The 537,702-nt window shown below is 46.0% G+C and overlaps 5 protein-coding genes, 1 long non-coding RNA gene and 1 other non-coding gene across 20 annotated transcripts; 4 read left to right on the forward strand and 3 right to left on the reverse strand.

Annotated features, from left to right (window-relative positions):
- Positions 1–31,892: 31,892 nt before the first annotated feature.
- UHMK1 (U2AF homology motif kinase 1) lies at positions 31,893–120,290 on the reverse strand. 7 transcript variants are annotated; one of them, XM_036922847.2, is made up of 17 exons: positions 119,844–120,282; positions 118,183–118,475; positions 117,405–117,596; positions 115,263–115,357; positions 110,741–110,817; positions 110,491–110,589; positions 107,180–107,268; positions 65,558–65,894; positions 57,251–57,455; positions 55,155–55,330; positions 53,600–53,772; positions 40,856–41,049; positions 39,498–39,638; positions 38,512–38,700; positions 37,358–37,405; positions 33,167–33,233; positions 31,893–32,460 (listed from the first exon to the last, which is right to left on the reverse strand). In XM_036922847.2, exons 1-17 carry the CDS (start codon positions 120,109–120,111, stop codon positions 32,368–32,370), a joined length of 2,736 nt encoding a protein of 911 aa, XP_036778742.2. In that variant the 5' UTR covers positions 120,112–120,282; the 3' UTR covers positions 31,893–32,367. The 7 variants fall into 7 exon arrangements, 5 of the variants coding, with proteins under 5 accessions (XP_036778742.2, XP_036778741.2, XP_036778743.2 ...); XM_036922846.2 differs by having other exon boundaries at positions 37,358–37,408; XR_005032191.2 differs by lacking the exon at positions 31,893–32,460 and adding an exon at positions 33,892–34,294 and having other exon boundaries at positions 33,178–33,233; positions 119,844–120,283.
- LOC118930916 (U6 spliceosomal RNA) lies at positions 109,392–109,498 on the reverse strand. The gene has a single exon (XR_005032209.1). It is a non-coding gene; the product is annotated as a U6 spliceosomal RNA (small nuclear RNA).
- A 23,865-nt stretch (positions 120,291–144,155) lies between the features above and the next one.
- On the forward strand, positions 144,156–176,503 carry SH2D1B (SH2 domain containing 1B). Of its 2 annotated transcripts, none has more exons than XM_036922845.2 (4): positions 144,156–144,428; positions 165,381–165,444; positions 167,480–167,636; positions 168,459–169,182. In XM_036922845.2, the coding sequence occupies exons 1-4, from the start codon at positions 144,280–144,282 to the stop codon at positions 168,494–168,496; spliced, it is 408 nt and encodes a 135-aa protein (XP_036778740.1). In that variant the 5' UTR covers positions 144,156–144,279; the 3' UTR covers positions 168,497–169,182. The 2 variants fall into 2 exon arrangements, with proteins under 2 accessions (XP_036778740.1, XP_057351137.1); XM_057495154.1 differs by lacking the exon at positions 168,459–169,182 and adding an exon at positions 176,127–176,503 and having other exon boundaries at positions 144,157–144,428.
- A 4,417-nt stretch (positions 176,504–180,920) lies between these two features.
- LOC118930839 (carboxyl-terminal PDZ ligand of neuronal nitric oxide synthase protein) lies at positions 180,921–442,846 on the reverse strand. Of its 6 annotated transcripts, none has more exons than XM_057495149.1 (12): positions 442,490–442,845; positions 380,374–380,445; positions 255,527–255,619; positions 244,832–244,890; positions 225,147–225,255; positions 216,306–216,447; positions 208,223–208,389; positions 206,616–206,789; positions 199,764–199,929; positions 198,315–198,446; positions 184,915–185,200; positions 180,921–184,155 (listed from the first exon to the last, which is right to left on the reverse strand). In XM_057495149.1, exons 1-12 carry the CDS (start codon positions 442,592–442,594, stop codon positions 183,663–183,665), a joined length of 1,998 nt encoding a protein of 665 aa, XP_057351132.1. In that variant the 5' UTR covers positions 442,595–442,845; the 3' UTR covers positions 180,921–183,662. The 6 variants fall into 6 exon arrangements, with proteins under 6 accessions (XP_057351132.1, XP_036778736.2, XP_057351134.1 ...); XM_036922841.2 differs by having other exon boundaries at positions 244,832–244,905; XM_057495151.1 differs by lacking the exon at positions 442,490–442,845 and adding an exon at positions 376,343–376,494 and having other exon boundaries at positions 244,832–244,905.
- On the forward strand, positions 189,828–192,605 carry SPATA46 (spermatogenesis associated 46). The gene is made up of 2 exons (XM_036922844.2): positions 189,828–189,930; positions 191,830–192,605. The coding sequence occupies exons 1-2, from the start codon at positions 189,828–189,830 to the stop codon at positions 192,351–192,353; spliced, it is 627 nt and encodes a 208-aa protein (XP_036778739.2). The 3' UTR covers positions 192,354–192,605.
- A 34,256-nt stretch (positions 442,847–477,102) lies between the features above and the next one.
- Positions 477,103–482,818, forward strand: LOC118930899 (uncharacterized). The gene is made up of 3 exons (XR_008994955.1): positions 477,103–477,285; positions 479,588–479,722; positions 481,769–482,818. It is a non-coding gene; the product is annotated as an uncharacterized LOC118930899 (long non-coding RNA).
- A 1,145-nt stretch (positions 482,819–483,963) lies between these two features.
- On the forward strand, positions 483,964–516,036 carry OLFML2B (olfactomedin like 2B). 2 transcript variants are annotated; one of them, XM_036922839.2, is made up of 8 exons: positions 483,964–484,430; positions 486,848–487,111; positions 489,122–489,229; positions 497,530–497,703; positions 503,174–503,399; positions 505,066–505,608; positions 514,323–514,499; positions 514,975–516,036. In XM_036922839.2, exons 1-8 carry the CDS (start codon positions 484,257–484,259, stop codon positions 515,574–515,576), a joined length of 2,268 nt encoding a protein of 755 aa, XP_036778734.2. In that variant the 5' UTR covers positions 483,964–484,256; the 3' UTR covers positions 515,577–516,036. The 2 variants fall into 2 exon arrangements, with proteins under 2 accessions (XP_036778734.2, XP_036778732.2); XM_036922837.2 differs by having other exon boundaries at positions 483,965–484,430; positions 503,171–503,399.
- Positions 516,037–537,702: the final 21,666 nt, after the last annotated feature.

Here is a 537,702-nt window from a genome sequence, read left to right on the forward strand (position 1 = left end):
TCCTTGTCTGATAAGAAAGCAAGTTAGTTTTAAAAGTCTCCAGGGAACAGGCTCTCTCAACAGCCTGAGAGTTTATCGACATTCAGTGTCAACAGTTCTGCTTTATATTCATCCAGAATCTCTCCTGCTACCACCTTGCCTTATCCTTGTCTGCACTCAGTGGAAACAGCCCTCAGCTAGTTAAATGCTCTTCCAGCTCCTCACAGTCATACGCACGTATTTCAGGGCAGACTGGACTTGGAGCAGCAGTAGTATTTTTCCGTGCTCAGGCCCAGTTTGGAGCAACCGTCTTATACATAATGATAACCCTGCCTATGAAATTTGAAGACCCTCATCTGCTTCGCTTCCGGGCTGGGTTTTTTTCAGCGTCTGGAAGAGAAGCAACAAAATCCCCACTGACTGTCGTGTTAGGGGTCCAAGAAGTCTGGAAAATCAAAGCGCTTTTAGTTTGAGTCTTGGATTTAGGGATTCGACGTCCTTTCTTCCTGTGGTCTCAGGAGGGCATGGAGACGTCTGAGAGGTTAGTATCTGTGACTTCCTTCTGGGACGGAGCCTCTACATAAGGCTTAAGTGTCCCTTTTATCCTTCACAGCTTCCCACTTTAGAGATTGTTTGCCTGATGTCCTAGCACTTAGCTCTCAAAGCACACCTCCATCCCATTGCCCTAAGTTACACCATGGGCACCACCTCTCTGTTTCTAATACACAACATATTTCAAAGCAGAAAGGAATTTATAACACCAATGTTATTTTTCCATGTGCAATTCCAGTTTGGAATGTCCAGAAGCACTCAAGTTGCCTTTCAAGATAAAGACCAGATTCTGATTCTATGTAATAATCCTTGTGTGTTTCTGGGAAGGCTCAGATACTAGTCTTATGGATGGAAACTGCCTTCTCTGGGGTCTTCATGCCCCAGAGAGGAATCATTCATACCAAGCCAGGCTCCATCAGGATTCTGCAGTGGCCGTTTGCCAGAGTGCTCACAACTAACAAGGAAGTTTCACTTCTGCAAGCACTACAACATAAAGAAGGGCACGTTCTTCCCCGGCCTCAGGTGCAGTGCAAACTGGAAGGAGCCTCAGAGGTCAGCCAGCCGAGCTCCCTTATTTTATAGCTGCGTCTCAGCACAGCGAGTGATTCCATGTGGCCACACATTATAGGGAGAGAGAGCATAGTATAGAACCCCCATGTCTTAAGTCCCCATCCATTACTCTTTCCAAAACATAATGCAATTGCCCACAATGCTTTTACTTTAAACATTTAAGAGCTTTGAGGCCAACAAAATAAATAGGAAGAAATAAGTAAAGCATCCTTAGACCCACTGAGGTTAGGGGAGTGGCCATGTGGGAATGGAGTCTGGAGAAGACCACCCCACAGGATGCCAGCAGTCTCTGAGCACGTAGACCAAGTCCTGCAATCCCTCGTGCCTTGCTCAGCCCACTCTTTGCAGCCCCAGTCTCTTCAATAGAATGAAGGTTAAAGATAGAAAAAAAATTTTTTTCATGAGAAATCTGTAATATACTTGAGGGACATCGGGCAGAGCTGGATGGAGAAATGGGTCCTGGGTCTGCATTAGTCCCCCACCCCCTATAAGGAAGGCTCCTGAACCTTCACCAGCAGACCCCCCCCCCACCTTGTCAGAATCCATACAGGCCTGACGTGCAAGGATCTGTGCAGTTACGGCTGGTCTGTCTGGGATGGAAGACCGACATCTGGTCATGGCCCCGACTCCAAGTTTTGTCAACATTCCTGAGGGCCAGGGTAGTGAATACTTGTGTCTCCTCAATCCACAGTGACATCAGTACTGCCCCCTCCCCTCGAGGGGTGGGCCACCAGAATCCATGCTCGTATTACATAACCTCCACTTCTTGGCCATAATTGAAAGGATCAGGAACAGATAGCTGATTCAAGCTGTTGTTTGAATTTTATTTAATAGAATGCAAGAAATTGCTTCATAAAATTTGAAAGTGGAACAAGAGGTTACAAGTCCTGTCTGGACTATAGATGACCCTTGGCCAACCCCCTGCACAGTCAAAAATCGTCTTATAACCTTTGACTCCCCAAAGACTTAAACTACTACTAGCGTACTTTTGACTGGAAGCCTTACTCATAACATAGACAATAGATGAACATACTTTGTATGTTATATATATTATATGGTGTATTCTTACAATAAAGTAAGTTAGAGAAAAGCAAATGTTTTCTCAAACTGCTACAAACCTAAAAAAACTCTTCTTCCAATATACATACTGAAAAAAATCCACATATAAGTGGACCCACACATTTCAAACCTGTGTCGTCAACTGTAGTTTCACGGGAAGAAGAGATATCGACTCTAAAACCATAGACGGTAATATTCTCTGCATAATGTGGTTGCTACAGAAGCAAAGAAAGCTGGTCTGCAAGGAGAAAAGGTGGAAATGCTATAGAAAAAAGGCAAAGGTGAGTGAGAATTCTGACAGCTTTCTAGTTCCCAGTCCCAAGCTCTTCCCAAGGTCAAGATGCTCTTCCTGTTCTTAGATCCCATAAGACACTCTGTAACCTTATAATAAATCCCCATGTGTTGTTTAAACTGTGTCAAGCAGGCTGTAGTTTGAAGTCACATTCCTTTCAGGTTTCTGTATAGGTGTCTACCCTGGTAAACTAACCGGAAGATAGGTATCCTTATTCCCATTATAACAGACAAAGAAACCAGGTCAGACACTCACATGGGCATTCCCAGCAACTCTGTGGCTACATCCTGACCCACTTACCTGCCTGAATTCCTGAGTAATCCCCACCTCTTGAGTTCCATACCCGAAGCTCTACCCCTACATCAATCTAGGATGCACTCAGGAAAACAGACAACATACTAGATACTTCAGTGGAAGGGATTTCATATAAGGAACTGGTCACACAAGTGTGGAAGGCTGACCATTCAGAAATACTAACTTCAGAAGGTAGCCCCACCTTAAGGCTGAGGGATTAAAAGGAGAGGACTTGGTGCTATGAGGATTTAGGAGCTGGAGGGCACAGTGAAACTAGCGCTCAGATCTCCAAGGTGGGGCGCGGTCTGGTGTGTGCTGGTGCCCCACCGAGGCCTGATGCAGCTGGTTCCGGGGGTGCAGAAATAAGCTGGAAGCTCAGCAGGCTGCCGTGGTGGTGTGAAAGGCTGCTGCCCGGACAGGTGCCACCACTGCAGCAACCACACAAATACTGAGAAACAGGAAATGACTCTCCTCTCTGCTCCTTGCCTCTCAACTCTCTTCTGCCTCCTGTTGGCAGAATCTAAGAGGAGGCCCGTTGGCAAAGGAACCTCTCAATGTAGTTTGCAGAGACCCAGCTCCAATATCACGGAGCAGAGTAAGGAAGAATGGATTTAGAGCTGAAAGACAACAGGCAAATCACCACAACTATTTCTATGTCCACTTGTTGGACACACTCTCTCCACCCACTACCAGCCTCTTGTCTCATTTGCTACCCACACATGTCCTCCTTCCATAGGTTCCAGTCTTTGCTGTGCCACCCAAATCTTCTTTCAGTTGCCTTCTTTCAACTGGCGCATGTACCAGGCAGCAGTTCCTCTCCACAGGGTGTTTCAAGTCCTAAACCGTGGCCTTTCTCAGTGTCAACATGCTCCAGCTGATCCAGTATGCCAGTATGCCTCCTCAGATCAGATAGCCAGCCCTACAGACTTTGCATTTGCTATTCCCTGTGCATGGAATACTCTTCCCCACATACTCACCCGGATTGCTTCCTAATTTCCTAAAGAACTTTAATCAAATGCCACTTTTCAGTGATTTTCATTCTTCAAATATGTTACCCATACTACCACTTCCCATCTGCCTTTCCCTTTTTTTTATTTTAGAGCTGATCAATACACTATGTATTTACTTCTTTATACACTCTAGAATGTAAACACCATTTATTTTGTTTATTGCTATATTTCCAAGTGTCTATAACTGTTCTTTGCATGCAGTAGGAACTCGTAAAATATTCATTGAATGCTGAATGAATGAATGAATGTTCACAATAAGATTAGAGAGAGCTGGAAATGTATGTGTCCTAAAGAAAGAAGATAGAAAGATACCTGAAAGAATATCCCTTGCCTGTTCCAGAAGTCACTTCTGTCATCAGCTGGGCAGGGACGGACACCACAACTCCTAGAGCCCTCGAGGCCCCTCTGGAGTGAGAACTAGAAACGACAAGACACGGGGGTCGAGAGTGCCCAGCTCTTTCAGCAGATTTACTCCAATGCACCTGAGGAGCTGTAGTTAGTACAGCACAAGGCATCTAAATGAGTGGAAAAAGACAAATTGTTAAATGTAAAGATGAAGCAGGGGCATATAGATGGCATGAACAGTGGGACATCAGGATGTGGATGAGACAGGGATTTGGGGGCTTGGCAGGCAACAGGGCATCCATCCTTCAGAAAATCCCAGTCCAGACCCAGGCTAGCAAGAAGCTTTGATCCTTTACCTCAAAACAAGTTGTTTTTGCATAAGTGGAGAACATGTGATTTTCACACTGAGGACTGAAGAATTCCAGGCATCATTCACCCTGGTATGCCCCCACCACTGGAGGGTGAGTCACGATGGCTTGAGGCAAAGCATGGTGCTAGTGGGGTCTGAAATCCCGGCAATGCTTAGGAAATGTCCTCTTTGTGACAGTAACTAAGACTTCTGGGGATGGAGGGACCCAAACTGAGGGCCAACCTGGTCCTAGTTTTTCCTTAAGGGGGCTCACCACTGAACCCTGTTTCTCCTCTCTCTCTGCCTCCCAAAACTTCGCCTTTCTTCCCCACCTGCCAATATATTCTGACCAGGAGGAATAAAAGCTGGTATGTGGGACTACGTAGCACCACAAAGTCTCCTCACTTCACCAGCAGCAGGAAATCCACAAAGCAATAGAAGGAAGTGGCCATATGGTAAGGAGTGGGGGCTCTAGAGTGAGAATTATAGGGTTTCTTTTTTCCAGCTTTTTGTTAGTATAATTGACAAATAAAGACTATATACTTAAGGTATGCAACAAGATGTTTTGATGTACCTATACAATGTCAAATGATTACCATGGTCAAGCTAATCAGCACTGACATAGCCTTACCTGGTGTGTGTGTGGTGGGAACACATGAGATCTACATTTCATAAATTTCAAGCATACAGTACAGTATTAACTATAATCTTCATGATGTACATTACATACCTAGACCTTATTCACTCTACAACTTTATACCTTTGACCAACACCTTCCCATTTCTCCCACTTCCCAGTCTCTGGAAATCATTTCACTCTGTGCTCCTATGGGTCCAACTTCTTTTCGGTTGCACATACAAGTGAGACCATGCAGTATTTGTGTTTCTGTGTCTAGTTTACTTCACTAAGCATGATAATAACCTCCAGGTTCATCCATGTTGCTGCAAAAGGCAGGATTTCCTTCTTCTTAAATGTTGAATAGTATCCCATCCTTTTTATATTCTTTATTCATTCATCAGCCAATTGACACTGTTGGTGTCTGGACCTCGGCTATTGTGAATAATGCTCCTGAGAACACAGGAGTGCAGATGTCTGTTTCAGACAGTGATTTCATTTCCTTTGGATATATATCCAGAAGTGGGATTGCTGGATCATATGGTGCTTCGCTTTTTAAGTTTCTGTGGAACCTACATACTGTTTTCCATAACGGCTGTACCAATTTACATTCTCACCAACAGTATTCAAGTGTTTCCTTTTCTTCACATCCTGGCCAACACTCGCAATTTCTTGTTTTTTTGATAAAAGCCATCCTAAGAGACGTGAGCTGACATATCATTGTGGTTTCAATTTTAATTTCCCTGATGATTAGTGATGTTGAGCGCCTTTTAATGTAACTATTGACCATTAGTATGTCTTCTTTTGAGAAATGTCTCATTAAATTCTCAAATTGTCTCAAATCTGAGTATTCAGAAATATTCAGATCCTTTGCCCATTTTTTAATCAGGTTTTTTGTTTCTTTGACATGAATTGCATTGAATCTGTAGATTGCTTTGGGTAGTATGCATTTCAACAATATTAACTCTTCCAATCCATGAACATGAAATCTCTATTTATTTGTGCCTTTCATTAAATATTTTGTAGTTTCCAGTATCCAGATCTTTCACTTGCTCAGTAAATATATTCATAAATATTCTATTTTTGTGTGCTATTGTAATGAGATTGTTTTCTTAATTTCTTTTTTGGTTAGCACACTGTTAGTGTTTAGAAATACAACTGGTTTTTGTATGTCGATTATGTATCCTGCAAATTTACTGAATTTTTTCATTAGTCCTAATAGTTTTTTGGTGGGGTCTTTAGGGTTTTCTATATATAGGATCATGTCTTCTACAAACAGACAGTTTTACTTCTTTCAATTTGTGTTTCTCTTATTTCTTTTTCTTATCTAGTTGCTTTGTACTATGCTGAATAGTAGAAGTGGGAAGAGTAGGTCTCCTTATCTTGTTCCTTATCTTAGAGGAAAAGCTTTCAGTTTTTCACCATTGAGTATGATGTTTGCTGTCTTAACGGCCTTTATGATTTTGAGGTACATTCCTTCTGTATAATGATTTGAGAGTTTTTATCATGAGAGGATGTTGAATTTTTGTCAAATTTTTTTCTGTATCTATTGAGATGATCATATATATGACTTTTATCCTTCACTCTGTTAATATGGTATATCACATTTGCCATGTAATGTACTGATTTGTAGGTACTGAACAGTCTTTGAATTCAGGGATAAACCCCACTTGATCATGGATTTTAATGTGCTCTTGAATTGGGTTTACTAGTATGTTGCTGAGGATTATTGTATCTAGGTTCATCAGGGACATTGTCCTGTAATTTTCTTTTCTTGTAGTATCCTAGGAGCTTTTCCATTTCTTCTAGGTTATCCAATTTGTTGGCATTTAATTGTTCACAGTAATCTCTTATTTGTATCTTTGTATTTTTGTGGTATCAGTTGGAATGTCTTATCTTTCATTTACAATTCTATTTATTTGAGTCTTTTCTTAGTCTAACTAAAGGTTTGTCTGTTCTGTTTAACTTTTAAAAAAATCTTAGTTTCATTGAACATTTTATTATTTTCCCATTCTTGATTTCATTTATCTCTGCTCTGATCTTCATTATTTCATTCTTTCTAACTTTTGGCTTAGGTTGTTCTTTTTCTAGTACTTTAAAGAGTAAAGTTCAGTTTATTTGAATCTTTTTTTTTTCTTAATGTAGGCATGTATTGCTATAAACCTCCCTCTCAGAATTGCTTTGGCTACATCCCATAAATTCTGATATGTTGTATTTCCACTTTCATTTATCTCAAGATTTTTATTTCTTTTTTATTTCTTCTTTGAACCATTCTTTGTTCAAGAATATGTTGCTTAATTTCCACATGTTTGCAAATTTTCAAATTTTCCTATTATTGATTCCTAGTTTCATATATTGTGGTCACAGAAGATAGTTGATGTGATTTAAATCTCTTATATTTGTTTACACTTGCTTTGTGACTTAACATATAATCAATCCTAGAAAATGATCTGTGAGAGGTTGAGAACAATGCATATTCTGCTGCTGTTGGATGGAATGTCCTGTATATGTCTATTAGGTCCATTTAGTCTGTGGTATTGTTCAAATCTTTTGTTTCCTTATTGATTTCCTGTCTGGATGATCTACCCACTGTTGAAAGGGGGTATTGAAGTCCCCTACTATTATCATAGTCCTACTTCTCCCTTCAGCTATATTAATATTTGCCCAATATATTTAAATGCTCTGATGTTTGGTGCCTACATATTTATGATTTTTATATCCTCTGGATGTATTGGCTCTTTTATCACTCTTTGATCTTCTTTGTCTTTTTTGACAGTTTTTGACCTTTTTTCTAAGATAAATATAGCCCCGCAGGGTCTCTTTTGGTAACCATATTCTTGGAATATCTTTTTCATCTGTTCACTTTCATCCTACGTGTGTCCTGAAATCTAAAATGAGTCTCTTATAGGCAGCATAAAGTTGGGTCAGATTCTATTTCTTTTGATTTTAGAATTTAACCCATTTACATTTAAAGTCATTATTGACAGATAAGGTGTTGTTGCTGTCATTTTTGTTTGTTTGTTTCCTGTTTTGTATTTCCTCTGTTCCTTTCTTCCTCTCTTACTGTATCCTTTGTGATTTGATGATACTTTGTAGTGATGCGCTTTCATTTATCTTCATCTTTTGTGTATGTTCTGCAGGTTTTTCCTTTGTGAATACTGTGAGGCTTTCATAAAATATATTTATAACAATCTATTTTAAGCTGATAGCAATTTACTCTCAAATTTAGCATTCAAAATCTTCATACTTTTCCATATTTTACACTATTTGTGTCAAAATTTACAAATTTTACATCAGGTACTCATTAAAAAATTATTGTGGCTATAATTATTTTAATGCTTTTTCCTTTAAACCTTTATACTAGAGTTAAAAGTAACTTATTCACTACCATTACAGTATTAGAGTACTTTGAATCTGACTATATACTTACCTTTACCAGTGAGTATTAAACTTTTCATATTGCTAATTAGTGTCTTTTCATTCCTACTTAAAGAACTCCCTGTAGCATTTCTTGTAAGGCAGGTCTAGAGGTGTTGAACTTCCTGATAGCTTTTGTTTATCTGAAAAAGTCTATCTCTCCTTCATTTGTGAAGGACACTTGACCATATATAGTATTCTTGGTGGTCAGTTCTTTATTTTCATCACTTTATCATCCTACTCTTACCTGGCTTACAAAGTTTCTGCCGAGAAATCTGTTGATAGCTTTATAGGGATTCCCTTCTATGTGACGACTTATTTTTCTCTTGCTGCTTTTAATATTTCCTTTGTCTCTGACTTTTGATAATTTGATTATAATATATCTCAGTGAAGATTTCTTGATGTCATCTATTTACAGTTCTTTAGGCATCATGAATCTGGATTTGGATTCAGATTTGGGAGTTTTCTGACATTATTTATTTAAATAAGCTTTTTACCCCTTTCTCATTCTCTGCTCTTTCTGGGATTCCCATAATGCATATATTTTGCTGATGTTCCACAAGTCATGTAGGCTCTCTTCTCTCTTCCTCTAATAGGACAATGTCAAGTTGTCTTTGTGTTTGCTAATTCTTTCTTCTACATGATTGAGTCCACTGTTAAAGCTCCACTGTTAAAGATTTCTCTTTAGCTCTTTTTTATTATTTCTATTTGTTTGTTAGACTTCTCATTTTGTTCCTGTATTGTTCTCCTGATTTTATTTGTCTGTATTCTCTTGTAGCCCACTGAGATTATGTAAGATGAGTATTATGAGTTCTTTATTCGAGTTCCTGGCTTTCCTACTGGAGCTCTGTTAGTTTCCTCTGATACTGCCATGTTTGCCTAGCTCTCCATGATCCATGAAGTAGTTTTGCATTGGTGTCCATGAATTTGAAAGAATGGATACCTCTTCAAATCTTTACAGACTAGTTTCAGCAGATATTTTCCTAATGGGTCCCTGGATTGATGGGACTTCCAGAATTGTGATCAATTTCTGCCATTTTCTCCCCATCATTACTGAGGTATAATTGACAAATTAAAAATATATATATTTAAGCTACATGACTTGATGTTTTGATATATGTGTACACTGTGAAATAATCACCACAATCAAGCTAATAACATATCCATCACCTCATATACTCTGTGTGTGTGTGTGGTGAGAACACCTAAGATGTACCCTTTAACGAATTTCAAGTATACAGCATCATTAACTATATTCACATTGCTGTACATTAGATCTCCAGAACTTACACATCCTACATAACTGAAACTTTGTTCCTCTTGACCCAAATCTTCCTCCTGCATCTGCCATGTATTAACCATGATAATTTGGGCAAAAATTTACCAAAATTCCCAGAATGAGCAGGTGAGTTTCCATTCTAGGTCCTGTGTAACATAACTTAAGAGGAAGCCATTACACCTAAGACTAAACTTTCTGTATCTCAGTTTCTTACCTGTAAAATGGAGATACCCTGTGGAACTATTAATAGGTATAAAGGAGTTAGTACACATTGAGAGTTCATGATGGTGCTGGCATTCCTCAGATAGTCATCATTACCATTATATATTACCTTTATAATTATTATTCTTAAATGCAAGCTTGACTGATTAATGGTCTTTCTGATCACTTCAGGTTTCCATTTACCATTTCCTTCAATCTCACCCATATCTAAGTTCATTAGAGTGTCTTAATTGCCTTTCAATTGTTAACTGCTCCCACCTGGAAACAACAGTTACTTTCCTAAAGATTACAGTAAGCCTCAAGCATTACTTCCAGAAATTTTTCCAAAGAAAGAAAAACAGAATTCTCTGTACAGTTACAAAGCATAATGACAAATTGGGATCCATTAGTCTCTCCAGGAAACCCTCCTGTAGAGTCACATTTGCAGTGAGGCTTCAGTTTCAGAACCGAACTGGCACAGTAACCCCTCCCTCTCTTCCCATCTCTCCATATTAAATATTCAAAAAAGTGTCTCCCCCATCAGCCCAAGACCTCTTGAAATTTGGTATTATGCCTAATTCAGCTTTGTACCATCTTTGTATCATCAGTATCTCCAGCTCACAGAGAATGGTATCATGTGTAAGCCTCAGAAATTTTTTGCAGCTGTTGGATGGAATATAGATATGGATATATATATATGGATATATATATCCTCTATATTCCATCAGAATTCAATCCATGTCAACAGAATTATAATACATGGTAGAAAATAAATGCCATCAGAGAGTTCTAGATCAAACATTATAAGATTCTAGAGAAAGAGAGGACTTCTTGTTAGAGGAATCACAAAGGATTCATTGAAAAAATTGTATTTTTCAAGGTCTTGGAGAACAAATACAATTTGGAATTCCAGGAAGATAGAACCAAGCCAGCAAAGACATCAAGGCCAGAAAGTGAAGACCACATTCCAGAGGCCAAAGAAAAAAAAACAAATGGTGATGTGTTTCCAAATGTTGGTACCTGTGTGCATCTGAAATAGAGCAGAGAGGAAGGCAACTGTGGTTGATAAGCAGAGCGTAAGTAAAAACCGGGTATCTATGTGGTCAGAGAAGATAAGAGCAGAATGTGAGAGAGACACTGAGCCAGGTGCCACAATCCTTAAAGACGGGAAGGAAGAGTCAGCGTGCAAGGCTGTGAGGAATGAGTATGTGGAGAAGAGGAAGAACAGTGAACGAGGAATAATATTTTATACAATTTTAAATTGAAAGTCGAAGAATGAAAAGATAGCAGCTTGGAAGCATATTAAGGGAGAACATAGGATTCTTACACAACAAGCAGAATTGTGCAATGGTTAAGAACGTGATTCTGGTACCTGGCTACTTGGGTTTGAATCTTAGTTCAGCTACTTGTTATCAGAGTGATCGTGAAGACCTTCTTTAACCTCTCTGTGCCCCATTTTCCTGATAATGTAGTGTGGATGGTTGCTGTGAAGAATAAATGAACTAATGAATGTGAAGCCATTACAACAGTATCTGCTTCATAATGACCACTCAACAAACATTAACTAGCGAGAAGACAGAATATATATATATATGGATATGGATAAACATAGAAATATCCCCAGCTTTTCAAACGTTTGCGTGACACCATTTTGCTACTATGAGAGGCCTACATTAATACCTGTTTCCCAGCTGAAAGAAATCTGAAGAGGATTTTCATTTTACAACAAAAGGCAAAAGCGAAAGAGGCACTGAGCGTCTGTTGTGCAGCGAGCCGCTACGGGGGCAGTACACACCCCGAGCGGTGAGAGGAGCCCTGCGGAGCTCCTGCCCCAGGAGCCACACTCGGTATCTCAGCATCCAGTTTCCACGGCCCTGAACTGTGTCTGTGGCATCGGTGCGTTCTCCTGATTTATTCTGTGCATCTGTTAGCAAGATGGGTCCCAAGGTATCAGAAATGCCTGAGAGGTTATTTTGGGGGACTGGGAATGCTCAAAACTTTTCTGTATAAACTAATGGTAATTGTTTCTTCACTTCATTCCATTGTAGCTTATGAAAGTTTTCATAGGATACTCTGCTTTTGGATAGCAGGGGAAACCTGTGCTTAAGAAGAGGAAGACTTGAGAAAATTAGAAGTCGAAATCACTAGATAAGTAAGACCCATGTTGCACAACCAGAAAATTTCTCTTTTCAGTCGTAGAAAAATATATTTGAAGCTCATTGAGCCCAAATCCTTCGCCAACACAGACTCTGCTCCACTCTGTAGAGTAGGAAACCTGAGGCTCGGAAAGAGTAAGTAACTTGGCCCCGGGTCATTCTGGTTGATAACAAAGGCAGGACAAGGACCCAGGCATCTCAATTCCTAATCCAGTGTAGAGCAACTAGTTCATAGAAAATGCTGTAAAGGTGACCCAACAAGTTGGTCAAAATCGGCAGTGGTTTACCAAAAGAATAAGAGAGTCCCAGAGAAGTCAAGGAGTGAAGGTCACAGACAACCAACTGCAGTAAGATGACCTCCCACACTTCCATCGCAGTTCTTCAGCATTTTTATTTCTATTTTGAAATTAGTTTAAAAGATATTGTCTCTAGAAACAACCCACAAAGTATCCAAATCTGAAAACAATATAATCATATCCCAAAATGTACATTTGAGAATAAATGAAAAAAAGTAGAAAAAGCAACCACACAAAAAACCCTTTCGTGGAATGATAAAAATAAAAATAACATCCTAATTAAACTTAATTTTCCACTTTCAAATTCTATCTAATGATATAATTTTGGTGTGACCTGCTCTGTTATAAAGTCTGTTATCTATGGAAAGCTAGATGAGAATGTCTCAGTCAGAGATGCAGATATATTATTCTGATATATTAAACAGAATTTGGTTACCCAGTAAGTCAGATTATGTTTCTGATTAAACAATTTGCTGGGTAAATATAGGACTTAAACCAGTAACAGATTACCAGTGGTTTGCTATTGTTCAGTTCTTCACAAAGGAGCAATTACTTGAGAAACCAGAGATGGAAAAAGAAAGGAAGCCTGTTTTTGGAAAAATATAAAGGGACTTAATTTGTAGTTTTCAGAGTAAAGAAAAATCAAATGAAAATAAAACTGGTGTTCTGGGTTGGGGCCAAAGAAAGGGATTATAGAAATATGAAACTATCATCATAATTTCAGTTGTACACTTGAAAAAAAATGAGTACAAATGTCTAAAATAGAACTTTTATTTGGCTTGCCAACTTAAAATTGATATTTTCATTATGCTTTCATTCAAGGATTGACTTGTAAATACTAGGAAGAGTTTTGCTCTAAGAGTTAAACAGCTTTTTCCTATAGAGAATCTTCTGGAGAGTATGGGAAGTAAGAAAAGGAATGTATTGGGAGATTTTTTTTTTTAGTGACAGTAGAGACTGGGGCCTCTGGGTCACATCTCTTGCATTCCCATGAAAGTGAACCAAAATTCGGGGTCCAACTTAATCACTCATTGAATCTTTTTTAGTTCATTCACCTAATCAAGATAAACAAACACCCAAAGAACCATGGTCCTTAGCTAACATCGGTTATAAATTAATCTGGTCTCAACTATGAAATTTGATACTTCAGTTTGTCCACCAATAAAAATAAAACCCTACAAGAACAATGCCTATATGTGTTTAAGGGAACTGTCAAGGGAGAAAAATATTTGTATCCTTTAAAATGGTATCCTTTAAAAACATGACATTTGGCTGCATCACCATCTGCCAGCTTGTATTCTCTCCAAAAATCAAAGTCATTGGCTTATTTATGAGGTGTGCTCTTTTTCGAGCTAAAACTCCAGGTTTTGAGGTTATGGTCACATACCTTGAGACATGATTATAAAATAATGTTTTGTGGCCAGTTTCTTACAGGAGGAATAATATTGTGGAGATTCAATTTTTAAAAAATCAAGTTAGCCATTTCAAGATGACATATTTACATGTATTTGTACCTCCTTCCACTTGAGTTTCATCCAGATGTTACCAAAGTACTTACAGAATGGTGGGGTGCCTGCCAAACTCTACTCCACCATAAAAGCAAAAAGAACACTGGAAGTTTTGTCAAAATCAACTTATTCAAAACTGGGTATTAACCAAAGGCTTGCAACAATCAGAAGAGTACTTATTGAAGAAAAATGGCTAAAACTAGGTAAGAATGAGCTTTGTTGAGTTTTTACTTGTTCTATTCTTATCTGCTTCTCTCTAGCTCTGCAATGGCTTTGAAAACAAGCAGCCTCAAACACCTTGATAGCTATGAAAATAAGCAATCTAGCAGCCACTAGAAGAGACATAGGAGATTGGAGATCCCCAAAAAGCAACATTTCCAGAAAACTGTCAGTATATGTACCTGTCTGGTAACTCTCTGTAAAAGGGCTTGATCTGATTCAAATCTCACTCAGTAAACCCAATCCCTGGGACATTTTTCAAATACAACTGGTGTCAATGGTTTAACGTTGCAGTGATCTACGGAAGCATTAACAGTTGGGATAAACAAGAGGCTGGACAAGAAGTTTTAAATGAAAGTCTGTATATGCTATGTCCATAGAGGACTTTGAAAAGCCCCAACATATTCCTGGGGAATCTAGAAGGTCACTCACATGTATAATTCTGTAGGCATGCAAAGGGAAGATCTAAGAAAGACCTGAGCTTTCACCTCTGGCCAACCTTGAGGGTCTGTGAAAGTAGGAAGTGAAGACTAAGGAAGAATTGTAAACTATTGGACAGTGCATTGAAGGTGTGCCCAAGACAAAGCCCCTCAGCAAAGAGTGGGAAACTTTTTGGTTTAAAACATTTAAGGAAATCTCTGTCTAATCATTAACTGACCACTGACTTAATATAGCAGAGACTCCAGTGGCCACACATGTAAAGACTATAGACGGCAGAAGCAGTTGAAAAAACTCACTAAATAAACAAACAGCAACAAAAAAAAACAATAACAACAAGCCCTGGGGAGAGAGGGGACCCAGGTTTCTAGGTTGCCACACTGTATTGATCGTCCAGTTAAAAAAAAAAAAAGACACATGCTATGACCAGGCAAGTATGGCTCACTAAAGGAAAAAAAGCAGCCAATAAAAACTGAGGAAGACCAGATGTTGAATTTACTAGTCAAAGACCTTAAATCAGTGGGTTATATTTCCTAAAAACTAAAGGAAACCATAACCAAATAATTAAAAAGATTAGAGCAATCCATGTCTCACAAATAAAGATTTAAATAAAAAGGAGAAAAGTTTCTAGAAATTCTGGAATGAAAAAGTACAATAACTGAAATAAAAAATTCACTAGAGGGGCTCAACAGAAGTTTGAGTTGGCAGAAGTAAGGGTCAGTGGACTTGCAGATAGGTCAACTGGGACTACTCGGTCTGAGAAATATAATGAAAAATAATAAAGAAAAAGTACCCAGATCTCAGACCTGTGGAATACTATTAAACTCACCAATACATGTTTATGAGAGAAAAGGGGCAAAAAGAATATGTGAGTAAACAATGCCTGAGAATAAAGCAAATTTGATGATAAGCATTAATCTACACATACAATATCAAAGAACCCCAAGAAGAATGATGTAAAAGATCTACTCATTTAGATCCATTATAGTAAAACTATTGATGCTCAGAACTAAAACAGAATCTTGAAAGCATCAAGAGAAAAAGGATTCATCATAACAAGATATCTAAATTAAGATTAAGTGCTGACCCTCATCAGGTACCATGGAGGTCGGAAGGCAGTGAGATAGCATACTTGAAGAGCTGAAACAAAACGCCAACCAAGAATTTTATGTCCTTCAAAATTGAGGAAGAAATTAAGATATTACCAAATTTTTTAAAAACTGAAAGAATTCATTGCAAGAAATACTAAAAGGTACCCTTCAAATAAAAGAACTCTAGATAGAAACTCAAATCCATATGAAGATATAAAAAACACTGGTAAAAGTAACTACACAAATATATGTAAAAACAGTATACATGTATTTTTGTTCTTAACACTTTTCTTCTAATTGATTTAGATAACTGCATAAAGCAAGAATTATAAGAATATGTTAATGGACTTACATAAAGATATAATTTTTATAGATAATAATAGAAGAAAAGAGTGGGCAAGAAGCAGAGCTATACTGGATACTAATTTTTGTATACTATTAAAATTAAGTTGGTATTCATTTTAACTAGATTGTTTTAACATGTTATTTGTATCCCCAGGGAATGCATTTAAAAAACAGCAAAATTCTATACATATATAGTAAAAAAAGAAGCAAGGGAATTAAAATGGCACACTAGAAGTTTTTAAAACATACACCTAAAAAAATCCATGAGTCAAATAAGAAATCACAAGAAAATATAAAATACTGGGAGATTAATAAAATGAAAACACAGTATGCCAAAATTTAGGTGATGCAGCTAACACAGTGGTTAGAGGAAAATTTGTAGCTATAGATATGTATATTTAAAAATAAATACTGCAAATAAATAACCAAATTTCTACCTTAACATATCAGAAAACTAAACCCAAAGCAAACAACATAGGATTAGAGCAGATATAAGATAAACAATAGAAAAATAATAGAGGAAATCAACAAAACCAAAAGATCTGGCTCTTTGTGAAGGTCAACAAAGCTGACAAACCTTTAGCTACACTAACCAAGATAAAAGAGAGAGGACTTAAATTACTAAAATCAAAAATAGAAAAAGAGACATTATTATTGACCTTAAAAAGTAATTTTTAAAAGACAGTAAGAAAATACTACAATTATATGTAAACAAATTGGATAATCTAGATGGAATTGACAGCTTCTAGAAAAACACAAAGTACAAAAACTGGAGAAGAAATAGAAAATCTGAATAGACCTATTAATAATAAAAGGGGCTGAATTAGTAACTAAAAAATTACCCAAAAAGAAAATTCTAGGCCTAGATGACTTCACTGGTGAGTTCTACCACACGTTTAAGGAATTTACATCAATTCTTCTTAAGTTCTTCAAAATATAGAGGAGAAAGGAACACTTCATAACTCATCTGATGGGACCAGCATTGCCCTGATACCAACCCTAGACAAGAAAACCACATCATAACATCCCTTATGAATATAAACCAAAAAAAATCCTCAAAAATACTGAAGTATATTAAAAGGATTTTACACATGACCAACTGGCAATTTTATCAGTAATTAAAGATTAATAACAACATGTAAAAATTGTTCAATATAATTGAACCACATTATATAACACCACATTAGCAAAATGAAGGAAAAACAATGACCATCTAAACTGATGAAGAAAAAGCATTTGGCAAAATCTAACACTTTTCATGATGAAAACATTAAACAATCTAGGACTAGAAGAAAACTTCCTTAATCTAACTAATTTATGAAAATTCACAGCTAACATCATACTCAATGGTGAAAGACTGAAAACTTAAGATCAGGATCCTGATCAAGAATCAGGGTAAGTATGAAGATAAGGATGTCCACTCTTGCCACTTCAATGTATCACCACACTGGAGGTCCACAGCAATTAGAAAAGAAAGACGAATAAAAGAAATAAAGCTTAGTATGGAAGAAGAAAAATTATCTCTATGCCCAGATGACATGATCTTGTATATAGAAAATACTGAGGAATCCACACACACAAATAAAAACCTGTTAGAACTAGGAAGCTAAGTCATCAAAGTGTACAAGATCAATACATAAAAATAAATTGTAGCTCTAAACATTAGCAATGAACACTCCAAAAATGAAATTAAGAAAACAATTCCATTTATAAATCATATTAAAAGTATGAAATAGGAATAAATTTAAGAAAAGTGGTGCAAGACTTATACACAGCAAATAGCAAAACGTTGTTGAAAAAAAAAGATCTAATGAAAGGCATTCCATGCTTATAGATCAGAAGACAATACCATTCAGATAACAATATTCCCTAAAATAATGCACAGATTCAACACAAGCCCTATGAAATTCCCACAAGCATTTATTTTCAGAAATTGACAAACTGATCCAATAATCAATGTAAATTCAAGAGACACAGAATAGCCAGAACAATCTTGAAAAAGATAAAGTTGGAGGTCTCACTTCCTGATTTCAAACTTACTGCAAAGCTACAGTAATCAGCAGCCCTCACATTATGGCAGTTGGAAGGTACTGCCATCACAGTGTGTTCCTTGCCCATCCGTCATAAAACAAAGACTGCCAGGAGAAAGATGCCATCACAGAAATACCAGCTATAGTTTGCCTTCCCTTAAATATAAATCAAAAGCTAAGGACTGTAAGAATGTGAAGAGTATCTACAGCAAAAGTAAAAGGGGTCAAGCTTTTTTTTTTTAATGGAAAGGTTAATCCCAGAGTAAACAGGCCTAATTCAGTGAATAAAAGAGGGCTTTTAAAAAGTCAGTATTCTCAAAGAGATGTGAGAAGATATTGCATCCAATAAAGTTAAAACAAGATGCCATGAAAAAAAGAACACAAAGGCAGAAAGGAAGCTTTTTTTAAATTAAAAATCTATTTCAGTAGGAGGACTCTATGGATACTAACGTTAAAGAAACTGTGACTACAGAGCCAGAAGTCAGAGACATAAAATAAATGAACACCTAAGACAAGACAAAGTTCAGAAAAGAAAACATCTAACTAAAAGGCATTCCAGAAAGAGCAAGCAAATAGAGAAAAGCAAGGAAATCAAGGGGAGCCGGATGGAATTAAGCTCTATATCCTGGAGGAAGGAAAATCTACATATTTTACTTGGAATTCTTCTCTAAGAAAGATTTGTCTCTTTTCCCCCATGTGTGTGTGTATGTATATGCTTATGTATTTATTCATTTATATGTCATATGAACTTAAGTATACATTGGGTTTAATTCAATACTACAGTATTTATCTTTACTCAAATTATTACAGCTTAACTATCAGGAGCTCTTTCATGTTCATGCCTGTGTTTCTTTGACAAACCCTTTCCTTTCAGCTTTGGTGCACTTCCTTACTTTCTGGTACTACAAGATTCTCCAGGTTCATTTGTTTTCCCTGCCCTAGCAATAGAATATGCTGTTTCTCCAAGGAACTCCAGGAAATGGTATTTAGAAGCCAAGATTTGGATACTGTGTGAGCTTATTGCTCCTGGGCCTACTGTGCTTTTTTAAGTTTCATGAGTCTACATTTTTACTTTCTTTATAGATATCACAAGGTTCTAATCTTTGTCTCAATTCTGGGACTACTCTAAACTCATAGAAATCCTAATCTCATTGAAGTTCCTGTTGAGAATGTATTTTTTAAATAACTTTCTATTTTTCTATGAGTATATTAACTTTTCTTCCCAAATGTTTTCACTAGTATTCTACCCCTTAATAAATTCTCTACAGAGGAATTGTTTGTCCTTTAAATTTTTTCTCTTAGGAAAGTGGCATTCATAATTCACTGCTGACTCCTAAGTCAAGTTGCTCTCACTCATTTATTTGCTTTCTTTAAAAAGATACTTTCTCCTTCTAAACTACTAAGAGGAAGCAGACAAATAGTTTTATTTCATCCTTTGTTTTCAATAAAGACTTCTTTATGATCCCACACACACACCCCACTCCACACCACCATCACACACACAAATCTCTTAAACACCTGTCATTATATCTGAAAATACACAATTATGAATTTGTCTCTCTGACTTAAAGTCTGTCTACTGCTAAAATATAAAAACAATACTTCCTAATTAAATATGGTGGAGAAGCAATAGTGAACAAGGATTTCAACAAATCTTAGGAAAATAAAATTGATGGAGGATTGTTAACTCACACAGAACAGAAGTTTCATAAAACTGAAGTGTCTGCACAGGGAGATATGGATGAGAAGTGGACGGATGCGAGTCCCCAGAGAGCCCTGGGCAGCCTCAGGACTGAGAAGCCCCAGGCAGCTGTCTGGGCAACGATGAGGCCCGGGGCTCACAGGGGGGTTAGACTCTCTTCACAGCCGAGCAGTCAGGACCTCCAAATTGTGCCTGCTCTGCCACCTTTATTCCCAGGGAAATTTAACCAGATAGACTCTGGGTTCGGAAGCATCAAGCAGAGAATAAGACAGCAGAGGGAAGAGATTTGAAAATGGAATAAGTTTGGTCAAGGTGTATATCCTGAAACCAAATGACCAGCTAAAACCCTTCAAGATCCTGCCGTCACAAGGACACAAGCTTCATGGTGCACGTGGAGCTTCCCGTTTCTTTATCAAGCTCTATACTCTTAAAAATAAATAAATTTATATATAAATAAAACAAATGTTTAATATTATATATAAATGTTAGATGAAAGCTTCCAACTTGAAATAGACTAAAAAAAAAAAGAAAAAAAGGAATTTAGAGAAAACAGACATAATGCATAAAAAAGAGGTAATACCAACAACATACAAGGCCTTCAATGTAAACTTTATTATCGAAGTAAGCTGAGAGATGACACCACACAAAAAAAACAAAAACATACATATTTTTTAAAGAAGCATTATTGATTAAGAAAAAGTTCCTAGAGATTAAATAAATATTACAGACAAGATCAAAAAAATTCAGGAAAAAAGGAGTTAGAGCCTAAATACAAGGAAATCCCCCAGGAAAATAGGATATGAAGAAAAATTTAAAAATCAGAAAATCTAAGAAATTAGAGGATAAATTCTGCAGGTCCAAAATCTCCCTGGAGTTTCAGAAAAAGGAAGAGCAAGGAGAATGACAGGGAGGAAATTATCAAAGAAATAATATCAAAGATTTTATATCAAAAAAATTGAAAGACATTAATCTCAAGTTTGAAAACATCCTCAAGAAGCCTCAAGAAGCCAGCAAACTTAAAGAGAAAAATTAACAAAAAAACACCTTCTTAAGGAATTTTATCATGAATTCAGAACAATAGAGATAAAAGATCCTCAAAGCTTATACAGAGAACACACTACACACAGACATTCATACTGAGAATCAATATGCATCAGATTTCTCAACAGCAATACTGGAAGCCAGAAGACAATGAATCAAAGACTTCCAAATGTGAAGGAAAATCCTTTTCAACCCAGAACACTGTTCCTAGCCAAACTATCTATCAAATACGGTCGTAAATAAAATTACTTTAAAGTATGCAAGGACTCAAAAAGCCTACCTGTTATGCACTCTTTCTTGGGAAGGTACTGGAATATGTTCTCCCTCATTGCCAGGAAGTAAACCAATGAACAAGACATGCAGAGGATCCAACACAGAAAAGGTACAAAAGGAAAAACTGGGACAAAAGCCATGAAGCCGACTTAGAGAACCACCAGTTCAAGCTGGGGGGAATAGAGAGAAGTGGCAGGCATGTCTGATGTGTTTGAGCATTTTGAAAATACCATTGCTTTGCATTTGACACATCTTTTGGAGCATTTGGATAAAATAGCAAAAGGTAAATAAAAACTAGCAAATGGAAAAAATGAGGAAATTATTAACTCAAGGTTAAGCAAAATATTGAATATAAAAGAAAGCATAATCACAGCATACTACTTGGAGCAACTATATTTATATAATCATAATACTGTAAAGGCCAATATTGACTTGACCAAATATTGTATGATAATCATACTGAGAGGATATTAGGAGGATGAAGGACAGATGATAAGTAAGAGAAGGTATCAGAAAGCTAAGCCCTCATGTACCATAAAATAAAGTTAAAAGATAACATCTAAAATTAAATCATAGAATATATAGAGAGAAATGATAGATGATAGATAGACAGATAGATGATATAGATAGATAGATAGATGATAGATAGATGATAGATAGATAGATAGATGATAGAAAGATAGATATGGAAGTAAATACCAGAAGAAAAAGCTACAGGAATTTAAAGTGCTTACTTCTAGAGAGCAGGACTAAAGGGGGAGGATGGGGCAGAAGATTGGTATTTTTTTTTTCATTTCTTTTGCTATCTTCTAATTTTCCAAACATATCAGGAGAGGTAACCTAACTGTCAAGCTATGTTTTAGTGTTAATGAATTTATCAGACCCTTTTTCAAAAAGGTCTTTCGTTAAAGTGAAATCTGGAGAAAACATATTTAAAAAGGAAAGTTTTACTAATTTCAATCATCTGTACCACTAGTATTCGTTCTGGGCTCAGTCCTGGGCCCTGCTCTTCTTTACTCCATAGTCTCTACCATTTTACCCACACCTAGACCTTTAATTATTCTCAATAAACTGATGGCCCTTAAATTTTACTCCATCTCAGACCTAGAATCTACTCTGAACTTTGTCACTAGCGAGCCATACTACTTGGAGGGGGTCCATTGTCCTGTTTGGCCCTCTATTGCCTCGTCTGTAAAATGAAGTACATGGACTAAGTAATCTCTCCAGCCTCCCACAGATGAGAGTGGTGACCACAGGACGTGTCTGTGTGGGCCAAGTTGTGTCAGGACCCCTCCTGAAATGATCTGGAGTGAGAAGTGGGCTCGTGGAGCATTCATGCTGGCACTGCGGCGTAAACCTACATATCCCAACATTCTAGGACCTGTGGTTTCGTTTTCTCCTAAGGCCTGAGCCTTTGAAACTGCTGCCCTCTACTGCACAGAAATAGCCCCATCAGGAAGGCTACAGAGGCCTCCACCAACCAGGGCCAGCCAGGACAGGGCCCCCAGGGAGGCAGGCTGACTCACAGGAACTAGCCTCAAACGTACTCAGAAAACAAGGGAAAAATCAAGCCATAAAAATCTGCTTAAGCAAACACCTTCTGCTCAGGGCTTCAGATATGACCTCATCATTACCCCCCGGTGTTCCTTATTCGGGCCCTCCTCGCAGCAGGGAAGATTAAGGCAGGACAGGCAGGGCCGCTGTCACATTCCAGAGAACTCCAGACAGCTACAGAAACAAGTCCCCTGGAGTGTCGCTGTTGGGAAGCCAGTGAAATACGGACACGAGGACAGAGGAGTGAGGCAAAAACAGCTCTTTCCCAATAGGTGTTATAGGCAAAAGAGGGCTCTGGGTCTTCAATTTGATCGCCTTTGGGGTACTGACCTGACTGAGAACAGGCCAGTGAGCCAACTAGTTAGTCTTACAGCTCTGTTCTCTGCGTGGGTACTTTGCAACTTCCACCTACAACCCAGGCACAAATTGTAGACTGTGGTTTTTTCTTCTCACTCCCCAGAAGCAAGGTATCAAGATTCTCATCCCATTTCCCAGCAGCTCAGTCAATGGGACTGAATAGAATTTACCATCCTCAGGCCCTTTTCTCTGCTGAGACTGACCAGTGCCAAATTCAGCCCGCCACATGCCCTGCCCCTCAGTATGTCCTTTATGAGCAGTGGACAGACATGCACTGAAGATGTAATAAGGGGCAGGGTGGGGGGGAGTATGAGAAAAGCATTTCCACTGAAACAGCTACGCTTACAGCTCAATTCTACTCACATACGTTGGTCATTCCCAGAACTGCTCCTTGCTATTCCCTCAACTATAGACTCACACTTGCTCCCACACACTTTCCTATAAACCAGGAGGAAATGGAGCACAGGCCCAGAAGAGTAGTGGGCCTGGGGCTGGTGTAGCATAACCTTGTCGTGGTTCCCCTCATTTCACACTAATGTCAGCGTGGCCAAGGAAGCAGCCGTCGGGCCTGCATCATCATCTGGTCTTTCTCTTGTGCTAATGACTGTCCTCCTTTGAGACCGCAGGCTGAACCAATCTCTTACCATGTTGCCTTTCACTTGAATTACTAATTCTGAAGTTTGCTGGAAACAATTGCTCTCCCTTAATTACTAGTTTTTTCTATTCTTCTTCAACCTGGATGGCTTGAAAATTGCAACGCACAACTGTTTCATTTCTCTTTCAAAAGCTATCGTTGGTGCATATGGCATTTTTCAGAATGTTGCTGGTATTAGGAGAAGACATGGCAGGAAGCAAACAGTACAGTAATCAAATAAACTTGGACTTTAATCCCTACTCTGCCATCTACTGAATTATGGACACTTAGGTAAATTATTGAAACTTTCTCTTTGACCAATGACTTTTAAAAGTGTTTTATAACTACACAATGCATAGGGAAGACATCTGTTTTTTCTTCATGAGGTATAACTTCAAAAAGTGAAATGAACAGATCTTCAGTGTTCAGCCTGATGAATTTTTACAGCTGTGCACCCTTCCGTAACCACCACTGGTGAAAATACAGAATTATTTCCGGCACTTCCCAGCAGGCTCCCATGGACTCTACCTCAGTAGATACCCTTTCTATAGGTATTACTATTCTGACCTTTACCGCCACAGATGAGTTTTGCTAATTCTTGATCATCACATAAGTGGAATAGTATAGTGTGTACTCTTTTTGTGTCTGACTTCTTTCTCCCAATATTATTGCTAGGCAATATGCTTAATTTTTTAAAGAAACTGCCGAACTATTTTCCAACATGGCAGTACCATTTTAAATTGGCACCAGCAACGTGTAAGACTTACACATTCTTGGCCTATTTTTAGTATGGTCAGTCCTTTTCATTCTAATAGACGTGTCATGGTACCTCATCATTACAGTTTTAATTTCCATTTCCCTAATAACTAATGATGCTCAGCATCTTTTCATGTGCTTATTTGCCATCAATATATCTTCTTTCCTGTTCAAATCTTTTATTTTTAAAATTAGGTTGTATTATTATTGAGTTTTGAGGGTTCTTTCTGTATTTTGGATACAAGCCCTTTATCAGATATGTATTTGCAAATATTCTCTAACAATCTATGCCTTTCCTTTTCATTCTCTTTAACAAGGTCTGTCAAAGAACATCAGTTCTATTTTTAGTAATTTTTTTACCATTTTTTTCTTTTATGGATTATGCTTTTGGTGTTATAGCTACGTAATTTTGGCCTATAAACAGATCACAAAGATTTTCTCCTGTTTTTCTCTAGAAGTTTCATAGTTTTAGGTTTTACATTTAGGTCTATGATTCATTTTGAGCTAGTTTTTATTATGGAGAGGCCCACATGCCAAAGGAACTGAGTTCTCTTGCCAACAGCCACATGAGTGAACCCAGCATCAGATTATCTAGCCCTAGTCGAGCCTTCAGACCACTGCCCCTTGTCTGACAGGTTGACAGCAACCTTGTGACAGAACCTGAGCCAGAACCATCCAGCTAAACCACTCCCTGGATTCCTAATCCTCAGAAACTAAGGAAATGAACACGTATTGTTTGCAGCAATAAAAACAAAATAATGCAGACACTGTTGCATTACGTGGAAACAGTTAGACCCTTGCAGGTCTTGCTTTTAAGCTTTGTTAGGCTGGACAAGAACTGCATTCAGTCTAGGCAAGACCCTTCTTGGCACTCTACGCGAGACCCCGGGAATTACGAGGCTTTCCACTCCAGGCACTGTTCTCTACCCTTTCAGATGATTCTTTCTGGCCTCAAGCAGTTTCTTAATACGCAGTGAGTGCTGGTCACACTCAACTGAATACTCAAGGCACCTTCGCAGACCTCCAGTTTCCTTTCTGCAGCTCTCCTGTCCAGGACTCTGCCCTAAGAACTGTGGGCCCCTTGGCTTCCCCAAACTCTCAGCTCCATCTCCTCAACTCGGAGATTACCAGACTTTTCCTGAGCAGGATAGCCTGACAATTCTCTCCAGGCAGCAAGCTGGACAACCACAGGGCTTACTTCATTTGTCCTGTCTCCCCAGGACCACTGACCTTCACAGCCTGATATTCATTGTCTTCGTGTCATTGTTTCATTTATTTTATCTAGCTTTTTAGTTCTTTCAGGTGGGAAGGCAAATCCAGTGCCTATTATATCTTCAGTAGAAGTGGAAGATCCAGTAAATCAGCTCCAGGGAAACAGCACCAATAGGATGTGTGCATAAACAAAGAGATGTATTTTAAGGAATTAGCTCTTGCAATTGTGGAGACTGGCAAGTCCAAATGCTGTAAGGCAGACTGGCAGGCTAAAACCCGGGGAAGAGTTGCAGTACCTAAATACCATTTCCTATTCAAAAAGACCAAGGCTATCTGGAGAAATTGCTTCCTTTGGCAAGCTGGACTCCTTTCCCAGTGCTGGGCACCACTGGGTACCTCTCTCTTTTGAAAGGCTTGCAATTTCACTTGAAGGTGACCTCAGTGAGGTTTGCAGGAATTATCCAGATGTACCTTGCACTGGGTGAATCACGCAGTCTGGGAGCACACAGAGAGGAGCGTGGGTGCCATGGTTCCAAGAACTCTTGCACATCCCCTAACTACGGTCATTATTTACATTCTCATCCCAGAGAGGACTGGATCTTTCTAGAATGTGGTCTCAGCCCTTCGGTCTAAGAGTGTAGGTTTAATTGATTCCATTAATAAATTTAGATTTCCAACCCTAAAATTTTCATTCTAAAGAAAAGTAAACGTATCACAATAACTGAGTTATTAAATATACTTTATAAACATCTTAACCTGGTATTTCAAAAAAACTTTTAATCTGTCTAGGATAGGGCTGGAAATGTTTAATTGGTCTAGGATAGGCTGGACATCTTGACATGCCAGAAAGCAAAGAAGCTACAAAGTAATACTAGAGTTATATCAGAAGCCCACAGGAGCTGATTCGAAGGGGCTCACTGGCCAAAACTAGGAAGGACTATAATGAATAGAAGCACATCAGATATATGTTTAAAAATCCAGGAGTTCATGACGATATTCAGGAGAGGGCAACACTTCTTTGATCAGCTCTGAAGAGTGCTTGGGTGTAACTCATTCTGGAAACTGATGCATGAAAAATCAGACACTTGTTGCTGATCTTGTTGTACTAGATAATCAAACAATTGATACAGGTTTTTCTTTATAAAGTATTACTAATAAATACAAAAGAAATAATAGGATAATCTCTACTTTTCAGGCCCTAATGAATAATGAATCTAGGAAACAAACATCAAGAGCTGCTAAGACACTGGAAGAAGGGTTGATAGGAACTTTATAATGGTTGGATCAGGCTGACAATACTTAAATTAAAAACACTGATAAAAACAACCTAATTAAAAAATGGGCCAAGAACCTGAACAGACATTTTTCCAAAGAAGAAATACAAATTGCCATCAGGCACATGAAAAGACGGTCCACATCACTAATCATCAGGGAAATGCAAATCAAAACAATAATGAGGTATCACCTAACACCAGTCAGAATGGCCACCATCCAAAAGACAAGAAATAACAAGTGCTGGTGAGGGTGAGAAGAGATCGATCTTATACTGTTGGTGAGAATGTAAATTGGTACAGCCACTGTGGAAAGCAGTATGGGGCTTCCTAAAAAAACTAAAAGTAGAAATACCATACAACCTAGTAATTCCACTTCTAGGAATTTACCTGAAGGAAACAAAACCCAATTCAAGAAGATACAGGCACCTCTCTGTTTATCGCCATATTATTTACAATAGCCAAGTTATGGAAGAAACCTAAGTGTCTATCAGTAGCTGAATGGATAAGATTAAACACAAATACAAAATGGAGTATTAGTCAGGCATAAAAAAGAAAGAAATCCTGCAATTTGTGACAACATGGATGGACCTAGAGGGTATTATGCTAAGTGAAATAAGCCAGGTGGAGAAAGACTAACACTGTATGGTTTCACTTATTTGTGGAATATAAAAACAAAACAAAATACACAAAATTGCAGTAGACTCATAGACACTGAGAAGTGACTGGTGGTTATAATGGGGGAGGGGTTGTGGTAGATGGGTGCAGAGGGTGAGAGGGATAAAAGAGCACAAAAATTCTCAATCATAACATAAGTTGGTCATGGGGATAGTAGTACATCATGAAGAATATAGACAATGATTCTCTAATACCTTCCTATGTTGACAGATAGTAACTGCACTAGTGAGGATGAGGATCTAATAATATCAGTAACTTTTGAACCACTGTTGTATACTTGAAACCAATATAAGAATGTATATCAACGATACTTCAATTAAAAAAACTGAAAAAACACTGATTTATGTTACAAAGAGAAAAACAATTATGTGCCTTCTAATGAGATTCAATAGGAATTCATACACAGAACCATTTATGAAGTTATTTTAATCAGAAAAAAAAAGCTCCAGAATGTGAGCAAGCCTCAGATACAACCACAGTTTTCAGGAAACATGAGAGAGGAAAATGTTAAAGGATACCATGGAAATAAAATCTAAAATCTACAAAATAAAACTGTTAAACAACCAGTTTTTTCCAACAAATAAATATCAAGAGAGAGGGGCCATGCATAGGTTAGAAAACAGTTGAGACATAAAAGTCAAAGGCAATAAATGGACTTTAGGACCTAATTCAAATAAATCAATATGATGAGATATATATGCGACAGTTGAGAAAATTTGAACACTAGTTGGGTATTATTAGATGTTCAGCTGCTACAACAAAAATACCATAGACTAGATGACTTACAAACAAGAGAAATTTCTCTCTCATGGTTCAGAAGCTGAGAAGTGCAAGATCAGGAAACCAGCAGATTTGGTGTCTGGTGAGTTTACAGTTCCTGGTTCATTGGTGCTGTCTTCTGGCTGTGTCCTCACATAGTAGAAGAGGCGAGGGGATTCTCTGGGGTCTCTCTTATAAGGGCACTAATCCTATTTATGGTGGGCTTTACTATATGACCAACCCACCTCCCAAAGGCCCCACCTCCTAATATCATCCTTTGAGGGTTAGCTTCCAACATATGAATTTGGGAGGGCCATAAACATTCAGTCTAGAGAAGATCATATTAAAGAATTATTAAAGTTTTTAAGGTGTGTCATTTTATATACATGTAAAATAGAAATCTCTTAGATATATACTGAAATATAAATCCAACATGTAGAATTAATTTTAAAGTAATGCAGTGGGGGGATGGGGAATGGGAATTAAATGAAACAGGATTAGCCAGTGTTGTTAGAAACTAAGTAACAGAAGGTCATTATCCTGCTCCCTACTATTGTGTATGTTGGAAGTTTTTAGATAAAAATATAAACAAAAAGAATGGGTCTCTGGATTCAGACTGAGTTTAATTTCCAGCTTTGCTTCTTACTAGGTATATAATTTTAACAATTTGCTTGATCCCTAAGCCTCAGTTTCTTTATGGACTGAACAGTAAAAATTCTCACCTCGTACGAAAGTAATAAGGATTAAATGAGACAATGTACATAAAGTGCTTACTGCAATGCTTGGCACATGGCTACGCACCATAAATTGGCTCTAGTTCCCGTTACTTAATATGTGCTTTGTATGCTCATGAGATTTAATCTCCTCTCTGTCCAATTTCAGACCTTTTAGAGGTATATAAAATAGGAGAAATATTAAAATTTAAAAGCAACTCATCAAGTCTCCTTTTAATCTTATATTACCTGTTACATATTTTAGTATATAAAGTATATACATTATGAACTCGACACAGCATTCTGTTAAAAAGTCCTTGCCCACTAGAAGAAAATTTGAGCATTAACATTTTCTAAGTAGAATCACTGAGATAGAAAAGAGAGAACTAATGTGGAAATGATGAATCATGAAGCTCTAATGATAGATTTTTTCATTCTTATATTGTCCTTCTTTGTTCAGAACTTTGAAAATACTGTCTTTTTGTTTTGATTCACTGGGCTTTTGGCAAGTCTTCTAGGCCTGTGGCCTTTAACGGGCACCACATAATACTGAATTCATACATCACATCAGAGGACTCACGTCAAGATTCTTGCAGAAAGGCATTACATCAAAGTGCATTGTCTTGAATTCATAGCATACGCTTGCTTCATACATCCCTCTGAATTAAAATATTATATTTCAGAAGTGAAAAAGTTCCAACTAATGCCCAAGGTTAGAGGTAGCAGTCCATGAAGACCATGTCACCTTACATAGTGGTGTACTGTCAATCCTCCACTATCTGAAGGCACATTCACATCCCCCCAGCTTCACCACAGCCCATTTTACCTACAAGTTCTCTCACAGCTGTACCTAACTGGTTAGTGTGAATACATTTTAGTACTAAATTATCTTTCTATGGTGTTAAGTGGCCAGTTTAATCTCTGTAACCAGACCACAGGCTTTGTAAAGTGACTGTTATGCTTTCCATACCCTAATAGTGCTGGACCCTGAAAGACACACAGCCCTTATTGGCAGACTCATTCGTATATCACTTCCCAACGTGCTTTTCCTAAATTGAGGCTCTAAAGAGAGCCACGAATTACAAAATCATCAGTCTCAGCCAGCAGAGAACAGACTTCTGAGCCAACTGAGTGATTTGTGTTTTAGTCACTCTTCTGGATCGTGCATGTTATTTCCATGCCTCTTTTTACCTAGATAACAGATCTGGCTGTGCCATGAAGAATCAAGAGGAGACACGGGAAGACAGCAAGCCAGGGCCAGAGATGGAATCACCGATTCCCGTAACAGCCCGAACTTCCAGGAACAGAAGGATTGAAAATTGAACATGGAATCTCTTTGGTCATCTTCCTGTAGATGTCACCAATAAATCCTTTTTAGATATCAAAACTGGATCAAATTCAAGAAGAGGGAAATTGAAGGAGAAAATTCAAATATTCAAACAACGTACCCTATGGGGCTTATGTTCAATATTATTAAAACATATCAAGAGCGATTTTGACCAAACTCAGTGATTACAACTCTCACTTAAATTCTACCATGCTGTTGCCAAGTAATTCTAATTCATATTTTTTTTATAAACACTTTACTCAATTCTGTATTTCCTGAATTAGAACAATTATTTGACAAGGGCTCATGAAGGCACATAGTGCTACCACCTTATAGTTTCATGGCTCAGAGGCTCCAGGCTCTTTGCCTTCAGGTACCCAAGGCTCCCCAGCCATTGCCCCTCTCCAGGAAAACCCCTACCGTAATCCCATGCTGCCAGGCCTCCCCTTCCCTGGCATTATTAGTATGATCTTAAAGATAGGGAGATAGGAAATAACCAGCAAAGGGACAGAAAAAAGGGAATGAAGCATACCATTCAGGTGCTAAAAACTTGGCGGTTCTGTCCCCAAAATCCGTTTGGAACTTGTTCTGATGGAGAACTCAAGCCTCACAAATCTTTTTGAGAAGTGGAGTGGATAACAATAGCAAAATTGGGCTGTTATTGAAATAAAACAGAAAATATGCTAGACATACTATTTAGTAGGCCTTAGCACAAAACCAGTGAATTTAGATAAATATAATTATCATAGATTCTTTTTTAAAAAGTGACCCTTAAAATTTGTACTTCAAGAGAGGAAAGACCCACCCGTGACATTCCATCCTGTGACAACTTTTCAGTGGAAAATAAAATTTACTGATCTCTTCTCTACATGTAACTTTTAGAATTTTTCATTTATCCAGGTGTTAAATTTTATGCTTTTGGTCAATACTTACAGGCTATATAAAATGCATTTATGAAGCTCAATATCTTCATGCAAACTGCATTTAAGACTAGAGAACCCTAATGACCAATGATACATGGACCATAAAGACCCAAGTTTGTATCTTTTTTTAATCTTCCAGTTGAAGAACAAAAAAAAGTAGAATGGTGGTGACGAACTTGCCTAGAGAACTGCAGGAACCGTATTCTTGGGAATGCCTAAGCGCCACGAAATGATTTGGGCAAAAGAGAATGAACCAACGACACAAGGCTCCTCCACGCTGACAGCATAACACTGGGGCCGGACAGTTCCCTGTGGCAGGAGGCTGCCCTGCACACTGCAGGGTGTCTAGTAACACCTCTCATCTCTGTTTATTAGCTTCTAGTACCACCATCCCACCCCCTCAGTTGTGACAACCAAAAATGTCCCCAGACATTGCCAAATGCCCCTTGGAGGGGGCAAAACCATCCCTGGTTGAAAGCCACTATTAACAAGTGACAGGAGGGTAGAGTCCAGAGTTAAGACAGTCATGAAAAATGATGACTCTGACTCTCCCAGGAGTCTCCATTCCGTTTGTTACATCACCTCAAAGTTTCTCCCAAGTTTCTTATTTTCCCAACAGAATAAATTCCTCAAGGTACAAATGACACTCCACAGACAAGAAAAGTTTATTTTACTATCTGATTTTCTTAAAAAAATTTAATTTTTGATAAAATAAAACAAACTTTTAGTAGCATAGAAATCTTTCAACATGTATAATGACATATTATTACTATATACAACTTCGAAAACAAATGCTTTCAGCTCCAAGAAAGTAATATTGGACACTCTGACTATTTAAGCTGCAGGAAATTTCCTGGATGGCCAACGTTTTCCTTGGCTTGGAAAAAAAAAATTATACAATTAAAAAATATAAATAAGAAGTTTGATGAATTGAGAATCACAAAAATGATTTCTGAAAGTTCAGTCATCTGGATCTTGGGGAATCTGTGGTAGTAACAGTTCAACAAGCAAAATGAAACCCTGTGGACAAAATTTGAGTATTCCTGGAGAGGTCCTGTAGGTTCACAGTCGGTCTATCAAAAATGAAAGCTATTCTTACTGTGGTAGAACTTGGCATCTGGTTCATAAGCCGTTCTTCACCAGCTCATGGACTCCATTCTCATCAATGATTAAAGGTGCATGGAACTCTTTATCTGCCACGTAACTTTCTATTCCCTAAAAGAAGCATTGAAACGAAAACACAGAAAATTGGTGCTCACTATCATGTAATTCTGGACTTAAAGCATGAATGACACAAGTTAGGCTGAGATTTAAAAGTCAAAAATTGATTTAATATACTTTTTAAACTGGGCTAATGACCCACTTATGGAAGCATAAAACAAATGACAAAAAAAGGTACATAATTTCTAAAGCTAATAAAATGATAGTTATTCTTCCTATAACCATAGCAAGGTGACTGTCTCTGACAGGACCTGACAAGGATCTCCAGAAAAAATATTACATAGTAGAATAGAAGGAACCGCTAAATCCTTTAATATTAAATGTGAGAGTACTAAGTATATGAACAAAATAGATCCACTGAGAGGAACTGCATTAAAAAGAGCCAAATGATTTATCTGAAAAAAAAAACAAGGCCAATTATTTAAAAAGCACATCGCATTTCAACGTACAGATGAAATGGACTGAACATTAAAACTTCTGTTCATGACGACTGACCCACTTACGGGACAGACGCAAAGCCATCAAAGGAATTCTCAGAGAGGAACTCAGAACAAATGCAGTTTCTTGGCTCGTTCCCAGGATTAGCTCCTCTGGGCAGGGCCATCAGGAAACTCTGTATCTTCTCTAATCCTTCTTAAACACAGAGCAGTACCAGAGCCCTACTTTTAAAAGAACAGGGGAAAAAGCAATGCAAACTTACTTCCCCAGCATAGGAGATAAGAGGAGAGATTTCACACTGGATTGGTACATCGTTGGCATCCTTCAAGCTAGGGAAAAAAACAGATGTGTTCAAGACTTTGCTTCCACTGTCACTTGCCACAGTGAAAGCATAGACCATAACTTTCCTCTGAGAACCTTGCAGATAACCAAATTCTCCTAGTTAAGCAAAAAGAATGGATCCTACCCTGATGATCACTAAACTCCCATGTTAACATGAAATTGTCACAGTCCAAAAGACATTATTTGCCAGTAACTGTCCATAGTTCTTCAGAGTACTTCACCAGTATTAATACACTTAGATCCTCTAATGCACATGTCATTTTTTATCATTTCCAGGTTTTAGTCTGATAAAGAAGAGACTATTTATTGAGTATATACTATGTTCAAGGCCCCCTGCCAGGTACTTTGAACCCTTCATATTTCATTTTAATCCTTGCCACAACCTTACATGTCAGGTGTGAATGTTAACACACTAAAACCACACTGTCCAATTCAGTGGCCACTGGCCATATGTGGTTCAACTGACATTAATTAAAATTTTATTTAACTAAAATTCTATAACTTGGTTCCTTGGTCAGGATAACCACATTTCAAGGGCTCAATATGTTACCAAGTCCAAGCTTGTGCCATTCACCACACAACACGCCAGTAAGTCAAGAAGGTGTTTGGCCAAGGAAAGAGACTCTATTCGGAAAGCCAGCAGACCAGGAAGATGGTGGACTTGTGTCCTAAAGTCCCATCTTAACTCAGGGTTGATTTCAAGCTTCTTTTGTATTCAGCAACATGGGTGACCAAGGGGGTTGAGGTCAGGAACTGACGCTCGATCTCAGATGTCTGGTCAGCTAGGGTCTGAGGAGGGCTGTGAAACCCGTCTGTGGTCAGCTGACTCCAGGCATTGTGTTGACATGGGTCTGGGCATGACGCTCCTGTAAGTTCTTGACAATCCAGTCATCATTTTTATACGAACTTCTTTATCTCCTCAGGGGAGGGGACTTTCAGGTAAGGGGCTGGTCACATCAATCTTAAGTCATGAGCAAAATTCCTTTTGATGATCAGCAAGCCTACATGCAGGGCTGCAGGGCTGACCAGACGCTTTTTGACTCAAAGTCTATGGCAGCAAAAGAGACAGTTATAATATGAAGGCAGAGATGCCAACTTTTTCACTGTTAAAACTAGCCATGAATGGCTAATAACTGCCAAACTGGACAGCACAGGAATAGAATATTTCCTTCATTACAGAAGTTCTACTGGGCAGTACTGCTTTAAAGGTCAGTTACATTATTTCCCAGTATGTGTTTTCCTATACAGCCCCAATTTCCCAGATTAGCTGAGCTGATTCGTTCAATGTTTCAAAGTGCCTCTCTGTTACTTTCACCAACGTCCCTCTTTAAAGAGCTAAGGCAGAATGCATCCAAGAGCAAGCAAGGCCAGGGTGCCCATCTGCTTCCTCTGCATCATGGTCTAACATCTGTAGCCACTTGCAATCCTCGGTTTCTAAATGATCTAACACAGAAGTCAATAAGAAGGGTTTTTAATATGTTGAAAGTCGTTAGGCCTCCAGGTCTTTTTTTACCATTTCAAAAATCTTACCAATAAAAACACAGGGCACACAAAATCTAGTCTCTTGTGGCCTCAAACCATAGCTCGCCTTTATTTCGCCAAATACGTAGGTAGTCTGAAGCTCTGGTGGAGTCAGTGAGACCACAGTCTTCTGGGTTCAGCCACACCCGGAATTTCTCTAATAGAACCACTCAGCTAGCACTCAAGGCACTCCACATCCTCCTCCCACTTACTTGCCCTCTACTTGCTACTCCAACCAGGCCAGTTGCCCTCACTTTGGGTTATTCCAAGTCATTCTCAGCCATGGGCCCTTCGACTACCCAAATCATACCCATCCTCCAAGACTCAGTGCAAGCCCCAACGTTCCCTGACAGCTGCATTACTTAATGATGCTTCTCATTCATTTATGCAAATAAACAAATTTATTAGACATCTGCTAAGTCACTGCCTTCCAGGGTAATTATTTATACGACACATTTAACACATAAGCACATACTCCCTGGTAATGTTTCTTAATTTCACGTATGTGCATCTTGACCTCCCCAGAGGCCATGAGAAATGACTTCTTTCTCTTCTGTAAGTAACCTCAGCACCTGGAATACTAACAGCATCTATAGGTCTGTGAGCAGGCCTACAAATGCTTGTCAGCTAAATGAGTGAATGAACTAAGGGTGGACAGATAACAGACTAACTGGGAAAAAAACTGAATTAAAAGAATCTACACACATCTGAAGAGATGTGTGCTCTATCATAAGAGCTTAAGATCTGGCCCAGATCCTCTAAGGCAACGTAAAGTCATATTCAACAAAAAGGGAAAAATGAAGACCCACTCCACTGACAAAATGTATATAGCCCACGCTTACCTGTACCCCTGAGGGACTTGGTGTGCCAGGACCAGAAGGTGCTTTTGAAGCCAAGGAACACCTAGGTGATCTGAACATAACTTCCCTTCTAGTACCACAAAGATAGCCCATGAAACTAAGAAAGTCAACTTCAATAAACAAAGCTGGACACCCCACAGGAGGAAAGACAGAAGCTACCATCACTGAATGCAAAATCTCAGTTAATAGGCAAACTAGCTCAGTAACAGTACTGTAGGTAACACTATTTAGTAGGCATTAAGCTAAAAAATAAAAATAACATTATTTTGTCAAAACTCAGCATCCTTGCTTCCATTCTTTCTGAGTTCTTTCCATTCTTTCAAGTTGCTTCCTCTCCATTTTATACAAAGAACTTCCTTTTCATCTCTTACTCTTAAGTAATGTTTTTCTACTGTCTGAGGACATCCTCTAGTGCTAAGAATTTCAGCAGGAACTATTTCTAAGTCCATGATCTCATTTGGGGTAAAACTGTGATTTCAGTTTAATTATTCTACAAATGACTAAAATGAGATAAATGAGGAAAACAGTACTAAATAAAAGAACCCAAACAAGAACTAAATAATGCTTAAAGCCTTTTGTATCTTAGCTGAAAGAGCTGGATACTGTTCTCAGTTGCATAACTAAGAAACTATTTCACTTGTTTAGGTTAAAAAGCTGTGGTTCAATGGGGAGGAAATTTAGGATCAAAAATGTATTCCTTGAATTATAAAAGCACCTTGTTTCCACATACTAAAAATGATGGATGAGCCAGAAAATGACAAAGAACTCTGCATTCCAGTTCCCATGATCTGAGAATCAATAGCCACCTATGAATTTTACAAGAAACCAGCCAGATCGGTGAGTCTGCTTGCTTTTCTACAGACCAGCCTCCCAGAAACTGACATGCACAGGGACTTGTCTCTGCAGGGCAAAGATGAGTGGCACAAACAGGAAGAACACACAGACGAAATCGACACCACTGCTACTCTTCTCCCAAGATAACTCACATCTAGGTCCTCTGCCTTGTACACATTTCCCAAATTACCTTAAAAACTCAAAATTCAAACTAAACATATTAACTTTTAAAGTGCAACAAGTATTATCAAGTTGTCTCTAGCTATAAAAATAATGTTTTTCAAACTTTGTCAGTACCCACATAAGAGAGGATATGTGCTGCATCTAGCTAAAAATTACCTGCCACTAAGTCAAAAAAGATTCTTTCCTTAGGAGCAGGTTAATAACTATCTACAATTAACATACACAGACCACAGTGGGGAGCTGTTAGTAAGGGAATAAATCAAAAGAACAGTTTTCTCCACCCTTAGAGCCATCCAGTATGTCAGGAGCAGTTGGCCTTTGTACTGAGAACATATATCCAGTTCAGTAAGACACATCTTCGGGTTATTTTTATCTAGTTTATGCTTATGGTAAAAGGGGTAAGCTGGAATCCAAATTTCTTCTGCCTTGCTGTAACTTACTCTAGATCTTAGCTATTACTTGGAAATTTGTCACTGCAGGCTAAACACCTATGGTCAGATTCTTTAGTAAAGCATGCTCCCCATTTCCAGCATGCACTGAAGTCCTGAGTTAGTGTCATCCAGATCCCTGCCACCAAATAAGCAGTACACCCCAACCAAAGCTCCCACCAGCCCCCAGATCACCACAAGGCAGAGCACTAAACCACAGCGCCAGTTAGTATGGAGGGAAGCACAGCCCATCACCGTGCACTACAGGCAGGCTGGTATATTTACTTGTGATTGACATCAGCTGTGATGGTCTCTGACTTCCCATTTGTAGCACTGCTATGTAGGAATAAATAAACATTAATGGGAATGGAAACAAATCAACAATAACAATGAAGGGGAATTGCAAAACATACTTGACTGAAAAGCATGTATTTATGGTAAGTTATAGACTTCGCAAAGGAGATCTGAGGGGGTAAAAAAATGACCAAAAATAAAGCATGAGGACAATCTGACATGCCACAGAGCAAGCTTGGTACCAAGACACAACCTGAAAGTAGCCTTGGACTGGGAGACAGCTCGCCACTCCTCCCTCTCCTGAACACAGTTACGGACCAGTAAGCTCAGTACCCGATGTTCTAACATTTATCAAGGCAGTCTAGCACTTTTGTGCATGCAGCTCACCATTTAATCTCTTAAGAATATAAATTACATGGCAGAACATTTTTTACAGAAGTACAGAACCATTGAACGATTGAGAAGGGAAAAATTCTAGGTGCCAATGAAAGTTTTATGATAAATACAAGATTTAGCTTAAAAGCACATTATATCAGATTTTAAATAGCTACAAATATATATATTTTTTAACTCATAGCATCCCAAAACATTTCTAGTTTGAGTATCAGTGAATGTCAGTGGCATTCACCTCCCTTCCTGGCACCTCCCTCGGTGCCCTGAAAGGGCCATGGTAAGGATGGGGCGGGCCCACGTCCCGGAGACGGCGTGGGGCTAGTGGGTCTTCTGGGGGGCGGGGTGTCTCACAGATGGCCCCTGTGGTGAGAACAGACACACGGCAGCACCATCCAAGCCCTTGTGCCCTGTTGGGACAGTGTGCTGCTGATGGACTTTACCATGTGGCACACCCAAAGAATTACCTCCTGACCACTATTCAGTCGGAGTCGTTTCACTGACATGGCGGAGATGTAGCCAAAACAACAGGAGATTGAGAAGAGACTCCCCTTCAAGAAGAAATAAAGCTATCTAAAATTAACACACACAGACCAAAGTGCCATTACATTCTCTCTGTGATGTCGTTATTTCCCAATAGGAACTGCCCATATCAATCCTTGGCTTTGTTAAAAAGACCTAGGAATACACAGAGAGAGGTCCAAGAGGCAAAGTCTAGGACGCATTAACACACAGGAGAAGAGACATCGACTTACCGGGGAATTGCTGGAAGGCGAGAGCCATTTTCATCTATGAAGTGGCCCCCCGCATTGAGGACCCAGCAGTGATGCAGGGACAGCAAGGCGTGCCGGGCAGTGGTAGGGTTGTCCTTCCCGTTCTGACTGTCTGCATTCTTCAGCGGGGAAAATTCGTCTTCCCGTAATACTTCATACACCACGAACTTCCTTGAGTGGAATGATACACGCACTGCTTTATTACGGAATAAAACCACGCACAGAGCTTCTGACTCCGCTCTATATAGCTGAGCCTCTGGTCTTAGTAATAGGCTCTTTTATCTAATTTCAAATGAATGCTGAAATAATGCTCATCCCAGGAATAAAGTTGGAATTCTCTTCTTCAGTGTCAAATGGGAAATTACATCCAGCCCCAACTATAAAACACTTCATCTTAAATCAGAAAGATTAGAAATCTTAATGCAAAAAAGATACTAGTATTATCTGTTCTGCAGAAAAAAAAGCAAAAAGGGTGATTTAGAAATATATATGGAAAGATTAATCTTATACAGCTAATCTGTCTTCTGTATTTTCATACTGATCAAATCCAAGGACAAATATATCAACATCAAATGTAATCTCTGATAGAGTCATATAATCTAAAAACATGTTCACTGAAACATTTACTCATAGGTCAGTAAAACATCCTAAACATAAAATGGGCCAGTTCTCTATCTCAAACTTTTTAGTCTCTCAGCCAAAATAGGTGACTTTAACAATTTTTCAGGTGAGCCAAGTAATAAACTAATTGATATAAAGAAAAATGTACTCAAAGGCAACTCAAATCATGGTTTGACCAATGGTTACAGTAGAGAATGATAATCAACCTAGACTGTACACTTCACATCAAAATGCTATACCTGACATGTATGCTATCAAAGGTTTCCTGAAAAGTGTCCCACCTAAGAGAGTACAAAGCAGCACTTCAAGACATATATTTAATCGTATTAATACTATTCAAAACATACTTTGCAAACTGGAAGATGTCAAAGACAAATTTTTCCATCTTTATTCCATTTGGTTTGTCTGGCTTAATTAACTGCCCCTGGGAATCCACATATGGAATCTTCTTCTGAGCCACATGGTGCTGCAACTGAGGTTCATAAACACTAAGTAGGAAAAAAAAGACAATCACTTTCCAAACTTAGCCAGCAAATCTGATAATCACTCTCATGGGCAAATGCATTGAGTACTAAGATTTTCAAAACAAAGAACATTTGCTAAGTTCATGTTTAAATACTAAATAGATTTTCCTGTTCATTTAAAGTTTAAAAAAATCAAATTATTATCTCTACATTAAAAAATACACAACACACACACACACACAGCTCACACCGATGTCTTTCCCTTAACTTCCGTGTCTCTTGTGAAATGTCCTACTCTTTGCCCCAGCTTTCCCAAGAGAGATCCCTTCAAGTATGAGATGGAAAGATGAGTAACAGTTACTATGGATGAATAGTTAATAGTTACTATGGATGAATTTATAACACAGCTACAAACAGCATAGTGGTATGGGAAATATTTTGGAACTGGAGTAGATATTCTAAAGTAAAGCTGAGCAACTCTTTTAAAAGTAGCAGTCATCCTGAATGTCTAAAAACTTCCAAGTGTTCTTGATCTGGGTCATGGTTACATTAGTGTATACACACATCAAAATTCACCAAACTGTACACTAAGATTTGTGTATGTTTATCATATATACCTCAATGTAAAATATAAAAATAAAAGCTATCAAGTAAAGTATCAGATAGTGACAATGTCCTTTATGTAAAAATCCGGTAGAATAGAATGGCTCTTATTTTTTCCTTAATAAATTCCCATGCTGACTTCCATCCCAGTCTCAAGGTCTTTTTTCTTTACTCTCTAATGCACTACTTCCTAAATGCTAGTCTGGGAACCACCCAAATTAAATTGTGTGGGTAGCTTCTTAAAAATACTGTCGCCCTGCATCTACCTCCAGAAATTCTGATTCAGTAGATGTAGGATAGACATCTATTTTTCAAAGTTTCCAGCTGTGATGGAGACAGGGTGCTTCACTTTTTACTCTTTCCTTCACCAGAACCTAGCACATTGGAGGGAGGGGAAGAGAAGAGAAGGCAGAAATGCTTTGGACTCCAATTAAGGCACCAGGGAATGGCTCCTATGAATCTGCACCGTATCTTACTAAAAAGTACAATGGGAGATAAATTTCCATTTGATAAAGGTGATGTTCAGGAAAGATGAATTCTGTAGAATATGGACTTGGGGTGTCTTCCTACTTCTCAAGTGACTTAGTTTCTGATTAACAATAAATAAAAATTTTTAAAGCCCCCCATCTTGCCCATACTTGACAACTTCTCTCAGAAATGGTACAGTGAAGAAATGGTTTGCAATGTTTCCCGCGTTGAACAGCAGTCGTCCATCTGAGCTTCGTTTCTGAGCTGTTGCCAGAGAAATCTCACTATATTCCACCACCTGATACACTCCATCCACTCGGCAAACAACTCCAACTGGTTCTGTAGGATTCGTCTTCTCCACCACCTATACACCAAAGAAAAACGACAGTAGAGGAAGAAATGTAATCAAATGCTTGTTGGCGATTTCCCATTTTCAAAGGCCGTATTTACAATTTTGCTTACATCGTCTTTAAGGTATTAAGTCAAAACGAAACTTTAACTTTAGACAATCACCTCTCCTTTACGTTCTTTGACAGACTACTTTCCAACTAGAACTGAGGTAAAGTACCTCCTTCCTATTTATCACCTGATTAAACTGTGGAGTAGAAATTCCATCATACACACAACCCAGAGGACCGGGAATAATTACATGAGTCTACATCTACCTCAAATATCTTTTATTGTTGGCAGTTTATTTCTTCTTAGCCACACTCAACCACTTTAACACTAAATGAAATGAAACTTTTCTGGGATTCACAAAACAAAATAAGTAAGGCATTTGCCTCCCATTTTATACTGCCCTAATCATTATTTCATTTGAAACCAGTGTTTCTTTCATTTGCATTATCCCATTTTTCAGGGGGTTGGTTACAGCAAGCATGTCACTGGGCTCCCACTCCAACTTCAATCAGAAAATTCACCCATATTTATCTGTTTTGCATGCTGGACTTTGAAGTAAGAGATTCTTTGTTTTAAAAACAGTTTGAAAACCAGTGATTTATAATCTGTAGATGGCTCTAGGCTGGTGGAGTTGCTATGAGAAAGGTATGTATCAAAATCAGGGGGAAAATGTTAAGAGTATGTAATTTTAAAAACCTCACAGGTGATCCTGATACTCCACCACCCTGATCCAAATACCACCACCTACTTCAAGTGTTTAGAAGAAAATTATGAAAGAACTGTATTCAATGCACTAATATAAGACCAATTCAGATGAGGTGTATATCCAACAGAAGAACCAAGCAATACAAAATATTTGAAGATACTATTTTGTTTGCCCTGTTCAATTAAGAATTCAGCATGCTTCAGATTATTTTGAAAAACCTGTTCCTAATTTGAAAAATATCTTCTAAGAACACATGAAATTTTATCAGTAAAGTTAAAACTTTTCTTTGGCAACTGGTTTCTTAAATATGGGCTCTAGCTGTCTCTTTTAGACAACTAAAGTCACTACTGAGAACTTCGTTTATGTAGCAATTAACAGCTGGGCACTGCGTCTACTCAGTGAGGCAGGGCTCCTGGACTCATAAGCCTGCTGTGTAGTTTCCCTGTTTGCCACTCTGAAAAGAGCACAGTATTCACTGAAAAGAAACTTTCTACCACAGAAGTGAATTAAACTGGAGGGAAACATTATACAGCAAAATAATTTAAAATAATCATGGGCCTATTTGCAATTCTACTCTATCAAACCATCACCACCTTTCACTTTATATACTCTATAGTGAGTTATCTTAATAGACAAAGAACTTTGAATAGATTCTTCTTGTCCCCATCAAAAAAAAAAATGCAGACAAGGCTTATTTTCCGATCACCTCTATATACCCCTAACTCCCAACAAGCTATGGAAAAATAAGCATATTCACTTTTCCATTTCCCAAGTATTAGTATGTCAGTGAAAGGCTTACTTTGGATAGTTATGAACCTCCAATTATTATAGAAGTCAAGATTACAAAAGAAAGCATTTGTAAATTGCATAAAGTTGGAAATCAGTTTACATTATACAGAAAAGATACACCATATAAAATTAAGAGGTTTGCTTGGTTTTCTGTGAGTTAAATCCTGAGTTCAAAATACCACTTCAACCTCAAAGCTCCTGTAACTGCTTTATGGTGGGAGGCCAGATGCACTTGCATCTCTGTGTGATTAGCACACTCATCAATGACCTTCAATTAACAATGGTTTCTACCCTTTTAGCTTTTGACTTTTGCAAACCATTCCTCTTTTAGAAGTCCTTTCTCAAGGTCCTCACTCCATAAAAAAAAAAATACTTAATTCACCCAGATAGGAGCCTTTAAAAGAAGTATGCAGAGAAGTCTACTACCCTACTATGATCGCTACCTAATTTAGGTGTTTTTAAAAATACATTTAATGCCTTGGGGTTTTTTTTTTTTTTTTTTTTTTTTTTAAATAATTATTTTTTATTGAAGGGTAGTTGACGCACAGTATTACATTACATGAGTTTCAAGTGTACAACACAGTGGTAGAACATTTATATACATAATTCTAGGTTCCAGCTATCACCCTACCAAGCTGTTACAATATCTTGACTATATTCCTTATGCTATACATTACATCCCGGTTACTAATTTATTTTACCATTGGAAGTCTGTCCTTTTTTTTTTTTTTTTTTGTGAGGGCATCTCTCATATTTATTGATCAAATGGTTGTTAACGACAATAAAATTCTGTATAGGGGAGTCAATGCTCAATGCACAATCATTATTCCACCCCAAGCCTAATTTTTGTCAGTCTCCAATCTTCTGAGGCATAACAAACAAGTTTTTACATGTAGAACAAATTCTTACATAATGAATAAGTTACATAGTGAACAGTACAAGGGCAGTCATCACAGAAACTTTCGGTTTTGCTCATACATTATGAACTATAAACAGTCAGTTCAAATATGAATACTGATTTGGTTTTTATACTTGATTTATATGTGGATACCACATTTCTCTCTTTATTATTATTATTTTTAATAAAATGCTGAAGTGGTAGGTAGATACAAGATAAAGGTAGAAAACATAGTTTAGTGTTGTAAGAGAGCACATGTAGATGATCAGGTGTGTGCCTGTAGACTATGTGTTAATCCAAGCTAGACCAGGGCAATAAAACATCCACGTATGCAGAAGATTTCTCTCAGAACGGGGGGGTGAGGTTCTAAGCCTCACCTCTGTTGATCCCCAATTTCTCACCTGATGGCCCCCCTGCGACTGTGCCTGTCTTAGGTTGTTCCTCCCTTGAGGAATCTTACCCGTCTCTGGCTAACCAGTCATCTTCCGGGGCCATACAGGGAAATGTGAAGTTGGTAAGTGAGAGAGAAGCCTTATTGTTTGAAAAGGTTAGCTTTTTACTTCTTTGCATATTTATGCCCTGTGGCTTCTATGCCCAGCATTTGTCTTGAGGTATCTTTACCACTTGGAAGAATTATGATACTCGGTAAATTTGATATGAGGCACGAATTCTATTTAAGGGTTGTAATTAGGAAGGAAGAAGAAAAGCTATAGAAGTAGCAGGCGGAAGAAAACATGGGAAGATTGATTATTTCTTTGATATATCTTCTTGTAGAGTAACTTCAGCATGTATAGGTTTTAAGCTACTACTTAAATTGCACACACACATTAACATAATAGGAGTATAGTTACATAACCAAAGCATATCTGTAATTACCAGCCATCTGCAGTGTAACCAAGAAAACCAGTTAGGCACCTTAGGCATTTGTGAAAACTTATCTATGATATGGTGGATATTGTCCAAATGAACTTGAACAGTCTGAGAGAAATCAGACAAATTAAAACAACCCATTCCTGGGGACTGTTCACATGCCATATGTTCTTTTAACAATAAATAGTTTGTAGTTGTAAGACTTTGGAGCGCTACAATTTGCACTTCTCCAAATTCTTGGTTGAGTTCCAACAGTATAGATCCAGTCCAATTTTGTTGTTTTACTGTATGCACAGGCCAGCTTAGATATCTCCTTCCTCATTCCCATGGCAGGTCCAGGAACTGGTGGGATGAGTGCATCTACAGCTGTAGCAGTGCGTGGATCTTTGTTGGGGTTTTTTGATGATCATCTTCTGGCATGAGTCTTCCAGAGGGTGCAGATGTTGGAAGTTCTTTTTCATATCATATCTTAGTTCATTTTCGGGGTAGCCCAATTAGGCTTTGATCCTCTGTATAAACACAAACAGACCCTTTGCCTACACTTTTATATGCCCTTTATACCCTTGTGTAGAACTCGTTGGAAGTTACCACACAGGAACTGCCCTTTTTTTTTTTTTTTTTTGCTATCACTAATCTACACTTACATGACGAATATTATGTTTACTAGGCTCTCCCCTATACCAGGTCTCCCCTATAAACCCCTTTACAGTCAGTGTCCATCAGCATAGCAAAATGTTGTAGAATCACTACTTGCCTTCTCTGTGTTGTACAGCCCTCCCTTTTCTCCTACCCCCCCATGCATGTTAATCTTAATACCCCCCTACTTCTCCCCCCCTTATCCCTCCCTACCAACCCATCCTCCCCAGTCCCTTTCCCTTTGGTACCTGTTAGTCCATTCTTGAGTTCTGTGATTCTGCTGCTGTTTTGTTCCTTCAGTTTTTCCTTTGTTCTTATATTCCACAGATAAGTGAAATCATTTGGTATTTCTCTTTCTCCGCTTGGCTTGTTTCACTGAGCATAATACCCTCCAGCTCCATCCATGTTGCTGCAAATGATTGGATTTGCCCTTTTCTTATAGCTGAGTAGTATTCCATTGTGTATATGTACCACATCTTCTTTATCCATTCATCTATTGATGGACATTTAGGTTGCTTCCAATTCTTGGCTATTGTAAATAGTGCTGCAATAAACATAGGGGTGCATCTGTCTTTCTCAAACTTGATTGCTGCATTCTTAGGGTAAATTCCTAGGAGTGCAATTCCTGGGTCAAATGGTAAGTCTGTTTTGAGCATTTTGATGTACCTCCATACTGCTTTCCACAATGGTTGAACTAACTTACATTCCCACCAGCAGTGTAGGAGGGTTCCCCTTTCTCCACAGCCTCGCCAACATTTGTTGTTGTTTGTCTTTTGGATGGCAGCCATCCTTACTGGTGTGAGGTGATACCTCATTGTAGTTTTAATTTGCATTTCTCTGATAATTAGCGATGTGGAGCATCTTTTCATGTGTCTGTTGGCCATCTGTATTTCTTTTTTGGAGAACTGTCTGTTCAGTTCCTCTGCCCATTTTTTAATTGGGTTATTTGTTTTTTGTTTGTTGAGGCGTGAGAGCTCCTTATATATTCTGGACGTCAAGCCTTTATCGGATGTGTCATTTTCAAATATATTCTCCCATACTGTAGGGATCCTTCTTGTTCTATTAATGGTGTCTTTTGCTGTACAGAAGCTTTTCAGCTTAATATAGTCCCACTTACTCATTTTTGCTGTTGTTTTCCTTGCCCGGGGAGATGTGTTCAAGAAGAGGTCACTCATGTTTATGTCTAAGAGGTTTTCGCCTATGTTTTCTTCCAGGAGTTTAATGGTTTCATGGCTTACATTCAGGTCTTTGATCCATTTTGAGTTTACTTTTGTATATGGGGTTAGACAATGGTCCAGTTTCATTCTCCTACATGTAGCTGTCCAGTTTTGCCAGCACCACCTGTTGAAGAGACTGTCATTTCGCCATTGTATGTCCATGGCTCCTTTATCAAATATTAATTGACCATATATGTCTGGGTTAATGTCTGGATTCTCTAGTCTGTTCCATTGGTCTGTGGCTCTGCTCTTGTGCCAGTACCAAATTGTCTTGATTACTATGGCTTTATAGTAGAGCTTGAAGTTGGGGAGTGAGATCCCCCCTACTTTATTCTTCTTTCTCAGGATTGCTTTGGCTATTCGGGGTCTTTGGTGTTTCCATATGAATTTTTGAATTATTTGTTCCAGTTCATTGAAGAATGTTGCTGGTAGTTTCATAGGGATTGCATCAAATCTGTATATTGCTTTGGGCAGGATGGCCATTTTAACGATATTAATTCTTCCTAGCCACGAGCATGGGATGAGTTTCCATCTGTTAGTGTCCCCTTTAATTTCTCTTAAGAGTGACTTGTAGTTTTCAGAGTATAAGTCTTTCACTTCTTTGGTTAGGTTTATTCCTAGGTATTTTATTTTTTTTGATGCAATTGTGAATGGAGTTGTTTTCCTGATTTCTCTCTCTGTTGGTTCATTGTTAGTATATAGGAAAGCCACAGATTTCTGTGTGTTGATTTTGTATCCTGCAACTTTGCTGTATTCCGATATCAGTTCTAGTAGTTTTGGGGTGGAGTCTTTAGGGTTTTTTATGTACAGTATCATGTCATCTGCAAATAGTGACAGTTTAACTTCTTCTTTACCAATCTGGATTCCTTGTATTTCTTTATTTTGTCTGATTGCCGTGGCTAGGACCTCCAGTACTATGTTAAATAACAGTGGAGAGAGTGGGCATCCCTGTCTAGTTCCCGATCTCAGAGGAAATGCTTTCAGCTTCTCGCTGTTCAATATAATGTTGGCTGTGGGTTTATCATAGATGGCCTTTATTATGTTGAGGTACTTGCCCTCTATTCCCATTTTGCTGAGAGTTTTTAACATGAATGGATGTTGAACTTTGTCAAATGCTTTTTCAGCATCTATGGAGATGATCATGTGGTTTTTGTCTTTCTTTTTGTTGATGTGGTGGATGATGTTGATGGACTTTCGAATGTTGTACCATCCTTGCATCCCTGGAATGAATCCCACTTGGTCATGGTGTATGATCCTTTTGATGTATTTTTGAATTCGGTTTGCTAATATTTTGTTGAGTATTTTTGCATCTACGTTCATCAGGGATATTGGTCTGTAGTTTTCTTTTTTGGTGGGGTCTTTGCCTGGTTTTGGTATTAGGGTGATGTTAGCTTCATAGAATGAGTTTGGGAGTATCCCCTCCTCCTCTATTTTTTGGAAAACTTTAAGGAGAATGGGTATTATGTCTTCCCTGTATGTCTGATAAAATTCCGAGGTAAATCCATCTGGCCCGGGGGTTTTGTTCTTTGGTAGTTTTTGGATTACCGCTTCAATTTCGTTGCTGGTAATTGGTCTGTTTAGATTTTCTGTTTCTTCCTGGGTCAATCTTGGAAGGTTATATTTTTCTAGGAAGTTGTCCATTTCTCCTAGGTTTCCCAGCTTGTTAGCATATAGGTTTTCATAGTATTCTCCAATAATTCTTTGCATTTCCGTGGGGTCCGTCGTGATTTTTCCTTTCTCGTTTCTGATACTGTTGATTTGTGTTGACTCTCTTTTCTTCTTAATAAGTCTGGCTAGAGGCTTATCTATTTTGTTTATTTTCTCGAAGAACCAGCTCTTGGTTTCATTGATTTTTGCTATTGTTTTATTCTTCTCAATTTTATTTATTTCTTCTCTGATCTTTATTATGTCCCTCCTTCTGCTGACCTTAGGCCTCATCTGTTCTTCTTTTTCCAATTTCGATAATTGTGACATTAGACCATTCATTTGGGATTGCTCTTCCTTTTTTAAATATGCTTGGATTGCTATATACTTTCCTCTTAAGACTGCTTTTGCTGTGTCCCACAGAAGTTGGGGCTTAGTGTTGTTGTTGTCATTTGTTTCCATATATTGCTGGATCTCCATTTTGATTTGGTCATTGATCCATTGATTATTTAGGAGCGTGTTGTTAAGCCTCCATGTGTTCGTGAGCCTCTTTGCTTTCTTTGTACAGTTTATTTCTAGTTTTATGCCTTTGTGGTCTGAAAAGTTGGTTGGTAGGATTTCAATCTTTTGGAATTTTCTGAGGCTCTTTTTGTGGCCTAGTATGTGGTCTATTCTGGAGAATGTTCCATGTGCACTTGAGAAGAATGTATATCCCGCTGCTTTTGGATGTAGAGTTCTATAGATGTCTATTAGGTCCATCTGCTCTACTGTGTTGTTCAGTGCTTCCGTGTCCTTACTTATTTTCTGCCCAGTGGATCTATCCTTTGGGGTGAGTGGTGTGTTGAAGTCTCCTAGAATGAATGCATTGCAGTCTATATCCCCCTTTAGTTCTGTTAGTATTTGTTTCACATATGCTGGTGCTCCTGTGTTGGGTGCATATATATTTAGAATGGTTATATCCTCTTGTTTGACTGAGCCCTTTATCATTATGTAGTGTCCTTCTTTATCTCTTGTTACTTTCTTTGTTTTGAAGTCTATTTTGTCTGATATTAGTACTGCAACCCCTGCTTTCTTCTCACTGTTGTTTGCTTGAAATATGTTTTTCCATCCCTTGACTTTTAGTCTGTACATGTCTTTGGGTTTGAGGTGAGTTTCTTGTAAGCAGCATATAGATGGGTCTTGCTTTTTTATCCATTCTGTTACTCTGTGTCTTTTGATTGGTGCATTCAACCCATTAACATTTAGGGTGACTATTGAAAGATATGTACTTATTGCCATTGCAGGCTTTAAATTCGTGGTTACCAAAGGTTCAAGGTTAGCCTCTTTAGTATCTTACTGCCTAACTTAGCTCGCTTATTGAGCTGTTATATACACTGTCTGGAGATTCTTTTCTTCTCTCCCTTCTTGTTCCTCCTCCTCGATTCTTCATATCTTGGGTGTTTTGTGCTGTGCTCTTTCTAGGAGTGCTCCCATCTAGAGCAGTCCCTGTAAGATGTTCTGTAGAGGTGGTTTGTGGAAAGCAAATTCCCTCAGCTTTTGTTTGTCTGGGAATTGTTTAATCCCACCGTCATATTTGAATGATAGTCGTGCTGGATACAGTATCCTTGGTTCAAGGCCCTTCTGTTTCATTGTATTAAATATATCATGCCATTCTCTTCTGGCCTGTAGGGTTTCTGTTGAGAAATCTGACGTTAGCCTGATGGGTTTCCCTTTATAGGTGACCTTTTTCTCTCTAGCTGCCTTTAACACTCTTTCCTTGTCCTTGATCTTTGCCATTTTAATTATTATGTGTCTTGGTGTTGCCCTTCTTGGATCCTTTCTGTTGGGGGTTCTGTGTATTTCCGTGGTCTGTTTGATTACTTCCTCCCCCAGTGTGGGGAAGTTTTCAGCAATTATTTCTTCTAAGATACTTTCCATCTCTTTGCCTCTCTCTTCTTCTTCTGGGACCCCTATAATACGGATATTGCTCCTTTTAGATTGGTCACACAGTTCTCTTAATATTGTTTCATTCCTGGAGATCCTTTTGTCTCTCTCTATGTCAGCTTCCATGCGTTCCTGTTCTCTGATTTCAATTCCATCAATGGCCTCTTGCATTCTATCCATTCTGCTTATAAACCCTTCCAGAGTTTGTTTCATTTCTGCGATCTCCTTTCTGGCATCTGTGATCTCTTTCCGGACTTCATCCCATTTTTCTTGCGTATTTCTCTGAATCTCTGTCAGCATGTTTATGATTCTTATTTTGAATTCTTTGTCAGGAAGACTGGTTAGGTCTGTCTCCTTCTCTGGTGTTGTCTCTGTGATCTTTGTCTGCCTGTAGCTTTGCCTTTTCATGGTGATAGGAATAGTCTGCAGAACTGGGACGAGTGACGGCTGGAAGGACTTCCTTTCTTGTTGGTTTGTGGCCCTCCTCTCCTGGGAGAACAGCGGCCTCTAGTGGCTTGTGCTGCGCAGCTGCGCACAGACAGGGTTTCTGCTTCCTGCCCGGCTGCTATGGAGTTAATCTCCGCTGTTGCTGTGGGCGTGGCCTGGCTCGGGCAGCTACTCCAAAATGGTGGAGTCGCGTTGGAGCAGGAGCTGCTGGGAGGCTATTTATCTCCGTAAGGTGCCTCCCTGCTCCCTGAAGCCCAGGGGTTAGGGTGCCCAGAGATCCCGGATTCCCTACCTCTGGATTAAGTGGCCCGCCCTGCCCCTTTAAGACTTCCAAAAAGCACCCGCCAAAACAAAACAACGACCACAAAAAAAAACAAGAAAAAAAATTTTTTTAATTAAAAAAAAAAAAATTTTTTTAATTAAAAAAAAAAAAAAAGGTGGTCGTTCGTTTTTCTTTATTCTCCGGTGCCAGCCTCAGGCCTCTGCTCACCGGTCTTTCTGCCCTGTTTCCCTAATATTGGGGTCCCTGTCCCTTTAAGACTTCCAAAAAGCGCTCGCCAAAACAGAGCAGCAAAAAAGCAAAAAAAAAAAAAATGGTCGCGCGCTTTTCTTATGTCCTCTGTCGCCCAGCCTCCAGTGCCTGCTCACTGTTCTTGCTGCCCTGTTTTCCCAGTATCGAGGTCCCTGCACTCTGGCCCGGATGGCTGGGGCTGGGTGCTCGGCAGCCCTGGGCTCCGTCTCCCTCCCGCTCTGCCTGCTCTTCTCCCGCCGGGAGCTGGGGGGAGGGGCGCTCGGCTCCCGCGGGGCCGGGGCTTGTATCTTACCCCGTTCGCGAGGCGCTGGGTTCTCTCAGGTGTGGATGTGGTCTGGATATTGTCCTGTGTCCTCTGGTCTTTATTCTAGGAAGGGTTGTCTTTGTTATATTTTCATAGATATATGTTGTTTTGGGAGGAGATTTCCGCTGCTCTACTCACGCCGCCATCTTCCGCCCCACATTCAAATAGCTGCCTTGGGGTTTTTTAATTAAAATAAACATGGTGGGAGGCCAGATGCACAACAATGGTTCCCAACATTTCTAAAAGTTTTTAACATGTACCAGTGAGTTTCATCTTAATACGTATTTATCCATTCACTGAATGACCTCTACACGATATGGCAGGCAAAGCAAAGCAGGTAGGCTGAGGCAGAATGTGGCCCACAGAACCCACAGGTAAAGGAGAACAGGGACTGGTTACACTTGCATCTCTGTGTGACTAGTACACTCATCAATTTAAAGGTTTTTGAGCTGCCAGCAAAACACACTTTATCTATTAAGAGTTTGGTTTTATAATGAGATACAACACTAAAACTAGGACCTGTGGAACATGAATTCTAATCCTGCCTCCATTCATGTGAGGAAGGACCTGCACCTGGAACTTATTTAGTGCTGGAACTCAGGGTGCTCATTTCTGAGAACAAAGGGGGTGACCAGATGATCTCTGAGGTTCAATGCTCTCTGATCATCTAGAATTTAAATTGATTCTGAAGCTAGTGCAGTAAAATCCCAATTTTAGAAAAAAGAGTGACACCAAGTGGAACAAAGTCAGAAATGCAGTTTTGTTGTTTAAAGTTCAGTAGCTATTTAAAATCCAATGTACTGTTTTTATCACAGTTTAGTATTATTTATAATACAGTACAGACACTTTATGTAATAGAGTATTAGAACAGACAAAAGTCTTAAATAAATGAACCAATTCTTTGTTTTCAGAATTAGGAGGAGTCTTATTAATCTTCCACCTTAATATCTCAAAACTTGTACTAGTAAATTTAAGAATTCACCTTCTCTGACTTTGCAGTAAATTTATAGATTCGTTTTGAGAGAAATGACTACTTTATAATAGAAAATCTCCACAAGAATATGGTATGCCTTTTATGGCAACTCTTCTTTTTAAAACAAGGTATCTCAAATTTATATGTAGTCTAATTTGTTTTTGTCCAAAGACTATATGGTTTTTGCTTCTGGCAGAAAAGTCTTCCCTTTGTGTAATACTACAAATTATTCTAAACTTTCTTCTAACATCTTTATGGGGTTTTTTAATATTTAACTTTGTAATCCATTATGTTTACATTTATTTATATTTAATTTTGAAATTGATTTTGGTATGAGCTTTTAAGTTCTTACTTCACTTTAAACCAGTTATCTCATTCATTTCCTCCACTGATTTGAAATGCCATATTTTCACACAGTATGCTCTTATATATACATGGATTTATTTCTGACTGATCTATTCTGCTCCACAAAACTGTCATTCTATTCTGGTTTTGGTACTAATAACTCTTACTCACTTTTTATTTACACCCGTTTTAATATCTGACAAATTATCTCCAACCTTCTTTCCTCGTCATCATCTTTTTTCAACATGTTCCTAGCCATCTTTACATGTTTATTCTACATTTTACAATCATTTTGTCAAATGTCTCCAAAATAGTCTCATTGGGACTTTGATCAGGATTGTTATACTTTAATTTGATAAGAATTGTTATTTACAGATATCCAGGAAAGGAATATTTATATATTATAATATTATACATTGAAAGTATACAATTTATATAATATAAATATGTATACAACTATACATTGTAAATTTAAGACTTCAGCTTCTATAACTTTGATTAGACTTACAGATTCATTTTATAAAATTCAATTAATAAATTTTGAGTATTTCTAAATCTTCCAAAGTGCTTTTTTAGGTATTTCATGTTTTCTATTTTACTCCTAGATATGTTGCATGTTTTGTTTGCTACAATAAAAGCAAGTCTCCTATATCATCACCTATGCAACAAAAAAAATGTTGAAAAGAACTATGCCCGGGGCAATCTTACATACAGCACTATAAATCTCACTCTATCTTAACATCATTCTGTGCTCATTCAAGCAAGCAGTCAATCTCCTTAACTGCCCTTACCCCCAGTCTGCATGTTTCCATTTCATTCACAAGACTATAATGAGATACCTTGTCAAATGCCTTGCTGAAGTCTAAATCTGCTATTTCTACCATATTTCCCCTCCTTAACTGTCATAGGAAGAAACTGGGTTAATCTGATCAAATACAACTTGACATTAATGAATCCATCCCAGGCCTAGTGGTGATCATTCACTTTCCTAGGTACTTACAAATCATCCTCACATGTTTTAACCTCTTATTTGAGATGCACAAGCATACAACGCTACTTCTAGAATTAAACGTTGCCAATTTAAGAAAAAAATTGGGTGTGGGAGAGTTTAGAGAGATGAATGGTTCTAAAATATTTAAATCGCCCTAATAAATCTAGGCTGACTCCTGGAACATATGTACAGACAGAGAAAGACCATTTAAAGCCTCACTGTTGGCAAGGAAGGCATTACCTTTGCTCCACAGTCTGCTCCTTTCTGAAGGCAAAATCCAATGAACCGTGGGTCTGCCACTTTTACTAATATGTTGTCAACACAATAGACATGAATGCTCCAAATGCCTCTTTGCTCCATATCTTCCACAATGTTCTGGGCTGCAAGAGCCCGATAAAGACCACCATTTCCATCTGGGAAATAAGATAGCCCATTAGTGGCACACATAAAACCCATTACAAAAGTAACCCAAAAATCATTTAATTCTTCCAAACCAAGGTGAAGGTGCAAACCACAGTTTTACATTACAGGGCAAAAAAAAGTAGATATCCATAGGAACGATTCAGGTGTCAAAGTTACACTACATGATTTTGAAGGTAATTTGGCATAAGCGTCCAGAGAATAATATTATTAATGTAAGACTAGGCAAATTGAACACTGTACTTTTCAACTCAGCCCTTTTAACAATTTAGCCTGAAATATATTATGAAATATAAAACTCTTTATCAAGCAATGATTATTTCATAGCATTTCTAGTTTTATTAATACTGTACAATTCAAGTTTACTCTGTATTTACACCCCAACGCTGACAATTTCACCCCATCTCAAAAATAAAAATACCTGGGTATTTTATCCCAAATTTAAGAAACCAGACTGATATGAAGGTCCATGGTGATTTAAACTAAATGCAAGTAAGTGCCTTTTCTTGCCCCATTTAGTTCTAGTGCGGCCTTAATGTACTTCTTCCATCAACCTCAGCCAAGCTTAAATGATGACAAAAGATTAGACAACTTCACAGAATAGAGCTAAGAATAGCACACTCTTCCACTAATAAAAAGAATTAAGTAGGGAAAAAAAGAGTTAAGATGAAATAAAAGCCTACATCTGGAGAACACCACTGTTAATGCTACTATTTATTTCCTTTCAGTCTTTCCTCCAAGTACAGATTCACATACATATGAACACACTTATTTTTATAGCTGGAATCATACTCAGGGTAGCTGTACGTAGCTGCACAGCAGGATGCTGCCCAGTTCTAGGATTGCCATTAATAGCACGATGTGCATGTACTACTGCCCAGAACTGTGCAAAGCCATGGCCCTGATCACAGTGCATCTGCAGTTTTGTGTTTCTCATTCTCTTACTTATTAACATACTGAAACTATTTCTCTTTGTCATTTAATATCTACAAATAATTATCCTAATATTGTTTCAGAATTAATGCTGTAAGATAAACTGTAATGTAGCCTTTTATTTACTAAATAGCAAATGGTCTCCAATTTTTCCCTCTAATAAGTAATGCAGGCATTAAGACTGTGGTTTATAAAATACTCAATAAAGAGAATACTCTGAATGCTGCTCCAATTGCTCTCAAGGGCAGACATTCACAAAATGTATCACAAAAAGTATATCCACTTCACCAATGGGCATTTTCAGTTTTTTAAATATTGCAAAATTGCAGAACACTTTAAATGTTTAAACATCCAAAACACCAAATTAAAAAAAAGAAAATCAAAATCTAATGATTTATGTTACTACCACTTCTAGTCACCATTATCAAGCATGGTTACAAACCTGGAGCCATAGAAACTTTGTTCTTCTCTTCCAAAATAATTTTCCCATCAAAACTCAGAGCAGGCAGCATTCCCTGCTGGAAAAAGATCACGTTCTCTTTTTTTAAACCAAAGTACTTATGCTTTGTGAAGAATTCCTTTGTAGATTCCATGGTTCTGCCACTGGTCATTATATACCTTGCAAGAGACAAGCAGATCCTCTAAACAACAGTACTATGTGAACTAGGCCCAAATCAAGCCTTGTCCATTTCCTAAGCTAAAGAAAATCTTTGAGAGCACTGCTTATTGTCTCAGCTCCTTCATCCTTTTCCTGGGTATGGTATATAAGCTGCTCCTCCTCTCCTGGCAACTTCACCAGTCCTTACATACAGAATAAATCTATGTAACAATATTAAACATAACTCCTGCACCAGAGACCCTATAGCTGTTTTAAGTAAATATTTTAGAGTTCGTAGGAAAGGGTATTCTAAATTAAAAACTAAATAAAAAAGGAGAAAAGGGTAACTACAATACATTCTAATGATCTTGGTTCTGTTAACCCTCCATTTAAAATCCTAAGACTGTAATTATATGTTCTATTGTCTCATAAATTCAACACATGCTATTGTGACAAAAAAGAAAAAAAATTCTACCTAAAACCACAATTAGTGACTACAATAGCTTTGTCCTTACTAGAATGTTAACTACATATAAGGAGTTTGTCTGTTTTGGTTACTGATATATCCCCAGCAGTGCCTAGAAGCGGCACTCAGTGTGTTTTGAGTGAAGAAAACAGTATAATTTCCCACCACAGTAGATATGTGTTTAACAAAGTATCCGGTATTTTGAACTCTGAATATAAAAGGTTTGGTCATAATATAGAAGAAGGTGATAAACAGGTGGCTAATCTGCTTGCATAAGCAAAGAACAGAAATTTCAAGAGTTGGGAGAAGAAAATCCAACACAACAGTGGGAAGCCAGGACTTTATGCAGAATGTCAGCTGTGTAGAACACAGATGTCTTTCAAAAATCACCAAAGGAATCAAGATGAAAAACTAAATAAACAGTTCACAGCAGACCAATGCTCATGTGGAGAAGAGCCAGAAAAGCTGGGAAAATTACAAAAAGCTTATTTTAAAGGCATCAGCTACAGAAGCAACGTGGATTAGCACTAAAATTCTAGACAGTACAAATCTTTCAAAGGGGAGCTGGGGAAATGCAGCTGCCTTTTCCCGGGTGTATTAGCTGATTTTGAGTACAGGGAATCCAGGCAGAAGGACAAAGAAACCAGCCAGGTTTTTGTTGGTCACATGGGCTGAAATAACAAGATTAGGAACTTGAGGGATCTCAAACACACAGCTGGTTTCCCACTCAAAACATGCTAACTTCCAAAGCTGCTCTTGGAAAGAGATTAAAGAGCTAAAACTTCTAAAAAGCAGAGCGTAACTTCCCATAATCTCTCCATGCTTAGGAGACAAACACAGGTGGAGGTAGACCCTGAGAACCCAGCATCCCGGCTGCAACTAAGAACCCAAGAGTGGCCCATGGCAGAGAAATCAGGGGAGCTTTCAGCTGAGGGGTGTGGGAAGGGGGTTCAGGAGGGCTAGATATGAGTTTATAGACAGACAGAACCTGCTGAGTACCTAGAGTGGTGAAAATACTCATACCATGTTGTCCTGAAATTTCAGACACTAACGATAAGAGGAGACCCTCAACGCTTTCAAAAAGAAAAAAAAAAGATTAGGGATCAGAACGGCAATGCACCTCTCAACAGCAATGCTGAAACAACAGAGCAGTGCCTTCACATTTCAGAGGGAAGCTGTTTTCAGTCAGAAGTCCTATACACAGACTTACAATCATATGAAGTTTCTGGACTCAAAGGAAGCCCCAGGGACTCACACTGAGGCGCTGGCGGGGGGTGGTGGTAAAAGCCAGAGGAGGGCATATATTGCTCATTAAGGTACCTGATCACCTATCCAGCTGTTACACATATTACTTTTAACACACATAGTAAATAACAGGAAATATGTCTGCTTATGAGTACAGTACATATTTTCATTTTGAATATTGTAAATCACTGTACGTTCAGGCCCACTCCCACAATGAGACACATCTTACCAGGGAATAACGCATTTGTCGCCGTGGTATTTTTCAGCCAACTGCTGAAGCTTCAGGATACGTTCTGCTTGAATCTGAAAAAGCGTCTTACGGGATGGCAAACCAACATCATACATCCCCTTAGGATAGGCAACACCGAGTCTTGTCCCCTGCCCACCAGCGAGGAGAAGAACTGCCACTTTGTTCTGCGAAATCTGAAAAAGTCCTAGAAAAGAAAACACTTGTATCACAAAGCCTCTATTACACATACAAAGGTAACAACAAAGAGTCACGCCATCCGCATAAGGCAAAAACAAGGAATCCTCATGTACGCGTGGATAACTATCTTGTTAATAAAAACATTTTTATTACTAAAAAATTAAATTTATGCAATCCAACCAAACAACAATGAATAATATACTGTAATGAACTAAGTTTTTTTCTGGTAACATTGGAAGGCAAAGACCAAGAGACATTCCAAATGGTTTACAAGTACCTCACTACTTATTAGATGTGAGTCAAGAAAGATACAATAAAAGACAACACCTACACTTCAAGATGAATGATGATGCTACTAACCTATCTCCAGCCTATAAATTAATCAATAATAAATAATTAATCAGTGAGCATCACATATACTAAAGAAGCTACCAGCCAGTAAATGTAATGGCTAAGAAGCCAGGCTCTGAAGTCAGAACACCTGGGTTTGAAATCTGACTCACCTGAATGAGCTTAGGGGCTGTGCTTGCAGAAAGGCAATAGATTTTGTGGGGTGATGGAAATGTTCTGTATCTTAATTGGGGTGGTAGTTTCATGAGTGTATAAATTTGTTAAAAATTCACAGAGTTAGTGCATTTTATGGTATATAATTATACTTCAATAAAATTTATTAAAATACCTTCTTTTTCCAATAAGTCATCTGTAGCAGCTCAGGAGGATGTGAAATTCAAGGTCTTTTTGTTGTTGATTTACTTTTGCTGTCTGGAAGCCTATCAGTTTTCAACAGCTGAATATTTGGCAATAAGTAATAACCAAACATAATGCTTAACTAAAAATATTATTCTTTGAATCAAAATAAATTCAAGATGGGGGTGGGTGGGTATAAAAATAAATAAATTCAAGATGGATTTAAGATCCAAATGCAAAGAAATGAAACTGTAAATGTCATTAAAATAGGCTCTCAGTTTGCATTAAAAAAAAAAAAAACACTAAAACCTTGCCACATACCATCTCTGAGAGCCATCTCATCACCTAAGGTGGAGAGTCTCAGCCACAAGGCAAAGCAGCTTGCAGGAAGAGGCAGCATGGAGATTGGGTGTCTGAGAAGCTAGAAAAGCTGTTGATGTCAGATGAGATACAGCAACTCTTGGGGGATTTCATTCTTTTCTGAAATTCATACTTTCATTAAAATTCTTAGAAATTTTGTGACCGAAGCTAGCCACTGTCCACAATTGTATGCCAAGCCAGAGGAGGCAATGGTGGCCAGTACTGACAATCATTTTTTTATATCCTTAGGTAATGTGTTTCTCCAATTTACTAATTGTGTGTTTTATGTGTTTTTGATATATTAGGCTTTCCTAAAGCTAATCTCCTAGTACATCCAGGACTTAGAGAAATATTCTAAATAAATCCATTATAAAATCAGACTTTTACCCAGTCCTGATTCTACAATCTATCTTAATTAGTAAATAAGTATAGATAGCCTAGAGACAGTAGCAACTTTCTATTTTAATTAAAAAGTTTAAAAGCACATTTGGTATTTCCATAATTTTCACCTTTGATAGGAAGCTGACCTAAACACCTGAGACAATTTTCTCTCCTCCTTCCTTGCCTACAACCAGAACTGTCCTCCTTGTTTTCTCCATAGCATTCATTATACCTTATCAGAGTTTGAAAATAATAAAAACAGGGGTAACCGTTAGGCCCCAGAGTAGTAACTATAATCTAAGTAGGTATGATTTCCCCCATTTTAGAGATAACAGGCTCAGAGAAGTTAAAGGTCGTGCCAAGGTCCACAGCTAGTAAATGTGAAGCAGGACTGGCACCTAACTGCAGGGCCCAATCGCCACGCACTGCATTGCCTCCAGCCATCTCATCACACCCAAGCATTTAACAGACATATACAGCACCAGAATTTTTAGGGCCATAAACCTTCCCTCCTATTTCTTTCTTTCCCACTGAATTCATGGGAGTTTTGCTTCCTTTTCTTAATCTACCTCACCCACACCCTATACAGAAAAACTGCTGAGCAAAGAAGAGTCCACATTCTCCAAAACTTGCCGAACACTGAAATTTCTAAGAGCATTACCAATATGCATCCCTCTTAAAGAAGCATGATAACCACCACGTAACAAAGATTGACTGAGATGACGCAATCTGAAGGGAGAAGGGAACTGTATAAGGCATTTTTGAAAATTGTTTTAACATTTGGTTATTCCCTACTTATCAAACAAACTATGGTTTCTAAGGAGTAAATTTAATTCTGCTGTCATTAACCCAAAATGCATTATTTTGAAATGCAGGTCCACAATACCTCACCTAAACTCATGGGTCAGATATGTTCCAGCATGTAGAAAGAACCCTTTAAAATTTAGAAAAGGAGTAAAATAACATACAATATATATTTCACCCCTTGCCAATCTCAGACGACATCCAGCAATCACATTGTATGTGACAAAGTTCATCAACAGTCTTATGTCTGCTCAAGTCAAGTTTTGGGGCAGAACAGGCTTTGCACCGCTTTAGAACTGCAAATAAATAACTAGTCTGAACTCTCGCATACCAAAGGTGTTCGAATAAGAAATACTTCTAAACAGCTTCAGAAAAAGTCTCAAATAAATATTCAGACACAGAAGCCCTAGTTCTTGTGTACTATTTACTTTATTCACAGAGCATGTGTTTCAGTGTTTTATTGTTAATGTGGCTCTAGTCTTCCTGACATCTTACTTTTACCTTCAGTCCAAAGGTAAATTACTTTCCTCAACTATCTTACCTGTAAAAGGTTAAGTTCCAGCTCTGTGTCTCAGCTCAGTCTAAGGCCATCCAGTGCTTTCCATGGATTCTAACAGTAATCAAAATAGCACTGTATAAATTTTTCTTTTTCTTAGGTCAGTTCTCTAAACTTCTGCTTCATTCCAGTTTTCCAAATTTTTCAGTTTTAAGGCTTCGCTAACCAGCAGCTTATGGTGGCCTCATTCTTTATTCAAATTAGTGGCATGTGTTTGTTTTCTAAACCTTTGTTTGCCAGATGTTCCTTATCCTTCTTTCCATCTATGGACACGATCACTACATGTTAAGAGCAGCATTCAGATGATGCCTGCCAGGTGTACATTTCCAGGCAGATCAACATTTACATCTCCTCTCCATCTAGCCATAACTATTACAATGAATTATAACAAAATCCATATGTATTTGCAGTAGAGGTTTCTGCATTAAATTCTTCCCGCTTATGCAGCTCACTTATGAGCAGACAGAGAAAAACAAAAGGAACAAAAGCAGTCCCTAGTGTATGGATGCCAGCTGCAATTCAGGAACTAAATGCAACTACAGCTGTTGTTGACAGTATCAAATTGTGTGTACTCTGGCTCAAGTACTCATCCATTTCATCTGTGTTACTACAATAAACTGCAATGCTTATCAAAGTTTAACACAGAAATTAGCCTGTCTTATGACAGTAAAAATGCTGCTTGAAATTTAGTGGGCCAATACAATTCAGTAAGCCTTTTTAGTTATGTGGCAGTTATTTGTCACGGCATAAATGTCACATGAGCAACACTGCACCTCTCTGAAAAATGGTGACTTAATTATAAATGTATGTGACAACTAGGAAATTATGAACTTCCCCTAACCCACAACTTTTTTGCAGAAATATGAAAAAAAACAAAAAGTCCATCATTATATCATCCTTCCCATCTTCCTACTAGAGGACACAAAAGTTATTAACCTTCCTAGAAAGAAAGGGTGCCTAAGATGGACCAAATCAGAGGTGAAAAAAAAAAAAAAAATCAAGCCAGACTGAGTTTCCAGGGCAGGTAGCACATCTCTCGCCTTAGAGAGTTGTGGAGTATGGGCCCAACAGGTCTGAGCACTTTTCCTGGTAACATTTACAAGAAACAGAGCCAAGAGTCCACAGTGGCCTGTAGCAGGTCAAATGCTTCCTGGGCATCTTCCTACTTGGACGAGTTCCTCCCATACACTGACTTGGGCATGAGCCTGAAATGAGGACGGTGCCTGGACTTTCAGAGTAGAGCACTGCCAGAACCTTCCATTTAAACTCAGTACTCCAAGACAAGGAGCAGGGTAAACAGGCTGTTCAACTAGTGGAAATAAAGGAACACTACCCAAGAAAGTTAGTCAGAGGAGGTAGTTGAAGTCTTTGTCACAGTTTACAGGTGAAACTATCATTTTTATAAGTTTCATAACTGTCAGATTTTTGATTAACTATTTCCCCAAAATGTTAAACACAAAAAGCAGTCTAGCAAGGGAAATCTCCATTTGAAGCAGTTTTAGCTACCAGGGATTATTGTGAATTTCATTAGCTGTATAATGGCATTATGAGCAGTAAGAACATGTCCACATACTTACAGACACATCCTGAACTATATGAGGCTAAAAGTAACATGATGCTTGACATTTGCCTTAAAATATTACAGCAAAGAAAAAAAAGAGAAAGAGGGAGAGACGAAGAAAAAGCAGCAAATTTTGATATTTAATCAAGGTGATACACATGGGGGAGTTCATTATAGTGTTTTTGTCTCTAAACACGTCTCAAAATATGCTTGAAATTTTTCACAGTAACAAATTCTTAAGCCAGCTACAAAGTTATAGACAAACCAAAACCCCATTATGTGTGTTTGTCAGAAAAAACTATAAAATATTACTAGCAAGTACTTATCTGTGAATTATGGGATGTCAGAGGGTTATATTTTCTCCTTTGTAATTTTTAGTTACTTTCCAACTTCCCTAAAAAAGCATGTGTTATTTTTAAAACAAAAGAAACTATAAAAATAGTTTTCAGGAAAACTTGGAGAAAATGTTATGAATATATCTTTTCTAAATGATCCGTTTTATTTTCTACCACAGTGCTGCATGATAACAAAGCACCATTAAGATTTTTAAAATTTGTCCTAGGGGAAAAAAAAAGCTAATACTCAATACTAACTTGTTATTACAAAGTAAAATTGAAAGATTGTTCTGTGCTCAGTAGAAGCAAGCATCTCTTTAATAAAGAATGGGTTTTTTTTAAGCAAAATATTCCCAATGTTGAGTATGTTTACTAAAATGATATTCTCATCGAAGCTTGTAATTACTTCTTTTTGAAGATCTCACTTTTCTAAAACAGATTTTTCCATTGCTCCTCTACATTCCACTTTCTACAACTGGCCAGAACACTTCAAGAATTAAGTTAGAACAAGATGTCTCTCCAACAAGGAGCACACTGCTCACTTATGTAAATATTCCTCAGAAATAATTTTATATAATGTCAGTAGTGACTAGACACTTTGAAATTACTATCCCATGACTTCATTTTCCCCCATCCTGCAAGTAATGGGTGTGGGGTGGGGGGTGCTGTTTTTGATAAAATTGCTAAAATCTTCCTACTCTCTGAAATATAGCATCATAATCTTTGCAATGGCAATCTCTTCTCTTTGACAACTTTCTGCAAAACTTTATTTTGTTATAAATTTGCACACACATGGAAGTTTCTGGCTAAGTGAAAAGGATATACTGTCAGTTACAAAGTCACCTTCTCCACCCCTACTGTATCAGCCACAAGTAAACACTATTCCTTTGACAGTAAGCCAAAAGGAAGTTTGCTTTGTATCTTCTTATACCAGGTTGTAAAAGCTCCGGATTTTAGTTTAAATAAAAACTCACAAATGTTCACAGATTCCACCAGAAAGGTCATAAAGAAGACTCAAATTATGGGAGGTTTCAATCTTTGCTCATGATCCCCTGATGCAAGGTCAAAGCTGTGGCTTTCCAAAAGAGTTAATTCTAAGACTTCATCCCATAAAATTTCAAGGAGAAATACAGGTAGCAGCTGGGATACAAGAGGGTAGGAAGAGGCCTGTGTGGCTCTTGTTTTGTTGCAGTAGCCTTTCTGAAACCTGGGGAAGGAGGGAAGTATTAATGAATCCAAAATTAGAAGGGGTCAATGTACCACTAAAGCTTTCCATTCAAAAGGATCCACCTGGAAGTCACTAACTCACAGCTTAGTGGCACAGCCCCGCTCTGAGTTAAGACTAGGTGAGCCACTACCAAGCATTTGGATCCAAAAGAGCCCTCCTTCAAGGTCATCCAATAATTTTCAATGTTTTTTCATTTCCAACTCCTTTTAAAGAAAACCTCATGTAAAGATCAAATATATAGAACAGTTGTGGGTAAAACTATAATATTTCCAGAATGTCTCACCTGGCTTTAGTACATCTGCAAATCAACAGGCGCTCAAGGGTGGAGAGAAGAATGGCTTTAGGGTATTTGCATCATTCCTCAGGGGTGGAGAGTTCATCTGGGCAACTGAGGGCATGTCTGAACCTGAGAGGTTAAGGGGAGGGGGCTGGCTCGGTTGCTGGCTTGCTTCTTCTGGAGCAGAGGAGAGAGATGGCCCTAGACTGCAGTTTGTAGGGGAGGGGGAGGGCCGGTTTTGCTTCAGCTGGAGCAGGAAAGAGAAAAGGCCCTGGACTGCAGTTTGTAAGCAATAAACAGATTTTTTATTTCTCCCTTTGACTGATTTCGGTTTTTAGAGGTATTTTGCCCCGGGATTTCCTTTCCCCGGACTTACAACAGTTCAAGCAGAACTGCCTCTGTAGTGGGGAGATGGAGTTAAGTGACCTACCTGTTTAATACGCATTCCCCCTTCCTCACAGACAGTTTCCCCTGCACTGGGGGACAACCTAGGGCTCTTTGTAGCAGTCTAAAAATCAGTAAATCTGTAAGCCTGAAGAATGATACGGAGGGCAATACAGAAGGCTGATAATGGCACTTAGCTTTCTTTTTTTGGAGGCGCAGGGAGTCCAAAGAGTGAAAGATAAAAGAAAAACAGCAAGTGTGGTCCAAGTATGGACTGTAAGATTTTATCTGTAATACTGCACATCCATAAACGTCAGTGTATCTGTAATACTGCACATCTATAAACATCCATATATACAATCATGTACTAGCTGGCAATGTGAGCCAATAAAATACATCTGATGAGGTTATGAGCAATTTCTCAATAGTAGTTCTGTTATTTTGACGTTGTTTTTGCAAGAAAGTAACACTTTTCAAAAAGGAAAAGTATTCAGTATGTTTATTCTATAGTTTAGGAAATGAGGCCCACATTTGACAAGGAACATGTACAAAACTCAAGGGCCTGAACTGCAATTTTAGTCACTTTTCCTTACAGTAGAGTAGTCGGTTATAAAAACCAGAGCCCTTACCTCCACCAAAAAAGGTATATTTGAGATGTTTTGCCATCCTCAAAAGTACTAGTTAGTACTAGTTATAAGGACAGATTTTTATGATACACTTTAGAAGCAGCAGCAGTGGAGAGCAATTCAACAAACACTTATTGACTTACTAGTAACTGCGAAACCATGTTCTAAATGCTATGTGACAAGCACAGACAACCAGCACAAGTTTACAATGTAATGATGAAAACAGACATAACCCTTATTATAAGGCAGAGTGAAAGAAAAGCATGAACAAATAACTCCAACCCAGACACTGAAGAAAAGGTGGTGGATCAAACAGAACCTTAAGGAGTGAGTGTAAGTTCCCCAGTGGCAGAGCCATTGCACTGCATGACTCCAGGATATGGCTTTGCACGGCGACCCAGCTAGGTAGAGAAGGGGCAAAGGCCAGATGGAGGCAAGGATAAGCATGAGCAAAAGCAGGGAAAGCCTAATATAATGTTCACACAAAGATGAATTATTTGGTCTGGCTAAAATCTGTGGGACAGTAGGAATGGAGAGAAATATAGAACACCAGGAGTGGGCAGGATTAGGGAAGGTTTTTAGATTAAGGCAACATCAACTGAAACATTTAAATTGTACCTCAAGAAAGCAAATCTAATAGAAGTATGGAAATTGAGGAAGGAAAGTAAAGAGACAAGAGGCAAATTTAGACTTAAATGAGAAGAGCCTTGAATCAACCAGAAACAAAGAGAATATAGGGACTGGCAATGGGACATCGCCGAGGTCTTGGCAGTTCAATCCGTCATTTCCTGATCAGTCACCTGGTTTAAGGTAGTACAAGAGTCCAGCCATTCATTACATGATTCAGTTACTTTAACACTTTTAGTCTGTCTCATGATAACTCTTGAACAAGTAGTCACATGCTCAGTACCTTCACTCTCCCAGGCCTGGAGCTGGTCTCGATCCCTGGTAGCGCTGCCCAACACCTCCCGAGGGACAGGCTCCATTCGTGCATCCATTTTCTCTTGCTGAGAGGACTGGTTAAATCCTTGCATGGCCTTTTGGAAAACGGTGGTCAGGTCCTCAAAGTTCATGACCTGGAGCTCTGCATAAAGCTCCATCTGTTGGGCTTCGTCCAGCTCATTCCAGAACTGCAGCAGGTGTTCTTGCCCAGCTTTGGACAACCTGAGTTTGAGGCCATCAACATTCATAATGCTCTGGTAGCCAAGCTTTGTGAAAAGAGGGGTGTGATTTCTGCACCTGTAAACCTGCAAGAAGAACCAACAGCAGGTCAAAGTTCAACCTTGAAACGTGAAGGCTTTTTCTTCCCAAAAATAAGTATATCAAAAAAACTTGATGTTAAGGAAACTAACTTCTGCCTTTCCACCACAATACTTGTAAGAGATCAAACTTGAAAGACCATACTAATTAGCATTCTGTACCAGGCACTACACTAAGTACTTGACACAGTCTTACCTCATCTTCAACACTCGGACACCACCAAGGAGGCCGAGGCACAGAAAGGCAAAGTGGGCTGGCCAACTGGGAGCTGGGCAGGGGCCCAGGCAGTCCGATTCCGGGGCTCACCCGCTAACCACATTTAGTTGCCTCTGTACTACTCCTTGGGCCACTGAGCTACCACTGAAACAACACTGGCAGCCTGAAACAATCTCACGGTCCTCCTTTTATCTCTAACAATGGGAAAAAACTGCTTTGTTTTGTGTTTTTACAGAATACAACAAAATTCAAGAAAACAGGACCAACTATAATCATGAAAAATGTTTTATTTCAATAGCAACTTCTGCAAAGAAGCAAAAAGAAAATCCACTGCCTTTACTAAGAACTGTACCCTAATGGCACAAGGAACACACACATAACAATCAACAGGTAATAATGTTTGTAAGAGCATTCCATGACAATACAGCAAAATGCTAACCTGCATAACACCAAAACATTAAGAGAAAGAGGAAATATTTAATCTATTTGCCTAATATAGATAAATGCAAGACAAGATAGGCACTGTCTAGAAAGAGCTCACAAAGATGAGCTAGCCAAGCTTCACAATTGAGCAGAGTACACAGATCAGGAAACAAGCAGAGCTGGATGGCCAGGAGCAGGAAGCAGGTGTGAGAGGGAGAACAGTAAGAAAGTTCAAGTTTTATGTAGAAGGATGGGAAATGATGTAAGGTAGGGTTAACCCTTGAAGAGCCTTGAAAACTAAGCAAAGGAATTAGACCCAGTAGAATCGGTAGCAAGAGGCCAATAGGAGACTGGCTCAACTGGGCAGGTTACCTTGCTTTAGAGAGATGGCGTAAAATGGATTGTAAGGAGGGTCAACGAGAAGCAGGAAACAAGTTAAAAGATGATTGCAGGTAAGAAAAACCAACAGTCTGAAGCAGATTCGTTACAGAGGAAATAAGAATGAAAGGGCTAAATTTGGGGGTCACAGTAAAGACTCCTCACTGTATTTAAAGTGCTTAGATGTGAAGCGCAGAAAAACGGAAGCAAAGAAACAACCTGCTGTCCTCTTCCGCCAGTGGAAGAATGAAAGGCAACACAATGCTAGAGCCCAGCAATGTTCCTGTGCCGGCCGCAGTATTCTAACTAGCAATGTTTAAGCAGTTAATAGTATCTACCTCATCAAAACTATTTAACACTGAACACCATTTACAAAATCGGGTTAAGGGAACCTACGTCTAGGGTTGCGAGGCGATGATACTGCCACCTACCACTTGCATTATCACTTCAGGTGAGGCAGTATGATTCTAAGTGCTTTACAGATACTGGCTCACTTAATCCTCAAAACAGTGCTGAAGTATCATTTCGGGTAGCACCCTGCAAGAAGGAAATGGAGCCACAAAGATAACAAGCCCCAAGTCCCAAACCAGTACAGTAATAGAGCTGGGATGCAAACCCTGACAACCTCTTAATTCATGCTCTTAACTATTATGCTGCACTGTTCTCAAGAGAAAGAAAACTCTAGCTCATGTGTGCGTGCTGTGTGTAAAAGGGGTAGAAAGAGAGAAACACATTACTCAGAAATACACACATAACTAAAGTTCTTACTCACTTTGCAGAAAAAAAGTCCACAAGCCAATAGAATGGAGAAAGAAAGAAAATACATAGGATAGAGATCTGAGGAAAACTTTACGGGGTGAGTAAATACTGCATTTTCAAAAGCATTACTACTTTTTATTCTGTACTGGGCAAGTCAATCCAAATCAGAAATTACTCAGAAATAATTTTTACTAGTGTCCACTCAAAAATAAATTCAAGAAAGATATTATCATACAGTAGAGATAGGCAGAAGAGTTCTACATATTTATTTCTATCAATAAGATGCCCTCCAAAATTGAAGTGACAGACTGGCCTCATGATTCTTCTTATAAAATCAATTTCAAATAAGATTAGCATATAAGATTGAGTGCATTATATTCCCAACTTTTAGTTTTACTTTGTTATTAAATTTACTTCAGGGACAGAATACTTCAAGTGTGAAAAGGATATCAGCTATCAAATACACTTCATGAGACAAATGATTCATAATGAAACTAAGGCTTCTATAAAGAAAATGAAGCCTTGATTATCAGTGTGGGACACAATTCCATCTTGCTGACCTAGGACCCTCATTCTTTTCCCCAAGTACTTGTTTAGTCTTTTCTATCCACTGAAATTCCACTCATCCTTTAAGTCCTGTCTCACATACTGCAGTTTGAAATGAATCTTCACGGGTCTAAGAATCAAAAGGGACCGACTTTTATTTCTGGCTCTATTGCTTGGGCCAAGTCACAGACACCTTCGACTTTGATGTATCCTCATCTGTAAAATGGGAATAATAATGTTCTTCACAAGGTTCAGAGACATAAATGAAATAATCCTTACAACCAATGAGAAAATGAGGCTCTAAGAGATAATTGCCCAAGGCTACAAACGTAGTAGGTAGAAAAACAGGAATTTTAACCCAGATAAAACTGATTCTAATGTTATAATCATTCCACCAAACAACAACTCTCACAAGCAAGGAAATACTAAGAATTTAACCCAAGATCTCGTTTAGAAGAGAAGCAGTATAGTTGGGTGGTAACCAGCATTGGGCTCTGGAGTCAGATTGGCTGGGATCAAATCCAAGCTCCACTACTTCCTAATTTTGTGGTCTTGAGAAAATTATATAACCTTTCTGTACCTCAATTTTTGTCACCTGCAAAATGAAGATAAATACAGTACTTAAGGTTAAGAGGATTAATGAGTTAGTAAAATGAAAAGCAATAGTACCTGGCACATGGAAAGTCCCTTATAAATGTTACTAGCTACTATTACACAAATGAGTAATTTGTGCTCCAGACCACTGAGTTACAGCCTCCTAGACATGAGGAGAGCTACTTTTTTGAATTCATACTGGAGGATGAAAGAAGTTTGCCAAGGACATAAGAAGAGAATATCCGTCAAAATGGCTCCAGTAAAAAAATGTATTCAATGAACAAGGAATAGTGTTGGAATATGGGTAGCAAATGGCTGTAGGTGAGACTGACCGTCTATCAATGCTGCTATCTCTGTTAAATGAAAGACGACAGGGTCACACCACCCTTCTCACTTACTTATATGGATAGGTTACCGCTAAAAGTTTCCTTTTCATATGTAAAGACACATTAATAAGCAATTTAAGATGGAAAATTATTTAACTATCTTGTGCCATTATTAATTCATCCCATATTTAATGAGCACTTGCTGCCTTCTGGCGACAGAGACACAGCAATGAACAGCGATGTACATGACCACATTCCAGTGTGGGAGACATATACACAACATGTCAGGTAGCTCAATGAGACAAGTTCTACGGAGAAAACCAAGGTGGGGTAAGGAGTCAATAGACACAGGGGAGATGGTGGATATTTTACATGGCGTGGTCAGACAGGGCTTCTGCGACATTTGACAATACATCTGAATGAAGAGGGGCAAGCAAGTTAGCATGATGGGGAGGAACGTTCCAGGTAGAGGAAGCTACAAGGGCAGCAGTTCTGAGGCAGGAATGTGCCTGGCAGGTTCAAGAAAGAGCAACAAGGTCAGCACAGCTGGAGCAGAGCGAATGAAGCAGAGTGACTGGAAACTAGGATGGAAAATGAGTAGAGACCAAGCAAAGTAGAGCCTGTGGTCCAAGTAAGGGCTTTGAGCTTGGGAGCCATTGGAGAATTAGGAGAAAGCAAGTATTACTCTGTTGCTCTGTGGGGAAGAAAGCCTGTAATTAAGGCACAAGTGAAGGCAAGTGGAAGCCAGCAGACCAATTAGGGAACTACTGCAATGGTCTAGATGATGGATGATGGTGGCTTACAGTGGTGGTGAAGGTGGATTCTAAAAGGTGGACCTACAAGACCAGGTGATGGACTGAACATGGAGAGAGAGAGAGACAGAAATGAAGCAAAGATGACTCCAAGTGGTGGTGCCATTTATACTGAGGTAGGGAAATACGGACAGGAGCACGTTTAGGGATATGTGTGAAGGGCATCAGGGCTTCCCCTTGGGTTATGTTAAATTTGAGATGCCTAGACATCCAAGTAGAAATGCTGATGAGATACCAATGTAGGAGTCTAAAGTTTCAGAGGAGATATGGAGCTAACCAGAAAACTTTCAAGGTCATCAGCATACATGATATTAAGTTACGGACTGAATGAGATTCACTAGGAAGTGCAGACAGATTAAAAGCAAGAAGTTAGAAGACTCAGCCTTGGAAACTCATCAGGGTATTAGAAGGAATTTCTATTGATTTATATATGTTTCAAGAGAGATGATTCCATCATTTTTTAATTAAAAAAATACATCACATAAAACAGCCAGCAGAGAGATGTTTATTTTTCAAGAAATGGGGTCTTTCCTAGTGTCTCATCTAAACTACTCATTTGCCCAGATGTAAGGGAGCACACCGTACTGCGAAGATCAGCAGGGAACCAGGTAACTGAAGTACTAGTTCTGGGTCCCTCCCCATCATCTGACTCTGTGCAAATCATTTAACCTCTCAGTACACACATTTCCTCATAAAGATAATACAACCAGTCCTCCTCACACCCTCAAAGGACAGTAAAGAGTCAAGAGTGATCTAGCCACTGAAACACACATGCAAACATATTATTACACCATTTTAAGACATAAATCAAACTCTTCCTAAAAAGTCATTTCATACCTAATGGTTAAGCACCTTCAAGTGCTGCATACTTAAGAACCTTTAGATGCTTTGAGAAAATGGATCCATGCCAATAAGACAACTCAGAGGTTAAACTCTGAAATCATTTGTGAATTTGGAGGAATAATTTATCTATTGATTTTTTTTGAGGTAGATATAACCACCTCCATGCCACAAAAATAGTATTTTTTCCCTTAATTCTGATAAGAGGTGTGCACGGGTATATAGTGGTAAGCAGTGAAGAGACTGGGATTTTGACAGCCAAAGGCTGAAAAAGTGCAGATCTCTAGAAATTAGGACAAAACGCAATATACACCCATTAATACATCTGCGTCAAAAACAATGACAAATTTGACTATTATCAAATAAAATTTAAATGCTAGTATTAAAGAAATCTGTCTTTCCCCCTCCTTTTTTGGTCTCCTTCCTGCCCCTATCTCTGTTGCTGAATTATGTCCCCAAAATTGATTAGCAAACCTCTTAGACCTTTTAAAATGTAGCCTTGGGGTTGAGCCATAACCACTGAATCCTATAAATGCGTGGCAGCGCAGCCTACCAAGTCGTTCTTAATCCCAGCCAAGTGAGCCAACTCAGTAATAGCGGGGGAATAAAAAAACTGCCTTGGGTTTCCCGTAAACCTTTCAGTCCACACCTAGTGAATTCCACTAAAGCACTACACAATGCCATGTTCGTGTTATCACAATCACTACGCCCGGACCAGACTTCATAAACCATGTACAAATAAATATACAACAGCGTCCGGCCAAACGTAAAGTCTTCGGGAAGCCGTATGTCCGGCCCCCGTGCGCTCTCGGCTCTCGTATCCCACCCTCCTGCCTGGCCGACCCAAAGGAACCCAGGCAGTCCAACCCTCTCCCATGACCAGTATTAAACAGAAAGCGGCAAGTAGGTTTTGTCCCAGTCTCACATCCCACCGCAGATGCTTCGTGGTCAACACTCAGAATTTCTCTCCTCACGTAGTCAAGACACCCCACCCGGCTGGCTCCCACGCGACAGCTCCACGCCCCGCGGTCCGCCCGAAGCCCCCCGAGGTTGGCCTAACTGTCCTCAGGGCCCGAGACCCTCAAGCGCCCTGCCCCGTGCGGGAGCAGCCGCACTCCCAGCGCTGGGCAAATCCCTGATTGCAGACCCTGCCCCAAGCGCCCCTAAGCGGCCCGGACCCGGGGCGCCCCCGCCCACCTCCAGCGCCCGACCTCCCGCGGGGTCCCGGGCCCCGGCGGGCGGACTGTGCCCTTAGGGCAGGCGGCTCCTCGCAGGGCCGGCGCGTGCCCCGTGTGCACGCCCGCGCGCGGCGAGACCCCGGCGCACCCCGGCCACCGCGGCGTCCAGGCCGGCGGGGGAGGGAGACGGCGCTCGGGCCGGCGCCCTCACCTCCCTCGGCGCCACGTCAGCTCTGCCAGTTCCGGCTGCGGTTGCGGCTTCAGCTTCAGCGGCACAGCCACCCGAATGGTGTCCCACACCCGCTCCGCATATATACCCCATCCGGGGGGCCGGGGCGGCGGGGCGGGCCGCGGGCGGGGGCCAGGGAAGCGCCGGCCCCGGCCACCCCGCCCCTCGAGTGGCTGCCGGCGCGGGGAGGAGCCCCGCCCGCCCGCCCGGACACGTCAGCGAAGCGCCGGCGCCGGCGACCAGGCGGACTCTGAGAGGAGCGCGGGGCGGGAGGGACGGGGACCCGGAGCGCCAATCATTCTCTGCTCCAATGGAGGCGGAGATGCCCGCGGGAGGCCCCGCCCCAGCGCCCCCGCGGGCGGGGAGGGGCGCCCCTGCGACCGCTGTAGGGGCGGGGCCCCGTCCGCGCGAACGTGCCGCCGTGCGGAGTGCCCTGTAGTCACCGCGTCTGCCCGTGGGGCGTTTGCCCTCGACCCCCAGGCGTGCCTTGGGCCCAGCGGCTCAGGCGCGCGCCTTTCCGGAGCGGGCCGCGCCGCTGGGCCGGGAGCTTGGTCGGCGGCTGGCGAGTTCTGGCCGTCCGCCCGAGTGTTTGCCAAAGCGCGGCCGTCGTCCGCGCAGCACCCGGAGGGCGGACCTGGCGCGCCCCGAGACCTTGGGCTGGGTATTTAGTGTCGACTTGGCCACACCCCCAGCGGGGCTTCGACCCCGTTTTACGGTGTTTTAGGTTCCAAGCGTTTGAAGCCAGGCCATTTGCTTTTGCACAAACAGGCACGAAAAGAGGAAGTGCAAGCAAAGGTATTGGGTAACCCGAGATAATGAAAAGCGCACCGTGAGAGTGAGCCCGGTTGTCACCTGTGTGAGACCTGGGGGCTTACGACCCGCCCCGCAGTATTCCACACGAAAATGGTGATTGGACAGATGGCCTCCAGGGCCATTGCAAGGCCACTGTTTATAACTGCCTGTTGTCGGTCCTGTTCTGTCATCTTGTGTGGATGGGCACGTACAGGTTATATGCTCAGCCTTAGGCCTTTGAAAGCTGTGTTTACATTTAAAGTTGTGTTGCACTTTGCACAGTTTTGCAAAAAGTCCAATACGTTGAAATATGAAAAACACCTAGATTTAACAAAGCACCTAATATAAATAAATTCAGGCATTTAGGTACCTTTCTTTACCTTCTTAAGGGCAAGGGCCTCTTCATTACCTTCATCCATTGCAAAATAATCCACCACACTAAGTGACAATTTACATTTGGTAAATAATGCTGGTTGATTTATATTCAGGAGGTTCAGTATTCTCCATCTTTAATGATCCCAGAATTTCATCCATTTATTTGAAAGATTTATAGTGTAGTGGTTAAGTGCATGGGATCTGAAGACAGAATTCCAGCTGCTTTATTGCTTGTGATCTTTGGGCAAGTTAATTCATGAATTGATTTTCTCATCTATAAAATACAGACGATAATAAAAATGCCCTTGGGGTTGTTGTGAGAATTAAACCAGTTACTACAAGCAAATAATATAAAACAAACTATATACAGTGTAAATGAATTGTAATTACTGTTATTTGAGTGCTGTCAGGTGCTGTTGTACATCATCATCTGGAAAGCCTCTCATTGTTTGGATCCGTGATACTATAAAGGACATTTCTCTCAAATCTTTCATGGTAACTGAGAATAAAATCACTATCATTAATAATGCCCAGGTCCAACTTAAAGAGACCTAGAAGCCTGCCCACAATGATGTAAATGAATATAGCACTGTGACCTTTAATGAAAGGAAGAGAGTTTTAAGACAGTTATTTCTATAAATATACTGATTATTACTCTTCTGTGTTTCTATACTCTGAGAGAGAAATACATGAGGGTTTAGAAAAATTCTAAGAGACCCAGATTCAAAATCACCAACCCTTACAAGCTGTGTTGTCATTTAACTTCTCTAAACCTCAATTTCCTCCTTTATAAAATGAGGATAATACCTACTTCACATGGGTGTAGTACGAATTGAATGAGAAAGAGTCTAAAATAGTGTCTGGAGTACTTATTACAGACCTTCAATAAATATTCAATGAGGAGTGAATAAAGAACAAAATCACTACGGAGAGTCCTTTGAAGATAAAAGGTATAATGGGAACCCAGCAATGAACTATTATACAATCAGATTTTTACTTTTACCCTTTCTGCTAATTTTATTTCTAGTTACTAGTCATAAGAAGGGCATTAATCTCATCTTGCCAGATAAATATCAAGAAACTTCTTACACTGGAGAGCTATTTCTGTCCTTCAAAATATATTTTATATACATGGCCTCTTAAAAGAAAACAGCAGGGAAAAAAGCAAGGATGCTTACTCTATCCATGATTATTTAATATTAAAGATATCAGCTAATGAAATTAGTCAAGAAATTGTAAGAGGCTTAAGAATCAGAAAAAAATAAGTAGAACTACTTATTTTCAAATGACTTGAGACATTACATAGAAAGCCCCAGGGAATCAGTGATGAGACTGGCTCGCCTGCAAGAATCAATGATAAGACTAAATCGTAACATGGTTTCAGCAAGGTAGAAGGCTATAAAATTAATGGACAGAAGACAAGAGTTTTCAGGTACACAAACAATAACCAGTTAGAAGACCTGATGGTAGAGAACATCCCATTTATTCTCTAACAATAGTAACCATAGTAACAAAGTTACCATTCTCTAACAAATTGTAACAAAGAAAATTAAATAATTAGGTATAAAACACAAAATGTGCAAAACCTGTCTGAGGAAAATTAAAACACTTCTACACAAAAGCCACAAAAGATACTTAAATCAAATGCAAAAATGTCCCTTGTTAATTTATACATTAAACTATACTCCCTATTAAATTATAAATTTATAAACTAGACAAACTGATACTAAAGTTGAACTTTAGTTCTCATGGAAAAAGAAACATGAAAGAACAGCTAGGAAAACACAGAAAAGCTATCGTAAGAAGCCTACCTACCAGATGTTAAACTAGTCTATGAAGCCCCTATAATTAAAATAATGTGGCACTGGAACATGAATAGATGAACAAGTTGAATAGACTAAACCGTCCAAAATAGGCCCAACTATCATATCTTAAAGATGGCATTTCAAACCACTGGAGAAAAAAAAAATGAGCATTTTAATGAATTGGGACAACTGGGGAGCCACTTGGAAAAAATACGAAAGGAGATCCATACTTTACACCATTCACAAGAATAAAGTCCAAAAACATAAGAGATCTGAGTATAAAATTTTAAATTATACAAGTACTAGAAGACATGCAATGCTAGGCACCTGCCAAAAAACACTGATAGGAATAGATATGGAGAGACTTTAATAATATATTGTTACTTTTTAAAAAAAAAAAAGTAAAGTGCAAACAAGTATACATAATGAAAAAAGGGAAATAAGAAAAATGTATCACATCTGGTTATTTTGGGAAAAAGGAAATGTAAACAGCAAACCAATGAGATTAGTTACCTACAGGGAAGTGGGTAGCATTGGACTGGAAGATGGGCTAGGGGTGTTGCATTTCTCTAAATATAACTTTCTGTGTAGTTTTGACTTTTGGAACCAAGCTAATGTTTTACATACTAAAAAAAAATGAAATAAAATTAACAAAGAGAAGGTTGGACGCTGCAATAGAAAACAAACAGAAACAAATCATCCTACCTGTGTCTTAAATAACATAATTTCCCTGAAAAGTTTCCTAGGGAAACACTCCAGTAACTTCTGAACACAGTATTTTTTTTACAGCTTTTCTGAAGTTGTCTTGAAACTAGAGATCTTTAAAATGCAGTCAGATTACTTTAACATGTGAATGTACCTGTGAGTAAAATACTTTATATGCTCTCAATCTAAAGAGAATTGTAAACAAATATTAAACTCGTTAGTAGTTTGGCATTTCATAGTGATATGGGTTACCAATTCTTAAATTATTTTATGTAGAGTGGAGGTGGGCAAGTGACTAAATATATTACTAATGAGAGGGCATATTTACTGTTGAAGAAAATCACAAATACAGAAAGGGAGAGAAACGAGAATGACCTCTTTAGTGGCAAACTGGAATTGAAATTACCAGTATGAACTCATGATTATTACTCTAAATACAGAAATAGATATGTGTGTATATGTGATAGAAATGTATAGTTGGGGGAAAGTGTTAGCAATTGGTGAATTTAGGTAAAAGGTACATGGAATTTCTTTATACTGCTCTGCAATTTCCCTATAAGGTTGAAATATATCAAAATTTAAATGTACAAAATATTAAACTACTACTAATGGTGGAGTTCTTCATGGTCAGTCCAGACACAGAAGAAAGTCTGTAACCCAAGGAGCACCCAGCTCCGTGTCCTTGTCCCATGCCACATGCCCTTTGGCACCCAGTCAGCATGCCACATCACCTGGGAAATGGCAAATGCCACCAGCAGTATTGTTTATGATGGCAGCTGGGCCTCCTTGGAACAGGAATAATGATAGGGAAGTGTTTTGCAATGATTAATGATTTTCAACTTTCCAGTTGAAAACAGTGAGGCTTCAATAAGGAGACTGGAACTTGTGCCAAGTGGGAGTTGCCTGGAAACCCTTGGGTGGAACTGTTCTCTTAACAACAGACTGGCATGTTTCAGTAGTCAATCAAGAACAAACAGATGTTTGTTAAAAATAGGTTGACTGAATAACTCTGCGCCAGTCCTTATGATAGTGCCATGGGGAATCAAAAGCTAGGGTCTCTGTCCCCAGAGAATTTACAATGCAAAAATAGAGGGCAGATGTTCCTCTTTCCAGCAAGAGGGTCCCAAGTGCCACAGTGAATACACTAACGAGGGATTTCGGCACTTAGAGGAGGGTGAGAAAAAAGGAGTGAAGAAATTCCCCTAAAGGACAGGCCAATAGGGTTTGAGAAAGAGTCAGCAGGTGAGGGACAGCCTCACTCTTTACAGAAGCTGCCCCTTGATCCTCAGCCGTGACAACGGGGCGTCCACAAACTGGTTATTTTGTTTTCCTACTGGCAACACCACCACCTTTTCTAGCAGGAGCTAGAAGAGAAATTACTTCCTTAATGAAAGAAACCAAAGGACTTACACTCAGTCGAAGAACTGAGGAGTGAGATACCTACCTGGGGAATGGTATTAAATAACCTATGACATCTGAAGCATCAGAAAGGAAATATTACTACAGAGTATATATTTTTGATAATAGGTATGATCCCAGCTTGGTTTAAAAAAAATAGATAATACTTTCATCTATTAAATAGACAGACAGAAGATAGATGGATAAATGAGATGATAGGTAGAGAGAAGCTGTGAGATTTGGAAAAACCACTCTAATTCCCTGAACTTCAGTTTCCTCATCAACAAAATTGAGATAATACAGTATATTTTACAGAGTTGGAAAGAGAATTCAAAGAGCACACAGCTGTTCAATACACGTAACGTGAAAAAAATGAAAGAGAAGGACAGAAAGAGGGAAAAAATTAAGATAAGGGAAATGGAATAGTCCTCTCTTAAAAATACAGAATCATGTTGGGATTTCAAGAGAGATGTTTTAAATGGGCCATTATTGCACACAAATTCAAAAACTCAGTAGGGCATACAAAAGAAGTTCTTATCTTTTGTCTTTTAGGGGCAATGGGATTATTTTTATATTATTTTAAATACTTTTTTCTGAATTTACAAATGTGAAAATTATTTGATAATTGGGAGAGTATATGTTTTTTAATTTCAGAAAAGCAGATTGTTACTTAAGTAGAAGAGCCTGCTCACTAGCTTGCTTGGTTTTCCTTACAGTTGTGTTGGATATGTGCTTGTCTGTGCACACTTGTCCTGTGTAGTACAACCAGTGACGACCCACTCAGATTTTTCAGGGTGGGCTGGTTTGGGCGAGGCTACCCCAACGGAGTCCTCCCCTTACTGTCCCTAATGCAATGGCCTCAGGTAGACCACTGAACTTCTAAAAGAACTCAGATGGTTTCCCAGAACATCTGATCACTAGGAAAGTCTGGCTCAGCTCTTGGACGAGCTCAAGGCAAGGTCTGAGCATTCATGAACTCACTGTTTCCAAGAGACAAATAAATGGGTGGTGGAGGGATCAGAGCTCTGAGCTTCCTGTTGACAGTTTCGTAAAATATGAATACTTCATTCTCCCAGGAGATCATCTCGGCAGCTCACCACTCCTCCCACACTCTAAATTTCTATAGCTTAGGGTGTGTTTTGAAATATTGTGAAATAACAAATACCTGGAATTAATTTTTTTTACTTAAAGTACAGACTATCATCTCAAAACTGACTATTATCTAGGAAGTACATAAATAACAGACTGGAATAAGCCAGGGAGCAGGTAAGAGAGTGTTGTGTGCAATATTAGAAATGCACAGCTTCAGGACTCCAAATTGAATAGGTTTTTATGGGTGGAAGAGTGGATTTTAAATATCATTTCAGGGCAATTGGGTGGAGACTATCTAGTCCACCTCCCTTAATTCATAAAGACACAAAATCTCCCCAAAGTGAAGTGGTTCACCTAAGGATGGATCAAACAGGTAATTAAGAAGCAGGAATAAGATTAGAAGTCAGCCATCTATTGCTACATAACAGGATTTTTCTGAATGAGCATAAAAAGAATCCAATCATTAAAACCCTTCAACTTCAGTAAAAAATATTCCCAATATAATTTCTTCCCTTAAAGCTAAACATATCATTACCATTATGAGTCCTGGGTCAAATATTTAATGCCTATTCTTAGTGGCCCACTTGGACGGATTTTCCTAATGAACCGTAGTGGTGTCTCCAGGGGGAATTCCTCAGAAACAGCCTAGAATGGCATCTGACCTACACTGAAACCAGAAGTGCAACATATTTTGTTCTTAAACCTGCCTCCCCACCCACCTGGTGGTCCAGCCACCCACTGGTGCTTACAGATGCCCATTCATAATACGGTCTCCCAGATGTGAACGATCTCCCATAAGCTGGTTTCCCGGCTATACTCTAAATACAGTATGTTTGGATATATTATGCTTTTTATCTCTAAGTGCTCCTCATCTCAATAAGAATAACACACACAAGGTAAATCACAAGTTATTATTGTTGGAGATACGTCCTTGTCACCTATTCCTTCTTGATGGGTGAAATTTGCTTTCTATTTTTCAGGTAATATCTTTAAATAAGGACATAATAAAAAATGGGATGTCACCTCCGAGAAATCTCAGGCACAGCAAGTTCGTTCACATTATTTTGCCCCAGGCACCACATCTCCACTTGGCCTGTGTTAATGTTAATAGAAAAGACACCCAGTGTTGCAATACAAGTCTCTTGACAGTGCCAACTGGATTGGCATCAAAAATTAACTACAAAAACGCAGGCTCAAAATTTACTTATGTTCCCACTGCTGCTGGGCAATTATTTCCTGAGTCATCCAACAGCATTTATTTATTCATGTACTTTGTTTTTGACTGTTTAGCATAAGAATATGGATTCTGAAGCCAGAGAACATGAGTTTCAGTCCTGGCTCTGCAGTGACCTAGCTGAGTGATCTTGGATTGGTTAACTGATGATGTCTCTGTCCCTCATCTCCCCACCTACTAAAATGAGGTCATAATAGTATCTACCTGCTAGGGTTGCTGGGGGATATTCCTGAAGTCCTTAGACCAGTTTCTTACTCAAAATAAGAGCTCTGTAAGTTTTTGTTTAAAAAAGACTATTTACTAAGTTTGGCTTACTGGGCAGGTACTGGGGAATAGAATGGTGTGGCAGACATACTCAAAGGTGACTCCTCCCATGACCCATGACCCTGCCTTTTGGATTGTATAAGGACCTGAGAGTACGACTTCTTGATAGCAACCACCTACCATGCTGTGAACTTCTGCCCACAGAGAGAGCCGCACAGAAGGGAATTTCACACACTTCTAGGCGCTGGGAGTAGCCTCCTGCCAGCCAAAATACAACCAACCAACCTTGAAGTTTATATTCCTACAGCGGCCAGGAAATAAATTCTGTCAAGTAAATGAGCTTGGAAGTAGACTCTATGCCAGTTGAGCCTGCAGATGAGAACGCAACCCACTGGCACCTTGACTGCAGTCCAGGGAGATCTTGAAGCAGAAAACCCACCAAAGTCCTGGCCAATACTTTAATTACAGCTTTTTTGAGAGAACCTAACCCAGAAGATCTGTGTAGCTGAATGGATTAGGAGAAAAACACACAGCCATTCACAAAAATTGGCACCACTTAGAATTTATAACCACTGCACAAATACTACATGCCACATTTCTCTCATTCTGCCATTATTCTAGGTGACTATTTCATATCTGTCCTCTCTCAGACCTTCTCCACCATCTCCACTCTCAGCAGATAACCCTGCTTCACCTTTCATTGAGAAAATGGAAATACACAGAAGAGGATTTTCTGCCCAGTTCACCAGATTCCAGCTACAGGGAAGCTCAGAATTTGTCCTGAGAGCAGTGAGAAGCCTCTGAAGAGTATTATTAGCCATCCTTCTATCTTCTCTGCCTATAATGTGGGACAAGATAAGACAGCTGATATCACAGGCCTGCATATCCTATGGGCATCCGTCTCTTACACTATAAAATTGTGATGTGCCTTGCTAGCCCAGCAAGGGCACAAAAGATCCCTGGGCATAGTTGGTGGTGTTTGAGACTCATTTCTTATTTTCTTCTTTGTGATGAAAGAAAACTTTAAAGCAGAAAATTCAGAGACCAGAAACTTTGGTGTTTTTTTGAAGGTTTTCCTAATTTTTTGATATACAAGTATTAGAAACATTAATATTTAGAATGTACAAAAGAGAGAAGGAGGAAAGGAAGGGATGGTGGGAGGGGAGTGGAGAGAAAGAGAAAGAAAAGAAGGAAGAAGAAAGAAGAAGGAAGGAAGAGAGGGAAGGAGGGAGGTAGGAAGGAAAATAAAGAAAAAGTAGAGAGAAAAGGAATAGAAAATCACAAGGGCCCAACCCATAAAACAGCTCCTATTAACAATTACGTTTTCTACCTACTTTTTAAACCACCACCAGCACCACCTTCCCCGGGGGAGTGGGAAGGGCAGTGCCTTCTCAGAAATCCTGACTTCTGGCAGCATACAGCACCCTGCCCTAGCTGAGCTCACTTCTCACCCAAAAGTTTTAGAGAAGACATCCTGGGGTTTGCTCTGAATCAATGACCTTTCTGGCATTTCACTGAAATAACTTCTGACTAGGTTTTTCTTGGGCATAAAGCGGTTTTTAAAAGATATCCTGATTCTTCTTTTGATAGGAAAAAGAGTAAATTTAGTTATACTCTATTCTAAGCAGTTATAATGAATGAGTGACAAAATATAAACAGGCCACCCAAGAACAGAATGAATCCTTTTGATAGAAATGAACATACAAACTCTTCTGCTCACCGGAATCCCTCACTAAATTATATGATAGAATTATACTGATACCTGTTTTATCTTTTTTAAAGATGGATGTGTCCGTTTATTCATCACTGAATATACTATCCCATTAATATTAGGCTTTATTAGTTCCCATTTTAACTTTTTTTCTTTAAGTTGTGATAATTTATATACAGATCATTATTTCGGTTTAAATAACTGTTTAAACATTATTAATAGCCATAGAAGATGCATCTTTAGGCCACACCTGGTACACAGAACTAGTAATTGGCTGTAAAGTAATTTAGAAATATGAAAATGTAAATGGGACTTTCCAAATGGCAGTTGGTGACTCATTAAACAGCATCTGATTATAGCTGGTTTAGTTTTACGATGAGGAAAGCACACATTAAATTAACAATGTAAAATATTTCCAATTATGTGCTTGAAAGTTTTCTGACCACAAAAATTAAGAACATTTTCCAGTAGTCATTGTGATCATTTTTTTCATCACTCAATTCTCTTTACAATTGATTCAATGAAAGTCTCTATAATTATGCACAGCAAAATACATTTGGGATAAACTAGTCCAAAATCTGCTTAAAATAATATATGCAAATCCTTTAGCTATTTGTAACTATTGATAAATTTTCAACAACAAATAAATTTCTATTATTTCTTAGGTGCACACTGAAACAGAAGGCCTAATATTAACTTTTTAAAATGTTAAATGATTCTATGCTGTCATAACTTTTCTCAGAAAGCAACACTATCAACAAAAGAAATAAAATCACATCTAGTTAATTACGGTTAGGAAACACGGACATCTCCAAATCATTGAGCTTGTCAACCTTAAAAATTAAACAAAGAGTATCAAGCAGCCAATGAGTTTATTCAGGAACAGCAGAGGAATTGCAATTCAGGACATGCAAACTATGGCAGAACCATTGACAAGACTGGAGAACACAGAGCATCCTTTTACAGAGGAAAGGAGAAACACGGATGGGGTTGCTTTGAACAAAAGCTCATTGGAGGAAAATGAGAGTTCAAAGTGGTAATGGCTTCTCATTGGCTGCAGGCGAAGACTGGTTGCAGTTGCCAGGCTTAGAGGAAATCTTCGTACTTCCTGCTGGTGTATGTAAGCTTCCAGGAGTGGAAATGTGGAAGAGTTCTCCCTTCATGGCTTCCTGACTCCATTTTGAAAGAGATTTCCTTTATTCATTTTCATTTCACAAGCTCACCTCAAAGCAACTGAAATTCAGCACTGAATGATGTTAAATTTTATGTACATTTTTCCTTATATTCTCATTTCATCTTCAAAATAATCTATTACAAGGTTAATTTCAATATTACCTTTATTTTATAGCTCAATAAACTGAGGATTAGAAACATTAAGTGGCTTCTGTGAGGTCTCATACAAGTGGCAGACTTTGAATTTGAACACATAGTTGACTAAAAATTTCATGTTAAAATCACATTTAATGAATCCGAATCTCCAACCATTTCATTTCCAAGATAGTAAATGCTCTCCTAAGCACCCATGTAGATAAATACTGCATGGTAATATCTTAAAAAGATAACGGTGACTGATTAAATATCTGTATTGCATCATGAATAAGCTTTCACACAAAGTTAGTAACGTATTTTACCTTGCAAAAACATTCCTGTTTCTTCAAAGCTCACATGTTTAGTTTCACAAACTTTTTCCCCTATACTCGAGTGATTTGGCCTCAGATGTCAGCATTAAGGACAGGGATAAACAAATGCATTTCTGACTTTTGCAATGTTTCTACAAGTGTTTAAAACAAAAGGTTAATTTATGAGATAAACATGAATGTTTTTATCAATACTTAAGATACAGTATACAAACCATAGCAACTTTTAGAACTTACCCATATCCTCATATCATTTAGTGTCAGTTACTCATATTAAACATGCATTTTTGGAGGACAGAATCTTAACCTGAAAGGAACTTTACAAGCCATCACATCCTACCTCTCAACGATGAGGTGAATCATTTCTTCAACATCTCTGACAGACAGGAAGCTTATGAAATCATGAATTAACCAATTTCTTTCTTCCATGATAGATGTATTATCTTTATATGGCTGCTATAACAAATTACCACAAACGTATTGGCTTAAAGAATAAAATTTTATTATATCACAGTTTCTGTAGGTCAGAAATTCAGGTGGATTCAACTCAGTCCAATACTCAGGGTTTTAAAAGGCCGAAATTGAGGCGGCTTTACAGAAGAATGTGCTTCCAAAATCATTCAGGTTGCCCATACTCAGTTCCTGTGGTTGCAAGACAGAGGTACCTATTTCCTTGCTGTTATCGGCCCAGGGCAGTCTTTGCTCCTAGAGGCTGCTGGCATGTCTTCCCAAGCTTTCCATTTGGGCCCCTTCCAACAATGTAACTTAGTGTTATCACTGCCCTGAAAGTCCTCTATGTTCTGGCTATTGATCTCTCCCCATCCCCTAATCCTTGGCAACCACTGGTCTTTTTACTGTCTTCATAGTTCTGCCTTTTCCAGAATGTCATGTAGTTGGACTTTTCAGATTGGCTTCTTTCCCTTAGTACTATGCACTTAAATTCTTCCGTGTCTTCTCACAGCTTGATCACTATTTTAGTGCTGAATAATATTCCATTATCTGGATGTACCAGTTTATCTATTTGCCTACTGAAGGACATTGTGATTGCTTCCAAGTTTTGGCAAGTATGAATAACGCTGCTATAAACATCTACATGCATGGTTTTTGTGTGGATAGGTTTTGAACTCCTTTGCCTAAATACCAAGGAATGCAATTGCTGGATCTTATGGTAAGAGTATACCTCATTTTGTAAGAAACCAATAAGCTGTTTTCCAAAGCAGCTGTACCATTTTGCATTCCCACCAGCAGTAAGAGTTCCCTTTTGCTCTATACCCTCACCAGCATTTGGTGTTGCCAGTGTTCCAGATTTTGACAATTCTAATTAGTGTGTATTGATATCTATTAGTATTTTAATTTGCATTTCACTGGTGGCATATGATGTGGAACTTCTAATGTGCTTACTTGCCATCTGTGTATCCTCTTTGGTGATGTTAATGTCTTTGGCCCATTTTTTAACTGAGTTGGTATGTCATTTTTTTATCTTTTTATTTTCAATCTATTTGTGGTTTTGATTCCGAAGTTTCTCTCTTATTAACAGCACATAGTTATACCTTGACCTCTAGCCAGTCTGTTGATCTCTGTCATCTTCTTGAGTGTTAAGCCATGTACACTTAATGTAGTTGTTAATGTGATTGGATTTACTCCTGCCATTTTATTTATTTTATGTCTCATGTCTTTTATGGTCTTCTGTTCCTTTCTTTTTCTTAAACAGAAGTTTATAGTGTAGCATTTTAATTCCTCTGTTGACTTTTTAACTATAAATTATTAGTGTTATTCTTTTGTGATCACTTTAGGAAACACAATAGGTTTTGTAAATTATCACAATCTCCTTCTTTGGCTAATATGACAATTCTGGTACAGTACAGCAATTTTGCTTCAATATAGCTTTATTTTCTCATATTTTTATTGTATCTCATATTCTCTTTCTCATAAATATTATGTATTTACATGTTATAAACTCAACAGGAAAATATTAAAATGATTCCCTTATGCAATCTTAGATTAAGATTAAAGAAACTAAAAGAAGAAAAAGTACATTTATTCAGTCCTATATTTATACACATATTTATCATTTCTGGCACTCTTCATTTTTTTCTGTGGATTTGAATTGCCATCTGGTGTCACCTCCTTTCAGCCTTAAGAACTTCCTTTAGTATTTCCTGAAGACAGGCCTGTTAGCACTGATTTCTCTAAGATTCTTTTTTCACTGGGAATATTTTTAACTTGCCTTCATTTTTTGAAGCATAGTTTTCCGGAATATGAAGTTCACCCATTTATTTCTGACCAAATTTGCTGTTTTCACTGACAATGTCATTGGATGTGGGTTTCTCACTTTTCGCCCCAGTCAGGCCATCCCCCTCCAGGTGAACTGCTGCACTTCACAGCCAGCCCCGTCTGGGTAGCACTACCAAGCCAGCGGGGTTGGGGAGAGACGCAGCCCCGGGAAGCAAGACCTCCACAGGCTCCCACCGCCTGTACAGAAGTTCAGCGGTATCTCAGGAATAAATACTTCTTAGTTGGTTGTTTTCTTTGGTATTTATCAGAGCTGAAATGAAAGTTCTTGAAATTTTTGTCCAGTTTTATAGTTTTTCTGGGAGACTGCCAGAAGTTCTACTCTCTGATTATATAGATCAGATATTCTCAAAAGTTTTGACTCTTAAGAATAGCCATTGACTTAAGAAGCTTTTATATTTTGGCTGCTCAGGACACTAGAGGTGGTTTTCCAATCCTATCACAGATGCTTATTGCTCTAAAGTGTCTCATTTTAACTTTATTTTTTCCTTTTGGAAGTATAGCCAATTCATTTTTATCAGAGATAGTAGGGGACTTGAGAATTTACTAAGCATATACTAGGTTACTGGTATGATATACTCTCACATGCACTGTCACTTTAAAATAGTGACACTGCAATATATACTTATTTTTGAAAATTTCAAAAGCAAAGAAACATACTTAATGTCATGGCCTATTTTCTCTGCCCTTCCCCTCTCAACCTGTGTGTGTGTGTGTGTGTGTGTGTGTGTGTGTGTGTGTGTTGATATTAGTGGTAGAAGGTGACAAGTAAATCTCCTACTGGTCTTCTTTCAAGGTCATAGCCCTCTTTCAAAGTTCTATAGTTATTAAAAATCTTTGTTCTTATATCAACTGCTGGGGGTAGAAGAGAAAGCCATAGTATACGTCTTTGAGCTTGAGCACTGCCTATGATACTGGTTACACACAGCAAAGATCTTTAAGGAGAAACCAGATGTTTAGTTCCAAAAAAATTATATTGCTCTTCATACGCAGAATTTTTTGTCCCTGTGAGTGCATATTTTATCCTCTCAGAAATTTTTTAAATATACACATGGATTGAGATTTCTTTGCTCTTAAAAATAATTGTTGACAGTAGGGTAGACTGCCATCAAGAGAAAACTTGGACCAAAGAAAAAAAGAATTTTAATTTGAACTGGTGCTTCTCCATCTTTATAGGAAACAAAAAGTAATTTACAGCCAGGATCAGAAAAAAGCAAGTACTGCAGTAACCACGGGGTGTTGTCGGAAAGGCAGAGCCAAATCAATAGCAATTTTAAACTTTTTTTTTTAACTTTCAGATATAATGTTCACAGGGGAAGAAATGCTGCTCTTGGTTAGTCCGAATTGTGCCCGTTCTTTAAGTGACGTCAGAGGAAATCATTGGCTTCTCTCACTGACGGGAAAGGGAATTGGAACTGAACGTCCCCATCACCCACACTCCAGGAAAAATGGTTCCTCTTCCCCCAGGAGCTGACACAGACCCGCAGAAAAGTCATCTTTAGCTTCTAGTCAAAGCCTGAGGCATTGCCCTTAAATGCTGGGGAAGACTGAGAAAAAAAAGTTCTTTCTCCAACAGGTGGGACTGGAATTTCCCAAGAAAAGAGTAGCCTCAGGGCCGCTCAGTTGAGGGACTTCCAGAAAACCGAGGGAAGAGGGCAGTGCAGATGAGGAGACCGACTGACTGGTCAGGGTGGACTCCGGCGAGGACCCATGCGAGGGCCTGCCCGATTCAGTCCCAAGGGAGGTGAGCAGTCTAAGAGGCACATGAGTACCGCACCACAGTCAAACGGACCAAACTGTACTGAGGCTGTTTAACACCCTGACATCAACATATATTTATTACCCAAATAAAAATCACCCCAATTTCATGTCTTTGGGTTTCCCAAAGCAGGAAACCGGTGACCACTTGACACTCTCTACCAAAGAAACACAATCTTGAATATACAAGCTTGGCTTCTTATTGCCACATGTGAATCTGACTCTCTCAGCATAGCCCAAAGACCCATTAAACTGCTTCCGCAAAGAAAAGATGAATTCTGTCTAGAGCTATAAAATGCAGTTTATAAATCTGTAACATCTTTTAATCTCTTTTTAAATGACTCTCTTTAAATGGCTGGGATTCCCCAGGTTCCTGGTTCTGAGCTTCTAAGGTCTTAATGATCCCATGTAGCATATATTTTTTAATGTTTGGTAGCCATCTATTACAAACAATGTCTTTGGAGAGTTCCATTACCCAGCAGGCTCATGCTAGACTTGTCCCGTGGCTGCTAATTCAGTGTGATCAGGCAGACTGCCCTCGCCCGTAGCTGGGCTTTGAGCATCTGCTGGGCTGTTCCAACAGAGATCACAGTTATTGTATTCACCCTAGATGGAGAGCTTCATTTTTCCATAAAGAGGCTGTGGTTTCAAGTTGCTAGGGAACTCAGGGCTAAACATGGAGTGGTGCAAGAATAATGAAAGGCCCGTGAACTCAAACAGCTGGAAGGTTGAGACACGTCATAGCTGGATCCAATTCATATCCTCTGAGGTCATCATTACTAGCCTCTGTGGGTGTTGTTTTCCCTTAAAAACTAGAAAATGAACTTCCCAGCTCATGTTTCTGGAACTCAAAAAAATACCATGAGCAATGAATTGTGAATTTTATCCAAGAAATATCGTCAATCTACAAAGAGCATACGTATGAGGCGCACATATATGAAATTATTCAACTGCGTTGAAGCCAACTGTGAGACCAAGCATGATTCAAGAGAGACTTAGGGCTTGAAATCACAGCTATACTGAGGATACACTGGATTAGGCCACAAAGCCTCACTCTTGACATACTTAACAAACACTCTGAGGAACAATTGGCCCACATATGTCCATAGCTGTATTAACAGGAAAATATTCTTTGTGACTTAATCATCAGCCGACTTTCACCCTGAAGTAACAATCCTCTTTTACCTACCCACACAGCTGTAGGCTAGAAGCAAAGTGAAGGGCTCCTATCTTTGGAAGGAAAATACGTTATTAAAACTCCCAAACAAAAACCTCTGCAAAGCTTCACTGAGACCTGACAGTGAGATTGTACTATTGAGGTCGGCTTTAATACATAGTGATTTTTACATGCAACGCAAATTTGATGGTTGCAGTAGTTATTTTTGCCCACAACATCAAGGAGTGAATATTTATGTTTCATTATTTCTTGAAAGGCTTAAGAACTTAGTGAAAGAGTGCTAACAGTGACCACAGGTAGAGAGAAACCAAGAGCCTTCAAAACTGCATTTCTGGATCTATTAGTTGACACGTTTTCCACAGTTGCAAGTAGCAACTTTTCCCAAATGTACACTTGTTAGTAATAAAGGCATGGATTTGCCAAAATATCCTGCTATTTGGGATGCTCCTAACATCAAACAGGGTGAGGACGAGCCATGTACTAAACCGACATGGTCAGAAAAAGAGAGAGAGAACACTGGAAGGAAAAGCTTTGAAAGGTTCATCTTGCACCTGACGTGATCAGAGTAATTAGGATGATGATCGGCAGCAGCACAACGTTACAATGTAAAAACAATTATTGTATCTGTTACAAGAAATACATGAAGACACCAAGGCCTGCAGAGCTTAAGCAGCTTACAAAAGTCATACGATTAATGTGTGATGAAGTCTCTCCAGCTCCAACATGGCCACGGAGTCATACAATCCCTTTATCACTCAAACATACCTTCCTATCTTCATCGCCAAGTCACCTTCTTTGCCTGTTCCCCAGATCTCTAATTCTGTCTGTCTCTCTCTCTTACACACACACACACACATATTTGGTATCTGATCATCTCTCTTGTCTTTGACCCAAGTAATTTGGCCTTTGTAAGCCAGCAGATAGCTCTGATACTCTATCCAAAAAGATATTGGGAAAAATAGAGCATTAAAAAGAACAGGCATTAAGAAGGAAAAGAACTTTCTGTTCCTGAACCCTTGCCATCTACGTCCACTTGTGATGCCAACTGATGTTGTAACATCACCAGCCCCAGACAGATCTTCTCTATTACCTAAGGATTAGCCAATTAGTTGACTTCCCTGCCCTTTCCTTTCAACAGAAAAAAGAAAATAATTGTGTCACATGCATGAACAGAAACATGAGTAAGTGGAGGGAAGCTGTTTTGAGTGGCAGAATTCCAATTTGCTGAAACCACAAAAGTGACCCTCAAAACGCCACTTTGAAGCAGCCTTGGTCAGGGGCTATAGCTCCATGCTGCCTATCCTCAGAGCACCAGGCTCAAGTTCCCTTTCTTGGCTGCAACCTACAAGTCAGAAGCTGAGGACCGACGGATTGGGGTGAACACTTCGTCCCCATTCCTGATGTCCCGTGTGGAAGGAGCTCCTTCAGAGCCTAACTATTGCGATCATTCTATCCTTATTCATTTCCAGAGGAAAAGGAGTGAACTGACTGGTAAATTTGGGAATATGCAAAACTCTTACTTGGTTCTGCAGAAAGCGTGGGCTTTCTGCAAATGTCAGCCACTCTGTAAGCTTGGCGGTAAACACTCTGCCCTTGAAGGGGAGGCTGGCACCAGGGCTGAGTCTGTCTAATGCTGAGGGGCAGCGTCAGGAAGCCGCTGTAGCTACGCCCCTAAATTGCATCCTCCAGGAGGCAGCAGCCATTTGAGCTCCATTTACCTATTTTACCTCAGTAAGTTCAGGGAGAATGGTACCCTTTTTTGGTTTTGTTTTTTGTTTTTAGCTCCCTCATTTCCTGGCATAAATAATGTGGCATTCCTATTATATGCCCGTTTAGTTATAAAGTATATAAAGTTCAGTCACTGCTCTTAAAGCTCTCACATACAATGGGGAGAAAGAAACGTTATTTAGCGTGAAGAAATTCTAATGGAGGTGGAGCACGAGATTCTTTGAGGCTTCCAGGAAGGAGCAGTTGATTCAGCCCAGGGACTGTAGATTTACAAAGATGGTGGCACATGAGCTGATTCTTCAAGGATGAGAATTGTTAACTCAGCAACGATGCACAGAAATGGAGGAAGTGCTCTAGGTAGATAGTGGAGCCCTGAGTCCAACTTCCAGTGCAGAGCTGGGGAGGAGAGGGCAGGGCGTCTGGAGAAGTTTGGGAAACATTGGAAACCACTGGAGTGCTTGGTAAAAACACACGTGACCAGGCTGTACCACAAGTTTATCAATCTAGAAGGAGGAGTAACCCAGGAATATATATTTTTAATTGGTACCCCAGCTAAGTTTTTGATCAGGGAAGTTTGGGAAATACTGCCTAAACCTGGGGAATCATTAAAGAGCACCAGGAAATGAAAGAATCTGATCAGAACAGAATTTTTAACTGTTGGCACAGCAGAACTTGAAGGCAGGGAGATCACTGTGATAGTTTAAGCAAGAGACTATGATGGTCCAAAATATGCCACTGACCATGGATATGAAACCCAAGGTCTAAATTTAAGAGGTATTTAAGGTGAAGGATGGGCAGGATTTAACTGACTGCTTGCTGACAGTGAGGGAGGAGAACTGGATGGCTCCCGGGTTTCTGACATAGACCACTGGGTAGACGGGCTATTACCAGGAAAGAGAACAGTCAAGGTATTCTTGAAATATGTCCTTAGCTAATGAGCAGCTGTCCCTTCTGGAAGCACCGCCCCCTCTCCAAAGGAAGAGTCCGCAAATTGTCTTTATACAATGTAGGTCAGTATCTGGTCATATTTTATTGACCTAAAATGGGCACCTAAATACACTGGGTCGATTAAATAAGGGATTTCCAGATCCTATCTAGAAAGCAGTTTTTACCTGTGGCTGGAATTGTAAGTCTGTGTGGCAGGCAGCTATACCCCATCCAAGGGTGGGTAAGCAGAGAGAAGACAGCAACAGTAAACAGCAGTAGTAGCCGGAGGAAGAGGAACGAGGAGAGAGCCACTAATAAACTAGGCGGACTCCAAAAGTAGCAGATACTAAGAAAAGAATCAGAGTGCCTACCAGCAGGTTCCCAATGTCTGGTTCCGATCCCTCTAAGACCTGGCTGTCTTGCTACTCTCATATTCCATACTGTATCCTTATGATCAATTCTTTTGTTTTTCAGTTCATTCACTTCAGCTAGCGCTACTTTCTGTTACTTGCAACACAGGGATAGAGACAGCAAGCATATTGAGTATATCAAGATTTTAGGTATCCAAAGGACATCCCCACAGAAACATGTAGAAGGCTGTTTTGATATATTAGTCTGGTGCACAAAAAAAAGGGGGAATGGCTAGGATGAAGTATTTGTTTATGTTTGGCAAAAAGGTTGAAGCTGAATTAGAATAACTACAGTCATCTAGACAGGTCATGGGGGATGAGAATGGCTATGGTCATCTACATATATCATGAGGAAAGGAGATAAGAAATATAAGCTATCTTAGACACTAAATGACTCTGGAGCAAAGTTGAGACTTGTTATTTCTGAGGGAGTAGAAATGACCTTTTAGTTGTTGTGGCTAAAAACAAATTTTCCTAACTCTTACAAGTATTAAATCTGATTAAGGTCTATAAACATTGTAACTAATCTAATAATACTGTAAGTAATAAGTAGTGACAGACACTAATTAGAGAGAAATCTCCACATGCAAATTTGATATAGCAGCATGTATTTTTGTTGAGTAAGTATACTCATGCTATCTTCCGCTCCCTTTCAGGAAACTCTAACTGCGAGTGCACAGCTTTGGTGACCCTACATTCTACATCCAGGAATGCAAAAATTCAGGATGTAATACAACTGCCTTTGCTAAAGAAATTGGGAATGATTTCTGAGTTTAGCTACAAATGAGAGTCAGAACACCTCACTGAATCAAAAATCTTTAACACACCTCATAAATCAGGAGTGGCCCGGGTATTTTGTCTGGGATGACTTCCAAATGTGTGTTAAGTATTATTTGTCATGGAAGTTTATGTAATAAAAGTTAATTTTTTAATTAGATAATCACTAGGACATTTGCCAATTATGATAGTTCTTTGGACCCTAATTGCTTCTTCCTTTTCCTCTTAAAGTCACATGTTCCATTAAAATATTTTTTTAAAGTTTAGATCCTGAAACACATGTTACCGTCAGCATGCCAGTCCTCTGCCCAAAAATCCATACTTAGTGTCATAGAAAAAAGACAGGAGGAAAACACACTGTTATTTCCAAATTTTCTCTAAGCATGGAATTGATAAGAAAAGGTGTAATCAGAAACAGAATTTGAAGAAATTTATTTTCGGTCGGTACCTTGTTAGCAATTAATACACATGAAATTTTCAAGGCATACTCCTGAAGACAGTCAGTTATTTTTTTGTGTGATATGTACTATTTTGTCAGATATATTCAGGTTCTTAGTAATTATAGTTCTGCTTTCCTCTGCAGTCAGCAGTGAGAGATGCAAAGGGTAAAACATACACACAGTCCAGTCAATATTGTTACACAGTTAAAATGAAGTGTTGGCATTTATTAAGTTACAAGTGGAACAGATGTAAATATACCACCTTTGCTACCTTCTCTCAAACTGTTCTGCAGATCAATAGCATCTCACAAATTTTCAAGAGTTTAAATACAGTGTCTTCTTTGGGTCCCAGGTAGGAAAAAAAAGGTTATGAAAGACAGTGAGACGATTGAGAGAAACTGAATATGGGCTGTATATTGGGTCTTTCTGTGCCAATGCTAAATTCCAGGGGAGGTAATGATGGTATCATGCTTATAGAGGACAATGTCTTTATTCCTAGGAGAGTCATACTGAAGTACTTAGGGGTCAAGTGTCATGATATCTGCAACTTTCAGACTGTTCATAAAAAAAGTAGTTATATTTATTTATGTATATAGGGGGGAAAAGCAAGAGATAAAAGAAATGTACCAAGATGTTAACAATAGGTGAATCTAGGTAAAGGGTATATCCTTTCAACTCTTCATTTAAATATAAACAGATTTCTGTTCAAGACTTCTCTGAGGAAACTGGGGAGAATATGTTGTTATACCCAACCTACTTAACCATGGAATTATTTCCACCCTACCCTGCTTCCCTAAACCTCTCTTAGTATCATACAGCATTCTAGTGTTTCAAGGATAGTTTGGGAAATGCTGCACTGAATGCTAATCAGCCCTTCTCTAATTTCAACTCGTCCACTTCCTGCTCAACTGAACTTTGGGTTTCATTCTTTAAAATGAGCCTTTACAAGCTTGCTCCCTTCTCTCAGGGACCATTTTATATAAACACATTTTTAAATGGAGTTGCACGTAACGGTTTGCCTTTTTAAAAGGCAAAAACAAAAACATCTAATAGCATATGAGTCTCCTGCAAGGCTCCCCACTGTCAAAGGCACAAAACTGGCAGACCACAGGCTATTGCCACGAACGTGACCAGTTGTGATGGCTACCTCTGCAAATTGCTTGATTTCACCTAACACACAGGTCTCTTTTGTGAGCTTGATCTTAAAAGGTTACTGCAAAACCCTAACTTTATTTTCCTTAATCTATCACTGATCTCTCACTTAGATCTCTCGCTAGAGCCTCTTGCCAGATATTCACAACTCTGGGAGACATTTAACTGGAATTTAAATATGCAGGCTTCAATCACCTACTCAATTTCCTTTATACTGCTCTGTGCGTTTTTATTCCATATGTTGGTGAAGATGATGATGCATACATAAAGATATCACATATGATCTGTTAATATACATAATGTATACACTGCATGGAAAACAGGCCTTTGAAAATGGTTTAGTTCTGCATTGCCAACTCCCTCATTTCCCGACCTATTTTATTCATCAAGAATTTTTATTAAAAATTGCAGAATAGTGGAGAGAACTACAAATTACAATAAAATGCCTGTTTTTAAATTGGGAATTTGCCTACCAAGTTTTCAACACTCATGCTAAGAAAGGGCTCAAGGATTTGGGTTGTTCAGATACAGTTTTACACAGAAGGAAGTGAAAAACCCCAATTCCTTAAGACCACATAGTCTTTCACAGAAATAATCTGCCATACCTTTAAAGTCCAAAGGAAGTCCACCTTCCAAATTCCTTTGTAAGTTACTTGACTAATTGCCACTTTTCTTGTCAATAGCTTGCATTTTATCCGTTCTCCTTTGCTTCATAATTGATGTAGAAACTACTGAATTGTCATTCTTTGAAATATTGAAGTCATCTACAACCAAGTGGCTGCAGATTCTACACATTCATTTTCAACTGAACAACAGTTACTAAGCAATGACTGTAGTTCAGGCACGGCACTAGGTGCTCGGGACACAGACCTGAACATGGAAATCCAGTACGTAAGGGTGCCCTAGGGGAAGAACAGAACTGTACGTTTGACCATATAGGCAATACATGCATAGGAAGCAAAGGGTTGGCACAGAAGCACTAATGTTTTTTGGGGGAGGTGAGAGTTTGGGGGCAGAGTTTAGGGAAGATTAGAACTAGAGGGTGACAACTGAGCTGTTTTAAAAGACAAACAGTATTTCATCACATAGGTGGAGTCAGACTGTGAAATGTCTTATGTGACAATCTATGGGGATTAATACTATTGTGAAGGTAAATGGGCAGAAGAGAGGGAAATGAAATGAATATTTATTTTTTATTTTGGTATCATTAATGTACAATTATATGAGCAACATTAGAGTTACTAGACTCCCCCCATCATCAAGTCCCCCACACACACCCCATTACAGTCACTGTCCATCAGTGTAGTAAGATGCTGTAGAGTCACTACTTGTCCTCTCTTATACTGCCTTTCCTGTGCCCCTGCTGCCGTACTTTAAAACAGGGAGTAGCATGATGGGCTTATTTAGGAATGAAAACTGTCAGCATTGTGAAGGAGAGAGTGGGAACATGAGACTAGAGACGGGGACCCCCTAAGAGGCCATGGTATGGGAGCCAGCCAAGCGGTACGAGAGGAAATGACAGAGGGAAGACAGATCTGAGGGGAATGGCCGGGTGACTGGAGGGCAATGGAGCAGAGTGGTGCCAAGACCAACCCTAGGAAGTAAGGTGATCCAAGAGCCCATCTTCCTGACCATAAATGCAATGAATGCTCGACACCTTCTTCACAGGCTGGTGAGGACTAAGTGCGGGGGAAAGAAGGTAATGCACAAAAAGCATTCTGCACAGTGCCTGGAACAAAATAAAAATGCTCAATTAGTTACTATTCTTATTGCAACTATCATGGAAAAGGAGGGATTGAGAGCGACTGAGTCTGGTCTAGTTCTGCTTTCCAATCCCCCAGCCAAGGCCCTTTGCTTAGACCAATGCTTCTCAAAGTGCGGTCCCCATACCATCAGCAGCAGCCATCCCTGAGAACTTGCTAGAAACACACAAGAACTACAATCATAAACTCTCAGGGTGGGGTCCCCAATCTGTGATTTAACAAGCCCTCCCAGGTGATGCTGGTACATGCTGAAGAGTGGGAATCGCTGCTTTAAACATTCATTTTCTCTTGTCTGACTTCTTGAAACAGTCTCTTAGGGTGTCCCCCAACATTACCTTTCTCTTAAACTCATCACCCAGATCAGCTATAGGCTTCTTAAAACACACACCACTGGCAGACAGACCATATATGACTACCACCGTTAGTCTTACGAAATGTTTGGCAAGTTTATTTAACATTTCACCTCCTTGGGCCTCAGTCTCCACATGTGAAAGGGAACATCAGACTATTTAAAATGGTACCACCATCTAGGAGATGCTCCATACTTGACTGCTGTTCATTACTACCATTGAACCTATTATCTCATTTGGTCCTCGTATAAAATACTACTACTGTCAGAAATTAAGTCACTTGTGTCTTGATTAAAGCTATCCAGCTTGATAAAAGAGCCAAAATTAGAACACAAATCTCCCAACTATGAATTCTAGTTCTTTTCATTAGAGGCTGATAATGTAGGAACAAGAAGGAGGCTCTGTCTAAATCAACAACATTCACTCCAAAATAAAAAGTTACATTTCAATATTGTCAGTTTGATGCACTGTTTCCAAAAGTGAAATATATACTTTTTAGAAATGGGTGGTTGAAGCTACATGCAAGGTTTTCAATGGTAGCTTTCAGTAAAAATTAAATCATAAAGAAAAGCATACTCACCTGCTATCTAACCTTGAATAACTAAAATAATTACTAAATGTGTAACTGAAATAAAAAAGCAATTGCTTTATTTTTAATAAGCTTTATTTTATCACCCTTATCAAACACATATCAGAAAGCATATCAACAGTGCATTTTATGGTCAGTTTACAACAAAACTGAACAAGGCAATTGTGTTTACAGGAAGTTTCAGCGAGGAACTATACACAATACAGTCGACTGAAACGCAGTGTCCGTACTTTCTAGATATACAGGAAAGTGGAAAAGTAAGTTCTTTGCTATTTAGCAAGAAAAAACAAGTTTAAAGGACTTGAATAGAAATTCGAAATTAGGGATCTGAGAAAACAACTTTTTAGTACTGATAACACATCGACATGTATAGTCCCACTTAATTATTTAAAGAAAAAATCTCACAAACAATAAGACATCACCAAAACAGAGAACCACTGTGCCAAGAAATGCCAAGACCAATATGCTATTTGAACAGCTGGTAGAAATATTATAGACAGCTACTCACTATGTACTGTAATATTCTCGGACTTCTGAGGTGAAGGTAAACCAACAGGAGAGAATACTCCTTGTGACTGGCTTTGGTTTAAGTGATCTTTCACATTTTTTCTAACCACACCTTCTAGTCAAAAACATAGCCATTACCTGTTACAGAGGGAAATAATAGATTTTGATATTCACAATCACTCCAGTGAAACAGGAAACCATAAACTGCTAAATGTACGATCACAACTGGACTTCTAAGAGTGATCAAAAGATAAAGATGGAGCCCTTTCTGGTGGTGGTTGGGGTGGGGGAGAACCAAACCTTTCTACCCCAGTTTGACACTTTTAAGAGGATAAGAGAGGAATGTTAATTTGTTAAAGATTTTTTCAACCAGGAATTAAGAATGAAGGAAGAAATCCTGCTAGAAAAGATATGACAGCTTTACCCTCTGCAAAGTAAATATTCTACAGAAGTGCAGCTTAGCTATTTTTTTTTTATTCTAATGAATAAGTGCTACTTACTCGCGTAAGGTGCTGTAACTGTGCAGCCAGTGCACACTAATGCCACCCACTGCACCTGACGTGCAAAGGGAAATACAGAGATGGCTGAATCCCAGGTCCTTCCTGAACCTTGATTTGCATGTATCTTGATGTATACCAAGTACACAAAAATCCCTGGAATTTAAATATTTATTTCAAAAATATTAGGCCATATTGAATACGGATATTTATTCTGGTTTCGTAAATTCTTATATTAATTTTCTGGGGAAACAGTAATTAGGAATGTGTAGGAAAGGCAGTGTTTCTGTGCTACAAGTACCAGACCTAGATTTTTAAAAATAAGTATCATTTTTAGATCATAAGCTACATGGAAAATTGCAAATACCAGTAGGAAGCCACTTTCTTCCTTTCATATCTCTATTTTTTCTCTTCTTTACTCTTAAGTTTGGCAGACTCCTAGCAATCCATGCTAATAAAACAACACAGAGTGAGATAATTCAAATAACTTAAGGTATTTTGAGTCCATATATGCATGACTTCAAACCCCATATATCTGCTTTTATGGTTCATTGTCCTGACATCATGAATGTTAGTAAGTGATAACCTAGAAGGGAGAGGCAATTCCAAAATAGGAGGGCAAAACAAGTGACCACAAATAATTCTCTTGCTGACCATCAAGAGTTTACCATGCTAACAATTAGCTCTGCTGTTTACATAAGGGGTTTTCAAGAAGAAACAAAGAAACTAACAATTCCAGTTTGGGTTTTTTTTCCCTCTAGAATGTGACTTATTTTCATTATACAAAATAGTATAACAAAATAAGCTCTTTTCTGCAAAACAAGGATTAATGGTCATTTAAGGCAATTAAGATAAAATGCTTCTCTTTGCCTTTAAATTAAAATACTATGAACCTAGGTCATCAAACTTACATGGCTTTCAAAAAATCCATCAGTTTTCTTTAAGATACTGTGACAGCTACTCTTTCTAATGGGAAATAACATTCAGGCAATCATTTTGTAAGTTTCCCATGAATTCCAGCATTTATGGTGCCACAAACATAACTGCCATGATCATGACAACTGTCTGAAAAGCACAAATAAAGCAAATTTGAAACATTAACCCTAATAAGCAGTATAAGAACAATGAAAGTGCTGAGCTGTAGGAAAATTAATAAAACCTTCTTATCAGGAGAACAAAGCTTGCATAAACTATGTATCTTATATCGTGAAGGTCACAGTAATTAACACCTATAAAATATAAAATTCCCTAAATGCTCTCTGGTTCTTTTATAGCCCCTTTCTCCTATAAAATTGCAGCAAAAATAGATAAAATTGTTTACCTCTTCTTAAATATCCATAGTATTTGTCAACTGCATGCCACTGTGTGAACCTACTGCTTATCACACGGCTTAAAAAATAGTGAAAACACTGGGTGGGGTGGGGCTAAGAAAACAAAACCTGATACACCCTGCAGTATCAGGCAGAGAAGTAGCTAACCTAAAACGGAACAAAACAAGACCTTTAAAATTTGGGGTACTTCCAAAACTAAACATCCATGTTCCTCTGTAACTTAGAAAATGTACCTGATCTAAATATACCAGAAGAGGCTCAGCTGAGCTCCATATTGTGGAGACTAAACCATTTTTATATTTATATTCATTGAGAAAGCTTTTAAGTAATACTAATTTGAAAAGACTGCCATGTCAAAGTTAAGATGACTTTTGAGCACCTTAAGAAATGGAAATTATTTGACGCTAATTGTGACCAGAGGCTGGTCTGAACATGACCACAATTGACAAGAAATAAACTGTATCAGAGAGCTAAAGTAATAAGATTTGAAGAGAGAACCATATGTTAAAAAACGGAACTAGATTCAAGGAAGAATTAAGATTCTGCCAGATAAACTTTGGCTTTCCCATCACATGTAATATTGGGAAAAAAACAAATACAAATAGTTTTACACATTCAAAAAGAGGTAAACCAAGGAAATTTTGGACTTTTACACTACATGATTCAATCCAAAGGTTATTCCAAGGAAAAGGTAGAGGTACAATAAATTATCATCATCTGGGAAGCTTTCACCCAAATGAGTTCTAGTATTTTCCAGAAAACACAAGGCACTTGCTTCAAGCTTTGACTGTCTACACATCCACCAAACTAAATGTCATGATGCAATTCCATCTGTACCCTGATCTGAATAAAGCCCCCTAACATGTACCCTTGCATAAACGTCTAGGTAAAACACTCGGTTACTGAGCATCTCCCCTACCCCCTCACCCAGGAACCATGTTATTGTAATTACCATCAGTTACTATGGTACTGATTTTCATTAAATTATAAGAAATAAAATGTCATGCTGCCAAGTAACTGATAGTAGAAATTATATAACATAGGCCCAATAAAGTCAGAATATTAAGATCTCTAAGAAGAAAATAATGCCAAAATCTTAGTTACCTGCATATGATGGGTAAACTGAAATGAGCCATGAACCATCATCTAAGTGTTGGAACTCTGACTTTTACTCCAGAAACATAACTAATGCCATTACCAGAGTAAAAGCCCAGTATAATAACATGAATACAAACCCATGCACAGTTTCTCTTAAGCTTTCTCTACATGGCAGCACTGTTTCGGGCAGCATTCCCTATAATAAATTTGCTCAAAGGTGAAAATAAGTACAAGTAACATGAATCTAGAATGCAAGTTAAATAAAAATTCAGGGATTTTTTTAACAGGGTTCATTTAACATGACTCAGCACTTTCTTTAGCAGCTGGAGTACCAAAAAGAAGGTAACACTTGTCTCAATAAAAACAAAAAAGGATGAGTAAAACTATATTTAGGATTTTATTCTAAAAGTGGCCATAGTTTTGGCTCAACACACAACAGAGAGCGTTTCTTTAAAGAGTTACTATATTTTTGGGCATAAAACAAGGAAGATACCCAGTGGCAATCAATGCAATCTCTTATTCCAAGAGGATAGTTTTTTAATTATTCCTTTAAAACGCAGCCAACAGTCACTTTTAGCCAATGCTGTCTCTTAACTGAGGTGTCCAACCCACTCATTCTCTTCCTCTAAATACAGCACTAAAGTTGTGAAAGTAACTAGGCTAGCCACCTCTCCAAATATGGTTCCTAAGAACCAAAGATTTCCTATAGAATAATCAATTTATGTCTTTTCTGGGCTGAAAATGTACCATGACAATCTCATGGAACAGTAAGAAGAAACTGGGAGGGCAAGAGGGAAGGAAGCACAGATATCAATTTGGGGCAAGAAAAACTACCTGAGATAAAATTTGCCCAAAAGGGTAGGGGTTAAGTGACACAAACCCTCACCTCTTTACCTCACCTCTCAAAAAGAAAACTTCTGGGTTTTTAGTAACTTCAAGGAATCAAAATCTCTGTATATATTTCATCCTAAAAGAATCATGAAAATTGTATCTTTTGATAATATTTGGTTCATGGTAAAGAAAGATAGTAAGGTTAAACTTCTTATAATATCAAAGGAAGGAGGGTGAATCTGCATATGTCATCTTTGGTGGTAATGGGCTAAGAGCTATAAAATAATTTTTATACACGGGGCATCTTCTTTCAATCCTGTCTCTTTAATATAAAATATTTAATTCAATACATAGTTACTCAGGCCCATCAATTAGCCCCTCAGCTCCCTTAAAATCTAGTTAGCATCTTTTGTAATAAAATTACAGTGTTAAACACTACATGTACGTGTGACTTCACCAGCAGGAAGGTGATCAAAGAAGGCCGTGAGATCCGGCAGCGCGAGTCAGCAGCGGACTGCGGCACTAAGCTTAGGAGCCCACTTGCAGTTTATTCCTAAGGATTCTTTTGCACGGGGCAGGGAGGGAATGAGAAAGTTTTATGTGCTGACCCAGCACACTTGTCCTTAAAAAAGAATTCATTCATGTTCTGTGTTCTTTAGTATGGATGGAAGAACGTGGTGTTTTTAATCACCATGGAAGACGCTACATATAAATATTTATGTTTTAGGAAAGCCTAGGTCTCTACAATACTGGTTATAGTCTCTAGAATTTTTATTTGAAAACAAATCAGCTCATCAACAGCTGAAAGGGCCGAAATGAAATATACTAGTGCCCTTCTAAGGGCACATATTAGAAGCTTACTATCGAGTCTTCCCTTGGGGACCACACCACAAGACCTTTTGGCAATTCATAAATCAGCCCCCTTATGCCAACTTTGGCCTTATAATAAAGATTAAGGAAGAGTCCTGAATAATGTGGTAACTGTAAATAACTAAAATGTCAAATAGTAATTGTTTAAACAGAGAATAATTCATCCTCTAAAATGAAATTCTTAATTGGGTTCCCAAAAACCTGGCACACACAGAGAAAGACTATATGAGGAGGCTTCCAGCAGGGAAAGATATAAAAGCATTTTTCTTAGGAAAAAATAAATTAAAATTTCATTTAGGTAAGGAAATAAGAAAAATTTCATAACCTGTATATAACTTGTCTTTTTTTCTTCTGTATGATCAGCGCTCTATAAAGGTTTCTTAAGTCTTAAACTTTAAGGACAATCTACCATAAAGGGGAAGGAACCCATAATTCTAACTCCTAAAGCCATGTAATCAAGCCTGTTCCCTCTGCTCAGGGACACATTAGATTGCTATGAATCGTTTAAGAATTCTTCCCAAGTTTTCTTTTCTATTTGCACCTTACTACAGCCTCATCCTTCTTAAACTCCTTGCAGTCAAAAGCCAGATCACCTGGATGCTGTCCCTTAGCTTCTCCTCAGCTAAGGATGGAGGGAGAGAATGGGGGAGAGAAGGAAGAGGGGAGAGGTGGGAATGAAAGAGAAGAAAAAAGAATCCTTGATTACCCACTCTCTCTCTCTGCCCATTTTTTTCTTTTCTTTTCCCTTCACTGAACATCTAATTCTTTCTTTTTGACCCACTTCAATAGTACACAGCAATGTATCTTGAGAAATCTTACAATGATCATAGGAGATTCAGTACAAAAAGATGAGCTAAAAAGGGTCTAAACTAGATGAAGGATGGGGCACTTTACCTGTAAAGTACCTGTTCTTTGTTCTAATCACTTTAAGAGAGTTTCCATGTAACCCAGTTTAGACTTACTGTTCTGAGCCTCTCAGGAATGAACTATTTTCTCATTTACATTCTATTAGACAGACCAACTCTCCAAAACTTATATCCTAAATCTTATAGATATGAAACAGGTAGGTAAGAGTATAGACTGTATCAGCTCACAAGATTCACACTATAAAGTACACTGACTCGAATTTTCTCTAATCTTTCACACCTGCACACTCATTCAAGCATACATACTAGACATAAAAATTGTGCAAGATCATCAGCTTTCTATTTTAAAAGCCTTACTTAAAAAAAAAATGTAAATAGGCTCACTGCAGTTTTTTTAAAGGAATATTCAGTATTACAGTACTCCTTTAAAAAAATTCACAACTCAGTGTTAAGAACACAGTAGGTAATTGCTGCTTAACAATTAATTACTTAACATTACTGAGAGCATCCGGTGCCAGCCATGGATACCAGCAATAAGGAAGAACCAACCGACAACATGAGGGAGCAATCTGTAAATGACGTCACCAACTCTAACACATTTGTTATTACTCACTACATGGTATTACTCATCCTGGCTTCCTGATCACATGAAATAATTAGTATCTTTTTAGGTACATAAGGAAGAGCAGCGCTGGCCTTACTGCACAAAAAAGGCTGCCCATGTGGACGCTCTGAACCCCTCAATACATAGCTGGGTGGGTTTGTCCTACTCGGTGTCAAACATCTGCAATGTGTCACTGCGTGAGCAATGGCTGCACATTAGTAGGATTAAATAAATGTACAAAGTATTCCCTAAAAATGATAAGGGGGATACTTCTGCATTCAGATGTAGAATACAATAACCCAGGAAATGGAAGAGGAGAAACAGGAAACAGTCCTTAGTTTACTGATTAAAGCAAAGTTTGATACAGATATCCCCTCTTATAGGCACTCAGTGGGTAGAATGTCGCCACAACAAACTTCCCATCAAACATCCTTCCAGTCAGCAATTTCTGAGCAGCTTTGGAATCACCAGCGTTTGCATACTCAACAAAGACCTGTAAAAGGACAGAGAAAACAAAGTAACTTCATGTCCATCAAGACTGCTTCAGAAGAGCCCTGCTCAACTCTACAGTGTACATGTGCGTACATGTATCAACTGGACACCTTGTTACAAGGCAGACTGGGCTTCAGCAGGTGTACAGCGGGGCCAACCCTCTGCATGGCTGAACAAACTGCCAATGCTGCTGGCCGTGGACCACATGTGTAAGCAACAAGGTCTAGAACACTTCCTCAGGATTCAGTTCAATTCTGAGTAACCCATCAAAGGCAAGCTGGGTGAAAAACATACATTCTTTTGCCACGTTCATACAGCAGTGCTCACTAGTACTAGACGCAGACAGGAGACAGGGCCGAACGGCTCAGAGAGCAACTGCACTTCAATGGTGCCTCACAGATAATCCTCACTTTCACCAGTGGAATGAGGCAAAAATACTGGACAAAGCTGCTGAAATGTATACCTACTAAAAGATTATAGAATCTTCATGTAGAAGCCATGACTACATTAAGGAAGAATTTCAAAACTAGGTGATCTCCTTTTCCACAGCATCCTACCTGAGATAGGTGGAGGAAATAGCATAATAATGTTATGTTCTTTTTGTTGCTGTAAAGTAACAGTTACAGGGAGGTGAAATGATTTGAAATGACTCTTTCTCAGGTACCCATGAACTTGTGAACCAGGAAAAGAACTGCCTCCCCGCCTCAGCTGAATGCCAAGTTTGCGATGTCAGTAGTCTTCAAACTGGGATGTGGGCATCCTAGGACACTCAGAGACTTGGAAAGGGATGCAGGAATAGACAGATGTAAGGAAATCCATTTCCAAACCCTCAATTTTCATTTGCACCTCTTCCTAAAATTGGATCTACCTAGAAATTCAAGACACGTTATTCTCTTTCATTTCCCCTTTCATAGGGGCTCTTCTCCCACTTGACAAAGCAGTTATTGCCAAAGTATAAAAACCTCCAAGGCATGAAAAGAAGAGATGATCCCAAATACAGTCATTTTTAAAACAGCATCTTCCTTCACTGGTAAACAAAGCACCAGGCCACATCTATAACTGGTCACTCTCATCCTAAGCATAGATTTCTGTTAAAGATAACATTTGACAGACCTGGGGTATTTTGGTCCGTGATGGGATTTTCTGATGTCATATATATTGTAAAATGGAGAGGTGGAACTGATTTTGCCCCTTCTGTTCCATGACTATTTTCAAACTACGTACTACTCTTGAAAACAAAATAAGAGATCACCCTGAACAAAAAACTGCCCTTTACCCATATGTAAAGGTAAATGGTGCTTTTCAGCGATTCTTAAAAACCCATCCCTAAACTGTGTCATTAACTAGAAATGATAGTTAGGCTGTTGTTCATTTTCAATCTAACTGCATGCAGAAAATGCTACTGATAAACTTTCATGTGATTTCTTTTAGAGGTATCCTTCATATAAGCTGTTAAGACCTATATTACTGAATTATATCATGAAATACATAATAAGCAGTCAGTGCTCATTTCATTCATCTTAAAATACTTAATATTGTATATCTCCCTTTTTACAAAAAATAAAAGTATGCTAGCTATAGGACCAGTTAGTTTCTAACAACACATACTTTTTCATCAAATACAAAAGTTAGACAATGATGTCCAGTAAGAATGAGGCTGATTAGCCTGAATCTTAATTAATTCTAAATCCACACACGAAAGTTCAATGAGTAGACATGCATTTACAGAAGAAATACCCTGCTTTCTACCACACGCCTTGCTTCATAAATAGCCTATAATTTTACACATTACATCACTTTTAACTACATAAAGAGGAAAAATGTTTTTTTAAAACTCATCATGAAATGAAATATTTGAGCTGTATCATTTTAATCTTCACTACTTTTTAAATTATAAGATGCATTCCATAATTTATTTTTCAGTGTTTATATTTAAAAAACACAGTAGTTTTAGTGTTAATTTGAATTGAAAAATTCAAAGGAAAACTGACTTTGAGCTGTGATTCCAAGTTTATCAAAAATTGTTTTCATTCTCCTTTCTTCCCTGAAAATATTCCTCCTGTTTCTCTATTCCGTGTCTTCCATTTCATTTTGACCACTGAGGTTAATTAGAGTCAGATCATGTTAGTCTTTAATTCAGAACCTTCCAGTACTTTCCCTTCCCATTCAGAGTGAAAGCCAGTGTTGTGTCACTGGCCTGTGAGGCTCACTGGGCATGTCCCCACCGCTCTCTTACCTCTCTGATCTAACCTGCTCCTCCCCCACCCCCCTCTCACACTGCTATAGCCACACTGACCTCCTGAGACACGCCAGACAAAATCAGGGCCTTGGAATCTGTTGTTCCCTTTGACTAGAATTCTCCTCCTTACCTCCGACAGATTGCAACTCAGATGTAGCCTCAGTATGCTCCTCCCCACCACCTGCAACTTACCCCAGTACAGCACTCCTTAAACCTCTCCCTCGTAAGCCTTTCTTTCCATAGCACTTGTGAATATACATTATTTTGTCTGTTTTGGTCACTATTGTATCCCAGGGCCCAGAATATAATAGATGCTCAATAAATACTGACTGCCTAGATTATTTACAGCAATAATGCATTTAGTATGTTCCTGACACTGAATGAGGCAAATGCTATTATTACTGGATTGACAACTTTTCAGACTAGAGTGCAATTTACATTTTTTCAGTTGCCAAGAATTTTTACAATTTTGAACCATAAGAAAAATAATTATCCACAACCAGAGGTGATTTCACCCACCAGGGAACATTTGGCAGTGTCCAAAGACATTTTTGATGGTCACGACTGAGGAGGGGAGTGGGGGAAGGCATCTACTGGTAGAGGCCAGGGATGCAGCCAACATACCATAGGGGGTATCACGGCTCCCCCAAGAAAGAATTATTCAGCTCAAATGCCAACAGAGTGAAGATTGAGAAACACTGTTTCCCAAAAAATAAAAATACTACAGATAAAAGAAGGATTTTCTCCTACATGTTTGCCATATAATCTAAAAAGAACTGTGTGATCATAGTTTTAGCCTGTACACTTTACAGGTGGAATAACTAAGATCTAGTCACGTTGTGACTGGAACTCAGATTTTAAGATTCTAAGTACAGTGCACTTTCCCTCTTTCAATTATTTTTGGTGATTGATTCTATTATAATCAGAACCTAACCTAAATGGTTTTCTAACTCTATTTAATTAGAAAAATTGGCCAAAATATTTCTGTAGCTGACTCCAACATAAATTAACATTTCATTCAGTTGGTGTCACCATTTACTATGGCTCAAAAATAGATAATACTTTAAAAAAAATTAATTTTAGCTGATAAGAAAATATATGCAAACTATAGGACTTGTGGGAAAGGTACAAAAAAATCCATAATGCATAATTCATAATCCCTGGCAACATTTTTGTGTACATTTTCTACAAAACTAAAACATTTGTACAGAATTTTAATAACCTCTGAATAATTCTGGAATTACGAAAACATTTGCTTACTTGTCCTCTGCCAGGATTTTCCTTTGGAACAAGCAGAGACACCACTGGTCCATATTTCTGACACTCCTCTTTTACATCTTCCACAACATCTGATTATTAAAACACATAATAATAACGATCTTGATGTAATTAGTAAACATTCATTATTTTTCAGTCTTAAATCATCAAAGCATTTGGGAATCCATATTAAGTAATGAGGTCATTTTCTACACCTTCTAAAATTAAGTAAGAATAATATAAAATCAATACATTTAATAATTTTTTTGTATTTCAAACTTAATATTTTGAAGTTAATATATCAAATTATTCAAAATCCAAAAAAGTAGTCTCACTTTCCCAATTGCTATTTTGTTCTCCTCCCTAAAGGCAACAAAGATTATCAATTTCTTCTGTATCCTTCCAAAAATATTTTAAGCTTATACAAGCAAATATGATCATATATAATTTTTAAGTAAAAAAATCGAAGTCTTGCCTTTTATTAACATTATATTTTTAAGATCTTTCACTATCGTGAAATTTTCCCAATCTGTTTTATGGCTGTGTAGTATTTCACTCTACAAATGGTCAATAAATTCTCCAATATGCCCCCCATTGGTGAATAATTATAAACAATACTGCAATAAGCTTGTACATATCTCATTTTACTTGCATATATTTCTAAGTTGATTCTAGAAATGGAATTGCTAGGTCAAAATTGATATGAATTTGTCATTTTGTTAGAATTAACAACTTGCCTGTCATTAATGTTTACCAATTTAAACTCTTTCCATGATGTATGAGATGTGTTCCTGTACTCTACCCTCAAGAGGGTTACCAAATATGTTCTTCATTGTTAATGTGATAGATAACAAAGATATCACAGCACAGTTTTAATTACCATTTCAGTAAATGAGAATGAAATATAAGTGTGAGGTGTATTTGTACATTCTTTCCTATAACTGTCTAAAGCCTCTACCCATTATTTAATGGGTTGATTTATAGGGACTTGTGATAAAAGCTATAAATATTTTTTCCTAGATTCTCAGTTATCGTTTAATCTTTCTTACAGTGGTTTTTATGAAGGTAAAATTTGATTTATCATTTTACTGTGTCTGAGTTTGGTGCCATGTTCATGCCTTTTGTGCTCCAGGAATGTACTTTTTAAATCAGTCCTGGTTTTTTTAAGTTAAACATTTTTTACCTTTACTCCCTCCCTCTCACCCTTCCTCCCTTCCTTCCCTCTTTTTCTGCCTTTCCTCTTTAATTCCTCCTTTACTTTTTGGAGTTTTTTAAAAATACTTTAATATTTACTTGATTTGGAATTTATTTTGGTCTAAAATGGAAGGTTTTAATCTAACTTGTCCCCACTTACAGCTGTAAACAAACTTATCTAAAACTAGTGTTATTTGACAATGACCTTGCAAACTGGAACTAATAAAGGTATTTAATGGCAATATATTTTCTGCTGCACTTTAGTTCATGTGAGATTCTTAAACACTAATATTTAATAGCAACATTTAAACTTTTAAATACTTGGTGTATTTAGAAGCAGGAAAAAAGTGTTATATAGCAAGATACAAAGAGCAAAGTAGCTTTATTAAAGGTTTATTAAAGAAAGCCCAAGTCTGAGTTCTGTAGAGATAAAATTTATTAGTAGCAGACAGAATGTCATGAAGAACACAGCATGAAGACAAAATAAGCAGTCTTCTGACTCTGAGACTGTTCTTTCAGATAAACAGGCATTCTGAGAAGCTGAGGCTTTCCAACTTAACTATCACAGACTCAAAGAAATCATGTTTTGTCCATTTGTCAGATAACTACATAAAGCTCAGGGTCATAAGATGATTTTGCCACACAAGAGACAAACTGTGGCAAAATTAGCCTTATCTGTAATAATGTAATTTTCTATAAAGAAAATGTTTAATCCTAAGCATCTGGTATTTTAAGTTTTGTCCTGCTTTAGTCCACTCACTATTCTGCTTCCAGAATGTCCTTACTAAAATACAAGTTTGACTATATCACTCACCTAAGACTTTTTAATGGCTCCTGTTGCCTTCAACAAAGAACAAATATTTATTGGGTACCTGTAAGCCAGGGCCTATTTTAGCCCTGATCCTGATGCAAAATCCTTTTCTGTAGTTTATATTCCAGTGTTTGTATCTCTGGGATAAAATCCAAATTTTTAAACAAAGCAAACAAATCTGTTATGTATCTATAGTCTCTTTTTTTTTTTTTTAATATGGAACTCTTCAGGAATTTGCGTGTCATCCTTGCGCAGGGGCCATGCTAACCTTCTCTGTATCGTTCCAATTTTAGTACATGTGCTGCCAAAGCGAGCACTGTATCTATGTTCTTGGCTACCTCTTTAAGCTTTAACTAACTGCTCCCCAATAAATATCCTAAGATACAGCCACACCAAACAATTTGCTGTTCTCTCATCTTTGTGCTACGTCCTCCCCAACCCCTCAGTTTTTAGCGAAGCAACTCCAATTCGTAATGCAGCTCAGGTATTACCTCTGTGGAGACATGCTCACAGATCACTCCAATGAGGTCACGTACCCCCCTCTCTGCCTTTGTATATTACCCTACTTTCACGTTTATCAAAACTGTAATTGCTTGCTATATAACTGTCTCCCCTACTACTCTAAAGGCAGGCAGGGAATAATCCACATTGGCAAGGACACAGCCAGTACTCAATAAATGTATCTTGAATAAATGAACTCTAAACAGGAGAAATGAAAGCATAGGGAAGGACTACCACAGAAGGAAGCTGCTGGGAAATTAACCTTACATTCATTAGGTAAAGGCTCATGAAACCTAAAAGTCAAAAAGACCTTAGGAATTGTCTTAGCTTGCTCAAGTTGCTGTAACAATAATGCCACACACTGAGTGGCTTAAATAGCTGATATTTAGTTCCCACATTCGGAAGGCTGGAATTGCAGCACTGAGGTGAGGGAGATTCAGTGTGTGGCGCAGATGGCCACCCTCTTGCTGTATCCTCGTAGTGGAGAGGGAGAGCTCTCCTGTCTTTTCCTCTTTCTATAAGGGCATTAACTCCACTCTGAGGGCCCCACCTCATGACATAATCCAACCCTAGTACCCCGTAAAGGCTTCAAGTCCAAATACTATCACATTGAGGAGAAGGGCTTGCCATATGAATTTTGGGGGAACACATTAAATCTATAGCAGGAACCAAAAAGTGAGTCTTTTAGAGATCATATAGTTCAATACTGTCATTATATAAATTAGAAAAACATGAGAATTTTATGAGTTGATAGGTCTATCCAGACTTATTCAAGGAAGACATCAAAACATAATTAGGAAGTATGTACCTTCATATTCCTCTTCGTTCTCCAGATAATCGTCATCCAGCACGTTCAGCAGCCTTAGCACTGGAGTCGGGAGCATCACCAGATCTTCAATGTGAGGGGCTGCAAAAGTTCAAGTTAACATGGTTAACTGTAAATGTTCCAAGATCTATTGATTAACACCAGGCAAAGGAGCTTGGGAATATAAATTCGTTCTGATGCCTTATTTGATTGTCAAATGACCAAGGAAAATATAAAGACGTATACCACTTACCAAAAGGAATGCTGAAGAATGGACTGCACAATGCCATTTCAGCAGGAATTCGCCTGCTCGGATCATCATGAAGCATGCTAAGACACAAAAATAAGTATCTTTACAATTACTGCCAAATCTTGTGAAAATACAACCCAAAAAGAAAATTAAAATGTCTAAATATTCATCTAAACACTAATTATATTAGCATGATTTACTGAATCTACAAAGAATATAAATGCTATTTACGAGTAAATGATTCAATAAATCATGATATATACCTATGTTACAATATCACATTTTAATTTTAAATGTTTCTGATTAATAAATACAACATGGGAAAGTGATCCACAGTCTACAACATCAAGTGAAAAAAAAAAGCTAGACATAGATTTGGGGTAATCCAAATTAAAAGAAAAAAGATATTGGTAAAATGGTTTTTGAATTCTGTCAAATCCCCCTAATAATAGAGCAACTTGACAGCAAAATCAAAAACCCATGGACAACATGTACAACAAAACTAGGCAATCCTAATAAATGCCAAAATACAAGAAGCTAGGGAGAAACCATCAAAATAGTAGTAAGCCTTTCACCATATTGGCATCTGTGTGGAAGGAAGCAGAGAAAAGCAACAGCTGATCTGATAAACCAGAGAAAAGAATAACCCAAAACAGCCAACAGGTACTCACTGGAAAGCACAGTAAGCCAGCTTGAGAAAAGCAGCTAAAACTACAAGAGCTTATATACATCCTCATTCCAAGGGTCACAAGGGGTCTAAGATAGGAAGGGGTTGGAATAATCTAGACACTATGACCTCTCAACACTAACCAGTTGAAGCTCCATCCCAGGGCAAAGTCCCTGCAGAAAAAAGGAATCTTGGAACTAGAATCCAAACTGAGCAGGAATGAGTGAATAAAAATTGAGAGAAACACACACAAATACTGGGAAAAAAGTAGTGGAGGGCAGAAGCAGATCTGAGGGAAAAACACCTTTTTTAAAGCATTACATAGTAACAAGAGAAAAAGGAGCCTGTATAATTGGAAAAGCTATCCCAAGTACACCTTCTTTTATAAGCTTAGGAAATGAATTTCATACAAAAACAAGCCACACAAAAAGCCTTATACAAAGTTATACCAAAAAAATTGCAAAATTACATCCCTCAGACAATGAATGTATGCCAGAAAAGACATGACCACAAGACAGACGGACAGCATGACCCACCATTTCAAAATGACCTGAAGATATTTTTTAAAAATGATACAAGACATAAAAGAACAACATCAATCAATATTAGGAAATCTCAGAAAGTAGATAACAGAACTCAGGAAATAATTAGAAATGTATGAAAAAAATCATTTCATAAAATAAGATTAAGCTAGAAGAGATACAAGGATGAATAAACATGAGATAACGTCTTAAAAGTAAAAGGCAGAAAGGAGGAAAAATTTTTTAAATCAAAAAGAAATAATTAGGTAAAAAAGATTCAGAAGACAGTGACAATATTAAATAGAGTCAAAGAAAATCCCATCCATGGAGAATAGGAGTGCTCAAAGGAGAAAACCAAAGCAAGGGAACAGAATACTAAAAATAAAAACACTCCTAAGACAAACAAAAGTTCTGAAATTACAAATTTTCCTGACACTATAGACCCAGTACAATCAGAATCAAGATATATTCTGCTAAAAACCACTAGATTTTTAAGAAAAAGATGAGATTTTGGGGGCATCTGGACAAGAAGTCCAAGTGAATTTTAATATAAAGATAACTGGTCATTAGACTCAACAGCAACAGCAGATGCTAGAAGAAAATGGAGTCATATATTTAAGACACTCAAGAAAAATGTACGTCAAGGATTTTTATGTACAGATAAACAGACCTTCAAGTATAGTAAGCAGTTTATTATTAGCATGCAAGAACTCAGAGAATATTAACCTTATGATCTCCTAGAAAACAAGCTTCAGCGAACTAAAATGATGAGAAGACATCAATACAAGGACCAGTAGTGAAGATTAAATACATATTCACATGCAGAAGTAAGATTAAATGAGAATGTTAAAACAGACAGCGCTTAACACGTAACAGTTATATAATCTATTGATGCAGATACAACTATATCTAAAATGGGGGAAAATAGGAAAAGCACATGCAAACAAACTTTTCATTAGTCTTACTACAGTACTATTCTGAGACTGTTTTATCATAATATGGAATAAGGCAAATGAGTAATTGTGAAATATTCTAGTTCTGGCATTGTCTTTGTCCTGAAGAACCAGAATTCTTGACATCAAGGAAGGAGATATAAAATAGAAGAATGGTAAGTAAAACTCTATAGTCTGGAATTTGAATTAGAAATGTCAATATGAACTGTGACTACTTAAAAGGCCTAGAAACAAGACCATCCCGGTAGCAATGAATATTCCTAATACCCAGATTGTGGTTTTAAAATAAATTTCCTACTTTAAACCAGGTTTCCTGGAGAAATGGCTAATTCCTGGTCTGTGGCAGGAAATGTAAAGGATGACCCAGGAAAATCTCGTCCTAACACAGCAAGGAAGCTGTAAATGATACTCAAGGACTGCCAAAACCACCTCACAGCACCTCACACTCACCACAGGAGGGTCGATTCCAGCCTCAATTAAGGTAAAAACTGCAAAGGACTGAAATATCTAAAATACATCTCAACCATGAGTTAATAACCCTTGGAGCTTTCAAAAGGGGATGATCCCCCTTTGAAGGATAACAGAAAAGTCAACTTATTATGAAAATTAGTAAATAAAGCAAACAAAGCATTTACTCTGTCTTTGGTTAACTAAACGAAGAACAAATGACAGAATAAGATCACCATTCTACAACTCCTAACAAAGTAATGGATCTAGGCAATGAGTATTAACAGCTGCCAACAAAACAGAGGTATCTACACCATGCATCTCCTTATAAAACAACATAATACTATATATAGTCTTGGGGGAAAAAAAAAATCAAACCCTCTAGATACAACTACCAATTAACAGGAAATAGAAAACCATGTTAAACTATACTATGATAACACAGTCACCAAAATGCAGACTGTGGGCCACTATACTGAGCCAAGAACCCCAGGTTGTTCAACAAATATGCAAGGGAAAAGGAGGGCAGGATAGGAGCTGGAAAGGGACCTTTCAGATTACAAGAGACTTCAAAGGGATTCTTTATTTTTAAAAGAGCAACACTAAGGCTTAATGTTTAAGGATGCACACTTAGCTAATAAAACTACAATGAAAACAAGGAAATAATTACCATACAAGTCAGGGCAGTGGTTAATTTTAGGGAGGAAGAAGGGGCTTGAGATTGGGACAGGGTGAATAGAGCACTTCTGCAGTAGCTGGCAAAGTTCTATTCCTTGACTTGAACAGTGGATACAAAAGTATTCCTAAGGATTAATTCAGCTTCACATTTGTTTTCTGTATCTGGGTTTAATTCTACAACTAAAAAAAGGTTCAAATAATTTGCATGCATTTTTAACCAAGTCAGTATTCGAATTTAGACGATTTGACTTTCAAGCCAGAATCCATTATATGATCTTACCCTGCCATCTTCTCAATGTAAAATGCAACTTGTAATATCTACTACCAATCAGATACTAAACAGCTATTTAAAATTAATTTGTAAAACACATACACACAGTGCAAGTAAAACTGGCGAGATCTGAGTAAGTTCAGTGGATGCAGTGTCAATTCCTGATTCTGATACTGCACTACAGTTACGTAAGATGCCACCACTGGGGGAAACCAGTGAAGGGCACACAGACACCTCTGTGACATTTCTGCAATTTCCTGTGAACCTACAATGATTTTTTCAAGTTAAAAAAAAATAATAATTGAAAGGTTTATAGAGTCAATAATCCAAAGAAACAGTAATATTCTGACTTGCTCAAGAAAGCCACCCTTTTGCAGCATACTAATTATTTTATTCATTTCTGGCCCATAATGCTAGAAATGTAAAAGATCATTACTTGCTAATATGCATTATTTATTTTTAAATATCCAGTGTGTTTGGATCTACTCAGAAATCAGAAACACTGTATCTGTCCTCAGAGTTTGAAATAATGGCAATTATTTAAAATATAATATATAATTACCTTATTTTATACTTTCTTTGGTAGTCCAAAAGCAAATTCAGTCTTTGTTAATAAAGACTCAATTTAAAAACCTATATTCCATCAAGTATATAGAGCTACCAGAGCTACAAGAGGCCAAAGGCCCAGTGGCCATCACCTATCTTCCAGTGAATCAACAGCTACCAGGAAGAGCCTAATGTCTGGTACTCACTACAAACAAACAGACATTCCTTTGAAAATAATTTTTAGTAAAATGACATGATCACTATGTTTCTTACAGGAAGCTAGCCTGTACAGGGTATATAACTTAAGATTTTTATTTCTAAGGAAGCAAAACCTGAACATGATCAAACAAACCAGAAAAAAACAGAAATACATTCAGTAAAAAAATAAAAAGCTTTATATAGTAAATGAATGCACAGCATGCTTAAAGTACACGTAACGTACCTTTTGATAAGGTCTCTTAGGTGATAGGCTGGAATTGCGGCATTCACCACTGCTTTACTGGCAAATATGTGATCAATAATAGCAGAACTGTTTGCCTGCAAAGGGGGAGAAAAGTCTTCCTTTGATTATTCAGTTTCTGTTTACTGAGTACTAGGCACACAGCACTGTACTATTTGGAAGTAAAATGAAACAGAAAGCATCCTCTTCTGAGAGCTTATAATCTTAATAGAGAAGATTATGTGTAATTTTAAGCTTCTAGAAAGGAGAAACATTATTTCTATATTCTCAGCACCTAATATAGTACCTGGTACTCTATGAACATTTTAACAGATAAAGAATAAAGAAACAAATACCAAAGCAACCACATAAAAATGTAGTTTGAGGCAAAGTGAGAAAATGAATGTGTGATAATTGATTCAGAGCATCTTAGTGATGAGTTTTCAAGTAGAAATAAACTATCAAAGAGAAATAAGGCAGTTTTAAAAATTGCTTTTGTCCTCTTATTCTTACTCTGAATCCTATGGAACATAACATTTTCCCCCTGAGTACTACGCTACCTCGGAATCTGGAAGTGTGTACATGAGTGAAAAGACTCGATACCATCATTATCACTCAAATTTACTACAGGCCACACATTAGGCCGAGAACTAGGTATCATTTCTTTTTTAACCTCAGTACTCTTATGATACACATGCTATTATTGCCCTCATTTTACAGAAAGTGAACTGTGGTCTAATGAACCTGAATAAATAATTTAGTAAGAAGTAAAGGCAAGACATGAACCCTAGTAGTTTGATTTCAGAGTCTGTGCTTGTACTCACTTGGCAATTTGCTTCCATAAAAGATGACAAAATGTGGAATGAGTGTTTATCTAGAGAAGTGGACACCGAGGACTCCATTAGTGTACACCACACCTCCAAATCTGCCTGCATGTGCCCTAGCTCTGACCTAGTTCTCGTCGGTCAAGCAGATACAGTCCAAGGGGCTCAAAGACAGTCAAAGCTAATGTGAAAAACTGATCTGTGTTTGCATTAGCACTAGAGAAAGAATCCTTAGGCCTCGGTTGTTCGGGAGAACCAGTGATAAAGAATGATGTGGTTTTACTTGCATGGAAGCTTTTATGTTTTGCCCAAAGTAAGCATTAGGTATTCCCACTGGGCTATTAAAATATTCCTTCTGGGAAGACTTCCAGAAACAGATGACTAGGGATTTAAAAGAAATTAGACTCTATATGATATAATATATATCAGATGCTCTAAACATCAGATAACTTTATATCAGATGCTCAAAAAAACTTAGTATCAAATCCATTAATTGCTAAACATTGTTATTTATCAAACCTCTAGCCTGAATGATACTGATATCCACTGAAGCCCCACAATACATCTCAAAACATAATGGTAGTTTATTCCTAACTTATGAACATACAAAAAGTTCATTTCCCATGTTAGAGATTTGGAATTTAGAACTCATGTAGCCAATGTTTTAAGCAGCACTTACTTTACCAGGATAGTTCATATATGGAAAATACATAAATATGAAGCACTGAAGAACTGAGGACAGAACACTAAACTCTTGAGTAGCCTGGGCAGAATTTGGAGCCCAGTTCTAGAACACCCAGCTCTGATCTGGAGCAAGTGGCATTACCTATCTGTGCTTCCAATTTCTCATTTGTAAAAGAATAACCAATATCCACTCCAATGATCCTCATAGATTAGCTAGGAGAATTCAGTGAGATTGTGCCTTAAAATACTTTTAACTGTAAAGCATTATGTAAAGCATTTAACTTAGTGTTAATTATTTAAGAATAACAGAACGTATGAGTAATATGTTAGAAGGTGGTATAACAAAAATACGAAACAAAAGAAAGCACTTTTGATTCTTTGGGAAAGTGTATTCATTCAAACATTTTATCAAGCACTTACTACATACCAGGCCACCAGCTAGGAACTGTGAGCATGCAACGCTCACTAGGCACACCAACAGCTAAGGCAGTGAGCAGTAGCTTTTAAGGTACCAAAAATGCAGAGAGAGGAGGACGGAGGAGACGAAGCAATCAGAGTCCTCCACAGAATCACTGTATTATTTATTACCCTTCGATTGGAATTAAGGACCCCAAAGCAAAGCACTGGTGCAGTTTACCTTCCATTCCTGAGATCTGACTGTATGTTTCAGTTTCATTCCTGAGAACATTTCCAGTAAAATGATTCCTAGGCTCCAAAGATCGACAGCTGAGGTACACTCTGTATCACTCTGCAGGCCGGCCTGGGCCAAGCAATTCTGCAGTTCTGCTTCTGGAGCCCGGTACCCGTCTGTCTGAATATACTTTACATCCTAAGGGAAATGAGTGAATATCACCACCAACAGAAGACTGATTCCTTTCCTTCCATCTCTGCAGTGTATTTACTTCTCTGAAAGTGTAGTGTACCACTGCCAGAAATGTTTAGTCCTCGGCTACCATAATTCTTTGGTTCATTACAGGGACAGTTCTCACAGGCAAGCTGTATACGTTCCATAGGGCTGCTCATTTTTTAAATAGTCTCTTGCCAGTTCGGCACTGCTGGTAAGTAAGGCCACTCTGCGAAGAGGTGACAAACCATGGAGAATGGAGGGTTGCCTGAACTGTCACGTGTGTCCTGCCATGAGATAGTGCCCCAACATTCAAGACACCCGGAATGTAACAAAGCAATTAAACAAATGCTCAAAGATTAAAACAGCATTCTATGTAGATGAAGTACTCTTAAAAATTTCTGAGCCCTCTTTATATCAGCTCCCCCAACCTGACCCAGACATATATCCTTTTTACCTGGTGCAATGCAATTCTTTTCATTTCCTTCATTCCCCAGGCATTTCAGTATTTCAGATAGAAATCTCTCTTAAGTCTCTACTAAAGCACCCCTGTTATTGAAGTATTTCTTACCTGATTGCCTTCTTTGAAACTAAGTCCAAAGTCAATGAGTTTAAAACATTCATTCTCTGCACTCCACAGTATGTTACGTGGTTTGAGGTCTGCATGGACATAACCCTCATGATGAAGAAAAGCAAGGGCTTCCAGAACATCTCTGGCACAATGCTGTATCATCCACATGGAACAACCCTGGTGACTGGAATATAAAAGCAATTCCGAAACACTGACATCCAGGAGTTCAAGCAATAGACAGCGTGATGGCACATTTGGAGAGAAGTGGATTGTAAAGACTCCATACAAAGTCACTAGAAAAAGAAATGAATTATAATACTAAAAATCAGACTCCGAATAAGATATTATTAAAGTAGGTAACTCTGTAGTACAAATTTGAGTTAGTCTAGGTAAGGATAACTGTGATGAGCAATCAAGCTCCCACTGTAATTTATTTCTCCCATGAATAAGACTTTTTGGCAACTGGGTTATTTTAATAAAATAAGATGAGACAACCTTCAACAGCTGATTACTATTCAAAGATATTAAATATGGCACAATAATTCAAACTGTGTTTCGCTAACCACTCAGTGGTGGGTGAATATGCACTTTAGGTGCCAAGCAAAAATGATGGGAAGTAAAAATTCAAATAATAAGTACTCTTAAGATGAATGTCACAACGTGCAAAAACAAAACTGAAGATTGGTTCTTGATCAAAATAGTACTCTATAATCTAAATATTAAAAGAAGAGCTAAAGACTTTCAAGATGACATTTCAACTTAATCTTGCAGAGATTCATCAAGTCCTTAGGCTTGCAAAAACTGCAAAAAATTTCCCTCTTAAATGCCAGCTTATATAAACCATTTAGAAGCCTTAAAAAAAAAAAAAACAGCAACACTAGTGTTAAGAAATTCTTTGTCAAAATGGTAATACGAACAGGGCCACTCTTCAAATTAAACATGGATTATGCTTGCAAGGAAGTAAGACATTTCTTTACTAGCCAAGGCTATGTAACTAATTCTAAGCTCTTGGTGTAATGACAATGAACACCTTTCATAGATCAATCATCAGTCCTTATTATATATGTTTTATAATAATATATATGGGTGTATAAATAGTTATCTTAGATGTATCTTACATTCTGAATACCTGAATCATGAAACAGTCTTAAGCAGGGTGAAAGCACAAAGTGTTCCAAAATTCACATTTCCATAAAGACTCCAATGTAATTAATACTGAGTCATTTCTCCCAAATCCATACTAAATATGTATCAGGTAACATCTATATTTGATTAGCACTGATATCACAAGCCCTAGAAATAGTTCACATTTTTTCACTAGCACGCAAAGATTCAAAAATTTCCATACAAGATATGACAATCTAGCAAAGATGCATGCCTCACTTCACCAGAAAAGATAAAATCTTCATGCTAATACGTGCGGCCTTCTCCGAGCAGACCCGAAGCAAAGAAGAACTTACTAAGCATCTACTATGTGACACTGGGCAAAGCAGAACACCAACTCCACGCACTGCAGACAGTGATGGAGTGAAAGGGGGATGGGAAAGGGGCCCGGCTGGGGTGACAACGAGACGGCGGGACCGCTCCTTCCGCCGGGCTGAGACGGAGCGCATGCTGGCCTGGGACCCGGGCGAGAAGGGAAGGGGGACAGCGGCAATTACCGATGTTCCTGTGACCCTGCAACCGCTCCAGCGCCGCCCTCTCTTTGCGGAAGCCGTACTCGGCGGCCGAGGCCGCGGCCCCGGTGGTTCCCGGAGGTAGGAACTGCTTGAGGGCGCCGGGCGGCGAGCCGGGTGTGCCGCAGCAGCGCACCCGATACACCGAGGCCGAGGAGCCGCTCCCCAGGCGGCTCTGGACCTGCCACAGCCGCCCGAAAGCTTCCAGGAACCGCGGCGGCTCGGCGCCCCACGCGCAGCCGGATCCCGCCATCGGGCTGGACTGAGGGCACCGACACGCGAGCTGACACGACGCCCGGGGCAGGCCGGCAGCGCCCGCGGTCACATCCCCGGCCGCCGGACCCGCGGCTCCGCAGGGAGGGGCCTGCCGCCGCCTCACCGACTGCCGAGCGCTCGAGCCGCCATGACACCGGAAGCCGCGTGCGCCCGGGCCAGAAGCCGGAAGTGGGGGACTAGCCAATCCTGCCGGCTGGAGGGGGCGGGGCCTGGGGGCCTGGGTTCCGGAGTGAAGTAGGTTTGGAGAAGAGGGTTGCGGGCACCGGATGAGCTGTTTCCTTGCGTCGCTATTACTTAAGTCCCGATGCTGACGCTTCCACGTACGCCACCTGAAACTGGGCCTTTTTCTTGTCGAGTCACCTCACCTCACGCCTGGGAACCCAGGGAAATAAATCCCTGCCTACATTCTTCATGGACGGGGCGCCAAGGAGCTACCCCTGTTATAACGGAAAGGGTTTACCACCCCCTGCACGGCCGCGGCCGCTAGGAGCCGTAATTATGGGTGCCCAGGCCCTTGTGCCCTTTGTCCACACGGCCTATTTCTCACGGAAAAGCACCCCCTCTGGGCAAACATGGGTCTTTTACACACTTTCATTGTTCATGAATTCATTTGATTCTTGTATTCATTCAACAAACGTCCGTTGAGTAACTTGCAGCAAGTAGGAACCCCAATCCACAAATGAGGGTGTGTGGTGAATGTAGTAGCCTTCCTTATTTTTCTGTGATTCAACTTTTTCTATTTCAAACTCCACTCAGATGGGGTGGCAGAAATTCAGTGGCAGATCGTTTGCTCCCACCTCCATTTCCTAAGGTTTTGCCCCAGTTCCCAGGCAGGTGGGGTAGCTTATAAAATGCAGAGAGAAGAGGTTGAGGAGCCATCTGCTTTTCAGTATCACGGGTCAGCATCTTGTCAGGGTGTGGCCGAGATATGCCTTATTGCTGCCTGCAGGCCCTCTCGGGGTCTGGAGTAGGCCCTACTATTTTTATCAGGCATTTTTCTCTGTGTCTGAAGTTGATACTAATCTCTTGAGAGCTTTGGGCTATTGGAATACAAAACAAAACCAAAAACCAAATATAGGCTCCTCTAAGGCAACGTGCATGCATTTGTCTACTTGCATAAGGGAAAAAGGCCCAGTGGAGGCATTTCGGAGTGGGCAGGAACTTAGGTCCTGGGGAAGACATGAAATAGAAATGAACTCTGATTTCAAGTAACGTGGACTTGGTAGAATGAATTAACACGTATATTTCATTATGATCCAAGGTGTAAAGGTACAAATGCTCTAAAGGAGGCACAGGTAGATTGCTAGGAGTAGAGGAACTCTGAGCAACTACATGTTAGAAAAGTGTGAGTAAAAAGAAGCATTTCATTCGAGTCTGTCTTGTTGAAATAGAGTATACTGATCGAGATACAGCAAATGCTGAACTTTTAGAGGTTGATGAGGTCTTCCTTGTGACAAATATGCATTTTATAATCTATCTCTACATATAAGCCCTTTTCCTAAACACTAGAAGCAGAAGTTATCATAAAATATCCTCCAGTAAAGCTTTTTTTCTTTATGCTTTTCCAACTTCTCTTAATACTATCATGTCTTCTTACTGCTCCCTTGTTAACAAACAAGGTAAAGAACTAAATTGTATAATTGAGCCCCATCCAAAAGAGGTACCAAGAATAATGCAAAACAGATACACCTTGGAATTCCTTTAGCTAAAACGCTGGCCCACATTTTAGTTGTTGAGCTCTTGAAGATCCAAATCCTTCAAGCGTGAAAGTCAGTATGGACCAGCTAAGACAGAAAATTTCATCACCTCCAGGTGTCTGGGAGGAGTTTAGAGTTTAGAAAGTGTATGGGTTCCCTCTGTTGTTACAATGGGGAAATTACAGTCCTCGGGGGTCCAGAGGAATGTCACAGAGCACACTGCTGTCTCCAGAGTAAAACTCAGAGTCAAACCCGGACAGGGAGGCTTTTCTCCAGGCTGTACGGGGTGGGGTGGGCGAGAGGGACAATTGATTCATCCACTCGGTCTAATCCCAGGACCACTCTTCTTGGCTAAATGGCACGAGAGAGCTAGGTAGTTCCATTGATGCTGGAGTTGCCTCAGAGCCCAAGGAGGGGGTAGAGTGATTGGGAAAGGAAAAGATAAATCTGTGATCAAAAAGAAGACTTTGTTTTGAAAAAAGATGGAAACTAAGTTTATAGAGCACATATGGGAGCTATTACATTGTGAGGGCTCTTTGACAAACAATAGCTGTTTAAAGAAACTGTACAGAATTATTGTTTTCTTATCTATGATCCTCTATTACCCTTTGCAGTTATCTTCCCAAAGGAAGCATGGCAAATTTAACAGAGAAGCCTTTTTCTTCAAATTACTTCAGGATAAAAAGCCCAAAATAATAAATTGAAGAAATAGAAAAGAAGTGAAAAAACTCAGATATGTCTGTGGTTAAATATGCATTGTCTAACTCTCACTTCTGTCAGGATAAAACAAGGTAATATGCATGAAAAGTTTGAAAGCTACAAAGCATGTTATTATTATCATTTTCTTATAGAGCTGAGGGCAACAGAAGTAGAGGTAACAAATAGATCGTTGAAGACTCCAACTGGCTCTTGTGTGAAAAATAGGTGCTTCATAATATAGGTGGGTCTAAATAGTAGAAAAATTTATTCCTCAAGCCACTACTGAAAATCAGTCAAAGCTTGACCTTTAGACTAAGAGAGATTGAAGACTCTAGACTAGAAACAGTAATGTGGACCCAAATCCTAAAAGGTGGAGAAGCCCAGTAGCTTGAAACCATTCATTCATTTATTCATCATTTCAATAAATGTTTATAAAGACCTACTGAAATTTCCTGGGCAAAGAACTCATAGTCTGGTGGGGGTGACAGATAAGATTAAAGGGGAAGAAGTACAGGTGAAGGAATGTATTTAAAGTATAAGAAAGAGCCCATCATTTGAGACTGAAGAGAGTTAGCAGATGACGGTTGTGGGTAAAGTGGTCTGATGAACTGAAAGGCGCCGATGACCCCGAGCTTTTCCAAAGGTGGCATGAGATCATCACGGAAGCAGGTGGGGAGGAGTGGGGGCTGGAGAAAGAAGTATGCTGAGTGAGAAGTATGCTGAAGAAGATGGTGGGTGAAAATGGAATGGCATCTCCCTATCTTGAAGCTTGATTGGTGATTGGCTCTGATAATATTTAGGAGGCAGTTCTGCACTGGATACACTATTGGGGAAAAGGCTGGGGGTGGGGGTGGGGGGCGTCTCAGTGTCGCTCTTGTCAACTGGCCCCAGGAACTATTCATCCTGGAAATTTTGATCAGGGAATGATAAATCAGCATTTTATTAGTATCTCAAACGATGTTATAAAGCTCTACTCCTGAGCCTTCTCCCCACTTGCTTTATCCACAGCCTTCCCCAGCTCCCTCAGTTATGGAAACTATCTTTCCAGATGCTCAGTCCCAAAAACCTGGAGTCATCCTTGACTCGTGTTTCTCCCATCCTCAAAACATACTCAGACTGCAACCACTTAAAATGTTTTGTTTTTACCACCTCCTCAGCTATTCACTTGGTGAGGCCCCCGTCCCCTTTGCCTAGATGATGGAAATAGCCTCTTAGCTGGTCTCCATGCTCCCGTGCTCGCCTTCCCACCGTCATCTCCCAACGCTGCAGCTAGAGAGGTCAGGTTAGACAGGAGTCAAGTCAGGCCAGGCCTTTGCCGCAAGCCCTCTGATGCCTCTCACCTCACTCAGAATTAAAGCAAAACATCCATCAGAAGGCCCATAAAGCTGCACCTGATTTACCCTCCTACCTCTCGGACCTCGTCTTCTCCCACTGTCCCCCTTTGTCCGCTTTGATCACAACACACCAGCCTCTTGATTGTTCCTCAAACACATCGAGCATCTGTTTTCTTCAGGAAGGAAATTTGCTGAGTCCTCTGGCTGGAACCATCTTTCCTCAGATACCTATTGGTTATATTGTTTTAGATTTCTGCCCAAATACCACTGAATTGGGGAGGCCTTTCCTGTCCACTCTAATGTAAATTAGCAATTCCCTGCTTCCAGGCATTCCCTGTTACCCCTTATATTGCTTTCATTTTTACCCATAGTACTTCTATTTGGCACAGTATATACTTCGTCCCTCCCTCCCTCCCTCCCTCCTTCCCTTCTTCCTTCCTTCCTTCCTTCCTTCCGTCTTTCCTTCCTCTTTCTTTCTTCCTTTCATTACTAGATTCCTTTGTCTAGAACGTAAGCTTGATGAGGACAGGTTTGATATGAGGACAAGTTTGATCTGAGGACAAGTTTGACCTTTGCCTCTTCACCGCTGTCCGTACAGGGCCGGCGACAGTGTCTCACATATTCGGCACTTGATAAATATTTGTTAAACGGTCATCCGCTTTTTCTCCAGAGGCAGCAGCTGAAGCCGGTGAATAGAGAGGAGATGACAACCAAGAGGAGAAAGTGGAGACACCAGAAGGACCTTAACCAAAGGCATTATGTCCTAAAAAGGAAAGAGTAGAGAGAATTGGGGGAGATAGACTTTGAAGAGAGAAAAACAGGTTGAGATGAGCAAATCCCACCTGCCTTGCAAGAATAGACGCGCTTGGCCGATTGCTGGGGGACGCATGAGAACAAGGAAGAGCCCCAAGGAAGGGGTCAGTCTGCCCACGGGTCACGGTCATCAGATTTGGGGCTTTATTCATTTCATCTCCTCTCACTCCCCTCTGATCGAGATGAGAATTTCCTACAGAAATGACGGACACCAGAGGTTGTGTGTTCACGCAGGGGCAGTCTCCGTCTGCAGCCTTGGCGCTCAGGGCAGCCCCCGAGTCCCCACAGGAACACCAGTCTGTCCTTTCTACGTCCCAGGGAAGTGTTAAGTGTTAAGGCCACGCCGCTGTGGGTCGTCTTCCCTGGTGTAGCAGGATTATAAGCTGTTTTTTAATATTTGCTTTCCCCCATGTAATCATTCTTTTTTCTTTGAAGTTGCACATCACCGGTTTGCTGCACCAAGCAGAAGCCTCTGGGGCATCTGAAGGGAGAACTCAGGCCACGCCCGCTCCCTGCAGAACCTGGGCCCGCAGCCTTCTCCTGGGCGGGGAAGCCCCTCCGCTGACTTTTTCTTATCCTCGGTCCCGGACCAAGACCGTTTGGTACAGGATTGAAGGACCTACACGATGAAATACGGGAAGGAAGATGCGGGAGGCAAAGGTGATTTGGAAAAAGGAGGCAGAAGAGAAGGGGACCAGAGAGATCAGGCCGTGCATTCAGTGCCTTCCCTTCCTCGCTTCCCTCCCGGCACCAAGTAACTCTTAACACGTCCTACTTTCCCAGGGACATTTGCATGACGCGGAATTCTCACGCTCCCTGCTCTGTTCTCCACCTTCTGGTGGACCTGTTAATAAACAGTGAAAAGATGATCAGCAAACCAAGGAAAACCCAAAGGCCTTGATAATCCAGAGGCCCCAAGATCAGCTACATATAACTAAGAATCACTTCTTGATTCAAAAATGATGTTTTATTCCTGATTCTGAGATAAGAATGTAGCAAAAGAGATACAAACTCAGATTGTGTTAACTCATCACTTGTCACTATTTTACTTGGTGTCACAAACTACCTTAATTATTAATTCATACTAAAAGCTGCATTATTTTTATTTCAAATGCTAACAGCTTTTCCTCTGAAAATTTAAGATTCTGCTTAGAAATTATTCGTTCTGATTCTTCCAACCTAAGCAAGTTCCCATTAAATTCTTTTGTTTTGTGGGTTCATGTATGAAGTTAAGGTACTAACCCTTGCTGTGTTACTATGTATAGTCCTAGTATAATAATGGTACCTTATATTTTAATAGTGTGTCTTTTAATAGATTTATATTGTATTTATTCTTTTGGACAGGGATGGATGCAGAGAGAGAGTTTGAGGGTTTCTGGGGTTTTTTTTGTCATTCTGTAATTGTGTTATAATATAAGAAGTATTGATGGGATTTAGGCAAAGAAATCTAACTGGTGTGCAATGGAAAAGGGCAGATTTATATTCCGCCTACCTCACATCCCAATTCTAATACAGAATAACAGCAACAATTATTTTTTTAAATCCTTTAATGTGATAAGGCCAAGTGAAGGGCAAGAACTTCTTCCTTTCCTTGAAAGAAATCTTGCCCGACTCTCACTAAAGCTCTCAACCCTCTGCACATGTGGTGGCCCAGCAACTCCAAGGTCAGCTTTTCCCATGGCATGTTAACAGAGCCCGCTGTAAGTCAGAAAGAGGAACGCACCAAAAACAAAAAAACAACTCCAATCCAACTCAACCATTCAAAAGTACAATTAGTTAGATGAACCTCAGCTGAGTGGTTATGCCCTATGTAAATGAAGCACTGTACTTCCAGCCAATCAAGAGTGGGTTGCAATGTCATCAGTTCAGTCCTCTACTTGGTCCAGGGAGACTGGGATTTCTTCCTCTCCGGAGGCAATATAAACCCCTGAAACCACAGCCCTGACATATCCTCCCTTGCTGCCCCTCCTGACTAGGAGTATGTTTCTCTTTTCAATCATTAAAAGAGCTTTGCTGGTTGCTCTGTACCCTTGTCTGCTGGCTTCCTTCTTCCTCACGTCCAAGACACGATCCTGAAAAACGCAGCAGCCTTCTCAGCCAGTAACACTAGCTGGAGAACGTGGGGTGGGAGAAGGGAGATTAGCAAATTCTTGAGGAGGAAAAAAAATCTCTAAATTTGCAAATGAAATTTCCCAAGAAGAAATCAACTAATATATTCAGTGTTCATTGTGTAAAGTCTCTGTCCTGAAAGCATTTGGCAGGCATCGGCAGAACAGAGTCAGATAATACCATTTCTTCCCAGATGATGCATTCAGATGTCCCAGGAGGTGGTTGCTAGCGTGGGCCCTGGAGCTGGCTGGCTGGCTCCTAATCCTAGAGTCATCACTTTGCCATCACGTATGTGCTCTTGGGCAGGTGACTTCTCTAGACTCAACTTCTGTTTCTTCAACTTCAGAACATCACTGGGTTGCTATGGAGACCAAAGGAAGAGCCGCATTTAAAGGGCTCAGAGCCTGACAGAATAAGTACCCACTCCACAGATTTGTTATTCTTCTCTGCCTTTTGAATTACTTACTATGTGGACCCAAAAAACTGGAAAGATAAGACTGAAGAATTCTAGAGCTCTGTTCCTGGTCGGGACCACTGATGGTGCCACCACTTCATTTGTCTTATTTTCTGGGATGGTGGTAGCATTTACCAGGGGCCTCTCGGCAGGGCCCATTGAGTAAGGGCAAGAGACAGAGTGGGAGATGGTCTAACAGGCAAGAAACTAAAGTGGGAAAACCTTTTCTCTTTCATCTTTGAGCCCCATCTTGGACTGTTTTATTTGCAATCCAGCCATTGCATTTTAATAAATGGGCAGGCTTGATCCCCCCATCCTGCAAGTGATAATGAACCTAAGGCATTACTCTTAAATCCATCTTGTTTTTAATGCCACTACCATGGTTTTTTTCCCACTAGTATGATTTTAACCTGCCAAGTTGGTCCTACCAGAAAACTATATTCTCCCAAGACATAAAATTTTCATTACTTACTACTTGGTTGCAACAGCTACCTTCTGCACCCTTACCAGAGGCAAAGATTTTTTTTTGTGGTCCTCTGGCTGTTATTACTACCAAGGCTCTAGACAGAATTTCAGAATAGGCAATGACAAATGATTTCAGTAAATTAAAAAATTCAGAAAACTGCTGATTCTTTTTTTATATAGTTGATATATAATATTGGTTTCAAGTATGCAACACAGTGATTCAGCAGTTACAAGCATTATTAAATCTTCGCCCCCACTAGTGCAATTACTGTCAACACAGAAAAATATTGCAGGATCATTAACTATATTCTCCGTGCGACACTCCTATCCCCATGACCAACTTATATTATGATTAAGATTTTTGTGCCCCTTTATTCCCTTCACCCTCCCCATGGTAACGATCAGTCACTTCTCAGTGCTGATGAGGGCTCATTCTGAAATACTGAAATTAGGCATAAATAAAAATACAAATTTTTATTTTTATTTCAAAACAACTTAAGTTTTTAGATATATGATTTCTGTATGTAAATTTAATTTTTTTATAGGCCATAAAGACTTCCTTCATTAGTCTTCTGTATAAAGAATTTTGCAAGCCTAAGGGAAGATACTTTCTGCGTGTGTGTTTATTTTACACATGTGGTATTGGAAACGAATGGTATAATACACCTCCCCATAAATTAGACAAAAGATAATGGATATCAAAAAGGGAGTGAGAAAAATATTCTAGTGAGTCAGATATAAGAAGCAAATATAATGTAAAAACAGGAGAGTCAAGTGAGTTCCAAGTCAGTAAGTTCAGGTAAGGCTTGGCAAGAAGTACCCTTGTGAAACTGGAAATAGTAGTATGCCGCAGAGCACTGGTGTTCGGTGTAGACTGGGACTGACTCCTTTGGAAGTCAATGCTTTCCAGCTCTTTTATTGTACCAAAAATCTCAGACCATAAGATATTAAAGTATCACCTTATAACTTGAGAGGAAAAATGAAAGTGAAAATTTTAGGCTATTGTATCATTTGCAAAATCATACGACTTTAAAAAGCTTGAAAATAACACTTTTATAAAGCCTACCATTTAAGCTGCCTATAAAAAGTACAAATTAATGACATGTTTATCATTGATCAGAAGAGAAATATACTATAAGGATGGGATGTTATTTGGTTAAGGAATAAGTACAAAGTGTTCAGTTAGAAAGTTTATAAAGGTATAATTATGCAATTATGTATAGTTGGAACTATTCTCCATGCTGTGTTAACAGAAATGGAATGTACTAATAGAACAGAGATTTAGGAGACCATCTCTTGGTTAGCAAGATAAATGATGATAAAGATGAGATGTGCCAGTTATCAATTTCTTGCCTCTCAGATTCAAATCCATCCTTCTTTGACCTGCTTAGAGATACTGAAGCAGGCGCCTGGCAATGCATCCTCCTTGCCAGCTGTTTTTGTTAAAGGGCACTGGAGGAACGTGGCTAGAGACTGGGTCTCCTTCAGCTGGTTTGGAGCAGCTTCCAGGGACTTGAGGGAAGTCTCACAGGATTCGCTCTCCAGGGAGTTTCTCCAGCACCTCGGCTGGCAGCTTCCTGGGGAAAAGCTCTTGTACACCAGGACCCTGTGGAGCTTCTGTGTTGCTCTGTAGCCCAGGCCGCAGCCCCAGCCTCCCCGCACCTGATCTCGGCCGTCAGGGGTGGGTACCCTCTTCCAAATTCTTAGTTTACTCCTTGGATATTCTTTGCCTGAACCTGGAGGTGGTAGCCGTTCCTGTGTTATCATTCCTGTGTCCCTTAAAGGTCCCTTTTACCTCATCTAGGTAACTGCCTTTCACTGCTTAACAATTCTTTATGTTAAATTTTCCCTGCTCCAATTATAGGGTGGTTTCTGACTCCTAACTAGATCCTGACAAATATACGCAATACAGAGAAGGAGGCCAACTGACTATTAAGATCAGCCTTTCCCACGCTCCTTACCCTGGAGAAACCCTGGGAATGATTTTTAGGTCACAAGGAAACCCAAAATATAAATGATTACATCTGTGGTTTATGTTATCCGTGAGTTGTAGGTAATAATGGTTAATATTCTCTTAGTAGAGAATGATGTTTTTCTGTAGATCTACTTATTTTGCCCCAATTATTCATGTGTTTTTGTGTGTGTGTGTGATTCTCCCTCCCCACAAATGACCACAACTTATTAGTGAAAACAGAGAAAACTTGAACCTTTCCTTCGTTTAAATGTCAAGGCCAAAGAGGCCTAAAAATTGTAAAACTTCCCACTGTACAAGATGCTATTCAGATATGCTATGTGGTATATTCATGGGCAAGAGTAGTTTTCTCCATTTAAAACTAAAAATTACTGTTTAGCCAACCTCTCTTGAAAACAATAGGTAGTTAAGCTTAGCTTACCTTTGTTGATCTTTATTTTCATAACATTTTAAAATTCATAAGACAGACAGTGAATTGTTGTTAAATAACTGACTTAAGCCAAAAGGAGGTGTAATCTTCCTAAAGGTAGGCTTGATTTAACTTAAATAAAAGCTGTACATTTATTTTAATTAATGTTATTCACAGCACAAAGTGTTACTAACACTTATTGAATAGTTAAGCTATAAAAGTCATTAGCCTAAAAATGTCAATAAAAATCTAGTTTAAGATATAAATTTATCTGAAACTTAAAAAATACTTCCTTACTGAGTGATATGATCAGGCTGAAATACAAATGCAGCAGTTATGAAATTATTATATATATGACTGCTTTTTTGTACAAAAGTGTTATTTTTTGAAATTTAAAATGCAGAATAAAATTGACTTCTTTAATATGAGATATATGCTTGTGTTTTGCTTCACAAATATTTAAATTTGAGTCGAACTGGAGATAAGCATTTACGGATTTCATTTAAAAGTGAAATAAGATCAGTTTTGTCCTTGCTCTTGATTCTTGCTATCCAAGAAAAAAACATTCTCAGCCATGTATTAAGTGGAAAACTGCCCCCACAATGTTTACTGTTTTTGTACGAATGGCAAGATACCCTTATTTTACCCAAATCTTTAACTTGTCTAGGGAGCAGTCAATAAATCTCATTTTTTGTGTATGATCAGACTGTAGCTCACCAAGTTCTTTCTCTTCTCTCAAAGCCAACACCAGAAGATTCCGAAGGAATGGCCCCTTACCCCGTCATACATTTAGATTGGAAGGAAGAGAAAACACAGTTCAGTTTTGTTCTGCAGTTTTCCCAAGTTATTTTCAGTAAGACTTGAAACTCACTGATTCTTCTAATCCCCAGCAGGAGTAAAAACAGCGTGACTTTACAATATGATTTTTCCAAAGACTCCGTTTCCTTTTAAATTCAAGGGTCTTTTCCCTTAAGTCCATACATTTTCTTTAGGGTCTTTCAGAGGTGTATTCAACTGGCTTATGGGCTCGAAAATGTCTGCTAAGGAGGCTAATTTCTGTAGCCAGCCTTCATCTTCAAAGCATTCAGCAAAATCGGGCCTCCGAGATTTGAAAAGGGGTCTGGCAACTCACCCTTTAGCTCAAACACCCTGTTGGGAATGTTTCCCCAACCAGCCACCAGATAGCTGCGTGTACCAGATTTATGTACTCTTCATCTAGAATGTTGCAAAGGTTTTTAAACATTCTTTTTTTAAAAAAAAAAACTGGAGATCTACTTTCTTTTTTAAACTGAGATGTAATTGACATATAACAATTAGTTTCAGGTGTACAATGTAATGATTCCATATTTGCATATATGTATTGCAGAATGGTCACCACAGTAAGTTTAGTTACCATCCTTCGCCCCACAAGTTACAAATTTTCTTTCTTGTGATGAGAACTTTTACGGTCTACTCTCTGAGCGACTTTCAGATAAACACCACCATGTTATTAACTATAGTCGCAATGCTGTACATTCCCTACCTCTGCCTCTGGCAAGTGCCAGTCTGTTTTCTGTATTGATGAGTTTGGTTTTTTGTTTTTGTTTAGATTCACATAAATATGAGATCATATGGTATCCATCTTTTTCTGACTTATTTCATTAGCATAACACCCAAAGGTCTATTCACATGGTCACAGATGGTAAGACTTCCTTCTGTTTTTATGAATAATATTCTCACATATATATCCTATATATGCAATATGCTTATATATAATATTCCTAAGCATATGACGTTTCCTTTATCCATTCATCCATCAGTGGACTCTTCAGTTGCTTGCATGTCTTGGCTATTGTAAATAATGCTGCTGTGAACATGGGGGACAGATATCTGTTCAAGTTGGTGTTGTTTTTGTTTCCTTTGGATAAATACCCAGAAGAGGAATTGCTGGATCATGTAATAGTTCTGTTTTAATTTTCTGAGGGATTTCCATACCGCTGTGCATAGTGGCTGCACCAATTTACATTCCCAACAACAGTTCCTTTTCTCCACATTGTCCCCAACATTTGTTATCCCTTCTCATTTTGGTAATAGTCATTTAGACCTTCTTGAGTGAACCTGTCTCTGCTTAATAAGATTAACAGCATCACCTGAAGTTTTTGTTTTGTCTCTGAGGGTTTTTCAAGAGCACCTCTCTTTGAAGAAAGCAGCTCGCTGTGACATTAGGATTTTCTTTTATTTTCTTTTTGCAACAAAGGTGAACCTCTCACTGAGCCAGCTATTGATGTGGTACCATTAATTATACTTGCCAATAGAGTGCCTTCAAGAAAAACCATCTTCTATAGACACAAAGACACTATTTCCTGGCCTTTTCTTGTTTCAGTCTGCCCTTTGTAGCAGAAAAGATTTCCGAAATATTATCATCATTAAATATCTTACAAATGCCACAGCATATTTATTTCTGAAATCTGTTAACTCATCAACCTGGATAAAGAAACTCTTGTTCTTCAGTTGTTAACACAAAATCTCTTCAGTATCATGTGACTTGTCATCAGCATGTTGATTTATTGTACTATTTAGGAATAAATCTGTCTCAACTTTTCATATTACATGTGGTAGGCTAAATAATGGCCCTGAAAGATTCCCCTGGAAACTGAGTATTAACTCTGCTACATACCAATTGGTATTATGACTTTGGTTTTATCTTGGTATTATGTCACATACCCCTAGTTATGTGTCCTCATTCCAAATTTACAGCTTTGCCTCAATTCTTCTGTCCTTCAGTGTGACTCTCCTCTCCTCTACAAGTTACTTGAAACTAATTACTTGACGAACTAATTTATTCCACCTTGTGAATGGCCAAACCCCTTTACTCTTCCAGAGATGTATTGGTGATTTTCTAATAAGTAAGTTGAGTGGGGAAGAATTTTTAAGATTATAAATTAAAATATAACTCATGCAGAAAATGTCCAAGTCATGGATATACAGCTGAATGAATTTTCATAAAGTAAACACACAAGAGGTAGGTGGCACCCAGTTCAAGGTAATATTTTGAGACTCAGTTCATTTGGCAGTCACTTATCTTCCTCCAGCCCCAACACCCAGGACAGAATCTAGGCTGTTTCATGTCTCCAATCTGTGCGTTCGTTGGCCAAGGTAGAAGCCACCAGCATGATAATGAAACTATCTCCAGGCCTGGGTGTGAAAGCACTTTGTAATCTCTGTGTCCAGGACCACCAAAGCCTAAACATTTTCTAAAGGCTCAGCATCAAATTCTCCTCCACCATGAAAGTTTCAGACTTTGCTGATGGCATCCTGACAGTGTCTCTCCTCTGTAATTTTTGGCCGGACTCTTACCAGGGTCACTCCATCGGTATTCATCCTATGTCGTTCTTGTGTCTATGCTCACGTGACTTGCTGGGGAAGGGAATGTTTCTTATATCTGATAAAGGAGACTCAAGAAATATTTGTGGTCTTGTCTGCCGTATATAGTCACCACCCCCTTTGCTTTGGGTATGCAGGTGGGGAGCAGGCGGTGTTACGGACGGAATGTTTGTGCCCCCCTTCTTACATTATTGAAACCCCAACCCATAATTTGGACTAGATGCTGTCATATGGGTGGGGCCCTCAAGAATGAGATTAGTGCAAGAATGACAAGAGCTTGCTTCCTGTACTTTGCTCTCTGCCATGTGAGGCTTTGAGTGGGCAGTTGGCTCCCTGGAAGAGGGCTCCCGCCAGAAGCTGACCATTCAGTGCCAGCACCCTGATCTCAGGCTTCCAGTATCTGGAACTATAAGGGAGAAATTTCAGTTGTTTATAAACCCTCCAGTTTGTGGTTTCACTGCAGCAGCCTTCACTGAGAAGATGTGGGGAGGGGTGGGGCATGGAACAGATGTTTGCATGACGTCTATAGAACAAGACTACTGACTGGAATAAAATTGCAGAACCCACTTGGAAACTGTGACTGTCATTGTCATGGTATGTTACTATTTCCTAGCACAGTAAAGTGTGAAATCTGGCTTTGGCCTCCCTTACTTCACACTTCCAGTAAGTTTATCACCATGTTTTCTATCAAGTTGATACAGTAGCTACCATCCACTAATTTAAGACCACCACATCTACTCATCACTGTATAGACCGTTATAATGGCTAGCTAAGATTTATATAATACGAAAATGGGAACTTTGTCAATGGAGGCATGAAAGCAAGCTCTCAGCCAGTTATGTTATCTTTTATAGCAAAATGGCCTTATGGCCAATTAGCTATGCGGCAAAAATGTTTGCAGGGAAAATGCCTGCAGCAAAGATGTCTAGGGCAAACGTGTTCATGACAAAACTACCTAGAAACAACTGACTCATTCAGAGAAGATGACGAGTGAGTGCCAATTTAAGCTGTGCCACGGGGCTAGGGGAGGAATGGAGACAAGACTATTTAGGTGACAAAAAGGACCGATTAATCATTGGATATAAGGATAAATGAGAAGAAATTTTGAATAATCTCCAGTTTTCTATTTTGGGAGACTAGCTGGACAGTGGTAACATTCAGAGAGAGAGAGAGAACACATCAGGGCGGATTCATATTAATGGCTTGCTTCTTAATCTGAATGGTGGGGGTATAACCACGCTTATCCCCTACTGTGGTTCAAGATATTCATTAAGGTAACAGACAAAGCATCTGAGACACAAGACGTGCTCCATAAGTAACAGTAATGTTATCCCATTACCTGCAGGCCTCCTCTGACTTCCTCCATCTTTTCCTGTAAAAAGAGAAAAGTCTTTCCAAATGCTTAGAGATAAAGATCTCAAATGTGACCTTCCTGGCCAAATATTTTCTGCTCTCCCAAGCTAAACACAGTATTCTGTAACTGTGCCACCCTTCTTGACCCCAGTCCTGCCCCTGGGAGACTGTTCGGTCACCTGGGCCCTTTCATCCTATGCTTGCTGTAGTCACAAAAGCAGCGCACGTCACGTAAGGTGGACACAGGCCAGCGTCTTGGTACACCCTAATTCCTTCCGCTTTCCAGGAGATAGTTTGGGGACTGCGTAGCAATCTCGAGGATGTTTCCCCCATCTCTGAATTGAGGGGTTGAGGGACTTCTGTCTACATTGCAAGGCCTGGAGAGGGTTTCCCTGCAACCTGGAGCTTCTCTGGGTTAGCCAACCAGGCCGCTTAACTGTCTCTGAGGCCCAGGAAAGAATGTTTCCTGCTTAGGAGATACCATCCTTAGGAGAGCGCCCTCTACTCCCCCGCCATTAATGTACGTGTAGGTACTTTGATTCATCAGGGGAGCTGGGGGACATCTCGGATGCGAGGACAGGCCAGGGAGGGAGAGGAGCACTACGGAGGAGAGAGATGGGCGTCAGGGGCTGCCTGGGGCAGGCCCAGCAGGGGCATCCCGGAAGCAGAGGGGAAAGAAAGGCTGTGACGGAAACCTCACTGGCACGTCCTCTGTGTACGCAGCCATCTAGCCAGGCTTGCGGGGATGTGAAGTTACATTTGGGCTTGAGGCAGTCAGCGTTTGGGGAAGGACAGAGACACAAAGGGGACTGATTCGAAAAACAGCAAGAAGAGTACAACAGTTGTGATGAAATAGGCACAGGAGTGGCATGTAACCGAAGTGAGCAATTTTTCATTTCTGAATGTAGCACCGAAGTGAGGTTTTTGTTTTAAAGATGTGATAAAGTGACTAACCAAGTGAGAATAAATGCGAAGTAATGTGCTAGGATGCCTTACGATTCTTCCCAAGTTATACTTTAAAACAATAATAGCAACAATAGTATTAATTGACATGTTTCTCTCTAGTGCATCCTATTTAGGATATTTTGAGGAAGTCATTATGTGTTTTTTAACTGTTTTATTGAGGTATGAACAATATATAAAAACTGTAGCTATTTAATATCAAAGCCATTAACTTACCCATCACCTCTAAAATTTCCTTCCGCCTCTCCTTTGTGGTAACAGTACATAAGCGCTACCCTCTTAGCACATTTTAAGTATGCAGGTTGTGGACGGCCCCGAACAGCACCCCTGGGACTGTGCAGGACCCAATCTGCATAGCCAGTGCAATGTCTGTGGAAAGCTGTGGGTTACAGAAAACGACACTCCCTGAATTTTATCTTTGTTGAGAGCAGTGGCATTTGACATTTCTATTTGACCCAGCCTGCCAGTCCCTTCACCATAGAATGATCTCAGCCTAGAATTTTCTCCCTTTGACACTTCCTAACTTTTACCTTGGGGAGCTCTTGCTCATTTATTTCAGATAAAAGATTATTGCCTTTTGTACACCCACGGTCATACCAGCATTATTTGCAATAGTCATAAAGGTCGAAGCAACCCAATCCTCTGACGGATGAAAAGATAAACAAAATGTGATACATATACACACACACACACACACACACACACACACACACACACACACACACACACAATGGAACATTATCCAGCCTTAAAAAGAAGTGAATACTACAACTTTGGTGAACCTTGAGGATTTAGGCTAAGTGAAATAAGCCAGACACAAAAGAACAGATACGGCATAATCCCACTTATATGAGGTCCCTAGAGGAGTCAGATTCATAGAGACAGAAAGCACAATAATGGTGCCCAGGGGCTGAGGGAGGGGGGAATGGAGAGTTATTGCTTAATGGGTACACAGCTTCTGTTTTGCAAAATAAAGAGTTCTGCAGATGGATGGTGGCGATGGTAATGCTACAGTGTGGATGTGCTTAATGCCCCTGAACTGGGCACTTACGAATGGTTGAGATGGTAAATTTTATATTATACGTATTGCACCATAAAACAATTATTATGTACCTTTTAAAAAACGTGTTTTCTTCTGAAGGACCTTCCCTAATCCCCTGTAGAAGGTCAGGGCCCTCACCATGCTCCCTGGTACTAGACCATGGTTCCCCCTCCCATCACTTACTACACTCCAGTGCAATAACTGCATCAGTCACCACCTAGCACTGCCATCAAGCTTTTTGCAAGAAACCTCTGTCTTAATGTGTTTGTAGCCACCAAAATTGACTTCCTCACTGGGCATACAGCTAGATCACTTACCAAAATTGCTTTGACTTAAGTTTGACTATATAATTAAGTTTTCCTTAATGAAATTTTTGATCTAAAATAATGGGTGCCCCTTTCAGGTTTGGCCCTAGAAATCTCTCATATGTGGTCTTAACGCTCATTTTCCTCAGACTGCCGTATGTTCAGGATGACAAAGGGAGCCTTCAACACAACACGTGTGGAGAGAGAATGCCAGGGCCAGTGCTGTCAAGGGTTCCTGAGAGACCATGTGCGAAAAAGCTGACCTGCTGACGTAAAGTTCTATCCAGGACTCTCAGGCGAACAGGACACAAAATCTATTGTGCATGTCACTGAAATTTTGGGAGTCCGTTGGCTACTTCGCCCTCCCTTCCTTTACTCATCCATTAATCCACCTCCTTCATCGGACTTCATCACTTACACGTAGGAGTGGGGAGCGAGTTTCTTACCCCCTCTTAGGTTCGGCTTTATTTGGCACATGGGGATAAAGGGGTTTGTTTTATAGAATTGTGGCTATAATATAGCGCAGCACTTAGCCCATAATAGGAGCTTACTGACGACTGTGAATGGCCCCGACTATGCACTGTCCTCTCACCGCTGACCACTGGCATGCCTCAGTGCTCCGTCCTTTAGAGATATCAGGCTCCAGTTTGGACATGCCTCTGTATGCGCAGCTATAGGAAACCCTGCCTTGCATTTCAGCTACACTATGTCAAGACTTCTAAGACACCATCGCTTTTCAAAAACAGTATCCTTTTAATGAAAGTCTTTCAGGAGAAAAATACTCTATCCTTTTTAGCTGTACGCATTGATATTATAACTGGTTTTGATTTCAGAAACCTTAAATTATAGAAAATTCTTCTTCTTATGATAGACGACACATGGTATTCACACAGTTCTTTCACCTCCTCTTGTCCATGCTTGCTTATTCTCAGGCCGTGTGCATGCACATGGGCTCACACGTGATAAGATAGGAAATTCTATCTCACTTGTCTGACAATCCATAGCAGTCCACCTTGAAAAGAGTACGGGTCAGCACATGTGATTTAACTGAGCCACAGAGACGTGGTGGCCTCATCCAGGACACAGCCAGGCTCTCCTGGGGCACTGGTGACTTTCACTGCCCCGAGTTAGACATACGGGGTTTGCCGAGGACTTGTGTCTGGATATGCTAAATTCCTAGAGACCCAGGAACAAAAGGAGAAGCAGCCCCTTTCCCAGGAGCAGCCACGTCACTGGGCAGTAAGTGTGGGCAGCTGCCCTGGCATCTGGAAAAGAGAAATAGAATGAGTGAGGCCAGAGCTTGGTGTCTGCATGGAAGGGGGGACTGCTGACAGGTGCTGAGCGCTCCCAGCTCCTGCTAGAGCTGCACAAAGTACTTCTCAGAGTCCTGGGGAGGCTGGAAGGGACCAGTTACCTGCCCAAAGCTGCCTAGCAAGGGCGGAGCTGGGGCTGGTCTTGCTGGCAGAGCTCATAGCTATGCAGGTTGAGGGCCCGTCCAGCTCATAAAGGCCCCAGGAGCCCCTGAGGACAAAGCCCTTCTGGGGTACAGCAGCTCCTGGCCCCACTCACATACCATGTTCTCCCCTCCTTCCCCCACAGAACACCTCCAGGTGGCATTCCGGGCCCCGTACTCAGGGACGATGGAATCCACTCTAACTTGAGGCCTAGCTAGCCACTCGGCTTGAAGCAACAGTTTTACAAGACACAGGTGGGCGTAAGGGGCCTTCCTAGGCCATCCCAGGAGAAGAGGGCTCGGAATAAAGGGGGCGACAGAAGCAAGGAACCCAGAATCCAGATCCCTTCACGAAAAAGACCCTGCGCCTTCCGTTTCCTGCCCCTGAAGGGCCGAATGGAGGAAGGGGCAGCCGCAGTGGTTTCAACCAGCTACGACTACAGCCGTCAGCCAGTCAGCTGGTGACTCGAGGGGACAAACAAGAATAAGGAAAGGAGATGACCTACCGGGGAGGGGTCCCGGACGGCCCGAAGAGTGAAGCCGAGGGACGACGTCGGCCAAGGGCGACCGAGGCCCCACCCCCAGGCGCAGAGGATGGCGCAGCCACCCTTACCGGTGGGGACCGGCCCTCCAGGCCCTGACCCGCCGAGGCTCCTCGGAGTGTAATCGGAAAGCAATACGGAGGTCTTCGTGGTTATCAGGATGCGGTGAGTTCCCGCATCCGCCATCGTCAGGTTGCCGAGCTGCAGGGAGTGGGACGGGGTGACCTGCAGCCGGCCTTTCCGTCGTGGGTCGGTCACCATGACCTGAGGACTTCCCGCTGGTTCAGCTGTATGAAGACGACCGACGTGCCATTGTGAAGCCCGGTGACGGACTCAGTCTCCCACCCTGCAGAAAGCTGCAGGGGAAGGTTACTGCCTCCCCCAGAACCCCGGCCGCCATCAGCGGGGTTGGGCCGGTTTGTGGAACTGTGTTCCCTGTAAACACAGACGGGAACTGCATAAAAACTGCTCCTGGCGTCCTCCCTCCCCGCAAGTCAGGCGTCGCTCTCCCCGGTCGGGGCCCCCGAGAATGCTGGGCATCAGCAGCTGTTAGTGGTGCCATGGCTGCAGCTGGAAGCGGGCAATTCTTCCTCCCCTTCCTGCTGGGCTCCCTGTCCCCCGGCCCCAGGGCTGCGTTTCTATGAGAGCTATCGGCCCTATTAGACCAGAAGGGAGAGCAGAGGGGAAGCCAGGGCCTGGCCTGGCCCCTCTTCATCCTGAGCCCTCAAGTTCAACGATCTCATGACTTCCTGTTGTTTGACATGCTTCCTTATGGTGGGGCGAGGGTTTCAATACTACTGCGATTCTGGTGTCTCAGCAGTGTTCGATGCACTCTAAGCATCCCTAGGTGGCAGGTGACAGTCCTGTCCTAGCCTCTATTTAGATGTACAGTTTGGGGCAGCCTGCTGATTTCTCCAGGCCTCTTCTCTTCCTTTCTAAAACAGTGCAGATGAAATGTAAAGCCTTTCAGATTCCTAACGATTCTGACATTCAAAACCTCACGATCCTATGTGCCCTCGACCCTCTTTCCTCCTCTCCCTCTCCCTCCATCCCTCAGCCTCCCCTCTCGCGTCCTGGAGCCATTCAGCCTCTGCTTGGTTCCCCAACCTCTCTGACCTGGGCGCTTGGTTCAGGGAAAGGCTGTGCCCGGCGGTGCCCGTGGGGCCCCTCTGCCCCTTGGAAGATGGAGCAACAGGGGAGGAGCCTCTGACTCACCCATCCTCCCGGGACTGGAGAGGCAGGAGGGGGCACGGCTGAGCAGGGGGTCCCAGGCCGGCGGAACTCACCTGGTTTGCCCTGAGCATCCCAAGAGAAGGTGGAATAAAGCGGCACAGCCTATTCTGCAGCACCAACAACCAGATGAATGTCTGTTAGTTCCCCAAGCTCAGCGCTTTGCTGAGCACTTCCCTCATTTTATCTTGATTGGTCCTGACATCTAAGATTCTGTCCTTAAAGTCATTCTGAGTTCATATCCCACTTTAGAGGAACCTCATTTACTTTAACAAATGGTTCTGATACAGCTGGTTAGCTATTTTTACAAAAAGCTGAAATCTCCTCCTACCCCATAGGCTGTGAGAAGTCCCAGGTATGTTACGCCCATTATCCCCACAAAGCCATTGCAGTAGGCAACATCCCCATTTCGTGGGAAAGAAACTGGAGCTTCTTATTGAACAACTTGCCCAAGACCAAATTGCTAACATGTTCTTAGTTCCCTCTCTTACCAACGTCCCCAGTTCCACTGAAATATGCTCAGGGTGGTCTCCTTGGAACTGTGGCATAGCGTGCCGAGCAAGGAACTTGAGGGCCTGCCAGTGGGCCCAATAGGTGGCATCTTGTCATTCTGCTTCCTAGAGATGAGCAGCGCCTCTTTGCTATGTTAGAATGGCAATGTGATGACTTTCACAGACCAAAATAAAATATCATGGGGAAGGTTAGAAAAGAAGGAAGTCATACGGAGAGATGGCCTAGCAGCTTATAACACTGGCCAGAGAGCTAGGTGGTAACCATGAACAGGAAATGCGACTTGATCTTACAGGCTGAGAGAGTATCCAGAAATGTGCAAAATACTGTAATGTGACTTGTGAGTGTTGGGATTTGAAACGGGGTCTGCCTTTATGATCGGCAGAGTCGAATGGAATAGATGTCAGGAGATACAAGGGATTCATCTGCATGTGGGAAGGGACAGGTGGCACTTTCTCTAGCCATGGGAAGTATGCATGTCCTCACTGAGGAGAATAATTAAAGAAATCACTGAGCAAGGCCTCTTAGGACATCTTTGGAAAGTCTTGATTCTAGAAAAGACAACTTATATTTTACGTAAGTTCATTGTAGACAAACCAAACAAAATTTAAAGGTATAAATAAGGAAGCAGAAACCCTATAAAATCTTATCACTCATAAACGATCCTGTTAATATTTTGGCAAAATTCTTTTAAGACTTATCTCTGTGACTATGTATACATACATAGCATTCACACACACACACACACACACACACACAGATAGAATCATCTAATTTGCTGATCGACAACCTTTTATAACTCAAAAAATAGATCTAAAAAGTGTTCACCCCACTATCTGACTCAGTTTTTATGACACTGATCTATGGAGAAACCGTACTGAACGTCCAAGATTCTGGATTTGTCTGTCTGCTTCCTCATGATGGTACCATAAATAGAAATTACCTATGAGGACTTAATTCATTTCAGGTTTAAGTGTTTTTGAACGTATACTTCAAAATGGCACTGTGTGTTTATGGCTGCATCAAATTAATAGGTATTCAGTGTCTGGTTGTCCCACTCTTAGACATGTTAAGACCTATTATTGGGTTCACATGGTGACTGCTTAATTTCTCCCTTGTAAAGTTCATTACCAAACATTTGCCTAAAGTTTTCATGCACTGTCTCTCCCTACCTGAATTGTTTATTCCATTAGGCATTAAAATGGAACTGAGATGGTTCTATCAGACGGTAAATGCATATGTAGTGGCTAGATATTGCTGAACTCTCCTCCATTGGAGTTGTGACCATTTTCTGTGCCAACCAACGATGGGTGAGGTGTTCTATTTCAACCCAGTATGTTTTCAAACTTGGTTTTCACCAATAGGATAGGTGAGAGACGTTATCCCAGAATGGATTTAATCGGTGCATCTCTTGTGATGATTGAGGATGAGAGGACTGGGTTTTGAAGTAGAAAAGAAGGCATGGAAATCCATGCTATGCTAAAGATTGAGAGTGAACCCGATCACTTCCCCCCTTAATCAAAAAACATCCTTGCATCAAGCTTGGCACCAACTTCCTCTTTCATCAGTAACACTTCTCTCCTCAACTGCCAGAGTTCCCAGGAAATTAAACAGGGAATTGCCCAAGGTCACACAAGAGAAATTAGGATTTGCAAGTGTCTCTCTCTGATAACAGGTTCCCTGATTAGTGCCATCCCATCACACTCCGTTACACCAGCAGCAGAGTAGAGGGACTTCCAAGAAGGAAAGAAAATCTGCTATAAGGAAGTTCCATGGAACGTAGATTTCCCCCAAGAGTGGGTGGACAGCTGGTATGCAAAGCAGCGAGATGAAATAATTATCTGGGTTATGAAGGCATAAGGAGAAGTAAGGATGAGACATGAGCACATAAGCACATAGCTCTATTTTTACTTGAGATATGTAGCAATCCCTATAGATATTTGTATAAGACGGCTGAATAGAAATTCACTTATAGTTTTTATCAGTTAACATTGTGTGATGTAATTGTGAGAGTTAAGTAAATAATCCAATTTAAAACATTGGATTATAGATACGCTTACATGGCTTATTCTAGCTGAAGTTAATTAATAATTGATAATATGCAGGCTGGTTTGGTTGTTCGAAACAACTTTGGAGGAAATGAGAGGTGTTAGTCAACGGGCACAAACTTCCAGTCATAAGATGAATCGATTCTGGGAATCTAAACTACAGCATGGTGATCACAATGAATAATACTGTATTATATACTCGTAAGTTGCTAGGAGAGTGGATCTTAAATGTTCTTACCACGAAAAAGAAACGGTAATTATATGACAAGATAGGAGTGTTAGCTAATGCTATGGTGGTAACTATTTTGCAATGCATAAATGTATCTAATCAATGGGTTGTATACCTTAAACTTATACAATATTCTATGTCAACTATATCTCAAGAAAGCTGGGGGAAAAGGCCTTAGCAATTACTCTTAGGGCTAGCTCTGACCCTCAGATAACAGAAACCACCTTTCCCAAGAACATCAGCTGATCAAGGCAGAAGAGGCTCTGCAGGAGAAAAAAAGTTGGGGGGCATTTTCTCATCAACACCAGGTTGTCCAAAGGGAACTAAGTGTCTCTGGCTGGATAGACTCTTCTTGGTCTTTCTTCAGGGGGACATATCACTGCTGTCCTCCACGAAGGGAGTTTCAAATGACCTGAGGACCTTCAGACCCAAAGCGAATTCTCTTCTTCCACCTGGGGAAGCGTCCCTGAACTAACTTTGCACACCCACGTATGCTTCCCGTCCACACCAGCTCTTTCGCCAAAAGGCAGAATGCTGGAGGATGTTAAGAATGGCCTTTGTTCACCTGCGGCCAGGAGCCTCAGCCAGGCAGTGGGCTGTCCTCCCCCATGGTCTCCAACAAAGATGTCTTCCGTCTGTGGAAGTCCTACCTTCTCAATTGCTCCATTATGTCTGCACATATTTGGACTCATTCAGCATCTGAACACTTTTTGAGCCCCTGTTCTGGGTTACACATAACATCGTCCCAGGCAGCTTCAAGCAGCAAATGGGCATGCATTACAGCAAGAAGCAGTGATGCGCTCCCTGGAAGGGAACCACAGGAGCCAGAGAAGATGAGCTGGTGTTTTAGGGTGATAGCTAAGACTGCAACCCAGTTCTGAGGAGCCTCAGCATTGCAGCCCCAGCCATGAACATCACCAATTCCACTGAACTCAAACATGCTTTCACCCACTTCAATGAGTCATACAAGGGCCATTTACAGGCTAAAAGTTGTGGTCACTTCATCACCCCCACCCTTCTCATTTCCTGAATCTTGTGAAGCTGGCCTGTTCCACCGAGCAATCTCATCTCACTCCCACCAGCCTGAGGAGAAGGAGGTACTCCCACTGTCCCCCCTCAGAGCCATCCTTGGGCTTGAGGCTGGATTTCAGGGGCATGAGAGAGCTCCCCATGGATCTACCTTATTACCACGGCCCTCTGTCCAAGCGAGACTGTGAGACCTTGCTGCTCAAGGAAGGGGTGGATGGCAACTTTCTGTTAAGAGACAGCGAGTCTATTCCAGGAGTCCTTTGCCTCTGTGTCTCGTGAGTAGCCTCATCTTCTACACATTTGGAACCTTACATTGAATGCATACTGATAACCAATAGAAAGGAAATTGCATTTCACTCGGACTTTGCAGACCAAATGGGCAGAGTGAAAAGAGCTAGACACTGCCAAGTAAGTGGTATTTTAGAAAGGTCCTCCCCTGCAGAGGTCGGTGCATTCAGTATAGGAACGGCTATGTGCCCTTTATGAAATTTCAATATGAGAGACCAGAGTTTTACATGTATTCTGCTGGCTGCACTTGCAATACTTAGAATACTAATAATATTTCACATTTTGTTAGATTTGTAAAGGGCTTCAACGTCTGTCATTTCCTCTCATCCTTCTGGTAGTCTATTAAGCAAGCATAAGCAATTGCCATTTTACAGCTGAAGAAAAAGAGACCTGAATTTCTCCAACGACTTCCTTGTGTTAAAATTCATCTGGCATTTCCAAAGAGACTGAATTCAGTACGAAATTCTAGGGGCCAGAGCCTTAGAGCTGCCCTGCTGAAGGAAATTGTTTAGCCCAGTTTGGAAAGCAGTTCTGAACAGGTATCAGAGGAAATCTTGATTACCTTTAAGAATTCTTCTCTTTGTAAAGACCACTGAACTTTTCCTTCTACTTGTTATAGGACTGACAACCCCAGTGTCTTTACGGATACATTTCAGTGCTTCTTAGAATTAGGGAGCTCTGGGGACAGAAGTGCCTGTCATCACTAACAGAATAGGCAGGAATATATTTCTTTCTATGATACAAGGATATGGATATAAGAAACATAACCTTAAGGTGTCAGCTGTTTGAATTTTCAAGTTAAAAGTCAAGTGATGTTGAAAGTGTTTTCATATAGTTTTTAGCCACTGGTAATTCCACTTTTGAGAATTGCATAATCATAGCCTTTTCCAATTTTTAGCTTGTTTGTCTTCTTTTTACTGTTTTTTTCCAATTTTTATGTATGAAGGTAAAACGCTTTTTCCAGAAAAGATACATGCACAAAAGAAAACCACAGACCAACTGCAATTTCATTTAATACTAGTTTTCAACTATTAACAAACTAGAAGCTAGTAACACATTAAAGGAGAAAAAACACTATGCTCAAGTACGGTCAGATCCAAGAAATCAAGAATGCTTCATAGTAGGGAAATTATTAGTTTCATTACATATTAACAGATCAAGGGTTACAAACCACATAAATCACTCAAATTTGCTTCAAAGGTATTAGATAAAATTCAACATCCAGTCCTTCAGTTAAACACATACACACATACACACACATGAACTTACATGCTCCTAACCATACAGAACTAGGTAGATACTTCCTTAACCAAAGGCCAGATGAAGCATTAGAAGAATTCCTACTAAAATCATGAATGAGCTGATGATGCTCATTATCAGCACTACTACGTAACATTTTTCAGAGACATTAGCAAGTGTGACAAATCAGAGGAAATATAAAAATTAAAAAGGAAATGCAAAATGATTATTTGCAGTTGACATAATTTTATACCTGTGAAATCTAAGATGAACTGAAAAAAGACCTACTAAAACATTTTTAAAGTTCATTAAGGATATCTGCTTATGAAGCTGAAATTTAAAAATCAGTACCTTTTCCATACAGAAACAATTACCGGCAAGAAAATATAATAAAACAAGTCAATTGCATTAGCAAAAAAATAACACCCAGGAATAAATGTAATATGAAATGTGCAAGACTTGTATGAAGTAAACTTAAATATCTACTGGGGAATTTATTAGAAGACTTAAATAAGTTGAAGGACTCCATTTGGAAGCATCCCAGTTCACCATAATTAATCTATAAATTCAGTATGTTTCCAGTTTTAAAAAACTGACAGAATTTTAAAATTTTTCTTCAAGAATAGTACAGTTTATCCAGGTGGGATATGGAGTACAGGGAACCTGCCAGAAGAGCCAGAAGACTTTTGAGAAAAACAAGGGAGGGACCAGCCCCACCAAATATTAAAATACATTATAAAACTATACAATTACTACAGTAATTAAAAGCATTTGGCACTGACAGATCAACTGAGTAGAATTTAGAGTCTGGTAGAAATAAGGCCAAATACATATGAAATTTAGCATATGATTAAAAAAGCATTTCAAATGAATGTGGGAAGGATGAATGACAATTAATAGTGTTAGGACACTTGGCTAAGTCACTTAGGAAAAAACAACCTCAGTCCCTTTCTTTATTCTTAAAGTAAAATTAATTCAAAGTCTTTCTAAAACATAAGTTATTTTTTTTTAATGGAATCATGTATATTAGAAGAAAACATGAACGATCAAAAAAGATTCTTGGAAATGAGAAATCCTTTCTAAACAAGATATAAAGCCCAGAAAAGGAACGACTGATTAGTATGACCATTATAAAAAATAAATCTTAAAAATAACTTCATGACTACTGACAAGCCAACAGAAAAAAAAAACCTCATTTACACATAAGAGCTTTTAAAAAATCAGTAGAAAACTAGGGAAAGTGTAAGAAAAAACTCTGAAAAAGAATGTGAGAAAGATAGGAACTTAAAGAAAAGCTAGATCGCAATGATCACTAAAGAAATTTAAATTAAAAGAATAATGAGATGTAATTTTTTACCTATTCAATGGACAAGAATTAAAATTATGAAAATACCCAGAGGAAATTACAGTGCTGGCCAAGCAGACACGCTTGCAGATGGTAATGCAGGGAGGCTCCTTGAAGGGTAATGTGGCCAAAACATAAAATACATGGATATAACCTCTTGCCAAAATTTCGCTAATAAAAACCTATCTTATGGTTATGACTGCAAGAGTTTGTGCAAACTGGCATGAACAAATTGGATAAATCCACATATGATATGAAAAAACCTCCAAGATCTTTTGTTGTGCAAAAAAGGCCAAGATGCAAAGTACAATCCCATCTGTGTACAGAGGAAAGTGACTGTATCCTTGTATAGTCACATAAAATTTACACAATGTAAGAAACATACTAGTAGTTACAGCTGGGAAATTTAGGAGGAATGTGTTGGTAAAAAGTTTGTGGATTCATTCTTTGTCTTTGGAAACTTTTTTTTTTGGCACTGTTTAAAAGTTTCATGTGTGCATGTATTACTTTTGCATTTAAAAAAAAGTTTATCAAAATGTAGTGAATTCCTCCCGTCCATTCAAACACCGCACTAGAGTGTGGGGTGATTCTAGGGAGATTCCAGTTGGGGAACTTGCAATTCTTTTCAAGAGATCCAAAACATGTACATAAAGAAAATAAGGGGAAAGTATAAGTTTCAGAGAAAGCTCTTTTATACAAATTCAAGGACAGAAGAGACGTACAGGAGAGTAGAGGATGTGGTATTTGAGCCGGGCCTTAGGAGAGCGGATAAGACTTGATTACACAGAAATGGAATGGAAGTCATGCAGGGAGGGGAGGAGCAAAGATCTCTGAGAAGCAGGATATTATAAAGTATCTATGAATCGTACATGGTTCTAGAAAGGAAGTCTGGAAACCAACTTTTGGAAAAGTAGGTTAGGATAATATTATGGGGTCTTAAAAGAATGATTATGTGGGGATAATGCGGAAGCATAATGGTTTCTGAGCAAGGAAGCGTAAGACAATTGCTGAGGTGCAGAACTTCAGTCTGTAAGGGCAGGTACTGAGGCTGCCACGTGATGGCAACAGAGACTGTTGTGTGTCCGGATGGGAGATGGTGAGGACCTAGCAGTGTGTATGTGAGTGGTGGGGGTGGGGGGGCGTGCAGGCAGCAGAAGCGAGGAAAGGTGCGAGGATTGTGACAGACACAGGACACACCTTGACCAAGATCTCAGGGTAGGTAGTCCAAATTGGGATTCTCTTTTAAAATGCACATTTATTCTCAACTGTTCTGCAGCATATCAACCTAGCTTGTATATTCATCTAAAGCAAAAGTCACTAAGACTAATACTAAAAGAGTAATACTTATAATAATAAATCAAATGGAGAGGCTGGAATAAATATATCTTGGGCAGCTGCACAAGATCAGGCCTCTCCCTGCTCCCTGCCCATGTCAGTGAAAGGCAGACAAAATTTCAGACATTCTCAGTCTTCATTAAGGCTCAGCTCAAATGAGCCGCATCAACATGGTCCTTGTGGAATTTTATTATCACCTCATAGTCCTTGGGAAACTATTTTCACACAGATCAGTGCAGACCACTTATTCTCGTTGTTCAACAATTATTTAAAGTCTCCCATATGCCAGGCCCTGTGCTAAATACTCACTTGGTGCCTTCAAACAGCTCAGAGCCTGGTGGAGAAAATAAAAAGTAAGCAGACACTGGGACGAGTGTGACGCTGTGGATGGACTCATATCAGGGCATGACGGGAACAGAGAGCAACTCAGGATTTGTTCACCAAGGACTGGAGACCCTACCTGGGGGCTGGGACTTGAGGGATGAATAAATAAAATCTTCATTCATTCTTTTAACAAGCTACATTCCAGGCATGGCTTTATGCATTGTGACAAATACTACAGGCATTAGCCCTACCCTCACAAAACTACATTCTGGTGACAGGAAACACGACAAAAACAAGACAGATTCGTAACACAGGGAGGGACAGAGAGGATACTTTAGGCTGGGTACAGGAAAGCTTCCTGTGATACTGTGACATAAAGCAATTCATGCCCCAATATACAGCCTACGTGAGTAGAGCCCAAATCATCTACAATGCAAACGTTAAGAAGAGAGCCTCTACAAAAGTGATTTCCAAGAGCCAAACATCGTACAATGTGTTATACCCGTTGTGTCATTTATCCTCTGCAATGTCATTTGCAGTAGGTGACATCCCCATATTGTGGGAGAGAAACTGGAGCTTCTTATTAAACAACTTGCCCAAGACCAAATTGCTAACGTGTTCTTAGTTCCCTCTCTTACCAATGTCCCCAGTTCCACTGAAATATGCTCAAGGTGGTCTCTTGGAACTACCTGTGTTATAGCGTGCCGAGCACGGCATTTGAGAGCCTATCAGTGGACCCTGATAGGTGGCATCTTGTCATTCTGCTTCCCAGAGATATGCAGCCCCTCTTTGCAGTGTTAGAACGGCAACGTGATGACTTCCACATTTCACAGACCAAAATAAAAGTCTCATGGGGAAGGTTAGAAATGAAAGAAGGAAGTCACACGGAGAGTTGGCCTAACAGCCTGTAACACTGACCAGAGAGCTAGGTGGTAACCATGAGCAGGAAATGCGACCTGATTTTACAGGCTGATAGAGCATTCAGCAATGCGCAAAACACTGTGTAGTGTGACTTGCGAGCGCTAGAACTGGGAGCGGGGTCTGCCTTTACGATAAGTAGGGTTTAATGGAGTAGATGTCAGGAGATACAAGGGAGTCATCTGTGTGTGGGAAGGGAAAAATGGGACTTTCTGCAGCCATGGGAAAGCTGCACGTCCTCACTGAGGAAGAAACAGCAACCAAGAGAATGAATGGGAAAGACCCGGACAGACATTTCCAGCTCTCAGCTTCTGAGATTTTTTTGAAAGCCTTGAGAGTTCAGAGAGAAAAAAATAATTCAAACTCTGTTGTTGTGTTAGAAAAATCAAATGTAAAGACGGGTATGAAAAGAAAAGCAGAAAGCATCTCAGTCTCACCACTCCGAAAACATCGTTTCAGATGTCTCAGCGACATCTCCAGACTGCTACGCTATGCACGTGAGTGTGTGAGCAAATATATGTGTACATATATAAATGTAAAAAATATTAAAAATAAAGTAACACTAAAAATGTAAAAAAAAAATACAAAAATGTAAATTTGTATATATGTACTACCTATGAAACTACAAAAATCATACATTATACATGATGGTTTACAATCTGTTTTTTTTAACGTATTGTAAGAATCTTTCCATATCAGAGGAAGGCAATGCACATCATCTGTCCATGACTGTTTAGCATTTTGTTGATTGGATGTATTATACTTTATACATAATTGTACATTTCAGTCATTTGCAATTTGGAAATGCAGTTTTTTCCAATTTGGTCCAATGGACCCAATGTGATCTCAGACTATAAACATTTTTGCACTTCTATCTTTGAAAGTTTGACCAACTGTCTCCTTGGCACAAAATCCTAGGTGTTTTAACATTTCTACACACATTGCCACATTAGCACAACCAAAGGTTATGCCAGCGCACATACCGATCGAGGTCAGTGACAAGGCTGAAGCCAGAAACCTGAGAATAGCACTGACTTGGCTTCCCACTAGGTCATGGCCTGGAAAAATGCAAAATATGCAGTTGACGTCATAGGGCGCAGTCATTCCATTTCTTTTAACTGATCTTTTGAAGCTTGGTTAAAATAAAACTAAAAGCTGAAACATGAACAAGTTTCCCCACAACGCTGGTCACAGGAAGGAGACCGACTGCTAATCTGTAGACCGTTCCTGCCCCGAGAAAGGGCCCACAGTCCTGGTGCAGCACCTCACACGGTGACCATCTCAAGGAAACGCCTCCCAGGAAAGAGTAAAACAATCCCGAGATAAGCAGATACTGAGAAGACCTGCATTCTAACCTTTTCCAATCTTGGCTGAAAACAGCATGCTAAAGATTTAAGAGTGGGCTTCATAAGCCCTCATATTTCTCAAGTCTTACGTAGGATGGAAGATTTCACAGGAAAACCAAAAAAAGTAGGCATTTCAACACACTGAGTATAGAAGTGACGGAGTGACCATCTGAATCTCATTCCTTGCCACGTCCAGAGCTGTCCTCTACTGTGTATCCTGTTTACACTGAGATGAGGCCACCACCTTCTTACTGAGGACCTAATAGCAAATATAGGAAACATTTTTTATCTAATACCGAAGACCAATCATGAAAAGAGCAAGAACTATATATGTAACATGAACTTAAATTTGGTTTATAGTTTAGAGAAAAAAATTAATTCTATTCATATACCTTTGTATGTCATGAGTGATCTTTATAGCTTTACTGAGACATCATTGATCTAAAATACAAAGCATATAACTTGATGAATTTTGACATTTGTTTACACCCATGAAACCATCAGCACAGTCAAGATAATGAACATATCCATCACCTCCAAAATTCCCTGTGCCCCTCTGTAATCTCTCCTTACCACACCTCCCACCACCGCCAATCATCTGCTTTCTGGAACTATAGATTGATAAGTGTTTTCCAGAATTTATTATAGATCGAATCATAACTTCTTTCATTCAGAATAACTATTTTGAGATTCATCCATGTAGTTAGTTACATGTCTCAGAGTTAATTAATTTTATCACTGAATAGTAATCCATTTTAGGGGTATATCACAATCTGTTTACACACTCCCAGCCATTATAACTAGAGTTGCAATGAATATTTGTGACCCAGTCTTCTGGACATAGGTCTTCATTTCTCCTGGGTAAGTAACTAGGAGTGGAATGGTGGAGTCATACATTCATGGCAGGTTCATATTTTTAACCATATTTAAACCACCAAAATGTTGTCCAATGCACTATTTCACATTCCCACTGGCATTTGATGTGCGCTGATTGCTCCAGGGCCTCACAGACACTTTGTAGGGTCAGTTTTTAAAATTTTAGTAATATTAGTAAGTGTGTAGTGGTAGTTCATGTGTAGTGGTAGTTCATGGTGGTTTTCATTCACATTTGGTTAATGACTAACAATACCGAGTATTTTTATATGCTTATTTGCATCCAGATATCTTCTTTGATGACGTATTTGTTCAAATATTTTGCACATTTAAAAATTTTATTTTCTTATTTATTTTCTTACTGAGGCTTGATGATTCTTTACATATTTTGGATGCAAACTCTTCATGAGATACATAGTTCACAAGTCCTTTCTCCCATTTTCTAACTTGTCTTTATCCCCTTAATAGCATATTTCAAGAGCAGAGGTTCTTAATTTTAATGAAGCCCAATTTATCACTTTATTCTTATAGACCATGATTTTGGTGCTGAATCTAAAAAAGCCTTGCCTAACTCAATTCACAGAAATTCTCTCCTATCTTTTAGAGTTTTATAGTTTTAGGTTTCACATTTAGTGTAGCCCGGTCTCACTTAATTTTTGTATCTAGGGTAAGGTTAGGGTTGAAGCTCATTTTATTATATATGGCTAACTAACTGTTCCAGTTCATTTGTTGAAAGATTTTTATTTTTCCCAATGAATTGCTTTGGTGCTTTGAGGGAAAAAAAATCTACTGACCATAGAAGTTTAGATCTATTTCTAAGCTCTCACCATTGATCTTTTTTTCTATACTTATGTAAGTTCTATATTATATTGGTTACTGTCACTTTATAAAAAGTCTTGAAATCAAATAGTATAAGTCCCCCAACTTTTTCAAGGGTATTTTGGCTAGCCCAGGTCCTTTGCATTTCCATACATATTTTAGATTCAGCTTTTCAGCGACAGATGGAATTTAAATTGAGATCACATGAATTTACAGGTCAATTTGGAGAGAACTGAAATGGTAATATTGATCCTTCTGATTCATGAACATAGTTTAATCTCTCCACTTCATTTAAAATCAATTCTTTTAAAATTTCTCTCAGAAATGTATTGTAACATGTCTTGGACATCTTTTGTAAAATGTATCCCTAACATTTCATATGTTTGAGGTTTTAAATGATGTTTCAATTTCACTTTCCACGTGTTCAAAGCAGGTAAATAGAAACAAGATTTCTGCATATTGAACTTGAATCCTGCAACCTTGCTAAATTCAATTATTAGTCCTGTGGTTCTTGCAGTCTGAATGATTTTCTACATACCACCTGCAATTAAAGATAGTTATACTTCTTTCAATCTTTCCGTTCCATTCTTTATCCTGCTTTATTGCAATAGCTAGGACTTACAGAACAATGCAGAACTCCTTGTCATTTCCTTATCTGGGGGTAAAAATACTCCATCTTTTACCATGATCTATGATTTTAGCACTTCTACTCCTAGTAGAGTTGAATATTTTATTAGGAATGTATATAGAAGTTTATCAAATGCTTTTTCTGCATCAACTGAGAGAGTAGTATGAATTTTTGTTTTTTAGTATGTTCATTTTTTTTTAAAGACTCCACATATTAGTGATCCCAGGCAGTATTTGTGATTTCCTTCTTTTTTTTATGGTTGAATAATATTCCATCACACGCACACATGAGTATGTATATATATATATATATATATACACACCACATCTTCATATGTTCATCTGTTGATGGGCACTTTGGTTGTTTCCATATCTTGGCTATGGTGAATAATGCCACGGTGAACACCGGAGTACAGATACCCTTTGATATCCTGTCTTCATTCCCTGTGCATACATATACCAAGAAGTGGGATTGCTGGATCATATGGTAGTTTTATTTTCAATTTTTTTAGGAACATCTTGGCTGCTTTCCACTGTGGCTGCACCAGTTTACATTTCTACCAAGAGTGCACAAGTGTTCTCTTTTCTCCACATCATCACCAATATTTGTTATTTCTTGTATTTTTCTAACAGGTGTGAGGTAATATCTCATTGTAGCCTGAGATAAATCCTACTTGATTGTTATGTATTATCTTCTATATATAGTGGTTGATTTGACTTGCTAAATTTTTGATAAGAATCATTGCAGCTATATCATGGGAAATATAATCTGTATCTTTACTTTTTAGAAAGTCTATTTCTAGCTTTAACATAAGAGAAATGCTGGTCCCATAAATAACTTAGGAGTACTCTCTCTAATATTCTGGAAGAGTTTGCTTACAATTGATGTTATTTCTTCCTTAAATGTTTAGTAGAATGGATCAGTAAAGCCATTTTGTGCCTAGAATTTTCTTTGTGGGAATGTTTTAACTATAAATTCATTTTCCTTAATAGATATAAGGTTATTCAGTCTATTCTTGAGTGAGGTCTGTTCATTTGTGCTTGCAAGTAACTTGTATATCTGATTGATGTCAAATAAAACTTGATTTTATTTATCCTTGTAAAGAATAGCATTTTTTAATAAAATCAAATAAAACTTAATTTTATTTATCCTTGCAAAGAAATAGCTTTGCTCATTCCTATTTCAGTGATTTCTTTTCTATTTGTTATTTCCCTTTTTATACTGATTTTCTATATACATGATCTGTCAATTGCTTAGAAAAGAGTGTTGAGATTTCTGACTTTATCCTGCATTTATCTATTTCTTCTTGCAGTTCTACTGGTTTTTCTTCATGTATTTTGACACAACCATTTAGATGCATAAATATTTAAGATTGTTATATCCTCTTGATTGATCCTCTTATCATTTTGAAAACTCTCCTTTTTTATCCCTACTTATAATCTTTACTCTGAAATCTACTTTATCTGATATTGCCAGCTTTTTATTAATAATGATAAGATATATTTTTCTCATCAAGTAACTTTTAACCTATTCATGTCTTTTTACTTACCTCAGATCTCTTGTAATAATCATACACCAGAGTCTTGCTTTTCATCCAATCTGACGATCTCTTCCCTTTAATAGAGAAGTTCAGACCATTCATATTTAATGTCAGCATTGATATGACTGGGTTTAAATCTATCATCATGATATTTATTTTTTATTTGTCCCATCTATTCTTTGTTTTCCCTTTTCCCTTTTCCTGTTTACTTTTGAATCTTTTATTTTTACAAATTATCACTTTTGTGGGCTTGCTAGCTCTAATTCATTGTTTTTAGTGGTTTATTTAGTACTCATAGAATAAATGTTTAACTCAGCCTATATTTGAGTAACAATGTACCACCTCACCTATAGTATAAAAACCTTATAACCCTTTTGTTTCTCCCACACTCCAATCAAGCCTTTGTGCTAGTATTGTCATGTATTTTATTTCTATATATTTTTAAATTCTACAATAGATTGCTATCTTTGCTTTAAGCAAGCAATTACTTTTTAAATGATTTTAAATATAAGAAAAATATTTTTCCTTTACCCACATATTTACTATTACTGGTACTGTTCGTGCATTTGTGTGCGCCAGGGTTTCTCAACCTTGGCACTATTGAAATTTTCTGCGAGATAATTCTTTGCTGAGGGGAATTCCTTGCATAACTTGTAATGACCCAAACTATCTCTAGACATTGCTGAATGCCCCCCTGCAGGGGAAGGATCACTCCTGGTTGAGAATCCCTGGTGTAGGTCCAGATTTCCATCTGCTGCTACCTACCTAACATACTTCCTATAATATTTCTTGTAGTGCATATCTACTGGCATAAAGTATTTCAGCTTTTGTGTATTCGAAAATGTCTTCTTCTCACTTTAAGTTTTTGAAAATTTTTCTCCAGATATAGATTTATAGGTTGACAATTTTTTCTTTCAATACTCTAATGAAGATTTTGCTCCACTATTGCCTGATTTGCATTGTTTCTGATCAGAAGTTTACTGTAATTCTTATACTTGTTCTTCTGTAGTTATCTTTTTCTATTTGACTACATTTAAGACTCTCTCTTTACCATTGGTTTTCGGCAATTTGATTATGATGTTCCTCTGTATCATTTTGTGTTTCTTTGGTTTGGGGTCCATTGAATTTCTTGAACATGCAGATTTATAGTTTTATCAAACTTAGAAAATTTCATCTGTTATTTCTTTAAATATTTTTTCTATTCCCTTTTCAGGGAATCCAATTACAGGCATATCAGGCTATTTACAGTTGTTCCACAGAGTTCACTGGTTCTATTTTTCTTTTCCAGATTTTTTTTTCTTATTTTCATTTTGGGTAGTTTCTATTATTTCGTCTTCAAGTTCACTACTTTATTTTTTCTGCAATGTGAAATTTGCTGCTAGTCCATTCCATATTATCTTACAATGTATTTTTTTGCCTCTAGAAATTTAATTTTGGTGTCTCTTTTGTATTTATACTTAACAAGTTTCTATTTACACTTAACAAGCTCTATCTTTCTTCTAGATTGTTAAACATCTGAGATAACTTTAATAACTGTATTAATGTCCTTGTCTACATAGGGGGGACCTAATAGTGTCCCTGAGTGGGTGAGTTAGAGTTAAGGAGTCCAGGAAGACCATAAAGCTTACAAGGGGATATACAGAAAAGAGAGAAATACACTGAGAAAGAGCAACAGAGATTTACAGAGAGTAAATTAAAAATTTAGCTGGTAAGTTAACATTTACCAGGTGTGAGTAGAGGCAGGAAATACAATCCATAAGGAGAAGAAATACTAATCAATAGAAACAGACCCAGAAATGGACAAACATATTTTATAGGATACTAAGATAATCAAGGTCTTTCTGGGTTATATTATGCCAGAGATAGAGAACTGACCCATCTTTGAGGTAATTCATGACTGTGTGCCGCTATTCCTATCGAAGAAGGCACACTGGTCCTGACTACTTGCTGTCAGGACTTTTAGATGATAGCTAGATAGGTAGGTAGATTGCTTTTGTTTGGTCTACAGAAAATCTTCTCCTAAATCTAGATGCCAGATCTGTGATTATTTTAGCCACAAAAGGCTGTATATTTGGAACTGCAACTATAACTACAATAAACTTTGAGTAAGGTTGCAGTAACTCACAGCCATTCTCCAAGGGACATCTGGGGTTTGCACTGGCCAGACAGGCAAGTTAAACGGGAATGTGGTAGAAATCAACATACCACGTATTTCATTTTGATGGCACACTTAGTAATTTCTTCCAGAGATATGAAATTGCTTTTAGCTTGCTATTTTGGCAGATGAGGCCAGTTATAGGAGATTATGCTTGATCCTTCATGCTACAAATAATCCTTACTCTATGAACCAGAGAACCGGGGAAAAGAGTTTGCCAATTTCTAATTGCATAAGGATATTCTGGAACTGGGGAAATAACCACGGGCTGGTCCTGTGGGCCCTCTGGACTCACTTGAAGTAACTCAGGCCAAGATTTCTTCTATCATCTGATTCCCACAAGTGCTGCCTCTGAACTGATGAACGAAGAGAACATTTGGGGTCTTCAGGAACGCGTGTCAGTTCAGAGCCAGTACCAAATTACCCTAAAAAAATTGGGTATTTTTCCTTTCCCCATTGTACAATGCCCCTGGTAAATGGTGGCAGTTCTTCCGGAAAAAGCTTGGAGAAGAGTGGCCACATTCCTTCCTTAAAGGAATCCAGAAACCAGGCAACCCTCTGAATTAAAGGACTCTGGGCCTGTGAACTGGACTACGTCTGTAAATTACGTCAGACATCCAAGAATCCCGACTATGTGACTCGAATCGGGGTTTTGCCATCAGAGCTACAAGTTCTCTGTTTACATTTATATCAAACAGCCCTTTAGGCTGTGCATCTACGCCATGCCTTGGAACCCAGACATTGCCACAGACCCCCGTAGAGCAAATCACTCATACTGTTACATCGCTTTGGTTTATAATAGTGTTAGGTCACTAACACCTGACCTCTGCTCTTCCTGGATCTCGTTATTTCTATTGAGAGCAGGGCACCCAATTCCATTGTGGGATTCCCTCTGCCATGTCCAGCCTACAGGAAGCTACACTTTTCAAAGACGCCGGTGCTCTCCTCACAATGTATTTTTTAGCGCATCATGAAGGTGCTGCCCTTTAGACATCTGGAGGCGGTAAGGACTGACTGCAGTTTGCATAACTGGATCTATTACAACATTCCCACCTCCCTGAGTCACGGTGCCAGGGACGGCTTGGCATTTTGATCTCTCTTGAATGTAGGCCATTATTAAATCTACACTTCAGTTAATCAGTGTAACAGAATATTCATGCCACCCCCAGGTGCATGAGCTAATACTTTCATTACAGATCCTGAGTGAATGTGCCAAGCTTATCTTTTATTCATCCTTCTTGGTTTAACATCTTTATGGCTAATTCCATATATGCTCTTTGTATACGTGCCTCCCACTGGGTGAACAAAATCAGAAGCCTGCAGGCAAGGTTGCTCACAGCAGACGCCACAGCAGAGTGGGGAAGATTAGAAGAGGATCCGGGCACACAGAGAATATCCAGCACAGGGATATACCGGTTTTGAACTCAGTAAGTTTGAAACACCTAATAGACATCCAAGGGAGAAGTGTTAAGTGGTTGGATAAAAGGGGGAAGTTGGAGCTAGGAATGCAAATTGAAATATAACTTGGTAAGAATTAATGTTTACAATACCTAGTCTCTCCAGTCAAAAACACTACATCTCCTTTTAGTCTGTAAACATTATCATGTTTACATCCTTATCATGTATATAACTATCCTTATCATGTATAAAACTATACTATTAAAATTAGTGTACTTCAAAAAATAAAATTCAGTATGGCAACAAAACAAAAGGCATCTTTTCATGTCTCTTGGTAAGATTTCTTCATACAGGCTCGGCACATTTCTTGTTAAGAATTTAAAGCAACTCAACAAATATTTATTGAGTGGGTACTATGAGGCAGGCTAATGTGCTAGAGAGAAAAAGCAGACGTGATTCTGACCTTGTGGGACTCACAGCTGAGGGTGAAAAGAGATGAGGAAGTGGATAATTAGGATTCAGTATGCTAATAAATAAGCAAGTGGGACTACATAAAATGAAAGGCCTCTGCGCAGCAAAGGACACCATCAACAAAACAAAAGGCATCCTACAGTGTGGGAGTACACATTTACTAGTGATTTATCCAATAAGGGGTTAACATCCAAAATATATAAAGAAATCATGTGACTCAACACCAAAACAAGCAAATAACCTGATTGAAAAATGGGCAGAGGACCTAAATAGACATTTTTCCCAAGAAGATATACAGATGGCCAACAGGCACATGAAAAAAAGCTCCACATCACTAATCATCAGGGAAATGCAAATCAGAACCACAGAGATATCACCTTACACCAGTCAGAACAGCCACCAACCAAAAGACAAGAAATAACAAATGCTGGCAAGGTTGTGAAGAAATGGGAACCCTCCTACACTGTTGGTGGGAATGTAAATTGGTGCAGCCACTGGGGAAAGCAGTATGGAGGTGCCTCAAAAATTAAAAATAGAAATACCATACGACCCAGAAATTCTGCTTCTAGGAATTTACCTGAAGAAAACAAAATCTCTGATTGGAGAAGGTATATGCATCCCTATGCTTATTGGCACATTATTCACAATAGTCAAGATATGGAAGCAACCTAAGTGTCCATCAATAGATGAATGGATAAAGAAGATGTGGTACATACACACAATGGATTACTATTGGGTAATAAAAAAGAATGAAATGCCATTATTTGCAACAACAAATGCTAATGGAATAAGCCAGGTGGAGAAAGACAAACACGCTATTATTTCATTTATACGTGGATTCTAAAAACAAGACAAAGCAAATTGAACAAAACAGCAGTAGACTCACAGACATGGAGAAGTGACTGGTGGTTACCATGGCAGGGTTGTTGGGGTGGGTGGGTAAAACAGGTGACGGGGATAAAGAGGCACAAAATTTCAATCATAATATAAATTAGCCACAAGGATGAAAGGACAGCATAGGGAATATAGTCAATAGTGGTGTAATATCTTTCTATGTTGACAGAAAGTAATTATAATAGTTGGGCTAAGGATTTAATAATGTATATAATTGTTGAGTCACCATGTTGTATACTTGAAACCAGTGTAACATTGCATACCAGCTATGCTTCAATAAAAATAAATAAAAAGATCAAAATAAATTGACGGGGATAAAAAGTCAGAATAGTGCTTACCACTGGTGCAGGTATAGGCTAGGAAGGGACAAAAGAAAACTTTCTGGGTTATTTGAAGTTCCAATGTATTAATCTGGGTAGTGGTAAATATATAAGGAACCATAAAACTATACTATTAAAATTAGTGTACTTCAAAAAATAAAATTCAGTATGGCAAGCAGTATGCTTGGATGGTAATGCCCAGCTTTTCTCAAAGGCTCTCCTGCCTTCCCCCCAGTGAGATGGGGCAAGAACCCATCCCAGGGCCCTTCACCTGAAGCAGACTGGCACCACCAGGCCTTTGAGCAAAGCCTTGGATGGCAGAGATGGCGTGTGGCTGGTGATTGTGGTGTGTGGACAGTGAGGATATTGTGATATTGATTATCACAGCTTTATGAGACTCGAGACCTATTTAGACAGGAAGATGCCAAGTAAACCCTACCTGCCCGTCACTCCTCTCCTTTCCCTGTGAGAACCAGCCTGGGGTCAACCCTCTCCCGCATCCCACCCTCCTAAAGGCACAGAGGGAAGAGGGGCGATACCAATTTTTATACTATATTCATTTTAGGCCTGCTTATTAAAGCATCTAAAACGCTTTTCTATGTATTGTAAAAAGGAAAACCTCCTTAAAGGGGGATTACTAGAGAATGAAAACAGCCTTTACTGAAAAATAGTGTACTTCATTCAAGACAGGTGAGGTTGGTGGCAAAAATAACATACTTCAGGGTGAGCCCTCTGTGTCTAACTGTTTTGTTTCTGTGTTTGGCTATTTCAGAGCAGTCAGGAAGCATCTGGAATACAGAAAGTTAACCACTGAGTTTTCTAAAGGCTTAAATAACGAACTCTTAGCTTGCTTTCAATAGACAGGCATTAACTCCGATCAAGATGCAAAAAGTTCAAAACAGATTTTTTCAAAGTTGCAAAAGAAGAGATGAGATTGTGTGAAGATGAACAAACCAAAGGAAAATATTTAGAGTCAGCTGATATTTACATCCTTATCATTTCCCAACTAGTGTAAACAGCGCTTTTCCAACAGATGGAAAAACTTGCATTAAAAAATCCTCAGGATTCAATGATGTCATCATCGGTCCACCCTCCCTCCCTGCCCTCTTCTCTCCCCTCCCTTCATCCCTTCCTGTCTTTCCTTTTTCACCCTCAAAATTTCACTTAAAAAAAGTTTTTACCTTAAATTTTTCATTGTTAATTTTAATAACTTTGAGGGAGTGCTTGTTATATTTTGAATACTGTATTTTAATTAATTTAATCTATTGATAGTCCTCATTTGAAAATATGTATTTTATTTGTTTTCATTAATTTATACTTGTACTTGATATTTTTATAATACATTTATGATTTTTAATATTTTGATGTATTTAAATGTATTACCTATCTAGTTTCACTGATCTTCGCTTTTAATAAATAATATTTCCATTGTCAATTTTGTTCCAGCATTGCCAACATCAAAGAGTGGACTTTTTGGGCTCATAGATTGTAGGCATTTCAACTTTACTAAATGTTGCCAAATTGTCCTTCAAGACATTAGTACCTAATTACTCTCCCATTAGAATATAGAACTTTCCAGAGCTCCACATTCACAGCCAATATTTTCCATTTATAAACTCTTACATCTTTGCCAATGAAATAGTATGAAATGGTCTCTGATTGTGGCTTCTTGTACTTCCCTGAGTAGTGAAGTGAAACATCTTTTCTCATGTTTATTGGCCATTTCATTTGTCTTTTGCTTATTGTACATTTGTGTTATTATATATTAGTCATGCAATTATCCTCTCCCAATCTGTGAGCCTTTTCACTTTGTTAACGGTATACTTTGATAAATAGAAATCTTAATTTTAATATAGTGAGTGGAGTATCTTTTATTATGGCTTGTAGTTTCGTGATTTAAGAACTCCTTTCTTAACTCAAGGTCATTAAGTTGTTCGCTTACATTGATTTCTCCTAATGTTCTGCATTTTCATAATTGGGTCTTCAATTGGAGTGTGAAGTAGGGATCTGATTTTATTTGTTTCAATGTGCAAACATTATCATTACCATTTAACAAATGGTCCATCACCTCCTCACCAATCTGCTATGCCAGCTCCGTCACATATCAAGTTTTCATACATATATGGGTCTGTTTCTGAGCTATTTTATTCCATGCACCAGAACCAGTTCCTCACTACTTTAATTACAGCTTTATGAGAAGACTTGAAACCTGTTAAGACAGGAACACGCCCTCCACCACCACAACAAACACACACACCCCAATCTTATTTCTTGTCTTCCAAACTGACCAGATTTGTGTGCAGAGTGACATGACCTGACTCATATTTGTTAGAAAGGGCCACCCTGGCTGTTGTGTAAAAAATAATGATTAATGACAACAGAGAGGAAAAAAAGTATAGAATTATGTTCTTGAATGGATGGAAGCAGGTGGCATCCAGTGGGAAGAGGAGGGATTAGCTCTAGAGGGCAACGTGGAAAGGTCATCCGTGGTGATAAAGGCGGAGCATGAGCACAGATGCTAATAGCAGGTAGGAATCTGGAAATTCTCTTCTGATTGCTTCAATCTTTGTGAAGTCATCAGTTAAGAGGTGTTGAGTGTTTAAGAATCAAGGACACAGTACAGAACTGTTGAGAATAGGGAAGTAAACTAATATAATATCGTGTGTCAACTATACTTCAATAAAATTTTAAAAAAAAAGAATAGGGAAGTAAATGATTGCCTAGAGACATTACGAGCCCACATTAGATTTGTCAACGTGGCTGCGTGTTTGTTCTCCCCAGCCACGTACAGCTACAGGGCATTGGGCTTAATCAGGGTTCTGGTTTTGCTAGCTGAGTAAATAAACTGAAAGATGGTAAAGGAGATGAAGGTGTACACAAGGCATGATCCTAATAAGGGCGGACAAGCAATCTACACTGGGCAAAGGAGGGACTGAACACAAGCGGTAGGATCAATGGACTGGAGGGAATATGGGGTCAAGGGATTATTGGGGTCAGGGTAGTAGAGGAAGGGATCTGGAGAGAGATGGGAAGTAGGAGAAAGGGGGATGCGTGAAATCCACATTATGAGAGAGCTGTCATTACTGGCAGTCACAAGGTCAAAGTCCTGAGTGGGGCTGGCTTCCTGGACAACAGCCTGTGACCTGGCCCTGGGCCCTACCTCAGAGGGCCCTGCTCTTGGTTTAATGCTCTGCTGTCACTGTCTCAAAATTCCCAATGATTTTTTAACAAGGAGCCTTACATTTTCATTTTGCCTTGAGTCCCACAAATTACGTAGCCAGTCTGGGTGATCAATGTGGGAGTGAGTGGCTGATGTGGGTGGAGGACAAGATCACCAAAGAAGAAGAGTCAAGGAACTAAGAACTAGGAGAGTTAGGGCATAATCTACACGTGAATTGAAGTGGCCTAAGATTGGGCAGGAGCAGCAGTGAAGAGAGGGCCGGTGAGCTGGGCGCTGGACCCAGGAGCCAGGGGAGGTCGCAACAGTGCGGGGCAGGCGGTAATACAACCTACTGACATGAACCCCCAAGCTGAGGATTTGGAGGAAGAAGGGAAGAGGCCCTGAAGAGCCGAGAGAACCAAGAACACTGGCCTCCCTCCCGGCCCCGCAGCGAGAGGGCTTTCCCATGGATCCGGGGGAGCATTGTCCTTGGGGCACAGCCAGGTCTCCACAGGACAGGATGGTGACAAGGATGCTTAGGGCAGAGGCTGAAGACAGAGGGCCCTTTGCTGATGAGGGACCTTGAGTTCCAGAGAACACAGTGGGAGGATTTCAGGAGCCGGGGAGAAAGGGTCACAGCAGAGGCCATGCCGAGCTCCGTAGGATTAGAAAACAGAACAGAAGATGGGCTGGGAGCTGAGGCTCTTGTACAGACAGACAAACGGGGGCAACGGGCATGATGAGTTCAGCTCAGTGGACTCCTGGGGGTGGGGTGGGGGGGTAGTTGCAGTTGTGGGGGAGAGGGAGGGGCAGGACGGCATGTGCTCGGGGTGAAGAGGGGCCCCTTTGTCACCACTGGTGATGGGGGCAGAAGGCCAAGGGGAAGCACGGGCTTTTTATACAACTGTAGTGTAAATTCATGCTGAAAAATCATGCTTCTTTTACGAGTTTTATAAATGGCATTTATAAAATATTAATGGGGGCATAAAAACCATTTTTATGTTTACCGGTAATACCACAGTCCTATAAAGCAGGTCCTAATATCATTGTTCTGTAATCTCATCATTTTTCTGAGTAAACATTCTAAAACAAAGGCATATAGTATCACAAGTTCAGTAAATCAGTTTCTTTTAACACCTTGTTACAATGGGGCTTGTTATTTCATTAAAAATACTTGGTAAAGAATTAGACCATATTTGAGCAATATCTGCCTTCATAACTCCAAGTATATGGCTTCTGGACTAATTAACATAGAACCTCCACAATCAGTGATAAAGTCTCCTGTACCTTAAAATTATAAATAGCTATCTGACTTCCCAATTCAATCATTACTCATTTGATTCTTTGTTCTAGGTGCAAGTAGGAGGGGATCAGATACTTTGAGCCTCATGTCAATGTCTTTGATTCTCATTTTTCACCTTTTAATATTTCTGTTGAATCAGAACCTGTTTAACAGTCAATAGTTACATTTAGTATAAGCACTTTTCTCCTGGAAAGCTATTATTAAATTGATACTGTATCTTACAATTGATGACATCTTAGAATTGGAGAAACATAGTGATGTATGCTATTTTTTGCTTTGGAAATTGCTGAATTGGGTCTGTTATCTAAATTCTGGTTAGATTTCTTAGCCAATGGCTCTGGTTCCCATGAGGAACAGGAACACAACATATCACTTGCTTGGGCAAAATTCCCAACATTCTCTCTTCTGGTTGCACTAACTATCCCTAATGAGGCCAGTGACATACCATTTAAGGAACTGTACAGGAATGTTCATTGGTGTCTATATGTTGGATCAATTTAGAGCTAAATGCAGAAGACGAGAGAAGTAGCAAAACCATGGAAACTGTAAATTCTCTCTCCTTATCCTCTTTGCTAAGCTCAGACTTCAACCATCAGAATATTTCAAATGTTAACGGTATACTTTGATAAATAGAAATCTTAATTTTAATATAGTGAGTGGAGTATCTTTTCTTATGGCTTGTAGTGTCTTTCAAATTCTACCATTTCAAAACTTCTGTCTCAAATTCCTACAGATGAGAAGGCCTGAGAATGATCCGTTTCTTTTTGGGACCCAAGATTCACAAAGGCAAGGCACACAAAATATATAATAGTGGATGTTACCTGGACTTGTATGTAAGAACATTACGATTCACACAGTCATCTTTCCACAGGTTTAAAAATTTCGTCTACACATACCGAATCTTCAGAGAGAAACATGGGTGTTACAATATACAGGTAAGAACATACAGGAACTCCTGTGACAGACACAGGAGAGAAGAACCCGAGACCCAGCCGTGTGGGGCATTCTGGAAGGAAAGCAGTACGCAGAGTCAGTCAGGCCAATATTTAACCTTGTCTCTCTCGGAAAGAAATAGGAAGGCTCTGGAATTGGGTCCCATTTTTTAACAACCAAGGCCGTCATTCAAAAGTGTAGAGTACGCCCTGTTCCTTCAGCGGTCAGATGGAACAACGTGGCCTCCGTGTAGGACCTCTGCCGAATGAGAAGACCAAACAGTGACCAGGATGGGGTGCAAAGGGAAGGTGAGAGGTCTGAACATTTGGGAAGTCAGGGGGGCTCCACAGGTGTGTGAAAATATAAAGGGCAGAAGCATCAGGCAACTGCCATCTTAGGGATTCCTTTGATTTTTCTGGTGTGCTGGAAAACCTTTTGCACATTTTGAATTTGCTTCTCTGCCTTGGGAAGTAGAGGGCAATGAACGTAACTGAATCTTTAATTACTAACAGAATCCTGGAACAGTCTTTCTGAAACACATGCAGGCTTGAGCAGATTTTTACTGTAGGATTTCTCAGAATCTTCAATATGCTAACGGTCACTGTGAATATCTGGAAGAGATGAGAATATACAATGACCCTCAAATACATATATTTATTTATGCTATAAAGGATATTATTGAGGTAATTGAGAAAATATGAATAAGGCCTGTTGATGAGTAAATGTACTACATCAAGATGAATTTCCTCATTTTAACCATTGTAGCATGGATATGTAATGTCCTTGCTTTTGGGGAAATACTGAAGTATACAGGGTTAAAGGGGTACCATGTCAACAACTTACTCTCAACATTTTAAAAAAATGGAATATATAAATACATATATATGTGTATATATATATATATATGCACACACACACACACACACACACACATATATATTTAGAAATAGTATGAAAAGCAAATATAATAAACTTAACATTTGGGGTGTAGGTGAAGGATACACATGGGGTAAAACATTTCGGCAACTCTTTAAGTCTGAAATGATCTCAAAATAGAATGTTTTCTAAAGAGCAACTTGTTTTAAAACTTTTTTCTTTGTTGCGCATCCTTTGGGGAATTCTAGGCAATCCCTTCATACCCTATTTTGTCTCTTGTCTGGATGAAACAGAGAAAAACATCCAAGTCAGTTGTAGCTCAGACACAGGGGGCGTTTCACTGGGAAGGAGCTCAGCGCCCAGAGGCCATCGTGAATGCCGCCCTGGGTTGAAGGCATGACCCTACTTGTGACCTCCCTGCGGCCCACTTCAGTGTCAGCCTGCAGCTATATCCATCGCGGAGGTTAACCACACCGCACGAGAGAACCTTCCAGTCACCGCCTCCGCCTGTGGTCCGACGGGGAGCTGTATGAGAACCACAGTGGTCAAGAAAACCGTGCAAGAGCAGAAGGAGCAAACTGTTTTTAAATAATTGCTTTAAGGTTATATTAGAAAACTGCACTTGGCGTAGAGCTAATAAACAGAAGACTATTTACAACTTACCCAAGTCATGCTGACATTCCTAGTTTCAATATAAATCCAAACTTTTGTCTCATTTTCCTCTCATGGAGATGCTGAGTTCACAAGAATGTAAATTACGTATTTTGCGTTTCCCGCCAGAAGTCCACCTCTGTTAGTCCCCTAGGAGAGCAAGCCTTCCAGTGAGGCAGCCTCCCTAAACCCTCAGAGGGGTGCCCTCCGCAGTATAGCTGCGAGAACCGCCCCAATCTTGCCAAGGATGGGGGCTCACTCAGTACTGCAGACCGAGGTGCAGCCCCTTGACTGTTAGTCCTCTCGGCTCACAGTAGCTCGGGTCAGAGGTCAGTCTGAAAAACCAGGGTTCGTGTGCGCTGCGATCCGCGTGAGCTCCTAAGCATGAACTGCAGGCCACTTGTTTTACTTGTCAGCTCAGAGGCAGCCTAAAAGCCACTATTTTGCCGAGTGTCACATTTCACACACAACTGCAAAATGATGAGTTGACCTTCTCTCGTATTTTTGCAGACTGTGGAAGGCGCTCAAAAACAGCTCTTTCCAAACCTAAAGGAATTGGTCGCCAGATTTGAAAAACCAGATCAAGGGCTGGTGGTCCCCCTTTTAAAGCCAATAAGGAAACCCAGCCCCTACCTGAGATGGAGAAGACCGAAGATTCAGTTGGAGGGTAGGTATGGTAAATACCCTCCCACGGGGTTTGGAAAGGAACCTTAAGTCCCATTTCCACCACCGGCTCACTTTGTAGATACAGATAAACACCCTTTTTTATTATGTTGCGTTTATCTAAAAGGCTTTATGTACTAAGAGCAGTTTCCATCTTGTTGGGAGGCAGGGTGTTTGAGCCTCTGAAGGTAGCCAGCACTTGGAGCTCTCGGCGCCTACACTCTGAAAGGGCTGGCTTCCAGCGCATTCTGTGACCTTGTGCAAACCACACAGGTCTGGGAACAGATGGACAAAGAGGAAGACTTTCAAATGAGAAAATTGCTTCAGTCCCGTGCCCGAGGCTTATCCTGCTTCATTTTGCTCAATATTTGCCGAGGGTGGCTGGCGTCACGGCGGTATTTGTCTCAGCAATGACAGTGGAGGGGAGAACCTTGCAGAGATCGTTCCCCAGAGTGGGGCAAGGGCTCCCTCACGCCAACGGCCCTTGCTCGGTCACCCCGGCAGAGTGAGCCCCCAGGCGTCAGCTGCCAGAGGGGACACACCCTCCCCGCGGCTCATCTTCCTCCTGCCCCTGGCCTCCTGAGAGCGAGCCGCAGGTCTGCTGTCGCTGAGCAGGGGCCTCTGTGCTGGGAGCCCTGATGTCTGCCCTATAAAGAGACCCCCCTTGTGCAGGAGGGCTCCCTGTGGTAGCCCCGCCCTTGAAGAAGTCACTCTGGTGTGGCATCGAGGTCGCCCTGAGCCTGGGGAGGGTCTTCCTTCTCCTGAGGGGGGTGGGCCGCTGGGACGCCGAGTGTTGAGCCTCAGGGCTGCTCTGCTTTGTCCCCAGAGAACAGTAACGAGGACTATGTGGATGTCTTGCCTTGAAGATAAGGAGACAGGACCAAGCGGTTAGAGAAGAGATGGGTGACAGCTCTCCCTGGCCTCCCTGCCTCTCCTGCAGGTGGAGGTCTGGGAGGCCGAACCCTAGGGGACAGCTCAGATGCTGCGGGTCCAGGAAACGGAAGATGCTCTGTCCACCAGCCTCGGAGGACTCCCTCCCCAGGTGCCCACCTCCCAGGCATACCCCGCGAGCAGCTTCGAGTCCCTCTCCCCTCTCTCCTCTCTCTTGGAAGAGAACAGCCTGAACCTGTTCTCCCTGACGTGCTACAGGCACCGCCACTAACTATGCCACAGTTGACACCCGCCCCCGGCCAGGCACCCAGGGGGGCAGCGTCACACGGAAGAGCGGGCATGAGGCACACGTTCCAATCCACAGCTGTGTGACTCTGCACGCACCGCCTCCCCTGCCCAGGTCTCTGTCTCTCCATTTATAAAACAAGCGGCTGGCAGGGTGGTGCACACTGCCCCCGCCTCTCTGCTGGGCCCGGTGTGCGTGGTGGCGCCGGGAGGCCTGGAGCGATGGACATGCGCACAGGGACGACCAGCGAGGTGTCAGGGGCCCCGTCCCCCAAACGGCCAGCCGGGCCTCTGCACCCACGGAGCTGGTCCTGGCCGTTGGGGGGGGGGCCCTGCCCCTGCCCCACCCATGCACCCTTCTCCCTCCAGCCTGGGCTCCTCGCCTCCTTGCTCTACTCTTTTTTTCTGATCTTGATCTTCTTGCCAAACATTTCCTTGGACCCACTTTGATTTTCTTAATTTCATTTCTGTCCCAGCCACTTGGCAGCACGGATGCGGATCTGTGCCATGATATATGTGGGGGCTTTTAAGCTATGCTCCTCTGTGGGGCTCCTGTTCCCAACTAGGTTTTAGATGCCACCAGAGCAGGGCTGGGTCTCCCTCGTAACCTCCACACACAAGGAGTATAGAAATTCTACGCACATTCGCTTGTCCATCCTCAGACCCCAGTGAGTCGCTGCACCTCACTGGCCTCGTCTTCAACATTGTTGAAAGAACTCCAGATTTCAAGACAACATGAACAGACATGGTAGTTGAGCCCCAAAGGGTGAGCCACTCTGTGTCTTAGGTCTCAGCAATCCATAGCTGCCACCTGGAAGAGAACCCCGGCCTCCCTTCCGGCTGTCCTTGGCACAGAAAATCTATTCAGTGAATTTTTCTTGGATAAATGACTGAATAAAATTAATATATAAAACGTGGGCACTTTTTGGATAGCAGAGAGGTGTCTGAGCTTCATGCATTTCAAAATCTGCTATAACAAGACTCTTGGATGAAGATCTCCCAGTTCTAACCCATGCAGAAGTGATTTCCTTTTTTTCTGAGCACACAAATAGCCTTGCGTGATGCTTGATCCCCAGCGGGCGTTCAGCACATTCCTCAACCCAGCCAGCCACGTTTCATAGCTGAGATGATGTCATGCTAGAAATCCCCAAAATTTTTTAGAAGACCCCGAACAGGTCATGTGAAGAAGAGCTGAAAATCTGGGAATGTGGGCTAAAGAGGAAAGACCCAGGAAACCAAGGTGGCTGCTTCAAGTGTTTGGGGTGCTGCTCAGAGCAGAGGGTGGGGACTCACCGCGTTTTGTGCCAAGCAGCAGAACTCACCCCAGCAGCTGGACGCTTACAGGAGGCAAGTTTAGTCAAATGCGAGAAAGAGCTGCGGACCACTGGGGCTACCTCACACCCTGACAGTCTGCCCTGTGTCGCGAAGGAGAGAAGCGTCCTTCCTGGAGAAGAAAACAGACTGGCTGCCTAACTGCTAAGGCGCCTTCCAGGTCAAGGAGCCCTGGATTCTGCTCCCACCTCTCAGTAGTTACAGAGGAAATCTCAGTGTCCCTCCCTCGGCCTCTCTGACTTAACTATGGAGAGATGAGTTGATCACATTCCTCAGTACTTAAGTTATTTGCACCATCAATCCATATAAGACCTTCCTTTTATTTCATTTTTCTTCCCTTCTTCCCTAATTCCCATTTCAGTGTTCACCCTCCCCCGTAAGAACCAGCTCAGGGCTGTTTGATACACGCCCTTGATGTGAATGCAGCCTTGCAGAGGCATCGTATTGGCTGTGAATATATGTATGTATGTATGACATACACACACACAATCTGCTATTGCTCCAATTAACATCATTACCTTTTCCACTCAGTACCGCGTTTGGTTCTGTTCCATGTCGTTGAGTGTAATTCCGAGCCTCTAACTGGCTCTTGGTATTCAAAATGTGCTTCTCCCACTCTGCTTGTCCAGTCCTCTAGGCATGGGCATCTAGTTGGTTCTCATTCTTTGCCTCCAGAAACACTCGGATGAGCAAACTGGAGCAAGCCTCCTTATGGGTAGGCCCGTCGGGAAATGCACTCATGTTTAATTACTAAGTACTCAAACCCATCAAGAGCATTTTTTTTTATTCTTGTTTAGTAAGACTTGCCCCACTCCAGGTCATGGATAAAACCATCCTACATTTTCTTCTACTGGCTTTATACATTTACCCTCTGTAGTTAGGGTTTTAACAATGGTAGGACTTGTGCCTTTTTCAATGACGTATCCCCTGTACGTAGAAAAGTCCTGCACATATAGCAGGTGCTCATAAATATTTGTTGAATAAATGATGACTCTGGGGTTAACCCTTGTATATGGTAAGAGGTAAGAATCCAGCTTTGTATTTATCCATATATATATATTTATCCATATATATATATAGAGAGAGAGAGAGAGAGTAAGAAATAATTTTCTCATTTCAACCCACTTCATAGCTCATTTTCCTCACCTCTGATTTATGGTTGCTCCTTTATAATACAATGGTTCTAATTCTGATACCGTGGCTTTGTAAAGTTTTGTTATCTGACAGGATAAGCCCCCTCATTTTTCCAGAGTTAGCTATTTGTGGACCTTGATTCCCTCCATATACATTTTAGAATATGTTAAGTTGCTCAAAACATCTTGGAATTTTGAGTGAACTTGCAATGACTTTGCAGAGTAATTAGGGGAGAACTGACATTTCTGTGATGTTTTCCCATGCATACACCTGCTACATCTATTTATTCAGGTCCTCTTTTTTGTTCTTTAATGGAATCATAAATTTTCATCATAGGAACCTTGTATATTCTGTTAGATTAACTCTTAATTAGTTTTAGCTGTTATAAATTCTGCCTTATGGTTTATTACGTTTCTAGAAGCCTAGGGCGACAGCAAAATGTTTACACTCCCATTAGATCTACTGGTTTGCCTATTGACTCTACCGTAAATTGGGTTGTAAATTCTATGTGAATGGCTTTGTCAGCTGTAAATAATAATATTTTGTTCTCCATCCTTTCAATAGCTATGTGTCTTATTTATTTTCCATGTTTATTTGATTGGCTCCAGTGTACATTAAGCAGTAGTCATGAAAGGGGCATTCTTGTGTTGTTCCCAGTATTACATGGAATTTTTATAAATTTTTGCCATTTAAGCATATGTTTGTTGTAGCCTTTAAAAAAAGGCTATTTTAATTTTTATCACAAATGTTTTGAAATTAAGTGACTTATTTCTACATCTATTGAGCTGGTCACATTCTTTTATCATCATTGCATTGTAGAGGTAAATAACATTAGTAAAATTGCTGATCTTTTACCATTCTTGTGTTGCTCAACTCGATCATGTTGTATTATTTTTAATAAACTGTTGGATTCAGCAAGTTAAGATTTTTGCATTAAATTTCCTTTAAAACTCATAAACCATACAGAACTATAGCTTACTGAATCATGGTTATACTAATCAAATACAGTAAATTAAGCAGTCTCTCCTTTTTCAGTTTTCTGCAACAACTTTGTCAATTAAGGATTATCTATTGCTTGAATGTTTATTAGTACTCTCTGGTGAGTTTGAAGCTCTGATAAAGAGGGTGAGGGAGTCTTTTATGACTGTTTAAATCTCCTTAATGCCTAGTGGTTCATTCAATTATTTTGCCAATTTTGGCAATCTTTGTTTTCTGGAATTTATCCATTTTGTCTAAGTTTGCACCATGATTGGCATGTAGTTCATAATATTCTTTTATTACTTTTAAAGATTTGTTGTGACTGTAGTCTTAACCCCTTCTTCACTCTATATGTCATTTGCATCTTACTTTTTTATTGATCAGTTTTATCCACTTTTATCTACAGTCCTTTCAAAGCCAGCTTTTAGTTTTGTCAATCTTTTTGTTGTTTTTAGATTGCTATTGCCTATTTGTTTCTTATTCTCATTTTTTTAGTTTATTTGGTTTATTCTCAATATTGTTTTCTAAGGACTATATTTAAAGCTATGAATTTAGCTCATAGTATATCTTTACCTATACCCCACAAATTTTAACCTGAATAGTGTCTACTGCTATTCAGGTCAGAGTAGTTTTAATCCCTGTAAAAATGTTCTTTTCAATCCAAGGATAGTAGCTTGTAATTATTTTAGTTTTTGTTTTAGTACAGAATCCAAAATCTATAGCATTAAAGTTAATAACATAGTGTGACTGGATTTCTAAGGCTTCCTTGATGACCTGGTATATCTGTGAATATTTCATTTGTTTGACAAGAATTGTTTTTTCCAATTCATTTTAAAACTCATCCTCTTTACCCACCCCACAAAGTGTTCAAAATTATAGATCATGTAAAATATATTTTTATAGAATTTATTTTTCATCTATCTGACCTACTAGTATCAAAGAGAAATAAGCCACTCATTTCATCCCAATATATAGTAGAGTTTAGCTTTCTGATTACCATAGTTAGCATATGGATTTGTCCTCATAGCTCCACCATTCTTGTTTTAACTATTTTGAGGTTATATGTTTAGGTTTATATGTTTTTACAATTATTTTAATATCTTAACATGTTTACTTTATGAAGTATTTCTCTTTGATTTTTTTGCCTTTAATTCTATTTTGCATCATATTAAAATTGTTATCCTGTCTTTTCGTTCATCCCTTCCCACTATATAGCTTTCCATCCTTTTGCTTTCAAGTTTCTGCATTTCTTTTGGGTTAACTCTGTCTTCTATAGACAAAATATTGCTGGATCAATTTTTTTTCCAACTTACGATTCTCTCCTTTTGTTTGGTGAGTTCCATATATTTGTATTTATTATAACTTATTCTCTGGAATTTATTTCTCCCATTATTGTGAGCTGAATGTTTCTGTCCCCTCCAAAATCACATGAGGAAGCTTTGACTCCCGACGTGGCAGTATTTGAGGCGGTCCTTTGGGGGGTAATTAGGTTTAGATGAAGCCCTGAGGCTGGGGCCCTCGTGAGAAAAGGGAGAGACAGCAGAGCTCTCTCTCTACACGCGAGCACCGAGGAAGGGCCTTGTGAGGTACGTGGCAAGGAGGTGGCTCTCCGTCCCACAGCAAGTGGTCCTCCCCAAACAGTGAGTCCACTGCCCCCTTGGACTTGGACTTGCCATCCTCTAGGCTGTGAGAAATAAAATCTAATAAAACGCCTGTGGTTTTAAGCCACCTAATTTATGGTATTTTGTTATAGTAGACTGAGTAAGAAATCTTATTCCATTTTTTCCATTTACTAGTTTGTTTCCTTCCTTTTTTCTCCTTTTCTGCTTTCCAGAGACTAGATCAAATCTAGTGCTGCTGATTTGAAGGATCCATTTAAAAAAACAAACATTTTTTTGATGGTTACTCGTAAGTTATTAAGACCTATATTTTTAAAAGACATTTTCTCTATAAGATTTAAAATACATCAGTTGCTATAACTAAGCATCCTTTCCCTTCTGTCACCATCACCAATCCCACCTCCTATTCTGATATTATCTAAAGTTTTCATTATTATCATCAACTCCTTTTGGGTCCTTTATCATTTAAATAACAGCAAACTTTACTGAGCCCATTACTCATCCTTACTTCTTATATATTTGCAAACACATAGCACTCCCCTGAGTTTATGTCTCTTATCAGAATATTTTCTCCAAGAGTATTTAAAAAAATTTTTTTAATAGTAAACCACTTGCAGTCTTATATGCCTCATACCTTTTATTTTACACTCATCTAAATGATAGAACTGAATATAAAAAAATAGGTTTTGAGTTCTCTGTTTCGACAATACAAAAATATTAAGCGGCTGGCGTTCTGAACCTGGGATTCTTACTGAGCTGACTCAAGTCAGTCTGAGTCTCCCTTGCAGCTGATCTTTCACTCTGGTCCATCTTTATGATCTTAAATTTCGCTGTAATGTGTCTAAGTGTGAGTTTTCCCTTCTCCATCCTGTCTGAAAGTCTGTCTGCTGTTTCATTCTTAAGATTTTGATCTTCCTGTACTTGGAGGACTCATTCTTTTTTCAAAGATGCCCCCTTTCTATCATCTCTCTCCTACTGGAATCCCTAGTTAAGAAGTCTCATCACTTTTATTTCTTCTTCCACATACTATTGGTTTTTAGGAAAATTACAGGCCTCTCCAGAATGGAGATAGTACTTATCTTATAAAGAATAAAAAAGGTTATTACTTTTGTTATGAAAAGCTGCCTCTGTAGTAGCTACCAGCAACTGCAGTGCCCATGCTCGCCACAAGAGGTCAGACAGCCACCAAGAAAACAAGTTCTAATTTTCCTTGTTTTTTTAAAAGCTCTGCAGCGGAAACATGGTAGCTATACACGCCGAAACCCGAAACATTCCTGTGAATAATATTCACCTCTCATTTGCATGCTTAATCTGCAGTGTCGATAACAGGATTAGTGTATGAGCAGCCTTCCCTGCGTTTGCAATTTGAGACATAATAGGAATATTCCTGTCCCTCCTGGAATGCTAGCAATTCATAGCACAGATTCATACCAAACCCCTTAAGAATGAATGTTTTCAAGAGGCACTAGGGTCAGCTCTCTCTTACTGGTAGTGTGACTTTGGGCATGTTGCTGAAACTCCCTAAGCCTCTGGTCAGCCCCACTTAGAATACGGAGTTAATCATTACTGCATAGGGTTAATGTGTGGAATCAGAGACCATGCCAGCACAGGTTAACGTTGGAAAAATACAGCCTTTGCTGGTTCCTCTTCTGTAAAACGTAGGAATTGGTGAACGGGTCTCAAAATTCCCAACCGACATGAATATTCAGTGTTCAATGAAATTGCGTTCACCGCTGGAGAAGGTCCAACTCAAAAAAGATGTTTCCGGGCCTTAACATTTCCTGGAAATTTTATCAGACTGGTGTGATGGAAGCAGAAGAGCTTCTGCTCCTCAGACCTACACCCCAGCCTTCAGGACGAGCTCTCCCTTATCAGTCATGACTCAGGCAGTCTGCTTCGTCATTATCTCAGCCTCAGTTTACCCATCTACAAAACGGCACTGAAATAACTACCTCACAAGAAAGGAGGGTTAGCAAGATCATGGGTGTCGATCTCTTTGAATGCAGCAAGATACTGTTTATATCTGAACAACAGGCTTCATAGGACTTCCCCGGCAGGGTTGAGAAAAACAAATGAGAAAATGAGTGTAAATTGATTAGCACAATGCCTGGAATATATAGGAGCTTTAGATATGTAATAACAGAGCACCAATTAATAGCAAAGCCCCAGATGGTAAAAGTACAAATATTAAGGGTTGGAACTCACAGCAGTTGGAGAAGTGTCCGTCAGAGGTGGGCACGTGCCTGGCATTGAAGTGTGACTCTTTTTGCCTGCTTCTGGGGCTCCACGGCGAGGTGCTACCTGTACGGGGAGCAGGATTAATGGAGGCTCTGGCTGGAGATAAATGAGCTACTCACTGACCCATTCATCGTTTTCCCCTTTGGAAATGGCCTCCCTCAATTCTTCTGTGCAGTCCAGGACCAGGCACAGAGACTGGGTAGAGGCCCTGCAAGGGGCTGCAAGGGGTCGCGGGGGGTCCATGCCAGCCTCAGTGCAGGCCCAGGCTCCTCTGTTCCACACGATTCATGCACGTGCGTGTGTGTACATTCATATACAGAAAATCTCCCAAATTAAATGACAAGCTCCTTGACTTTAGTTCAGCTCAAAGCACATCTTTATCGAGCTCCTGCGATGTGCCAGGCTGAGGAGTCAAGACGAGATGGTGTGGCCCCAGCCCTTGAGGGCCTGAGACACGAGGAGGCGGCTACCTTCCACGCCATGTGGCAGGTGCCAGAGCAGAGATGCACAGGGCGCTTCGGGAGAGCAGCAGAAGGCTGGTGGGGGTCCGGGGAGGGGCCCTGGAGGAACGGGACTGAGCTGCCATGTGAGCGATGAGTTAACAGCCTGGCAAACTCAGAGGAGAGAGAAAGGAGGGCAGAGGGGACTGGGCAGGGGGACAGCCTCGGAGACATGCAAGCAGTCTGGGCAGTTTGGGGCTCTGGGTGCCAGGGCACAGAGGCAACTGTGGCAGATGAAGCATGCCAGGCAGGCTGGGCTGGGCGGGAGGCCATCCAGGGTGCAGGGCTCCCTCTCCCAAGCTCTGCACAGTGGGCTCCCCTGCCTGGTCACAGCCTGTTCCCCCTACGTAACTGCTGGTTAATGAGCAAGGGGCTTCCTGGGGAGGCACGGGCAGGGCCACTGATCTCAGCCTCATCCCGCGTGGGCTCAGCTCCCAGGTGGCCCACACAGCCCCTCCAGAAGACGCAGCCCCTGGAAACGGCACAGGGTGGTCTGATCTAAAGAGAACTCACCACATGGGCTGCAGAGGCTTTCTGACAGGTGTTGACGTGGAGAACCAGGTTTCAAATTGAGCAAAGGAAGGGGAAATGGAATTCACCAGCTACCCGGAGGCTGCGAGGAACACAGTGCCGGCGGGGCCGTCCAGGCTTCTGCTGAGCTCCCTATCGGGCAGCTGGGCCTGCCCCCTGCGGGCTCGGGGTAGGCAGGGAGCTCACCCCCTGGGTGCAGGGTGGGTGAAGCTCGCTCCCTCCAGAAAAGGCCACGAGCTCCTTCCCTGGCCTCGTGGTGGCCCGGGCCAACCGCACAGCCTGACGGCTGCCACAGGGAGCGGTTACAAGCTGCCACGAGCTAGCCCACCAGGCCAGCTGACCACTCGGCCGGACTGGAACACGAGACCAAAGCGGCGGGCGTCACCTAGTGAGCCCAGGCCAGGGGAGGCTGCGGCGGCAGACGGGGGGGTGGCGCGCTAACGAAGGAGGTCACCGAGCGGATGGCGCCGGGCCCCGCTACAGGTCACACAGCGAAAACCAAAACAAAACCGAATTGCAGTTTGTTGGAAGCTGCTTTTTGTTTGGGGGCTTTATTTTTCACCTATTCCAAAGGGAAAATATTGGCAGTGCTCCCTGCTCTGTAACCAGGTTTCCTCAGGCAACCCCCAGGAGAGGGACAGAGGCCTGGTGGGTCCCAGCCGGGCCTTAACTGTTTCCGTGAGCTTATGTGCCTCCCTGTCTGCGTGGACAAGAGGCGAGGGGTTTGTTTAGCGGGGCAAAGCCTCTCCGGGCTCCCTCGAGTTGGGCTATTTATCGTGGCAGCAGCTGGAGATAAGCTGGACACAAAGAAGGTTTGTGTCTCAGGAGGGTCAGGCCCTAGATACGGAAGGTGGAGGAATTTTCTCATCAGCAGGAGCCAGTGGTGAGGACCCGGGGCTCCCATCGTGCGCCCAGTGCAAACAGCAGCAGACAGGAGGGCACGCGGGGGCTCCGAGCTTTCGCTGGACGACTGAAATTAAAGTTTCCAGGGTGGATTTCTTTGGGAGAGTTGAAGGACATTAGATGCCATCTGCACTTACCAAGCTGTCAAGGGAAGGTGGACATCCATCCAGAGCAGGACATCCCCACATCCAGTGGGGACTTAATTACTTGTTCCCACTCACAGGGGGGCCACAGCGGGGAGTCCAGATGGGGCCCCTCAAACCCAGCCGGGGGCACTGCTGAGCATAGCCCGGGGGACCGTGAAGGCCAGAAGCCACTGCTGAGTTATTATCAGCAGATACAGGTTGGATAGGGAGGCTCTGGGCGGAGACACAACAGGAAGTGAAAGCACAGACAGTTCTAGAACATTCCCAGAATTCACTGACCTCAAAGGGATTCTGAAGTCTGAGAGTAAATTGACCAAGAAGAAATTCTGTTTGGAGCAGCATTTGAGGTGCAGTGCAGGATAATTCCATGAATTCTGAACACCAACTGGGTCCCCCGCAGTACGTGAGCGCTTTGGGAATGACCGCGCTTCCTGATGGCCTCTGATGTGTCAGCTTCCTTCAGCACCGCCGTGAACACATTAGGCTCAGAGGAAAAACTCCCAGTTGAAATTCACATGCCCCGGCCCACGCCGCCCCCTACCCACCCCCGCACCCCCACACACACCACCTTTGGTGCTTCCCTTGCATTTTCACATCCTGCTAACATAGCACGTTAGCATAACGGGGGGGCAGGTGCAAAGGGGTCCTTACGATTGCTGGCATGGTAGGAGAAAACCAGGTCACCCCTTTCCCACCAGTGTTACCCCTGCGCCCCACGCAGCACTCGGCTCATGCAAGGCCTTGGATATGGTGTCTGAATAAATACGTCTTTGTACCCCAGCTACAGCTCAGCTTTTAAAAATGTGACCTATGCACATCGATTTTTACACTTTAAAATCTCAAAAAATTTGTATACTATTTTTTCGTATTTAATCTTAGCCAAAAATAACCACTTTGCATAATAGGAGGAAAGGCATATTAAAAAGCACATTTCACGCCTGAATGACCTCAGGGGCGGATCCTGAAGCCATCCAATGGGAGAGGCCACCCAGAGCATAGTCACTGGAGCTTACGCTTAAAGAAAAAGAGTTGCTGTTAAGTACTTTCCGTGCTTTATTCCCACGCACGGGATGTGTTGGATGGGTTTTTGCTTTGCCTGCCTACTTCGAACAATGTGCTGAGCTACACCGGAGGGCAGGCGAGCGACCTCACAGAGGGGGTGTGGTCATCCCGCACGTCCTCTGTCCTCTGAGAAGTGTAGACTGGAATTCGGTGCAGCAAAGCCTGGAGAATTGGCCTCATGCCTGAGACACCTCTGACGTGGAGACAGGGACCCGTGTGAGCTGTAGACTCCAACCCCGGCCATGGGGGCGAATGACAGCACCCCGCAGAGAGGTCCCATCCTTCCTCTTTGGAAATGTGTATGGTTTCTGCAAACACACTAAATGCCACTTTTCTTACCCTGTCTCTTCTCCACTTTTCTTTTTTTTTTTTTGAGAGGGCATCTCTCATATTTATTGATCAAATGGTTGTTAACAACAATAAAATTCTGTATAGGGGACTCAATGCACAATCATTAATCCACCCCAAGCCTAATTCTCATCAGTCTCCGATCTTCTGAAGCATAACAAACAAGTTCTTACATGGAGAACAAATTCTTACATAATAAGTAAGTTCTTACATGGTGAACAGTGCAAGGGCAGTCATCACGGAAACTTTCGGTTTTGATCACGCATTATGAACTATAAACAATCAGGTCAAATATGAATATTCGTTTGATTTTATACTTGATTTATATGTGAATCACACATTTCTTCCTTATTATTATTATTATTTTTTTTTAATAAAATGCTGAAGTGGTAGGTAGATGCAAGATAAAGGTAGAAAACATAGTTTAGTGCTGTAAGAGAGCAAATGTAGATGATCAGGTGTGTGCCTGTAGACTATGTGTTAATCCAAGCTGGACAAGGGCAATAAAACATCCACGTATGCAGAACATTTCTCTCAGAACGGGGGGGTGAGGTTCTAAGCCTCACCTCTGTTGATCCCCAATTTCTCACCTGATGGCCCCCCTGCGACTGTGCCTGTCTTAGGTTGTTCCTCCCTTGAGGAATCTTACCCGTCTCTGGCTAACCAGTCATCTCCACTTTTCTTTTAAGGTGGTTAAAGGCACGGTCAATTCTCAGCTGTGTGAATCCTCTGGGTTCCTGGATGTGATCCCAGGAGCCTGAGGGCAGCAAGGGGATAAAGGGACTTCGGTCCAGCACAGCTCCAGCCCACATTCGCTTGATAAGTGAGCATCAGGGCTGCCAGTCTGGGAGAAATACCCAAGTCAGCAGCTCTGGGTATTTTCCTGCCATTTCCAGGTGACTTGGAACCTGAAGGCAGCCCTGGTCCCTTTCTAGAGATTTCTGCACGGGTGCACACAGCTCCATCCCCTCCTTAGCGGCACAGGCTGCAGACCCCAGGTTAACTCACTGCCTAGATGATCTGGGGGTCACGCAGTTCCTGCTTCCTCCTGAGGAGGGTCTTACCCTCACCCATCACGTTGGCACCCCTGGAGCAGCCGTAGATCGGATTGGGGGACACTTACATGGCAGCCAGCGGTCGGGAAACACAGGCAGGGGCAGCTGAGAGGCAGTCTCCCTCACGGCCGGCCGTGGGCGGGAGGTCTGTCAGCCGCGCCCATCTTCCTCCCACCCCTCTGCTCCGGCCTCACACCTGACGGTCAGCCTTGAGAAAAACCAACCACTCCCCATCAGTCCAGAGAAAAATACTCAAAACCAGCAAAACCAAAGCACAGCATTTTATTGTGCAAGTTCCTTCTACCAGAAAATTACTAAAAATATAAATATAAAACCTCTAGAAAATACTCAGAATAGATCCATAATCTTCTTCCCGAACTGGGGGCAAGCTTTGTTCTTTAAAAGTTAGTGGATTACATACGCGCTTGTCGTCGTGTCACCCACACGGATAACACAGACCCACCTTTCCCCACGCAGGGGAACAGGCCGACCTCCTGCCAGTCTGGAATTTTCCCTTGAGATCTACCAGGGTAAAGCTCTGTACTGAACATGGGGACGTGGGGAGTGGGGGTGTTAATGGACAGAGAAAAGATTCTGTGGCCCCAACTTCCTTTTGTGGACACAGAAAACAGGTCTTTCATTTTTCCTTGTCACCCTGCCCTGGCCCGGACGGGGCCACCTGACAGCCAAGCTCCCAGGAAAGCTGGGGTCACAGGGGGCACGTCATGGGACGGGAGGTGGGGGCATGCTGCAATCACAGGAAGGCCAGGGTGTTGAGACAGACATGGGAAGCCCAGTGGGCCTTTGGCCTCCTGCGGGGTCGGGAGCCATCACTCCTGCCTGCCTGTGGGCACCACCTGGCCCAGAGCACCAGGCACTACCTGCAGCAGCTGCAAGCAGACCTCAGTCCGGGAGCCCCACCCGAGAACGGCCGCACCCTTGCAGGAGGATGGCTGAGGTGGGGATCACAGGCTGGCCAGAGACGGAAGCAGGGCCCCACAGCCCCCTACTTAGTATTGGACTCCAGTCTGAGCAACTCGGGGGTCACCCTGGTGATGGTCCTCGGGCAGCCCGGTAAGATCCCTGGGTTAACCAGTCTGGGGGCCAGGACAGCAAGTGGCTGGGACTGGAGAACAAGGTGCTGAAGCCAGCCTGGGCCCGCGACCTCTGAGCCAATGGCGATCACCCGGCCAGGCCATCCTGGTCTCTGCCAGAAAGCTGCCACAGAGGGCAGGGGCCTGCTAAGTTTCCCATCACAGAAGCAAACCAAACTACTGGACGGAGCTCACATGAAACTGGGGTAGCTCCCAGCAGGCGTATTTAGGTTCTCTCCCTACTCCCAGCTCTTATTTTGTGCAAAATCCCAAGTCATTCCGGGAAAACTCACAGGCCCCCAAATGCTAGTCCTGAGAGCTTGTGAACAGGGTCACATGTCATGTCTTTGTGATGTTCTTGGGAGTCAGGCGGGATCTACGTTCAGTAACAGCCCTTCTCCCCTTGCCACGGCCTTCAGGAGCCCAGCACACGCGTGCCCTCGCGGGGAAGGGGAGAGAGGTTTTGCTGTGAGTGCGTGGTGAAGCCCTGCTTCCTGGAGCTATGGAAGACGGGGAGGAAAGCGAGCGGGCAGCTATGGCCAGGCCACGGGGCTGCAGAGCAAGAATGGAGGAAAGGTGGCCGCATCTGGGGCCCCCCTGTCCCCAGCTTGCATGTTTTATAGGCAGAGGTGGCAGGGAGGGGAGCAGGAACTGGCCAATGAGATGAAGTGGGAAGTGGGCTGTGGGTGGGAAGCCAGACGATGACTAGAAAAACAATGGCAGCCAGAATCACAAGACAGAGAATAGCGAGGCCTGGCAGCCTCTGGCACCCCAGCCTTCTCTGCAGAAGCAGCTCCCTGTTCAAGAAAAGTGCCATTCTCTTCATGCTGCAAAGGTCCCCGGGGTTGGGGTCACCCCCTGCCCAGGTCTCCAGGCTGCAGGAAGACAGCATGACAGGGCCCCTAGTGGGAGACAGAAACACAAAAGTGGGTTAACCCAGGAGGGCGGGAACCGGTTTGGGCTGGAGCAACCGTGCCAGGCCCTCACACAGATCCCAACAGCAGGGCTGCAGAGGGCACCGCGGGGCAGCAGGGTAAAGGCGGGCAGGCTGGGACCAGAAACTTCAGCACAAGGGCCAAGCACCTCCCGCCTCACGAGCATCTGCCTGCATGCTGCGCCCCACTCTCACCCCCGGCCCCCCACAGACAAATCACTTCCGGCTGTGGGCCGGCCCCTGAGGGCTGTCCTGCTCCAAGCTGCTCTTTCCCTGTCCTGTGTCACCCCCTTCCCCACTCCTGCTCGGGGCCGCCTCCTGGGCCTCCCCCACCCCCACACGCTCCAAACACCCTCTGCGGCTCCTGCCACGGCCTGTCTGCACGACCAGGGAAGCCCTGCTCTCTCCCGCGCAGGCATTCAAGGGCAGCTGTTCTTTCCCCTGTGCCCTGCCCGGGGGAGGGCTCCCTGGGTAGCAAGGCTGCCTGAGGGCTCAGGCCTGCCATCCGCTTCCCCCGGCCCACACCCCAGGGCGGCAGCAAGGTGGTAGCCAGGGGCCTGTGCATCTGGCCGGGAGGAGATGCGCCTGGGCCGGGCCTCTCACCAGGCTGAACCCATCGACCCCCAGCCTGCTGATCCCCCCGAGGCAGGAGGGCGCTGGCCCCCCAGGGAGGACAAGGAAGGAAGGGGGAGGCGGGCGGGGGAGGGAGGCAGGCAGGGAGCAGGCAACGTGCGCGCACAAGCACAGAGAATCTCCGCAAAACGCTCCACCCTGGCTGGTTGCCCTGCGGTTCGTGGGAAGCCAGGGCCACAGGGGAGCAGAGGTGCCCAGCCCCGAGGGCTGCAGCCAGCACCCTGAGAAAGAGCCCGCTCTCTGTGGGGGCCCTGCACACGGACAAAGGGCGTGGGGAGCTGGGCCGGGGCCAGGGCACACTGTGGAGAAGAGACGCAGGGGGTGCTCGGCAGGGAAGAGAAGGGGCTCTACTCAAAGGACAGCAGGTCGGGGTGTGGGCCCTCAGTGTCAAGGCTGGAGGTCCGTGCCCGAGGGGGGCTGCTGTCCTCCGGTGGCTCAGCCAGGCCGATGGGGCTCAGGCTGAGTTTGAGGCCATTTCTCTCCATGGGCCCCGGGGAGGAGGCCCTTCGGCGCTCGGCCATCTTCAGCTCGGACTCATCATGGGGGTCCTGATGGATCAGGTCCGGGACGGACAGGGAAGTCTCCCCATTGGGCAGGGCCTGGCCCCCGTCCGCCGTCCCCCCGGGGGCCTCTGGCCGGGATGCGTCCGCTGGGCCGGGCCGGGCAGCAGGCGGGGAGTCCTGGGGCTCCCCGGGGGACAGCTCGGTGCCACACCCCAGACCGCTGAGGACAGGCTGCGACGAGATCAGCATGTCCTGCGTGGTCTTCAGGGCCCGAGGGGTCCGCTTCCTGGCTGCGGGAGGAGGGTCCAGCCGTGGGACCGCTTCTTGCAGGGCTGACCTGTGAGGTCGACAATGAACACACATCAAGGCGGCGGACCGCTGCACGCCGCATCCCTGCCTCTCCCGCTCAGCCTCCCAGCGAGCGCTTGCATCCGGGCTCTCACTCTGGTTTAGGGGGTGCGGCTCAGCAGCTGGAGCACAGCACCTGCTTCCGGCCTGCCACGTGTTCGCCCGGTGATCAGAATGGGAACACTGTGCCGGCCAACAGGGAGCCCTGCCAGGGGTGCGACCACCTCGGGAGCCCAAGGGTTTTCAAGACCCTGGGGGCAGGAGGACTGGGGAGGCTGCCCAGCAGGCATCCTGCTCCCCTGCCACGGTGGTTCTCACGGCTTCTCTACTGGCCGCAGCTCGGGCAGCAGCTCACAGGGTGGCTGGGTGTCAGAGCGCACCCAGAGCTCTGGGCAACTGCTGGGTTGGAATCCAGCCCCACCAATTACTAACTGTGACCTGAGGCGCCTTACAGCACCTCCCTGAACGTGCACAATCTGCAGAATGATACAATGTCCTCTACCTGGGGGGCGGCTGGGCTAAGGCTGGGCAAACAGAGCCACGCAGAGGTGGCCGGCGGTGCCAGGACGGGAGGGCACTGCGGTCACGAGGCCGGAGCCAGCACCCACCGCGTGGCCCAACTCGCAGCTCTTCTTCCCAGGACACCCTCACGTCCCTTCTCGGGGCGGCTCTCTGCTGGAGATGCCCTGGGTCTCATCAAGGGGGTGCACAGAGACGAGGGCGTGTCGGGGGATGGGGATGTGCTCACCTCTCGTCCCCCAGGTCAGCCCCGCCGGCTAGCAGGGCCCCCGCGGTCGTGTTGACCTCCATCGCGCCCACACCGCCCAGGCACCAGGCCTCTTTTCTGCGCGGGAAGTCGTTAACTTGGGCCCCCACGGCTTTGCCCAGGCTCCTGAGATGCTGGCTGCTGCCCGCCCGGAGTCCCCGGGCCGCAGAGCTGGGGGCCGCCGGCCTGGACAGGCGAGGGAAGGGGCAGCCTGGCTGGAGCTCTGGAGTGAGGGCTGTGTTCAGATTCTCAAACATGCCGTGGTCCACTAGGAACAAAGGGGAAGACAGAGACGGTGAGTAGAGGGCAGTGGGGCCTCTGGCTCTCTCACTCTGCTTGTCTTTTCCTTACCCCATGCCCAAAACTCCGTAAGGCTCTGGAAATGCTCGAGTGGGCCGGCAAAGGCACTCCTGAGCCTTCCAATCCAACATACCCCACGGGAGGTGGGGCTGGAAATTCTAGGCGTGCCCCCACCCGAGGTAATCAGTGATGAACACTAACCATAAACTTTAACATAACTGATCCCTTTAAACCTGTCTCCTTGACTCCAGGCTTGACCCTTCCTTTGGGGTCACCAAGCCCACTGGAGTAAGGAAGCAATGAAATACAGCATTTTTATGCTGGCGTGCACACATGCCAAAGCCTCTGACGAAAGCATTGGGACGAGCTGGAGGAGGCGGCCTGGGGCTGTAAGTTACCCACTGGAAAGTCACGGGTGTAGCATGTTTTCCACGTGGAGAAATAGGCCAGCCGTGGCTCCCTTCTCCTGAGGGGGAACTGAGAACAGGTCAGTTGTACGCAGTGACATGCCGAGCAGGGGTTCAGACGGTTCACACCAACGGACACATGCTCAGTGCCAAGGAAGCAGGAGCTGAACACGTACCAGCTCCGCCTGCACAACAGCTAGCGAGGTCGGGCAGGTAGGGCTCCTGTGCACAGGTGAGGACCACCGGGCTCAGAGTGACCAACTGCTGGGCCTGCAGTCACAGAGCCACTGACCGGGGGTGGGGAGGGGACCGGAACCAGAACTCAGGTTTCCTCACCCAAAACCCATGGCTCTTCTGCTGCTTTGCCTTGGACCATGGAACAGCTGCCTACATACACCTTGTAGAGGGTCCCTCCCAGGGGCCTTTCTTGGGCTCAAATGATTAACTCCAAGAGCTGGGTACAGACTCACTGGGTTGTAAGCATTTGCAGGGCAGAGGCCATGTCTCATTCATCTTTGGATCTTGAACAGCTAGCCTGGGTCTGGGGCACACATAGGTGCTCAATAAATATCTTGAATTGCCAAACCCATTTTGCTGACGGAAAATTGCAGAGGCCAACATTGTAGCTCCAAGCCTTGCAGCTGCAACAGCCAGAGCTCAGGCTCTAAGCCACGCCATGCTATCTGTACACGCTCCCGCCCGGAGAGCCAGCTCAGTGTCCAAGGTAGCCACAGCCACTCTGGGGCCTCAGAGGTGGGCTTGAGGTTCTGTCTCACCAACCACTCTAGCTACTTTTTCAATCCGGGGGAAGATGAGGCTTCCTGTGGTCACAGATGCCTCTCCTTGCTGTTACTTCTGCTAAGGGCGTATTCCCACTGACCCTTCCTAAGAGTCACTGAGGTTAGCGTGTCTTTTTGTTTTGCTGCACTTCTGCATGAGGGAGTTCTTTCTGCCCTGCGCTGCTGAGTCCTGGGCTTGGGGGAACATTTCTTTCACTGTGGTTTCAGCAGAGGCACCCCTTCTGAGCCAATTATCTAGAGAAGCCACACTCTAGTAAAGATCTTGGGCAGCAGGAGGAAGTTGTGGGAAGAGTAGGAATCCCCCCTGCAGATGAACCCCACAGTTTTTACCTTTGCAACTGCTCCCAGCCCGTGTGCAGGGTGAGCACCACCAAGCAAGACCCATCCCACTAGCAGGGGTTCCCAGCCCGCCTACAACATGGTCATCGGCTCCCAATTCTTCTCCCAAGAGAGGATCGTGCTGTGTCATCCACTTCTGCATGACTTCCCTATCACGTCCCACAGCCCTCTCATTTTTCTTTTATCATAAAATCTGCAAATTGGCAGAGAAGCCCTTGGAAATGAAGGCATTTCATTTCCCCCTCAACCAGAAAGTATTTGGGCCACCATGCAACCAGAGCGAATATTCAAGAGAGGGTGCCACCAGGGAAGGCAAATGCCCATCCCTTTACCCCATTTCCTGGCACAGATATTTCCATGACGGTTTCCTTATTGGTTTAAAGTGAAATTTCAGAGCAGACACACTCATTTCTAAAAGTTCCAAAAACACCTGTTAAAATGATTTGTGAATTGGGAACCCCTTTTATGATTATTTTAAAAACACATACAAATATACAACTTTTGTATTATGTACCATTTTATATTCCCTGTACTTCTTCCTCTATACCCTTCAGAATGTATACACCAAGTTCTTAATTTGAAGATAGCCCTTCTTTAAACTTTTTACAGTTCTCAAAGTCCTTCTGGTAAATACACCTTGTCTCTATAAGAAAGTGGTAAGTTCCTCGGGGGAGGGAGCATCTTCAGTGATTTTTATTTTCTATAATGCTCTGCACAGGGCTTGCTAAACAGTGGGCATTTAATAAGTTAGTTTAATTGAATTGGCTTTTTATATGAATACTTAAAAACTGACTGCATTATGGGCTGACACTGTAGAGAAACAATTTCCGAGCCTTTGTCTATTACAAAAGCCACTCAAAATCCCCCTCTGGGAGAGGTCTGTAGGGACCCTCGAGGTCAGTCCAGAAGGAACTGTCCTTTCCAAAGTGGGACTTAACTGGGGGTTCCTTCATCTCCACATCCAAGGGATGTGCTGTAAGCCCCCTCCCACTTATGGCATTAAGATCCACACACTGTCGTCTCCGCCTTCCCCGAGACTTAGAGGCTTGGTGGTTCAGAAAATAATGGCAATGGTGGAAAGAAGGATGGCTGGATCCCGGCTGGGTGCGTGGCCCTCCCAACAGCACCCTGCAACATGCACACATCCAAGCAGAGGGAAGCATCATTCATAAGAAAGACGGTATCTTACCTGTCCGAGAAAGGAGCTCGGAAAGCAGGTGGGAAACAAACGAGAGAGACATTTTATGTAGTGACCCATCACTTTGGGAGTGTCACCTCCTGCCTGGGCCTCCAGTAACAACCTACCACGAGAATATAGCGTGCAAGACAGAGGCCCTGACACCAGGAGTGTGACAAACCCTGGATGGCCAGGCTCCCACAAACTTTTCAGTAACTAAACCAACACAGAGTTGTGTTTAAAACACTCTACAAATAACCACTTTAATGCAACCGCCCATATTTCTGCCAACATTTGGAGCCCCCTTTCCATGAAGTATACCCGAAGTTCTTGGCTGGCAGTGGGAAGAATGCCAAAGGGCCAAGGTAGGATGCACCTCAGTTTTCTGGATCCTGGATGCATCGCTCATTTCCATGCTGTCTCACTTACGTAAATCACTAGATTTTAGGGGGGGAAGATTTTCTTCCACTCCAACTGTCTAAACTAACAAAAGGGGGAAACCAGGCGGCAGAGAGGTTTGCCTAATAACATACAGGGAGCTGATGGCAGAGCAGGGATTAGAACCCCCACGCTGCCTCCCAGACCCAAGGCCTTTCTCTACCCCACGATGGCCAGACCAAACTGCTGATACCCTCAAAGTCACCGACATATATGACATCAATTTACATTCCAACTCATTCTACCGTCCCAAAGCAGGCTAGGAGGAAAGCACACGAGGAAATCACATTCTTCACACTGTTCTGCAAATGTTTAAGTGCTGTGAATAAATACAGACACCAAGACAATTCCAGCTCTCAAATGCAGAAGCTTGCCCACATCGCTTCGCACACTTGCAAGATGAGCCCACTGCTACTCAGGGGGACAGACCTTTCCCACAGCATAAACACACCCACGATAGTGCAGATCTAACTCACTGTACGCATTTAGTTGACACCTGTGGGATTGTAGAGAATGGACACCTTCATCTTATTTTCAATGTGGCATGATCATCCTATATTCTTATTCCACATCCCTTTGTGCACTAGGCTGCTGATTTACCAAAGAGGGGCAAAGAGAAGAGGCACCCTTGCCACTCAAGTTCATAGTCTTCCCAGAAAAGTGCTTATAGTGCGCAAAATGGTGTTAAGCAAGCCACCATTTGTGTTTTAGTCAGCTGCTAAAAAAAAACAGACAATACAAACCATTTAAAACAGTATCTGGCCCCTATTCTTAGGAGTCCACATTGAAGTATTTGGCATGAAGGGGCATTATATTTGTAACTTACCTTCAAATAGCTCAGAAAAAAAAATACGCACACACACACAGAGACGGAGGGAGGCAACTGATAAAGGTAAAATTAACAACAGGGAAATCTGGATGCAAGGAATATGCATGTCCTCTGTACTAATCTTATTTTTGTAAATTTTTGTAAGTTTGAAATTGATTTCCAAAGAAAATACTGCAAACCAAAGAACAGAAAGTGAAATAACCAAAACATTTGGTGGCAGAGGTAAGGCAGACAATGGCCAAGCAAAGCATGGTGGGTATTCAGAGAGGGCGGAGGTTTCCAGAACTGGGGGGCTGACAGCAATGACACAAAAAAGTGACTCTAAGGAACTAAGCAAGGCAGACAGATCCCATCACTGCCACGTACCTCTAATAGCCTTCATTCTTTAGGGGTGTTCACAAAGCAGGCCACTGAGGAACCGCAAGTACAAAATAATAATCTTTAAAGACCGAGATGGATTCTATCCATCTTTGAAAGGGATGACCCAGCTGGTGAGTGGAATCATGTGACATTATGCTGTCACCTGCTCAGAATGTTTATTGTCCGGACAACCCAACCAGAGTCTTGGGAGCAGGTGTGTGATCTCCACACACTAGAGCAGAAATATGGAGAAGTTCTCTCTCCTCAGCATTTCTGAACCTCGAATCTCTTCCTCGGTCCTGAGCACTTTCCCTAACATTACGTCTTCGCGTGCCACCAGCTTGCCAGGTAAATTTGGGGGCCATGAGGGCCACAAAAATGTCTTCTTTTTTTTGAAGTTTCAGTTGAGTACTCTACCAGATCATGTTAGAGGAGCACGATTTAGTGAGAAAGTCAAATTATACATGGGGAGAAAATAATTTTTCAAAATTCTGCTTTCTTGGTAAGTACTTCCTGCTGCTTATTCATTTCTGGCAAGGGAAGAATGAGGGAGACATTGGCTGTCAAGTTTTTCCTCTAGAATCCACATGACATCTCAAGGTGTCAGTCTGTCTATGTGGAGTATGTGCTGGTGTTAGCCGTTTTGTCCGACAAGCTGGAGAAGATCTAGACTTCTCAATCCAACAGCAGGAACCTGAGAGGCAGAGTAACTGATGGGTGCACATGGACAGTTGGGTGCTCTGACGACTTCCCATTCCAAGTATGGCCTGTGGGCCTGAATATCAGCATTACCTGGGAGCCTGTCGGAAATGCAGAGCGTCAGGCTGATCCCAGAGCCACTGAGTCAAAATCTGCCTAACTAGATCTCCAGGTGATTCCTGTGCACATTAAAGTTTAAGCAATAGCGCTCTCCAGGTTATTCTGAACATCCATGTGCCTATACACAGGACATTTTTATATGTCTGTTTCCCAAACTGAGAGCAGCTACTGCTCTGGGATTGAGGTAAGTTGGCTTTTTATCCAGCATTAGCAGCCATGCAGGGGGTGGCAGGCAACTAGGTGGGAGATGTCGCCATTGGAGAAATCAGCCTCTGGGCCTCGAAGGAACCATGTGAGATGGCCACGCAGCCTGTGAGCAGACTCCCTTCCCCGGGCTCTGCAGACAGACAGACAGACACTGAGCTGCAGAAGGTTGGGGGCCAGGCAGAACATGAACACGAACACACACGAGCACACGTGCGTGCGCACACACACACACAGTGAGCTGTGGGAGGTCGAGAGAGAGGCAGGCCAGGCAGAAAGCTGTTTTCTTTCCGGTACGCAACTCTTAAACTGTCTTTTGGAGAGGCGTGCTCTCAGGTGTCCATGAAGTGCCCCTTCCTGAATTTCCCAGGATGCCAGCCAGATAGGTCCGCCTGTCTGGGTGCTCAGGAAAGGTCACTGTTTTTGCTTTGGCCTCGCAATGTCTTAAAATTCCAAGGCTGAGCCCCTAGGTATGTCTTGGGGGGTCCCGAGAAGAGGACTCCCAAGCTTGCTCAGCTCACCAGAGCGGTTCTTCTGTAACCCAGACACCACAAAGACTGTGTTTCTGGTGGAGGCGTCCAGCCCAGCTCAGGCCCTGCCACGGCAGTACCACGGCAGGGCAGTCTGGCACGGTGTGCATGACACGGTGCTCTTACCAGATGAGGCTCTGGCCCCGGGTGGACACGTGTGAAAAGCTGGGGAGTTCAGAGGCCACCCCCTGCCTTCCCCAGGATTCTCCTCTCTGGCCCTTCGGAGGCCTGGGGAGGCCTCCTGCTTCTCTTGTCCTGTCTCAAGCTGGTATGAAGAGCATTTTCTGCCTGAGTGGGCTGGGGCAGGAAGATAGTGAGGCTGGAAAAACGGCCACACCAGTGATGGAGGAAAGAGGGACTGTCGGAGGCCAGAGGTCTGGCTGTGCACCGAGCCACCTGTCTACCCTTGGAGGAGGCAGAGGAAAGGTGTCCGCAGGGAGGGCAGGCCTGACAGATGCCACGGCTTAGTCACCAAAGGGGAGTGTCTACCCAAACTGCCCCTTGGGCCAGCAGGAGAGCGAGCAGCAGGAGGGCACTCCGCCTTAGACTGCGGCCCCGCCCTGCCCTCTCCGGCTCCCAGGACCGCAGTGCAGGGGGCGGAGGCAACCTGGTGTCACACCTGCCCTCCTGCCGGTCTGCTCCTCCCCACGGCCTCCAGCGCCCCCAGGCTGACACGCAGCCCTGTCCCCTGCAGACGGCGTCCTGGGAGACCCCCAGAACGGGGAGCAGCTGAGGCGGAACTGCGCCATCTACCGGCCCTGGTTCTCCCCGTACAGCTACTTCATCTGCACGGACAAAGGCAGCCACCTGGAGACCTACGGCCTCCCCGAGGGGCAGAGGGACCAGGGCACCGGGCGCAGCCGCCTTCCCGAGGACTTGGCCAGGAGCAGCCCCTCGTCCTCCTCCTCCGCAGAGAACCCCTGCTCCCTAGGGGCCACCGAGAAGTCCAGGCACGGCCGGGGCCCCGGGGACTCCATCACCACCCAGGACATCCTGATGGCCTCCAAGTGGTACCAGGTCCAGCAGAACGGCTACAAGTGCGCAGCCTGCTGCCGCATGTACCCCACCCTGCACTCCCTCAAGAGTCACATCAAGTGGGGTTTCCAGGAGGGCTTCAGCTGCAGGGTGCACTACCGCAAGCTCAAGGCCTACTGGGCCACGGGGAGGGCGCGGCCGGGGGACACGCCCTCTGGGGGCAGCGGCCAGGCCTTCAAGTAGTCCCACCTGCTGGCAGCGGCTGTCTGCTAGTCGGCAGCTCAGATAAATTGGGGATGAAGCCTACTCGTGTCTCCAGAGAGATGTCAATCAACCAAAGTTAGTCGCAGCCTTCTACCAAGTGTGAGGTCACCTGCCGTCCAGCCTCTGGCCCCACCCCACTCCGCTCTGGCTAAGAGCTGCCCAGCAACACCACCCCCTTCTCCCTGCCCACCATCCCCTCCACTTCCACAGACAAAACCTGAAGTTTGGGAATATCCTCTAAGATGGTGGTTCTCAAAGTGAGGCACCAGACGAGCTGTGCCAGCTTCCCCTGGGAATGTGTTAGAATCTGCATCAGACCTACTCACTCTGGGGGCTCAGCATCTGTGTGGGAACCAGGCCTCCAGGCGATTCTGATGCAACTTAAGTATGAGAGTCACTGCCCGGAGCCCCGGCCTTCCTGTTGGTCCCCGGGTGATGCGGGAGCTCACACCCGGGGGATGTGACCCGTCCCTGTCCGACCCCACGGCAGGGTCTCAGACCAGGAGAGGAGGGCTGAATGCACTTTCCTATTGGCAGAATCTCTGCAGTCTGAAAGCTGCCTGGATGTTAGATCTTCTGAGGGGTGGAATGGGGAAGACGGCCTGCTCCTGTAAGGCAGTAAAGAGGCAAACAGGGCTGGGCCCACCCCACCCCACCCCACCCCACCCCACCCCACCCCCACCCCACCCGGATCCTTCACTCAGAAGGGGCATCTCTTGCTGAAGCAGAACAGAATCATTTTTGACCCAGGGGGCAACTCTACATGGCTGAATTGAGTCATGTCAAATTGGGCAACAAAACAGTTTCCTGTTACAAGTCGTGTGCCACCAAACAGCCCTGACCCTTACATTTCTGAGCAGGCCTCACTGCCAACTCTGACCCAGAAAACTGGGTGAGCACCAGGGATGCAGGACATGGGCTTTGCCCATCATGTGGTTTTTGAAAAAGAAGAGGTGGGTGCTTGACGGCCTTATTTATCGCTCATCTGCCCAGTAACTCAGCGGGCCCTCTCACCACAGTGGGCTTTTCCCTTCAGGGACCCTGGACCCTTCCTTGGTCTCTGCCCCCCACTGCTGGCCACCAGGCTGGGGTGGAGGAGCTCCCCATTCCCTTCCAGAGTCAGACGGCAAGTCTTTCCAAAGCCACCTCATGGTTTAGAGCAGCTTCTGCTTGTCGCTGTCCTGCTAAAAGACCATCTGGGGTCTTCTGTGAGAGGGGCAGGGCTCAAAGCCCTTCATGTCCCATGCCACCGAGCCACTCCTCACCCAGCTCTTTCCACACCCTCCACCTGCCCAGAGCCCAAGAATCTATTTGACTGCAAGCTCCAGCTGGGCCAGGACGGGCAGGGTCCCGACCTGTCACCTCTGGGGTGGGGTGGTCTCTAGGCCGCCCTGATACCCCTCCCTGGACCTGGTTCATTCAGGAAGCAGACGAATGACTCTGGGCATAGATTTAGTTCCATTTAGGAACCTCCTGGTTCCCTAGATGGAAAAGCCACCTGAGTCCCGGCAGACTTCTTACCCTTGTCACCAGGCACAGGAGCTCCCCTGATGGGGCTTGGGGGAGCCCATGGAGGGGACCACAAAGAGTGGGGCACAGTGAAGCTGCTCACCGTGGTCCATGCGAGAACCAGGAGAGGAACTGCCTCCTCTGCTCTCAAACCCTCTATGCTTCTCCCCCAGGGTATCCGATATCATAGCACAACACACACGAGAGAGGGAAGAGCCCCCCAACGGCTGGCACTGAGCCCAAGGGTCACAGCACATGCCTAGGGATGCCTAGCAGGTGTTTAGTGTTTTCTCCCTGAGGACAAGGTGCTTCCACCCTTGACATTTAATGAAGCATCATTATGACCCCAGAAACTTCTACAGAGTTCTGAGCATCTCATAGCAGCAGGAAACGCACCCAGCACAAGCATGACCACCCACTCCCGTCAACTGGAAGGTGAGCTGTACTGTGCCCAGGGCCTTTGCCAGGCACTCTGCTGGGCGCTCGCAAAAGGCGACCTCATATGCTCTTCATTATGGCTTTACCTGGTGCATTTTATCCATTTTACAGATGAGAAAATGAGGCTCAGTTTACCCAGCCAGAAAAGGGCAGAGGGCATGTGAACTGGGTTAATCTGACCCTCCCAACTTCTCCTCAGGCCTGGGCCAAAGTATCAGGCTTCACAAACCCTCTGCCTCAAAACTGCTAAAAGTTCTGGCCAAAGTAATCTGGGTTCCACTGTGTGGGTTTTGCGAGATCCTGCAACGCCTGTTCCACCAACACCCTCTCCTTGACCAGCATCCCGCCCCATTTATTCCTCCTCCTGTCGGGAAAGCCCACACCCCAGTGAGCCAAGACTTCCCTGCTGCGCTGTGTTGCAGTGGCACCATGACCCTTCCAGGCAGGGGTGGGAGGAGCTTGTTTTACCTACAGGATGACATTTCTGGAATGGGGCCCATTCACAATCCTACCAACTATGTATTTCAGACAGTCAGGGAATCAGTGAAATGTTACCATCTGGAGGATCTTAGTTATATCAGCAAATATCTGTATCTATGATGTCGTACTTTCTCCAGCACTCAAAATCACTTCTCTTGCCTTGTATTCCAATAATGTTTGGAGCTTGAAAAGTCATGGAGTCTGAAAAAATGGATTTAGACTAGGGATTCTCATCCTCAGCGCTACCAACATTTGCGCTGGCGAAGTCCCTACTGCAGGCAGCTAACCTCCCTGACCTCCACCCACTACCTGCCAATCGCATCCCTCCCCGAGTTGGGACAACCAAAAACATCTCCAGATGTTGCCAAACATCCCCTGGGGAAGCAGACTGTCCCCAGATAAGAACCACAGCATAGCCTGATCTTGCAAGACTGGTCTGTATCAGCAGCCACTGACAGAACCCCTTCCCCGACTCTCTGGGGAAATATGAAAATTCTTTCTAAACCCCTCGCCCCTGAGAACCGTGTGGCCCAGAGCTGATCCCACCTGGCTGGGGACGTGGGGGTGGAAGTGAGAAGGAAGGAGCAGGGGGACCAGAAGCAGCAAGAAAAGACAATGGAAAAGCTTTTAGAAATAAGAAAGGTTTATTTAGCAAAAAGCCACCAGACTAGTGACGACATCCATGGAGTAAGTGCACTTACATGAACAGAATCTTTGCCCAGAGAGTTGATCCAACAGAGTTAATGACACAAAATAGTTTCAGGAAGAAGTAGAGGGTCAGGAGGACACAGTCAGGCAAAGAGTCAATCAAAGGGACACAACTAAACAGAAGCAGCTGCGAGAGGGGAGGCCACGGGGCCTTGCAGAGAGCACGGACAGGGGCAGAAGCAGGAGAGTCGTTGTCACCTCACCAGGCAGTCTGTCCTGCGCGGAGAAGCGCCCTCCTGGCTCCGCACCTGTGCCGGCCCCACTGCCCAAAGTCTGCTGCCACCTGGGGCAGGTGCCACTATGGTAGGTGCCCCTGGTGTCCCTGTGTCCTCTGTACAGGGCAGAGTACAAGGAAGAAGAAGAGGACAGCAGAGTTGAGTTAGCAAAGCAAGAAGCAAGGTGGGAAAGGACAGGGTGACATCACCAGGAAATCAGGTCTTTCCTGCCCAGTGGCTGGGGACCCTCTCAGGCCCCTAGATCTGTCCTTGGCCTCCCATCCCCACACAGCCAGCATGTGCTGCTTTGGGTCACACTGGGGAGATGCCAGATACATGAACTAGTGCTTCGGTGGGGGCACGTGAACACCCCAAAAGGTATGGCCCAAAGGATGGGCTGAGGCAGGGGAAACCACCACAGAGCACTCGACGGAAAGGGCCTTGAATGGGTCCCACGTCGGCAGTACAGATGACTAGACTGCAATTCCTTAACCTTCATTTCCTCCTCCTTTCCCTCTGCAAGCTTTTGAAAGACCTTTTAGGGACTATCCCCTCCCCCACACTCCTCACTGCACCCCATACAAGCCTCTCCTACCACATTCCATGCACCTAATCCACTGGCCTCCGGCCGGATCCTCAGCTCCTGTTTGCAGGCAGTGGGCCTGGAGAAGCCGGCCCTTCTCTCCTCTGGACACCCAAAAGCCTAATGACCTGAGAGGAATGACTGATGCCACCCAAGGGACCCGGGTCAGGATTTTGTAAGCCAGCTAGGCTCAGCCAAACTGCACCCTGATACCTCTCCTTCAGTTTCTCACTTTCCCAGTTCTTCCCTCCCCTGCGTATCTGGATCTACTGCCAGTGGTTAATTAGAAAATATAACAAAATCAACAGAACCACCTGTCTGCAACTAAATGCACATTAGGAAAAGAACATAAATCTGTTGTTGACCCAAACACTCTACAAAGATCCCGATTTCCTTCCCTCTCACAAGTCACACATACGTATGCACCTTCTCTCTCTCACACACACACACACACACACACACATATCCATCCACTGACACCCTAGTGCACCAAGGCAGGCTAACATAAAGCTGCATTTATTTCCCCTCATGTGGACTTTCTTGTCTCGAAGAAACCCAGATGTATAAGGAAAAGGGCTGCACTTCCATCTGCATAAATTGTAAAGCATAGTCAGGGTTGAAGGACTCCACTTTGGAGCAGCCCCGTCCTTACCAACTGGCCCTGAAATCATACTGCAGTCTGGGCCTGTAGCTTGTGGTCCAGGATGAAGACTCATTTCCCCAACACACAATGCCAGGGTATCTCAGCTCTGTCTTCAGCATCTTTAAATGGTAACAGCCGCTTCTGGCCTTACGGGAGTGAAAGGAACTTGTCCTTGTAGCCGTCAGCCTACTGTGTACCAGGGGACTGACTCTAGGCAGCGCCTGGATGGTAAAAGGGACTGGCACGTGGCACGGTGACAGGTGAGATCGAGGCCTGCACCCACAGATGGGTCAAAGGGGACAGTGGCTGCGGCCCCTAAGTGGCAGTGATTCTGAAGCACGGACATAAGCAGTCTCGGCTACTAGCCTGCGTTTGCTTGCTTTTTCCCTCTTGCAGTAAAAGCTGGCCACTGCCCAGTGGAGGGACAGGTTGAGAGGTAAGGCTGGGGGCTCGGGGGCTTTAGGTCTCTGAGGCTTTCATAGAGGCAAGTGTTAGAGAAGCTTCAGCTGGCCCAGCCCCAGAGGCAGGACACAAGGACGGAAGGGGGCCACTTCCCAGCCTCCGTGTGGACGGGCCGGGCTGGCGGGCAGGAGTCGGACCTAAGGACGGGCGGCAGCAGAGGCTGTCCTCCCCGCGGGCTTTCCCCGCAAGGGCCTGCACGCCGTCCTGACTCCCAGTCTCCTCTGAAGCAGCAGCCAGCACCCGCCGCGGGAATCCGGAAGGGGTGCCCAACGCGAGGCGCACACCCCACCCCACGCTCACACCGGCAGGGCTGCCCTGGCCATCTGAGGCCAAGCATCTCCGCAAGGGCCGGGAGGCGGAGGTCCTCCCAGGACGGTCAGGGTTCTGGGATGCAACCTCCAAGTCCCTGGGAAGGTACCGCCGGCTCCCCTCGGGGCCGGGACCACGGGGCCGGGGAGGGCGGGGGCCTCTGGGCGGCTCCCCGGGCGCGGCTCCGGAGGGCCCGGCCCTTCCCGCCGCTGCGGGCCCCCCCCGGGAACCCGACTCCCCCCGCTTCTCCCTCCGAGCAAGACCCCGATGCTCCCGGGAGCCACCGACCCTGCGGCCGGCCGCGCGCGCCTGCGCCCCGGGCCCCGGGCCCTACACGGCGATCTCGTCGTCCAGGCTGTCGCCCGGCTCCTGCCGCGGCAGGACGTTCAGCAGGCGCGGCAGCTCCTCCTGCGACCACGAGTCGCGCTCCTCGCTCTCGTCCGTGTTGGACTCGTACTCCGAGGCGATGCCCGACTCGCGGAACTTGAGCAGCTCCAGGCCGCCCAGCAACGGGGCGCCCGGGGCCGGCGGCGGGGTGTCCCCGGGCGGGAGGAAGCGGAAGCACTCCAGCCGCACCAGGCGCTCGCGCCTACCTAGGGGGCTGCCCGCCGGCGGGGCCAGGGGCGGCGAGGGCAGGTCCTCCGGCCGGGGGGTCGCGGGGTCGCAGAGCACGGGCAGCGCTCCGGAGCGGAAGGTGATCTCCAGCAAGCTGTCCTGGGAGCCCACTGCGGGGGACAAGGGCGAGAGGGGGCCGCGTCAGCCCGGCCTGGTGGGGGCCCGCCCGCCCCTCGGGGGTTCGGCTTCCGCCCGGTCCTGCCCCCCCCCCCCCCCCCCCCGTGCCAGGGACAGGCCTCCGGCGGGGTGTGAGGCGGGAAACAGCCCCCAAGGGCTGCGTTGGAAGCATGCCAGAGCTTTTAGTCCAACCGCGTAAACTGGCATGAACTGGATAGGGCAGGGGTTGGTAAACAAAAATAAATACTCAGACAGGCTTCTGTAGTGGGGAAGGGTAGGGGTTCCCCATCCATATTTTTGGGGCGCTTTACAAATGCAGTGTCCCAGCCCTGCCCAGATCTAATGACGTATAATCTCTGCGGTTTGGACATTTGGACATGGGAATATACATTAAAACAAATAAAACCTTATGGGATAGTTTGGGGAACTACTGGAACAAGGAAAGCATTTGTTTTGCACTTGGGCCTGGGTTTGAATCTCGACTCCACACCTTGCTAGTCCTTTACCTTTGAGCTAGTTACCTAACCTCTCTGCGTCCAGTCCCTCATCTGTCAAATGTGCGTAACATCACCACTATGGGGCTCAGATCATGTATATGGAATCCTGTCGGAGCATCTGGCACAAGAGATAACCAGCGGACACGCGCTGGTCCACAGCCCACGCACTGAGAACATCACACCGCACGCGGAGCAGCTAGGAGGAAGGCGTGGGAGCGCCCCGCCCCGGCTGCCCTCACCTGGAGGTGGCTGGCCAAGAGGCAGGCATTTCGGGCGGGAGCCAGGCAACTCTGCCAGGGAGCGGCAGGGCTAACTGGCCAGTTACTCCTCTGCCTTACTCATTAAGTAGGTCTACCGCTACCAGCCTTTTCCACGCTACAGTCGTGAAGTACGGAGTGCAGAACTGTCACCCCACAGGTAGTTCAATGTCTCCCGCAGGCTCAGAGAGCATCTCATACCATAGGCGCTTACATTTCAACTGGAAAAGCTCTCTAATAAATGGGCTGCCTAGGATTTGGAGGGCCCAAGGCCCCACTGAGGAGAGTGGATGACCACGCGGCAGGACTCCCGGGACACTCAAGGTTTGAGTCTGGGCACCGGACTAGAAGGCAGCCAAGACCTTCTCTGGCCCCGACATCGTGTAATTCTATGAAGTGCATGGATGGGACAAAGGTGCCTTTGTTTTCTGCTAGAATACCAGGGCAGCTCAGGGGCCAATAAAACACCCCAAAGCTTTCGGGCAAGGAACATGTGTTTCCCAGAGCCTCCACATGTGTTTTCCAGGAGGCAAGATGGGGCAGGGCCCTCACTTACTAGTGTTCTGGCCCGAGAGCTTCAGCTCCAGCTCCTGCACCTGCCTGACCAGCAGGGAGATGTGCTGCAGCATGTCCTTATTCTGCAGCAAGAGCTGGTGCACGCGAGCCTGGGCCTCCAGCCGTGCCGCAGCCTCGGCAGCCAGCTGGTCCTTCAGCAAGTGAACCTGCAGAGAGGAGGAGGAGGCAGAGGGAACAGGGCAGAGAGGAAAGAGGGACACGAATGCCAATGAGAGTCGCTGGTGGGCAGCCAGGACCGAAGACAACTTCTGGGTTCGATTCAAGATGAAGGAGCCCTGCCTGGGCAAAAGGGGCACCTGGGCTTGTGAGTCAGAGAAGCCGAAGCAGTTGGGTCACTGTCTTGACTTTGTCTGTCTTGTGAGGGCTTGTGACATGTCACTCACCCAGGGCCCCACCCTGGCACTCCATTCCTGCCAGAACTCCTTGGACTGTTCGCACAACGCTGCCGTGTCCAGGGACGTACTTGTGTCTCATCTTGTCTTTGAAAACCCATGAATGAAAACTGACATACTGACCCACTAACTTAGAACAGCATCACAGAAAACCCCCCACGTAATCCCTCCTGCCCCCATCCTCATGCTCAAACATGGAAACAGAAGCCCTGCATATGCCCCGAATCAGTGAGGTGGACATCATAAAGCCTGCCTCTCCAGGTCTGTGGGTGTCGGCTTCCTTTCCAAATCGTCCACTCCCTATTTCCCATGGCAGTAGGACCCGGCTTCACACCTGATGGGGTCAGATGTTTGTTGACTGACTCTTAAAAGGGCTCGTCCAAAAACCCCAGAAGAGCTGAGGTGAACAGTTTACAGAGCCACCCTCTGTGAGGAGCGGACCCCCGTCAACTCTCGCACCCTCTTCCGGCAGAGCGGCTGGCACTGGCTCAGCCAACATGCTTGGGGCCAGCGGTGCCTGTTCCTGGTGTGTAATCAGGAGCGGGGATAAAACTCAGGGGGAGGAGATGTGGGGCGATTATATCAGGACCCTGGCTTGAGGACACTGAGCCACAAGATAATAACAACATTCACACGTGTGATTCCTTGGCTAGAGGTGGATAAAGGGGCCTCCGTTACGGTTTCAGAAGGTCTCTGAAGAAAGGGAGCTAATGAATGTGGTGGTCTGAACCACAGTAGCTTGTGGGAAAGGGTTTTCTTGGCCCCAAACTGTGTGCATAAAGACACAGTCAGGTGACTGGGACAGGACGGGGAGATCGCGGAGTGGAGGAGAGCGGAGAAAGGGGATTTGGGGGAGCTAGCCACCTCTCTGGCTCAGACAGCAAACGCTCTGGACTGCCGAAGGGCAGTTCGCTCCCAAGAATTCACATTTTACCAGGGAGTAAAAGACCATGTCCAGCTCACCGCCTGGCCAAGCCTGACCAAGTGACCTGGCAGCCCAGTGTCTGTCCCTGCCAGCCGCCAGCGATGGAGACACCTACTCCGGATGCAGCCGCTTCCGACCTGCCCAGACCCAAGGACCTGACCTTGCAGTCAGCTCTGAACCTAATGAAGTGGGGCCACTAAGGAAATCAGTTACCCTTTCCATCAGAGGCCCCCGCGGCTGGGCTGTCTTTCCCCGGGGAGCAGGGTGCAGGAGGGATCTAAATTTGTCCTCTGTAAGGTGCTGCTAAGGACAGAACTGATAGTTTGGTCAAGATATTGGCCTCATTTGCAGCCTCATATACACTAAGGGAAGAACTAGAGGGGGCTGAGAACAGGGGCAGTAATATTTTAGTCTGGATATCAGAACGTGGATGACTATTCAGCTTTAAGCTTTTGGCTTCCTTGGAAACTGAGGCATGGAGGTATTTCACCCGAGAGTCCCCCAAATCCTGTTGGTTCTGAAGAATAGAACAATTGTTCTGGGAAGCCCCCAGAAGTGCCCCCAGAGGAAGGGCCAACCTTAACCCTTCATCTGTGACTAATATAAACTTATCGTAAGAACACCATTGAAAGGAATCTACTGAGCTGACAGAATTGTTAATTATCCTGTTTCTATTTCCTTTGGAATAAAACAGAAATGTTATAAATGTGGAACAAAATTTTCAATGCATGTAAACAGAGAAAGCAGGGAATTCTGCATGCCACTAAATGGCATCTCTGGAGGGCTCCTTGCACACACACTACAGACTCAGGTACCGGCATTCCACATCTGAATATCCCAACAGAATAGGCCATTGGAGAGCAGTGGACCAGGGGCTGGAGGTCTGAGTCTGTTCACTTTCTCCATCTCTCAGCCAGGAGGGCAGCCTAGAGATTCAGACGGTCTATGATTCCACATCCAAATGGATGCAGGGGTGAGTTCCAGGAGCCATGTGCTAAAGGCTCCCTGATGAAAATCCGTAGATTCCCACTGTGAAGTCAGAGAACTAGAACTGGGGACAAAAGAAGAGGACCCTCCTGCAGAAACCAGGAGAAAAAAAATGGCTGGGAGCTTCTTTTGCAGGTTCCAACACATTCCAGTGGTGGAAGACCGTCCTGCATAAAAGACCACCTGGAACCAAAGGCTTTCTTTACAGATCTGCTGGCCCAAAGTGCCCAGAGAAAATGCTCCTGAATTTGAATGTTCCTGTACCAGATGAAATAAGAATGCTGGCTCTGCACTGCAGAGCTGTAACATTCCAGGTGTTTTCAAACCCTGGGAATGCAAAAGCACAGGCTGCTGCCGCTGATGAGACCAGAGCTACTGAGCCCTTCTGTGTCTGTGGCCGTCCAATGTGGCATCAGTGTAAGACTTAGACCTCCTGCTCCGGCAGTTTGTGCCACAGGAACACCCAAACCAGGCCAAGTGGAAACAAGCAGCCTGGACTTCTTTTAAATTTGAGGCAAGTTAACTATCCGTATTTTGCATACGTAGGTCTGGCCCTGAAGTGCTGAAAGGAGGCAGCGAGCATTCTTTTCAGCCCTGGCAGGGGCAGGCTGCTATAGCTGTGTGCTTGCTCCCTTAACTGTACAATGGGAGTGGATCCTGCCTCCTCCTCCTCCAACCAGGTGAGATATTTACTTGTATTCTGCACATTTTTCTTAATTAAAGAATTAAATACCTTTAGCAAAGGTAGGCCATGTTAATTTTGGAAAAGGTGTGAGTTTGCTTCTCCCTTCTGGAGCTTTGCAACTACTGCAGTCACAGATGAAGTGGGTGGGAGGGCTCTCTGCCAAAGGCCAACCCTACACCCTCCAGCTCTAGAAAACGACGCCCACCCTCACCCCACCCAGCAACACCAGACCACTGCCCACTCGCTCGCCAGCCTACTTGCCTGGACTCCAGCTCCTCCGTGAGAGGTGGGGGCAGGGCCAGGCTGAAGTGAGGGAGCAGCAGGCATGTGGAAATGGCAGTGGAGAGAACCAGAGCAATTTGCCCCCACACACACCAGACAGACAAGCAGAGGCAGGCGGCGCTGTCTCAGCATGCATAAGGCACAGGGACTTGGGAAGGGTGCCGGGGACTGGGACAAGCCACGGGGACAGATGCTGAATCTAGGGCCTGGGGATGGGGTGCAGAGTGTTTCTAGCCTGTGCCTCTAACCACAGCACACACAATTGCAAAGCATAAGTAACCAATCACTTGGTTGTAGAACAAACCCAAGCAGCAGCAGGTGGAGGAGAAATCTTTAAATAGCAATAGGAGCTGTGCTCTCATCTCTCTCACGAGCTAGGACAGGAATCGGCAAACTGTGAAGGAATCTGGCACAATTAACCACTGCCTGTCAGCCACAGTGCCCAGATCAGTTCTGGAGCTACGGGCCCAGCCCACGGCCGTGCAGGTGCCAGCTACAGCCCAGCTTTGGTTCAAGGATTAGTTATACTCGTTCACACCCTTGAACTTCTGGTCCCTCTAAAAGCAGGAAGCTAGTGCAGGCAGGCAAGCCTCATGCTAGGTCAGCAAAATGGTCACGGGGCTTGAATATTCACTATTTACACGCTGAGGTGAACTAGAACTGCTTAAGAGTTGGCTGGACACCACCTTTGGGCGTGTACGGTTAAGACCAAGGCAGGCCCCTTCCAGACCAGCTCTGAACCACTTTAGGGAGAGGCTGGAAGAGGTCTTGAGGTCTGAGACCAAATCAGAACACCAGGAAAGAGATCTAAGCCTCGTCCCAGTAGGAACAGCAGAACGAAATGGACCGTGAGAGTAAATGTAGCGGGGATGGGACATAACGCAGCAGGGATCCCAAGAGCGCTGCTGGCAAGAAACTGCCTTTATCCTTAGCTCCTCCCAGGAGCCACCTGGGGACTCGGATGCTCCCAGGGAAAAGGAAAATGAGTTCCCACCTGCCATGCTGAGGTCTCAGTACTATGCACTGAAATTCTGACTGCTGGTAGTTTTCACGCAGACAGACAGAAACCTTGAAGTTCGGTGGCAATCGAGTCTGACAGAACAAGTGGAAGCTGACCTAGTGCTGGACACTGAAATCAGTCCCACCAAGCAGAGAAGCCAGGGAGAACAGACTCGATCTACTGGGCATGTGTCAGAGACACCAGGGAGACCTATCTGTCAATCCACCTACATATCTGATATAACTGTTTTCACCCAATGGATACTAATAAAAAACCCTTGGGTCAAATGAGACAGAGTGGAAGGGACAGAAGCATGCAGAGAAACACGTGAGGAAAGGACAGTTGAGGACTGAATCCACCTGGAGGGCAGAGGAGCAGAAGGGCTGAGCGGCACCACAGACCTCTGCTGCGTTCCCGGGCAGCGAAGGAGATGCCAGCCTAAGGCAGCCAAGACAGCTTACGGGGTGGCAGGGGAGGGGGAGGAGAGGATGTTCAAGAAGCCTGATTGCCTCCAGGTCCTGTCCGACCTGAAGATTTTGGAAGTTCACAACCAATTCAAGCCAGCTCACCAACGGGTGACATGAGCGCCCCGTGGTGGCCTTTCGATCACGTCACTGCCCAAACCAAGGCTCAACCACAGCACCGCCAATGATAATCAACCGATCCCAAGGCAGAGACTGAGGGTGCCCAGCCTGCAGAAGTGGTCGGAGCGAGCACCGCACTCCTTCCTGCCCCCGCCCCCGTATTCTGTCTTCCACGAGAGAGGCGATTATAATGGGAGCAGGGCAGTGACGTCCCACTGGACAGATGCTTGATTCTGTCCCGGAGAACCACTTCGTGATAAACCCAAGGTCACTTAAGGCCTGGTGGCTTTGCAGGCGGAAGGCTGCCTTACACGGCCACAACACTCTTGCTGTGTAGGGCATACCTTTGCAAATAGTGTCTTTCTAGTGACTTCAAATTCAATGCCTCCCTGATAATCATCATGAATATGCATCAAGCCCATTTTTAGATAAATAATAATAATCACTGGCAATTGATATGCTAGAAGAGGAAAGTATTCGGGTCAGAGAATGGATTTGTATTCAGTGGGAACTTCTGGAAGGGATGTGAGTCGCATAGGGCCCAGGCTGGGAGCTCCCGCCGGCGTTCACCAGGGGAGGAGGTGCACGGGGCTGCCACGCTGTCACTAACTAGAGATGAATTCTGTTATGAGACAAACAGCAATGATTTTTTCCCCCAAAATATAAGAAACCACTAAGGACACTCCTTCTTGTTGCTGTTTTGGGAACACTTGTAAATCCTCTTAGCAGCACACGTTTGTTCCACAGTCAGAACTTTTAAAAAGCATTGAGGAGCTGTGCCCCACAGGTTCTACTCTTTGGAAAACTGGCTCTTAGAGGTCTTGTGCCTCAGGCCCAGGTCCGCTGTGAAAACATGTTATAAGGTCTCGTCAAGACCCAAGTTGCAGTGGACCCAGCTCTAACTGCCGGAAGCTCCCTCAAGGTGCACACTGGAAAGGACGGCTCTGTCTGGTGATCTCTCTGCCAGGAGGTCATAAGAATAAGCAGAAGAAACAGCGGGAATAATAAGTGCCCCCTAGAGAATCTGCTCCCCACCATTCTGGAGCACGGGAACCTCAGAGTCTGGTCAAAGGGACTGAGAATGCCCGTGTGCAAAGCGCCTTCCCAGACCTCTCGCCGACACTCCCAGCCCGAAGGCCCCTCCTCCTGTCTTCATCCACCCCCTCAGGTGTCTCTGACTCTTCGGTCAGGATTCAGCCTTTAAACGCTTCAAGGGATATATCTTCACCATTACTGGTTGTCCCAGTGAAGATGAAGCTCAGACCTGTGAGTTTCAAGGACGATGTGAAGTAGGATGCCCTCCACGGAAAGCAAGAAGGACCCCACTAAAAGCAGCGAGGGGGATCAGCTCTACAAAGTGTTCGCAACAGGAAGCCTTTGGGACTCAAACAATGCTTTGCTCCCAAGAGCTACGCCAGTGCTTCCCGTTGCAGTTCAAATACTACATCTACGTTCCTGCAGGTTAAATTCCATTATGATGCCTGCTGAGGCCAGGATGGCATCAAATCCTGCCTGCAATGAGAAGATCACTAACAGAGGTGTGGAAACCTGTTCGGACAGGCCGCTGGGATGCCGGGATGGCAGTCTCTGCAAGGGTGCTGGGCGCAAATTCAGACGTCAAGGCTCCTTTAAGACAGTCGCCACAACATCACACCTGCCCTGACTCCGAGGGCGTCCCTCCCACCCCAAATGCCAGGAGAATAAGGCAGGAGAGGAGGGGCGGAATCGGGCGCACCTGCGTCCCCGGCCAAGTTCACGTCACTGTCCGCCGACAGCCAGCCAAGCCAGCCAAGCCCAGCTCAGAGCACGGGTTCCACAGGAACCAAGAGGCCTCTCCCCTTCCCGCCGCCCCCACCCACCCGCACGAGCAAGCCCTGCGGCTCCCTGGGCGCTGAACCTGCCCTGAGCCCCCGCTAGGGGAGGAGGTCAAGCCCATGAGGGTGGAGCCTGCGAGGTGGGGAGGAGGCTGAGGAGAACCTGGGCCACGGCCACTTGCGTCTGCTGCGTCTGCTGCTGGAGGAGCTGCTGGAGGAGCTGCAGCTGGTGGTGGGTGGACAGCGGCGTCCCCGCGCCCGTGGGCTTCGAGCAGGCTGCGGGGAGGAGCATCCTGGGCGAGGCGGCCAGCACGGGCTCCTGGGGGTGCGGCGGGGCCTGGAGAGGAGAGAGGACCGGGCTGACCCCGGGCAGAGCTGCTCCGGGGCCTCCCTGCAACACGCGGCGTGCACACGCGGGGGCGGGGTGGCCCACTGGGAACCGAGGGCCAGCCGCGCCGTGTCCTCCACAGACACGGACAGGACCCTCGGAGGGAGGCGAAGTGACCGCCTGGGCTGGGGCTCGGCCGGCCACGCTACCGGGACACGTCAGAGACAGACAGACAGCCCGCACCATCCCCTTGCCCGCCACTGCCCCCTGTGCCATGCTGTCGTTACCTGAAGCTCTGGATGTGGGGGGATCTATTTCCACGGGCCACGGCTACCTGCCTCCCCACAGGAGAACGGAAGCAGGCAGCTGCCCCTTCACTGCCGCGCCCTAGGACTCCCTCCCCAGGGCCTGCCGTGTGTCTCCTGGGGCGGCCCCGGCGCCCCTTCTCACAGTGACAGCCACCAGGGGGGACGGGGGACCTTCAGACAGAATGGTCCGGACAGATCCTCTGTCCGCTGAAAGCAGTTTCTGCCCCTCGCCGTCTGCCCGGATAGTCGGACGCCCTCACCCTGGGGGCCTCTGCGACCCACAGGCCCCTCTGCGGGCACGGGGGTTTCATTTCTGGCAGTTCTGCTGCCCCCCCTTCTTTCACGTGCAAGAGCCAGCGTCCGAGGACAGGGCTCTGCCACTCGCACAGGACAAAGAGCCCCCGAGAGGGTACCAGGCGACAGTTTGGAACTGTGCTGCCCTCCAAACTGGGCAGGCCTCCCTTTGTGATGAACGCTGTCCACCTGAGAAAACGCCTGTGCGTGGGGAGGTGGGAGAGGACCCCGGACACAGACAACTGGCTGGGACCTCAGCGGAGGGCCCTTTGTAGGAATTTTCCTTCTGGGTTTTTGTTTAGTTTTCAGGTCAGAATTTGATCTAAATTCTTAGTTTCTTAGTCTGGATTCTATCAGGAACTCCCTGGGGCCTCCGTCATCTCAGCCTCGAGACACAGGGATGGAGTGGATGATACCATAGGTGGCCTCTCAGCTTCTGACCTCCAAGGGGCCGATGCCAGCGCCACAGCCCTGTCGCACCGTGCACAGTGGGGGGTGGGGGAGGCCAGACTAACTGCCCCTCGGCCAAGCCCTGGGGGGGGGGGGGGGCAGGTGTGCGAGGACCCGCCTTTCACAGCTATTGTGCAGGGACGAGGGGCCATCAGGGAGAAGGGGACCAGGTCTCGATGGGGCCCCAGAGGGCGGAGCGCCACAGGGAACACTGTGGTCTCCTGCCACATGGCACATCCAGTGCCCGCACCTGAGCCTCCAGCCAGGCCCTGCTAAGGGGAAACGAAACATGCTCTGCACGGGGGCTGGGGGGCCACGGACTGGCTGGGGCCGTGACCCGGTTCACCCCACGAGGCAGCACGGGTGCAGACCACCTGGCCCACCACCTACCTTGGCGTCGGTGCGAGAGCCTCCCTCCTTCCCCACGGCATCCAGGTCGGTCACACCTCGGCTGAATTCCAGGAGGTCGCTCCCAGGGAGCGGGGCCTCTACTGCATCAATGTCGGTCTCCTCCGCGGTGGCCGTGGAGGCCCTGTCGGCTCCAGTGAGCTGGCAGCCTGCAGGGACAAGGGCAGGTGGCACCAAGAACACCCTCCTTTCCCAGCACATCAGTGGTCAGTGACGTCGTGGGAAGGGAATGCCACCAGCTTCACAGCCTTTTCACCCATCTTTTCACTCAAGAAGACAGAACTTCCAATCCATTCCCACCCTAACAGTCCAGAAAGAAAAAACGACATTTCCTTGAACGTGGATGGGACTGCTTCCCCAGGCTGGCATGATGTTTGCATTGACAGGGTGTGGGGGACCCTGGAAGAAAGGGGTGACAGCCACCTCGGCCTCCTCTCGGCACAGGAGTGGACTGAGCCCAGGAGAGCCCTGAACTGGCCATCCAGAGTGAGGGCTTCCCAGCCAGGCCCCAACAGGCTGCCAGACAAGGAGTAAGTCACCCCACTCCCTGGGCCTCAGGTCCGACTCTAAAACAGGAGGCGGAGCTACAGGGACGAGGAGGGGTGCGAGACTGGAGGATGAGGAGGTCTGAGGCCCCGCCCTACAGCGTCATCAGCCCCCCACTGCCTGGAGCCTGACCCTGACCTTGCCCCCAGGTGCAGAAACTGGGAGAGGGGCCTGCAGGAGGAAGGCAGCAGTGGTTCGAGAGACATGGGGTGGCTGGTGTCTGCCTGCTCCCTACTGTGCCCTTCCCAGGGAAGGCAGCGCCTGCTCAGCCTATGGACAGAAGTCCTGCCATTCCTCATTTTCCTTCATTCCCTGTTCCTTCCTACTTCCTGAATTCCATAAAGACACCTGGTAACACCTTGGCATTTCCCAGGGAAAAATTTCTTTCTTTGCATTTGGGATTAAGTGCATTATTACTGTTTTCAAGCAAGATTTTAAAAGGTTTCTGAGACCAAGCTTTTAGATTTTAAAAGCTTTCAGAGACCAAGCACTGAGTGTAAAATGGAGCAGGTTAACATCAGCAAGAAAAATGGACAGGTGATTCCCTAATCCTAAAGCCAACCCTCGGTCCTCTGAGCACCTGTCTTGGAGAACAAATAGTTCTGACAGGTCTTCCCGTGCCAACCCACGGGAGGGGTCTGGGGAAGCAAGCCTGGGACTCAGAGAGCTAGCAGCATGCCTGCTTGTCCTGGCTGCTCTGGAGCTGGGGGAAGGCCTCACTGAGGGCTGTAATGGAAAGGACGGGTCTGGGCCATGGCCTGGCAGGGCAGCCCATCTGCTCCTTTGTAAACGAGCGGGCTGGAGCATAGGGAGCAGGCTGCTCTCTGCCACCTCCTGCACCCAGAAGGGACTCTCTTGCTGACTGGAAAGGTAGCAGTGAGAGAGGGCTGACGGCCAACTCATGGCAGGTGGATGGTGCTGGGAACCAAGCACCGGTTCGCCGTGCTGGGGAGGATGGAATGGGGTGAAAGGGCATGTGTTTGGGCAGCAGAGAGTCCGCCACTTACTGGGAGGAGCCAGTTCCCCAGCATGGTCCACCCGTTTGTCATGCACTTAGCACGTGATGGTGGACCTGCCTGGCTATCTACCCTCCCCACCCTTCTAGTCTTGAGGTCAGGGCTGTGCCTCATTCATCTACTTTTATTTCCCAAGGATGTGGCCTAGAGGAGGTATTCAATAAACACTGACCAAAGGTCATGACAGGGTAGCAAAACAGGGGGGTGGCTTTGGGACAAGGCTGTTCCCCTGCGCCTGGCGATCCTGGTGACAGGGATAAGCAGCTACACTCACAGAAGGTTTGGAGATAACTGGGCGGGAAGCCCGGAAGAAGCAGAGAACCTCAAGGTTCCAGCTCTGCTTCAGGGGCTCACAAAATACATAAGTAAACTTTGAAGCCATTCTGCTTGTTCTCACGGAATTCCCAAACCAGGTCCGAAGTGAGCATACCACAAGCCATGGGACGCCCTTCTGAGAGACTTCCTGTCCCCAGTGGGCTCCCTGATGATCGCATTTGAGGTCCCAAAGATTTAATACAGCTGATGGGTGGAGATGAGCAGAGTAACAGATCTGTTAGGACCAGGAGGGTAAAGCTGGGGGGGACAGGAAGAACACATTGCATGGAGGGCTGTGATGACCGTGTGTGCCCGTCAGCACGTCAGGCAGCTAAGGCAGGACTGGAGGACAGACCCACAGCTAATGGTCATGTGCAGGTCCTCACAGACGAGGGAGGAAATCTGGCACCTGCAACTTTCCTGGCCTCAAGAAGCCTAGAGGACAAGAAGTGGTATTAAAAACCTTCTGGCAAAATCGGGAAACTTACAGGATTGAGCGTTATGGGCTCCAGTTGTACTAGGGGGAGGTAAGCCTGTGTTTCCTCAGGAGAGACGGAGAGGGACTTTGGGGACTGGTTCCAACTGTTTCCACCTGACACACTGGGCAGTAACCAGAAGCCATGAGACATGTGCGGGCCTCATTCACCTGTGCAGGTAGCATTCATTACGTAGCTTGTACAGGACAGGAATCTACTGGGCATAAGCAGCACCTTGTTTTCGACGCTCCCGCAGTTAACAAGGCGGCGCTTCAGCGACCCCGACCGGCTGTTCCGGAAGGGCTGGCAGACGGCAGAGCCCAGACCCCAGCAGGAGGAAGGGCAACGATTAGGTGAGGGAAGTAGTAGATGAGCGAGTGTCAGGATGTCTTGTAAGAAGCTTGACTATGACGAAGGAATGAGATGAGGCTAGGGGAAGATGCGGGCTTCATTTTGTTTTGTTCTGAAGATGGGGAAGACTTTGCCGCTTCTATATGCCGCGGGGGAACAAGTCAGCCCAGGAGAAGGCTCAGGAGGCGCCTGATGGCGGGGGATTCAGGAACAAGTGGGATGCGGGTGGAAGACGGAGGCGGGTGCGAGCGCTCACACAGCACAGGAGAAAGACACTGTCCCCAGAGACGGAAGCTGGGACAAGCGGGGGTCGCTGCTGAGTGGGGCGGGAGTCCGGCTGAGCCCGGGGAGCCCAGGTGACCGCAGCCAGGCCAACCGGGGGATGTGGGTTTTCTCGGCGCTGCCCCGCGTTCCAGGGCTGAAATGGGCAGGCACTGCTGGAATAATGCAGAACTTCCTACATGTCAATTACACCTCAATAAATGGTTTTTAAAAAAGAACAAGGAATTACCAGCTCACTCTCAAAGTGCTTGAAACGGCCATTTTGTCTCAAAATTGCAGTGGTAACAATTTAAACATAAAAAGCACTGACTACATTCCAGGCCCCGGGTTTAAGGATTTTACATGTATCAAGTAACTTATCCTCACGACCATACCAAGAGGTAGGCCCTATTATGATCCCCATTTGATGGATAAAGAAACCGAGGCACACGGCCAGCAAGGCTGGAGCTGGGACTCGAAGTTGCCAGTGTGGCTCCAGGCTCGGGGCTTTTCGCCACGGTGCCCCCTGCCACCCGGCGGGCCTCCTGCTGCCACCCACAGTCCCACCTGTCCTACACCCAGCCCGCTCGGTCTCTTCAGGGCATTTGCTCTCCCACGTGACCTCGTTGGCATGCCATCTGTTTGCGCCCCCACCCCGGCTCGGATGGTGAGTGCCTCGCCAGCGCAGTCTTGTGCAGTTTCCCAGATGCAGAATTGAGCCTGGCACTCCAGGGGCACGTGATAAACACTCGCTGAATGAAGGAAGGAGCTGGAACGAGGGAGAAACACAGGATCGGGCAGGGGTCACGCAATGAGACGGCGGAGCAGGTCTGGGGAAGAGCAGAAGTGACAGAAGGTCCGCGAGTGCTTGCTACTTGGTGAGCAGGACACCCAGGGCCAGCGGATGCAACAGGTGCTCAGTAAACATTCCCGAATCCATCGCTCACTGTGCAGACGCTGGGAGTTTCATCTTTAAGAAGCTCTCTTCTTCTAAAGGTTTCCAAGCCCTTCCCCATGCCGGACTACCCGCCGCCGTGGGAGGAGGGATGCCTCCAAGGGAACGGGACGGTTCCCAGGAAACCCTCTCCAGGACTCAGAGAAACTGTGCAGGGCCAAGCAAGGCACACCCAACAGCAGCACCACCCCGCCAGGCAGAGCCCCAGGGCCTGAGGGCAGGTGCTGCCTAAAGATACAAAAGATAAATGTCCCCCAGGGCAGGGAAGGGACTGAGGGAATGAGGGAGGGAAGGAAGGAAGGCACTGAGAGGGAGAGAGGCCCCCCAACACTGGAAGGTGAACAGCACTGCTGAGCCCAGGGGGGGACGGCTGACCTCAAAGACAGCACAGCCTCAGCGTTGCCCAATCCCTCCAGGGCGAACAAGTTCCCTCCACACAATAAAGGGGCTACAGTCACACCACGTGGGCCGTGCCACTGGAAAGACAAACACGGCACTAAATGAACAGGTCCCAACATGCAAGCGTGATTCTTGTTAAAACAAAACACTGCCGACTGACAGTTCTACTCTGAGGCTTCAAGGTGCTTCCCCAAGTCTTAATGGAGCCGATAAATGGATACATTTACAGAAAGAAGAAAGATGTTCCTAGCGGTTTATAGACAGTAAGGAAGCAAGTGGAGCAGTAAAGAGCGACCATGGGGCTGGGCAGTGAGCGCCATCCTTGGTAAGAAAAGGTTTCCCATCCCGCATCTGTAATCTCGGAGCATCCGATACTCCAAGTAGGCTTAACTTTGTGGCTGCGGCCCTAGCTGCAATCAGAGGGCACCTGATCCATCATTTAATGTGGACCTGTCCTAAAATCATGGGACTTCAAACATCCTGTCTACCCTCCTCACTGCACAGAGGGGGGCATGTATATTAGACTTAGAACTGGAAAACCAGCTCATAACTAACACATATTTAGAGAGTATAGTATGCTAGGCATAACATTGACTTACATGCATTATCTCACACAGGGCAGATAAGAAAAGACAAATCCAGAGAGAGAATGAAATTTGCTGAAGGTCACCCCACTGAGAAGTTCAGGTGCCAGAACCCGAGCTCCCAGGTGCTTCTCAAGTCGGCGGCTCCAGCACGCTTCCTGCCACACCACACGGCCTCTTCATTTCTGCGATGGTCAGTTTTGTGTGTCAACTTGGCTAGGCCAGGGTGCCCGGATATCTGACCAAACATTACTCTAGATGTTGCTGTGAAGGTATTTTTCAGATGAGGCAAACACCGACATCAGCAGACTGAGTAAAGCAGATTCCCCACCATAATGTAGGTGGGCCTCGTCCGATCAACTGGAAAGCCTCAGTAGAACACAGCGATCTCCTGGGAGGACAGGAACTCTGCCAGCCGGCTGCCTGTAGACTTGAACCGCAACTCTCCCCCGGGGTTCCACCGGCCAGCCTAGCCTGCAGGCTCTGGACTCACCACACCTCCGCAATCAAAGGAGCCAATTCCTTACCATCAGCACATGTGTGTCCGTCTCCCTCACTAACACGCTTCCATCACGCCACAGGCCACAGCCTCATTTACATGAAGAGGGAAGAGCCCCTGCCACTTCCCTAAGTCAGCAGGGATGCCAGTGTGATGGGCACAGCGCACACCAACCCAACCCTGACCTCCTTAAAGGGACACTGAGGGCTCTGTCTGACACCTCAAATTTTGAGGGAACTGTGCCGGACCTAATGGGTTTTCCTAAAATGGACCCAGATGTTTCTACATGTAGAAATAAATTTCATTCTTCTTAGGGAGGGTGGTACACAGAAGATGCCAAGCAGCTGAGGTCTCATATTTATCATGATGATTTGAGAAAATTATCAACAAAAAGGTGTTACCAGGAGAGGTGCACACAGCTGGTGGGCCCATCGTTTCAACGCTGACCATGTGCTACAACGGGAAGGGCGTTAACCACGCTAGTCTCTGTGCAGCCACCGCCACCACCATCCGGCTGCTCAGCCTGCCAGTCTCACCCTCCGGGCCAGATCACTGCAATTCTACCTGCTCCCCCCATACCGAAGGTCATCCTTCCTCAACTGCTTAAAAGTCACTCCCTGCTGAAATCCCTACTCAACATACATTTGGCATAGAATAAGCATTGAATAAATGCTGTTGGCAATGGCTAAAATGACATGCGTCCTTGGCCACCCTCACTGACCATGTCTATCATTTCACTTTACAAGTATAAGTGTACACGGAGCAGTCCTGCCCCACCAGGGCTTGCGCTCCACTGAAGGCAGAAGCCACCCCGCATCTGTAGCCAGAGGGTGAAATGATCATGGTAACAGCATCGGCCAGGAACGAAGAGAACATAGGAACCGAAAAAAGTCTTTACATTTTTGGGAAGGGGAAAGGGAGCTGAAATGCAGGCTTCTCCAAAGACAGGGCACTGAAGGCCAAGCGGAGTGTTTGCCTGGAGGTGAGGCTGGGACCACTGGCAGGGGGGTTCAGGACACTCAGGGATGGGAGGGAGCCAGGGTGGGCAGAGGTCAGAGAACAGGACAGAAGTGACCTGTAGTGACCCCGGAAGAGAACCTCCACAGTACCACCGGAAATCATATCAACCCACCCCGCCAGCAGACCCCTCGCGGGGCTGGAGGTGGAGGGAGAGAGTAGCTCCCTCCGCAGGAGGGGAATGAGACCGACCCCTCAGAGAGGTCTGCACGAACCGCTCTCCAGCCAGTCCTCTTCTCCAGAGGCCAAACCGCACCTTCCCACCTCCTTGGCAGGCAGCTGGGCAGCAGGTTTCTGTTAGGTGCCTGGGGACTGGCTCAAGGCCCTCAGACAGGAGTCTGGAGAACAGCAATGTGCAAACTCCATCTCTGGGCACCCTGCCTGGGTCCAGCCCCTTCTCTCCAGGCATTAGCGGCTTCCCCAGAGACTGTGCCCTTTACTAGCTGGTCAGAATTCCCTTTTGCATGTGTGCATCCTGGCTGCCGGGGCTGTGAAAGCTAGGAGCCTCTGCTACCAGGGCACCGCCAAAGAAGAGCTGGTAACGTAAAGGCGTCAGTCTTCTCCAGCGAGCAGCTCTAGGGCAACACCTCCAGGTGAAGTTGCTCGGCCTCTGTTCTCTGAGCAGCACGCCAGCGTAGGGCTTGTGCAGCACAATCTCTTTCCTTCGCTGGCCGCCTGGCTCCTGTTCCCAGAGGGACCCACAGATTTTCCTCTGAGCACGGCTTTCTCTGTATCCCTTAAGTTTGGAATTCTATACACTCTCCAAAGGGCCCCTTTGCTGTTAGAAATTTGTATTGTTACATTAAATTTACAAATTGAACATAAGGAGAACCAACATTTTTATGACGTTGCGGTTTCCTAACCAAGGCCCTCCCGTTTGTTTGCGATTTTCTTCATAGGAAACATACACATTTTCGTTATTTTTTCACAGGTATTTTATCTTTTTAAATTGTTACTTTAATGGATTGTTTCTTCCCCTAACTTCTGAGTGCTTGTTGGAATAAAAAACCCTTAGTCATCTGTATGTGATACAGGACCTCACATCTTTAAGTATTATTTCTAACAGCTTTCAGCTTATTTTCTTGGGTTTTTGCATATAAAAATTAACATAACATAAACAATATTAGCCTTGTACCTTCTCTTTTCTAATGCTCAGACTTTCTTTTTACACATTTAGTTAGATGACCAAGGTGGTAAAAGGAATCTTTGTCTTATTCCTGCCTTTTAATAACTTGAAAATTGGAGATATTGGGAGAATGTCCATACTGAGCATTTATAGAACTACAGAATTTAGAAATAGGAAAAAAAAGTAAGTGTTCAGGTAACTGTAAATTTATCTTCTTTCTAATTTGTTGTATGATGGTGCATTTCTACTAAAATTTTCTTTGGGTTCAGACTCGGGAGCATGAGCAATACCTTTAAAACGTGTTTCCTGATATCCAGTCAGTTTCCATTTGATAGTTTAAACCTGTTTAATTATCTGTTTGAAAATAACATACGTTCCCTAAAGAAAATTCGGGATCTCAAGAAAAGCAGAAAAAGTAAAACGCAAGTGACTCGGTGTCTGGGGACTTGGAGGAGCGAGCCTCGCCCCACGCACGCTGGCGTCCTCCTGCCCGTCGGTCCCGCGGCGGCGGGCGGCCTACCTGGGTCCCCCGAGCTACTGCTGACCCTCTCGCTGTCCCCGTCCTCCTGGCCATCTGCATTCTGCTGGGTGTGCTGCAGGCTCAGCTTGTGGCAGACCTCGAAGGCTTGCCCCACGGTCCGGACGATGCGCATAGCTTGGCTCTGGGAAGGAGAGAGAGAGAGCAGGTGAAGGCCACGGAGACCCTGCCCAAGGACGCACGGAGAGGCCGGGCTGGGAGAGGATGTGCGAGGGGCACGCCGGCAGGAGCCCGCGGAGCCCGCCAAGGAGAGAGGGGGGAATCTAAGGTCGTTCCGACGTGCTCACACTCACTCACTCGGGCCTAGTCTTTGACCTTTTCCTGCTACCTTAACCTCTTCCTGTAACAGCCCACGGACTGAGCCTGGCCCTGGCTCTCAGGACCCGCTGCTCAGCGAGGGGAGGCAGAGGCAGGGCAAGGAAGCCTGCCGCTGAGCGTCTGGCCCACACAGGCGTGAGGAAGGGCCACACGCAAGGTTTCCAGGGCATGGCCTCCACAGTGGACAACTGACCGCAGCCTGGTCATCAGCCAGCGTTTCTTTTTTTCCAAAGACGAAGAATGAATCCAGTGGCAGCTCTGAGGTTAAGAGTTCAGGCTGGACGCTCAGCTCATTGCTCCACTGACCCCCGTGGTCCCTGAACATGCCACCACCACACACCGCACCTTATTTAACTATGGCTGTCACCCTACTCCTGACTCTCAATCACATTTTGGAGGATCTGGCTTCAGGTCAGCTGTGACCACCTAGCGACCCCACACGATCTCAGAGGCAACTGCTCGATCTGCACCGAAGCTGAGGAGCAGCAGGCGCCAGTCTTATACGAGAAGGCCCCACCCTTCCCATCCCCAAAATACATGAAGACGTGTGATCTAGCAGGCGCAGTCCCTACCCAAGTGGGGCCACGCACAGCCCGGGTTTTCCCGTCTCCTCTGGCCGTCAGGCTGTGCTCTGGTCAGAAGGCTGAGCCAGAAGCTCAACTCTCTGAAGAAAATAGGGGACTCGATTCTCCCCTGGGCCTCCTCGGACCTTCCGTTGCTTATTCCCTTTGTGGGGTTAAGAGCAGACTGCCTATCGTTAAGCTTTCACAGCAAAGCTCACAAGCCGCAGAAGTGCTGTACTCTGCCTACCAAGTGTAGCCAGTGTCCATCACACACAGCCACTCCCCTCTCCCTTCACTGACTTTTGGGGACTGTGTGCACCACACCTGTACAAGAGGCAGGACAGGAGAAACTGAGGGAGCGGGGCTGTTCTAGAAATGAAATACGTTAAGTCTAAATGATATGCAGAGATTAAGCGTTTCGTTCCATTACTCCTTATCTTACCTAAATTAACCCAGATAAATCATACTGAGTAGAAATCTGCAAAGACTGAGCCTTTTCTCATTCCCAGAGTACAGACCCAGTTCCCCTCTTTAAAATACAATCATAAAGGAAATCCCAGATTCACTCCTGCATCTGTTAGTATAAAACGTTTTCCTAAGGGGACATGTTATGAAGTCCACCATCTCTATAAATCACAGATACTTCCCTTACAACCTGCTTTTAAGAAGATAAAAACTTGGTTTTAATGCTTAATGTTTATATTCTCCATGTCTTTCTATATTTTAGCACATTTACTAGGATGGGCAATGGACCTGCACCCTCACCCGATGCCCCTGGAAGAGCAGCGAATGCAGACCCCAGGCTCCCGGCTGCCTTCCCTGCGTCGGAAATGGCATTCCACCCCACCGCCCATTTCCCTACTACCCTCCATCACACCTGCTCTCCATCACAACCCTAACTCCACCTGAAAAAGTGAGCCGGGGATATCTAAGCCTCTCCTTTGCCACACAGAGGAATCCAGATATGGCCACGTGAGGGCACCTCCTACGGCACCTGGCATGTACTAGAGGTGAAAAAATGTTTTGTTCTGAATGTGGAATTCACCAAAAAGCAGTTATGACAGAAGATAAATAGTAGTTAAGGGAAGGCTAGACTTATTTTATCAAAAGAAGCATAATGACATTGAGGGACTCCCCTCTTACATACACATATTAGCATCAACAGGGCTAAAGCCACCCTTTCTCCCCACTCACCACAGAGAGCTCCCGGGCCGAAGGATCTTTGGTCTGAACTAGTATGATGATTTCTGCTATGAGAAAATTGTTGAATAAGAGTTCCAGATTTGCACACTCGGTGCTAAATGGCTTCACTCATTTATCCTTCCGTCCTCTTTAGGGTGAAGGCACTCTACTTTCAGTCACAGTAAAGGACACAGTACTTTGTTTATGAAGGGCCCTCTGCACCTGAATATGTAACCAAGCTACCCTATTTGTTCTTCAGCATGACTACATACACATCAAAGACCTGCCTTCCCACTCACCCCTCCAGGAGCTAGAAGGGGCGTGGTGGCTCCCAGTTTTACCCCAAAGTGTTTATGTGAGTTTAGTTGCCCCTTGACCTCTAAGCTCTCTCCTTCCTTCACCAGTGAAAAGTCTACTTTTAGAAAATTCTACGCAAGGCCCTTGTGAGGGGGGAAGTTCCTTGAAGGTGGCTTGGAGGGCCCACCTGCACCTGGCAGGGGCTGTTCCCCCCCACCACTGGTGCCATGTGCCTTCTGCACAGCCCGGCCGCCTGCTAGGCCTCCCCACTCAGAGACGTGGCCAAGGAAACAGGTTCTGCCTGACCCCTAGGAATGCAGGAATCACGTGCCAGGACTTAATTGTTAATAAACCATGTCTAAACCCAAGAAGGAGAACTGTGAGAAAAAGAAGCTTTAAAAAAGAGCCCCGTCCCTTGGTCCCCGTCAGTCACAGTGCAGCAGTTGCTTCGTCTCATGACCATAAACAGGCCTTTGGAAATCACGGGAGTGTTAAAGATGTGCCCGCAGGTACACAGCAGAGCAAGCACACAAGTGGTGTTATGCTGGGAAGGCAGTTTTTTCCAGCTCCATGACTTGGCCATTCTCTGGAATTCACTGGATTTTTTTTTTAAAGCATCATTATACTGCATTATTTCTGTACAAATCCAGTTTAGTTTTACTTAAGCCCCTGAAAAGTACTTGGCCACATGGATCAAGTCTTCTTGTTCAAAGCCATTTTCTATTAGCAATCCTGAAGCATCTGTGGGCTAAGAGTTGTCTAGATTTGGCCAGATAGGGCTGCGATGCTTCCAAGGCTGGGAAGGACTGTCTAACTTCAGAGCGGCTCTCAGCCGCACGAGGCAATTTTGTGAAACAGGGCTAGAAAGGAAGCTGTCTTAGAACTCCACGCCACTTATCCTCACAGCACAGAAATGCTTCTTTAAGCCATCTACTTACTCAAGTTGACAAAGCCCCCTACCCCCCACCTCAATCCAGCACAGAAGTCAAGAGGCAACAGAGAGCTCTTCTCTGCAGCACGTCTAATGTGGGTACCAACTATATGCCTACCGGGGCGTCAACACTGAGGAATTGCTGCAAATCATGAAAACAACACTACATTTTGAGTGGGCTGTCCCCTCAAAAGCAGACAGAAGTCTACAGTGGCAGCTTTAGGAAGGTAGAAATCTAACCGTGGATCCCTATACTTCACGGGTCTACAGAGAAATTACAGTCCATCATGATGTGATTTTTCTGCTCTCATTTTAGGTGACCTTGTGGTTGGCTGGGAATCTTTTGAGTGATATACACATGCAAAGAATGGCAATCACTTAGTCTTACTCTGCAGCTGATTTAATAGATAACCTTGAGGGCTATTCCGAATTTCACTGCCCTGGAAAAGGCTCTATTTCACAAGTCATAGGCATGATTAAAGAGAGTCCCTAGAGAAGTATGGAACATGCAGGGTTTAAGCTCCAAATGCAAGGTTTACCATGCACGAAGATGATGATGACACCCGAGATGATGGAGCGGCAGCAGGACAGAAAGAAGAGAAGGGCAGGCGCCCTCCTGCAAACAGGGGTCTTTATCAGTCCAACTCTGTCCTCTAGCTTACTGTTTTCCCCCAACTCTGTGTTTTCTGAGCACTTGAGACCTGGCTAGTGCATGCTTCTGATTTCTAGGGAACCAAAGTCCAATGAGTCAGTTCTAGGACAGCCCCCACCAGGTGCACAGTTCTTCTCATCTATCATGGCAGTCAAGTACAGTGCCTTTATCTTGACTCTAACTGCCACAGAATCTCAGCAAAAATAGAACCTTTTTTTGAAACTCAGTAAAAGATTTAAGCTTATATCAAATGACTGCCATCTAGAGAATTCACAATGCTGAAGCAAGAAAATGTATTTGGACTTCTACACAAGGAAGAGCCATGGTGGTCTGGCTCTGAGTAGGAGATGGGTTAGGTTTCTCTCCAATAGGTTACCTAATGGCCTTGATCACAACGTTTGATTGACGGAGTGCCTTGGACACCAGAATACTGCTCACTATGAGGAGAGCTTACTTTCAAAGTGGCTATGATTTTCATTGTTGACAGAAGATAGTGTATCGGGGAATTTCCAATAGACTGGGTTTTTCCTTGTCCTCTGCTAGTGCACGAACCACAGTACCACAAAGAAGGCTGAGTTACAACCCCAAGGTTGTCAGTAACCTGCTAGGTGACCACGGGCAGCTTAATTCACCTTTCCAGGTACTGATTTCCTAAACAAAGAGGTCTGGACTAGATTGAGTTCTGATGTCTGTGATTCTGTATTTCCACTTCCCAACATAACCCCACCCCAAAATTTAAGATATAAAAAGACAAGCTCTCTCCCTAAATTTAGGACCCGTCTCTCTTCCCTGTCCTCAGCTGGGCCAGGCAAGTGGCTTGTTCTGTAGCACACGACTGTCCTCATCATTCGAAATCCACGGGCAAGCTCTCAAGGACAGTTGAACTTCTCAGCTGCTGGCCCCTCATGCGACGGTGACAGCATTAAAAGAGGAAATGACTTCTCTTAACCCAAACCAATGAGCTGGGGTTGCAAGCAAAATGATTCTGAGGAGCTGCTTGTGAAGATAGCGGGCAGATTCCCGCCACTCCTGTCAACCGCCAACACTCTGTGCACTTTCGCACTGATCGTACAGTCACACTTGATCAGGGCCCACAGCCACATCTCCTGGGGCTAAGGAGAAAGTGACAGAGGGCACATCCACGCCACAGGAGAGGTCAGCAGGTCACACAGGAAGCGTCACGAGAGGCTAAAGGCCTTGCAAACGAACACCCAAGGAGGAGCAGCAGGTGCTCGCTGTGTCACGCGGAAGGGCCTCCACTGGGTGCTCTGGGCGAGGAGGAAACCTACTCCACCCCTCCTTCCCAGCTCTGACAGTGCTGGGGGACAGCCCCCCACCCCAATCCCAGCCAACCTTCCCCATCACACAGAACCTGTTCCCTGAAGATCGGATTGCTTGGCACAAAATGATCAGCACCCCCGAGATGCCTCTCATCTCATCTCCCGGCTGGAGACGCTCAAGTCCAGAGAAATTCCTGCATTCTTCACGAGTCTCATGGAACACAGCTCTGGACTAGAAGTAGGAAGCTAGGTTCTGATCTCAGTGGCGCTGCTGACCCGCTGTGTGCCCAACGGCACCTTACTTCCCCGCCCTCTTTCCTTCACCAACTACAAAACACAGTAGGAGACAAAAGGATACTAGGAGAAAAAAGGAAAATCTATGTCAAAGTGACCCGGGCCATTTCGAGTCAAGGAGCTCTTCACACTCAAGCGATGACGATGGGAGAACCTGGCTACAAACGGGCTTGAAGAGCATGGCCACTCCTTCACTGAGCACTTCCCCATGAGAAGAGCGCCCCGCGGAGGTAAGAACAGGAGCTCTGTATGACGCCACCTCTCGCTGCGAGCTGTTACTTAAGCCTCCGTTTTTCCATCTATAAAATGAAGAGCATAACACCGCCCACCTCACAGGCCCCCTGGGGAAGGAAAGAAGGTAATTCACATAAAGACTTTAGAACAGTCGCAGGCACACAGCAAGTAACCAAAACATCAGATAACCTGATTCAACACAAGTTGGAAACCGGGGTAGTCTAGAGCACTGTGAGTAGCAGGCAGGGTGCTATCTAGCTTCAGATGAGTGCCCAGCTAAAAAACCCAGCTCAGGAGCAAACCCCAGGGTGGGGGCACCACACTGGCTGCACGTGTGGGTGACCAAAGGCAGAGCCGAGGTGCGGAGTGACAGCTGTGCTGGGGGTGACATACAGGGAGGCCCTCTGCCCAGAAGAAACCACCCTGTTCCCCATGACGGACGGAGGGGTGAGGATGCCCCCCCCCCTGTGAGAAGCCCGTCGGAAAATGTGCCATGAGCATGCATCTGGGGCACACGATGTGGTGCAAACAGCTAAAACTGAAGCCCTGGAGAGGAGCCCATCCAAGAATCCCCTAGGCCTCGATCAGCACGAGGGCTCTGGGAACACCCAGGCCTGCTGGACCTCCCTGCTGACCTCCAGCCACCCAGAAACACCCCGCCAGACATTCCCTCAGTGCACAGAGTCCACCTCACCTCCTAAGTATTCTTATAAGTTGCCAATGAAAACTCCTTCTCAAGCCACCTGCTATCTCCCCAAACCAGAAGTGCTTTACGCAGGAAGAAATCACCATATCTGGAGGCTGACCAGGGTAAGCGTGCAAAAATTCTAGAGGTGTTCCCCACCCTCCCCAGTTCTGCTTCCTTGACCGAACAATCCACTTCTCTTTCTTGGCTTGGAAACCAATCCTTCCACCTACAGCTGGGCAGCGATGGGGCTCCCAGCCCAGGCTGTCTGGAAACAATTCCTTCAGTTGCATGGCTGCATGCCAGCAAAGGGCCTGAGAACCGGCTCAGTCTCAGTAGGTGAGGGTGAAAGGGATGGAGAAGATAGAAGAGCCAGTGACCCGAATTAGCTTGAGAGCTTTGAGACCTGGAAAAAAAATACCAGTGCACCAGATGACTACTCCTTTTTCACTGGGAAATACGAACTTAATTCTGTGCTCCCCCCAGGATCAATGCTTCCAGTGGGCATTGTTCTCAGACTCAGGTTTTGGCAGAACTGGATGACCCCACTGTGTCTCTGCTGCTACACTAGAGCTGATGGCAAAGCAAATGGAATGATCCCCTTCACCCCCCGGTTTCCTGCTCTTTTGTTCTGCACGCCTCCCCAGTCCCAGCCAGTGCCCCAATCCCAGCCAGTGCCGGCTCATGGGAACCGCGACGAGTCATTTAATCTCTGAGCGTCGGCATACTCATCTGTAAACCTGGTGGTGAAAATTACCTGTCCCCAACTGCACACAGGATCCTTCCTTTATAAGGATCAAGTAAGATGAAGCATTAGAGCGCTTGGTAAATTACACTGTGCCAGTTGTAACTCCAATAAATCTGAAGTCCATGTGATTCAGTTTCTGGACAAAACTAAAGTCAGATGTGCTCAAAATGAATTCAAAGGGAATGCCCGTCTTTAGCCGCATCTGTCAAAGACCATTGCGGATAATCCAGCTCATACTCTCAGGGACACTGTACTCCCCCTCCCCTCCCCTCCCCACATCCCCACACCTCTAAGCTGCCTAAGAGCCTTTGCTCTCCAGCCTTCTGACGTTTCTTCCTTTCCCTCCCACTCCTCTTTCTTTTGGTTCTTAATTTGCAGCTCAACTTAGCCCCGCGGACCCCCGCTTCTTTTTTCAACTGTACTCATATCTAGAAGTGAAGTCGGTCAACTTGCTCCCGTTTGCCTCCTACTCTTCTAGTTCTGGCTCTTTCCATCCAATCCCACGATTTGCATTAAAAAGCCTGGGAACAGGTGGCTAGGGGCACAGATCTCCCTACAGGAAGAGGCTTGATCATCAAAGTAGAATCTTCTCTGCGGAGCTAGGGTGGGGGCACCAGAAATATGTATCATAAATCTTGACCCTGTCATGTATTGTGCAGGCCTATTAAAGATGCCCCAGGGCATACGCTGTCACACAGGAGTGCGCGGGAAGGGGTGCGGCAGTGGTCCTCACAGAAAGCCAGGCTCAGCGGTTTGTGTCTGCAGTGGTGGACCTGTGCGGAACCTGAGGGGCACAGAGTGTTTTTTTCTGGAGTTTCTCCTGCAGAAAAATAGCCTTCGCCATACGAACACATAGTACACGGAAAACATGATTCTGTGGCCAAGGTGGCTTAAGAAACACTGGGTTAAACAAAGTTAAAGGTGTTGCTCTGACTTTAGGACTTGCAGCAAATTTAAACAGGATCATGTGCCAACAGCTGGGGGAAGGAGTTAACATTTTATGGGAAACACTTTGGGCAATGCTGATAATTGACGCCTCCTCCTCGCTTTAGAGACAAGGAAGCTGAGGCCCATGGCAGGCAGTGACCCAGATAACACCCTGCCGGGTTTTAGCGAACAGGAAGAACTAGAGAAAAAACAACAACAAAACAAAAACAAAAACAAAAAAACTAGTGCTTTCCCAAAGCCTGGTTTGGTGTGCCAGGCCCCTGGAAGAATGACAGAGGGCGTGCATGCCTCACCAGAATCGCAAAAGGTGCATTTCCTCAAGCATCAAGGCTGCCTCACCAAAACAGCCATCCGGCACAACCAACATCCCACACAGTCTAAACTGGATCCTACAGGTCAGCCTGTGGACAGGACGCAAGGCCTCCTCAGTGCACGTCCATGCTTCTCTCCTACCGCACACCAAGGCGGGCGTCTGTCCTGTGCGCCCATGCGCTCCCGATCCAGAGCCCTTACCCAGTGGTTGAGATCTGTCCATGTGTCTGCATGTCACTAAGGACAATGTTTAGATGAAAGAAGAGAATTCCACTACACAGGAGCAGTGACAGACCACCAAAAGCTTCCCCACGTCTCCCACTGAATAGCCACCTCCAAATGTCAGAGGGAAATTAAAGACCGATGACTGCCCCTTTACCTTCTTCTTGGATTTAAAGACGTTACACCTGAAGACATTGCTGGCACCATCTCGAGCGATATAGCTGAAGATCTTCAAGTCTTGGGAATCATGAGAGACGTAGAAGATCCTATAGGAAGAGCAACAGAAAAACGCACTGAAAATGGCAGTAGGTTCAAATCTCCAACAGGGAAACCTCTGCTTCGGGGCAGCCTGGGCATGGAGCTCCCTCAAGTCACATTCCAGGGAAGGCCTTCTCCCCGTGAATGCCACAATGCAGGTGGCACTTTCAGTGGCTCCCTAAGCACTGACGCCCAGTGAGGGGCCTCCAGCTCTGGAAGGGGGGCGGGGGCAGGACACAGACCCCACACTAGGCTAGACAGCAAATCTGTCCTGGTAACCTGGGTGTTAGGAGGAAAAACTGTTCCCTTCCCTTAGCAGGGCAATACACTGGCACCTAATCCAGGGAAACTGGCAGAGTTTCCTGACACCCGTTCAGCTATCCCCAAATGAGGAGCCTTGGGGAGCCAGCGGTGCTGACCACGTTAGGAGAAACACCTCACCACCACGGGTCCCTGTGGTGGTGGGAGGTGACATCAGTGCCCGTCCCCCTCCATCAGGCCCATGGCGCCCATGTATTCATTCTGCCATGCAGCCAGTCCCCGAGTCCACGCGGTGGGCAGCCACTATCCCCACAGCAAGGGGAAGAGCAGTAAAGTCCCCAGGCTCACGGAGCTCACACACAGGAGGCAGTGATAAACAAATGGAAAACGAGCACTACACAGAGAAACAAGGCAGAGTAAGGCCAGAGGATGTTGGGGGCCATCCAGGGCGGTGGCCAGCAGGAAGGCCACACCAGAGGCAGAGACCTTATAGAATGGTGCGAGGGAGCCAGGCACAGGACTGTTGGGCACAGGCGCTGCAGGAAGTGGGGACAGCATGTTTAAAAGCCCTGCAGTGTTCCAAAGGTGCCTGGCGCATTCACGGCATGGCCCATATGGAGTGAGTGTGGTCAGCGACGGGCCAGAGATGCAGCCAGGGGCCAGGACATGGAGGGCATCACGGTCAGGGTTTGCACTCCAAGCGAGATGAGGAACCCACCGTCAGAGGCTCCTGAGCAGGGGACTGACTTCCCGACGCTTGACACTAAAGGATCGCTCTGACTGCTGGGGGCTGGGGGCAGGAGCAGAGGCAGAGGGCAAGGCTGGGGAACGGGGAAAATAGTAAGCAAGGCTCTAATGGCTGGCACTTAAGTGGGCCTGGGACAGGGCACCACGGGAGCCACAGGTCTGAGCGCTGTCGGCACAGGGCATGGGAGGGGCCTACGGGTGGTGCGGCAGCAGAACCGGTTTGGGGCAATCCAAGGAGTGTTGCCCTGATACACCCTCCGGGGGCACATCATTTCCATAAAACATCTTTTCCTCACTAACAACAGTGGTGACTTCCACCCAAGGATTTAACAGGCCTGCCCTGTCCTAGTGCCAGTCAGTCCTGTGTAGTGCAAAGAGAACGGGATTTAGCGTCGTATCCACAACTTTGTCACTTACTATGAGGTCAATCATGTAAACCTCAGAGGCTCGGTGTTGTCATCTGCAAAATGGGTCTATTGACAGTCACATCTTGCAGGGTTACTGGGAAGACAGATGACGAGGCAAGTGTCTTTCCACTTCTTACCCACATAACCTCGAAATAGTCTCTTGGTGTCTTTTTACTGAGATTCTCATCAAGGACCCCAAGAAGCCTGGAGGACAGTCAAAAGGAAAGTGGATACAAGAGAGAACAGTCCAAGGAGGAAGCCCACGTTCACCCTGGGGCCCCCCGTTTCTCTGAATGCTGCTGGGAGTCATTTCAGTACATGGCACACATCTACCACCTCTAAACGACACTGACATAAAGGTGACCTGCTTACTTAAGGTGGCTTCCAAGAAAGCTAATCTAACGTCATTGAGCCCAGAAAAGTCCTCTGTGCTTCTAATGACCCCAAAGTAGCCTCCTAACATGGAAGGGAACAGCCAACAACTGGTCCTGCCTGAGCTCCAGACCCACCAGCCAGGCCTTCCTGAAGGTGTCTCAAGCTGCTCAGGTGCAACATGCCCCTGCTTGAATTCACCATCTTCCCCATTTTCTCCAAGCAAACATGGCCTTCCTTCTCCCAAGCCCCATCTTGACGAGGGGCACCATACCCCCTCAGGCCGGGAACCCGGGCGGTGCCCCTGACTGAGGACCAAGTTCTCTGCAGCCCACCACCGCAGTCTCTGAATGCTTTTTTCTTCAACTCTGTGGCACTGTTTTGGTCCTACTTTTCTCCTGGATTTCTGCAACCCGTCTAGTGTGTCTGCTTCCTAACTCACCCACTGCCAACCCTTCTCTACTTTCCTAGCCAAGTGGTATTTTTAAAAACACAAACCACATCCTTTTATTTCCCTTTAAAAACATTCAAAGGCTTCCTGCTGCCCTAGGGTAAAGTCCAAACTCGTCAGCAGGCAGCATCCTCCTTTCTGCTTTTGTCTCTCGAGAGAGTGTTGACCTAATGGCCTTCCAGCCTTCCAGAACTAATGACGTACATCTCCTGCCTCTGCCACAGCCGGACACCACTGGCTCCTCAGGGCTCGGTTCCGGGCAGCCTTCCCTGCCCGCCCCTCCGCTGAATCTGAGCTGCTGAGCCCCTGGGCTCACCCATCCCAGCGCGTGTATGTTACCCTATGATGTTTATGCTGGAGCGCCTTGAAGGACTAAGAACCACATCCCGGCATCCCCGGTGCCAGCACGGCAGGTGGCACACAGAGGCTCCTGTGCCTGCCTGCGAGGGAAGGACGCGTCCCCGCCGCCGTCGGTGAGCACCCACGGCACGTCTGCCTGTCCCTTCATCTTCCTCTCAGGAAGTCAGGTCCTGTTAGTTCAGATTCATCACACACTAAACTCCTTTGACTTTTGGGGTTTTTAATTTATTATTATGCAATACCCTAAGGACTGGAAACTGGATTTAAAACTGATAGAGCAGATATGAATGCCGACTGGCATGCCAGCAGGGCGCAGAGACGTGGAAGGCAGCCAGGAACACAGCCAGCGAAGCCTCGCCCTCCCTTGATAAACAAAGCATTTGTTCAGCAAATATGATGACACCCTGTGTGTGGATACAGCCGCGCTCTTTGGACGGAAGCTCTCTGGAGATTGTTATGTCTGAGTTCAGGAACCTAATGTGTCGTTGTTAAATGTAAATGGCCTCCAGCTAACCAAAAACTCCGCTGATTAAAGCCTAGCAAAATGTCCACAAGTACAACAAGCAGGAGAAAGTTTTTCCAAGTGACCTCATTCGCCAACAAATTAATACATCAACAAATTCAGGCCTCAGGTCCAAACTTCCAGAGTTTGAAATACACTCCAAGACCCTTACTTCTTCATACCTTGGTTTTTGTAAGAACTGTGATGGAATGCCCTGGGGGTGGGGGGAAGGAATAACACGAGAGACTTCACTTTCCCCTCCGTCCTCTTTCCTGAAAGTCCAGCGCGATTCATACTCCCTCCAAAAAAGCATCTCAGTTTTCTCAACCTTGAGTATAGTTATCAAAGGCAGGACAACACGGTTCACACAGTGCTCACGATGGTCACTAAGGTTTTGTCAGGTCTTTGTTCCCCCTTCAAATTTCTTAAGATTTCTTGTTTTTATTTCAAAATATGCATGGAATTACAAGTTTCACTTACTCATAGACCTGTTATGATTTAAAGCCACAGCAATAAACTCTTCTGCAGATTGTTATGTCCATAAATGACTGGAATGCAAACAATACCCTGGAGAAACTGGACGGGGGTTTATCATCATGTCACAATTCAGGCTGACAGTGATAAATAACCACCGGGCCCGCCACCAGCACCCGTTTCCTCCACGATTAATCTGAAGATAAGCCTGTTTCTCTTAGGAGCACAGAAAAAAATGTAAGAGGGTAGAAAAAACAGTACAGTCATCAGACAGATATGATTGCCGCCTGGCACAGTGACGGAGCTCACCCAGGATCTGTCCGTGATGGGCAAGTCCCTCCCTGAGACAGTGCCCACTCCCCTTTATGGGAGCCTCTAATTACTTGAAAATTTTCCTTTATGTTGATTAGAAATCTGCCAACAGGAATGCAATAGAGGGAAACAGCTGGAAATCCTGGCCCTGGTGCAGGACAGACCTGGATTTTAGACGCAGGCCCTGCCGCTTCCTGGGAGATCCCAGTCATCCTCTCCTTCGGTTCGTCGCCCGTTAGATGGGCCAATCGCAGCGCTTACTGTACCGCACGGACAGGGTTTGAAAAATAAACGCGTGCAGAGATCAGCTTATCGCAGGTGGCTAACAGATGGCAGCTGCTCTTACCGCTGCCGCACACTGCCCTCCTGCCCGACTTCTAGCCTTTGGGGCCTCCGAGAACAAGGCCAATCGCTCTTCCAGTGGCAACCCTTTGAGTATTTGGAAACCACCACTGGGTTTATATTTACTCCTCTCATTTTTCAAGTGACACACGTCCTCTTCCTTCAATGTTACCGCACTGGCCCATTTTCCAGACCCCTTATTCCTCTGACAGGTCTGTACTGTGGAAAGAGCACGGGTTTGGGATGAGAAGGATCTGGGTTCAAGTCTTAGCTTCAACCTTCCTAGCTGTTAACCTTAGGCAAACTACTCAGCTGACATAAGCCCTTTCTTTCTTCAGCTAAGACAGATATACTTCATAGTATTATTAACACACACACACACCACATTCAACATGATCCCTGACACATGGTGAGTTGCTAGCTCAGTAAACAGTGAGATCCATTTTCCTTGTTAGTCTTTTCTGTATGTACCCCAAGTTTCCAACAACTCTTTAAACGCAGTTCAAAGAACTGAACGCACATCCCTAGAGGGATGTGAACATCACAGAGTATATTTGGGTAACTATTTTCTATGCCCTAGAACTGAATCTGCATCAGAGCATCTCTGACTATTTTTTTATTTAGTTACAGCCTCTCACCGCTGGGTTCACACTGTGGTCAACTCAGACCGCAGATGCACAACTGCTCCCAAGGCAGATTCCCTAAGCATACCTGGGCAACTGGCTTTTGGGACTGGCCCCGAGTGATCCATATTTCCTTTTCCAAGATCTGCTTAATGAGCATTTCTACAATTTTGCCCACAGGCAACGACAAGTTCACTAATCTGTAGTGTTTTATTCTTGTCATTTTTCTCATATCTCTTCTATTTCCCATGAATTTGCAAAGATGACCGATCATGATTGTGCATTCTCATTCTTTAGGACCAGGACCTACACACACTTAAAAGTAAGTGAGGGACGCCTGCCTTTTTCCTCATGGGGTTTCAACTTTTCATATTTTTTAAGTCACATATGTTTTAGTGTTTCTAGTTTGCAGATGAAATAGTTCTCTGCTGAAGAGGGAAATAAAAGAGACATAGTTAGAAAAATGGGATTTGCGAGTCCCCGCTCGTCAGGGCTACCGCCTCCTCCCCTGCGGCCTCTTCCGTGACCCCAGCACACCTGGGATTTCAGCTTTCTCAGAGACGGCTGTTCTTTGCACCCATATTTGGTTTTAAGCGCTGCCTACCGTACTGTGTACTTTCTAAAGAACGTCTTATGAAAATCTGGGTAGCCACATGATTTTTCTTCACGGTCTCACCTAAATTATTATAATGATCTACTGTGTACCTACAGTAAGGAATAAGCAATCAAGTTTTAAAATCTAGTGAGAGTCATTCTAACACACATATCCTTTTGCAACCCTAGTTAAGGCACCCTCACGGCCTATCTCAGCAGCTAATTGTTGTTTTAATTTCAAAGATGGTAACAAGTTCTTTCTTATGTCCCACTAAATCTCCCCTGTTTTCTCTGAATCAGCCACAAACCATTTTCTAAATGCCAAGCATAGTGACATGTTAATTTCCTCTTGTTCAGTACTTGAGAAGCAGATAGAAGCAGGCCCGCATCCCTCACAAAACCACCACGGAAGTCCCTTCATGTGCTTCAAGGCTTTAACTTCTCTCCAACAGAGGTAATTTCTCCAACGTAACCATCACCTGCTGTTGGCTTTCAAACACCATGGTTTTCACAGGTTGCCAATTCTTCCTCCTCTGCTGCAGTGTTATCTGGGGTCACACATTCTGTGTGCTCATGTTTTCTGGGCTCAGCCCATCCCTTCCCAGATTTCTGAAGATCCTCAGGCTTTCTGAAGACTCTTGCTCAGAGACACAACTTGCCTTCCAGAGCTGGAGGGCAGAGGGAAAACCCACACCCCACCAAGAGGAAGGGGACTACTTTGGGGTGCACCAGGGGCCTCGCCTAAAAAGCCGCATCCTCTTCTCCTTTCCCCGAGTGCAATTTATTTTCCTTTCTTCAAAGCAGTGAATATTTATTTCCCTCCTTCAAGGGTTGGGCAAAAATCTCTGCAATGCAAAATAAACCCTAATCAAAAGTTCCCACCATTCCTCATCCACACCCCTGAATCTCTGGGAGCACCGTGGTTTTGTGGAACAGGCCTGACAGAGCCAGGAAGCCTGGGCTGAGGCTGTCGCCCTTCTACCGTGCCCAAGTCACTTCATACTCTGAGCCAGTTTTCTCCACTGCAAAGCGGCATGAGAAGAGGCTCTCGGGATTATTACAAGACCAAAGGGAACGATGTCTGCAGAGTGCCTAGCACACAGCAGGTGCTCAGAAAACCTTAGTAAATCAAAGTGATCATATAGGTACATGTACTGACCTACTGTGTGTCTACCACGTGCCAGGCACTGCTCTAGTCACATTACACACAAAACCTTACTTAATCCCCACAACATTATGCAGTAGGCAATATGAATCTCCCGTTTCAGAAGTGGAAAACACAGGGGTTGGCCAACTTCCTCAAGGTCACACAGCCAGCGGTCTCTGTATTAGTTTCCCAGGGTTGCCATAACAAGTCACCACACACTGGCTGGTTAAAACAACAGGAATTTAATGTCTCACGGGTCAGGAGGCCGGAACACAGAATTCAAGGTGTTGGCCAGGCCCATGCCTTCCAGAGGCTCTGAGGGAGAATCCAGCCCGTGCCGCCCTCCTGGCCTCTGGCGGCTGCTGGCAATCCCTGGCTTCCTTCAGCTACGCCGCTCCAACCTGCTGCTCCCCCCGCACAGGGCTCTGACTTGTGTCTCCTCCGTTTCTGTCTCCAAATCTCCCTCTTATCACAGCAGTCAGTAGGTCTGGGGCCCACCCTAGCCCACTATGACCTCGTCTTAACCGAATCCCACCTGCAAAGTCCCTACTGAGCACTACGGTCACAAGCGTAGGCTTCCAGGTTAGGGCTGACTTCTCTTTTTTGAGGGGCACAATCAGACCCACTACAGTCTCAGTGCCAGATTCTGAACCCCAGAAATCTTCACCAAGTTCTTAACTTCTGCATCAAGATGTCAAACATCATAAATAGATGGTTGTGACTGTTACTGGAAGTTGGCAGCATGGTCCATGATGCCCCATAGGAACCCTCGATTTCCTTCCTCTAGTTGCTTTCCAAGCCCTCGATGCCTCCATAGATTCTCTATGGTCGCCGACAAGTTCGTCCTCACACAGTAAGATTTTCAGTGGGTGAGAGGCGCCTGCTTTCTTGGCTGCCCCTGGCTGTGCGCCTTCCCTCCAGGCTCCCTCAGATAAACCAACCCAAGGATACCAGAAATGGCAGAAGCACATCTTAGTCTTCCCAAAACGTGGTCCTCAAAAGACCCCCTCGAGCTTCCAGGGGCTCACCACAAGGCACACTCTGTCCTCGGCTCTCATCCCACACCCCTCAGGCCTCTTGCTCAGCCCTGCGGAACCCCGTGAACCACGATGGGAAACGAGGGGAGGGCACCCCCACCCCAGGGCCCCGAGTGGGCCTGGCTGACACAGCCAGCTACTTTTCTTCCCCCAACTGCGCCACCTTGTCTTCCTGACCCTTCATCAGGGAGGGCCTGCACCACGGAACCCCCACCCCCCACGGCACCCTCCCAGGCCCTGCAGGGGGAATGGGGCAGGCGGGTGCTGCAGGGGTCAGCACCCTCCCCACCCCAGGACAAGGGCAGAACCATCCGATTCACCCTGGGGTGACTCCCTCCCAATCACCATCTAGTGTCTTTGTCTTTGTTTTCTTTACTTCCAGGCCACTAACAAACCTTAGAACAAAATAGAAAAAGAGTGAACTGATTCTTCTTTGATTTCATTTAAATTTCCAATCATTTTTAATGGTCTTCTGTCTTAACGTTTGGGGAAGCGGTGGGCTGGGGGGCTTGAGGCAGCCAGGTACAAGCCTAGAGGGACGCGAGGAGAAGGTTGTAAGAAAGAAGGTCCTTCCTTGAGAACCCCTCTCCTGCTGTGTGCCAGAACTCCATCTTCTCAGGGTCTCTGTTCCCCAAGGAGGGATAGTCGTTGAGGGATTACAGTGCCTTGGGAACGATTCAGCATAGCATTTATTCTTAGAAATGTTTGTCCTCCTCTGTACCCACCCCATCCGCATACCGGCTTCTCTCGGGACACAGAGCTGAGCCCATCTCGGAGCCTGTCCCTGAAGAGCCCGGAGCGCGCTGACAGGCGAGGCCAGCGCAGAGAAGCGCAGCAGAGGCCACTGACCGCTGCCTGCGGCCCAGGGGCTGCCCTCGGAGCAGCTTCATGAAGAGCCCACAGAGGGAGCGGGGAGGGTGGAGAGGGGTCACTCGCGGCATCAGTTCATCATGAGGGGCTATTTACAAAGGGGAGGATGGAGTGCCGGTAGTGAGGAGCCCTGCGGAGCCCCCAGCGCCCTACAGCGGAGGGGCAGGGTGGTGAGTGGCTGCCAGAACCAGACACAGAGGACCTGTGTGTCGGTGGCTGGAGCTCTCGTGGCAGGGAGGCAGCCCGCTGACGTGGCACTCACAGGGCAGCCCCCCGTGCCCAGCGCGGTGGAGAGGGGTGCAGCAAAGGGCGGCCATCCACCACAGGCAGAAGAGGGAAGAACATTCCTTCCAAGGGAACCGCGCAGAGGCAGGACTCTCCAAATAGCACCGTTTGCCCGGGCACAGGAACACAGGACAGGAAGTCGGAGCAGAGGGAGGTCAGGGGCCCGACACAGCTGGCGGGGAGGGAGGTGCGCGAGGAGGGCACGAGGAGAAGAAGGGGGCCAGCAAGAGGCTACTGAGCACAGGATGTCCGAGGGAAGAGGAAGAATCTGGATCAGGGCTTGCTGGTCAGAAGAGCTGCACAGATTCTTGTTCTGCTGCTCAGAATTGTGAGACACTGAGGGAGCCTTTTAATTTGCAAGGTTCACTTTCTCATCCACAAATATGGGCGCTGTCCTGACAGTCAGAGTCTGGGTGAGTGAGGGGCCTCGCATGGGCAAGGAGATGGACGCGCCCTGGCGTGCTGCAGCGCACGGCCTGTGGGCCCCACATCAGCCCTGAGTCCGGGCAGGAAAGCAGGAGGCCTAGCCACGGCAGTGACGGGGGAGGGACAGGCATTTAAGAGCCATTGCTCTGGACCTGAGGATGAGCAGGGGGAGGAGAAGGTCCTAATTGAGTGACTTGGGTGACCTGGCAGACAGATTCGACAGTAACCAGGTTAAGGGACACAGAGAGGACAGGGAAGGTGGTTCTGAACACGTCAGCTTCGAGGACCCACTGAGGCATGCAGGGTCAGGACTTGGCGGGTGGGTGAAGCCACGGGAAGCAAGGGTCCCCGGTGAGCAAGCACTCAATAGCGAGTGGGAGAAACCCCATTACGACGAGCTGAAGAAACCAGTGGGGACTGGGAACCACACACAGCAAAGGCCATTATCCCAGGAGCCTGGTAGTGGAAGGCCAAGACAGGATGGCATCTTTTCTTCCTAGCATGGCAACCCCTGAACCTGTTCATAGGCTAAAAAAGAAACAAGACCAAAATAGCCTCAAGACCCAGGGGAAATGATGGCTCGAGATGCAGACGAGACGACGGGCAGGGCCCCAGCGGGAGCCCGCCTCAGGAGAGGGGCAGCAGCCTCCTCTGAGTCTAGAGGGCGAAGGGCAAACTGGACACCTGCCACGAAGGTGGGCCGGTCCCATCCCTGGCTTGTCACCTCCCCTCATTAGAGGGCACGCAGGGGGCCTTTCTGACGTGGCTAAGCCTTTCCCGGCACAGTCGGGGCTGTTCTCACGTGCAAGGAGGTGCAGTGAGCTCTGCCTGAGGCAAGACATCACTGAGTGTCCGGTCACGCATGCTGGTGAAAGCACACAGCGCATTAGCTGCTCCCGAGCGGCATCTCCCTTGTCCGTTACCTCCCTCCCTCTCCCCAGGATGAGGGCACCGATCAGAAACGTTAATACGGACCAAACAGAAAGCACGTGCGACCAGAAACGTGCTGTGATCTTCAGAGAAGAGACCCGTGCTGATACACCCGGGCCCCGGGCCCCGGGCAGGCGGGACTCACGTAAACACACGGAGGCTGCGAGGAAGGAGGCCCAGCTAGGGACACCGAGGGCTCTCCCGGTGCTTGGTGTAGGGGCACTTGCAGTTTCTCTCATATCCAGCTTGTCAAATTCCTCTCTGTCAGCTAAGGCATCTGACAGGCTTAATTATTTCCTTAGGGCTTTGTCCTTCCCATCAGTGAGAAAAGGCAATTGGAAGGGATTTGGGTTTAGCTGTTTGGATTTAAAAAAAGAAAAAAATCCTTCTTATATACATACATATAAAGACAGATGTGTGTGTGTGTACATACATATGTATACATATTTTGTGCATACACACACACACTTTTTTTTAAACAGTGTTTGTGTGTAAGGACAGGCAGATTGGACCTCTGGCCCACTGCCTGGATGGCCACTCCAAGTCTGGAAGAAAAGGCACCAGCAAAATGGACCTCTCCCAGCAGTCAGGAGCCCTCAACAACGGCTGACAAGCCACACTGCGCCGCAGGGCGCTCACGTGCAGACCACAGCTGTCAGGGGTTCCTTCTGAGGTGCTTCCTGTTCTTCGCCTTCAAAAACCCTTTTCCTGGGGTCATCACTAAGAACAAGATGAACACATTTGCTGTTCATTATGATTTCATTTCTCCCATCTCCCCTGATAGCTCTGAATTACCAGTAGAAGCTGCAACAAATTGTCAAGAGATAAAGTCAAAAACTAAGATCATCCACAGAAAAAGACTACGAGGCTCTGACGCCACGAGCGAGCCGCACAGGCTGCACCCTCAGTCTCCCTGACAACGGGCATGCTTTCAAAGGCAGCCTCGCTGAGTGGCTGATCTCACGGCACAGAGATGTCTGCCTTCCTCCCTGAGCAAAGCTGAATGCGGCCACTTGATTTCCTGTTCGCCAGTGTTCCCCAGTGCAATGCTGCTTTTCAAACAGTCACCTTGTGTGCCGTTCATTCTCTTCTATTAGAACTTATGTTCTTGACGTTCTCAACATATTTTTGATCACCTTCCCTAAATACCTTCACATATGGGCCAAATTCAGTGCTCAAGAAATGTCTGCAGGTTGGATGGTCGGTTCATTCATCCATCCATCCATCCAATCAATCCTAGATAAAGTCTATAGAATAAATGTACCCACTTCCAGGGAATTCTGCAGAGATCTAAGAGCAAATCAATTCAATTTAGCAAACAAATGTTGAGCATGGTTATGTGCAAGACAGTGATAAACGAGAGAGACATAAAGATGAGTAAGATGTAGCATCTACTAAAAAACAAGACAGATAAATAACTAATACAAGGACGAACCTGAGGGCTAGTCTTCAGGTCTGAAAGATAAACAGAAATTAGATCCGCACTACGGGAGTGGGGATGAAATCCGGAAAGACCTCCTGGCAGAAGGGGTATTTAAAATAAAACCTTCAACAACGAATAAGAATTTGACAGGAAGAAATGTTAGCTGAACACAGAAGACTCGATCACAGTTTGGTCATGACCGCAGCCAGAACCGGCAAAGGCCGTAACTCTTCAACAGCTGCTCGTCATGATCTCCTGTTCAGGGTGTGGGGATCACATCCCCTGCAGATGTGATTTAGCTTTTTCCATCCTGCATTTCCTGAATTCTATGCATAACCTCCTGGGCCTCCCTGCCATCCTCATCTCCACAGTTCAAGGTATGTGTTAGCAGAAAAGGAGCTCAGGTTCACACTGGCTGTGTTCTTAGAGGTGGGACATCACCACCCTTCCTCCTAACCATGCCAAGATGCAAGAAGGAGACACAGAGAGCAGCCCAGGCCAGGCTCAGAGTACAGGGCACTGCACCCAGGGTCTAGACTGGTGTGCAGTGCAGAATGCCCGAGCTGCCCCTGTGGCATGAGCAATGACACCCTTCTGCTATGATCCTAGGCACTACTAAGGGCTCGTCAGACAGGGGCTACAACTTCAGATCAAAAGCAATCTTCATTTGCCTTTGGAACTGAAGATGGTCATATGATGTCCATTCCCCAGCCCATTACACGGTCCTTGACACCAACATAAAACACAGACCCCCTATAAGCCGACTTCCCCACATCCATGTGAATCCAGGTTCACTCAGGGTACATACCATCAAGGCTCCTATGAAAATCCTCTCTCCTTATGTGATCTGAAACCCCCCCCCAAAAAAGAGACTGGTTTGTTTGAATAAGACTCCTCTACCAAGGTGCAAATGCCTCTTGGGCTGATAAAACTCCATTCATAATTAAATTATTAAGAAAGCTAGATTCTTTTTTTCCCCTCCTTCTACAGTAAAATAGCCAATGATAAACCTTCCTGGACTGAGATACAAAATAGTCTGGCGGCTTATGACTGTTGACACTAGGGGGTCTTATGTTGGAATTGATGAGTCTTGGGACTACAGGTCTATGAACTGTCCTAAAATTCAAAATTTTGCAAGTATGTACAAGAATGAATTGTTCTAGGGAGAGAATACAGTCTCACCAGATTCTTGAAGGTATTCATGCCCCTCAAAAGGTCAAGACTGTCCGGTGGACACCCAGGCCTGTGCCTGCAGAGGAGTCAAAGAAAGGAGAGCCAAATTTAGCCTGCACACACTGCCATCTGAGACTCCTTAGGCTTTGCACAAATTGTAAATCGATTCCTACTTCATGCATTCAAGAAGGAGAAAAACGAAGCACAGAGGGATGGAACTTGAAAGCAGGCAGCTGTTTAAAAGCAGAACTGGGGCCAGACCTGGTCTTCCTAGTCCCCTGAGTCCTCCTCCACAGGGTGATTCCCTCCCCGATTGGCAGGGCTTAATTATGTGAAGTTTTCTAAAGTTGGCCTAACTGGGTTTTCCACCATTATTAGTGTGAGAGATGCCCTGTAAGGCCTGGCACGGAGAGGCCGACCCCGAGGTGTGACCGAAGGCTCTGCAGCTGTCCTCAGCTTCCTGCTGGGCAGGGCTCTTCGCTCTCCAGCCAGCCTTGTGCCTCGTCTGGGCTGTGCTTTAGACCACCAAGCAGGAGAGGACAAGACCACCAAGAAGACAGCGGACTTGACAGCCTTTTTGAAATGACCATTTCAGTGCAGCAAACAAGTGGGTGAAGTCTGCCCTAGCTTGTCATGCAGTATTTTTAGCACTTACTCTGTGTTAAAGATCCTTCCAGGCACGAGGGATACAGTAGTCCACAAAGCATGTATGACCCCTGCCTTCATGGGGTTCCCGCTGACCATTATGACAGAATTGTCCATTCTTTGCCCAAGACTGAGTTTAACAACCAAGCAGGATCCACCAGAGGCAGAAAGCCCTCAGAAAGGGCAGAGGAGAGGCTTCCAGATTCAAGCCGAGGTCACCAGGGGCCTCTGTCCACCCGTGTCCCTAAATAAGATGATTCTCTCTCATCTACTCAGTATTTAGACTGTCACTAGTCTGAATGACTCAAGCTTAAGAGCTCACATCCTGACCCCTTCTACGCTTTCTACCAGTCGGCCCTTTGTCCAGTCTTCCCTGCACTCTCAGAGCCCCAGTGACGTCTCCCTTGTTCACCTCCCCGACACGCATCTCCCCATGTCTGGGGCGCCCTGCATTCCATGCCACACCAGTTCCCCTAAAATGCCACTTTCTCTCTGGAACTCTCAGAGTCAAAGCCCTCAATGAAAGACAGTATGGATGTGGAAGGAAGTCCTTGATATATTACTGAGAGAAAAACAGGCTTCTTATAGAACTATATGCAGAATAATATGGGATTCTGAAAAAACATCTGAGCATCTATGTATTTGCATATGGCATGAGTCTAGAAGGAATCAGGGTTGAGAGAGGGTGTCTGACTTTTTCCTTCACACAACTTCTTCACTACTTCATTTTTAGTAACTAGTATGTACTAGTCATTTGAGAATTTAAGCCTCCATCATGACCAAATGGTCACAGGAAGGAAGGGCCCCTATGGGGGCCCCACAGACGTGGGCCAGGCCCTGTCTGCCTTTGCATTCCCAGTCTTTTCTACATCATGGCATATGATGGCTTTGAGCAGAAGAGATGAAAGAGGGGGAAGGAGAGAGGAAAGGAAGGTCTTGGATGCACGTGTTAACAGGTACATGTGACAGAGCCACGAGGCCTCGAATGAATGATGGGTCAGCAGTCCCTTGCTGGTGACTCACAGTCCATCCTAGGCAACTGTTGAGACTTAAGCACAAGGGACTTTGTCATGCCCATAAAGAGGTTTACAGATTAAAGTGCAGAACTTGCTTTTAAGAAAATACCCAGAAGCATGACAGGCAAAGAATGCATGTAATTCTGCAGGGTTGAAGAACAAAGAGAAGGAGGCAGAACAAGACAAAGAGGAGAAACAGGGGGAGGGAGGCACCGCACGAGGCCCCAGGAAGCGCTGGTGATCTGGGGATGCAGGCGGCACATACAACACACACCGAGGGAGCACTTTCTGCAAAGTGGGGGAGAGCCAGACCACGGGGAGCTGCAGGCGGGCACTGCCCTGGAGAAGGAGCCAAGGGCGGACCGAAGAGGTGCTCTCGAAGGGGCGAGGGAGGGTATTTCAGGATAGAAGACAGTGGAATGTACTGGGAGGGAGGGAGGGGCCTGGGAAAGTGTGAGATCAGGTTGGCCATGGCTCAGGATGCCGACGAAACACGTGGAGCAGGGTGCAGAACACGGAGCACTGGTAGCACAGACACGAAGGTGTACCAGAGGGGAGGAGAAGGCCGAGGAACCTCAGAGATCTCTTGCTAGGCTCTCTTCACGGGGGTCCCAGACTGTCTGGGGAGCGGTGGTTGGGAAGAGGCAAAACTAACCTCCATGTGCTGTCTTCACCTCTCTGGCATCAACAGTCCAAGCTACGAGGTCTTGCTATCTCTACCTCCATCCACACTTTGTCTAACTAGATTTTCTAAAATTTTCAATGAAATCTGCCAGTGTGAGAAGTACTGTGAAGGAAACGAGGACATGCATCCTGAAAACTGCTTCTTTGCTTTGTATAACTTCTCTGCGTTCATTTTCCCAGAGGAACGTTGGGTTTCCTAGGGAGGAGGGATCATCCTTTATCACTGGAGCGATCAGAAGGAACTGGAAAACACACAGGTGACTGGCACCTAGACAGAAGGTCATAAAGAGCAGGAAGTTCAAGGACGCTGCTCTGACCAAAGGCTGCAAGCTCTCCTCGGATCAGGCACGCTCCCTCAAGGCAATTGCCAACTAGGTAGAGTAAGGGAAACAGTCTATAGGCAGAAGAGGGCGGGGGAAGGCCTGGCACTTTGGTGAGCAGCGCTTCTCCCTGGGGCGAGTAAGGGATTGCAGGGAAGCCCCGGGGGACTCACTGAAGCCACACAGCATGAATGAAACTTCTCTCCCCTTCTTAGTTCATAAGTTTCCCCATGCAGAAAATTGGGTAATTCTTACTCATGCATATGTATGAGAAGGCAATGAATACTATGAAAGGTTCTGAAGCCGGAGGACATAAAAATGTTAACTCTACATAAAGCGTTAGCCACTCGTGTGATGGACGCTCATGTCCTTCAGATGGGCTGGCCCAGAACTGAGAGGAGAAGCTGGGGAGAGATCAGAGGCTAGGTGGGCTTCCTCTGGACCCTGGTTACCAGTTTCCCCAGTTTGCAGAGGCCCCTAAAGGACCTCCCGCACTGGGAGACTGCAGGAGGGGAGGACACTCAGCCTTACAAAGGTAACTTGGGAAGACACAGTCACCCAGCCCCTTGGGCATCAAAGAGGTGGCCAATGAGACGTGTGCAAGAGCTCCAGTCTGCTCGTGGTCCTCTCATCCTCCAGGGCCCTTGGGCCTCTGCCCCCTTCCATAATCCAGGGACACCATGGGGAAGGGAGCACATGGCTGGGGAGCTGGGTTTGTGGGGTTCTGAAGGAAGAGGGCTTATAGAGTAGCAGTGTCTCTACGTGGGGAGTCACTGTCTGATTTCGGAGGGTCAGCATGGATAAGGAGGGTCATCTTTAAGAATCCTGAGAGCATGTCTTTGACTCCACAAAACACTAGAGCAACTAATTACCATGTATATTCTCTAATTATGTGGTTCTACCTATGCATTCTAGGCTAGGATAGTATCTCATTCCATTACAAAATAAAACACATTTTAAAAACCTTCAGTGCATTTTAACTCCCATGGGACCTTCTCCTTCTCCCTTTATAACGGTATGACCATTGCCTTGTTTAAAAGTGCCCACGTGTTGAATCCCACGGCTCATTTTCAATCATCATGCCGTGCCCCCCTTCCAGTCCCTACCGAGTGGCTGGCAGACTCCACTCCCCTCGATGAAAGGCTCCTGCAGAAGTCGCTGCACTGTCCGCCCCATTCACACCAGCCTTTCTCCTGCCTTTGCGCCCCTGCATCGGAGCCGCCCACTCTCCTTCCAGGGTGCGGGCCCTTCTCACTTGCAAGCCTTCAGAAAGGCTGCCCTGGGTGTTTCTCTCGTACTCTCATAATAAAGTACTAAAGGCGAACTTTCTAAGCTTTGGCACTGAACTTGACTTACCCTATTCTGAAAGATTATTCACTGTCTTCTGTCTTCCACTTTTCCTATCAGTCTGTGTTCTTTTGTAGGCAATATATTTCCCATCTGGATGGTTTTAAAATCTTTGTCATCAACATTTCTGTAGTTTCATTACTACCAGTCTGGAGTTTAAGAATCAGTTTCTTTTTACCTTGCTTGTAATTGAATCTGCTTCCGGAGTCTGAGGGTACTCATCTTTCCTTAATTGTCTGATTCGATCATCTACACCCTTGACTGTTGACTCAGTGAAACATGCTGCCCAAGGTCCCTGATTTCCCAAGAAATCCCCAAATGGCACAGAACAGGCTTCTCAATCCCTGACAGAAAACACTTTCCATTAAAATCTAGTTTTTTATGCCCTACAAAATGTTCTGCATTTTAGTAGGGTATCATTTTGGACCGATAAGAAAATATGAAGGCAAACAGGTGAGTGGGGTTGTCTGGGAAGGTGGACAACACTGAATGGTGTGGGAAACAGAAGGAAGAAAAGTCTGGGGGCCAGTCCTCCAACCATGTACCAGTTATGTCATCGCAGAACAGTTATCTAATATCTCTGAAGCTCTCAACTTCATCTTAAGAACGGGAATGACAGATTCCACCACCCATGGTTGTTTGACTGAGGTGCCACAGGCCAAGTCCCGTCCGACTGCAGAGCCTTTGTGGGGAAGGACCACGTCTTGCTCGCCACTTGTATGTATCATCAATCTCCTGCCCTTCTAACACTGCTCTGTTAAGCACGAAGTATTCTCCATCCACTTACAGCGAGCAGGCTGCCCAGATGAAGGATGCTGTGGGAGGAAAGGGCTTCTCCCACGGGTCGCAGCTGCTGCCTGGTCCATTAGCAGTGTGGGTCTGAGGTCATCCGGGGATGTTCTGCCCCAGCCATGCGCCCAAACACACAGTCCGGTCCCCGGCATGACCTGCTGGTCACCTTCCCACAGCCTCTGCATAAAAGACCCTGCATGTTCCAGGCCTCCCATCCCCAAGGATGCTAAGCTCCCTTGCGGTGCCCACCCCCGAGGGCTGCTTCCTATTTTCCCAGCAACTGGGGCCCAGCCCTGGCCTCAGCAATCCAGGGGGCTTCTCTGCTACCCAGTGGCTGCAATACACCTTCCACAATGAAGTCTGGACTCCAGCATAGGGGCCCCTCCACACTCATCTTCCTTGCGTGCCCTCCTTCAGCCACACAGGACTCTAAGGAGTGCTCTTTACACCTCAGGGGCACAGTTACAGCTTGGTAATTCTTTATATTCTCCTGTCTAAAGCACCATATGCATTCTGTCTCCCGACTGGGCCCAGACTGACAGCCCCACTTCCTTAGTGCCTGGCCCCGTGAGCCATGCACATGAGCCCTCCACGCATCCTTACTCCCTTCCCCAATTAGCCCTGAGTAACCTGCTGCTGCCTTACTCAAAAATAAAGTGTGGCTCAACACGGAGGGCCAAAGCTGGAAGGCACTTCCTCTCTTTCTAATCATTTTACCAATGGCTTGGATGTGAAATTAATGCCATTTGGGGGACTGCTGGAAATCCTGTGGGGACTCTGCCTGGTTTGATTATTTATACTCAATAATCAACTAGAGAAATACTTCCAGTATGGCTTCTGAAGGCTTCAAGTTAATTAATTTACTACCTCTGGTTTAAAAAAAAAAAGGATTTTTGTTTACTTGCCAGTCTATCCCTAATATCAAGGAACATAAATCTCCAAGGGACCGATTTAATCAAATGTGTTCATTTTATCAGTACCCAATAAGACTAACACAGAAGACACCTAGGCAGGAAAACTAAAATTCAAAAGCACAGTGACTTCTATAATGGCACTACTGTGACTTACTCACTTTAGCTGCTCAGTGACCCAGCACAGTGCCTGGCATGGGGATTTTCACGTATGCATATTTGTTTGCATGAAGGGAAATTGCATTTCATGGGCATCTACTCTTTGACCAGAGGCAAGGCCACCGTGCTGCCAACTTCTCAGCTGAGTTCCTACCTTTATCTACTTTGTCAACCAAGGCAAGCAACTTGAGAGGAGACAAAATCCAAACATAAATCTAGGTCCCTCCCAATCCCAAATACCCATTCTCCCAGTGAAGAAAACAGGAAGGCAGTCGGGGTGGGGTGGGGCCTGGCCAACAGAGCTGCAGGACAGAAGAATGACATGGGTGAGTCGGCGTCCCGCCGCGGGCCCCAGGAGGGCCCTGGCTTTCTGCACGTGTTACCATCAGGCACTCCTCTGCCCACAGAGCACACACGGGGGGCACTCCTCAGTCTCTATAGGAATCATTCCAGTCTCATCATGAAAGCAATTTCTAGGGATATTTGTGACCTCCTGCTTTCCCAAATGATCCCCCAACCCCTTCTCTACAGTTTCTGAAAGGGTAGGAAGGTAGGACAGACCACAACTATAGGAAATTGTGAGCACAGGGTGACGGAAAAACCCGGTTCTCTCATTTTGAACAACAGATATGCAATTACGAAATCTCCGTTAACATAAAACTAGCACAGAATGAAAAGACCTCAAATAACCACCAAAAGATTTGGATTAAACACCAAGCAGAATCCTTCATTGTTCCTAGGCAGTGCAACTGAGCACGAGAAGAGTTTTCCTCTTAATTTGAAAGATAAGGTAGACCTCCTTCTTGCTGCTTACCCCTACAAAACAACAGGTCTCAAAAGGGAAAAGCAGTAGAAATTTAGTTTGTCTGGACCCGTGAGCCAGGTGGTGGCTCCAGGAGATGAGAGTGGACCCTGGGGGCTGGGCTCTTACCTGTAGATAGGGTCCTGCATCCCCAGCATCTTTGGGCTCTTACCTGTAGATAGGGTCTTGCATCACCAGCATCTTGCTCTCATCCCAGGTCCACTCCTTTTTCTGCAATAAAAGAAGCTGCAAATGAATAAGTTAGGCTTGTCCTCTGCTGCAGGACCAGGGCACACCACGAGAGCTACTAATGCTTACGCAAAACACATGCACTCGCTCTGGGCCTCACTTCTTCCCCCTAAGAGGCCTAGAATCGATTGCTCCGAAAGGACAAGTGGAAACGGTCAAGTGCCTGGTCTGTTTCCTTCAAGCACTTGAGAGGAGCGTTTCTCTGGGGCACGGAGGATAGGCAGGAGCCAAGGTGGCCTCAGGGGACCACAAGCAGGCTCTAAATCAGAATTTCGTGGAGAAATTCAAAGAAAGAAAGAAAATAGGACTATACATCACTCAAGATGGGTGGGAGCAGTAGAGGGAACAAAAGGAGGAAGAAGGCAAAGAGCCTGTGAATGATGCTGCCAAATGCAAATGAAGGCAGACCCCGCCCTCCCTCCCCTACAGGGGAAAATGTTGGACGCAAGCCCACAAGTTAAGCAGGACACTTGCAGATTTAAATGATGTTCTTCATTCTGGCTGCGAACCCTAAAGAGACCTTGGAGTAGCTGGGGCTGAGGACAGAGATGGGGAGGAGTGGAGACGGAGGAATCCAGGGCAGCCCTGGGGACCCGGACCGCCAATGAGGTGAATGGCAGCCCAGGTGCTAGGGAAGGACCAGGGTCAGCGGCCACCCGGTCCTCTCAGGTCCCACCCCCAGGGGCAGGGACAAAGAAGCCCACTCCACCTTCATGGCCTCTGTCACTGAGGCGCTGTCATCCAGGACAGAGGGGAAGAACATACTCATCTCTCCATGAAAAAGCATCAAGACCGAAGGACAGACAGGAAAACGTATGTTGGATAAACGTTCAGTGAGCGCTCTCAGCTGTGCGCATTGCTCAGGGACAGCGCTCGGGGGAACCAGTCTGAAAGCACACCGGGCTGTGGGGCTGGGGGCTTCCACGAGGGACCAGGGGAGACCACGTCCAGCCCTTCAGGCGACATTCGGAAGCAGCAGCTTAACACAACACCGTGCACAGCCGCTGGGCACCAACACACACACACGCCAGTTAGTCCCCAAATTTTGATTCAATATCAATCCAACCCAGAGAGGAGGATTTTAGACTTGTTTGCAAGCATTTACTGTTTTACAGACAACAAAACTCAGCTCTAAGAATTAACTGTATTTTCAAAAGTTGCCTTCCTATAATTGCTACCCATTGCCCTGTAAGGTTTTAGGGTATTAAATGACTAAACACAGAAACAAGGAGACTAAACCTCTAAGTAGGAACCTTCCAGGTATATAAATACACCCAATCCAGACCCTCTTCTTTACCCCAGATTACCCCTGGCTTTGAAAACATTCCTCATCTGCTAAGTGTTCTGGACTTCTTGTCACCTTCGTTGACCTTCTGTGCACACTACACGTGCCAGCATCCCCCTCAAAACCTGCACTCTGACTGGTATCTCTGACTGATTTCCATGTGGTCTGGACGGCAGGGTAGAGACACACGTCCCTTTCGGCGTTCCAGCCATACACTCCTCTCAACCCAGCAAGGACAGGCTGACAGGATTTCAGCTGCCTCGTAACCTTACCAGCACACATTGGGACGGTTTCCAATTGACACACTGAGACATTTCACAGGACGCCCGTTGTAAACAGGCAATATACTTGTTCGCCATAGAAATTCTTTAAACAGCAATGCATGTTTAAAATAGTTTGATTTGGTGGCAAACTTAGATAATTAATATTAAATTCAGCCACATCTGTATTTGTGACGACATATTCTGCCTGACTTTGATTCGATGAGGTAAGCAACGTTTATTAAGCACGTCCTCTCCACGGCTGAGCCCACCCATTGAGATTTTATTTCAGCGATTGTGTTTTTCAGCTCTGATACTTTCATTGGTTCATGTTCCTGCCTTCTCTGCTGAGGTTTTCCATCCTTCACTTGCTTCAGGAGTGTTATAATTGCTCCTGGAAGTATTTTTAAGGTGGCTGCCACAAAATCTCTATCAGATAATTCTAACATTTGTCATCTTGGTATTCACTGTGTTTTTTTTTGTTTTTGTTTTCTTTTTCATTGATGGTGAGATTTTCCTCCTTTCTGCTGCAGCGTGTGATTTTTAACTGAAATCTGCACATTTTGAGAATTATGTTTTCAGACTCTTGATCTCAAACTTTATCTTCTCGTGTCACTGCTCAAGCAGGGGAAGGGAAAGGACATCACCTAGTTGTGACCAGGCAGAAGTCAAGGCAAGGGTTCCCACTGGACTTGTTACACCCAAGGGGTAGGGGGCTCCACACCACCAGAGGGTGGGGGCTCTGGCACCCCACGGGCCTTCCGCTGGCTCAGAAGGGCATGGGTACCCGACTGCTGCCCCTGCCGGGCCCTGTGACCCCAGGCCAGTCTAGACTCTGCACTGACCAGGAGGCCCGTTACCAGCTGCCAGGGCTCAAAGTCCTGGCTCTCCTCTTGGCCTCTGACACCAGCTCGGGGAGGCTGGGGCACCTCATCACAGCCTGGCTGGCTGGGGACCAGTTTCTCTGCGTGGTTTGGCTGGATGAGTGGTGGTTGCCTGCGAGTGTTCTGCCTTGCCAGGCCACCCCTTTCCTCCGCCGCTGGCTGGGGCACAGGCTTTGCCTGGGGCTTGTGTCTGTTCCCACTGCCCCATCTGTGCTGCTGGCTTCTTCAGCTCCAGGTCTGGGTTACGTGCAGTGAAAACACTGCCCGTGGGACTCACGACCATGTAACTCCCTGGGACCCCAGCCTGCCTTCTCTCCTCCTCTGGGAATCTTATGATTGTTTTATATACAATGTCCAAGGTTTTCAGTTGTACATTAGCAGGAGGAATAAGGGAGAATGCATTTATCCCCAGAGCAAGTCTGGTTTGTGTGTTTTAAGCTCCGGTGCCGGGGCCCACCTCTTTGGTCTGAGGTGGGGCCCAGCAATCTGCAGCCTTAACAAACACTTCAGGTGCCTCTGATGCGACTAGTGTTGACAGCCACCGCCTTTACCACTGAAAGTCAAACTGATGTGTCCGACTGGAGGCTCTCCTCCATGCAGAGCATCACCCCTGCAGTCTCAGCCCAGCACAGGGAGGGACCCGGCCACTCCAAGCAGTCACCTGACAATGATCCCACCACTGTCCCTGGCCAGGGACCCCTGGTGTCACACAACAAATGGCCGCTGTGAGGTGATCCCTGGGAGGGGTAGCAGCAGAGGCTGCTCTGCTCCCTAGGGAAGGGAGCCTCAGTTTCCCCAGGTTCTCACTCTCAGGAACGCCTGTGATGAGTCCGTTACTCTGCTCTGATTTCAGAGTTAGCAGAGGAGGCACTGACGCGACGTGCCAGGAAGGCCACACCAGTCTGGGCAGCTGCCGCACCCACTGTCCCTATGGGGAAAGCCGCCCCGGAGGCTTCTGTGTGTGGACAGTTTGCGGGTGGGCGTCTGACGACCCCACCCCGGCTGGCCTGGCTCTGACAGATGGGGCTCAGGGTCAGCAGCTCACTGGCCACGAGGGCGGTCCAGGGTTGCCCCACCGTTGAGCTCCCCAACTCTACCCAATCGGATCCTGCACCGAGCCTAGGCTGGACCCCCGCAGTGAGGTGGTTTTTGTGACCTGCCGCTTATCTTTCCACTCAAACTGGCTGCAGGGCTGCGACAGAGGAAGCCTCCGACGCGGGCTGCTTCCTCCTTGTCTGCCAACGAGCCCCCGTTATCAGCGCAATCTGAGCCACACTCTTCCTCCAGACGCTCAAGAATGTAACAAATACACAGTCATTCAAAGGCAAGAATAATGAGGCCAAGTTAATACAGAACAGCGATATTCCTTCTCTGGAAGACCTAATAAGACGCTGGGGAGACCAGCCTCCAGGGGCACCTCGTATTAATTTAATGAGGCTGAATGGCAGCAGGGTCCACAGCAGCCTGAAAATACTTCACTTTCAAAAGAGGTACCTGCATCCATACAGACTATCCTGAGAAAAATAATCCACAACCTACTTATTTTCCTTTTCTGAAAATCCCATTAAAACCCAGGCCTCTCCCTTTAAAGATCAACCTGAAACACTGAGGGTCAGAGAATTAACTTACTTCCTGCCAAGACCACCTAGTCCAGTGGCAAAACCCAACTTGTCCGCCTCTAGACCCCAGGTTCTCTTTGCTGCTCCAACTAATGAAACCAAAGATTTTCTCTCTCCACTGCCAGGAAGCTCCTCATATTCAGCAGAGGGTGGGGGTGAGGGGCACGCAGTGTGTGCTTTTATGAGACCGCTGAAGGGGGGAAGCACTTCTTGGGTACAAGGCCCTTTCCTTTACCTATTGAGCACAACTATCCACTCCTCCCTGGAAAGGTACAGCCATTTGGTCACTCCACCACCTCCTGGCAGGGGACATTACGGGGGAACCAGCTCTGAGGTCGGTCTGCCTGGAACAGTGCCAAAACCAGATGCAGAGTCAGGGCTAAACATCACAGTGCCCTGCTTTATTTTGGAACCCAGACATTACTAGGGCATCGTTGAAACCCTTCCCTAGGAATCCAGAAGTGGAGGAAGAACTTGACATTAACTTCCTATCCCTCCCGGGACATACCAGTGGGGCAAAGTCTGCAAGCCCCACCATTACTCATGCCCCTGACAGCAGTGGGGACTTCTCAAAAAAAAAAAAAAAACACCAAAACACCAAAACCTTGCAAAGGCCACAGGAACTTCGCTTGACAAGTTCTCCATGCTTCCAGACAGAACAGGATGAGTCTGAAAATACAGCCATCACCACCCGCAGGCATAACCTACAGTTACAGAGAACACATTTCAAAACCCACATGCTAAGAAATCCTCACACCACAACGCACCTGATTCCTAATATGCCTTTTTTAAAACTAGCAGAAAGTAAAGACCTAGAAACACAACACAGTAGAAAGCTGCTGGACTGTCCATTCCTGGCTCTGTCGGCAACCACCTGGGTGACCTCAGGACAGTCACCAGGCCTCTCTTGTCCTCTGTGACCGTACCTAATCAATCAGGGAATCGGAATAACTCATTTTTGAAGTTCTGCCTCCTAAATTCTGGGTCGATAATTCTAAGTGCCTCTTTTTCTTACCCAATTAGACCTGAGCTCTGTGTTTCCATAGTAACTAACACTCACTACCCTTTGGGAAGGTCACTGGTCTCCTTGTGATGTGATATGCCATGGCCGGCATACAGGCTAGAGGTTAAAGACCCTGAATTAATCAGGCATTTCCTACCGAGCAGCTTTTCGTCAAAGGACTCTGAAGAGATTAGTACATACATGGAATGTGACAGTGGGAAGAACCTGCCTGGCATGTGAGCAAGACAGACCTGGTTCAAACATTAGCTTCACCACTGATGGCACTTGAGGTTTTAGGCAAGTTGCTCAACCTTCTTTTGCAAAACGAGTCTAAGAATGCTACCTACCCCATAGGAAGGTTGTAAGGATTTAACAAGTGTACTATTTATTTAAGTGTATTATTTATTTGCATCAAATAAGCAAATGGCAGGCACTCGATACAACGCTAACTATTGTTAGCTGTTCTCCCGATCACCGCGGTGTGCGAATACTCTTGGCAGTTTGCTCCCTCTGGTCTTCCTCACGGTCCCTGCCCTACAGGCTCACAATCTATGTGGCAAAGAGAGAAATAGCTACAATGCAGTTTTATAGGAGCTGCAATCGACCTGCATGTGCATATAGTGCCATTAAAAATAATTTTGCTGGACAGAGTCTGTGTCTAATAGCCCTACGCATCCTACCCAGTTCCTTGAACATACTGGGTGGTGGACACACAATAAATAGTTGTTAACGAGAACGATGGAGCCATTATAAAATGTTGCCTTAGGAGATTCCAACAAAGTTGTTGGTTTATAAGAGAAGCCCTTTCAGTCCTTCTGTCGGAAAACCCTTTGGATGGAGTTCAAGACTAACCTTTCTCCTTTGGAAGTCCTCTCCCTAACAAGTGGTGCTATGGTGTGACTCCAGTAGTGACATAAATAGTCATTACTATATACACGGAAAAGATAATTACTCAGGCCAAACTGGGAGTTGAAGAAAAGGTACTGACTGAGAGGTGGCAATGCAAAGCCAATTATCTTAGCTGGGTTCATACCACAAACGCAAGCTAAGATTCTTGAGGAACTTGAGAGTCATTATCTGCTGGCATCAGTTCAAGATGACAGCATTTCTAGACACTTGTTAATATGACCAAAAAGACGCTGTTTATCTACATTTCAGTGAGAGATGCTCACAAACACCCGGCTACTGCCGACCCCAGAATAAAGCACCTGATGATTAGAGTCACTGAACAAGTCTTCCTCATAAAACCACAGAAGCTAGCAATTTCCACCGAGGCCCTTCTGCGCTTGGGAAAGGCTCTTGACTTGTTTTCTCAAAGGGGCAGATTGACAGGAGGAGAAAGAGGGAAAGAGAAGACAGCTCAAACCAACAAACTAGACTTCATTTGATCCCACTGTTAGGTACTCAGTTCTTCCCCCACACACAGCACGTTCACACATCCAGCTAGTCAACAGCCACAGTAACTGAGAACACACTATGCATGGCCAGGGGGCCAAGTCCGTGCCGAGCTTCCAGGGATGGCCCTCGCCCTTAAACCATTCTCTGGGAGTAGGAATCCCCATAACTGAGCTTTTCCCCCAGCCTGGATGCACACCACCATTCACCAGTCACACAGGCCGGGGGAGAGAGGAGGCTCGGCGGCTGCTCTGGGGACTGTTTGACCTCAGAGGGTCCCATCCTGCCCCACAAGGTCAACACCACACACGCCCGCTGTGCCTCTGGGGCCTGCTTTCTCTATAGCCCAGCAGGTTCTCCAAGACCTGAACAGGTACCGCTAGCCTGTCTGCACACACACGAGCCCTCAACAGTACGGCTCTGGAGCCAGTGCGGAGCATCTGAACTGGCCAAGTCAAAGCCGTCTCCAGTCCAACTCTTCATTTTACAGTTGAAGCTCAGAGAGGAAAAATAACTTGTTTGGAAGCACACAGCCAGCAAGGGAAGCACCAGGACAGGGACCCAGGTCTCTGCATCTCAGCCCGGGGCCCCTCGGCACGCCACACGGACCCAGGGAACACCAGCCTGTTGTGAGTGGGAGGAGACCAGTCACCACCACCACACCAGCTGGTAATGTCAGGTTGCACATGGTACCAGTGCCTCTGGCGGAGTATCAGCCCTGTTTGTCCACCTTCAGCTGCCCACAAGATCTCCAGCACTTAACCTGATCAGGATGGCCACCTCCGAAATCTGGGGCTGCTGATTTCCCTGGAGACCAGTGCAGCACGTCTGCACTCAGCCCACGTCAATTCTATAGACAGACAGACAGACAGATAGACACACACACACACACACACACACACACACACACACACACACACACAGAAACCAGGAGATAGGCACGTCTGCACTCAGCCCACGTCAATTCTATAGACAGACAGACAGATAGACACACACACACACACACACACACACACACACACACACACACACACACACACACACACACACACACACACACACACACACACACACACACACACACACACACACACACACAGAAACCAGGAGATAAGATGGCAGAGAGGCTGATTACTGGTCATGTGCATTCATCTGTCCGAGGCAGTGTGAAATGAACACTGTGATTAAAGCAATTATTTAAATCCCAGGCACAGCCTGAAAGGCATGCCGTGCGGGGGTGGAGAAAATGAGTTGGGAGGCTCCTCGCTCCCAGGCCTGGCACCCGAAGACTCAGATCTAGGATAGACCTGTTAGATCGCCTCTTTTCTCTGGAGAGAACCCAGCCCAGCAATTACCAAGGACGGAGTTTCACAGTGAGTCACAAGCCGCGTGGGCTCCGGAGGGAGATGCTTCTGCAGCTCATTCTTCATTCACTCGGGGGAGGGAGGCTGGCTTCTTGGCCACGTGACCCCTCAGCACACAGTTGTCTTCACATGTGGCGGGATCTTGGGCAAAATATACAGACTCTCTAACCTCAGAGTTTTCACAAGCAGAACACGGCTGATACCGCATATGGTATACGAAGCATGGAGGACACATGAGATGGGAAGTAAGACTGTCCCCTGAGGGCAGAACTACGAAGTCACCCCATAATGGGTCAAATCATAGGTACACCAAGTTACACAAAGGGGGAAGAACAGGCCCCAGGGCAGCAGGCCTAACTCAAAGGAAGCAAAGATGACGTTAAGGACCAGGGTGCAGGAAAGATGACAGGAGCGTCGGCCCTGAAAGAACAAGCCGGAGAGTCCCGAGGGCAAACCCAGCAGAGGCTGTGGGACAGACGCCAGGAGCAGCACAGGCCCGACAAGGCCAAAGTGAATATCCAGGGACCCGTTAATTGTGGAGCCAGAGGCCAGGGAACATTCCTGCCATGCAATTAGCTGACCTGCCCCATCTCTGTGCTCACGGAGCAGCCCTCTAATTACCTCCTTCTTACACCACTCGCCTCCCATGGAAGAAAATGCGCTGTCAGGCTAATGGGAGGATCCAGTCCGGGACATTATTCCATGTCTCAAAGTGAATAAGGGCATCTCGTTTACACATCAGCCTCTTTTGAGACTTGTCCATGTGGTAACAACCCAATGTCCGTAACTCCAAGACTGATGAGTCTGAGTTTTGGGCTGAAAGGCTGACGGCTCAGCCCCTGGGAGGGCACAGTTTAGTGATCACGTTGTCTGCACGGCTTGTTTTCCGAGGTGACTGGGTGCCGTGAATGCTCACCAAGTGAAATGTCCACCTGACTTCAGTAGGACTGATGAAGGGAGTGCCCATCATGGCTGCGAAAGCACCCTTTAACCTGGGAAGTGTCCGCAACTCACAACCATTAGGTGATCAGTTGGTTCAGGAGGCCCCTAGGCTACCAGTCCCCCTCACACGAGGGCCAACTTATCTGACATGCATGTGTTGAGCACGTGATAGAAGCCAAGCTGGAGCTCAGCTTGGCTTCTTGAAGTATGAGCTCGGGTTGCCCTGGCCCATATTTGCCCCCTGACGGTGTCTCCTGCTTTTACATTCACATTGTCATCATCCATAATGTCTTTAACGGAGGCCCAACTTGCTGACAGGCCTCATCTACCTGAGGCCTCAGCCTGTTTCCGTACCTGTCCTGCTCCAGAACTCCTAGGAGGACAAGATCCTAGAGACTGTCCCATGGCTAACCACCGTGTGCATACATGTGGGGCAGGTGGAGGGGCAGAAAAGCTATCCCCAGGGTAAGAACAGCAAAGGGACCATGGACCCACAGCGGGGTTGGAAAAGCCAAATATACTTACTAAGCTATTAGAAATTCCCTACTAGTGGTGAATTATGAAGTCATTCTTTGTAAGAGTCTATCACATTTTCTGTTTTTCCTATATACTTCCAGCCTCACAGCCATAAACACTTTCTAGAACCACTTCTAAATATAGGCATTTTTAGGGAGCATAAGAGAACACGTTTTGGTTTAATATATGGGAGATCTTTGTAAATGTCCAGCTAATCAGAGAAAAAATGGGCCCCCTCAGGAAGCAGTAAGGTCACCATCCCTGCAGGGCTCCAGTCATCCATCAGGTCACATCTCTTGCATGGAGCACAGAGATTGAATCCTTGAATTGGCCAGATGACTTCCCTTCATCATGCTCTCAAACACCTGGCTCCCCAAGTTTATGTTGTCTACTATTATGCATTTGTCTTTACCTTCCATAACCCGAGGCCTCAAGGTCTGCCTCAGGTTCCATCTGAATTAAGAGCGTCTTAGGTTTGGAACCAAAGCAGCCCCAGAGGCCTGTATATTACTACATCATGGTGCTACCATCAGTGAGTATAAAGCAAAGACATCATTAATAAAGTAGAAGGCATCAGCAATCATGGAACAAACAAGTGAAAAAGACCCTGCACATATCCTCCATCAGCCCAGGCCTTTCCCATTTCTCTCTGGAAACACACTCTCTCCCCTCTGCCATTACGCAAGCCTGCTCCTTCCCAGGGTTAACAGCATTCTCCCACAACACACACCATCATCACGAACAGCCAAGTGCTTAGAGAGCATGTGCTCGCTGGCCTGCCCACCCCAGCTCAGAGGCTTGCCCCTGGGCAGACAATCGCCCCCACCCTGGCACCCACCTCGGCCACACCTCAGTCTGCAGGGGGACAGCAGCAGGGCTGGGTCCCGAGGGCTGTTCAAACAGACGGGCTGAAGCAGCAGTGAGTGTGAGAGGAAGACACACAGATGCACAGTGGGGCTGGGCGCCACCTCAAGTGGGACTGAGGACAGCTCCCGCGACAGGAGGTGACCGCTGCGGGGGAGCCTCCCCTCCTGCTCACCTGTTCCTTGTCATCACTTAAAAGTAGTTCCCAAGATCAAGACCCGAAAATAAAGGCATCAAAGCAGGGAAGGGCATTTGGATGTGTGAAGCAAGGATGACGGGAGATGGGCCCTGCCCCCCAGCAGACACCAGGACTGATGGGGACACTGGCCCCGCCTCGCTCCAGCTGCAGCCCTGCAGCGCTGTCACCGGTCTGGGCGGCCACCTCAGCAGCTGGGTCTGCACAGAGAGCAGCTTAGAGGAGCAGGTGGCCGCTCCTGCCACCCCTGGCTCCCCTTTCACCACGGGCTCCCATTCAGGGTCCCTTACCTTTTTCTTCTTCTTCAGAATCACTTTCACTCCATCAACTGACACCATGATGCTCACTTTCTTCTTCTTGATGTTCTTGGCTTTAAACTCATACTGCAAGGGAAAGGAGAACAAAGAAGCACAGTCCAATTAGATCAGTGCCATGTGCAGGGCGCAGCTAGCTCGGGACCCGCAGGAGAGGGCCACAGACGGGCCTGGGAGCTGGAGCCGCCCCCGGGGGGCGGGGTGCTCGGGGCCTGTGAATGCAGGCGGGTGTCTGCGGGCAGGGGCTCAGCCTGCTTCGGGTTGAATAGGGACTCAGTGGTCACCAGTTTCATTACTCAACCACCAGGAAGGACCAGACAAACGGATCTAATCCACCCCAATGAGATGAAAACAGCCTTTGAAAATCTCATCAGAGATCCAGAACCTTCCCTCAGCAACTCACTCTGACATTTAATGACTTTCACTGTCAGGCATGTCTTCCTTCTGTCTATCCAAATGCTGCTGAAAGTCTATTTCATCCTCAATGAAGATTAGGGTGAGTTGGCACCAGTCTTCGAGTCAGGGCTTTTTACAGACTAAAAGATAATTATGAATTCTAAATCATTCTTTACAAGTTCAAGTCCCAAACTGCTGTATCTGTAAGTCCGTCTCCAAGTCTACCCACAGCGCTGTTAGCCCGAAGTATTCCAGAGAGGACCTGCCTGGTGATAGTTAATATAAGGGGTTTCCTTGCAACCTGTATCTCTACACCCCTTTTTGCAATCCTGAACGGAGCTGCTCCGGCCCCTGCCCTGCATGCTGTTGGACCCTGGCTTCCTCCTCAAGCCCAGAGAGTTTTCTGTTAATCGGCTCATTCACAGCCATTTCTTATGCTTGCACAGATATTCATGACTGGTGGTATAATTCCACATCTTTCTCACTGTGCGTCATTCTGAGCACTTACCCAGTTCACTGACACCATCTTCACCTGGTCCCCATCTTGGTATCACCGCCTAGCAAACCTACCTGCCAAGCTCTCTAATCAAACATCTTTAATCTACAGATTAAAAAATAATAGTTCAGGACCCAGAGCCAAGACCTCTACTCCAACCCACAGGCCTCCTTCTCTGGAGCCTTCTATGCTCAGACCCTCCCCTCCATGCCACCCCACCCAAGCCTGGTAAGGCATCCTTGCCTGCACGTCTAAATCCTAGTTACTTCCAGTTCACATGTTGATAGAAATGAACCTAATCCAGCCTAAAGACATGAAAACAACCCCTACTTTGAAAATATCATCAGAAATCCAAACCCTTCCCTTGGCCGTGCCTTCAACACTCTGATTTTAGGAACTGAGCTCAGAGCTCCCAGCCTGTCTACATGGTGTCCCTCCAGCTGAACCAGGTGGTCTTCCTACTCTGTGGTGCAGTCAGGGCTGGTGCCCCTCAGCTGTCTGCTTCTCACAGGCAAGAACATGACCTAGTGAACAGGTACAATGTTCTCCTTATGTTCACAGGGCAGGCTGTGGTCTAAGCTGGGTGGAGTTTCCAGGTGATGGCAATGTACGTCACTCCTCGGCCTGGGGGTCACTCCCATCCTGTCAACAGCTGTCCTTCTACTAAAAGGGCCTGAAAGAAGAGTAAACCAGGGCAGCAGACACACAGGAGAAAGAAGAAACCTTCAGCTCAGACTGGGCTTCAGAATCTGGGAACCCAAAGCCCCTTAAGAGTACGGAGCACTGGAGAGTGAGCACGACGTCAGAGGCCAGGGAAGAAAAGCAGTTTGCACCAGAGGCTGGCTTAGGACAGGACCTCAGCCATGAAACAGATTCCTCTCTAGGTCAGCAGCTGCAAGCTGGCAAAGGCTGACGTTGTGACTGAGGGGCCACCCTTCAGGACATAGCTGCAGTTTGCAGCGAATCCCTGCCTGCAGAGTTCTGCACAGGGGCAGTGCGGCGCGAACTGCAATGACCTCTGGGTGGGGGAGCCACTAGAGACTCTGCAGGCTGGCTGCCTTTGGCCCAGTGCCCGCCGGGAGAGGCGAACCGGCTCCACTTCCTGACCACACCTGCATTTACCTCTGTTCACTAGGGCTTTCAATAAACACAACCCTTTAGTGTGCCTCCCGTGGGAACAAGCCACTAAAATCAGGCCCGCTGCTGCCAGTCAAAGGCATGCAGAGGACGTGCTTTGATGAACTCAGGTGGGCGATAAGAGCACAGAGTCCTAGGAACACCCAGAGGTGGCAGACACTGCCCTAGACAGGTCTGTCTGTAACTATTCCGTCGTCTTTGGTCTCTTCTAGTAAGCCACTCTTACAAGTTCCCCGTACTTGCTTCGTCCCATTTTCTGGTAACAGACAAAACAGCAAGTATTAAGTACTTCTCTCTGGAGGTTCTAGGTCAATCTCCCAGCCCGAGTTTTGAGAGCATATTGCCTGCCAAACTAGACCTTTAAATGTCTTATATTTCCAGAAGAATATTGTAGCTGATCGTGTCTTTCTTGTTTGGTCCACCTCACTGTTGGTTCCACTGTCACTGAGACCTTTTTTAAATCAAGATCCCCAAGGCTGGCAAGAGGTTCCCAGCCAGGTCATTGCCTGGGGATCTAAAACCTTCACTATTTCTATAGTTTGTTTTGACAAGCCATGCCTTTACTGTCTTGACCTTCAGATCTCAACATGCAACTCCATGTTCTCCTTGGAACCAGAAAACCGCCTCTATTCGATGTCTGCGCACCCGCTGCCAGGTGGCTCCGGCAGGGTCTGCAGACCCAGCGACTACAGGGACGAGCATGACCAGGTGACCAGAACCCCGATGACGGTGACAACCCAGCTGCTCCTCCTCCCAGCAGCGGGCGGAAAGCCCTGGAGGGCTGCAGAGCCAAGAGGGGCGGGCGAGGCATGGAGCAGGCCCGTGCCGGCTGCCGCACTCCCGCAGGCCTGTTCTAAAGGCTCTCCGGTTGGACGCACTTGGCGTCTACGCCGCCTGCAAGGTGGTCAGGTGTCTCAAACCCTTCCCAACTGAAAAGGAGGTACTTAAATTGCAGTTGTTAGAAACTATGGGGATGAAATCGAGTAATGAAAAACAATGAAATATTAATTATCATGAAACCACTTGTTTGTAGGGTAACTGCACTTCACTTGGGCAACCACGTTACTACGCTTACTGTGGGGACAGAAAACGAATCTGGAGATGGGAGATAATGGGGGTGACCAGGAAAATGGAGAGAAGGGGCTCACGAGGGCCATTTTTCCCAGCCTGCTGCTCTGGGGAGACAGGAGGGCTCGGGGGGAGCAGCTGTTCTGCTGCATAGGAACAACGTCTGCTCGGACTTTGCCAGGGGCTGCAGAACAAACAGGACGGCTGGTGCCACCGTCTGCAGCTCAGGCCAACATCCCAGAGCCCCTGCCAGCTCCGGAGTCTGCCAGCGGGCCCGGCTCTTCCCCCAGCGTGGCCAGGCTGACCTCATGTATTTGCTTTGCCTGCCGGAGCCCCACCATCAAGGGCAGATTAAGTCCTACAGAACCTGACCTTTAGGGGAACAACACAAGTCCTGGAACATGAACCGAGATAAAGCGCGTGGGGTTCACAAACACAGCCTTGGTACCCAGTCCTGAAACGGCGGCCCTGGAGCTCAGCGCGCTGTCCCAGCGAGTGACACTCATGAAGGGGAAGCGGGGGGGCGCTTGAAGACATTACGCTAAATGGTTCCACACAGTATGGTTCCACTTCCATGAGGTCCCTGAGAGTAGTCGCAGTCAGAGAGCAAGAGAGCAGACCGGTGGTTGTCCAGGGTAGGGGAGGGGAAGGGAGGGGAGAGGAAGGGAGGGGGTGTTAGTGTTTTGCGGTTTAATGGGTCCAGAGTTTCAGGGCTGGAAGATGAAAAAGACCTGGAGACGTTGGTGATGACTGCCCAGCAATGTGAACGCTGGGTGCGGGTACCACCGAACCACACACTGAAGAATGGTGGAAATGGAAATTTTCATATTATGTATATTTTACCACAATAAAAGGATGAAAATCTGGAAGCACTGGAAGCACTGCATAACCCCCACACTGCTTCTCAGGCAAGTGCACTTGAATTCTGCGTGCCAAATGGCATTTCTGTTGCTCTCCCACATGCAAGTTAAACATGCCACACTTTCCTGTACTTCTACATGACTGCATTTGCTATTGCCCGTGTCTAGAAGGCCCTCCCCCCACCATCTGCTTGGTGAACTCCTGCTTATTCTAGAACTATCTACTCAGCCTTCCACCTAGCAAAGCCCTGGAGGTCAACGCCCCCTCGCCATGTCCTCCCACTGAGTTGTGTCAGCAACAATACGCCCGCCCGAGCCTCTACTGTCACTCCCCATTAACTAGCTGGGCGCTCATTTCCCCACTAGGCCATGCCCTCCTTGACAGCAAGAAATAGCACATATCTGAACCCCAGAAAATAGCACCAGGACACAGGAGGCTGACAAATAGATGTCAAATAAATTAATGAACACAGTGGACAGTGGTTATTCACAGTGCCTGAGAAAACACATCACTGTCCACAAGGGAAAAATCAATCTTCCAGAAATTAATGAATTAACAACTTAAGTTACTAAGGCTTGGATTCCATTCTACAAACATAAGGCTTTCAAGATCTGACTCGACTTCTTCCATACTCCAGGGCACACTGCTGAGCACCTTAGCTTTTTATTTGATCCATACATACTTCATTCAATGAAGTGATTTACCTTCCATCACGGGTAAGGGCTGTCCTCCATCACCGCAGGGGCATAGTTAGAGGTCATCAGTGGGGGGAGTGTGGGGTGGTTATGCAGACAAAACTGCTCTCTGGGCTACCCAGCTTCCCTGAATGGCAGCTCCCATGCCCAGGAGCCAGAATCTGGGGGACAGGGTGCCCAGGAGCCATGGCAGCCCCTGACACTGTTGTATAGCTCAGTGACTCACACTCTTCATTCATATGAAACCTCAAAAATGCAAGAAGGACAAAGACCAAAGTTGGTACTAAACCCAAATTCTAGAATATGCATGAGGCTTCTTGGGAACACTGGGTTGAGAGAGAAATTTAGTTCCTATCAATCAACCTCAAGCCCAGTGCAACTTACTGCAGCCAGGGACACATCACTGGAAGTTGGGTATAAAGAAAACCTCTGTAAACTGCAAAGCACTTAAAGGAGCTCCTTTTTAAAGAAAGGAATATTCATTGCCGTTCTATCATGAATGTGGAATTTGAGAATTTCGAAATTAAGTAGACCAGGAGAGCTAAGAGCCAAATTTTAAATGCCATTTGGGATACCTGACAAAAAAGGCAGAATCCCAGACCCAGGGAAGTGCTCATCAGAGATGTTCACACAGCAGACCTGGGGTAGGTGAGAACTTCGCACTTTTTGGAGGCAGGCACACTGTTCATAAACACTATTCTGGGCCACAGAAGCACATTATAAGAGTTCTTCCATATTTTCACCAACATCTAGAATTGCCTTAGATGAAATCAGTGTGTCTTCATCATATATGTACTTTAAGTTTTCACAGTAGGTTTGAACAGTGTAGATACTATTATAACAATCGAAAGACAGATTCTTATAAAAACACTACTGCTGTTTGCTGTCAGACATTTTCTAAATCAAAGGCGGCTAAAATTACAACTATTATGTTGGGAGGGAATTCTGCTGGTTGGTAAGTATCAGGTGTTCATAGATTGTGCTTTGTATATTTTGTATCTTTGAAATAGCTCAACAAAATTTTTAAAGAATCTTTGTGTTTCGCACTGCTACAGCTGTAGATGCACTCATCCCACCAGTTCCTGGACTTGCCATGGGAATGAGGAAGGAGATATCCAAGCTGGCCTGTGCATACAGTAAAACAACAAATTTGACTGGATCTATACTGTTGGAACTCAACCAAGAATTAGGAGAAGTGCAAATTGTAGCGCTCCAAAATCTTACAACTACAGACTATTTACTGTTAAAAGAACATAAGGGATGTGAACATTCCCCAGGAATGGGTTGTTTTAATTTGTCTGATTTCTCTCAGACTGTTCAAGTTCAGTTGGACAATATCCACCATATCATAGATAAGTTTTCACAAATGCCTAAGGTGCCTAACTGGTTTTCTTGGTTTCACTGGAGATGGCTGGTTATTACAGGTGTGCTTTGGTTATGTAACTGTACTCCTATTATGTTAATGTGTGTGCGCAATATAAGTAGTAGCTTAAAACCTATACATGCTGAAGTTACTCTACAAGAAGATATGTCAAAGAAATAATCAATCTTCCCATGTTTTCTTCCACCTGCTACTTCTATAGCTTTTCTTCTTCCTTCCTAATTACAACCCTTAAATAGAATTCGTGCCTCATATCAAATTTACCGAGTATCATAATTCTTCCAAGTGGTAAAGATACCTCAAGACAAATGCTGGGCATAGAAGCTACAGGGCATAAATATGCAAAGAAATAAAAAGCTAACCATTTCAAACAAGAAGGCTTCTCTCTCACTTACCAACTTTACATTTCCCTGTATGGCCCCGGAAGATGACTGGTTAGCCAGAGACGGGTAAGATTCCTCAAGGGAGGAACAACCTAAGACAGGCACAGTCGCAGGGGGGTCATCAGGTGAGAAATTGGGGATCAACAGAGGTGAGGCTTAGAACCTCACCCCCCCGATCTGAGAGAAATCTTCTGCATACGTGGATGTTTTATTGCCCTTGTCTAGCTTGGATTAACACATAGTCTACAGGCACACACCTGATCATCTACATTTGCTCTCTTACAACACTAAACTATGTTTTCTACCTTTATCTTGTATCTACCTACCACTTCAGCATTTTATTAAAAATAATAATAATAAAGAGAGAAATGTGGTATCCACATATAAATCAAGTATAAAAACCAAATGAGTATTCATATTTGAACTGACTGTTTAGAGTTCATAATGCATGAGCAAAACCGAAAGTTTCTGTGATGGCTGCCCCTGTACTGTTCACTATGTAACTTATTCATTATGTAAGAATTTGTTCTCCATGTAAGAACTTGTTTGTTATGCCTCAGAAGATTGGAGACTGACGAAAATTAGGCTTGGGGTGGATTAATGATTGTGCATTGAGCATTGACTCCCCTATACAGAATTTTATTGTCGTTAACAACCATTTGATCAATAAATATGAGAGATGCCCTCACAAAAAAAAAAAAAAAAAAAAAAAAGCGACAGACTTCCAATGGTAAAATAAATAAGTAACCGGGATGTAATGGATAGCATAAGGAATATAGTCAAGATATTGTAACAGCTTGGTAGGGTGATAGCTGGAACCTAGAATTATGTATGTAAATGTTCTACCACTGTGTTGTACACTTGAAACTAATGTAATGTAATACTGTGCGTCAACTACCCTTCAATAAAAAATAATTATCTAAAAAAAAAGAATCTTTGTGTTTGAAATGTACGAGAACACAAATATTAACCGAGCATTTCATCTCATGGATGAAGAAGCTGCTGCTCAAAGATGGCAAAAAAAGTTCCCCATGTTCATTAGCTGAAAACCCACGCATGGAACCCACATCTTCTGACTCCGGGCCCTGCACTCCTTATGTCATCCAACATCTGTTTCTTCCACTGGCCCTGAAGTCTGTCTCCAGGAAATAAAATTATTCATTCATTCCTCCACTCATTCAGTACATGTGTCATGAGCACTTTGATGTGCAGGCAACCCCATCTTATACAAGGAAGCAACAGAAGGAGGATGAACTTAAAGAAATTAACTTCATAGGATCTGGAACATTCTCAGGCTACTCAATGGAGAGCCTGCAACCCCTCACAAAATTCTTTCCCATGTGAATTGCACCCACTAGCTGCCCTCATTTCCTTTGCTGCTTCCAACCTTGTTCCACACCCAGGGCCACATGGCAATGACCTGGGAAGGGCATAAAATGCCACTGAGGCTAGAAAAACATGGTAAAGGGGGCCTCTGAATGTAAGGAGGGCTTCAGGGCTGGAAATACCGAAGTTCAGTGCTATCTGGAACCCTGAGAAGTGGGGAGGGTACACCCAAACACAGATGTTGTGCAGGCGGGAGGCGTTTGCAGTGTCAAGAGACCAGCATGATGGCAGAGGGCAAATCAAACAGGCCCTCAGGTGGCAGAGAGTGGCAGTCTCAAGCACAGGCCGGGGGTGCTGTGGACTCAAGAGAGCCTCTGAGTGGTGGCCGCTCCCCGCAGCGAGAGGACCCAACACGCTCTGGGCACAGCCATCGCTTTCTCCGGCTGGGAGCACGGTGACAGGTCACGGGGAGCTGCACAATCACCCAGGTGATTACGGGGCGCAGGGGGGTGATGGATGAAACCAGACAAGAACCTACTACTAACAACCTATGGCCTCAGGTTGCTTCCCCCCCTGCCACCTCTCACAGCACACACCGAGAACGTGTCTCTGAACCTTTTCCTTTGAAGTAAAAACAGGCATAGGTGGGAGAAAAGCCCCAAGTGAAAGAAAACCACCCCGACTCCGACCAATTCTGTCCTCCTCTAATATCTACAACCAGGCCTCCTCTAAACCTCATGCAAGTAGAAGGCAAGGGACATTATGATTGTCCTCCAGAGGAAGAAATAAGAAGACAACACTTAGTGTAATTCATATCCACAGATACACACACAACGAGAAGGAATAAGTCTGCCGGTATTTAGTAAAGTCATGAATCTAGGATTTAAGGTTTTCTCCCTTAGATCAAAAATGGTTATGAGACAAATGATGAATCCTTCTGTTTTTCTAAGGCTCCATTTACCTCTTTAAAAGACAGCAATCAATCATGTTCTGTGACTTCCCTACAACCCACACCACCCACCGTGCACACCCCCCACAGGTACCTTGTAAAGGTAAAATGGAACATTTAAAAGCATTTGCACTCTTAGCTGTGTGACCTTGGGCAAACCACCTCACCTCTCCAGGGATTTTCTTCTGTGAATTTAAGGTATTAGGTTAGATTACATCTGAGCAGCTTCCCAGCTCTAAATGTAACTCAGTTAGTACAATCTTCCAAGCTCTCAAAGGAATAGTTAATGGGCAGGCATGCTTGAGAAGGCAGGAGAAAGGGTCTGTGTTTGGGGACTAGGAATTAAAGGCGCCTGGTGAGGCCAGGCCCATCCCAGAAGGAAGGGAAGGGCATGGAACGGAGCAGAAAGACGGGGATGGGTTCTCAACTGCAAAATGACTTATTAGAGTTTTGCAGACACAGTAGGAAGGAGTTACATTCTTTAGGGTTTTGAAAAAGTGAAAAGTAGAGGGACAGATGTCGAACATAATTTTGGCACCAGCACTGAGGTTTCCAAAAGGAAAGAGACTGGAAATGAGAAACCCAGTAAAGACAGGAACACAGACAGAGCACTGGGCTGCTAGAATAAAAATGTCTGGATAAAATCACCGTCTAGACCAAGAAGCAGGGTGAAGAAATGGTCTGCAAGGCCTCTGCCTGGAAAAAGTAGCAACACTTTCAATGACAGCACAGGTGAGCACAAAGGGGATGTCATATGTTGAAAAAGTCTACCTTGTACTGGAGAATCAGGGCGAACCAGGGCGTAGGCATTAGAAGGGAATTCAGAAGTCATGCAGCCATTCATGCGGGACTCCCTTCCTACCCCTCCAAGCCTCTGATCCACTGAATCGTCCCCCCCAAGCTTAGACCTATTGGCACAATGAGAAAGAAGCGAGATTAGGTCTGGAAAACATGGGCCTGCACTCACCCTCTGGGGTCGTAAGAGTTTCCAGGTTTGAGGAGGAAAACGATGGGAAAACCACAGACGGCAGAACAGACGGCCACACTGAGAGGTCATGATGAAATGAAGGGTAGGGAGGAGGTCATTCTGGGCAGACACTGAACAAACTATCTGAGGAGGAGAAAAAAATCATGCAATCAGAGAGTGGGGGGCTCGGAAGGCAGCGCTGCTGTCTGTTAAGTGACCATGCAGTCTCGGACACGGTACCGGCAGCTGTGTTTGAAAAGTGATGTCTTACGACGAATCTAAAACCTGCTCACAGAAGCTTCTAGTTCCATGATTCTCTAAAGCAGTGCCTCTCAAACTTTAAGGTCCTTACAAATCATCTGAGAACCCTGCTAAATTAATTACAGGTTCTAGGCTGAGGGTGGGAAGGGAGGGTTGCATTTCTAACATGATTCCAGGTCATGTTCCCACTACTGGTCCACGGACTACACTTTGAGTAGCAAGGCTCTAGAGCCAGCGGGCAGGTGTCCAAGAGGTATCTGGATGTTAGCGGTCCGAATGGATGACCTCAAGTCTTTTTCAGTGCTAACAGCCTAAGGTTCCTACCAATTGTGTATGTCAATATTCTGAGTTACATAAAAGTTGAGAAAGGGTTTTTCTCACCAACAGCCACTTTTGCTGGTCAAAAAACCAAACTCTAATATACAAGTGATAAAAATACAGTATCCAGAGCACAAGTTCCCAGAAGGGAGGGGAATCTGAAGTTATTGACTCGTTCAAAACACAGTAATTTCCTGCCAGTAGGTGGCAATGTTTCCTCGGGGTCAAAGGGACCGCAAAGGGAACGAAGGTTTTTCATGCTGGCTGAGCAATGGGGCCACCTGGGAAACTGAAAATATACTAGTATCCGGATCCCACCCCAAATCCGATTTAATTGGGCTGTAGTGCAGCCTGGATCCAGGGATTTTTTTTTTTTTAATTACTAAAGCAGAGTAAGATGGAGCAGAGCCAGAGAAACCAGGAGACGAGGAAGGGTAAGAGGTAAATGCCGGTCATCGCATCACCCCTCATTCCCCATCTCCCGCAGCCACTCCACGGATGACTCAGCTGCACCACACAGTCCCCACTCCAGCTCATCTTCCCTTTCAGCCCATCACCAATAGGTTACTTCAAGGCTGTCAGATTTTACTTCCTCCAAATCCCTGTGGCAACAGATGATCTTGGGCCAAAAGATCCCGGGATGGTTTATGTTTATGCAGGAACGGCACTGCTATCCTTTGTTTTTGACAGGACTGTTTTAAAGCACAGCAAAGCGCCCTGCCCCAGAACTCATCCCCAGTACCAGCCTGGACTCCAGCGGTTGGCAAAATTTTTCTATTAAGGGCAAGACAGTAAATATTTTATGCTCTGAGGGACATGTGGTCTCTGTTCCAACTACTCAGCTCTGCCACTGAGCACAAGAGCAGCCTTAGATAACACACAGACCAATGGCTACGGCTGCATTCCAATAAAACTTACAGCAACAGGCAGTGGGCAGGATGTGACCCCTGCTTTACGCCATCTGAATTTCTTCTGAATTTTCTATCTCCTCCCTATGATATTATGCGCAGGTACCGAGCACAGCCACTTGTGACACCCACGGCACAGGGCTGAGACCCCTGCAAAGAGAATGAAAAATATGTGAGGGGGCCACCTGGGGAGGCAGGTGAGATTTGAAACGTGGACCTAAAGTATAATGACTCCTCAGAAATGAGGATGAAACAGGGAGAGAAACTCCTAAGAACTGCAAAATCACCAGACAGGTTTCTGACATGGGGTTGAGTCCTGGGATTCTTTTTTGCATTAAGCACCACTTTGTGACCTGAGACAGATTTTCACCAAACTCTGCAGCCAAACTTGTCGGGAAGAGAGAATCAACTACTGGGAGCGAGATGTGACCACACCAAGCCACCAAATGGACATTGACATAAGCCTCACATCTTATGCAAAAATTAATGAAACATGGACCAAAGGTTTAACTGTAAAACTATAAAACTTTCAGAAGAAAACCAAGGAGAAAATCATAACCTAGGGTTACACAGAATTCTTAGGCATGACACCGAAGGGATGGCCCATCAGAGAAAATAAACGATACACTAGACTTCATCAAAACTTTAAAACTTTTGTTCTTTGGGAGCCAGTGTGAAGGGAATAAAAAAATAAACTACTGACTAGGAGAAAATATTTGCAACTCACACAACAAAAGACATGTCCAGAGTTTATAAAGAACTCTCAAAACTGAACAAAAAAAAAAAGTAAAAATTGGGCAAAAGATGAAGAAAACTTCACTGGAGGATGTCTGAAAGGCAAATAAGCACGTGAGAAAAGGCCAACAAGGTTTAGTGGTTGGCCCGGTGGGGCTGCGTGATGGGAAGAACAGAACTGTGGAGACTCCTGCCCAGGGAGCTATGCTTAAAAATTATTTCTGCTCACTGGAACGTTTAAAGTCTGCATCTCAAGTTTTAGGGCCTTCCGAGACATGTCCAGACCTCATTATAACTCCCTAAGACAGTAGGTATTCCCCCAAGACTGGAATAATGGCCTCCCATGGAAAGATGTTCAACATCATTAGCCATCAGGGAAATGCAAATTGAAACCACCATGAGATCCCACTACATACCTACTAGAGTAGCTAGAATAAAAAATCTCACCACTGGTGAGGATGGAGCCACTGGATATCTTCATACACTGCTGATGGAAATGTAAGATAGCACAACCATTCTGGGAAGTCGTTCTGTAGTTTCTCACAAAATTAAACATACATTTACCATAGGCTCAGCAATCAAAACTTGTATTTCCGTAAAACATATGTGGTACTCAAATGCTTAGTGGCTCTATGTGCATGTTGCCAAAATTAGAAATAATCCAAATATCTTCCCAACAGGTGCATAAACTGTGGTTCATCTATATTATGGAATACTACACAGAAATAAAAGGAGTATGTAGTTCACATGTGATATATTGTTGCTACAAAAAAATGACAGGTCATTGGTTGGAATGTAAAAAAAAAAAAAGTTTAATACATAAAAACGAATGGACTATTGATAACATACAAAACCTGGAAGTACCTCAAAGACATTTTGCTGAATGAAAGAAGTCAGTCTCCAAGGATTACATGCCATATGGGTCCGCTTATATGACATTCTCAGAAAAGGCAAACTATAGTGACAGAACAAACTGAGAGCTGCCAGGTACGAGGGCTTGGGGAGAGGGTGTGACCACAAAGGGACGGTGCCAGGGAGACGTTAGGGTGACGGAGCAGTTCTGTGTCCTGATATGGTGGCGGTTGCATGAATTCATGCACACATCAAATTCAAAAAGCTATACCACAAGAAAGGGGAACCCTCCTACACTGCTGGTGGGAATGTAAATTAGTTCAACCATTGTGGAAAGCAGTATGGAGGTTCCTCAGAATGCTCAAAATAGAAATACCATTTGACCCAGGAATTCCACTTCTAGGAATTTACCCTAAGAATGCAGCACTCCAGTTTGAAAAAGACAGATGCACCCCTATGTTTATGGCTGCACTATTTACAACAGCCAAGACATGGAAGCAACCTAAGTGTCCATCAGTAGATGAATGGGTAAAGAAGATGTGGTACATATACACAATGGAATATTACTCAGCCATAAGAAAAAAACAAATCCTACCATTTGCAACAGCATGGATGGAGCTGAGGGTATTATGCTCAGTGAAATAAGCCAGGCAGAGAAAGACAAGTACCAAATGATTTCACTCATATGTGGAGTATAAGAACAAAGGAAAACTGAAGGAACAAAACAGCAGCAGAATCGCAGAACCCAAGAACGGACTAACAGTTACCAAAGGGAAAGGGACTGGGGAGGGTTGGTGGGAAGGGAGGGATAAGGGTCGGGAAAAAGAAAGAGGGCATTACGATTAGCATGTATAGTGTGTGGGGGGGTGGGCACGGGGAGGGCTGTGCACCACAGAGAAGACAAGTAGTGATTTTACAGCATCTTACTACACAGATGGACAGTGACTGTGAAGGGGTATGTGGGGGGGACTTGGTGAAGGGGGGAGCCTAGTAAACATAATGTTCTTCATGTAATTGTAGATTAATGATACCAAAAAAAAAAAAAAAGCTATACCACAAAATCAATTTTGCCCTGTTAATATAAAAATTGAAATGCTCTGGGCTGGATGAAACATCAGGATTGGGCTTGGGTCCTGCCTCCTTCTCTGCAGGAGTCCCCCACGCTCCAGGGCTGGTTGGGACTGAAGGTGAAGAGCACTGTCCCCAGCCTCGTGCAAAGCAGAGTGACAATCTGGACCCCCTGCCTCCCAGGTCAAGGGCGGAGGCTTCCAGCTGTGCCAGGAGCAGCAGACCAGGAGAGCCTCCCACCAGCCTGGGCAGGGGGGTGGGGGGGAGCCTTCCCAGCCACAGGGCTCCCTGCAGCCTCTACACAGCTGTCCAGGCACGGCTGGGTCACTGCGCTGGGGCAGCCGACACCCAGAATGTCGCGCGGCTGCCGGGCTTCCAAGCCGGGTGGCTCTGTCTGGTAACTCAGCCCCTATGGGAAGGCATTCTTTCAGACCTGCGGGAACACCCTATTGCCTTAGGGAACCGTAATCGGGACTGGACATGTCTCCATAGGCCCTGGAATTCAAGGTCAAATTCCAACATTCCAATGAGCAGAAATCACTTTTCAGCCTAGTTTCCTGGGCAAGAGTCTCACTAGCATCAGTTCTGTCCCAGAGCACCAAAGCCTGCTACCTTGCTGGTTTCTGAACATCTCTGCCTCACCACTCAATCCACACCTGGCAAAGGCTTGGCTTGGTGCCACGATGGGCCATGGCGGGGCAGCACCAGGTGAGGTCATCCAGAGAGGAAGAGGGATGCCGGGCATTCATTTCTACCCGACACCCTCCCTCCCTGCGGTCTCCATTCACACCTCCCTGGGTTTGTCTCTCCCCCTGGAGCATGAGGGGTCTGTGCCCCCCCTTCGCCAGTGCCCTCGGTGGACACAGGAAACCCCTGTGGTTGGCAGTATTCCCGGCGACGGCCAGCGGGCCTCTGGAACATGGCTGCAGAGCTCCCTTCTGTTCCCCATGTTCGTGCAAGGGGAAGGGTTACTCTAGAGAACCCAGAGCATCCTCCTACAGGGCAACATGGCAGCCGTCTGGTCATCCCCACCCACCCCAGGGCTCGGCTCGTGCTCCCGAACCAGCACCCACACTGGTCTTTTTCCAAGGCAGCCCCCTCTCCCCCTCTACCATATTATCATTACTGCTGAGGCATTGTCTGGCTATGCACTTGTGCCTTTTACACAATAGCCCTTTGTACATTTCAGAGCACCTTCCTATCTGTTTCCCGACTTAACCTCCACTGGCTCTCGCCAGCTTGGCCTTCTTGTCCTCTCTCCCTTTCTCCCCTGAGCTATTTCAGCCACACAACACCTTGTTCTTTACTCTGAAAATGTAAACACTCTCCGGGGGCTGGGGAGGTGGTGCTCTAAGGCTCATACTGCAGGGCGGGGCGGGGGGCAGCACAAAACCTGCACCCCACCACCACTCTAATCTTCCCCAAAACACTCTATAATAGCTTCTGACCAAAAACCCTCTGGAATAATAACGTCCTACCTAAATCAGAAACTCAAAACTGATACTCAACACTTCATACCAATGGCCGCAAAGTGCCCAGTTTTCCTTCCAACTGGAAGCTGCTCCCTGAAACATGTGGTTTCTTAGTTTTATTCTTCAGAGCTTTGTGTTTGGCAAAAGACCCCCAACTCAGGTCGAGAAATCACACACGCAGAGGTACACAACCACCCACCTGCATCCTGCTTTACCCACAGAAGCTATAACCCTCGTTTTTCTATGTTGGGGTTCCGTATAATATTTTGACAAAAGGGGTCTGAGCTTAAAAAAGAAAAATTTGAAAATCACTGACCCATGTGAAATATTATGTTCCAGTAGTTCAACTTCACTGTGGCATATTCACTATCCTGAAGATTCTTTGATTTTCTCAGGTCAGCACTGTCACTTACACAATTACTACCTTAAAAGTCCTCCCTCCAAAGAGTGACCAGCACTCAACCAGGTAAGTGGGTGGGCCGGAGGGTGATGCAAGCACAGGAAACGGCCTCTAGAAAGTTCTGCGGCTCACAGTGAGCAGGTGCTGCCTGGGAGCATGAGATGGGTGCGGCGCCGAGAGCACCAGTTGTACCTGGGCTAAGGTATTAGACTGACACTAGCCAGGTCCCAGTGAGTCTGGCCTTGTTAAGAATTTGTCTTTTAACCCAGCATGAGTTATTAAATCCCGGATCTACCCCTTCTGTGGTCTGTGACCTTGGCCAAATCTCTTCTGCGTTGGTATATCAGAACTTCCTTAGTTTTTGCCTTGAGTATTAGAGGGCAATAATACATAAAGAGCTGATTTAAAATAAATACACAAAGGTTTTTTTTAAAAAAAAGAAACTCCTCCCTCAGTCCCTTAATATTGTCAAAGGATTCCTGTAAGTTCTACTCCATAAAAACCTGTCCTGCCTATGATAACCTGAAGGAATTTCTTCCACATTGCTAGGGCAGTTCCAATCAGGGACTTTCTCATAATGTGATATATAAAATGCATCTAACACTCTTAGAACATGGCTCCTGCTCATCTTCTCAACCAGAATCTAAGTTCTTCGTAGGTGGGATCTATATAGGTTCAGCTTTATAACCTCTTTAGCAACCATTATAGGAATTTCAGCCAACTGTAAGGACTTGATCTGACAATGTAGAAAGATCACTCCGGCTGCTGTGTTGAGAAAATAAGAGGCCAAGGGAGACAGCAAGGAACTCATAAAGGAGGTTGACTGACCCAAAGAAGTGAGAAAGTGTGTAAGAACTGTTAACAGCAGGCTTGCAACCACCACCAATACCTAGAGGCAGGGGGGAATACCACTGGTGGGCAGGCTCTTGACAAGGTGCCATTTAATTTTGGAGGAAGACAGTCCTCCAAATACAGCCAATGTGGCCCTTCAATTAATTTTTCCCTTTAAAATATTTGGTTATTCCAATGACTATGATAAAGGGGAGTCACAGCATCACAGAACCTCAGAAGGGTAGGTTACAGAGCCCCATGGACTCTAAGCCCAACACTTGAAAAGTTGCAAATAGTTACTTGGGTTCAGGAAACACAGACAGCCTCTAGGAACTATTTCTCTTTTCCTAAAGCTTTACGACTTTTAGGAAATCAGGCTATTGAGTGGCCCACAGGCAAATTGTTCTCTTTCCCACTTTTTCAAAAGAACATTGGGAAAAAAAGGAACAGTAGCTAGACTGCCCTTAGAAAATTATCTGTAATGGTCACCTTGTTTTGTACCAATCATCACATTCTGAGCCCAAATCAAAGGCTCTTCTATGACTACGTTCCAAAAGAATATGTCATTTTAACAATTTATTGGCTTGGACTAATTGTGCCAAAAAGAGACCTCATCTTCTCTAGGCTAAAACAAGCTGAATTCCTTTTATTGCTTCCCATTCCTTTTTTGATCAGAAAGATACTCAGTTGCAACCAAGTACATTCAGATCACTGCCCAAAAATGAACACTAATTTTTAAAACTTTAATGTGTTTAACCCATGCCAGTTCCCAAAATATCAGCCACTATCTTTTCCTTACAATGTTTCAAATTATTTCTCAAAAAGGTAGAAGAAAGGTCCTTCATTTCGTATTTCTGTATCTCGTAACTCTCCCACCAGGTTGCTACAAAGAAGCAAAGGAAATCCAATTTAAAAACAGGGACATGATATTTGATAACGAACAGTTATGATAACCAAGGAATTGTAAGGGTTATTTCACCATTAGAAACTGGCTGCCAGGTGACTGGCAGTTCCCAAACTCAGTGAGCTTAAAAGTCAGGGCACAAGCCTTCCTCTGGGGAGATGCTGTGGCCCCTCTAAGAGAGAAAGGGGCAGCCAATGGGAAGGGCAGCCAATGAGAAGGGCAGCCAATGGGAAGCCACATTCGGAAAGGGCACCGACCTAATAGGAGCTTTGCTTTGCCTGGATGGGCCTGTGGTGCTCGGTGAGTCCTTTCAATCTGGAAACAAATCTATCAACTTGGAAATTTTTCTTGTGTTGCCTCTTTGACAAGTTCCTCCTATTTGCTCTTTCTGGTCTCTTGAACTTATCAATTGTTGAATTTACTAGATCAGCAAACCACAAAATCAATCCTTTTTCTCTCCTGACTTGTCTAATTTTTGACTGATTTCTTCTTCTTAACCTTTCAAGCTTTCTACTGATGTCTAAGTTGGACTATAACATTTTTAATTTCGGAGAGGTCTCTGAGTATTTCATTTTCATAGCATCCTGTTCTTGTTTGAGGACGTGGTGTCTTAATTTTAGGTGTTTTTTTTTTTTTTCAGGTTCCCTTCTGATCTTTGCTCTCATTTTCTTTAGCTTCCTCCTTTCATTTATTTATTTTGGTCTATTACATTGGATAATTTCCTCAACTATTTCATGATCTGGGGCTGCCCACCCCTATTTAAGGAAGAGGAAGTCAAAAGCTACCTGGAAATGCTGTGTGTGTGGTGGGGCTAGGTGACCTCCCTAACAAGAGGGCTTCACTGCACAGTGACTGGGACACAAACTGGCCCAGTTCCAGGAAGCTTCAAATGTCAAATCTGGAAATTTTTTTCTCTTGAAATCTTTTCTCTGGGACCATTGAGTTTCTCCAGAAAAATCTTCTTTCATATTCCAGCAACAGGGGAGGTAGCTATAGGTTCCCACCAGTTAGCTATGAAGACTTCTACTTCTGATTTTCCTTCCTGTCGCTGCACCTCACCCCTGCTTTCTGCATCAACTGGGATCTCTGTGTCTTGCGCCATCTCAGAGTTTTCCCACATCAGTCAACTTACCTGTCACCTGAAGCTGCCTCTGTTTGCTGAGAGCCATCAACACACCCACACATTCCATCTTTTAAAAAGTTGTTGAATCTTTTTATTGACTATTTCCTCTCCTATTTCCTTTGTCCTAATGGTTATTTTAGTGGGAGGGAAAGATAAATACATGTAGTCAATCCACCAGGTTTCATGACCATTCCCTACACAGATGCGCTTCTCTGGGAAAATTCTATATGATTCTCTACATCAATTTGTATGATGCTAAAACTCTAAGAGAAGCAGCCTCTTCTCTCCTGAAATATAAGTGCAGAGGTAGCCTTACCTCAGAGGAGCAGACGCAACTCTGATCTGTCTGCTAGCTTTTCTCCTACTCCAGGCCGACCACACATGGTTCTCTTTCTTTGGCTGTGCCCCAAATCCCATTACTCACTACATGTCATCATGATCCCTTTGTATGTGTCCGAGCTCTGCCACCCACAAACAAAAGGGCCAGACAACCACCGTATGGACCACATCCCCTACATTATGCTACGGAAGAAAGAGAAGCTCTTACACGCAGGATCGAGCATAATGTAATGCTACTGTGATCTTCAGAAACTGTGAAAGGGTTTGAATCTTCCATGCGCCTTCCTAAGAGGTCACTTTTCTACCACCAAAAACAGGAGAGCAGTCATCCCACGCATCACTACTAAAATATGTATCCTCCAGGAAGACAAGGGCGAATGATCAGAATGATAAGCATCCTGGTGAAATGTTTTAATAATTAATAGGTCCTTCTATCAGGATTAGCTAGAAACCCAGAATTTCACAGAAGGCAAAGCACAGCCATTCCAGAATATGAAGACAGTGGGGATTTTGACAACAAAAGGAACCACGTTTAAGACCCAACAGAGAGAAACCGGAAGACAAAGGCTGAGGGCATGAGATTAAAAGTAACCTTCCCCTGGCCAGTATTAGAGTGGTGATAAAGATCAATTAATATCAGGCGGTGATACCAGAACGACTGAAAGGAAATCATTTTCCTACCAGGTGATCACGGTTGTGGACTGTCCAGCCCACCTAACACCTTCCTGGATTCCACCCCAAATCACCCGGCACTCCCGTACACATCCCACACGTGTGGCAACATTCTATTCCGAGTCTTACTCCACTGTCACTTCTGTCTTAGGGCTAACTTTTCACTTGTTCATATTTTATTTCCCAAGTGAAGTGGAGATGGTTGAGGCCAGGGACTTACAGCCCAGCTCACCAAGAACTTGGGTTTCAGAGTCTGTGCAGAGACTGCTTGTGATGCCCCAATACACAACACCTCCCCCGTCACAGAAATCCACTTTTTGCTAGCGCACAGCCACCCAGGATTATGACTTCATTTCCCAGCCTCCCTTGTAGCTGATGCGGTCACGAGACTAATTTCTAGCCAAAGGGACTATGGCAGCTTCGGGACACCTTAAGAGTCTGTTGCATGTGTCTCCTTTCTTCCTCCCTGGCCTCAGACAAGACGCGTCAGACCACAGGGTCAAGGTCACACCAGGTAGAGCAACACACACAGGAGCCACGGTCTCTGACATCCTGAGCTACCAAACCACCTTGAGACAGTATTTATGTGAGAAAGAAAAACTTCTACCTGTCATAAGCTTCTCTTGTGATAGGTTTTTCTGTTCTTCACAGCTGAACCTGACACTAATACATACAGAGTCTCACAGATTTGGGCTCACTCCCAGCTCTGTCTCCTTCTAGCTGAATGATCTCAGGCAAGTCACTTGCCCCAGTTTCCTTGTCTTTAAAATGGGATTGACATTACCTAACTCGCGGTTGTTACAAGGATAATGTACACAGCAAAGAATCACACAAGTCCACAAAGAAAATGAGCTTATAATGGGGAGATGTGACCTGGTCATAAAAGAGAAGAAGGCTTCTCAGAGGAAGGGACACTTGAAATTTAAAACATAAACAGAAGATAAGTAAGGCAGTAAGGCAGGAAAAACATGAGGCCAAGGTCACCGTGTAGCCAAAAGCCCTGGGCTGGAGGGAGTGTGGAGGCCACAGGGAACAGAAAGAAGAGCAGTGTGACCCCAGGAAAAATAAGGGGGCTGCGGTGAAGGTGAAGAGGCTGACGAGGCCAACAGCGGCCATCTTACAGGCCATGTTAAGCAGTGTGGCCTTTAGCCTAGTAGAAAAAGGAAGCAATAGATATGTTTAGGTTGAAAGGATGAGGTGGGCATGGCTGAAGATTCTAATTTCAAACACTCTGGCCACAGTACAAAGATAGATCCAGAATGGGGGCAGAGCTGGCGTAGACGTAGGGAGGCCATTCAGATGCTACTGCGATGGTCCACTTGAACGAGGAGGACTAGGAGCGTGGTGGAAACAGAGAGAAGCAGTTGGATTCAAGACCGAGTTTAGACGTAAAAGCAACAGAGCCAGGGCTGACGGGATGTGGGGCAGGAGAGAGAGGACCCGAGAGGGAGGTTTCCGAAGTCTGTGCAGCTGCCCACATGGTGGTGCCAGTCACTGGAGGACAGCTGGGAAAGAACCCAGTTTACAGAGGAAGATGGAGAGTTTGATTCTGGACATGACAATTTTGAGATGTCTTTGCGAAACCCAGGAGGAGATGTCAAGTAGGCAGTGGGGAAAATAATCAAAATCTGGAGTCAGAGAAGAGGTCTAAGCCAGAAGTATAAATTCCAGATTGTGTATAACTGAGCGTATATGAGATTACCTAAGGGGAGCGTAAAGAGAGGCGAGAGAATGCCAATATTTACAGACTGTAATACGAGGGTCCCCTTTTCTATGGAACCATAGGAAAACACCACTTTGTCGACCAAAAAGGTTGACTACCAGCAACTTTTAGATGTTCACAGTCTAACAGACAACGACACCAAGAGGGGGTAAAATCCAGAGGGTGTGACGTACTGTGAAAGCCGAAAAACTTAAAGGAAGTAATGATGATCAGTGGTGACACATGGTCCTGAGAAATCAAGGAGGACGCCTGAAAACAGCCAAAGGGTTTGGAGAGAGCCATCACCAGTTCCTTTACCAAGAATTATTCTGGCAGAAAGATGGGGCTGGAGGTCAGCTTAAGATGGGAGAGAGGGGCGAGAAAATGCAGTAGAATGTAAGCCATTCTTCTAAAGATCAAACAAGATAATACATTTAAAGAGTGCCTGGCTCAATTAAAGGGCTTGAAGAATGAGTTAAACGATTTTTTTTTAATACAACTAGTAAGATTCTGGTAGCTTTAACCTCCCACAGCGCTTTGAACCAAGGTTTGCTCTCAGCAGCTACTCAATATTTTGGATGTGATGATAATCTGTTAGGTAGGAACAAAGGGATGTTAAGTCATTCTACATTACATGTGATTTGAAATTAAAAGGAGCTATGAATTCTTGGTGAACCAGATGCCCTATTTTTCTTTATGAAAATCTAATCTAATCTAAATATGATTCTGTATTTCTTCATGCTGTGAACCTTACTAGAATATCCTTAGATTACTACCATAATGAAGTTACCTCCCTTAAAACACACACCACACACACACACACAATGAAATCTGGACTAAAAGGAAATTTGGTTATATTTGGTGATACTATTCACTGCTGGGAAATTTAATGATGATCCTCTGAGAACCTCCAGCATCTGAAAGCAAAGCAGGCCTTTTTAGGATCAGGAGCTGCTCTTTGCTGTGGTCAAGGAAAGAAAGAGGACTTCTGGAATATTCCAGAAGTTTCATTCTGTAACATCTGTTTTAAGAAAGAGCATGACAGATCATGAAATACTTCAGCTTAATGATTATTAATTTTAAAGTTATGACTAACACTGAGAGGGTGAAGCTTGAGTTACCTGGAAATTTTACTTATATGGAAAATCTCGTATTCTGATGCCAAATGGTATGTACATGGTCTACGGACTGAATGTTTGGGGCCTCCGCCAAATTCACATCCTATCTCCAATGTAAAGGTGTAAGAAGCTGAGGCCTTTGGGAGGCAATCAAGTCATAAGAGTGGAGCCCTCACAAATGGGATTAGTGCCCTTATAACAAAAAGCCCAGAGACCACTCTGGCCCTCTCTGCATGGAGTCCAATGAGAAAACGGCTGGCTGCCACCACAAAGGGGGCCTTCACCAGACCTCACCATCAGCACCTTAGATTTCAAGCCTCCACAATCGTGAGAAAGAAATGTCTGCTATTTATAAGTCACCCAGTCTATGATATTCTCAGCCCAAATGGGCTAAGACAGTATACCAGATATACTCTGGCCAAGTATATCTGAACTTACATACCCAAAAAAAAAAATGTTAACTCTCCAAAGCAGTCACCTTGGGAACATCATCAATTCCAGTGAAATAGTTATCGCTTGAAACTTTTTAGGAAGTCTCTCTGTAAGAATTATTTTAGAACTAATATATAAATTATATCATTATCAACCTCATTAATTTGTAACCAGACCTCGTTTTTTAATTAGAATAGCAATAAGGCGAGTTACCAAGATAAGCAACCATTAGAGTTGGTTCCAAATGATTTTGGCCATTAAAAAAAAATCAAATATCACATATCCTGGTAAGAGTAAGCCACAAGATCTGGAAGCAGTTCTGAAAAGAGAGACGAGCAGCAGCAACAAAAATAAAAGTGGGAATAATCACTGGATGAGGAGCTCGGCCTTCCCAGACCACCTCTCTGAACAGGACCACCCTCTTCAGACGGATTGGTTATGGTATGCTGCATAATATGGCTCCGGCTCTAATCTGTCATGACCTGTATGTATTATTCAACAAATGTCACATTTGAGAACGTTTAAATGCATGCAAGTTAAACTAGACTCTAAGCCCACTCTAAATCAATGCCTACATATTACATGCATTACAAAGCTCCTATCTGTATTAATGCTGACATTGCAAGCCTTATGTATCTGGATATCAAACCCTGGAGACATATTATTTCTCCCTCATTCCTTCCACAGATGATGGGGACTTGACTTCACAGGTTTCCAGTTCCCACCCCACAGACCTGGGAACTAATGATCTAAAGTCAAACCATGAAGGATTTATGTCACAATCACATACACATGGCTTCACACACACACACTCACTCCATATGGGCTGTCCAGAATCGCTTCACAAATCTACTTTCCTCCCAGTCAGATATATTTCAAGTTGCTGACACCAGAGCCACATTAGCAACTTCATAGGTAAAGCTGGGCTTCATCACTGCCCTTGATATATGGCACCCTTGGTGGTCACTAAGCCCCATTCATACCCATGACATCATTGTTTCCATAGAGACAACATCACTACATTTGCAAAGGCAGAGAAACTACAAGAGAGTCCAAAAGAAGGCAAATCCCAAATAATGCAATTGGACTACACAAGCTTTTAGCTAACATGCTTTTTCAAGGGTGTCTTAGTTTCCTTGGAGAGAAAAACAATCCCAAAGAGCAGATTTTAAAAACCTCAAACAGGGAACAAACACCAACTAGGAAATACAGCCATTACATTTCTTTCTGAAACGTAATCCACTCTGTTTTAAAGCCAGATTTAAGAAATTTAACTCTTCTTAAAATAAGATCTCAACCCTATAACATTTGCATGTTAATGTTTGAATGCTTTTAAAAACATTTAAAACTTTCAAAATGCTTTTTGACTTCCTGTTTTATGCTGTGAATGTTATTAACATCTTGAAAGTAAGTTTTAATGATTTACTTTTGCAGTTCAACTAAGAAAGGGAAATAATCTCAGATGCAGTCAAATGCCACAAGGAAATGTAAGAACCAAGCCATTATCATGTGAATACTGAACAAGGGAACTAAATTTATGAAATTGGACACAAAGAATGGGAAAGTCAAACTATATAAAATTTGAACAAAACATTTTCAAAAGCAATCACAAAAATGAAAGATTCAAGGAGAAGAAAACCAGACTGCCGGTACCATTCTCTGCATAAACCTAAGAGACTGCATCGGTATTGTTAGGAATGGCCCGCTGTGCTTATAGAGAGAAACAAGCATGTTCTTTCAAGCGTTTATAATTAATAGTCTGATTTACAACTCCAGAAACATCTTAGGAATGCCTTTCTGAATGTGGGACAGTCTTCAAAAGACGGAAAATGCTGCACAGTCACCCAAAAGCACATCTAACTCCGAAAAGATGAGCACACACAGGGCTGTTCTCAGGCAGTGACCATGTGTGTACAGACTGGGGCACTCTCGGTCCCGGATGTAGAGAATCACAACCACACTCCCTATCAGAGGCCACAGGTTGTCTTTTCTAGTCTCCCTGAGCAACGGTGAGGATGCAAGCCAGAAGAACCTCTACAAGCTGAGGGAAACGGCCTACCAGAACCAGCCAAGCGACATCCTACACACACCGCTCTGAGCCCCAGAGCACCCCTGCCAACTCTGGGACTGTTCCTTTGCGACTGGCTTTACATCAAACCCGCCAGGCTATGGTAAGCATCAAATGTCCATATTTAATGATGAATCCTACAAAGGCGCACTCACCTACCTTGGCAGCCGTCTTGCCCTACGCACTCCCCTCCCTGAAAACTCACACGTAGGAAGCAGCACAGAGACACGAGGGTGGCACAGGTGTGCCAGTACCCGCACAGCACCACCCAAGCCTTCAGGGGGTCAGGCACCTTGTCGGCTTTCACCGTAGCCCTTAAGGGGGTGGCATGTCAGAGACAAACATCGAGAGCTAAGAGTTGAGCCAGGGAACAGAAGACGGACGGAACCACAAAAGACCACACTGTGTGCCAGCCTGGGAAATAAACCAAAGGAAAGGGAGGAAGTGGAGAAAGATCCAATGGGAGAAAAGAGGTCACAGATAAGATGGGTGGTGGCGGCTGGACCTGCCTCCCACCCACTGAGGCGCTTCTTGGGTCCCATTGAGGCATACCCCCCCACCCCCACATCTTGTAGTCCTGTCGGGAGATACAGGGCAGGAAGTGACAATTCCACAAGAGAGCATACGAAAAATTATTACATGGTTCCTGCTCTGACGGGACTCAGAGCCTAGGGAGACAAGGCAGATGTCTAGAAAAATTCTAATTTGGTGTTATGAACTGTGGGTGGTAAGGTGGAAGGTGGCTAGGGTTCGCAGGGAGACGGGTGGGCAGGGACCAGGCAGCACCTCCAGATCCCAGCACAGCACTCAGGAGACGCAGAGCCCCGTGCATGTGGAGGAAATGGGCTCCGGGGAGCGGTTCCAAACGAGGCTCGAAATTCCGCCAGGAGACGGTTCATGGCCAATTTCTTACATAACCAAAATAAGACAATAAATCTGTATATGTGATTAATGGAGTTGCTTGAAGGAGTCAATGTCCTCTCTGAAATCGGGATAAAAATATATAAAAAAACAATGTGAAGGAGATGAATGACTAAGTCAGGTCCGGCTGCGGTGAGTCACGATCCCAGTGATCTGGAGCCACGGGATGGCGATCTAGGCCTCGAGACCCCCTCCTACACTCACAGCCCACGGCCGTGTCCCCTCTGCTGGTACTCCCATTCTGCTGTCACTACAGATGATGTTGCCTTTGACAGTTTTTGCGTGTGAACCAGATTCAAACCTGGACTTCTTACTGCTCATGAGCTACTCTGGCAGAACTTACCTGAACAATCACACACAGATGTGCACAGGGACACCCACTGGCTTCCCCTGCGCTCCCAGTGTGTCAACCCCTGGCCGCTGGCAACTTCCGGCCACAGCTCCCTTTCTAACTATTCCAACCAGAAGGTTCTGTGGCATTTGTCATAGACTCAAGGCCTAAGTGAAGGCATTTGTGTAATAAGCTAAGTTTCTATTATCTTTGGTGCTGCACCTACCTTTTCTGTGCCTTTTTATCTCCCTGCCAATGTGGCCCTTTCTCCTCCAAGGCCACTTTCTGACCAATCCTTGGGAAAGGCCTGAGCCGGTCAGCTTCCCCTAGGGATAATTTGGGGCAAGAGAATGCCCTGGAAGTGGAACGTGCTGGCGAGGTGTTGAATGACTTAAGGACCAAGAATCATTAAGAAATCACCTAAAACAAGAAATTTCCTAAATGAGGGGCACATTCACAAGCAGTGACATGTATCTGGCTCTAGTTGTCAGGATTAAAAAATAATAATAAAATCTCTGATTCAGACCAAATGCATGAGAGACTCAAGACTCCATGAGAAATGACTTTTGCATCATCACCCATTCTGCTAAGAGACAAGAGACTCTTACTTCAAATAACAAGCCACACACATACTGTGCATGTGTGTATGTATATGTGTGTGTCTAAGAGGGGGATGGAAAGCAAAGTTGAGGAGCAAATGCAGCAGAATAAGATGAGTGATGCTGGCTCAGAGATGGTTAGCTTACGTAGTCAGGTCAGAAAAGCAACAGTAAATTATGTAGTGTCACATTAATGTCATTGTTTGGCCAACTGCCGAGAATCCCAAGGACTCATAAGGAGTTAGAAGGTAATAAAGACCTTTTGGAAGGACAGCAAAATCCATCAGATGATTAAGTTTAGTCCAGGAGTCAAAGTAAGGAAAACAGATGCAGGGATGTTTCCCAACACATCCGAGGAGAGAGCAAACAGTCACTCAGATGCTCTGCCACAACACCAGGTGGAATCTCATGGGCTGGACTTGGCACACAGGTGATGCTACACCCCTGTCTCATCTCTATTCCAGTGTATTCAGTTCTTACTTACCTGATTCCAACCCTTCAAGTCGGGGCTAGCTTGCTCACAACAGAGAATCATCACTAGCATAGTTTATTTTGCAACATTTCTCTCGTGAGACTACATTTATGCAACAAAGTTTACGATGCTACAGAGGCCATTCCTCAAGGGATCCATCTGACCTTGTTCACTCTACTGCCCTGATTACAGCTCACCTTGGCTGGGACTCCCGTCCTGATCAGCCCCTTACACACAACAGTGGGAGGTCACGAAAAGAGAAAATCAGGGACTGTGGAGAGCTCAGAGCAAGTCATTGCCTATCGTGTAAAAAAAAATCATCAGAAAATAACCCACTGAAATTCCTCTCCTGGGACAGCCACCCAGGTCCCAGCACGAAGCAGTAAATGAGGGAGAAGATAGAACCACTTGGGGAAGGGGGTGGTGCTGACATCAGTGCGGCCAGGGCCAGCTGGGGCGGGCAAGTGCAGAAACGACTCCAATCTCAGCTCCCAGGGATGGAGTCACTGCTCTCAGAGAGGAGAAAAAACACGGCCAACCTGTAATACAAAGGTTGGCCACCTCAAAATAAAATGCCCTTCAAGGTCATTATGAGCCCTTCCCAGTACTTTAGAATAGCCTGACCGATGCTAATTAACCCTCCGGATTCCACAGCCCCGTGGGAGATGTAAATGTGTTTAACTGATGAGCACATTCAATCTGTAACTATTCCTGGAGCTCTAACAGCTTTCTAAAGAGCCTTTTGAAGAAAAGCACTTGACGGTATCATTAAATGTCCTAACCGAAAAGGACCACCCCAGAGCCTCTTCGGAGAGGACGCAGGAAAAGTGGAAAGCCTATGAACCTGGAGACAGATCTTGATCCAAATCCCAGGTCAGGCATCTACTGGCTGCATGAGCCCAGGGAAGTTATTTAAGCCAATTAAGCCTCACTTGCTCTACCTGTAAAGGGAGGACACCACCACCCACACCACAGACTGTGTTGGGAAAATGACCTGCCGCCCCCAGTTTCTAGTGGTCTCCAGTTACAGGGTGTAGTACACACACCGTTAACAACAGTATGCTAGACAGTATTGCAGTTTATCATCTAGTACGCAGTCCTCGCATCCCTTCCCCTTTGAAACCACTCACCATCCCAGCCTCTCGTGACATACCAGCCACTGCAGGAAATGCACTCACGCAGATTCTCTGGGCCTCGTATTCTTTACTGTAGATGACCAACATGTCTGCCTCTTGCTAACCAAGCAAGGTGGTGTTGGAGCCAGCTTGCCAGCTGCCCCTCCCCAGGCCGTTCCCCATGCTCCCACCACCCCACCAGGCCCGCTGCCCCGCCCTTGAGACGTCCTCGGCTCTGTACACCATTCCCTAGAGCCCACTTTAAAACCTTCAGCCTCTGCTGGAGTTCCAAGCACCTTCCACCTTAATTTTCATCTGGGAATCTTAGTGACAAGCTGCACACCTCCTCTTTCAGGGTCCAAACAAAAGCACAAGGTAAGAAGGCTCAGGCAGGGGAAGCTTCTGAAATCTTAATAAGAGGACTGGTCCATCCGCTTAAACATATTCAGATAATTTTCAAGTGAAATTATACACACTTTTTTGGGTCAGCCTGGTCGTGGGGAGGAGGGGGCGGGAGAGGAGTATTGGCCACATGGGGTGGTGGTAGTTTTGATGTTGGAATAGCAACATGTCACTCCTAACCAGGGTGCCCTCCCAAGCTGCTACTGGTCATGAAAATCTCAACCCCGTGAGGTCCTGATTTATAAAAAATGTAGAAGCAATGACATAAATGTTTCATCAGAAGCTCCTATTAGAAAAATGAGAAAATGGTCCTTAACGTACATTTTACAGATGGGAAAGCCACATTACCCCAAATCATACAGCTCCAGAACCCTGGAATCCTATCTTCCCTTTTCCTCCTCAACCACTAAGGAGTCTCTGAAGGAGCAGACCTATCTCCCCAAGACAGGGGTTACCATTTCCTCAGTACGGGATGGACTACTTCTTACTTTCTGGACTCATGCATTAAAAGAGATAAATCTTCAACCAGGCTACTTGTCTGTGTCAGTAAAAATATTTTTAAAAATTGGCTTGGAAAATAAAAATCAACAGGTATTTATACAAAAAAATAAAGTTAGTCTGTTCATGGTAGAAAGCTGTGATTTTCCCACAAGCTTATATCCACAAAGGTGTCGACGAAGCCTCAGATGTCAGCATCCACAGGCAAGGGCAACCCCATTTCAGCCAAGGAATCCAGGATTGGGGGAAACGCTTACACCCTCTCCCATCTTACTGGCCAGAACTACATGAGGTAACCTTATTAATTTTGTTTTCTAAGAATTCAGAGTGGTTGGTTTGTTATTATTCTTGTTGTTTTAATTTTCGGACAATTCATAATGGTGATAGGGCAAAATAACATTTTTTTCCTGTATCTTTAACTGCCCTCTGCTTCACCAATGAGAAATAGACTTTGTTAGTCTGAGGGACCCAGGAGTAAATATTTGTTGGGGCCAACTAGGCATCAGATATGTACCAGGTGCTATAGAACAGAGCTGTCCGATTGAACTTTCTAGAATAACAGCAATGTTCTCCATCTGCATTCTCCAATATACCAGCTACTGGTCACGTGTGATGACTGAGCATTTGAGACATGACTGGTACAACTCAGGAACTGAATTGTTTATTTTACTTTAAATTACCACAAGTAGCTAGTGGCAATCACATTGAGTAACACAGCTACTGGGGACACCAAGCAGCAGAAAACATCGTCCCCACGCACACACCCGGGTCCACCAAGGAGAACAAAACAAGGACATATGAGAAGCTAACAAACAATTACAAGCTGGCAGGTAAAGGTGCCCAGTGAGTGGCACGGGGAGCGAGGGCCGAGGGGGTTTGGGGAGCCCGGGCACAGAGTGTGAGCGAAGAGGGCCCAGCGGGAGAGCAGGACTGCAGGCCAAAGATGACACTGCTTCACTCAGACCGTCTACGTCCAGGTGGTCCTCGACCTTGCACAGCAGCCGGGCGGATGCTATGGACCCACCAACAGGTTGTTTGTGGGGACAGATAGACATGATACCAGCAAAAAGTGCCCAGGGCTGAAGGCCCTGCAGACTGTATCCAAAGCGACTTCCCCCAGCAGTGGGACCCTCCGGGCAGCCCCTCTGGGGCCATCACAGGGTCCACCCAAAGCAGTAAGGGACGCTGGGCTGAAGGGAACAGGCGGGGCTCCAAGCTATCTGGGAAGCCAAGGCCGAGAAGAGAAGAAAGGTCAGCCAGGTCAGCCTTGGGTCATGAAAACTCGAGAAGCAGGCCTCTGGCTGATACTGTACCCACTGAGGTCCGAGGATACCTCCAGGGACAGGCAGAGGGGCGACCCAGGCAGGGCAGGGCAGGGCTGCCTGCCTGGCTTCAGCACCCCGCGTTGCCAGGGGGCAGACGGCCAGCCACACTTACACGCTTGGTTTCTAAGAACTGTGCCAAGTGGGCAGAAGTCTGAACGTGGACGTCCTCCGCGTTCATCGCCGTCGGGGCTGGGCTCACAGCGGCAAGGCAGCCAGCCCCACGGTGGTGCCGTTTCCCCCAGCTCAGACCTGCCCTCTCACAGGGGAGGGGCCTCAGGGAAGTCCGAAGGGCCCACCGTGGGAATCAAACGGGGCTGCCCAGCACAGGCTGCTGCTCTGGTCCCAAATGTCGGCAAACCTATCCTCAGGCCTCTGCTCCACCAGTGGATATTCCGTTCCAACCTACCTGTATCCTCTCTCGGGGAAAGGAGGGGTGTTGGCAGGAGCCTTCAAAACTTGCAGCCTCTCAGAATCCTGTATTTAAATGCCACCAATCCTAGGAAGGCTGCCTTCAGCAGTTTAACACCTTGGGGGAGAATGCCCACACGAAAATTCCTAGAATTGTCGCCCTGAGCAGGCAATGGATCTGGTCCTGGGGTCCGGGCAGAACCTCCCTGAGGGGCACCACTGGCACTGAAGGGGGAATGGCGGAACCTCCCTCGGTCACCTGGCCTAAGACGGACTCCGGGCCATGCTCTCGGAGTGGGCAGGAGGGAACAGAGCAGGCATGGGATCTGCCTGCACAAGTCCTGGGTTCACACCCCAGCACTGCCAGGACTGCCACTTAGCAGCTGGTATGGCCTTGGGGGGGTCATTTCACCGTCCAAGTCCCTGCTGTCTCATAGGTACAAGGCTCTGCTGATTGAGTGTCAACACGACCACCACCTCTTCAGGGAAGACGTCTGCAATGGGTCAAATCCCCGTCATGCACGCTAACATACCACGGACCCCCTCCGTTGTCCGATCGTGGTTAGCCGATGTTCACACTCATGCGTAATCTGATTAATTGTTGATTCTCTCATCTGCGAACTTCATTAGGGGAGGGAAGGACTGTGTCTATTTCTTTTTCTCACTACTGTGCCCAAAACTCCAACACAACATGCAGCACATAGTTTCAAATTAACATGTGTCGAACAACTGAATAAATGATTAACTGGGCTCCTGAATGTGAAAACGATCTACAAAATAAGAAGCACAATGGAAATGCGCGTCATTGTTACTTGGTGTGGATGATGACAAGAGAATTAATCCTCTTAGCTGTTGGAAACCATTCTGCTTCCACCGAAGTAACAAAACTGCTGCCTTTCAGGGGCACCACACGGAAAGGAACTCGTACAAGCTCTCCCACGGTGCCGTTTCAGGACGCTCCCCACGCCCGTGCCAAACGTCCAGCTCATCTGCGTTCAGATGCAGTACGGCTTCATTCTGCCCCATTGCTGGTCACTGTGGGGGCCTCAGTTGAGTCATCTGGGCATTTTCAAAAGACAGAGACTCAATCTGCTGGGTGTCTGGTGCTGGACCAGAGACAAAGCATGCCGGCCTCGGGGCTAGGCTGAGAAAAGCACTCCAGGTCCCCCCAACCCCCACCCTCGGTTCAATCCAACTCCAGCCCGAAAGCGCCATGGGCCCCAGGAGCCAAAGGAGCCCGGGAGAGCTGGCCCCCCATGCCGATGCATTCAAGGGGACAAAGGCCTTCCGAGCTGCGCTGAGCTGGTCTGCAGATGGAAGGCCTTTATGCAGGTTTCCAAGGAGATGACTAAGATGCTGTTACCATAGAAACTGTTGCCGCCGCCTATTGTCCATCACCCCTTGACTGGAAGGCAAGGGGGGGTACGGTCTGATGGAGAAGGGAACAAGAGTTGGATTTGAATCAGGATGAAAAGGCAAACAGCAGCGAGTCCCCTCAAGACTCCTGTGGTGGACCCACCAAGGCCTCCATCCCCACCGGAAATGACGCAGGGGCGTGAGTGCTCACGCCTTGTTGTCGTCTGTGTTGGCATTGGGGTGAGGAAAGGGGCACAGAAGAACGGCCTCCGCCCGTTTGCTGGGCCCTGTCCTCTAGTGAGCGTCCTCAGCACGGTCCACACTGTCACTGGGAAGCTGCCAGGAAACCGATGCAAGCTTTCCAGCCCCTCCCTTCCCTGCTGAACACATTTTGTCAGGCAAAAGAACAGTATATAGAAGTCCCTCTGCTTTTTGCCATTAATGACACTCACTAATGACAAAGTGGTTTTTTTTTTTAAGACTAATGAGAGCAGCTTATGGGTAAATTAGAAAAGTTTCACAAATGACAGACACACAGAAGTGCATATGGGTGATGCATGACATAACGGGACTTGGCATCAAGTCTGAAGACGAGAATCTGAAGGTCAGTCGCATCATTTATTACATGCATGACCTTCGGCACTGTGCCTGCTTGAGTCTCAATTATCTCTTTTACTCTGGGGGATACTAACCACCAGTCCAGTTCATGTGATATAAAGCCTCATCCAGTAACTGCGACCTCACGAGTCAAGCACCACAGTTAGTTACCTGAATGAATGCCACACCCAGATCAGCAAAAAGCCTCTCTCTGCAATTACTCCAGGCAGGACTATATAAATCCTTTCATGCTATCTCACTTCCTGTTTGGAAAATAGTTGGTACCCAGCTAATTACTAAGACATTAAGATTATGGGTGACAAGATGGAATATGTTCCCACAGCCTTCAGATTATTTTCCAGTCTGGACCACCAGACCATGTGCAGGCACCACGGCTCAGCTGTCCTTTCCCCAGAGCAGTCTTGGAAAATTACATCTCAAATAGGAGTAAGATGCTAAAGCTACAGGGGGAATTCTTTGGAGTAGTAAGGATGGAAAGTGGGTACTGTTTGGGGGAAACAAGGAATGTCAAACCTGGTACTCGAGGGTGGAGGACAGCAGTTGGGAAAAATCTGGACTCTAGAAACAGAAACAAGAATACACATTACATACTCGCCCATTCGAGAAAGCCTTCATGTCTTTTACTCCCTTTAATAAAAAAACAAAAAGTTTGAAATCCATTTTACAAAATAAGCCTTTGCAAAGCTGCCAGGCAGGACTTGCTGTCTTCCAGGCCTGGGCCTCCCACAGTCAGAGGAGGCATTCAGGTGCTACTAGATGGGGCAGAGAAAAGAAAATGCAATTCAGTTCCTCTGGATCTGCTTAAGATCCTTATTTATCATTTTCTTTCAGAGAACACTGCTGGGCATCGGTGGGACACTCTCAGACCAGGAGCACCTCTCTTGATGTAGCACACAGCAGGGATAGAGAGAGAGTGGGGCAAAGAAGGAAAAACACATTGATGCCACTGGCTAATCCTACATGCCAGTAGGGAGGGAACCAGGAAAACACAAAACATGCGAGGTGTTCTAGCTCTTACATACAGGTCCCTCCTGACAACCATGAGGGATCAGCGCCCCGCCAAGACCACACAATCAAGAAGAGGTCATCAAAGGGTAGCAGCCAAAGAAGCTAATGCCCTTAGTCTCAGCAGGGGGAGGCACACCTTGCTTTAGCTTTAAATGATTGCCACAAAATGACTTCTGAGAGCGTTAAAAATCCGTGACTCCCACAATTTGCACAGCGTAATGAGGGATGGCATTTCTTCTCCATGACAGCTTCTGTGCTTCACTGCACAGCTCTCTCCAATGAAAACTGGCCATGCACTCTGTCCCCAACTCCCCGCGACACACTCCCAGCTCAGAAAGGAAGAGAGAGAATGGACCTGACATGCCACACACTGTCACCAGGCCTCTCATTTTAGACTTGAAAAGACCGAGGTCGAGACACCCAGTAAAGGACTTGTCCAGGTCAGGAGCCAAGTAGGAGCAGATGCCGGACCAGAATAATTTCTCTTGACCCTCACTGCTGTATTATTTCTACCACATTATAACACTGTCAACATGTCACCATCTTCTCCTATGTATACTAATTTCATGGCAACTAGGCTAAAATCTTTGATAGCAAGAGTTATATTTATTCCTAGTCTTTCCTGAGGGTCTAGCCCATGTACTCGACCAGTTAGCAGCATCCAGGGCCTTTCTCCACCTCAGCAGGCACCATTCCATACCATCCATTTATTTGTCTTTCTCCTCACTGGGCTATAACATCTTTAAAGACAGGATTTGACCATGTCTTATTATTGGATCTCAATGCCCAACACCTACTGGGAGCTAAAAAAATAAGGTTGAGTTGAAAAAATGTTTTCTAAAGTAAGTCTCAATCCATGCACCCCATCACAGAAATCTTGGCTACCTCTGGGTCAGGACTTGATTACTCCACCCTCCCTTGAAACCATTTCTTTTCTTGGCTTCCACTTGACCCTTTCAGAAGAATTCTCGCCACAAGGTCATCTGACCCACCATCTTTAAGAGAGATCAGAGTGACCAATGACGTCTTCACCCCCAAAAAGGGTTTAATGTTGGTATGAATAAAATGCTTTAACAGAGCTAGTGTTTGGAGCTAGATGTGATTTTTTAAAACCTTGTAGTTTAAAGAATCCATCATCACATATCATTAAAATAGCCCACTTGGGAAACTTACAGAAAAAGATCACTGTTTCCATTGCTAAACTCCATTGCCAGAAAGAACAGAAATGACAACTTACTTAACTTACTCTAATGACCCTCTGACAAACTCCAAAGGCGAGCCAGTATTTGGACCTCATCAGATACTCAGTCTGACCCCTTTCTCTACCAAGCCTGATTAGTTGTCAGGATTTGAAAATGTCTCATTCACAAAGCAATGTCTAAAAGGCAAATGCTGATGGACAAGTGGGTTGTCTCCAGTTTGGGCTATTACAGTTAAAGCTGCCATGAACTTCCACATAAAAGTCTTTGCATGGACATCTGCTTCCTTTTCTCTTGGGTAGGTAGAAACCTAGAAGTAAATGATTGGATCATGCAATAGGTATTATGTTTAATACTTTAAGAAACAGTCAAACTGTTTTCTAAAATGACTGTTCCATTTTTTATCGCAACCAGCAGTGTATAGGGGTTCCAGTTCCTCTACATCCTCACCACACTTCATAGGTTCGTCTTTTCCATTTTAGCCATTTGTACATAATTGTAAGAATCTGTAGTGGCATCTCATTATGGCTTTAAATTTGCATTTTCCTAGACTAATGATGTTGAACATCTTTTCATATGCTCATTTGCTGTGTGTATATTTTCTTTGGTGAAGTACCTGTTCAAATCATTTGCCCACTTTTTAAATTGGGTTTTCTTATTATTGAATTTTGAAAGCCCTTTACATATTCTGGGTACAAGTCTTAGACAAGAATATCTATAGCAGATGCTTCCTTTACAGACTAAAGACCCTATTGCCTTCCTCTAACCATTCTCTCAACTCCCCACTCTGACAGCACTCCAATCTAAGCGTTTAGATGAAGGAGCGGGCAGCATGGTCTTCTCATGAACCCCATGACCCTGGCTGGCCACAGTTCATCCAAAGTAGTGCTTCTTCTCATATTCCTGCTATTCAAGTCCATTCTGTTCTCACACACTCCTAAAAGGAGTTAATGTAAGTATGTTTCCTCTTTAAAAAGGCGACAACTTTACTCCACAGTTCTTAACAGTGGGCAATTTTGCCCCTTACAGAACATCTGGTAACGGTCAGAGACACTTGTTTTTCGTAACTAGGTAAGTAAACAGTTGCCAGTGGCATCCAGTAGGTAGAGATCAGAGATGCTAAGTATCCACAATGCACACATCAGCCCCCACCCCACCCCCACAAAGAATTATGTGAAGCCCTGCTTTACATTGATTTGTGGGTACTGCATGTAGATAAAGCAACATGGCTCAATAGAAACACTGATTTAAGAGCCAGGAAACCTGTCTGGGTGCCTCTCCTAGCTCTGTCACTAACTCATTATGTTATCTTGGGAAAACCAACTAATTTCTCAAAGCCCCCAATTCCTCATGCACTGGATGCAAGGGCTAACCTGAATTATCTCTAAATTCTCCCAATGCAAAGAAATACAATCCTATCACTGTCTATGCAAAACCACACAGAAGTTGGAGCAGTTGTGAAAACATCCTTAGGTTCCCGTGCTTAAGGAGTTTAATAAGATGGTGAAGAACACTGGTCCGAGCAGTCACTGAGAATCTGTCTCCTAAAGAAGGACGGGGATCGACTGCGGCTGACTCGGCACAGACCTTGCCTCGGTGGGGGGAGGCAGACGAGACAGGCTGCCCAGGACATTCCCTGCAGAGCCCGGATGCTCCCTAAATAGAAGCTGCCCCACTGAGCTGGATTCTTCTACGTCCACCAGTCCGGCCAGACTCACTCAACTTCAACCACGTAAATGTGAACTCCACTAAGCGCAAACGTGACTTTTACAACAGAGTAGGTGCAAACCCTTCTGGGGAAAATTGGCCTAGCAGAGCCAGGCCCCAACTCAGAAGCAAGACAGTGCCCATGATACGCCATCTGTGAAAGCCCAGACGGAGCTCTGGTAGGAGGGAAAGTCACCTCCTCACGGGAGCCGGGGACGCACAGGCCTCGCTGCAGGCCCAGACGCTGCAAACACAGAATCCTAACCAAGTTCCTGCCACTCATGCCCCCTCTGGGGGAAGCAGCTCCTTCACCAATTCTTACAACAGCCGCTCTGCAGGTTAAATGAGGTTGAAAATTGCCCCTATGGGTCTCTGTAAGAATGAACAGACAGCTAACATCTTGGATGGCCCAGGGGTAAAGTTCTTTAATTTCAAACCAACTAAAAATTCAAAACATTAATTAAGGAAGGAGATTTCCCAGGAACACCCTGCCTGTCAGAAGCAGTCCCCAGAGCTGCCCAGAGAGACTTCTGGGGACAGCACCATGACTTCCTCCACAATCGGCACGTTAAGAGGGGCAAGCCTGGCCCTTGCGGGAGGACAGCTTTACTCTCCCAGGGGCTAAAGGGAGACTCGGCAGTCTCTTTCCAACAGGGTGAGGGCAACGGCTGGGACACACTAGTAACCTCACCTCTCCTCCCTGGTTTTCCTCTGTGGAGAGAAAGGGCGGCTCCCTGCATGCACGCCCAGCCAGGGGGAAGGGAAAGGGGCCAGTGCAGAAGGGCATCCTGGTCTCCAACAGGCCCCGCCCACGCCCACCGCCCCACACCACCACTGCTCATTCGCTTCCAAGCAACCCAGCTCCTGGGGGGACCCTGAAGAGCATTCTTTCCTCTTCCTCCTCATCACAGTCCTGGCTGCCACCACGGCCACTCCCAGGCAAGCCTGGCGCAAAGCCCCTGAGAGACGTCTGCAGACGGTTCGACAGATCACGACGTCAGACCTGAAGTAGGCAGCACCGTTCGTCACCAGCTTAAAGACTGAGCGCAGGCACTTCTGGGTGATTCGGCCCCTGCACTGCCTGCTGGGTGCATGTGCGTGTGTGTGTACACATATGTGTGTGTTTGTGTGGAGGGGGTGTCAGCTCAAACCCCAAGCAGCACGTAAAATCCAGTCCTTTTATTAAACTGCCCGCTTTCTTTTTCTCTTCTATGTTGGCCTGCACCCTCTTTCCCAAAAACCAGTTCTCACTAGGAGCTGGGAGACAGCGGCCACTTGTACGTTCCCTGCTGACCCAAAAGACTGAAGCAATTTTGTGTCTCAGGATTTCAGCCCCGTCTGCCCTTCCCTCAGTTCTCGGAGGCTGACTATTCCAGTGACTATTTTTACATAACAAATAACCGCATCTGCAATGTAACCACCATTTTATTTAGCTCACACTTTTGTGGGTCAGGAATGTGGGCGCGGCGGGGCTGGGCAGTCTTGCTCAGGGTTTGAATGCAGTTACAGTCGATGCTGGCTACGGCCACAGTCGTCTGAGGGTCGGGCTGGGCGTCCAAGATGGCTCGCTCACAGGGCTGGGAGAAGAGGCGGGCTTCTGACCGGGGGCTCGGCTGGGGCTGCCGAGCACAGTGCCCACGCATGGCCTCTCTGGCGCGGCTCTATGAGGCGAGCCGGCCTGCTTGGCAGCTGGCTTCCCTCAGAGTGAGCCATCGTTGTCTGGCCTTTTTTTCGGACCTTAGACTCAGAAGTGACATATTCCCACCGCACTCTATGGGCCATAACAGAGTTCCTAAGGTCAGCCCGGATTCAAGGGGAGTAGTCGCAGGCCCCCCTCTCAATGACACGAGTTCCAAGGACTGGACATGTTTTAAAATCCCCACACTGACCTGTTTTAACTCTTAAAATCCCCATCCATTGGAGGTCAGGGGATGTGTCTTTTTCACCACTGTACCTCCAACACCTGGCAGAGTATCTGGCTCTGTAGATGCTCGATAATTGGGTGTTGAAGGAATGAACAAAAGAAAAAATGAGCTTCCGAGTGAGGATCTCTTTTTTAAGAGGAAATGATTTACATCCCTTGCGCCCCATGTTTCCCCTCCAACTGCTACAGTGGGGATACTACATTCAACCTTCATGGCACTGTGGTTAGGAATAAATAATATAGTTTATGAGGAAGGGTATTCATTTTCCTGGAGTTGCTGGACAGCAGACTAGTGACAGCACCACCTGGCCTGTCCCCCCAGCTCGCAGAGCCACAGGACTGACTGACCCTCTTGTCCACACTGCTATCTGTCACCCTACCTGGGTGGGCTTCCTTTCTCTCGTCTCTCTACTCAATCTTGGAGGCCTGTCTCCACCTCAGGCCCTTCCCAGAGAAGCAGGGTGGGGACTAAAAACCTAGAGCCTGGGTACAAATCCTACCTCTCCCATTCCACAGGAGAGTCTCAGACTGGCTACTCAGTTATTCCGTCTCATTTGCATCCACAAAAAGAGGATCATCAACGTACAGCTACAGCTGTGAGGATGAACTGCCTCACTGCGCACTGAGCACTCCGGTCACCGAGCATGTGGCTGGGACGATGCAGGCGTAATCAGCTCATTTCACCCCAGCCTTCACGGAGCTCCCCTCCTCGGGGCTCTACTCTCTCCCTCCAGGGGACACCCTTCAGATTCCCAGAACGCTGTGCTGCTCTTCTGTGCTGTTCCACGTGCAGCTTCCCCCACAAGGATTAACCTTAACGCACTCGAGCAGCGCCTGGCTCGCGCTCAGCCCCACCTCAGAGTTGGCCCGGACGCATCTGCCTGGAAGGCTCTTTCCCACCTCTCCACCCGTCTCGGCCGGCTCATCCTCAGTCACCCTCCGAGTCTCGATCCAGGGTTTCCTTCAGGGGACTTCCCCTTCCACCCTTTGGTCGAGTGTCTTCCAGTCAAGGTCCCTGCTGGTACTGCTGGTCCCTGGGAGCCTTCCTGCAATTCTAAAAAGGCTCCCCTTTTCCAAGGCAGCACATGCATTGAGGAGCGGAGCATGAGCTGGATTTCAGCCTTTACTGGGGAGCCCATAAGCGCCCCACTCTGCATAACTGTGCAGTCGCCCTGTTTCCAGTGCGCAGCCACTGCCTTTCCCACACTGCACTGCACCAGCCCTCGGCTCGTCTGCGACCTTCCTTCCAGCAGACTGTGAACTCCACAAAGGCATGGCCACCGTGGCTCCACAGCACCCCCAGTACCGAGGGCACCACTCGGCACTCCACAGGTGCTCAGGAAATACTTGCTGCATGAATGACTGGACCATGAAGGGCCCCTATGCCTTGAATCCTTCTCCTGTGGTGGTTTGTATCTTCTGGTGTCCCAGCATAAGCACAGAGCTACTCAGAAACAGGTGCTGACTTGTTAATCATCACCCATGTTTGTGAGTTGTGTTCTGTTCTGAGTGCGGGGAACAGAGAGGCAGGCTTCCAGACCCTTCATTCTCACAGACAGTGCAGTGCAGGCTCCAGCTGGAAAGAACGTTCTGCTGTAAAGGCCTTCCATCCGGGTGGCTTCCTCTGCAAATTCAACCCTCCCTACGAAATGACAAAGAGCTAGTCTAGTGCCCAGTTGAGCTTGGGCAGAATACGTAAGGCCTCAAATATTTCCCTGAATGGTTCAGAAGGCACTGAATGAGTGCGCTGCCCCAGCAGTGGCCCACAGAGCCAGGTGGCAGGAATCCCAAGCCCCGTGCCAGGTAAGCAGGCATGCCTCAACACACGCCCACATGCCATTCAGTGCTGCAGGAACCAGGCTGGGGCCAATCTGGAAGTCAGTGGTGGCCCTGTGTTCAGTAAACTGGCACCAGTTGTGGTTTATTATTAAAAAAGAGAGATAATAAGGCAATAAAGCAGCCACCCTGGGCAGTTAAGGTAACAGGTATCAATTAGTGTCTCTGCAGTGGGTAGGCTGTGAGTGAAAGTGCCAGGAAGGCGCCGAGCTGCCCGGTGGTGGGAGTGGCACCAAGCCAGGCACCCGGCAGCCTGGCCAGAGCGCGGGCTCCACATTCCCGGAACAAGTCGCCCGCCGGCTACATCTGTGTCCTCAAGCGTCAGTTAGCAAGAGAGGGGTCTTTCTACTTCTGAGTGGCTTCTCCTACCAGGTTCCTCACCTGCTGTCTTCATCCTTCACAGCTGCCCTCAGATAGCCCGTCTGTCTTAGCCAGGGATATGTGACTCCTCCAGGTCCATCCCCAGGTTTCTTGGGCGTAATGAGCACTTCACCTATCTTCTTGGGTCCTTCTGGCTCACAACACACTTGGCACATAGTAGGCCCACTGAATATTTACTTCACTGACTATAAGCATGTGTGTATGTGTGTGTATATATGCAGACCTGTGTGTATATATGCTCACCCTGCCAATCCTCAGAGGCTGACCACCGGCACAGCAAACCTCCCTTCGGGGACAAGGCACCAAAGCACAGTGTTACTTTAGGTCGAGTTGCATTATCTTCAAGGTAGAGCCTCCAAAACCTTGGCCGAGGCTCAGAAACCCTTGACATGCGAAGACCCAATCTAACCCAACAACTGAGAGAAAAGAAACTTGCAGTAAGAGAACGTGATCTATAAATCACAACGGTCACTTCACAGGCATGTTCCTCAGATGAGCCTTATCCACTCACCTCCAGCCACCTGCCCGTCAGTGAAGAGTCAGCTTCAGTGACTCTCTTACAGTAAAGGGCTCATCAGCCCAGTCACGGCCAGTGAAAAGGGGTCATTGAAACATGTTAAAGCACAGAATCACGGAAAACAGTACGTGCATGCCTCAGACATTTTATTTTAACATCTAAATGTACATGTACACACTGTAACATATTTTGATGTAGATTAGTGATCTTTCTTCTACGTACAGGTCCCCAGATTAATTTCCCAAAGTCTTCCTTGCATAAATTATAAACTGTCTGATTTCTAGCATGTTTTCTTCCAAGTGGGTTAAGAACATCAAGACATTCGCTAAGTAAATCCAATGGTTTCAGGAAGCAGAATCCTTCTAAGAATTTGTTACCTTCCAATCTTTTTTTTTTTTACAGTTTTCTTCATACCTGATTCATTGTCAGCTACTTTTGTAGCAACTCTTACCAATTTTATTCAAAACAGTCAACTTAGCTTTATAAACACAGCAATCGCAGGAGCTAGATGTTAAGCACTCAGAAAAACGCCTAGCACGTAGTAAATGCCCAGTGAATGTCGGTTTTTCCCCTGCTCGTATTTCATCTCTGTAATGATTACATTACTCCATTACAATACCGAATTTAACTGGCGCACACGGGTTTAGGAACTCACACAACTGGCTCTTGCTAAGCATTTGGCCTAAAAGGAGAGAATGATGGCGACATGTAAAGCGGTAACATGGGCATATGGCAGCAGTCGCCATTCATATGTTTTACAAAAGGGTTGGAGACCAGCAAGGAAGTTAAATGGAGGTCACTTAGAAGCTCTGCTTCCCTGATGAAGTGCTCCCCTGTGGCCTCCATCACCAACTGGGGCCAATTTGCAAAGAAGCACCAGATGTGACCTGCACAAAGGCACCCAGCTGACGGGGTAAGTGGGGGTTGAAACCCATCTATGTTCCCGGCTCCAAGCCACACACACCTTTCCCCAAGTCACACACCCACTCACTCTTCCTCCCCCACCCCCACCCCCACCCTGTGCTCTCCTCACGAAGAACCACAGTTCACACAGAGAACATTAGGTCGGACTACTGGATTCGCGCACTGCAGCTTACTGGAAATGCCACCTCCACTAAAAACAGCACAGCTGAATAAGGAAATGTTTGCATATGAAATGTGATTCATTCTTTCAGGCCTGACTCAGGCTGGGCTGTACCCCACTGTGAAGAGGCCAGCACCTCAGGACCCTCTCATTTCCCCTCACAGCCCCCAAGGAGACTGCAAAAGGACTCACATTTCTCGCAAGTTCTCTGAAAAGTAAGACCAAAAATAACAGCAATAATGACAGTTCTTATTTGTAGAGGGCACTTACATCTTTTAAAATACAAAGATGGAACTTCCCCTCCCAAGTCTCCTGTTAGGTGTGACGGCTGATGAAGTATTAGAACAGGTGGCCTGTTCCCACTTGAGTCAAGCATTCTTTTGGTAATCAAGGACGTGGCTAGGCTTTCATTCTTTACACCTCATTCTCCTTCTTGTCAATCAACTGTCACTTGACCTGAAGTTGACTTCAGGCAGAGGTAGTGCAGTTAATCCAAAAGCAGATGTGTTTTAAAGTCTAGATTGACCAGGATTCTCACCACACCCACACCGAGCTGAAAAGTGGACTGCTTTTCCTGGTGCTGTACTGCCTGTGTAAATCCCTGTGCAAAACAGGGGGACAGAGAACAAAAGTAAGCAACTGAGGGCTGGAAATCCCATCCCGATCTCCTGTCCGTCATCCCGGAGGCTGCACTGCCTTCAGGCTCCAATGTTACAGCTCAGTGGCTTAGCAGGGCCTTTACAGTTTGAAGTAAGCATTACAAGACCTCAGACTGCGCCAGCACGGTGAGCACTGGCCCACTGTCTCCAATGAGAATTTGCCCCCCTAAAACATCAACGTGGTCTTACCCTCAGCTCAGACCTTAGCTTTCAGCCTGAAGCTCTTGAGAAGACTTAACTCAGGAGCTCCTGCCACAGAGAAATAGTCAGGAATCCTCTTGAGCAAACGTGAGCAGGCCAATAAGAGAGGAATGAGCCGATGTGAATCACCGTCCTCTCACCAGACATCAAGACGGACTCACAGCACACGCGAGATCGTGCTTCCAACAGGGCTAGAGGAAGCCAAGGCGCTGAGGAGCAAGCTCCCATCGAGGTGACACGGCCGGCACTCCCAAGGAAACCGCGAGCTCCCTAAGTGAGGCTGCCCTGATGCCTGAGGGGCCGCCCAACCTGCAGGCTGGCCAAAGACCCAGAACCAGCCATTCTCGGCATCTGTGGGCCAGCCTGGGGGCTGTGGCTTTAGATTTAGAGAGACTGCGCCTCTAAATGCTGAAAACAGAAAAGAAGAGAATGGGGGAACAACAGACCACCCCTCAGAAGGCTGGAGTGTTCTTTTCTAGCAGGCAAAGGGTGGAGAGAGGAGCCAGAGGACCCGACAGACAGACTTGCCCCACATCCTCACGGCTTAGCAGGGCAGCAGATGGGGACAGCACGTGCATTACAGGCAGGTGGACGGACAGGCGGGAGTAGGTCAGGCCCCTCGCTGCTCCCTGGGTATCCTTGGGCACACTGCTCAAGCTTGCAGCCCTTCAGCTGTGGAGACAGGAATGCACCACTGTGAGGGATAAATTGGTGAATATTTTCCTGGGGATTAAGTGAGACAGCATCTGTAAAGCGTGGAACCCGCACACAGGCACTTACAAGGGCTTGATATAATGGCAGCTTCTGTTATTTGTAACTGAGAAAAATATTCGCACGGTGCCTGGGACATGGTAGGTATTCAAACCTCTTGGTTGGTACTAGAAAGGTAGAGAGAGCTGCTGGCAGGGGAATGTGCAGTTGGAATTGTCCTCTAGCACTAAAGACAGAGCAGACAGATGAGTGGGAAATCAGCAGTGAAGTCAAAGACCTTGACACATAGTAGATGATCAGTAAACATCTTTAAACAAATGAGAACCTAAGCAACTAAGTTGTATTTGTCATTTACAACACATCACTAGGCTGGGACTTGGAGAAGGGAAATGAAATACAGGCTCTACTCCTAACCAGCTCTCTAAGGATGCTTCTGGCCTCAGCTTCTCATCTCCAAGGGACGGAACCAAATGACTTCCATGTTCCTTCTGGCTCTCAGGTACTGTATTTCTGTAATTCAATTGACAAGACAGGTGTCGGCAAATATCTGACCACAGGTATGTGTTCGTGTGTGCACGGGGTGTGCATGGAAAGAAACAGGCTCCCGTCAAGAGTAGGTAAGACAGACAAGTTTGCCTTACTTACCGGCCCCACATGGACCAAGAGACAGAAGGCCAGGAATGAAATGCCATCAGCCTTTCTGTAACTGCCTCTTTGCCTTTAATCACACTGCCACGCACACAGGCCTGGTTTTAATTAAGCAGAGCAGTGACTGCATCAGCCTCGCCATCAAAGCTTTGATCTCCCCACGGGGCACATTTCTGCACCGCTGAGCAAGCTCCAGGAGTCTGAAACATAAACCAGCTGGAGCCTTTGACAGGTCAGCCTTGACGGAGCTCCTGGGGCCCCTTTGCAGGTAGGTGCATGGGGAGGGCCCACCAAGGTGCAGAGGCCGAGAGGGCAGAGGGGAAAAGCAGCAAAGGCTCGTGTCACTGAAGCGCAGCACCAGGGGCCGGGAAGCTTTGGAGCAAATGCCCAGGAGGGGTCGTGCTGGCTGCTCTGCATACACAATGAAACTGTGACTTTCTGTCGTGGAGAGATGACTGAGAACTGGTCCAATATCAGGTTAACTGAGTGAACCTTTTCACAGGGAGAAAGCGCTCCCAAAGAGGCCCCCGGGGTCTAATGCCACAGCAGAAGACAAATTAAATAAAAATCCTAAAATGATTAAAAGGAAAAAATGTCCCTTGTCTCTGCACGGCACCTCTTCCCCGTGCAGTAAAGACTCATTGAAGGAATCCTCAGACGTAAAACCCTAAAAAAGTAGCAACCTCAATCTAAGTGAGCAGGGTGAGAATGTCAGGAGCGGCCTGCGGCTGGGACCCGCCGACACAGAGCCTGGAAGCAGCAGAGGGGGCAGGAATCAGAGCAGGGTGTCGCCTCAGCTCACAGGGTACAGTCTGTGGGACCCCAGAAGAAATGGCTCTTCTCATATGGGAATGCCAGTTCCCCACTCGTGTGTGTGTGTGTGGTGGGGGTCCTTCCACAGGGCACTGTGAACACACACCTGCAGTTTCTGGAATGGGCTCGAAAGTGAGAGCTGCACCTACTCGTCCCACGATGGGAATCTTCTGGATTAGACTGGAATCATGGAGACTGGGCAGCAACGTTTTAAAGGAGGGAGTAGGCGGAGAGACATAAAACAATACAGGATACAGAGAGAAGGGCAGGCAGACAGGTTCTCCATGGGAAAGATTTAGAAATCGGAGACGTTGGGCAATTTGGGGAGAAAATGGTAAAATGATCTTGCCCATGTCTCAAGAGAACAATTTCTGCTAGAAGACACCTCCCGGAGCACAGCTCGAACACTGTCCTTCCCGTCTGAAAACTACTGACGTCCTCACTGGAGTAAGTTACACACTCCTCAGCGTGGCACTCAATGCCTTCCACCATACAAGCCGGAAGTCCTTTCTATCCTCATGCCATCAAACCCCACTCTGGTTCAGGGGCACCATACTATCTCGACTGCTAGGACGCTATGCCCTGCAGTCTCCCAATACAGGAAAATACATAGCTTTTCCCCATCTTTGTCTACTAACATGATACCCATTTTCCAAGGTCCAGATCGTGCTGCCTTCTACATGAGGGAAATGTACTTCCTCAGCACTTTGTACATCTCCTGGAGCCCTGACAACATTCTGCCCAGTGTCAAAAGTTTCTACACATGATGGTCTTTCCCTCTAGACTTTAAATTCTTTAGGAGTAGAGACCATGCCCTGTTCATGTATTTCCAGCAGCAGTCATGGGCCGTCCTCAAGAAACATGATTACTATATGCAGACTATTTCCCTAGCTGCTGAGTTTAAGAGAAAATAAGACAATCACACCCCTTCAAAAACTGCCCCGAGGTGCCAGCATCAGATCCCACAACTCACGGTGTACAGGAGTCTGGGAAGGTGGGTAAATATCTCAACCCAAGTTCTTGGCAGGAGAAAGTAGTCTAGGGAGGTTGTCACAAGATCTGGTCACAAGGCAAAGCCTTTGGGGGCGTGATTTTCCAAGCGCTGCCTTGCAAGTACAAGTCCCAGAGGGTGCTAGCATTCCTCGGGACTGGACCACAAGGTGCTAAAGGCTCACTGAGGACACCTATGGCTCAGGTGACTTGGGAGAAACGGAAATGGCTGCTAAAGGGTACAGGCTGCCTGTTGGCAGGGCAAAGCATTCCTTACCTGTGCTGGTGGGCGCACAACCCTGAACATACCACAGACCACTGAGTTACACCCTGTCAATGGGGGGCATCGTAGACCATGAGAATAATATCTCAGTGAAGCTATTTTTAAAGAGGTACAGCAAGTAAAAGCATCTTACTCGGAGGACACCTGGAAAACGGCCAGGTCAGAGGCAGAGGTGACCCCAGCCCTTGCTCTCAGAGTCCACCCGCAGCCAGCTGCCCCGCTAGGCACCACCCTGCAGGAGCAGCAGACATGGGTGGGGAGGGGACTGCCTAGCGAGGCCCGTTTACTTCGGCCATGAGGATGAGTTCCCAAAGGGTAATCCCCTCACCAGCGCCATCAGCTTTGCCCTGGAACTTCTTAGAAATGCCAGTTCTTGGACCCCCATCCCAGACCTACAGGAGGCGGGCCCAGCCATCTGTTTAACAAGCCCTCAAGTAGACTGAGGCAGGCTCACGTTTGAACCACTGCACTGGCTTAATGCTTAAATGCACAGACTCGGAAGCTCGGCTCTGTACCTTTGAATTCTGCCACCTCCTCTTACTAGCAACGCGGCGCAAGGAGAGTGACCCAGGCCCTATTCATCCCTTTCCCCCACATGAAATGGGAGAGGCGGCCTCACCTCTGTATCACAGGGTCGGTCAGGGGGTGAGATGAGCTCATGGGCAACAAGCACATTACAACAGGACCTGGTACATAATTAAGTCAGTAAGGATTTGCTTCTCTCTTAAAACATATCCAGTCAGATTTGGGGATCAGCTCATGGACCTTTGGCCTGAAACTAGCATGAAGCCGAGGCAGGCGAACAGAATCAAAACACGGGTCCCACAAAACGGGCAAGCTGCCGTGCAGCTGTATCAGCAGAGCCCCCCCAACACACACACACACACACAGCACAAAAGACCACCACATTCCCCATCTTTAGCTCCCCTGAGGAAAAGAGAAAAGAACTACTTTTTATGACAGAGCAGAAGGGATAAATGCTCTACATAGAAGACACAAAACAAATCAGTTCCAATAACAGCCTTTTAATCCCCTGATCCCTGAGAGGAGGAAAGGGGGTGAACAGAGGCAAGTGTTCCAAGCTCAGCCATCACCAAGCAGCTTTTAACAGAAGCTGCAAAAACCACCTCCGCTTGTCCAAAAATTCTGAGAGATTAGGGTTGCTACCACCTTATGGACTCCAGTCATGGCTTTCCAAGCTCAGAATGGCCAAAGCTTTGCACCTTACAAAGCTAGGTTCACATGCTCCCTGCAGTCGTTCCCATTTCCAGAGTACTCCCCTCTCTCCAAAACTGTGGCCAGAGGAGGCCCAAGGGCCGGGGCCCCCACAGGTGCCAACACCCGGAGAGACAAAGGACACCTCTGGGCTATGAGAGCGTGGATTTTATGTGAATGAATTATGTGCACATTAAAGAGAATTTGAAACTACATAAATGTAGAAAGAAGAAACTAAACAGCTCACTACCACTTCCCAAAGACAACTATTAATATTTTATATTTCCTATCTTTTTAATATACAGGTTTTAATTTGGAGTTGTTTTTGTTACAAAACTGATATTCTATTTATACACAATTCTAAATGTTGCTGTTTTACTTAGCATAATAAAAGCCTTCTCCCAAAATGCCTTCAACTTTTTAGAACACTTTTAATCACATGTAATATTCCATTATGAGGCTACATAATTACTATATTTGCCCGCCAGTTATCAGTTTATTGCTTCTCAACTCCAGATCCATGATGCTGTGACCAGCTTTCCGATACTGGAGGCGGACCCTGGAAACAATACTATCCAAGATGACAGCCACTAGCCACACGTGGTGAGGCCCTCGAAATATGGCTCCTGTGAATTAAAATGTGCTGTAGGTATACAACACATACCAGATTTGGGAGACTTAATACAAGATATGTAAAATAGCTCATTAATAATTTTGTATTGGTTGCATATTAAAATAACATTTTGGATAGACTGGGTTACATAAGATGCACTATTAAAATTAATGTAACCTGGTTGTTTTACTTTTTTACCGTAGCTACTAAAAGTTTTGAAATCACATATGTGACCTGCATTATATTTCTGCTGGGCTGAGCTGCAGGCGTTCCTCTCTGCCAGCTGGCACAGAGCGGGGCCTTGTCAGCAGAGGGTGCTGGGAGGACACCGCGGGGGGAGGGTTTCTCTTCCGGGCTCTGCTGCTTTTGTTCTTGCTTCTGTGGCACAGCAGGCGACTTCCTGGCCCAGTGTGTGCGGGAGACTCAGAGGCGAACACCCCCACTGGGTCTTGCTGGAGCCCCAGCGACCTCTCCAGGGGGCCCCAGACACTCACTCTCCAAGGGGCTCCAAATCTCTGCTTGGGGGACCCTCGCTCCTGGTTCGCCCTTCGTCGGACAGCCTCACTCAGCCCCGGAGACGGAAGGTGCTCTTGTATTCTTTAAAACTCTCTCTACCCCTCTTAGTTGTTAGTTCTCACTCGCTAGTTAGTAGCTCCTTTTATTAAATGTTCCCCCTTCCAATCACTGGTGTGGTGTCTGTCTCCTGAGCGGACCCTACGATACACGTAGTAACGGGGAGGATCAAGCTGCTGAAGGCGTGCTGGCCAGGCTTCGGGCAGCGGCCACCTGTCCTCCGTTTCCTACTGTCGGTCCCCAGGTCTCTCTTCTCCCTCCCCTACTGTCAGTTCTCTAAAAGCAGAAAGGTATGTTTCCCACAGCGCCTGGATCATCGTTCAGGGCAATTTAAAACCTCACAGGAACAAGTCAATCAAGAGCTGTGCCTTCTACTCCTTACGTGTTTGCCGAGCTTCTACCATAAAAAGGTAACACGCTGGCTGTTGGGTGGAGGGTGGCTCCGAGGTGGAAGGAGTGTCACGGGCAGGAAAGAGAAATGCCTGTGCAATAGAAACTCTGGCTTCAAGACCCAACAGTCCAGCAAATAAAGGACGATACAAATCACTACAATAGAAAATGGTATGAAATAAAAACAAGAAAACAAGAGCTGCAGCTATCCCATTCCGGGTGCCCTAACTGGCCAGAGGAAGACACATGGAGAATACAGGAGTGGGCTGCGACGGTCTCTCCCCACTCCAGGCGTCCCGTCCCCCACTCCAGGCATCTGTCTGGTGTCTTGTTAACCAAAGGTTCTGCTCAAATCAGCAGCTCTAGATGTTGCATCTCCAGTGGGCCTGGTTCCTATTCCCGTAATTGCCTCTGCTTCCCTCCCCAGCCCCCGGCAAGCTACACATTACAGGGGTGTTGCTGAGGACCATCCTGAGCAGTCGGCTCCACTTCTTCAGTCGGGATCATGACCTCACACTCCAACTTTACCCAACTCCTGCCTTTAACACAGGATTAATACCTGCTCCCAGGGGTATTTTAGCTCTAGAATGTCTATGCCTCTTTTAAAGTAGATTCCAGTTCTCTGCCAAAGTTCTCCATCTTATCATCTTGTTCTTCAAACTTACTAGTCACAGTTATTTTAAAGTCCCCAACATGTGGAGTAACCGCCACAGAGTAATTCCTGCAGTTTTCTTTGCCTCTTCTCTTGTTTTCAGTCATTAGGTTTGCTTCTCTTGTACATCTGGTAATGTGTTATTGACCATCATATATTGTTTATGAAAAACCACTGAGTTAATTTGAGCTCTGATTCTCTCCCTCCAGGGAAACTTTACACTAGTTTTTGGTAGGCAAGTGGAGAGAGAAAAAGCATCTTGCTCCGGCTGAGCTGATGAGAAGCTAAGCACGGGTCTTGGGAGTGCTGGTCTGTTTGCAGTCGGCCCTTCCTCCCAACGTATAACCTTTGGGGCTCCACACTCAAAGCCTGGAGGAGTCTTTACCAAGGCCCTCCCTCCTGGGTGGGCCCCCAACTAAAATTTCTGTCTCCACAGCTCTCAGCCCACCGAAAGCTCTGCAAACCTATGTAAACCTCTTTGCCTCTACTACTTACCAAGCTGGCAAACACACAGAGGAGAAAGTGGCACCTAGTATCAGCTCACCTCTCTGCATTTCCCTCCTCCCCAGGATCCTGGCCTCTCTAGGCCTCACTGTCTCAGTATTCTCCAGACAGATTTTATATTATTTATATTTACATAACATGATATGCAGATACACACTTTCCTGGTACTCATGGTGGAAGGATTAGTATGACACAAACTACTCAGAAGAAGCCTAAGAAAAAAAATGACTGATCACGTTAGAGCTGCTCAATCTAACCTCTATGCTCTTTTTCTTTCAAACATGCCAGCCCTTTATATTTCTGTGCTGCCTCGTTCATGTTTTCAAATGCACGGTCTCTGCTGCTACATCTAGTCTACTGTTGACACCATGACTTTGTTTCCCCACTCGGCCAACCCTGTTGTTTTCATTTCAGAGATTTCCACTTGATCTTTTTTCATACTGACTGTTCTTGCTTAATAACCAACCTCCTACTACTTAGAAATATTCCTACCCCTAGTATCTCTCTGAGATTCTAAATATGCACCTTTTTAAAGATTTTTTCAGAGCGTGCCATTGCTCCTGTTTTCTTGGGCTTGGATTCTCTGGGCGCAAGTCTGCTGCCTGCCTCTCACGAGCATGGTCCTCCTCGAATGCTCCAGAAATTCTGTTTGCCAACTAATCTTGCAGAGGAGTATTTCCTCCTGATGTGCCTCTCCCTAGCAGCTGATACTATAGTTGAGCTTCGCCCTATGGGATATGTAGTTCTGAAAAAGGTTGGAAGGTAGGCTTTTAGGATTTTCCCCATTTGTGGATGACCAAACACTAGACACCAATCTTATCTGTGTGTGTGGCACAGTTCTGGGCCCTGTTCTCATATCTACCTCCATTTCCTTCCCAGGCCAAAGGAGAGCTGCCCATCACTGCCCATGAATGGTCTTGCTCCAGGCCTGATGGCCCTAACACCAGCTTCAAGGAGGAGTCCTGCCACATGCAAGGTACAACCCTTTTCTAGGGCAGGTTTTGAAGTCTGGGCCACTGAACCCCACTCCTCTCCAATCCTGGTCCAAAACTTGTTCCTCTTGATTTTGAATTCAGTTATAATTTTTAAAAATTGTTTCTACATGTTTGGAACAGAGAGAGGATTTTGAATATGCTTACTCTACTATATTCACAAAAAGTTCACCAAGAAATGTTAATGTGGCCTTCTTAAATGCTAAAGCTTGCATGCTTTAAAAAAAGTTATGAATATTTTATGCATATAAATAAATGCATTCATATATAGAAATGGGTACATTAAATAAAAAATGCATAGGTGAAAAAAACAGAATAATACACTCCATAAATGTTAACAGTGGTAACTCTGAATGCTGGAATTAAGAATGATTTTATTTTTAGCTTAAATATTTTAAACATAATTTCTGTAATCATATTAATATATTGTCCGGGAAGCTTTTCTCTTTTTGAAGCTCACAACCCAAAATGAACAGCGCAACCTTAGGCAGCAGCATGAAGCCTGTATATTCCTTCCTGCCCCTCCAAACAAACTGGCCCTTTGGGAAGAAAAAAGCTAGGGGCATACTGGGGCAAGAAGAGTTAAGAGCGGAGTCCAAGGCCTGCCATCAAAGGCCATTAAAGAGGGGAGAATTTAAGAGCTCCCTGAGGTCAACACTAGCTTAGAAAGACACAAAGGCTAATGGGTGTATTTATCACTGGTTCTCTAACTAGCAGCAGAGTTTAGGGAGAAATATAGCCCAAAGGAGGGAAAGTGAGCTGAATCAGCCTACAGGTGAAAGATAATATATAGAAAAACTAACGATTTAAAGTTAGTAATGGCCTCAAACAGAACCTCTAGCAGAACAGCTTCTCCAATGCCCCCAAAACAAATCAGGTGATTATGTCTGGTTCCCCTCACACCCCTTACTATCTCTTCATTGCACTTGGCACAATTGCCAAGTTGCTGCAGTGTTCAGAGTATATTTAGGTCCCCACCCCACAACGCAAGCCCACAGGCAAAGGCTGTTTTGTTCTCTACTGCATCCCGAAGGCCTGGCCCCATCAAAGGTGCACAAACTTTTCTTAAATGAATGTTGAATGTAAGCAAAATATTTTTATTTACCTTGAGTTTCTCCACTTTCTCTGTAACAGTCCTTATTTCTAAACAGAAAATTAATTTCACTAGTTTGTTTAAATAGTTTCATTTTGTGGGGAAAAAAAAAATACCATGAGCTATCAGTATTCTGTGGCCACAGCAGGGGTGACTCCCGGGCCGATTTCTCTCCTAATGAGCACCATTAGAGATCTCAGGGTGCGCCAGTGGGAGGCAGGCAACACCCGGCAGTTCACAGGCCACGACCCTTTCAAGTGAACAAAACAGCAGAGGTTAGCAACTGACCACCTTACCCTAGACTAGCTGGATCGCTGACAGAATGGAAATTTTAAGGAAGTGGAACATGGGACAACTTTGCTATTTATGAGGCACCTAGAGGTACTGTCATCCTCCCTGGAAAAGGGAGAGGTACATTAGTTCACAGTGTACTCCCACAGACATTGATTCACTCCACCTCTGCAGGACCTGCCCTAAGAGGAGCCACCACAGGCACTGTGACACCCGGTTTATAGGCTGGGAAGACAGGAGGCACTCTTAGAGGTGTGGCGGGAGCAGCGCACCTGCTGAGGCATCTGGGGGCACAGAAGAGAGGGAGGCAGGAGGGGGGACAGACTCCAAACACACACTCCCCATTCCCAGTCCTGGGTCATGTTGGGACAACAGTCCAGGTCTCCAGGAAAGGGGAGAGCAACCAAAACTAATGAATGGGAAATAAGGGAGGGACCTCACACCCCCACCCCAGAGGAGCCTGATGTTCGTGCTGGTATCTATCACTGCGGGCTCGTGGGGGGCCAGCATTAGTGGTTTGACTGCAGTGAGGGGTGTACGGGTGGGGGAAGATTGGCGGCATCACGTTCTCAGCTTCAGGATCTCAGGCCTGTCATTGGGAAGAAGATAATTTCCAAGGGGGAGAACTACTCAGAACCTTGTATTGATGAAGATGCTTCTTTTTGGACACTTCACTTCTTCCCTGTCTACGACTCCCCTGGGCTCTACTTTCACCACCTGTTTCACTCATTACCCATGAGCCCCTGGCCTCCCTCTGCAAGGTCACTCTGGACCTGTGGTCCCATCCTGGAAACCCCATCAGTCTTAGCCAAAGCCCTGGAGGGTTCCAGCCAATTCCTCAGACAGCTGTCCTCCCTAATTTCTCTCTCTCACCCGCTGCCAAAGTTTCTCTGGATAAAATTAGGTTCAAGATCCATATGGTCTCCTCTGTCTTCTTAATCAGCACAGTCTTCATATTTTGTTTTATTTTTTGTTTGTCAAAGCAAAGCTGTCTACCAGAAGGGTTGTCCCTCTTGGTGACCTAGTTACCTACATCCCACACATCCCACACATACACTCTTCCACTTGACCTTAGCTCCCAGGCTTCCAATTCTAAGACCCTGTACATAGAAAGCTCAACCACCTTGAAAACCAAATAATGCTATTTCCACTGGCATATTTCCTCTACCAACAAAGTTCACTGTCTCTAGTGGAGGAGAGCAGAAATTGTGAGTATCAGAATCAGGAAGAAACTGCCAAATATTGGTCAAACCTAGACAAAAACAATGTCTCGAATATAGAGGCAGGCAATAAAGATGTTGAATGAATCGTCTCCAGAATTGATCCTCACCTTGTTTCCTGAGTGGATTCCTGACCTGCACACATCCCAGGTGCTCCCTGTACCCATTCTGGAATGAGAAAGGTCTGCCTTTTTCCCCTCTTTCTCTCCCATAAGTCCTGAGACCTTTTGAATGAAAAGCATTAGGACTGCAAAGTTTGTTAATTACAAGTTAATGACTCTAGGTAGTCTTTAAACCTGTGAATGAAAATTGCCAGGGAGTACAATTAGTCATTATTTACATAAACTTCTTAAAAGTGAACTGGAGATTGCCTGTTGCTGAGTGACTAAAGATACTATCCAGGGAACCAACAGCAAGTGAAAGGTGCTCTTTTGGTTCAGAAGTGAATTTTACGTTTGTATGTGATCACATATACTATGGAAATATTCATCTTGACTTTGCCATCTCAGGTTTCCTTCAGGTTTTTCCTGCAAATAGGCTACAGCGCTAACAGAGGCAGCAGGTACTCTGAAATGCAAGGCTTTGAAATTTTAATAATTTCTTATACCCTGCTAAACTATGCTAAACTATGACTATTAGAACAAATGAACGTAACAGATGATTCATAAAGAAAATATTCTATGTAACCAATTATAAGCATAATTAGGAATTCCAGAAATCTTAGTCACAATTTAATTGAACCTAATCTTAACCTTAGATTTTTACTAAAATTTTCCTATGCTTAACTTTGGAAACCCAACCCCTTTCAGACCTTCCTCCAAACAGGAAGCCCAGCTGGGCCCCAGAAGCCTTCTGCCTGCCTTTCCTTAACTACTGTAACCCCCAATCCCTAACCCCACCCCATCCACCTTTTGGCAAGAAGAACCTGCTATGTGGCTGCTTTCAAAGAATCACAGGAATGTTCCTAGTTGTTTTCCTGTCCTTACAGGAGTTTCTCTGCTTTCTCAAGACAAGGCACCTCCTCCAAAAATAAAAAATAAAAAAAAAAGGGTGAGGGTGAGGGGGAAGGCTATGGACTTAGGGAGGTGGGTCTACAAATTGCACCTCTATGCTGAAAGCAGGAAATTTCATAACTAGATTCTAAAGAAGGTAGTTTTTCACTTAATTCTTACATATAACAGGAAAAATCATGACTTTCCTGGATATAATTTTAGAATCACCTCCTTAAAGATTCCACATACCTTATACTCAACATCCTGAATAAAATGTTTAAAAGTCTTTGAACAAAATGTTCAGACTATAAATAAGCAGAAATGGCAATTAATGAGAATTTATTCATGGCTGTCAAATAACAGAAGGTCAAAATAGTATGATCTGTGTGCAAATTCTCCTTGACACCACCACACGCATTTTCTTCCATTCTCTCTTGACCTAATCAGTCACACATGGCCATAATCTTGCCCTACCAGGAATGCAAATATCCATGTTTAAAAGTGGATGTTACTTTTTTTTTTTTCATTTTCCTTTGAGCAGTTTCATGCCTTTTCAGAATGATACAAAATGTGCTCATCATGGTGAAGAGGAAAAATGAAGAATCCCTTAAGAGGTAAAATACAGTGCAGCTCCCTAAGCAGGCAGCCATGCATGCAATGGGTGGTATGTTCAGGCTTGTGTCTGTCTGGCCTATGAACTAGGCTGAGTGACAAAAATCCCAGTTGAGGCTGACATAGCAACAAATGACTTGTACTAAAAACTGTCAGGTTTACAAAAAACACCCTCTGCTTGATGAAAGAAGCACCAGCATACATGAACGTCAGGTGGATGCCATAGGATCACTATGGACACCCGAGGCTGTAGTGAGCCCTTTAATGGACACCAATCAGGGAGGAGGGTCTGTCAAGGGCCCACCCATGCTCAAGAAGAAAGCAATGATACTGGCTGTTATCAGACATGGTTCCTTGTCTACGACCATACTACTACTGCTCAGTCATGTTGTTTAGGTTGAATATTAACAGCGGGAGTTCAAGCAATTTGATAGTAACCTAAAAGAGTTGGCAGAGCCTCCAATTCAGTTTTTCCACACGTAGCACTAAGGCCTGCAGAAGTACAGGGTGCAAGGAGATGCAAGGATCTTCAGTGCCACGTTCTTCACCACAGTGAAGAATTTTTTTAAAACGGGTTCACTGGCAGAATGACGATATAAACTATACTCTCATCTGTACAAGAGAACACTGCACGGCCACTGAATAGAAGTGGAGAGTACCCGTCTATACTGACATGGAAGGATGTCTCTAATTTACCATCGAGGAAAAAGAAAGGAAGCTACAGAAATGTATGATCCCATTTTTTGTTTTAAAAATCAGTAGCTGGCATTTACTGAGTGCTTTTGTTCCAGATACTATGTTAAACATTGACGTGAGTTTTTTAATTTGATGTTCACTAACAGTCTTATGAGCTAGTTAATGTTCTACATCTGAAAACTGAGGGACATGAGGCAGAGGGCACTGTAATGATCTGTCCTAGGTCAGAAAGCCGGCGAGCTGAGGGGTCAGGCACTGACACGTGTGTGTGTGTGTGTGTGTGTGTGTGTGCGCACAGAAAAAACAAAAAGGAAACACGAAACCATCCAAAGTGTTAATAGTGATAAACTCTCTAGAGAGGGAGAATGACCACATGAGCTGAACCTCTTATAAGCAAACTGGAGTTTTTTTCCCCCAGCAAGAAATTCTAGTCCATTGAAAAGGAGACAGACACACAGGAAGACAAAAAACCAGCAGGCCTCCGATGTGAATTCCTGAATAGGTTAACACCAGGCAGCTGGCCTAACGATCACCTCAAAAGTATGGAAAACTACTGTTTAAAGGGTTCCCCCACTCCTGGAATAGAGCCCTGATTAGTCAACACATTTTGGATAATAAGACTCATTACCTGATAAACATTAAAGTGGTGAATCATATAAATTTTCCCTCCTGTTTGCCCCAGAGATTCCAAGCATATGCAAACACAAGACAAAACCACATCTGTGTAGAACGCCAGGAGGCCCCTGGCACAAGGCCCCAGGGAAGGGGTAGGTCTGCCTGATGTGGAGACCAAAGTGCAAGAACTTGGAGCCAGAATGGAAAGTGACAACAGGGCGGTCCAGGAGGGCCTGGTGAGCCCCGTCCTTCAAAATCCAGGAACCGAGAAAGCACTGGCCCTAGAAAAGCTACGGATACCACACGGGAGGCTCCAAAGTACAGACTGCAACGCAGCCATCTTACAAGCGGGAAAATTAACTTTTAGCGTCCTTACTTCCATCAGCTTGACCAGGTGCAGAGATTCAAACCCACTCTGGGCACCTGTGTTCCTTGTACGCTGTCCATCCAACCCTCACCCCCATTAAAAGGTCTGCTGTCTGCAGCAGTGACCTAGATCCATGCATCGCTTAGCAGATCCGCAAATTCTAGCTGAACAGAAGCGAGGAGGTCATTACAAAGAAGGGGAGAAACTTCCAGGCAACTGCATCCTCTCATCACTCACATCCACATGTAATAAACACAAGCGATTTCCCTTAATATGTCTATGTTTACTCTTTCCCAGGGGCACAAGCAGATAAAGCTGCTTCCTGAAAGGTAACGTTATGGGCAGCATTTTTCCAAGCCATCAATCTTCCCCTCAAAGCAGCAGCGTGATTAGAGTAAGTGAATCATAGAATAAAGCTGAAAGCCTAATGCCTCGTAACTCCTACAAGAGGACATTTTCTAGAAGGCTGAATGTGTTCAGGGCTACTCTCCCTAGGACTCATCGCCCTGTCTCTAGCAGTTCTTCAAAATAATTATTGCGCCCCATCTGTTTCCTTGATGATGCCAACAGCAACTTCCTAAAAAGGAAAAGGACTCCTTCACGTATCTATATAACTTTTGCAGCTGATGGATAGATTGACTGATTGGTGGGAGAGCGGAAGGAAAGAGAGCCTGAAGGATGTAGGAAGCGCCGGGACCCCGATCCAGTGCCTGGGCAGAACAGGTAATAGATGGCAGCTGTTTAAAAAAAAAGAAGCAGAAGGACCAGATTCCTGGGGCCCAGGAGACTAAAGGAGGATACAAACAGCAGCCTGAGCCCTGAACGAATCAGTCTGGGGTTTGAGTGTGACTGCCCACACACATCCCGGAGACGACGCCCACGACAGCCAACATGACTCAGCACCTGCCAAGGGCCGGGCACCACCGGGAGCCCCTGGGATTCCTTCCGTCAGCTAGGCAACAACCCCTGAGGTGGGTGCTCTCATCGCCACTTTACAAGGAAACAGGCAGGGCTCAGAGTGTAAGGGGCACAGCTGGTCAGCGACGGAGTCGGGCCTCAGGCCAGGGGTCGCCGAATCCCCCACCCCATGACGCACCCATCCCCTTGCCTTGCACACGGACACACGGAGCTGCTGTTACACCGCGGACCCTCCCCCGGGCTTGTGGGGAATGACCTAAAAGGATGCAACAACTGTAAATGAAAAACCAGGCCATCACAAATGCCCTGGCGATACCAAGCCTCGTGGGACAGAGAAATTTCAGAGCGGCTGCCAAAGCAGGGTGGCACCCACTGTACCCAGAGCGGCACCTGTGCTCCAGCAGAGGAAGCATCTGGAAGCCAGCGCACATGGGCAGGGGATGGCCCTGCACACTCCCGGCAGCCTGCTCCCTTCTCTGACGGGCCAGCGGCCAGGCAGCTGGAAGCTGGAGTCAGGCCGCCACGCAGGGAGGGAACCTGGTCTCAGATAGGTTCTCGCCAGCAAACCGCGTGTGAGCATCTGCCCCTGCGACCATCTAGCCCCTAATCAGTCCTCAAGATCTGCGGGGCAGTACGCCCACAGCATATGCCCCAGGGTGCTGGTGGGCACCCGATCATCATTATTTGGAAATCTAGGAAATCCTCATTTTGGTGTGACTGCCCAGGGCATAACCATTGGTCACAAATGAATAAGAAAGCTCAAAGCACTGTCATCCTAGCAGTGTATTCACTGGCCTGACATTTTGGGGGCTGATGGCGTAGCCCACATTCACAGACACAGAAACCGAGCTCAGGAAAGGGCTTCCCATCAACCTAGAGCGAGACCTTAGGTCACCAGGCTCCTGGCCGAAGATTCTTGCCCAAGAGTGGTGTATTTTGCATTTTTTAAGCCTCACAAGTGCTTCAGTTAGAATCTTCTCTGGAAGCTCAAATTTCAAGTCAGGCAAAAGTGAACCTGCTCCAATGGACATAGAGTGGGGCCTCCAGAAACACAAAGGCACAGGTTCGAGTCCAAACTCGGCCACTTCCTGTGATAACCTGAGGAAGTTCGTCTCTCCAAGACTCAGTTTCTTCACCCCTAACTAGAGGGCTAACGCTGCCTCTTAGGGTTATTCATGAGAAGCAAATGAGCGAAGGTAAAGTTCCCAGAAGGATCCATGATGGCTCCGTGCAGAGGGGAGCAGCAGACACCCCCTGCTCTGGCAGGGCACCTGGGGGCGCTGGGGACCCCAGGCAGCAGAGCAGCCACAGGGGAATTTAAGATCCAGTGCTCAGGGCACAGAGAAATGTCCAGAAAGGGGGAACAAACAGAGAGGAAGGAGTACACGGGGGTTTAGAGGCCTTTCCAGGGTTAATGCCAAGGTCATGCCCTCGGCTCTGGCATCGGTGAGTCGGCTGCAGACACACTCTGCCTTCTGGGCACCACTGCCAACTGGGACATCCACACTCACGCAGATATACCGGTGGCTGACCCAGAAGCCAACAACAGATGATTCAGGACCCACTAAGGAAGGCGTGCACAGTGGAAAGAACACCACTTTGGAATTGGACAAAAGAGCTAGAATCTTGCTATGCTTGTCCCTCTGAACCTCAGCTTCTTTATGCAGAGATGACATGAAGCACCAGCTGTGCCCATCACACAACAGGCACAAAATCACATCAATGCCCTTCCTCCCCAACCCCATCACCCACCGGGCCTCTTCCCCAACCAGCAGGGGAGTGTTTTATGGTAACAACTGTAAATGATAACAGCACCCACAATAACGATATGTGTAAGTGGGCCAAGTCCTGCTGTAAACATACTTCGAAACGTTTGCTCATTTAGTCCTACCGTGACCACAAGCTCACAAAGTATGACTACTGCCCTGCCTTCACGCCGCACAGCCGGGGAAGCCAAGACACAGGGAAGCTAAGAAACATGCCTGTCTCCTAGCTGATCATGGTACTGTCAAGATTCGAACCCAGGCTGCCTGGTTCCAGAACCCAGAGCCTTCAAATAGCCTTCTTATAATGTGTATACTCTCCCTGTGAATATAATTCCTTTTGTTTATATTTCACAGACTCCTAGCATTACAAACGGCGTGTCACTCTACCTGCCAACACACTTGTGAGGAGGACAGGGCAGATTGTAATATTCCCATTTGGCAGATGAATAAACCGGAACACAGAGGCTAAGTGACCTGCCTGAAGTATACAGGCTGAGACTGAAATACAGGAAACCGAGTCACACTCTAGAAGCACACAGCCCAATGACTGTGGAGCCACTGATAAACTTCACAGGCGGCATTAGTGCAGCCCCATCAGCAGCCTTACTGTCTTCAGAGCCTTGGCCAGGGCGGAGTTATGTGTACACGGATCCTGACGCCCTCTCCAGCCTAACCTAAAACTCTCCCTTCACAGCAATTGTGTGACAGGGTTTTTCCTATTGCTGGTGGGCCTACCAGACACTGGCCCAGTGAGGTCACCAGCAGAGGTAAGAGTGGACATGGGACACTGGTGGCTCAGGGTAGTGAGCACCTAATGGGGAAAAAACCTGAGAGCTTGGCAAGGGGATGAGCATGTGTGTGAGAAGGGCAAGCAAGGCAAAGAGACGCCAGGGGACTCCAAGGAGCAGAGGCAGGGAGGAGGGGGGAGGGGAAGTGTGCAGCCAGAGCTCTCCGGCAGGACACGAAGGGCGTGCAAGGGTCCCTGCAGCCCGTCTCCACTTCCTGGCCCCCAGAGGGCCGAGCACGCACAGAAGCTGGACCCAGACCAGAGGGTGGCCAAAGAAGAGCAAATCAGAAACACGTAAAGGAAACGTGTCTGAGACAGAGAGATCTGATGCCAACTCTCCAACAACAAAGAGGATGGTGAGATCACGAGTTATTTTCCCTGTTTTCCAAATGTTCTGCAAGGAGGTTATAGTTTCATACTCTTATCATTAGAAAGCTATTTTCTGTTATCATTACTGCAAATGCCCTGCTTGAGCCTGAGGATCCAGGTACCTCTGGGCATGAGGGAAGGGACTCGGAGGCCACTCTGCCAGAAGGCCATCTGGATGGTGGACCCCAGGGCCGCAGGGAGTGCTCGAAACACCTGGGCCGGTAATAGGGCTCAGGCCAGGGAGCAGGATGTAACACGGTGCCGGTCACTCTCCCCTCTGGCCCAGCGCCACAGACTCATGTTCGCATCGTAGGAAAAGGCTAAACAGCAGGACATCAGAGCAGCAGAACACGCTGCCCAAGGCTCACGAAAGGAGTCCAGCACAGAGCTGCAGGGAAAGGTGTCGTGGGCAGCGGAGGGCACAGCCCAGTGCCGCCACCTGAGGGGGGCCAGTGCAGCAGAAGGGTGACCTAGCAGGGCTGCTTCAAACAGCGCAGGGCATGACTGCAGCCAGGTGCCGGCTGGACCGACAGTGGTAAGCCCGGGGGACCCAGTCCAGGGGCCCCAGCAGGGTTCCTCCTGGGACTTGCTGGCCCCAGGCAGGGGCGGGTGCTCAGCACGGTTATGGCCCCATAAAGGACCAGGGTGGAAAGCAGCCTGAGGGCCCCTAAGGCACCTCCCGGGAACGCCTGGAGCTGTAAGGGGAAGGGAAAGCAGCCTCAAGTCTTGCTGTGGTGGGCAGGGGCACAGAAGGGGGAATATGGTTTTATATTATCAAACTTGTTCTATTTTTGATGCTCCATTCACTGATATGGCCCAGAGGGGGTGGAAAAGTGACATTTTCCAAAAAATTTTAAGAGTTCAGAAATAACAATGGTGAATTAGTAGCTCAAAGCAACTGTAAGAGACAAGAGAAAGAGGGGGGTACGACTAATGCACGGAGTGAAGCACAGACGGAACTCCCACTCGGTGTCAGCCGTGCTTCGTGCAAGAAAAGAGTGGCTGATTCTAGACAGAACATTAAGCAAGATAATAGCTGTAAGAGGTGCTTCAAGAGCACGACAAAAAATAAAAATATAAGATGGGAGGCAAAGGAATACACACAAGTGAAGGACATCTTAAAAACCTAAAAAAAATGTGCAACAGGGTAGAAAAGGGAGATTCATCAGCCATTCGAATGGTGGAAGGGGAAGAGAACTGCTGAGAATTAGTTTTAAACAGAAGACAAATTATGAAGGTAAAATCACACCTGCCATTTCACATGGAGTTCTACCCTGGCCGTTCCAGCACTGACTGCTGTGCATGATCCTCTCCTTATTTTTCTCTCCACTAGACTGCGAGCTGGTTAAGAACCAGATCATAGTCACCTCCTTGCCTCGAGTGCCCAGCACAGGGCCTGGCACAAAGTTAAGGTTTAAATGGGTGTTTACTGAATGAACAGATGACCAACTAGCTAGCAAAGGAAGGCTCATGGGACTGAAATAAAAGCCTATCTCTAGCCCCATAAGGCAACCAGAAAAGGCAACTCCAACATTTGGCATGTCACTGAGTCCCAATTTCATGTATTCTCTGGTGGTTTCATGGGTATACATTCTGCAACCACCAGGAAGCCTGAGGTCCTAGAGAGCAAGCACCACAAAGTTCTACATCTACATCCCCCTTCAGCGCCTGACACAGTGCTAGATTTCAGACCTTCAATAGATATGCGTTAAATAGGCTTGAATAAAAAAGATAGGAAGAAACAAGAATTGTCACTTCTAGTGGGCAAGGTTCTTTTATTTTAACTTACAAGAGAATGAGCTGGCTATTCATCAGGCTTCATTGCGACAGGCATTGCCCAGGACAAAGGCAGCCTTTCAGAAGTACACAAGTGGCAGGGCCTTCTCCAGGGCACCAGGCTCGGCATTTCCAAGGGAGAGCTAGGGGTCAACAGTGAAGTACCTTGGCACAGGGAAGTTGGCAGAGCACCTGCCCGGGCTGGGAGTGACTCCAGAAGCCTGACCAAAGTCAAGAAAGCTCATAATTCATCCAGAGGAGAATTTAAAACAATCCAATTAGTCAGGTATGACTGCAGATTGGGCAACTGAATGTCAACTGAATTCCACAGTGAGGACACAGGAAGTCAGGGATGGGAAGGGAGGTGAGCACATCCCTCTTTCCCCAAAGCACACAGCCCAAGTGAAGGTCTGCTTCTTGGATTCAACAACCTGTCAGCAAAAATGCCAGCACAGGATCAGTGGGAGAGCCTCCTCCCTTAATGCAAAAATTCCTAAGCAGGCAGCTCCCTGTGTAACTCCCCCTAGATTGAAGGGGCAGGCAAGGGAGCTCATTAGCAGAGGAGGGAAGGCACTGAGACAGGAAATGCAGCTGGTTATCACAGCCAGTGCTAAGGATGGGAGTTGCCAGAGTTTTTAAATATGTATGGAAGAAAGCAAAAGGGGCCACAATCCTAAATTCATGCTCTTCCTAAGGAAACATGCAGGGTTTTCAGGTAACCAGGGACTCCCTAACTGTAGCCAGATTCCTCAAGGCTGGGAAGGTAGGCACTCAGCACTGCCCTGATCCCCCGGCGATAGCCTGTGTATCTGCTTTGCCTGCACACAACTCCCCACTCCACCCATGTTACTCCAGAGTGTCAGAAACAGTTATGCTGAGCAAGAATCAGCAGCTTGTGACTTGAGTTCAAAGTAGCCTTGAGGTAGACTTTCAAGGGACAATCTCCAGGCCCATCCAGTAATCAGCATTGCCACACACAGCTCAGCTTGCCAACACTGTCCTCTGTGCTACCGGAACACACAGCCTGGACAGTTCAGAAGTTAGGCATTCACAGAAAGATAAAAACAGTTCTAAAGTTCACATGGAACCACAAAAGACCCAAGCAGCCAAAGAACAAAGCTGAGGCATTGTCACACTTTGATTTCAAACTATAATTCAAAGCTATAGTAATCGAAACAGTATGGTACTGGTATGAAAATAGCTGCACAGACCAATGGAACAGAAGAGAGAGCCAAGAAATAAACCCAAGCACATCTGGTCAACTAATTTTCAACAGAGGCAACAAGAATACACATTAGGGAAAGGGTAGTTTCTTCAATAAATGGTGATGGGAAAAGTATATATGCATGCAAAAGAATGAAATCGGTTCCTTATCTTACCCTACACACAAAAATAAACTGAAAATGAATCAAACATAAGACCTGAAGCTGTAAAACTCCTAGAAGAAAACATTAGGGCAAAAAGAATTCCTTGACATTAGCCTTGGCAATAACTTTTTGAGTATGACCCCAAATGCCCAGGCAAAAAAACAAACAGGTGGAACTACATCAAACTAAAAAGCTTCATCATGGCAAAAGACAACATCAACAAAATGAAAAGGCAGCCTATGGGTTGGAAGGAAATATCTGCAAACCTTGTATCTGATAAGAAGCTAATGTACAAAATATATCAGTAACTCTTACCAAAAAAGGCCAAATAACCTGCTTTAACAATGGATGGAGGACCTGAATAGACATTTCACCAAAAAAGATATACAAATGGCCAACAGGTGCTGAAAAGATGCTCAAAGTCACTAATCATCAGGGAAGTACAAATCAAAACTACAAGGAGTGATCACCTCACACCTGTTAAGCTGGTTATTTAAGAAAAAAACAAACCCTAAGATAACAAGTGTCGGAGAGAATGTGGAAAAAAAGGAACGGCACCCACTGTTAGTTAGAAAGTAAACTGGTACAGCTACTAGTGAAAACATTACAAAGAATCTTCAAAAAACTAAAAACATACCATATGATCCAAAAATCCCTCTTCTAGGAAGGAAAAGATATGAATGAGGTCAGTGGTTCAAAGAGATTCTGTGCCCCCAAGTTCATTGCAGCATTATGCAAAATGGCCAAGATATGGAAACAACCTAAGTGTCTGTCAACAGATGAAATGGATGAAGGAATAGTGATAAACACATACACAGACACACACACAGAGGAATATTATTCAGCTTCACAAAAGGAGATCCTGCCATTTGCAACAACATGGATGAACATAGAGAACATCATGCTAAGTGAATAGATGAGACACAAAGAAAGAAACTTCACTTATATGTAGACTCTAAAAAAGTCAAATACACAGAAGCAGAGAGCAGGATGGTCACCAGTAGCAGGGAGGTGGGGGAACTGAGATGCTCAGCAAAGAGCAAAGCCGCAGTCACGTATGATGAACCAGTCTTGAGCTCAAGGTCAATGACACCATGGAATACTTTGCCAAAAGAGGAGGTTTCAGGTGCTCTCATCACCAAAAGAAAAAAAAAGGCAACTATGCAAGGAGATGAAATGTCAATTAGCTTGACTTTAGTAATCAATTCACTATGTATATGTAGACCAAATCCTCACGTTGTACACCTTGAATATATATCGTTTTTATTTTTAAATGTTTATTTAAACAAAAAATTTTTTAGATGCTTCACAGCAGCTCAAGTCCCAAGGAGTAGCCAGGGCAGAAGAGACATCCAGGCAGACGCAGGAGATGGAGAACGTCTAGAGCTGCCACAGAGGCTCTTCTCCTCCCCACCCACCACTCCCTCCCAGGCCTTCACCCACAGCCGGATCCCCTAAGCTGCTCCTGCTCCAGGGAAGGGCACGGTGTCACTCAATTCTCCAGGATTCTACAAATCTCCCTGGTCTCATCACATATGCCTCACCACCACCGAATATGCACGTATGGTTAGAGTGGGACAGTGGTGGCTCAGAGCTTACACGGTCCCCACCCCAAGCCCGAGGTTCCCGATTCAGATGTGCCAACGAGGACCTGGGGGCAGGGCAAGCCTACTTTGCTCACCCTTAGATCCCAGCACCCAGCCCAGGGCTCCGTATCTACCACAGGCCACCTGAATGAAGAGGGCAGTTGACTGGCATGCCAGTCTCCTTTAAGTACAAGAGGCGGGATATAGAGAAGACCTGCTCAGCCCACTGGCCACGCAGCCCCTGGTTCTGAAGTGCCCCGGAACACCGTTCCAGCTGGTAGAGAAGGCCCCAGATGAGCATGCCAGCCTCCCCCCGTCCCTTCAGGTGTGAAATGGAGGGGAGGGTTACTCAACACGACGGGCAAAGCGCCTCCTTTCCCAGTCTCCCAGGGAGCTGAGCAGCTCTGCCCTTGGCTCTGCCACAAGTCCTGACCTCAAAGATAAGCCGCTCCTGGTGCTCCCACCCAAGTCTGGGGCACTCTCAGCCAAGCCAGTCCCCCGAGGGCCCGCTACCTAGAGACCCTTGACCTTCTTCATCGGTGTTCTTTAACCAGGCAACAGTTGGCTACCTGTGAACAATGCAATTCCACAAAGAGGAAGAGAAGTGGCTCCCTCGGTGTCTCAGACAGTCAAGAAAAAGGTACAAGGGGAAAAACGCAAAGTAAGAGTTCTGACAGAACACAGCCACGGAACCCTTGGCCTCGCAGTGTTCACACCCCAGAAAGCGACTTATTCCTTGTTATCTGAAGTTGAAAAAGAGTCACCATTAATTCAGTGCTATGGGCTGGACTGTGTCCCCCAAAACCCATATGTTGCAGCCATAACCTCCCAAAGTGACTGTATTTGGAAATGGAGCTTTTTAGGGGGTGATTACAGTTAGATACGTTCATATGGGTAGGGTCCTGATAAGATAGGGTGGATGGCCTGATACGAGGAGTGGGGGAGACAGAGACAGATCCCCCCCCAAGTGCGGGCCCAGGAAAGGTCGTGTGGGGACTCATAGGAAGAGGTCGCCCGCCGCCCAAGGAGGGGCACCTCGCAGGCACAGACGCTGCCAGCTCCTTGCTTTGCCGCCTCCAGAACTGGGAGAAAACAAACTCCTGTGCAAGCCCCCAGCCTGTGGTATTTTGCTAAGGCAGCCCACGCTGAGTAAGCCTGTCGGAGATCCAAGCAGCCTGCTGGCTCTGCCCGCTCTCAGACGCCATTCAGCCCCTTCCAAACCAGGGGGGCCCCTCGTGGATTCCTCATCTTCCCGTCTGGCTGGGATGAGAAGCGGGGCAAACAGCAAGAACACAGCAGAGAGAGGCAGGGCGAGGCCGGGGTGGCAGCGGATCGAGATGCCCTCCGAACGGGGGGACCCCAGGTCGCGGCAGCACGGCGGCCGTCCGCCACCGCAGGGATGGGGAACAGAGGCAGTCAGCGGAAAGGAGGCAGCGTCACGGAACACTGTGGGTACATGACCTCCCACTCCGCGGGCAGGGCAGCCACTGCCATGTCCTCAGCAGATCGTCACCTTGACGTACTGACAAGTGGCATAAACGTGTCCAGTCAACCACGGGGTGGAACAGACGCTCCAGGGAGCCCCCCAAAAACACTCTCACGGGAAGCAAGGACTTCACAGAAAGATGCTGGCCTCAGCTCAGCAATGTGACAGCCATGGGCCGGAAAGCAGTAATTTCCAGAGAGGGTGGATTAATGCTGCTTCTCCCTCACAGCCACTCCCATGGCAGCCGATTCAGAGCCGTGAGGAGATGAACAGAAGGTGGCAGGGGAAATAATGCGGCTCTGCCTGGCGCTCAACGAGGGAGCGCAGCTCCCGATGACAGAGGCCCAGAGAGCTGTGGGCTCCGCGCGGGGCAGGGCCACTGGCCCGTGAAGTCAGGCGGGGGCCCTGCAGCCCACAGACCTCGAAGGTTCCCCCGATGCCTCTCTGAGCCCCTACCTTTTAGCCCACTTCTCACTCAAAAGTTGCTTCTGAAGACATGTAGCTCGAGCACTGTTCTCCCCTGACCACGTCCTCACTTGAACATCAAGGAATTCACTTTCAGACGGAAGCTCCGCCCCTCTCCCCTCCTCCCCTTCTCAAGGGTGTCAAGATAGAAGGAAAATTAGCGAAACGTGTCATTTCTTTAAACTCACAGGGTCAGAGAGGGCCTCAGGTCACCCACTCTGACCCCTCGGCTGGCAGCTCAGCTCTGCCCAGCCAGGATCGGTTCAGCCAGGACACCCCTTCCTTCCCAGCCTGTTCCATTTGCCAAGAACTCTGAAATGACTAGAAAATTCTTCCTCTGCCGAGCCAGAATCTGCCTTCCCGTCACACGGCTCTGCTGTCAGGGTACAAAGGGACCCGGGGCCCTGGGGCTCATGGAGGCCTTCCAAAAGCTGAAGATGGTTACTACGAGGCTGGGGAAAAGCCTGCCTGGCCCTCTACCAACCCCTCTCCCTGACTATAAATTCACGGGCTTCAGGTAAAGTTTTCAAGACCCAGAACATTCAGAGGTAAAAAGGGATGTTAAATAACTGAAACGGGATCTCAAGTACTTAAATTATTCCTCTCCCTTCAGAGGTGAAATCCAGGTCAAGAGAGGAGAAGCTGCCGAGCCCCAGTCCTCACAGCTACCGAGTGGTACCCCCAGCTTTTAGACTGAGCTCTCCCCGTCTGTGGAGCCCCTGGTCCTGACTTCTAGAATACCCCTTCTCACTGTCCCCAACAGATCTGCGCTCTGTCCTCACCACCGCCCCACTCCACACACGTGCACTCACATATGTGTATGTACACACACACACACACACACACACACACACACACACACAGGCTTAGGCCTTAGACCTTCAGCTACCCTGGTATACCTTATAGGTTAAACTGTCCTGGGACACTTGGGTCCCAGAATAGTGTGGAAAATAGAAACCCCATGTCAAGGAACAATTTGGGTACATGACTCTCATCTTACCAACCAGGTGAAACTGGCCTCCCACTGCAGAGCAGGCAAGCATGGTCACAAATGCCACTGCCATGGCACATGCATCTGGAAACCATCCCTAAGCAAAAACTTAGGACCATCTCATACAAAACCTGCAAACACCGAGTCCCCAAGGAATTGTAAGGCCGTAACTGAGAATCCAGAGGAGAAAAAAATGTAACCATAAGCCTGTTCTATGCATCCTCTTCCCCGCCCGCCCCCCCCAAAGTAAACGTGGGATTTGTTCATTCCTTTACAGTGTTGGCATTCTGGGACTCCAGGCCTCAGAGTCAGCAAGGAAAGCAAAATGAAAACCAGGAAACTGTAAGCCTTTATGTAAAGCATGCTAACCGAAGACAAAGAACATGGCCTCAGAAGTTCAGTTCTCTGCAGCCTCCGCTGAGGGTGGTGCTGAGGGAAAATGATAGAGGAAATAAGCATTTATTAGACATTGTTCCATGGTCAGTATCCAGGCATTGAGGAGATGATAAAAATCCTCCCCCAGGGTATTTATAACCTAACTGAGGAGACAGGATACATGCAGTGCCCGGGACACAGTAAATCAGGGCTTCTCAACCAGGGCTGATTTGCCCCTTCCAGAGACTTCTGTGGCTGTCACAATTGGAGGGTGCCGCTGGCATCTTGGGGCAGAGGTCAGGGGTGCTGCTAAAGACCCTATCGTAATGCACAGGCTGTCCCCACAGCAGAGGACTATCTGGTCGGAAACTACGGTAGTGATGAGATCAAGAAACCCACAAGCAGATGCTCAGTAAATGATGTTTAAAATGAATCAGAACTCATCCAATATTTATTGAGCATAAGCATGTGCTGGGTATGGTTATGAGAACTCAGGAATTAAAGATGAATAAGACATGTCTCTTCTCTTAAGGCTACATAAAACAATGACAAAAATACAAGGTGGGGTATGATCCAAAGTTAAATTGGATGTGTAAGTGCGAGAAGTGCAGCAACAACGTGCCGGCCTAATGCATGAAGGAGACGGGCTGAAGGCTTGGCCTTGGGGGACAGATGAGATCGGGCTGGGCAGGCTGAGCGAAGGGGAGAGTTAAGGGACAGAGTGGCCTCACTGTGAGAGACACGGGCCTAGAGGACACATATGAAGCGTGTCCCTCTCGGATCCTCCTGCACCATCACCAGCCACAGAAGCCAAGGCTGGTCACTACCTACACAATCTTTATCTCCCACCTCTGCTCACCAATACCTGGAACTGGATGTGGATTTAATGAATATGAAATAATTAGAAAATATGACAATAAAAACAAGAATTACCATTTAATGAGCATTCACTCCATGCCAGTTTACTTGACACTTCATCTGTAGAATCTCGTTCCATCCTTACAACCATGTAAAGTACATAGTATTGCTACTCCTCAAATGAGAAAACAGTGATGAATGAATAGGTAAGTCAACAAATGGGTCTAAAGGGAAACATCTTGAGTAGCTCTGCTTGTCTCTTATCCTGACCTGGGACGTTCCTGACCCTAACCCCAGCTTTCTGACTTGCCCCCCACTCCCTTCAGAACAGGTACACATGAGATGCCCCTAGCTGTGCAAAGCAGAGGTGTCCAGCGGGCAGGCAGTGATCTAAAAGAGCCCCTTACTACTGCCACCATGGCATGGGAGTATGTCTAGGACCCCCCCAAAATTTCTGCTGGCCAGAGCCAGCACCACAAAGGGAATGAACGGAGCAGAGACGCTGTCCAAGGACATCCTCGGGGAAAAGGTTCAGGATCCCCGGCTCATGTTGATGCAAAGCAGCAGCACACAACAGCTCCTTTTCACCAGCACATTAAACAGACCCTCTAATTATGTGATAAAAATCCTCCTGACGACTGCTTTTCCCTGAGCAGCACATTAGCACCATCCAAAGATTGTTCAGTCTCTAAATAATAGGGTAGGTTTTATAAGGCACGGATCCACAGCAGCTGCAACCGCACAAATAGGTGCTGGCCAATCCCTTCCGTCCGTGCAGTCCGACTGTTCACGGATGCTCTCGTGGCTCTGCGTCACAAGACCCAAGCAATCATGTTCTGAGACACATCCCTTTATCTCTATTTTACAGTGGAAGAAATCAAGGCTCAGGCTCAGAGATGTGACATGCATTGCCCATAGCCAGCAATACCTATTTACCTTGTAAACAAATAATGCCTACTTGTACCATCAATTAAAAAAAAAAAATCACTGTGATGCAAAACCTGACAATCCCCTTCTCTTATCAGAACAAAGTTTAGCCAGTTTGGGGGCGGCAAACTTTCTGTAAAAGGCCATACAGCAGATAACTCAGGTTTTTGCAGGGCAGACTATCACGACCACTCGACCCCGCCCCTGTAGCGTGAAAGCAGCCACAGACAACGAACGCAGCCATGAATGAGGGCGGCTGTGCGCCAATGAACTTCATACAAACAGGCTGGGGGGCTCATTTGCTGACCCCTGAACTATACCAGAAAGGCGTCCCATCTGTTAAAGACTGACCTCATTCATATGTGGAAGCCCTAACCTGCAATGTGACTGTATTTGGAGACAAGGGGGTGGTTATGGTTGAATGACGCCCCGGAGTGGAGCCGAATCAACAGGGCTGGTGTCCTTAAGAGAAGAAGAGGAGACACCAAGAGCGTGTGTGCACACAGAGGAAGAGGCTGCCCGCCAGCCGGGAGAAGAGGGCTCCCCAGAAACCAACGCTGATCTTGGACTTCTCACCTCCAGAACTGTGAGAGAGAACTAATTTCTGTTGAAGCCCACCAGTCTGGGGATCTGCTGAACAGCACTCGTCTGCAGCCCCGGACTGCTATTCCATCCTCGTGAGTCCGATCAACCCACACGAGTCAAGGCTACTACAAATTAAGAATCAGAAAAATGTTTGACTTTGTTGTTTTTTAATGGAAATAGGTTTACAATGCCTCAGTCCCTGCCCCTTCCCAGAGCTCCCTGAATTAAAGACCCCTTTATCCTACTCCAACCACTCGGCTCAACATTGCTTTTTCCCCGTTTCCCTTTTTTTTTTTCCCGTTTCTGTTTTCCAGATACTTATGTAACATTCCCTAAAAGGCTTTGTGCTGCTATTTTGCCTTTTAAAACATAGATGATCCCTGGGCCCCTCACAAAGCGGGCTTCACTTGAACAGGTGCTCTGCTGAGATAAAGTGGCCAGCGATGAAGGGCTTTGACTCCTAGTGTGCCTGCACTCCTGGTGAATACCTCAGGGGAGCAAACGAAGACAAATCAGAAACGAACCTCTCAAAGTACAGGCAAAACAAACCTTTAGAATAGTCTGCAGGAGGTACCTGAATAAGGGAAATAAAGAGCCTCCAGTAGGCCCCAGAACAACACCCGCTCGTAGGGCAAGGTCGTCCACAGTTCTGAATTCTGCAGGGTGGCTCACACACCAGTGAGAGCGAGTACAACAGGGCTGACCTACAGCCAGACAGCAGCCGGTCCAGACCCCGCAATGCTGGGCCAGTCACCCTCCCCGCACACCTCCACAGTCCTCCTTAATAAGGAGCTCCAGCAGGGATGGCACCAGAGAACTCCCCAGAAAAGCCACTATGTTATTCTGGATGAAAACCAGAAAGGGAGGCATGAGGGTGGCAATATCAGAGTCATGTTTAAACAGGGGCAAGGCAAACTCTGTAACTTTGAACCCCATTTTCAGGAAGCATAGACAAGTTGTGCTATCTCTGGTCCCCATTCACTTAACTCTCAGCCAAAGGAAAGACTAAGTTGAGTGGCAGGGACAGAAAGACAGCCGAGCTTATTTCTAAGGCTCTGTCCTGCGGGCAAGCAGCAAAGTCAGCTCCACTCCCCATTAGATAAATATCTGCACCACCTAAAACAAAGCCAGGAGTAAAACGCCTCTTAAAAATGCCTTAAACTCACATCCGTCCAGGAACTGCAAGGAGAAATGAGGTAATGTGCGTAGGACGAGCAAGCCTAACACACAGTAATCAGCAAGAGTTTGCTGGAGAAGTGTTTGCACAATCACCAGGTACCAGCTCCTGCCTGGGGTTCACAAGGCTTCTTTGCACAGTCTCATCCTTCGAGAAGCTAGCATCGGTTCTGTTTCGTCTCCAGGACTAACAGACAAGCACGATGATTTCTGGCAGTACATGTACACTAAATGAACCATTACAAACCAGGTCTGATGCCTTCAGTCATTCAGCCTCGTGAACATTTGGTTGCACATGAAACCTGAATATCTTATCCACCTCGGCAAACATCTAGGATAAATTTTGGTAGCTTCATCCCGATGTTTGCCGGTTCTACCCTGTAAACAAATCATCACCCATCCACGTCACACACAAGCACCCACAGCCACACGCACACACCATCTCCAGATAACGGCAGCAATGCCGAGTGCCTGAGATTCACGATTCCTATGAATACGGAAAAGGCCAAGCTTGACATCCACCTTCCTCCATCCCATCCCCTTTGGAAAAGAGCTCCAACAGCTGGGAGCAGGTGCACTGACCCAAAGCTGGGACCCCACCACCACCACCGTAAGACAAGAGCACTAACCACGACACGCCTAAATCACACATGTCCAGGACGATGCCAAGGGAAGAGGAGGACATGGAACACCTTCCGCCCGGCTCCTACTGTCAGCTGTGCTCAGAGGGACCACACCTCTCTGACACTTGGACGTTTGCTGGACTTGGTCTCCATACCCTGTCCCCTCCTGCCCAGATAGAGGGGACACATAAACCATTTTTACTCTCTCCACCGTCAGTGACTAGCTAGTCAATCTCCCCATCAGATGAACAAAGACTGAAGGAAGTGACATGCAAGCTGAAATCTGAAAGATGACTAAAAGCTTTGGGGGTTGGTTAAGAAGTGCACCAGCCATGGAAGGTCTGCAGGCAGGGGAGAGCGTGGAATAACGGAAGGACGTCCAACCATACAGCGAAGCAGCGGGGAAGGAAGGGGAAAAATAAGGCGGAGGAATCAGCTGGAGCCAGATTATTCCTATGTGACCTTTTCAGCTGCATGTAGGAGTTTACAGCACCCTGAGAGCAGGGACGGGGCAGGGTGGGTGGCATTAGGGAACTCGCACTTGCAGAGGGAGCACTGGGTGGAGGCGAGGCTGCTGCTGGGAGGTGAGCCAGGCGCAGGGGAGGCGCTGCTGTGGTGGCAACGGGTGTGATGATTCTGCATTTACTGCTTGCTTTTCTTGAGGTCCAGATCTTCTTGAATATCCTATCAACCTCCTCTCTGGGCTTCGCTACCAAACAGGAAAAGGCCAATTCCTCCGGAGTCCCCTTGAATGGGCTACACCAACCCTTTGCAGAAGCCAGGTGGGACTTGCTTTTATGGCCCAGGTGTTCAACATTCCCGACATCACCTTCCACTGAGGCAGCGCTACCATGTGCACCGTTATATCATTTGGTCCCCACCCGGGGAGTGACAGAATTGGCATTAGCTCCCTTCAAATATGACAAAATATTCAGAAGGCAGCTACAAAGCCAGATTCTAAGGTGGGGATGAGTGACCCTGGGGGCGGAGTCTGCAAATCAGTTGGGAAAAGGGAGGGTCAGCGCCCTTCGATGACCTTCCCTGGGTGGCAGGTCTGGCTTCCCTACTACTTCCTCTAACATCTTTTCATCACAATGCTGAAAACATCTCACCTTTTAAAAACTGCTGCAAAGTAAATGCTTTGGAGGGGGAGCCCCAGTAGGAGAAAAGGTTCCTCTGGTCACCGCCATCAGGGTACACCACGCCCAGACACCAGTGGTGGAACCTGGGTGAGAATCCATACCCCTTAACTCCTGAGCCAAGGCCCACTCTACCATCTGACCCGGATGAGGAGAGGTAAGTGGACAAGCACAGAGAGGGAGAGATGGGTCAATGGACAGTCCCTTACGGCTCTACAATCCACCTCTTTTGTCTAATAAAAAATTTCACAGGAAAAGCAGTCTTTTTTATGTCAGCAAAACTAGATCAAATAAGCCAAAGGAATAAGCAAGTTCCTGCAACAGACTCTCAGAGTTGAAGTTATCTGTGCCAGTCATGAAGCAACACCCCCCACCATCCAAATACAAACATCCCAAAGAGGACACCAACAGTGGCTCTTACTGGCCAACAGACTGTGCTATGGGCAAGGAGGAGAACTGAGTCTATAGATATTAGTTGAACCTCATGCATTTAGGGACACATGAAGCTAAACTCTCACATCTTTTTTTCCAGTTATATGAGCCAATCTATTCCTTTTTTATTCAACATAGTTGAGATGAGCTTTTCTCATCATCTGGAACAAAAGCATCTTAAACTGATACCAAGTAAACTGGTATAACATTTCTGTAAAACTGTATTAGTAGTATGTATCAGGAGTTTAAAATTGTTCATACACTCTGACCTGCCCATTTCTAGGAACAAAACCCAAGCTAATAATCTAGAACACATGCAAAGACTGGGCACAATATGTACAAAGATTTATGCACAATGATGTTTACTGGAAAAGCACAAACTAGAAATCAAACATAATGGCTCATGTTGGAGAAAACGTTAGATAAAACCATATTATGTCTTTAGGATAAATATCATGAAACCATTAAAACACTATGTTTACCATGAATCTTTAAATGTAAGGTTAAATATTTTGCCTATAATCTTAAAAATTAAGACTCAAAATTGTTTACACACTATGATTTCAACTTTGTGAAGAAAAATAAAATATACAAAAGTACTAGAAGATAATGTGCCAAGTGCTAATAGTGGCTGCTTCTGAATAGGGGTATTACAGATATCTCATGGATGTTTTATTCTTTCTTCTTCAAGTGCTCTATGATAAAGAAAGCACTGATGGCTAAAGAAAAAAAGTAAAACTGCCCCCCAAAATGAAATTCATTCTTCCTCATAATTAAACAGAATTTCTTTCCTTGAAGACTACCCAAGAGCTCTAGGATTCCAGTATAAGGACCTCTGGGACCACATATGGATTCCCCAGGACAGCCTTTCAGATATGTAAAACCCTGTCAAAACCTGTGCTCAGCTGTCACCAAGTTAAAATCCCTGTTTCCCCAGCCATATCCCCCAGAATGGGCTCTCCGCTCTCCTCTGAACACCTTCCATCATGTAAGTATCTCTTTGGAAATGTGCTGTTCTGAATTCAACACAATGTTCCAGGTATGGTCTAATAACTTGTGCCGAGGGAGTGGGATTCTCACCCACCCCCCTTCTTCTAGATACAGCATCTCTATTAATGTGGCCTAAGTTCTCATTTCCTTTCAGCTCAGAAAAGGGGTAAGCAGAGTGGCTCAGGTTTCTGAGACAGACAGAATTCACTACAGCAATATACATTTCTCTCTTTGGAGAACTCCTGATTCTCCAACAGTCACCCTCCCACAGCCCCCAAGGAATTCCTTAAGGGTGATGTCACTCTGAACCAAATCTAGAACTTTCTAAACCTCAGGAAGGGGTGCCAGGGATAATGCAGAGGCCCTGAGCTGGAAAGTTCTCTGGAGATAATCCTCTGCCCCCAAAGACAGGCCCAGGGTCTCACAAAATACACGGGCACCCACTTGGCCAGATTTCTGTTCAACCCATTTTCATGAGCATGGGGAGGGGTGGGTAGCCTGCAGCCCCAAGGAGTCACAGAGAGCCCCTCTCCAAGTCTCAGAACATGCACAGCCTTTTGGGAGGTGATGTGGGATGTTTCAGGATTATTTCTACGCCGTCATACAGGCCCTGAGTAAAGATTAGGGAAATATTTAAAAAGCCAGATTCTGGGTCTGATGGAATGAATCAAAGAAAGGTCACCGGGGTGAAAACTACCAAATAGCCGCATGCAAATATCTGTGCGCATATATATGTCCACACACACAGGCTTTTTCCATGTGGGCATCAGTGGTTCCCTTCCCTCCAAAAGCCCCCCAACTTCTTCTGGGCAGTGCACCACTGGGAACGGGATGGCAAACGGCCAGTCATTTTTTCTCACAATTCACAGAGGAAGAGCTGAAGCTGAGGAGACAGAATGGTAATACCCCCCACATCTCACATGGTAAGTGGCCCCCAGGACCAAACAGTTTCTATTTCCGGATACCTGGCTTCCACCACCAGCCACTGCCTCCTCCTCCAGGGACAGTCAACTGCCCTCTGGACTTTAGGACCAAAGCGATAATTTATGTCTTGCTTAATCTGTACTTGCATGCAGAATTCACCATTCTTAATTTCAAGTGGGTAAATCAAACAATTAGGCTGGTCTACTGCGGTTGTCCTCAAACCCAGAATTATGTGTTTCAGCCCCAAACTGCTCGAGTGGTGAACCTGACCATTTAACTGTATCCCAGCACAGGAGCACCTGGGGGCTGGATTTTAAAGTTGGTGGTTTATCACCACTCATTCTAGGGGCAGAATTGGCAAGGATTTACACACACACACACACACATACATGCACACAACACAGGCAATCCATGCTCTGCTCTCTAAGGAGCATCAGGGGAATTTCCAAGAGTTCCTGTATCTCAGATATTTCTTGGGAAAAGCACACAAAGCTGATTTCACCTACCTGTAGACCTGCTTCCCAGAAGGGCTGGGGAAATGCTGGAAGGGACACAGGGTTCAACCAGCTCAGTCATTTATCTGCTGTTTATCTTCAGCAAAATGGGGGTGACACCACCTACTGATACTTGCAAAGGTCCAGGGTGAGGAAGCAGCCAGCACAGAGCCGTAAGACACGAAATCCCCAAAGGATGTTGTTCCCTTCTCACATCCTTTAAAGGCCATCTTTGCAAAACTCCATTAGGAGAATAAAATCCCCATCTGGTCTCCTCCTGCCTCAGGTTCCACATGCTTCTAGAAGCAGCTCTAGATTTGGTGGTGGCGTGTAACCCAGATCTGCATTTGTGGTGCGATGGAGGGGAAAGGGGTAAGTCACCATGCCTGCCCCCTTTAAGACAGGGTACGGGAACCTCCCTGGTGATGAGGAAGCAGGAGAGCCAGGAGACATGTAAGGGAGACCTGTGCCCTATTTAAACAATCCATCTATATTTGCTGCACGGCCATGACCTGCAGGGCGTTATGCAGGACAAACCCTGATCCGCCCCTCCAGCTGCTGACTATCTGGCCAGGAAAACAAGCAGCAAAACCCTGTGACCCTCCGTAAGACACCTGCCCACACTCTGGCCTCAGGGGCCTTATTAACTGGGGCGAGGGAGTCCAGTCTCTTTCAACCTCTACACCCCAAGCTGTCAAGGCGGACCCTCCGTGTGGCCCATTTACTTTATCTCCAGGGCTAGCAAAGAGAATGGCAGAGCAATGGGTCTCAATAAATAAATGCCAAAGAATAAATTAAATTTGAGTCTGAGACAACAGAATCTTCTGGAGATTCGCTGCATACTGATACCAACAAATACCACACTGACGCATCCCACGTCTGGAGCCTAGCAGAGAACAAGATGTTTCCAGGTCCTCCTGAGGTCCATCATCCCCTTGGGTCAGCAGGAACCACCCCAAACCTCGCATCAACTTCACATCTCTTTTTGGGTTGACTTTTGCCTCAAATTTCTTAAAAACGCATCTGGAAATGGCTGAATCAGATCCTCCTGCCACTTCAGGGACATTAACCGGCTGGCTTCTGCCTGCACACATTCACCAAGGGCAAGATCACAAAAGGTTAGACTGACAGGATATTACCAAGATCTGAAACTGTCAGCCTGGGTGCCTCTGATTCATATGCAGATGACTCTGGAGACGGGCTGAGGAGGAGGCCCCTCGGGGAAGATTACAGGCCTGACGACTCAGTCTGTAATTAAAACGTCATTCTCTGCCAGGCTGCTTCCTCCCCAACCCCCTAATAGGAGCATCAGGGCAGCCCTCTCTCTCCTACACCCCCTTGTGCATCTCTCTCTCACCGTCCTCTCACAGCGCCCACCAGGTCACAGCCTCCGCCAACCCCTCTGCAGCCCAGGAGGGCGAGAAGGTAGGTACAGGCAGAGCCATCCCCCTGCAGGCACACCAGGGGTGACGCTGGGGACAACCGGCCCTCCCCGCCTTGCACCTGCTGCAAAGGTCTCTCGTCACCGCCCTAGAAGGCAGCCCTGGGACCACAAGCTAAGCTGAGGACAGCGCGACCCCAGGCAGGGCAGGCCCAGGAAGGTTCGGTAGCTCAGCCCTGCAGCCCTGCGACACACCCTCAGGCTGGGGGATCTCAGAAAAGTGACTTGCCAGACAGCTGACACTTGGGGGTGCAGAGAGCCCAGGGAGGATACAGCCGCTCAGGCCCAGGGTGACCGTCCACAAGTCACTCCCTCTCCCAAGCCAGCAGGAGGCTGAGAGGATCCCTAGGGTCTGTGTCCTGGGCTGGTTCTCCACACGCTTCCAGCTGAGAAGCACTTTACTAAGTTCTTAGAGATTTATTTTTCAGGAGAGACCAGGCTCGATCCACTTGTTCCACTTCAGAGACAGACCTCACAACTCCCAAGGAAGATCAGCTACAACAGACCCAGCAGCCGGGGCGTGCACCCCACCCCACTCCGTCCTCCCACAGCAGCCGCAGCGTGCGTGCCCGCCGCTGGGCCAAGGAAATGCAAGGGAAGCCAACACCTGCCTGCAGTGAAGCCTGGCAACACAAAACCAGAGGGCTTTTTCCTTTTATTTCTGCTCAAGTTTAGTCAAAACACCTCCTTTTCAAGTTTATCCGTGTGTGGTCTTTGCATTGGCCTGAAAACTCTCATTTGAGAGAGAGACTGTTTCTTGATTTACTATGTAGCAACCAAGACAATGTCATTAGCAGTTAATTATTACTCAAAGACATGGACTCTGCCCTCAAAAATGTGTTTCCCGCACTTGCCAGTGAACGCCCACACAGTCCGTGGCCTTACACAGTGGCACGGCAGAGTAAGAGAGCCAACGATCACCTCTCCTAACCACTCTTTGCAATTCCTCATCAACTTACAGTTGGAAAATGAAAAGCTGCTGCCTGAACCAGCAGAAAGGCTGGGTGTGAAAAAGAAAACGGGGGACAAACCCCTGGGGCCTCCAGCCGCACTCTGCCCTGGAATCATTCATTCGAGAAATGTTTACTGACCACCTGCTAAACGCTGGGCAGTCAGCTCCCTCCGAACAGCCCCTTTGTCAGTCTTTGGAAAGTACAATTCTTTAAATACTTACCTATTATAATAAGTAGACCACGATATCACAGTTTTTCCAAAGCACGTTTATTCCAATTAGAGGTTGTCTTCCCCGCTCTGTGCGGTGATGGGACGTTCCTCAGCATCTCGTCCCTCCCTGTCTCCCAACAGCTCTGCCGGGAGAACAAGCGCGGTGTCTCTGCACTCATCACTGATCGGAGACCTCACGATGGGGCCCACTGCAGGGCGCCCCCTCCCCAGGCAGACCGCACATTCCTGCAGGGCCCTGTTCCGTTTGCGTTTGTTCATTCCTGAACACCAACAAAGCATCTGCCTGGCGCTGCACACCGAGTCTCCTGAAACCCCCACAGCACACAGTTCTCTGCTGTACTTCCGGCCTCAAAAAGCATGGAATGAGTGGGTCAGTCTAAGCTTCATCCAGAAATAGCTCAGTATCAACCACCCTAATGAAGAAATGAACATGGGTAAACGAAAGCCACCACGCGACTGGCGATCCTCAACGCCACCATTTGTCATTCCCATTTCCTTTATCGCCACCAAATATGTTGCCTTCCTCCCCAGAGGCAGTTGACAGATTTTCATTTTACCACGTTTTCCTTCACACCCTTGAAGAAGTGCGAACTCTTCAGACAGTGTAAAAATAATTAGGAGGAAAAGAAAGTGAAGATCCAATACCCAAGGAAGACGACAGAATCAGAATCATAAGCCCGCAATGACTGAGGTCCTTTCAGCACCAGCTCCACGCATCCCTGGGGAGCACTCCTGAATAAGAAGCAGGCTTCCTTTCATGACAGCTGCCCTACGTGTCACCCTTGGAGAAGACACCGAAGGCCCATTCAGGAAGAGCACTGCCTAGGGAAACGCAAGCCAGAATCCGGGAGGGAAGTGGAGATAACCCAAGACTTGACAAAGCCTTCCCGTGCTGACCACTGCCCTCTAACCTCCTATGCACACAACCTACTCGAAAGACCATGGTCCCTCAGCAAAGCTATCCTTATCTCACTCACCCCTGTAGTCCAATGGCCTAATGCTTTTAATTATTCTGACAATGGCTTACTTTTTATTTAGAACCAATCATGTTCTTGGCCCTGGTCTGACCTTGACTGGACAGATACAATGTATGGCATACGGCTGCTCCCAAGAAAATGACAATCTAGTCGGAAAGATAAAACTATCCCACAAAAACTCATTCCAAGAATAACAAGGACTTACACGCTACAAATGAAATAGGCCTTCCTGAGCGGGATTAATAGGGCCTGGATGGCGGGGAATGCGTCATGGACGACGGAACACAGGAAGGGAGAAAAGGATACAGAGTGGTAACAGAGACGAATGGTTCAGACTAAGAGGGTGGGCTTGAACAAAAGGAAACAGTAAAGTATATGTATTCCCTGGGGAATAAGCGGGGAAGCAGGAAAAGAGTTCAAATAGGTACCCAGGCTGTGGGTAGTACAGGATGCACATTGCAATGTGGAGTCTGAGAACAAATTTTTTAAAGTCAGTTAGAGGAGCTCATGCATTCATTTATTCAAAATGTATATATCGAGCCTGTTCTACATGCCAGGCACGTGCGAGGTGCTAGAGATGCTGGGAGTGATTTAAACGTGACAGTGGTTTCAAGGACGAAGGAGCACAGCAAGGATGCTGGCAAAGACAGAGCGGTAAGTGCCATGAGCACAAGGTCACGGGACACTGAAGACGGGGCAGCAACTCCACACTGTTAAGAAAACTGACACTTGTATTAAAAATTGTTGACACTGTTATTCCTAACGGTAGTTCACATCCACTGGACACCTACTGCATGCCAGGCACTACCCTACATGCTCACTTAATCCCCAGGGGACCCTCTAGTCACTCCCTTGTCCCCATTTCAACCAGAGAGGAAGCAAATTTCATAAAGATCCCAGAATGACTAAGCAGCAGCCTGCGATGAGGGGGTGCCATCTCTGGCATCTCCTCCACTATGAGGTATGCGCGACTCCAGTGCAGACAAGCCTCTCAAAATCCGGCAACCGACCCAGCAGAACCGCTGGCCGAATCCTTCCAGATGCTGCTGGCATCAAACCTTAGTCCCACAAGCTCACTTCTCCTGGGCCAAATGCCCAACCCGATTTCAAAGGCCTCTCACTGGATCAAAAAGAAGCTGGACTTCCTCAAAGCATTCCTCTCCCCCTCCTGCCTCCCCAGCCCCGATCCCCAAGGACAGCCAAGGGCTTCGGCAGGACATGGTCCCAGACCTAAGAGCCCAGACCAGAGGTGACGAGAGGGCTGGCAATCTTGGCAGCCCCACAGTACGGTTTTTATGTGCTCTTTTTGATCATCTGTGAGATCATTTAAGACCATTTTCCCTTCCAAGGCCCCGCTGGAACCGAATGCAAACCTTGAAAGGTTATAGGGAACTTTTCTGCAGACCCGGAACTTGCACCAGGGAAGCAGAAACCACAGTGCCCTTTGAAAAAAGGTCTCAAAACAAAAAAAGGGCAGAGCTGGCACTGAAGGTTAGTTCAGGACAGGGAGGACCCTCAGTCAGAGAGGCGCTCCCAGGCCACCCCAGACCCGCAGCTCACGAAGATGGACCAACCAGGCTCTCTGCCATGTGCCAGGCTGGGCAGAGCAGTCCCGCAAACCATCGTGGCCAAGAATACACTCTCGGCTCTGCTGAGGCCGTAAAGGACGCTTTTTTCACTGGAGGGAGAGAGAATATAGACTCTAGGGAGGAAAATCAGGTTTCACAAACCCATAGAGATGGAAAAGGGAGTCGGAGATGGGAAACACGGCAGATCCATCCGGGACGCGCGTGTCAGGCTGTGCGTGGGGAGGCTGCGAGCAGAGGGTGTCCATCTGGCACTTGTTGCAGGGACGGCGCTGCATCTCCGCAGAGCCTGTGAGCCCTGCACCCTCGCGGCTGTGTCGCACTCCCGTAAGTTGGCTGCTTTGCCTCGGATCTTCTGGCAAATACTTGCCGATAGCTCAGATGGAAAGGTAATCACGTAATTAAAAAGAAAAGAGTAAAGAAACATCCATCTAGAAAATAGGGCAGCAGAATCTAATTAATATTGTGGGGTGGGGGGTCCTGGGAAAAGGGTCAGAAATAAATAGAAGAGATCTGGCTTGATTTCTGAGCAGTGCCCCCTTTTTCCCTGGGCTTCTCTGACAGCAGGAGAGATTCTTCGGGGTATTACCAGGGAAGGGAACCGACGACCCAACTAAATTCAGAGGACAGCCAGAGAATTGAGAGTCTTTTGGCTGCTATTCAGCAAACATTTAGTAAGTGGTAAAGAGAAAAAGGGAAGCACACGTAATTATCCATCGGCACAAATTATTCAACATTCTCTCTCCCCCTTCCTCCACTCAGGCCTGACTGCTTGTTCAGTTCCCTTCCTAATCCCTGGGCCATTCCTCGGGCATCTTGACCGAGGCTTTGCAGCAGCCCGGGTTCCCATCAGCCAGGAGTGCCCTGGGCTCCTCTTTCCAGCCAGGCCCCTGGGACAGGCTCCAGCCCCGAATGGGCCAGAATCTTATCTCCCTTCAGCCCAGCTGACTTCCACTTCGGGCCAGGAGAGCTCTGCAGTCTGCCTTAAGGTATTTCCAGACAGACAACTTGCTGCTAAGCAGATCTGAGAACAGGGAGCCCAGCGTCTCACAGGGCAAGCTGGGCTCCCAAATTCAGCTGCTTCCGGGCCACAGCAGCATCTCTTCTCAAGGCGTTTGGGTATTGCCTGATAAGCATCCCTGAAAAGGTGACTCTCATGCTAAGAAAACCCTTCAACTGTTAGGATTCTCCAGAGGTGGTGAGCTCACACGGGCACCTCAGCAGAGGCTGCCGGTTCCCCGCACAAGGGCACATCCTAGTCATTCACCCAGGGTCAGCGTGGGATGTTAGAGGGTCTGGCTGCAATCGGGAAACTGGTCTACACAGCTCCTCAAGTCTCTTCCACTCCTGTAAAAAGGAGAAGAGACACTCCCTGCCCTGCAAGAAGGTAGCAATAAACATGTCAGGTCTCCTGCTGAGCAGTTAAAATTCAAGCACTCATCAGATTCCTGCAGAAAGATCACCTAAGAAAACAGAAAGGTGCTCAAGCTGGTAAACCTGACTACGCCCAGATTAAATTATTTAAAAATCTGCATCTACAATCCCCAAATCAGAAGGGGGATTGGCCATCAGTGGAAGAAGAGTTTATGCGCAAATATGTATTGCCCATAGAGGCCACAGACCAGAGAAGTCTGGGCCCAAGGCCATGTGGCAGGAAACATCCTTTCTGGGGAGTTGCAAGCAGCCACTAAAGCCTCTTAGCCTGGTTCCCTAGCACAAGTGTCACTTGTACCCCTTGTTGTAAATGTATAAATCCCCAATGGCCTTTTTGCTAATCACTCCAGTTCAATCCCCAGCCTGCACCCCCCATCCCAGGCCTTATGCTATGCTCAGGTCTTCCTTCTACCAGCTAGTCACCCAAAACAAACCATTCCTGAGGCCTTTCCCACTTCGGCAGAACCACCTTACAAGCAGCAACTTTCACACTAGAGTCTAAAACACACCCTGAAAAATTCCTAGAAAAAAGAAGTCCACTGATGGCCCAGACCACATCAGAACTGCCCAGAGGCTTGTGAAACACAGACTGCTACGCCCGCACCCCCAGGTTCTGGTTCAGCAGTTCTCCAGCAGGGCCTGAGACTCTTGCATTTCTAGCAAGTCCCAACTGAGCCTGATGCTGTCTGGGGGCCAGACTTTGAGATCACTGGCCTAGACCACTCCAGTAATCTGGGACGTGGAGCTGAGAGACCAAAGATGCTGTCACTGACTGAAAACCCCAATTCCCTTACCTTCAGTGGAACAATCACCGCCTAACTGAGTAGTAGAGAACCTGTTAGTTGGGCACTAACCACATGCCAAGATCCAGGCAAGCACTTGGGGTACACTACCTAATTTTAAATGAACAGGGTAACGCCTCAGCTAAATGACTGGTGTAACTGCAATGACAATATCATTATTAAAATTAATGAGCTGATAAATCACCTTGATCAGAAGGATCAAGAGTCAGTGACAAACACAGAGGTCAATTACAGGATCAGTCTGAGCTCAGCCCTCTTAATGGGGGAGGAAGAGGAAGGGAATTTAGCCAGCTATCTGGGAGAAGGCAGCAAGAATTTCTGGAATCCCTTATCTTCCCCTGTCAGCCCAAACACAGATCCCCAGGCAACTTGGTAAATCAAAGAATACTCAGAGTCCTGGGGGACCCTAGGAATCTTCTCCCGCCATACTTCTGAGCTTGCGCCTGGAGCTGACGGCCAGTGGGCAGGACTCTGTAACAGCAGGCCTAGGGGTTGTGGAGAAGAAACAGAAACCAGCTGGATGGCTGCCCCCGCCAGACCTCTGCCCTGTACGCAAAGAACGCTTAGAGCTGTGAGAAACTAGCCAGGGAAGAAGAAATTAGCAAGCTGAAGTAGAGGAACAGGCAGAAAGAGCTTCCAAGCAGTACCCGTCTCTTAAGAAAGTAAGAAATTCAGGGTTACTTTCCACCCTGAATGTTTTTGTATGAATAGGGTCAACGGCACTGTGGGATGCACAGGAATGCGAAAAGAAAATCAAACTGAGGCCCAGAGAGGAGCTGCTTTAAAGGCTGCTGATACGGCAGTTCAGCCACAGGGTGGTGGATGGTCTTGGCAGGGGGCAACTCCGTCAGGTTCTGTTAGGCTGGGGGTCCCCATGCAGGGCCCCTCCTCATTTGGGACTCCAGGCAGCAATGTAACAGGGTTCTTTGTTTCTGGAAACAGACACGGTGCTCAAAAACCTTGACTATGCTGCTTACCCTAGTAGATCATCTCCTCTCCCCCTTCCCTCCTCACACTGCCAGAATTTTACCAGTTCCTACGGTTCTCAAGTTAAAGTACGTTCAGAGAAGAGAGAAACCCAGGTTGAAGCATCCCATCCAAATGGGAAAGGATGGCTGACGAAACCAGGGATGTCAGCCCGTGGAAACCAGGGCGCCCACGTCCACGGGGTAATCAAAGCGAAGGGGCGCAAAGCACATCCCATAGGGAACTGCTGGAGAAGGGCAGGGAGGGCAGGCAGGGATGAGCTAGCTCCATCCTCTTGTAACACCAACGACAAAATCCCACTTGGTGCCGACTCACAGGCCCAGACCGTGAAATGCCGTGACACGCTGTGGCCTGAAGCGCCTCCGTGATCTGGGCCTGGCCACGTCTCCAATGTCCCATCAGGTCCCTCTTGCGCCCTCCATGCCACAGGGATGTTCCTTCTGGAGGAAGCCGAGCCCATTCCCGACCCCAGTCTCATCTCTGCTGACCCCTCAGCTGTGAACGGGTCTGGGCAAGGCCATTCATCATCAACACAAGCCTCAGTGTAGATGACGCCTCCTCAAAGGCCTCCCCAGACACCTCCAGACTAGGCCCACCCTGCGACACCCCAGCATCACTGCCGGTCACTGCACACTTTATTTTCCGCGCAGGACTTAGCACTCTCTAATACTACCTTGTTTGTTATGTATTCATATTATAACCAGTCTTCCCCAGATGAACACAAGTTCTGTGGGACAGAGACCTCACCCACCTGTTTCCCCATGCCTAGAACACTGGTCAGAGAGCCATACGCAAATATTTGTTGCTTGAGTATTGGTTGAAACACTAGGTGCAGTCCCGGTTAAGTTTGAAAAATCCGGTATGCAAAGGTGTATTTGTTTGCATTTAAATGACAGAAAACTAGTCTACTTAAAATAAGAATGAGCAGACCACTGACAAAAAACATGCCGGTTTTTCTGTTATAATTATTAGCAGAACTAAATGAGCACCTTAAACTTTCTCCATGCTTCAAGTAAAGTCTGCCTAGATAGAGACGTTATTTGGCTTTTTATATAATGGCAGTTTCAAGTGATAATTCTGGGTGGTTATTAATAACTGAAATAGTCAACATGTAAAAGATCTTAGACATTTACTGTAAGGTAAATGACATGATATAAATGTCAACATATATACTGTGGTACAAACCCAAATTGTGTATTTGTGGAAAACACTCAATCTTAGTAACAGCCGACCATTCAACAGTTGAAGGAAAATGGGAAAGGTGTCACACTATCGTTCAAAACTTACTGAACTTTAGGGATGGCCTGTAAGAGCACTAGACACAATGCCTATGGTCATACAACCTGTCACTCTTTCCAATCATTTAGCAGTAACCAGCCAGACTGCTCTTTCGTGTGGAAGCTGAAAAAATTTGGCCATTCTCAGTGTTTGCCAGTCTTGGGTCATGTGACTGCCGTCCCTACACTCTGAAAGTCCTGATTCATAAAGCAAGTGGTCCAGGCCTTACAAGGGACATTAACAACAGAGCATTAATCAAGCATTATGAAAATGGCCGATAAAGAGACTGTGTATGGGCCCAACTCCAGCAACAGAAATCTAGGAAGAAATATCTCATTAAGCAGAAGTTCGTGGACCTGAACATTGAGCAAGTTTCCCAGCAGGCCACGGATAATTTGTGAAATAAGTGCAAAGAGCATCATTTGCTTATACAAAATAGCATGTTTTATGTGAAAGCTCTAGGATGCCATTCGACCACTCTGTTTCTGTTGCGATCCTGAACAGGAGTGAGAATCAGCCCCAGTTTTCAAGAGTCCGGCCCCTTTTCCCACCAGGCGGATGGGCAAACAATCAGTGGGTGAGTAGATTGGTTGTGATCTGGGTTGTTACTAGTTCTGCCTGCTGGGAAGAAGCCCCTCAGAGTAAGAATGGCAAGCCAGGGATGATGACAGGAAGATGTTGTACCACCATATTTAAGTGGCCCTGGAAACTCCTCTGAACGCTTTCTACCTGGCTCCATTATCTTGATGCAATAATTACAGGTGTTGTTTTAACACTTGCAGATACAAACAGACATGGGCACGCACAGCCTGACTTCTTCCTGAGCATCACCTGGCATCTCAGACCCTGGGAGTCTTAAATCAGGGCAGCAGGCGAGCGCTCATGGGCTCTGGACCTCTGCCGTAACTGCAAGGCCACTCACTCGGAGTCAAGTCCCAGCTCACCATCCGTGACCTGTATTTTCATGAACTGTCCCCAGCGTCCTCTAGTCAACTAGCTTCACAGGTCTGTGACACACCTCCACACACTGCAGAGGGTAGCCGCCGGCTTACAGAGGATATGATATTTGCGGAGGGGGCGGGAGGAAGTTCGGCAACACTTGTATCAACAGCCTAGAAGTCTACATACCCTTGAATGCAACAGCCCCATTTAGTCACTTACCCTAAAGGAGTAATTCTGAGCCTATTCCTCTGATATAACCAAACGATCCTGACAGGGAGTTGTGAGAAACTAAACACCAGCTAAGAGGCAAGTAACAGGGACCTGGTTAAGTAAATTATGCTATATCCATTTACTAGAACGCACATATATTCAGCCACTAAAAACCAGGCCATAAAGGATTATTTAATGAGAAGAAGTAATCTTATAAATACTAAGTGAAAAAGACTGCAACATCTTTTACATGATAAGACCTCATTTTTGTTAAAAATATCCCATTTTTACTAAAACTGCAATCCAGAAGGATACACCAAAAGGCTTTACACTAGCTCTTTCTGGTCAGTGGGATTACTGGTGAGTTCTGATATTTTCCCCCTAATCTTTTTTAAAAACTTTCATGCAATAAATGTGAATCACGCCTAAAATGTCTCGTGGGCTTTAAACACTCACCTGTGGGACATGATCACATCGCAGAAACAAGCGCCATGACAGCATTTCTGCCCAGCGACGCACATTGTAACACGGTGCCAAGCAGAACAAAGTTTCACTGTGTGTTTCCTGAGGCCTTAAACACATGGGGCTGGATACAGACCCATCACACCAGGACTACCCTATCTTGATGCAATAATTACAGGTGTTGTTTTAACGTTTGCAAATACATATAAACAAACATAAAGTTAAGAAAACTATGAAAGGAGGAGGAGGAGGAGGAGGAAAGAATTTGCCTTTCTTGCTCCCAGGCAGTGGCTTTACCATCCAGCCCAGCCTTTTAGGATGTGCTCCTGGTGAACCCTGGAAACAACCTCAGAACCTTGGTGCCTCCTGAAGAGGAGACAGAGGGTGTCAGCCAAAGGTTCAGAATTAAAATCTGATCCCAGAGAAGGGCGCTGGCATGCATGCATTCTTTCTGGAATTTGCATGCATAGGTTTTATATTTCCTTCACCACAAATCACATGATGTTCCTCATTGTTACCTTGGCTTTTATACTGTGTGTATATGTACAAAACTGTTCCTTTAGAAATGACATTATAATCCTCTTGTTAGTGATGCCAGCAGCCCTGGGAGGTGGGTGATGCTCACGCCTGCTGAAAATCAGGGGCAGAAGGCTATGCCACCTGCCTCACAGCAGGCCGACAGCAGAGCCTCCTTGGACTGAGGACACGAGTGCTGACCTGGCAGCCTCCCTACAGTCCAGCCCTTTGCCGAAATGGCTGTTCAGATCACCCTCATCAAGACTCTAGCGTTCCTCAAGGCACCAGGTCACTGGCCCAAAGCAAGAGGAATCTGTTTAAGCAACAGGTTCTGGGAAGCAGGGTGGAACCTGTTAACCATAAAACAAACACAGGCTGCCAACTAACGTCATCAAACAGAGACTGGGATAGGCAGAATAATGCCCCACCTCTCCCAGAGACGTCCACATCCTAATCTCCAGAACACATGAATGTTTCTTCACGCAGCAAATGGTACGCGGCAGGTGTGATCACGTCAAGGACTCTGAGACAGGGAGGTTATCCTGGATTACCGAGTGGCCCATTGTAATCACACGGGTCCTTAACCGTGGAAGGGGAGGTGCAAAGAGGAGAGTCAGAGGGGACAGGTCTATGGGAGAATGGTCAGACACACAGTGCTGACTTTGAAAGAGAGGGAGGAGCCACAAGCCAAGGAATGCCAACAGCCTCTCGCAGCTGGAAAATGCAAGACACCGGATTCTCCTCCAGAGAAGCCAGAGACCTTGGCCCTGCAGACAACTGGACTTTATCCCAGGGAGACTCATGCCTGCTAACAGACACACCAGTAAAAACATAAGTTTATGTTAAGTCATTACATTTGCAGTAATTTGTCACAGCAGCAACAGAAAATTATAGACTGTCTTGATTATTCAACAGAGGGGAAAATGCTCCTCACTGTACCGCAGGAAAGGAGACTTCCACCTCGATGTCATCCAGCCCTCTCAGCGGGTCAGGCTCAGGGGAGCTCCTGGGAAACGGGGTTCTCTACAGGTGTCTTAGGAGAGCTTTCCAGTTATTCTGGACACAGTATTGGTGGAATAGAAAGGGTGTTAGCTACAATACCCCATAATGTGGTGGAAAGAGTAAGGTGTTGGAGTCAGGAAAAGTGGGGCTCAAATCCCAGTTCCTCCGTTCACCAGAAGCAAGTAACCCAGCCAAGCTTCAGTTTTCTCCAATCTGACAACATTATGACCGACTGTAATGATTAAATACCATGTGTACCTCACCTGAACAGTGCCTGTTAGACAGCAGACACTGTAAAAGGTAGCTACCATAATTGTGATGACTACTGCTAATAATCGATCTTATTCGGGGCCTATAATGAGCCATATAAGTTCTCATCCCTCCGGACCCTGGTTTCCTCATCTAGCAAATGAGGAAGACAGACAGCTTCCTACCCATCTTGCTCAACAGCTCTGAGGATTAAAATTAAAATGGTTATGGAAGCATTGTGAAAACTGCAGGCCCAACATAAATGGAAAGCAGGACTTTCTCATTCCTAGTCAGGCATTCTCCAGGGTCCTTCATAAGAGCTGCCCTTCTCAGAATATCACCAAACAAGATATGGCGCACACCTAAGGAAAGTACGAAGCAGAAATCTTGGCAGCCGGAAAGCCACCAACAAAATAAACCTGACGTTCTGCATTCTTCCCAGAAATGACAAACCCAAATCCAGGCCCTGACAACTGGCCATGCGTGAGGGGTTCCTGACAATGCCGCCCCCTAATATGGAAGGACCCCCATCACTGTTATCCAAGGGCAGCTGGCACTAGAAAATGGGAACTGAATCTTCACAGCAAACAGTGAAAAAATAAGAGCCAAGGCTTAATCTTTTTAAATGGAGTAAAATTACTCAAATAAGCTTATTTAAAATGTAAAAGAGTACATAAAAATACAAAACATTTAGGTTATATTGCATCTTGAATCTGTAGACTGCAGTGAGAGCTAATTATTGATTTATTGTTGTGATGTTTCCCTTACTGCAACATAACTACAACGAGATGACACCTTTCCCCTCACCTGACTTCCACGCAGTACTACTACACAAAGGGTAATCATTGCAAAAATTATTTCAGGGTTTACATTTTCTCAGAGGCATTCCTTAATATTCAACAATATTCAAATCCTTCTCTTTGGAAGCCGGCTTCTTGTCAACATGCTGGGTGTTTTTCTCAGCAGTCATGAGTGGGTCTAACCCTTCCTGGTCCTCATCGGCCTGCAGAGCAGTTAGAGTTCTCCAGCAACAATCCTTTTATTGACTGTCTGTAATCCTACATCTCTTGCAAGATTTGCAATTTCACTTTGAGATATATTTGCATAAAATTTGCATTGCCCTGCCATATACGAAAGCAAAATGCAGGCTGACAGCCCTTGAGGACTGATGAGACTAGACGCTGGGGCTCAGAAGAGGGGAACTGGAGACTGTTTTCGTTTTCCACTGCTGTGTAAGGAACTACAAGTTTCTCAGGGCAAAGCAGCACACGTTTATCCTCCCCCGTTCCCCTGGGTCAGAAGTCGGGGTGCAGCCCCCATGAGTCCTCTGCTCAGGGTCTCACGGGCTGCTGCAGCTGTGTCATCAAGCTGTGCTCCATCCCAGAGCCAGGGGGCCCCTCCCTGCTCAGGCCTTTGGTGGCAGAGCTCAGGCTCTGCAGCTCCTGGACTCGGGCCCCCTTTTCTCTTGGGCTGTCAGCTGGGGCCACCCCAGCCCCCAGAAGCAGGTCCCTCTCTCCACGAGCCCTGAAGCACACTGCTCCCTTCTTGAAAGCCTTCGGGAGAAGCTCTCACCCCAGTCTGGGAAGAGGCTCTTATACAATGTGATGTGATCACGCAGCAGATGATACAAGGGCACACCACGCTGGGGGTCCCCTTAGGGTGCCTCAGCCACCTGGACCATTTTTGTGTTTTCAGCTTGTTAGTGAACACGTTGACGTTACAAACACTGTTCTCTCCTGGGTGACCTCGCGATTCGGAAGCCCTGCAAGCTAAAGACCCCCCACCCAGTCCTCACCCCTCAGATCCGCTTCTCCACGCCCACCACCACGGTCTGGTTTGGGCACCAGCATTTCTTGCCAGCACCAGTGGAACAGTGCCCAGTCCTGCTCTCCTCCCACCCTTCCTCACCCAGCCCCCAGAGAGTCTGGCAACATGCAGGCTCACCACATTTCTTCTCTGCTTAAAGTCCAGTGGCAGCTCCTCAGAGGCAGGATAACATCAAAGCTTCTTAGCAGACAAGCCAGTGCCTTCGTGCCCTACTGCCTGCCAAGTCCAGGGCCATGGCTGTCTCTCTCCAGCCCTCCCTGGGCTCATGCCTCGATGCCCAGAGTGCCCCTCTGCCCGGATCTCCCTCCCCCTCATCCATGCTTCTGATCTGAGTTCCAGGATCAAGGCCTCGTAAAGCTGACCTGACTTCCCCGGGGGCCCACAGATCTGGCTTTCACATTCCCACTGAATCTTACAGGCAACTAATCCAGTATCTATCCCTCTGGGCTGCAGCTACAGGTTTCCAGATCCTTCTCCCTGCCACACAGAAGCATCTGGAGGCCAACAGCTAGTGCCAGGGAAAACCGACAACAGTGACAGCTTCCACACTAACATTTCTAGTATTAAGAGCACAGACTATAAAAGCACACAGCCTGGGTGTGAAGGCCAGCTAGAACACTTACTAGCACATGGCTCAGGACAGGTGACTCAATCTCTCTGAGCCTCAGTTTCTTCTTCTCCAAATGAAAAATTTCTGCCCCACTGGAAAAAGAAAAAACCTCTAGAATTTCTCTAAATCTCAAAAAAAAAGAATATTAATATCTACTTCATAAGATTTCTGGGAGGAGTAAACACGGTTAATATTTGTAAAGGACTTAAAAAAGAGTATGGCCTGTGATTAGGACTGTATAAATAAATATTTGTTAAGTAAAACCAACACCCAACAACCCTCTGACACATGATGGTGGGAAATTCCTCCAGAGGAAGGAGAGATGCTACACAGATCAGGGAGGTGGCCGCTGGTAAAACTGCTACCAATATTGTTCTGAAATACTCTAGCCAAAAAAGAAAAAGCATAAATAAAAAACAAAAAACAAACTTCAAAAGGAGCAGAAAAGGCAAGAATCGCAAAAGCCTGTAATTCCAGGACCTGAGTGACAGGCACAAGCGCAGCTCTACTGCTCTCACCACTTTTACGTGTGTTTGACAGTTTCCAGAATGAGGCAGTTGAAGTCAATAGGCAGCAGAGGCCCAGCACCCAGGAAGAGAACAGCACCTGGGTGAGGCTCCGGCCCCGCAGGGCAAGGAACGCCCCTTCCTTCTGCTGCCCTGCTTGGGAGCCTGAGCAGGTACTGCTCCAGCCCCTCAGGCCGTGCAGATGTCACTGCTTCTCCCCAGGGTCGCGTGATGGACTGAGGAAGCCCTGACATCAGGACAGCGGGTTAACCGCCAACTCAGTCACTAACTAGCTCGTTATTTAACCCTCTTCAGCTTCTCCATCTATCAAATGGAAAACCCTCCCTCCTAAGGCTGCTTTTTTTTCAGTAACAGTTTGTATTCAGTAACAGATGAAAGCACAATATATACTACATGGCAGGTAGTCTAAATGTGTTTTAAAAATAAAAATAAAGACAGAAGGAACTCAGAGGTCTAAACCTGAAACCTGTGCAAGCCAGCAGCCTGCCCACAAATCAAGGTGTGGGTAAACTGGGAGGCAGGCTGGACTCCAGTGAGCCCACCACTCCCAGTCAGTGCTGGGGTGACAGTGACTCAAACACCAGACTCGGTTGCCAGAGTGCACAGCCCACCCACCTGTACAACAGACTCGCCACCCCCAGTTTGACTCAAAGACGTGAAAGGACTGTATGCAGGCCAGCCTCTCTCCTGAGCTCCAAGGGTGAAAAGCTGGGCGACAGCAGACTCCCCAGGGTGGCTGACCCCACGCCACACCCAAGAAAAGTGAAAACAGCTTCCAGGGATCGTAGTTAAGACCCTATTCAACACTGTGAAGTAATTCTCCGGCTCAGCGGAGCCCCAATTCCAGGACTGTTAAATCACTCAATCCCCTTACTCTCCTCTATCACCTCCCAGATTTAAGGAAACACAAAAGTTCTCAGCAACAGGGGTTGGCAATACATACCACTTATAAACAGAGAAGAAAAAAAGCAGGTCAGTATACGGGCAGCTCAGGAACAGAACTAGTCCACTTTCAGAGTGTACTGACGTTGTCCAGTGGCATTGGGGCAGGCAGATGCTGGAAGGGAGGTAGTCGAATGAGGTGGATGTCTCCAGATATTTATCCAATTGACTGGAAAACTTACATCCAATAAAAACCTGCATGTGTACATCTATAGCAACTTTTTGTTCATGATATACATCTCTGAACTAAATGACGTTCAATGAAGAACACTGAGTGGATGAATAGTGAGTGGATACACAGACTGTGGCCCAGCAATACTATGGAATACTATTCAGTTATAAGAATGACTTATCAAGCCACAAAGACAAGGATAAACCTTAAGTGCATACCATTAAGTCAAAGAAGCCAGTATGAGAAAGCTACATACTGCAGGATTCCAATCATATGACATTCTGGAAAAGGCAGAGCTATAGAGACAGTATCCACATCAGGGGCTGCCAGGGGGTTGGGAGTAGGAGGGGCTGAATAGGTGAAGTACAGGGGACTATTTAAGGCAGTGAACTTATCTGTATGATACCGTAATGGTAAATACAAGCCTTGAGGCATTTAACAAAAACTCAGAACTTTACAGCACAAGACAAATAAATCTTAATGTATGCAATTAAAAAATCACTTAGGAGGTAGGGAGCTGGCGGGGGGGGTGATTCCATGATGGAATGGAAACTATGGCAAAAGAATCTAAATGTATTACAAAAGTGTGAAACAACCTCCCTTAAGAAGGTGGGGTGTAAAGTATTGACCTCACTAACTTTAGAAGTCGAGTCTGTAAGACTAAAGACAGAAGGAACTGCACATATGCACTGCATACTAGTTGATGAAGTTGTTTCCCACAGGAGTCTGAGTTAACAATTCTTAAAACACTACACTGGAATTGAACAATTAAGTAAACAGATGGTGGGAGAGTTTTCTCACTGTTGAAATCAGAAATTATAGACAAGCAAAGGGAGGGGGCTAGGACGATTCACATGGCAATGGATTAGAACTAGAGATGTCAGTATGAATTTTTGTTCAGCTTAATATAGATACAGATGGCTACACACAGAAATATTGATAGACTTGTATATACACAAGAGTCAGTACACACACATTTCCTTGCTCTATCAATTGAGAGAGCCTAGAAGCAAAGATACTTCAGAAGCAATGTGCACACCTGGCACCCAGATTTTGGTTTCTAATACCATTCTCCAATAAAAGGAACCAGGGCTCCTTACAGAAAGGGTTGATTCTTTAAAAAAAGAAAAAAGATGAAGCTAACATCACCCTAATACCAAAACCAGGCAAAGACCCCACCAAAAAAGAAAACTACAGACCAATATCCCTGATGAACGTAGATGCAAAAATACTCAACAAAATATTAGCAAACCGAATTCAAAAATACATCAAAAGGATCATACACCATGACCAAGTGGGATTCATCCCAGGGATGCAAGGATGGTACAACATTCGAAAGTCCATCAACATCATCCACCACATCAACAAAAAGAAAGACAAAAACCACATGATCATCTCCATAGATGCTGAAAAAGCATTTGACAAAGTTCAACATCCATTCATGTTAAAAACTCTCAGCAAAATGGGAATAGAGGGCAAGTACCTCAACATAATAAAGGCCATCTATGATAAACCCACAGCCAACATTATATTGAACAGCGAGAAGCTGAAAGCATTTCCTCTGAGATCGGGAACTAGACAGGGATGCCCACTCTCTCCACTGTTATTTAACATAGTACTGGAGGTCCTAGCCACGGCAATCAGACAAAATAAAGAAATACAAGGAATCCAGATTGGTAAAGAAGAAGTTAAACTGTCACTATTTGCAGATGACATGATACTGTACATAAAAAACCCTAAAGACTCCACCCCAAAACTACTAGAACTGATATCGGAATACAGCAAAGTTGCAGGATACAAAATCAACACACAGAAATCTGTGGCTTTCCTATATACCAACAATGAACCAACAGAAAGAGAAATCAGGAAAACAACTCCATTCACAATTGCATCAAAAAAAATAAAATACCTAGGAATAAACCTAACCAAAGAAGTGAAAGACTTATACTCTGAAAACTACAAGTCACTCTTAAGAGAAATTAAAGGGGACACTAACAGATGGAAACTCATCCCATGCTCGTGGCTAGGAAGAATTAATATCGTTAAAATGGCCATCCTGCCCAAAGCAATATACAGATTTGATGCAATCCCTATGAAACTACCAGCAACATTCTTCAATGAACTGGAACAAATAATTCAAAAATTCATATGGAAACACCAAAGACCCCGAATAGCCAAAGCAATCCTGAGAAAGAAGAATAAAGTAGGGGGGATCTCACTCCCCAACTTCAAGCTCTACTATAAAGCCATAGTAATCAAGACAATTTGGTACTGGCACAAGAGCAGAGCCACAGACCAATGGAACAGACTAGAGAATCCAGACATTAACCCAGACATATATGGTCAATTAATATTTGATAAAGGAGCCATGGACATACAATGGCGAAATGACAGTCTCTTCAACAGGTGGTGCTGGCAAAACTGGACAGCTACATGTAGGAGAATGAAACTGGACCATTGTCTAACCCCATATACAAAAGTAAACTCAAAATGGATCAAAGACCTGAATGTAAGCCATGAAACCATTAAACTCCTGGAAGAAAACATAGGCGAAAACCTCTTAGACATAAACATGAGTGACCTCTTCTTGAACATATCTCCCCGGGCAAGGAAAACAACAGCAAAAATGAGTAAGTGGGACTATATTAAGCTGAAAAGCTTCTGTACAGCAAAAGACACCATCAATAGAACAAGAAGGATCCCTACAGTATGGGAGAATATATTTGAAAATGACACATCCGATAAAGGCTTGACGTCCAGAATATATAAGGAGCTCTCACGCCTCAACAAACAAAAAACAAATAACCCAATTAAAAAATGGGCAGAGGAACTGAACAGACAGTTCTCCAAAAAAGAAATACAGATGGCCAACAGACACATGAAAAGATGCTCCACATCGCTAATTATCAGAGAAATGCAAATTAAAACTACAATGAGGTATCACCTCACACCAGTAAGGATGGCTGCCATCCAAAAGACAAACAACAACAAATGTTGGCGAGGCTGTGGAGAAAGGGGAACCCTCCTACACTGCTGGTGGGAATGTAAACTAGTTCAACCATTGTGGAAAGCAGTATGGAGGTACATCAAAATGCTCAAAACAGACTTACCATTTGACCCAGGAATTCCACTCCTAGGAATTTACCCTAAGAATGCAGCAATCAAGTTTGAGAAAGACAGATGCACCCCTATGTTTATTGCAGCACTATTTACAATAGCCAAGAATTGGAAGCAACCTAAATGTCCATCAATAGATGAATGGATAAAGAAGATGTGGTACATATACACAATGGAATACTACTCAGCTATAAGAAAAGGGCAAATCCAATCATTTGCAGCAACATGGATGGAGCTGGAGGGTATTATGCTCAGTGAAACAAGCCAAGCGGAGAAAGAGAAATACCAAATGATTTCACTTATCTGTGGAATATAAGAACAAAGGAAAAACTGAAGGAACAAAACAGCAGCAGAATCACAGAACTCAAGAATGGACTAACAGGTACCAAAGGGAAAGGGACTGGGGAGGATGGGTGGGTAGGGAGGGATAAGGGGGGGAGAAGTAGGGGGGTATTAAGATTAACATGCATGGGGGGGTAGGAGAAAAGGGAGGGCTGTACAACACAGAGAAGGCAAGTAGTGATTCTACAACATTTTGCTATGCTGATGGACAGTGACTGTAAAGGGGTTTATAGGGGAGACCTGGTATAGGGGAGAGCCTAGTAAACATAATATTCGTCATGTAAGTGTAGATTAGTGATAGCAAAAAAAAAAAAAAAAAAAAAAAAAAGGGCAGTTCCTGTGTGGTAACCTCCAACGAGTTCTACACAAGGGTATAAAGGGCATATAAAAGTGTAGGCAAAGGGTCTGTTTGTGTTTATACAGAGGATCAAAGCCTAATTGGGCTACCCCGAAAATGAACTAAGATACGATATGAAAAAGAACTTCCAACATCTGCACCCTCTGGAAGACTCATGCCAGAAGATGATCATCAAAAAACCCCAACAAAGATCCACGCACTGCTACAGCTGTAGATGCACTCATCCCACCAGTTCCTGGACCTGCCATGGGAATGAGGAAGGAGATATCTAAGCTGGCCTGTGCATACAGTAAAACAACAAAATTGGACTGGATCTATACTGTTGGAACTCAACCAAGAATTTGGAGAAGTGCAAATTGTAGCGCTCCAAAGTCTTACAACTACAAACTATTTATTGTTAAAAGAACATATGGCATGTGAACAGTCCCCAGGAATGGGTTGTTTTAATTTGTCTGATTTCTCTCAGACTGTTCAAGTTCATTTGGACAATATCCACCATATCATAGATAAGTTTTCACAAATGCCTAAGGTGCCTAACTGGTTTTCTTGGTTTCACTGCAGATGGCTGGTAATTACAGATATGCTTTGGTTATGTAACTATACTCCTATTATGTTAATGTCTGTGTGCAATTTAAGTAGTAGCTTAAAACCTATACATGCTGAAGTTACTCTACAAGAAGATATATCAAAGAAATAATCAATCTTCCCAAGTTTTCTTCCACCTGCTACTTCTATAGCTTTTCTTCTTCCTTCCTAATTACAACCCTTAAATAGAATTCGTGCCTCATATCAAATTTACCGAGTATCATAATTCTTCCAAGTGGTAAAGATACCTCAAGACAAATGCTGGGCATAGAAGCCACAGGGCATAAATATGCAAAGAAGTAAAAAGCTAACTTTTTCAAACAATAAGGCTTCTCTCTCACTTACCAACTTCACATTTCCCTGTATGGCCCCGGAAGATGACTGGTTAGCCAGAGACGGGTAAGATTCCTCAAGGGAGGAACAACCTAAGACAGGCACAGTCGCAGGGGGGCCATCAGGTGAGAAATTGGGGATCATCAGAGGTGAGGCTTAGAACCTCACCCCCCCTGTTCTGAGAGAAATCTTCTGCATACGTGGATGTTTTATTGCCCTGGTCTAGCTTGGATTAACACATAGTCTACAGGCACACACCTGATCATCTACATGTGCTCTCTTACAACACTAAACTATGTTTTCTACCTTTATCTTGTATCTACCTACCACTTCAGCATTTTATTAAAAATAATAATAATAAAGAGAGAAATGTGGTATCCACATATAAATCAAGTATAAAAACCAAATGAGTATTCATATTTGAACTGACTGTTTATAGTTCATAATGCATGAGCAAAACCGAAAGTTTCTGTGATGACTGCCCTTGTACTGTTCACTATGTAACTTATTCATTATGTAAGAATTTGTTCTACATGTAAAAACTTGTTTGTTATGCCTCAGAAGATTGGAGACTGACAAAAATTAGGCTTGGGGTGGAATAATGATTGTGCATTGAGCATTGACTCCCCTATACAGAATTTTATTGTCGTTAACAACCATTTGATCAATAAATATGAGAGATGCCCTCACAAAAAAAAAAAAAAAAGGACAGACTTCCAATGGTAAAATAAATTAGTAACCGGGATGTAAGGTATAGCATAAGGAATATAGTCAAGATATTGTAACAGCCTGGTAGGGTGATAGCTGGAACCTAGAATTATGTATATAAATGTTCTACCACTGTGTTGTACACTTGAAACTCATGTAATGTAATACTGTGTGTCAACTACCCTTCAATAAAAAATAATTATTAAAAAAAAAAAAAAAAGAATGACTTATCAAGCCACAAAGACAAGGATAAACCTTAAGTACATACCATTAAGTCAAAGAAGCCAGTATGAGAAAGCTACATACTGCAGGATTCCAATCATATGACATTCTGGAAAAGGCAGAGCTATAGAGACAGTATCCACATCAGGGGCTGCCAGGGGGTTGGGAGTAGGAGGGGCTGAATAGGTGAAGTACAGGGGACTATTTAAGGCAGTGAACTTATCTGTATGATACCGTAATGGTAAATACAAGCCTTGAGGCATTTAACAAAAACTCAGAACTTTACAGCACAAGACAAATAAATCTTAATGTATGCAATTAAAAAATCACTTAGGAGGTAGGGAGCTGGCGGGGGGGGGGTGATTCCATGATGGAATGGAAACTATGGCAAAAGAATCTAAATGTATTACAAAAGTGTGAAACAACCTCCCTTAAGAAGGTGGGGTGTAAAGTATTGACCTCACTAACTTTAGAAGTCGAGTCTGTAAGACTAAAGACAGAAGGAACTGCACATATGCACTGCATACTAGTTGATGAAGTTGTTTCCCACAGGAGTCTGAGTTAACAATTCTTAAAACACTACACTGGAATTGAACAATTAAGTAAACAGATGGTGGGAGAGTTTTCTCACTGTTGAAATCGGAAATTATAGACAAGCAAAGGGAGGGGGCTAGGACGATTCACATGGCAATGGATTAGAACTAGAGATGTCAGTATGAATTTTTGTTCAGCTTAATATAGATACAGATGGCTACACACAGAAATATTGATAGACTTGTATATACACAAGAGTCAGTACACACACATTTCCTTGCTCTATCAATTGAGAGAGCCTAGAAGCAAAGATACTTCAGAAGCAATGTGCACACCTGGCACCCAGATTTTGGTTTCTAATACCATTCTCCAATAAAAGGAACCAGGGCTCCTTACAGAAAGGGTTGATTCTTTAAAAAAAGAAAAAAGATGAAGCTAACATCACCCTAATACCAAAACCAGGCAAAGACCCCACCAAAAAAGAAAACTACAGACCAATATCCCTGATGAACGTAGATGCAAAAATACTCAACAAAATATTAGCAAACCGAATTCAAAAATACATCAAAAGGATCATACACCATGACCAAGTGGGATTCATCCCAGGGATGCAAGGATGGTACAACATTCGAAAGTCCATCAACATCATCCACCACATCAACAAAAAGAAAGACAAAAACCACATGATCATCTCCATAGATGCTGAAAAAGCATTTGACAAAGTTCAACATCCATTCATGTTAAAAACTCTTAGCAAAATGGGAATAGAGGGCAAGTACCTCAACATAATAAAGGCCATCTATGATAAACCCACAGCCAACATTATATTGAACAGCGAGAAGCTGAAAGCATTTCCTCTGAGATCGGGAACTAGACAGGGATGCCCACTCTCTCCACTGTTATTTAACATAGTACTGGAGGTCCTAGCCATGGCAATCAGACAAAATAAAGAAATACAAGGAATCCAGATTGGTAAAGAAGAAGTTAAACTGTCACTATTTGCAGATGACATGATACTGTACATAAAAAACCCTAAAGACTCCACGCCAAAACTACTAGAACTGATATCGGAATACAGCAAAGTTGCAGGATACAAAATCAACACACAGAAATCTGTGGCTTTCCTATATACCAACAATGAACCAACAGAAAGAGAAATCAGGAAAACAACTCCATTCACAATTGCATCAAAAAAAATAAAATACCTAGGAATAAACCTAACCAAAGAAGTGAAAGACTTATACTCTGAAAACTACAAGTCACTCTTAAGAGAAATTAAAGGGGACACTAACAGATGGAAACTCATCCCATGCTCGTGGCTAGGAAGAATTAATATCGTTAAAATGGCCATCCTGCCCAAAGCAATATACAGATTTGATGCAATCCCTATGAAACTACCAGCAACATTCTTCAATGAACTGGAACAAATAATTCAAAAATTCATATGGAAACACCAAAGACCCCGAATAGCCAAAGCAATCCTGAGAAAGAAGAATAAAGTAGGGGGGATCTCACTCCCCAACTTCAAGCTCTACTATAAAGCCATAGTAATCAAGACAATTTGGTACTGGCACAAGAGCAGAGCCACAGACCAATGGAACAGACTAGAGAATCCAGACATTAACCCAGACATATATGGTCAATTAATATTTGATAAAGGAGCCATGGACATACAATGGCGAAATGACAGTCTCTTCAACAGGTGGTGCTGGCAAAACTGGACAGCTACATGTAGGAGAATGAAACTGGACCATTGTCTAACCCCATATACAAAAGTAAACTCAAAATGGATCAAAGACCTGAATGTAAGCCATGAAACCATTAAACTCTTGGAAGAAAACATAGGCAAAAACCTCTTAGACATAAACATGAGTGACCTCTTCTTGAACATATCTCCCCAGGCAAGGAAAACAACAGCAAAAATGAGTAACTGGGACTATATTAAGCTGAAAAGCTTCTGTACAGCAAAAGACACCATCAATAGAACAAGAAGGATCCCTACAGTATGGGAGAATATATTTGAAAATGACACATCCGATAAAGGCTTGACGTCCAGAATATATAAGGAGCTCACACACCTCAACAAACAAAAAACAAATAACCCAATTTAAAAATGGGCAGAGGAACTGAACACACAGTTCTCCAAAAAAGAAATACAGATGGCCAACAGACACATGAAAAGATGCTCCACATCGCTAATTATCAGAGAAATGCAAATTAAAACTACAATGAGGTATCACCTCACACCAGTAAGGATGGCTGCCATCCAAAAGACAAACAACAACAAATGTTGGCGAGGCTGTGGAGAAAGGGGAACCCTCCTACACTGCTGGTGGGAATGTAAACTAGTTCAACCATTGTGGAAAGCAGTATGGAGGTACATCAAAATGCTCAAAACAGACTTACCATTTGACCCAGGAATTGCACTCCTAGGAATTTACCCTAGGAATGCAGCAATCAAGTTTGAGAAAGACAGATGCACCCCTATGTTTATTGCAGCACTATTTACAATAGCCAAGAATTGGAAGCAACCTAAATGTCCATCAATAGATGAATGGATAAAGAAGATGTGGTACATATACACAATGGAATACTACTCAGCCATAAGAAGAGGGCAAATCCTACCATTTGCAGCAACATGGATGGAGCTGGAGGGTATTATGCTCAGTGAAGCAAGCCAAGCGGAGAAAGAGAAATACCAAATGATTTCACTTATCTGTGGAATATAAGAACAAAGGAAAAACTGAAGGAACAAAACAGCAGCAGAATCACAGAACTCAAGAATGGACTAACAGGTACCAAAGGGAAAGGGACTGGGGAGGATGGGTGGGTAGGGAGGGATAAGGGGGGGAGAAGTAGGGGGGTATTAAGATTAACATACATGGGGGGGTAGGAGAAAAGGGAGGGCTGTACAACACAGAGAAGGCAAGTAGTGATTCTACAACATTTTGCTATGCTGATGGACAGTGACTGTAAAGGGGTTTATAGGGGAGACCTGGTATAGGGGAGAGCCTAGTAAACATAATATTCGTCATGTAAGTGTAGATTAGTGATACCAAAAACAAAGCAAAAAAAAAAAAAAAAGGGCAGTTCCTGTGTGGTAACCTCCAACGAGTTCTACACAAGGGTATAAAGGGCATATAAAAGTGTAGGCAAAGGGTCTGTTTGTGTTTATACAGAGGATCAAAGCCTAATTGGGCTACCCCGAAAATGAACTAAGATACGATATGAAAAAGAACTTCCAACATCTGCACTCTCTGGAAGACTCATGCCAGAAGATGATCATCAAAAAACCCCAACAAAGATCCACACACTGCTACGGCTGTAGATGCAGTCATCCCACCAGTTCCTGGACTTGCCATGGGAATGAAGGAGATATCTAAGCTGGCCTGTGCATACAGTAAAACAACAAATTTGACTGGATCTATACTGTTGGAACTCAACCAAGAATTTGGAGAAGTGCAAATTGTAGCGCTCCAAAGTCTTACAACTACAAACTATTTATTGTTAAAAGAACATATGGCATGTGAACAGTCCCCAGGAATGGGTTGTTTTAATTTGTCTGATTTCTCTCAGACTGTTCAAGTTCATTTGGACAATATCCACCATATCATAGATAAGTTTTCACAAATGCCTAAGGTGCCTAACTGGTTTTCTTGGTTTCACTGCAGATGGCTGGTAATTACAGATATGCTTTGGTTATGTAACCATACTCCTATTATGTTAATGTGTGTGCGCAATTTAAGTAGTAGCTTAAAACCTATTCATGCTGAAGTTACTCTACAAGAAGATATGCCAAAGAAATAATCAATCTTCCCATGTTTTCTTCTGCCTGCTACTTCTATAGCTTTTCTTCTTCCTTCCTAATTACAACCCTTAAATAGAATTCGTGCCTCATATCAAATTTATCGAGTATCATAATTCTTCCAAGTGGTAAAGATACCTCAAGACAAATGCTGGGCATAGAAGCCACAGGGCATAAATCTGCAAAGATGTAAAAAGCTAACCTTTTCAAACAATAAGGCTTCTCTCTCACTTACCAGCTTCACATTTCCCTGTATGGCCCCGGAAGATGACTGGTTAGCCAGAGACGGGTAAGATTCCTCAAGGGAGGAACAACCTAAGACAGGCACAGTCGCAGGGGGGCCATCAGGTAAGAAATTGGGGATCAACAGAGGTGAGGCTTAGAACCTCACCCCCCCTGTTCTGAGAGAAATCTTCTGCATACGTGGATGTTTTATTGCCCTGGTCTAGCTTGGATTAACACATAGTCTACAGGCACACACCTGATCATCTACATTTGCTCTCTTACAACACTAAACTATGTTTTCTACCTTTATCTTGTATCTACCTACCACTTCAGCATTTTATTAAAAATAATAATAATAAAGAGAGAAATGTAGTATCCACACATAAATCAAGTATAAAAACCAAATGAGTATTCATATTTGAACTGACTGTTTAGAGTTCATAATGCATGAGCAAAACCGAAAGTTTCTGTGATGACTGCCCTTGTACTGTTCACTATGTAACTTATTCATTATGTAAGAATTTGTTCTCCATGTAAGAACTTGTTTGTTATGCCTCAGAAGATTGGAGACTGACGAAAATTAGGCTTGGGGTGGATTAATGATTGTGCATTGAGCATTGACTCCCCTATACAGAATTTTATTGTCGTTAACAATCATTTGATCAATAAATATGAGAGATGCCCTCACAAAAAAAAAAGAAAAAAAAAAAAGGACAGACTTCCAATGGTAAAATAAATAAGTAACCGGGATGTAATGTATAGCATAAGGAATATAGTCAAGATATTGTAACAGCTTGGTAGGGTGATAGCTGGAACCTAGAATTATGTATATAAATGTTCTACCACTGTGTTGTACACTTGAAACTAATGTAATGTAATACTGTGCGTCAACTACCCTTCAATAAAAAAATAATTATTAAAAAAAAAAAAAAAAAAAGAAAAAAGAAAGAAAGAAAGAAATGGTTGCTTCTAGAACTAGGTCAGGAAATGTGCAACATGTAGTGCCAGAAAGTTTAAAAAATACCTTACAGCACCAGAAAGTCAAAGGGATATAGAAGCCAAATGAAAGTCCTCTCAATGGCCAAAGCAGGAACAATTTGAACAATAAAGAGGCAGTTATAACCCAAAGTATAAAATAAGTATCAATCCATACAGATATAAATAACTGAAGAAACAAATGAGTGAGAATAATCTGCCACACAGAATTCCAAATAATTTATGTACATATTCTGCCCTAAAGAAAATGGAACATAAGTCCCCACTCCGTAATTGTGGACTACAAATACTTTCTTCCAAAGAGGACAGCATGGAACGGGGAAAAAGAAAAACTCTACACACTACAAGTCATGTGCTCAAAGTAACCTCAAAGGTAACCTCACAAATGGCACATGACCTCTCTATTCTTCCTCGCCAAACCCATTACTCCACCCTGCTCATGAGAAAAATATCAGACAAATCCCACTTGAGGGACAGTCTACAAAATGCCTACTGAGTTAATCCTCAAAACTGGGAAAGTCACCAAAAACAAGGGAAGATGGAGAAATTGTCACAACCAAGAAGGGCCTAAGGAAACATGATGATCAAATATGTGGCATCTTGGACAGGCTCCTGGAACAGAAATAGGACATTAGGAAGAAGCTAAGGAAATCTCTGCGAATTGTGGATTTTAGTTAATATCAAGATGAGCTCATTAATTGTAACGAATGTGCCACACCAATGTAAGATGTTAATAACAGGAGATCTAAATGTAGGCACATAGGAACTCTCTGTACTCTTTGCAATAATTCTGTAAATCTAAAAAAAAAAAGTATCTCTTTTTAAAGAGGCAGACTCCTGTTGAGTAGGGGTGAGCTTACCATGTGTTTAGATAAGAATGACACTCAGCGAACAGAGATGTTTGCTGCCTGAACGTTACAATCTCAACCCTTAGTCTCAACAATAGCAAAGTTATTCAAATGATCCGTGACCCTCCTCTGGCTAAAAGTGAAAAGAAAATAAAACATCTAATGGAGGGAGAAAGACGTATACCTGAAGAGCTGGCCAGGTCACAGGAAACAGCAACAGGTGCCAATAATGTCAGAAGGTTACTGACATTTCCCTTAAACCAGCCGCCTCATCAAGACTATTCCTGAAGGCTGCCGGCTCCAACGGTAAGTGACTTAGACAGAGTCATGGCCATCCAGAGGACTACAAAGGCAAAAACTGTCGTGTGGACTTGGGGTGCACACACCCACGGGCCCACACACCCACTCCAGACAGGGATAAGCAGTCATTCTTTTCTATCAGGGGTTTATATGTACCACACGGAAGTGCCCGTCTTTGCAACTTCCACTTCTCTAAGTGCAAAGTCAGGATCTCATGATGTGTATTTCTGTTGCTACCACTACCCTCCTGACTATGAATGTGAGAACTTATGACTTATTTTTCCCCAACTTTGGCTGCCGTTTTCTGGTAGATGCTTGAGGTTCCTCTCTCCCGTCTCCCCCACAAGCCATCACGAGTTCATCCTGAACTTGGACTCCTGGCTGCCTTGACAGCTCAGTTGGGCGAAGGGCAGTGGACGGCCTGAATATGGCTAAGGAAGTCTCTCCCGCGCAGCAAGTTAGCCTCTCCCCGCGTGGCACGGTCACGCATCCCAGTGGCTAAGCCCCTACCTAGGGCTGCTGAGCGGGCCCCTGGGGAATGACACCTTTCTATGGAAAGGCTAAGGAGGTACGAGGAAAAATCGATTGTCCAAAAAGGATAGTGTAGGAGACTGCCATCAGCTGCCCTTCGATGTGCTGGGAGGCCTCCATGGAGGGAAGAGTCCAGCACAGCTGGCCATCATTTGGCCAGGAGAAGCGGCGCAGAGGGAGGCCAGTGCATTCAATGAGCTCTCGGGGGAGGTGTGGGGCCCAGACTGCGGGCTGAGTGGGGGGAGATGAGCTCAAGGACGGGGGCTGGAGGATGCTGACATAAGACTTTTTTTTAAAAGGGAGGGGACATGAGCCCTCTTGCAGGATCATTAGAACCAGAAGCCATCGAGTCAGGCGTGGGGACAGTTCAGGCAAGGAGCAGAGATCAGGACTTCGGCTGTAATGAAGACCAGGTACACAAGCCCAGTGCAGGAAGATGACAACAGATTAGGCAAGGAGTGGCTGGGGCCTGGATCAAAGCAGAGGCCACAGACAGGGAAACACCTGATGGAGGAGATGCAGGCAGAACAAGAGACAATGAGGAACACTCTCACCACGCCTTAGACAAACCTTTCCAGCAACAGTAAGGGTGAGGGAAAAATCACTTGTTACCCCCTACAAAGTACGAAAACAAGGCAGAAAGAACCAGGGGACCTGAATTCTAATCGGTGGGATTTAAGCACTGGGATCCAGGGCAAGTCACCACCTTTCCGGGCCCATGTCCTCACCGGTAAGCAGGCGTGAAGAACTTGCTGAGTCCTCCCCCTCCATCCCTGCCGGTAAAGGGAGCCCTGGTGATGATGGTGTCACGGGTGCCAAGGTCCAGGTATAGTGACCAACAGTTCCATGTGCCTCGGGGTGCTGCCATCGGAGCCCCTGGACCTCACCCCAAAAGCATGAACCCCACCTGCCCCTGATGAACCCCCGCCAGCTCCTGGCTCTTCTGTTCCTTGGCTTCTAGCCCCCTCCCTCCTCCTCTTCCTCCCGCTCAATCTAAGTTCACTTCTTCTCCTTTGTGTTTGTAAAGGGATCTCTTCCTGCTCACTTACATCTGTAGACATCAACACAGTTTTCCTGACAAACACATCAAGCAAGCGCCGACTGCGGAAGAGGGCACAGCACAGGCCTCGAGTCGGCACTCAGAAGGCCGGCGGTGTGGGTGGCAACCTGCGATGGTGAGTTTTAAACGTCTCCTTGACCGGGCTAAGAGAAGCCCAGAGAGCTGCTGGACATCATTTCTGGGTGTGTCCCTGAGGTTGTTTTCAGAAGAGATTAGCGTTTGGATCAGCAGACTTCGGAGAGCGGCTCCCGCTCACCAATGCGGGCGGGCTTCCTCCAGCCCAGCGAGGGCCAAGTAGGAGACAAGGGCGGAGGAAGTGAAACAGGTCTCCCTGTTTAAGCTGGGGCGTCCGTCTTCTCTGCCCTCCACAGCGGAGGTCCCGGCTCTTCGGCCTAGAGATTCCGACCTGGACCTACCCTACCGGCTCCCCCGGTTCCCAGGCCTTCCGGTTGAGACTGGAACAGCCCCATCGTCAGCCTCCAGCTTGCAGGTGGTGGTCTGTGGACTTTCCAGGGTCCATCACCATGTAAGCCAATCCCTCCTCATAAATCTCTTCCTATTTACCTATATATATGCTACTGGCTTCTGTTTCTCTGGACAACCCTAATACAGAACCCCAAGTAGGACCTCCCAGACTTGAAGACTAGCAAAAAAGTCCCTTTGGCCAGAGATTTCAGCAACAATGGAAAAGAAGTTTTGACAGCCACAGGGAAACCCTAACCACCACCGGAAAACTCCACACTTTATTCACAGGGAATAGGGAGCCACAGAAGGCTTGGCCAACCTCACGCTGGTCCAGAAGCGGTGTGCTGGCAGGCCCGGGGAGCCCTCAAGCCCTGCCAGCAGTCTCCTCGGGAAGGCCGGATGGACACATGCCACACACCCGGTGGTCCTAGGCGAACACTCAGGACAGGGCCCGTCTCTGAGACGAGGGAACCGGATTCTTCGCGGAGCAGGCTGAGTGCCCAGCCGTGCCACTAAATGCAGGTTATCTGGGAATGGATTTAAGCGAAAATCCTAGCTCGGTAGGATCTCTTTCAGTAAACAGTCTGGCTACTGATTCCATGCTGGCGCTCAGCAGGGTACAGTTGTTTAAAGGCAGCCAAACTCTTACTTAAATTAAGTGTCATCCCTAAATGAAGACCAGATGTACAAGCCAACAAAGAAATCTAATCAATCACGTTTGGAGAAAGGATTTCTATCCTATAAAAAAGAAAACTAAGGGAGGAGTGGGGTTGGTCATTAGACAGCAAGTGCTGAAGGAGGGTCAAAACGGGGTCCGGGACAACGGGGCCACGGGCAAGAAAAGGCAGGGCACCGCCCCGGAGCCCATTTGCCAGGGGCCCCATCTGGAAGCGGCTCCTGGCATCCTACTCAGCTGTTAGCACCCCATCGCTCTTTCAGAAATCCCAGTCAGGAGAGTTTTTATTTTGCCCTCAAAGCCCACTGCTTAGAAGACTGCCCACCCCAGCTCCCCAAGTGGGACAGAATCTTTGGTATCAGCCCCACGCCAGGTGGAGACAGTCCAACCCAAAGCAGGCCTGGTTTCGGGGCTCAAGCCTGAGCCGAGCCAGGCGTGACATGAAGCCCTTTCTACGCCACGCAGACGAGACAGAGTCCCGGGAGACTCGAAGCTGCCTTGTTATCTCTACCAGGCCCTCTCCAGGGATTAAGGTTTCCGAAGCATGAAGGGAGAGGAGGAGACCCAAACCAACCCGTGTGCCCACATGCCTTGGCACGACCCCAGCTCCCACAGCAACTGCGGGTGGATTTCTTGGCCCCTGCTCTTCCAGGCAAGCAGGCAGCCTCCTCCAGGGACCCCACGCCACTCTCTCCCTCTGAGCAGCCCGAGCATGCTCAGCAGCTCTCTCCGCAGCTGTACCAGCCGATGTCCCGAAGCCTGGCTGAGGCCTGGCGGGGAGTAGGTTGGTCTGAAAGTCTCACCTGAGCAGACAGGCTCAGCGAGCAGCCCCAGAGCAGCAGGGATGGGATGAGGCCTGCTGCCACAGGATGGAGCAGACACAGGCTACAGCCGACTCCGTGCGGGGAGAGGCCCCACAGAGAGGTCAAGGCTGCACTCTGCAGCAACACCTCATGTCCAACTAGCAGGGGAGCCCACTGGGGCGACTTAGCGGGGAATCATGTCTGCCTCAGGGAGGCAGGCAGTGGTCAGAAGTGCAGGTTTTGGAGCCAGGTTCCTGGCAGTTTATGGACTGTGTAAACTTGGCAAGTTACCAAAGCTCCTTGGCAAGTTACTAAATAAAGTTAATTGTGAGGATTAAGTGAGGTACTATAGGTCAAATGCTTAGAGCCGTTCCTAGCACGTAACAACTAATGATAGACCTTGGTCTTTTTGAACTAGACACTGGATTCTTATGTGTCTGATATCTGGACAGCAGGGTCACCTGAAAGAAATAAAACCATCCCTTCCCTGTTCTTCCCCTGGCTTCTCCAGGAAATGGCTTTTAGGTTCATACATCTAAAGAACTGAGGCTACCAAGTCAAATTAAAAAGTATTAACCACTAATATACACCCAGAGTTCCTCAAACTGACTCCTTTCCCAGCTTCTCCTGGGCCAAGATAAACAAAAACTCACTTGGACCTACAGGTAACCAAAGCAAGCAGAGGCTGTGATGGTCGTCAGCAAGGACGTGACAGGTCTGCGTGTGAGCTGCTCCGAGAGGGCCCCTTCCATGGGGCTGCCTTAGGCTGAGGCTGTCAGGGGGCAGGGCTGCCCTGGGGGACCGGGGTGGGGGGAGTCCAAGCACACAGCAAAGGCGGGACTCCCACCCCCCCAGGAGCAGCTGGAGGGGCAGGAAAGCGGGGATATCCCCCCGTGGAAAGGGGTTACCAGACAGCCCCTCAGCCTCACCGCCACCCGGGAGCCAGGGACAATTAATTGCTCACTCAGGGCCCAGGCCCCAGCCATCCAGAGAGTCAAACCAGGGATTCTCCAGCCCAGAGTCCGTGTCCTCCAGCCAGGGCCTCAGGCAGTAAGGGGGAGGCTCCATTAGGAGGAAACGGGCTCAAAATGCCTGTTTCAGTAGCCAGGGTGTGCGCACCATCTATTTAACAAGCCCTCCAGAGATGCGACTATTAACAGCAGCAAGGAGAATGCAGAATCTTCTCCCTGAAGAGATGGTTAGTGGTTAGGGAAATGGGGTAAATGGCTAGCATCACACTAACAAGGGAGCCTCTAACGGGTCAGACAGCAAGCAGGGTTGAGCTCACTGTGGAGAAGTGGTTTGTCCTTCCCCAGCTGCGGCTAACCGCCTCCCTAGGGGACAGAAGACAGAGCAGAAGGGTGAGGAACAGCAGCTGCCCGGTTACTTTTCATGCTACTGAAAAGCTCAAGGCCTGGGGGCCACACAGAATAGGCAGGTGCAGGTTTCCCATCTAGACCCAGTGATTAAGGCACCAGATTCAACCCAGGGTGGCACTGCCGGGGGAGACTCCACAGCGAGGCCCCAACCCAGGGGCTTCCACGGCCCATCTCGCTCACGGCCTTCTGAGTTCAACCACAGCCCATCTGTATGTGCACCTGGCAATTTAAAAAGTCTCCCATGTGGGGTCCCCTGCAACCCTCACGAAACAGCTATGAGGAATCAGGGTAAAAATGATCCTCCCTCTAGGAAGCCTGAGGTTCGGAGAAATTACCCGGCCCAGAGTTTCAGCAGCGGAGCAGGGCAATAAACCTCGGGCTGTGCCTCCAAGTCCAGGACAGCTCAGATGGAAACATTCCGACAAAGGACGGGGTGTGGGGTGACTGGGGGTTTCCCTGCGGCCACACATGCAACAGGGACGGAGAGAGGAGATGCCCACATCCACCGTGTATCTATCACAGGCCAGCAGTGTGCTGGGGTGCTGACACCCTTCAGTGCCTTTAATTCCCACAGGGTTGACATGGTTCCTGTCTCACAAGGGAAGAATCAGCAGCTGAGAAATCCGCCCCTTGCTCTCAAGATGATCATCCTAGTCCCTGCCCTCAAGGAGGCAAGCACACGGTGCTCAGTGCAGAGACAGAGGACTCCTGGAGGCACAGGACGCCTGAACTGGCTGGTGAAGGACAAGCTTGCTCAGCTGAGCCCTGGAGGCGGCCACACTGCGGAGGGGCTGCTTCCCGGGCAGAGGGCAGAGCGGGGCAGAGGTGCACCCCAACGGCGCACAGGCATGCAGAGCACTGAGGACTGCGGACCACCACCGCGGCCTGAGGGGCCCGGCAGAGCCCACAAGGCTTGCTCAGGGTTCAGACTCAGCACGTAGGTGAGGCAGCATCACCAGGTGGCTTTCAGGAGGACAAGCCCTGCAGACCTGCGTTTAGACAGACAGGCCTGGCAGAGTGCGGAGGAGGGGATGCGGACAAGCCTGAGATGCAGCAGCAGTCTGGGGGCCCCTGCACCCACCTGAACAGTATGAGGACGCGGGCCTCCAGACAGGGAAGGAGGGGGAGACACACATTTGAGAAATATTTAGGAGGCAAACCCAGTAAGAGTGGCTAAAGTGGGGGCTACCAGCAGAGAAGAGTCTAAGGTGACCCTCAGGCTTCCAGCTTACATTCTGCACAGATAAGAAGTCTTTCCATGAGATAAGAAAACACAGGGCACAGGGCTCGAAGCAAAAAGAAGGGACTGCGGAAATGATGAATTCTGTTTGTGACATACTGAGTTTAAGGTGCCTTTGGGACATCCAAATGGGGATGTCACAAAGGACACATGAGTCTCAAATTCTAAAAAGAAGTTTATAAAAATCAAATAATGGCCTCATTTACATCTGCCTGGCAGCGTTCCCAGAATGGAGAACGGCACGCCCGGGGCCACTGATGATGCTGTCTGGACTGACGTTTGGTAAAGCAAGGGCAGTCGGGATGTTCTCGCGGATCTCTGGGCCAGGCGTGAGCAGACTGCAGTCTTGTCTTGGTTCTGACACCACCCAGATTTCCCACTCTCCTGCTCTGTGACCTAGGGCAAGTTATTTGACCCCTCTGTGCCTTAGGTTCCTCATGCCTAAGATGGGATGATGACCACATCCCTATACCATGCAGAGCTGTGGTGAGGATCAAGCAACATTATGTTCATGAGGCCCTGTGCACAGAGCCTGACATGGTGACACAGCACATGGCACAACCTACACTCAACTCCGGTTACTACCAACAAGGTCGGCAATGATATCATCAGTTTGAGCAAGTCATGTCACTCCCATGACCCTTATCTGTAAATCAGAGATATTGTCTGCTTTTTATGGGTTATCTGGAGACTAAAATTAGATGACAATGGGCATCAAGATTGACCTAACTCTAAAGAGCCAGGCAAGTGACAGATCGGACCTTTCAGCAGGAATTAGAGGTTTCCCTCCCGGCAGCTCGGCGGTCCTCAGTGAACGGTGCTGAGGATGCTTAATTCACGGCTGAGCATCCTGTCCTACAATATGCTGCTTTGGGTCCCAAGAGGAAACAGCCACACACCCAAGCCTGTGTAGTGTGCTGAGTATGAAACACCACAGAAGAGAGTACTATTTAGCCATGAAAAGGAATGAAATTTTGATATATGCTATCATATGGATGGTCCTCAAACACATCATGCTTAGTGAAATAATCCAGACATAGAAGGACAAACTGTACAAGATTCCACGTATACAAGGAATCTAAAATAGGCGAAATCAGAGAGACAGAAGGCAGAAGGGAGGTTACTAGGGACTGAGGGAACAGCGGGCACTACTGTTTAATGGGTACAGAGCTGATGCTGGGATGACAAGAAGGTTTGGGTATAAGAAGTGGGGATGGGAACAGAGCAGTGTGAATATACTTAGTGCCACTGAGCTGTACACTTACAAGTGGTTAAAGTGATAAATACGTACATGCATTTTTAGGTCCACAGAATCATCAAAACAAGGAGTGGATGCTCAGTGCAACTGGTTACTAATGGCAAGAGCATGAACAAATGGGTCCCCAAAGGCTGGTCAGCATAGCAGCAATGAACCAGGTACTTCATCCCCTCCTGACATGATGGATAAACATGGCTGGCTTCAAAAAGACCCCTAGGCATTAAGTGGGTTGGTGCAAGAACCGGGACTGAGCCGGGCAATACTCAACTGCTCCCGCAGAAACTCAGTGGCAGTATTTTTCACTCTCAGGTGCAAGTGGCTGGGATACAGTAAGACACCTTCTTTAAAAGCAAGCTTGTGTTTGGCTTTGATAACCGACTCTTACTGACTCTTCTCTGCGGACGGATAATACATCCAGAAGCTCGGCCTCGGTCTTAAACTCACTCCTGAGATGCTCAGCTCAGCAGCAGAGCCAAAGCTCTTCATGTGGTGACTTTTCAGGCCGGTACAGATTCAGGGGACAGACAAACGCATTTCCTCATGTGTGGTCAGGCATTCAGCAGGTACTAAGGGAACCAGATTTTCATTAGGTGTGATTCCTGGGAATAAGATCAGAGAAAAAAAATCTACCATTCCCACTTGGACTCCTGAGCCTCTAACCGCACTGACCGCCTTGCTGTTCCTTGAACCCACCCTGCCCCAGGGCCTGTGCTCTTACCGTTCCCTCTCTCCAGATGTTTCCATGGTACTCCCTCGCTAACATTCTCACTGCTGAAGGCTGAAACGTCACCATAACCCCAAGGGCTTTCCCGTAATCTGTGTAAAACAGCTCCCACCCCCACCTCCTGACACTGTCCACGTCATGTCCTGCTTTACCTTTACACAGAGAGTTCACATGTGACAATGTGTTTATTGTCCCCTCCCAAACCTCCATCCCAGCTGCCAGAATATAAGATTTCTGCAGAAAGGGATTTAGTTCTATAGACTGCAGTGCCTCCAGGACCCAAAACAATATTAGCTCATACAAGAAAGTCAGTGCTTTATTTATTTATTTTTTAGTAGAGACAAAGTTAGATACTGCTATCAGCGTACCATTCTTTATATTGATGAGAATACCTCACCCCAGGATCATAAGAAATCAAATTAAAGAATGATGTGTTTCCTCTGGCCCAGAAGGAGACAGCTATAACCGCTCCATCACACGGGGCTCCATCCACATCAAGTGTTTTCTAACATTTAATAAAGTCTGAGCCTCGTTTAAAGAAAAAAAATTTGCAAACATTGAATGAATGACATGTAGCATATCTATACTCTGGAATATTGTTCAGTGATAAAAAAGTAGACACATGCCACAACACAGATGAACCCTGAAAACATAAAAATCACGCTGAGTAGAATAAAGCCAGATACAAAAGACCACAGGTGGTATAATTATCTATATGAAATATCAGAAGGGACAAATCCACACCAAGTAGATGAATGGCTTCCCAGGGCTGGGTTGGGGGTGCAGGGGGGGGGGGCGGGTGGATGAGATTGGGAGGTGATTTCTAAGAAGCACAGAATTTCTTTTGGGGGTATGGAAAATGTTCTGTTTGTGGTGATGGCTGGACAACACTATGAAATCTACTGAACCCCAGTGAATTGTGTGCTTCAAATGGGTGTCCTGCATGCTATCTGAATTATGTTTCCATAAAGCTGTTACCAAAAAAGTACTGGAAATTGTGTTTGTTATAACATCATTTAATATGTATGACATAAAACTAGACAGAAACTACTTAGGTACATGGGTCTTATGCAAATTTATGAATTAAACACAAGTTATATAACCAATAAATTCAAACTAAAAGTGTTCGTGTCAGAAAAACTTGTTATTTAACTGCAAGTACACACTGCTTCCAACACACATAGTGACCTCCTTACCCGAGTTCTTTGGGGTCCAGCACGTACAAACTCAGGGGTGATACTCAGTTTTACCCAGGATGGCACAGGTGCCAAAAGATGGCTGAAACGAATCAGAAGGAAGGCCAGGCTCACCAGCCACAAGTGACTCAAACAGCTGCCCAGGGGAGCATGCCCACAGTTCCCTGCTACCTGTGCAGACTCCATTTTTCTGCCTCTTTCCTCTGTTCCAACTACAGCAACATCTCAGTTCCCGGCAGGGCATTGCACAGTCTTGTCCTGTACCTTGTGGGAATTCGTTATAGACATGATGAACTTTTCTTTCTCTTCAGTGCAGGGCAATTACAAAAGAACTACTTGGTGCCAACACAGGTAGACAAACACATCTGTGGACGATAAAATCAGTTGACAGCACTCGGGCTTAAGACAGACGGCCCTTTCAACAGACTGGAATAGGCTTATTTTACTTTGTCATCGTTAGGATCAAATGAAAACACAAAATTTTTTAATTGTAATAGAGGACTCTCAGATCCCAGGGATTTCATCCTCAAATTCCAAGCGGCCACAGAACCCATTATGAAATACATTAACCTACAGGGAAAAGGCTTTACTGGCACACAAAGCTGATCTCTTTAACGGCTGACATTTACCAGATGCTCACGTGTGTCTGGCAGCCAACGTGTATGTTTTTCTGACCCCACTGTCCCTGCCCAGGACACACTAACGGGAAAGGAAATATTATTTATGGTGCACTGTCCATGTACTGGGCACTTCGCTCCATGCTTTGCATGCACCTACATATAACTAAAATACATCTGTCAAAAAAAGACCCCAATTGTACTGATTAAATGAAGACGGAGGGAGTGAGCAACTTGCCCAAAGGCCATTCAGCCAGCAATCAGAAGGAAGGGGCTTTGAACTTAGTTCTACCTCGCCCCGATACTAGAGCAGCTCAGTAAAGGGGTGGAATCTTCCCAGTCCGGGCTCCCAGCCCAATACTCTAACCCCCACTGTGACAGGCAGAGTGACACCCCCTCCAGGGACGGCCACCTACACTCCAAGACCTGTGAATCTGTCACCTTTGGTGCATATGATTAAGTAAAGGGCCCTGAGATGGGGAGATTACCCTGGACCATGGGCGGGGGAGGGGGGGGCAATGTTATAACAAGGGTCGGAGCCAGAGCAGAGGTCAGAGTGAGGTGACTCCTGGTGTTGAAGACAGAAAGCAGCCAAGCGCCGGGGAACGCAGGCAGCCCCTAGAGGCTGGGGAAGGAAGGGCACAGATTCTCTGAGAGGCCCCAAGAAGGAAAGCGGCCCAGCCAACTCCGTGATTCCAGCCCCATTTCAGACTTCTGACCCCCAGAACTGTAAGACAAGAAACTTGTGTTGTTTAAGCCACTGTGTGTGCAGTAATTTGTTTCGGCAGCAATAGGAAATTAATAAGGCCATGCTGCAAGAGTGAGTGGGAGGTTTGTGTTTCCGCCTAAGCTGCCTCAGGCTAGACTTCCAACCCTGAACTGGAAGAGAAGGACACAATGACAAAGGAGCAAACGAAAGGGAGGGGAACACCTAGGGGGAGAGCTACATGAAGGGCTGAAGCCATTCCTGGACAAAGCCTTCCCGGAGAGTCGCATGCAGATTCCCAGGCGGAGTGTACAAAGAGGCCCTGTGCAGTGGCTTTACCACCTCTCGGGGAGGGAGCATGTGCAGAGGAGAGACCCTCACCACTCCAGTCACTGCTCCGGGAAGCCTCTGCCCACCCAGCCCCTGGGCACTCCTCCAGGAGAGATCCAGGGCCATTTTGGTTTTGGTTCTTCTCTTAAGAAAGAAATTTCTAGAAGAGTTGGCAATACCAGAAGGGAGCTTTGGGAGAGAAAAGTTGGCCCATTCTGTCCTAGGCCACTAACGCCACTCCTGAACAGCCACACTTGAGAAATTAAGTCACTGTTAAGCGAAACTCTGATCCCCTGCTGGACCATTGTCAAAGCCATTTGCAGTGTGGCCAAGAGTTTGCCCGGCCCCACAGCCAGAGTAGCCACAGTGGGAGACCAAACATCCAAGCACACCTGGCCACAGGCACGCCCAGCCCTCCAGGTCCAGGCTGCACCCCAGGTCGGCAGCAGGGACCTGACCCCAGGTCGTCACAGCCAGAAATCCCGTCTTTGGCCACAGGAAGATGCTGCTCCCCTTCCCCACCCGAGGCCTCCCTTCCAGGAGCTTCCAAAGGCGAGGATGTCATGGACACCAGCTTGGGGTCCCGCAGCTCTACACCGGCATCTCCGGCGGCTCCAGAATCGGCCAGGTCTGATGTCCCTGCAGCGCCCTCCTTCCCGGCACCCTCAGCACAGCCTGCTGGCTTTCACTGCTTTATGCTCACGGGATTGCCACCAACTAAGATGAATGTTCTCGGTCACTCAACAGAACCGACACCCTGCTGGACATGGAATACTGCTGCTACAGGTGCTCCAGAAGAGAGGGGTGCGGTGCCACACGGCCACAGGAGAGGGCACAGTGACCGAGCGGGGGAAGCCTCCCGGGGTGGGCATGCTGGCCCTGAGACCTGAGAGACGACACCGCTACCAAAGGAGATGAGGCAGCTCAATACCTCTTAGGGTATTTATCTGCATTTATGAAACGCTCTGAGGCCCCAAGGAAGGCATACAAACGATACCAAGGAATATAAATAGCCCTTTATTGTTCATAAAGTGCTTTTTCATGCATTACCCCAGATCCAACAATAGCCCCAGAGAGACCAAACAAGAAGCATCCTCTGCTCCCTTTTACAAAGGAGGAAACAGAAGATCAGCAGTCAGATACCTCACCAAGGTTACAGCTAAGTCAGAGACTCAGAGCCCAGCGTCCCGCTCACTCACTGAGCGCTCCTGACCACACGGTGCTGCCTTCCCGAGGAAGCACAAAGGGAGGCGGCAGGGATGGGTGTTCACACTGGGCACAAAGGGCGTGCCAATCATACCCGATAACTGGCTGCCAGATTCACCTATTCCCACGCGAGTGTGAGGGTGCAATGCCAGCCGCTCCATTCCAGCATCACTGGCCACCCTCCACCTTCAACCAGCAACCTTCAGGCAAGCAGCCCCTGCGTGGGCCCAGCTGTGGGCTCACACAGAATTTCTCTGAACTTGGTCAACTGCTCCAAGCTGCACAGCTAAAAACACTTTTAAAACAGGCCTATTCCCTCCTTCTCTCATTTTCCTCTTCCAGCTAGCACCACCTCAGACCTTTGGGTCACTGGTAGACAAAAGGCAGGAAAATCACCCGGTGTGTCTGGGGAGCACCTGTTAAGTTCCTTCTTGCCCGGGGCATTAAGGATCAGAGGATAACGAGTGGGCAAGCCCAACACCAGGTAGCTGGCACGGAGTGGGGACGTGCCGGATCCCGACTCAGAAGGCCTGCTGGTTTGGGTTCTCCAAAGACCACCCAGCCTGTCCTTCCTGGCAGACAACAAACACGGCCCCAAAGATGGCCAGGCCCGAATCCCTGGAACCTGTGACTTACGTCTTTTTTCATGGAAAAAAGGACTTTGCAGATGTGACTCAGAATTGTGAGATGGAGTGATCACCCTGGATTATCCAGTGGGCCTAGTGTGATCACAAGGGTCCTTATAAAAGGCAGGCAGGAGGGTCAAAGTCAGAGTGGGAGATGTGAACAATGGACGCGGAGCTCCGAGTGATAAGGCCCCAAGCCAAGGAATGCGGGCGGCCTCTAGAAATGGGAAAAGGCAACGACCAGATTCTCCCCTGCAGCCTCCACAAGTAACACAGCCCAGCTGACTCATTTTTATTTTAGCCCCATATGATTCATTTCAAACTTCTGACCTCCAGAACTATAAGTTAATGAATCCGTGTTGGTTTAAACCAGTAGTTTTGTGGCAATATGTTATAGTAGCAACAGGAAACTAACCCAGAAAACAGGGAAAACTGAAGCTTTCTTCAGAGTCAAGGGAACAGACCAGGTCATTCTGTGCATAAGGGGACCAGCTAACGTGCCTCTCCCAGCACTGGGGAAAGTGGCAAGTCCTGCATCAGCAGATGAAGAGTAGGGAGAGCAGATCCAAACGCTCCTACTACCTGTGGCTGCCACCCATTCCAGCTCAGACTGACAGGGCTCCCAAAAGGCATCCCAGCTCCCAACTCATTGGTGGAACTTCCTACGAGCTGCCCAGAGAAAACAAGGAAGCAGCACATGTGCAGCAAGTTCCCACTGGCCTTACTGAGCAGCCGTGGGAAGTGTGCGGGGCTGGAAATCAGAAGAGGTGGGTCTTCCTCCTGTGTTCACTGGGCCTCCCTTTGTCCAATAAATCCAGGGACACACTGATAAGCTGCAATTCCAGTCACTTCAGGCAATGACTGATGTGCTGGGGTTCTGTGTGTTTGAACAACATAGTAGACTGGGTTTAATCAAGTATATTTTACTGGGAAAAACAAGTCATTCATTCATTTGGTGAACACTACTGCAGTCTGTACTAACTGGCAGACACCAAGTAGGGCACTTGGGGTTCAAACACAGCTATGATGGGATGTGGCCGACCACCTCCCTCCAAGGGCCGCCAGTCCTCCCTTGGCCCTGATATCCTCATCCCAGGGTCACTGACCACTGGCTCTATGTCAGTGCACCACAGGCCTTCCCTGACTCCCGTTGGGTCAGACCTCCCAGTTCCACACTCCCTAAGCTTCTTGCCCTTTGCCTAAAATCTTAGTTATCCATGTGCCTGCCCTGTCCCCACTGCTGAACATGGGCATGCAACAGACTATGAGGATGTCAGCACAGCCCAGAGAGCTCAGTATCTGTCTGTAGAATGAGTGAATGCACAGACATCACGCTGGTGCACAGGGACAGTGAGGCAGGTATCCCTGTCCTGCCTGCCTGCCTCACTTCTGAGTATGTTGCCAGAAAAATTCAAAAGCAGAGGTATTTGCATAACCATGTTCACTGCAGCACTATTCACAACAGTCAAAAGGTGGCAGAAACCCCAGTGTCCATCAACAAATCAGTGGATAAAGAATATATGTTATGTACATTCAGTTGAATACTATGTAGCCTCAAAAAGGAAGGAAATCGTGACACAGGCTACAATGTGGATGAACCCTGAGGAGGACATTATGCTCAGTGACATAAGCCAGACACAAAATGATACAATCTGATTTCACCTATATGAAGCATTTACTTAGTCAAAATCACAGAGACAGAAAGTATAGAGGTGTTTGCCAAGGGCTGGGGAGAAGAGGGAGGGAGAATTAGAGTTGAATGGTTAGAGAGTTCATTTTGCAAGATGAGAAAGTTTGAGAAAGATCTGTTTCACGACAATGTGAATATACTGAACGTGAGTGAACTGTACACTTAAAAGTGGTTAAATGTTACTTGTTTTTTAACCATCAGAAAAACAATGTTGAAAGCACATTAAGAAAGAAAAAGATGCCCAGGACAGATACATTTTAAAGGAACATCTCTTCTGGGGAGATAACAAATGAGAAACAGGGAAAGAGAAAACAACCACTCACATCAACAAGGTGCACATATTTAGCGTAGAGTCAACACTGCCGTGGGAAACTGGGGGGCAGGAGGCAGCCTTGCACCCACCTCCGGGGACTCTGGCCGCCCTCAGGCTGATTGCTGCCCTCTGCATGCTTCCTTCCCTAGGAAACAGAGCCGGTCTGCACTGGCCCATCCACTGTCCTCGCACTGCTCCAGAGGAAGATGAGACTGGCACCGGAAGGGCTAGGCAAGGCACAGCGCAGCTCACAGACCTAAGGGACTCTGGTCCTTAAAGTGACGGCTTCTGAGGGCTACCCACTGCCCTGGTCCACCTGGGAAGCCTGCGTCTTCCCGGCTGACGCCACAAGAGCCTCCAGGGACCCAAGCCCCACAGTACCCTGCGCCTGACGCCAGCCCACTCAACGTGAAAGGACCAAGTTGGGTCCTGTACACAGACATCCCAGGCCCTCATTCTTGACATCCACAATTACAGCCAAAACAGCCTTTGAAACGGAGAGAGGAAGAGAAAATAGCAGCCTGGACCTAGCAACAAATTGGAGGTCTCAGGGTAAAACACACACCCAGACGTCCTGCTGTTAACAGTGGCCAGTCCAAGCAAGTGACCGGACAACCAGACCAAACAGCTTTCTGGCCAATTAATCTATCCCTCTAATTTAATGAGCTGCTCATTAAGCACTGGAAGTGGGTCACAGGCCACAGAGCTCTTGGCACATATCCACACAGGCTGCCAGGTGATGAGGGAAGGGGAGATGGGGGCCACACTCCAGCCCCACAGGCCCCCCCAATGCCACGCATAAGTCCCACCGCACACCTGGCCCACTGCTTCAAGGCGATGTTTCCCTGTGCCTCCACACCTACTCCCTTGCTGGACAGACTCCCAGTCCTGACCCTTTGGTTCCACAACTGGGACGGTCACCCAGATGAGCATTACAAAGAGCAGGATCACAAAGGCACAGCACACATCTGGGTATGAATCCCTGCTTCACCCAACGACTTCATCTAGAACTGTTTGCCTCCCCAAGCTTCCATTACCTCACCGACAAAAGGTAATGATATCTTCACCTCATCTAGAATAGTTGCCAATAAATACTTCAACATTAGAAGGCCTAATAAAGCATCTGACACATAGTAAATGCCAAATAGTAGCTATCAGTAATAACAGCTACTACTTACAGAGATATTACTCTCATAACGACAGTAGTATTAAGGACAACATATTCCCTGTGTCTTGGTCAAAGATGAAGAGAAGAGGCACTAGGTGGTGAAACCCCAGGGACAGGCCAGCTCCACGGTGACAGCAAGAGGCAATCCCAACAAGGGTAACACCCCAGACGCTCCACCCAAGGCCTCTGTGCTTTCTATCTAAGTGGGAAGGTGGAGGGAGAGGGGAGGGCTGAGAATGCTGAATGCCAAGCCTGAAGCCACAGGGGTGGCGAATTTTGCATGTTCTCACGAAACCAAGAAGAAAACTGATTTCAGGTCACATGCCCACCACTGCCTCGACCTCTGGGCCTCCTCACTAAGCCTCTCTGAGCCTCAGTTTAATCTAGAAAATGAAGGTAACATGACCCGCACTCTACAGCTTGTTGTGAGCATTAAACGTTCACACCTCACTCATGGGAAAGTACTTTGAAACAACTCACTCCTATGTCTGTGAGAAGCAGTACTGTTACATTTGTTTCCACAAATTCAACTTAATAAAAAATGCTAAGGACTGGGAAGGTCAAGGCAGTGAGAAAGTTATTTTAATAAGTTAATGAACTGCTTAGAGAAACAGGAGCAAAGATGCCAGTTTTCTTCCCAGAACTGCTATCTTCCAATTGAGGTTTCTGTTGACTGGATGAATTGGCTCAAAGTAAAACTGGACCAAAATAAAAAAGCAAAATGAAGCTCCCAACATCTGCTATGTGTTTTCTATTTAGGTGGGCAGATTCTTCTAAAAGTCAGAGTCCAAACCAGGCTGCGTCCAGGATGACCAATCCAGTCACTCCACCACCTATTCTCTCCAAAAAATCATCACCATCCATTTGACCAATCCCAAACCTATCTTCAAAATACACTAAACTAGTTTCTTCTATTTCAGTGCCGCACACAAGGACAAATTCCTTCACAGTGATCAGAAGACAATTTAATCCTTGTTCAACTTTTGCTCTATGTACCACAGTCAGAGTGCAACAGGTCAGAATGTTTACCAAATTCTTCTGGAGTCCCCCAAACAGCAGAGCAGAGTGCACATGCTTCAACACCCTAAAGCAACCAGCCAAGGAAGCTGTGTGGAAATCCCACATTTGTTCTTAAACATTCAAGTAAATCTTACCTTATATACCACAATAAATTGCTTTAGTGTTTTTTTTTTTTTGCTTTAGTGTTTTAATGTTTTGAGTCAGTTAACAGCTAATCATCAAACCTTTTCCCTAAAGTCTTTGAATAAAAAAGATACATTTCACCATTCTTTCTCATTCCCCAGCAGACCCCGCACATCCCCAGGGAAACATGTATCTCAGTTTGAGAAGTTGCGGGTCAGAAGAGAGAGGGTGAGTGGTACTCCTCCAGCCATCGCACACATTTTAACCCTGGCCTTTAATCAAAACCAACTACCCAACTCACAGTAGCTTCCCTGGACAATAGAGAGAGGGGCCTAGGGCTTGTGAAGGGGACAGTCATCCCTTTCGGCACCTCCAGCACCATCTAAAGAGGCCAACAGCTACGATGCTTGAGTTCCACACAGCCCCGCCTCCAGCCACTCACCCGTATCCGGCGCATGGCAGCCACGATCTCCACTCTGCTGTTGGGCCTCGGCACGTCCAGGCTTCCTACGTACTGCAGGGAAGAAGCAAACACTCATTGAGAAGAGGAATGGCCGGTGCCCCTCGTCACAGAATGTCAGTGGTGGACGGACCTCCGGAGGCCATTCAGTTCACCTCCCCATTTTACAGACAAGGAAATCAAGAGCCGAAGGGTGTCTTATTTTGAGACTATTTCTAACTTTATAAGGAGCAACTAAACAAGAAATTATTGCTTCCTTTTCCACCTTGTTCTTAATCAGAGATGCAGCTGAGCATTGTGTTCAACGAGCAGGCTTCCAAATCAGAGAAACTAAGTGTGAAGAACCTCCCCCCACTCCCTCTGGGGCAAGGCACTTTCCTTTTGTCTCAATTTCCTCATCTATAAAATGGGATTTCAGTAAAGATCAAATGCAATCTGGTATAAATATCTCACACAAATGTGTTTTGTACATATTAAAGCACACACACCCCCAAAAAGGAATACATGTTTTTTTAAATTAATGGCACTTCACTGAGTTAGCCTGAGATGTTAGAGACCTCGCATACTTGAGTAAGTTCCCAGCTGAAGGAAAGGAACAGGTTGTTTATTAAGAATTCTAACTTGATTATACCTTTAAGTTCATTTCAAAGCCAAACAACAGGCAGGTTAATGTTTAACGTATGAACACTGCCTCGGTGTACACTATTCAGACAATGCAGAAATGCACAGAACAAAGGCATAAAGTCCCCCATTCTGAATGCTTTGCTTTCCATCTCTGTGTACTGAAGGACATATATACATTCATAGACACACAGGGGAATTTATTTTCTGTAAAAAGGTTCATACTACCCACGTTGTTCTGCAACTTGGTGATGTTTGTTGGTTTACTTTAAACCCAGCTCGGGCATGTTTCTCTGCCCACGCATACGGGCTCTATCACATTATATGTGACAGTCTGCCCACCCAAGCCCCCCACTGTTGGACATTTACCCTGTGTCACTATTACAAACACTGCTTCCACAATCTTCCTCATCTACACACCTCCGAATTCGTCCAAGTAGCTGGATTCCTACACGTGGGACGCCTGGATCACAAACTTGGATAATCTCTAGATATCATTCCTTGGCAGGATGAAACGAGGAGGACAAACCAACACCTTTTAGGCACAGATGTTAATCCCTTCATATGCACCATCCCATCCCATTCTGACCCGCTGGGATTTGCCTTTCCTTCTTATACAAAAATTCTATAAAACAGCCCAGGGGATATCCTAGAAATTAACAGCCCCAAAATAACCTAAAAGTCTACCCAAGCAAAGTCTACATTAATACAAGATACCTTTCTCTGCAGGAAATGTATTTCCTGTGATTACAGGAATAGAAGGTTCTTCCTGAAATTTGGAGCTAAGGTTGGCCCCAGCAAGAAGGTTTTCAAAAACGAAATACTGCAAAACTATTTCCTCTTGTATTGATCCACAGTTTGTGTAACACACTGAGGAGCACAATTCCCAGCAGCTTAGCAGTGAGCACCTTGCACTCGGGACCCACGGCGGGCAGCCCACCTTGGCGGGTGGGAGCAGTGTACCTGTCCAGTGAGCACCTGGCGACTGGCTCAGGTGAACAAGGCCCCCCAGATCTAAGAGTGTGGTCAGACTGAACTGTGCCTGGTCTTTCTCCCCTCTGAGCTCTGGTGGGGCCCCACAGCATGTCAACATGTCAGTGACCCAGAGCCAGGAATGACGTGAGGTCCAGGTTCCTGATTGCCCAACTTCAAAGGCCCCCCAGCCGGGGGCAGTTTCCACACACCCCGTCCAGACACTGCAGGCCCGCCTCTGCCCTGAGCTCCGAGCAGTCAGCGCTGACTTGGCAACAGGACTCAGGGCTCGCGCTCCATCAGCCACCACGTGAGAGCTGGGACCTCATGACTGAGCAAGGTCACACGTTACAGGTGAGCCTGGGGCACCGGATGGTCCTCCTGCACTGGTCCCCACCACGCCGGGGAAGGACCTGCTGCCCAGTGAGATCCTCAGCTGCCTGAACACAAGCACCCAGATGGGACCCGTCCCCACCCTCTACCCCCGCCCAGCCAGTCTCTACCTCCCGCCTCCTCCAGACAGGCCTCTGCTGGCCCGGGACTCCTGAAGCGGTCAAGACTCATGCTGCCCAGCAGGGACAGAGGCCTCACAGATGGAGAGAAGGGTGGCTTCTAACCTTGGACAGGTTTCCTAACAAAGCAGCCACATTCTGCACAAGAGGGAGCTCCTGTGAGGCCCCCTGACCTCTCAGCCCACTGTGCCTCCTCACTCCATCAGCCACCCCCAAGCTGGTACCACACCTTCACACATGCATGCACGTACGCTCACACTGCCACATGCACACGTGACTCACCTCACGCCCCCCACACAGAGCATGCACACAGCCGTCCCTCACAAATTCTTCACACCACACACTCACCTGTCTTCCTTCCTTCCCAATCGGGACATCACGAAGCTGCCTTCCTGAGAATGAATCTACAGCACATAGCCGACCACAGATACACCTTAGGGTCAAAGACATTAAGAGGGAACAAAGTAGGGTTCAGGCTCACATCTTGCAGTCAAAGCTAAATATCCACACTGAACCATGAGTCAGAAAGCAGAAACAACAGGCAGAGAAGCAGGAGAGGGGTCAGAAAGCCTGTCCTCAGGGCAGAACAAGACGCACGATTAGTGAACAGCACCGCATGTCCACACATAACTGCACTCCAAGTGCCTCAATAGCTGACCATTACCGCCTCCACAGCTAACTCCAGTCCCACCTGGTCTCCATCTGGAGATAAAGTATAAGACAGTCTGAGACCAGACCCATCTGCCAGAGGAGGGGTGCTCCTTACAACCAGTCCAGCTCACCGTCACTTCTGAGGAAAATGGACCATAGGCTGGCACCCTCCCACTCCACATTGGAAAGCTGGCTCCCAGGCCTGAACCTCGCCTATCTGCTGAGCCAACAATCTTCAGAGATCCCAGCTCCTGTTACCTCCCTCAGGCACCAGGCAAAAGCCAATTCCCTGCCCTCAAATGCAGCTGCACAGTGAGAGGCTACTGCCCTGAAGTGGCATCCCCTTCATCAGCCTCTTCCGCAGGACGCCGTGTGCCAAGGGCTCCCGGGACAACAGAGGCACGTTAGCTCGATGCCTGGGAATCAGGGGAACAATTTCCAGAAAGGACACTCATGTTCTTTCCTCCATCCCCTGAGTCATGCTGCTCCCCTAGGCGCCCTCACCTTGATTAACAGCCCCTACTAGATCCAGCAGCGGTTCGAGTCATAACCAAGCCTGAAAGCGGGCAGTCACCCTCGAACGGCCGCTCCAGTATCCATCACCGCTAAGCAGCCGCCAGGACCTCCCGTTCTGGGCTCCGCCTCTCCGTGCACCCTGCCGCCGCCTGATTCCAGACGACCCCCCTCGCTCACTCGCTACACCTGCAGGCTGCCTCCTCACTGGTTTCTCCGCAGCCCCCTCAGCTGCCTCCGAACTCTTCTCCGCAAGGCTGTCAGATCAGACCGTTACTCCCTCGCTGAACCTCCCCGGCGGACTGCCAGCTGCTCTGGGCACGACGGTCACAGCCCTCTGCACGGCCTGCCTGGCTGCCTCTGCTGCCTCGCCTCGCACCCCTGGCCTCTCATTCTTCAAAAGGTCCTCAAACGCACCCTATCTTCTCGTTTCAAGGCCTTCTACACCTGCTCTCTGACCCGCTCTCTCTTTGGTCCTCCAGCATCCACCGTCCAGTCAGTCTCTGCCTAATCTCTGCTCCCCTTTGCTGACCCCAGAGAAGCTGAGATGCTCAGATTGACGGTTCCCACAGCTCCCTGTGGTTCCTTACAACATCAACACACGGTTAATGCAGGATTTGTTCGTCACTGGTTGACCATGCCTAGCACAGGCCCAGCACACAGGAGATGCCTATGTCTGGTGGGAATCTTCTAAGCATAAACACGTATTCACCACCGCCGCCGCCCTCACAGCAGTCACCACTCTGTCCTCAGGAGGAGAAGCCTGAGCCCTGGAATCTGCCTGTGTCCCAGCATCACAGGCACGGCCTGCTTCTTCCAGGTGGCCACCCCACCACCCCCATTGTCCTATTGTGAGAATATAAACGGACCTTTTATCCAGGTCCATAAAGTGGACCTAAGCCAGATGCTCATACAGTGGCCGCATGCAAATCTTGGCTTACCGTGAGATGAGGGCGTATCAAACCTTTCCTCTGGTGAATTTTTAGAACCCTCTAAGGCTTCTGTGGGCTTTCTGTGCCTGCCTTCCAGGAGTCTCTGCTGTGAGACATCCCAGAGAGGCTTTGTTCAGACCTTCCACCACAGAGCTTAAAGAGGAATGAGGTGAAGCAGTTTAAAAATATCAGGGCCTATTTCTTTTTCATTAGCATCTAGGGAAAAAAAAAACTAGAGGGAAGATACAAATTGTAGTAGGAAATCAAGATATGAGGCCATCCATGTCAGCTGTGTCTGTGGCTTCATCCCCAGATAAGCAGGGGTTGACTGTAAATAAGGTTACCCAGAGGACTTCAGATTTTTTTCAAGTTTCTGGACACTCTCTACCTCGTACTAGATTAACACCTCATGAAATTTTTTTTTCATTTTCTCCCTGCACCTTATTTTCTGGAGATTAGCTTCTGAAGACAATGATAGACTGAACTGTAGTGTCTCATGGTATGTGAAGCATAATACTAAAAAAGCAAGACCTAACAGCCACTCAGGGACTTGTGAGACTTTCTGCCATCGCCTTCCCTGGGGACCTCCCCTTATTTACAATGCTTCTGTCAACAGAAGTCTCAGAGGATGCCAGAGACCAGGAAAGAAACCTCTACAGGAATCAAAAGTAAATGCACCAGATGATTCTGCTTCTGATAATGTGGGAGAAACTACCAGACCAGGCTTCCGACAAGCGCCACATACCAAGTCCAGACAAGATATTAAAGAATAACCCTGCTGAGAATGTATACCACCAACAGTGACCCATAACATAGACTACAGGCAGTAGTTAACGTATCAATATTGGCTCAGTTGGGAAACTGGGGGGCAGGGATGGGGTGGGGACATGGGAACTGTGTCCTTGCCACCCGATTTTTCCATAACCCTGAAACTGCTCTTAAGAAGACAAAGGTCTACTAATTGAAATAAATTTGAAGGCACTGAAGAGAGACCACAAATAGGCAGGCAGTCCCTGGAGGGAGGGGGGCTGGTTGGCCAAGTCACCGCCCCGCAGCTAAACCCTGCAAACGCTGCCAGGCTGGCGGGAGCTCAGGGCGAAGGGCTCACTCAGGCAGCCCGGGGAGTTGGACACCCGAGACCAGACAGCCAGAGAGGTGTGAACATAAAAACAGAGACGCCACACAGGAGGGTGGCATGGACAGGGAGTCCCACAATCGCGTGTTGACCTCACCCAGGCCTCTGGATGACCCCAAACCGTACCCGTGCATAGGAGACCCCAAGGAGCACAGAAGGCAGCAGATGAGGATTTAAGACCAGTCACGCTGTCTTTAAGAACAAAAACCAAAAAAACAAACAAAAAATCAACACTCTCCAGAAGAGAACAGCAGAATCTTGTGTCACGGGACTGTTAAAACCCACTGACTGGCCAGCGCAGGGAAGGTCACAGAGAAAGGCCACGGGCCCACACCCCCCTGGCGCAAAGGAACAAGCCCCCGCGGAAGGGCACAGTGTCAGGGGCCCGATCTCTGCGCTCCGAGCTCTCACCCTCTCCCCGAACACCGGTCAGTTCACAGCCTCGCAGCCTGCAGGAGGGGACGGGCAGAAGGAAGCCCCTCCTATCAGAGGAGGGCCATGATGGTGGCTGCAGCTGCTAGCAGAGGAAGAGAGGGGGGCAAGGTCTCCCCAGCTCCTGGCCCCAGTCCAGACCCAGCCGCCTGCCGTTTTACCAACTGTCCCCCTTCGGGTCCCAAACCCAGTGTCTGCTCCACCACCCTGCCTACTTTCTCAAATCCTGCAGGTCTCCTGGCCATGCTGTCTGTCCTCTCTGCAAACACCACGGGCTGTAGGAAACCAGATACCCTGTTTGTATCCGGAAGTCACCAGCTGTGATGGGCCCATCGCAGTTAGTCCTTAACAAAGCCTCGGTCCTGATTCCTCCTAAAAACACAGAGGCAGAGGATCTCAAACCCAGAGGAACCTTAGGACTCATGTCAAAGGTTACATTACACAAGGTTAAAGAAGAGCACGGGAGAAGCACCGAGCTCGCCGGCGTCTTGCCCGCTCGGACTAGCTGTTCTCCGTCAGGACCCCGTCCCAGGCGCTCTTTGCACATCACCTGCTGGTCTCCTTCCCGCCTGTAACTCGGGCCGCGGCCTCAGGCCTGCCTCATTCGCACGCTCCCTACCAGCCTTCCTCCGCAGAGAGGGCGCCCTGAGAGCTGGGACCTCGCCCTGCCCTGCGGGTGCGTGACCCCAGCCCTTAGAACAGGGCCTGGCGGAGTAAGACGCGAGTGTGGAAGGAAGGAGATGCGGTGACCTGCCCAGGGCAGCTGCAGTGCAGGGCGTGGGGGCCCGCAGTCTGACCCCAGGGCCTCGGCTCCACCGGCCCGCACAGCCTGCTCTCGCGGCCGGCTGGGCGCAGCTGCGCTGGCTGGTGGCTGCGGCCTGGGGGGAGCTCCCGCCCCATTTGGCAGGGCCCAAAGCGGCACGAGGCTCCGCCGCAGAGGCGCCGGATTCCGGGTGCACGCTCAGCCACTGGCCGTCCGGTAACGCGGGGGCGGGTAATAACAAAGTGGCCCAGCGGGGCCCACTCCCCAGCCCTGAGGCCTGCTCTGCTGTCCACGGGGCTGAGCCGGGAGGAAGGGGGCTCAGAAGTGCCCAGAGGGACGTGTACCAGAGTCCTCACTCCCGGCTGGTCCTCCTCTCTCTCTCTCTCTCTCTCTCACACACACACACACACACACTCTTCCAAAATGCTTGAAATGCAGCTGCACACCACATCTTTATTTATTTGTAGTCGAAGAGGAATGAGGCATTTATATTTCTTCCTCTCTCTCCCAGCCCATCCAAAAAAGGAAGTGCTATTTGAAGGCCATCTGATGCGACTGTGTCACTATTGATCAGGGGCTCAGCAGGGGCCGATGAATGTGCCGGAGATCACGGCAAAATCCTTCCTGCTCCTCAACATGAAGGGGCTGGGTGGGGACTTGTCTTTATGCCAATGCATGCAATTCTCCAAAGGGCACAGAGGGTAAGAGTGAACCAGCCACCACGGAGACGCTGTCCTCTGAAATCCTATGGTCTCCATCAGCAAAAGCTAGATGGGTTGGCCTGATTTTTTTCTTTATTATGAGGATCTGAGAGATACAGCAAAGAAAAGAGTAAAGGCAGGAAGACAACACTCTTCAGGCCTTTCAACTATTAGCTCCTGAATGAAGGAAAGCCTCAGCTCCAGATTCCAATCTCTGGCTGTCCTCACAGGGGCAGGTGTGGGGCAGAGGCCAGGCTGCACCCTGGGCAGGGAGCACCTTCGGCCCTGCTCTTCTGAGATACTTCCTTGGCCAGCAGGTTACTTTTATGGAGGGGGAAAAAAAGGAGGTGGGGGGGCTATGCTTAAATATAACCCCTGATCAAGAGATCACTAGTTCGGACGATAGTTCTAACCGTTGGAAAGTTCTCCCCATGGCAAGCTGAAACTGGCCTCCATAAAGATTCAGACTCTATTTTCTCCTCAGTTATGTAAAGACATTTCTCACTGCCCTGGCACCCATGGGCCGTCTCTTCTATACATTACAGCTCTTCTCATCCTCGGAGTTCACAGGACTTACGGATAAGGTCTCACTATTCTCCATGAAAAGGCGTCCCAAGGGCTTCCAGCTCCACAGTGCTTTACCGTGAGTGCCCTCTGGCAGGCTAACACCTCAGGAAGGGACAGTTTGAAAGAGGACAGATTGAGGAGAAAAAGTAAATGAGTAGGAGAAGGAAGACAGCAAGAGAGGGAAACTGAGGTGCACAGAGGGCACCTCCGAGCGGCTGCTGCCACCCTGATGCCCACCACACTGTGAGAACTTGGGTGCCCGAGTCAACCTGCTCTTGGCCCAGCCCCTGGGCTGCACTGGTTTTCAGTCTGTTCACCACAGAGGCAATAGAAACCAGTTCCTTTCTCCCCCTCACACAAGAGTTGAGAAAAATAATGGTATCATGTACTCTACCTCGGAAAGGAGAAATGACACGAGACAGACTGGTCATCAATAAGATCAGCAAAGGCAAAGTTTGTCTCTGGTGGCCTCCTGCCTCTCACTACAGGCCCCATTCCTCATCTTCCCGGGTGCCCAGTAACCAACCCTCCTCCCAGCGGGCATTTCCTCCCCAGCCTCCCATTTCCCACTTCCCTATCCTATGTTCCAAGTCCTCAACCTCCTTCCATGCCACACACAGCTCCCTAATTAGACAAACAGATCCATATTAGGAAACATTGCCAGCAAATGGCCTAATTTACTGGCCCGGCTACACGACACACTCAGCCCTTAACAGCATCTTATGGAAACCAAATATCTTCAGAGGCTATTCAATGGCCAGAGGTGCCAGCACTGAGTGTCAGATCACCAGAGAGGCTATTTGAGGACAGAAATGCCTTTTAACTGTAGCCTTCAAATCACACCATGGACGCTTCCATCTCTTCTGCCCAAGGGTAAGTGATGGTCCCACACACAGAACTATAGAGGCTAAGATTAAAGACTCTTCAGAGAGGAAGTGAGGTATGGCAGAAAGAACCTGGACTTCAGAGTCGGATCCACACTGAAGTCTGAGCTTCAGGTTCTTCCATAAAATGGGAAGATGACTGGCCTGCTTACAGAGCCACTGTAAAGACTAAATGAGATAGTGTATGCACAGTGCTTGGCACTTACATCTACCTCCAGCTCCCCGCCTGGGTTAGTTCTCCCTGCTGCACTTGGCTTCAGTTAGCAGAGTTGTGGGTTTATATCTATCCGCATGACTCTTAGTTAACTGTGTCTCCCCTAATTAGACTGCCCTGATTAGGGGTCACTGCTGCCATCGCTGTACATCCTGAACACCTAGCATGAAGCCTGGCCCATCAAACAGATGAACAAGTGGCAGCTTTGCCTGCTATTGAGAATCTTTTAGATGTGACCTAGTTCTTTTACCTCCAGGCAACACCCAAACTGGGAAGCTCCACCTTGCTAGGCAACTTCCCATGGTGATCCGCTCAACAGACCTCATAGCAGAGTCATTAATCGCTGCCACCATCACCACCACCAGAAAACAGTAAATACTTTTGCCATGATTTTTCTTTTTGTATGTGTAATACAGTTCATCTTTACTTTCTGACTTAAACGGTCCCTCTAGAAAACAGTATTTGGCCTCTTTTGCATTTTGAGAAACTAAGTTTTATCACCCCGAGACACTAAAGGATGTTTTGATTAGAAATTAAAAGTTAACATAAGGAGTAAACCCTTCAGCAGTGATTTTAAAATCTGTCTCCTTAACAAGTTTTCTTACCAATGTGTCCTTAATTACCAGTGACCCTGTTATCAGATAGTATCTTCCACATCAAAATATTCTAATAACGTACCTTAGAATTAACATTTTCTACACACTGTCATAACACAATCTGAATACAGAAATATTTTTATTTAATGATGCAAAACACAAATGTTGACTTGATATATATGCACATGACTTTTTCTCTCATTTTATAACTCGATTGGTGAATCCAAAGGAACTGTATAATCACTATATGGAACATGCTGTATTAGTATTTGAAAAGTTAATTCCAATCCATTTCATCTTTTATACTCTAACACAACTTCACTGTGTTGGTTGATGAGATGGGCCCACAAGACAATAGAGGTGCCCAAAGTCAGTCCGACTCTCAACCAGTCAGGTTTGTCATGTCGCAGCTCCTAAATGTAGAACTTTAACGACGTTAAAAAGCTGCTGGGGAGTCTGGAGAAGGGGCACAACAATGCGACGGTGTCATCCTGCTGGGCCGGCGCCATGATTTTTCAGATATGATAATCCAAAAAACGGAAGGAAGCAGAAAGTCTGAGGAATCAAAAGGCACAGCACCAAGTCATCTTACGGAAGGGTGGAGAGAACAAGGGCGAGAAAGGCCACAAGAATCATCGAGGAGAAAAGTCCACAGGGGCGGCCACTGGGAGGACGGAGAAACGAGCGGTCTACACGGGCTGTGACGACGGTGTCCCCGAGGGCAGAAATGATGCGAGAGGAACACCAGTGCCAGAGGGACCCCTGCAGTCCCCCAGCGGCTCCTCTTGTTTACTCCAACAAGGAAGGACCCCGGGGTCCCGTGATCAGGTGTTTTGCTCAACGTCACCAGTTATTTACAGAGTCGAGGTGAGACTATGGCCCTTCCGGACCAATTCTCTAAAAATAACAGTATGATGCTCCCTGGGCAAGGGAAACAAAATAAACAAATGAACAAGTGAGACTACATCAAACTAAAAAGCTTGTGTACAGCAAAGGATACCATCAGCAAAACAAAAAGGCAACCTACAGTATGGGAGAATACGTTCATAAATTATTTGTCCAATAAGGGGTTAACATCCAAAATACATAAAGGACTTATATGCCACAACACCCAAAAAAACAAAACAACCCAATTAAAAAAATTGGCAGAGGACCTGAACAGACTTTATTCCAAAGACATACAGATGGCCAACAGGTATATGAAAAGATGCTCCACACATCACTAATCATCAGGGAAATGCAAATCCAATCCACAATGAGGTATCACCTCATACCAGTCAGAATGGCCACCATCCAAGACAAAAAATAAGTACTGGTGAGGATGTGGAGAAAAGGGAACCCTCCTACACTGTTGGTAGGAATGTAAATTGGTGCAGCCACTATGGAAAGCAGAATGCAGGTCTCTCAAAAAACTAAAAATAGGAACACCGTATAACCCAGTAATTCCACTTCCAGGAATTTAACTGAAAATAAAATCCCCGATTGAAAAAGGCATATCTACCCCTATGTTTACTGCTACCCCATTTACAATAGCCAAGTTATGGAAGCAACCTCAGTGTCCATCAACAGATGAATGGATAAAGATGTGGTACATACACACAATGGAATATCATTCAGCCACAGAAAAGGAATCCTGCCATTTGAGACAGCATGGATGCACCTGGGGGTATTATGCTAAGTGAAATAAGCCAGGTAGAGAAAGACAAATATAATATTATTTCACTTACTTGTGGAATAGAAAAACAAAATGAACAGCAGGAGACGGACCCTGAGAAGTGCCTGATGATTTCCTTGGGGGAGGGGGAGAACAAAGGGGCACGAAATTTCTCAATCATACCATAAGTCAGTCATGGGGACAGCAGTGCAGCATGGGGAACATAACCAACGATTCCGTAACATCCTCCTACGCTGACAGAGAGCAACCGCACTAGTTGGGGTGAAGATTTAATAATGTGGATAAATGTTGAACCACTGTGTATACTGGAAACCAATAAAAGATGGTGTGTATCAACTATACTTCAATTAAAAAATAAAAATGAAAATAAAACAATAAATGTTGACGAGGCTATGGAGAAAGGGGAACCCTCCTACACTGCTGGTGGGAATGTAAATTAGTTCAACCATTGTGGAAAGCAGTATGGAGGTTCATCAAAATGCTCAAAACAGACTTACCATTTGACCCAGGAATTGCACTCCTAGGAATTTACCCTAAGAATGCAGCAATCAAGTTTGAGAAAGACAGATGCACCCCTATGTTTATCGCAGCATTATTTACAATAGCCAAGAACTGGAGCAACCTAAATGTCCATCGGTAGATGAATGGATAAAGAATATGTGGTACATATACACAATGGAATACTACTCAGCCATAAGAAGAGGGCAAATCCTACAATTTGCAGCAACATGGATGGACCTGGAGGGTATTATGCTCAGTGAAATAAGCCAAGCGGAGAAAGAGAAATACCAAATGATTTCACTCATCTGTGGAGTATAAGAACAAAGGAAAAACTGAAGGAACAAAACAGCAGCGCAATCACAGAACCCAAGAATGGACTAACAGGTACCAAAAGGAAAGGGACTGGGGAGGATGGGTGGGTAGGGAGGGATAAGGGGGGGGGGAAGAAGGGGGGTATTAAGATTAGCATGCATGGGGGGGTGGGAGAAAGGGGAGGACTATACAACACAGAGAAGACAAGTAGTGATTCTACAACATTTTGCTATGCTGATGGACAGTGACTATAAAGGGGTTTATAGGGGGGACCTGGTATAGGGGAGAGCCTAGTAAACATAATATTCTTCCTGTAAGTGTAGATTAAACAAAAAAAAAAAAAAAGAAAGTTAAGGGGGATTACTCCCTGATAGGATAAAACTAACTGTAAATCAACAATTAATGCATGCTTTAAATATCCTTAATTTTGATCACTTAAAGGGTGTCAGATGATCGGCTATGGAGGTACACTTTTCTGATAATATTCCTTTCTCTTAAAAAAAAAAAAAGCATATTTCCTGTGTGGTGACCTCCAATGAGATCTACACGATATAAAGGGCATATCAAAGTGTGGGCAAAGGGTCTGTTTGTGTTTATACAGAGGATCAAAGCCTAATTTAGCTACCCAGAAAATGAACTAAGATACGATATGAAGAAGAACTTCCAATGTCAGCACTCTCTGGAAGAGTCACACCAGAAGATGATCATCAAAAAACCTCAACAAAGATCCAGGCGATGCTGCAGTTGTAGATGCACTCATCCCACCAGCTCCTGGACTTGCCATTGGAATGAAGGAGATATCTAAGCTGGCCTGTGCACATAGTAAAACAACAAATTTGACTGGATGTATACTGTTGCAACTCAACCAAGAATTAGGAAAAGTGCAAGTTGCAGCGCTCCAAAATCTTGCAAGTACAGACTATCTACTGTTAAAAGAACATATGGGATGTGAACAGTTCCCAGGAATGTGTTGTTTTAATTTGTCTGATTTCTCTCAGACTGTTCAAGTTCAGTTGGACAATATCCACCATATCATAGATAAGTTTTCACAAATGCCTAGGATGCCTAACTGGTTTTCTTGGTTTCACAGGAGATGGCTGGTAATTACAGATATGCTTTGGTTATGTAACTGTATTCCTATTATGTTAATATGTGTACACAATTTAATTAGTAGTTTAAAACCTATACATGCTTAAGTTACTCTACAAGAAGATATGTCAAAGAAATAATCAATCTTCCCATGTTTTCTTCCGCCTGCTACTTCTATAGCTTTTCTTCTTCCTTCCTAATTACAACCCTTAAATAGAATTCGTGCCTCGTATCAAATTTACCGAGTATCATAATTCTTCCAAGTGGTAAAGATACCTCAAGACAAATGCTGGGCATAGAAGCCACAGGGCATAAATATGCAAAGAAGTAAAAAGCTAACCTTTTCAAACAATATTGCCTCTCTCTCACTTACCAACTTTACATTTCCCTGTATGGCCCCGGAAGATGACTGGTTAGCCAGAGACGGGTAAGATTCCTCAAGGGAGGAACAACCTAAGACAGGCACAGTCGCAGGGGGGCCATCAGGTGAGAAATTGGGGATCAACAGAGGTGAGGCTTAGAACCTCACCCCCCCCTGTTTTGAGAGAAATCTTCTGCATCCATGGATGTTTTATTGCCCTTGTCTAGCTTGGATTAACACTTAGTCTACAGGCACAGACCTGATCATCTACATTTGCTCTCTTACAACACTAAACTATGTTTTCTACCTTTATCTTGCATCTACCTACCACTTCAGCATTTTATTAAAAATAATAATAATAATAATAAAGGGAGAAATGTGGGATTCACATATAAATCAAGTATAAAAATCAAACGAATATTCATATTTGACCTGATTGTCTATAGTTCATAATGACTGATCAAAACCGAAAGTTTCTGTGATGGCTGCCCCTGTACTGTTCACCATGTAAGAACTTATTCACTATGTAAGAATTTGTCCACCATGTAAGAACTTGTTCGCGTTATGCTTCTGAAGATTGAAGACTGATGAGAATTAGGCTGGGGGTGGATTAATGATTGTGCATTGAGCATTGACTCCCCTATACAGAATTTTATTGTTGTTAACAACCATTTGATCAATAAATATGAGAGATGCCCTCTCAAAAAAATAAATAAATAAATAAATAAATAAATGCAATAACATAAACATTAAAAAAAAAAAGAAAATAATAGTATGATAGAATCAAATGAAAAGGCTTGGCAGCCCCAATCTCATCTCTGCCCCCTTTAAGGTCGGAGTTCAAGCTGGCCAGCCTCCTCGTGCCTCTTCTTTTGCATCTGTGAGATGGAACCTTGCAGGGCCATCGAGGGAATTACATGAGACCTAGAGGAAAAGCATGTAGTATCTCATCAGAGCGCCACTCCTTTATTTTAAAAAATTACAAAATACTTCCTATATGCCAAAGGTCAGGGAGGCAAGACAAGGAAACTGTAAAGGGGAAAAAGAAAGTGTAGCAAGAAATGACCAAGCTCTATCCTAATAACGAACTGGGTTTGGAAATGACTGTCTGGAGAATCTGGAATGAATACAAGAGGTGCTGGGCTGGGGAAAAGGAAATGGTCCAGGGCAGGGAGAGAAGGGGTCGCATGCAAAGGTCTTCACTGGGACAGGAGAAAAAAGCTTTAGAAAACAAAGGCCTGCAGCAATCCTGCTCAAACACTGAGCCTCAAACCACACTGCTTGCCTCCCATTCTGAGAGGTGTCAGTGGAGCACAGCAAGGGTTCAGATTTGTCTGATGTAAGTTTTTATTCTTTAAGGAGAAATGGATATTTTAATAAAGACTTTTGTGAAGAGGTGAAAAAAAAATCACATTACACACCACAGAGCTAAACAAATTCCTGGAGGTGTCCACCTCATCCTTGGAGGTCTGGGAGGGTCAGAGAAAAGACCAACCAGGGAGGAGGTGAGGCCAGAGGCCAGGTGGGCTGAGGGGCAGCCACCGGGGCAGAGGGAAAAGGCACAACGTCCTGGGGCAGGGACCCCGTCCGCAGAGGAGCTTCCTGCCAATGCTCACCTATCATGAGCCATGAGGTTCCCTGTGTCCACCAAGCAGGGGCAAGGGTGGCAGGGATGAAGGCCAGCCAGGATGACCGGCCATCTGCTTGCCTGGCGCTGTCCTGGTTTTAGCATGGCAAGTACCACACCCTGGGAAACTAATGCACAGAGTATATTTGTTACAACAGCTAGTTATTTACCCAATCAATGCATTATGTATCCAAAGAGAAGCCCAGAGGAGTTGTCGGAAGCATTCTGTCCCCTCAGGTTACACGAACCATTCAAGGTAAGGAACGGACAGTGGCTCCAGCACCTGCTCTTACACACTTACCTGCTTTCTCACAGATCTACGTTTGCTTACACACACTCTCCCTCCCGGCCAATGCACAGCAGTCGCAACTTTCCTTCAGGTAAGAAGGGTGTTCGGTCTGTGGACCCAGACAGGGAAGAACCTGAACAGCACTAAGAAATGCCTGGTCTGCGTGTGTAACACCTGCGTATGTAACATAGAATTGTGTGTGCCTATAAGAGGAAGAATGGGTTTAGACATCAAGCAGAAAGGGCAGGAAAAGGTCATCATACACATACTTTTGAGAATGAAATAGAGCTCTCAGGTACACCTCTAGTGCACAAAAATCAGTAACACACTGCACTGCCCCGGACAGAACTCCCAGATACCGTGGTGATGGTACCATTAAATCAGATCAATAGGTAGAAATGCATCCAGAAGCTCATGCCAACCCAAATCCTGTTAAACTACGTGAAATGGCAAATCAATAGTATTGCAGAAGAGCAAAGGGACAGACAAATGGCCCTGGGGTAGCGGCCGTGGTCCAGAATTTGAATGCACTTATCCATGTGGCTGAGAGGCTGAAATTAACCAAGAGCAGATAGACGGATAGAAACGTTGGGAAGTGGCACCCTGCAGGAGGCTGTGTACCAGCACCAATCGTGCCGTGCCTCCCAATCTGGGCAGGGAGAGAGGGGGCATCTAACACTGACAAAGTAAAAGGAGCAAAGGAGGATGGACGCCATCTCTCAGCTCCCACCTCTATCACCAAAACCCAGGCCCTTGAGGACTGAAGGTAGGACAGAAATTCAGAGGTCAACCTCCAGGTTCACCAGAATCTGAGGACCCCTGTGCACAAGTCCAAGGTGCTGACATGAGCCACCAATTCCTCTGCAACAGCTCAGAGCTGCTGCCCTGCGACCTGTACTCTGGTTGGCCTGACACAATCTGCCTCTTCCTGAAGTCCAGGGAATGCGGAGAAGGGGAGTGCGCACCCCAGGAAGGCCAAGAGGCACGACCATCTGCTCAAAGGCAGCTCCCTTCATGCTACAGCCAGCTGAGGAGCAATTAAAGAAAAAGAAACTAAACTAAACAATTCTCTCGCTACGATTCCTCCACCAGCTTGCCTCTTTGAAGTTTGGCAAATCACCTGACATCAAATGCCCCATCTGTAAAAGGTAAGGAGTAGCCATTCACATACCCAGCAGCATGGGAGAAAAGAAGAGGCACATTTTGGAAAAGCAGTTGGAGAATCACAGAGCTAGCAAGCCCAGGGTGTCACGCCAGGAAGACAGAACATGAGGTTCTAATCTGACATTTCCATTTCAAAAACTGCTGTTGGTTCTTTTTCAGGAGGCTACAGTAATTTATAAGACTGAAGCTCCATAGGGAAAAGGGAGCTTTTTGTTTTTTCTTTTGTGTCCAGCCCAGTGCTGGGGACATGGTAGGCATTTAAGAATTAGAAGATGTTACATAAAAGTAAGAGTAAGAGGAGGGGAGGGGATCATGAGGCCAGATTTCTATAATTAAATGCTTGGTCAAATCAACACCATAAATTTTTTAAATGTTGAAAATATTCCCCATCTGACTAGCTTTGTGTGTGTATTGCCCACCCAGGAATCCCCTCTTCACCGTTACACCCAACAAAGTCTACCCAGCTTCAAGATGCCACTCAAATCTCATTTTCTTTCCCATCTGATACTCCCTGACCACCCCAGCCCATAGCAGTATCTGCCTCCTCTGAGGATCTGTAGCATTTCTTGAAACCATTTTTATAGTACTGAGATTGTTGTAATGTTTACACGTGTCCATGTAACAGAGCTTTCACCAGACTCCCAGAATCTTAGGATCCTAGGCTGTATTATGTACATAGATAGATCACTTCCCCTACGATACTTAACTACAGTCCGATACACACAGGGAGATGATTATAGAACAGTTTTCAAATAAATAAAAAATGTTTAGAGTTCCCACTTCAAAAGAGTCCATTTATAACATTGCTTGCTAGACAAATTTAAGCAACCTGGAGAAATCAAATGACATGCAGTCCACTAAATGCACAAAGTTCATTTAGGATGAGGCCTTTGGTGTTCTAGAAGGCAGGAATGCTTTTTTGCCACTGCCATTCTTGAAACTCAGTTACCCTCCCTGAGTTTCCAGAGGTAAGAAGTGCCCCAGGCCCCCCTCATGCTTTAGGGCAGATCCCCAGATGGTGACAATAATTGCCAAGTTCCAAAGTAAACCTGGGTCTACGACCTCGCAGCACAGCTCAGGCCGTCCCCTTGGGAGATGTACAAGGCTTCCGCTTCTCAGAAGTAAATGCCACTTCTGGAGACAGAACAGGTGTCCCCCAATCAAGATCATATCTGCAAATTCAGGACATTTGTACCAACTGTTCCTGTCCTCTAGTCCTGGAAATCTTCCAGAGTGAGAAAGAAATTCATCTTCCCACACATCGAAGAGCCTGTCTTTTCCCCTTGCATCTAGGAAACTTAGAAGCCTTTGCAGGTACTCAGCGTGCACACTGTCCTTGCGGAGCATGCAGCCTGACGTGACCCAGCCAGTCCAGCACTTGCCAGCAGCCATTCCTGTTGAGGGTATGAAAACTAAGACTCCACTCTTGGCTTCTAGAAACAATAAACATGAAAGATGACATGCACTTCAACAAGGCACTGTGCTGAGGTCACTGCCGTGATAAAGTTACATCTACAGAACAACAGCAGCACAGAACACACACCTAAGTTGATTGGATACAGGTCAGAGGTTTGCAGAGAGGAGACAGAACTTGAAGGATGAATAGCTGCTGTCAGACAGAGACTGAGGAAGGGCTGGTCCCCGACAGGAGTACCAGCACGCACGGATGCAGAAGTCTGCGGGCCTCCTTCCTTCCCCAGCTCATTACACACCCTCTAACCCCAAGACCAGAGGACTTTGCACAGAAAACTTTGGTCAGATTTATATGGCCACTTCATGGATGATGGATTGGAGGGAGCAAGATGAGAGGCCAGTGAGAGATAAGGAGAACCAGACCCCAAGCAATAGAATAGGGGACAGGATGAGGGGCTGTCTGTGAGGTAGCAGGGTCTGGTCTTGGAAACTCATCAGATGTGGCCGTTATGGAGGGAGATGATTTTCAAGTCCTGTCACTGTCCTTTAACCAACTGCAGCCCCACTTTTACCCACTCTCCAAGTCTCCTCCCCCACTGATACTACTGGTTTTGTTATGAGATGTTATGCACCATTTCTGCGCTATGACTCACACCTCAGATTTGTGTCATTTAGCATAAATGCTGTCTTGATGGCTGTCACCTGTGCTTTATCCCATTAATTGAATTCCTAAGGTACCCTTTTGAACTGACTTTTCTCTTCCTTTCAGAATAGACAGAATTTTGTGAAAACGTCTTCCCCTCCTCCTTCCTTCCCCAGCTCATTTCACATCAAGTTCATGGGGCAGTAACCAGATCCAATTCTATGTTCTAATGCATGCCAAGCACATTTCTCGGCACTTGGTGAATACCGGTTACTTCTACTGACCGCAAAAATAACAACAACCGTCTATAAATACCTTGGCTTCCTGCAGTTGAGCGGAATTACCCACACTGCAATTAAAGAAAAGCTGGAGAAAACAGTTAGTTAGCAACTTCTCACTTCAGACAAAAAGATTAAGGTAATAAACACCCGCTGCAACATATTTCTTTGGTGGTGTTTTTATAATAGTCCAATAAAATGCTACAAGACCACCCAATGTCACAGCAGGATGCTAATCACGTATGAGTCACCCAACAGCTAAAATTGAACAGATTAATCTGTCACACAGAAGAGAGTAATGAACATCAACAATTTATACTGCTGGATTATAAAAAGGAGGGATTGTTCTAAAACCTAGTTCATATAAAATATCACTGTCGTGAGTCTCATATGACCTTAATTGTTTAGAAATGGCTTATTCTGCCCTAACTGCAAACAATTCAATTATTGCTTTATGTCTCCCATGTGGGGATATTATCTGAACAATTACCCCCCATTCCCCAGAGAGGTGAGGGTTCTACTTCCTGGGAAGATCCAGACAATAAAGACCCTTTTCTCTTAAGTAATAACAATAAGAAGTAATTATTACTAACTTTCACTGTTACTTTTATTGCTTATAATAGTTAACATTTACTGAACACATAGTACATGGCAGACAGAGTGCTAAGCACCTCCGTTTACAAATGCACCCACTGAGACGCTCAGATTTTTCCCTAAATCACACAGCTAGCAAAGGGCAAAGCCAGTGCCCTCCACAGCCCACTGTAAAAGGAAGGGCCACACCTGTCACTGCCAGCTGTGGGCTTTAGAGCAGGTCCCTTGGTCTCAGTTTCCCCAGTGCTAAACGAGGAGGTTAGACTACACCCTCAAACACCGATCAATCTATCCCTCTCAGATGCAGTTTCTCAAGTGAAAAAATATTAATGTTCCAAGCTCTTCAGCAGAAAGGCATCTCACTAGACCGGCACGGCTCTGCAGAGATCACGTGGCTCAATGCCTCATGAGGAATTATGCTCTACAGAGACACGAATAAATGGGAAATTACAGTGCAGGAGGCCTTTTCAAAGCCAGCAGCCAAGAGAGATGAAGACCAGGAATGGAGAAGAGAGGCAGCACACACTTGCAGGTCTCTGAGGAGCAACAGACGGCGGAGGAAGGCGGCCGGGAGCGGGGAAGACGGCGGCGTGCCTCTGGGGAGAATGGTGCATGGGTAATGTGGAGAAGTACATGGAAGAGTGGGGGGGAAAATCTGAGCGGATCCTCTCCCCATCTCATGCCCCAGATTCCCAATTCTGTTTTTTTCATAAAGAAGCTTAATGACCCACAAATTTTCATCATTTGAATGAACTGTCACTTGCATAACAATTCCTCAGTGGTGAGCACTTCGGCTGTCTTTCCAACTCTTCACTATTCTAAGTAAACTGTGCTGAATATAAAGACATATCGCACAAAATTTGATCTGAAGGCTATTTCTTTAGGACAGAAGTGGGAATTGAGGGCTAAAGGGTAAGAAATGTTGAACTGTCTTGATAAATACACATATACACAGGTATACACGTATATAAAATCAATCTGCTTTCGAAGAGGCTGTACCAGTGTGCACTTCCAGCGGCAGGACAGGAAACATCCTATTATGCACACTGTCACTCTGGCCATAATCAACTGCCACCATGGCTTCTGCCTCCCCTACGCCCTCTGTCGCCTTCCCAACAGGCCAGCAATCCCCAGTGTGTTTCTCTCTGCCAACCTTGAGAAGGCAACTCCAGGCAGTTCCAAATGCCTCGGCAAATCCCCCGTCTGACAAGGCCTGCTAAGCCTCAACAGCTTACAAGACAAGACAGAGATTCCTCCGCCCTGGCTGTTAAGCGCTCCAGGATCCAAGGGACTGCTAGAGCTGCATTAAGGATTAGGGAGACTCCGATAACTTTTCACAAAGGAAGAAGAAAACGTCGCCCAAGTAGATTCCTGCGGCTCTTACACTGAACCCTCCTCGTGTCGGCAATTTTTTTTTTATATAAGAAATGAACAGCAGCAGTACAAGTCCTTTGCTTATTTTTTTACCACTTGTTTGCTTTGTTTTATTGGCTTTTGTACAACGTGGATAAATCCAACAGGGATTCCGGCAGGGACATACATCCCGTTACAGCTCTCAGGGACACCCGGGCTCACTGCCCACACAGCCATGGCGGCGTTGCCACTCCCGCCCGGCGTGTTGGATTCCATCCTGCCTGCGGCGGGCAGCGAGCCCCCAGACCCCGTCTCTAAAGTGGAGGGAGGGCAAGGCCCCTCTGCAATGCCTGCAGACTTGCTCCACACCTCTCGCTGTCTCCCTCATGAGCTATAAACAGTTTCCAAGCAGACCCTCTTCTGGTTATGACAACACTGAAACAGTCCAGTTCTAGATTTTTCTTTTAAAAGAATGCATGTGGTGAGGATCCAGAAATTAGTATCTCTACCTCCCAGAATGCAGGTAACAACAAATCACCAGCTGGCTCTTTATGACTGGGGGCTCTTGTTTTGGGGCCCTCATACTCTCAAAGAATTCTCTCATGGGCTCATGGACCGCCTGAAGAGACGGGCAATCTTACCATGGAAAAGGCCAAGGTTTTCAGATTTTCACGAGCTCCAAGACTCAAGAGAACCGAATGTCTGCCCAGAGCAGAGTCCTGACTCATCCCCACCTCAACCCCAATCTCTGGCCCAGTCCTGGACACATCGTGGGGGCTCAGCATGCACAGAGCAAATTCAAAAATACCAATTGACTAATATTTATTCTAAAACCATACATATAAGGACTCTACAAATACTATTCATCATGAAGGAAAAATTGTGGAGGCCAAGAGTGGTTTTACTTTTTTTTAAATGAAGACTTGACTGTAATATCAGCAAGACAAGGCACCTGTTAAGCAACTGGTATTGCCAAAATATTTCACAATTTTTCTGTCTGTATTTCTAACAACATTGTGAAGAAGAACCGTCATATGCGCCTGGGGCTGAGAGGATACAATAATGTTTATGAATTCAGGTGTGGTATGAAAGTCCAGGCAAAAAAAAAAAGGCTTGTCCATCCTCAGATGGCAGGAAGCTGGGATGGGTCCCTAAGGTCCTAGGAGACAGTGGAAGCCCCCGTGTTCCCATGCACACGTGCAAACATGGACATATGTGCAGACCTCGCCAAGCAGCTTTTCCTGCACAGAACCTTCCCAGAAAGACAGGAAGGATACAGCCCCAAGAAGTGCCCGAGTGAGGCCCGTAGTGGAAAGGAGAACTAGCGGGCCTCCTAGCAGCAGCCTGGCAGGGAGCATTCAGGGCACCAGCCCCTTTTTATCCCAGGAGCATAACGGCACATTCGTTCACCAGTGGGCTCAAGGCCAGGAGGAGGGTGGTTAGCACTCCTGGCTGAGCGGCAGAAGGGGCTCCACAGAGATCAGGGTTCTGAGCCACCAGGGCAGCTAATGAACCCCTGAGCTTCCCTACATCTCCCTCCCTTCCTCTCAAACAAAAGGACGAGCGCTAGGCTATATGACTTCATGCCTCCCTGTCCAGAGGGAGATAAATTCATGGTGAATTACCAGCAAGAATTCATCAGTTTAAAAACACAATTAGCTACCAAGAAGTCGGCACTCTAGTGTCAGCCACAGGCTGCGATCCATTAAGCACATCAAGTGAATCCACACACACACACACACACACACCCCTGATCATTACTGCCCAACACTGATCTGATGAAAATGGACTGATGTACAGAAACCTGCAATATCTGGAGAGACAGCCGAGGCAAAGAGAGCAAAATGCATAAAATGAGCTGCTGTCCCCGGGAAACTGAGCCAGCATTTTCTGATTAGATCATGCCCCAGAAAATAGATTAACGCTGTCCACAGGGGCACATTTAACTCTGCTCTTTTATCTTGATCTCCACAGCCCGGGTGCTGCAGTATATGTATCTGCAAGAAGCTCCAGAGGGCTCTAGTAACTTCTAAAATGAAATGGGTTTAACTCTGATTCAGACACTGGAACAAAGGCTGCCCCTTGTTCCAAATGAAATATGAAATATGTGCTTACCCCCCCAAAAAAGACAACAAATCTATGTGAGAATATCAAAAAAAATGGAGGAAAGTCTGAGATCGTACTTGTTAAAGAGGATGCTGGGGGGGCGGGGGGCACAAGTAGAGCTGTGCTTACACGGAGCACAGCACGGAACTCCCGTCCCAAATCGGCACCAAAATCAGGAAGTCAGAGGGCCAATGTGCCCCATCAGCTGGACCTGCCCTCTGCCTGGCCAGCTGTCTTTTCCCCAAGCATCATCTCTGGAACAAAAATATTTCTGAAAGGAAACTCACAGTGTCCAGTTGTCCCTAACCAGGTCTAATGCCAGGGTAACATATTACAAACCTATCACAGCAAGCTACCAGTCCCCCCGGTTCTCTCTGAGCTTTAGTTGGTGTAATTACAGGGCCTAAACAATGCCCAGCACAAAGTAAGCGTTCAATGAAGTTGATACCTGATATCCAACACCCCTGATAGGACAGATTTCAAGAAAGAAAAAAGAAGAAAACCAAGGTAGAAAGGGTCACCCCGTGGGACTAAGGCACATAAGAAGGGGCACCCTGGGGATGGGACTAGCTGTCCAGGCAGCTTACTGGGGAGCAGCAGCCTGTTCTGGACCCACAGGACAGATGGGATCAAGGAGTCTCCCCCAGGACATCAAGTAGCAGCCCACCTACAATGGGATCAGCGCACAACAGTCCCAGGAGTCACGGCTACAAAGGGAGATGGCAACACAATGGCCTGCGCCCAAAGGAGAGGTGACACCCAGCTCCTGGAGAAGGTAACGGGCTGTGACCGCAGGCCACACCCTTCAGCCTCCAGAAAGCTGAGGCTGGCCTTAAAGGGAAACACTCCTGAAGCGAGGAGGATACATCCAGCAACGGCTCCTTGAATATTCTTTTGATATTGGCCAATTCCGATTTATTGACCCTCTGCTCTCTAACCAAGCTTCTACCTTGTACATTTGACATTCTGAGGGGCAGAGGACCAGAGAGGGCTCAATGTTCAAAAACTGCATACCTCCCACTATAACCTAATGAATTGGCAATCTTGGTAGTAAGTTTCTTATGTCAGTTCTTCACAGACTGACCCCCACCCAGGATGAAAGCAGTAAAACTGACCTCTGAATTCTCCTCTTCTTGTTTCCCTTCCACAAGCAATGCTTTCCACCAAAGTCGTTCTACCCGCCTCCAAACTGCCTTCAGCCTCTCTCACTCCAGGATTTCTCAAACTTTAGTATATACAGATAAGTCCCCTGGGGATCCTGGTGAAGTGCAGACTTGATTAGCTGGGTCTGGGACAGAGCCTGAGAATCTGCATTTCTTACAAGATTTCCAATGACCCTGATGCTGCCCGGCTGCAAACCACACTGAGGAACAAAGCTGATTATCCCAAAAGACATTTCCAGACAATTCAGCTCCTAAAACCTCCTCCCAAAAGCCTACAATAGCTCTCACTGCAAGTGGCCCAGACTCCAAACATCTCAGAGATTCTTATCCTAGGTGGAATATGTGTCCAAACAACTAGGATGTCATTATTTGACTCACAAAGTGACCAAATTTAGAGGCACAGTGCCCTGCTTTAACATTTTCCTAACCCACTAGGCACTGTGTGAAATTAGCCTGTTCATTTCATTTGTAGAGTTGTTCACTGTTATTTTCCTTCCCCCTTCCCCCATCCCCAACACCCAGGCTAGTTTTAAAGCACCAAAGGTGCGTGGACTGTGTTCGTCTTATCCATGGCTGCACCTTCCGTACAGAGAAGTACCAGCTCATAATGGGCACTTGAAAATCCCCGTTGCATGAGAAAAAGCAAACAAAGCAAACTGCTTTTCTTCTGTGAGACAGAAGAAGAATCTTGGCCATTCTGGGACCTGGAGATAAGCCACTGGCTGCAACCACTGTCCTCTGAGGGGCACTGACCCACTGCTGCACGGATTCAGAACAGAGACAGACAAACACGACGGAAGACACAACCCACCCCTGCAAGCCCTTCTAGCTGAGTCATGGGGAAGTCACAGATACACACACAAAAGCCAAGTATATTTAGAAAGCAGAAGTACAGACGATATAACAAAGTCCAGACAGAACACATCATTCTGAGTGGACGGACAGGTCTGGATGACAGCAGTGGGGATTCCCAGAGACCTGGTAAGGGTCCCAGCAGGGAGGGTTTTGGGAGGGGCTGGCTTACCAAGGTAGACGATGCACCTCATTCTCCAGATTAATTATCAAAAGGGATAGTTTACCAAATGTGGTGGGGATTTATTATATGTCAGCATGGCTGAGCTTCAGTCTCCAGGTATTCGATCAAACACTAACCTAGGTGTTGCTGTGAAGGTGTTTTTCTAGGTCTAACTCATCAGTTGACTCTAAATAAAGGAGATTAACCTAGATAATCTGGGTGGGCCTGATTCAATCAGTTGAAAGGCCTGAAGAGCAGAGCTGACAACGCCCTGAGTAGGATATCCCACCCCTTGGGGGTCAAGCCCAAGAGCTCCAGACTGCCCGCCTGCCCTGTGAACTTTGGACCTTCCTGCCGCCCCGACTATCACCAAGCCAGTTGCCTGCAACAGACAGCTTTACGGATCTCTTCCCAACTGGTCTGTTCCCCTGGCTGAACCGTGGCTGACACCCTAGCTAAGCAAGGGAGACGCCATTCTCCCGGAGAATACGGTGCTCCCACACCGCGGTTTACGGTGAAAGGCAGCCCTGTTCTTTCTATTCAAAGGAAGGACTTGTTTCTGTGCCGCTGTGCTACCTTTAAGACCACAGATGAATAAAGGAAACCATACTTACAACCACACCACCTGGAATATTCTCCCATCGACTGTTATGCTTTTCTGTAAAAGTTCAGTGTTTTCAGACTCTCTGTAGTGAATTGCCTTCAGAGTAATAAAAAAAATTGGTGTTTTTTAATAGGTGGGAGCACCTTGGAAGGATGCTGCAGGGCAATGAGAGGCACATGCTTTACTGTGGCTGCCCCGCCTCCTGAAAGGTGAAGGATGGACAGGAGAGGGGAGGCGCCCTGCTTGGCAGCCTGACCACCAGGCCACATTCTACATGGGCTGGCAGGACCCCACTGGGCCACCACAGACACTTCTGCTAGCTTGGTGTGCAGATGCCCTGCCAGCTAAGTCATGCCTGGGCTGCCTCCCATCCAGCTGCAACAAGGCGCTTCCTACAGGGGCCAAGATCACCCACTCCCTATTTGCTGCCAGCCTCAGTTCAGGTCCACCTCTCCACGAGGCCTTGAGCCCCTCCCAGCCCCTCTCCAGGTGCCAGAAGCCCCCACCTGTGATCCCATGAACTGGCCTCCTCCAGCGGCCCCTATCCCACCACCCTCTACGGGGTACACCCACCAATCCGACGGCCCTATTCTGAGATGCAGCCCTGACAGCAGAAAAGGCAGACATGGTAATGAGCCGCGTAAAGTCTGGGAGGCACTTCATCTCTCCGAATATGCACACCTTTTCTTTGGAGATGATAGCAGCTAGCCCTGGAGAGTTGCTATGAAGAATACAATATACATTAAAAGGTGTTATTATGTCCTTGACATACTTATAACGCTAATATACTCAGTGTATGGTATATGCGTGCCTATACTTGAGAAAGTTCTTAGGGCAAGTGATTTAAACTAAGCAGGAAACATGGGAGGAAAAACAGCCGTTTTTCAGAAGTGACACTGTCATCACACCACTGACAAACCTGTTCCATCATCTCTTAGGTGCCTGTCTTTAAATGTGCATCCACGTCAGAACGTCTTAGATGGCAAGGTCTGAGAAGTCAGAGCCTGTCCAAGAGTTTAATTACATTCCCCATGATGGGGTGCACCAGAGCGCTGTTTGGGCCCTTCAGAGAGCCACTGATCTGATCCTGTCAACTTGTTCAGAGATAAAAGAACTGGAGCCCAAAGATGTTCAAAGAGACGGCCAAGGCTACCCTAGCAAGACCCAGCGACAAAGGGAACCAGCAGCCGGAGCCAATGTTCAGCACCTTACCCCAGAGGCCAGGATGCACTGACTGCGAGACCGCAGCTCGAGCCTTCTGATGCTGTCCACAGATGCTCTGTGGCGCCTTCGCTGACCATGCCAAGCAAAAAAAGTTGTCGGAGTGCAGCAAGCCTCCAGAACACACACCTAGCTCCCAGCCCCTCGGAGAGGCAGGCAGGCCCACGACGAGGAGGCAGCTCAGGGAAGTGTGACTACAGACAGATGGTGCCAGTTAGCTGGGAAAATCTAGAAGTGCATGAAATGAGACACCACTAAAAATACTAGGGATCCCGGAGTAAAGCAGCGACTTTTTGCAGCAGTGCAATGAGAAGACTCAGGACATGAGGGAGCACCGGCCTCAAGTGTGAGCCAGATAGAAACAAAATTAGGGGTTGGGAGTCTCCATCTCCCAACAATTGCTACTTCCTGCAAGTACCATCGACGGCCACCCTGGCAAGGAGGCTGGCAGGGCTGCAGGTCAGAAGGCCCACAGATCACCCAGGACAGCTCCTCCCCCAACTCCAGCCCAGGCTCGGATCACCCTGCAACACTCCCGACATGGGGCAGAGCGGCTTGGCACCCACCGCATCCAAAGAGAAACCGCTTCCATTTTTGGCCAGGCACGTCCTCCCTGTGCCTGGCAGGTGTCTGCCTCCCCACATATCATCCACTGGGGAAGCCTCGGACGCAGCAACTTTTCTGGCAGCCCAGTCACTGCTGACATTGCTTCCACGTGATGTCATTTAAGACCCTGCACACGCCCCCCAGCCAGGTCTCCCCTAATCACACCTATCCTACAGGCTTTGAAACTGCAGAGCCCAGGCCAAGGGGCTCAACCCCAGGGCCGCAGCAGTACACTCCCCACCCCGGCCCGGCCTGGGCCGCCAGGGCGCTGGGCACAGAGAGCACGCCACATTCACTGCTGACCTAGACCCCTACTAAACAAGCGACCTCTCCTCTCCAACGGCTCCCATGTTCTCTCCCAGACTCTCAACCTGTTTCTCAACCAAACCAAGCCGGCTCCCACTACCAGACTTTCAAGAGCACATGTTCCTTCTAAAATCCTCAAGAAGCCCCAGAGAAGTCCCCTGGCCTGCCCAGAGCAGCAGCCCAGCCATCCCCTCAGACGTCCCATGTCCCATTACCCCGTTTTATTTTCTTCGTAGTGCTCATCATTGCCTAAAAATACCTCACTGTCTGTCTCACCCCACCAGTTGTTTAAGGACAAGGCAGTGTGTCTGCCTCATTCACAACCGTATCCCCAGTGCCTGAAAAGTACTTGGCATGGAGGAGATGCTCAGTAAATATCTAGAAATGAAGAGAAGTAAACGATTCAGTGGAGCACAGGCCCTGGCACAAAGCACATGAGTGCTGTGACCTCAGCAAAGTATTTCATCTTTCCCAAGATCACACTACTAAGACTTTAATATGTACGCCACAGGGCTTGTATGTGAATTAAATTTTATTATTTCTAAGTATCGGGCCTCCAGTTTCCACCATGCCCGACCCACTGTATGTCCTAAACTGATGGCAGCAGTAATCGGTATGTGATGGGGGTGACAGTGAGAGCACTAGCCTATGCCACGGTGACGACGCGCACTGGCATCATCTAAAGACGTCATGCGTTGCTATTTTCTACTTCTACTAAAAGAAGTGGTGTGACACACCAGAGATCGCATGGAGTTTGGAGACGGAAGACCCCGGCTGGATCTCAGACCCGACAAGCCATTCATTCCCTCGCTGGTAACAGCAGGGTGGTGAAGAGCAACAGTGAGATGGCATATTTATGTGAAACACTTTTCTAAACTCTAAAGCACTCTATTTATATGAGTATTATGAACATTTAGAATGCCCTTGCCCCAGTTTTATATTCCTCAGACCCTGGAGGCTGTGCTCATTGTGCTGGGCATGTTCAAAGTCATTTGGCTCGGGCACATGTACCCAGACAGGCACAGTGGGCTATTAATTATTCCAGGCAAAGATTCTCTCTAAACAGTACTTTTGTGGGAGATTCAAGAAATACAGCATTCTTCACCATGCAGAGAAAAGAATTTAACTCATCAAGTAAGAGCAATGCACAGAGGGCAATGGAAGCCCAGAGATGCAGGTTCAAGTCCCAGCCATCCCACTAATTGGTCAAGTGACACTGAGAGGTCATAGATGTTGCTGGCTTTTCAAAAGGCCCTAGGATGCTTGGGAATGAGGAAACACGCTTTTCCATCCATAGACACTACAGTCTGCAGTTGGCTGGAGATGACGACAGAGACAGAGCCAGATTAAAGGAGGATCACAATTCACACTACAGTCTTCTTAGTAACAGTTTCCAGGGGCACAAAGTTGGGTGCCTCACTAGCGATCATGGGCTTAGGGGGACTTGGTGAGTGGCTGAATTCCAGACTTAAAACTGGAACTAATTCCAGATACTCAGTGTGTGTTATTTCCTTCTAGAAATTTATCTCTATTGTACAAAAATAATATGAAAACAAGGTTTAATAGAGGCCCATTTCTACATAGAACTTTCCAGAAATTCACCTCTTCTAAGCCATATTCATGCTAAGAATTATATTTCCGTTTAAGGCTTTACCACTGAAAACCTTAAACATACAACAAAGCAGAGAAACCAGGATAATGAATGAACCCCATTAACTCATTGCCAGGTTTTAGTCACTACCAATTTAGGACCACTCTGGTTTCGTCCAGACCCACCCACATCCTCAACAGCCCTTTATTTTAAAGCAAATCCCAGCCATCCTATCATTTCCAAAGTAAATAAATGACTCAGCATGCATTTTTAAAAGATAAAGATCTTTCTTTAAACATAACCACAACATTATTTTACCAGGAAAAAAAAAAATGAATGACTTCCTTCAAATAACCAGTGCTCAGATTTTCCTCAGTTATCTCAAAAAAACATTAAACACTTTGTTCTAATTAAGGTACAAATAAGGTCCAAGCACCCCAAATGGTTGATATATGCCTATTCTAAGCTAGAAGTTTACCTGTTGTCTTTTCATTATAAACTGATAATTACTTAAAAACCCAGCTTATTTTCCTACAGTCTGGATTTTGCTAAGCACATTCCCGTGGTACTGTTTAATATATTCCTCTACCCTGTATACTGTTAAAACAAAAAATTGTTAATCTGAAGACCTGATGAAATTAGGGTTTGATTTTTCTTGTCCAAGCGCCGTCAGGAGGCACGTAATGTCCGGCCGTCTCCCCTCTCACACCGCCAGCAGTCCTTGCTGATGGCTGCCCAGAACCCATGAGTTTATTAGGTATTACAAACTGGTAATGATTTTATCATTCCCTCTTTCTTAGCTGTGCTTCTTCCACAGAGAAGAACCCTCTTTTCCCTTCCTTAGCTCTTGCGGTCACCCCAAAGTACTGTTTGTAAAACGTTTCTCTTCTTTTTTTTCTTTTAATGAATTCAATTTGGGGTTTTTGTATGAAATTTGAAAGAGGAAACACTAAGCCGTGTTGTTAAAGACGCACAGACAGGTGAAAGGGGGAAAAAGCAAGGCCATGAGGTTGTTTTTCAACCTTTTCTATATGTTATTTTTAACAAGAAAAATGTCTAAAGCAAAGCAAAGAAATATGGACAGTAAGGAACTTGTAATGTTTACTAAGAGACCTTCTGTGGTTTTACCTTGTTCTTTAATGTGGAACATATTCCTGTTTCCTCATTCTGACTGCCGGCTCTGAGGCGTCCGATGAGGGCACCACCCGTCCCAGGCTTGCAGCAGTGGCCTTGCGCAGGAGGCCAGCCTCGGCGTTCCACCCACCCCCTCGCTCCGGGTTGTCCCAAACACCTGGGATCGTGCACGCAGCCTACTGGAGCTGTAAGAGCTCCCAGGAGTTGAGGGTGTGCCAAGACCTGTCCATCTCCCAAAGGGGAGGACCTCGCTCAGCATACAGACCTTCAATCAGGGTGACTGGCAGACGGATACTTGGGCGTCAGCTTAAGCAAGGTGGCCACCAGAACCCGCTGATTTGGAGGTATCCCCAGAGTGGCAATTGCAAAAACTGGGGCTCCAGACGAGTGTATAATCCCTTTCTAGGGGATACCAGCAAGCTGCAGTGAGGCAGAGGGACAATGCAAAGACGGAGCCCACCGGCCAACATTCCCAGCACTGGGGGCCTCTTGGGGTGTCCCAGACCAGTCTGCCCCTCAGGCTGAAGCTCAGGACAAGCAAACAGGCCTCCTTCACAGACAGAGCAGGGGTTCACCCACTGTCTGCAGTGCCCTGAGGTGGTCACCTGCAAAGAACCGTCTCTCCCATTGGTTCAGAGACCAAGCAACGCAAGTGCCCCTGTCCAGGAGGGTCCCCTGGGCAGCAGCCACCAAACATGTGTAAAACCTCCCTCTGGGAGATACTGGTGTCTGGGGCCCAGCAGAGGGACAGTACAGAGGTGGCACCCGCTGGCAGCTGGGGGCACAAAGATGACACCTGAGGAGGTGGGGACAGGGGCAGCTTAGAATTTTTAAATCGTGCTCCCGGGCTAGAGACAAGCAGACGGAGGGAGCTAAAAGGTGCCCGCTGGCCCGCACTCCCAGCTGCGTGTTAAATTAGATGTCTGTCCCTCGGGCCAGCACTGGATGTAAGGGAGCCGCCTTCACGTCAGTCCCGCCCGCAGCCACCTCGGGCCACACCTGGGGCTGGGGGACCGTGAGCCAGCCCTTCGAGGGTCATTTCGGAGGACGCTCAGGTCTTGGGAGCCTCCCGCACAAGGGCCCCGCTGATTTTCAAGGTTAGAAGCGCTCCCCGTGGAAGGCGTTGTGTTTTCCCGATTCTAGCCTTCTTGAAGGAAAGAATTCAGTCAAGAGAACAGATAGTGAGAAAAAGCAACGAGGCATTTAGTGGGTTACAGCGAAAAGCACACCGCGCAGACGGCAGAACAGGCTGTCTGGGAACCAGGGGTGGCCTCTTCCTTTAGCAGTTTTCAAAAGAATGAGTTAATTTCCTAGCATTCTACAAAAATGACTCATTTTCTTTTCTTACCATTATAAACTCAGGTTATTCAAACCTGTGTGAAGTATTTTGATCCACGGTAGTCTTACCCTTAATGATGCTCAAACCGTCCCCCTTTGGCCAGTAGAAGCCTCTTCAAGCTGGTTGGTGGGTCCTTTGGCAGCATGGCCCTGGCTGCCCTGGGGCAGCTTCCCTGGGGCCCGTGTGACAGGAGCTCCAGGCCCAGCCTGTTTATCTCCTGTCCCAGATTTGAAAAGCAGCCATTTCTCCAAAGAGTCCTGGTCCCTTTTAATGGGAAATGGTATTTGGCCATCGCAATCTGGACCCCAGGAATGCCGACTGCCATGTTTTTGGACCTCGTCAGTGGGCAGAGCTAGGATATATTTCAAATAAAGAAATGCTTCATGAGCTCATCCAATTCAAGTTCAGGACTGTAGGGGTTTCATTTAACCTCACTGTTCTTATACCAGTGTTTCCTGCCCCCCACCAAAGAGCTGTTCATCCCTCCATATGCATATAAGGATCTCAGAGTAACGATACCACCACCACCAACAATGACACTAAAAAACAGCCTAGAGTGGTGCCTGCACTTGGGAATCTTTATAGTACATGCCACTAAGAACGTCCCATCAAATCACTGTGTTTTAAACCAATTGGCAGAGTCCCTCTCTGTGGGTTATGCCAAGCCAGCTCAGTAAATTTTTAAATTACATTAAAAATGTATATGTTTTGAAGGTCAAACTACGAAACAACACGTCTTCAGAGAAGACAAAACTTTATTCCTTTTCCTTCCAGCCTACTGCTTCTCTTCTCCTAAGGGTAACTGTTTTGTTTAAAAAAAAGGAAGAAATCATAAAATAATTTTTTAAATATAAGCAAATAATATTCTCTCCTTTCTAAGATAAATGGTATCTTGCCCTTTCACTTAGTATATCCCAGAGACCACTCCCTTACAGACATATCCTCCATCCCTACTTCAGCCTCATAGTTCACCATGTGGAGGCACCATACTTTATTCAGCCAGCGCTCCACGGAAGAACACCTGGGACATGTTCAGCCTTTTGTTACTGCAAACAGTGCTTCAATGATTAGCAAACTGCCTACGTTTTAAAAATATTTTTGCCAGTAAAATTTAGAATAGAATCCTAGAAGTGGAACTGCTAGATCAAAAAGTAAATGCATATATATATATATAAAACGACATGAGGTATTGTCAGTTACCCTACAAAACTAGTATTATACTATTTCACATTCCCACCAGCCAGCGAGAACGTATTTCCTCCACAGACTTGCCAACAGTGTATGTGGTCAAACTTTTGGAATTTTGCCAATCTTTTAAGAAATGCTACCTTAGTGTAATCTGCATGACTGCGATGAGGCAAGCTGAGCAACCTTTCATATGGTTATGAGCCATTTTTAGTAATGATTTTATTGCTGAACAACAGAAGTGAGAACAGAGACATCTGGAATAGAGAAGATGAGAAACACTTAATGATGGGCTAGTGGCGAAAAGGCCGTGAAATGCAAGGGAAGAATGCCAGCCCCAACAGTTACAAAAATAAGTTAAAAAAAAAAAAAGATACCATTATTGTAGCAGCCAAAACTAGAAAGCACCTATAAATCAACCTAACAAAAAGGCTGATACAAACCTAAGAAGTGATAGAATTTCATGAAAGATGTTAGTGAAGATCTACATTAATGAAGGGACAAGCCATATAGTCACAGATGGGAAAACTAAAGAATATAAAAGATGACAGTTATCTCCAAAATTATCCTATAAATTCAATGTAATTCTGTTTAAGTCTCAACCTAAAAAGTAAAATCAGTAAAGGAAAAGGCTGTTATATAAAGATCCCTACTTTAAAGAACTTATTGAACTGATTCTAAAATTTTTATTAAGAGCAGAGGCCCAAGAATAATAATGAAGACTGTAAAGCAGGAAATTGTCCCCTAAATCACAAAGCTTATAATCAAACTATGATGGACATTTTGAAGGGATAAGAGAGAAACAGACCTACAGAACAGAAAGCCTTGAAATAAACCTCCACATATACAGACACTTGATATACAACAGCAGTGGCACGGCGAACGCAGGGAATGGACAGACTAAAATGGTACCAGAACAACTGGTTATCTACACAGAGGAAAAAATAAAATAAGACTCCTATTTCTAACCACACATAAAAATTAATTTCAGAGCTAAATGGGAAAGGCAAATCTTAAAAGCCTTTACAAGATAGAAAAGAGCACGAATCTCAGATGATATATAATTTTTAAAAGACAAAACAAAAACTGAAAGGAAAAAATTGATACATTTTATACTAATATCTAAAACTTTGATACATTGGAAGATATCTTCAAGACAGAGAAAAGACACTGGAAAAAAATATTTGTTATACTCAAAACCAAGCTGAGCACTCAGAAAAAACCTCTACAAATCAACAAGACAAAAACCTCAACTAAAAAATGGACAAGAGACAGAAACAAACAATTCACATGAGATGAGAAAATAAAAACGAATGGCAAATAAACATAAGAACTGATGCTCTAACCCACTAGTGATGGAGGAAGTGCAAATTCTAAAGATATTTCATATTGAGCATATCTGACCAAAAAAAAAAGTTAAAGCCAACAAAACCAAGTGTTGGCATGCATGTGGAGCAAAGCAACATGTATGCACTACCTACCAATTTACATAACCTCCAGCAATCTTGCATATCTAACAAAATGGAGAATGTGTTCAGCCTATGGCTCTGCAAGCCTATTCATGGGTATATAACCTAACAAGCTCAGAACAGTGCTCAAGAATACCTGGAGATTGGTACAAGAATGTTCACTGAAATGTTTTCTGGAAGTCTGAAAAACTGGAAACAACCTAAATACCAAATCAACAGAGGAATGGATAAATCATGCTCGATCCATAAAAAGGAATTCTACTTAACAGTGAAAATTAATGAATTAAAGCTACATGACAAAATCTCAAAAACAATGTTAAGTGGAGAGAAAGCAGTGTAGAATAAGATACCATTAGTTTTAAAACATGACAATGCTATATAATCTTAATGAGCACATGCATATGCTTACTCAAAGTATAGACATATGGGAAGAATAAAAAAAAATTCAGGACAGTGGTTCCCTCTAAGAAAAAAAAAGTTAAATGAAAACAAGAAAGAGTATCAAATGGACTTCTACTTTAAAGTTGTGTGTGTGTGTGTGTGTGTGTGTGGTGGCATCTCAACATTATAAAGGCCATATATGACAAGCCCACAGCTAACCTAATACTCAACAGTGAAAAGCTGAAAGCTTTTCCTCCAAGATAAAAAACAAGACAAGGATTCCCACTCGTGCCACTTTTATTCAACATAATTTTCAAAGTTCTAGCAAGAGCAATTAGGTAAGAAAAAGAAATAAGGCATTCAAACTGGAAAGGAAGAAGTAAAACTGTCACTATCTGCAGAAGACATACTGTACACAGAAATCCTAAAAGCTCCACTGAAAAACTGGTAGACTAAACAAATCCAGTAGAGCTGCAGGACACAAGATCAACTCAAAAAAATATGTGGCATTTCTGTACATTCATAGCCAATTATCAGAAAATTAGGAAAACAATCCCATATACAATTTTACCAAAAAGAATACCCAGGAATAAATTTAACCAAGGAGGTGAAAGACCTGTACACTGAAAATAGAAATTAAAGAAGGCACAAATAAATGGAAAGACAGTCGATGCTCATGGATTGGAAAAATAGTTGACATGTCTGTACTACCCAAAGCAATCTATAGATCCAATGTAATCCCTATCAAAATTTTTCACAAAAAAAGAACAATCCTAAAATTTGTAGGAACCACAAAAGTCCCTAAATCGCCAAGGCACACTCGTAAGAAAGAACAAAGCTGAAGGCTCCCTGATTTCAAACAATATTACACAGCTCCAGTAATCAAAACAGTATGGTGCTGGCATAAAAACAAACAGAGACCAATGGAACAGAACAGAGAACAAAGAAATAAACCCACATACATAAGGTCAATCACAAAGGAGCCAAGAATATACAATGGGGAAAGGACAGTCTCTTCAATGTACGGTGTTGGAAAACCTGGACAAGCACATGCAAAGATGTAGAGACCCTGAATATAAGACCTGAGACCATCAGACTCCTAAAAGAAAACATAGGTAGTGAGCTCCTTGACACAGGCCTTGGCAATGATTTTTCAATCTGACACAAAAAGCAAAGGGAACAAATACAAAAACAAACAAGAGGGATGACATCAAACTAAAAGCTTCTGCATAGCAAAAGAAGCCATCAACAAACTGAAAAGGCAACCTACTGAATGGGAGAAAATTTTTGCAAATCATATCTATGATAAGGGGTTAATATCCAAAACATATAAAGAACCCATACAACTCAATGGCAAATCAAAAATCCAATTAAAAACTGAATGGAACATCAGAATCAGTATTTTTCCACAGAAGACAGACACATGGCAACATATGCATGAAAAGATGCTTAACATCACTAACCAGGGAAACACAAAAGCCACAGATTCTGCTTTCCTATATATACACTAACGATGAACTAGCAGAAAGAGAAATCAGGAAAACGATTCCATTCACAATTGCATCAAAAAGAATAAAATACCTAGGAATAAACCTAACCAAGGAAGTGAAAGACCTATACCCTGAAAACTACAAGACACTCTTAAGAGAAATTAAAGAGGACACTAACAAATGGAAACTCATCTCATGCTCCTGGCTAGGAAGAATTTATATTGTCAAAATGGCCATCCAGCCTAAAGCAATCTACAGATTCAGTGCAACGCCTATCAAAATACCAACAGCATTCTTCAACAAACTGGAACAAATAGTTTTAAAAATTCATATGGAACCACAAAAAGACCCCAAATAGCCAAAGCAATCCTGAGAAGGAAGAACAAAGCAGGGGGCATCTCGCTTCCCAACTTCAAGCTCTACTACAAAGCCACAGTAATCAAGACAATTTGGTACTGGCACAAGAACAGAGCCACAGACCAGTGGAACAGAATAGAGACTCCAGATATTAACCCAAACATATACAGTCAATTAATATATGATAAAGGAGCCATGGACATACAATGGGGAAGTGACAGTATCTTCAACAGCTGGTGTTGGCAAAACTGGACAGCTACATGTAAGAGAATGAAACTGGATCATTGTCTAACCCAAACACAAAAGTAAATTGAAATGTATCAAAGACCTGAATGAAAGCCATGAAACCATAAAACTCTTAGAAAAAAACATAGGCAAAAATCTCCTGGACATAAACATGAGCAACTTCTTCATGAACATATCTTCCTGGGCAAGGGGAACAAAAGTAAAAATGAACAACTGGGACTACATCAAACTGAAAAGCTTCTGTGCAGCAAAGGACACCACCAATAGAACAAAAAGGCATCCTACAGTACGGGAGAATATATTCATAAATGATAGATCTGATAAAGGGTTGACATCCAAAATATATAAAGAGTTCATGCACCTCAACAAAAAAGCAAATAATCCAATCAAAAAATGGTCAGAGGAACTGAACAGTTCTCCAAAAAAGAAACAGACACATGAAAAGATGCTCCACATCACTAGTCATCAGAGAAATGCAAATTAAAACCACAATGAGATATCACCTCACACCAGTAAGGATCGCCACCATACAAAAGACAAACAACAAATGTTGTCAAGGATGTGGAGAAAGGGGAACCCTCCTACACTGCTAGTGGGAATGTAAATTAGTTCAACCATTGTGAAAAGCAGTATGGAGATTCCTTAAAAAACTCAAAATAGAAATACCATTTGACCCAGGAGTTCCACTCCTAGGAATTTACGCTAAGAATGCAGCAGCCCAGTTTTAAAAAGACATATGCACCCCTATGTTTATGGCAGCACTATTTACAATAGCCAAGAAATGGAAGCAACCTAAGTGTACATCAGTAGATGAATGGGTAAAGAAGAGGTGGTACATATACACAATGGAATATTTTTCAGCCATAAGAAGAAAACAAATCCTACCATTTGCAACAACATGGATGGAGCTAGAGGGTATTATGCTCAGTGAAATAAGCCAGGTGGAGAAAGATAAGTATCAAATGATTTCACTCATCTGTGGAGCATAAGAACAAAGAAAAAACTGAAGGAGCAAAACAGTAGCAGACTCACAGAACCCAAAAATGGACTAACAGTTACCAAAGGGAAAGGGACTGGGGAGGATGGGTGGGAAGGGAAAGATAAGCAGTGGATGGCGGGGAAGAAAGGGGACATTGTGATTACATGCAAAATGGTGGGGGGGGCCATGGGGAGGGCTGTACAGCACAGAGAGGACAGGTAGTGAGTCTACAGCATCTTACTATGCTGATGGACAGTGACTGCAATGGGTGTGTTGGGGGGACTTGGTGATGGGGGGAGTCTAGTAAACATAATGTTCCTCATGTAATTGTAGATTAATGATACCAAAATATATATATAAATAATTCAAGTAAAAAAAAAAGCCACAGATTCACCTCACACCCATTAGAATCATTATCATCAAAAAGACAGGAAATAAGAGCTAGTGAGGATGTGGAGAAAGAGGATCCTTACGCACTACTGGTGGGAATGTATATTGGTGCAGCCGCTCTGGAAAACAGTATGGAGGTTTCCCAAAAACACTTTAAACAGAACTACCATGTGATCCAGCAATTGTGGATATATGAAGAAAACACACACACTAACTCAAAGACATATGTGCCCCCATGTTCACTGCAGCACTATTTAACACCCAAGACAGAAAAGCAACCTAAGTGTCCATCAATGGGTGAAAGGAAAAGAAACTGTATGTGTGCATGCATATATATGTGTGTATATATATATAGATAGATATACACACACACACAAACATACACACACAATGGAATATTATTCAGCCATAAAAAGATGAAATGTTGCCCTTTTCAACAACATGGACGGACCTTGAGGACATTATGATAAATAAAGTCAGAAAGACAAGTACTGTATGATCTCACTTGTATGTGGAATCTAAAACAACAAGCTTGCAGATACAGAGAACGGACTGGTGGTTGCCAGGGAAGGGGGTTGTGGAGGGAATGGACAAAATGGGTGAAGGCCAAAAGGTACAAACTTCCATAAGCCATGGGGATATAATGTACAGTGTGGTGACTATAGTTGATAGAACTGTACTGTATATTTGAAAGTTGCTTAGAGAGTCTTAAAAGTTCTAAAAAACTGGTAACGGACATTAACTAGACTTACTGTGGTGATCATTTTGCAACATACACAATATCATTAGGTTGTACACCTGACACTGGTATGTTTTATGCCAGTTATACCTCAATTTTAAAAAGATAGAGAGGAAAAAAATCAGGGTGGCGAATACCTACATGATCTTTATACTATCTACATTTTTGTTTGCCTAAAATACTTCATAATTTTTAAAATATTAAATTCATGCTAAGAGCCCTGATTATGGTTCAGTTGATAAAGTTACACTGGAAGACACTGGTTCAGTATGAGGGGGTGCCCTAAAAATTAGGGTCTAAAATATGCTAACATACAAAGTGAAGAATTTCCACCCCTGGAGCTCTTTAAGCAGAAGCAGATGCCCTCCCGTGGAAGACAGGGTAGAGGAGGACCACTAGTACCTGTTTACCAAACCTCCACTGCAGAGCTTATGTTTAGAAGGTGCTTGATTAATATTTGAATAAACTTTAAAAGCACGTGTTGAAAGTCTCCTTAAATGCTAGTGGTGAAAATGGAAAAGAACAAAAAACTCTAACACTTAGTAACAATTAAGAATATTAGCTTACATTCCCTGAGGATTAAACAGGATGAACAAAATACAAGACCAGAGAGGAGAAACAGCCACGTGGGTTACAGTGATCAGACAGACCTTCTGTAGTGAACTCAAACTATTCCAATGAACACCACATGATGATTAGCCTTTGAAGACTGTTTATACAGTTTTTGTGTGTTATTTAATCCTAACAGTAATCCTGAGACTAGTTTAACTCCATTCTATCAATTAAGAAACTGAAGCTGAGAAAGGTTAAGTGACTCACCCAAAATCTTTTGACCAGTTAGTGTCAGGGCCGGTACTACACCAGAGGTCTGCAGACACTGAACTGCTCCATCTTTCTGTGGCACAAGTAGCCACATTCACAGGATAAAAGAACCCTATTTACAGGCGGAGTCATGGTCTGAAATGGTCCCTACAGCACTTGACATAAGGATAGAACACAAGTCGATGTAACAATTTTATCATCTAACATCATATAGTCCTACCCTCCCACCACATCTCTAAGCTATTAATCAATTGCCACTAAGAAACATGAATAAGTTCTGACGGCACAGCTCCTAGGACTGTTGCCAATTGCCCATACTGGGCTGTGGAAAAACAAAGTTAGGCCAGACTCACATTCATGACACAAAATCCCTGCAGATTCCCACAGAGGAGCCCCAAGTGGATTTAAAGGGGCTGCTTCACACACCGTCCACAGGCCCCACTTCCCAGCAAGTAGACCACGTTCCTAGAAGCACTGTGAGGAATGGAATGTGACAGGTGGCTGTCTGGGGCTGCATTTAAAGCTGGGATGGACAGCAACATGGAGCCCATCCCCATTCACACTTTGACAGCTGGATCGGCTTGGCAGGGATCACGGCAGGACAGAAGTCAAGGCTCAGTGCTAAACTAGTGGTGCAACCTTAGATAAATCACCAAACTTAGTTTCAAGACTGTATAAAGTCAAAAGAAAGGAAGCGATGGCCCCAAAATATCCCAGAATCAGCCATGTGTCCACTTCCCAGCCAGGTTCAGGACAGGCCCCCAGGCCTGCAGACTCAGCTCAGATGCTCAGCAGATGTTTATTAAACCGTCCATCCGTCATCAAGGCTGTGTTTATGGTTAGCCCTAACAAGCATGATTAGGACCTGGTTCTCTAACTCTGTTTTATGGGTTTCCTGGGCTCCTGGGGAAGAATAAATCAAGCAAGAGTCTGACCAAGTCGGAGTCGGCACATACCCACCAACATTTAAGTAAGACCAGAGTCTGCAAGCTAAGATCACCCTCCTCACCAGCCCAGCTGCTGTCACAGGGGGAGATTCTAGTCAATGGGATTATGAGCAGAGAAGGGGGATTAGGGAGCCAACCCATGTTCATGATGCCAGCAGGGCCACTCCATCAGCCAGACCCACGTTCAGGGCGAGACAAGAATGTGCCAAGGCCTTCCTCCCCTCCCAAGGGGGTAACAACTCCGATCCACTACCAGCTGAAGGCTGAGCTACGGACTCCACATAAGTCTCTCCCATAACACACAGAGACGTAAATGGGCTTTAAGGATGTCTAGGAAGATGATAGACAAGCGCTTTACACCGACTGAGGTCCTCGTCACAGGATAACTGGGCTGTCAGAGGAACCTTTGAGTCCATCTTCCTGGTCACACATCAGCACAGACACAACCCTAGAGGACAAAAAATGATGCTATGGCCTTGTTCACACTGCCTAACTGCGTCGGAAAACCAAAGGATTCCCTCCACACATCTGTCTGCAGCCTCAGGCAAAGACAAAATGCCCCCCACACACCCAACGCGCCCACCTCTCACTCCACCACGCAGCCCTTGCAGCCAACACTGCCTTGCCCAAGCGCCAGCCCTGAAAGCCAGCACAGTACTCAGGAGGCATGTACCAATGCCCCTAATGAAATGTCTTTCATGATCCTCTCTTAGCAGGTTCCCACTTAACCTCTGCTCAGAGGGGGCTGTGGTTTTCTTTTTCAATCAGAACCCGCTCTGAGAGGTGGCACGCAAAACAGCAGGGGCTCTGGGCTTCCAGTGCCGCCACGAACTGCCTTCCACCAGCCCAGGGATGTTACGGCGCTTGAGGGCTGGGATCTCATCTCCCTGCCTGTAAGTGGGAATAAATTAAGTATCTCAAAGAATCTGAAGATCAGGCTGGGCAGGGCTGAGGGAAGCAGAGATGAGGAAGCAGCAGCCAAAACACTTGCCTCTCCCTTCAAGGAGCCGTTTCTTTCTGAAGGTAAAACCCAGTTTTCCTAGGGTCCCCTCTCCTTTAATGTAGCAACCACAGGCCTCCAGCTGTAAGGGTTTGTGCCACGGAGCAGAGGAGAGGGATCGGCACTCAGACCTTCTTTACCATTTCATCTGGGAGGCTTCCCCCACTGCACCTTCTCGGGATTTGTGGATTTAGTACTCAACAGTACATGGGATTTAAGACTGGAGAAATGAAACTAGTACATGAAAAAATGAACAGATTCATTCAATGCACAATATACATGGCACACAAATCATGTACCAGGCACTGGGTACACACCTATGAATTACTATCTCCTTGGCCAAAGTCACAAGACAACCATTAAGAGAAAATGTATGTTAAGATGAATAAACGTCAATTTATTAAGTCATCAGCTATAAACTATTAGAGCTTCCAGAAAAGCCCTTCCTTATCTTGGACACGTCCACACCCACCAGATTTATCCCCTGATGGAGGGGCAAGTTCAGTGGCACTGACGCAGTCAGGCCTCGGGTTATGCTCTGGATTCTGCCCTGGAGAGCTGTTACACTGCTGATGAAATCCTGCGCTCCACCCCTCAATTATTCCACACAAACACCCAATTATGTGTGATTCTATTTTAAGAAAACCAACTAACTGAAACACTAAACTTCTTAAAACAAGAGAGTGAACACCCTTGAATTTACTCTACAAGAGACCTCTTCACTTCACAATAGTCTGTTTACTCACTGCTCAACAGGGAGGCCAGGGTCTGAGAACTAGAACCTGGCATGGAAGGGTTTTGGACTGGTTGTAGTGCCGACCCTGCCCTTCGTTGGACCAGCAGCCTTGAACAAGTCACTTTCTTCTCTTTGTACTCCAGCCCCCTCATCTGGGAAATAACAGAGGTGACTTTGAACCTAATCTCAGATGACCCCTGAGGTCCCTTCCAAACTGGAGCACCCCTCCTCTGACCTGCAGACCATCTGCCTTTCCCCAGGGAAGTCCCATCCCCGTTGCTTAATGCCCACAGACTGGCTGACAGATCTCGGAGCAAACGGCCAGGACACAGCAGGTCTGCGCGGGGGGCTTGTGGGTGCCCTCTTGCTCTGAGCAGTGGGGGGAGGGAACTTGTGCTCTTTCTTCCCTTAGCTGTTCATCAATATGTTGCTGAAGTGTAACCACGCGTAAGCAGAATTTATTCATTACCTATGTTCTCAAATATTTGCACTTTTTTCCTGCTCCATAAAAAAAAAAACAACTTAGAATCTCAGAAATTTGCCCTATTTGTAGTAAAAATTAGAGACCACCCCAATTTCCTGATTCTGGGAAAATGGCAGCAATAGTGGCACTATAACAATTGGATCTTCCTTATGAAAACACATCAACTAATAGCAACATTAAAAACTCTCAGACAGCAGCCAACAAAAGTTGGTGACAAGGTGTCACCATAAGCCACAAAATACATACAGGTGGGGACAAATCACCAGCCAGCACGCTGGTGCCCATGTGACCAAACAGAAGGAATCAACAGGGCGCATGGTGAACGTGAAAGGGAAGAACCCCAAAAGGGCCCAGGGGTGCACACTTGATGAGCACAGGGGGAAGGGGGACCACTGCGGAAGCTAGGGGGGCCGGGGCCCCCAGGGAGGTCCACAGGGCAGGCACCCCCACCCCTGGGAATCGCAGAACAGACTCTCCAGGACATGATCCCACATCGACTTCACTGGAAGGAGAATCCAAACTGAGCAAGACAGGCAACTGGGACCAAAGAACGAGAAGTTCCGATTAACGTGGGAGAGGGAAACAGAGCCACCGTTTTTCTGATCTACATGAAAACAAGAGAAGAGAAGTCGTGAGGTTATAAATGCTACTAAACATCTTGTCCTTCTAAAAATTCAGGGCAAGTTCACATGAGAACCAACAGAAAATTATCAAGGCCAACTCCATAGGCATTTCTATAAGAATAAGGAACAAAATGTCATTTCTGGAGATGTGTGACAAAGCAGTGCCAAAAAGATAAAAAGACAGATTAAAAATATAACTATTTCAAAATGTGCTAAAAATACTTTAAATTATGCAAACCATGAAGGAACATAAATTAGAATTATGAAAATTCAGAAATGAAGTGACTGAATTCAAGAGTCAGAAATTTTTTTTAAATCATTATAGAAATGAAAACTAAACTAGAAGGAATACAGGAAAAAAATAAACCTAACAAATGCCTAAAAAGTAAGGAAAGTTTTAAAATGAAAAAATTGAGAAAGAGATCAAAGGGATTTGAAGGGCCAACATACGGTTAAGGGTTCTTGCAAAATAAAAGGAAACAGAATTCTAAAAAGATCATTCATGAAAACTTCCCCACAAAAGAAAAATATCTGAAACCTCACACTTACAGAGCATACTATGTACCTGAGACTACTGACTCAGGATAACCAATATCAAGATATACTCTAGTAAAATTATTGGACTTTAAAGAAAAAGACGATTTGGGCATCTCAGGGGTTAAAAAAGCACATGAATCCTAAAGGAAAGAAAAGTTAGATTATCAGACTTAAATACCCTTTATGCCAGAAGAAAATAGAGTAATATTTAAAGAAAATGACCCAAAGATTTGTAACTAGCAATTTTGACAAAAGGTTACCAACATGAAAAAAACAAAACAAAACAAAACCCAGGGAATACTGTTCCCATGGGCCCTTCCTAAGGGTACTAGGGAATGAACTTCAGGTGACTGAAATGACGAGGCATGGATATAAGTATTGCATATAAGTAAATAATATTAATATAGTATTAAAGACATATTAAGAATAAGTGAAAGTTAAAAGAATATTACAATGCATAATTTTTTTTGTATTAGGATTGTACTTGTTCCCTTATGGCTGCTATAACAAATTACCACAAATCTGATGGTTTAAAGTAACATAATTTTACAGTCCTGGAAGCCCAAACTCAATTTCACTTGACAGAACCAAGGGGCTGGCAGGCTGCCCTCCCTCTGGGGAGAATCTGGCCCTCACTCTTCCAGGGTCTGGGGGCCGCCCGCCTTCCTTGGCCTGGGGGCTGCATCACCCCAATCTGCCTCCAGGATCTCTTCTGTGTGGTGCCTCCTTTTTATAAGGACACTTGCGATGGCCTTTAGGGACCCCCCAGATAATCCAGGAAAATCTCCCCATCTCAGAATCCTTAATCATATATGCAATGCCTTTGCCATATCAAGTAACATCCACAGGTTCTAGAGATTAGGACCTGGACACACCTACTGAAGGCCATTTTTCAGACTACCACACGATCTGATACAAGCTGTTTGTTTAAATGATGAAGTGTAGGGATGGCACAGGCAAAAAACGTTTTTGGGTGTTTTCAGTATTATAACTGACACTGGCATTAGTATTGTTGTTCTGGGACTGTGATATAGGATAAAGCAAATGAGTAATCATAAGACATTCAATTCTGTCATTCCCTATGTACTTGAAAACCAGAATTCACAATGTAGAAGACCAAATGAAATATAGGAAAGGTTAAGTAAAAACCTGTGATCTTGAATTCTAATTGGAAACATCAGAATGAACTCACAAGTGTGTTTCTATCACATTCATTCTCATCCTCTTTGTAGGTACTTTCCCATCTGAGTTCACTGAAAAAGATTAGAAACAACAGTCAACCCAATAAAAATCAGCATCCCAGGAGGCAGTGGTCTTGAAAAACTGTTTGCATCAGAAAATACTAGGTCTTCCTGGAAAAATAGCTGACTCAAGTCAGGGACAGAAAATAGGTGTGACAGAGAGAAGGGGAGAGAGCAGAGAGAGAGTGAGGGACCAGCAAGAGGAAGAAAGAAAATCTCCCAGGCCCAAAAGTGGCATCAGTTACCATATTTACATATTTATGAAGGCAAAGACAATGGATCACAGGAGGGGAAGGAGGTGTGGACCAGCCCTGGCCAGCCACGCATAGGCAACTGTTGGCATGTCCAGCCAAATACTCTGACCTACAGACTGAATATTCTGGCTTCACTGGGGAAACGGTCACCCTTACGTGAGCGGACGACTCGAACCCTCTTGCCAGTAAACATACCAAACCAACCTTCAGGAGAGCTGTACTCCTCCCCGACCCCAACCCTCCTACCTGCAGGGAGGCTGCGTGCCAGTTTTGCATCCACATGTCTATCTAGTCATTCCTTCAATTACCTATCTCGTTGTAAATCCATAAAAAGGCATCCTGGTCTGACAAACCAGTCATGTCACCTGAATAACCCAGGTCCGCTTTCGCTCAGGAATGTCCCTATTCTGGGTGTACGTCAGCAGTTCGCCTGGCTGCACACTGCACGCGCCTGGGGGCTTCTAACATTACAGTGATGGTCAGCCCCCAGCCCAGATGGGTGAAATAAGAATCCCTGAGGGGAGCGGGTGTCTTTGTTTTGTAAGTCCTCCAGCTGGGTTACAAAGCACTGTTGAAATATGAAGTTAGGTCTCTAAAGCAGCACAGCTGAGGGTTAACCCTTCAGTATTGAGCAACTAAGCTGCCCCTTAAGGCTAAGACCTTGGTCCCCGGGGCTGTCAGGCACACAGAGGCCTCTTCCTGCTTGAACAAAATCCAAGACCATAGCTCAGTCTTTTTTCTCATTTGACTTTCTGGGGGGCTCTACTGCTTTTCAAAAGTCCTCTCTTTGGGCTGCAATAGGGAAAAATTGAAGACTAGACCTAAAATATTTTTTCAGAGAGCAGTAAAGGCTACAAATATCTGAGAACACAACAAATAAATTCTGCTTATGGTGGTTACACTTGAGCAACATACTGATGAATGGCTAAGGGAAGAAAGCACAAGTTCCCTCCCCCCACTGCTTAGAGCGAGAGGGCTCCCACAAGCCCCCCGCGCAGACCTGTGTCCCAGCCGTTTGCTCCGACTGATCTGTCAGCCAGTCTGTGGGCATTGAGCAACGGGGATGGGACTTCCCTGTGGAAAGGCAGATGGTCTGCAGGTCAGAGGAGGGGTGCTCCAGTTTGGAAGGGACCTCAGGGGTCATCTGAGATTTAGGTTCAAAGTCAACTCCGTTATTTCCCAGATGAGGGGGCTGGAGTACAAAGAGAAGAAAGTGACTTATTCAAGGCTGCTGGTCCAACGAAGGGCAGGGTCAGCACTACAACCAGTCCAGGACCCTTCCATGCCAGGTTCTAGTTCTCAGACCCCGACCTCCCTGAACAAAAAGTAAACAGAGTCTTACGAAGACAAGAGTCCACGGGAATGGGAGGTGAGAGGAGAGGTGGCATTGCTCCCACAGGACACCTAGTGCACCGACGTTTCCCCTTAGAAGAGGTGAGTCAGCAGCCTCACGTGTGTGCATGAGACATTTTAAATGAAAAACAACTAGAAGCTGCTGGAAAGAGGAACTGAAGGATCATCAAAGGCATCGCTGCCGTGAGGCGCATGACGTGCACAGGACCCTAAGGATGGCAGCCTCACTCAACAAAGCCCTTGCTGAATGAATTCCATGCGCCTCTACACGTGTTGCCTGAGCAGCTACTCCGTGCCAGGCCAACTGCTAGTCCTGCAGAAAACGTGAAAGTTCGGCTACCTCTTTATGGGGCCTACCAAAACAAGTACCCAGCAGCTCATAAACCAAACGGTGCTCTAGCAATTCAAGGAGGAAGAATGCAGAGAGTTGGGAGATGGAGGGGGGACCAGTATGTGATGGGCTAAGCCTCCTGAGCTGAGCGAGCGGTTGACATGCATCCTAGGTCTACAGCAGCAAAGCCAGCGTCCGGCCTCCAGCTAGAACTGCTTCAGGAGAAGAAAGCCGAGACCCACGCCATAAAAATCTTCACTGTCTTGCCAAAGGAACAGATGGGAGGGCAAAGTCATCAGCCACCACCCTCTCGCCACAAAGACCGCTTTGAGAATTATGACCAACATGACTCGGATGACAACTGGGCTGGGCAGGAGCAGAATCACTACACAGGTAAGAGCCAGGCTAGGAATCCCCTTACCAGCAAAGGCGCCAGGGACATGCATGTACTTGATGGCATCAACTTCATTCACCTGTTCATTCGAGACCAATGGTGCCCCTAGAAGGGGTCAGGCACTGTGCCATGTCCTGGAAATTCCAGAGTGAATCAGCGTGGTGCCCGTTTTCAGACTCTCACAGGCTAGGGAACCACCTGGGGTGGGTGGAGATTGTAGAAGACAGGAATTGCAATACAGGCAGTAAATACTGACGGAAATCCTGGGGACACAAAGGAAGGTGCTGTCTGACGTCCCAAACAATCTAATTAGCCTCAGAAACCCATGACGGATTTGTCACCAGTGATTTAGAGAATCCCTGCCTGCAATGTTTATATTTCAACAACTTCCACTCCCGAGAACAGGTGGGGAGGGAGAAGGGGACTTCCTATTCCTAGGTCACTGTCAACTCAACTGGGGTCTATGTTTTTACAGCCTTTACTAGCATCCCACTCAGCCCTTTTCTCATTTCATAGGGTCACAGTCTCGTTCTCATCATTTTGGCTAAAATGGCCTTAAGCTGCCAAAGCTCAACTGCCTGCTAATACACTTCCTAAATTCTGAGATGGTGTAAGGTATCGGCACTGCTCTACAAAGATGGAGAATTCCATACAGGACGCTGGGGCGCTGTGTAGCTAAGGGCCCAACCCACAATGAACAGCTTAGGGCCAGACGGAGATGAAGCGAGTTTCTAGCTCAGGCAGTTCAGACACCAGCACGTCCTCCAAAAGGGTGGAGTTTAGCGCCCGGTCCTGGGAGCTGTAACGGCCCAGATGTTCATCAGGTTCCTTGGAAGTCAAGACTATTTAATTCTGTATCTTTTTACTTCTGATTCTCCTTCCCAAATATAGGCTGGCTCTAAGAACACAATATATGTTGCTGTACCCAAACCTTTCTTTGTAATCTTCTACCTGCCTGCATTTCCACACCCACCAGGGTCAGCCCGGGTCAGGTTCTCACCTGGGGATGTCAGCACTAATCCTCAGCACTATTTTCTTTTTTTGATTTTTATTAAAGTATCATTGACATACAATCTTATGTTGGCTTCCAATACACAACAGTTCAACAGTTACCCATATTATTAAGTCCTCAGCCCTTCTAGCACAGTCTCTATATCAGCATAGGATGTTACAGAACCATTAACCGTGTTCCCCATAACGTACGACACATGCTGTACTACTGTCCCTGTGAGCAACCTATATTGTGATTGCAAATTATTGCTCAGCACTTCTCCATTCCCTTTTCCTAATACACGATGCTGTGTGTACACACATTTGCATAGCATCCCCTAGAAACACACATTTTTGTTCCCCTATTTACATCTCTCTCTGGCCTGGTATTTAAGCCTCCTAAGGTGTAGGTCTCCCTACCTCTGTCATTTCCTATCTTTTTCTTATCTCCTTCCCCCTCAAAAAGAAAAGTACTAGAACCCTACGTATAAAGCCTCCTCCCCCCACTCACCCCACAGGCGCCCCCTTCCCTCTTTTCCACTTACCTGCCTGCCCCCCCCCGAGGTGCACGCGCCATTCATCCCAAACCGAAAGATGCCTGTTCCTCTTGGCAACTTCCAGAGTAGAACCCAGAACACGGGCCTAGTTCCAGCTACGACCCTCCCTCGCCTCGAGTATACAAGGAGCTTCCTCATCAGTCTCCCCAGGCCTACTTCTGCCGCCGCCCCCACCCCCGCCCCCAATTCACTCTCCACCCAACTGCTACCATGACATTTCTAAGCATCATTTCATGCCCCTGCCAGACACCTTCCAAAGTCACAGACCAAGCCACCAACAGCGGCGGCCTCTAAAAACCATCCCAGGCCCTGGAAGACGCTAAGCGGACGAGCCCTCCCCACCCCAGCGGGGCCCCCACGCGCGCCCCCAGGAGGAGCGCTCAGCGGAGCGGCCCCGGTCGCAGCCTCAAAGCCTGGGTCCTGTTTTGGCCCAGAACTGGATACGGAATGACCGTGGACAAGCCACTTAATCCTGAGCCTTTGAAAACTCAGTGATAAAAGGAACATCAATCACGCATCCCAGTTGGAAGGTTAAGACGAGGTTTACACACAGAGCGGCGCTCGGGCCCCCGACGCCGCGGCTGCGCCCGTGGGGCCGCCCGTGGACCCGCAGCTCCCGGGGGGCGCAGCTCCTGCAGGTCCCCGTCTCGCCTCTCACCCGCACACAGAGCGCTGTGCCTTTAACATAAAAACGCCATAAACACTTCCTAAATGATTGGACTGAACGTCTACACCTACATTTAGGAACATATGTTCAGGGACCAGAAGTCAGACTCAAAAAGGGCTGTTGGGACAAAAAAACATCTAAGCCTATGGAAGGAAAGTGGACATTAACGATAGAGTTTACGAGGGAGTACACAATGATTCGGGAAGACACCCCCACTTGGGGGAGACCCCAGGCACTTCCGGTCTTCCCACCAAAACTCCCTCGGCCTGCTCCAGCCTCCGACCCTGAGATTCCCAAACTGTGTGCCTTGGCTGGACTAGAATCAGCCGGGGAGCTTTTAAAACTCCCAGTGTGCAGAACTTCCGTATCCAGGAAGATGGAGTAGACGTACTTTTCCAGGTTCCCCCTGCTAACCACCACCAAAAGCTCCAGTCATTGCATAAAAAACACGCATAAGAAGGAAGACCCCGAAAGGTGGAGAGGAGGCGGCAGACCAGCTCAGGGACCTCAGCACCCGAGGAAGGACACGGCACTGGAGTTTCCTGGTTTGTTTGCCTCACGTATCCCAGACTGGTTGCTGGAGAAGCCAGAGACTCAGAATCACCAACAGACAGCGGAAAAACATTCCAAGAAAAGCCTGCTTTCTCTCGCCAAAGGACCAGGAAAGGGCGACCTCACATGACAGAAAACTTTTAGACAAAACACCTCGACTCCAGTCAAACACCACAGGTGGAACTGCTGGATTTCTGCCCTCACCACACTGTAAGGAGACACCCCAACCTTACCTTCTTCCTGGGGACATCACAGAAGGCTGAACGGGGACGCGGGACAAGGCCTCCCCCCTCCCTTGCTGGGTGTCAGGGGAGGCCTGGAGGAGAGGCAGAAGGTCCACCGCCACCCGAGGTGATAAGGCAGAGCGCAGTGGCACCCGCGTGAGCAGCAGTAATGAGGCACTCCTGCCTCCTCCCACGTGGCCACCCAGCTGCGGCCAGAAAGAATAAAGACTCCTACCCCCTCCCAACAGTAACGAGGCACTGTCCCCTGCCCCCACCGGCACATTGGCAGAGGAGTTCCTGCTAAAATAGTTCACTGAAATCTAAAATCTCCATAGTACCCAAAACACCCAAGTTTCAATCAAAACTCATTCATCATTCCAGGATCCAGGAAAACCTCAACATGAAGCGGAAAAGATAACAGACGCCAACACCAAGGTGGCAGATACAGTAGAATTATCTGACAGGGATTTTAAAGTAGATGTCATCAAAATGCTCCAACAAGCAATTATAAATATGCTTGAAACAAAGGAAAGAAACAGAAGTTATAAAAACTGCAACACCAGGCTATACCCTGTACTAACTGAATTAAAACCACTGAGCCACCAACTTTTTTTTTGACGCCCCAACGATTCCAGTAAGCAGGCAGGTTTGAGAACCAGTGCTCCAACTACATGTTGCTCAAACTAAGGCGTCTATCGGACTCAACCTGGAAAACATATTAAGACACGGATCCAGGCTCCAAGCTACTTCAACAGCCTGGGCATATTAGTTTCCAAGTGGTTCTGATAAAAACCAAAGTTTGAGAACAGCTGCTTCAGCTAATCAAAGGAATCTGCAGGTGATTCTCACTTGAGGACATTGCAAAATTACTGATCTGCAGGAGGAAACAGCTGCATGTAAGTGACCTTGAGGCAAGAGGTAAAGTTTCAATCATACTTCGGATATAGGTGCCCAGGATATAACATGTTTAACCTGAGCTGCCAAACTTAAAAAAGGAAAATCCACACACTTTGAGGGCCAATTTGAAAATGGAGGTACAGTGTAGTTACAAGTTATGTATGTTTATGGGAAACAGCATGGGACGGAGATAATATGTTACCTGTCACTTGGCCCATGAGAGACATTAATCTTCCTCTTGGCAGAAAAAGAAAATGCTTCCACATGAGCACCTCTTTCCACCCAAAGAGACCAAAACAAAAAGGGAAGCATTTATAGGACAGATAAAAGGACACTTTTATTTAAAAGCAAGGAGCTTTTCCATTGTGCAATCCGGACTGGATTTCCAATCAAAATGCAACATCACCTCACAGGAGGGAAGTCTGTCAGCAATTATACGTCCCCAGGGACCCCGGGGACTCTGAGCAGAGAGAACTGGTCCCTAGCAACGGGGCTGGGAAAGGCGAGGAAGAGGGTGTGCGCACTGACAGGACGAAGCAGTGTGGCGACAGGAGTGGAAGGCCACCGTTCCACAGGAAGTGCTCGGGCAGGGGCCCAGCAAAGAGCACCACTGTTCGGGAAGCAAGAGCCTCCAGAGCTGCCCTCCTGCCCGGCCTCCTGCTCCCCCACTTCCTCACTAAGGCCTCATTTCCACATCTAGAGATCATCAACACAGCCCACCAGAGGGGTCTTTTCAGGAGGCCTGTTGCCCACTGGCACCCAGCAGCAGGCCGGTCTCTGGTCACAGACATAACCTTGCTGAAAGATGCCAAGACCACCACCTTTAATAGACCATGTGCCCATTCAATTAACCCAGAAAGATGTGCCTCAGTTTCTTCGTCTGCAAAATGGAAACAGTAATGCCTACCCTCATGGGGCCACTGAACTAGTTAACTAGTTAACATATGTAAAATGCTGAGAATGATGCCTAGAACATGGTGACTATTTTATGTACATCAGCTCTTGGAATTCTGAATAATATACAGCACAGCTGTGAATAGGGACGCCCCAAGCCGGACTGCTGGGGTTTGACTCGGGGATCTTTCCATTACTAAATGTGGACTACGAGAGGCCAGTTACTCTACCTCGGCTTCCCCAGCTGTGAAACTCGGATAGTAAGAGTACTTTAACTCAACAGGCTGTTAGGATTAATCATTTCATAGAAGGAACTTGGCACAGTGCCTGGAACATAGTAAGTGCTTTTTAAATAATAGTGATTATGATGTTAGCTTTCTATGATGTGGGCAGCTCAAGGCAAGTACGTGGGGAATTCCCTTGGCCCTCAAGGAGGCTCTGGCCCAGACCAGGCGACAAGAGACGCACACATCGGGCCAGCAGGGCATCAGGGCAGCAGGCACGCATGTGGCATTTCTCTTCAATGGACTCACACACTCCGGCAGGTGGATGGGGTACGCCTGCTGAGTACAGGTACACCGGTGCCTGCTTCCTGGTCACTCCTTGGCAGGGAGTCCCAGGCCTCACCCAACCCTCAAGGCTGATCATTTCAACAGCTCTCCTGGAAAGCCCTGTAGCTTCAAGAAGAAGTAGGGAAGAAACTGCTGTTCCTCGTTCTCACGGATGCACCGTAAGTCTCGCTGAAGTGCCGCAGAAAACCAACCGGGTTACACACAGCGGCGGGTACAGGAGCAGGGGTTCTAAAGTGTCCCAACACTCTGGGCACAGAACTTGCTGGAAGCGCCATTTTAAGTAACTTTTAAAGCCAGTTGCTCTGATGCTTAGAAGGAAGCATGATGCTGAGGATAAAAAATTGAAAAGGGAAATATAAGCATCACAAGATATTAATTAAAGCCCATGATTAAGGATTCCTTCAAGCAGATTTACCTCTGCTTAAAGAAATACTCATCCAAGAAATTCAGTGAAGGACAGTGAAGACAGACAACATACCATACTTAACAAGATTCTGTGATTTTTAATCCTAACCAGAATTAAATGGCTGGAACAAATGTGATGGGGGCATGAACCAGAAGCTAGTTAACCCATTTTTATCCCTTCCCAAGGCAGCTGACAGCTTTTTTAAACCCACAAAGCAGTCTTGCTGTCTGATTTGCAATTTCAGGAACCACAGCAATACCACAGATAGTTTTAAAGCAGGCATGTGAAAGGAAGACAGTGCCCTACTAAGCCTCTGCATTACAAAAGAATGGAGTGTAGGACAATTCCATAGATTGAAACCATGCACAGCTGAAACTTAACTTGCAATTTGTAGGGCTACACGATGACGATAGGAATAGAATGACTCTGTGCCGAGCACTGTGCTGGGCATTGACATGGAACCCATTTGCTCCTCTCATCAATCCCCTGACATGTGTGACATTTGTATTCTCTTTTTACAGATGAGGATACCAAAGGAGAGATGTTAAGCAACTCAGACAAGGTCACACAGCCAGGGAGGGACGGAGCCAGGATCTGAACCCAAACACAGTCTGGCTCCTAAGTCTACGCTACACTGTGCTATGCTGTCAACCAAATTCATGTCATGAACAGTATAAAACAGCAAATTAAAGGAAGCAAAACAATGAATCAGGGGGAAAGTGTATTAATTGATTAATAAAAACACACCAGATGTGTTTTTGACTAATAAATGACAATTATCTACTCCTGGAATTGGCCATGTGTTCTATAATCAAAGACTAATTCCACTGCACGTCCATCACTGGAATTCCAGAAGGCCCTGGCAGTCCTCGTAGACTACATGCATTCATTCTAAATACATTTTCTGTATGTAAGGCAGTGCCCTCAGCACTGCAGGAGACACCGGGGCCTTGAGGAGCAGACGGGCAGGCAGCTCTAACGTGCAGCAGGGTCTGGTCGGTTGTTCAGCGGAGAAGAGGGCCCAGTAACACCCACTCCACTGAGAGCCATGTGGACTGGGCCTGAGACGTGGGCGGGAAACTGCACAGAGGGTTTGGGGAACCGCGAGTGCTGTGGCTGGGGGGAAGCACGGGGTGAGCAAAGGAAATTGTTCGAAAACAGACAACCCTGGATGCCAGGCTAGGAATTTTGGGTGAGTAAAGGAAATTGTTCAAAGACAGAGAGAACCCTGAATGCCAGGCTAAGAATTTTGGATCTACTATAGGAGGCTTAGAAACTTTTAGTGTTTTTTTGAATAGAAGGACAACACAATTATATTTTGGGAAAATTAACAGAGCCAAAAGTTTATAGGAAAAGTGGAGGCCTTCCGAAGGTTACTGAAACAGTGTGGTGAGAAGTGGTGAGCACATGAACCAGCCGGAGGTGGGAACATACGGAAGAGACAGGTGTAGGGATGGATGGCACTGAGAGAATACAAGGATGCAGCCACTGACGGGATGTGAAGGCAGAGCAGAAAAGGGCCTGGCCACAGCAGGCATTCAGTTACCAGCCAGTGAGTCAGCTGCTGTGTGACAGGATTCACACAGAGCTCCAAACTGGCAGGGCTGGGTGCCCGAGAGGCCAGTTGGGCTGTTAAGAGAAGTATGAAGTCAGCAGAGAGATTTGATTTCCAGCCTGTTGAGGGATGAGGTCAGCAACGTACTCACTGGAGAAGAGATGGCCAGCAGGAAGCTGGAAATAAAGATCTGGAGTCTGAACTGAAGTAAGGGACCCAGGAGCCAACCTGCGTAACAGAAGAGGCAGGAGGGGACGGAATCAAGCACTCCAGGGGAAAGAGTGGCCAGCAAGGAAAACGTAAGGTCACAGAGGTGGGCAGGCCTGGCCATCCGAGAGCCTGCCCCAGGGCTGAAGCAGGCGTATCAAGGACAAGGGCAGGATGCTCTGGAAGAAAGATCAGAATGCATGGGGACAGAGAAGGGTGATAGCAGGACAATTTCTATAGAGTAGCCAGGACCAAAGGCAGAAGGACACAGCCAGGGACTGAAAGGGAACCAAGAAACTTCAGGAAGCCAACCACTCTCACAGGCTTAGCTGCGAAAGGAACTGAAGGGCACATGTTCATTGAAGACAGAGGGAGAGAAGAGTTTTCACACGGGGGGAGGCCATGGCATAGTCTAGGGCACAGGGGAGCGACCCAGGAGGGGGGAAGCCAGAGGATGCAGAGCCAGGGGGAGGGGGGAGTGAAGGAGACAGTGAGCAAAGGAGAGGAGGCTAGAAGCGGCTAGAAGGCAGGCAGGTCTCAGAAAGAGGGAAGATGGAAAAAGTTTATTGGACTCCATCATAATCAAAAGCATTCGTGTTTCAAAGGACAATCGCTATCAAGAAGGGCAGAGTACCCACAGAAGAGGTGGACATATCTGCAAATCTAAGGGATGAGAGTACAGAACATGCAAAAAATTCTTGCAACTCAATTAATAAATGCAATACAAAAAATGGGCAAATGATCTGAGTAGACATTTCTTCAAAGAAAACAGACCAGGCTGGCTAGAGTCAAAAAGCTAGATAATAACAAGGGTTGGTCAGGACTAGAGAAATCAGAATCCTGGTTCACTGCCCGTGGGAAGAAAAATGGTACAGCTACACGGGGAACTAACCCAGCAGTCCCACAGTGCCTTGATATGGTCACCGTAGGGTGTGGCAATTTCACTCCTACTTATCCACCCATGAGAAATGAAAATATCTGCATGAACATTTGGCACACAAATGTTTACAGAAGCACGATTCATAACAGCTTTTTTTAAAAAGCCTTTATATCCATCATCTAACAAACGGATGAACAAAATCTGGTACGTCGCTGCAATGGAATATTACTTGGTCATCCAAAGGAATGAAGTACTGACACAGGCTACAACTTGAATGAACCCTGAAAACATGACGCTAAGGGAAAGAAGTCAATCACAGAAAAAAAAAAAACATGTATTATATGATTCCGTTTATGTGAACTGTCCAGAATAAGCAAATCTAGAGACAGAAAGTAGATCAATGGTTGCTAAGGGTTGGGATGGATAGGGGATGATAGCTAGATGTGATATAGGGGATTTTTTGCAAGGGGATGAAAATATTTTAAAATTGACCATGGTGACAGATGCACATATCTGTGAAATATACTAAAAACCACTGAACTGTATATTTTAAATTAGTGAATTGTATGGGATATAAATTATATCTCAATTAAGCTATTAGAAGGGGGAGGAAAAAGGAAGGAGGAAGGAAGTTTTCTCCCCAGAACAGGAAGGAAGAAGGAAAGCTGAGATCAAGTTTGCAGCACAGGACAAGGAAGTGCAAGGGACAGAAAGGATCACGGCATGGCCACAAGGTGCTGAGAGGGGCCAGAGGCGGGCAGGATAAGTACCGCAGGGAGGTCACTGGGGAGCAAGGGGCAGCCCAAGGCAACGAAGGTGTGAGAAGGGACGTAGTGAGAGTCAAGGCACACGGAAAGTACGGGCCCCTGGAAGCCACAGCACTATGAGTAAGCAAAAATCAACAGTGAGTCTGATTAGGGCCTTGAATATAGATGACTGGCAAAGGACAGCCATACATGGAGCTGCATGATTTTGACCATTAAAAGGCCTGGGCATTTTTGGGCCAAGGAGACATGACTGAAAGCCATTATGTCATGAAATGTACAGCGAAGGCAGAAACAGACTTGCCCATCAAATCCCAAAGCACCAGCTGGGAGGAACACCCTAGGCCACCTGTGAGCCACGTCGGGGCCAACAGAACAGGCATCATTCCTGAGCAAGGCCGTATGTTTGAGACTCGTCATCTCCCAACAGTGGCCTGGGAAGAAGCTAACAATGGGTTTAAAAGCAAATGGACAAATATCTAAGAAGGTTGGAACAAACTTTGACTGCAGTGATGACATCAGGGAGGCCGTCCACCTGAATCCCTCCTGGCCTAGGTCCTGAAGACAGGACCCTGCTGGTGGGGGTTCACACGCCCAGGATGGAGCGGCGTCAGTTCTGAGAGCTCTCTACCACACACCGCAAGCTCAGGCTTGAGTCAGAGCACCCCATTTCTGGTGAGCCAAAGGGCGTGATGTCCTCATCTGGAAGCCCTCGACAGTGTCTTCAAGAGGCATCCACAGGCAGCCTGCTGTGTGACGTGGACTGCTGGAATCTCTAAAATGCACACCATGGAAATTATCAACCAGTGAAGCCATTTAGCAATGAGTCAAATATGGCCAGAGAATTTAATTCAGACCTGACCAAGAGCCAACCCAAACTGTACAATCACAATATACGACAGATATATTTACTGCTCTCAGACTTTCTATAACTGGTCATTTCTTTCTCTGAACAATTTGGTATAGCCAGCTATGACTATATCTGAGGTTGGGGGAGTGGGTCATACACAGAAGCATGATATAAAGTCCTCAGTGAACACTTGATATTGTTGGTGAACGTATACACAGAGAGGAAAGAACACAAAACTTTGTGGTAGACTGTGATCCCAAGATGGCTTCAGCATCTTTCTTATCCCCCTACACTCTTGCAATGTGACCTTGACATTCCCCATCAAGAAGTGAAGTCTACGTCTCCTCCCCTTAATTCAGAGCCAGCCTGTGGTCTGACGGGACCAACAGAACGAAGCAGAAGTGACCCTGTGTCACTTTGCAGATCGCAGAATGACCCTGTGTCACTTTGCAGACCAGGCCTTAAAAGCTTCTGTCTTCAATGCTTGGAACACTCCCTCCGGAAAGCCAGCTGCCAAATCAAGAGCCACCTTGTGATGAAGAAATCCATCCAAAGTACCCAGCGGAGCCCACCACCACGTGGGGGACCACCCAGGCACCAGCCGTGCGAGCGAAGCCTCCCAGGACCTGCAGCCCCAGCTAACTGAAGCCAAGTGAGTGAGCCAGTCAACACCACCGACAGAGGAACAGCCCGGCCAAGCCCTGCCAAGCCCTGCCTGAGTTCCTGACCCATGAATCATGAGCAAATTAAACAGATGCTGTACAAAGCCACTGAATTTTGAGGTAGTTCACTCAGAGCAATAGAGAACTAAAACCAAGTTAAAGCCTGGAAACTCGGGACAAATCCGGTTCTGTTCTTATCCAGCTATGTGACCTTGGGTCAAAGACTTCCCCTCCAGACCTCAATTTCCTCATATCTAAAGTGAGGAGGTTATAGGAGGTGAGTTAAGGTGCTTTCCAGTTCTAATTGGCTGCACCATATGTGCAGGCCAGGCAATGAGTGCTCACAGTAAGTGCTCACAAAAGATCACTCTCATCATTTTCTCATCCTCTCAGTTCTGTGACTCTAAGCAAGTTAATCTCTCTAATCCCCAAATTTTTCCATCTGAAAAATGGGGATAAACACTAATGTTCCTGTTTCAACACAAGGCAAAATCACCTACAGAACTACATTACTAATACACTTATCACCCTTCGCACCACTGTCATTAAAAGTCTCCTTCTCACCCAGCAAATAGAGATGGTCAGTTGATAGCACTGGCCACCAGAAGGGCACACTGGGAGAGGCAGGTATGGAGGTGCCACACTGCCAAGCCGACTGAAATTTTACCACCCACCCACCAGCAATGGTCAGCCAGCCAGCGCCCGTGCTCAACACAGAGAGTGGGTATCCCTTAGGACCAGCTCTCAGCCCAAGGGGGTACCTGCAAACAGCCCAACATTAAAAGTCTGAACAATTTCCCAAAGAATCCAAGAGGTGCCCCCGGAGGATGCCCCACGGGCAAGCTGGGATTCAGACCACAGCCCAGCACAGAGTGAATGAACAGTCCATAAAAACATGAAATGAATAAGCACTGGATTTGGGAGTCCAAAGGCAAAGCTCCCAGTTTAAATCCTGCCTTTGCCACACACAACTGTGTGCACCAAAGCAGGCCACAGTCTCCTGGAGCCTCCATCTTTGTGTCTAAGACAGAAAGAGACCTGCCTCTAGGGAAGCAGTTAGGATCACATGAAGTACTGCAGGTGAAAAACATCCAGGATTCTGCTCGATAATTAAAGTATGGTGTTGGTTTTGTTTAAGTGCACAGAGCCTCTGACACCTAGATGCCCTTCAGCCTGAACCATAACTTTTCACTCTCTGCAGAACCCTGAAAATGAGTGGCTTCCATCCAGAGAGTCACTCCATCCAGTGTTGATTCTGAAAGACTGCCAGCCTTTGGGAGAGACAGACATGGGCTCATTTTCCAAGGGTACCTGACAAGGCAGCAATAATACATTTTACCGCCTGTGCTTTTCCAAAACAAGGGACAAGAGTGGTGTGGACTGAACCCTGAAATCCCAGTGACTGTGCAATTTCACAGACACTTCTCTGGAGAGCTGTGGAAACCAGCTGGAGGAGGGGCTTGCTGGGCACACATGGGACAGAAAAGCTGGGACAGAAAAGCTCCTGCTTCCCCCTGTAATCAGGTCTTGGCTGAAACGGTTGAATGTGCTGGTATCCAGCCTCCATTACAAAGAGCTGGGAGTTAAGACCCAGTCCTTAAAGTCAGCCCTGTCCTTTCTTCTCTCTACCCTGCCATTCTCAAAGCCAAACCCTGCCCTGTGAACACACCCCAAACTAACTGTGGCTTCCCCTCCTTATCCAGCGCCACTGTGTCTGAATACAGGGAAGTTACTATAGGAACTACATCACGCAGCCCCCAGACATTTGCTTAGAAAAGACACTGTATGTTCGGAAAGGGAGGGTAAGGTCTGGCAAACTGAAGGGAAGCCTCAAGCCGAGTGTTTCTCCAAGTCTGGTCCCCATCACCTGCATTAAATCACGTGAAATATCCGTAAAAGTACACAGTCCCAGGCTCCCCCCAGATGAATCAGACTGGAATTGAATGTGGCAAGAATCAGACTTTTTAATCCCCTCACCTGGTGACTCATGCATGCTAAGTTTTGAGACCAAATGCAAAGACTGTAAGAATAAAAAGGCTTGGAATCACTTCTCATCTCTCTTCTTACCTTCATTCTTGCAAAACAGAGCACCAGTGAACCAAACACGACAAAAGCCAATTTCCCAATTTATGTTATGTCCATGAAAGTTAAATTGTGACTGTGATGAAAACATACTTTAATAAACCTGCTCACCAAAGCAACAGGCCCAGACACAAATTAACTCAAACATCTGATCTGAGCCAACCAGATCTAGTCTGAGAGAAGCAAGGTAAGATCTTGGCTACAGCCGCACTCGGGTCCCGGCCACGTCACTCCGCGTTCAGTAGGGCTGCACAGGAGGGGGCCTCCTCGCTCTAGCAAATACAGTCAGGGGAAGGTTTTTCGGGAAAAAGGACAAGAAAAGGTAAGATTCACCAACTCGCACATCTCCACAAGAGGGGGAAAAAAATCTGAAGATAACCGACATTGGGCACACGTCAGACACTCAAAGATGTTTCGCGAATTGAAGGAAATGGCCACCTGATGGACTCATCCCGGCCTGAGATGTGAAAACCCTGCCTCTACAAAGGCATGAAGGAGAAAAGGGAACAAAAAAGGGATGGAGAAGAGGCTATTTCCACGTTGGAAGTACTACCCTTTTCAAAAGGAGCAAGACCCAACCGACTTGGAGGGGAACACACTGTCACTTACCAGTGACAGGCACACAGTAGGCGCTGAGCGTCCCTGGGTCTTTAAGTCACAGGGGAGTCAGACAGCATTAAGCAAGAGCAGCGGCACTTTCTGTGGGCAGCGGGGACCCCAGCTGTGATTTCAGAAACCAGACCTCCTCACCCTGGGGAGGGCTTCACGGGGGACCAGCCTCATTCACACCTGACGGTCCAGTACAGAGGCTGCGCCCACCTCCTCCCCCAGGGACCTGGGGCTCCGGCCTCAGCGCTGGAAATTCCAGGCATCCGCACCGAATCCTTCAGCAGCGGCTCCCTACTTAGCTGCTGAAACTTAACCTTCAGTCACTAAACTAGCAAATGGGCAGCTTTCACCCCTCCTCCGTCTTCAATGACTGGCACTTGCAAAGGAGTCGTGGCAAATGAGGCATTTAGGAAGTGACTCTGACACCTGGCCTCGGTCACCTGGCACCTAAAAGCGACACCCCTGTATTATTTTCCTCAACTTAGGAAGCAGGCATCCCCCCCTTTAAAAGACCTTCCTGAACGCACTTCTCCCACGGGATCCCAGCAGGTAAATAACGCCAGCGCTTCCCGGACCCGAGTCCAAAGAACCAGGTGTCCGGGCTGCGCTCACCCACCGGCGCGGCCGCCGCGGAAGGAGGGGATCCGGCGAGTAACTCCGTCAGTCAGTCCCGGGCGGGGGAGGACGGGGGTGTCCGCAGGTGGGCGGGGGCAGCCGCAGCGCGCAAACTTTGCAGTTGCTCCTTAGCAGTTCTGGGCAGGAGCCGGCGCGTTACGGACGGAGAAGGGGAGTCGCCGCCTAACAGAAGGGCCCCCCGATCAGCCCACCCTCCCGCGCTGCGGCCGGGATGGCTGCGCTGCCAGCCGCCGGGACGCGGTGCCCGCGGGCCCCTCACCTTGGCCTCGAAGCAGATGCCGTGCTGGAAGGCGTCCTCGTTGTGCAAGGGGATCCGCAGGTCGTGCCCGTCGTCCACGAGGTTGTACTTGGTCTTGCTGGGCATGGTGACCGCGGCGGACCGGCTGCTGCAGGGGCGGCGGCGGCGGCCGGAGGGGCTGGCGAGGGCCGGGAACGGGCGCCCAGGGCCGGCGGCGGGGCGCGGAGGCGGCCGCGCGGAGCGTGTGCGAGGCGGCGGCGGCGCGGGGCCGGCTCGGGAGGGGGCGGCGGGCGAGGCGGCCGGGAGCCGAGGCGCGGGCGCCGGGACGAGGGAGAGGCGGCGGCGGCGGCGGCGCGGGGGCCTGTCACGGAGACGCCGGCGCGGGGCCGCGCTGCTCCCGGGGGCGGGGCGGGCCCTGAGGCTCCTCCCGCGGGCGCGCAGGCCCCGCCCACCGCCGCCGAGCAGGTGAAGGTCCCGCCGCCCGGGAGCCTCGCCCCGGCCGGGGCTCTGCAGCCGGACCCCGCGCGCTGGCGGCGGCGGCGGCGCCCGGGACTGTTTGGTTTGTTTGGGGAGGGGGAGGGGCCGTGTGTACTGTTTTGTGTTTACGTTTTTCCAGGAAGGCCCCCGTCCTGGCCGAAGAGAAACACGTTGTTAATGCCCGGAGGCCGCTCCCTGTCGGGAGTCGAGACTGTGCCGCCGGGGGACCGTCACAGGCGCTTTTTGTTCTTTTGTGCGGCGATTGGTGACTTCGTAATGGGGTGGGGGCCGCGCTTTGGGGTTAGTTTTCATCTTTAAGAGCCATCAGCCTGTGGAAATGGGGTAGGCAAAAAAAAGTACTAAGGACAAGAGAATCCACAACCTTTTTATTTTTCTTAACCTTTATAATTAGGTATGAAGAAAATGAACTTCCAAGTTATTGGTATATTAGAATAATGTATTAATCACATTAATATTCCTATCTCAGTAAACGCTTGAGTTCACCTGGCCTGTTGCTAAGAGGCCCGTTCACTCTTCTTCACATCAAGAGTTTTTGCCCTCAAAACAGGCAAATGAAGGGATCATAGGAGGAGTGAGGGACCAAACGTTCAGTGTCCGTCAAACCCCTATAGGTACAGGTACATGACAGCTACGATCGACATGGCTAAATAGTACCCCAAAGTCATCCAAACATGCATGCGCCCGAGCCAGTCAACCCTGAAATCACTGAGACCGAACGGCCAGCCCTTCTGCTGAATCCATCACCTTAAACCTGCTTTTGGTACCGTGGGCACATCCTTGCAAGCCAGCTCCCAGACCAAACATCATTGACTGCAAGGCTTGGAATCCTTATGAAGCATCATAATGCTGCTCGCAAAAGGCGTGTCTTCCTACACCATGTCCATGATACATTTACACAAGAGAATGCATTATTGCCGTAATCACATTTCCCATTGTGTCTCAACCTGCTAAAGAACAACTGCCCTTTCCTATATATTACCTTCTTCCTATCTACTGAAATGACTGGTCAAGATGAAGCATCTTCTGAGATATTCCCTTAAATAAAAACAAGCTGATCACTAGAACAAATTAATCACATGTATTATGCTGCATAGACTCTATTGTATTCATAAATATTAGTAAGAGCCAAAAATAATTTGCACCGAGGAAATGCACGACTTAACATTTGCATAAATATAGAACATGAAAGTCTAATAGGCATGTCTGACTCTCTGAATGTCACAGTGGTTTTAATATGCGTCATAATGCACTCTAAAACCTGGCACAGGAACTTGGCATTTTAAAGGCAAGACCTTAAGTAACTGCTTCATTTACATCTCATATTCCCTCCTGAATTTAAAAAGTCTGACTCCAGACAGCCTTTTTTCTAGATTAACTTGGGTCCCACTGGACTACAGAATTTGCCAGAATTTCATAGCTAACTGTAACACATTGTAGATCAGACACAAAAAACTGAAGCCCCAAAGGTATTTCAGGTTCTAGTACAGAGACTACTACCTAGTAGACATCCAATAACTCTTCATTGAATTGAATAATAATAATAATAGCTAATACTCACTGAGCTGCTTCTGTGTGCCGGCATTGTTCTTAGAGCCTTACATGTATAATCTCATTTAATATTCACAACCCTAAGGCTAGCCCCATTTTATGAAGAAACTGCAGCACAGAGGGTTATATAACTGGCCCATGAACACACACTTAAAAAAGGAAAGGAGTTAGAATTTGAATCCAATTCTGTGTCAAGAGGTATTTCCATCACGGCCTGCCTGGATTACCATGAAAGTTTTCTTACTGCAAATGAGATGCATATCAAATTCAGGGTCCATGTTTTATTTAGGGATGTATCGTTGCTAAGCTATACACATTCCATTTTGGTTAGATGAAATGTTCCAAAAAGGAGAGGCCTCTTCCCTGCTTTGGCCTCTACCTAACGCAACGTCACAGCCACAAAGGCATAAAAACACCCTTCTTGCAGAAACAATGAACATCCAGAGTAATTTCCTTATTTTTTAGCAGTGATTTCAATCTTGTTTTTGCACCTTTAAATATGATTGAATTTCACCCACAGCATTTCCAAATCTATAAAAAAAAAGGTCAAGTTTTATTTCTTAAAGTAAATGACGGGGTACATGTATCCCTTTCCATATCCTGTATTTTAAACAGTGCATAATGCAATTTTAACTTAAAGTACATTTAACTGAAGTCTAAATTGCCAAAGCATACAATATGCCCTATGTTAAATTTCATTAAAACTTTGTTTCAAAACGAATTGGAAAAAAAATTCCTCAACCACAGAACTTTAGAACTGGAAGTTCCTGGGAGATCCTCTAATCCGCTCCTTCAATTAATTATAAAAACAAAGAGAGAGAAACCCAGGGAGATTAAGTAATTTGCCTAGTCATCATTATAGACTAGCACTCCTAAATCAGTAATATTTTCCTTACCTAATGATTGGTTATAATAAATTCACAGCAACTTTATTTTTAGCACATATTTGGGACAGAGAAAATTAATCTGTTCTCGATCATAAAATACCAGCTTTGTTGTGTTAAGCACTTCCTATGCATTGTCTCACTTGACTATAACTCATTTTACAGATGAGGAAACTGAGGCTGAGAGAGGCAATTAACTTGTGTACGTCAGAGAGCAACAGATGCTAGGAATCCTTCCTTGAGTATAACCAACAAAGAATGAAGAGTAACAACTTGCTCAATGCGGCAATACATGTAGAGCTAGAACTCACAAAAGCTTTGTATAAATAATGATATTAAACAGTAATAACAGGTAATGATTTCTTTTCATTAGATAATACTTAGCTCCAAAAAGTTCAAATTCTTTTTTTATGGCACCATTTTTACCTAACACTGTCTTCCCAGGTCATGCAGAGCTGGAAATCATTAGCCCGTTTTAAAAGGCGGCAAAAAGGTATTTAGTGATTTCTCTGCACACACACCCCCAAAAAAAGTATCCTTTTATCACTAAAGGTATCTAATCCAAGTTTGGTTTATTATGCTTTTTTATTCTAAAAGCATTAAGTTGGGACATTTGCAACATAAGAAAGATGATTCTAAGAAGTCACATGTTCTGATCCTGGCCTACATATTTTTTCCCCTGAACTGAACCTGAATCCACCACCTACACCCCTGTACCAAGGGCAGGCCACATTTCCTATTGCATCATTTATTTCTGCTTTAAAGGTAAGTCTCTCTTTCTACAAAACTATGCACGTTATGTTTTATAAATTGAATACTCTTTCAAATCGACTTCCAAGACAGTAAGACCTTTCGAGTTCCAAGCTTTCAGACACCAGGAGAGGAGGGAAGGCAAGGTGAGTGGGAAGCGGTGGTACGGGCTCCTTCCTCTGTAGCCTTTTCCCAGCCATTCCCGGACCAGAAAGGCCAGAAACAAAGAGTGTCCAAGGTTTTGGCCATGTCTCCTGGGTCTGCAGGCTGCCTAACAGCCTTCTTTCTCTCGGGACATGTGTAGGGAATTAGGAAACCTAGAGAAAGAAGCAGGGTCTGGAGAATTTTCAAGTTGGAGGATGGCTTGGTTTCCCACAGAGTTTGAGTTCCCTTTCTGATGCAGATTCGTCTAATCGCTCCTGGAAGGTGTAACCATTCCCTGCTTTTCTAATTCAGATTATTTTTCAAAGTTAAAGTTGATAGCGATGTTTCCTGACCCTGGTTGATATTGCAGGTGAGATATATTTATTGAGTTAACAGCTTTTGATCCAAAAGCCTTTTGGTCCAAGGCAATGAGATCATATTTAATAGCTATCACTGCTGTAATAGTTTTGCAGGGATAACAGTGCAATAAGAGAGGTATATATCCTTACTGAGACAGGCACTCCTAAGTGTGGAACAGATGTGTGATTTAAGTATAAAAAGGAGAGGCAACATTTCTCAGTGTCACAGGAGGGAAGGAGAAGCATCAGTGGACTGGCAGGGTCAAGAGAAGCTTCCAGAAGGAATTCCAAAGAAAGGATTTGAATAGAACACAGCAGGAGGAGAGCAGAAGACATGGAGTCAGGGTCTGTAGAGACATTAGTCTGCAAGTGTCTTCAGGGGACAGAGAAGAGACAAGCTCCCTGGACAGAGTTCCTGCAGAGCCCACTCTGTGATCAACCCAAGCAGCAGAGTGGAGAGAGCCGGGGGACCCCTCCAACAGGAGGTGACCCAGGGTGCTAGTGCAGAAAGATCATCCCCTCATCAAAAAAAGAGAAAAAAACAACACGTTTCTTGACCCTTTCATTAAGCCACAGTTGAAAAATGGTGCAAAAGCAGATGGTTGGATTTCCCATATTGTAAGATGTATAGATGGTTGACTGGATCGTCATCGTGCTGTTTTCCTGTCCCCACAAATAAAAGATGGTGGAAGCAGATCAACCTGCAGCCAGGTACGGCTCAGCGTCACCGATTCCAAAGTACCCCCACATCGCTCGCTGCCAGAGGCTTCTATGTTTCGCTTCTGTTCCCCTTGAGCCTCGGGCCTTCTCACAGACAGGCAAAGGGAGGCTTATTGGTTCTCTGGTTCTGTTTGATTTGTTGGTTGGTTTGTGCATTTGTTTGTTTTAGTTCCATAACGGCAAGGAGAATTTTCTGTGGTTTAGCAGCTCAGCTGAAAATGGATTTTAGGACCTTCACTTTTACTCCCCCCAACTTAAATCTGGGACTGTGTTCATTACTTATCTATTTAAAACACAATGTAAGCCCAGCTGCTGAAGTCTGGGCTCCTCTGCTCCACTAAATCTATCCTGTCATTGTAACCGATATCGGTTCCTCCTTATAAAACCCACATTCTTCAGATGAGGCAGGCCTCCTGAAAAGACTGGGAGCACTTGAAGCACAATATAAGTAAATATTTTATTTTCAGATCTCTCCTTGGAGGTGCAAAGCTTTTAAACAGCTTTGTAGCTGCTTAAAAAATAAAGCTTCCTCCAGACTCCCCACTAGAGTGCTTTAAAAGAAAAAATGGTAGAAGGAAAACTATGGCTGTGCGGTGCACACAGGTGCGTTTGGGCGTTTAATCTTCCCTCCCAGGACCTGGATCACCCACTTTGGGCTTTATCTGTTTTGAGAGCTCAGTTTCAGCTGCCCCAGACTTTGATTAGCATAACAGGTTCTGCTCACCTTACACTAATGTCTCTTCAAATACACGCAAACCGAGTGGCACAATGTTTTTTTAAAAATCACAAGCATTTCAGGAAAGCTACCAAATGAAGTGTTGAGGTCTTATCCTCATCCAGCTTTAACAGGTTTCCATCGCGGCCAACTGCCTCATTCCCTTACAAGGTCTCGAAATCTCTTTCATAAAGCCCTTGACATCACTAACTGGCCTCTCTCCACACGGCTCAGAGCATTTTTTCTGAAACAGTGCTGGAGGGGCCTCAAAATTTTCCACCTCTCCAAGCAGCCATGCTGTGCCATTCACTGGCCAAAGGCAGCCTCTGTAATCCGAGCTCCGTGTACATGATAACACTTTAACTGCAGCCAAGTTTAATTCAGAACAAATGTTCCTTGAGTTCGTACCTTTTTGGAAAAGCAGCCCCGCCTAACATCTAAGACAGAGAGGGGTGGGGGTAAGGATAGAAGTGGAGTGGAATTTCTTAATGCAAATCTGATCGTCCATACTAATATATGCTGAGCACATTCCTAACGTACTAGTGCAGTCCAGTCACCTCCCTCCCTGTGGCCCATGTCCATCTGGGAGACAGAGATCATTTCCATCACTGCCTGGTGGACTTCCGACACATACTCCAAGAAAAGTCCTTACCAAGCCTAGTGGTGGAATGGGTAAACTAGTCAAATGTTCTGCTTAGTGAAAGTTACCGTGGATATAGGATTTATCTATGAGAATAAGATTAAGACTATGACACAAAGCCCACTCAGCTATTGTACACCTGTGTTCATAGCACTATTCACAATAGCCAGAAGGTGAAAATGACCCAGATGTTCATTGACCAATGAATGGGTAAACAAAAGGTGGTATAGACATACAATGGAATATTATTCAGCCTGAAAAGGGATGCAATTCCAACACATGCTATGACATGGATGAGCCTTGAGGACAATAAGCTAAGTCATTAAGCCAGACAGGAAAGGACAAGCAGTGTATGACTGTTTATATAGGGTACCTAGAAGAGGCAAATGCATAGAGGCAGAAAGTAGATTAGAGGATAGAGGGGCTGAGGGGAGTGGGCAATGGGAAGTTGCAGTCTAATGGGTATAATATGTCTGGGATGATGAGAAAGTTCTGGAGATGGATGGTGGTGGCTGCACGACGTTGTGAATGTGCTGACTGCCACTGAATCCAACATTTTAAAGTGGCTTGAGTGATTTTTAAAAAGCACATTTCTGAAGATAATGTAATGGTTTCTTATAAGGCATTGGGGTTTCTTGTAGACCTGCAGGGTCACTGCTACAAATATCAGGAGTCATTCTGCTGATGAGCAGAAAAGTTCTGTTAATCAGAGTTTCTTATGAGAGGGTCTTAAATCATCAGGAATGCACTCTCTGAGACTCTGAGTTCTTCTGGAGACCAGCTGGCATATTAAACAGACGGAGAAGGGGGACACACTTCGGGATGTTAAGTTAGCTGAAACCCCATTTGAGACCATCTCAGGTGCTAATTTAAAGCGTTTTTTACATTTTTTTCCATGGAAGTTGAACAGATTTTAGAGCCCGAAGGGTTTTATGAAACTGGTTACCATCTGGACATCAAGGGTAGGGTAAAAAGTCTCTTAATTTCCCAGCTGTTGGAGATGGACATTATTTCATTTCAGTATGTCTTTACTCAGTACCTACTGTATGTCACTGTTGTGAGATACATCAGCTGTTCACCAGATATTTACTAGTTGCTGACCGTGTGCCCCGTAGACCGCTTTGAACAGAGAAAGAGACAGATGAGATGACTCTGTTCTCCAGGAATTCACTTTGGTCTATCAAGGAAGTAAGACTGGTATTCCAATAGTACAAGAACAAAGCAGTTGAGTGCCTCAAAGGGAACAATACTGATGCTGTAAGGGCTCAGAGAGAGGGAAATCACTTTGTATGGCAGCCAGGGACAGGAGGCCATGGGAGGTGACATAGGAAAAGCTTCGTGGAGGAGGAAGTATTTGAGCTTGGCATTAAAGGATTATGTTACGTCCTTGAGCAAGATCAGAAAAGGGCGTTCCAGGCAGAGGAAACAGCCAATTGGAGCCCTGCTGTAACTCAATGTACTTAAGGCAGTGGTGCCCCACCTCCTCTGCAGATGCATTTTGAGGTTCACCTGAGGCTTCTCTGGGGTCAGCCAGTGAGTCCTACTGAATTGTCTGCTGAGCTCTGCAGGCCCTTCCCAGCTCAGCTCAAGGGGCACGGCCATCACGAGGAAATAAGCCAGGCTTGCAAAGGCCTGTCTGAGCTCAGACCTCTTCCTGCGACTTTGTATCCTTGGGCCAGAAAAATGACTGGGGACCCAACAACACACTTTTCCTCTTGTTTTAGCCAATGACAGGAAAAGGAGCTAAAAAAAAGTGGATGCTCACAGCCTCTTCAGCTCTTACCCTGGGTAAGCGCTGTGTTTTTCCTCTGAACATGTCCATTGTCACACCTCTCAGAAACCTACTGCAGTTACTCATTAACATAAAGGCCGGAACCCGTTTGCCTCAGTCATGTCTGATTCATGAACACGTGGTCATCAGCAATCGCGATGAGAGCATTGATCACCTGGGCTTCTTTCTTTATCGGCTGTGCCATGACAAGGAAACCATGAAAGGTGTTCAGAAACGTGAAGCCAGCAGTTGTGTTACGGTTTGGCATTTTGAGAACAAATAAATTTGCTGTTTTAACTTTAATTTGTTCTTGACCAGTCAGGAAAAATATTATGGAGAAAAAATTTAATACCATGAATAACCCCACCCTTTGTATGTTGTGCAGTGAATATTGTTTTTAAACCTTCAAATCTTTATTTTCACTAACCTCTATTTGAAATGTTGCATTTCCTTTCGTTATTTATATATATATATTTTTTTATTACGGTATCATTGAGATACACTCTTATGAAGGTTTCACAAGAAAAACAATGGGGTTACTATATTCACCATTATTATCGAGTCCCCCCCCATACCCATTGTAGTCACTGTCCATCAGTGTAGTAAGAGTACAGTGAATATTTTTTAAAATCTTTCACATAGGTAGCATATAGGGCTTTACTATCTTTTCATCTCATGAGTTCAATTAAAACCATTGTCTTTAAAAAAAAACGTTTGCTTGTTTCAGGGTCACAAGTCCTTACAGAAAAAGAAAGGCCAGGTAATGCTCTGGGCAGAGAAGGAAGCCATAGGCCTGTCTTACACTTTTGTGCACACACATGTACATGCATACACTCACACACATGATCTCAGGGCAAGAAGGAAATGTGCCACCTCTGTTCTGTACTCACCTGTACCCCCCACACAAGGCAGAAGGATAAAACCCTGTATGTCACAGCACAAGTGGTTGCACAGTGTCCCCTGAGAGTCACACTCTGCTGGTGGCATATTTTCTTGAAGTAGCTACTGTGGAGGGAAGGTGGGCCTGGCCCCCCAGGAAGGGAGGGGAAAGTACACAGATGCCTCCTGGGATGTGCCAGAAGTCTGATCTTGTCTCATTTAAACGTAACAACTCTGGAGGCTGCAGATCACTGACTCTACTTGTAACTAAGAACTAAGATTTCAAAGTCACGCCAAATTCCACACAGTGTCTACATGTGGGAAAAGATACAGGAAGAGGCACCAGGGCAAACTTTTCCAAATGCCCAAAGTTGACCTGATGCGTGCACGCATGCGCGCGCGCGCACACACACACACACACACACAGCTGTAGCAAAGGCTTGTGGGTAAGGGCCTGGCTGTCATACTGCCTGAGTTTAAATCCTGGCCCCATTACTTATTAAGGTGATTAACCTCTCTCTGTGCCTTATTTCCCTATCTGTAAAATGGAAATAATAGTGAAATCTATGATGTTGGAGATATGCCTCAAAATAGTATGGGGTAGAATTAGGTGAATGAAACAAGATCAGCCATGCATTGATAACTGTTGTACATAGGGACTCATTATATTGTTTGTCTATTTGTGTATGTTTGGGATTTTCCATTTTAGAAAAGTTGAAGCAGAATTACTCACAAGAGCGAAAAGGTGGAAACTACCCAGATGTGCTTCAACAGATAAATGGATAAATAAGATGTTGTGTGTACATACAATGGGATATTCCTCAGCCTTTTATATAAAGGGATGAAATTCTGAAACATGCTACACCATGGACGAACACTGAGGAATTTGCTACAGGAAATGAGCCAGTCACAAAAGGACAAATAGCATACGATTCCACTTATAAAAGACACCGAGAAGAGGCAAATGTATAGACAGAAAGTGGAACAGAGATTGCCACAGCTGGGAGGAGAGTAACGGGGATGTGCAGTCTACCAGTTACAGCATTTCTGTTGCAGATGAGCAAAAGCCCGGAGCTGGGTAGTGGTAACAGCCGGACAACAATGTGAACGTACTTAGGCCAGGAAACCGTACACTTAGAAACGGTTAAGAGAAATTTTATGTTATGTATATTTTACCACGATTTTCTTAACAAGTCTTGAAACAGCGAGATCATGCATGTCACGTACAGGCCCAGGCACCTTGTAAATTCTCCATATTCATTGCTATCAACCGAGGCACAGCACAGTGGCATTACTGGTGATTTCTGACAAGAGGGGCCATCCAGCCTTCTAGAGGAATAGGTTACATCATCTGGCGCCCAGGACTTCTCCTCGGAGGCCCTGTGTCCAGTCCTGGGCTGCAGCCCTGGCATGTGGGTGCCTTGGCACGGCACAGAGGCATTCACAGCCTAGGGACTACAAAGCACTTAACATTTTCCAGTCACCACTGCTGGTTGTCAAATGAGCTGTGGGTCCCCATGGCAGAACAGAAGCAGGCCTCCTGTGTCCAGCAGAGACGTAGCAGAAAATTTCCAGGTTCCCCCAAGGCCCCTCTCAGCCTACTACAAAAGGGGATTTCTGCAGACCGTACCAGGCTGCAGGGCAGCAGTGCAGGGGTTCAGTCCACACAGAGTGCCCTTGAGCCCACTGCAAAACTTCCCCAGCTACTCTCGGGAGCCACCCTCAGAAGGGGGCTCCAAACACCCACCGAGCAAGAATCATAATAATCCTGGCACTTTGGACGCACACACACCACCTCTACCTTTCATGATAAAAGTAGGGTATTTTCTTACCATGCCTTATAGTTGGCAAAGCCCTTTTGTTTATATTATCTCCCCCAAATCCTCACAAGAACCTTCTGAGGTTCCCATCATGCACGTAAGGAAACAAAGGCTCAGTGAGGTCGTGGGGTGTTCCCCAAATCACAGAGGCCCAGCAGAGGAACCAGGTCTGCAAGGCAAGCCCCCCATGCCTACCCCGCCCTTCTGTGCTTTCCTCCTATTTAGTTCTGACTCCCGCACCCCACTCTGGGTACCCACAGCTCCCTTGATGAGAGGGGCTTTCTGGAAAGAGGCACATCTGCAAGGCGAAGACTAAAGATGGGATACCTCGCCCCTTATGGCTTCTCAGGGAGAGGGGCGAACTCTGTGCCTCGGGGGGCCGTGCCCTCTCAGGGCGCCTACCAGGGAGCCCATCGCCTCGATGCTCCTCAAGCGGACTTCTACCTTGCTCTGCTGCCTAGGTCCCACATGGCGTCCCTGCAGAACAAGAGGGACAAGGGGGGAAGGTATGATATTGTCCCCAGGAGATGGATAACACAGCTTTCTCAGCATTCAGAACACCTCACGCGGCCTCTGCCTCTGGCGCTTGAAACATCTAAGACCACCCTTCCCCCTTTCCCACATCATCTCTTTAGTGTCTTTTCGCAACACCCCACAGTTTAATCTACATACAAGCACCACCTGGGACAGTGAACGGGACCCCACTGCCCGGCCACCAGGTTCTCTCCACTCAGGGGCTAGAGGCTGACACTCCAGAGAGCTGTGCCTGAACCAGAAGCACACAGCTGCTCCCCCGCTCCGGGCTCACCTGCCGTTCACTGACTCCTTTATTCGGGAACAATGCTACCTACGTGCATTTCATGTGCCTCCCCCTGAGATATCATGCACAACTTGGGGGTGGAAGCGAAGTGTCGAGGAAAACTCATCTGTGCCTCAAAATAATATTGAGACAACTGCCCACACTCTACTGGGGCTGGTGAGTGTTACCGACCATCCCTGAGCAGGTCTGGATTATAGTGTCCTTCACGGCTATTGTCTCACACACAGCTAGGCAGCTTGGGATGGTCACAAGAAGGTCATAGTCTCCTTCCTGGTGCCCCCGCCAGCACTGGCCAGGATCCTGCATTAGGGACACTTGTGAGATTTCCACCCCAGCTCATCTCCTGAGCCCCCCTCCCTCCGTTGTCATTCACAGCTGTGACGTCACCCCATCCCAACGGTCTTGCCATACTCACTCCTGGTCACCCTGGGACCTGTGTCCAGGACAGGGACACTTTCAAAGGGTCCAGGAAACAAGAATCGGTGCTATGCTATCATTTCCCATTTTTCCTTATTACTTAGGGCAGTTGAAAGCACCAAAGGGAGTGGCTTTTCGGTCGGCTCCTTCCACCCCATCCTTTCACAGAGGAGGCCACTAAAAGCCCAGAGAAGTTAAGTGACTTTTGAAAGTCCACACAGCTGGCTGATAGCAGAGCTGGAGCTAGAACTCAGGCTCGGGGGCCTGTCCTGGTCCCAGTTCTGGATGTTACCCACCTGCCATGCAGAACTCGGCAGGGCTGTGCCCATGGCGGGGCTTCCCTGGCGGGCCAAACCTGTCCATCATCAGTCTGAGTCGATGGCTCTGCTTCCCTGTCTGGTTTCCCTTCTAGGCACGTTCTCTGTCCAGCAAGGCAGTCTCTGGTGCCCTCAAGGGGCAGAACTGAATAGTAGAGAATTGCTCAAACAGGACGAGATCTGGGAGCCGCCTGAGAAATTAACCTTCTGATTCTCCTCCACCCGGATTGTACAGAATACTTTGGAGTCACCTTTTTATTTTAAAGATGATGAAGCGTGTTGAAGCATATTAAAGTATGTCTGAAACACAAACTGCCTCGAATGTTCTCAAGAACATAGACCAGACCTAGGCCTGAACCCCTGTGAGAACTGGTGACCCCCAGGGCATGCCGAATGCCTGCTCCCCGAACCCGAACTTGAAATGAGTGAGCAGGAGGGACAAGTGGTGAGGTGACTCTCAGCTGGAGAAGAGGGTGCTGGTTTCTTCCCTCTCGGTCCTGGGAGCCACAGCACTGCCTTCTCATCAGGACTGGAGATGAGCGTCCTGGGTACAAGCTCTCAGTGAGAGGTAGGGGCTGACAGCCAAGCAGGGCCGTAGGCAAGAACACCTCCCGGGCAGGGCCAGAGGCCCTGGGCTCCCTAGAGGGGAAGCCCTGGGAGTGAACTCGAGGATGCCCCAGGGCTGAGGGTGGGGAGGCGGAAGGAGAAAGAGGCCAGTAGAAGGCGACTTGGACGGGAATAACCACTAAAGGAAGAGAGAGAGAGTTAGGGTGAGACTGGACCTGTGCACCCACCTGAGAGCCTAAGGAACTGGGTGCTGTCTGTGTCTGTGTCTGCGTCTGTGTCTGTGTCTGTGAAGACTCCAGAAACCGTGGCCTTTTCTCTACCAACCACTGACACAGACTTTATGTAAGCAGAATTCATTGCTCTTTCATTTGTTCCCATAGCCCTGTTTGGACACTTAACCTGTGTTGTGTCTTGTTTCATACCTAACTCTCAAACTACCCAATTCAACAAACATTCATCAAGTGCCTCTATGTGGCAGGATCCAGGTCTTGAGGCACCTCCACCGGATCCTGTGCTTGCACCCGATGCCTGTCAGAGAGAGATGTGGAAGGCCAAGCACCCAGAACTTAACCAGCTCAGCCAGAGGTGACACCCATCACTTCCTCAAGCTCTTTTGGTGAGGCGTGCTCATATGGTCCCTTCCCCGTGCCCCAGAAGCCAGGACCTGGGATCTCTGGCTGGATAACCGCTTGCCAGCAGTGATTCTGCATCTTGGAAGGGAGCACAACATTCTGGGTTAGTCAGCCCTGCCACAAGAGCCCTTCAGAATAACTAAGCATTAAAGTTCTGCTACGAGAGACAGAGAAACAAAGAATGACTGACTTACAGCTTTTTCTGCAAGATCTAGAAAACAATGTGTTTCTTGGGAGATTTGTAAAGGATTAACAATCGGAACCTCAGGGGTCCTCTGTAGCCCTCTGCGATCTCAGTGGTTGTTCCTCAGGGTCACCACCACAGGGGAGCTGGAACAGGGGTACAAATAGAAAGGAGGGGAAAAGACCCAGCGGCCCTTCAAGGCTGACTCTTTGTAGACCGAGAGGGAGCTTGAAGGAAAGAAAAAAAAAACTTCGTGTCACCTTCTGTAAAGATGACCTTTCCAGTAAAGGTTCTGTTCCTTCAAACACTTCCAGACATGACAGGGTATCAAGACAGGACACAGATAAACGTGTGCTCCCTGTGCCAGGAATTCTGAGCTGACAAAGACAGAGGGCTGCGTGAGGACTTTGGCACTAAGACAGGGAGCGGTTAATCAGCTGGAGACGTCCTCTGGGTACCTTACTGGCCCAGAGAGAACTGGATTGGAGGCCTCTGGCGTCCACATCTCTTTCTTTAAAATATAGACCCCCACAGCAAAGGGGTTCAGGTCTGAGATGTGGGTTTGCTGTTACCTAGAGGTGACGACTTGTTACTAATATGTATTAAATTGAGTGGCAATTAGGCTATAAATAATGTGATTAAAACTGGACAGTTCTAAGACCTGTTTGAAGACCTGAAACAGTCCGTTTTAGAGAAAATGAATCATGCTTCACTCTCCCATCAAAACAAAGATATCAAAACATAACTGTAAATACTGCCCAAGCCTAAAACCCAGCCAGCCTCCCTCTACATGGACCCAGGGGGAGAGGGAGTGGGGAGGACCGGTTTGAAGGCTGTATGGTAAAATGAACCAACTAACTAGGGCGAAGTGGGCCCCCTAGCTGTGCAGGGGATCCCGCACGATGCACCCCCTCCTATCCCTGGAGCTGCCAAAAACAGAAGAGGGAGGGACCGGAAGAGATACTGAAGACACAGAATCATCATTCTTAATGCTGCTCCCTAGACCACTGACCTGTGGGTCCTAAACTTCTCCCCGAACAAGGACAAGACTGATCCGAGGAACTGGGTGGGCATTGGCCTGTGAGTAGGACTGAGAAGCAAGGGCTTGGTAGACATTACCTGATCATCAGGGAATTCAGTGTGGAGCACCCCGGATGCTTAGTGGTGTTTAAACTCTCTCTAGGGCAATGCTGCAAACTTAGTGCATGTAAGAATCATGCTGGGCATGGGAGGAGGTGTGTCAACACGCAAAGTCCCAGGGCCTCAGCTAGAAAAGGCCTTGGGGACAGGACCAGAAATCTGCACTTTTAGTCAGCATGACCAGGAAATTCTCATATAGGTGCTGGGGACATAGCTGAAAACAGCTGTGGGCTAAGAGGTTACAGTCTGGTGGAATTGGCAGAAATAGTGATTTATATCACCACCCAGGAAAAATTAAAATTTTTTTTCTAAAAGGAACACATTCTTGTTACTTGATATAATCTTATCGCATAGCTTTCAAACATTGAATATGTATATTTCCCATTTGGAAGTGCATACTTTACATTTTAAAGCAATGATCTATTTTTTATATTTTTCAGGCTGACTTTGTGTCCTGAGAAGGCATGTTGAATTGCTCCTGTGGCAGATGTCTGGAGTCACTGACGGTGTCTCCAGCGTGACAGGGAAATCACAGGTCCTTTAGAAACAGGTGGTAGAAGGACAACCACCGGTCCCATAAAACCCAGAGTTTCACAAAATTGTTCTGTTCAATGAAAACGTGTTTACAAATTGAGTGTTTTTCTTAAAAGGCGGTTTTAATTCCAATTAAGCTGGCCTATAATTGATTTTTTCTAAACTATTGCTTTTAACTTGAAATGTTTATTTAACATGAAATACTTCAAATAATTTTTTTGTAGGAACGATAAAGTTCTACGTATAACAGGAAAAATCATAAATGGCTCTCTGAGTTAAAAGAGACCTTAAAAATAAAATATTCCAGGAGGGGCAGAAGATGGCGGCGTGAGTAGAGCAGCGGAAATCTCCTCCCAAAACAACATATTTCTATGAAAATATAACAAAGACAACCCTTCCTAGAATAAAGACCAGAGGACACAGGACAATATCCAGACCACATCCGCACCTGAGAGAACCCAGCGCCTCGCGAAGGGGGTAAGATACAAGCCCCGGCCCCGCGGGAGCCGAGCGCCCATCCCCCCAGCTCCCGGCGGGAGAAGAGCAGGCAGAGCGGGAGGGAGACGGAGCCCAGGACTGCCGAACACCCAGCCCCAGCCATCCGGGCCAGAGTGCAGGGCCCTCGATACTAGGAAAACAGGGCAGCAAGAACAGAGAGCAGGCACTGGAGGCTGGGCGACAGAGGACATAAGAAAAGCGCGCGACCATTTTTTTTTTGCTCTTTTGCTGTTTTGTTTTGGCGAGCGCTTTTTGGAAGTCTTAAAGGGATAGGGACCCCAATACTAGGGAAACAGGGCAGAAAGACCGGTGAGCAGAGGCCTGAGGCTGGCACCGCAGAATAAAGAAAAACGAACGACCACCTTTTTTTTTTTTTTTAATTAAAAACTTTTTTTTTTTTTTTAATTAAAAAAATTTTTTTTTTCTTTTTTTTTTTTTGGTGGGCGTTTTGTTTTGGCGGGTGCTTCTTGGAAGTCTTAAAGGGGCAGGGCGGGTCACTTAATCCAGAGGTAGGGAATCCGGGATCTCTGGGCACCCTAACCCCTGGGCTGCAGGGAGCAGGGAGGCCCCTTACGGAGATAAATAGCCTCCCAGCAGCTCCTGCTCCAACGCGACTCCACCATTTTGGAGCAGCTGCCCGAGCCAGGCCACGCCCACAGCAACAGCGGAGATTAACTCCATAGCAGCCGGGCAGGAAGCAGAAACCCTGTCTGCGCGCAGCTGCGCAGCACAAGCCACTAGAGGCCGCTGTTCTCCCAGGAGAGGAGGGCCACAAACCAACAAGAAGGGAAGTCCTTCCAGCCGTCACTCGTCCCAGCTCTGCAGACTATTCCTATCACCATGAAAAGGCAAAGCTACAGGCAGACAAAGATCACAGAGACAACACCAGAGAAGGAGACAGACCTAACCAGTCTCCCTGAAAAAGAATTCAAAATAAGAATCATAAACATGCTGACAGAGATGCAGAGAAATACGCAAGAGAAATGGGATGAAGTCCGGAAGGAGATCACAGATGCCAGAAAGGAGATCGCAGAAATGAAACAAACTCTGGAAGGGTTTATAAGCAGAATGGATAGAATGCAAGAGGCCATTGATGGAATTGAAATCAGAGAACAGGAACGCATAGAAGCTGACATAGAGAGAGACAAAAGGATCTCCAGGAATGAAACAATATTAAGAGAACTGTGTGACCAATCCAAAAGGAACAATATCCGTATTATAGGGGTCCCAGAAGAAGAAGAGAGAAGAAAAGAGATGGAAAGTATCTTAGAAGAAATAATTGCTGAAAACTTCCCCACACTGGGGGAGGAAGTAATCGAACAGACCATGGAAATACACAGAACCCCCAACAGAAAGGATCCAAGAAGGGCAACACCAAGACACATAATAATTAAAATGGCAAAGATCAAGGACAAGGAAAGAGTGTTAAAGGCAGCTAGAGAGAAAAAGGTCACCTATAAAGGGAAACCCATCAGGCTAACGTCAGATTTCTCAACAGAAACCCTACAGGCCAGAAGAGAATGGCATGATATATTTAATACAATGAAACAGAAGGGCCTTGAACCAAGGATACTGTATCCAGCACGACTATCATTCAAATATGACGGTGGGATTAAACAATTCCCAGACAAACAAAAGCTGAGGGAATTTGCTTTCCACAAACCACCTCTACAGAACATCTTACAGGGACTGCTCTAGATGGGAGCACTCCTAGAAAGAGCACAGCACAAAACACCCAACATATGAAGAATCGAGGAGGAGGAACAAGCAGGGAGAGAAGAAAAGAATCTCCAGATAGTGTATATAACAGCTCAATAAGCGAGCTAAGTTAGGCAGTAAGATACTAAAGAGGCTAACCTTGAACCTTTGGTAACCACGAATTTAAAGCCTGCAATGGCAATAAGTACATATCTTTCAATAGTCACCCTAAATGTTAATGGGTTGAATGCACCAATCAAAAGACACAGAGTAACAGAATGGATAAAAAAGCAAGACCCATCTATATGCTGCTTACAAGAAACTCACCTCAAACCCAAAGACATGTACAGACTAAAAGTCAAGGGATGGAAAAACATATTTCAAGCAAACAACAGTGAGAAGAAAGCAGGGGTTGCAGTACTAATATCAGACAAAATAGACTTCAAAACAAAGAAAGTAACAAGAGATAAAGAAGGACACTACATAATGATAAAGGGCTCAGTCAAACAAGAGGATATAACCATTCTAAATATATATGCACCCAACACAGGAGCACCAGCATATGTGAAACAAATACTAACAGAACTAAAGGGGGAATTGGACTGCAATGCATTCATTCTAGGAGACTTCAACACACCACTCACTGCAAAGGATAGATCCACTGGGCAGAAAATAAGTAAGGACACGGAAGCACTGAACAACACAGTAGAGCAGATGGACCTAATAGACATCTATAGAACTCTACATCCAAAAGCAGCGGGATATACATTCTTCTCAAGTGCACATGGAACATTCTCCAGAATAGACCACATACTAGGCCACAAAAAGAGCCTCAGAAAATTCCAAAAGACTGAAATCCTACCAACCAACTTTTCAGACCACAAAGGCATAAAACTAGAAATAAACTGTACAAAGAAAGCAAAGAGGCTCACAAACACATGGAGGCTTAACAACACGCTCCTAAATAATCAATGGATCAATGACCAAATCAAAATGGAGATCCAGCAATATATGGAAACAAATGACAACAACAACACTAAGCCCCAACTTCTGTGGGACACAGCAAAAGCAGTCTTAAGAGGAAAGTATATAGCAATCCAAGCATATTTAAAAAAGGAAGAGCAATCCCAAATGAATGGTCTAATGTCACAATTATCGAAATTGGAAAAAGAAGAACAGATGAGGCCTAAGGTCAGCAGAAGGAGGGACATAATAAAGATCAGAGAAGAAATAAATAAAATTGAGAAGAATAAAACAATAGCAAAAATCAATGAAACCAAGAGCTGGTTCTTCGAGAAAATAAACAAAATAGATAAGCCTCTAGCCAGACTTATTAAGAAGAAAAGAGAGTCAACACAAATCAACAGTATCAGAAACGAGAAAGGAAAAATCACGACGGACCCCACGGAAATGCAAAGAATTATTGGAGAATACTATGAAAACCTATATGCTAACAAGCTGGGAAACCTAGGAGAAATGGACAACTTCCTAGAAAAATATAACCTTCCAAGATTGACCCAGGAAGAAACAGAAAATCTAAACAGACCAATTACCAGCAACGAAATTGAAGCGGTAATCCAAAAACTACCAAAGAACAAAACCCCCGGGCCAGATGGATTTACCTCGGAATTTTATCAGACATACAGGGAAGACATAATACCCATTCTCCTTAAAGTTTTCCAAAAAATAGAGGAGGAGGGGATACTCCCAAACTCATTCTATGAAGCTAACATCACCCTAATACCAAAACCAGGCAAAGACCCCACCAAAAAAGAAAACTACAGACCAATATCCCTGATGAACGTAGATGCAAAAATACTCAACAAAATATTAGCAAACCGAATTCAAAAATACATCAAAAGGATCATACACCATGACCAAGTGGGATTCATCCCAGGGATGCAAGGATGGTACAACATTCGAAAGTCCATCAACATCATCCACCACATCAACAAAAAGAAAGACAAAAACCACATGATCATCTCCATAGATGCTGAAAAAGCATTTGACAAAGCTCAACATCCATTCATGTTAAAAACTCTCAGCAAAATGGGAATAGAGGGCAAGTACCTCAACATAATAAAGGCCATATATGATAAACCCACAGCCAACATTATATTGAACAGCAAGAAGCTGAAAGCATTTCCTCTGAGATCGGGAACTAGACAGGGATGCCCACTCTCTCCACTGTTATTTAACATAGTACTGGAGGTCCTAGCCACGGCAATCAGACAAAATAAAGAAATACAAGGAATCCAGATTGGTAAAGAAGAAGTTAAACTGTCACTATTTGCAGATGACATGATACTGTACATAAAAAACCCTAAAGACTCCACGCCAAAACTACTAGAACTGATAATCGGAATACAGCAAAGTTGCAGGATACAAAATCAACACACAGAAATCTGTGGCTTTCCTATATACTAACAATGAACCAACAGAAAGAGAAGTCAGGAAAACAACTCCATTCACATTGCATCAAAAAAAATAAAATACCTAGGAATAAACCTAACCAAAGAAGTGAAAGACTTATACTCTGAAAACTACAAGTCACTCTTAAGAGAAATTAAAGGGGACACTAACAGATGGAAACTCATCCCATGCTCGTGGCTAGGAAGAATTAATATAGTCAAAATGGCCATCCTGCCCAAAGCAATATACAGATTTGATGCAATCCCTATGAAACTACCAGCAACATTCTTCAATGAACTGGAACAAATAATTCAAAAATTCATATGGAAACACCAAAGACCCCGAATAGCCAAAGCAATCCTGAGAAGGAAGAATAAAGTAGGGGGGATCTCACTCCCCAACTTCAAGCTCTACTATAAAGCCATAGTAATCAAGACAATTTGGTACTGGCACAAGAGCAGAGCCACAGACCAATGGAACAGACTAGAGAATCCAGACATTAACCCAGACATATATGGTCAATTAATATTTGATAAAGGAGCCATGGACATACAATGGCGAAATGACAGTCTCTTCAACAGGTGGTGCTGGCAAAACTGGACAGCTACATGTAGGAGAATGAAACTGGACCATTGTCTAACCCCATATACAAAAGTAAACTCAAAATGGATCAAAGACCTGAATGTAAGCCATGAAACCATTAAACTCTTGGAAGAAAACATAGGCGAAAACCTCTTAGACATAAACATGAGTGACCTCTTCTTGAACATATCTCCCCAGGCAAGGAAAACAACAGCAAAAATGAGTAAGTGGGACTATATTAAGCTGAAAAGCTTCTGTACAGCAAAAGACACCATCAATAGAACAAGAAGGATCCCTACAGTATGGGAGAATATATTTGAAAATGACACATCCGATAAAGGCTTGACGTCCAGAATATATAAGGAGCTCACACGCCTCAACAAACAAAAAACAAATAACCCAATTAAAAAATGGGCAGAGGAACTGAAGAGACAGTTCTCCAAAAAAGAAATACAGATGGCCAACAGACACATGAAAAGATGCTCCACATCGCTAATTATCAGAGAAATGCAAATTAAAACTACAATGAGGTATCACCTCACACCAGTAAGGATGGCTGCCATCCAAAAGACAAACAACAACAAATGTTGGCGAGGCTGTGGAGAAAGGGGAACCCTCCTACACTGCTGGTGGGAATGTAAGTTAGTTCAACCATTGTGGAAAGCAGTATGGAGGTACATCAAAATGCTCAAAACAGACTTACCATTTGACCCAGGAATTGCACTCCTAGGAATTTACCCTAGGAATGCAGCAATCAAGTTTGAGAAAGACAGATGCACCCCTATGTTTATTGCAGCACTATTTACAATAGCCAAGAATTGGAAGCAACCTAAATGTCCATCGATAGATGAATGGATAAAGAAGATGTGGTACATATACACAATGGAATACTACTCAGCCATAAAAAGAGGGCAAATCCTACCATTTGCAGCAACATGGATGGAGCTGGAGGGTATTATGCTCAGTGAAATAAGCCAAGCGGAGAAAGAGAAATACCAAATGATTTCACTTATCTGTGGAATATAAGAACAAAGGAAAAACTGAAGGAACAAAACAGCAGCAGAATCACAGAACTCAAGAATGGACTAACAGGTACCAAAGGGAAAGGGACTGGGGAGGATGGGTGGGTAGGGAGGGATAAGGGGGGGAGAAGTAGGGGGGTATTAAGATTAACATACATGGGGGGGTAGGAGAAAAGGGAGGGCTGTACAACACAGAGAAGGCAAGTAGTGATTCTACAACATTTTGCTATGCTGATGGACAGTGACTGTAAAGGGGTTTATAGGGGAGACCTGGTATAGGGGAGAGCCTAGTAAACATAATATTCGTCATGTAAGTGTAGATTAGTGATACCAAAAACAAAGCAAAAAAAAAAAAAGGGCAGTTCCTGTGTGGTAACCTCCAACGAGTTCTACACAAGGGTATAAAGGGCATATAAAAGTGTAGGCAAAGGGTCTGTTTGTGTTTATACAGAGGATCAAAGCCTAATTGGGCTACCCCGAAAATGAACTAAGATACGATATGAAAAAGAACTTCCAACATCTGCACTCTCTGGAAGACTCATGCCAGAAGATGATCATCAAAAAACCCCAACAAAGATCCACGCACTGCTACGGCTGTAGATGCAGTCATCCCACCAGTTCCTGGACTTGCCATGGGAATGAAGGAGATATCTAAGCTGGCCTGTGCATACAGTAAAACAACAAATTTGACTGGATCTATACTGTTGGAACTCAACCAAGAATTTGGAGAAGTGCAAATTGTAGCGCTCCAAAGTCTTACAACTACAGACTATTTACTGTTAAAAGAACATATGGCATGTGAACAGTCCCCAGGGATGGGTTGTTTTAATTTGTCTGATTTCTCTCAGACTGTTCAAGTTCAGTTGGACAATATCCACCATATCATAGATAAGTTTTCACAAATGCCTAAGGTGCCTTAATGGTTTTCTTGGTTTCACTGGAGATGGCTGGTAATTACAGATATGCTTTGGTTATGTAACTATACTCCTATTATGTTAATGTGTGTGTGCAATTTAAGTAGTAGCTTAAAACCTATACATGCTGAAGTTACTCTACAAGAAGATATGTCAAAGAAATAATCAATCTTCCCATGTTTTCTTCCGCCTGCTACTTCTATAGCTTTTCTTCTTCCTTCCTAATTACAACCCTTAAATAGAATTCATGCCTCATATCAAATTTACCGAGTATCATAACTCCTCCAAGTGGTAAAGATACCTCAAGACAAATGCTGGGCATAGAAGCCACAGGGCATAAATATGCAAAGAAGTAAAAAGCTAACCTTTTCAAACAATAAGGCTTCCCTCTCACTTACCAACTTCACATTTCCCTGTATGGCCCCGGAAGATGACTGGTTAGCCAGAGACGGGTAAGATTCCTCAAGGGAGGAACAACCTAAGACAGGCACAGTCGCAGGGGGGCCATCAGGTGAGAAATTGGGGATCAACAGAGGTGAGGCTTAGAACCTCACCCCCCCTGTTCTGAGAGAAATCTTCTGCATACGTGGATGTTTTATTGCCCTTGTCTAGCTTGGATTAACACATAGTCTACAGGCACAGACCTGATCATCTACATTTGCTCTCTTACAACACTAAACTATGTTTTCTACCTTTATCTTGTATCTACCTACCACTTCAGCATTTTATTAAAAATAATAACAATAAAGAGAGAAATGTGGTATCCACCTATAAATCAAGTATAAAAACCAAATGAGTATTCATATTTGAACTGACTGTTTAGAGTTCATAATGCATGAGCAAAACCGAAAGTTTCTGTGATGACTGCCCTTGTACTGTTCACTATGTAACTTATTCATTATGTAAGAATTTGTTCTCCATGTAAAAACTTGTTTGTTATGCCTCAGAAGATTGGAGACTGACAAAAATTAGGCTTGGGGTGGAATAATGATTGTGCATTGAGCATTGACTCCCCTATACAGAATTTTATTGTCGTTAACAACCATTTGATCAATAAATATGAGAGATGCCCTCACAAAAAAAAAAAAAAAAAAAAAGGACAGACTTCCAATGGTAAAATAAATTAGTAACTGGGATGTAATGTATAGCATAAGGAATATAGTCAAGATATTGTAACAGCTTGGTAGGGTGATAGCTGGAACCTAGAGTTATGTATATAAATGTTCTACCACTGTGTTGTACACTTGAAACTAATGTAATGTAATACTGTGCGTCAACTACCCTTCAATAAAAAATAATTATTAAAAAATATATATATATATTCCAGCCACTTATCTGATGTCAGCCTGTAGAAGAAGACAGGCCTTAGAGACCTGAGATGTGCGTTGAGACACAGCTTTGCCGTTTGATGATACATCACTGTATAATCTTAGACACGTGGCTTACATTTTCTAGGCTTTGATTTCTCCATCTGTGATCACAGAGTGACCACCGCAGTCTCTTTCAGTCCTAACAGCCTGTGATTCTCTTCTCCATTCTTCACTTCCCTCTTCATATTTATTCATAACCTGAAGAAGAAAGATGAGCTGATTTTTCAGTTTGCAAATTATCCTCCAATATAGAATGAATGCATGAGCACATACATATGTACAAAAATTTTGGAAAAACTAGACCTAAAATTTCTGCATCTAAAAATGCTTAAAATATGAGTAAATTAACTCTCAATAAATCAGAAAGAAAGGACATTCTCTGATATAAATGCTTAAAGAAGACAATGGCTTTTACCAGCCCTAGAATGCTCTTCTGTAAGTACAACCTCTATTTGAAGGGTTCTTCATTAGAGATGAATAGAGCCATCAAATACATAGTTATAATCACAAATTATCTCAAGAGACGTAAGCTCATGCTTTAGGAACTAAAATTTATCATCTCTTTGATGCTTAATAGGTACTGCGATCCTGGCTGAACATGAGTTTCCACTGGTGAAGTGGCTTCCTCTTATCTTTCTAAATAATCTATACAAGAACCTCTTGCCAACCTTTCTTGAAATATCACATGGGTCTTGTGTTAATTTTAAAACTATTATTAATACAAATAAATAACTGTTGTTCAGTGCTTTGCACTTTGCACACAGTGTGAACGCAACAATTGTTTACTAAATGAATAATTCAAATTGAGTAAAGCACCAGACACCTGACAAACCGGATCCCTGGTGCAGTTGAAGCAACATTTGCTTTGGGGTCCCGACTGCCTCCTGCTTAGCTGCATACTCCTGCTTAGCTGCATACTCCTGCTTAGCTGCATACTCGTAGGCAATTTACATAACTTCCTTGAACCTCAGTGTTCTTCTCTGCAATGGGATAGTTCTACCCAAACATTAAGCTTAATGGGAGGATTAAAACAGATAATAGGAGAAATGAAATCAGTGAAAGACTTCAGCTCCCATTTTTCTTATGGTGAAAATCTGAATACTTTCTCCCCTAAAAGGTTCTGATCACCAATTCCAATGTGTGTGCTTTTTTCCCCCACACCAAGCAATTCGAGCAATTCATGGACACCAGCTGAGCGTTCTACAATTCAATTCAATTCTGACATTATCTACCTAGAGATAGCATCAGATTCCAGGTTAAGGGTTCAGTCCTAAAAAGCTAAAAGGTCCCCCCAGACACACGTTTCAGATGTCAACTGCAAGTCCAGCTTCTCACCTGTGTTTCTGACCAAATGGCTATAAATCAGAAATTCCCACAACCCCCTCCTTGGGTTTGATTAATTTGCTAGAGTGGCTCACAGAACTTGGTGAAACAATTTGTTTACCTAGATTACTGGCTTATTGTAAAAGGATATAGCTCAGGAACAGCCTGATGGAAAAGATACACAGGGACAGGTGAGAGGAAAAATGCCCAGACCTTTCAAGCCCCCTGTGAGCAGGCTGTTCTCCTCAAATCTCCATGTGTTCACCAACCCAGAAGCTCTCCCAACCCAGACCTTTGAGTTTGACTTCATTACATAGATGCTATTGATTAAATCATTGACATTTGGCAATTGATTCAATCTCCAGCTACTCTCAAAAGTCAAAGGTGTGGGATTCAAAGCTCCAACCCTCTAACCAGATGAGTGGTCCTCCTGGCAACCACCCTCCATCCTTAGGTGGGGTCCAAAAGTCACGCCATCCACATAACAAGTCACCTTTATTGCTCTCATCACTTGGGAAATTACAAGAGTTTTAGGAGCTCTGTGCCAGAAACGGAACAAAGACAAAACATAGATTTCTTATTATTAACCACAATATCATACCCTCTAAGTCTGGGAACAAGTCTGCTCTGGTGTCTATTCAATCCCATACTGGAGGCCCTAGCAATAGGGCAAGAAAAAGAAATAAGAGGTATGCAGAATGGAAAGGAAGAGATAAAACTGGCTCATTTCTCAGGCAATGTGATCGTTTATGTAGAAAGTCCTGAAGAATCTATGAAAAATAGACTAAAACTAGTAAGGGGTTGTATCAAATCACAGGACACAAAGTGAAGATACAGGAGGACATGGTGATATTACTGAGAACTTCAGAAATCCAGGTGATAGCCGGGTAATTTAGATACAAGGACCTAAGACCACACAGTCCTGGCATGTATCCCACACCCCAGTTTCATGAGCATTGTGTGCACTTAGTTTTATTTTCATAAGCTAGCCTTACAAGGGAAAAGTTAAATTTTTTGAATGAGCAAATAGAGCTGTGAGATTAGCCAATTTGCAAAGTCAGCCCCAATTCTGCACCCAGTCTCACAGAGAGATGGGCTCCTCCTGGAGGTCCTGAAGTTGTTCAACTTCAATGGACAAAAGAGAGCTTTTTCTTGTGAGAGTCACTGAACTTCAATTTGAGACAAATATTGCCAGTAGTCACCACCTATCTGAGTAAAAAGTCAAGAATTTATTGGCCTGCTCTTAATGGGTTTGACAATTTTTACAGATTTGTCAAATCTTCATGCAGTTCTCTGTTGGGAAAGGCATCTCTGTGTTTATATCAATAAGTAAAATTTCCTATTGCTGCAACAGATTACATATGAGAAATAAGTCCTCTTACTCATTTTGCAAATAACAGTGTTTGTGGAAGAAAGACTTCAATATTTTGCTGAAAAGAATTCAAGAACTCATATGTGAGAAGTCATATAAGTGATCTAAATTATCTCTAACATCAGTGGTTTTATATAATAGAAGATTCAATTACTGGAACTTGGAAACATCCACACACTTGTCTGAGCATATCCTGTGTTTTATGAGTTCTCACTAAGATTTTCATGGCATTAACTACTTTAACCCTGTCCTATGCAAAAACCTGAGAAATCAAGAGTTTTTATGTTTAGTTAACTACATTTTCAAATAACATTTAACTAAGACAACTGTTAAAATAAAAATGTTTTCCCACTTACCACCTAAGACTATCAGACATGTCATCAGTGTTATGCATACTGGGACACACTGGTTTGGTGGGAAAAACACTGTAATCAGAGCCAAAATACCTCAACTCAAATTAATGGTTCTGTTACTTAGTAATTATGCAACCTTGAAAAGTTACGTTTCTGAGCTTCAGTTTCATTTTTAAAGGGAAGATATGCGGTAAAAAGCATATTTGGAGGTCATCTGGGGATCATACAACCAAATACTGCCACGTATTTATTTCGAGGACTGTGTTTGCATTTGCATTTGTGCCGAGGGGAGTCCAGAGCAGTCACAATGAATAAAATCTCTCTAGTGGTTCCAATAGAGAAAAGTAGAGCATGTGAAAAACAATCAGAGAGCACAGGCATGCTGAATTCAGAATAACCTGCCCTTCAGGCATCAACACGGTGTTCAGGAATCCTACTTCTTTAAAAATAGGAATAACGTGTTCATGCCAAGGGAAGACCAAGGTGATGTTGTAGCATCAATTACCATTAAAGAAGAACATTTTGTCCTTAAACTATGAAAAGAGTTCAATATGGCAACCAGAATGGCCATGGGTCAATTATTTTGACATCAGAACAAATCAGACTATATTGCAAAACATTAAAAATCAAGCACTGTCTCTTAGGGGATCAATGGGTAACAGCACAGTCAGAAACACAAAGATAAACGTCAGAACTTTCTTAAATACCCTTATAGCTGACTTCTTAAATATTTTCAAAATGAAAATGTAAGATTAAAAATTGTGATGGAAAGATTTAAATATCATCAGATTTTCCCTTATCATGACAGCAGACCACAGTAATGTCAGATTTACCCTCATTTCACTCTTACATTTATACCATCACCTATATGTAGGGTATTTTGATAGGACATTTGCATGAGTATATGTGATTGATATATCACCTATAAGGAGTGGGCTAATTATGTGACCAAGAAAAAGAAAATTAATATAGAAAATAAAGATTAGATATCAGATCTTTAAGACAATGTCAGTTAAAAATAGACAGACTTCATTCTTATTTTGGTAGGAGTTTTCGGATTCATTCTTGACTCTCAGAAGATACATGATGATAGCCCAAGAATGGGAAGCATGTCTCATTCATACAGCTGTGACTAAAGAAAATCTGATCATATTCACCTAAGCCTTGTGCAGACCCATTGGGTTAGAATGCTTTTAGCAGCAGGAACAGAAAGTCCTCAATTATTTTGGCTTTAATACAACTTGTATTTTTGCCAATATAAGGTATTCAGGCATTGGGAAGTTCCACGCATGATTCACTGGGCTCCAACTCCTCTTCGCTATAATATTCCTGGTAGCAAGATGGCTGCAACAGTTCTACATGTGATTCTCAAACACAACATTCAGAGATAGAAAAGGGATTGTCTCAACTAGTGTGTCTTCCTCTGGAATGAGAATTATCTTTTCCCAGGAAAATCTTAGAATGCCCACCACATTTCATTGGCCAGAACTGTGTCACATGCTCACATCCTAAATAAATGATGGGCAAGGGAAATGGACTAACATGAGTGGCTTAAAACAATCAGGACTTAACCTTAAGAAGGGGTTGGGGATTCCCTTCTGATGAGTTTCTTGGGTAAGAGATGGATCCCAGGGAGCAAGCAAAAAGAAGGAAACGGGTGCCAGGTGGTTACATAAATGAGCCAAGCACATCTTCCATCCATCAAAATGCATGAACTGGACATGAGAAGAGTAGTTGGGCAGTTTAGTTCTATACAGATTTAACTGCATTGTTTTTCATACCTGGGGAGGTTGTCTACTTTCTAATTATCAAGTATTATTGAATATTTTTATAATTCCATTTAATCTCCACTTTTGGTTTATGAGCTATATGAGGTTGAATAGTGTACCTCAGAATTCATGTTCACTAGAATGTCAGTGTGTGACCTTATTTGGAAATAGGGTTTTTGTAGGAAAAATTAGTTAGAATGAGGTCATAAACTAGATTAGGATGGCCTTCATCCAGTGACTGGTGTCCTTATGAGAAGAGAAAACAGAGACACCCAGACATATAGGAGAAGGCCAAATGATGGAAGCAGAGACTGGGGTAGTGTATCTCCAAACCAAAGAATGCCAAAGATTGCTAGCAACCACCAGAAGCTAGAAATAGGCAAAAAAAAAAAAAGATTTTTCCCTAAAACTTCAGTCACCTTGACCCTGTTGACACTTCAATTTCAGACTCCTAGTCTTTAGAACCGTGAGACAATAAATTTCAGTTCTTTCAAGCCATTCAAGTTTGTAACAGATTGTTATGGTAGCCCTAGGAAACATACATACCTCTTAATTTTATTTTTTAGGGGCTTGCTGTAGAATTTACAATGTTTTTAATCCATCACAGTCTACTTTCAAAATATGGTCAAATCTCAGGTATAATTTAAGAAACAGCAGTATACTTAAAATTTCCCGCTCCCATCCTTCATGTTAGTCTTGCATTTTATTTCTACTTATGTTATAAACCTCAGAATACATTGTGTTTTCTAAAGTGTTTGCTTTAAACAATTACATTTAAAGATATTTTTTAATTAGAAGAAGTATCTTTGATATATCCACATATTTATCATTTCTTGATCTCTTAATCCCTTTTTGAATATCTGACTTTCCATCTGGTATTATTTTTCTTCAGTCTGAAGATCCTCCTTTAGCATTTATTTTAAGGCAGTTCTCGTGATGACACATTTTCTCAGTTTCTGCTTCTCTAAAGATGCTTTGATTCTGCCTTCATCTTTGAAGAGTATTTTTGTCAGATACCAATTTCTAGGTTGATAGGCTCTTTTTAAAAATGTCAGCACTTGAAATAGGTCATTCCATTGTCTCCTGGCTTGAACTCTTTCTGATAAGAAGTAAAAAAATGCTTATCTTTGCACTGCTGTATGTATACAGGGTGTCCATTTTTTTTCCTGGTTGTTTAGAGGATTTTCTCTCTATTACTTGTTTCTAGCCATTTATTATGTTCCTTTGTGTGGTTTCTGTGGGGGGGGGTATGTGTGTTTACTTGGGGTTCATTTTAGCTCCTTAGAAAATTCAGCTTATAGTTTTTCATCAAAATGGAAGGTATCAGTCATTGCATTTTGAAGTATTTTTCTTCCCTACCCTATGACTCCAATTACACATATATTAGGCCTCTTGATACTGTCCCACAGGTCACTGTGGCTGCTGTGGGTTTTTTCCTAGCTTTTTCCCCACTCTGTGGTTCAATTTAGTTTCTACTTCTGTCTTCAAGTTCACTGATATTTTCTTCTATAGTTTCAAAAATGCTGTTGAGTCCATCCACTGAATTTTTCACTTCAGATATTGTATTTTTTAGCTCCAGAGTGTCCATTTGATTCTTTTTTCAAATCATTCATTTCTCATATTCACATTTTACATCAAGTCTTTTTAAGACTTGCTTTATGTATTTGTTTGTTGTATGGGACAATCTGTGTATTTTACCCAATAGATCTTGAACATATTTAAAATATTTGTTTTAAAATTTTGTCTACTAATTCCATCTGGGTCTATTTCTACTGACTGATTTTTCTCTTGGTAATGGATCACATTTTCTTGCTTCAATATATATTCAGTAATTTTGTGTTACATCATAGACATTTTGAATATTACATTGTTGATTGTATTTTGATGCCTTCCTTTAAAGAAGGCTTAATTTTGTTTTGAGAGGCAGTTAAGTTACTTAAAAACCACCTTGAATCTTTGAAGACTTGGTTTTAAGGTTTTTTAGAGCAGACTTTGAATAGGCTTCATTTGGTGGCATTGGGAGGTTTTTTTCCTCCTGACACCAGCCAATTTTGACATCAACTAGGCGTCCTACGATCAATTCAATTCTCACATAAACTACCTGAAGTTAGTGTCAGACTCCACATGTTTCGGGCTCAATCCCATAACACTGTCCTCACTCCAGACACTAGTTACAAGTGTAGGATCTCCAGGTTACCCCACTTTTCTTCAACTTGGCAAAAAAGTTGGAGTTCCCACAACCCCTCTGCTTTCAGGTTCAAGAATTTGCCACAAGACACAAAACTCATGAAAGTACTTTACTTACTACACTGGTTTCGTATAAATGGGTCAGTAAAAAAAACAAATGGAAAAGACATATAGGAAAAGGTAATGGGGCCTGGGGTGTGGGGGGGCGGGGAGGGGTGTTCACACCACCCTCCCAGCACACCCCTATGTTCACCAACACAGAAGCTCTCCAAACCCCCCTGTTCAGGCTTTTTTAGGGAAGTTTCATTACATAGGTATGACTCACCCAGTCAGTGTTCAGCCAAGGATTCAAGAGAAGCCTTGTGCAGATTTCTGAATCTTTCCCTAAAGAGCGTCCTTCTTTCTGGCACTCCGCTTTGCATGTTCCCACTGCCTTAGCCTCCCCGAACCCTGTCTTCAACTCGGTGAGACTGCTAAGATCTTGGGCTCCCACCTCTGTAGCACATTCCAAAAGGTGCCGCCAGGCAGAAAACTGTGTTAATCATAGGTCTCACCTTGTCGGCACCCTTCCTCTCGGGGATCACAGTTCTGCACTGCCTGCTGTGTGACGTCTGGATGAGGCGCTTCAGACATTAATCCAGTTCTCTAGTTTGCAACGGGAGCGCAGGTCTGTTATCAGTTACTCCGTTGCAGCCAGAAGAGGGAGTCAAGCTGTTTCCATTTAAGTGAAGCAGATTCCTCCAGAAAAGGGAGACACCACATTTCTGATTTCCGATTTTCCCTTTACCAAAAAGGAGCTTATCTTTTATTTGTATTCACAGAAGCCATCAACGTGCCACTCTTTTACCCCACCTTGCTTTAGTGAATGAGTTGCCGGCACACCCTGGACTCAGCCTCCTGAAGGCAGCATTCTGAAAGAGGCCTGCACCTCTGCCCTCCGAGGGACCGGGGAAGGTTTCAGGGTGCAGACAGCGGGTGACACCTAGACTTAGTACATCCCCCGCAGCAGCTACTTTAGACCCTCCCTACTCTCCTCCATCCCCTCAACCCACCATGTCCCCCTAACTCTCAACAGAGAACCATCAGCAACGTTCTCGCACCGTGGAACCTTCCCGGACCCCTCGGAGAGCAGATGTACCTTTCCTTTAAGTTCCCACATCATTCTGACCCTCTCGTAGGGCCCGTGCCCCTATTAGTAAGCCTTGTACCATAGCTCTCTGCACATTTCTGTGCTCCCGGATGGGAGGCTCTCTGATGACAAGGCAGATTCCTCCTCGTTTTCTTCCCCTCCCCAGGGCCTAGCACGTTCTCCTGCTACGGCTGCTCATTAAATGCCGCTTCACTTACTGATTGGGTTGACTGTTCCCCTCTGATGGGGCTATTCCTTTCCTTTATTTTCCCTCCTTTATTCTTTCATCTCTTTCAGTCTGTCTGTGACCCAGAATCTTTCTATTTTTAGTTTTTTGAGGAACCTCCATATTGCTTTCCAGAATGGTTGAACTAATTTACATTCCCACCAGCAGTGCAGGAGGGTTCCCCTTTCTCCACATCCTCGCCAGCATGTGCTGTTCCTTGTCTGTTGGATGTTGGCCACCGATGCCGCTTTAGCCTTCTCTTCAGTGGGACCTTTAATCTCTGCCTGAACTTCAAGCGACTTACGTTCAAGTCACTTCTGTCCATCGAATGAAACTGCCTGTCTGCTCACCTCCGTTACCACTTGCTCTCTACTCTTCATAACCAGTGGAAGAGTGGTTCACTCAGGTGGAAGCAGTGAGCTGCCGAAAGCCTGGAGCATGGCTGGGGGACGCAGCAATAAGGGGACCCAGAGAAGGCCAGGGCGTAGCCTGCGGCCGAGTCATAGGCCTGGACCCACTCTACCCAGTGGGTCGTGCAGAGCCGTTGACTTCTGGCAGAGGGTGGGACTGTACTTTAAGAATGTTAATCAGGCAGCGATGTGCACGTGAGAACTCCACGAAAGTTGTGCTGGGTGAGAGGAACTCATGAGCCAGAAGAAGGAAGTGATAAGAAGGGGCAAGACCCAGACATCCAGCCCAAGTCCTGCTCACAGGCCTTGGCAATGGGGGGGCTGTGGGAGGAGACAGAGAAGAGTTTGCTGGTGGTGACGGTGATGTTTCCAGCCTGGTACCAGCCTGCCTGTGCCTGAACAGGGGAGGGAAGAGGAGGAGGAGAGACTGGTTTGGGGATGAGGGAGATGAGCTCAGACTGGGAATTGCAGGGTTTGCAGAATGCACCAGACACCAGGTGTCACTCTATTCCCACTCTGAAAATCGCAAAGCAGCCCCTGAGCCACCAAAGGACAGTAGAAAGCTGGGAGCACTGTCACCTCCTGGCTCGGGCCCAGTGTGCTGACCTCCTGCAGGGCCGGCACCGGAAGTCCACATGCTTCAGACTCACCAGATGTGACAGGCGTCCGCACTGCTGGCGGCTCCTTGTTGCCCCTCGCTCTGAATCTCACCATTGGAGGACCAGGCCTTTGGGCCTCTAATGACTTTGATTTGGGGGACATAAGAATTAAAACCAGGGATCCCAGACTCATAAGCCCTCAGGGCCCTGGAGTTACCACGGGTGGGATCGTGTGCAAACCAGAATGTGTGCCCTCCCTAAAGACATTCCAATTCGGAGATTAAAACAGTCCCCCTGCTGGCAGATACACCTGCAGCCAGCTGCTTGATGACCTGTACCGTAGGCGTCTCGGTCCAGGGATGTGGTGACAGACACCGGACAGAAAGCCTGGACAGGAGACACCGGGGGGCGGTGGAGTAGATATTAGAAGTGGGACAAATCGAGCCTTGGCCTGGAGTCTTCTGTGTACACGTTTCTTTCCCTGACTCAGATGGCTGGAAATGCCCAGGAGTTGCAGACACAGTGCCAGAGGCTCAGGCAGGCCACGGTCCTGCTCTGTCCTGATGGAACCGTGAACAGCGAAGCATGTCATCTGATTCAGTGGTCCCCAAACCGCAGGCACTAGCAAAGACCCCACCTTCACAATTGTTGCCGTGTCATTTGGACTGACAACGCTTTTCTTTAAATAAACCTTAACAATTCACTTTGTAATTTAAGCTCTTCCTAAGCAGTATCTCTGACATAGCAAGTTTTATGTCTGTAATGTTTTATTTTCCATAACACATTTTAAAATAAGAAACATAACCATTACAATTAGTGAATATCTGGGCCACCACCTAAAATATTGTCAAGTCCTCCTGGCAGTACGCAAGCCACAGGCTGGGACAGGCTGGCTCACACCCTTCTTTCCACAGATGAAGAAGCGAAGGGAGGCTGAGTGTAGTTCGGTATTTCAGAGCATGGGCTCTGAAAAAATAAGCCCTGGCTTCCAGTCCAGACTGTGTGACGCTGGTCTAACTATTTACACTTTCTGAGCCACCACTTCAGAAGCAACTGGCCAGCTTCTCCTGGTGGCCGGCCCAGGGACAGTCCTGCTGCTTGTCTCTCCCCTCCGACGTGCCTGCAAGGCGTGGACCACCCCCACGCCCATGCAGCTGCCGTGTGATAATCTGAGGAAGCCCAGGATGCACAGGTGTTGAGGAGCACGTCATGAAAAGCACAGAATGTCTGCGCTTCTCACATCGCAAATATCCACCGCTTTCTAGAGTGACTGATGGCCTAACTCACAAAACAACTATTTTTATGTGGGTAGCTACATGCAAGTCGACTGTGTTCCAGAACACTACAGAAGGATCAGTAAATCAAGCTGCTTAGACTGAAGAATTCAGAGCATTAGGGCTGAGGGAGGCCACCCTGGAAATCACTCAGTCCAACCAATTCTCTGGGTAAATACAGAACTGAGGCTCACGACTTCCCAAATTCACAGGATAGCTGGAAAGGCAGTGCGGGGCTGAGATGCCAGGTCTCCCTGGTGGGACATCTCACTGCCCACGTTTCTGCAGGGAGTTATTTTTCCATCGGAGTGCTGTTTTGCATGGAAGTGTTTGGAGAACTGTAAGTATGGAATTCCAGGAGGAGAGATGGTGTGTGGGCGACGGGCTGGATGTGGATTTTAGAAGCTAAATATTGGAGGAGGGGGTGTGATAGACAGCAAGAGCTTGGGCCACAGCCGTGAGATCAAAGCTAGTTTGCCACCGACTAGTTGTATTTTTTGTCCTTAGGCAAGTTAGTCAATCTCTCTGCTTCAATGTCCTGTGGCCTGGGGTTAATGACAGCTACACTGCAGGATGTCCTGAGGATGAAATGAGATTTTTGCACCTGGCCATAACAGGTGGTCAAACCATCCTGAACCCCAGGGAACACCATTTACATTGTAGGGTCCCCCCACACACTCCCCAGAGTAATGCAAAGTCAGTGTCTTCCTGCACAAGCATTCTAGATCAAGAAGAAGTGAAGACCAGTCACTCTGAAAATCTGTGAAGAAAAGTAAAACTCGAACAGTGCAAGGTTGTTCAGGAGCGACACCTTCCCCGTTCAGATAACAGAGCTCTGAATGGTTAGGTTAATTCCTTGCAAAAAGGAAGGGGGAACGTAAACTTAAGAGGAAAGGAGGGCAGTATCAGTGGGATGAAGAAAGGTTAGGAATGATGTTAATTGGAACAGGATGACATGCTTCAAGGTTAATTGGAACAAGCTTGACTTGGGCTTGCAGAAGGAGGACAGTAGTTTTGCAAAGGAAGGGGGAGAATGTCGGCGGGAGCGGGCACTCAGGGTGGCCGCCCTGTCTCCGTCGTGCTGCTGCTGTTTCAGGAACACTGGCCCTCAGAGCACATGGCTGGATCTCCTCCTGTCTGCAGTGAGGTGGCCCTTGAACCAGGAATGCCTGAGGCAGCCTCACTCTGCTTGCCGCTTGGCCAGGGCTATGCAGTCTGTGACCCCCGGAAGTCCCCTCCATGAGCTGCTGTCCCAACCCCCACCCCCAGTCAGGGCAGAGTCTGCCCTTGGCTGCAGCCCCTGGGTTTTCCTGGGCTGCCCTGCCAACCAGCTGTGGAGCCCAGTTTCAGAGCTCGGGAATTCCACCTCGGGAACTGCTTGGCTTTAGAAAGTTATCTTGTCAACATTTAGTCCCTGGAACAGAGCAAACCCAAAAAAGCAAAAATCTTGTTTACCTGAGTCACAATCACTAGATGGAAGGAACACAGTCAAATATGGTAGTTGCCTTTTTTTGCATAAGGAAATTGAGGTACAGAGTTCCTACTAAGTTCATATAGTGAGTCAGAAACAGGAATGAAAATATCCCCATTGAAAATGATGACATTTTATCATTCATTCAACAATCAACAAATAACGTGTGATGGGGCAAGCTGGGTCAGACATTTTTATACATCTCTAATCTCCACAACAACCTAGCAGTGTTAGGAAACTAAGGCTCACAAGAGAAAAACTTGCCCAAGACCACCCACCAGATTTTTGAGAATTCATCAGAATTAATATTTGAGCCCAGGTCTGTAGCTCTGAAGCCCTCACAAAGTTCCAACTAGAATCATCTCTCTGGCTTGCGCGCAAACCTTCACCTTTACATCAGCATCCGGGTTTCCTCTCAGTGCTAAATCTGAGGCTTACCCTTTATTAAGCTTCCTGTAGTCTTTGTATTCCTTATTATTTTTAGCCTTGGATTGGGATTGGGGTTCATTCCTTACATGTGGTGGACACATAGTAAGCAGAGGAGAATATGACCCGTGTGTTAGAAGGAAGACACCAAGGCTATCAGAGGTGAAGTGACTTACCCTAGGTCAAGAGCAAGTATGGTAAAGCCAGATTCCATAGCCCATTCATCTGGCCCCAAAGCCCAGGCGCCCACATGACCCAGGCTGCCGGACAAGGCTGGAATCTAATGACATTCATGCACCCCAGTGAATGGCAGTACTCTGAAGAGGAAATGTATGGATCAGGCATTTTCAGTGGCAGATCTACCAAGGGAAATATCTACAATGAGCTGAGCTATTTGTACATCCAGCCAGTCAGATTCAGCCTCTAATCTGTGGGCAGGTGAGAACTCACATCTGAACCAGATTCAAGCCGAGCTGGAAAAGATACCACCTGGCAATGTAGATACACAGAAGGGTTGCGTCTGACATTCCTAGATACTAATTTGCTTTATCTCTTAAGGGGAGATATTTTTGCTTTTCGATAGGATAATTAATTTATGTCAAGCAAGTATATCTTTGGAAATAGAGGGGAGACAGAGAGAGAGAGCCGACCAGCCACGGGCAAGGGTGGAGTGGGTACATGTTGACGTGTCTGGTCCAGAGGGGCCTGCCTGGGACCTTACCATCTTCCCACTTTGTTCCCACAGAGTCACCTGCCCCCCTGCCACACACACCTTAGGCGATCACTTCAGAACTGGGTACGTGACCCACTTTGGACCAGAGTCCTTTCCTAGGCATTTGGAACTGGGCCTGAGAAGGAGAAAGCCTCCCACTCACTTAAGGTAACTGGAGCAGACACCTCCGGTCACTGTGTGGACCAGAGAAGTCCCTGTCCAAGCCAGACCCCGGTGACATTAGGGCCCTCGGTTCTTATAATAAAGTCTCCTTCCCCACCCCACACTTTGATTAATCTGGATAAAGTTGCTTTGTTACTTACAAGTGAGAATTTTTAACTAAACGCCTCCCCCTTTTCTCACCCCCATGTCCAGAGAGTCACCAAGCCCTGCGAGTTCTCCCTCTTTGACACCCACCCCTTTCTTTCTGTGCCTCTGCTTTGATCACAGCCTTCCCAGCTCACGCCTGGGCTTCTACGGCAGCCTCCGAACAGGCCTCCCTACTTGAGTCTGACCCTCCAGCCCGTTCTCCAGCCCGTGGCCAGGACCGTCTGCTGGAACGCAGGTTTAAGTACTTCGCTCCCTCGCTTACCACACTGCGGGTGCCTCCCTCCTCGCAGGCTCAGCTTGAAATCCAAACTCCCACGGAGCACCAGGCCTCATGTGATCTGGCCTCCCTTCTCATCCCTGCCCCCTCGCCCCCCTCCCCCCAACTCCCTTCCCTCCATGCAACCCCAGTGTCCCGGTTTTGCTTGCATTTCCCGATAACTCGCCACAGTTTTAGAGCCTCCAGGCTTCTACCTGGCAGAAGTCGTGATTTCTGAAAGGCCTCTCAAGAAATGCTCACGGGCATGATGGGGGCACGGGGCTCGGTGCCACACCTGCGGCTGCCTCAACGACCACACACCAAAAAGGTTGGTATCGCCAAGGGAAGACTTTTCCTATTATTGGTACAAGGCTCTAGAATCTGGCCCTGTCCAAATAAATATGACTTTTTAAAATTAATCATTTGAATTAAGACAGAAACAATGCTTATTGGATTTGGAAAACTGGGACAAGAGCAAAAGCAGCAAGATTTCAACAGGATGGAAAAATGGGCCCAAACCATCATAATATTCAGTGGGAATAAAATATAAAGGCCTGTACTTGGATTTTAAGAAAAAAAAGAAAATAGCTGGTAAGCACAGGATGGAGGAAATTAGCATAAGATTCATGTTAGGGGGGAGAAAAAAAGAAAGGAAAAACTACATAAAAAAAATAAATCAATGTGAATCATTGGTGCAATGTAACTGCCAAAAAAGTTAAGGCAATCTTGGGCTACATTAATAAAATAACAGAACTCAGAAAAAGAGGAGAAATGGTTTCAATATGGTCTGACATCTACTCAAACTGGGGCCTTTTTAGAGAAAAAAAATAACCAGAGTAATGGAAGGTCTGGAAGAAAACAGGTGAATAAAATGGTAAAGACGAAAACTGAGGGAAGTAGGTGTAGTTAACTTGAGGAAGAGGAGGCTTAAAAGGGGTTTACTTTCTATCTTTAAGTGAAAGAAAAGCTCTTTTGTGGGAAGATAATATTAAACATATTCTGGGTAGGACTACACGACTGAAGTTTAAAAGTGGACTTTAAAAGGAGATATATTTCAGTTCAATTGGAGAAAGAACTCACGGTGACGAGATGGCTGCCACAGCTCCAGGCACCGTGACCACAATCAAAGGTAGGAAGTGGGGGCAAAAGGGCACCAGAAAGTTCCTCTCACTTGTTTATTTCTTTTGCCAGGAAGCAAAATACCTTTTCCATACCCTGCAGATTTGCTTTATTCTTTTAGCCACAACTGAATCATATGGCTGCCCCAGCTGCTGGACAGATTGGGAAACTGAATGTCTGGCAAAAGGACTGGCCTAAACCAGTTATGATCAGGTCAAAAAGACAATATCCTAAAAACAATAGGTTGGAAAATATAAAGAGCTTGGGTCCTTGATAACATCTCTGAGCTGCTGAACCAAATTTCACAGCCAAATTCCACTCTTTTTAGAGTGGGAGAAAAAGAAACACGTATTTGATGAAGTCATTGTTGATATTCTGTTACTTGAGTCAAATGCACCCTAATGGATACAAAGATTGTATTTATGAAAGTAATTGGGAGCACATCCAACTGGACTATTTGTAGTTCCCACTCTTTCAGCTGATTTTATCAAATGTCTGTTTTGTTCTAGGCACTGGCTAAGCTCTGGGGACGTAATGATAAATGAAACCAGAATAAAGCTCTGCCCTTGTAGAGGGTACAGTCTGGTGGAGAAGACTGGAGCTACTGAAGCCACCCATGACAAAGGAAAAATTTTACTCTCATGATTCTGGGAAGGAGAGGGACATGGTAGTCTTAGTCCATAGTATGGGAGCGAAAAGGCAAAAATCCTGATATGTCTAAAGTATGTGACATAAGGGCCAGAGAATAAGGGAGAGAGATAAGGGAAGATCATCAGTCAATAGCTTCAGGCCACAGCTCACCAGAATCTCCACGTTCCTAGGTGAACTCATTCCAACAGACATCTAGAAGGTCCCTTGGACCACAGCATCCCCTGAGTGGGTGACCACTATCTGACCATCACCAACAACCCATCCATGAGCCTTTTCTATGGACTCAACACCTATCCCAGGACTCTCCCCGATTCATGTTGGCTCGACTCCCTGATCTGTAGCCCATGTGAATTTAACAAAATTCCTTTCCTTGAGATCCCTCATAATGTGCCCAGTTTCTTGAGTCTAGTGGACAAGTTGCTTCTGTTTACTGGCCTTTCTGCTAGTAAAGCAGAAACTTCTTGTCCCAGGACTCAGTCCTTACCTGGGTGAATCTGTAAAGGCTCAACAAACCCTCTTATTGCAGAGCTCTCTCAGCCTCTAGAGTTTCTGATCTGTCAGGAGCCATAACAGAGGACTGACCCTAGCAGTGGAGTCAGCAGTTTTCCCTGAGAAGTGAGCACCGGTCTGACCCAAATATGCACACGCAGGCTGGTGTCTCTGCCTGAATGGCTTCTCCCTCTCCTAGTCATCTCCCATGAAACCCTCGAAGTGACCTATTCCTCCTTTAAGCCCCTTGGGAAAATGTTCTGACCTGCCTTACTGGTTGAGTACTTGTTCTGCTCACCCCCACTCCTTCCAGAAAGCATGGAATGTCTCATCCTCCCATTAAATATGTAGCATCCTAGATGGTTCTCTTGCACTTAGCAAACATTCAACACTTTAAACTATATTTTATAGATGTTTACTGTCATCTAGTTTCAAAAAGATGTAAGAGCTTACATAGAGTTTTGTGTGAGTGTGTGTGTGTGTGCATGTACCTGTGCGACATTTCCACAAGTCCAGACACCCAGAACCTTGGATTTCTGTCCATAAGCTGTCGTTTAAAAAAATCTATTAAAATATATTAATAAGGGTTATTATTATACTGGTCAACTATCATGATTTATATGAGCTGAGCTCTCCTTAGTTTATTACTTAGATTATAACAGCCCTTATTCCTTAACATAAGAGACAAAGTGAATTTCCCAAAACGCATAATAATAGCGTGCACATCTTTGAAGGGGTCTGGCTCTGCTCAATATTTCCAGGGTGACCGTTGTCCCGGAAGACACAGTGCCTTTCCTTAAATTCACCCAGTGTGGATCTCCGTCAAAGGGGCACTAACTGAAGGACACTAGCATAATCGCGCACTGTTGAAAGCGGACTCCCTCTTAGAGGTCATCCAGTGCAGGAGACCCTGAAATTGTCCCAAACCACGAACACAGTACGAGGTGCTCCCTTTGACCATCATTTGATTCTCGGACATTAGCCACCCACCTCCCCCGGGGACACGCAGAGTGTCGGAGATTTACAGCCTCTTTCTTTGTGTTTAATATTTAAGCAATTGAGGACCTGCTCCAGCAACTTCCAAAATTGTCCTCTGGGTGGAGGTATTGCCAGGTTCTAAGGCCGCGGCAGGCAAGCCAAGGACCGATGGCGCCAAGTTCAAAGCTGCCAGAGATCAGGCCCAGAGTCAAGTCAGGGAAGAGAAACACCTCCGAGCAAACGCTCTTGTCCCGCTAGTGCAATAAAGGGGGCACGCGGGGTGCAGATCGGCTCGGCCTTGGAGCGCGCGCTCGGTGCCGGCCTCCCGAGTCGGAGGAAACTCGCCGCTCTCGACGACGAAGGGCACAAGGAGCCCCGGAACCTCTGGGACCCCGCTCGGTGCACCTTCTCTCCGGTGATTCCTGCCGGCAGACGAGAGGACGGGGCGCCCTGCCGTGCCCCCACCCCCTCCCCGGGCGAGCGCGGCGGCCGAGGCCGAGCGGGGCGGGGTCCTCCCCCTCCGCGCCGACTCGGGCCGCACCCCCGCGGCCGGCACAGCGGAGGCCCCGCCTCCCCCGCCAGCAGCGCCGCCGCCGCCCGCGCCCCGCGCCCCGTCCCCGCGCGCCCGGGCCCCTGGCGTCCCCCTGAGCCCCCTCCCGAGCCCGCGCGCGCCGTCCGCGCCGCCCGCGTCGGAAGGAGATGAGCGGGGGCCCCGGGGCGCGCCCCCCCGCCCCGCGCAGCCGCGCCCAGCCTTAGGAGGGGCCCGAGCAGCCCCTCCCGGGCCTCAGCCGGGACACCCTCGCGCCTCAGTCCCTGCCTAGCGAGACCTCCGAGCCCAGCCGTCCCGAAGGGCCCGGGCCCCTCCTTCGCGCGCCCCTCATGGCCAAGCCCGCGCTGCTAGTTCTCTGCCTTGCTCTAGGTGTGGCCCCGGCCTGGGGGTCCAGCGTCGCCCCCTCTGGGACGAGCGAACCCCCCGCCGGGCAGACGGTGGCACCCACGGTGGACGACACCCTGCAAAACGAGGCGGACAACCAGGAGAACGTTCTGTCTCAGGTAGGCTGCGGGTCCCACGCCCGCCCCTCTCGCCCTGGGTGGGGCCGGAGCCGCACGGTGGTCCTCGCGGGCGCGTCGGGAGGCAGCTGCTTCTCCCCCGCAAGGCCAGAGGGAAGGGCATTTGCTTTTCATTTATCAGAATGTTTTCTTAAGTGAAAGGACATGGATCGTCCTGTGAAAATCAGGGGTCTCTTAAGGTCACCGAGTTAGAAAAAAGGAGAGAGGAGGGAAGGGAAGACTCCATACAACTCCCAGAGGAGAATGGAGAAAAGTGCAAATAATAACCTTTTGGTTCAAGGGTATGGCCATCTCTTGTCTGTGTGGCTTGTTGTCGGAATAGGAATGTGGAAACAGGCGGGCTAGTTGGACAAGAGAGATGGCATGACCCACGGGGACATGTTTATCGCACAGTGAGACTCCCAGGGAGGAGGGGAGGGGGCGACAGAAGAGCAACGTGTGCGGTGACCACGAAGCGGAGGGACTGGACAAGACCCCACGTATTGTATTGGGGCTGCAGAGTAGAAATGCAGATACACTCAAAAGCCTGACAGATCTTCTCGGATGTGAGTGACAGCTGATGACGACAGGCTTTGTACAGCGTCCCTTTATAAAGCAGTTTCACTTGTTCTGACTCAATCCTCGCACACCCTCATTCCCATTCCATAGATAAGGACCAGTAGAGTGCTGGAGTGGGTGGGTCCTCTAACAACCTTTAGCCAGATCTTATGACTGCAAGGGACAGTTCTCTCTGGGGTGTGTCTGGCATGATGGTGTGTGGTGGGAGTTCCCGTAATCCCAAAGTTGAAGGATGGCTGAGAAACCATCTTGTCACCAGTCCGTCACATCCCTCCCACCACACCCAGCACAGTCCTGAGCAGGTACCCAGGGCTCTGCCTGCATCCCCACTGAGCCCCTGGCCTGCGTCTTCTTCCTGTGTGATGATGGGCACCCCCTGGCATTTATCAAATACTAGTCTCCTCACCGGTCCTTGAAAAGTTATGCTAATATTGTCCTATACCCACCCATAGCCTCTCACTGACTCCTAAATCCAAAAGACAAAAATCCTTCCCCTTGGGGCTTGGGAGGATCATCAACAAATCCTGAAACCGGAGCCTCTGGAAACAAAGGGATCCACCCAGGCTCAGAGCAGGCTTTGTAGGAATCTAGGACGTTTCAGAGAACTGACAGCTACGATTTACTGTCAGCCCAGAAAGACCGGCCGCTTAAGTCACCCTCACTAGATTCCTCCCTTGAGGGATTCTGTATTTGACAGCAGCCCTAAAACAAATATTAGTATTAGAGGAAACCCAACTTTGCAAGAAAAACATTACAAGCCTTCTGACCCCCAGACCAATCCCCCCAGGAGCACTTCCAGTCCAGCAACCTCTCTGCTCACCCGTCGGGGTCACGGGTCCAAGGAAGGGAGCCCTTCTCCACGCCCAGAAAGGGAGCCCTGGCTTGGGGGATGCAGGGTCTGCTGGAGAGGATCCCGGGAGAAGCCTTTTCCCCGGCAAGTGCCCCGGCTGGTGGCTCCAGAAGGCCCGCCGGTGCGTCTGTCCCCGCCTGGGAGGCTGGCAGGGGCAAGCGCTCGGGAGGAAATGTTTAGCATTGTAGGAGCAGCGAGCGCGGCCAGTTTTCCCTCCTGACTTTGGCCTGGGGTTTGGGTTCAGAAGCTGTTCTGGGAGGCAAATGAATCCTTGGGCTGAGTAAACCTTTCTGACATCTGGTCCCGTCTCTCCTCCCAGTTCTCTTTCTCCAAACTGAACTCATCCTTCGAGGCCCAGATCAAATAAAACTTGCTCCAGGAAGTCTTTCCGCTCTGCCCCCCACCCCCCAAGCACCTGCTGCACTTCGTCACTACAGGGACACTTATCACCCTCCAAGTGGCCGTCCTCGATAGGCCTCCTGTGGGCAGGCCCGGTCCGGCCCGCCCTGTCCCCTCTCACAGCTCCCAGCACAATCCCGAGCAGACCCTCAATAAATGGTCAGTGAGCCAGTGCGGACAGAAGCAAGCAGCCTTTGCATTGGAGTATCAGCTTCCCAATCCCTGCCTCAGGCCCCTCTCCTTTTCCTTTTCAGTCTCAGCCTGGACTCTTGCTGAGGCATGGCTGCTGGCAGGACGATGGGGCCCACTTGTTTTCTCCTGTCAGTGAGGAGAGGCTGAGGGCCCCTGAGAAATGCATGGCTTTCCGAGCCAAATGCAGAGAGCTGAGCTCTGAGCGCCGTCAAGGAAGCATCAGAGTCAGCAAATTGTGCTGCAGTGACCTCTTCTCTGTGCAGTTGGGCATTGCCCGAGGTCTCCGGTCAGCGCAGACGTTGATGAAGTGAGCAGAGAGCCTTCTTGAGGAGCCTGCTGTCCATGCTTAAACACCCGACCCTCTCTCTCTCTCTCTCTCTCTCTCTCTCTCTGTGTCTAGTTGCTGGGAGACTATGACAAGGTCAAGGCTGTGTCCGAGGGCTCAGACTGTCAGTGCAAGTGTGTAGTGAGACCCCTGGGCCGGGACGCCTGCCAGAGGGTCAACGAGGGGACCTCCAGGAAGGAAGACTTCTACACGGTGGAGACCATCATCTCAGGCTCGTCCTGCAAGTGTGCCTGTGTGGCGCCCCCGTCGGCCCTCAATCCCTGCGAGGGAGACTTCAGGCTGCAGAAGCTGAGGGAGGCAGACAGCCAGGACCTGAAGGTAGGACCTGGCTGGGGGGATGCCAAGGTGATGCCAGGGTGACGGGGTGCCTCAGGCACCCATGAGTCCGCAGAGCCGTTGCCAGGGAATGTAGGCCCTTGAATAAGTGGAACCTGTTTGAGCCTTTAAAGGTCAGGCCTCGGGCCCCCGAGGGTTGTGTGTGTCCAAGGCTGACAGGCCGGTCGTTTGTAACCCTGCTGTCTGAAGGAGATGCTAAGTGCAGAGTGTGCTGGCCTCCCCTTACGGAGCCAGGGAGGCAGGGCCTGGGGCAGCTGCCAGGCCCGGCTGGCCAAAAGAACCCAGTGTTCTTCTCCAGGCGAAGTATTGCTGCGATTTACTGTCAGCCTGCACGCACCCCAAAGAGGCAAGAGACACACAGAGATGAAAGAACCTTTCAGTCCTCAGCACGAGGCTGGGGTGAGCCAGGGTAGGAGAGGCCTGGGGCCTGCTCTAGGTTGCTGTCAGACCGTGAGCCTCGCATTCCACGGGGCGGGGAAGCTTCAGCCTACCTGAGGCAGCCCCATGGGTTGGCCGAGGGCTTCATGTGACCCCTGCTCTCCCCCCTTCACTTGCATCATGAGGTAGTGGGATGAGCTGGGTTTGCAGTCAGAGAGACATGGATTCAGGTTGTTGCTCTGCCACTCTTTGCGTTGTGGTCCTACTCAGGGGACTTCACTTGTCTGACCTCAGGCTCCTTGCTTAAAAAGTGGGGATTACAACATCTACCATGTGGGTTGTTTTGAGAATCGATGAGATGACAGCCACTGAGTAGTTGGCATGATGCCTAACATCTATTCAGGGCTCCCTAGACACTGGTTCCATTGATAACAACCTGCAGTGCCACTGCCCTGCCTGGCACCTAGCACACACTTGGTAACTGGTAGTCAGTGATATCCCTTTGAGTAGGGTGGTATTAGCCAGTGCAGCGAGGGGCCCAGGATCCAGCCACGTCCCTCAGAGCTGCAGCTCTGCCATAAACTATGTCCTGAGCCCAGGGCACAATCACCCAGCTGTAGATTTGAACCTGGGGGCTTCTGGAACAACAGCAGGCAAGATTTCTACTTGGAGTCAGAAAATCATTACAGTACATACTAACCGGAGGCCTGGAATCCACGGCTCTTACCCAGGATTCAGCTGTCTTCCCCCAGCGTGGACCGAGGATGGAGATCTTCAAGACATGAGTATTTCATGCTGGGAATTCTTCATCGAAGAGCAAGGCTGGGAGAGGAGTGGAGGGCAGAGATTGTAAAAGTGTGTCCAGCAAACTCTTCTGGGGCCAGTCCTTGGTGGGGAGGCCAGTTTAAGCATCTCCATCTGCCCCTTTGGCCTGCAGTCTGCATGCCCTGGGTGCCACCAGAGCCTCAGCCACCTTCTTCCTAGTACACTGGCAGGAAGGACAGTATTTAAAAGCTGAGAAGGCTGGGTGTCCCCCGACAGCTTGCCACCTCAAAGATGGGTCACTGGGTCTCCTGCGTCACGGTCAGCTTCACTTTCAGTGTTAAGGAAAAACATGGTGTCTTCCAGAGCCTTCAGGAGACAAGGGAGTCGAGTGTTTCAGAGGCATATCCTCAAGGCTTTGAAGTTCATAAGGCGCTTTGTTGAATATTTATAGATCACCTGTCCCAGGCCAGGTACTCTGCTAGCTATCTCGGGGAAGCATAGATGAGGACGACATAGGCATTACTTTCAAGGGGCTCACAGTCTGGTAGGAAAGACAGCTGTGCATACAACCGACAGATTTGTGCATACAGCTAAAAGAGGTGTAAACAGTCTGGGCCTCAAGTTACTTGTTCTTGAAGGATTCCTCCGTTTTCTTACCCAAGTATTTCAGTAGGCAGAATATACCTACACCGCTGTGTTTGCCTCTGTGCCCGTCCACACAAATGCCAGTTTCTGAGGACCACCTTCCAGTTCCTGGCTAGCGGTTTCCCTGTTGAGCCTCCAACATGGAGATCAGGTAGGCAACGGCTTGCCCTAGCCCTGGACTGACCCCCCACCCCTGTTTCGTAGCTGTCCACCATCATAGATATGCTGGAAGGAGCTTTCTATGGCCTGGATCTGCTGAAGATGCACTCGGTCACCACCAAACTGGTGGGGCGACTGGATAAACTGGAGGAGGTAAGGAAGATTCTGAGTTTCTATATCTTTCTCTTGATCAGGGCCAAAAGTATATCACATGTCCCATAATATTTTTTCCAGAAAGCATGTACCCTAATTAGACTTAACCCACTCTATTCTTTGGAAAGAAAAAATACACCTAAACACTCGTCCAAAGTCATGCCAAATTGTTGGTGACAAAGAGAATCAGTGAAATACAAATGTAAATAACTTCTTATATATATATATATGTCATATAAACAATAACCAATGTGTTTCTATTTTTACCTTGACTCCCAGGGAGCTCAGAGCTAAATGAAATGTAAAAGTACAATAAGCATCTTACTTCCGGTTTTAAGATGAAGTCCTCTCCTCCCTTGAGTGCATGGCTGTTAATTTCTTAGTCTGGTTTTGTTTTGTTTTAATTATTCTGGTGTACGCATCTTTGTGTGTGTTTATGGGGTAATCCATCTAGTACTAGTGGGGGTAAGGATTTAATAGTATGGGTAACTGTTGAACCCCTGTGGTGTATATTTGAAACCAACATAAAATTGTATATCAACGATACTTCAATTTTTCAAAAAAAAGTAGGGATCTCTAGTTTGGCAGAAAGAGCGCTCACTGGCTGGGAGTCAGGACATCGGGAATCGCTATCCTTGCTACTGGCGGCCGTATCTCACTTTCTCCGTCTATGATGTAGCAACAATGCCCTACCTACTCTGTATGGTTACTGAGGGGATAAAAATGAGCTCATCATTTTGGAAATACTTTGAGTTGGTTGGATAAGACAGGTTGCTCGGTTGTGACCGAGGTGAGAGCCAGGACAGGGATGATGAAACTCTGCAGTCACAAGGACTGTTTTCAGCACATCCCTCCCACGCCTACCAGTGTTCTCAGGAAGTAAACACCAGTTCACCCCCATCCTTGGGCTTGGCCCCCCCAGCACTGTGACGAGATGTTTTCTGAATATGGCCATTTATTCTGGGAGGCTTGGTAGGTCCATATCACTGCAGTTACCAGGCCTGCTGAGAGGCCTCAGGGGCCTGGAGCCCGAGCTTTAATAGACACGTCGAGGGGGCCAACAGGACCGTATCGGCCCACTCTGCCTGGAGGGGGTCCCTGGAGAATTAGGCCATCTGGCATTTTAAGCCTCTCGTTCCCTGGCACTGGCCGTTGGAATGCAGAGCCACAAGGGGACTTCACGCACGCATGGACTCTTTCTCCTGTTTAGACATACTTACACATACTTCCTGATTCTCTCACATGGGTTCAGAGGGAATTAAACCAGGGTCCAGTTGGCCCTTGGAAACTGGAACGTGCCTCTCTTTCCAATGCCCCTTTAAAAGGAGGATTGCATGTCTATAGAGCGGGTGCCAGCCACCGCCTCTGCTTTCCCTTGACCTTGACAGGCACATGGTTTTCATCCCATCTGGAGAACACTAGCTGGGACAGATCACTCTGGGCTGGAGCACAGCCTGTGAGGCCAGGGTCGGCGCTCAGCCTCCAAGAAGGCCAGGGAGTTGAGCCCCGTTCAAGGTCTCTAACCCGTTACCAGCCTTGTCTAGCAGCTGAACCCTTCCTAATGGCAAAGGGTGGGAGCGTGGGTGGATTTGGTGCAATGCCACTACCAGGGCAGGATGGTACCTTCTGTGCAGGCACGTGCTACCTGGGTTTTTGCCAAAACCAATCTTAGTTATATCAGTGGGGGTTAGCTCTTTTTCACATCCTGTGTATGTTTAAGAGCAAAAACTAGACCTTTATATTAATATCAGTAATCATACCTTCAGCTTATATAGCATTTGTGGTTTTTAAAGCATCCCATACACAGCTCGTTTGTTCCTGTCAGCTGGACAGGATGTGGGACCTAAGGAACGAATGACTTCCCTGCAGTCACGGTGCTAGGAAGCAGTCTGGGGCATAGGCCTTCTGGTTCCTGGTCCAGAGCTTTCTGATCAATCCTGTATATTTCTTCAAATTAATGCTGTCTGCTCTAGAAGCATCAGTTTTTCTTAACCAGAACTTAAAACAACAGCCCTTCCAAGGGAATTTCTAGCTAGAACCATGGCCGAATCTCATAAATCCTGTTAAATAGAATTGGAGTTGAATTTGGGAAGGTCCCACCCAGTGGAAGTGTCCCCGAGCCAGGCATGCCAAGGCGACGGGGACTGCGTGTGACAGCAGTCACGGATGGGTGTGGGCCCTGGGCCCGTGGAGTCCTGTGCCTCAGCTTGAGGTCCGACCACTTTTCTTCTGGCTCATGCTGGCTGACTGTCTGCAGTCACTGAAAAGGTAGAATGTTGGGTAAATGGAAAAGACGCTCCTTCTCCAGCCTGGCTGTGCAGGAGTGAAGTGACGTCCTGCTCCTGGTCTCTGGATAACCCGGAATCCCGAGAGGAGTTCTTTGGAGGTCCGACCAGACAAAAGGGGTCAGATTGGAGGGGCATTTTGCCCAGAGTAAGATCAGTGCTCGGCAGTAGAAGTGGGCACACGTGTGCACGTCCACCTCGGGTAGGTAGGAGGATGTAGGAGTGGGAACTCCGTTTGGTGAAAGAGGAAGGAAGGAGAGAGAAATGGAATCTAAACTGTTAGTCTCACCTCGTGGTAAAATCACCTTGGAAAGCTGGTTTTGGTTAATTTTTTTAGTTGTGAAACATGACATATATGTAGAAAAGTGCATAAACAATGAATGTCCAGCTTAACAAATTATGAATTAAATACCCCTGGAAACACTCCCCAACTCAAAAAACACAGCACACAAGCCCCCTGAAAGCCCCACATGCTCTCTCCTACTCGCGGCCCCCCACGAAGGGAGCCTCCACCTGATGTTTATGTCAATCATCTTCCTGGCTTTACTTCAGTTTCGTCATCTAAGGCTGCATCCCTAAATACGATGGTTTTGCCTGTTTTTGATATACAGACTTCTACAGATGTATGTGTTTGTGTGTCAATGTGTGTGTTTGGCTTCTTTTACTCAATTTTGTTTTTAATGCCTGTGTTGTTTTGTGACTTGTAGTCTGTTTGCTCTTATTGTTGGGTCGTATTCGATTGTGTGAATAGACCCCAACGTGTGCACCTGTTCTGCTGCTGATGGGTGTGGGGGTCGTGTTTAGTTTCATAATCCACAGTCGCCCGGGGAACATCCCTGTGTGTGCACTGCCCTGTATGTGTACCCTGGTCAACACGCGGGCGTGCGCTTCTCTGTGGTAACAAGCAGGAGTGGAACTGCTAGGCTGTGAGTTATGCTTATCTTCAGCTTCAGGGGATATTGCCAAACTCTTCCCAAGAGGGTGTACATGTTTACAGCCCCTGCAGCAGGGTAGGAACGTTCCACACAGTCCTCACCAACACTTGTATGGTCACTCTTGCTAATTTTGTCAATTTGGACGCTATCCTAGTAGGACCATCTCACTGCGTTTCCAAAACTGGACTCCCACACTCTCTTTCCTGTTCCCCTGACAGAACCCAAAACCCATGGGCAGCCCTCTAGAACTGGCCCAGGTAGAAGTGACCTCCCGGGTGGTCAGCAGCCCCAGATCATTAATATGATGGACTGAGGCCGACCCTTCCCTGGAGGTGGCTGGGATACAAGAAGTATGGGGGGGTGCTGGGGTTGGAGGGTGGGTGGGCACAGAGCATAGGCACCCCACAAACGGGAACTGGAAGTCTAGAAGGAAAATCTGTAGCTTCCAAAGGCAAAAGGCAGGCCCTGTTCATTGCAAGTAGACTTGGCAGTGGCCCTCATTCAGCTAAGACCCTTACCCTGAGCTCTGAGTGCACGCAGAGACCCCAGACTTAGAGGCTGTCCAGGCCTAAACATGGATTCTGAAGGCAGCAGGATGAGAGGCAGGGGTGCACCTCATGCCACATATACTGCTTCCAGGAGCAGACTTATTACCAAAGTGGAGAAAAAGAGGCCCAGGTCACTAAAAAAGAATCTCTCTGGCATCAAGGCTTTAGTTGGGTTAAGTCATTCCCATAAAAATTGCAAGTCTTTGTGAAGCAATGCCCCACCCCAACCTCGCTGCAGGATGCCTGTCAACTTTATGAGTCCTCGGATCTGCGTGACAGTGGACACTGACGCCTTTGTGTGTGGGCGTGTGGGCAGCCCTTGCTCTTAAAATAGAAGCATGCCTGCAAGCTTCGTGAGGTGTGGCTTCTGCCCCTTCTGGTACGGGTGGCCCTTTCTCTTTCTCTCACACCTACTCGCTACCTGTTTTGCAAAACGCATCCATGAGCACAGATGGGCACTGTGAAACCTTGTGTGTCATCTGAGGCCTTTCCTCCGGATAGATTTAAAGTCTCTGATGGATTTACCAGACTCAGAACCGACCCACTCCCCAGAATGTGCTGGCACAGACATTGCTCGGGCTTCTCCCCCAAACCTAAGGATCTGGTGGTCTTTGTGTTTCTGGTCTGGAAGGCAACATCAAAGGAGCACTCCTGACACTGGGGTGTATCTTTTTACCAACTAATAAGGAAATGCAGGTTTCATCTGTGCAGACTTGGCGGTGCACTAGGGGATGTGTTTCCAAGCCTCCCTTCCGCCTGCCCTCCACTCCCGTCAGGATTCTCTGAGCGCCCGCTCTCTTCCCACCACTCTCCTGCATGCTTAAAGGGCAGCCTCGGAGAGAAGCGTTCGCCACTCTGACCACAGTGTCATCATCTGTGAAAAGGGGAAGCTTTGGAGATACGTCTATGGTACATTTCAGCTCTACGTTATTTAATTCAATTTACATCTTAATAGGAGTTCAGGTCAGTATATGACCTCTGCCAGGGTTATGTATACTTCAAATCTAATCTGCCACCATGGAATGAAAGCTCTTCTTCTTGGCTAAGGGAATGTAAGTGTGAGAGTCAGCCCTCCATCTGCGGGCTTGGGGACAACCTGTACTGCCGGGGTGCAAGGGAGTGTGTAGCTGATCGAAGGGGTGAGGTCATCCCTAGTAAAGAAGCTCATCACCAGAGGCCTGGGACGTTTTGCTCTTTCCATTCGACTGTCCTTCCAGGCTCCGGACATCTTGAGGGTCATCTGGGGCTAAGTCATCTTTGTTTCCTAGGTCTGGGCCAGGACCGATGTGGACTAGACGGTCAGCAGCTGTTTGCTTGGGGAGCAGCTGAGCACGGCAGCTGGTGGCTCCCAGTGCCCAGGCCGGCCTGTCCGTGTCCATCAGCTGTCGTTGGAGGGATGTGCCACATCCTGCCTGTCCTGTCAGCTGGAGCACCAGCTGTTTCCAGCTGCTGTCCCCGCCAGCTCTCTTACCAGGGACTGGGGACAGCTGTCGGCAGGGTGGCTGTCCCAGGCCACCCGGTCTTAGTTGAGTCTGGAGCGCTCGGAGGGGAGGGGCACCCTCCCACCGTGGTCCAGTTAGCCCGTACTTACTTCACCCCCGCAAGGAAGCCTGCTCCCTGTGCCCTCAGGCTTGCCAACTGCATCCCAGCCCTATGCACGCCCAGCCATTGCTGGCGAAGCGAGGTGCCTCCTGGGACATGGGGCACTTGGCTGCAGCATGATGCAGTTGGACATCGGTGGATCTTGCTTTAGTAGTGACACCGCTCCAGCCACACCCCAGGGTCCCCCAGAGTGGAGTCCTAGGGCCGTGCTGGGCAGCAGATGTGGACACACCTCAGCCCCCACCTCAGAGGCGCGTTGTCATTGAGCTCCTGGGGAGGCAGGACTGCATCTGTCACCTCACCCTGACTTCTCTCTTCACGGCTCTTCTCCCTAGTCGGTGTCTCTCGTTCGTCGCTTCCCCCCCCTCATGGAGGGCGGTCTTCATCAGAGCATCCTCCTCCTCGGTCTGGCTTATGCTTGGTGCCCAGGACTGCACACACTAATGAAGGAACGCATCGGCCCCCTGAACCTGCTGGGCTCCGTTACGTGTCACTGGACGTGGGAGTTGCCAGGGAGACGCCCAGGCTCTGCTCTCAGCAGGTGCTTAGGGGTGTACAGATATGCCTGAAGCCCACTAAGGCCCCAGGCTCTTTTACTGTCCACCCAGAAAGGTTCGGCTCCAGTAAAACAGCGGCACACGCTAGGCCCCCTTTCCAGCAGCTATGCCCCGAGCTTCCTCCGTGTAAGGCACTTCTCAAACTTTAGTGAGTGTGCACATCGCCTGGGGACCTGGTTCAAAGGCAGATTCTGACTGGCAGGTCCATCCTGAGGCTGCATCTCTGACAGGCTCCTGAGGGACGGGACGCTGCCTGAGCTGCTGGTCTCAAGCACACTTTGGGTAGCCCAGATTTCAGGGAGTCCAGCGTTTCTGTTTCCCTGCTTACGCATACGCGCATCTTCTCATATGACCTGAGACAAAAAGGCAAGTTTTCACAGGCCCCTTTGATGGGCTCCATACTGCTCCAGAGGTGGCGGGGTGCCCGGACCCTCTCCCGGGTTCTTAGTGGTCCAGTGAGTGGCCCAACTGAAGCAGCGTGGGCCAGGAGGCTGGGTGCTGGGTTCAGCTCTGCCACGTTTTTTTAATGCATTCAGGCAAATCACATCCTTACTCTGAGCCTCAGTTTCCTCATCTGTGAAATGAAAGGTTAAGCTTGCTCGTGTTCTGGGGTCCATTCCAGCTGTAACATTCTATGGACACCATAACCACCTACATGACTCATTGACTCCTCATAATAACCCACAGGGAAAGTGCTAGAATCACCCCATTTTACCCATGGGGAAACTGATCACAGGAGTGTAAGTAACTCAGCCGAGATCACAGATGAAGCAATAGTAGGGCTGAGATGTGAAGCAGGCTGTGTCCTCTAGATCCCGTGCTCTTAACCGTGACACCTGACCGCCCCCGACAACACCGATCAGGAATGACTACACACCCAGTAAGACGGCTCATTCCCAGTAGTCTTGAAATAAGACCTCTTGCTCGCGGGCTTTAGGCCTCACACTTAATTCTATGCAATTTAGAGAGGCTGGCAAGGCCTGAGACCCATGGAACACATCGAGCCCTTGCAGTGCTCAAAACCTGGCGTGCAATGAAATGCCATGAGAATGGCCTGGCCAGTCCTCGTTCTGGCGCCTGGTTAATTTTAACAGGCACCTAGTGGCCTCTTCTGGGCAGCCCCTCTAGGAGCCACCAGAGCTACAGTGGGGGTCACCTTGGCTTCCCTCCAGGACATTAGTGACATCTTGCTGGGCTGCAGGGCTGTGCCTGGCAACATCTGAGCGTTTACACTTCCCACGTCTGTCTGATGAAGATGGAAAGCAAATGCGATCTCTCCTGTACATTACATGGTCACTCCCTCTGCCATCTCATCAACAGAGAATGTCCCATTCAAACATTCAGATGCTCTTAGGGGCCTTAGAATAGGGGCCCAGGTTGGACAATGCTGGAAGCTCTGTGTAGTGAACGTCTCTAAGAACTAGAGAAAGCGTGCCTGGGAGCCTGTCCACAGCTGTCCAGGACTCGGGTCCCACAGGGCATGCACCTTCTCCAGGACGCCGTCTCTGCTGCCTCTAGCCCACCTCCTCTGTCCTCGGAACTCCCTAAACCTCACATGGGCACTCACAAAACCTGATCGGTGGTCTTTCTCCTGCAGTGTGGACCCTCTCTCCCCAGTTAGAGTTGCTCTCTCCCCCCTGCCCTACCCCAGGACAGGAACCTTGAGGGTGTTAGCACTTAGAGCCTGTCTTGCTGCACGCTGCACCTCAGCCATGCACGAGGTACTCGACGTGTTGGCTGACCGAAAGGGGGCTTCGTCCTTTCTGGTATGATCCCCAGGTCTGGGGCTCTTTGACCCCCAGTGGGAGTCATTTAGGGAAACTCTATTTCTGGCTAAGGAGGGAAGTTTAAAGCCATCCTAGCAGTTTTCTATGTAAATGATGCTTTTAAAGTGCTGGGGAGTAGTGTGTGTTCATTCGAAGAGATTAAGTAGATTTCTTGGGCCACTTCGTTGAAAATTGCTTTAAAAACCCTTCTTTCATTAACTGAGCTACTCGTCACGTTTGGGGTGCCAGTGGGTGTTTTTTGTCAGTCATCAGTGGACAAGGGTGGACTGTGTGCAGACGACAGAAAAAGCCAGGAGCCCTGGTGGCCCGGGGATGTGGCAAGGCCATTGCTGGGAAAGTGGCGGAGGTGCCGGGCCCTGTTTCCAGCAGGGGGACACGCCGCAGCCGCCCCGGAAATGCTTCTGGGCCCTGGCACGGGGCTCAGCACAGGGCCAGACCCACGCTAGGGCCCCTGTGGCTTCTTGGCCCATTTCTCAGCCTGTTTTTATGTCTCCACATCCTGAGTGGAAGGTGGCTGTTGACTGCCTCCTGCTTGTCTACACAGCACTTTAGTGGATCCTCTTTTTACATATTTTTCTCTTCTCAGGAAGTTTCCAAAAATCTCACCAAGGAAAATGAGCAGATCAAAGAGGACATGGAAGAAATTCGAGCTGAGATGAACAAGAGAGGCAAAGAGAACTGCTCCACCACCATCCTGGACGCCATGCCGGACATCCGCTCGGCCCTGCAGCGAGGTGCGGCGGCCTACACTCACCCCGAGGTATGCGCGGCCCACGGGCCTCTGAGCTCAGCCCCTGGGGAGCCTGTACCAGCATCTCCCCTGTGCATAGGGCTTTCGAGGTTTCGATGCTTTCACAGTCATGTTCTCACAACCGTTCTGCACATCTGACGAGGCAGAGACTGGCTCCGTTTTACTCAACATTGAAGCCCAGAGAGGTTCGGTGAGGAGGTGGTTGGCCGGGCCTCAGAGCTGGGTCCCTGCATCCCAGGCCCTGTTCTTTTCATTATACCCCGTCACTCCTTTGTGGGCATCCCTTGCATTTATTTATAAGTAAGAAGAGACACCCCTGCTGGCCTTTTGGGGACCATCCTGGTCCACTCCTCCTGTCCTGGCATAATGAACAGTGCTGGTAATGATCCAAAGTGATATTATTCAATAATAATTGAAACTTTCCCTCCCAAAAGTGCTCTAGTTTGGAAACAGTAAGTTCTGTAACTGTTCCTATTTATAAGGCACTCTGTGAGGTGCCGTGTACCTTCCTCACTACGCCATGTAGCTTGTACTACAGCTCTGGAAAGCAGGCCAGGCAGAGGCCAAGATCCTCCCTTTGCAGAAGACGACACAGATCCAGGGACGCTCATGGTCTCGCTTGCTCAGCCAGGAAGTAGTGGCAGAGGGTCTTGAACCTCTCGTCTCTTTCCAGCCAGTGTGTCCCGTGCATGAGATGGAACATGATCTGATGTGAGTGGAGGGATGCCAAACGACCTCCCTGCTTAAAAATATCTGCCCATTTGATGCTCGTCTCTTCTGCTTCCAGTGCCTAAGTTATGTTTATGTCCTCATGGTTAAGTACGTCACCAGGGAATGTGTAGGTTATTGTCTACGTTGGGGCCCAAGAAACAGGCGTTGATTTGGGAGCTAACCCAAAAGAGTGGAAGAAGAAACAGGTACATTTTGGCAGCAGGACTTATAAATGGGATGCTGCTGTCAAGGCAGGTCCAGGAGATGTGTAATCCGAGGGGTGCCGGGCCATCCGGGCGATAGTGCAGCCATTGAGACAGGCCTCGCTTTCTGGAGCCAGGCCAAGGGTCGGGAGCGGGCAGCAGGGGCACTCCAGGTGCACGGCTGAGGGGTCCCCTTGGCCGGCTGCTGGCGGGCAGGGTGTGGGTAGAGCAGGGCCTGGGGCAGGCAGAGTCCTGGAGCTGTCGCTCTGTGTGTCACGACAAGAAGGGCTGGGGAGCGTGACTGGGGAGAACGCTTGCCTGGGTCGTTAAGACTTGGGCCGAGGAAGGAAGTGATCACTGGGTGTGGGAGCTCTTGGGCAGAGAAGCTCGTCAAAGTGCTGCCAGGCAGGCAGCAGCTGTGGGTTTGGGGAACCGGGCACATGGGTTCCAAAGGTGGGAAAGCAGGCAGATGAGGGCCTTGGAGGCAGGAAGCCCTGAAGGGGGGCATGCTGTCTGCATCCTGCCTGGTTTCTACTCAAAATAAGACCAACTCCAAACCAGAAAGCAAGGATAAGGAAGGCCAATAATTTTCTGGCTTTGCCCATGATAACTACTTTGATGTATTTAGGGACGTGTCATATTCTTTCTGTCATTATTTTTCTCTTTTTTCCGTGTCCCTGACACATGGCTACTTTATCAGCATGGCGGGCTTCTCTGAGCTCGGAGGGTCTGAGCTTGTAAACCCAAGAGCCAGGGGACACTGGGGCAGGAAGGGAACTGGGAGGTCCTTGCTCATCACACCTGGGGCCCAGCAGCTCCTATCTCAGCCTGTCTGGCGTCCTCCACCAGCCCAGGCGCCCAGCGGTGTCCGGCATTCCCTGCCCTCTCACGCTCCCAACTTTCCAATTGGCTGAGCTTGAAAATTCATGCATCCCCTTGATGACACAGTATGTGGTATGTTCAGGAACCCAGCTCAGATTTCCTGAGGGCAAACAGGAAACCAAATCAAACACACCAAACCCTTTTTCTCCTTGCTCAGCAAAGCCCTCGGCCGCCCCTGAGAACCCTATTCACCACATTGCTGAATTTAGCACCATCCACCCAAACCTGGGGTGGGGGACAGCCAGGGCCCAGGAGGGGCTGGAAAGGCGGAAGCAGCACAGGAGCCGCGGGCCTGGTCCTCTGCTCCCCTCAATTCTTGTCTCATTAGCGAGTCCTGCGCGGAAGGAGGGTGAATGGCATGCCTGGGTTTGGTCGTTATTCCCAGGGTTCTTAGAGGTGATCTGGGGGTTTCTCAGAATGGTGAAGGCCTCTCTCCAAGAAGATCCTCGCCTGGAGGGCTGGCAGGGAGCTCTGGGGGCTGGTTTGGGGGTGGGGAGGTCAGGGTGGGAACAGGAGCATAGGGACGCCAGCAGTTGAAGTCATACAACAGACTCTTGGGTTAACAGGGAGAGGAAATCAAAGTTGGTGGGGGCTCTGCTGCCCTGTGCAGCCTGTCGCCAGTGAGTCCAAGGAAATTATATGTTCCCTGGCAGGGGCTGTCCAGGGTGTTGCTCCATTTCCTTGGCTGGGCACAGGACTGCAGTTCCCGCCCATCCCTGAGAGCCTAGAATTAAAGACAGTTCCTGGGGTTTGCCACGAAGAAATGACAGTCTACTTTTGCAACACAGAGTGAAGCCAGGGTCTGGCAATTAGATGGCCCACAGCATCTGAGTCAAGGGCTGGGGCCTCTCTTGTCAGCCTCCCAGACAGCTCTTTCCAGTGGGAAATGAGGGATCCCCAAGTCTGCTGGGCACTAGCCAGACCATGGCCCTGAGGACTTGGGGAAGTAAACGAATTTTTGGATGGCAAATGAGTTAGTCCCGCAGTCACAGCTGTGGGCAGTGTGGCTTAAAATAAAGATGCTCACGGGCTCTGAAGGCTGGCAGCCCTGGGCCTGTTCAGAGCACTGTGACTTAATAAGTACCCCCTCACCACTTCCTTATGGACCAAATAAATGACTCCGAGCTTCTCTTCCCATATCTGTACAATGTGGATAGTAATACCTACCTTGCCCACTGTTGTAAGGTTACAAATAATATAACTAGCTTGTCTGCTCACACTAGGTGCTCACTAAATGTCACCACCACTGGCCACACATCCCTTGCCTCCTTAGTTGAGGTCACCTTACCAGCAAGAAATGGGAGCTGAGGGAGGGGCAGGCGGCAGGAGTGGGGGCTGCCCAGAGCACATGTCCGCCCTCCCTCCTGGGCATCTCTCGGGCCCAGCCAGGGGAGGCTGGCAGAAAGGTGCCCCAGCTTCCAGGAGTTGTTCACCATGTGCTAGGGAGCAAGGAATGCCTATTTAGGAACTGCCATGTCTGTTGCGCCAGCTGGATAAACTCTCTTGTCGCGGTAAAACCAGTGCAGACTTGGAGGTGTGGCCACGAATGACTCCAGGTTTTCCCTAAGCCAGATTTTAAAGGTCAAAACGAGAGACTGAGTTGCTTCTTCCTGGGTGAAGTGAGGAAGTTGGCCAAGATACTGGGTCCCTACCAGCTACCATCCATGACCCCCAGGGTCCTGCTCTGCCCCTCAGGACAGTGGGCATCTGGAGACAGAGGTTTTGTCTCAAAGTGGGCTCTGCTGTCTGCACGGACCTCACCAAGTTGCAAGATTTAAGGGAGTGCACCCACCTCCTCCTGGTGGGGATGAGCTTTCACGGCTCAAGTAGCTCTAGGAAGCTGCTCTTCACCATTCAGTTACTGGAGTCCTCACGAGAGCTGGGCTGCACCTCACCCCCTTAGGCCCTGCACACTTTTCTGGCGGAGTCACTGCCCCCTCGGAGCTGGACCCACCTGTGCGGTGGCTCTGACTTTGAACACAGCCAGCTCAAAGGCAGGCCCTGTGCCCAAGGTCCTTTGCTTTAAAAGGTGGGTGTCTGTGATCTTGGGTGGGGCGACATGATGAGATGGAACAAAGCAGCACCCAGAGACTGTGCCACACGGTGGGCACAAGAAGCCAGTCGCTGGGCAGCAGCTCTGTGCAGCACAGCACGGTCCTTCTGTGCGACCAGAACCACCACAGTGGCATTTGCATGGTGCCATCAAGGTGCCCGGGTCCTGGGCTGTCTACTTCAAAGATTGTTTTATTTGACAAAACCCCAGTGCCAGTCACAAATATAGACAGTTCCTTGTGATTTGCTATGATTCAAAAAGTTAAGTTGAACAAATATTTAGGAGCACCCACCCAGGGGAATCAAAGAAGAGCAAAAGGTGGTTTCTGCCCTTCCAGTTGCTCATTTAAGTAATGCCTGTGGAAGGGAAGTGCTGTAAATGAACTACAGACTTGTATCCATTACAAGGCAGCTACTCAGCTGAGTGCCTTAAACAATAGAGAGGTTCGTTGTCCTTTCATGGAGAAGAGCTCTGGAGGTAGGCAGAGCAGGCCTGGTATAGTTACTGCAAGATATCATTTATGATGTCCATCCTCAAAATCCCCTCATGGTCACGAGATGGCTGCTCAGCTCCAGCAATCCCGTCCACATTTCAGACCAGAGGAATGAGGAAGACTGCAAAAGATGCCTCCCAGCCAACGCAACCTCCCTTTTAAGGAACTTTTCCAAAAGCTCTCAACCCACCAATTTCTATGGATTCCCCACTGGCCAGAACTTAGTCCCCTGACCACTCCCACAAAACCAGTTCCCCTTTAGCAAGGAACACGGAGATGGGATTTCCAATTTGAAGTCTCTGCCACAAAGTACAAAGTGAGGATTGGGAAGGAAAGATTCATTCTGAATCTGGGAGTATTTGCTGAGGATCTGAGATTTCAGCCAGGCCCTGACAAATGGGTTGATTACAATAAGTAGCTGTCTTGGGGGAAGAGAATGGCCTTCTAGACAGAGAAGACAGTCTGAGCACAGCCCCAGCAGTTCAGGGAGCCCAGAGGCTCAGGGGTCAGCCAAGCGGCTGAAGGACAAGGGCGTAGAGGCAGGGGGCGGAACAAGAGAGTGCGGAGCTGGCTCTCGGTCGGCGCCTACGAGCTCTAAATGCAGGCCAAGGACTGTGGGCTTTATTCTGGATGCACGGGCGGGGGTTGGGGCAGTTTGTTCTGGGAGTGGACGTGACGCCACCAGGCTTCACCCTGGGGTGTGCCTTGGTCCGCAGGCCTCATGTCCCATCCCGGGCCCTTGCCCACACCAGGATCTCACTGGAACTGACACCAGACCTCAGTCTCCAGCATGGTGAGGCCAGGGTGTGAGGAGAGCCGCACGGCCTGGGGAGTCCGCGGGAAGGAGGGAGACGGGTCCTGGAGCCAGGCTGCCCAGGGTCGGATCCTGCTGTGTGACCTTGGGAAATGGACATAACCTTTCTGTGCTTGGGTTTCCTAATCTGTAAATGGGAATGAGAAAAACGGTTCCTTCCTCACAGGACTGATGAGAAGGGTCAAGTAGTTAACATACGTGATGCACGTGGGAAGTGGCTGTGGGATCGGCCTCAGGGGTGAGGATGCCCTCGGCTCTGGCAGCGCCCCCACCCGGCCTCTGCCTCTCTGACTGTGACCCTCCCCTGTGTCCCCCCCGAGGAGCAGTATGAGGAGCGGTTCCTGCAGGAAGAGACCGTGTCCCAGCAGATCAACTTCGTGGAGCTCCTGCAGGCGCAGCCCCTGGCCCCGCCCCAGGTGGTGCGGCCCCGGCGGCCCCTGCAGAGGCAGGTCCACCTGAGGGGCCGGCCCGCCTCCAAGCCCACCGTCATCCGGGGCATCACCTACTACAAGGCCAAGGGCCCTGAGGAGAACGACATTGAAGAACAGCGTGAGTTGGGGTCAGCAGGGCCGCCCCAGAGGCCGGGCAGGGAGGGAGTTAGTGTCGGGGTCCCGTGGAGACGCTCTTCCTGGGAGCCCACGCCCCTTCTGCAGTCTGGTTACTGCTGTGGCCCCAGAGTTATCTGGAGTTTGTGCTGCTTTTCCCCATGCCTTGCTGAGTGGCCTTGAGCAAGTCACTTGACTTCTCTGGGCTTGCAGAGCATGGCAGAGCGAGAAGGGACTTCAGTGCCCTCCGGGGAAGTCGTCCGCAGGTGCAGATGGGGACACTGAGGCTTGGAGGGGGAATGACTGGCTCAGAGCCGCGCTGGGGGCGTCCCCCTCCTGCCCCCCTGCTTCAGGGGTCCCAGGCTTCCAGCACCTGCCCTTTTATCTCCACCCTTTCACAGGAGACACATGTTCCCTTTCCCCTGTCTTATCTCATTTCCTTAACACTTCCTCCTCCTGTCTTCCTCCTTCCACCTGCCCCTCCCCTTCGGTCCCTCTTCCCCCTGCCCTGCACCCCGGAAATCCCCACGTGCCGCTCAGCCAGAGCCGGTCCTCCGTCAGGCCCCACACGGCAGCACCCCCCCCACCGCCTCCCGCCCCGCCTTCGCCTTCGCCTCCGTGGCTTATGCTCACCCTGCTGCTGGCGTGATCACTGTGGCCATTCTCAACTGTGCATGTTGTCTGTTTTCATTATCGATCGGTGGGAGGGTTTTCCTCTTTTACACATTCTGGAACAAGTCCTCTGTCAGTCACGTGTATTGTGAATATTGTCTCCCTGCCTGTGGTTTGCATTTTCAGTTCCTTAATGGTGTTTTTCATGAGCAGAAAAAACCTGTTTACCAATGATTTTTGGGGGGTTAGACCTTTTTGTGTCCTAAGAAATCTTTGTCTCCCTGTATTCCTTCTCAAAGCCTGCTCACTCCGCGATTTCATTCAGAATGAAAACTCAAGTCCAAACAGAGGACCCAAGCCCCACAGGACCGGCTCCTGAGCTCTCCTTGACCTCACCTCCTGTTACTCTCCCTGCGTACTCTCTGCTCCATCTGTGCTGGCCGCCTTGCATGTTCTGGCCTCAGGGCCTTTGCACTGCTGCCATTTCCCTGCATACTCTTCCCCCGATAGCTGCCTGGCCAACTCCCTCACCTCCTTCAAGCCTCTGCCCCCCTCTCCATCCTGCTGAGTCCCATCCTGACCACCTTCCCTGCTACTGCAGGTTCCCCTTCCCTCCCAGCTCTCTGGATGTCCTCGCCCTGCCTGACTGTTTCTCATGGCGCCTTCCAGGCACGTACTATCCCTCAGTGTCTCCACTAGGTAATAGCTCCGGGAGGACAGGGACCTTTGTTTGCCCATGGTTGTTGTCCGAGCCCCATAAATGTCTGCTGAAGGCATGGGCTGGATGACTGGCTTCCTGCATCCTCCCTGGGGGCCCCATAACCTGGGTGGCCTTTAGCAGCAGTCTGTTCAGAGAGACCCTCCAGGAAAGGCAGTGGCCTTCCATCTGTCACCTTCTTCTATGATCCTGGCTGGGCTCCCTCTCTAAATCAGAGGGTCATATGGAAGAAGGAAGCCCTCCTACTAATCCACTGAATACAGTGTGTGTGTGTTCTTGGTCACCGACCCAGGTTGCTCTTCTCCCCGAGTCACAAATGAACCTTCTGTTTGTTTCCCAGAAGATGAGTTTTTCAGTGGTGACAACGGAGTGGATTTGCTGATTGAAGACCAGCTTCTGCGACACACTGACCTGCTGCCCAGGGCCACCCGGAGGCCAGTAGCCACCAGTCACGGTGCTGCTGTGACGAGGGACGAGAGCACCCCACCCCAAGCCCTGTCCTCTACACGGCCCCAGGCCTCGACCTCAGCACCCAGCGTCCCTGACCCCACCCTCTCTGCCTCGGCTGAACAATTCTCAACGCCGGTCCAAACCTCCTCAGTGTCTCCAGATCCCACAGGGGAGGCCGTCCTCAAACCTTCTGCCGAACCAGCCACCACCGTGGCCCACACGTCCACCCAGCAACCTCTGGCCTCAGCTTCTCCGTCAGTGGCTCCTGGGGACGCATTTATGGAGGCTACACACACGGCCCAGGTGCCTCCCACCACAGTGCGGACAGACTCGCTGGGGAGAGGTGCGACTGCTGGGCAGGGTGCAGCCCTCACCAGCCCCTCCCGCCCCACCCTGAGCCCCGAAGAGGAAGATGACATCCGGAACGTCATAGGTGAGTTCATTCTACCTGGCCTGCGCCTCCCAGTCAGCTCCGGTGAAAGGCTGGAGAGAGGTTGACAGGAGAGGGAGGGGCCAGATGCCAGACTTCTGCCTAAAGTGGATTATGCCTCTGGCCAGTGATCAGTGTTGACATGTAGGATTTACATATTCAAAATAAGCCACTGACTGGGGTGGACTCCTCTCTAAAATATATATAAATTTATGGAGACAAGATCTCACCTCCCTTCAGCACTTTTGTAGACATTTGTTGTGTACTAGGCTTTATGATGGGTACTGGTTATTTGGTGATGACTAAGTTAAGCATTGGAACATCGTGTGCTAAATGCTATCACAAGAATGGAGAAACAGAAATGGGAAAGGGAACACCAGCTTGGCCTGGCTGCTAAGAAGGCTGGGGAAGCTTTTCTAAGGAGGTATCATTTGAGTTGGGTTTTGAAGGATGAGTAGGAGTTTCCTAAGTACAGAAGGGAAGCCTTCTGACTGTTAGGTCTAAAGGAACGAGGTATGTTCCAGAAGCGTGGCGAATGCAGCTCCCGCTTGGCAGCTCCAGGGCCACAGGACTCCTCTGAGGACAGTGAAAAGGAGTGTGGGAGGAAGCCCACCAGAGAAGGAGGTGGGAGCTGACAACAAGAATCTCTCCCAAACATGCATTAAGTCAGCACCGATGGTGATGGAAAAATAACCATTGAATAATTTCATCAAAATACTTGCTGAAAAATTTACATGATTTGACAGAGGACGTGGTCTGCCTTAGACCTGTCTTCCCCTTCTTCCCATTTTGCACTCCCTTGGCTGCCTCATTCCTCATCCCAATCCCTCCTCAGAATACGGTGCCCGCTACTGCCAGAGACAAGGTGGGGGAAGGAGCATGACACCTGCTTGCAGCCTGGCCTCTGCCGCGACATCTGTGACCTCGGCTAATTTCCTGCCCTTCTGCAGGTCTCAGCTGAAACTTGGAATTCGCTAAAGACTGTTTCCCCCATTAAATTCTGTGGTTTTCTGAAGTAAGTTTATCAGGCCAGGATACAGCAAGGGATTCTTATTGGGTGAAAATCCCAAGATGGTAGAGCAGGGAAATAACCAGCACAAACGGTCCCGGGGCAACAATCTCATGAACCTTGGCCCTGAGCTGCTGAGCAGAAAGGCAGTTCTGTTCTGGGCCACAGATGTTCGGGTGGGAGCAGGAGAGCATGTTTCCATGTTTTTCTCTTCTTTTTCTTGCCCTTCCGCATGGAAAGCAAGCTGATCGCAGAATAGGAAGTGGATTTCTCAGTGTTTGGATACTCGTGCTGCAGGTCCTGCTCGGTTTCTCTGGAATGTCCTGGGGCCTGGGCAGCTCATGGGAGCACAGCCCCCGAGCCCAGCGCTCCGTCTGCCCCTCTGCCGTGGAGGGAGCTCCGCAAGGCCGCACGGCCCCACTACAGGGGCCAGATCACCAACAGTGGCGACAGGCTGCAGGTGACCCACACACTTGCATGTCCTCAGCGGTGGCGTTTGCCAGCCTGCGAGCCCTTTCCCTGGGTGACCTCCTAGGCAGGAGTGCAGACCAGCCGGGTCTCTGTAACCCCTCTCCAGCCTGGGCCCCGGCGCCCGCAGCCTCTCCGCGCCAGCCTCCCTGGGAGGTGCCACCGGCCGGCTTTTCCGGTGGAACTCCCAGCGTGCACCTTCCTGGGATTCTGAGCATTCCACCCCCCTGCGGCAGCCTGACTGACATGTTGATGCCCAAATGGGAGAAACCGTGTCCTAGCAGCCATTTATCTGCCTGGTGGCAGGAGCTCGAGGTGGGAATACATGTTCTCTTGTAGTTCAATATTCAGTTCACCCAGGAAGATAGCGTCACGTAGAGGGTGAAGGTTGTGCTTGAAGACTGGCCTGTAGAGTTTTGCAGAAGAGCTGGGGTCCTTGCCTCGACTCTACTTCAGAAAACACAGGGATGTGGACACACACGTACTGTTCTCATCAAATACCAAGGGGTGGAAAGAGCGGGCGGCATGGAGAGAAGAAAAGTTTGGCTGTTCAGGCAACGTGGAGTCTTGGCAAGTTTGTTTTTGGGAATCATTTTTAATCATTTATTGCTGTCAAGTGCCTCTCCCGGGCTGCTGTGAGTGTGGATGAACCTTTCCAGAACCTTCTCTGCAGACCCCCAACTTGCCTGTGCCTGGCCAAGTAAGACTGTGATGTCCTTCATGTCCTAGTCATCAGCTACATAAAAATCGTTTGGCTGAAACCGACACGGGCCACTGATATGCAGCCCGTAAAAGGCTGTTTGCTATTGAATGACACTGGCAATTTTGATTTTGAGCTGTTTGGAGATGTGTTTTTATATAAAGACACACCCTATATAAAAGGGACATCCTATCCCATGGTTTCCAAACCTAATTTTGTGATGTCCTAAAATGTCTACCATTATTTTCAGGGGAATTGTAAAACTCTCAGAAACATTCCAAAAGCGAGTAAATTAGAATGAACTCTCGGCTGTGAAAGCATTCAGCCAGAGCGTGGTAGCTTTAGGACAGCAAGAGGGCAGATGGCGAAGGGAGGGGATCGGTCACCGTCCAGGGGCCCCGGGAGGTCCCTGCAGGCTACTGCAGAGGAAGGGATGGTTGTGCCACGTGGCCTGCGTGGCAGTCGCAGACTTGAACAACGGCAGCTCCCAGTGCATGTCTGAGAATAGGCCAGTTGGGGCAGGAGCAAGGGGTGGGGAGAAGCGGGCACACAGGGCATCAGGATGACAGCAGTGCCAGAGAGCCTGGCTCGCCGCTGAATCTAGGAATTGTGGTCTGCGAAGACTCTCCCACACAGCGCACAAGCGGAACGACCCCCAGGCTGGGCCGGCCACGCCGGCTGTGGGCATGAGCTGGCCGCTCTGCCCGCCGCATGTCAGCAGGGCTGGCGTGACGCAGCCGGGGCCCCGGGCAGCTGCCCTGAGACACCTGACAGGCAGCCCTCCCCACCCCCGACCCGCAGGGACACCGGGCTGTGCTGGCTTTACCCGGCCCCCTCAAGCCACTGGGAAGCCCGCTCACAGCCAGGGCCTCTGGCCCTAGAAACAGGAATATAAAGTAGAGACTTCCTTGTAAATGGATAAGCAATAAAACCTAGGCCTCTGCAAGGAAAAAGAGTGCACTCCTGAGTCGTTCAGCCCTGCACTGCTGGCCAAGACATGCTCAACCCCCTTCAGGGTAATTTGGGGTGCGGGGAGGGGCCCCACATACTGTGGAGTGCCGTCACTGAGGGCTCCCGCCAGCTCGCAGCTCTAGGGCAGAGGGCCCTCCAGGCGGAGCGGACAGCACCCCCGGGTGGCCAGGGGACTGAGGGCGGCCCCCATGCCCTGCAGCCTAGGGATTAAGACGTCTGGGGCGGCAGTGAGGGGCCTGACAACCAGGGGAGTCGAGACGTCATTCCCAAAGGGGCAGAGAGGGTTCCAAGCAGGGGAACCATCTTCAGATTCATGGTTAAAGCGAAGCACAAATGCAGGCGAGGCAGGGGTACAAGGACAGGCAGCTCCCTCTCCCCCGGGGCACACACAGGCTCTCTAGACACCAGCACCTCCCACCTGCGGGGAGGGAGCGCAGCTGTGGGGAAGGTGCCCAGGGTCAGAGGAACTCTCTTCTGCAAAGCGATGCTGGCCTAGCTGTCGTGAAGGATGAGGAAGATTAGCCAGGCCCAAAAGGAGGGTGGCCTTGCCCTGAGAGGCGGAGCGCAGGTGGCAGCAGAGCGAGGAGGCCGGTCAGGCCCAAGGCGCAGCTTGTGGAGAGCAGAGCAGAATGCAGACGCGGGTCTCGGGGTCGCAAAGCACACAAAGCGCTGTCACAAAGCTTTTCCCTTCCATGGCGCCTCTCCCTCTCTCCTGTTACAGTTTCCTGTTGGCTGTGTCAAGCCACCGTAAGTACAGATATACTAAAAATATAAATTATCAGCATGAGGTTTACCATTCTTCTTTACATTATTGTACAACATCAGGTCGAAGTGCAAATATATGACCGTCTAACTCATAGGTGGGACCCGCCACGTGGACGCGATCCCCCTCCGCAGCGCCCACATGCACAGGGGTCCTGCTCTTGGCAGAGCACCGCACACGCTGTGCCGAACTAACTCCCCGTTGCTTCACTGCTCCATGTGCACGGGGCCCACGCTCCCTACCTGAGGCTCCCTGAGTTAAGGACGAAAAAGAAAAGGAACTTTGAGTCACCCTATCTTTCCCTCTCCTGTGTCATTTTCAGATGATGGCTAACGTAGGGAAGGGGTGCAAGAGAGAAAGAATATGATAGGGTCCCTGGGTTATTCATGTTTCTTAAAACCCCATTGTCTTCTTCCTACATTCAAAGCAAGTTCTGGTTCAAATGGGAAGTGTAGCCTCGGGGGCTGCCAGGCCCCATTAACTCATCATAAAGGCGACGCGCTTACCTCGGTGCACGTGGAGGCTGGCTGACTGCCTGCGCGCAGTGGGTCCCCCTGCAGTTCTGCTCCTGAGGCACAGCAAGGGCTCACGGGCACCTGCGGGGCAAGAGGGCAGACACAGGAGATGCATTCTCTGCACTCCCGCGCCCACTCCACTGTCCTGTCAGACCTCACTTACACAACACAAGCTCAAACATCAAATTATTAAGAATTTCAAGAGGGGGGTAGCAGAGCATTAAACCCAGGGTGATCCCTTCTGAGCCAGGGGCCCGTGTGATTGCACAGGTCACATGCCCAGGAAGCCTGCCCGGGGCCTGGCACCCCTGGGGAATACAAGCAGTCGGGAATGGGAAAGGGATCTCAAGCAGGCAACCCGAGGGCCGAATTCGTCCCAGCGTTTTTCCAGTCTTGAACTTGAATACCTTCAGGCCGGTATCTCCTGCACCCCAGCACAGCGTCTGGGGCTGCCTCCTGTCCCACCCTCAGCACACTTCACTCCTAGCGGTTTCTGCTTGTCCCGGAGGCATTAGAGTTTGAGAATCTGAGTGAGGGGAGGTGGCGAGAAGTACGGATGGCGCTGCAGGAGAGGCTGACGTGCTAGGATAGGACTCGGGCTTCACGCCGCAGTCCACGATGGAGAGTTAAGGGTTTAAGTGGAAAGCAGCTCGGGACGACTGTGGCATAGGTGAGGAGGGGCAGAGATGAGCCAGAGAGGCCACAGGTGGGATTGGAGGGACCCAGGCAGGAGGCAGTGAGGTCCACAGTCCCCCCAGAGGTGGAGGGGAGGGCAGAGGGGCCAGCGAGCAGGGTGTCCGTGGGCAGGGAGAAGGGACATCAGGGAAGCCCAGCCTGCTGGCTTGGTTAGTGGCTGGTGCGCCACGCCTTTCTCCAGGACCGGAAGTACAGGAGGAGCAGGTGGGACCCGAAGCAAATGAATTCCATTTTAATCAGTTAAGTTTGAGGAGCCGGGAGGACACACGGGAGACAGACGGCTGGTAGGCAGGTGGCTGCACGGTGCTCAGGTGCAAGCTCAGGGCTGAGGGTCGCCGGGAGGAGCTGAGTGTGCCCGCGAGCGCAGGAGGCATGAGAAGCGCTGGCTGGAGGCGGAGCTCTGACGGGCAGCATTTGAAAAGTGGGCAGGAAAGAGAAACCAGCCATAGAGCCAGGGAGGCGTGTCTGGGAGGTGGGCGGGGCCAGGAGAGAGGAGCGCCAATGCCCAGGGGGGCAGGGACCTGAGGTGGGTGGGTGGGGGCCCAGGTGGGCCATGGCAGCACGTGAGCGGTGAGGCAGCAGCCGGGTGAGGGCTGAGGAGCATGTGGGTGGCATCATGGGTGACAGGAGCGGATGCTCCCTCCGCCCTGGGGGAGGCCTGCCAAGTGAGCCCCGGGGGCGGGGGCGGGGGCGGGGGGGGGGGCAGGGGAGCGCCTTGTTTGCTGATTTAAGAAGGTGAGATTTGAGCAGGTGGATATGCTGAGGGCAAGAGCCCCATCTTTTCAGACCCTGGGAACCTTTGAAACAGGGCCAACGGCCTCCCAGGACTATTGATGACTGAATGAATTGATACATACATAGTGTGTAATAAACGTTCGCTATCCGGTCACCTTGCTTGGGCGAATCTCCGAGAGGAGTGCACACAGCTCTCTTCTCTGGAGCTCTTCTGCACAGCCTCCCCTGCCCCTCATTACCCGTGGACAGAGGCGGTGTCTTCTCTCCAAGGTGGCCAAGCGGGGGGCATCTGAGTGGCCCCAGGTCTCACACTGCGGGCATGGGTCTGGCCTTGTGCTTTCCCGACCTCCCTCGACCTGTCTTCCGGTGCTCTAAAGCCACACGTCCGTCCCACTGTGACATTTGGATTAAACAGACTTTGGAGTCAGTAGCAGGGCCAGGGCCACCGCAGCCAGGCCTCGGGCTCTAAACCTGAGCATATTCCGTGCCCCACCTGGTGCTGAGACAGGGCCGCGGAGGGACTCGGGGGGCTGTCTAGGGCGACCTCCTACATCCAAACTCAGATGAGCCCAGGCTTCCAGGAGCCGACTGGCAGGCCCGTGTCTGGTCACAGAGGTGGCACAGCCGTGGCGACCCCCCAACAGAAACCCTCGCCTCCCACAGCCATTTGCGGGGCTCTGGGGCAGGGGCTGGGGTCTGCCTCAGACAAGCTTTGCCAGGGGAAGGGGGCCATAAAGATGCCCTCCCCGGGGCTGGCACGCTAGGGCTCACCTCAGTGTAGAGGAAGCAGGCATCTCCGCGGGCACCAGGGCCCCCCCGCCGCTCTGCACCAGGAAATAAAACGTCCGTCACGTCCAAGGGTTTCCACCCCGGGAAAGTTCACTCTGGATTCAGGGAGAACAAGAAATGGCAGTGGAACGTTCTTAGGGTAAAAGGGTTTATACGCAGCTTTGTTCTCGTGGTGGCAAGTCAAGCGCTAGAATCCCGACCGTCCGCCTCGGGGCAGGTCTGCAGGCAGCGAGCTGGTCTCTGCCCGCGGGGCCTCTCGCAGCGCTGGGCGGAGCTCTTTACACGTCAGTGAGAGCCCGCGGTCCACACGTGTGCGAGGCTGCACCTGTGAGCACTGCACGTGCGCAGTGGGCCAGCCGACCAGGGTCCGGGGAGGATCCTGGCCGCGGAACCTCCGTTTTCCCTACACACCTTCCATCAGACCCTTGGCAGGCCAGGCTCGGCCAGAAACTTTTATTTTATTGCTTTGAACGGATGAGCCCAGTTGTGGGGGAATGAGGCTTTGGCTGGTAGCTTCTGCCGCTTGTCTTAGGGAGCCCGAATCTCTCCCCAGTGTGTGGGACCGGGACCTCATAAACCCCCCAGAGCTGCCTGACCCCTGCCAATTGCATCCAACTCTGTGGCCTGCCTGCAAAACAACGTTCATCCCGCTTCCAGCTGCCTCTGCCTGGGGGCCACAGGCACAGTGCCTGCCCCGTCCTGCCGGCTTGAGCCCCTTCCTTGGACCACCAATGGGGGAGCAAAAAGGATGGACCAGACTGGACCAATCTGGAAATGAGGGTGGCCTGGAATTCAGCCCCGAACCTGAACAGCAGGCCTTTGGTTTACCCACGTGAACGTCAGGCACCCATCATTCTCATCACTGTCTCCCACCTGCGCACCTGTCCTGAAGGCAGGTGGGAGGTGTTTGCTGGTCCCAGCTGCCAGGAGTGGGGGCTCGTTGGGAGGAGTGGATTCACCTGCTGCTCCCCCAGCCCCCCTCCAGTGCCCTCTTCCCACCTCCTCCCTAACCCACCACTGCAGGGACAGGAAGAGCACGTGCCCTCAGCTGGCATGTGTGATTTCAGCGTCATTGAGGGTCATGTTCAATAATAATATTGCATAAGCAATGCAGGCTTTCGACTTGGTCTGGAATCCAGCATGGTTCTAGTGGCCTTTAGGGCCTCTCCTGGGCACCAGGTCACTACAAAAAGCCCCTCAGGAGGACATTGTGGAGTTCCTGTCCCATTAAGGCAGACTTGACCTTAGAAGGGGCTTTTACAGCCAGAGTAAGTCCTTATGGGGGGCTTGGTCCCCTGCCCCTCCAGTTCCCCAGAAGGGGACCCTGGCATCCTGCCCACATAGTGACAGGATCATAGGCCTGAGGGCAGCTCTCAAGGACTAGCAGGTGGGCCTCAGGGGCATGAATACCCACTGCTGGGTCAGGGCTGGTCTCTGCGGGTGACCTGCCCTCAGACAGCCTGGGCCAAGCTCCTCCAGGGAGCTCAGCAGCCAGAGGAGCTCCGTGTTCCTGGTCATACCTGACAGAGTCCTCCGGTCCGGTCACATCTCTCACACTGCCATGTGTTCATCCAAGATTCAGAACATCTGCTCCAGACCTGCCATGTGCCAGACACAGAATCCCAAGGGCGGAGGGGAGGACAGGAAAGGCACAGAGCCTGTGGCCCCCGTGGTGCTCGTGCTCTGGGTGGGGTGGGCACAGAGGGAGGGGAGAGGTGCACGCGTCTCTGAGGTGTGCAATGCTACGTCCTGGGAGAGGTGCAGTCACAGGCCTCTGGGAGCAGGATGGGGTCCGAGAGGAGAGAGCGGATTTTCAAAGGCGGGTGTGGTGTCAAAAAGGGCTTTGGAGTTTGTAGAATGGAGGCCAGCAGCAGAGCTCAGTGGCGTGAGGTGGCGACAGCAGGTGGCCCTGCGGGACTAAGGTGCCCGACGGTGAGAGGAGCACAAGGGTGATGCCAAGGAAATGTGTGTTCGGCTTCTGCCGGCTTCAGACCCGGGGGGAGCCGGGAAGGTTCTGGCTGCAGGCACTCTGCCATCATCCTGTCCCTCCACCCACCTCTTGGCCCTCAGGAAGGTGCAAAGACACCCTCTCCACGATCACGGGGCCGACCACACAGAACACTTACGGGCGGAACGAGGGGGCCTGGATGAAGGACCCGCTGGCCAAGGACGAGCGGATTTATGTGACCAATTATTACTATGGCAACACCCTGGTGGAGTTCCGGAACCTGGAGAACTTCAAACAAGGTACACGTTTTGGGCCCAGCTCTGTGGTGTCCTTCCCGCTTCCCTGGGTTTTATTCATGGCCAGGTCTCTGGGTGCAGACGGACTGGGAGGGCCACACCGCTCTCACACCCTCACATTCCCTGCTCCCAGGGTCCCTCCCCAGGCTCCGGGGGCGAGGGCGGCCTGGAGTCCGGTCCAGAAGGCAGCAGAGAAACGCCGCCCTTTCCCCTGCCCCTGGCAGTTCACGGACTGCGCTCATGTAGGGCAGCCCCCCGGCTCCTTGGAACAGCTGGGTGGGGACAGCAGGAGGCATCCTTTCTGTGGCAGAGAGGAGGCCAGGCCCTCAAAGCTGACGCCACCTGCTGCAGATCCCAGACACAGACCCGGGACTCCAGGCCCCCAGCCGCCTGCTTATCCCATTCCACGAGCCACCGCCACCCTGGCTGGCAGGTTGTCCCTGGCCACGGTCTGAAGCCTGTCCCCTCACTGCCGCAGGTCGCTGGAGCAATTCCTACAAGCTGCCGTACAGCTGGATCGGCACGGGCCACGTGGTGTACAGCGGCGCCTTCTACTACAACCGTGCCTTCACCCGCAACATCATCAAGTACGACTTGAAGCAGCGCTACGTGGCCGCCTGGGCCATGCTCCACGACGTGGCCTACGAGGAGGCCACACCCTGGCGGTGGCAGGGCCACTCGGATGTGGACTTTGCCGTGGATGAGAACGGTCTGTGGCTCATCTACCCAGCCCTGGATGAGGAGGGCTTCAGCCAGGAGGTCATCGTCCTGAGCAAGCTCAACGCTGTGGACCTGAGCACGCAGAAGGAAACCACGTGGCGCACGGGGCTCCGGCGAAACTTCTACGGCAACTGCTTTGTCATCTGCGGGGTGCTGTACGCCGTGGACAGCTACAACCAGCGCAACGCCAACATCTCCTATGCCTTCGACACCCACACCAACACGCAGATCATCCCCAGGCTGCTGTTTGAGAACGAGTATTCCTACACCACCCAGATAGACTACAACCCCAAGGACCGCCTGCTCTACGCCTGGGACAATGGCCACCAGGTCACCTACCACGTCATCTTTGCCTACTGACACCCCTGTCCTCGCACACAGAAGGAGGGGGGCTACTGGCACCTGTGTGTGTGTGAGTGTGTGTGTGTAGATGGGTACGTGTTGTTTAAAAATATATATATTATTTTGTATAATATTGCAAATGTAAAATGACAATTTGGGTCTATTTTTTTTTTTATGTGGATTGTAGATCAATCCATACATGTATGTGCTGGTCTCACCCTCCACAGTTTCTATTTTTGTGCAAATGAACTTCTGACCAGGAACCACCTTCCTTCAAACCCTCAACTCCTCCAGCTCCCAGATCACGACGGTCGAAAAGGTTTCTTCATCTGGGTCTCGCAGGCAGATGGTCCCAGGAGGAGGAGGGAAGGAGGCCAGGAAGAAGTGCTAAGGGGCAGGAAAGAAACGGTACTGGAGAAGTTTAAAAAACACAGAAAAATGCTTTTTTTTTTTTTAAATAAAGAAGAAATTCAAAATCGCCTCCAAATGTGTTTTTGTTTGGCTGACTGGGGTCAGGTCCTCTCCCCCAGAAGGAGACTCAGTGTGTGATCCAGACGACCGTTCAGGCACCACGCGGCTCGAAGGCCCTCGGCTCCCCTCGCGATGAATGTGTGCGGGACGAGGATGACCGCTGGCCCTGCCCCAGCCCACTGAGCCCCACGCAGCACCTGTGCCCACAGGGCGCCCTTTCCTCCACGCCATGCAGATAGGAGGCTGAACATCAGAAAAAGTCTCAGCAGGTGTCTCCGCAGGTTGTGGGAGGGGCGGCACCAAGGATGATGTGGAAAGACAAGCAGCTCGTGTCTCCACTGCCGCCGCCCCGCCTGCCCCGTTTGGCGATCAGCTGCTGCCTGGCGCGCGTTCCCCAGCCCCTGCGCAGGCCCGCTGCGTACGCTTTCCTGCAGGGTGGTTACGCCACCTCCGCCCAGGCTCAGCTGCCCCACTGACGCTACTGCAACTAACAGATGTCCAGATGGTTTCACTTGGTCTTACGGATGTTTGGATCATATTTTCTTCAGCAAATGCAAGCATCTGCCTGCTTAGGAGGCAGGAGAAGTGTTACAGGGAGAGAGATGGTGGCAGCGAGCCGCCCGTGACCAGAGGCCTTGCCTGGCCAGAGGAGGAAACGAGCCTTCCCTCCTGGAACCCGGGCCTTTCTGGCAGGCGTGGGTCGGAAACCACAGCAGAGCTCCACCCAAGCCCCAGGCTGAACTGCTCCGTGGGCCTGGGGCAAGCCTCTGGGGGAGTCACGGGTGGGGAGCTGAACGTCATACAGAAACGTTTACCCATCTGCCTGTATGAAGTGATGTGTTTACAGTTGCCAGACTCCTGCTCCGGGGGGTGGTCCCCCACTCCTCCTGGAGACCCCCTCCCATGGCTGGGATGCCCGGAGCTGGGCTGGGTGGCTGCCCCCTACCACCTGTGCCCTGTCCAGGCTCGGTTGTTTGCTCTGCCTTAACCTCTCGTTAGGTCTCTATCCACCTCCCGAAAGTTGGTCTGCCTGCAGCATCCGGCAGGGTGGCCTGTGACAATGGGTTTCAGGGACAAGCAACCAAAGCGGCTGGAAGAGGTCGGGGCTCTGTCAGGGCCCAGTTGTCATGCAAAACAATCAGTTCTGGGAGGCCAAGACATAGGCTGTCCCCCCAGGAAGGCCAGGACCCAGACTGACGCCCCAAGGCGGGAAGGGCAGGTCAGAGGCCAGGCAGTGGTGCTGCCTAAGCCAAAGGGTCAGCTGCCCCCATCCATGGGCCCCAGGAGAGGGGCCGGTCAGCAGGAAAGCAGGGCTGCTCCCCACCCCCTTGGTGCCTCTGGGATCAGGCTCCAACCTGAGACTCGCCTGCTGTCGCTTTAGCCCCTGGCCGCCCACTGGCTTGTCAGGCCAACCGATTGCCCTGGGGCCCAACCACCGACTCAGCAGGCCTGGGCTCCCCGCACCCCTGCCCGGGTCTCCCACGCGCTGGCAGGAGGAAGCCAGGCCTGCAGGGAGAGCCACGGCTGGCCTGAAGCTGGGTGGCCGGAAACATCCTGAGCACATTCAGCTCCTTCCCAAGTAGCTTTCCTATCCTGGGGCTCAACTTTGGAAACAGGAACTCAAGCACGAGTTTCCCAGAAGGTGGAGGAGGCGGAGAAATGACCAGGTATGACCACCCTCCCCACCTTTCCGCCACCTGCAAAACGAGGCAGGGGAGGGGGCTTCCTGCTCTCAGACTTGCTGAACTGTTTCTTCAGGCTTTGGAACCTCTCACCTAATGTAGCACTTGCATTGCTGAATACTATTGGGAAACAGCTGTAATTTTTTTCCTAGTACGGTACTCTCCGATAGTATAATTTTCAAAAGTAAAGAAAAAATGACTAGCAATTCATCCTGAATTCTTTTTAGCTTCATTTATTCGTGCATCCGTTCATTCAACACATACTCATGCAGCCCCCACTGGGGGTCCTGAATGACCAAGTCCTGACTCCACAGAGTTTATATTCTAGGGCAGGAGAGACAAAAGAAACAATTCCTGTGTGATATGACAGGGGGCAATAAAATGAAGCGGGGAAAGGATCTAGAGGCAGAAGGGAGCAAGGGAGAGAGCGGCTTGTTGGACAGGCAGGTTGAAAGCCTGCGCTGCCGGGGACCCTTGGGCAGAAGCAGAAGGCTGAGAGCAGGGCCTGAGCTCCTGCAAGCCCCAGCAGTGAGAAAGTTCCTTCTGTTGCCCCGCCTGTGCCAGCACGGCCAGTCACAGTGGGGTGCGGCCTTCTCCCCTCCCTACCGCCCCGGCCAGGGGGACGTCTGGGGGGACGTCTGCCGTCTGCCGGAGGAAGCATCCGCAGGGCCTGGGGCTGAGCCTGGCTCCCCACTCGGCATTCGTGTGACCTTGGGTAAGTCACTTAGCCTCCCTGAGCCTGGCTGTCTCAGAGCACATGCTGCCTACAAGGAGGGAGGGGAGAGTCCCTGGAAGGCTCAAGCGAGGCAAAGCAAGTAAAGTAAGAAAAATCGTCCCTGCCCAAAGCTCAATTCCTTACCCTGATTCGTCAGCCGGCTCCTCTCCTGGGCTCCCCTGATGACCTCCTGGTCCCTTGGAATATAAGCTGAGGACCCTTGTTTTACTCCTCTCCTGAGACACTTTCCATCCCCACCAGGCACGATGGGAGCCAATGGGTGCTTGGGACAAATCCCAGCTCTGCTCCTTTCTGGCTGTGTGATCTCAGACAAAACACTGCGCCTCTCTGAGCCCTCAGTAATGGCTCTGTCTTACGTGGCTGTTTAGGTGCTTAAAGAAACAACATCTAAAGCAGAAGGCAAATACTAGGCGCTCAATAGCTGTGAAAACTTTCAATCGTACAGAAAGTGTAATGCACTCCCTTACCTGTCACCAACACCTAACAGTCATTACTGTTTCATGACATTGGCTTCATCTGCCTTAATATTTGCTGAAATATTTTCTATTAAAATTAAATTAATATTTAAGTTAAAATATTTTAAATCAAATTGAAATTTTTTAAATTTAAAAATTATGACATTGTACCCAAACACTTCAGAGAGCATCTCTTAGAAGAGCATTTTTCTACATAACCTCAACATAGCTAGATCAACAATGATTCCTTAAAATCAACTAACACCCAATTGTCTCAAAATGTCTTAAACCTTTGGGTCTTTGGGCCAGACCAGTCCATGTTTACACACTGACTTCGATGGTTTTGTGTCTCCAACACCTCATTCTCATTCATTCTTTCTCTCTCTCTCTCTCTCTCTCTCTCTCTCTCTCTCTCACAAACGTTTTATCTCAGAACAAATGGAGATTTACAGAAAAGTTGCAAACCTAGTACACAGAGTTCCTGCATATCCTTTACCCGGTTTCCTTTAATATTAACACCTTACATAATCCTGGTATTTGTCAAAACTAAGAACCAATATTGGTGCATTACTAAGAGCTAAACTCTTGTTAAATCTCTTTCAGTTTGGAATGCTTCCCTCCTGCTCTGCCCCTTCTTGCATACCATTGATTTGCTGAAGAAACTGCTGGTTTTCTGTCAGAATCTCTCTCTCTGGCTTTATCTGATTGCTTCCTTCAGTGTCATTTAATCCTCTCCCCACGCCCTGTTGCTCTTTTAAACTGGAAGTTAGATCTAAAGGCTCAACGAGATTCAGGCTCTACATTTTTGGCAGGTTGGCTTTGTGGTGATGCTGTGACCTTGGTGCCCAGCGTTTTCCACATTCGCCACACCATCTGCACTGCCCTTGCTCAGCCTCACCACCGAGGACAGCACACTGCATGCAGATGCCCACGGCAGGTCCACCTGCCTCCCGGGTGCCCCCCGCCCAGATCCGGGAAGCCCGCTGCAGGCACAGGAAGCTTGCTTTGCTCATGGCCCTGGAACTGTCAGGTTTTTGCCTGGACCTTAGCATCTTCTGGCGCTTGGTCGTCTATCCTGTCCCAGCCCCGAGGGATCACTGGAGGATCACTCTGCCGAAATTTCTGTCCTTCTAAACTGTCTTTTTGGATCGGGCTGAAGATGACCCACGGATGGCCACATGTGCTCCACAGAAAATTTTCATCCTGACCAAGCCTGAGAACGCAGGTTGGCCCCCAGCTAAGAAATCTTTACTTTGCTGAAAAGTAACTGGCCAGCGCCCCTCCCTCCTCAGGGCTCCCAAACCCAAGTCAGTCACTCATCCTCTGTGAGCCCCAAACTATAAGGCACATGGATGAAGGCTCCCAACAGGTCACCTAAAGCTCTGAATACTGTATGCGGCATCAGCCACTTTTGCCTTCGTTGTATTTTCCTGTGAGCGGGGCTTACCTGCTGTATGATGCGTCCCTCTCCTGCAGGGCAGAGGCTGCTCCTTAGTCACCAGGGGCTCTCCAGTTGTTCTTAGCATAGGGCCTGGCGCAAAATGCCTGTTCATTAGGGATCTGCCAAATGATAAGTGGGTGAAGGAGGGATTCATTTCAGCCTCACAAAGTTCGAGGTCAAGTCAGTGACAAACAGGAACATGGCCACAGTCCCAGGCCTTCCTGCCCTATGAATTCAGGGGGTTATTCCCAAACAGAGTTTTCCCCAAGGTTGTCCTGGCCACAGAAGTTCTTAGCACGAAGCTCAACTGCCCAGGCGGACTGAGTATGGTAGTGCCAAAGCTCAGGCAAGTCAGGACTGGAGGCAGACTCCCTCCCGGATACCCTCAGAGGGGTGCCCTCCAGGGCCAACACTCTCCCCCCAGTGGTCATCCCTGAGTCCCGGAAAGGTCCGGGTCCTCCCACATTGCCAGGCCTCCACAAGGACAATGGGCCACTTTCCCAACTTGAGACCAAGAGGCACAGAATCGTGCCCAGTTTCTCAGCCAGGCACACAGCAGGAAATAACGGCCAGCCGGGGTTTTTACTGAGCACAGATGAGTGGCATTCACGCTCTGAAGGCCTGACCCTGACTGGGTGGGTGACCTTGACCCTCCCCATCACAGAGCTTTCCATGGCCGCCCACACACACCCACAGCAACTGTGACATCCGCCCCTACACACACACGTGCTCATGAAATCACCAACAGGCACTGATAAAAGGTCTTGGATTGCAACTTTTCAAGAAGGCAACTCAGGATGAATATTTGCTTTTTTTTTTTTTTTTTAATAATTATTTTTTATTGAAGGGTAGTTGACGCACAGTATTACATTACATTAGTTTCAAGTGTACAACACAGTGATAAAACATTTATATACATAATTCTAGGTTCCAGCTATCACCCTACCAAGCTGTTACATTATCTTGACTATATTCCTTATGCTATACATTACATCCCGGTTACTTATTTATTTTACCATTGGAAGTCTCCTTTTTTTTTTTTTTTTTGTGAGGGCATCTCTCATATTTATTGATCAAATGATTGTTAACGACAATAAAATTCTGTATAGGGGAGTCAATGCTCAATGCACAATCATTAATCCACCCCAAGCCTAATTTTCGTCAGTCTCCAATCTTCTGAGGCACAACAAACAAGTTCTTACATGGAGAACAAATTCTTACATAATGAACAAGTTACATAGTGAACAGTACAAGGGGAGTCATCACAGAAACCTTCAGTTTTGCTCATGCATTATGAACTCTATAAACAGTCAGTTCAAATATGAATACTCATTTGGTTTTTATACTTGATTTATGTGTGGACACTACATTTCTCTCTTTATTATTATTATTTTTAATAAAATGCTGAAGTGGTAGGTAGATACAAGACAAAGGTAGAAAACATAGTTTAGTGTTGTAAGAGAGCACATGTAGATGATCAGGTGTGTGCCTGTAGACTATGTGTTAATCCAAGCTAGACGAGGGCAATAAAACATCCACGTATGCAGAAGATTTCTCTCAGAACGGGGGGGTGAGGTTCTAAGCCTCACCTCTGTTGATCCCCAATTTCTCACCTGATGGCCCCCCTGCGACTGTGCCTGTCTTAGGTTGTTCCTCCCTTGAGGAATCTTACCCGTCTCTGGCTAACCAGTCATCTTCCGGGGCCATACAGGGAAATGTGAAGTTGGTAAGTGAGAGGGAAGCCTTATTGTTTGAAAAGGTTAGCTTTTTACTTCTTTGCATATTTATGCCCTGTGGCTTCTATGCCCAGCATTTGTCTTGAGGTATCTTTACCACTTGGAAGAATTATGATACTCGGTAAATTTGATATGAGGCACGAATTCTATTTAAGGGTTGTAATTAGGAAGGAAGAAGAAAAGCTATAGAAGTAGCAGGCGGAAGAAAACATGGGAAGATTGATTATTTCTTTGACATATCTTCTTGTAGAGTAACTTCAGCATGAATAGGTTTTAAGCTACTACTTAAATTGCGCACACACATTAACATAATAGGAGTATAGTTACATAACCAAAGCATATCTGTAATTACCAGCCATCTCCAGTGAAACCAAGAAAACCAGTTAGGCACCTTAGGCATTTGTGAAAACTTATCTATGACATGGTGGATATTGTCCAACTGAACTTGAACAGTCTGAGAGAAATCAGACAAATTAAAACAACCCATCCCTGGGGACTGTTCACATGCCATATGTTCTTTTAACAGTAAATAGTCTGTAGTTGTAAGACTTTGGAGCGCTACAATTTGCACTTCTCCAAATTCTTGGTTGAGTTCCAACAGTATAGATCCAGTCAAATTTGTTGTTTTACTGTATGCACAGGCCAGCTTGGATATCTCCTTCCTCATTCCCATGGCAAGTCCAGGAACGGGTGGGATGAGTGCATCTACAGCTGTAGCAGTGCGTGGATCTTTGTTGGGGTTTTTTGATGATCATCTTCTGGCATGAGTCTTCCAGAGGGTGCAGATGTTGGAAGTTCTTTTTCATATCGTATCTTAGTTCATTTTCGGGGTAGCCCAATTAGGCTTTGATCCTCTGTATAAACACAAACAGACCCTTTGCCTACACTTTTATATGCCCTTTATACCCTTGTGTAGAACTCATTGGAGGTTACCACACAGGAACTGCCCTTTTTTTTTTTTCTTTGTTTTTGGTATCACTAATCTACACTTACATGACGAATATTATGCTTACTAGGCTCTCCCCTATACCAGGTCTCCCCTATAAACCCCTTTACAGTCACTGTCCATCAGCATAGCAAAATGTTGTAGAATCACTACTTGCCTTCTCTGTGTTGTACAGCCCTCCCTTTTCTCCTACCCCCCCTTGCATGTTAATCTTAATACCCCCCTACTTCTCCCCCCCTTATCCCTCCCTACCCACCCATCCTCCCCAGTCCCTTTCCCTTTGGTACCTGTTAGTCCATTCTTGAGTTCTGTGATTCTGCTGCTGTTTTGTTCCTTCAGTTTTTCCTTTGTTCTTATATTCCACAGATAAGTGAAATCATTTGGTATTTCTCTTTCTCCGCTTGGCTTGTTTCACTGAGCGTAATACCCTCCAGCTCCATCCATGTTGCTGCAAATGATTGGATTTGCCCTTTTCTTATGGCTGAGTAGTATTCCATTGTGTATATGTACCACATCTTCTTTATCCATTCATCTATTGATGGACATTTAGGTTGCTTCCGATTCTTGGCTATTGTAAATAGTGCTGCAATAAACATAGGGGTGCATCTGTCTTTCTCAAACTTGATTGCTGCGTTCTTAGGGTAAATTCCTAGGAGTGCAATTCCTGGGTCAAATGGTAAGTCTGTTTTGAGCATTTTGATGTACCTCCATACTGCTTTCCACAATGGTTGAACCAACTTACATTCCCACCAGCAGTGTAGGAGGGTTCCCCTTTCTCCACAGCCTCGCCAACATTTGTTGTTGTTTGTCTTTTGGATGGCAGCCATCCTTACTGGTGTGAGGTGATACCTCATTGTAGTTTTAATTTGCATTTCTCTGATAATTAGCGATGTGGAGCATCTTTTCATGTGTCTGTTGGCCATCTGTATTTCTTTTTTGGAGAACTGTCTGTTCAGTTCCTCTGCCCATTTTTTAATTGGGTTATTTGTTTTTTGTTTGTTGAGGCGTGTGAGCTCCTTATATATTCTGGACGTCAAGCCTTTATCGGATGTGTCATTTTCAAATATATTCTCCCATACTGTAGGGATCCTTCTTGTTCTATTGATGGTGTCTTTTGCTGTACAGAAGCTTTTCAGCTTAATATAGTCCCACTTACTCATTTTTGCTGTTGTTTTCCTTGCCCGGGGAGATATGTTCAAGAAGAGGTCACTCATGTTTATGTCTAAGAGGTTTTTGCCTATGTTTTCTTCCAAGAGTTTAATGGTTTCATGGCTTACATTCAGGTCTTTGATCCATTTTGAGTTTACTTTTGTATATGGGGTTAGACAATGGTCCAGTTTCATTCTCCTACATGTAGCTGTCCAGTTTTGCCAGCACCACCTGTTGAAGAGACTGTCATTTCGCCATTGTATGTCCATGGCTCCTTTATCAAATATTAATTGACCATATATGTCTGGGTTAATGTCTGGATTGTCTAGTCTGTTCCATTGGTCTGTGGCTCTGCTCTTGTGCCAGTACCAAATTGTCTTGATTACTATGGCTTTATAGTAGAGCTTGAAGTTGGGGAGTGAGATCCCCCCTACTTTATTCTTCTTTCTCAGGATTGCTTTGGCTATTCGGGGTCTTTTGTGTTTCCATATGAATTTTTGAATTATTTGTTCCAGTTCATTGAAGAATGTTGCTGGTAGTTTCATAGGGATTGCATCAAATCTGTATATTGCTTTGGGCAGGATGGCCATTTTGACGATATTAATTCTTCCTAGCCACGAGCATGGGATGAGTTTCCATCTGTTAGTGTCCCCTTTAATTTCTCTTAAGAGTGACTTGTAGTTTTCAGAGTATAAGTCTTTCACTTCTTTGGTTAGGTTTATTCCTAGGTATTTTATTTTTTTTGATGCAATTGTGAATGGAGTTGTTTTCCTGATTTCTCTTTCTGTTGGTTCATTGTTAGTATACAGGAAAGCCACAGATTTCTGTGTGTTGATTTTGTATCCTGCAACTTTGCTGTATTCCGATATCAGTTCTAGTAGTTTTGGGGTGGAGTCTTTAGGGTTTTTTATGTACAGTATCATGTCATCTGCAAATAGTGACAGTTTAACTTCTTCTTTACCAATCTGGATTCCTTGTATTTCTTTATTTTGTCTGATTGCCGTGGCTAGGACCTCCAGTACTATGTTAAATAACAGTGGAGAGAGTGGGCATCCCTGTCTAGTTCCCGATCTCAGAGGAAATGCTTTCAGCTTCTCGCTGTTCAATATAATGTTGGCTGTGGGTTTATCATAGATGGCCTTTATTATGTTGAGGTACTTGCCCTCTATTCCCATTTTGCTGAGAGTTTTTAACATGAATGGATGTTGAACTTTGTCAAATGCTTTTTCAGCATCTATGGAGATGATCATGTGGTTTTTGTCTTTCTTTTTGTTGATGTGGTGGATGATGTTGATGGACTTTCGAATGTTGTACCATCCTTGCATCCCTGGGATGAATCCCACTTGGTCATGGTGTATGATCCTTTTGATGTATTTTTGAATTCGGTTTGCTAATATTTTGTTGAGTATTTTTGCATCTACGTTCATCAGGGATATTGGTCTATAGTTTTCTTTTTTGGTGGGGTCTTTGCCTGGTTTTGGTATTAGGGTGATGTTAGCTTCATAGAATGAGTTTGGGAGTATCCCCTCCTCCTCTATTTTTTGGAAAACTCTAAGGAGAATGGGTATTATGTCTTCCCTGTATGTCTGATAAAATTCTGAGGTAAATCCATCTGGCCCGGGAGTTTTGTTCTTTGGTAGTTTTTTGATTATCGCTTCAATTTCGTTGCTGGTAATTGGTCTGTTTAGATTTTCTGTTTCTTCCTGGGTCAATCTTGGAAGGTTATATTTTTCTAGGAAGTTGTCCATTTCTCCTAGGTTTCCCAGCTTGTTAGCATATAGGTTTTCATAGTATTCTCCAATAATTCTTTGCATTTCTGTGGGGTCCGTCGTGATTTTTCCTTTCTCGTTTCTGATACTGTTGATTTGTGTTGACTCTCTTTTCTTCTTAATAAGTCTGGCTAGAGGCTTATCTATTTTGTTTATTTTCTCAAAGAACCAGCTCTTGGTTTCATTGATTTTTGCTATTGTTTTATTCTTCTCAATTTTATTTATTTCTTCTCTGATCTTTATTATGTCCCTCCTTCTGCTGACCTTAGGCCTCATCTGTTCTTCTTTTTCCAATTTCGATAATTGTGACATTAGACCATTCATTTGGGATTGCTCTTCCTTTTTTAAATATGCTTGGATTGCTATATACTTTCCTCTTAAGACTGCTTTTGCTGTGTCCCACAGAAGTTGGGGCTTAGTGTTGTTGTTGTCATTTGTTTCCATATATTGCTGGATCTCCATTTTGATTTGGTCATTGATCCATTGATTATTTAGGAGCGTGTTGTTAAGCCTCCATGTGTTCGTGAGCCTCTTTGCTTTCTTTGTACAGTTTATTTCTAGTTTTATGCCTTTGTGGTCTGAAAAGTTGGTTGGTAGGATTTCAATCTTTTGGAATTTTCTGAGGCTCTTTTTGTGGCCTAGTATGTGGTCTATTCTGGAGAATGTTCCATGTGCACTTGAGAAGAATGTATATCCCGCTGCTTTTGGATGTAGAGTTCTATAGATGTCTATTAGGTCCATCTGCTCTACTGTGTTGTTCAGTGCTTCCGTGTCCTTACTTATTTTCTGCCCAGTGGATCTATCCTTTGGGGTGAGTGGTGTGTTGAAGTCTCCTAGAATGAATGCATTGCAGTCTATATCCCCCTTTAGTTCTGTTAGTATTTGTTTCACATATGCTGGTGCTCCTGTGTTGGGTGCATATATATTTAGAATGGTTATATCCTCTTGTTTGACTGAGCCCTTTATCATTATGTAGTGTCCTTCTTTATCTCTTGTTACTTTCTTTGTTTTGAAGTCCATTTTGTCTGATATTAGTACTGCAACCCCTGCTTTCTTCTCACTGTTGTTTGCTTGAAATATGTTTTTCCATCCCTTGACTTTTAGTCTGTACATGTCTTTGGGTTTGAGGTGAGTTTCCTGTAAGCAGCATATAGATGGGTCTTGCTTTTTTATCCATTCTGTTACTCTGTGTCTTTTGATTGGTGCATTCAACCCATTAACATTTAGGGTGACTATTGAAAGATATGTACTTATTGCCATTGCAGGCTTTAAGTTCGTGGTTACCAAAGGTTCAAGGTTAGCCTCTTTAGTATCTTACTGCCTAACTTAGCTCGCTTATGGAGCTGTTATATACACTGTCTGGAGATTCTTTTCTTCTCTCCCTTCTTGTTCCTCCTCCTCGATTCTTCATATGTTGGGTGTTTTGTGCTCTGCTCTTTCTAGGAGTGCTCCCATCTACAGCAGTCCCTGTAAGATGTTCTGTAGTGGTGGTTTGTGGAAAGCAAATTCCCTCAGCTTTTGTTTGTCTGGGAATTGTTTAATCCCACCGTCATATTTGAATGATAGTCGTGCTGGATATAGTATCCTTGGTTCAAGGCCCTTCTGTTTCATTGTATTAAATATATCATGCCATTCTCTTCTGGCATGTAAAGTTTCTGTTGAGAAATCTGACGTTAGCCTGATGGGTTTCCCTTTATAGGTGACCTTTTTCTCTCTAGCTGCCTTTAACACTCTTTCCTTGTCCTTGATCTTTGCCATTTTAATTATTATGTGTCTTGGTGTTGTCCTTCTTGGATCCTTTCTGTTGGGGGTTCTGTGTATTTCCGTGGTCTGTTTGATTACTTCCTCCCCCAGTGTGGGGAAGTTTTCAGCAATTATTTCTTCTAAGATACTTTCCATCTCTTTTCCTCTCTCTTCTTCTTCTGGGACCCCTATAATACGGATATTGTTCCTTTTGGATTGGTCACACAGTTCTCTTAATATTGTTTCATTCCTGGAGATCCTTTTGTCTCTCTCTATGTCAGCTTCTATGCGTTCCTGTTCTCTGATTTCAATTCCATCAATGGCCTCTTGCATTCTATCCATTCTGCTTATAAACCCTTCCAGAGTTTGTTTCATTTCTGCGATCTCCTTTCTGGCATCTGTGATCTCCTTCCGGACTTCATCCCATTTCTCTTGCGTATTTCTCTGCATCTCTGTCAGCATGTTTATGATTCTTATTTTGAATTCTTTGTCAGGAAGACTGGTTAGGTCTGTCTCCTTCTCTGGTGTTGTCTCTGTGATCTTTGTCTGCCTGTAGCTTTGCCTTTTCATGGTGATAGGAATAGTCTGCAGAACTGGGACGAGTGACGGCTGGAAGGACTTCCTTTCTTGTTGGTTTGTGGCCCTCCTCTCCTGGGAGAACAGCGGCCTCTAGTGGCTTGTGCTGCGCAGCTGCGTGCAGACAGGGTTTCTGCTTCCTGCCCGGCTGCTATGGAGTTAATCTCCGCTGTTGCTGTGGGCGTGGCCTGGCTCGGGCAGCTACTCCAAAATGGTGGAGTCGCGTTGGAGCAGGAGCTGCTGGGAGGCTATTTATCTCCGTAAGGGGCCTCCCTGCTCCCTGCAGCCCAGGGGTTAGGGTGCCCAGAGATCCCGGATTCCCTACCTCTGGATTAAGTGACCCGCCCTGCCCCTTTAAGACTTCCAAAAAGCACCCGCCAAAACAAAACAACGCCCACCAAAAAAAAAAAAAAAAAAAAAAAATTTTTTTAATTAAAAAAAAAAAAAAAGTTTAAAAAAAAAAAAAAAAAGGGGTGTGGTCGTTCGTTTTTCTTTATTCTCCGGTGCCAGCCTCAGGCCTCTGCTCACCGGTCTTTCTGCCCTGTTTCCCTAGTATTGGGGTCCCTATCCCTTTAAGACTTCCAAAAAGCGCTCGCCAAAACAAAACAGCAAAAAAGCAAAAAAAAAAATGGTCGCGCGCTTTTCTTATGTCCTCTGTCGCCCAGCCTCCAGTGCCTGCTCACTGTTCTTGCTGCCCTGTTTCCCTAGTATTGGGGTCCCTATCCCTTTAAGACTTCCAAAAAGCGCTCGCCAAAACAAAACAGCAAAAAAGCAAAAAAAAATGTTCGCGCGCTTTTCTTATGTCCTCTGTCGCCCAGCCTCCAGTGCCCGCTCACTGTTCTTGCTGCCCTGTTTTCCTAGTATCGAGGGCCCTGCACTCTGGCCCGGATGGCGGGGGCTGGGTGTTCGGCAGCCCTGGGCTCCGTCTCCCTCCCGCTCTGCCTGCTCTTCTCCCGCCGGGAGCTGGGGGGAGGGGCGCTCGGCTCCCGCGGGGCCGGGGCTTGTATCTTACCCCCTTCGCGAGGCGCTGGGTTCTCTCAGGTGTGGATGTGGTCTGGATATTGTCCTGTGTCCTCTGGTCTTTATTGTAGGAAGGGTTGTCTTTGTTATATTTTCATAGATATATGTTGTTTTGGGAGGAGATTTCCGCTGCTCTACTCACGCCGCCATCTTCCGCCCCTCGAATATTTGCTTTTTGAGCACATCCTCATATTCCATATGAACTTGTTAGCTTCACATATTTAGCAATCCTTGGTTGTAAACTACAGACGTCTGTTAGCTTAACCTAAAAGCAGTTACAGGAAGGACAGCACCAGGCCAGCTCTGGGTAGCAGGACATTGTGAAGTGTCTTTTGAAGATACCCTCATGGCAGCCTCTGCTTCGCCCATGGCAGCCCCCAGGTGTCTCCATCCAAGATGTAAATTTCTAGAAGAGGATCTGATTACTGAACTTGTTTCTTGCCAGTGGATTTCTGCCCTGGGCAAGTTCACTATGTATTCAATGTGACCGAAGAAATGACAGTAGAACGTTCTTGGGGTGAAAGCGTTATATCCAACTTTATTTCCACAATGGCAGGTCAATCACTAAAATCCCATCCACTCAGAGCAAGTCTGCATTCAGCAAGCCGGCCTCTGCCTCTGGGCCTCTCTGCCCGCACGGCTGTCCTCTGGGGCCTCTCTGTCCACACAGTCGACCTCTGGGCCTCTGTCCTCGGTGCTGCCACCACTCCAGCCTCTGCTTGGCTCTCCTGCAGCCTTGCAGCCCTGCCACCATGTCGCCCAGAACACTGGGCGGAGCTCTTTATATAGAGTCAAGAGCAACGTATTGCCCACACGTGTGTAGTGAGCTAGCCAACCAGGGCCAGGTGAGAGTCCTGGCCACAGGAACTTTCATTTTATCCACAACTTGGGTCCAAAGTCTGCCCCTGTAAGAGGGTGGGACTCAGTGACTGACAGCTCACCTCAATCACACCAAATCAGGAAGGGCCGGTTCTGCGGAGGGAGGACTGCTGAGTGGACAAAAACAAAAATGAACAAACCAAAAACAAAAACCCAAAAAGCAAAACCAGATGTCTGCTACAAAGGTTTTATTTAATAGTGCCTTCCACTAATGTATTTGAAATATGATTCAATTTTTCAAAGTTCAGTTTATACATGATTCCTTGTGTAACTAATCAAATTTCTCTTTTCATATTAGCTGCTGGAAAACTGACAGCCAGACTGTGTGTCTTACTCATAGCAAGCCTGTAGGATTTTTATGGTGTCCACATTGTCTTTACCTCTCTCTCCCCTCCTGGTTCTATTTTATGTTTTCTTTCCAATTTGCCACCTTGCTGTATGCTGTGGGTTTTGTTGTTTTCCCGGAATAAGGCGGGATATAAATCAGCAAACCTTCTGGGATTCTTGAGGAATGTGTTACGGTGTAAAGCAAGGTTTATTTGTCATGAGTTTTCCCTTGTAGTCTGGAAGCCGAGTCACAAAGGCATCGTGGCACGGCGTTCCCAGCGTTCTCTACTCTGAAAGCGTTCCCAGAGTCATTAGATGCAGGCAAGTTGTATCAAACGTTTACTGGACGGCGCTTCCAGGACTGGGGGAAGCTGACAGGCCAGTTTCGTGGTTGAGAGGGAAAGGGGGAGGGGCCGCGGGAGGGGGGAGGGGCCTCGGGGAAGGGGGAGGAGGACACGGGGAGGGGGAGGGGCCGCGGGAGGGGGGAGGGGCCGCGGGGAAGGGGGAGGGGCCGCGGGGAAGGGGGAGGGGCCGCGGGGAAGGCGGCTGCGGGGCTGGGCAGGCCTGGGCTCCGGGCTGTCTTCCATGCGGCCTCGGCTGAGCTCTCCCTGGAGGACGCTGCCTGGCCGGGGGCACCCGGGACAGCTCGGCGGGGCCGCCAGAAGCGGCAGGTGCCAGGCGTGGGCTGGGAGGCTGGGGGCCTCCGGAGTCGCGGAGCTGCCTCGCTGCGTTTGGAGCCAAGCTGGGAGGCCGCCCGCTGCCCTCGGAGGAACCCAGCTCCGCCCTCCCGCCCCAGGCCTAGAGGCTGGGGAGCTGCCCCGGGCGCCCACAGATTCTCAGGGAGACACGCCGGTCCTTCCAGGGCCCGAGACAGAGAACTCAGGAGCGCCGGCCCTCCTCCCCCCGCGGGGCCCTGGGAGAGCGCTGTTCCCTCGGCCTCTCTGCCCCCCACCCCGTCCTGCCGGGGCCCCGCAGGGTGGCCTCAACAGCGCAAGGGGCCTGGACCAGCTCCCCGAGCCAGTGCCCCCGGCGGGCCCCGCTGCGAGCCCTGGGCTGACCCGCCCCCCCTTCGCCCACAGGCCGTGCCCCGGAGCAGCGGGAGTCCTGGGGCGGGGGGGGGGCCTCCGGCGGGGGTACCTCCACTGCAAGGGGCCGACGCTGGCTTTCGTCTAGTTCAAGGGTCCCCGAGGACCCTCAGACCTGCGGGTCTGGGGGGGCTCTCGCCAGGAGCGCTGTGGGAGGGGTTCCTGCCCCTGGGCCAAGGGCTCTGATGCCCACGGGGTGTGTTCTGGGGGCTGGCGACTCCAGTGGAAACGGACTCGTGTTTGCAGGTGGACACTTGATGGCCTTCCTCCCAGGGGACGACTCAGCGCGAGACGCCCTGAGACGGAGGCATCCGAGTTGAAGGAACAGCTGGGGGTCATTCAGAACCACCTCAGCATCAGAGCGGTGCCTTGAGAGGCAGGAAGCTACCAGCGAAATAAAATCAGCAGACAAGTAAACCAGGCCACCAGCTAGTTTGACTCTCCGCGGACGCAGCTGGCGTGGCACGCGAGGTCACGCTGGCCCCGAGCGCCCTCCCCGCTTCTGCTAGGCAGCCCCTCCGAGATGCCCTGGCAGGGGGCCCTTCCCTGTCCCCCCTGCCTTTCAAGGCCGCTCCCCAGACCCGCCTCCTGCGGGAGGGCCTCCCACGACTTGCGGGACACTGCGAGGCCTCTCCGCCCCTGCCCCCTCCTCACCCGCCTCGGCGGGCGCGCTGCCTCTGGCCGTGCAGGTTACTCGTGTTTGCCCCTAGCATGGCTGCTGCAGGACGACGTCCCTGTGTCCCTCAGCTTGTGCAGGGCCTGGCTGCCACCAGGGAGCTCAGTTCTGGTCACACAGAGGGACTTCTGACCCCCCCGACAGCCCCTGGAACCCAGCAGGCGCCAGTGGCCCCTGGGCCACCCCGACCTTTCGGCCCTCTCTGTGCCCTCCAGGGCCGAGCCTGTTCTGACGCCTGCATCTCACAACGGGCACCTCTGTTGTGGGGGCCGCTGCTCTCCATGTCACACTTTCAGAACAGACAGGGCCTTCACAGGGACACCGTTGGGGTTATGGCTTTCCCGCTGGACACACTGCTGGCCGCCGCAGCTCTGCAGGGGACAGGCCCCAGCCCTGGGGGTCCCCGGCCCCGCTCAGCACTAAGGGCCTGGGCTGGCGGCAGCTCCCAGGCTCACTGTCTTTCTCACTCTGAGGAAGCCAACCCACGTTTTGTTCCTCTGCAAGGCCAGCGGTCAGGATGGACGGGAGGCCGAGCAGAGAGGGCGGGCTGCCAGGACGCGGGGAGCCAGGCCCTGGACGGCGCCCCCACAGGAATCTGCCGCCTGGAAACTCTGAGGCGCTCCGAGCAGTTCCCAGCTGCCCGGCTCGGCATTAGCACGTGCGTCCCTGAGCACCTCAGAGCCGTGGGCAAGACATTCCGGGCGGACTCGCGAGGGCCTGCAGCGCCGGGGGAGGAGGGAAGCGGGCTGGGGCGGAACACTCAGCATCTTGAAGCACTTGGCGTTGAGATTAGTTCCCAGGAGCTCCAACTGGTTCCTTGAGCTTAAACAGCAACAGTCTTGACCCTCAGGAAAGCGGCTCTGATGGGGGCAGCACCAATCCCAGAACGGGGTGGCAGGGGTCTTCTGCCCACTGCGTCCTACGCCGTCTCGCGGGCGGAGGTGGGACCTGCCTGCCCATCCCTTGGGGCCACGCCATGTGACACTGTTGGTACATGCACTTTGCAGATGGCTTGTCAGACGCATGGGGGTTACAATCACACCCGCTCATGAGAATTCTCCTGATCTTGCACAAAGCAGGTGCAAAATCTTGTCCAGGAATTTAGGAGCCTGTGTGATTTTTCCTGGTCTTGCCTGCAAGGCTCTATTCTCTCTGTGACTCAGTATGTGGATGGGTCTCCCTGAGGGAAGCCGTTAGGGTGGAAGCTAGGAACCGGGCTGGTGCCAGGCTTAGGGTGGGGCAGCTGCCCCTCAGCACCCATGGGGGCCCGAGGCCTGTGCCAGGATACATCCCCGTGTTCCTCAGGGCCCCGCCCCCTGTGCCCCAGGAGACTTCCCAGATGGAAGGGCTGGCTTCCCAATGTCGGGCCCAGAGCCGCTTCCTCTGTGAGCCACGCAGCCAGGAGTCGGAGGAGAAAAGAAGGGGAGACACTGGCCATCGCTGTGTCATCCCTTCCCAGACGGGCTGTGTGGAGAGGCCTTGCTCGGCCTGCTCCTGGGAGCCTCTCCATCTGGCCCTGGGGGGTTTGGGTCAACCACCAGGCTGTGTACTTCCTCTTCTTGGCAGACTCCCTCTCCCCCTCCTGGCTGTGCTTTTCCATGGGTGCGTCGGGCGTCCTGGGCCAGCAGTGGCCGTTCAGCTATGCCTCACGCCAGCTCGGCCACCCTCCCACCCCCGCGGCCCCCTGCCGCACGCCTCACGTCTTCAGGTCGCTCTCCCAGCTCCAGGTCAGCCTGGGAGCCTGTCTCCCTGCCCTGCTCTCTGGTTGGGCCTCCCTTCCCCCTCCCTCCTCCCCTTTTTCTTCTTCCCCAACCCCCCTTCCCCCTCCTTCCAAGAATATGCCATTTCCCAGAAAGTTCCATTCCCCAGCCATAGTTATGTTCATGCATTTCCCCAGTTCTAACATCACAGAGGAATGTCTGACATCATCTCCACCAGCGGATCCAGTGCCCACCAGCCCCCACCCCTGCCTCTCTTCCCTCCTGCCTGTACCAGCCATTTGCTGTCTTGACTCTGACGAGTTTGCTTGTCTCTTGAACCCTGTTCCACGCTGCATCTCTAGGATGGTGTTACTCTGTGAACGTCAGGACAGGAGCCAGGTCTTGGCCTTGAGAGACATTGTTCATTGGTTCCCAAATTTTCAGAGCTGTGAAGGAGACAGAGGGGCGGGTCCTGTCCTCGGTGGGGCTGGGAGCATCCTCTCTGCCGTGCTCCTGCCAAGCGATCTGGGGTCTCTCCTTGCAGTGAAGACCTCCCTGGGGAGGGCCGACGGTGGCCCAGGGGACCTCCTTCCTCAGCAGAGGGTGCTGGGTCCAGGTGGGCCTTCTCGGGGCTCAGTCCCAGGGGAGTCTCAGATCTGGGGGGGAGCAAGTGGCCAGTTTTGTCTCCCCTTCCCTCCTGCAGCCCGGAGCCCCAGGATTGCTGCTGTGCCTGAGTGCACTTCTGATCAAGGGCGCCGTCCTCATCCTGCCCCTCTGCTGGGAGGCCACCCAGGGTAGCAGGAGGCGGCCAGGTGATGCAACAAATGACAGGAGGCCGAGGGTGCTCAGGGGAACTCCTGAGGACTTTTCAACAAGGAAATACTTTCCTAAAGAAAAATTCCTTAGGTATTGCCCTAGTGCCCCAGCAGTGGCCCCCATCAGAAGGCCCATCTCTGGCAGAAGTCCACTGTTCCCACTCCCCAAGCCCCTCTGACAGGCGTCTACATGGGTGGTTCTCAATCTCTCACCAGGCCCCCTGCAGGGTTTGTTAAAACAGAGCGCTGGGCCTCAGAGTCTGGGTCTGGCCCAGGGCCAGAGAAGTTGCATTTCCAGCAAGTTCCAAGGTGCTCCTGCTGCAGAAGGGGGGCCACGCTTGCAGACCCTCGAGTCTATAGCCTCTTCCAAGGTCCACTTCCAGTTTGCCACAGACTGAAATCCGAGGAAAGAGCAATAGCAAGACACCAAAAAGGGAAGGGGAAGCCAATACCACCTCAGTGGTTGCAGGCTGGCAGGCTTTGCGTCTCGTCTCAGCCCTGGGCTCTGTGGGTCCTGCACCACACACACTCCATGGACATCTGCATATGGCGATGTTGTTAGTGCAAACACACGCCAGTGACAAACGCCAGTCGTCAGGTACACTCCTGGAAAGATGATGTCTCTCTGTGACTTTGTAATGCTCGATAATCCAACTCAACAAAAATACTGACTTAGCCTGAAACGCCCAGAGTACCGTGGCAAAGCACTCTTGGGGAGAAAAATAGCAAATTAGACACTGACAGGGTCCCGCCTCTGGATCCTGATGTCCTACAGGGCTGACAGATGTTACACAAGTACCTCTGCCGGTACGAGTTTGGAAAGGGGATGACAAGAGACTGCTCTGGGATTCGCTTCCCTTAAAAAAACTAACTTTCTGCAAGTAGACGTTTCCCTCCTCAGATCGCTCCTGCCCTGCTGATTTGTACCAGATCATAAATCTTTGGGAGATGGAATTAGCCCCAAATGTGCTGTTAGTTGGAATGGGCTTTCATTGTGTTCACCTGAGGGTGAACCACACAGCCACTTAAAACCAGAGGTTAAACAATTCTGCAACTTTCTTGCTCATATTGTTTAAATTAAGATGAATTTCTGGCTCCCCCCAGCTGAGTTGATGGGAACAGCCGGGCTGCTGGTGGTGGGGGAGGCTGTAATTCTGTCTTCCTGGAGGCCGCCGGGCTGGAGGGGGCAACGTGTCAGTCAGATGTGCAGGTTGCTTAGCAGAGAATGCCGGCATCTCCAGGAACCCAGACACGACGTGGTGAGATGCATTATCCTGTGTCCCAGGGGCGGCAGCCAAGTGAGTGGGGTGAGCTCCGTGGTCACGGCAGAGATGCTGGCCGGCCAGTCTTCCATCCCAAAGCACTCCTGGGAGCAGCTTGTGGCTAAGGAAACTTATTTTTCAAGCTGACCGGACATTTTACCTTCTTCTGGAAATTATCTCTACTCTCCTGTGGGTAGTAGAGAGGGTAACCACATAGACCCATGGAAGAGATCGTTCACGTCTTTGAGGACAAGGACACTGTCTGGCTCATCTGCATCAGTTTCCCACACATCAGTGGTAGATGTCCAAGTTTGGTCTGACCCTTAGAATCTGTGGCAAAGGCTTAAATCCTGGGGCCGCTCCCTCTAGCCCACTATCTATGCAGAAATGCACCCCCAGAATCCAAGGTGATTCTTGGGTTGCCACTGGGTAGCCAGGGAAGGCAGAAAACCCCAGAGGCTTCAGAAGTCAGCCGGATCCCTAAGGAGTGACAATTAGGGATGGCCTTTGAAGCTCTCAGTTCTTCCTCTGTAACCAGGGTAGGTCTGCAGAAATAGGGCTATGCCTGTAAACAACTGAAGTAGTACTTTTAGATTAGCTTTACAAGGTCCCCCCATCTGAGTGAGCCCAGTTTTTAAGAGTGGCAGTGCTACACATACTCTGAGAAGACGGTCCGTTTCTGAACATGGTATGCTTCACCCACTTTAAAGATACGCCCTTCACTTCTAGATCAAAGGGTTTCAGTTTTGGGTCTAGAGATCAGCCATCTCCTGCATAAGCATCTCTCACTGTCTCCTTGCCTAGCATCCGCACTAGAAGCTAATTCTGCAGGGAAGACTTTCTATCACAGCAGAACCTGTGATCAAAAAGAGCAGGCGGTGGATGTCCTCTGGGGATGGGGCTGAGTACCACCCTCAGGGTCTTGGCGCGAGCCGGGAGGGCGGCGGCCCAGCCTGAGGCCTTCAGTTATGAGAACACCCCACTTGTCCTCACCTCTCCAGACAACTCACCCAGGATGAGGACCAGAACAGCCAGCATCGCGTAACCGCCTCCCGAGGCCGTGGGAACCCGCAGGAGCCCCAGCATTGCCGGACCTGCCTCTCAGCTACTGTCCCTCTTCTGAACGTGCCTCAACACCCTGGTTGCCTGCGATGTGTGCCTTCCCTTCTTTTCTAGTCTGTCTCCTGTTGCATCTTTCACGGAGTTCAAATCCCAGCTCTTGCATATGTTAAGTTGTGAGATCATGGGCAAGTTTCTTAATCTTTTGTGCCCATCTCTTCATCTGTGACATGTGGATAATGACATATATATCAAAGGGCTGCTGCAAAGATGAATGAGCTAATGTTTGCAAATGCTTAGACAATGTCTGGCAGGGGTGAAGTCTGCAGTAAGCATCAGCCATTGTCTTGATGGGACCTGAGGGCAGGATTCTCATGAGGTATTGATTGGTACAGACCACACCAATGAATGCAATGGAATGAAATATGCTATAGATTTCCTATGCAGCACGTTGGAAGTGTCTAAATTTCTAACAAATGCCGAACAGTTAGGGAAATTGTATAGCATATGCTAGAAGAGCCCTCTATTTATGGCACCATGTTATATAATCCAATGTCAATTGGGACTCTTGACATCCCAAAACTGGCCCGAACTGTATCCCGCATATAGTGCATGTC

Source organism: Manis pentadactyla, chromosome 19, assembly GCF_030020395.1.
Source record: "Manis pentadactyla isolate mManPen7 chromosome 19, mManPen7.hap1, whole genome shotgun sequence".
In the NCBI taxonomy this organism is placed as follows: Eukaryota; Metazoa; Chordata; class Mammalia; order Pholidota; family Manidae; genus Manis; species Manis pentadactyla.

Excerpts from the sequence above, each read along its gene's own strand:
- LOC118930839 (XM_036922841.2), bottom strand. The coding sequence starts at position 442,594 with ATGCCCAGCAAGACCAAGTACAACCTCGTGGACGACGGGCACGACCTG. Across the intron at positions 255,620-380,373 it reads CTGCCATGCGCCGGATACGG|TATGAGTTTAAAGCCAAGAA; the intron begins GTGAGTGGCTGG and ends TTTCCCTTGCAG. Across the intron at positions 206,790-208,222 it reads GCTCTCGCACCGACGCCAAG|GCCCCGCCGCACCCCCAGGA; the intron begins GTAGGTGGTGGG and ends TCTCCTCTCCAG.
- OLFML2B (XM_036922837.2), top strand. The coding sequence starts at position 484,257 with ATGGCCAAGCCCGCGCTGCTAGTTCTCTGCCTTGCTCTAGGTGTGGCC. Across the intron at positions 497,704-503,170 it reads CGGCCTACACTCACCCCGAG|GAGCAGTATGAGGAGCGGTT; the intron begins GTATGCGCGGCC and ends GTCCCCCCCGAG. Across the intron at positions 505,609-514,322 it reads TGACATCCGGAACGTCATAG|GAAGGTGCAAAGACACCCTC; the intron begins GTGAGTTCATTC and ends CTTGGCCCTCAG.
- UHMK1 (XM_036922846.2), bottom strand. The coding sequence starts at position 120,111 with ATGGCGGGATCCGGCTGCGCGTGGGGCGCCGAGCCGCCGCGGTTCCTG. Across the intron at positions 41,050-53,599 it reads GAGCAGACTGTGGAGCAAAG|GTGGTGGAGAAGACGAATCC; the intron begins GTAATGCCTTCC and ends TTTGGTGTATAG. Across the intron at positions 38,701-39,497 it reads GACATCTTCCAGTTTGCAAA|GAAGTTCGTGGTGTATGAAG; the intron begins GTATGTTTTGAA and ends ATTCCACTCAAG.
- SPATA46 (XM_036922844.2), top strand. The coding sequence starts at position 189,828 with ATGGAGAAGTTCTCTCTCCTCAGCATTTCTGAACCTCGAATCTCTTCC. Across the intron at positions 189,931-191,829 it reads GCGTGCCACCAGCTTGCCAG|ACGGCGTCCTGGGAGACCCC; the intron begins GTAAATTTGGGG and ends TGTCCCCTGCAG.
- SH2D1B (XM_036922845.2), top strand. The coding sequence starts at position 144,280 with ATGAGAGAGCTCCCCATGGATCTACCTTATTACCACGGCCCTCTGTCC. Across the intron at positions 144,429-165,380 it reads GTCCTTTGCCTCTGTGTCTC|GTTTAAAAATTTCGTCTACA; the intron begins GTGAGTAGCCTC and ends ATCTTTCCACAG. Across the intron at positions 165,445-167,479 it reads ATGGGTGTTACAATATACAG|ACTGTGGAAGGCGCTCAAAA; the intron begins GTAAGAACATAC and ends GTATTTTTGCAG.